The following is a 525,094-nucleotide window of genomic DNA, read 5'->3' on the forward strand; positions in this document are numbered from 1 at the left end:
CTGCCCAGCATTAAACACACAGTAGCCATCAGGAATGTGCGTAAGTAGAGCCTAATTCCAAAAGCCACCCATGATATGACTTCATAGGCATAATTCCGTAATCCATCCATGTTATAACTTCATGGTCATGCTGGATACCTGTTGCTCAATCACAGCAACTTAACCCAAAACAGGCATCAGTGAGAACAGCCAGGCATGTGACTCAGTAAATCATATTTCTAGCCTTTCATTTGTTCACAAATATGTATTTAATAACTGTGATTATCAGGCACTGTGCTAGACATCAGGGATGCTCTACACCCCCATCACAACCCTGAAGGTTCTCACGTAGACAATGTGGAAATCACATATGTGCACCAGTGGAGCATAACTAGAAACCGAACTGGGTCAACAACCCTTTTTTCTCAATCTATGCCCCCCGCTTCCAGATGAAGGGGCTTCCCAGTTCATCCCTGGAGTTTTATTAGTATTTACTATGTCAACAGGTACAGTATTCCTAAGTTTAAAGAAAAACAAGCATGCATTTACAGGGCTTTGTACAGGTCTAAAACCTAGTGTTTATCAACAATATTTTGATCTTTCTTAAAGCGGAAATATAATACTGCAGACTGGCGACACTTATTCCTAGAAGCCTTCTGAACTTAGCATTTCCTGCTGCTGTGTTTCTGGTCTTAAGTACATCAGCAAAATACTCTGTGGTCTGTAGATTATCTGTAAACCAACTGACAGGTATCCAGTGCAGACCATGCAAGGACATTACTTCACCCCTATCGCTGCCCTCAGATGATGTTGTGAAAAGTAAAAGTTCATCAGATGCGACCGGGTTCACGATGGACCCGCACTGTGAATTCCTAAGGCTGAAAGGCCGATTGCAATTTATCACTCCTCCTGCTTATCAGCCATAGAGTGACTTTCCTCCATTTGAATAGCAGCCGGCTTCCCTCCTATGGCTCCATCCCTGTTGCCAAGGTTCTCTAAATGCTAATGAGGAGATAGAGAACACTCTGTGATCTTGTAAAGTGCTCACCCAGCAATTTGGCAAAAACAGAGTGTAAACATTATGCCTGGATACCTGCATTTGTTGGTCAAGGATCAATGCAGAAATGACCACCACAGAGGCTGTGTCTGCCACCACAAAAAGAAACAGAATATTCAAATGTTTTTCTAGAAGTTTCAGATGTGTTGAACATAATACTAGGAAAACCGATATACTTATATCGATTATTTGTGGCAATAAACAAGGACAGGGGATTGAAATTATAATTCTCACAAACTTAAGCATATTATATAAAGACATAACTTGGTTCTATGGAAAATATTTGAGATAGGAATATGTGAACGGATCCAAACGATGTGAATAATAGCATCTGGATGCTTAGTTAGCAAATAAGAGAATCAGCAATACTATGTTTGACAGCTGCTGTGGTTTCCTGGATAGGAAAATCAACTTGGAATTGAGAGGTCTCTGTTTGATCCAATAAATGTTCATTGAGAGCATTCCCAGCTTCATCACAAATAACAATGAGTGAACATTATAAAGTCATACCTAATCCCTAAAGTCTTCAGTGAAAGGATCCAGGCTGAATAGGTTTCTTAAGGCTCTGAGTCATCAGCAGTATTCATAAGAAGTATGCAAGATAATCAACCAACAGATTATTCACTTGAAAGCTAGAACAGAATCCTGTGTGATGACTTCTTTGAAAACTCACCTGCAAATTTCAGATATACCTCAAGTGTCGCAGAATCTCAGAGCTGGACGCATCCTCAAGAGGTCACAAAATGAAGTAATACTTGACACATAGCCATATATAAGTAAATCCACCTAGACAGAACAATTAGGAAATCATAAGGGACCTGAAACTGCGCAGAAATCAAGATGAGATGATTCCCAGAAGGAAGCAACAAAGATAAAATGCTGAGCCAGGATTACAAAATCAAAGTTAACCTCAAAACCATCAGAGAAATATGTCCTCTTGGGAATGCTTGTAATTTCAATTCAGCATAACTTCTTTTGAGTTTTTATTCATTAATGTCAAGCCTGGTTTTAAACTTAATGGCTAAGGGTCAAGTTCAGACACAAAAAGCATAGGCGTGCAAGTAGATACAACCTGACGTGTTTATCTTTTCAGCGCACACTTTCTGCTGCAGGCGTGTGCCAGATGTAGCAGCAGCTGTAGGAAGTTGTTTATCTACCCTCTTGACCTTTGTGAAGTGTTAGGAGATGGTAAAAATCATGTTTTTAAATTATAGGCGTCTCCTTTTAAACTAGCATCTTCTTAGCATCAGTCAAAACACATCAATAAAGGCATAAGAAGGTCAAGAAGATACGATTGCATCCCAATGATATCTGTAAAAACATACTTCTGCAATGATTTACAATGCAACAAGGGTTCTCTGCTTATTTCCAAATTCACTTCATTTATTCAACATTCAGTAAATATTTATTGCACTCCTACTGTCTGCCAGGCACAATTAAAAACTGCAAATCAAATGAATTCTAATACCTGTAATATTTGTGTCTTGCCTGAATTTCTACAAATGTCATTTGTGCTTTGCAAATTTATCCTTTAAATTTTTTAAAATCTATTAATATTCCAAGGATGAAAGATGCCTCAAAATCTTTAGGTGTACTTATTAAGAAAACATTATTGGGGGGGCGGTTCACAGCCAAATGTAAAGATTTCAGAGGCAAATGCCACATCCTTCTTACAGAGAAGAGCGCTTTGGCCAAGCTTCAGGGCCACACAGCTTCTGTACTGATGGGTCACCATTCAGGTCTGGAGGGATTACACTAAATGCAAGTGGGACTGATCTATCAACCTAATCACTCATGAGAAATAATAACAATGTCATTAGCTAAGTTTCCAAAACAACCTAGTTCCTGCTTGAAAGTCAATCCCTCAGAAGCACGCTAAGACTTACTTTTGTTATGACATTTGGATTAAGTCACAAAAGTTCCTTTGGTCTTTCTCTGTCAACGTCAACGTCCTCTGGGGAAACCAGTGTGGTGATATCAAAAAACAAAAGGAAACAAATCAGAGTCTCCAAAGAGAAAGACGCAAACAATAATTATTTTTAAGAAACCCAGTTAGTTTTTCATTTTGGCCAAGGAATAATTAGAAAATATACTTACTGCTTTCCCCAAAAGGTCAGCTTACAACCAAAATCAAAATGTATTCTCATACTTCTTTGAATCATGGCTATTGATTTGCCAGAATTCTCCTAACCCAATAAAATATTTGTAAACATGGACATTCACATTAAACTATATTTAGACATATTTAGTATGTGTATATAATTTAATTATATAGGTACAGATAAATTCTTTGGGACTCTAAGTTAGAGAACTGACACAAAGTTTTATTTGTCTTTGAGATGTGTACACATACGTGTGTCTATGCATGGCTGCGTGTGTGTGTTGGCAAGGATTGACAGATATGGCCCTTGCCTTCAAGGAGCTCTTAATCTAGTAGTTGCATGTTAAATCTGGTTCACTTGACATGATTTTCTCTGACAATCTTTGTTTATATAGTAAAAGGCTATTCATTCACTGAGCAGTGATAGGGTATAAGATTTTGAATTTTCATCTTTCACAACGGGCTGTCTTGTTTTCCATTCAGTTAGCCTTAAATCGAAATCAGCCTTAAAACTCTCTGAGTCTCAACGTTTTGCTATCACTTCAACTTGCCTTAGAGAGATGACATAAGTCTTTCAAAACAACAATTTTTAAGCATTCTGAGGCAATGACAACCTGTTAGACTGAATTTCCAGTTGCGCAAATTGTAGCTGCTCCATCTGAGGGAATGACTGTGGTAGAACTAAAAAAAAACATGAAATAAATTCTGAAAATATTTTCAGATGTCAAAGAATGAGACTATCATTCAATCACTCAATAAATATGGCCTAGATATCTACTTGGTGCTAGTTGTTGCACCAGAAAATTGCTTCCAAATGTCCTCTTCACTCACTTCAGAGCCACAGTAAATCATGATGACCAAGTCTTGGCCATGGTCATAGAAAAACAGCCCAAATTGCTGTCCTATGAAATTTTTCTTAGGATTCCTATGAGTGTGTTGATGGGGACAATGTTGAGTGTTACTGAAGGCAAAAAATATGTGTATGACTGGAGTGATATATAGACTATTCATAGGGTGTGATTTATATAAATATGGTGTGATTTTAGAAAAAAGTTAATGGTCCCTATGACACCAAAAGCACAGACAACAAAAGAAGAAAATAAATAAACAGGACTATATCAAAAGTCCAAACATCTGTGCCAAAAGACACAATCAACAGAGTGAAAAGTCAAACCATGGAACAGAAGAAAATACCTGCAAATCATAGATCTGGTAAGAGGTTATTATCTAGAATAAACAAATAAATCCTACAACTCAACAACAAAAAACAAACAACCCAATTAAAAAATGGGCGAAGAATTTGAATAGACATTTCTCCAAAGGAGATGTACAAATGGCCAATAAGCATACGAAAAGATGCTCAGCCTCACTAACCATTAGAGAAATAGAAATCAAAACCACAATGAGATACCACTTTATACCCATTAGGATGGCTATCAAATAAACAGAAAATAACAAGTGTTGAAAAGGATGTGGAGAAATTGGAATCTTTCTGCACCAGTGATGGGAATGTAAAGTAGTTCATCCCTTACAGAAAATAATATGGTAGTTTTTCTAAAAAATGAAAAATAGAACTACCATATGATCCAGCAATTCTACTTCTGGGTATATATTCAAAAGAACTGAGAGCAGGGTCTCAAATATTTATACACCCACAACCATAGCAGCATTATGCACAATAGCCAAAAGGTAGAAGCAACCCAAATGTCCATCAATGGATGAATAGATAAATAAAATGTGGTATATACATACAATAGAATAGTATTTAGCCTTAAAAAGGAAGAAAATTCTGACAGATGCTATAACATGGATGAACCTTGAGGACATTATGCCAAGTGAAATACACTAGTCACAAAAAACAAATACCATATGATTCTACTTATGTGAGGTATCTAGAGTCATAGAGACAGAAAGCAGAATGGTGGTCTTCAGGAGCTGCGGAGTAGAGAGAAATGGCAAGTTGTTTAATGGGTATAGAGTTTCAGATCAGCAAGAATAAAGGAGTTCTGGAGATCTGTTTCACAATAATGTGAATATACTGAACACTTCTGAACTGTACACTTAAAATGTTAAGACGGTAAATTTCATGCTACATGTATTTTAAAATTAAAAATAATGGTAATAAGTGAATGATCCCAATGCAATTTTACAAAGTTGATTTCTTTAAACAAATACTGTTCTCAATGTTTTTAAAATCTGCTATGTATCAATTGGAGTCAACAGAGGGCCAGCAACCCAAAGGGAATATGGAGTCCTAAATCTAAGACAAAGTCAGCAAGCATCTCTCCTCACAATTGATAATAGTAAAAATACCACACGACAAAAGGGATCTGGGAACAACTGATAATTGAATTATTCAGGGTTCACCAGAGAAACAAAACCAATAGGATACATAGAGGGAGATTTATTTTAAGGAGATGGCTCACAACTGGCTCATAATTGTGAGGCTGTCAGGTCCAGAATCTATAGGGCAGGCTGCAGGCAGGAAATTCTGGCAAGAGTTGATGTTGTAGTCTTGAGTCCAAAGGCCAGAAACTCGGGCAGGGTTTCTATGTTACAGTCTTGAGGCAGAATTCCTTCCTCTTTAGGGGACCTCCATCTTTGGCTTTAAGACCTTTGACTGATTAGATGAGGCCCACCCCATCACAGAGGATAATCTGCTTATTCAACATCTACTGATATAAAATGTTAATCTCACTTAATAAGAATAATCTCATTTAAATGTTAATCAGTTAAAACTTAATGTTAATCTCATCTAAAAAATACCTTCACAGCAACATCTACACTGGTACTGGACCAAACAACTGGTACTGTAACCTAGCTAAGCTCACAAATAAAATTAACCAACACAGTTATGACATATATTTTCTTTTAAACGAACCTATCTGTATTTGTATAAGTGAATTTCTAATTCCAAGTAGTAAACTTGGGAAATTATACACTATTTCATTGATGCTTTCTTTGTTCTCTTTTGCTAAGTCTCTGTCTGTACAAGGCAGAGCCCAACCCAAGCAAAAAAAGAAAATTAATCTTTTTGCTTATAGTAATTTTTTAAAATAGCCCAAATGTTATTATTCAGTTTATTTAATTATTTAGTTAAAATAACTTTGTTCCAAAGAAGTTGGGACCATTTTTAAAAATCAAATTCACTTTCAAAGTTGAAAATTTACCACCTTTGAGAATTTTTAAAAGCATGTGTCACTAGAAACCACAGCACAGGTGGCATTTAAAAAACGGATTCAAATATCAGCATCACTGGATTTAGTGTAACGCTCCCAAAGGTAAAATCTTCCAAAAGCTGCCCTCACTCTTCCAGATGTATAAGCTCTGGTCATTTATACTTAAACCTTTGAGCTAAATTGTAACTATGAAGTTGCAGTACTGGGAATTGTGATGTGAAAGAATATCATAATAACAAATATAAAAGATCTCAATCACCCTGTTCATGATAGGGAAAACTATCTATAGGAATATGATTAAACAAATGATAGTACTAACTTAAACTGGATAGAATACTGTATAGCTGTCTATAATGGGATAGGCAGGGACAAGAAATGTACAGTCTCTATTCAGGCAGTGAAACTTCTAAGATTTGTATGCAACTTTTGCATGCATGTTCACTTTTCTAGGGCAAGAGACCCTAACTCTGAATCAATGTGTTATAACCCTCCAAAAAAGTTAGGAAACAGTGTAGCAGAAAAATATTTAATGCAATGGTAAAATGTTCAAGTTATACTGCTAAGTGAAAAGGCAAAATATTAAAGAGCTCATACAGTGAGCTCATACAGTACTTAAAACATTTTGATGTACGCTTTGTAAGTAATAATGGAAAAATATACACCAAAATGTTAGTAGGAATAATCTCTGAGTAGTGGGATTACGTATAATTTTTGTTGTTATTGTCTTATTTTGTTTTGCTGTTGGCTTGTCTGTATTTTCTCAATTTTCTACAATGATATGTATTGCTTTTATAAAGAAGAAAAAGTAAAAATTTAAGTTGGAAATGGAAAGTTGGAGAATGATTTGTCAGTATGTCATCAACACAGTTCAGACTACATGAGTTCTAATTCTAGTCAACTGATCCTTCTTGATATTAATAGTAGCTGTAATAATAATAAAGTAGCAATTATAATGATAATAATAACAAACCATTTTATAACAACCTGTGCAAATGATCCCCCTGTTACTTGATTGGGCCTGGTATGTGTCTAAATATAAATCAATTAGCTGGAATTTGGGTTTATAAATTAGTTTAGTGTGAATGTAGTTGACACAAATCAATCTCCCTTGGTCAGTTCATCCATGTGTGGGAAGAAAATCAAATTTCTGAACTTGCAAAATTAAAATACCCATATAGTTGTACCTGTGATTCTCTTATGATCCCTCAAGTTTGAAAAAGGTATAAGATACTTACAGAAAATAATGGCAGTCTCTCTTAAAAGAATCAGATTCATGAATAGATTAACTCCATTTTTAAACTGTGTATCTCTTTCTAACTTTTTCTTAAAATGTTGGTATTATCACCTATCTGCTAGCAAATATTAGCAGCTAACAAAACAAATGATAAAATAGCAAATAAATATTAATAAACAATACCTAGTTCAATAGCTCATTGTTATTTTTTCACAGACAATAATGTTTTAGGTTCTGCATCAGTTTGGGACCTCCAGGAAATGGGACTTCCAGGAAACAGAAACATAACAGATTTACTGGGGGAAATGTTTATGAAGGACAAAGGGGAGTGGGGGCAGGAGTAGCCCAAGAGCAACTCAGACCGTGTTTCTAGAGAGGGAGGGAAGGAGGACATGGTACAAGAGCCTCAGACTGCAGTGACCTCTGTGAAGGTCTCAGCCAGACTTGTGGGCGCCTCAGAGAGACGACTGCCCATTGAGAAGTTTCACATTGAACAAAAATGACCCAGCTCTAGTACCTCCATTATGCCCAGTCATTAGCTGGGGAGAACGTGGCTTCAGGGTGAAGGCCAGAGCAGACCCCAAAGGTGCAAGAGCTGACAGCTCACTGTTTTCCTGCAGCAGGCTCTCTCTTGAAGGGACAGCTGAGTGGCATATTTAGGTCTTTGCCACAGGTTGATTTGTTTTATAATCATACATGTAGATTTATTTTTTGCTACTAAAATTGTTCTTTGTTCTTGTGTTGGAATTAAATATACCATTCTGCCCCCATGTCCCAAATAAGAGCATGATATTCCTAATTGAAGTCTACAACAACTATGATTTCCAGGTGTGTTACCACTTTAACAATTTTGAGACTCTATTCTGATTTCAAGTCAGAAGATTTGGACTCAAATCCTAGCTTCATCACTTTCTACCTATAATGTCTTGAGCAAGACACCTGACCTTGCTGAACCTAAGTTTCCTGATCTCTAAAGTGGGAATATCCATGCCTTACTCCAGAGAATTGTTTTAAAGACTAAATATAATAACATATGTGAAACACCCTGGCATATAGAAAGTGCTCAATAAATGTTTGTTTTTAGAATGGAAACAACAACCCTAACAGGTACTATTGCATGTAGCTTGTCAACATTCCCTTACTTTACCTGGACAAGTTACCTAACTCTTACAAGCCTCAGTTTCCTCACCTATAAAATAGAATAATAGTTCTCCCTATGGCACTGAGTTACTGAAATGATTAGATTAAATAATGTAAAGAGAGGATTTATCACATTACCTGACACACAAGAAGTCCTCAGCAAATGGGATTAGTAAATAATTAGGATTACTTACTATCAGTAAGTAATTCATTTTAATTTTGAAGTTCAGAAAAATTCGATTTATTATATTATAGATTACATGACAATCTTAGTCTCATAGGAACTAATAATATCTCAATTGTTTTTCTCAGACTTGACCTTTCCTTTGAAGTAAGTGCACACAAATACCCCTACTGTCGGCCCTTGATATCTGTGGGTTTCACTGATTGGCTGAATCCACAGATCAGAGGGCTGACTGTATTAATTGTATGACACCATTTTATATGTAAGGGACCTGAACATCTGAGGATTCTGGTATCCACAGGGACCCCTGGAACCAATCCCCCACAGATACTGAGGGACACTGTACTTGCCAAAGATGACCCAGTGCTGTACGGTAATAACTAGACAGAGATAACAAGCAGCCTTACTTTCTTGATCATCTGTTTTCAAATTCACTCCTCTGACAGAAACACATGCTTAGTTTTTTCCACATAGATTTTGACATCTGTTAGTCATGGATTATTATTATTACCATTAAAAATAATAACAACAATGATATATTTTTTTACCTGAAAGCCTCAATTTCTTTTAGGTATTTTTCTCTAGTTTGGGAGCTTCAGCTGGACATTTAAAACATAAATTGGCACTTCAGTTTTAATCAGAAACTGGCCGAGGTAGAATCCGGGACCTAAGCATTTTAAAGCCTAGTTATTCAGAAGCCAGGTAGGGGCTAAATCCACTTCAGTTTTAGTCAGAAACTGGGTGAGGTAGGATCCAGGGCCTAAGCATTTTAAAGCCTAGTTATTCAGAAGATGGGAGCTTCCGGCAAGATGGCGGAAGAGTAAGACGCGAAGATCACCTTCCTCCCCACAGATACAACAGAAATACATCTACACGTGGAACAACTCCTACAGAACACCTACTGAAGGCTGGCAGAAGACCTCAGACCTCCCAAAAGGCAAGAAACTCCCCACGTACAGGGGTAGGGCAAAAGAAAAAAGAATAAACAAAGACAAAAGGATAGGGACGGCACCTGCACCAGTGGGAGGGAGCTGTGAAGGAGGAAAGGTTCCCACACACTAGGAAGCCCCTTCACGGGCAGAGACTGCGGGAGGCGGAGGGGGGAGCTTCGGAGCCGCGGAGGAGAGCGCAGCAACAGGGGCGCGGGGGGCAAAGCGGAGAGATTCCCGCACAGAGGATCAGGGCCGACCGGCACTCACCAGCCCGAGAGGCTTGTCTGCTCACCCGCCGGGGCGGGCGGGGCTGCGAGCTGAGGCTCGGGCTTCGGTCGGAGCGCCGGGAGAGGACTGGGGTTGGCGGCGTGAACACAGCCTGAAGGGGGTTAGTGCGCCACAGCTAGCCGGGAGGGAGTCCGGGGAAAAGTCTGGAGCTGCCGAAGAGGCAAGAGACTTTTTCTTGCCTCTTTCTTTCCTGCTGCGCGAGGAGAGGGGATTAAGAGCGCTGCTTAAAGGAGCTCCAGAGACGGGCGTGAGCCGCGGCTAAAAGCGCGGACCCCAGAGACGGGCATGAGACGCTAAGGCTGCTGCTGCCGCCACCAAGAAGCCTGTGTGTGAGCACAGGTCACTCTCCACACCCCCCCTTCCGGGGAGCCTGTGCAGCCCGCCACTGACAGGGTCCCGGGATCCAGGGACAACTTCCCCGGGAGAACGCACGGCGCGCCTCAGGCTGGGGCAACGTCACGCCGGCTTCTGCCGCCACAGGCCCGCCCCGCACTCCATGCCCCTCCCTCCCCCCCGGCCTGAGTGAGCCAGAGCCCCCGAATCAGCGGCTCCTTTAACCCCGTCCTGTCTGAGCGAAGAACAGACGCCCTCCAGCGACCTACATGCAGAGGCGGGGCCAAATCCAAAGCTGAACCCCTGGGGGCTGTGAGAACAAAGAAGAGAAAGGGAAATCGCTCCCAGCAGCCGCAGAAGCAGCGGATTAAAGCTCCACAATCAACTCGATGTACCCTGCATCTGTGGAATACATGAATAGACAACCAATCATCCCAAATTGAGGAAGTGGACTCTGAGAGCAACATTTATGATTTTTTCCCCTTTTCCTCTTTTTGTGAGTGTGTATGTATATGCTTCTGTGTGAGATTATGTCTGTATAGCTTTGCTTCCACCATTTGTCCTAGGGTTCTATCTGTCCGTTTTTTTTCTTAATAATTATTTTTTTATTTTAATAACTTTATTATATTTTATCTTACTTTATTTTACTTTATCTTCTTTCTTTCTTTTTTCTTCCTTCCCTCCTTCCTTCCTTCCTTCCTCTCTCCCTCCCTCCTTTCTTTCTTTCTTTCTTTCTACTTCTACTAATTCTTTCTTGCTACTTTTTCTCCCTTTTATTCTGAGCCATGTGGATGAAAAGCTCTTGGTGCTGCAGTCAGGAGTCAGTACTGTGCCTCTGAGGTGGGAGAGCCAACTTCAGGACACTGGTCCACAAGAGACCTCCCAGCTCCACATAATATCAAACGGCAAAAAGTTCCCAGAGATCTCCATCTCAACACCAGCACCCACCTTCACTCAAAGACCAGCCAGCTACAGTGCTGGACACCCTATGCCAAACAACTAGCAAGACAGGAACACAACCCCACCCATTAGCAGAGGCTGCCTAAAATCATAATAAGTCCACAGACACCCCAAAACACACCACCGGACTCAGTCCTGCCCACCAGAAAGACAAGATCCAGCCTCATCCACCAGAACACAGGCACTAGTCTCCTCCACCAGGAAGCCTACACAACCCACTGAACCAACCTTAGCCACTGGGGACAGACACCAAAAACAACGGGAATTACGAACCTGCAGCCTGCAAAAAGGAGACCCCAAACACAGTAAGATAAGTAAAATGAGAAGACAAAAAAACACACAGCAGAGGAAGGTGCAAGATAAAAACCCACCACACCTAACAAATGAAGAGGAAATAGGCAGTCTACCTGAAAAAGAAATCAGAATAATGATAGTAAAGATGATCCAAAATCTTGGAAATAGAATGGTCAAAATGCAAGAAACATTTAACAAGGACCTAGAAGAACTAAAGATGAAACAATGAACAACACAATAAATGAAATTAAAAATACTCTTGATGGGATCAATAGCAGAATAACTGAGGCAGAAGAATGGATAAGTGACCTGGAAGATAAAATAGTGGAAATAACTACTGCAGATCAGAATAAGGAAAAAAGATGAAAAGAACAGAGGACAGTCTCAGAGACTTCTGGGACAACATTAAACTCACCAACATTCGAATTATAGGGGTTCCAGAAGAAGAAGAGCAAAAGAAAGGGACTGAGAAAATATTTGAAGAGATTATAGTTGAAAACTTCCCTAATATGGGAAAGGAAATAGTTAATCAAGTCCAGGAAGCACAGAGAGTCCCATACAGGATAAATCCAAGGAGAAATATGCCAAGACACATATTAATCAAACTGTCAAAAATTAAATACAAAGAAAACATATTAAAAGCAGCAAGGGAAAAACAACAAATAACACACAAGGGAATCCCCATAAGGTTAACAGCTGATCTTTCAGCAGAAACTCCGCTGCCAGAAGGGACTGGCGGGACATATTTAAAGTGATGAAGGAGAAAAACCTGCAACCAAGATTACTCTACCCAGCAAGGATCTCATTCAGATTTTATGAAGAAATTAAAACCTTTACAGACAAGCAAAAGCTGAGAGAGTTCAGCACCACCAAACCAGCTTTACAACAACTGCTAAAGGAACTTCTCTGGGCAAGAAACACAAGAGAAGGAAAAGACCTACAATAACGAACCCAAAACAATTAAGAAAATGGGAATAGGAACATACATATCAATAATTACCTTAAAAGTAAATGGACTAAATGCTCCCTCCAAAAGACACAGATTGGCTGAATGGATACAAAAACAAGACCCATATATTTGCTGTCTACAAGAGACCCACTTCAGACCTAGAGACACATACAGACTGAAAGTAAGGGGATGGCAAAAGATATTTCATGCAAATGGAAACCAAAAGAAAGCTGGAGTAGCAATTCTCATATCAGACAAAATGGACTTTAAAATAAAGACTATTAGAAGAGACAAAGAAGGACACTACATAATGGGCAAGGGATCGATCCCAGGAGAAGATATAACAATTGTAAATATTTATGCACCCAAAGTAGGAGCACCTCAATACATAAGGCAAATACTAACAGCCATAAAAGGGGAAATTGACAGTAACACATTCATAGTAGGGGACTTTAACACCCCACTTTCACCAATGCACAGATCATCCAAAATGAAAATAAATAAGGAAACACAAGCTTTAAATGATACATTAAACAAGATGGACTTAATTGATATTTATAGGACATTCCATCCAAAAACAACAGAATACACATTTTTCTCAAGTGCTCATGGAACATTCTGCAGGATAGATCATATCTTGGGTCACAAGCCTTGGTAAATTTAAGAAAATTGAAATTGTTTCAAGTATCTTTTCTGACCACAATGCTATGAAACTAGATATCAATTACAGGAAAAGATCTGTAAAAAAATACAAACACATGGAGGCTAAACAATACACTACTTAATAACGAACTGATCACTGACGAAATCAAAGAGGAAATAAAAAAATACGTAGAAACAAATGACAATGGAGACCCGACGACCCAAAACCTATGGGATTCAGCAAAAACAGTTCTAAGAGGGAAGTTTATAGCAATACACTCCTACCTTAAGAAACAGGAAACATCTCGAATAAACAACCTAACCTTGCACCTAAAGCAAATAGAGATAGAAAAACACAAAAACCCCAAAGCTAGCAGAAGGAAAGAAATCATAAAAATCAGATCAGAAATAAATGAAAAAGAAATGAGGGAAATGATAGCAAAGATCAATAAAACTAAAAGCTGGTTCTTTGAGAAGATAAACAAAATTGATAAACCATTAGCCAGACTCATCAAGAAAAAAAGGGAGAAGACTCTAATCAATAGAATTAGAAATGAAAAAGGAGAAGTAACAACTGACACTGCAGAAATACAAAAGATCATGAGAGATTACTACAAGCAACTCTATGCCAATAAAATGGACAACCTGGAAGAAATGGACAAATTCTTAGAAATGCACAACCTGCCAAGACTGAATCAGGAAGGAACAGAAAATATGAACAGACCAATCACAAGCACTGAAGTTGAAACTGTGATTAAAAATCTTCCAACAAACAAAAGCCCAGGACCAGATGGCTTCACAGGAGAATTCTATCAAACATTTAGAGAAGAGCTAACACCTATCCTTCTCAAACTCTTCCAAAATATAGCAGAGGGAGGAACACTCCCAAACTCATTCTATGAGGCCACCATCACCCTGATACCAAACAAGACAAAGATGTCACAAAGAAAGAAATCTACAGGCCAATATCACTGATGAACATAGATGCAAAAATCCTCAACAAAATACTAGCAAACAGAATCCAACAGCACATTAAAAGGATCATACACCATGATCAACTGGGGTTTATTCCAGGAATGCAAGAATTCTTCAATATATGCAAAACAATCAATGTGATAAACCATATTATCAAATTGAAGGAGAAAAACCATATGATCATTTCAATAGATGCAGAGAAAGCTTTCGACAAAATTCAACACCCATTTATGATTTAAAAAACCCTGTGGAAAGTAAGCATAGTGGGAACTTTCCTCAACATAATAAAGGCCATATATGACAAACCCACAGCCAACATCGTCCTCAGTGGTGAAAAACTGAAAGCATTTCCACTAAGATCAGGAACAAGACAAGGTTGCTCACTGTCACCACTCTTATTCAACATAGTTTTGGAAGTTTTAGCCACAGCAATCAGAGAAGGAAATAAAAGGAATCCAAATCAGAAAAGAAGAAGTAAAGCTGTCACTGTTTGCAGATGACATGATACTATACATAGAGACTCCTAAAGATGCTACCAGAAAACTACTAGAGCTAATTAATGAATTTGGTAGAGTAGCAGGATACAAAATTAATGCGCGGAATACTCTGGCATTCCTATATACTAATGATGAGAAATCTGAAATAGAAATTAAGGAAACACTCCCATTTACCACTGCAACAAAAATAATATAATACCTAGGAATAAACCTACCGAAGGAGACAAAAGACCCGTATGCTGAAAACTGTAGGACACTAATGAAAGAAATTAAAGATGATACAAATAGAGATATACCATGTTCTTGGATTGGAAGAATCAACATTGTGAAAATGACTTTACTACCCAAAGCAATCTACAGATTCAATGCAACCCCTATCAAACTACCACTGGTATTTTTCACAGAACTAGAACAAAAAATTTCACAATTTGTATGGAAACACAAAAGACCCCGAATAGCCAAAGCCATCTTGAGAACGAAAAACGGAGCTGGAGGAATCAGGCTCCCTGACTTCAGACTATACTACAAAGCTGCAGTAATCAAGACAGTATGGTACTGGCACAAAAACAGAAAGATAGATCAATGGAACAGGATAGAAAGCCCAGAGATAAACCCACGCACATATGGTCACATCTTTGATAAAGGAGGCAGGAATGTACAGTGGAGAAAGGACAGCCTCTTCAATAAGTGGTGCTGGGACAACTGGACAGGTACATGTAAAAGTATGAGATTAGATCCCTCCCTAACACCATACACAAAAATAAAGCTCAAAATGGATTAAAGACCTAAATGTAAGGCCAGAAACTATCAAACTCTTAGAGGAAAACATAGGCAGAGCACTCTATGACATAAATCACAGCAAGTTCCTTTCTGCCCCACCTCCCAGAAAAATGAAAATAAAAACAAAAATAAACAATTGGGACCTGATAAAACTTCAAAGCTTTTGCACAGCAAAGGAAACCATAAACAAGACCAAAAGACAACGCTCAGAATGGGAGAAAATATTTGCAAATGAATCAACTGACAAAGGATTAATCTCCAAAATTTATAAGCAGCTCATGCAGCTCAATAACAAAAAAACAAACAACCCGATCCAAAAATGGGCAGAAGACCTAAATAGACATTTCTCCAAAGAAGATATACAGACTGCCAACAAACACATGAAAGAATGCTCAATATCATTAATCATTAGAGAAATGCAAATCAAAACTACAATGAGATATCATCTCACACCAGTCAGAATGGCCATCATCAAAAAATCTACAAACAACAAATGCTGGAGAGGGTGTGGAGAAAAGGGAACCCTCTTGCACTGTTGGTGGGAATGTAAATTGATACAGCCACTGTGGAGAACAGTATGGAGGTTCCTTAAAAACTACAAATGGAACTACCATATGACCCAGCAATCCCACTACTGGGCATATACCCTGAGAAAACCATAATTCAAAAAGAGTCATGTACCAAAATGTTCATTGCAGCTATATTTACAATAGCCCGGAGATGGAAACAACCTAAGTGTCCATCATCGGATGAATGGATAAAGAAGATGTGGCACATATATACAATGGAATATTACGTAGCCATAAAAAGAAACGAAATTGAGCTATTTATAATGAGGTGGATAGGCCTAGAGTCTCTCATACAGAGTGAAGTAAGTCAGAAAGAGAAAGACAAATACCGTATGCTAACACATATATATGGAATTTAAGGGAAAAAAATGTCATGAAGAACCTAGGGGTAAGACAGGAATAAAGACACAGACCTACTAGAGAATGGACTTGAGGATATGGAGAGGGGGAAGGGTAAGCTGTGACAAAGCAAGAGAGAGGCATGGACATATATACACTACCAAACGTAAGGTAGATAGCTAGTGGGAAGCAGCCGCATAGCACAGGGAGATCAGCTCGGTGCCTTGTGACCGCCTGGAGGGGTGGGATAGGGAGGGTGGGACGGAGGGAGACTTAAGAGGGAAGAGATATGGGAACATATGTATATGTATAACTGATTCACTTTTTTATAAAGAAGAAACTAACACACCATTGTAAAGCAATTATACCCCAATAAAGATGTAAAAAAAACAAACAAACATAAATTGGATCTATTTTTCCTTCTGTTCATCTATCAATTTTCCCCTGCCAGTTTATCACTTGAAACTTCAGAGAGTTAAGGACAGGGGAATATTGGGGAGTAGGGAGCAGAATGGTTTAAAATAAAGAAAGACTATAGAAACATATATTCTATAATCACTTGAAAGTAGGATGAGGATAGAACAGGACATAGCAATGGAAGCTTCCAAAGCCAAAACTACAAACTTTCACCTTGACCACTGAGTACTGGAAAATGAAAGATGATTACAGATAAGTCATGTCTTTTTCCATGTATTTCACAGATTGACAGTTCCAGACTTCACATGGCTAGTAGACCAGACGAGGCTAATCTCTAGACTCCAGTAGGGAAGCCTTTCTTTCAAAATTGGAAAAAACAAAAACAAAGGAAATCTCATTATGTTCAGTCTTTAAGCTCTTGGGTAAAACTGTCAATAAAACATGCTTGTTCCTGATAAGGAAATCAATTTGATTAAAAGTGCACTAAGACCATAAGTTTTTCCCTCCTAGAGCCAGTAAGCCATCACCCCTTAGTGAGTAATGATTTTCCATACTAATCAACAGAGCTTAAATACAGCAACTAACTCAAACATAAGCCTTTTATTAAATTAGTTATTGATTCAAAAATCTATTACTCAAAATCTAGATTTTCGAATTTTTATTTCAAATGTATAATTTTCCACCATCACAGACACCAAGAATTCAGAAATATGGATCACCGTTGACAAACATGCAACAGAATTATACCATTACAAAGCACAGATAATTTTTCATGAAGTAAGAGTCAGGACTCATCTTTCATTCCACACCACAGTATATGAAATTCAATTACCTGGCCCGCTGTCTCAGATAGATAATAAGAATGTGGGCTTTGTCTCCAGACATAAAAAGGAAAAAGCAGCAGCTAGAACTACAGAGGTTGATGCAAGTTTAAAAACACAGGCAAAACTCGTGATCGAAGTCGACTTGATGACAAGAAGAAGCCACAGTTGGTTTGAGAGACTGGCAGATGCGTATCATTCTTTCATTCTATTATCAGACATTTATGGTGTGCCAACTGTATGCCAAGCTCATGTGGAGCCAAACAGTGTTAACCACAGTGCAGAGTTTCAGGCAACCCCAAAAAACTATCATTCAAGTAACCAGTGTGCTGCTGATAACTAGTTTGATTCATGGTAACTGGTCCCTGGGATTTTTCTGCTGTAAAGTGTCAAAAAATAAGTCACTGCCCCCCCCACCTCCACTCCCCCATATCTCAGATGATAAAATTTTCTTCAAGATTTCTGTGGTTTAGATTTCTTTCAGGTACAAATTGAAGACCTAAACCAGATGTTTTTCTATCAAAGACAAAGAAACAAAGCTAAATGAAATATAGCAATCTTTCTCCTTATCTATCGCACCCCTACATGTAGATTCCTAGTGTGCATAAAATTCCCAACATAAGTCACTTGACCCTCTCTTCTAAGTCATGTCCTGACTGTAAAAAAAAAAAAAAAAAAAAAAAAAGAGCAAATCTATGGGGAGGAAGGAGGTAGGTTAGGTACAGAGCACACTGCTCAGAGAGCTAAGGTTTCAATGCGATTTTGTTGTTGAAGCTTGGCATCTACAGTACGGGCATGGGAGGAGGTAGGATTCCTGGTGGTCATGGTGCACCCCCAGGTCCCAGCATGAACATAATTACAGGAGCTATAAAGTCACAGGAAAATGTTTGCTATTCTGGAAAGCCTCGCTCATCTTGGCATTTCAACAAACCCTAGTATATGTTTGCTTCCCTTTTATGGAAACAGCATAATGCTCTTAGCCACAAGTCATTAAGAGACCACAGAGGACAATTTTAGTGTCAGTTTTCATTTTCATCCCAATGACCCTCATTCTTGTCATCTTTATACATCAATTACCCACTCAATTCCCTCCGCCCGTCAGATCAGGAAAAGCAATTCCCTGGAGGAAACTGAAGGAAAAGCAAAACTGATAGGGCATTTGAAGAAGAGATGAGATCAAAATGGGTGAAGAGAAGGTTCATATTCCCTCAACCCAAGAAATAATCAGGTCAACTCAGAAAATCCACCCTTCAGTTAAAATCTGTGGCAAAAATAGTACAAGGCAGCTTTGCCACAAAGTTTGCATGTCTGGCTTCCAGGGGATCTGGTAGGTTAGGACTGGTAGAAAAAAGACTAAGACAAAAATAAAGAAAAATGTAATTAATGGCTGTGTTTAGAAGACACTTTCCATAAAACCACTAATTTCAATAATTATTTAGTCCGTGCTTAGTAAATGCCAGGTACCACATTAAGTCCTTTACACAGATCATCACATTTAATTCTCACAGAAATCCCATGAGGACTGTACAATTATTGTCTCCATTTTACAGATGAGCACACTGATATAAAAAGAAGGGAAGGAACTTGCACGAGGTCAAGATGCTAATAAGGTCCAGATTCTAACTCCCAAGCTCCAATGGTCAACTCGAGCCTAGGAGTCTGGCCTCTCCCCAGAGGAATTGTTCCAGTTATCTTCTGCTATGTAATAAACCACCTTAAACATAACGGCTTAAAACTCTATAATTTATTCTTCTTTCTCATGGTTCTGTGGGTTAAGTGAGCTCAGTGAGGCAGTCTTTGCTTAAGGTCTCTCATATAGTTACAGTCATATGTGATGGCTGGGCCAGAAGTTATCTGACTGCATTAGCCATTTAAATGATGGGGCTGGGCTGCATATCCAAGATGGTGCACTCACATGGCTGCCAGGTGATGCTGGCTGTCAGCCGGGAGGCCAGGGAGGGCTACTGGCAGAGCACCAATACATGACCATACATGTAACTTAGGTCTTTCATGGCAGGTGGGTTCCAACAGGGAGAGTTCAGAAAAGGGAGCATCCTAAGAACAAGGATTCCACGAAAACCAAGCAGAGGTTGCAAAGTTTCTTATGATCTAGTCTCAGAAGTTCTATTGGTCAACAGTGAGTACGAGGCAGGGCCAGATTCAAGGGGAGAATACCATGAAGGATATGAATTCTAAGAGCTGTTGGGTTGATCTTTGGAGACTAACTACTACTGTCATATCTGTGAAGCACAAATCTTTATGTTGCCCTCCTGGGAAGAAGCAAAAGAAGGGAGTCTGGCCCCCATGAGGCTCTGGGAATGGGGAAGTTCTTACAAAGATGTTAAGCCAACTACATTACTAAGAAGCAGACATGAAAACAATAACAAGAAAAGCAAACACCACTTATAGACACAAATTTTAAATCACACAAATAATGAACTCCTCAGTATCCTCCCCAAAGCACTGCCATAAGGATAGTCTTCTGAAGGCCTCATATGTTTTGTGGAATACATGTGATTTCTTCTTTTTTAACTTATCCTCCCTTTATGTATCCTACTGACTTAGAGGCATTATGGTGTGAAATTCAAATACAGACTCTTACCAGTACTCTGAGTCCTTAGGTAAGACTTAACCCCTCTGACATTCTGTTTCCTCATCTAAATAACAGGAATAATAATATCTGCATCTATAGCTGAGTATACATATATCTCTCTACGTCACTGATACAGTCATTGTATAATTCAGATCCTTTTTTCTAAAGCTCACAATTACCAAATAGAAAAAAAATCTGAATTACATTTATATCTCATTTTATAAATTAAAAAAACAAAGAGGAATTAAATTACTTATTAAGAACTTCAGGAGATCAGCAGCCCCAAAACTCTAGCCCCTAGGGATCTTCCCTGGTCCACTTTGCTCAGTAATGGGGCCTCTGCCCGGCAAGGTATCTAGGAACATATGGTCCTAATAGTTCTATACCTAGACAGGAAGATCATATGAGGCAGGTATAGAAGGAGAGAAAAGTCATAGCACAAAGATTATTTTCATTAATAATGAAAATAATTAAGTACCTGTCTCAGAGTAGACATATAATAACACCTGTTGGGTGGATGGGTGGGTGGATGGATGGACAGACAGTTGGAAGGGTTTTAGTTGTAAATGTTTTTCCTCCTGTGGTATCAGAAGATGGAATCTCACTTCCACCTCGGGAAGTTCCCAGCCATTCCATACTCCTTAAGCAGAGAGAGCAGCAGACCATCTCTTTCTTCCCCGCTAATGGTCTTTCTACCTCGATTTGTTCTCTCGACACGTATTTTCTTCTTTCATTCTCCACCTGCCATAAAATATTTAAAAGGAGAGACCAACAGCCAACGGAGATAATTGTGGGCTCTTAGGCTATGGAGGGGGAGCTTTCCTTTCCTCTTTGTTTAATTCTGAGAATGTGGTCCTATCCTCCAGTTTCTACATCCGGCATCAGGCCTAGTGTCAAAACTCTGGAAGTTTTCCCCTAGCAGGCTGTTCTTATGTCAGAAGAGGTTGAGTAGGACTTTTCCTGTTGCCCTGGAATAGGGACAGGGTTCATGGCCGAGGACAAAAAAGGACCTAAATACACCACCCGTTAAAGTGAGCTGACAAAGGGCTTTCTGAAAATCGCCAGAACTACTAATTTCCTCCTACCATTACCAACATCACCCCAACCTCCCCACCCCCTACATGCACAGAACCTTTTCCAAGGTAATCTAAAAGAAAGAGAGGGGATACAGAGTTGGAATTGAGGTCTACCAACCTCATGGGTTCTTGGGGATAAATGTTTTTAGACTGTACCGGAGCGGTGTGCTTCCCCATTCCTCATAAAGCCAAGAGATGGGCAGGTTGCAAGATAATCACCTTTAGAGGCTGAGGGTATATGAAAAAGGGGAAGCTGGCACCTCACCCTTACAATCTTCAGTCCCATCCTGGGATTGCCATCCAAGGAGAGCATTGTAAGGTGTCTCCTGGGAGAGCTTGATGTACTTGACATGCTTCCCCTAGAGTCTGGAGACATCCGTGAATGTAGAGCTCGGTGTCTCATGCTCTTCCGGAGATTTATGAAGGCAAAATCCTTGCTGGGAAGCAGATGGAGGCAACCTATGAGAGGTTTCTCAAGAGTGCTCTAGCGGTTCCCACGGCTACTGCACAGGACATAGCGTTACAGGAGCACGGGGTTAGATGGAGGAGCAGAATTGGGGGGCTGCTCAAGGGGCTTTCAGGTGAAGGGAAGTGAACCCATTTACCCTAGGGCTACCCCTTCCCCTGAGAAAGTGCTGCAAGCATGAATCACTGTTGGGAGCAAAGGAAGACACAGCTACCCTCTCTAAGTTCGTCCTCAACAATAGAAAGGTCCAAAAGAAGATGAACAACAGCCTTAGATTTTCAATCACAGCGTCTTTTACAGAGACTGACACACAGCAGCAAAAAGATCCAAATGAAGCCAGACCCAACCAGAAGACAAGCAGGATTCCTTCCCACCCCTGACTCAGGCCCAGGAATCTAAGATCTTGGTCCTCCGTCCCTTCTCCTTGGCCCCAACCCAAGAAGGTTCCAGTGGTTCTCAACCAGGGCAGAATGGCTCCTGTAGGAGGTGTTTGGGAAAGTGTTGTACGTCATAAAGACTGAAAGGTGCTAGGGGAATCTGTGTGGAGGTCAAGGGGGAAAGTGTTAAGTATTCTGAAATGTACAGAACAGTTCTATGCTAAGAATTGTCCAACCCCCAAATGACAAGATGACTCCCTATAGAAAAACATACTGGTTGACCCAGGAAAGGGTCAGACGACTGTAGACTGTAGACTGTTTCTCCTCCATTGCCACCCTACTCCTGCCTATCAGCCCCCTCTCTATTCCAAAGTGCTGGATTTGTGGGAAAGTGAAAAGACAGTTTATACACTCCTGCCCCAGATCTCCCAAGCCTCAGCTCAAACCCGTGGTTGGGACGAGGGAGGAGATTAGAGTTAAACTGACTCCGAGATTCTGAGATTGACACTTTAAACCACAATGGACTGAAATTTTTATTACCGAAAGAGAGCAGAGAGTTATGGAATCTGCCAAAGATGCTAAAGGGTGGGGAATGGGAATTCAGCTGAACACTTCAGAAATCAGTCACTGGAAGAAACACAAACACTTCATGTTTATACCCCACTTCGTTACAACTCCTCAGTTGCCTCCTCCATAAAGGGGGGTAGGGTCCTGGTTTTCAAACACGCAAAGGAAGGAAGGTCACGGAGAATGTTTCTGTCTGCCTCACTGACCACTGCAGATAAGCCATTGCTGCTCACCCCGCTTGGAAGCATTACATCCTGTTTCCGCCACGAGCTCTGGGTGGAGCCCAGGGGTTGCCATCTAGGGCTGTGGCAGTTGGATGGAAAGCACATCGGAAGCCTGGTAGGGGTGCCGGCCCACGGCACAGATGCTGCACTCCTGCTAAGGTAACAATGGGTAAGGAATAATCATGAGATGGGTTTTCCTCTCCCCCTGCCATGGCAGGTGCTTGATGTCAGAGCCCACTGCCAAATGACCCAAGAGGGAAATGCCCAGGTCAGGAGAGGCTGGGCTGGGATGAGGAGGCCTGGGGAGCATGTGCCTCTCGTACACATCAGACATTGCTCTGTCAGGGCTGTCTCAGCTCACACACAATGTACGGCTCAAATCCCATCTTTCCTTAGGATTCTTCCTAACTCCCTTCCTCTCACTCCCTTTCATCCACATTTAGAGAAACAAATAATTGGAAAGTGCCCCTATTAATACCACATCAAAAATACCTCACCTAATAAAAAATACCAGTTGGTATAGACATTTTCAGGACAATTTAGCAATATCTACTAAATTTTAGTTGTGCTTACCCTCTGACCCAATGCTTCTTCTAGGTATTTATCCTGTGGGCGTGTCATTCATAGCTGTATTCCCTGTGCTTCGAGCCCTAGAACTGTACCAGGTATATATATGTTGAGCAGTGGATGCTCCATAAAAATGTGTTAAATATTAAACAAGTGAACATACAATTGAAAAATAAATTGGCAAGCAGAACAACACATAAGTTATGATTTCACCTAGGCTTATAAAAAGCACAAATTATATTTTCCTTGCTGTTTAAGAAAAAAGGTTGTAAACTTTTTCAGTTCACAGCACATCATCAGAGGTACAGAAGTTGGCATGCTCTCTGAGCACCACTGTCTCTTACCTTATTCTATTGTGCCTCTTTTTCCCCATCACATCCTCACTCCCATTCCCTGCCCACTCTAATGTGTATAGTTAATCTCTGCATCTGTATGTATCCCTGAAAGATAATGTTTTTACATACGTATTCTTATTTTTCATATTGCAAATGATACTGCATAAATCTTATTCACTTTCTTCCCTTTTTCACTATGTTTTAAAGCTCAATCCATGTTAAACCATAGGTACATCTAGTTCATTGAATTGTGACTGCATTATAGTATATATTCCATACTAGATGTCCACCTTGGTTTACTTACTCATTCTCATTGCAATAGACAAAGTCCCTTCCAACTGCCTACCACCACAAACGACTGCAAAAAAAAATAATTCTCCTATGCCATCTCAATAGACCTGTGCAAGAGTCTCTCTGGGGCATATGACTAGAGAGGGAATCGTGTAGTAGAGAATATGTATTCTTCTCAGTTTCACCACGGAGCCACAGGCTGGTTTCCAGAATGGCTGTGACAGCTCACCTTCCCGTCAGAAGCACATAAAAGTGTATCTTTCCCTGTGTGAAACTGTCTGACCGACACTTGGAATTACCAAGCCTTGCAATTTTTTGTTCATTTTATCACTGTAAAGTGGTATCTCATTGCTCAATTTGCAGTTCTCATTTCAAGATTCATGTTCCTTTGTATGTGATCTGCTTTCTTTCTGGAAGATCTTAGAATTTTTAATCCTTGTCTCAGAGGAGCTTTACTTTCACTTTTTTTTTCCTTTGGCCACGCCCTGCATGCTTGCGGGATCTTAGTTTCCTGACCAGGGATCGAACCCACGCCCTCGGCAGTGAAAGCACGGAGTCCTAACCTCTGGACCACCAGGGAATTCCCTTTTTTTCTTTTTTTAATTTTCACTTTAATATATCTGATTGATGGGTGTCCTATTCTCAATGATCTTGAAGAGTGATAAGTGGCCGAGATTATCCACACATTTATTAACGGTGAACAGATAGATCTGAGAAGGCATTCATCTTCCATGCAAACTGCTTGCCTCATGCTGAAATTCCTTCTATAAGATCTTAGTCCAGGACTAACTGGGTCTTTGTTTGGTATGTCCAGTTGCCCACTTTGAGAGAATTCCTACCGTAATGATGGACATGTCAGCTTTTTTTCCCATCTTCCTTAGGTTGAGTTCAAATACTTGTCCCAGAGCAGTGGCTGGTACACAGTAGGTCTCAGTAAATAAGTGCTTTCTTCCCTTCGTATTTTTCGATCCACTGTCTTGGGTTACAAATCCTTTACATATCTGAAAACAGCCACCATGTATCTCTTAGTGTTCTCTTCCTCCAGCTTAATATCTGCTGCCCACAATACACCTTGCACATCAGATTTTTTTTAAACCACCAGCTTCCTATTGGTTCTTTTAGCAAACACACTGATTTGAAAGTCTCCTAGTATCACTTGAAATGTGGTGACCTGGACCTCCAGGTAAATTCTAAACAGAACAAAGCACAGTAGGTCTATGACCTCCTACAATTCCCCTGTAATTCTATTTTGCCAGGTAAGAACACTTTCCCTTCTTAGTAGTAGCAGCAGCCACCTGATGACTTGCTGAACTTGAGGTCAGCTCAATCCCCCAGGCCTTTTTCACATGAACGGTTGCTTATACCCATGGAATTTATTTTGGGGACCACTTAGATGGTTCAGAGTGCAAACTGGAATCAAAATCTGTGGCAAGGGCTTCCCTGGTGGCGCAGTGGTTGAGAGTCCGCCTGCCAATACAGGGGACACAGGTTCGTGCCCCGGTCCGGGAAGATCCCACATGCCGCGGAGCGGCTGGGCCCGTGAGCCATGGCCACTGAGCCTGCGCGTACGGAGCCTGTGCTCTGCAATGGGAGAGGCCACAACAGTGAGAGGCCCGTGTACAGCAAAAAAAAAAAAAAAAAAAAAAAAAAAATCTGTGGCAAGTGTTCTCCTCCAATTTAATTAATTTAACATTTGATTTTTCTCCCTTCTTTCCTCCTTTCAGCTGCTCTACGGTTGATCAAATTATAGAACTAAATAGACCAGGGTTCAAATCCTGCCTCTGCTTCTTCCTAAACCTGTAGCCTTCGAAAAACGCTTTATTCTCTCTGAATTTTTGTTGCTTCGATTGCCTTGGAAATAATAACCTTTACTTCACAGTAGTGTGAAATGCTATAAAAGTTAAATGAGATCTAATATTAGAAAACATCAGACACATAGAAGCCCCTCAGCATGCTAGTTCCCTTCTTCACACTCCTTGCCTTTCCTGCCTGGATCTCAAAAGGGAAGAGAAAGCACTCATTTCCTCCCAGATATGTCTAGACTCCTGATTCCCACAACAAAACATACCCATCTGCTTTCATACTCCCTCAACTCTGTGCTCTCTGGTACAAAACATATTAACTGACCCCAGATGATGCAGGAAGAAGTCCCAGTGGATCGAGGTGTTCCTCTTCCAGGTGACATTTGCAGCCTCACAGAAGTTTCCTAGATTGTCAATGCCTTAATGCTTTTAGGATCAAAGTCAGAGTGTTAGGGTACAAAGTCAGGCAGACGGGATTCTTCCCACCCTCGGTGGTTTGATGTTGACACAGTGTGGCCGTGATATGGCTCAGTGGGAGACGGCAGAGATGGGGGCAGCAGACTGAAGAGTCACACTGGGCCAGTGGCCACCACAGATGTGAGGAGCTCTGTGGGGCTCTCACATCAGCTACTACTGCACAGGCCTCTGGCCACATGTTTGCAATCACACATGAGGTTGCCCTGCACAGTATCAGAAACTCTTGAGGGGGAGATGGAGGTCTGCAGCAAATTGTTTCTGCGGTCCTTGACACTCCCTTCAGCCCACCAGATTCTGTACAGTTCCGTGCAACGCCAGATTCCATCTCAAGCTCCTACCAAAGCATCCCCAGCTTTTCTGCTCAGGGATTTTCTCCAAAACCAAGGAAGATGACTGAGCCTGCATGTAGCCATAGCCCAGAAGAGAAAGAGAAATAACACCTCCCAAAGCAACCCTCAACAGTTGAGGTCCCGGGGTCAGTGGATAAATGCCCCAGCTTCCTGCCCATTAAAAAATTATTTTAGGTGCTTTCTACAAATTTCTTCAGAGCCCCAGTTGCCCACAGCAGCAACCAGCTCAATAAAGTACCTGTACTGGATTTTCTTCCTTTCCTGTCTCATCCTCCCTACTTCCTCATTGTGCTTCCTGGGATTATCTCTCCCATACTACCTGTACCATGGTTTGTGTCTCACTCTACCATTGGAGCTACTCAACCTAAGTCTTACATCAGCTAGAGCAGGGGTCCCCAACCCCCTGGCCGCGGACCGGTAGCAGTCCACGGTCTGTTAGGAACCGAACTGCCCATTAGGAGGTGAGCGGCGGGCAAGCGGGCAAAGCTTCATCTTCCGTTCCCCATCTCTCCCCATCGCTCACATTACCTCCTGACCCATCCCTCTCCGCACCGCCCGCCCCCCGCCCCCATCAGTGGAAAAATTGTCTTCCACGAAACCGGTCCCTGGTGCCAAAAAGGTTGGGGACCGCTGAGCTATAGAAATGGTGACTTTTTTGTTCCTGATAATATGACGCCACTTTGTCTTCAGACTGCTGTGGCCTGAAAGATATAGAAACTTCTTAACTGGTATACTTGGTTATTCTGTAACCTCCCTTCTACTGCCAACAGAATTAACTGTTCTTCCTTCTGCGATCTTCATCATCTTGTATGTGCTTTTATTACTCACTTTCAACACTGCAACACACAGTTACTTGTTAAACATGTCTCCTTCTAGATCTAGAAACACTAGATCTATACCTGAAAAACTATATCTGATTCCAATTTGCATCTCTAGTGCCTAAGCCAGCACCTGGTATATAGTATGTGTTCAACAAGTATTGGTGAATTAATAAACTCCAAAAGATAGTGAGAGGGCTTCCAGTTCAAGACAATAGGCTAAGAAAAGTTATTTCCTCTCCTTTCTGGACTCCATTAAAATGAAAAGAAAAAAGTATTAAAATGATATAAACTCGCAATAACCCAAGAACACTGCAAAGATCACGAGCACTCAAGAGAGTTCAGCAAAAGTCTAGAAGATGGAAAATACACGGAAGTCTGGTGATTGAAGAAGGAGAGAAAAGAAGCCACAGTTTGGGATTTATGCTACAGCTGGGGTGGGAGCAATCTACCCAGCAGAGCTCCAAGGAGACTCTGGATTTAAAGAAGGCAGGTACCAGGATGATGGAAGTGAGACGTGCCACTAAAAACAGTGTATGACTGAAGATCTATATAGAGGACAATTCACACATCCCCACTCTTTTCCTGCCCCTTCACAAAGAACTGCCCATAGCTAAACCCAGGCAAAAATCAGAACGTTCTTCTTCAAGGAAATCTGACAAACTGTCCTGGGAGAATTAAGTTGACTAGTGCAAGCGTTAGTGCTTCAAAATAAAGGCCTCCCAGAGCTGGCATTTACTCTCCACCCCTGTACTGGCTAGCTCTCTAGGGACTTGCTTGAGCAAAGCATGACAGTCAAAAAGACATACTGATATAAAAGGAGGCTTTCTGTCCCCAAATTTGAGAAAAGCTTGTACCATGACAGAAAAATATTACGACAGACAGAGGGAAAAAAGAGAGGGGGAGGGAGAGAAAGAAAGAGAAGGAGGGAGGGAGGGAAGGAGGTAGGGGAAGAGGAGGAGAGAAAACTCAGAGCTAATAGAAGAGACCTTTTTTTTGTTTTTGTTTTTGTTTTTGTTTTGCGGTACGCGGGCCTCTCACTGTCGTGGCCTCTCCCGCTGTGGAGCACAGGCTCCGGACACACAGGCTCAGCGGCCATGGCTCACGGGCCCAGCCACTCCTCACGGCATGTGGGATCTTCCCGGACCAGGGCATGAACCTGTGTCCCCTGCATCGGCAGGTGGACTCTCAACCACTGCGCCACCAGGGAAGCCCCAAAGAGACCTTTTTTTAAACGTTGACACCTTTTCAGATTTTAGAAGAGACTATATCTTTATAAAAAAGAACAAGATGCTATTTTTCAAAGTATAACTAAAGAATTAGTAGAAGCCAGCGTTTAAAATATAATTGCCAATACAGAAAGTTCAATAGAAGAGTTGGTAGGTAAAGTTGAAGAAAATTCTCAGAAGGTAGAGAAATACATGTACAATACACATAAAGTATGAATATATATGGAAGAAAATATGAGATGGAGACCAAACCAGAATGCCCATTACCCAACTAATACAAGTTCCAGAAAAAGAGAACAAAGACTACAAAAAGGATATAATTATTAAAGAAAACCTTCTGTAAGTCAAAAAGTACACGTCTTCAGACTGAAAGGAGTACCACATTCTCAGAAGGATGACTAAAAATAGACTGATTAACTAGACACATCCACATAAAATTTTCAAACACTAAAAATAAATATATATTAATATAAGATAAATAGATTTATATATTTATATAAAGATATTTATATATAAATATATAAAGATAAATATATTTTTATATACATAAATTTCAGAGAGAAAAGGCAGGTCACCTACAAAGAAATGAGAATAAACATAGTATCAGATTTCTCATCAGCAATACTAGATGCCAGAAAACACTAGGGGTAAAGCCTTCCAAATTCTGAGGGAAGATGATTTTCAACCGAGAATTTTACACCCCACCAAATAATCAATAGAAAAGAAAAATAAAAGCCATATTCAGTCATGCAATGATACATCAAAGAAAGGAGCACCTTTACTTAAGAAGATACTTGAGAATATACTCCCATAAAAGAAGGGAATAAAAAAGAAATGAAGGCTTTGCTTTTGAAGTTGAATATAGATATACAACTATATTGAGAGGAGACGAGGCATGCATGAGGTAGGTGGTGTAAATGAGTTAAATTATCAACAATAGAAAATACTAAATTGGAATTAAGAACTATTTCTAGGAGTACATTTTCTAGGTTTATGAACACACTGCCCAAAAGAATCCAAAGCATAAACTGTTGAAAGTGATTGCTTCTGGAGAGTGAGAATGGAGTAGAGAGAAGTAGACAAGAGAAGTACAAGTAGACTTTTTATTATAAGCTCCTAGTTCTATATCAATTATTTAGCAAGTGCATTGAACACTTTGATGAAGTTATTTTTACTTTTTAATACTTTCAAGATTTAACAGTACCTCAACTATGAACACCATTCATCAATATGCTGATAAATGGTTGAAGTACAAGGTAATGAGTCATTCCAATAATTATATTGCCTCAGTTTCTACGTCTCTAAAATGAGGATAATAATGCCTACTTCATGGAGATGCTGCAATAATGCTTGAACTGCACGTAGCATGATGCCCGGCACATTATCAGCTCTTCATTGAATGGTAGTTACTAGAAGACACATGATACAGTTGTTGATACTAATCCCATCTCTGCCACTAACTACAAGCTGTGCAGGTTTCTGTAAGTCTTATTTTCCTTATCTGTAACTTGAGAATAATGGTAGCTCTGCCTCGAGTCAAAGCATGTAAAATGCTTATCACAGTACCTGTACTAAACAGATACTCAATAAATGGTGGAGTATTATTATTAAATAAATCTTTATTGTGATTATTTCATTCTGATAGTTTTCCTCATTAGGTGCGTCCTAAGTGACAGGGCATCTCCAGGTTCCCTCAGATCCACCAGAAAGTGCCTCCTCTCTTAATTCCCTTACACTCAACATACTCTACTCTGCTTCTTGGACTAATCACCAAACTTAATATTCTGTTTATCAGTCTTTCCCATCCCAAATTTTACAACGAACCAGGAAGAAAACCAAGTAAGTTATCTTCTGTGTATTCCCATGGGCCCCCAGTGTGAGGAGGAAGAGGAGGAGAGAGGAGAAAAAGAATCTACGCCCCAACTTCCGTTATCAAGGATGGGAATGGGGATAAGTAAAAAGTGATTAAAAACATGCATTACTGTTTAGTGGGAAACCTTGCTCTAGTACATGTGATACAGGTATTTCATAAATAATGTCATAGAATATATTATTTAAAAAGCCCACGAGAGGGCTTCCCTGGTGGCGCAGTGGTTGAGTGTCCGCCTGCCGATGCAGGGGACACGGGTTCGTGCCCCGGTCCGGGAAGATCCCACATGCCGCTGAGCCTGCGTGTCCGGAGCCTGTGCTCCGCAACGGGAGAGGCCACAACAGTGAGAGGCCCGCGTGCCGCAAAAAAAAAAAAAAAAAAAAAAAAAAAGCCCACAAGAGCATGCAACAACAATTAGTTGGACATTTTCCCTTAGCTCCTGAGCAGGATTTTTTCTGAGTGCTCAGAATGAGAAAGATTCATCCTCTGTCAGAGAGGCATACATGTGATAACTAACCAGAAACGGGAGGAAGAGGGCACCGACACTTCATGTGTGCTCCATGCTGGACACTTACAATTACCTCATTTAATGCTCACAAATAACCCCCTGATGGGCGTATGTTGGACCAATGAGGTAAGCAAGGCTTAGAGATATCAAATAACTCATCCAAGTTCACACAGCTAGTAAGGGGTAGAACAGAGACTTGAACCCATGACTCCAGAGTCCATCCTCTTTTCACCAGGCCTCCCAGGATGTCAACCAGACCTCCGCCACCTCTCAGGGTGCCCTGGTGAGGGAATCTGGAGACAAGGGTTTAATTCCTGGCTTGACCAACCAAGTAATTTAGGCCAACTTATCCTTTTAAGGGTTTTTCTGACTCCACTCAAAATATAATTGTACTCTGCATAGCATCATAAGAACTCAGAAAGAATGAACTCATGTTTATAAAGTACTATATAAGGCCTAAATATACGCTTATTTTTAAAATATTCTTATATACAGATAAAAATTATACTCTCAAAAAGACATTCTAGCACCCCAAACTAAGATTAGATTTCAGTGTCTCCATTTCTTGACTAACCAGACACCAAATAATGTCATTCCAAACAGCATAGATAATGGTTTCTTGGAGCCTAGAAAATAAATGTCAATACTTGCGGTAGTTTCTGAGAATTTAAAAGTGCTAACCCCAAAATAAATATATATGAGGGGGAGAGGTAATACAACCCAGGCCAATAAATATTCATCAAAAATGCTCACATAGAAAACATGTAGGAATCTAAGTGTGTTGATTCAAAAGAAAGAAAATAACTCGATGCTAAGATTGAGCTGTGATAGGACTTTAACTTAGGGCCTTCCTGACTGCCTGTGATGACACTGTTCATCTTTGCTCGAAAAGTCAGGGCCAGGCAGGAAACTCACACGTTCGTAGGGAGATGGAAATGCACTCCCCATGCCTGACTGAAACAGCCTTCTTTTTACGATCATGATAAATTGGAGGTGGGTTGCACTAATATAGGTGCGACAACCACAGTCGTGTCATTCTATATTCCCAGAAATATTAAATATACTACAGCTAATCCATAATCTTCCTTATCAAAATGAGGCAGAGTCAAACCACCACTAGAGGTCTGGTTCTAAAGGTCCTAAGTGTTGGTAATCCAAGCCTAGAACGTTCCAAATTCACCAAGCGCTGAGTCACACTTCCTCCTGTGTCAGCAAGGCTACCTGCAGTGTATGCTAAGGATCTGCCATAGCCCTTATTTTCTGAGCCTTCGTGTGATGGTTAGTTTTAGGTGTCAACTTGGTGAGGCCACGGTAGCAAGATATTTGATCAAACAGCATGCTAGATGTCTCTGTGAAGACATTTTTAAAGCAGAGATTAACAGTTAAACCAGGAGACTTTGAGGAAAGCAGGTTGGCCTCCACAATGTGGGTGGGCCTCATCCAATCAGTTGAAGGCCTCAATAGAAAAAGACTGCTCTCCCCAGAAGAACAGGGAATTTACCAGCAGACTCAAATATACCAGTCCCAGACTTGAGTTTGGACTCAAACTGCAACTCTTGCCTGAGTCTCCAGCCTGCCGGGCTACCATGCAGATTGTGGACTCGCCATACTCATGTGAGCCAATTCTTTAAAATGAATCTTGATAAGATGATAGACGGATGGATGGATGGATAGATAGATAGATAGATAGATAGACACACATCCTATTGGTTCTGTTTCTCTGAAGAGCCCTGACTAATACATTGGTTAGAATCACAGAACAGACAGTGACACGAAAAGGGCCTGAAAAGCATTTGCAAAGTGGCTTGTCTTCCAACACCTGCAAGATTTGGCCACACGTAACTCACAGATATCTCAAACGTAATAAGTCCCAAACCAAGAGGCAAGGTTCAAATTCTGGCTGTGCCATTTCTTAGCTGTGTTACTTGAGGAGATTACCTGACATCCCTGTTGTCTCAGTGTCTTCTTCTGCCAAAGAATAATCGTACTTACTGTGTAAGGCCATCATAGGGATAAAATAAGTTATACATGAAGCATTTAGAAGCACACCTGGCATAGTATAAGGACTCATTAGATGTTGTCATAATCCCCTTCCAAACACCACTGGGCAATGCTCACTATTGCCCAAAAAGTCAGGGCCAGGCAGAAAACTCACTTACTCCTAGTAGGATGGGAACGCACTCCGCAGATCTGAAAGAGCCTTCCTGTTACTTTCCCTTGTACTCCTGCCCTAGTAGGAGCACCCCAACCATAGAAACACAACACCTAACTCATCTTATCTTCACCTTCTCCCTTTCTCTCACCAAAGTCTGCTCAGCCTCAGAACTTACTGAGTCTATGTCCCCAAGATCTTTTCTGTCTGGGCTGTATTTATTCATTCTACAATCATTTACCGACCACTATTTCTGAGCCTGACACTGGTTGTGAATACAAAGATAAGTAAACAAAGGCTGAGTACTGTACAGTGCAGGGGACTTTGCATCCCCATTGCCCCTGCCTTCGGTCATTCTCAACCCTCCTCTCCCTTGGATTATCAATAGAGCTTCTTCCTAAGCAGGTTTCCAGTCTCTCTCCCGACAAGCCATCCTTCACTGTGACACTTCCCAAAACTCAAGTCAGTTGCTTCTCTTGGCCTCGAGAATAAAGTCCATGACTGTCCCCAGACAATCTCTCTTTCATCATCTCCCAAGATTATTCTCCACAGTGGGCTCTGACCACTGCCCCAGAACACTGTGCTCCTAGGTGCCCTGTGACCTGCTCCTGCAGCTGGCCCCTCACTCTGATCACCTGCCCAATGCCTTCCTTGACTTTCCCAGTCAGAAGCCCCTGCATTTAACATTCCAGCAGTCATTTATGTAGCTGAGGCCTGGCTTGAACCCAGGCCATCTTCACTCCAGGATAAAGACAGGGCCTGGGCAAGTCTGGAGGGCCCCTGGGATAGGTCTGCCAAGGTTCTAGTACATGAGGGTCTGGGGAGCCTCCTGGGAAATGAACTCATCCTCATGGGAGAGAGGCCAAGTCACACAAATACGTTCCAAGGACAGTCAGCCAGTGTCCGAGGAGGGGCTCAATTTGAGTACAGCAGGGTGTCTGCCACTCAGCTTGCCCTTGGCCAAGATCACAGGGACACATGCCTGAGTCATGCAGTAATCCATTTGCACTTAACAAACATTTAGTGAGTTCCTACTCTGAGTCAGGCGCTGGACTGGGCACTGGGAATACACAAGTGAGCAAGACAGACCCATTCTCGACCTCAGGGAACTTAAAGCCTAGTGGGAGTTCTAAATAAAGGGGAGCTTCAATGTCAAAAGTGGGTGGTTTTGGGGTTTTTTTGTTTTTTTTTTTTTTACAGTTTTTTATAATTTTAATTTTTATTTGTAATTTGAATTCCTGTAGGACTGGGAGAATAGAAGGCACCTCTGATTTGTGGTCTATCCGTGAGAGTGTAACAGAATTACGGATAAAGGATGATTTTCCCTCTTGATGTGAAAGTTGGGGAAGGCTGAGGCAAGAAATGGCTCAATGGTGTGAGACTGGAGCTGGACCAGCCAGAGAAGAAACAGGAAATGGCATTATCGTCCACAGCATCCAAGCATCTGGGGTGACCGGCAGCCCACCTCCACAGCAGGAGCAGAGGAAGCAGCATTGGGAAGGGGTGTGTCTGGAAGCTCTGTGATTCTGTGCGGGTCAGGACCCTATTTCCCCCTCAAGAGCATGTCTTAGGGAAATCAGCATTTTTTTCACTTCTCATCCACCAATTTGTCATTTCTATAAGGGCAGGTACTGTATTTTATTGTTTGAAGAATCAAATCAGTAACTATCCAAAAGTAGGTATGGAAAAAAGTTTTGTTGAATTAAAATGAATGTGAAGGATGTTCGTAGCAGCACAATTTACAGTAGCCAAGATATGGAAGCAACCCAAGTGCCCATCAACAGATGATTAGATTAAGATGTACTGTATACAGAGAATGGAATATTACTCAGCCATGAAAAAGAATGAAATAATGCCATCTGCGGTAACATGAATGGACCTAGGGATCATTAGGCTTAGCAAAATAAGTCAGACAGAGAAAGACATATACTTCAAATACTCTACAATATCACTTATATGTAGAATCTAAAAAATAATACAAATGGATCTATATGCAAAACGGAAACAGACTCACAGATACAGAAAAAAAAACCTAGTGGTTACCAAAGGGGAGAGGGAAGCGGGGAGGGCCAAATTAGGGGTATGGGATTAACAGATACAAGCTACTATATATAAAATAGATAAGCAACAAGGATATACTGTATAGCACAGGGAACTATGCCCAGTATCTTAAAATAACCTATAATGGAATATAATCTGTAAAAACACTGAATCACTGTGCTGTACACCTGCAACTAACACAATATTGTAAATCAACTGTACTTCAATTTTAAAAAAAGAATATAAAGTGAATACAAAGAACTTTCATTAAATAAAATAGCCAAGACTATACAAACACGTAGAGGAAGAAATGTAGAGAATAATTAGAATTACGTGGGGTTTTCCATCCATTATATCATAAAGCAAATTTTGCACTCACTCTTCATTCCACTTTGGAGGCTCAAGTCAGAATTAAAATAGAGTCAGTTTGTTGCTGGTCATTTTACATTAGCTCTTTGTTGTTACTATAAGAATAATACATTCTCATGAGGAAAAAATTAAAAGTCTGGTGAAGGATGGAGAGGGGACAGTAAAAGTGGATACCACACAAATCCAGGGTAGAATATTCAGTGGTGGGATTGAATAGAATTATATCCTTTGGAAACCCCAGAACATTTCTCCTCCTACTTTTCTATACTTCAGGTACAGTAATCCACCCCCATCACCTGGGACAGAGACGGAAATAGGAACAAAGTGATAAGGTGACTTTCTCACAGTCTCACACATCAGTTGGCTTCAAAAATCCAGACTAGTGTAGGAGTCAGCTTGATTTCCAGACAAAAGGATTTGAACATCCTCGGTTCAGCACCAAAAGCCTTGGCCCTTCTGAAGCCACTCATCACAAACTCCAGACATAACCTGCTGGAATTTGTCAGTGAGAATGAAGGTTGCAACAAGAGCTAAGCTAGTCAACGGGGATGCCAAGTTCATTTTCGTTCATTGTTTCCTGAGGAAGTAACAAAACAAAAACAAATTATTAAGATGGAACATGGTCATTTTTAATCATTCTCTGCTTATACAATGATAGAGAAAAAGGGTGCTATAGTGAAAATAGGATAAGGAGACAGAAATACTAGACCTGCTTCACTGCTTAGTAGCTGGGTGACCTACAGCAAATGGTTTAACTTTCTAAGCTGCTGTCTTCTCTTTGGCAAAAAAAGAAGCACTAAGTCCTACCCTGCCTAGCTCATGAAGCTGCTTATGTAAAGACAGATGACTTTCTGTTTTTGAAAACTCTAAAGAGTTGTGGAAATGGAAGGTATGAAGCCTACATCACTCTGCAATATTATACCAAAGGGTCTTAGACCTTTTTTCCCTGTATTTTCCCTTAGAGGCTCCCCAACATGCTCCACCCTCAACTTAACCCCCACTGCTTCCTACTATCACAGCATCCTCCCTCTGGCAGGATACTCTTATTGCTGGAAAAAGTGCCCAATACCCAAGGATTACTCAACACAAGAGCTGACTATCAGCAAGAAAGAAAGGCAGACCAAAGAAACGAAGACCACATGAAAGGAAAACATTTTGCTTTCAAGACTCTGCCTATAAAGTCCACAGGAAGGTGACTATAACATTAAAAACTCTGGCTGCTAGAGTTAGGATGGTGGAGGGTGCAGGATATTTGCTAGTGTGACACAGAGTCCAGAGGGGAAGTTGTCCCAAGAAAAATCCAGGCAGGTGTAATGCACTGGCCCTAGAGCCAGACTACAAGGGTCATTTAACACCATGTGACCTTTAGCAAATCTGTGTCCTTCCATGCCTTAAAAGGAAGATTATAATAACGGCACCTACTCCTTAAGGCTTCTGTGAGGATTCAGTGAATGAACATGGATGGGATACTTAGCACTGCAGCTGAGCAAGTTAAGTGACATGTGTTGATGGTGCTGATGGTGGTGGTGGTGGCAATGGCATCGGTGGTGGTTTTGACCACACCGGCCCTGCTCCCATGTAAAGCTAAGAGACAGAGCGGAGCAGAGAAAGGAGTGCCCCAGGCAGAGGAAACCAGCCTCTGCTTTCTGCAGAGGGCACACTGAAGGAAACCAGATGTCTTAGTCCATTCAGGCTGCTATAATAAAGATACCGTAAACTGGGTGCTTAAACAACAAATATTTGTTTCTCACAGCTCCAGAGGCTGAAAGTCCAAGATTAAGGTGCCATAAGATTCAGTGTCTGGTGAGAACTTGTTCCCTCGTTCATAGATGGCTATCTTCTCATGTGGTGCAAGGAGCCCATGTGTTTTCATACGGTACAAGGGTGAGAGAACTCTCGAGTCTCTTTTATAGGGCATTGATCTCATTCATGAGGACTCTGCCCTCATCACCTAATCACCTACCAAAGGCCCCTCCTAACACCATCGCCTTAGGAGTTAGGGTTTCAGCATATGAATTGGGGGGAGGGGAGGACAGAAACATTGAGTATAGCACCAGGCTTCCTCAAGATTAGGGCAGGCAGAGGTCTTTTTTTTTTTTTTTTGGCTGCACTGGGTCTTCGTTGCTGCCTGCTGACTTTCTCTAGTTGCAGCGAGTGGGGGCTACTCTTCATTGTGATGCGTGGGCTTCTCATTGCCGTGGCTTCTCTTGTTGCAGAGCATGGGCTCTAGGCACACAGGCTTCAGTAGTTGCAGGACACAGGCTCAGTAGTTGTGGCACACAGGCCCCAGAGCGTGCAGGCTTCAGTAGTTGTGGCACATGGGCTCAGTAGTTGCAGCACACGGGCTCTAGAGTGTGTGGGCTTCAGCAGTTGTGGCTCGTGGGCTCTACAGCACGGGCTCAGTAGCTGTGGCACACGGGCTTAGTTGCTCCGCGGCATGTGGGATCTCCCTGGACCAGGGATCAAACCCGTGTCCCCTGCATTGGCAGGCAGATCCTTAACCACTGCACCACCAGGGAAGTCCCAGGCAGAGGTCTTACAATAACAAATTAGAAACAACAAGAACCCAGGTTATAGAAATAGGGTCTTTTTAGACTGTGAACTTTGCACAACTTCATTCGGACAGACTGAGAAGTCCTGGTGATTTCCACTGAAACCCCTATAAAGGGAAGAGCCCATTCCGGTGCACACGAGCACAGGGTACAGAGGAGTCGGGCTCAGAGAAGAGTCTCTGGGACAAGGAAAAGCCAAAGCCAAGAAAGAAAATAAACCAAGGCACATGGGACCAGGCAGGGAGAATGATTAGCCTGACTTCTCTCCACTGAAGGGGTTCCTGCATTCACAGTGAGGAGAGACAAGTTAATACCAAGTTAATACTCTTCACATACTTAATATTGTTCTTTTGTTTTATTAGGATATTTGTTTAAGCTAACTGTTTAGTAAAGTGTTTACAGCTTATCCCATAGTTTGGGTTCTTTCATGAATTGCTTTCATTCGTTCATTCAGCTGGTATTTATGGATTGCTACAAAATTCCATACCCTGTGCTCAGTAATGGGAGTACCGAGCCTGCAGCTTAGCAGGGGAGATAGAATGGTAAACAACATTTACAATGCAGACTCAAGTTCTACATGGGTACTAAGTACCCGGCTAGGGAAGCACTGGAATGCTTAGAAGGGTACATCATGAAGGGCCCTGAGTCTGATTAAGGAGCTTACACTTTATTCTGGTTAAGGGAGCCGCTGAAAGATATATTAATTAAATGTTCCACCAATGTAACATTCTCACATTGGGTGAACCCCAAATACCTCAACTAGATTCCGGCACTCAGAATGAACTAAATTAAAACCTCCCCCTTGAAAAATCACTACCACCCAAAGATTATGCCTTTTGGGGATAAGTTACATTATCCTCACCCAACAACAGCACAGAGCCAGGCAACGGCTACCTTGAGATCCCTGAAACAGGTAAAACTTCACTCAGGTAGACTGAAACCCAGAAAAATTATCTTTTTTAAAAAGACAAGAATCATATTCAGGCAAGCAAAGCCTTCATTTACTGTAAGATTCCCAAGATTATCCAAATCATAAGATCAGAGATGCCCAAGGCCAGGGCTTTGAATTTAAAAAAAAAAAAAAAAAAATTGACTACTAAAATTTTGAAGGCAAAAGGAAGGAATTTGAGTCATTTTAGTAGTAAAAATAGAGTATGCTGGATGGAGGCCAGCCACCCATTGTAATAATCAAGAAATTACTCTTTCAGTGTTTGAGGGATCATGTCAAAATTCATGCTAGAAATGTTTGTTTTATTTTCTAAAATCCTATGAAGGAGTCTTTCTCAACTACAGAGTTTCTACAAAGAAGGGGCTTAAGGCCAATAACCTGCTTGGAAGAGATCTGTCCTGAAGCTACATCTGTGTAGCTAGGACACTGTTTTTATTCAGATTGTATGTTTATTTGTAATGGCTTGGAGATTAAATAAGGGCAGCTAGAATACTCCTAAACTACCCTCTTGTGATGTCACCACCCCTCAATAAATGTGGTATGTCCCACTGACGGTAATTAACCTGTGAGGCTAATAAACATGACTGATGGGGAAATTAAGGCTGTTCCTCGAAGAACATGTGACCTTACTGAAGTCATTTTGTCCATTGATACCTTCTTCCCATTCTATGGGGATAACCTCTGCATCTAGGAATGAAATGGAAGAACAAATGCCATTAGCTGTGGGTGAGACATTCAGTGTGAAGTAAATGTGGACAGCACTGGGAGAATTCACTTCATCTCATTCCACCCCCTAAGGTCTGCCTGGTGCTGAAAATTCCCACATTTTTTTAAACTTTTTTGAGTGAAGGTATTAAAAGCTACTGTGAAAATGCACATTTTATCTGGGAGGGGTGGCACATTGAGTCATTAGTAATAACAATTACTCAAATGACTTCATCAAGTTAAACTCCCGTCCAATTACTGGGCAGTTTCCAGGGTAACAGTAAAGATGCCTTTTGATCCTGGGGAGAAGGCCAGAGGATGTCTGTCTGAAAGACAGACTCTGGGTGTGGGCCCAGGAAGGCATGAAAAAGAACCTTACTGCTTCCCCATTTTGCTGGGACTGGCCCAGTCTCATTGTTTGAGTGGTTTGGGCTGAGATCATGAGAATAATTCTGGCTAGAGCTAATTGCTTTATTGTAAACTTCAGGCCGTGTGAAGAGACTGGATTAAGAAGTGCCTGGGTTACACATTCACCAACTATGTGAATTTATATGTTTTACTTAAAGTCTTAGAGCCTCAGTTTTGCATAAAAAGTGGGAATAATAATACAGGCCTCACAAGTTCAGAGAGCTCCTGTGAAAATCAAGTCAATTAATGAATGTGAGAGTACTGTGCAAATAAAAGAGGGTTAGTCAAAAGGCCATGTTTGATCCAGCAATCACCTTCCTTGGTATTTAACCCAAGTGAGTGGAAAACTTATGTCCACCCAAAAACCTGTGCACAAATTGGCAATCATGAAATTGCCAATATTTGGAAGCAACAAAGATGTCCTTCAATAGATGAATGGATAAACAAAATTTGGTACATCCATACAGTAGGATATTGTTCAGCAATAAAAAGGAATGAGCTATCAAGCCATGTAAAGGCAGGGAGGAACCTTAAATGATATTGCTAAGTGCAGGAAGTCCATCTAAAAAGGGTACATACTATACGATTCCAACTATCTGACATTCTGGAAAAGGTAAAACTCGGGAGACAGTAAAAAGACCAGTGGTTGCCAGGGGTTTAGAGGGAGGAAAGAATGAATATGTGTAGCACAGAGGATTTTCAGGGCAGTGAAACTATTTTGTATGACACTGTAATGCTGGATACATGTCATTATGTATTTGTCAGAACCCACAGAATGTACAACACAAAGAATGAACCTTAATGCAAACTACGAACTTCAGTTACTAATAATGTATCAAAGGACCATGTTACTCCTGACGAAAACCCTTCAGTGGTACCCCACTGCCCACCTAAGAAAGCCCATGCACAAGAGCAACCAAAGCCCTCCATCATCTGGTCCCTTGCTCTACCCATCCAGGATTACTAGTTCCCTAAATAAACTCTCATGTTCATCCGATGTTTTTGCCTGCCTGCCCAACATCCCCTTTTTCTTCTTCTGCTAACATCATCCATTTTCCTTCAGGAAACAGCACTCAACCCATCCTCAGTTTATGTGGTTTGCTAGGAGCTGCTCCACCACACTCATATTCTGCGTTAGACATATGTCCAATCAGAGGTCATCTAGACATTTTAACTGGAGCCATTAGGGAAAACAAGCTATCTTCTCATGGGGCATCTCAGAAACTAGATTGAAACCCGAATTTTTGTTGCCATCTCTGCCAGGATCTGGGAAGATCCTGCCTAAATGAAGCCAACAGAAAGAATGAATCCTGGAGAAAGCAAGAACCTCAGGCATAATGGCATCCAACGAGTGCCTGGATCCAGCTGCTTCTGAAGCCGGCCTTGCATTTCCCACCCCTTTAGACATTTTCAATTGTGCAAGCCAACAAATACGCTCTTTATGTTTAAACCCATTTGAATTGGTCTTCTATTATCTTACAACCGTGAGTCACACAAGGAGGATGCTTTTCTGTGTTTCATTCTGTCTCTTCTCCTCATCACACCCTTGTGTTCTGATAAACACCTTTTCACTCTTCAAGATTAAGTTCTAGGGAATTCCCTGGCAGTCCAGTGGTTAGGACTTGGTGCTTTCACAGCCGTGGCCCAGGTTCAATCCCTGGTCAGGGAACTTAGATCCCACAAGCCACACGGTGTGGCCAAAAAAAAAAGAAAAAAAAAGATTCAGTTCCAGCACCACCTCTCTGTGAATCTTTCTAGACCAGTCCTGACGTCCACTCTAGTTAGAAAAAGCTCCTCAATCCCTGGAGCTTCCACAGTACCCTGTGCTGACTTCCAGCAGAGTATGCTATCTCTTATTTACACTAATCACGCTTCATTGTCTATGTGACTGTAAGCCCCACAGTCCTTCAAAGGGAGGTGTCATAGTTTGGCATCCTCAGCGCTTTCTGAATGCTTATTGAACGGAAAAGACATTATCAAAACAGGAGTTTGTGGGAAGAAGGGCAACAAAAAGGAGTGAAAAAGAACAAGCAGGAGAAATTGTGTCCAATCATCTAGTTTAGAAGAGAAACTGAATCTAAATAAGATGGAAGAGGGATGACATACAGGCAAATGTGATTTACACCCCTAATACTTTCATTGCTCTAGTAGCAGTACTTACACTCTTTTTGCCCCATTATCACCCACACCTGGGATCTTTTCAAGTTTACTTTTTGTATTAAAAGGAGACAGCTTTTTAATGTGGCAGAGATAGCTAGTTCTCCTTCAATATCAGTTCTCCTCTTCTTCTATAGAAATAGAACCCCTGATATTTTGCTGGATACAAGGATGCCCAGAATTAGAACTACATACCCCAGACTCCCTAGCAGCTATGTGTGGCCCTATGATTATTTTCTGGCCAATGGAATATGAGCTGAAGTGGGGCATGCAACTTCCTAAAGAGTAAACAGTTGCTTTCTTCCCCATTTTTCCACTCCCACAAGCTGGATGCATGAGCCGTTCTGGACTCTGAGGATGAGAATAAGATGAAAAGAGGATGGGTCCCTAAAGCCACCATATCAGTCCTGGACCATGATACCAGATACCAGAACCATTATGTGAGAGAGAAAACAAACTTCTAACTTATTTAAGCCTATGATTAGAGGGTCTCTATTTCAACTGGCAAGCTCATATCGTTATACAACTTCTTGGTCTCTCCTGTGTTTTTTTCCTTTTGCTTTGTTTGTTTTTTAATAAATTTATTTATATATTTATTTTTGGCTGCGTTGGGTCTTCATTGCTGCACGCAGGCTTTCTCTAGTTGTGGCGAGCGGGGGCTACTCTTCGTTGCCTTGCGCGGGCTTCTCATTTCTCATTGCAGTGGCTTCTCTTGTCGCGGATCACGGGCTCCAGGCACGAGGGCTTCAGTAGTTGTGGCTCTTGGGCTCTAGAGAGCAGGCTCAGTAGTTGTGGCGCACAGGCTTAGTTGTTCCACGGCATGTGGGCCCTTCCCGGACCAGGGACCGAACCCATGTCCCCTACATTGTCAGGCGGATTATTAACCACTGTGCCACCAGAGAAGTCCCCCTCCTTTTGCTTTGAATTGAAACTATTAGAATTCAAAGTTCCCAGTGGCCAGAAGGAGCCATCACAAGCGAAATCCATGATGGTTCTCCATCTGCCAGTCTTTCAACTGTCTTCCAGCAATCACATATATCCTCTGAAAAAAGCCCCAGTGCTCTGCATGATCAGACTGGTTTCAAAAGGGCATTTGCCTAAAATACACTTATAGGACCATCAGACTTGGATACGAGGAAACCTACAAATACCAACAAGTTGTTCGTGACAATATACTTTTATAGTAGTTAAAAATCAAAAACACCCCCAATATCCAAGAACGGGGAAATTGTCAAGTAAATGTGAGTACAGGCAGTTCCTGTCTTACGATGTTTCAACTTTACAACGGTGCAAAAATAGGCAGTCAGTAGAAACTGCTCTTCGAATTTCGAATTTTGATATTTTCCCAGGCAAGTGATTATGCTGTACCATCCTCTCTACAAATCACTACGCTGGGCAGGGCAGAGCTCCCGTCAGCACACGATCACGAGGGTGAACAACTGATTCACTTACAACCACTCTGTACCATTACGACCATTCTGTTTTTCACTTTCAGTACAGTATTCAGTAAATTACATGAGATATTCAACACTTTATTATAGAATAGGCTTTGTGTGAGATGATTTTGCCCAACTGTAGGCTAACGTTAAGTGACCTGAGCACATTTAAGGCAGACTAGGTTCAGTGATGATGTCTGGTCGGTTAGGCGTATTAAATGTGTTTTCAACTTACAATATTTTTAACTTAAGATGGGTTTATGGGGACATAACCCCATTGTAAGTCAAAGAATGTCTGTATATTTCCTGTATTTAATACAATGTAGCCATTAAAACTAACATTAACAAAGAGTGTGTAATGGTACAATGAAAAGAGATAAAAGGCAGGATATGAAACTGTAAACACAGTATGATCTCAAATATGTAAAAAAGACTGAAAAGAAAATAATAGTCACAACAGAACACTATCATGTGTTAAGCACTTACTGCCTTCCAGGCACTCTGCTAAGCACTTTACATGCATTTTCTCATGTAATCCCCAAGGACCTATGAGGTAAGTACAATTATTATTTCAACTTTATTAATGAGAAGACAGACTTGATGAGATTAAGCAACTTTCCCCAAATTTCACAGAACACCAACTCCAGTGTATCTGACACCAAAGGCCATGCTCATTATCTCTCTTGCCAGCAAACTTCTTCATGAGGTTTTAAAATAATTTTTAAAGCATCTTTCTGCTTTTCTTTCGTTTCTGAATTCTCTAAAAGTAGCATTATCTTTCTAACTGCAAACATACATACGAAATACTTAATTTTTTCAAAAAAGGAACAAGCACCCAAACACAAACAAAACGTTTTGCTTCTTCCTAAAATGCAGTGTTTGAGTGGCACTGCAGAGCCTCAGAGAAGAGCCAGGATAAGTGAGCTGAAAACTGAGTGGGGTCAGAATTCTCAAGTTTCTTCATTCACCTTTCACCAAAGTCCCATTACCGTAAACAAGGAGAGTCAATAGTACACCACCTCTGAGGGGTCATGACTCCTCTGAGAATCTGCTGAAAGCTGTGGAGCCTCTTCCCAGGACAATGAGAGAAGCACGTGCATGCATCTGCACACACCAGGGCTTCCCTGGTGGTGCAGTGGTTAAGAATCTGCCTGCCAATGCAGGGGACATGGGTTCGAGCCCTGGTCCGGGAAGGTCCCACATGCCACGGAGCAACTAAGCCCGTGTGCCACAACTACTGAGCTTGCGCTCTAGAGCCCAGGAGCCACAACTACTGAGCCCACGTGCCACAACTACTGAAGCCTGTGCGCCTAGAGCCTGTGCTCCGCAACAAAAGAAGCCACCGCAATGAGAAGCCCTCGCACTGCAACGAAGAGTAGCCCCCGCTCGCCTCAGCTAGAGAAAGCCGCGTGCAGCAACAAAGACCCAATGGAGCCAAATAAATAAATAAAATATGGAAACATTGAAAAAAGTCCTAGCATTTCAAAACAGCCACTGGTTACATTTAAAAAAAATTGTGTGCACACATTCTGCACACAATTTTAGTAGATCGACAGATGCAACATGCCTATGGGTGTGTCCCAGGTAAAGGGTCCCTGACGTAAGGTAACATAAGAAGTCCACTTTGTTGAAACTCTGCTCCAACCCTTGCATCGTTGTCCACACAATAAACTGTGGATGGCGATGTTGATTACCAAGATGCCTTACCATCAGTAGAGATGTGCTCTGAGGTCTTTTGTTGGTGGGAAGAGGAATTTCAGCAGATATATCTACATTCTTGACTGATTCCCTGATACGGCCTGGGCGTGATGCAGAGGAAAACTAACAGGCCTACACGGATATGAATTCATGAGGAAAGTCATGAGAACACCACAAGGGTACCTCCCAGGAGTATATCCCTCTACAGTTAGAAAGTCTTTTCATACCCTAGATCTCCACTGATGCCCAACAGTCCTATGAAGATAAGGTCATTAACCCTGTTTTATATATAATGGTGGTCTCTACTCTCAACTTCATCTACAAGAGCTGACTATACTTTGGCCAAACCCCAAGCTTGATACAAACACAATCTCTTCACCATTCCAAACAGAAATCCAGTTGATTTAACCAAACATATCATATTTCTAGAACTATCAGATTCATGAAGCCCCTCAAGGGTCCTCTTACACAGTACACAGCTCTGCAAAATCTCAATTAGACCTCTCCTGAGTCTCACCTCGTGCTCCACTCACCAGATCTTCCCCCTGGAAGCTTTCCTTTCCCTCCTGTATTACATAGAATAGCTTCCTTCTTTTACATGAATAACAGGCTTATTAAAGCAACTTATCAACAGAGCTAAAGTAGTAGATATTTGTGGAGTTTTAAAATTTGTTTTGTTTTGTTTCCTTATCTTGCCACCCAGCATCCACTTCCCTTTCTTGTGGGACTAGCCTTTATTTTAATTTGGGGAGCCATTTCTCCCCAATTCCCAGTGCCTGTGGTCCCAGAAGAGCTGACACCATAATCATATGACTCAGGCCAAACCAATTAGAGCCTCACATTCCCCTGGTCACAGTGACGGGTTTGGGAACAGATGAGTGACTCCTCAGATACAAGGATGCCCCATGAGACTTTCACTGACACTTCTGGGAGAAAGGATTTGATTTCAACAGATATGAAGCAGAGAGGATATAAAATCTAGAGCTGCTGCCATCATCTTGCAATAAATGGAGCCTGAGACTGAAGCCACACACCAAAGATAGCTGAACGATGGTACGAAACCAAGTCTTGATGACATAATTTGGGCCTGATGTCAGCAATGTCTGAAGCCAACTCCGATGGGCTGAATGGTGGCCACAAAGATATATCCACCTTCTATTCCCTGGAACCTGTAAATGATACCTTATATGGCAAAAAATTAATATTACTTTATGAGGCAAAAAAAACCTGTCATTAAGTTAAGAATCTTACAAGGAGTTTATCCTGGATTATCCAGGCCCTAAATGTAAGCCCATGCATTCCTATAAGAGAGAGAGAGAGAAAATGCAGACAGAAGAAGAGAAAGCAGACACAAAGAGGCGAAGCTGGTATGAAGATGAAGGTAGAGATTGGAGTGACACAGCCATAATCACTCCAATTGTGGTTCTAGTTGTGGTTCCAAGGAACACCAAGGAATGCCAGGTAGCCATCAGAGGCTAGAAGAGGCAAGGTCTCCCAGTGTGTCTGGAAGGAGTGCAGCCCTGCCAACACCTTAATTTGGGCTTCTGCCCTCCAGAACTATGAGACAATAAACTTCTGTTATTTTAAACCATCAAGGTTGCAGCAATTAGGAAACTAATTCATGAGCCCTATCACTGGACTTTTCATTTACTGAGTCAAAAAAACCCTCCCTTTTTTCCTTAGGCCATTTTACGTTGAGCTTTGTTTGTCACTTGCAGGAGAAAGACTTAAATGACACAGCTGGTCATTAAAATGAATTCCCATAACAGCCATGAACATGATAATTTTTCTCTATCTCATTACATACATACGAGGAAACTTTTCAAAGAGATGAAATATGACAAGCATCACAAGCACAAAATTTAAGATATCATAATGTGACTCAAACCTAGTTCTTCTGACTCCATAAGTCATGTTTTGTAAGATGTATTTAGCTCATACTTAGCAAGTATAGTAATGACTGCACATATGGCTTCACCCTCAAACAATAAGGCAGACAACAGTATCATCACCAGTGTTATTCCCTTACACTCTTTGCTCCCCAACTCATATCGAAATAGCCAAAAACTGAAGTACAGGAGACCATTTGAAGAGCTCTAGTTCTTCCATTCTGTTAGAATCTCTAAAATTCTAGGCTTAAATAAAGCCAAATCCACAGAGCATTTCTTAGTTGGACCATATCACCTTAGGCCCTTTCACGATTTACCTTCACTGTATTGCGTTTCAAGGTCATGTCCTTAACTTTTCTTTTTTTTTCACGTCCTTAACTTTTATGAAGAAATATCTATTACTGCTTTTACCACAAAAACATTGTTAGGATCATTAGGTACTACCCATTTGAGTATTCCCTACATAAATCTCATTTGAAGAATTTATTATATAAGTACTAGAAAAACCTTTTTTATTTCCCCTTAAAGGACTGGTATGCTCCAGTCCATTATATTCTGATAATGAGGTTTATGTCACTGATGGTGTTTCCCTTTTTGCTTTGGCTGCCAGAAAGCTCACACAGCTCAAGTCCTAGTCCAGCATCTATATTAATCCTTATAGTAAGTATGCATATTCACATGCTTCTTCCTGGATATGGTCTTTTCCCTACATTCTTTTCCCCATCTTCTACATAGAGTGGAGTCCTAAAGAGAGTATGTAATGGCTAATCTTTTGTGTCAACTTAATTGGGCCCTGGGGTGCCCAGATATATGGTTAAACATTAAATTTGGGGGTATGTCTAGGAATGTGTTTCTGGATGAGATTAACATTTGAATTGGTAGGCTGAATAAATATTGCCCTCTCCAATGTGACTGGGCCTCATCCAATTCATTCAAGGCCTGAATAGAATAAAAGGCTGAGTGAGAAAGAATTCTCTCTCTCTGCCTCACTGGCTTCAAGCTGGGATATCTGCTTGGATCTCCTGGGTCTAGACTGCCCAGCCTCCTTAATCACATACCTACTAAATGTGATTTGATACAATATATGAAATGATATATGTATACGAAATCAAGAGATTTGTTATAAGAAATTGGTATATATATATATATATATCTCCTATTGGTTCTGCAGTGGAAGCGAGGAGTCTTAACCACTAGACCACCAGGAAAGTCCCCCAATTTCCTATTGGTTCTGCTTCTCTGGAGAATGCTGACTTATACAGGGTATAATGGATAAATCATATAGGGTAAAAGTGACCTGAAAAAATACCTTATATTGCCCTAACCTGCAGTATATAATAAAGTACATATGCAAAGTTTTACAATATGGTTACTATTTTATTCATATCCTTGAATTCGTGTGTGTGTGTATATATACTTTTATATGCCATATATTTGTGTGTGCATGTATTACCACACAGTTTAGTGTTTTTTTTGAATTTTTGAATTTTATTGTATTTATTTATTTATTTATTTATTTTTGTGGTACGTGGGCCTCTCACTGTTGTGGCCTCTCCCGTTGCGGAGCACAGTCTCCGGACGTGCAGGCTCAGCGGCCATGGCTTACAGGCCTAGCCGCTCCGCAGCATGTGGGATCTTCCCGGACCGGGGCACGAACCCATGTCCCCTGCATCGGCAGGCGGGCTCTCAACCACTGTGCCACCAGGGAAGCCCTATTGTATTTATTTTTTTATACAGCAGGTTCTTATTAGTCATCAATTTTATACACATCAGGGTATACATGTCAATCCCAATCTCCCAATTCATCCCACCACCCCGCAGCTTTCCCCCCTTGGTGTCCATACATTTGTTTTCTACATCTGTGTCTCTATTTCTGCCCTGCAAACCGGTTCATCTGTACCATTTTTCTAGGTTCCACATATATGCGTTAATATACAATATTTGTTTTTCTCTTTCTGACTTACTTCACTCTGTATGACAGTCTCTAGATCCATCCACATCTCAACAACTGACCCAGTTTCGTTCCTTTTTATGGCTGAGTAATATTCCATTGTATATATGTACCACATCTTCTTTATATATTCATCTGTCGATGGGCATTTAGGCTGCTTCCATGACCTGGCTATTGTAAATAGTGCTGCAATGAACACTGGGGTGCATACCACATAGTTTTGATGTCTGCTGCTAGCCACATCTCTTTAAAGATGATTCCTTCCAGAAGATAAGAATTAATATTTACATAGCACTTTACATTTGACAAAGCTTCCATACCCTCAAACTTTATTTTAATCCTCACATTTTCCATTCTCAAGCAAGGAAAACGAGGCTCAGAAAGTTCAAGGAATTCTCCCAGCCCCCTCGACTAAAAAACATCAGCTCTGGAGTCTGAACCAAAATCTTCTGAAGCCAAAAGATCCTTGGACTGGCTGGAGGAAGTACTGATCCAAGAGAACAGAATGTGATCCTTACCTTTTAAGGGAGCCCCTTGATACCACCTCAAGTATAACAACCCTCAATTCCAGTGTTACGTGTACTTGCATAACTGCCCATAACAGAAAATAATAAGATCTTTGAACCTCTGGTCACCTTCTGGTTCCACAAAGAGCTCAGCAATGAAGCCAAGGGGCCTTCATTGCTCATCCCTCCAGGGCCACACTAGCCTAAATGGAACTTTCCTGAGAATTAGGAAGGCTCTCAGGGACTTGAGGTGCCCTGTGTCCTGGTCTACTTAGCTGGTGAGTAAAAGCAGGGTGACCTCAGGCCCCACGTGCCCCAGCCAGAAGTCTTTGCTAGTGCTAGGCAGCCTTGACATTGAACTTCATCACCCTGAGCCCCTTTCATGCTCTTCCTCCTTCCTTTCATATTCTTTCCCCTTTCTCCTCTCTCATTGTTTCCCTTCCTACTCCCCCATCTACTTTAGGGTGGCCCTTCCAAGGCCACAGCTAGGCGTGACATCCAGTTGGCTCTCTGACCCTTATCCTACCATGCTCACCCTGGAATTCAGAGCTTTCTTCTGAGGGTGGTAATCCCAGCACAAGCATCTTAGTCTCAAACATTGAGTCCTCCCTTGAGAATGCTGCCAAAATTACAAGCAAAATAAGAATCTTCACCGGCACTCCTAGAAGCTAGCCCCTGGCCTGTACAACCCACCTCCATTCTTGATGCACTGACTGGGAACCACTGCTTTCAGCCAACTGATCCAAAGATATAATGGCACTTTTAAGTGCCAACAAATATTGGGAAATAAGTCTTAATTGTTAAAATAATTGCTGCCAGGAATCACAGCGCCAGTTCATAAAGCTGGAGCTTTCAGAGCACTTTCTATATAATAGCATGAAACCATCTGTTCTGAAGCAAACCATTTCAATCATCGCTGTGTGTTCAGAGTCAATTAAATAAACCAAGGATCAAGGAGAGGAAATAAGTAGCAGCCAACAAATAATTTTCACAATAGAACTGAAATGAATCAGAGCATTTAATTCAACATTCCTCCTATCCAACTGTGAAAAATTATGCAGCCTCGTGCATTTACCTTAGCCATAATATGAAGAATAAGCTTCTGTGTTTATGGAAGAAGAACTCTCTCCAAGAATTCGGTGTGCATAATTAACAGCCAGTTGACTCTCCCTTTGGCTGCACTGGGGAGTTGGGGGGCAAGAAGGAGTCTTTGTCTCCCCAGCTGGCACAGTCTGGGAGCTCAGCAGAAGAGCTGGGACACTGGGCAGGCTCAGGCTCCTGTGAAACTTGGAGACACTGCTCCCCTACACCCCATCTGGCCACACGCTAGACTTCTTCCCAGGGCCTCCGGCTTCCGCTTAGGTCATGCTCTCCAACACCAGTTGTGGAAAGGGTTTGCGTTCTTGCCAGTTGGGGTTCTCGGCCCTTGTGCAAATTAGGTGTTGTCCCTGAGCAAACTGTGAGATAGTAATGAAGTTACCTTATCACTCAGGGTAGTTTAAGAGGCCTGTCTACCCTGAGGACACACACAGACCCTCAGGGTCTGAAGTCCCACTCAACCAAGAGCGCCTCATAGATTGATGAGCTTTCAGTAGACATGTGAGAGGAGTAATCACCTCATGCCAGCTTTAAACGGTAAGTATAAAGATATATTCCAGGGGGCTTCCCTGGTGGCGCAGTGGTTCAGAATACGTCTGCCAATGCAGGGGACACGGGTTCAAGCCCTGGTCCAGGAAGATCCCACATGCCACGGAGCAACTAAGCCCGTGCACCACAACTATTGAGCCTGCACTCTAGGGCCTGCGAGCCACAACTACGGAGCCCACGTGCCACAACTACTGAAGCCCGTGCACTCTAGAGCCCGTGCTCCACAGCAAAGGGAAGCCACCACTGTGCGAAGCCCGCGCACCACAACAAAGAGTAGCCCCCGCTCGCCGCAACTAGAGAGAGCCTGCGTGGAGCAATGAAGACCCAACACAGCCAAAAATAAGTGAATAAAATAAATTTAAAAAAAAAAGATATATTCCAAATGAACGACACAGGAATACACTCATAAACAAAATAACAGAGGAAATAAAGAGAAAACGACCTCTCTGAGTGGTGAAAAAAATGAGTATAGGAGACACTTGTAAAATCTGGATAGAAGACTGATATGCTTCTATCTGAAAACTTATTTTCTTCAAAACATGTATTTTCACCTTAACCATCATTGTCTTTGAGTAAAAGATAGTTTTCTACTTCTTTATACTTCTGTAAAACTTTTTCAGGTGTTAAATAACGCACATGCAGTATTTTCATAATCAGAAAATATATGCGCACTGTTAAAATGCCACAGTGCAGGTCCCCATGTTTAGAAACAATTGACATATTAGGCATAAAATATAACACCTACAATAGGTAAACAAACAACACGGAGAAACTGAGCATGTGATCATCTTAAAGCATCTCTGAAGAACTTCTAAACACAGCCTAATAGTCCAGAGGTGGACTGGGATGCTATGAGAATTTCCAATATAGAATCCAGAGCCCTGGGGGAGAGGAGGTTGTGTGTGGAACTCTGGACCTCACCACTGCTCCAGGCACTTTCTCTAGCCCATACCTAGGGGTGCTGGGATGGAACAGATCTGGGGAAGGGACTCCCCACTGCTTAATGAGGATGTAAGAATTCCCTAGGGAGGACATTTCTGCCATACGAAGAAAATTAGGTCAAAAATGCAAATTAAAACAATAATAAAATGTCATTTTCACCCATCCCATTAGATTGGCAAAATGTTTAATGTTTGAAAATATCAGGTGTTGGTGAAGGTTTAGGAAATGGGTTTTCTTGGACAGTGCTAGCAGGAGCATAAGTTAATTATAGCCATTTGAGAGAGCAATTTGGATGACACTATTAATTCCTTAACTGCACACACATAAACACACACACAACTCAACCATGTCAAGTGCAGAGTTGATTATTGTAAGAATGATGCAAACAACAGTTTCCAGTCAGTCTGTTATATCACAAAAGCACAAAAATAAAGATCATGAAAATTGTATCATACGAAGCTGACAATCTGCTGAAATGAGAGGATGCCAAGTGATCATCGTTAAGAGGTTTTTAGCAGACTGCCTTTTGAGAACAGGAGTTAGATGAAGGATGGAAGCCAATCAACCAATTTCATTATATTCAGATTCACAACATTATAGTATCTACCCTAGAGCAACACTCACATAGGAGTACAAGATTGCTCATTGGAACACTGTTTGCAATAGAATGGAAACCACCTAAAAGTCCATCAGTAGGGGATTATTTAAATTACCAAGGCTTCATACTATGAAGCAGTAAAGAAACAAGGCAATGCCTGAAACTAACACAATATTGAAGTATAAATTAATTATACTTCAATAAAAGAAAGAGGTAAATACATATGCCAGACATAGGTTATCTCCAAGATATGTTATTGAATAAAAAATTTTAAAACAAGCCACAAGATGATAAGTACAACTGATGCCACACATGTAAAAATAAAATACATAAATATTCGTGGCTAAATATGCATAAGTTAATTTTTAATTTAATTTTAGAAAAATATAATTTAAAATTATATATATAAGATTTAAAATATAAAATTAATTTTTATAATTAAAAAAATTCAATTTAAATATAATTTTTATATACAATTAATTTTTATCAGTTTTAGAAAAATATATATTAAAATGATAGTAATAGTTACATCTGGGATAGGAAATAGGATAAAAGGCATCAAAAGAGAGTTTAACTTGATCCGTAATGTTCAACTTTTTAAATTTACAATAAAAATGTATTCATGTATTTCTTGTGTAATTAATAGGAACAAATTTTAAAATGTAGTTATGTTTTATTTGGTCTGTATTTTTTTATATCTTTATTGGAGTATAATTGCTTTACAATGTTGTGTTAGTTTCTGCAGTACAACAAAGTGAATCAGATATATATATATATATATATATATATATGTATGTATGTATCCCCATATCCCCTCCCTCTTGAGCCTCCCTATCCCACCCTCCCTATCCCACCCCTCTAGGTCGTCACAAATCACCAAGCTGATTTCCCTGTGCTATGCAGCTGCTTCCCACTAGACATCCAGTTTACATTTGGTAGTGTATATATGTCAATGATACTCTCTCACTCCACCCAGCTTTCCCTTCCCACCCTGTGTCCTCAAGTCCATTCTCTACGTCTGCATCTTTATTCCTGCCCTGCCACTAGGTTCATCAGTACCGTTTTTTTAGATTCCATATATGTGCATTAGCATACGGTATTTGTTTTTCTCTTTCTGACTCACTTTGCTCTGTATGACAGACTCTAGGTCCATCCACCTCACTACAAATAACTCAATTTTGTTTCTTTTCATGGCTGATTAATATTCCATTGTATATATGTGCCACATATTCTTTATCCATTCATCCATTGATGGACACTTAGGTTGTTTCCATCTCCAGGCTATTGTAAATAGAGCTGCAGTGAACATTGTGGTACATGACTCTTTTTGAATTATGGTTTTCTCAGGGTATATGCCCAGTAGTGGGATTGCTGGGTCGTATGGTAGTTCTATTTGTAGTTTTTTAAGGAATCTCCATACTGTTCTCCATAGTGGCTGTATCAATTTACATTCCCACCAACAGTGCAGGAGGGATCCCTAGGAACAATACTTTTAAAGCAAGAAGCTCTTACAGAGACAGGCATACACCCATGTACACACTGTACACACCACAGAAACTCCATGTATTCAAGAGTTTACTTCTTTGGCGCTTTCCCTGAGGACTCTGGAAAAAGCCACATTTAGCAGAGTTTCTACTCCTGCTCAGCTGTATTTTCATTCCTTTTTAAATTTCCTGTGTTTATTTAGTAAAGAAAGCTTCATACCTCAAGAAGGAGAAGACATGGGGAAGAGGAAGAGAGGGAGGAGAGAGGAAGATGATGAGGAGGAGAGGGAAGGTAAGATGGGAAAACTAGGGAAAACCACACTTGCCCCTGTGCCCTGTGGGGAGGAAAGAGCTCCTGCCTTAGAATCCTGGCCCTCCCACTTAACAGCTGTGTCAACTTGAGCAAGTGTCTTCATTACTGGGTCCTCCATTTTCTCTTCCGCAAAGCAGAGCGTTAGTAAGAAAGCCTAGGTAAGTTGTCTGGCTTGGGGTCTGGTACATAGTAGGCAGTACTGAAACATGCTTCTGATCAGGGCTCTAGGGCAAGAGAGCCTGAGGGCAAGGTGTTGGCTGGTTCTTCCACGTTGGAATATGATTAATTCCATCTGATGGAGGCTGACCAAGTCCTCCCACCTGTTATCTGACAAAGATAAGGGAAGGAGATTTCATCAGTGAACCTGAACCTCAGATCTGCAGAAACCCACAGACATGAGATTCATCAGTTCTGTGTTTGTTGTTATCACTAGACTACATTTGCAGCACTCGATAATTTGCACAGCACTTTCCTCTCCATTACCTAATGTGGTTCTCACAACAACTTGGTTAGGTTATTGGGACAGATATTATTTGCATTTCCAGAGGAGGAAATTGAGGCTCCGAGACCTGAGGGACTTGCCAGACTCAGGAGTAGAGCTGGGATTCACACTCACTTTCTTGTGCTTACAAAGCCTGTACTGTTGATACTGCCGCTGCACCTCTGCACCTTACCCTCGGCCGTTCAATAATGCAAGGCTTGGGGTGGGGTAGAGGCTAAGGGAAACCATTTCTGGATTGTCTCCCACCACCAGTTCATCACATGTCACTATCTACTTCAGAGCTGCTCCGCAGAAAGGACAGCAGATTCCAGCTTCTTTGTGGGAAAATTCTCTCTCAGTTCAACCTTGTATACAATTCTAATCACCATGCTTGAATCTCCCTTATCCATTTTAAGATATCATTCACGTCTGGCCATTGTCTGCCTTTCTCCTTGATAAAGTTTTCCTTCTTTCTCCAACTCTCCACTCCTTTCCCAAACACAGGACACAGGGAAACTTTTATACTCCATATTTGTTTGGGCACCTTCTGAGTCCTTGGAGGATATTCTGAGATCATCCGTTCTATCCGTGAATCGTTTTTTCCAAGATCCCCTTCTAGTGTCAGAAGCAGATTGTCTCCGAATCTTCAGGGGATTAAAACAGATTTTTCTTCTCCCTATGTGTGAAGTGAACTGTGACCATTTAGCTTAGGTGACTTTGTTCCTGACCAGCAACAAAAGAGGGTATTTAAGGAGGAAAATCATTTGAGCCTGTTTTCAAGAATCCAGTGTAATGTTTCAAGATTTGTATGTTCTTAGATGCAGTCATACACATGAAGGAGGAGAAGGAAGAAGAGAAGAAAGAAAAGAAAAAAAACAAAAAGAAAATAATTCCTTTTATAACAGGAAATGCTGACATTTTTAAAACAATGTATTTTTTCCATCTGTGAACTTTAAGCACTGCATCCAAATCAGAACCTATAAAAGTCCGCACAAAGTAACGTTTCTGTAGTATCTCTTTGCTTCAATAATATGCTAAAGTAGTTATAAATCCTTTGTCTGAAAGATGGGAAGGAAAGACCAATTTTTCATCCAGGCAACTTGGATAAGATAGGGAGCCAAATACCATAATGTCTTCATAAGCCCTTCAACAAGATGACTTAAGAGAGTGATTTTCATTGCCAAGGCAAAGTAAAGAACTAAAGCAGTTTGCTGCATAAATTAGATGAACTTGGCCCAATTTCATAAAAAGTTGAGAATTTGGGGAACTGGGGGGAGTAGCCTCACTTTTCTGCTCCATTTGTTAGCAGATATCAAGTTCCTCTAAAAAGTAAAGTAAGCAGGTATGGATGTAGCTTGCCAATATTTCGATCTCATCATTCTATAAAATTAACATTGTTGAGTGCTAACTAGACTATATGCTATACATGCTATATGCTATATATGCTAGAGACTTTGCATATACCATCTCACTTAATTCTCATGACACATTCTCAGAAAAAAAAAATACATCAACCCAGATTTGCAGTTGGGGAAACTGATGTTCCAAGAGAGCTTCACTAAGCTGCCCAAGACAACAGAGCCAGAGGGTGGCAAAGAAAGGATCTGAACTCAATTCTGATCTCTCTCTCTCTCTCTCTCACACACACACACACGAGGGTGCGCACACATGCCATTTTGTATTATATGCATCAAAAAGAAAGCACAGGACCTCCCTGGTGGCGCAGTGGTTGAGAGTCCTCCTGCCGATGCAAGGGACACGGGTTCGTGCCCCGGTCTGGGAAGATCCCACATGCCGCGGAGAGGCTGGGCCCGTGAGCCATGGCCGCTGAGCCTGCGCGTCCGGAGCCTGTGCTCCGCAACAGGAGAGGCCACAACAGTGAGAGGCCCGCGTACCGCAAAGAAAAAAGAAAAGAAAGAAAGCACATAACTGTTGGGAACTCTATGTATGAAACAATATAATGAGTATATTTTTACAATGGTTAACTGGGAGGAGTTTATCTTTGTGACACGAGTTGTCATGAAATCATGTAATGAATTCAACCTATATATCCGTGAAAGAGACTCCCCATTTTATTCTGTCTTATAGAAAACAGAGTTTAGGTGACTTGGTATAGAGAGTCACAAGTCAAATGAGAACTAAGACCAAAGATACCTGAGCTTTTGGCTCTCTGACCTTGTTTTAAACATGTATGGCTTATCATTATAAAACACAAGCTCATTATAAAAGACAACCTCACAGATATTATAGATTTGCATATTGTAGACTGTACTTTTTATTGACTGATCAGCAAACTCAGCTTAAGACAGAGGAAGAGAGCCTCCCCAATAAGTATGGTAGGCAAGGGAATGAATTTGAGGATCCAACAGACCAGATATGAGTTCACACTCTGTCTCTTCTTAATGGTCATGTGCTCAGGACAGATTATTTAATCTCTAGAGCATCCATTTCCTCACTTGAAATGTGGGGGTGATAAAAGTATCTACCTCATTGGTTTACTGTGAGGATGGGACACATTTACACTACTCGTTCATGATATACCTGACATTTTAGTTATCATTAGAGCCACAAGCAGACAAAAGAAATAATACCAAGCTTTTAAAAAACTTGGGCATTGGACATACCTTCTTAAAACTAAGTCTGAGTGTTAAAATTATTCTTCTAGAAAATGTAATCTCTAAGTATATAGTATGCCTGGAGTATAGGCAAAATTATAGAGTTGAAATAGAGATTTTTATATTCATCATTTCCCTTCCAGAAAATTAAACACCTAAATCACCGTACAGAGTACCAGTCATCCTGTATTAGGTAAAACTGAAGGAAGAGAAATATTTTCCACCTCTTCATAAAACAACCATGTCACAAAGTTATTATTTAAATCTTTTGTATACTAGTCAGCAATTTTCCTGTTTCTACGTTTGCTCTGTTAAATAGCTGGTCACCACCCTGTGTCTAAAAATATTATATAATCAGGGATCAACCTTATATAGCACCTCCCCCCAAGAATGGATCACATTCCTAAAAATGACTTTAAGCATTCCTTCTATAATTTACTTCGGCATAATTAATGATAATTTATTGCACTTTATTGGACAAAGATATTGGACAAAGTTACAGAGAATATAATATACTAACCATTAGTACAGCCTGTAAATATATATTATAGGATGAATGAATGAAGAGAAGGGACTAGATGAGTAAATAAGTAAATATATTAAGTGACCGTTTGTAGAGCTCTCAACCAAGTGGAAAAAAATAATTTTTCCCCCAGGGATGAAACAAAGAACGTTAGCGCCACCTGGAGGCAAGAGTCAATTTGAAATGTAAGGAACATAACTTTATCAGCACTTAAACTGGCAGCAGAGATGGTCTAGCCTTGCATGGTCCTAAACGGTAGCACATGTGTGGCTATTGAGCAGCTGAACTGTGGCTAGTCCAAACTGAGATGTGCCATAAGTGTAAAATACATACCTGATATCAAAGACAATATGGAAAAAATAATGCAAAATATCTCGTTCATAATTTTTATATTGATGACATGTTAAAATATTTTTTATTATATGAGATTAAATCAAATGTTATTAAAACTAATTTCACCTATTTATTTTTACCTTTCTAATGTGGCTTCTAGACGTTTAAAATTACATACATAGCTCACTTTATCTTTGTATTGGACGATGCTGCTCTCACCCTTCTCACTCAGTATGTGGGCCATGGGGCCAGCAAGCAGGGTGTTCATTACCTGAGAGATTGTTAGAAATGCAGAATCTCAGGCCCCATTCCAATGTACTGAATAGGAATCTGCATTTTAGCAAAATCCCCAGGTGACATTTATATTAACTTTGAGACTTGCTGCTGTAATCCAACTGGGCAAACTGAGACCCAGAGTGGCTTGTTCATGGTTACCTAGCTGGTTACCTAAAGCCTGATTCTCCAGCGGTATTAAAACTGCCAAATACCGCACCCCACACTGCATCATCCTGAAGACCCTTCCATCTTGTAAAAATAAAACAGACTGCTGCTTCACTAGCAAAAGACAAAACATTATTATTGCAAATATATAAAAAACAGATGGTGATCTCAGGAATATTCTAGGGTATTCTTCAGTCCTTGAGCAAGTCAGTCACTGTAAGTCACTACATAAGATTGTAGAAAACCTGTGCTTTCTTAACTATTCCTACAAATAACATCCATGACCATGAAAAAGGGTCAGAGTTTAAAATCAATAATGTGCATTCCAGTCACTGAGTCAGTTTTGTAACCCACCTCCTTGCAGGAGGGTCTTATTCATTCTTTGAATGTCCAGCTCCTCACAATATGTTTAGCTCATAGCTTTGAATACATGTGTTGAATGAACACATTCATTTCTGTTGCTTAGGTTCTATACCTCAGGAAATGTACCTTTCTTTACATTGTCTAACAACAATGTAAAGAAATTTAGGAAAACACTTAAGTAGGAACCGTAGCTAAATCAGTCGTGCTTTTATGCCAAAATCCCTTTGTAATTAAGCACATTGTTAAGAAAAAATTCAAATAGATACTAACTTTGGTCATGAAAATGTAATTCATCGTATAGAAAGAGGAGGCTCCAGGTAAAACAAGATAATATTGGTAAGGAATTCCAAGGAGCAGAAGTTGTTAAAATATTTTCACTCATTTTTGTAAAGATTTTTGTAAGACAGAGTAATCAAACCTAATCAATTTCCAGTGTACCGTGTGTATGACCAAAACGTTTTCTCTCATAAGAAATTACTTTTTTTGTATGCCAACTGGAAACTGTAGATTTAACTTAGGAAATGAACTTCGGTGCTATACAAATTGACTATACTAACTAGAATAGGAAGCACATTAATGAAATGATTTTTTTAATGATGTAAGTCATATAGGAAGGAAAGTTTAACTCCCACTCTCTTCCTTTCAATTGTCCCATTTCCTCATGTTTTATCCATTACTCATGTCAGGTTTTGTTATTAACCTAAATAAAATAATAGGACATCAATCTTGCCTGTTATATATAATAATGAACAGATGACTGTTGCATATAATTATTGGAATTGTAATAACAATAAAAATAATAAGCAATTTGCAGCAACATGGATGGACCTAGAGATTATCATACTAAATGAAGTCAGACAGAGAAAGACAAATACCATATGATATCACTTATATGTGGAATCTAAAGGAATGATACAAATGAACTTATTTACAAAACATAAACAGACTCACAGACATAGAAAACAAACTTATGGTTACCAGAGGGGAAGTGGGGGAGGGATAAATTAGGAGCTTGGGAATAACAGATACACACTTCTTTATATAAAATAAACAACAAGGTCCTACTGTATATAGGACAGTATATACACACAGAGAGCTATATTCAATATCTTGTAATAACCTACAATGGAAAAGAATCTGAAAAATAATATATATATAATAATAGGCAAAAATAGTATATAAACCATTCGATTACATATCATTAATATCCAAAAAATGTATATATCATTTATTTGGCACTGAGATGTGTACTGCCTTACAACATTTCTTTTATTGAAGTCTTGAACAGATATAGAATGATTCATTCATTCAACAATATACACAGGGAATAAAATAATCACTGCCCTCCTGGAGCATTTGTTCTCAAACACACAAGTAATGAAATACATGGTACATCATACTGTAATGAGTGATGCGGGGAACATTAAGGGTGGTCTCTCTTAATTTTGGGTGGGAACCTGTAAGAAGCGAGGGAGGAGGTCATGCAGATATCTGGGGGAGAGCTGCCTGATCAAATGGAACAAAGTACAAAGGCCATAAGGCAGGAGCATGCTTAGTGGATTGAGGAGCAACGTGGAGGCCAAGGTGAGGGGAGAGGAGTGGACATGAGCAGGAGTAGGAGGAGATGAAGTCAGAGAGGGAGCAAGGGCCAGATCAGGTAGGACACTGTACACCATCGTAAGCACTCTGGACATTCCTCTAAGTATGAGGAAAAACAACTAAAGGGTTTATCATGACATGACATGATCTGACTTAACCTTTAGAAGGACACACTCTAGCTGCTGTGTTGGAAATAGACCTTAGGGGTCAAGGCAGAAGTGGGAATTAGAAGACTATAATAATAATCCAGGCAAGAAATGATGATGACGTGGTCCAGGATGATAGTGAAATGGTATAAAATTCTAGACATATTTTGAAGGTAAAACTAGCAGGATTTTCAGGTGGATTAGACGTGGTGCATGAAAAGACAAGATAAGACCTCAAGTTTTCTGACCAATGGAGATACCAGTTCCTGGGAAAACTAAGAAGTGAGCAAATTTGGTTGGGGAGAGGCAGAGGGAGGGAAATCAGAGAATGATTTTAGAGATGAATTTAAGGTAACTTTTAAATATTCATTTTTAAAAATTTGACAGACTAGAACAGAATTCAAGGGAAAGGCTGAGGCTGGAGTCCTTGGCATTAGTTCAGTCCCGAGATATGGGATCAACAAAGAAGAGAGTGGAACTGGAGCCAACAAGAATTTCAGAACGGAGCTTTGGAATATCCAATACTGAAAGGGGCTGACTGCTGCTTAACTGTTAAGATGTTTAGTGTTGTCATTCCCCCAAACAAAATGCTAGCTCCCTGAGGCTGCAGCCCAGTCTTTACATTTTTCATTATGCACTTTGCCTATGATGGGTGATCAATAAATACCTGGTGAATGAATGAATAAATGAATGTACCATGCAATGTTTAGAGGGGTTGCCAAGACAAAGGAAGAAAAAGTACAGGAGGACCATATCTGGCATATTTCTCCAGTCCCCATCACTCACTCCTCCCCATGGGGGAAAGAATGACTTACCTACTTGATGAATCTGGGAAAGGAAATTGAGACTGGGAGGCTCAGCAGTTTCTGGGCTCTTACTTTTCCAGGGAGAGTTCTCAAGTCGTAAGATTACCATTTGGGGGCTAGGAGAGGGAGAGGAGAATGATAAATTATCCCCTCTTCAAATCTCAGTGTAGTGCTATACGGTCTTTTGAGATTGGTTTCTTTCACTTAGCATACATACTTCTTTCAAGGCCCATCCATACTGCAGCATGTATCAGTCTTTCCTTCCTTCTTATGGCCAAACATTACCCCATTGTAAGGATGTACTGAATTTTGTTTATCCATTCATCAGTTGATAGACATGTGGATTGTTTCCACCTTTGGCACTTATGAATAATGCTGCTATGAACACTCGTGTACAAGTTTTTGTGTAGATATATATTTTCGATTCTTTTGGGCATATTCCTAGGAGTAAAATTTCTAGATCAAAGAGTGCCTCTATGTTTAACTTTTTGAGGAGCTTCCAGAGTGTTCTTCAAGCTAGATGCTCACTTGTACATTCCCACCAGTAGTGTATGAGGGTTCTGCTCTCTCCCCAACACTTGTTACTTGATCACAGTGGCCCCACTGGGTATGAAGTGGTATCTCATTGAGGTTTGGATTTGCATTTCCCTGATGGATCACAAGGTTGAGCATCTCTTGATGTACCTATTGGCCATTTGTATATTCTTTATTCTTTCCTCACCACACAGACTAGTTTGGACCCTATTTCTATTGTACTGGTTAACCTTACTTTTTGTTTTCTTTTTGAGCCTTTAAGTCAAATATAACAGCTCTTCTCCTTCTCCCAAACACAAAGACCTTAAAAAAACTTACCACTTCATCCCATTTTCACTGTTATATAGTATCTTACTCCAACTTTATTACTTATACCTTACAAATTTGTCATCATTTTATGAAGTCGGTGCTTACTTGGTAATCTAACTAAACACTCAAATTTGCTAATTACATTGTTTACCATTGTTTACTGCATCTCACTCTTTCCTTCTGGGTTCAATTTCCTTCTTCCTAAAGGACATGCTCAAGTACTTTTTTCAAAAAGACCCTATGAGTATTAAATTATATTTCTTCAGTTTTTTTATATGCTTATTTTTGGATAATAGTTTATTTTGTATAGTTTCTAATTGACAGCTACTTTCCTTTAATATTTTAAAATACGATTCCATTGATTTCTAGATTCTATAATTGCTGTTGTTATCTAGTTATTACTCCTCTAGATAAATGTCTTCCTTCTGTCTATGGAAATAATCAATAAACCAATCTATAATAGGAGTAGAAAAGAATTTTATTTGAGCCAAACTGAGAACTATAGCCCAGGAGACACAGATTCAAGAAGCACGTGAATTATGTTCCACTGGACTACCAAATGGAGGAGGCTTATACAGGCAAAAACCACAAAATTACGTAATGCATTGGTCAAGAATTATAACTGTAGCTGGCAAAAAATAAGGGTGCTTGTTAAGTAAGGATTGATTGGGTACAAAATGGTTGCATAGTTACAAGTGGAGACCTTGAGACCATAAGGGTGCAGCTGGCAGCTGCTAGCAGATATTGTTTTGAGAATAGTTGGTGGTGTCCTTGAGTCTGATACAGTTCAGAAAATTCAGGTTCTTGGTGACACAGAACATGTCTGAAACCACATCCACAATGGCCACCCAGCTCCATCCTGAATGCCTGAACCACAGTTACTCCATTTTGATTTTTTTAATGCATTCTTTTCTTTAATGGTTAAAGCAGATGAGCAATGCATACCTGACAAGCCACAAAACAGCCTGTTGAGGTTACCATAAAGTTTAAGTTATATCACGTATAGACCAGAGTGACTTCCCCATACCTCAATATGTGAACATTTCTTCCATCGCTTCTCTAAGTGCATTTAAGATTTTGTGTGTGTGTGGTTTGCCTCTGATATTCATTTCTACTTGTGTCTAAACGTCTATTTTTATTTATTCTGCTCAAGTTGCATTATGTTTCTTAAATATAAAGATGCAAAATTTTAATCAAATTGGAAATTATTTCAAACACTACCTTTTCAAACTTTATCTGTTGTGCATTTCCTCTTTTCTTTCCTTCTGGCATCCTTGGTTATATGCTGGCTCTCTTTCTTCTGCCTTGTTCTTTTCTTTCATTTCCCATCTCTATCAATTTTTGCTGCTTTCTGAGTATCTACCCTAGATTTACCTTCCAGGTTTCTTGTCAGCTATCTCTAACTAGCTGTTTAATCACTTTTCTTTCCTTTTCTAGAAGTTCTATTTGGTTCTATAAAACTTCCCTGGTCTTTCCCTAACAGTGCATTCTTTTCTAGGATTTTAAGCCCTTCTATTGTGTCTTTGACCACTGCAAACATATTTATTTTGTATCTTTCAGACTGCAGTTCAATTATCTCAATTTCTTATTGTTCTGTATTCCTGACTTTTGCCACTCATCGTAGATTGCTTCCAAATGAGTTCTGTTTCCTTTTAGGACATCTTTAGTGCGAGTTCTTTTTCTCTGACAATTTGTTCCAAGTGTTTTGGCATTTGCTGTGCCAGGCAGAAGTATCAAAAGCTTAGACCAATTTTTATATTACTTTCTCACCTAAGAAAGACAGCTAAAGGTAAGATAGAACACCTAGAAAGCAGACAGGTTGATATTTTTCCTCCCATCCAAAGCCCAAACTATTACATACAAGCTTTTTTTCATCTATTTCTGCCAGTGGGTAGATTTTTTTTTCTAATTCATCTTTATACATTTTCACCATAGAAAGCTACAGAGAAACTTTATAAGCTACTTATTGTTGGTTAGGTTGTAAACGATAGCAGCGGGCTACTACTCCTGCCACAACAGATAGAAAAAATGGAAACAAAACAAATATCTCATTTTAAGACACTGAAAGGATGTAGAAACAAAGTCTAGATGAGTTTAATTCCAGAGAAGGAAAAGTCCTTCCAGGCAGTCATTTCTCTCCTGTTATGACCAAATAAAGGGCAAGGTTTCTCTGAGGGAAAACACTGACTTCAATATCTATGGCCCTTTTATAGGCACACCCAGGTCACCCCCTCTGCCAAGGACGAGCCAGGCATCCTAAGGAGTTGCTCTCTCATCCACAGGATGGGTGCTAACACCACTTCATAGAGCCATGGTGCTGATTAAAACAGAATGCTCTTTAAAAAAAGTCTGATAGATAATTAAAAATTGTGAAGTGCAAAGCACATAAAATGTGAAGTACAATCAAAAGAAAAATAGACAATAGAAGCAGATACACAGATGATTCAGTTAAATAGAAAGACACAATAACCCTTAATGGGTACATACCTAATAACATAGCTTTAAAATACAGAAAGAAAATTGACTAAACATAAAGAAATAAAGGGAAATACAGGCAAATCCATAATTGCCCCTATATATTAACACATCTCCTTCAGGAAATGATACAGCAAGTAGACAAGGACATATAAAATATTCAAATACTGTCAACCAATTTGATCTAATTGATATTCATAAAATACTATGCTCAACTACTATAGATCACACTTTCTTCTCAAGTACACTTAAACATTTACAAAATACCATGTACTGGAACATAAAGTAAGCCTCAACACATTCCAAAAATTGAAACCACACAGCAATGTTCACTAGCCACAGCAGAATTAAACCAGAAATAAATAACAGAGAGATAACTAAAGAATTGAGGGAAGAAGTCATAATGGAAATTGGAAAATATTTTCAACTAAACAATAATAAATAATAATGTATCAAAATTTGTGGGATGCAGCTAAAGCAGTGTGTAGAGGGAAAGTGACAGTTTAAATGCTCATTAGGAAAAAAAGATTTTAAATTAAGATCTAAGTTTCCATTTCAAAAAGCCAAAAAAAATTAGCAGTTACATCCAAGAAATTAGAAAGAATCGAATAAAGATAACAAAAAATCAATGAAATAGGCCTGCCGAAGATGGCGGAAGAGTAAGGCACAGAGATCACCTTCCTCCCCACAGATACATCAGAAATACATCTACATGTGGAACAACTCCTACAGAACACCCACTGAACGCTGGCAGAAGACCTCAGACCTCCCAAAAGGCAAGAAACTCCCCACGTAGCTGGGTAGGGCAAAAGAAAAAAGAATAAACAGAGAAAAAAGAATAGGGACGGGACCTGCAGCAGTGGGAGGGAGCTGTCAAGGAGGAAAGGTTTCCACACACTAGGAAGCCCCTTCACGGGCCGAGACTGCGGGTGGCACAGGGGGGAAGCTTCGGAGCCGCAGAGGAGAGCACAGCAACAGGGGTGCGGAGGGCAAGGCGGAGAGATTCCCGCACAGAGGATCGGTGCCGACCCGTACTCAACCAGTCCGAGAGGCTTGTCTGCTCACCCGCCGGGATGGGCAGGGGCTGGGAGCTGAGGCTCGGGCTTCGGTCGGATCGCAGGGAGAGGACTGGAGGCGTGACACAGCCTGAAGGGGTTAGTGCGCCACGCCTAGACGGGAGGGAGTACGGGGAAAAGTCTGGAGCTGCCGAAGAGGCAAGAGACTGTTTCTTCCCTCTTTGTCTCCTGGTGCTCGAGGAGAGGGGATTAAGAGTGCTGCTTAAAGGAGCTCTAGAGATGGGAGTGAGCCGCGGCTAACAGCGCAGACCCCAGAGACGGGCATGAGACGCAAAGGCTGCTGCTACCACCACCAAGAAGCCTGTGTGCGAGCACAGGTCACTATCCACACCTCCCCTCCGGGGAGCATGTGCAGCCCGCCACTGCCAGGGTCCCGGGATCCAGGGACAACTTCCCTGGAAGAACGCACAGCGCGCCACAGGCTAGTGCAACGTCCCGCCGGCCTCTGCCGCCGCAGGCCCGCCCTGCACTCCGCGTCCCTCCCTCCCTCCGGCCTGAGTGAGCCAGAGCCCCCGAATCAGCAGCTCCTTTAACCCCGTCCTGTCTGAGCAAAGAACAGACGCCCTCCAGCGACCTACACGCAGAGGCGGGGCCAAGTCCAAAGCTGAGCCCCAGGAGCTGTGAGAACAAAGAAGAGAAAGGGAAATCTCTCCCAGCAGCCTCAGGAGCAGCAGATTAAATCTCCACAATCAACTTGATGTAGCCTGCATCCGTGGAATACCTGAATAGTCAATGAATCATCCCAAATTGAGGAGGTGGACTTTGAAAGCAAGATTTATTATTTTTTCCACTTTTCCTCTTTTTTTGAGTGTGTATGTGTATGATTCTGTGTGAGATTTTGTCTATATACTTTTGCTTTCACCATTTGTCCTAGGGTTCTGTCTGTCCGTTCTTTTTTTCTACTTAAAAAAATTTTTTTTCTTAATGATTATTTTTTATTTTAATAAGTTTATTTTATTTTATCCTCTTTCTTTCCTTCTTTCTACATTTTCTCCCTTTTATTCTGAGCCGTGTGCATGAAAGGCTCTTGGTGCTGCAGCCAGGAGTCAGTGCTCTGCCTCTGACGTGGGAGAGCCAACTTCAGGACACTGGTCCACAAGACACCTCCCAGCTCCACATAATATCAAATGGTGAAAATCTCCCAGAGATCTCCATCTCAACACCAACACCCAGCTTCACTCAATGACCAGCAAGCTACAGTGCTGGACATCCTATGCCAAACAACTAGCAAGACAGGAACACAACCCCACCCATTAGCAGAGAGGCTGCCTAAAATCATAATAAGGCCACAGACACCCCAAAACACACCACCAGACGTGGACTTGCCCACCAGAAAGACAAGATCCAGCCTCATCCACCAGAACACAAGCACTAGTCCCGTCCACCATGAAGCCTACACAACCCACTGAACCAACTTTCGCCACTGGGGACAGACACCAAAAACAACGGGAACTACGAACCTGCAGCCTGCAAAAAGGAGACCCCAAACACAGTAAGATAAGCAAAATGAGAAGACAGAAAAACACACAGCAGATGAAGGAGCAAGATAAAAACCCACCAGACCTAACAAATGAAGAGGAAATAGGCAGTCTACCTGAAAAAGAATTCAGAATAATGATAGTAAAGATGATCCAAAATCTTGGCAATAGAATAGACAAAATGCAAGAAACATTTAACAAGGACCTAGAAGAACTAAAGATGAAACAAGCAATGATGAACAACACAATAAATGAAATTAAAAATACTCTAGATAGGATCAGTAGCAGAGTCACTGAGGCAGAAGAACGGATAAGTGACCTGGAAGATAAACTAGTGGAAATAACTACTGCAGAGCAGAATAAAGAAAAAAGATGAAAAGAACTGAGGACAGTCTCAGAGACCTCTGGGACAATATTAAACGCACCAACATTCGAATTACAGGGGTTCCAGAAGAAGAAGAGAAAAAGAAAGGGATGGAGAAAATATTTGAAGAGATTATAGTTGAAAACTTCCCTAATATGGGAAAGGAAATAGTTAAGTCCAGGAAGCACAGAGAGTCCCATACAGGATAAATCCAAGGAGAAATACGCCAAGACACATATTAATCAAACTGTCAAAAATTAACTACAAAGAAAACATATTAAAAGCATCAAGGGAAAAACAACAAATAACACACAAGGGAATACCCATAAGGTTAACGGCTGATCTTTCAGCAGAAACTCTGCAAGCCAGAAGGGACTGGCAGGACATATTTAAAGTGATGAAGGAGAAAAAACCTACAACCAAGATTACTGGAATGAGATCCAGCAAGGATCTCATGCAGATTTGATGGAGAAATTAAAACCTTTACAGACAAGCAAAGCTGAGAGAGTTCAGCACCACCAAACCAGCTTTACAATAAATGCTAAAGGAACTTCTCTAGGCAGAAACACAAGAGAAGGAAAAGACCTACAATAACGAACCCAAAACAATTAAGAAAATGGGAATAGGAACATACATATCGATAATTACCTTAAATGTAAATGGATTAAATGCTCCCACCAAAAGACACAGACTGGCTGAATGGATACAAAAACAAGACCCATATATATGCTGTCTACAAGAGACCCGCTTCAGACCTAGAGACACATACAGACTGAAAGTAAGGGGATGGAAAAAGATATTCCATGCAAATGAAAACCAAAAGAAAGCTGTAGTAGCATTTCTCATATCAGACAAAATAGACTTTAAAATAAAGACTATTACAAGAGACAAAGAAGGACACTACATAATGATCAGAGATCGATCCCAGAAGAAGATATAACAATTGTAAATATTTATGCACCCAACATAGGAGCACCTCAATACATAAGGCAAATACTAACAGCCATAAAAGGGGAAATTGACAGTAACACATTCATAGTAGGGGACTTTAACACCCCACTTTCACCAATGGACAGATCATCCAAAGTGAAAATAAATAAGGAAACACAAGCTTTAAATGATACATTAAACAAGATGGACTTAATTGATATTTATAGGACATTCCATCCAAAAACAACAGAATACACATTTTTCTCAAGTGCTCATGGAACATTCTTCAGGATAGATCATTCTTGGGTCACAAATCAAGCCTTGGTAAATTTAAGAAAACTGAAATTTTATCAAGTATCTTTTCTGACCACAATGCTATGAGACTAGATATCAATTACAGGAAAAGATCTGTAAAAAATACAAACACATGGAGGCTAAACAATACACTACTTAATAACGAAGTGATCACTGAAGAAATCAAAGAGGAAACCAAAAAATACCTAGGAACAAATGACAATGGAGACACAATGACCCAAAACCTATGGGATGCAGCAAAAGCAGTTCTAAGAGGGAAGTTTATAGCAATGCAATCCTACCTTAAGAAACAGGAAACATCTCGAATAAACAACCTAATCTTGAACCTAAAGCAATTAGAGAAAGAAGAACAAAAGAACCCCAAAGTTAGCAGAAGGAAAGAAATCATAAAGATCAGATCAGAAATAAATGAAAAAGAAATGAAGCAAACGACAGCATAGATCAATAAAAGTAAAAGCTGGTTCTTTGGGAAGATAAACAAAATTGATAAACCATTAGCCAGACTCATCAAGAAAAAAAGGGAGAAGACCCAAATCAATAGAATTAGAAATGAAAAAGGAGCAGTAACAACTGACACTGCAGAAATACAAAAGATCATGAGAGATTACTACAAGCAACTCTATGACAATAAAATGGACAACCTGGAAGAAATGGACAAATTCTTAGAAATGCACAACCTGCCAAGACTGAACCAGGAAGAAATAGAAAATATGAACAGATCAATCACAAGCACTGAAATTGAAACTGTGATTAAAAATCTTCCAACAGACAAAAGCCCAGGACCAGATGGCTTCACAGGAGATTTCTATCAAACATTTAGAGAAGAGCTAACACCTATCCTTCTCAAACTCTTCCAAAATATAGGAGAGGGAGGAACACTCCCAAACTCAATCTACGAGGCCACCATCACCCTGATACCAAAACCAGACAAGGATGTCACAAAGAAAGAAAACTACAGGCCAATATCACTGATAAACATAGATGCAAAAGTCCTCAATAAAATACTAGCAAACAGAATCCAACAGCACATTAAAAGGATCATACATCATGATCAAGTGAGGTTTATCCCAGGAATGCAAGGATTCTTCAATATACGCAAATCAATCAATGTGATACACCATATTAACAAATTGAAGGAGAAAAACCATATGATCATCTCAATAGATGCAGAGAAAGCTTTCGACAAAATTCAACACCCATTTATGATAAAATCCCTGCAGAAAGTACGTATAGAGGGAACTTTCCTCAACATAATAAAGGCCATATATGACAAACCCACAGCCGACATTGTTCTCAGTGGTGAAAAACTGAAACCATTTCCACTAAGATCAGGTACAAGACAAGGTTGCCCACTCTCACCACTCTTATTCAACATAGTTTTGGAAGTTTTAGCCACAGCAATCAGAGAAGAAAAGGAAATAAAAGGAATCCAAATCAGAAAAGAAGAAGTAAAGCTGTCACTGTTTGCAGATGACATGATACTATATATAGAGACTCCTAAAGACGCTACCAGAAATCTACTAGAGCTAATCAATGAATTTGGTAAAGTAGCAGGATACAAAATTAATGCACAGAAATCTCTGGCATTCCTATACACTAATGATGAAAAATCTGAAAGTGAAATTAAGAAAACTCTCCCATTTACCACTGCAACAAAAAGAATAAAATATCTAGGAGTAAACCTACCTAAGGAGACAAATGACCTGTATGCAGAAAATTATAAGACACTAATGAAAGAAATTAAAGATGATACAAATAGATGGAGAGATATACCATGTTCTTGGATTGGAAGAATCAACATTGTGAAAATGACTCTACTACCCAAAGCGATCTACAGATTCAATGCAATCCTTATCAAACTACCACTGGCATTTTTCACAGAACTAGAACAAAAAATTTCACAATTTGTATGGAAACATAAAAGACCCTGAATAGCCAGAGCAATCTTGAGAACGAAAAATGGAGCTGAAGGATTCAGGCTCCCTGACTTCAGACTATACTACAAAGCTACAGTAATCAAGACAGTATGGTACTTGCACAAAAACAGAAATATAGATCAATGGAACAGGATAGAAAGCCCAGAGATAAACCCACGCACATATGGTCACCTTATCTTTGATAAAGGAGGCAGGAATGTACAGTGGAGAAAGCACACCCTCTTCAATAAGTGGTGCTGGGGAAACTGGACAGGTACATGCAAAAGTATGAGATTAGAACACTCCCTAACACCATACACAAAAATAAGCTCAAAATGGATTAAAGACGTAAATGTAATGCCAGACACTATCAAACTTTTAGAGGAAAACATAGGCAGAACACTCTATGACATAAATCACAGCAAGATCCTTTTTGACCCACCTCCTAGAGAAATGGAAATAAAACCAAACATAAACAAATGGGACCTAATGAAACTTCAAAGCTTTTGCACAGCAAAGGAAACCATAAATAAGACCAAAAGACAACCCTCAGAATGGGAGAAAATATTTGCAAATGAAGCAACTGACAAAGGATTAATCTCCAAAATTTACAAGCAGCTCATGCAGCTCAATAAGAGAAAAAACAAACAACCCAATCCAACAATGGGCAGAAGACCTAAATAGACATTTCTCCAAAGAAGATATACAGATTGCCAACAAACACATGACAGAATGCTCAACATCATTAATCATTAGAGAAATGCAAAGCAAAACTACAATGAGATATCATCTCACACCAGTCAGAACGGCCATCATCAAAAAATCTAGAAACAATAAATGCTGGAGAAGGTGTGGAGAAAAGGAACACTCTTGCACTGCTGGTGGGAATGTGAGTTGGTACAACCACTATGGAGAACAAAATGGAGGGTCCTTAAAAAACTACAAATAGAACTACCATATGACCCAGCAACCCCACTACTGGGCATATACCCTGACAAAACCGTAATTCAAAAAGAGTCATGTACCAAAATGTTCATTGCAGCTCTATTTACAATAGCCCGGAGATGGAAGCCACCTAAGTGCCCATCATCGGATGAATGGATAAAGATGTGGCACATATATACAATGGAATATTACTCAGCCATAAAAAGAAACGAAATTGAGTTATTTGTAGTGAGGTGGATGGACCTAGAATCTGTCATACAGAGTGAAGTAAGTCAGAAAGAGAAAGACAAATACCGTATGCTAACACATATATATGGAATCTAAGAAAAAAAAATGTCATGAAGAACCTAGGAGTAAGATGGGAATAAAGACACAGACCTACTAGAGAATGGACTTGAGGATTTGGGGAGGGGGAAGGGTAAGCTGTGACAAAGTGATAGAGTGGCATGGACATATATACACTACCAAACGTAAAATAGATAGCTAGTGGGAAGCAGCCGCATAGCACAGGGAGATCAGCTCGGTGCTTTGTGGCCTCCTAGAGGGGTGGGATAGGGAGGGTGGGAGGGAGGGAGATGCAAGAGGGAAGAGATATGGGAACATATGTATATGTATAACTGATTCACTTTGTTATAAAGCAGAAACTAACACACCATTGTAAAGTAATTATACTCCAGTAAAGATGTAGAAAAAACAACCAATGAAATAGAAGACAAACATAAAATAGGGAAAATCAACAAACCCAACAGTTCATTCTTTGAAAACATTACTAAAATTGATAAAACTCTAACAAGACTGGTAAAGAAAGAAAATACAAATTATCAGTATTAGAAAAGAAAAAGAGGACATCACTATAGATCCCTATTGATGTTAAAAAGGATACAAGATTATTATAAATAATTATAATTAGTAAATATAATTATTCTGAATAACTATACAACTTAGAAGATATGGACAAATTTATTTCCTAAACTGGTACAAAAATAAACATAACTCTCAATCCCAAGGAAAACTCCAGGCCCAGATGGTGTCACTGGTAAATTCTGTTAACATTTAATGAAAAAATAAACCATTCCTATACAAATTCTTTTAGAGAAAATAGGAAGAGGGAACAATTCCCAACTTGTTTTATGAACTAACAGGACACTGGTACTAAAACTTGACAAGGACATTACAAGAAAAGAAATTTGTGGACTAGTATCCCTCATGAGAAAAGACGTCAAAGAAATCCTTTTCAAAATATTAACAAATCAAACCCAATTAAATATAAAGGTATGCCAAATTGTAACCAAGCAAGATTTATCCCAAGTATGTGAAGTTGCTATATTTTTCATAAATCAGTGACATTAATTACATTAAGAGAATACAGTTGACCTTCGAACATGGGTTTGAACTGCAAGTGTCCACTTATACTCAGATATTTTTCAACAGCAAACACTACAGTACTACACAATCTGCGATTGGTTGAATCCTGTGATATGGAGGAACAGCAGATACAGAGGAACACTGGATACAGATGGGTTGACTATAAATTATACGTGGATTTTCAACCTCACAGAGGGTTGGCATCCCTAGTCCCCCGTGTTGTTCAAGGGTCAACTTTAAATGGAAAAAACATACGATTATCTCAATCAGTGCTTAAAAATTATAAATATTCAGCACCTTTCATGACTTAAAAAATTATAATAAAACTTGAAATAAAAGGAACTTTTTCAACCTAACAAAAGGTGTTTATGTAAAACCTACTATTAACATCATGTTTAATGATGAAAGACTGAATCCTTTGCCCTTAAAATCAGGAATGAGGCAAGAATGTCTGGCAACAAGACAAAGATGTTTCCTCTCACCACTTCTATTCAACATACTGGAGGCTTCACCCAGTGCATAAGGCAATAAAAATAAATAAGAGTATCCAGATGAGAAAGAAAGAAGTAAAACTCTCCTCGTTCACAGATAACAGAAACAGAAAATTCTAAGGTAGCTACAAACTCTTGGAATAACTAAGTTTTGCAAGATCAAAAGTTTTTATTTTACCTTCGCTTACTCCTTTTTAGATGCTCTTCACTTCTTTATGTAGATCCAGGTTTTTGACTTACATTGTTTTCCTTCTTTTTAAAGAATTTCTTTAACATTTCTTGCCAGGTAGGTCTACTGGTGGCAAATTCTCTCCATTTTTGTTTGTCCCAGAAAGTCTTTATTTCCCCTTACTCTTGAACAATAAGTCTATGAATCATTTGAATGAAATTTTGTGTATGGTATTAGGTAAAGGTCAAGAGTATATTTTTTCCTATGTGGATGGCCAATTGCTCCAGCACCAGTTACTGAAAAGACCTTTTTCTTCACTGTATTGCAAGCAGGCTTCATCATAAATCAAGTAACCGATATATGTTGGTCTATTTATGGAATAATTTTTATTACATAACTCTATGTATCCTTACACCAATACTACACTATCTTAATTACTATAGCTTTATATTAAGTCTTGAAATATGATCACTTAAATCCTCTACCTTTTTTCTTCTTTGATCTTATCTTGGACTATTTTAGATCCTTTGTTTTCCATATACATTTTAGATTCATCTTTTCAGTTTCCACAAAATTCTTGCTGGGATTTCAATTGTAGTTATGTTGAATAATTGGATCAATAAAGGAGGAATTAACATGTTAACAACACTGAATCTTCAAAAACAGGAACATGGTCTATCTCTCCACTTATCATGTCATATTTATTTATCTCAAGCTCACACGGAACATTCACTAAAATAAACTGCATTCTGGGCCATAAAACACCCCTTAACAAATTTTTAAAAATAAGAATTATATAATGTCTGCTCTCAGATCACAATGGAATTAAGCTAGCAGTCAATAACAGAAAGAAAACTGGAAAATTTCAAAATACATGGATATTAAACAACACACTTCTAAATAATACATGGGTCAAACATGAAATCTCAAGGGAAGTTTAAAAATATTTTGAACGAAATGAAAATGAAAACACAACTTATCAAAATTTGTGGGAAGCAGCAAAAGCAGTATTTAGAAGGAAATTTATAGCATTGAATGCATATATTAGAAAAAAAGAAAGATCTAAAATCAATAATCAGGACTTCCCTGGTGATGCAGTGGTTAAGAATCTGCCTGCCAATGCAGGGGACATGGGTTCGAGCCCTGGTCTGGGAAGATCCCACATGCCGTGGAGCAACTAAACCCATGCGCCACAACTAATGAGCTTGCACTCTAGAGCCAGCGACCCACAGCTACTGAAGCCTGTGCGCTTACAGCCCATGTTCTGCAACAAGAGAAGCCACCACAATGAGAAGCCCGCACACCGCAACGAAGAGTAGCCCCTGCTCTCGGCAACTAGAGAAAGCCCCCATGCAGCAATGAAGACCCAGTGCAGCCAAAAATAAATAAATAAATTTATTAAAAAATTAAATCAATAATCTAAGTTCCAATCTTAGAAAACTAGAAAAAGAAGAGCAAATTAAGCCCAAAGTAAGCAGAAGAAAAGAAATAATAAGAATTAAAGCAGAAATCAATGAAATTGAAAACAGGAAATCAATAGAGAAAATTAACAAAATCGAAAGCTGGTTCTTTGAAAAAATTAATAAAACTGATAAGCCTCTATCCAGGCTAACTAGAAAAAGAAGAAAGAGAACACAAATTACTAATATCAGAAATTAAAGAGGGGACATCACTACAGATCCCATGGACATTAAAAGGATAATAAAGGAGTATATGGGAGTTGTCTATACTTTGCTCATTACTCTATAAATCTAAAACTGCTCTAAAGTCAAGTCTATTAATTAAGAAAACAAAAAACCCTGAGGCATGTCCCATCAGCAGGGTTGAGTACGTAAGGGTGGGGAGAAGATTATTCTTAATGGATGGGGAAGAGGGCATATGGTAACAAAAAGTGCTTGTGCTTGAAAAATATATTGAATGAATAAATATGATCTGCAAATAATGTTACATTCTGAGGTACTGAAGGCTAGGACTTCAACATACAAATTTTTTGTGGGACACAATTCAACCCATAACATGGGATGGAAGAGAAGGCATAAGGCAAAACTGGACCTTAGGGCAGGAAAGGCATTGACCTAGAACAGGTGAGAGCAAACAGGCTGAGGGAATGGGAAGCCATGGGCCCCAGGCTCAGTTATAGGGAAATAAAGCCAGAGACCTTCAAGACTCTGGCAGAATGCTGATAAGAGCTAGAGGAGCAAGCCCAGCAGCTGTGCCAAGATTCAGGCAGTCAGATTATAGTCACCTGCTCAGGCCTGATTGGTAGAACGGAGGTAAAGACAGGTGTGGCCATCAATATAACCACAGGTGCATAAAGTGCAACCCAAAGACCTTTTTTGTGAAGTAGGTATTCAGATAACCTTCTGAGAGCAAAGGGTGATACGGCAAAGTGCCAGGTGATTTGGATGGAGAAGGTTGTGAAGACTCAGTACAGGATGATGGGCTTGGAATTTGACAAAAGCAAATGAAAGGACTGTCAGGTGGCTCAGGCTGTCCTGTGAGTTCAGGTCACAATCCTATAATGAGCCCATCCTGCTCAGTAGCTCTGATAGAAAGTGGGTGATTGGGTCCACACAGGGTTGGGGATTTGCCACTGCAAGAGACGAACAGGAATGAGAACTGATGTGTGTGTGTGTGTGTGTGTGTGTGTGTGTGTGTGTGTGTGTGTGTGTGTGTGTGTGTGTGTGATAGGAAGTAGAAAAAAAGCACCAATAGGGGCTTCCCTGGTGGTGCAGTGGTTAAGAATCCGCCTGCCAATGCAGGGTACATGGGTTCAAGCCCTGGTCCGGGAGGATCCCACATGCCGCGGAGAAGCCAAGCCCGTTAGCCATGGCCGCTGAGCCTGCGCTCTAGAGCTCACGTGCCACGACTGCTGAGGCCCGCGTGCCTGGAGCCCGGGCTCCGCAACGGGAGAGGCCACCATGGTGAGAGGCCCGCGCACCACGGCGAGGAGCAGTCCCCGCTCTGCGCAACTGGAGAGGGCCGCGTGCAGCAGTGAAGACCCAACGCGGCCAAAAATAAACAAATAAAATAAATTTATTAAAAAAAAGAAAAAAAAGCACCAATAGAGCATGAATTCAGGCTGGGAAGGAAAAGCAGCAAACCACACATGTCTCAGAAGCATTCACTCCTCACACCCCACGGGCACAGTTTTCCTTTAGGCCACAACAAAACTTTTACAAAGGTTTCTACCTGCTCTCCTGCCTTTCATCTCACCCACCCTTGCCCCCAGCCTAATCCCATCCATTCTCCACCCTGCTGCCAGAATGAACTGAAAGGTCTAATCATGTAACTCCTTTGTTTAAAATTCAGTCGCTGTCTGCTGACTAAATACTGCAGACATAGTGTGCTGTACACCTAGGTCTTCTGTTCAGCAGGGGAAGCCAAATCATGTAGCCAGAGAAGCGGTGGCACCAAATCAGAGACACTTGCAGCTGATGTCAACGCTGCATCTGCTTGCAAATGCTGAACAAAGGTAACTTTTTTCACTGAGATTTGATGCACCACCACCACCAAAACAGGACCTTGTGGATGCCATTTCCTTAGTCTAAAAGGTTCTCGTTCCCTTTTGGCTCTTCGTTTATTAGGAACTCTCACCATCCTTCAAGATCTAGCTTCCTTCAGGAAGACTTCACTGACCACGCCAGTTAGAAATGACCCCTCCACCCATTTAGCCCTTTTTCTCTTCTTCATTGTGGTTATTTTTTCAAATGTATGTGAAATTAGCATTTTTGAACATCTGTGTGACAGGTGGTGCGTGGGGTGTTTTCATCTGGAAGAATCTTATTGGATCTCCTTAAGGAAGATTGTATCGTGCCCAATGTACAGATGAGGATAATGCAGAGGTGTTAACGCCTGTTGAGGACCTATTCTGTGTACAAAGCTTTCCATACATAATTTCACTCAACCTGCACAACACCCTGTGCTTCTATTTTAGAGGTGACTGTAAGTTACATAGCTGATTGTAAGTAATGGAGCAGTCAGTCTAATGCAAGTGTGTCTGCTCCAAAGCCCCCAGGTTTTCACTCTGATATGCTGTTCAAGGAGCCTATGATCATGGCCCTGTGGACCCCACCCCATAGTTTACTGTATAAAATCTTATGCACGGTGGAGGCTCAGTAAGTTTGTTCATTCATTCAGTCATTCCACAGATAATTACTGAGCATACACTATGTACCAGGAGGTACAAACGTGCTTCCTAAATTAAGAAATGAATGCATATGGCATGGCATGGCATGGCAAAGCTATGGAGAAATATAAAGGGAGTGTGGGAAGCGGGAGGAGGTTCTGTTTCTGGACTCTCCATTATGCGCCACTGTTTCTTCGTCTATCCCTGCTTCCACACCATACTGACATAATTACTACATCTCTGTATTGGTCTTGTTATCTCATGAAGCAAGTCCTCTTTTTTATTTTTGAGAGTACCTTAGCTATCTTTAGCCCTTCCTACTTTCATATAAATTTTAGAATCGGCTTCTTAAGTTCCATAAAAAGCTGGGGTCTGATTGGTACTACATTTATTCCATAATCAGCTTGGGGAGAATTTTCATTTTAACTATATTGAGTCTTTTGATCTGTGAGTTTAGTATATCTCTCCCTTTAAATATGTCTTCTTTAATACCAGTTAACATTTTATTTTCTTTGAAGATTTACATTCCTTTTATTAGATTTATTCCTAGACACATAAGTTTATGCCACTGAAAATGTTATCTTTAAAGCATTTATTTTCTGTTTGTTGCTCAGAAATAGAAATGACCAATATTTAGAAACTTATTTTTGTATCCAACCTTACCAAACTCTATTAGTTCTAATATGTTATCTGCAGACTCTCTTGGAGTTTCATATTACCTTCAAATAATAACAGCTCGTTTCTTACTTTGTAGTCTGTAGACCTGTTATTTCTTTCTCCTATTTATTGAGCTAGCTAGGGCCTTCAGGAAAGCACTGACTCCAAAGGTGATTGAATTTTCGTTTCATATTTTGAAGGTAGAGCCAACAGGATTTGCTGACAGATTGTATTTAGCAAGAGAGTAATCAAGGCTGAGTTCAAGGGTTTTGGCCTGAACAACTGGAAAAACGGCATTGTCATTTACTGCAGGCCAAGCCAGAGGTTTGCTGATTATACAGTGCAGGTAATTAAATGAAGAAAGACAAAAACTGATTGATACTTCTTGGCGATGATCTGTCTAACAGGCTTTAGCCTGGTTTTCCACTTTTGAAATAACTCACTCCAGTAAGCATTTACAAATGCTTACAGTAGGGTTTGACTTGTGGCTTCCTATTCAGCCACTGCCCTCTACAGGGGGCTTGTCTGAATATGAGCTGTGAACTCTAACTAAAATTCAAGCCAGAAAACATGGGATAATTTTTCCCTCCAGCTTCAGTCTTTCCTGTTTACACACACACACACACACACACACACACACACACACATATTGTTTTGTGATCCTTCCCCAGATCAGGTAACTACAAGAGAACCTCCCACTCAGGAAACTTGATCCCTGCAATGAACTTCCAGGTAGCTTGTCTGGAAAGATGTTCTAGAAAGTCCAGCAGCATTTCTATGGGGTTAACCTAAGAACAGTGAAGAGACAATGAAGAGGTGACCCCTGCAGATGAAACCCTAGGTCATACAGAGAGACCTCATTGTCCCAGCTGGAAGGCCAATTTGACTAACCTTTATCACGTGTTTCTCAAGTCACTGGTAAAGGCTGAAGTGTCCTTGAACAAAGAACCAAAACTCTTAAGAAGCTGGCACATTTAACATTCCAAAGGACTGTTCAAGCCACAATAACCTTCCTACCCAGTTCCCTGTGGCTCATTCAACACAAATGTAGGGTATCACACTGGGGTAAGGGCGGCCACTCCCCTCTCCTACCCCTCACCTGCCACCCAACCTCAAGAACCTAAGCTCCAGAAGGGCAGGGACATTGTCCTGTAAGCCTCTCTGTCCTTGGTGTGCAAAACGATGCCTGTCATATAAGAGGCATACAATATTTTAAGCACTGACATTTTCAAGGCTTTAAAAAAATTACCTAAAAGAGTTAAATTTACATTTGTCCTAACTGAAAATCAATGTTGTTTAAAATTGATGAGTCAATAAAAATAGCAGTCACTACACGGAGTAAATATCAGAAACGGCAGATGGTGTTAAAAACTTTGCCTCTAAGAAGTGGAACTCTAGTAGGGAGAGGACTGCAGTTTTTAAAATAGAATTTTTACCACTTTCATTTTTGTACGTGCAATTGTCTTGACTTTCTACTTTACGCGTTTAAATTATACACATTCCTAACATCCTAATACAACTATTCATTTTCTTGTATGACCCGCCTTCTTCATCCATATATTCACACATTCATATTAATATAGTTGTTCGCAATCATGGCTATATATTTTAGTCTTTTTTTTCGCTTAACCTACAGTTTCAGTTATCATAAACAGTTTTCCGTGTTTCGACCGTCTTCATAATTATGTTAATGGATTCATGATACTCCAATGTTATTGTACCATTAATTTAGCTAGATACCTTAACGTGGAACATTCTGGATTGTTTCCACTTTTCCAATGAAAACAGTGCTGCAGTGAAGACTTGCAGACGTGGTCTTGTTCGTTCCGCTGCTTTAAATCATACTGTTGAGTCGTATTTCTGGGGTTCCATATAGGAACCCCGCCTGAGACTAGTGATAGAGCGACCAACAAGCTCCAGCAAGACCCAGACCAAGAATTCCGCGCGGCGGCGTGGTGCCTCCTCCCGGGAGGCGTGTCCTGGGCGGGGCCGAGCGCGACCCAGCCCTGCGCTGCGTCACCCACGTCCCGCCCGGCTGAGCCCGGCGCGCCGCGCGCGAGTGGCCGTTCCTCCGCCAACGGGTGGCGACGGCCCGGGGAGCGCGGACGCCGGGTGCGCCGGCCATGGCTCCCTGGGCGGGGGCCGAACTCTCGGCGCTGAATCCGCTGCGTGCCGTGTGGCTCACGCTGGCCGCGGCCTTCCTGCTGACCCTACTGCTGCAGCTCGTGCCGTCCGGCCTGCTTCCGGGCTGCGCGCTCTTCCAGGACCTGATCCGCTATGGAAAAACCAAGGAAGGGGGGCCGTCGCGACCGGCCGCCTGTCGGGCCTTTGATGTCCCCAAGAGGTAACCGCGCCCGGGCGCGAGTCCTGGCTGCCTAGGCGCGGAGAGCCGGGGGCGCCCCGCTCGAGCAGCCGGCAGGGGGCAGCAGAGGTGGGCGCGGGGCCGGCGGGGCCGGCGCGGACCGGCCCGGGAGGCCCAGGCGGGTTCCTCGACGCGGCGCAACGCCGGCCCGCCCTCCGGCTCTGCCCGCGTCCGCTGCGTGGCGCTGGGGGCTGAATGCCGCGAGTGTCCGCCGACACCGAGGGTGCTGAGCCGCGCGCACCTTCCGGGGTGCAGGAACGTGAACTTCTGACCGCACCTAGCCTTTCCTTCGGGGTAAACGGCAGCGCTTCCCAATTTAGGCCCGGTCACCAGGCGGTAAATTAAAGTTTCCCAAAATTCTCCTGTTTCCCCTCTCCTGCACTCTAGGGGCTCATAAGCTAACTTGAGGTCGCCGGAACTCACTAAAAATGAAGGCAGGCCCTCCTTTCGCGCCTCTGTGTCCCGTATTTGTTTCCCAACTCTAAACAGTTAGGATGAAGGGTGAGACGCGGGTCACCAGCTGGCGCCCACCTCCTTCGATCGCAGTGACGCTCCTTACCCGCATCTCGGCAGGTGCCCCTGGAGAAATGTTGCCCAAGGTGGCACATTTTAGGCAAGCCTGGTCCCTAAGCCCCATTTGACTTTCAGCAGATTTCATAACTAAGTTCAACGAGAGATTAAATCGTTAGGACTTCAATAGAATTCTTTCAGAAATTGTAAGGCTTGTTATAGTTTCGTTTTTTGTTTGCTTTTCTTTAAATTCAGAACATTACCGGGAAGTCAGCCAAACACTGCTAGACGGTAGGAATATAGAAGTGGCTTTTCTTGGAGATACAGCCTAAGTTGGCGTTTAGGAAGGAATCTGGAGAAATGTGATAGGGTTTCTGATGTATTAAAACACCTTGGTTCTCACTTAAACCTCGCATAGGCGGTGCCCCAGGTCTGCAGACAAGAAAGAGTCTAAATAAACTTGGCTTCCCACTTTTGACTGTTGCAGAAATATTCATCAGGTATTAACACTGAGAAGCGAGCACTAGGTCATTCTGAGGAAATGTAACGGGAATGAGGCTCTGGGAAGTAGACGATTCACACACAGTGATTAAACCTCCTATTTCTTAGAAGCTCTTTGTAAGCTAAAATTTCCGGTCATCCTATTTTTCATCAGGTTTTGAGTGTAGTACTTTTCTATTTCATAGCAGGAACATTCCTAGATTGTCATTTTTTTAGTGTTACAAGGTGAAGAAAAAAATTCTTTTGAGAGTGTGAGTTCTAACAATTTATTTTCTGAATTTTAAAAAAGGTACTACTGTTTCTGGAGTAGAGGGCACATTTCAAATCATTCCCTGCACTTACCTCTTTGGCTCCCATACCCTACCTGTTACTACTCCGGTCTGTCGTTATATTTGACGGCCAAGAAACAAATTTTGTACCTTTCCCTTACTCTTTAATACAAAATTGGTACTCTTTGGGCTCCTTGTAACTTCTGCTGTATTATGAAATAATTTATGTGTTTTTCTTCTTCCAGAATTCTAGAACAGACCCTTCCATGGTGTTTTGTTTGGTCTTTTTTCTAAATTTAAACTAAAATTTCTTTTCATACTAGAGAAGGTGCAGCAAATCCAAGCCAGTCATGAAAGGCAAAAATGTCTAGATGCTATATTTAAATATTTTTCCTTGTTCAGAATTCAGTAGTACTCTTAAAGGTGAAAATAAGCCTGTAATTTTTACACTTAGAAATAGGCAGCTGTATATCACGTTTCTGCACCCAAGAGCTTAGGTGAATTTGTTTGGGATTATTTTTTCCTAAAGAGGAAAGAATTAAACCTTAATTGAATTCATGGAATGTTGATTCCATTACCCCTGCCCGGTAGTTTTTTTTTTTTTTTTAAATTAAGGTGATAGTTGCTTTTCTTGTTTTCTTTTGGTTCCTGGAGTTTTGTTTTTTGTGTTTTTTTAATTTTTAAAAATTATTTATTTATTTTATTTATTTATTTTTGGCTGCATTGGGTCTTCGTTGCTGCGGGCAGGCTTTCTCTAGTTGTGGCTACTCTTCGTTGAGGTGCGCAGGCTTCTCACTGCGATGGCTTCTCTTGTTGCGGAGCACGGTCTCTAGGCCTGCGGGCTTCCGTAGTTGTGGCATGCGGGTTCAGTAGTTGTCGCTTGCGGGCTCTAGAGCACAGGCTCAGTAGTTGTGGCACATGGGCTTAGTTGCTCCACGGCATGTGGAATCTTCCCGAACCAGGGCTCGAACCCATGTCCCCTGCATTGGCAGGTGGATTCTTAACCACTGTGCCACCAGGGAAGCCCTTCCTGGAGTTTTGATTTCCCAGAAAGTCTGAATAAATACATGACCTCGAACGTGAATCACAGTGCTCTTGACTTGCATAGTGTATATGGAAGTACTTCTGTTTCTAATATTTCAAAATGTTATAGAAACATTGCAATTGAATTGAGCTGTAGAGACAAAGAGAACCATCCAGACTTTCCCTCCTAGGGTTCAGGGGTCCTAACCCGCAGTCCAGGGGATCTGTGGATAGAATTTGGGGCAAATTGGATTGGAAAAAATTACATCTTTATTTCACTAACCTCTAGCTGAAATTTGGCACTTTAATGATGAGTGTAATCAACAAACCACAGTAGAATTAGCAATTCCTGCAATTTTGTGACAAGTTTTTTAATGTTATATTAAAAATATTGAGGAGACCTCAAAACATTATTTTCACTATAAGAATACTGTATTATCCTCCACTATATCTTGTTAGTTAATACATTAATTAAGAAGCACATATATTACAAATGTTTCTTAGTGGTTGTGTTACCTATATTTCAGCATAATTGGTTTCGTTTATCCCTGTGTCTTTTAGGCATGTAGCCTTCACCAGACTGCCAAAGGAGTGCATGATGGAAGAAAAATGTCAGGAATCCCTGCTCTAGACTGTAAACTCCATATGTTTACATTTGTCTTGTTTGTTACCATATCCCAGGCTCAATGCCTGATAATAATAAGGTCCTCGATCAATGTTTTGAATGAATCAAAAAAAAAAAAGGTTTTAGCTTTAATTGGTTTGTTGATTAACTTGACTGCTTTCTCTGAGAGTAACTTTGGATGCGGTACCTTCTCTTTCATTCATTTATTTAACCATTGTTTATAGAGTACTTACTATTGCCAGGAGCTATTCTAGGTTCCTTGGAGCCTTTGTTTTTGTAAAACGGTAAATATGTAAACAAATCTTGTAAAACAAGCAAAATAATTTCAGATGGTAATAAGTGCTTCAGAGGAAATCCAGCCTGGTTACTTGATCATGAGCAAGATGGGGTTGCCGATGACAACACTAGAAAGGATGATCAGAAAGGGTCAGGGCAGGAGATGAGTTCATTTTGGGAGGCCAGGACAGACAGCAGGCCTTACAGACCATGGTGGAGATTAGATTTTATTCTGAGTGTGTGGAAAGCAGCTTTAGGATGGGGAAGGGGGCATGGCATTATGTGATTTATGTTTGAGAGGATGACTAGCCATTGTGTGGAGAAGACTGGGTAAGAGGCCGTTAAGGGTGCTCCAGGCAAGAGGTGGTGGTATGGACTAGAGTGTTAGCATAATAGCACCTGTTCCTCATACAGGTGGTTATGACGTTAAAGCACGTGGCACAGGGCCAGGCACCTCGTCAGAACTCAGGAACCATTGGTTTCCTTCCTTAATTAAACCTATGACTCCCCTAACTGGTCCTGGGATCAGTTCTTGCAATCAGCAAGTAGTGTTAGATCAGATATCTCCTGTCCCAGAACCATCTAGTGGCTTCCAGCTCACTCCCAGGAAGAGCCCAAGACCCTGTACAGTGTTGTCCCCACCACCTCACTGAGATCCTATCGTTTGCCCCCCGTGTGGCTCCAATCCAGTTTTCTGGGTCTCTCTGCTTGTTTTCTGTCCCCTCAGGGCCTTCGCCCTGTAGAGGCCTTTCCTCTACCTGGAAAGCTCTTCCCCCAAATAGCCAGATGGTTTACGCCCTCACTTCCTATAATTCTGCTCAGGTATAACCTTCTCAACGAGGCCTGCCCTACCCACCCTGTTTAAAAGTATAATACTACCATCCCCAGCACTTCTTCGTCTCTTCCCAGCTTTAGTTTTCTTGTTAGCAATTATCACCTACTGACATGGTGTAAATTTTACTTCTGTGTGTAACTGTGAGTATAAGCTCCATGAGGGCAGGAACTGTTGTCTTTTGTGTTCATTGCTGTACCCCCAGAGCCTAGAGCAGTCCCTGGCTTATACTAAGCACCAAAATGTTTGTTAAGTCAGAGGAGTGCTTGCTTGGTGCCCAGCCCTGAGCTACCATAGGGTCCCCATATCCCTGCTCCCAGGGGTTCACTTCAGTTAAGCAAAGTGCCAAGGGGGGAAAAAGAGGGAGAGCGTCTAGAAGAGAAGGAAGGAGAGTTTTCAGATCTGCTTTTGAGGCTAGAGCTGGGTCTTTTCAAAAAACAGATGTAACCACGAATTAAGAGTAGGACACGTTTCCTGTAGCAGGAAATAAGGCAAGCAAAACAAGAGATAGAATGTGCAAAATGTAGGAATAAGAAAAACAGTCTGCCTGTGAATCAAAACCCCATGGCACAAGTAGGGCACAGCAAAATGTGGCTTAGCATCTTATATCAAACATTCTTGAGTAATTTGGTTGACTTATGGTTTGGTATAAATTGGTACATGTAACATAGGGCTGGAAAAGCAGGTTCCGGCAAGTCTAGATCACATGAATAGGAGCACAGCCATGTGATTTTAACTTCAGAGTCATCAGGGCTGAGTGTGGAGTCAAACACTGCCACTTACTGCATGACCTTGGATAAGTAACTTAACCTTCTGAGCCTTAGTTTTCTCAGCTGCCACATGTAAATATAATGCAAACTTGACAGGATTGTTGGGAAGATGAAATGAAATACTCTTTAACTGGTCTCCCCACAACTGGACGATTCTCTTTCCTTACCAGGGGGATTTTTTTTAACTTAAAAAAGACCAAAATGAATGAACAATGCTCTCTCTCTTTTTTTCTTTTGATTGTGATATAATATACATGACATACCATTTTCCACTTTAACCCTTTTTGCGTGTACAGCTCATTGGCTTTAAGTACATTCACATTGTTGTGCAGCCATCACCACTGTCATCATCTCCAGAACTTTTCCATCAGCCAGAAGGATTTTTAAAACATAAAGTATTACTTCAGGTTGCTGTGTTCAGATGCCTTCCCATCCCACTTAAAAGCCAGTGTCCTGGGCTTCCCTGGTGGCACAGTGGTTGAGAGTCCGCCTGCTGATGCAGGGGACACGGTCCGGGAAGATCCCACATGCCTCAGAGCAGCTGGGCCCATGGACCACGGCCGCTGAGCCTGCGCGTCCGGAGCCTGTGCTCCGCAACGGGAGAGGCCACAACAGTGAGAGGCCTGCGTACCGCAAAAAAAAAAGCCAGTGTCCTTACAGGGCCCTGTAGGGTCTGCCCTTGCTTTTCATGCCCTAGCACCCTCCACACATGTGTCCTTTGTTGTGCCTCAGGGCCTTCGTGGTGGTTGTTTCCTCTGCCTAGAACATTCTTTGCTCAGAAATTCACAAAGATTATTCATTCTAGCCAAGTGTCACTTCCAGAGAGGCCATCCTTGACCACTCACCCAGAATGGCCTCCCCTTTGCACCGTCTCTGTTTCCTCACCCAGCACTGGGCTAGATGTCTACAGGTTCATTTGCTGACTGTCTGCCGAAAGATAAACTTCATCACGTCAGCCACCTGCTCGGTTTGCTCCCTGCTGCGTCTCCAGCTCCAAGAACATCACCTAGCATGTTCTAAGTGCTCAGTAAATTGTTTTGAAAACATGAAGTAGGTAAAGCGGCTGAAAGTTGCTCCTCAGAAGCTGGCCCCTCCCCTTTCCATGGGAGCCTGCAGAGCACCTTGCAGCTGCCATTCTGCTCTGCTGGCTCATACCAGACCTGGGCTCAGTTCTAGGAAGTGTGTCTTACGGAAGACCCTGGGAGGCAACCAAAGGCCAGGGGCCCAGGGGTGGGGACGAGGGGGTAGACTTGACACTCATGCATGAACTTTGCAGGAAACTAAGCTCTTGAGCCTAGAGAAGATCTGAATCCAGAATAACAGGACATCTCAGAGAGGACAGATCTGGTGATAGAATTTGTAACAGTAGTGGGGAGAATAAGTGGGTTGCTATGGAATGGTCAGCTTAGATCAGTGTTTGTCAGACGGGCTGTGGGCATAGTCTGGGGGACTGTGAGGTCTGGTACATACAAGCATACTCTGAATCAACTGGAAGAGGAGTCCCTGAATCTATGTGTAATCCTATTGACTCCAGGCTGTCTTACTGCATCACAGATTAATGAGACAAGAAGGAGGGCTTAATATAGATGTGATGCATTGAAGACCAGGGAAGGCCAGGTGACCTCCAGGCACCCTGCAGTGTCAGAAAGATTTTGCATTGATTTGATTAGAGAAAAATAGTAGAGGTATAGGTAAAGAGACCTCAAAAAAGCATGTTAGGCCCTGCTGCCATATTAGGTGATTCCTTTGCAGCAAACCAGCATCATCTTTCATGTTAAATTGACATTGCTAATTGCTAATTTCAACTTTTATTGGTTTTGTGGTTTTATTTATTTCATTCGTTACTGTGTTGATTGCAAAATATGTATTGTATTTGTATGAGAGCGGTACGCATCAGGAGTTGATAGCTAGTTTTATGAGTTAATATTTGTCATGTTATTATAAAAGTAATTTAGATCAACACAATTTAAGAAAACACCGAATCAGAAGACCTTTAAGGTTTCTTGCAACCCTGAGAACCTGTGATTGTGCAAATCTTGTGTAACAGTTGTACGGCTATTGCAGCAATATCACTCGAGATTTAGAAATCTTCCACAGATTTGGCTAGTGTTAGCACAATCTAGGCTGTCTCTGCCAGGCCCTGGGGCCCCTATTTTTGAGTTTGAGCCCAATCCTGTTACCTGAAGATAAGAGAGAGCTAATTAACCCTACATCTAAGTTTAACAAGGTCATTCATGTTCTTGTTGACTTTAGGAAGCCTCTTTTTCTTATTAGTTAACCAGTCCCATCATTTGAAAGGAAATTTCAAAAATCTGAACATCTGTAGGATTCAGGTTCTGTTAAAAAAGCAAAGCTATACTTGCGGAATGGAGGAAAGAGGATAGGGAAACTAAAAATAGTCTTCCTGTATAAAGGCTTAAAGTGGATCCACTCTGATTATTATCTAACTTGTTTTCCCTCCGCAGGTATTTTTCTCACTTCTATATCATCTCGGTGCTGTGGAATGGCTTCCTGCTTTGGAGCCTTACTCAGTCTCTGTTTGTGGGAGCACCTTTTCCAAACTGGCTTCATCATTTACTCAGAATTCTTGGGGCTGCGCAATTCCGAGGTAACAACTCCTCTGGCTAATACCAACCATTGTATCCTGTTCCTGTCTCTCCTGCCTGCAGGGAGGTGTTCTCGGTATTTCATAGCCACTCTCAGCTTCTTGGCGGGGCTGGGAAGTGAAGGGTGGGGCAGAAAGGGTTCCGCGTGGATCACAGCCAGATGGCCAAGGGGAAGGCCCCAAGTCCTTCACTGAGATCATGGCAGAGCTGAGAGTCAGCTCTTCATCCCTGATTTCCCAGCAAGTGCTGTGCTGAACAGGACTGGCTGTTCTCCCTCTGATATTTTTAGTACTTTAGGATCCCTCAGGTTTGCCTTGAAACATTTATCATATATATAGTTCCAACCACAATCATGCCTCTGGACTCCAGAAATTTGATAGAAAATTACTTTTTGATCACAGGTTAAAAATGTTTGTTATGCTGTGAGGCTTTGGTTATATAAAAAAAATTGACTGTAAATAGTTGTTGATCAGATGATTACAAAATAGCATTTAAATTTGCCTCACTGTGCCTTGAATAAAGGATACACAGAACAATTTAAAAGGTAAGGAATTGAAGATGAAAACCATAAAGTGGCCTCAATTAATATCAGGCATCAGGAGAGGGGCAGAATTAGAAACAAATTGTTCTGGTGCTATCTCTGTCCTTTGTTCCAGCAGCCAAACCGCTGGCTTCCTAGGAACAGTCCTTTTCTGTATAACCAGAGGAACTTGTTGCAAAAGAGGACAGAAAGAAAAAGCTATGCAGATCCTACTTGGGAGGGGAAGATACCTCGGTGAATCCCACTTCACCCATTAAAACTTTACCTCTTCATTTGCTTACTGGGGGGCTGGCTGGGTTCTGATATTTGAAGGGTGGTTGTGAGGAGTTGTATTTGGTTGTTTGTTTTATCCTATTCCTGAAGAGTTAGAACTAGGTTTCACTATATTTAAATGAGAAAAGCAGGCAAAGCCAATCTGTGTGATAGAAGTCTCCATAGAGCGTACCCGTGGGAGGGTGCGGGGAGGGGCAGTGCCTGGAGGGGAGCACGAGGTGCTGGTTGTGTTCTGTTTCTTGATGTAGGGGCTGGTCGTATGGGTGGGATGGGCTGGTGTACTTCGCAAAAATTCATTAGGCTGTGTCCTTATTGTATTTTTATGATGTGTGTGATAACATTTTTAAAAAACATCTAGATTTTATGTCATTTTAAAAACCAGCATTTCTTCTGACTTCTCTTGAGGCAGAGGGCTGAGAGGCAGATAGGAAGATAGATCTCAAGTCTCACAGTCCCCCAAAAGTATAATTTCTTTTTTTTTTTAATACGGAAAGAAATGCATAACTCTTCCTGTCTCTGTTCCCATCCCCCTTTCTGCTTCTGTATATGCCTGTGTCTCTTCTCCCCCCGGACCTCAGGGATCCCACCAGGAGTCCTTGCTCAGAGGTTATCCAGGAACTCTTCCTGACTATCTTCAAATGGGGATTGGTGCCAGGGACCAGAGACCATGGAGTTTGGGTTCTGAGAGCATGGATCCCTTCACAGCCATGTAACCCAGAAGGCTTTCACATCACAGCGTAGAGTCAGGAGACCCGAGTCTGTCTCAGCTCTGTCACCAGCTTACTGTGTAACCTTGAGCCAAATGCCTTGACTTCACTTGGCTCACTCCCTCATTGCCAAACAAAGGAGGTGTTAGGCTGGATGATATCTAGGGCCCCTTCCAAGCTCTGATCTTGTTTAATACCCTGTTTAACAGTAGGGGAAATCATAACTTTGGATTAGTCCTGGAGAGAGAGATGCTGAGTGTGTTCCATTCTGAATTGTAGGGGGTGAGCTCGCGCTGTCTGCGTTCTTAGTGCTAGTGTTTCTGTGGCTACACAGCCTACGAAGACTCTTCGAGTGCTTCTATGTCAGTGTCTTCTCCAATGCCATGATTCACGTCGTGCAGTACTGTTTTGGACTTGTCTACTATGTCCTTGTTGGCCTAACTGTGTTGAGCCAAGTGCCAATGGACGGCAGGAATGGTGAGTGGTTGCTGGGGTCTGTCAGCTGAGTCACTGGGTATATGAGGGACTCTGGGTGAAGCATTCCACCAAGCATTATGGAAGTTAGAAAGTAGGAGTTCACTTCGCATTTGAGGAGTTTGGGCTCTAATTGTAGCTTTAAAAAGTCAGCATGCCCAAGGGTGCCTAGCAGATGCACATCACAACCATAACTGCTAAAACCTGAGAGATACCAATGTAAGCAGCAATGCCTTCAGTAAAGAGAATAAAGTGCAAAGTCTTCAGGAGGCCTGGTTTAGGGATGAAGAAGTGGGATGTGGGGTTTCCATCAGTGGGATTGAAGTCAGTGAACTTCTGTGGAGTTAGTCCGGAAAGGAAGAGGCAGTGTGGTCAAGAGTAGAACAGGAAGCAGGGGAACACACTGGAACAGGAGAAAGGGTCAGCAAGCCAAGCTGCCTCACCAAAGCCTCATCATCCAGGGGTGGAGGGGTGAGGGATGAGGGTGGGGAAGGGAAAGTTGTTGTGCAGGGTGAACTCATGGAATACCGGAGGAGGAAAGGGTGGCCTGAGCTCATGGTGAATAGTTGGGATTTGAAGAGGAGGTAGGGAGCCATTTTGTTGCCATCTCGTTCTTGTGATTGTTCCCGTTGTAACAAAGCTTATTTCAAGTGAGGCAGCCTGAGCGGAGAGGACAAAAGAGCACTGTGGTAAATCAAAATTGTGCCTTAACACTTCTGAGCTCTCACTAGCCAGGAAGAGGGAAGCAAAATCATGACTTTGTTTATGAGGAGGAAATGAAATGTGATTTGGGGGATGGGGAGAGGGAGGATTGGATATCTGACATATCTGACCATGGTTTTTGTAAAAACAGTGCATGCTTATCATAAAGAATTCAAGTCATTTTGGGTGGTGGAAATGAGTTTTCTAGTGCTGAGCTTAACTTCATCTCGCATCCTTGGTATCCGTCAACCCACACGCTCTAGGGTAGGTCCTTCACAGCTGTTTTCTCTAAGCCCAAGTCTCCCTGTTTCCTAAAGCCGCCCTATCCCTCCTTGTAAATTGAGCCCATGGTCTGGATATTTCCAGTACTCAGTGAGTGAGCTCTCTCCTCAGGTTTGATTTCAGTGTCAAGTGCCCCTTGATTGGCCTCTCTCTCTGTTGCTGTAGGACAGCCCGTGGCCTCCATGGCGCAAGGAATGATTTTAAAGTATGACTTATTGACGCTCTTTCTCAATTCCTGAGTTGTTTACTGGCTCCAGCCACTCAGTTAGCATCTCTCCATCTAATTTCTCTGAACGTAAGTTAGTTTTTCCTCCCTGAGCTTTCGGCTGTGGCATCCTTGTGCCTCCCATGTCATGGTTTGAGCCGTCATTCCTGGAGAACAGTCCGAGGTTTTTACCCAAAGGAGCTTTCCAAAGCACTTTGGTAACCCACTAGCTTGCAGTCTGTTAGCATTACATATCTCTCCTGGAGTTTCCTCTGCTGGCTGGACCCCAACTTCCACCTTCCTTCCTGTATAAGAAGTCAAGGAAAGGCTGCTGAGACACCCACAAAATAGCTTGTAGACACTCCTTTCTGAAGTTTTCTGAAACTTGTGTTTCACTTACCTGTCCTTCAAGAGATCATCTGGGACAGTATGGGGAGGACTGGTTTCAGGAATTCATTGGAAGAGAACACTGGGGCATTTGCCAGCTGCAGAGTCTGATAGAAATGACAGGGGCTTGGGCGTCAGATGGGCCTGAGTCTGAATTCTGGCTTATTAACATCTCAGAGCCTCAGAACCTTCATCTGGAATTAGGGACATACACTGATTTCAGAGGGTTCTTGTGAAAGTGGAAAGAAAGTGTATCTGTAAACTACCCATATCTTCACATCTCCTTGCCTTCAGAATCTAGAGGGTCCACCCCCAGTCGCTCTCCATTACATTGTTCTGTTGTTTTTTCTTCAGAGTACCATCTGTACCTTAAATTATCTTGGTCATTGATTTTTTTACTTGTTTCATCTCTTGCTACTAGAGTGTGAGTTCATGAGGACTGGGACCTCACCTGACTTACCCACTGCTTTATCCCTTGTGAGAGATGCCACACTCAGTGGACACTCAATAAGGAACGAATGAATAAATGAATAACTAAATACTACACAGATTAGACTCTCAGTAAATAGCCTTCCTCCTACCTCCCCTTTCCTGTATCAAAACTTCCTCTTCAAATTTTTTTTTCTCTCATAGGTAATTTCTCTGCCTTTAGAGTAGGTGACTTGGCTGTAACATGAACTCTCAGACACTTGCTTCAACTTTTAATCATGTGGTGAATTGCTCTTATAGCCCTCTGATTTAAAACTATTTTTCATATTCTGTTTATTTTTAACTTATAAAAATATAACTATTTAGTTAAATGGCTAAACTTAGTCAACATTAAGAGACTATGGTAGATTGTTTAGAGAAAGCAAGTTTTTAAAAGAAATTAACACAATTAGATTTTGGTGGACTGTCATTAGTCATTAGCTGTCAGCTGAGTCCTGCCTCCAGGTACCCATATGGAATAGCTTGACCCTTGGATCTCCTACCTGAATCAACTTTGTAGGGGCTCCCTCTTGGCTGCAGAGCCTCCGGCTCTTCCCCGTTGTCAATGGACAGCTTTGTTTTTTCAGTCAAATCCCTGACTAGCCTCACTGCTTCCTGCTGAACATAGGGAAGTCCTTAATTTGTTTTTCTAATGCCAGTCCTTAGAAAACCTGCATTCTTCACGTCTTCTTGGTAGCTGGAGAAGAAAGAAGATGAAACTTTTGAGTGTTTCTACTCCTGAAACAAAATCTCTCTGACTAGATTCTCTCTAATCAGAAAGGGATACTGTTTTGGTCTTTATCTTGCAGTTTCCATTTCTCCTCTTTTTGAGAAGTTCCACTGTTAGCCTTTACTTCCAGTGATTTTCTTCACTGGCCAGAGCCAGTCAAGTCAGCATTAAAGGTTTCCTTAGAAATGGCTCGGGATGAGATCCTTTAGGAAGTGTTTTTCTGACGGACTGTAAGAAAGAGGACATAAAACCAGGCTTAGAAATAAAAATGCTAAGTAGTCTCACCACACAAGAGTGCATCACAAGAGTGGGAGACAGAGCTGACCCCTGTGCTTGAAGCACTTGAAGAAGGAGCAAGAGAATGTGTTGATATGGAATTCTCTGCCAGGGGCCCCTGAAGCTGCCCCTGGCTGAGGAGCACACCTCCCTCATCCACAGGGATGCTGTTCTCCCCTCTGTACTTGGGAAATTATAGCAGGATGATTTTCCAGTCGTGAAGAACAGAATAAGTAGGTAATGGTGTTCTACTGATTATATGATTTTTTTAATGCTCTGAGCCTCTGAAATTTTGCAGAGTTGGCTAATAAGGTAATTCTTATTTCTGTAGTCTACGTGATAGGGAAAAATCTCTTGATGCAAGCTCGGTGGTTCCATATCCTCGGAATGATGATGTTCATCTGGTCATCTGTCCATCAGTATAAGTGTCATGTCATTCTCGGCAATCTCAGGAAAAATAAAGCAGGTGAGATATCTTTTAGAACCACTGCATGTGGATTTTAGCCCTCCGAAGTTAGGTGTACATATTACTTCTCTCTTTTCTTTCCTGCCCTAATTAGTTGACTAATCTATCAAATGCTCTTTTTTTTTTTTTTTCTTGCGGTACGTGGGCCTCTCCCGTTGCGGAGCACAGGCTCCGCGCAGGCTCAGCGGCCATGGCTCACGGGCCCAGCTGCTCCGCGGCATGTGGGATCTTCCCGGACCGGGGCATGAACCCGCGTCCCCTGCATCGGCAGGCGGACTCTCAACCATTGCACTACCAGGGAAGCCCTCCAATGCTCATTTTTGACAAGAGTCTCTGGGTCTTGATCTTCCCATCTGTAAAATGAGAGCATTTTACTGAAAGACCTCCCTGACACCATCTAGCCCTGACATTCTGCAACTCTATTCTGTGCCCACATTTTGGGGCCTACACTGCATATATGTGTCTAACCAGCATGTGAGCCCTAGTATTACTATGCCAAGTTAGTATCATTCCAGCTAAAGCAAAAAAACCTTGACTCTTTAGTTAACTTGTGTTGATTTATCACAGTTACAGTTTTTATTAGACTTTTTGAAATATTAAAAATGGAATAGTACTATTCAGCGTTTATCAAGTGCTTATTTTGTGCCAGCCCTGTTCTGAGTGCTTTATATGTAACTTCACAGTACTCGCTTTAGGCGGGTACAGTCTTATCCTCATTTTATAGATGAGGAAAAAGAGGCACAGAGAGGTTAAGCAACTTATCTAAAGTTACACAGCTTGTAAGTGGCAGAGCTAGGATTTGAACTCATGTAGTCTGACTCTGGTGTCTGAGTTCTTAATAGCTTGGAGGATTGTTGGAGAAACTTATTTACAGTTGTTAGTATAACCTCAGCATGTGACTTTTTAATATGTAGGAGAATGACAATGGAGGTGCGACAGGATGGTGGTTTGTACAGGTCTGTGACACCTTTTTCTAAATGAGTTTTATAAATTATTTGGAGGGTGAAGTGGTAAAACTTCGTTTTGGCAACTTCAAATGTTCAGGGTATCTTCTTTTTCCATTTCAGGAGTGGTCATTCACTGTAACCACCGAATCCCTTTTGGAGACTGGTTTGAATACGTTTCTTCCCCTAACTACTTGGCAGAGCTGATGATCTACATTTCCATGGCTGTCACCTTTGGTTTCCACAACTTAACTTGGTGGCTCGTGGTAACATATGTCTTCTTCAGCCAGGCCCTGTCTGCTTTCCTCAGCCACAAATTCTACAAAAGCAAATTCGTCTCCTACCCGAAGCACAGGAAAGCTTTCCTACCATTTCTGTTTTAAGATAATCTCAGTTATGAGGAATGCACACCAGGTGACAGTTCCAATTCCCAAGGACAACGAAGTCTAGAGACCAAAGTACAATTTCTGTAGAACTGTTTAAAACTCTCTGGTGCATTTCTGTTACCAGAAGTCTTCAGTGCATGAGCAAAGCAATACCACTCAAGAAAATGAGTCTTGGGACTTCCTTGGCAGTCCAATGGTTAAGGCTCCGCACTTCCACTGCAGGGGGCATGGGTTCGATCCCTGGTTGGGGAACTAAGATCTCACTTGCTGCTCAGCGTGGCAAAATAAATAAAATTTTTTTAAACAATGGAAGAAATTGAGTCTTCAGAGAAGAAATACTTCTGGCAGACCTGGGAGTGCTATGTCTGCTTTCTAAGGTGCTTTATAAAAGCAACCAAATGCTAAAAAAGTAGATGAGACTTTTCCAAGCTGCTTCAAAAACAGACTAATCAAGAGTATACAAACAGCTTCAAACAAACACACACACAGTGGAAGAGATAAGGTCATCTGTGGCTTTGTTTTTGCTACAGACAAATTAACTAGACTACACAATAAGCAATATAGCAGATGCTCAGTAACTGCTTGTTGCATATCAGTCAAAGCTGAATAGCCTTTGAAAATAACAACAATGTATAATTTCACACCAATGGATTCTGGGAAAAGTGAGTTGATTGAAGTTAGCTTATACTTATTACCACAAAGATTTCCAGCTATGTAACCATCAATAGTCATTTCCCCCTCAAATCATAGCCTAACAAAGTTTGAAACCTCTTTTATTTAATATTTTTTTGACATCCCTTTCTAGGGAGTACCTTAAAAGTGTAAGCATCTGAAATAAAATATTTTTATATTTATGCATAAAAAGCCCTCATGAATGGAACTGACTTGCACTCGGTATTGGATAGTGCTGTAGCCTCATTCATATGTAGTTATTCAAATTGGATTAATGTCTGCCTGAGTGTATTTTAACTAATAGAATGAATCTGAAGATATTTAAAAATAAAGTTTACACTTAAGATAGCTTATGTTAAAGAAAATATCCATGATTAAATCAAGTGGATATAACTGCATGGTGTGAAAGTAGAAAATAATACTATAGCCTGAGCAACGCAGTAAAAAACTGCACATTCGTGCAGCATAAGATTTACTGGCTTACTGGCTGAGGTATTAACTTTATTTCTTTTATACAGATATCTTCTTATAGTCTACTAGGTACTAAAGTTTTGCACTAAGATGTACCATGCTATGGGGGAAAGCACCTCATTATTAACCAGACACACATGGAAGGCACAGTCTAAGAATATCCTCCCAACCTGCATCTCTGGAGTAGTAAACCAAAGCTGGTAAACAGATTCTTTTTAACCCAACTTTCAATATATGTACATCAGCACATTTTCTAAAGTGCTTAGATTTCTGAAGTAGCATTTTCTCCCCAATAATCAAATACCACTTCCATCAGCTATTCCATCTAATAAATGACATAGTCATTTCATTTATCATTTAGATTTGCCATCCTCAGGACCGGGACTCAGGAACAAAACTTTCTACACCAGAAATGTAAAGCATATTGCATTTTGGTCTTAATTGCCACACAAATGGCATAAATAATTTTAGCATATTATTTGGGGAGAAAAATGTATTTTGCTTTAGCATACGGTTTTATACTAGGTTAGACTAGGAATTTGTCTGCTATTCTGGAATTTCATTGTACTTTTAAGTAAAATAATGAGCATTCCCTGTGAAGAAGCCTGTCGGGCCCTGAGAGAGGGTTCCCAGTCAGCTCTGTGCTCCCCATGTTCTTGCCATCCTTCTCATGCTTCTCCTGTCTTCTACTCTCCCTCCCCCTTCCTTGCCCAAACATTGCATTTCTAGGTGAAGACAGAAAAGGAAGTAGTGATGTCCTCAAAGAGGCTCCGAACACAGCCGTGGAGAATAATTGAGAATTGTGCTTGCAAGATCACAGTCAACATTGCTCTTTGTGCTGGTAAAAATAGTCCATGTGCCTAAAGGGAGAACACCAGAGAGAGTCTGCAGATTCTTCACATGGATAATCCAGAAATAGCTTGGGGCTGGAGATTCTTGATTTTCCTATTGGCTTAGTTGAATAGCTTTACTCTTTAATTCTCTGTTACTATTAAGTTCGGGAAAATGTTACTGAACTACCTCATGACGGCATTCCCTGGATTAGCTACTGACTAAAAAAGTGTACTGAAAATAGCCTTTGTTTTTAAGTCTCCAAGTTGTAGCTCATCCTCTATACTAACATTTGCTTTCAGTAGCATGGATTATTTTGTCTCCACAAAGCTTTGTTCTGTATTGTGTTTTTAATTCAATGAGTGGTTATTGCTAGAATTCCTATCCCAAAAAAAAGCCTTTGCCGGTACTTTTATATGAAGCTTAATGGATAGTTTAAGGAGACTGTAAACATTTGCATAACTGAAGTTACCTGAAAATTCAAAGACCATTGATAAGTAACATATCTCAAAATGAACTGTCGTATTAAAGGTCTTAAAATAGTAAATGAGCAAGTAGAAATTTTTTACACCTATCTAAGCAATTTCTGCCCACTCGCTTGCATTGCTTATCAGAAAAAAATATTCAGCTGATTTTTATCAGTGTCTTACATTAGTCTAAGATTTTTCTGATAAATGGACAAGAAACAGTGGAGGTGGCAGTGATCCCTAAGTAATTCACGTGATGCATACTTCATCATTTTTCTCAAATACCAATGATCTAGAAAGCCATGTATTGGTTTGGGGGAAACAGAGAGCTACTCTATGCACATAATATCAGGTCTCTTCCTTCAAAAAGACTCTGAACACTTGAAATGTGCATCCCCACAAGAGCAGGGCATGAACCTTTGTGGACACAAAAGGCAGCTGGTGATAGGACTGCAGCTCAGTGAGCGGAGCTTGAGCTGGATCTCAGCCCACTCACCCTTCAGCCTGCGGTCCTTTGTGCAGTGCGCAGACTGCACAACCTTCCAGAGAGACCCTGCTCATCGTGCTGCCTGTCTGTCTGCAGATTCTGTTCACTCTTGAAGAAAGCAAAACTTGATTTCATGGAATCATCTCATTGAGAAAGGCCATAAGAATTAAACTAGGAGAAGGGGAAGTAAGCACTCTATGCAAAACATCTCTGCTTCCACACACTAAAAGAGGAGTCTGGTGGTTAACAGGTAAGTGACCCTCAAACAGTAGAATGTCTGTCCAGATGCTAGGATGCTGGCCCCAAGTAGAGAGAATATTTTGCTTCTCTGATTACCAGCTCCTGTCTTCCCAGCTTATTGTTCTAGTACAGCAACTCCAAGTCTTTCCACCCCATTGGGACCTCCAGTCTGTCGATAGAACGTAGTCCTTCACCTTTTCTAAGTCATATCTCCTTACCCTGCTTAAGTGAATCACTCTAATCATTCTTTGTATATATCCCCAATTCTCTTGCCGCCCCACATTGCTTCTTCCTTGTGGTTTAACCAAGGCACACCTCTGGTTAAATTCAACCCTCCCTCCTTGGTGTGTGCACCTATGCAACTGAACTGTGGCTGGAGAAATACAGTCCACCAACATCCCCCTTCGAATTCATGGCCGTTAACCTCAAGTGGGGTTCACTGCTGCAGTCGTACTAAACTTCCCCAGTCCATTCACTCTCCCATTCTGCTGACTGTGTCACATCCCTGTCCTCAGGAAAATGAAGCCGCTGGAAGACTGCTTCCACCGTTACCACCACTGCCTCCACCCACCTAAGCATTTGCCCATTTATGTTGTCCGCCCTCGTTACTGTTGAAGGATACTTTCTTTTTAAAAGAGGATGTATAATCATGATTCTCACACAAATATAAAATGAGCGCATGCCAAAGATTTTATTGAACTCATAATGAAGGAACTAGTAAGATGTTAGAACCAGTACCAAGAGTCTGCTGCTTACAAAGTTGCAAAATAGCTCAAAGACGAGGTGCAGATAACCTGAGGAGTGTGCTGGACAGGGCACCAGTAATATTTTTTGCTCATTTCCAAGTCATTTGCAGTTTTTTCCTGAGACTAAACAATCTCTCTGGGTTTCTACTCAAAGCTAGGCCCTCTACTTGGGCACTAGAGTCTACCTAAGGACATTGGTTAGCCATTCTTCCTCCTACTAAATCAGCAAAGTTTTGCCGTTTCTCAATTTTCCCATCAGCAGAAAAATACCTTTTTAACACCTAACCCCATTGCCCTCACCACCTGATTTTTCTGGTGGCTTTGCAGCAAAACTAGAAAGAGTTATTTTGTTCTTACTAGCTCCAGTTCTTTTTCTCTCACTGCCAAACCCATTCCAGTCACTCTCCAGACCTCACGACTCAACTGACACTGCTCTTGAAAGTCCATGCTAAATCCAGCGGTCACTTCTCAGTATTCATACCAGCACAGCAGCGGTGGTCTGCCACTTCACCTTGATACACTTCCTTTAATTGACTCCAAGACTCCACACACTCCGAGTTTTCCCCCTACCTCCCTGACTGTTCCTTCCCAGGTTTCTCTACAATTCCTTCTCTCTATCCTGGCTTCTGAATGTAGGAATATGCCAATTCCCAGTTTTTGGTCCCTTGATCCCTCAATCTTTAGATGGTGATCTCATACAGTCTCATGACTTTAAATACTATTTGTATACTGACAACTTCTAAATATATATATCCAGCCTAAACATCATTCCCCAACTCTAGACTCGTATGTCCAATTTCCTGCTTAATGTCTCTACTTGGTGTGTAATAGATATCTCGATAGATGTGATTAAATGTGAATTTCTGATTTTCCTCATCCCCACACCTGATCCTCCTACAGTCTTCCCATTTCTTTATTACTCAAACTGAAAATGATGAGGTCTTCCTTGACTCTTCTCTTTCTCTCTTGCCCCGCAGACCAATCTGTGGTTCTACATCCAGAAGTCATCCCTGTTACATTGACTATGAGCCACCATCTTGATTTTAGCCACCATCATTTCTTGCCTAATTTACTGCCCCAGACTCATAATTGGTGTCCTAGCTTTCTCCCTTATTCTCTACAGCTGCTTCTCAACACAAGCCAGAGTGATCTTTCAGAAACGTAGATCATGCCACTACTCTCTCAAAACCCTGCAACAGCTCCCAGTTTCTCTCAGATCAAGGCCAAAGTTAACTCCAGTAACCTGCTAGCTTCCCATATGATCTGACCCGCAGTCATCTCCCTTATCTCATCTCCTATTCTTACCCTCATTCCCTCTTCCTACACACTGGCCCCCTTGCTGTTCCATATCCACCGTGCTCCTATTTTAGGGCCTTTGCACTGGCTGTTTCTTCTGCCTAGAGTGCTCCTCCTCCAGTGGGCCACATGGCTGACCGCCGTGCCCCCTTTAAGTCGGATCATCTGCTGCTGTGTAATGATGTACTCCAAATCTTAGCAGCATAAAACAGCAAACGTCTCTCGTAGTTTCTGTGGGTCAGGACTTCAGGTACAACTTAGCCGGGTGCCTCTGCCTCAAGAATTCACTGCAGTCAAGGTGTCACCAGGGCTGAGGTCCCATCAGTAAGTTTTATTGTTGTTGTTTTATATAAGAGGGACATAGGCTCTTACTAACCCAGATGAATGTTATTTGTACTCCCTGGATCGCATCCTCTGGAATGTGTGGTAATTTAGAATTGGAAGCGCCTGATAGTATCAGGGTGTGTCAGTATGAATAAGTAACATCTGAGTGTGCCATTTTGGCATGCATACTAATAAATTTTACTCATTCATAGAGTGTAGACTTATCAAGATCGACAGGAATTTTGGGCTGTGGATAGACCTTAACACTGGTTAGTAGAGGTTGGCCAAGGGCCTGGCTGTCTGTAGACTGAGCACTTATTGCAACTCCCCTGCAGAATCCAGGCCTATCTTCCATTTTCATGACTCAACAAAGTCTCTTTTTATTACCCTAAATTCAAACTTATACAGTAAGTGAAACAAGGGAGCCCCCAAGGCAAGTACTTGTGCTACTTGATGGAGCAGCACCCTGACTTGCCTACTACAGAAGACAGTTTTTAATAAAAAGTTACAGGCAGAATTATAGACTTTGCTCCTTGCCTTCATCTCCCACTTGCTGATTAGATTTCCCTAGTCAGCAGTCTTTCATCGTTAGGTCTAAGACAATATTTACAAAATCACCTTTGGAAACTCTGGGTAAAGAATAATGCCATCTTAATCTTGGGTCTGGAAAAGAATTAAGTCCCCTCAGGAAACAAAGGAGAAAAAAAATGGAAATCAATTATGAGATTCTCTTTAAGTCCAGGGAAAGGCAGAAGGATTCCCGCCAAACTTAGGAAGTTTACATACAGGCACATTTAGAGAATCGCTACAGGAAACACAGTGCTTACTAACAATATTCCTCCTCCTGGATCAGACAATCAGATCAGAGTTTTTTACACCGACTTTGATCAGGTTAGTGACTTACATAAAAAGATCATCTATCTGTGGCCGGGTCTTTAGATGTTACCCCTCTGAAAACAGAAGAATAGCAATTTATCTATTCAACCAAATTTATTTAACATCTGCTATATCCAAAGCATGGAGGTAGGCTCTGTGGTGCGTACCGGGTTATATAAGACACGATTCTTGCTCTCAATAAGTACACATTTCAGTGTGAGGATGACACAGATTTATCAACAACCTATTTCCTTAAGTTAAAGACATGGAGGGAATCCGTCAGTTTCATCATTTCCCTACCACCTCATGTTCTTCCAGTTCAAATCCTGACACTTGACAGACTATGCAACCATATGCAGCTTCGCGAGCGTATGAGCCGTGCAGTCTCACAGGGCCCTTCTCTCAGAAGGACCCCACGCTTGGTTTAATCCTCTGCTGTTCCTGTCTTGAAATTCTTAATAATTTTATTTTTGAACTTGTGTTTGGTAAGTGAAGTCTGATAGGACAATGGAACATGCACGTGAACAGTGGAAACATGACCAGAGGTTATGCTTGCACGTGCGCAGAGGGCTCGGGCAGTGCAGGCAACCCAGCCTGCACACACACGCCTCCGAGGAGCTTGCCGCAGCCGGGCAGGTTCCTGAGCCTGCACGGCAGTGGGGATGGTGGCGGCAACAGCAGAAGCGGAGGCAACAGCTGTGGCAGCCCTGGCTCGACAGGTGGGAAGGGGCTCAGCACGGGGGCAGCGCCAGGACCTGCAGTGGGAAGCCAGCTTGCAAGTCCCTGTCATCCGCACAAATGAACTCATCAGCCTGACCCTGGGACAGGAACTGCTGGCACTCAGGCAGCAGACTTTATCAGTAAATTAGTACAAAATACATGAACAGGGCTTCCCTGGTGGCGCAGTGATTGAGAGTCCACCTGCCGATGCAGGGGACACGGGTTCGTGCCCCAGTCCAGGAAGATCCCACATGCCGCGGAGTGGCTGGGCCCGTGAGCCATGGCCGCTGAGCCTGCACGTCCGGAGCCTGTGCTCCGCAACGGGAGAGGCCACAACAGTGAGAGACCCGCGTACCACAAAAAACAAAAACAAAAAATACATGAACATTGCAATAAAGCCTATCAGGGAATTATTAGAATTCTTAAAGGATTTAGAATCTCTAGTTTTGAAAACTGCTGCAACATGGTGAAGCAAATAACCACACATGTAGAAATAGAAATTAAATATAAAGATCATCATATTCTACAGAAAAGAACACTAGAAAGATGTGGTACATATATAGTGGAATATTACTCAGCCATTAAAAAGAATGAAATTTTGCCATTTCAACAACATGGATGGACTTGGAGGGTATTATATTTAGTGGAATAAGTCAGAGAGAGACAAATACTGTGTGTTATCACTTATATGTGGAATCTAAAACAATAAATGAATATAACAAAACAGAAACAGACTTGCAGATACAGAGAACAAACTAGTGGTTACTGCTGGGGAGAGAGGTAGGAGGAAAGGCAATATAGGGGTAGGGGATTAAGAGGTACAAACTACTAGGTATAACATAGGATACAAGGATGTAATATACAGCACAGGGAATATAGCCAGTATTTTACAATAACTTTATACAAATTATAACTATAAAGACATCGAATGACTATGTTGTACACCCAAAACTAATGTTATTGAAATCAACTATACGTCAGTTTTTAAAAAACACTATTTTCATTTGAAGGTCTGAATGAACCAATTGTTAAAGAGGAAGGCAATTAAATCTTTTTCCTTGTAATTGAAGCTACGACAACAGAAAGCATAAACAGGCCTTTTGATTTATACTCAAACCATAAAGTCACCTTCAGTTGCTTGTACGACCTCCACAAGTTTCAGGAAACATTTCCCCATGTCTGAGGAAACATTAAAATGCCATTATATAAATTTATACTTAAAATTAAATTCAGACTTACATAAAATGTATTCATGTGAAAAATCTGTTTAGAAAAATAATTCCACAAGAATCAACACTAGAATAGACTAGAACTACTAAAATTTATATCTCAAAATGTTATTAGAAATTTATCTGTGTTGTCACAGCCTATAAAATTTTCTTTGTCAGCAGAAAGATCCTTTTCAGAATGCAAATGGTCATAACTTGTGATCTTGCATTTGCCGAGAGTGACTGATACTTCTTTCAGTCATATCTCGTGGGAAAAAAAACTATGTGAAATGAATTTCTTACCTGTTGAAAATGAAAATAAAATGACAAGTATAAATCTTAATTTGCAGACAGGTGAGCCAGAAAAATTTTCATGATCAAGATATCACATTAATATACTGTTGTTGTTTATGGCATTATATAGAATATTGACCCCCCCAAATATATTTTTGCAATTTTTAAGTTCACCGAGTTACCCGTTTATCACCATTACCCCATTACACTAGTACCTTTAACTGCACTTTTTTCCCTGCTTTTGAACAGGGGTCCCACATTTTCATTCTGCACTGGGCCCAGCAAATTATGTAGCCAGCCCTGGTGAGGTCAGAGAATGACAAATTTTCATCGTAAGCCATTATTGAAGACAGTTTGTGCTATGAATGCTTAAGAAGTATAGAAAAGAGCAAGATATGTAAGAAAATGCATGTTCTTTTTTCTTCTTCTTTTTTTTTTTTGCGGTATGTGGGCCTCTCACTGTTGTGGTCTCTCCCGTTGCGGAGCGCAGGTTCCGGACGCGCGGCCATGGCTCACGGGCCCAGCCGCTCCGCAGCATGTGGCATCTTCCCAGACCGGGGCACAAACCCGTGTCCTCTGCATCGGCAGGCGGACTCTCAACCACTGCGCCACCAGGGAAGCCCAAGAAAATGCATGTTCTTAATGTGTTCCATACAAAAATCTATCAGCTGGTAGGCATTTTACCTATGTTAAGAGTAAAATAATGTAATACTATGGGCCAGAGTGCAGAATTTGGCATAAGGAAAAATCTGTATTTGATCCAAAACGGACGTCACAAAAGAACAGTTGGGGACAATGCCTCCAATGGGTTGGCATCCTGATTAAAATTATAGTGTTTGCCATCCAAAGCATGAGATTAACAGGGATAAACATCCATTCAAATGAGGGTCAAACTCATACTTTATAAGCAGTAAGTCGGTCAGATCGTCCTGTCAGCATTCTGTGACTTTCAAGGACGAAGAGCTGTTTTTCCCAAAACCAGAGAAATGGCACCACAGTATGGGCCCTGCCCTTCTAGGATTCTTCAGAACTGACGACTTCTAGTGAACTTTACCGTAGATACAAAATCACCGTAGAGATGACTTACATTTGAAAATGAAACATCAGGGAAAAGCATTTAAACCAGATAAACCAAATTTGCTTCCCGTAAGGCTAACAAAAAAGATCCACTTCATTAAAATTATTTTTGTGTGATGATTGTTACATAAAACAACTTTAAAAGAAGATGCACATTTACCCAAAACAAATTTAGTTCTGTCTTTCTGACTTAATGAAGTTATGGATTTCTAAGTGATATAATTTGTGTATCAGTGCTTTTAATGGGTTACATTTCTAGTACCTATAATGTTAAAATAGACTGAGAAAAGCTGCAAGCATGTACAGAATTACAGAGAAAGGCATCATAAACAATGTTTACAAAATTAGGAAAAACAAGCGCAATACATATAAAAATGAGAAAATAAATATATAAAGCCCTCTTACAAATTAGTGACAAAATAACTGCAGCAGGCCTCAGTTTTCTAGGCCGACTGTATTATCAAAATTAGATTTGAAAGACAAAAGCAAGTTTAAAAGAACTGTTTGAGGAGAGTGTGGAAAAGAGTGGCATTCCTCTGTCTGGGTGGTCCTCAGGGAATACAGTGACTGGTGGTTTGGCTTTATTAGCCAAAATGCCCTGCCTGCCCCCTCAGCCCGCCCTACTCTCCATAAACCACTAGCACCAGAAAGCTTGGAATTTACAGTGAAAATAATTTAATGAGCTAGAACAAGGTCAAAGAGAAAAGGATGTTGTTTATCAGATACCATCAACACAGCGGCAAAAACAAAAATAAAAACAGAAACACACATACACAAAAACCTGAGATTAGCTATTTATCTAGGTATAGTCTCCCGGAAAGGGTGGGACTGCAGGCCTCTTGTTATCATACATGTGTGATTCCAGCTGTGTGGAGGATATATGGGGTTGTTATATTCTAGGGCCATAAAGAACAGAGCTCCTTGCTCTAGTGTAGGGGAAGGATTGCAAACGGGCAGGCTGAAGCCCAAATCAGTCTCATGGGTGTTATTTTGCCAGCACAGTTGTGAACATTTTTTAATGAGCGCCTGTGATGGTTAGTTTTACGTGTCAATTTAGCTAGGCTATGGTGCTCAATGGCTTGTTCAAACACTAATCTAGATGTTGCTTGTGAAGATGTTTCATAGGTGTGATTAACATCTGTAATTAGTTTACCTTAAGTAAAGGAAATTGCCCTCAGTAATGAGCGTGGCTTTCATCTGATAAATCGAAGTCCTTGAAAGCAAAATCTGAGGTTTCCTGGAGAAGGAATTATGCTTGAGGACTGCAATATAAAAATTTTGCCTGAGCTTCCAACCTGCTGGCCTGCCCTAAGCATTTCAGACTTGCCAGCCCCCACAATCACCTGAGCCAATTCCTTAAAATAAGCGTCTTTCTCTGTACACACACACACACACACACACACACACACACACACACACACACACACACACACACGTAACTGCAAGGGAAGTTGGGAAAAGTGACATTGCAGTTAACAGTGGCCATGCAGCTAGGTTCTAGCCAATAAGATGTAAGCACATGTGCTTTGTGCCAGCTTCCTTAAAAGACACGTATCCTGTGGCCCTTCTTTTTCCAGCCAGTCCTCTATCCTGCTGTCTGGACCAGGCCGTTAGAGCTCTAGCAGCTATACTGGGTCATAAAGGTAAAGGCCACACCCTAGGAATGATAGAGCAGAAGGCTGGAAGGAACCTGGATCCCTGATCCCTTAGGACCTACTACATTAGTTCTGAACTGCCTCTCACAAAGGAAAATCTTCTTATCTAATTCATACTAGATGGTGTTTTGGATTTGCTGTTACATTTAGTGGAAGGTAATCCTAGTTTAAAAATTAGAAAATATCACATAAAAATTCTAATCCATGGCTTCTCCCTTGACCGTTTGGAATATCTGATAAACCTGGGGTCATGCTCCTCATTTTAGCAACAGCCTAGGGCAGGATAATGGATGCTCACCTGCTTTAGACAGAGCTGGAGACCCCATCAGTTTCTTTTCCTCTGTTTAAGTTCCTGAAGGCATTTGAGCTTGCTGTTCCCTGACATAGATGATGGGGTTTTACTTCTGTGTGATAGGCCCTTGCACAAACTTATTCTGTCCTCTTAGGCTGTTTCTCCAGCTACTTTTTTTGGACAATAGGAAGGATGGAAAATCATGGATGCCAACCTTATAGCTTAGTCTTTCCTCTCTGCATCATTTGCAGCAGGAGCATTCCCAAGTTGGTGTGGTCCACAAAGGAAGATGTGTCTGATGCAGGTGGAAACGGGCCTTCCTCTGCCATTTGAGATACTGCCTCATAGTCCTATAGGCCTGCCCACGGGAGGAGCGGGACAGGTCTCAGTGTGTGCAGACTTCTCATGGTGGGGAAGCTCTACTCAAGGCTTGGGAGGAGGGATACAGAGGGTCTTCCACTCCATGGCTGCAACAGTCTTCTCATTTTAAAGACCTTCATTTAGTCTAATGAATTTGTATTCCTGTAATCCACATAATTTTGACCCAGTTTCTCACTAATATACTCAAGTTTTATTTTAGTGAAAGTGTATCACCCACTCCCACCCAGTTTCCAGCCATCTTTGCCCTTTATAGCATCACCAAACTTCCTGTATTGACTTGACATGGCCTAAGAGGATTCCCCCTAATTTGGGGGAGGGGATAGAGGTTGGAGGCCCGGTTGCTGTCAGACCTAAATGGACCTGGGAGGAGAGATGTTCTGACTGGAAGGGTTCTTGGTGAAGTAAAGACTGATTTTTTTTTTTCTTTTTTTTTGCCGTACGCGGGCCTCTCACTGTTGTGGCTTCTCCTGCTGCGGAGCACAGGCTCAGCGACCATGGCTCACGGGTCCAGCTGCTCCACGGCATGTGGGATCTTCCCGGACCGGGGCACGAACCCATGTCCCCTGCATCGGCAGGCGGACTCTCAACCACTGCGCCACCAGGGAAGCCCTAAAGACTGATTCTTATCTTTGGCTATGAATGAACTTAACGACACTAGGATGCAAGGAGAAAGTAAGATGAACTCTGTCTCTCAGAATCAGGCTAAGGACAAAGAAGGCATAAAAGACCCTTCAAAACTGCTCAGGCCTTTTGGGTGTGGAATGAGGCTAACCTTCAAAGGGGAAGCTATGACAAGATTAGGAATCTGTGTTTTCCAGCCAAACTATGTCTATGTCTATATCTAGATTTGTCTTTGCCTTTTCTTTTCATTCTCAGAATTTCGTTAAACCAATGATTCATTTATATCTGAGTGTCTTCAATGGCCAGGCACTGTTTTAGACCTTGGAAATACAGTGAGCAAAACAGGTAGGATTTCTGCCCTGATGGAGCTTACCTTTTAGTTGAGGGATACAGATAATAAATATAACAAGTAAAAAATTAGATAATCAAGGTAATTTCAGATAGTGATAAGTGCTATGAAAAAACTAAAACAAAAGAAAGAAAACCCAACTTAAAAAAAAAAAGGTAAGACGGAGAGCGACAAGGGGGAAGGGAGCAATCTACTTTAGATGGATGGGCAGGAAGTTCTCTTTTGAGGAGGTGATATTTACTGTGAATGACCCAAAGAAGATCTGAAAAAAGAGTACTCTAAGAAGAGAAACAGCAACTACAAAGGTCCTGAGGTAGAAGAAAGCTTGGTTGGGCATCATGAGGTAGAGAAAGCCAAGAGATGAAGTCACACAGCAGGCAGGGGCTAGATCCCATCGAACTTTAATTCAGACTTGGACTTTATTCTAAGGGCATTAATTGGACTTAATTATAAGGGCATTTAGAAGCCATTAAGATAATATTAAGCAGGGGGATGAAATGACTTATACTAATTTTGAAAGCTCTCCCTGGATGCTGGTTAGATTATAGATTGGCAAGAGTGCAAGCAGGGAGGCCAAGTGGGCATCGTTTTAACAGTCCAAGTAAGAAATGACACCTGGTTTGGACAAGGTGGTAATAGTGGAGATAGAGGGGAACAGATTCAGGATCTGCTTTAGAGGTAGAGACAACAGAACTTGGCAAGTGGATTGGATATGGAGTAGGAGAAAATGAGAGGAATCTAAAGGGGTTTGCTGCTTCCATCTACTGAGATGGAAGCCTGAAGAAGGAACAGCTTTTTGGAAGAAAATCAAGAGAACTCTTTGTCCCATGCTTTATTTGAAATGCCTGTGAAACAGCTAGATAGAGATGGTGAACATGTTGTTGGATAAATAAGAATTCGTGGAGACATATTTAGCATCCTTTTTGAAATTTTCAGCCTGCTTGTGGAAACCTAGGAAAGTCCAAGAATGACCCTAAAAGGGCAGTTCCCCTTTCCTCTGGACCAGTGGAGGTGCCCAACAACGTCCAGACCCCATCATCTAAAGGGTTTTAGCATACCTACGGGTAACGATAGGCTTCATTTCACATAGTAGAAGTGCTTTAAAGAGTTGTGCAGGTCCAGCAACTTGTAAATTGCTCTCTGTCATTCACTTACATTTCAGTTTGCCAAGCACCTTCTTAATTTTGAATGATCTTCAGTTGACTGTTAGCAGGAAGTTTCTGGTTTCTGCTTCTCCCTCTCCTTTCTCATCACTTCGTGCCCTGGCTTTTCTAACCAGCCTTTCCTCTGTAGACTGTTTCAAGTTAAAACACTTATAGTCACCCTTTGATGATACTGGAGTGCAGGGAGAGGTGTCTAAGAGAGCTCAGGAAATAGCTCATCACCTCTTCCTTAATTCTGAAAAGCTGAGGAAGAAAACAAAGAGTGAGACAGGCCCCCACTAGTGACTTTAGGTCTGGGAGGCAGGTGTGCTGAGCTACTACTGAATTTCAGAATTAAGAGCTGTCCCCATCCAGTTCCAAGCAGCTCTGGACTGGGAGCGAGCAGACTGCAGGGAGAGCAGCAGACACTTGTTTTTCCCTGTGGGCTGCACCTTCCAAGAGGACAAAGGTGGCAGAACTGGGCCCAGTATGCTCAGTTACTCTGCCCAAATTTACTTTCCATCATCAGAGGTGAAATGGTTAAGCCTCAGAAGCCAGGAAACAATCCTCCTCATGGAAACTTGGAGTGGAGAGAGGACATTCTCCCCTAATGATAATGGAAATGTTCACCATTAATTGGCTGCTTTTATATGTTTGGCTTTTTAGTAAGTAGGACACAGTTAAGTTCAACAAGCAGATATCAAGCACAATTCTGCCACTTATGAACTGTGCGATTTGGGGAAAGTTACTTGAGCTGTCTCAAATTTCTCATTTGTAAAAACGAGTTTAAGAGTACCTGCCTTGGGGACTTCCCTGGTGGCGCAGTGGTTGAGGGTCCGCCTGCCGATGCGGGGGGCACGGGTTCGTGTCCCGGTCCGGGAGGATCCCACATGCCGCGGAGCGGCTGGGCCCGTGAGCCATGGCCGCTGAGCCTGCGCGTCTGGAGCCTGTGCTCCGCAACGGGAGAGGCCGCGGCGGTGAGAGGCCTGCGTACCGCAAAAAAAAAAAAAAAAAAAAAAAAAAGTAGAAGAGTACCTGCCTTGAAATAGAGACACAGATGTAGAGAACAAATGTATGGACACCAAGGGGGGAAAGCAGGGTGGGTGGTGGTGGTGGGATGAATTGGGAGATTGGGAATGACATATATACACTAATATGTATAAAATAAATAACTAATAAGAACCTGCTGTGTAAAAAATAAATTAAAAAAAAATGAGTACCTGCCTTGTGAGATCATTCATGTAACACATTCAGTGCACTGCATGGATCAGAATAAGCACTCAATAAAGATTTCCTGCTACTATTACTACTGTAATGATGGCTATCACTATTAGTAAGTTAGGAAATCAGCTAGGTGCCAGGGATATAAAAGATATAAAAGACATAATCTTACCATCTGAAGCGCAGTAAGGAAAAACAACATTAAAATACAGTGTAGGGCTTCTCTGGTGGTGCAGTGGTTAAGAATCCGCCTGTCAATTCAAGGGACACGTGTTCAAGCCCTGGTCCAGGAAGATCTCACCTGCCGTGGAACAACTAAGCCCGTGCACCAAAACTACTGAGCCTGTACTCTAGAGCCCGCAAGCCACAACTCTGGAGCCCGAGTGCCACAACTACTGAAGCCTGCGTGCCTAGAGCCCGTGCTCCACAACAAAGAGAAGCCACCACAATGAGAAGCCCGTGCACTGCAATGAAGAGTAGCCCCCGCGCACCACAACTAGAGAAAGCCCGTGCGCAGCAACGAAGACCCAATGCAGGCAAAATAAATAAAATTTATATTAAAAAAAATACAGTGTAATGCACATGTAGTAGGGTTTCTTACCAGAAGGGTGCCTACCAGTGATAGCATTTTAGTGAGACTCTATCTATGCAGGCCAGGACAAAAATAAATAAATAAATAAAAAGTAATCTTGGAATTGCTGAGCCTCCTACATCCTTATTGGTTGGGGTCAAGTAAGTACCTCTGTTTGCAAGAAAGGTATCAGGAAACTGCCTGTGTTTTTAGTTTTTTTGTTTTTTGTTTTGTTTTCCAAAGGAGTTAGTTACCAGTGAGGAATAGAACAATGATAACTCTAAATCCTCAAGGTGGTGAAAGCTAGAACCAGCCCTGATGTAGCACTCCTGGGCATGGAAAGAGCTGATCACTTTGGAATCTGACACCTGGAGCCTAAACTGGCTGAGAAGCCTGAGGGCCCTTGGATCAGGGTGCACTGGAACAGCCTGGAAGAGCCCCACTCTGGCCAAGATTCTGACATTGTCACTGACCCCACTGTGCAGGTTCCCCCTGAGGGCAAGGCTTTATGTCTGTTTACATCTGCTAAGAGCTTTGCTGCCTTGCCCTTGAGCCACCCCTCACTCAGTGGCTGGTGCATGGACATCCTCCAGCTTAACCCCTAAGTCCTCATTGCCACATCTGCCAAGGTGGCTGGGAATTCAGCCATGAGTACTTCCTGCTAGAGAGCTCTGGAGTGTAGGGGCCCATTCCAGAAAATAAGCCAAGCGCCTTCCAGGAATCCAAGACACATGGCCAGTGTTGCTGCATTCACCCTTCTGTCTCACTCATTAGACTGAGCCACCAGACTTCCTTTCAGTTACCTCTTAAGCTCAGCAAATGCTGTAGGCATAAAGGAGAGGGTGTTGGAGGGAGGATAGTTCACACCTCTGGGTTCTCTACTAGTTTGTGAGACTCAAACGTTTGCATCCTAGGGATGAACTGGGAGGCACAATAGTTGTATGCCAAGCTGTACGGCATCCTAGTTACTAACACAGTGATAGAAGCATGCATAATCTACAGTAGCATGAAGCAAGGACTGATGAATTCTGTAAGAGGAGGTGTTGGGGGAAGACTTCTGAGTGGTCAGGCCTGAACAGGTTTTGGAAGTATGAGTAGGAGTTTACAATGACAGAAAGGAGGAAATTAGTTACAGACAGGAACAGCATGGACAAAAGCTTTAGTAACCCATGACATAACATGGTATCTTCAGTGAATTCAAAGTAGGTTTGTCCACTCTTCCACAGATTGTTTTGTTGGATTAATTTCTTGTTCCAGTATTTACTGATAACCTTCCTCAGTTCTTCACAAAGTACAGGCTTAATATATATAAAGTATTTATAATACTGCCTTGGCCTCAAGGTTAGCACAACCTTAGTCTCACTTCTGATAACTAAATAGCTCAACTTTTAAAAAATAAGATGTAAAAATATTCTCAACCAATCATCCTTTCCTATTTCCTATGCTTGCCCACCCCAATCCCCATCCTTCAAAAATCCTAAACACTCAATTTCAAAAGCCAAACATATTAAGAGGCCAGTCTAAGATAGGTGTGGCACAAAACACGTAAAACGAAAAGGCGTTACAGGAAAAGGGTAATGTTAGATGTTTTTGGTCTGGGGGCGATTATAGGCAAACAAACAACATCTAAAACAAGGCTTGAAATTTTTCTTGTTATTTCCTAAGTCTCATCTCAGAGGTTTGTTTTAAATAATCGCATCCTGACGCTCTAAGCGCATTGTCCTCAGTAGATCGCCGGGTCGGAGGCGGCACCGAGAATCGGTGAAGGAGTGCGGAACCCGGCTAAGCTGTGGCAGCTCCCGCAATTGCCACGTAGCCAGGGCGTTCGAACTACTTTGACATCTAGGAAAGGCTAAGAGACAGGCTGGACTGGATATTAGGGCAAAAGACTCAGGAGGGAACAAGAAGTAAAGAGCCGTGCGGTTCTGGGACGGTGGACAGACAGATGGGAAACGGGTCCCAGGTGGAGCGCGAGAAGGATGCGAGGCGAGGAAGGTCACGCAGCGACCTGTACCTCGGGAGCGTCGGGTCCAATAGGAAGAGGGCGCGAGTCGCACCTCAACCTGCCCGAGGACGTCACGACGCCGAGGCGGACGCCGGGCCAATGGGAGGCCATCACAGTCAGGGGCGGAGCCCGGAGGAATTGGGCCGGGCTGCGCTGGGACAGTTCGCGGAGTCGTGGGGCCACCGTGGGCGAGGAGAGTGCGAGTCCCCGGCCACGGTCGCCGGCCTGACCTAAGCCTCACGTCCGCCCTGGCTACTTCCCGCATGCTGCAGGCTCCTCCCTGAAAGGTGGCGGCTAGGCGTGGGGGACGCGCCCGGGGACGGCTCGGGGTCGAGGCTTCCAGTCGCCCGCACTTCCTCTTGAGGCGCCCGTGCGCGGCTGTCTCGGCGGGCGGGATGGCGGCGGCGGCCCGGGGTAGCGGCCGCGCATCTGCGCCCCGGCTGCTTCTGCTCCTGCTGTTTCCGCTGCTGTGGGCCCCGGCCGGGGTCCGGGCCGTACCCGACGAAGACCTCAGCCACCGGAACAAGGAACCTCCGGCGCCTGCCCAGCAGCTGCAGCAGCAGCCCGCGGCCGTGCAGGGCCCCGAGCCGGCCCGGGCCGAGGTGAGCAGGACGGGCCGGGTACCAGGCTCGCCGCCGCCGGAGCGCCGCCCTTGACGCAGGCTGCCAGCGGGGGGAGGGGAGCCCGGCCCCGGCTCCCTGGGGTGGAAGACCGAGGAGTGCGCTTTTCCCGGGTCGGGCCTGGCCTCGCCCGGCTCCTTATGGGGGGAGGGGAGGGGAGAGCAGAGCTGGGAGTCCAACTGTAAACCTTTAGCTCGGGAGGATAAAGATGCTGCTGAGGAATGGGCGTCTTGTTGATCAGATGTATTCTAGAGAGATGGAAATACTCATCCCAAGTAGAAAGTTTTTAACGGAGGGCAGCTGGGAGGCTTTTCGTATTCTCTGAGAATAATAACATGGGCCATTTCATTGTTGAAACAGACTATCCCAAGTTGTTTACCAAATTCAGCTTTGCACGACTTGTGATTTTTGCCAAATGTATATGGATAACGAAGCGTGACTCTCACTTTTTTAAAAACGTGCTCTGGCTTGCAGGAAGTAGCCTTAGGAATGCAGAGGAACAGTCAGTCTTTGACAGTAAGGAGTGCTGCAGCGGTGTGGGATGCCAAGACTAAATTTATAAGTGTACCAGAATCCTGCATTTTGGCCTTCACTAAGTAGATATTAATTAACATCTTAATTTATGTTAACAGAATCAGTCACTAGTGTTCAAAATCTCAGCAGCGTTTTTAAATTTAGTCCCAGTATGGGTCCTGTGCTTTCTCCTCGTTTCCAATTTGAATTCCTGAATCCAGGCCCTCTGTAGTGTCTTCAAGTAGGGGACCATTTGGCACTCAACCCTCCCGTTTCCACCGCAGGCTACCTTCAGCATGTTCCCAGGTAACTAAACTTCCTAAACATTGAATTCCATTTTCCTTCTCAGAAATCTTTAGTGAGTTTCCCGGCATAATGATTTCAGTCCAGCCTCTTCATCAAGATGTTCAGGTATTTTGGTGATCCGGCTCCAGTCAACCTCTCTAGACTTTTTAGTCCTCACTCCCTTGCGCAATCATATGCTGTACTCAAATCCAAGACATGCCATGTGCTCTGTTGCTAGTCTCTCCAACAAAAGGCCTCTAAATAAAAGGGCTTTAGTGAGCTTGAAGCCTACTGATCAGAACCTTTCCCACCCTTCAAGAACCAGCAGATATCTCCTCTTCATGAAGACTTCCCTAAAATTTCCGGGCAAAAAGTTATTTCTCTCTCCTGCCTGTCACTCGTGGGCTCAGCTGACCCGGCTCACCATTTCCACTTCTGAAATTGAACTGAAATGGTGATTCATGAAATTCATTCTTAGTGTTCATCATTTAGCTTTCTGCCACTTAACTCACTATCAGAAGTTTATTTTAAAGTGGTAAATATTTTGGGTTGTGTAACTTTCCAGGCCTTGCATTAAAGTTTTAGTCATATAGTGGTTTTTGAGATACAGATAATGGTAGGTATGCTTATCGATACCTTTTTAGACAGCTAGGAGAAATATAGTCGTGTAAAAAAAAAAGGCAGCAGTATCCAGTGACCATATTTAAGTGTCTTAAGGATGCTTGTCTTTAAAACTGGGGGTGTGAAGGGAAGGGACAGGCACAAGATAGTATGATTTTTGTCTTTACTATTTTGATATATTCTCTGTGGTTCTTCTTAGATAGGAATTTACTCTCTTTGTTCTGTATTGTAGTAGAATCTAATTATTTTGTTTTAATTATATTTTCACGTAACTTTTTGTTATGGCTCAAGTGTCTTTTTCCCTCTATGGTATTATAGTATATTGGAAGAGATTTTCCTTTCACATATTTTCTAAGCTATGTAATGTAAGTATCATTTGCTTTTTTTTTTGTCCACTTGGCAGAAGTAAAATATGGCCAGAGTTCAGTTTAATAGCCACGTAAGCAAGGATTCAGCATCACTGCATATCTGAAAGTTTCAACTGTTTTGCTTTGCAACTGCATGGAGCAGATCTTTTAAAAGGGTAGGATGTTTAAATATATGCTTTCATGCCACTGTGTGAGTGTGGACTTATGAAAATGGAGAGGAAAAAATGTATTGGTAAGCTTTCAAATACAAGATGTATTATAAAAATGTAGTTGTATTTTTTTTTTTTTTTTTGCGGTACGCGGGCCTCTCACTATTGTGGCCTCTCCCATTGTGGAGCACAGGCTCCGGACGCGCAGGCTCAGCGACCATGGCTCACGGGCCCAGCCGCTCCGCGGCATGTGGGATCTTCCCGGACTGGGGCACGAACCTGCGTCCCCTGCATCGGCAGGTGGACTTTTAACCACTGCGCCACCAGGGAAGCCCTGTAGTTGTATCTTATAGGGTGCTTTAAAGCAAGATTACTGAGATCCTTTCGTTTATGCAGTTTACTTCTAGTGACATACTCAGTTTTTTTTCTTATCCTTCCTTGGGCAGAGTATGTAGTACAAGAAGCATTAAGTCCCTTTAGTTGGGGGAAATCAGCTAGATTTAACAGAGGTAATTTATAATTTGCTGCGTATTCTGGAAGGGCCAGTGAAGGACTGCTCTCTTTGTGAAGCACTGTTGATAAAGCCACAGAAGCCTGTCACTCAACCCCGTACACATTCTCCTTACTGTATTTCTGCTTTACTGTTTCTTGGCATTTCTTTTGTCTATTATCTTCTAACACCAAGGCCTTCCACACAATATTTTAAACTTTCTTCCATTTTCATTAAGTTGCAGTCCTGCTCCATCCAGTCCAAACTCCCAATTCTAGCCTCCTTACAGCTAAGACTGATGCCAAGGGTATGAAGACCCTTGTCTTACTCATGATTGCTGTGTCAGAATGAAACGATCATGATGTTACTGCATTTATTTGTTGGTGTTCTGCTGTCAAAGCAATTCATTAAAAAAAAAAATCAGTGAAATTAAATACACTTAATACATTTCAAATGTCAAAATTTATAAATACATTATGAAACAGTAACATTCATAAAAACAAACCTGTTTAAAGATTCATTAAAATAAAAATGTATTTAGAAAAATGTAATTGTTAAATATATTATTCTAATATGAATTAACAGTAACATTCATAAAAATATTATTTAAAAAACAACAAGCTAGGGCTTCCCTGGTGGCTCAGTGGTTAAGAATCCGCCTGTCAATGCAGGGGACACGGGTTCGAGCCCTGGTCTGGGAAGATCCCACATGCCGCGGAGCAGCTAAGCCCGGGCGCCACAACTACTGAGCCTGCGCTCTAGAGCCCGTGAGCCACAACTGCTGAAGCCACGCGCCTAGAGCCTGTGAGCCACATCTACTGAGCCCGTGTGCCACAACTACTGAAGCCTTTGTGCCTAGAGTCCGTGCTCCACAATGAGAAGCCCGCACACTGCAAGGAAGGGTAGCCCCTGCTCACCGCAACTAGAGGAAGCCGGCACACAGCAATGAAGACCCAACCCAGCCAAAAATAAATAAATAAAATAAATGTATGGGAAAAAAAGTCAAACATCCACAAATAAAAGGTGATAGTGAAAATTTATAATAAAATATAATTTTATTTCCTTTTTTTTTTGTGTGTGTGTGTGTGTGTATGCGGGCCTCTCACTGTTGTGGCCTCTCCCGTTGCGGAGCACAGGCTCCAGTCGCGCAGGCTCAGCGGCCATGGCACACGGGCCCAGCCAGTCCGCGGCATGTGGGATCTTCCCGGACCGGGGCACGAACCTGTGTTCCCTGCATCGGCAGGTGGACTCTCAACCACTGCGCCACCAGGGAAGCCCTATTTCTTTATATTAATGCAGTCTTTTAAAACCAAGATTATCCATGGTGTCATTGTTTAAGTTACACGTGTATTTTTGTGCACATTTTTCCAATTTCTGAAAGGTTTTTCTGACTTCATATAATAAAGTAATGGCAAGGAGACAGTTCTGAGACAGTTCTAAGCGTTTTCCTATGACTTCTTTATCTTCAAATAATCTTACCTCTTGGGTGGTAACTTTTGTTGAGGGACTTTGTTTTTGCAGGGACATCAGTCTTTTTCTTGGTAGCAGGCTCTAGCTTTTGTTCCAAAGAAAGCATCTTCATCTTCTCTAGTTCATCACGTGTAGATGATTCTGATGCAGGTATCTGTATCAATTTCATTACAGTCACGTATGTGTTCATTTGAGCCCTGGAACTAAAATAGGAATTATTTTTTCATTGTTAATTGTTATTTTCATCTCCTGAAGAAAATGAAAGAATGAAAGGATACTCTCTAAATGAGGGAGCTTTTTAACAATTTTTCAATTTGGAACTAATTTTAACTTAAAGAGTTTTATTCAGTAAGTTTTTTGGTTTTGTTTTCTAATTATAAGTTGTTGACCCTGCTATCAGGATGTAAATAATTTGGGTTTCAGATCAAATTAAATGATCTGAGTTTCAGACCCAAATTAAAATACTGAAAGGGTGGTATTTGTACTAAGGAAAACACTGTGTTTCATTACTTTAACACTGTGTAACTGACTAGTTGAATGCCAAAATTGGAAATATAGTCACTGCTGCATGTGACTGCCCTTTACTAATCTAACTATTTGCTTCATTCCAGTACTTTCTGCCTTTCTTCTGAATTGGACAAAACGATCACCCTTTCCATATTTCTTTCTGTCCATGTGCCCATTCTCCTCTGACCTCCAGTACTTTCCCTACAGGATCTTTATTCTCTCCTTTTCTTTGGTTCCTTTCTATCTGCTTACACATGCCCACAGGTTTCTCCTGTTTGGAGGGAAAAAAAAAAAGGCCAATGACTTAACTCTACTTGGCTGCATTAGTTTCTGTTCTTCAGTTTTGTAAATGAAATTTTTAACTAGGGAATTAGCTGCTTTTTCACATTGCTTTAGTCTTCTGTTATCTGGCATCAGCCCATGTCTTTACATTGAAATTTCATTTTTGAAGGATACCTGTAACCTACTTAATTGCTGAATCCAGGGCTCTTTTTCAGTTCCTGTTTGACGCTATTATCTATCCACTTTTTTAAGACTCCTGATGTATCTTGGTTTGTATGAACTTGAGGAAATGGTTTAACTCTATTGGTTCTCAGCTTCTCCTTTTGTGTTAAGTTGGGATAACAGCTTTAAGGTTTTGAGTATCAAAACAATGCATATGGAAATGCCTGGCCTTTAGTTAGCAGCTCAGTGAAATGGTGATTGCCCCTAACTTGAACCATCTGTGGTGTTCTCCTTCCTTCGCCTCTAAATATCTAAGACAATTTTGTTTTCTCTTTTTTTCCCCCCTCCACACCTTCCTTAAATATAGACATTGTCTAAGGTTCATTTTTTCAATGTAATCTCTGCCTTTGCAAGACTAGCTGATAAATTCAGGTTGCCAGCAACCAAATACATACCTTGAGGCTGTGCTGGCCTAAACTCAGGTTTTCATTTCTGATGACTTCTTGGAAAACTTTATTTGAAATGCTTTTTATCCTCAGATTGAACATGTGTGGAACCAAACCCCTTAGTTTTATTCCTCTTTCCCGTATGCCTTATGGGAATATGAATAGCATCTTTGATTCTTTGCCTTTAAAAAATTCTGTTAATTTTTCTTTTTCATCATGTGCAGAATGTTTTCCTTTATTTTGTCTTCAACATTGGTCTTGTGCAGCAGACCTCCTACTTCTAATTAATTGGTCCAGTGGCCTGTATTCTCTATATTCTCTACTTTCTGTACCGATCTGTTAGTCACAGTGCCTTAATTACATTTGTGTCTTCTACTCAGAAACTTGAAAGGGCTTCTTGCTTGCCTCTAAGCTGGTCCATAAACATACAGGCTTTTCGGTCCGAGCCCAGTTTATCTTTCTTATCTTACCCCAACCATTCATCTGGTGGTTTACTCCCTGTTATCAGAATAAAGCCTGTATTTTCTCAAATTGTCAGTCCAGGGCAGAAGGAGAATGCATGTACCTGATGCATTTTGAAGTTAGCCACTCCACGAGTGACTAGTATGAATCCTGCAGCGCTTTCTGGGAGCCTAATGTAATGAACCTCAGAATCGATTCCTCCGCATTGGTCAAAGGTTGCCCCACAGGGGTTAACTCCTGTATACTTCTGGGTAGTGTAGTGAGTAAGTATGTGCACCGCGCTTACTTTCTGGTTGGATCTGCCTAAAGCTAGTTACAGCCTGCAAGGAATTGGTCCTCCCTAGCTGGAGTAAGAGATTGGGTCAAGAGATTTTTGAAGTGGTGCACGATAGGTGTCTTTAATCATGTGCATGGTGAAAAATCCAAAAGGTGCAGAAAAATGTAGAATGAGAAGTGTGTCACCTCCTCTTGTATTCTAGCTCAGGGGTCAGCAAACTGTAGTTTACCACTGACTGGGGTCAGCAAACTGTAGTTTACCACTGACTGCCTGTTTTTGTAAATAAAGTTTTGTTGGAATAGAGCCAGGCCATTCGTTTAAGTGTTACCTATGGCTGATCTCAGGGTGTAGCCTCAGAGTTGGGTAATTACCAAAGAAACTTTACGGTCCATGAGGTTAAATATTTGGCCCTTTAAGTAAAAGTTTGCCAACACCTGTTCTAGTCATCCTGGTTCCTTCCCTGGCCACTGTTACTGTGTCCTGAGATTTCCGGTTCATTAGCAACTGTGTATATACTTTATATACCTCCCTAACTCACCACCCCATAACATACATACAGTAACTATGTACATAAGATGTACTTTTTTCAACTTAAAAATGTCTTAGTGATTTTTTTATTAGTGTATATAAAACGTTCTTATTTTTAGCCCCGTAATATTCCAGTATATGGAGCTACCATTTATTTAACCAGTTCCTTATGGATGGACATTTAGTTATTTATGTCTCTTAATTATTACAAATGATAACGTTACATTTATATGCATTTCTAGGACAAAACGGTTAACTCCCTGAGTGTTCCTACCTCAAACTTTGTTCCAGTCATGTACTTGCTATGACTCATTGCCCACAGTATGCCTGCAGTTTGAGGGAAGTGGGATCCTTAAGGGGCTGGAGTTGTTGAGGTACGGCTTGCTCAAGAGGCTCTGCATAAGTTGGGGCTTGAGGAATGTGGATGAATAGGGGCATAATGATAGGAAGGTAGGAAGGGAAGCAGGACTGCGTGACTGAAGGCTTGTGTTACCCCAAAACTTGAAGTGTTCTTGAGCCACACTGCCCAGTACTACAGCCATGAGCCGTGTGGCAGTTTTTAAGCACTTGAAAAGATGTGGCAGGTCCAGACTGAGATGTGCAAGAGATGTGTGCAGTGAGTCGATACACACCGGTGTTTGAAGATTTGGTAAGAACAAAAAAAGAGGGTTAAATACTGATATCTCATTAGTCATTTGAAAAATATTCCTAGAGTAGTATTTTGGATATATTGGGTTAAATTAAATAATATTAAAAGTAATTTTATCTGTTTTTACTTTTTAATATCTGGCTACTAGAAATTTTATTTTATTTTACTGTTTCGGGCTGCACTGCGCAGCTTGCAGGATCCCAGTTCCCCAACCAGGATCGAACCCGTGCCCCTTGGAGTGGAAGCATGGAGTCCTAACTCCACTGGACCGCTAGGGAATTCCCTAGAAATTTTATTTTATTTTTAATTTTTTTTTAAATTAATTAATTTATTTTGGGCTTTGTTGGGTCTTCGTTGCTGCGCGCGGGCTTTCTCTAGTTGCGGTGAGCGGGGCTACTCTTCGTTGTGAGGGCTTCTCATTGTGGTGGCTTCTCTTGTTCCAGAGCACGGGCTCTAGGCACGTGGGCTTCAATAGTTGTGGCTCGTGGGCTCAGCAGTTGTGGCTCGCGGGCTCTAGAGCACAGGCTCAGTAGTTGTGGTGCCAGGGCTTAGCTGTTCTGCAGCATGTGGGATCTTCCCGGACCAGGGATCGAACCCATGTCCCCTGCATTGGCAGGTGGATTCTTAACCACTGTGCCACCAGGGAAGCCCCCCTTAGAAATTTTAAAAATTCATTATGTGGCTTGCATTATTTTCTGTTGGACAGTGCTGCTCTGGCTCATCCTTCATTAGGGAGGTTCACCAAGGTTCACTTTGGGAATCGGTATGTGATTAGATGGGACATGTTGGATAGTTACCAGAATTAAGTATTTGCATTTTATGTTCTAGGCATAAGAAGGTCATGATGAAATTAGTTTTAGGAAGATTCAACTGGTCACATTGTGGTGTGCTATAATAACTGACTGTAACTGAGTGCTTACTGTATATTAGGCACCATCCTAGGGGCTTTATGTGTAGTAATTCATTTAATCCTCACAACAACCTTGTAAGGTATAGGTACCCTCATCTTAGAGGTGTAACTTGAGTCACAGGGAGGTAAACTTACTGGCGCAGGGTCATACAATAACCAGTAATACCTTGGCTATGAACCCTGGAAGTCTGATTCCAGAGCCCACCTATTAAACCAGTACATTCTGTCACTCTGAAGGTGAATTAGAGAAAGGAGATGATCCTTGTACACAGTAATCACTTGGGCAGTTGATCGACAACAAGTGAATGAATGGTAATTTATCATTTTCTGCCCCTATTTATTAACACTTCAAGTTTTTTAAATCTTCTATCTTCATAATACCCTGGTACTTTTGTTTTAAATTCTTATCACACCATGGCTGGTGGCTGTTTAACACTGATTTTGGCTATCCAGGACGAGCTCAATATATAACAAAAACTGTAAGTTAATTTTTCTTGTGTTTTGTATATAGAAAGGTTTTAAGAATATGTAGTTTTGTTTTGCTTTGTGCTTGCAAGGCAAGTTTTATTCTCATCATTTCACAGAGGAACAGAGAGGCTAAGTAATGTGGCCACGGTTTTATGGCTGCGAATTATAAAACGATGAGAATTTGTGGTTTTGATCATTATTGTTTGTTTTTAAAAGTAAACATTTTCTGTTTGAGCTTGCAGCTAATTGGTTGTAAATAAATGTTTTAGGAATATTTATTCCTAAAAAATTTTCTTGGATTTCAGGTCCTAAATATTTTGCAATGAAACTTTTTCATTCAAAAGGTATTTCCAAGAGGAAAATGTTGCATTAGTGAAAGCTGAATGAAAATGCTTATATTTTTTATGATGCTTAATGCTCATAGGGTATTGGAAGAGACAAGAAGATCAGGATAGTTGGAATTAAAATGATAATGGAGAGAAAGCTAAAATCCCTTAAAATGGTACTTGCTTAATCAAGAGCTAGCTTCTGAGGCTGCCCTTTTGATTTAGCCCTCACACCAAGTATTTTCTAAATTGTTAAATTTCCCCAATTTTTAGCTCAGAGGTCTAGTCTGAGTAATGCTTAAAGTTTTCTGATCTTTACCGTGGAATTTGGGAGTCAAGTTTATGGCATGTGTTAAGGAATGACATGCACACTTAAAAATTTAGGATTTTATTCTTATCTCTGACTGGAGCCTTTGTGAATAAAAGTACTTCTTTTTATACTCTGTCCAAAATCACATACATTCTTGGGTTTCTTTTTCTTTTTTATCCCTCAGGTTTCTAGAGACTCATAGGCTTTAAAAATTAATTAAAGATAGGCAATTAAGATTGGAAGAGACCTTTAGAAGTGATTCCTTTAGTCCAGGGTCTTTCCCCCTAGGAACTAGTGATATTTTGGATTAGATAATGTTTTGTTGTGAGGAGCTGTCCTACGCATTATGTCCTGTCCGTAGCAGCAGTTCTCGCTTCCACCCACTAGATGCCATTAGTTTCCCTTCAGCTGTGACAAAAAAAAGTCTCCGGACTTTGCCAAAAGTCCCCTGGGAGACAAAATCGCCCTGGTTGAGAACCTCTGATGAGCACACTTTCTGTAGGTGGTGGTTCTTTTCTCTGGAACTCTCACATTGAGGGGGGAATTTGCTACACTCTCTAGAAGTCCATTTCAGCCTCTGGGGGCTCCTGTGGAGTAGAAATCTTTTGTGTGTGTTAAGCTACAACCTGCCATGCCACCTATAACTTTTTAGTTCTATCTCTAGGGACCATATAGACTTTCATCAGACTTTCTCAATTATTGGAACATAGGCACCCAGTCCTTCCTGGTCCCCTATGTGATTGTTTTAGAGACTGAGTTGGCAAACTTTCTTTTGTCTTGGGCCAGATTATAAATACTTTAGGTTTGGGCCACGTGTTTGCAGGCTACTTAAGGTCTCTGTTGCATAATTTTCTTTTCCTACTTCCCTCCATCCCTTTCCCTCCCTCCCTCCCTCTTTCTCTTTTTTTTTTTGCAAACCCTTAAAAAACGTAAAAATCATTCTCAGCTGGATTTACTCTTAGCTGTTGCTTGCCAGTCCTTGGCTTTAGAGTCTCTTTTGTCTGCAGTAATCTTCAGAGGGCAGTGCCTTCTTAAAATGTGGTGCCTCAGAGCCAGTACAGAACTTTGGGTAAGGGCTCTGCAGCACAGAAGATGGGCTTGTCACTAACTCTTTAAAGTGCTTAAAGTGCTTGCTGCCTTTTTGGAGCTTTGTCACATTTTCAACTCAGAATGACCTTAACACCAGCTGAGACTCTGGCTTATCTTTTTTATTAGGCCACATTTCAGCCTAGAATATTTTTAGTGTAGGACCAACCATATATCCAGCTATATTAGAGCTCATCTTAGCTAGAGGCAACTCTTCTTCTAGCCTGTTGAGAGCTTTCCGGATCCTACTTTGTTCTCGTAAGTGTTCATGAAATTTCTCTCAGCTTCCTGTTAAATGTTTGATAAGCATACCTTGGGTCTTACACACAAGTTATGAATAAAAATTTGAATGAGACATAGCTAAGAACTAAATCTCAACTCACACTTAGAAAACAAGGTAATTTTGATGTGTGGATATAGCTGGTCTCTACTTTTTTTTTTTTAATTGTTTCGTAGACTTGTACTTGGATTTCCATTGTAGCAGGCATCAATCAGAGGCTTCTGTCATTGCTAATGGCTTTCAAAGTGATTAGACAGTAAATAAGTCTAATGACCATGACAGAAAAACAATCTTAATTCACATACAAAATAAAATAATTTAAAATAATGACTTTTTTCAAAAAAGTAGCTGATAAATATGTATTTTTTTTTAATTTCAGAAAGGATTTACACCAGCTGCTCCAGTTCATACCAGTAAAGAAGATCCAGCTACCCAAACTAATTTGGGATTTATCCATGCATTTGTGGCTGCCATATCAGTTATCATTGTATCTGAACTGGGTGATAAGACATTTTTTATAGCAGCCATCATGGCAATGCGCTATAATCGTTTGACAGTGTTGGCTGGTGCTATGCTTGCCTTGGGCCTAATGACGTGCTTATCAGGTGAGTGCTTTTTCTTCCTAATGAGTTTATTGAATTAAAGAGAAAGCATGGTGGTATTAAGTCACTGAATCATTCAACTAGTTATATTGGAATTTGGTTCATGTTTCAGAACTTAGTAAGCAGAAAATGTTTACAGTACATAAATTCCTAAAAACGATATTGCACTTTTGAAATTAAATTTTTTTTTTTTTTCCCGCGATAGGCGGGCCTCTCACTGCTGTGGCCTCTCCCGTCGCAGAGCACAGGCTCTGGATGCGCAGGCTCAGCGGCCATGGCTCATGGGCCCAGCTGCTCTGCAGCATGTGCGATCTTCCTGGACCAGGGCACGAACCTGTGTCCCCTGCATCGGCAGGCGGACTCTCAACCACTGTGCCACCAGGGAAGCCCTGAAATTAAATTTTTAGCTATTCACAGTCAAGATGCATGCTCCTCATTTATTCACTAGTTTTTTGATCCTTGCTTTTGCTATGGCTATCCTTGCTTTTTTTTCTTTTTCCTTTTTAAGTCCAGAGAAATTTATATCTGATATCTTAGAAACAGGACGCAAGCAACCACAGAGAATTGTGTATTTTCTGTTGAAGGGCATTTGGTAATCAGTAGTGAGGGGTAATGTTCACAGTATTGTGTTCTGTTAAGCTATTCTTAACCTCTTACCCCAACAGTAGGGAATGAAACATTCTTAGATTCCCGGTTTATATTACTATTTGAGTTACTATTATATAGGCTTCAATTTTTCAAAGAATTAAGACCAGGAGAAAGTAAACTTAACACTACATAATTAAACATAGTTTAGTCTCTGATTCAAAAGCTACCTTGAGCCATGTAGTTGGATGGAAAATAGCGAGTTTTCCCCTTAGAGCCAGACTTGGATTGGAGTCTCATTCTGCTGTATATTAACTTAATGGTAAGTTACTTAACCTCTTTGAGTTTCAGTTCCCCATCTGTAAACTGGAGATAGTATCTAGCTGCCTCACAGGGTTGCGGTTTGTATTAAAATGAGATCTTATATTTCAGGTGCTCAGTCATTCACTCCTCTCTTTCAGCATGCCTTAGATTTCTCCTGAAACGCAGTTCTTAAAGTACAGGACAGGTTCTATTTCTGGATGCTTGTTAAAGTTTGTCTTTTTAAACCTACTATAATGAGTATTTTATTGAATAAAAAAATTGACTACTTTTCACATTTGGATATTAGCATTATTCATATTTCACACACAGAAATTTTCTCTTCAAAAGCAAATTTTGATTCTAGGAAATAGTGGAGCAGGTTGTAAATGATGAAGTCACTTGTTTGGAATGAGTTTGAATAATATCAGAGAATTTTAGTTTTGAAACTTCCAGCTTTGAGGATAAAGTAGAAGGCTGTCCTCTCTCCACCCATTCCCTCCTCAGAACCTGGCTCCATGCGTTCCCCCCCCTCTTCTATGGGTTTAGCTCCCTTCCCTCAGCGGTGAGTGGGGCTGGTCTCTTTCATGCTGACCCTTGGCCCACCTCCCTCTGGCTGCTGGTACTGACAGCTCCTCTCACCTGGACTATTTGAAGGAATGGGCTGTATCAGTGGTCTTCAAACCTCTTCCTTGTATATCTCTAAAATAATTTTGAAAAACTATACCCCCTCTCACTTTTCATCGTTAAGTTCAAGGAGTTTCAAAGATCTAATTTTTGGTATATTGTGTAGAATTGTTATAGTTGGTATTCTTTTTTTTTTATGTTTGTCTTATAAGTGTTTTAACATTTGTTACACAATATTTAAATTTATATTGCATTTGCAAACTGATTAAAAAAGAAATTTCAGACATCATACATTTTAAACACAGTCTTTCGAGATAGGTTAAACACTGCTTCCCCGGTCAAATCTGTTGACCTCATTTTTTTTCCCATCAGCCTGGTCACACGGTACCCATTCCCCCTAGATGGTTGAGTTCAGTTCCGGGGGAATTGCAGCAGTCTGTAAGCGTGGAGCCAGTGCTTTCCTCTGCAAAATTTCCGTTTGCCAGTGTTATTTCTTTCTTGTTAGCATTCCAGATTCGTTCCTAAACTGGCTTGCCTTTGGGTCCTGAGCCCTTTTTCTATGTTCTGTTTAGGAGCGTGGAGCTGCTGGGGGGTGGGGGGCAGGAAAGGCACGAGACCTGACGTCTTGAGCCTGGGGCTGAATCTAGCCTCTACTGCTTGCTCATCATGCAGACAGGAGCAGGTCACACGGCTGCCATTTGCTGAGTACCATCAGTGTGCATGATGCTTCAGGCCCGCTTCGGGACAACCCTTTGTCCTGCTACAGATGGACAAGCAGAAAGCAGAGACGTATTATGCACTCATGGCTCACAGGCAGTGGAGCTGGGATTCAAAGGCTGTGTCTGTCTCTGAATCCAGGGGTTTCTGATGGTTTTCTTCAGGGTAAGAGGTTCTGCAGGGGGAGGTGGATGAAGGCTGGAGGCTGCACAGTCAGGGTGGCTATGGGCCCCCAATCCTTCCTCTGGGAACAATTTACTGTCATCTGTTTGCTAATTAAAATTTTATTGGGAAAAGGTTTGAAGCTTAAAAGTCACTGGGAAATAACTATTTTTACTCCATTATGACTTTCTAAGTTATTTAAGCTCCTGGAGAATCTTTGTCTGCTGTAAACTCAGGATACTGATAGTAACAATCCTTACAGAATTGTAAGAAAGATTAAATGAAGTAAAACAAGCAAACCATGTTGTATAGGATGGTTAGTTCTGTAAGTTAGTTCTCTTCCCCCTTATCATAAAGAGGCTTTGCATCTAGGTATGGTTCACCTGTGCCCAGGGCACAACTGAACCATTTATTTGGATGTTTTCACATGATTTACAAAAATGGCCAATTAATTCAACAAGTACTTGTTTAGAACCACCTGTGTGCCTAGAAAAGTGTTGGGTCTGTGGCCAGGCATGCGTGGTGGAAGGGGCACGGGCAGCCAGTAGTGCGGAGGCTGTGAGAGGCGTCTCCTCCTGCCCCGTCCCACCCTGAAGAGAGCTTCGATGTCTGAACAGCCTCCATCAGGCATTCTTGTCTTTGGCTGTTTTCAAAATTTCTCACTAAAATTCAAAGCCGTCAAGAGAGGCAACTTCTCAGTTTTTGTGAGTTCGTTCCTTAGGAGGAGTGACTATAGAGAAACCCAGGGCAGATTTGGAAGAAGGCCTGAGAGGAAGGAGAGCGATCAGCGGGGAGGTAGGAGCAGCTGTAAGTCAACATTGATTTCCTTCCCGACTCAGCCAGGGTGGGCCTGCACCAGCTGTCCCAGGGCTCGGGCCTACTTGGCCTGTTCTTGTAAAATACACCTAATGGAATCTAAATACCATTAGCAATTTGATACTTACCATCACTGCCACCATCATTCCTTTAAAAAAACATGAGTAAACTCTGCTTTAACATCTGGAAATTTACATTGTTCTTTTTCCTCTGTTAATTCTTACTTTCATTTACTTTCCTCATACAATTTTACTCTAACGATAAGTTTTTTGCTTGAAAATCTTTTATGGATCACACTGTCATTTATCTGCAGCAAAAATACGCATTTAAATTGAACTTTAGAAGATGGTGAAAATTTCCTTTGTTAAGTCTAAATGTTAACATTTATCGATTGAGTTATAGTTACTAGCATACAGTTTGATTACTAGCATACAGTTGATCAAAGCAAAATATATCACAAATTTAAGTAAACATTTTTTAAAAGTTGGAAATGCATCTCTTAATGAGATGATAGAACTGTTCTTTTAAAATTAGTTTATATGTCCATGGATGATAATTATTGCTAGAATGAATCTAGGTTTAGAATCAATTCTGGTCTTTCTAAAAAAAAATAGATATAAGAGCTGAGAAATTTTATTCACATAAGTAGACAGGAAGGAATTTTGTTATAGCCACGTCACTCAGTTCATTGAACTCCTGGGTTATATATACGCTTAAAATCACATACTGGTCTATCATCAGGAGATTTTAAATGATTTACCAACTGACAACTTAATAAGGTCTTCTGTCAATTTTGTTAGAAGCAGAGAGTTGGAAACCATCGAGTATACCAAAAAGTGTTTTTCTGAAATTCATCAAATGACTGTTCTTATATATGTTTAGTCTTTTACTTAGAAGTATTGGGTTGGCCAAAAAGTTCATTCGGATTTTTCTGTAACATCTTGGGGAAAAGCCCAAACTTTCTGGCCAACCCAATTCCCTGTTTAATTGGATATATTTAGAAATGGTTGAGAAAATTGAAATATTTTTATTTTCAGCGTACTTTCACCAATAAATGATTTCATCTTAAAAATTGTATCAGATCACATGTTTAAAATCTATTTTCCTGGAGCCTTGGAGCCACAGATTTAGCTCATTCAATTTATGGAAGATGTCTGCCACACTGCCTAATTGCCATGGCAGTTGCTCCACAGTGAACCATCTAAGTCAGGCTTATTTTCTGTCAGAAGACATTTACTTGGTTTTCGAATTTAATAAACATGATATATGTCCCCATGGCAACTAGCTGTTTAGAATTCTAATTCTAAAATGGTTGGCTGGCCAGATTGGGCCTGGAACCCAGCTCGGTGTGAGCTGCCTGGGGAAATAAGCCACTGGGATTTAGTATCTTTTCTGATGCTCTCTTTGCCTTAGGGAAAAGCATCTCCCTGGTTGGAGGATGAAGGAAGCACAATTTCTAAGTAAAAAGTATTCCTACTGAGGTCCAAATACCCTATTTCTCGTCCATGACCATTATTTCCGGTGCCTAAAATGCCATTATTTCTAATGCCGTGGCCTTATAGGAAACTTGTATAAGACAGGGAAGACCCAAAGCCCCGTCTCTGGTTTATGATGCCTTGACTGGGGATACCAGTATTTCAGACCCTCTCTTTGGTGCCCTAGGACATCTTTCCATACTGTGGGAAACGCACCATAGGTGCTGGGTGAAAGGCATCTTTGTAGAGTGAGCAGAGGGCAGCTGTGAAGAAGGGACGTGAGAAAGGAGAACCCGCACAACTCCTCAGCTACAAGCATGTTTTCAGGCAGATGAGTTTTAGGGAAAAGTACCCATGGAAGTTGAACTTCTGCAAATAGATTCTTTCACAAACTGTTCATCCGTGTCCCCCGGAAAGTCTGTGTTTTAAAGGCTTCAGTAATCAGCTTTCGTTATTACAGAGTTCAATTTTCATTTTAATGAGCCCCTCAGGCCACATTCATGGGCATTCTCATCCTTTTATTCTCTTGGCTTCTAAGATGCCCCCTGCTTTGAGTTATAGTCTAATCCCTCTGAGAAAAAAAAAACAAACTGTACCATAAATATTGATATTCCCCACAGTTTTATCCTTGGGCCATTTTTTCCCCTCACACTAATGTTCTTGTGCCAAGTGTTTTCAGTTTAATTACTTGTAAATCAGTGATTTCTGACTTGATGCAAATCACTTGCTTAAAGAGAAATAACCTCTCCTTGTTCACAGAACCAAAGTACTCGAGTGTCTGAGGAAAGACTTCCAAGAAATGAGGAAATTGAGGGACAGCAACCAGGGGAAGAAGAACAAGGTTATAGTGCCAGATCGTTTTTTTCTCTCTATGGAGATGTCAAGGCAGAAAACATGGGATTGTGTCAGTAAATAGTTCTTTTAGATTATCTGAAGGTAAAAGGAAAGCCAAATTTAGGAGATTTTAAAAGGTTTGCTACGTCGCTTTTTAAAATTTTAAAAACCTTTTATGGAAAATATTTTAAATTTACAAAGTTGCAAAAATAAAATAGTATAAGAACACCTATATACCTTTTATCCAGATTCACCTGTTGTTAACATTTTACCACATTTGCTTTAGCATTTGTGTCCTATCCCTTTATATCTGAATAAAATTATGTGTATACACACATAATTTATATATCTCTAGGTATATAATATATGTACATATACACACAGTTTATATATCTATAGAGAAATAAAGTACATAGACACATATCTTTATAGACATTGATACATTACTCTATCATCCATATTTTAATTTTGTCAGTTGATCTAAAATATTCTCTCTAGCACTTTTTTCCTTCTTGTAGAGAATCTAGTCTAGGTCAGGTGGTACATTAAGTTCTTTTCAGTCTTTTAATCTGAAATATTTCTGTAGTTTTTTCTTATGTATTCTATAATATTTTTCTAAGGTACATCCCCCTCCCCTTTAACGGGCTGTTCCTCATTTTGTGTTTGTGTGATGTTTCCTCATGACTAGTTTGAGGTTATGCATTCTTGACTAGAACACTGTATAGGTGATGCATGTCCCTCTTAAAAGAGTATCACATCTGGTAGCACATGATGCCCATTTGTCCCTCACTGACGATGTTAATTTTGATCACCCTGTAAGGATTTCTCTTTGTATACTGTTTTTCTTCTTCCCTTGCAATTAATATGTAATCTTTAGGGAGACACTTTAACACAATACAAATACGCTGTTCCCCATAGTTTAGCGTCAGTAGATGATTCTTACATGATCTGAACTTCACCTTGACGCTTGCAAAATGATGGCTAATTCCAGTACCCCATCCACGTTTACCAGTGGGCCCTGGCATGCTACTCTAAGATAAAGAGCTCACCCCACCTCCCATTGGTTTGTATGTTTATTATCAATATAAATTCATGAACTCCTTTTTTTCAGTGGTTTATAATTAATTACTTAACTATATTGTTCCTTAAATGGTCCCAGATGTGACGGCTAGGAGCCCCTCCAGCCTGACTCCTGTGTCCTTGTGACATGCTATTATGTGTTTTTGTTCTTCCTTACTTTCTAGTATAACAGGATAGTGCAGGCTCATCTTGTACCTGCTTTGCCCAGTCCTAGAATTAGCCATTTCTCTGAGGAGCCTTTTAGTGGGGAATGTATTAGAAATCAAGATCTGGGTGCAAAGTTGACTCATTGTCATTGAGATGTCTTGGCTTCTTGGCCTTCTCAGTGGACGGAACTAGAAAATATATGTCTGTATTATGTGTGTGTGTGCGGGTACATATACACACGTACCTATGTAACTTGGATACAGATACGCACATAAGCATAGGTTTACGTTTCTAAACATGATTTTAAAGTCTTTTTCATTTTGTAATATAATGAAGCAAGGAATGCTTTATCTATGCAGTTATATTTTTGATGTTCAGGCAGTTTTGTAAGTGTTGTGCCCATTTTATAAAAAGAGCTGGTGAAGTAAAGAGTAATTGCATTTGTTATATATATGCAAATACCCTCTGGCCTTTCCATAGTTTTTAATTACTAACTTCATATTACCAATGTGAATGTGTTTCACAGGTAGGATTTAGGTTCTTGATATATCGATAGTTCCAAATATAGTTTTTTTGTATAATTTATACAATTGTTCCTCTGTACTTGATGATAGGAAAGCATAGTACTGAATAAGTTTGTCTGTTATGTTACATATGTGAGTTTGTATGGCTATATATGTATGTGTATCTGTATAGATATGGAATTATTAGTTTTCTTTCATAAGATATACTTATTTTTAAATAGTTGCAGAGTTTGAATAATGCCACATGAGTATCTTGTCGTGATTCTTCACTACAGAAGTTTGTAATTTAAAGATTTGTGATGAAGAAATATCACATAGGGCAGTGGCATAGCTTCCAGGTTATTAGATCATGGGATCCGTAGAGGGCATCAAAGTTAACCTCCTAACTAAAGTTCTGTGCCCTGCACGACCTGTGGCGAGCCAGCCCCTGGCGGGTGTCTGAAGAGGAGATGATCATCTCATGAGAGATACGTGTGCAAGCCCTGCCACCTCAAACTGCACCACTGATTGCTTGCTAAGCTGTGATGAGTCATTGGCTAGAGCTAAGGGTTCGATAGTGGTGGAGGAAAAGAAGTGGAGTTTAGGGTTATTATGTAATAGCTGAGCTTCTAATGTGAACCATTTTCCCTTTAAAACAGTGGTAAATGATGACTTCTGAAGTTAACTGTTTCTTTGGTTGGTGTATAATGTGCTAATTAACCAATACACTGTTGCACTTCCTTGCAGTTCTGTTTGGCTATGCCACCACAGTCATCCCCAGGGTGTATACATACTATGTTTCAACTGCATTATTTGCCATTTTTGGCATTAGAATGCTTCGGGAAGGCTTAAAGATGAGTCCAGATGAAGGTCAAGAGGAACTAGAAGAAGTTCAAGCAGAATTAAAGAAAAAAGATGAAGAAGTAAGTCAGAGCACTGTTAAACATCTGGACCAAAAAGGCACTCAACTATTAAGAGTAAACACTATCCAGAGGTTTTCCAATAGTCATCCATATCTGTGATGTGTGTGGGCTACACAGAAATAGCTTATTTTGTTTAGTTTCCGTTCTTACATCTGGCTGTGATAGGACTGGGTTAGTGTGATTGTGGTAGAGAAAGGACTCGGGGATGAATACTGAACACCTGTAATCAAGTTCCTTAATTAGACTGACTCTAAGCTCCTGAAAAACAGGAACTGCAGTTTATAATTTTACCTGTTTCCTTCCACAGCATCTAGGATAATGAGTGATCAGTTAATATTGTTTATTTCATTGGGAAGAAATGGAAAAATTGAGAATATAGCATTTGTTGCTATGTGAGACCAGTGGTTCAAAAGAGAAGTTTGGGGTCACATAACTTTAGTTTCTCAGAGCATATTCCCATGGAATTTAAACACTGTTTAAAAGAAAGATTAAGTAATTTTGTGCTCTATTGACTTGGTTCCTAGAATTAATGTCTTTTTTTTTTTTGAAATTTAGTTTCAACGAACCAAACTCTTAAATGGACCAGGAGATGTTGAAACGGGTACAAGCACAACAATACCTCAGAAAAAGTGGCTGCATTTTATTTCACCCATCTTTGTTCAAGCTCTTACATTAACATTCTTAGCAGAATGGGGTGATCGCTCTCAACTAACTACAATTGTTTTGGCAGCTAGAGAGGTGAGTGGTACTTGGAGACTGCTTCTGTATTAAAACTAAGCATAACTAATGTTACTTTGCTCCAGAGGTCACGGGACAGAGTCAGGGTGGGTCAAGGGATGACTTCATATGCTAGACTGTTTTAGATCTAATTACGCCACCGCTCTTTAAAACTGACCTTCTCCCAGTTTCTACAGCCGGTCAGATTACTCTCTTTTGACTCCTCTTCCCTTCAATTTTGCCAAAATGATGGTGTGGCAGTTGTTTTGGCTTAGTTTTTTCTTTTCTCAGAAACTTCCTTTGTATACTTTATGTTGAGAACATAAATGGTATATTATTATTGAAGGCCAATTTGGCAATAAATACCTAATGCCTTGAAAGTAGATATCTTTGGCTTCTTCTGTTCCTTGCGCTAAAAAACTAATTTGAGTGTTGCAGAGGTTACTTAGAAAAGTTGTTAAGTCTTAGCCCCAGGTTACTCAGTCCTAGGATGTTAAGCCAGACGAGACTTCAGATTATCTCGTTCTAGCCTTTGCTCTACAGATAAGATCCTGAGGCCCAGAGAGGCTGGGTGACTTGTCCGGGGACAGAAGCTAGTTGGTAGCAGGGACGAGGACTAGAGCCGAGGCTGTCTGCCTTCTAGGCTTTTCTGCTGTATCTTCTTCATAGTTGTCAGATGCCACTCTGTAAAAGATAACTGTTTGTTGAGAAAATGTTTAACCCTCATTTCTTTTGAGGGGAGTAAAGTTTTACGTGAGGTGTCTGTTATTGTTCACACTGATTGAGGTCTCCTGAAGAGACGGTTGTGGGATGGAAGGCTGCTGCTGCTTTTCAGCTCTTCTTGATCTTAACTAATGCTGTTTCTTATATTTTTGTATCTATGAGATTACATTGTTTTTAATCAGATGGTAAGATGTTTAGATAGCAAGCTTGATTTGAATTTATTTTTAACTCCTAGGAAATATCTACCATAAAAGAACAAGTTCCTCAACATAGGCTGCAGTTCAAAATATAAAAAACAAGAGTTGAAAGCCAGGGCTAAGATAGTTGAGGATAGGCTGTTTTGTCAGAGAAGCCTCAAAAATGCGGAAAAAAAGGAACTCGATTTTTCATTTGAGTCCCGTATTTAAACATAAGCTTCCTTTTAAAATGTCATTTTAATGGCTTTGACCTATATTTTTCTTGGTCTCCAGCCTTTTTTATTGGCATTCAGATTGTCAGAATCGGGACTTGAAAGCAAGTGATCATTCTGTGGCGGTTGGTTCTGCCATGTGAGCTGTCGTGACGGCAGAATCATTGCATTTTTCTTAATACTGTCGTCTAAGCGGCACGAGCGACTTGGGACAGGCTTGAGACTCCCTGAGCCCCCAGGGTCTGCTCCCTGCCAGCAGTGCGGCACCTGCGGCCTGGGGTTGAGTCTCTGGCCATGCGAGCACATCACTGCAGCGTCTACATCCGGGGTGGCTCTGAGCTGAAACAAAGTGATGCACATAGGGTCCCCACTGTGGGGAGCATTCAGTGTCAGCCACCTTCCACACTGCAGCACCACGGGCGCATGCAATGGGCTCTTCATGAGCACAGATGCAGTTGTCTTTGTTACTTTAATCTTCCTAATTTTTTTTGGTAACTTTTTTGTATAACCCATGCAGTAGTCTAGTCCAGTCCATTTTAGTCTGAACTTCATTTCTGCTCCCAGTAGAACTCAGTGTTCTCAGTTTGGATGTCACAGAATCCTAGTATCCTTTGAGATGTTAATGGGTACTAAGCAAAAAAAAAAAAAAAAAGAGGAAAAAGTTTCCAGGGTCAAATAGATTTGGCAAATAATATATCCTGGTTTTTTTGTTTTGAAGATGGAGTATACAAAATACCAAAGACTCTGAAAAATCCTGTATTAAAGGAACCATTTAATTTTATTTAAATCCAGTGATTTTTTCAAGTGTCACTTTCAAATAGAATGAAACCATCTTCTGGGATATTAGTTTTAGAGGTTCTAACAGAATTTAGGAAATGTGGTCCCACTCTTCCATTCCTCACAGACAGTTTCCAGCTCTCTCCATTTCCCCAGTCCACACACACACTGCCCACCCCAGCAAACAGGCATCCTGCCACTTCACAGAAGAAAGCAGAGGTCATTGTTTCTTCACTGCCACCCATCACAGTGGGTCCTTTCCCACCTGTATTCTGGATTCCAGCCCCCGGTGCTCCCACTTAAAGCTTAACTCTTGGCCTTTCTTCCAGCCCAATTTTGCGAGCATATGCACAAGTTTTTCTCATCTAAAAAAGTTTTACCTCTTCCTCAATTCTGCTTCTCTTCCAAATATAAGCCTCTTCCTCCCCCACTTCCCTCAGTTTCAGAGGGCTTGGCTGTGATGGGAACAGGAGTTGGCTCTACTCCCTTGCTTACTAAACCCACTGGGCTCTAGTTTCTGACTCACCGGTTGATTTGGTGCTTTAAGTTCACTGCAGCCACCAGTGGGGCTTGCCGTGGTCATCTTGGGAGGCTAATTGCTTGGCCACCTGTTCAGTCTCCCTTGGGCTCCTCTTCCCCTGTCAGCTCTTCAGTGTTGCTTTCCTCATGATCGTATCGTCAGCGCTTTCCTACATTCTCTCCTGGGGTTATGATGTTCAGTCCCATCACTTCTTTTCCATTGAACTCAACTGATTCTTGAACTTCTCTACTTTTAACTCCTTTGTTGGCAGCCACAAACCCTTTCTCCCTTGCTTCCTCTACCTTTTAAATCACATTGGTATTGCCATAATTCATCTAGAGAATTATGGGTGAGGAACTCAAGTGTCAGGCCTGATTTTTTCCATTCCTGTCATTCACTTACCACTAAGGTATATCAGTAGTGCCTCAGTTTCTCTCGAATCCATCTGCTTTTCTCTGCCTAGTCTCCCATGCCAATCCATGCCAGCACTGTCTCTTCCCAGGGCTATTGCTGTAGCCTCTCGATTGATCACTTTGCCTTCAGTCCTCTTCCCCTCCAGTGCACTCTCTAGACTCGACTTTTAAAGCATAACCTGTCTGTCACTCCCCAGATAAAAACCAGTGTCTTAAAAAGTCTAAACTCTAAGCTTGTACGGGTCCTTCATGACCCAGCCCCCTCCTACCTTGATGGGACTTCTCCTCTTGTGACTCACTGGTTCTCTCTAGAAACACTCAAGTGCTCCGCAGCTGCCTCTTGCTGCTGGCCTGCTGCCAGGTCAGGTGCTCCCGCTTGTGCTTCAGGGCTGTCTTTTCTGGAAAACTTTCACTGGTCTTCCCAATCTGAGTGCCTCCAGTTTGCTTTGGTGGCAGGTGTTTACTGAATGAATACTGTGTCCTGACACTGAGGTAAAGCACTGGGACACAGTGGAGACTGAGAGGCAGGGTCTCTGTTCTTAGGAAGTACAGTGAGGCTACGCTCTTATGTAGTTTCTAGACAGTATCAAATACTGCCTGAGGGAAGAGGTGTCTAGGGTACGTCTCCTTAGCACTTGTCACTTAAGAGCTAAATATTGCCTGTGAAGTAAGTTCAACAACTGCTGAAAGGTTGAATTAGGTTACTTTGATCTACATTGATTTGAGTTTATTCTTCTTTTATCTCTAGTCCTAGGTATAAATGGAACATATTCTTTCAAGCAGCCATGACACTTTTCATAAATTATACAGCTAATTCATAGAATTGTTTTATGCTTTTTTTGTTGTTGTTACTGACCTCTATTTTCATTGCTTGATGGTTATCTTTCTCAGGTAGCAGTTTCAACCTTGGTTTTAAATTAATGGTATGTTTCCAGGACCCCTACGGCGTAGCGGTGGGTGGAACAGTGGGACACTGCCTCTGCACTGGACTGGCAGTAATTGGAGGAAGAATGATAGCACAAAAAATCTCTGTCAGAACTGGTAAGTCTTTTTTTCTTTTTTTAATTAGAAAGAAAATTCCATTTATTTTAACTTTTAGAATCACTGAGGTTAGAAAAGAGAACGTGTTTCTTCTGAAGCAGACTTGGTCTTTGCTACGATAATCTCTTAGAGGTCCAACGTACTGGCTCTGCTGTGGCAAACATGGACTGTTTTTCACTTGGAGGTGTTAGTAAAATACAGAACCATCTCAAAGCATTACTGGATTCATAGTAGCTTTCTGTCAACATATTTAAGTCAGTGAAACAACCCTGTGGAAATACGAGAACTTTTTAGCTTTGAAAATGTGTCTTCGGGATTGGCAATTATAGATGGAGACCATATTTACTGATTCAGCTGAAAATTTCCTACGTAGCTGATAGATCTTAAAGATGGAATAAAAATAGTCTCTTTGGTGGTCAGAAGTTGTTGAAAATTCTCTTTTATATAATTGGCTTTTAAGATGAGTTATAGTTCTATTGTTGCTTGTCAGCACTGTTTCAATTTAATAATTCTGTTAGTAAAAGAGTGCTGGAAGATAAACTGATTCTTAACTGTTCACAGTCGGGCATGTTAAGTATTTTGCTGTGGAAATGAGGTTGAAGTGTTTCTAATTTGTTCAAGTATTCCTAATTTGTTTTTAATATTAGTTTACTAGATTAGAAGACTAATAGGCAACATCAGGGCTTATTTAGAGGAATTTTGCCTTAAATTTTTTTCTGTTCTCTTACAGTGACAATCATAGGAGGCATCGTATTTTTGGCATTTGCATTTTCTGCACTATTTATAAGTCCTGATTCTGGTTTTTAACATGATACTGTTCATTTATATTTAGTCTAAGATAGGTGAACTATGTACATAGTGTATATTATAACTAAAAGTGATGGAAAATACTGTATTTTGTAGCATTGATTTGTGAGTTTGACCCACTTAATGAAGTATTATGTCCAAGAGAAATAATCACTGATTCTATTTGCGAAATGGATTTTTAAAAAAAAAAAAACAACTGATATCTAAGTGTGGATTTTTTTCTTTTCTCCAGCTTAATTATGTGAATATGGTCTCCTTTTCTTGGCTGGGGCGAGGTGAGGGTAGTATATAGAGAGCCATTGTTCGGCAGGGGGCCTGCCACTTGATTCTCTTTCAGCACTGACCCCTTTGCAAGGACTATGAGTTTTGTCCTGAATAACTGAGGTGTTTTACGACGTTTGTTTACCTTAAAATTTTTCCTGGGGGAAAGAATGAATTAATTTCTATCATCTATCTATCTTTTAAAACATTTTCCTGAGCCAGTAAGCAGTGGTTTATCAGAATAATCAGAAGTCTTTTCAAAATTAGGTTTTTGGGGCTTCCCTGGTGGCACAGTGATTGAGAGTCCGCCTGCCGATGCAGGGGACACGGGTTCGTGCCCCGGTCCGGGAAGATCCCACATGCCGCGGAGCGGCTGGGCCCGTGAGCCATGGCCGCTGAGCCTGCGCTCCGCAACGGGAGAGGCCACAACAGTGAGAGGCCTGTGTATCACAAAAAAAAAAAAAAAATTAGGGTTTTTGTTTGTGTGTTTTTTTTAAGAGCAAGGGAAATGTATTACTGTTAATAACATGACAAGAATTGTCTGCCAGGTCCATTCTTTTTTTCAATTGGGTAGGAAGCCCAATATAATAACAGTCAGTCAATATTTGACCATGTGGAATTACCAAATTAAAAGAGAATACCGTGAGTGTATTCATATTTTTTCTATATTGAATAAACAATGTAACAAAGATACAACATAAATAAAAAAGTGATATGACCAGTGCTTGTTTTTCCTTGTGTGTTATGCAAGTTCATAACTCTAATTTATCAAATCATTAACATTTATAGACCAGTTTCTAAAGCTGATATAAAAAACAGTAGCAAAGCATTGTTCTAAAGCACTGTCTTAACCTTCACACAGTTCTGTGAGGGAGTAGCTACTAATAAAAAGTTAAAAAAAAAAAAAAAGGGTTAACTCATCCAGGGTTACATGGTAGAGCAGGGAGTCAAGCCAGACAGTTTACTTCTAGAGACCATAATCACCGATTATGGTGAAGGGCACCTCATGTTATCATAGCAACTTCAGTAATCACTGTCATTTAAGTAAGTCTCTTCTAACTTGAGTACTAACTGTTCCGTCCAAGCAGCATAACTGTTTTCTCCCAGCCTCATAGGCTCTGTTACCATATGCAATAACACTGCCATCAGAAGCCTCTAGAGACCTGAAGGGACAGTTGTTCTATAGAAACTCCCACATGTTCCTTGTGTGAAGTAATAGCAGACCCAGAGCAAGTCAGGTTTACTGAGCTACTACAAAGTTCACAATGTACAGTCATTTGTAACTTGAACAGATTGTGAAATAATCTCGTTAATCACCCCGCATTCTCAATACAGCAATCATTCTGCAGTAGTAACCATTACTGTGAGGAGATCTAAAAGTGTCAGTTAAAAAGCAGCAGTTCACATATTTCTGAAAAAGGCATTTTTAGAAACTTTTAAGGAGTTCTCTACCATGAAAAGTGTGTGTTACAGCGTAAAGAAACCACAATGTCCATGAGTTAAGATAAAGCACTTCAAAGAAATCTCAGGTTAAATCCTGAAACTACACCAGAATTCTCTGGAGTTAAATACCCCTAATACTGCCTTAGATTATTACAAAGAGAATAAGTGAGGAATTGCATTATTTCTTTTCCAAGAATAGAAAGGATACTTCCTTGTTAGAAAGTAGCTGGTACCATCATAGCCCACACCTGGAAGGGCAGGCCGCCTGGTCCCAGCACCAGCTTAACGGGCGAATAACAGCGAAGCTTTCTGAGGCACCACAATCTTGTAACAGGACACAACTACTCGGAGAATTTGGCAGCTCAGACCTTAGCTACAAGGTAAAAATTGCTAATGCAGTTACACTCCATTGCTGAATAAAAGAGAGGAAAAAATGTCATTGGTAGTGCTTTTAAAATATTTAATAGTCTTTAAAATCCAAAATAATGTGATTCTTACAAGTTATGTGCCACATAAAGCAGGTGTTATTTCTTTGAGAAATGCAGGTGATACTGGAAAACAGCACTGAGGTATTTTTTATTTTTAAAACTGAATAAGGAAACAAAGTCTGAATCTAATTAATTTTACATTTATAAAAAAAAACTCAATGCTACTGCTTGGCTCTTTTGCTATAATTTTAGGTTCTGAATACAAGAGTATGGGAAAGAGCATTATAATAGTACATATAGTTTTTAAAAACTGTGCACATCATAACCTGGAAAAATGATTATACAGCAAGAGGCCTGAGTGGAGGTAGGCTAATAACACTTTACCTGTTCTCAAAGGACAGCTCTGAGAAACAAGTGTGACCAATTGTAACACCAAATTAAAATGGCAATATTTAAATAAGTAACAAAATGATCCGCATTTTATATAATATTGAATTTCCAAACATAGCTCATGAAAATCAGCAGAGAACCTATTATAGCACCGTTGAAACCATTCATTATCCCATTGTGCTTCTGTGTAATTTAGGATTTGGGCTGAAGTTATTACTTGGAAAATGTCAGTCTTGTTTTTGTAAATCAATCTGGATTTCAATGAAATGTTTGCTTTAGGAAAAAAAAGGTATTCTTAGCCATTTATAGCTCCACCCTTTCAGAAGGAAGAATGACAGGGTATATCTAATTTTAATTTAAAACCAAGAACCAAGCAGTAAGGACACATCAATGTCAAGAGTAGTACACTAAGAACCACACAGAACATTAGAAAGAATTTGGTGTGTGTTTTTACAATTACCAACTGATGTTAAATTAACAATTAAAAATTTACAGAGATAAAACTTTTTTTTTTTTTTTGCACTGACTGGTTTCAATACAGCACTGAATTTAACTCGTCTTTGGGCTTCAGTCTTTACATAGAATGAATGTGCAAGTGCCATACTGAGCACCCTCCCCGACTTACACCATATGATAAAACAGACTTCAGAGTAATTCTAGGATGATCTAAATTACAGCTGCTCTGGCTGACATCTATAAAGGAAAAGGATTCCTCTTCTTTTTGCTTGATGGTGATTGTCCGGTTACATAATACATCAATCTGAAGATAGATAACAGAGCTTTCCTAACATTTGAACTCTTTAGTATTGGTACAACCATTGCCAGCAGTGAATCTGTACCAGTATAGGCCAACTCAAAATACACATCATAAAACATCTGAATGTAGTTTTTAAAGCAATGTCACCGTCTGTTTCCTCAGAAACTAAAAAGCATACATTTAAAGACATCGTGTCTCCAATTTAACCCTTAGAGTCAAGAAACATTTTTTATATCATTAAATCCAACTGGTGGTTGACCTCCTTTAATTACCATTCTCTAAGGGATCCCAAAAGCTAGAGCGTGCTCTGGACCTGGGCTGTGGGACTCAAGAACTACTCTGGGAGCCCTAAGGTGGGGAATTCTGTTCCAATACAGACCAGCAAGAAGTATCCTCAAATTTCTAGGCCTCAAATGTTCAAACACTGCTTTATTGGACAATGCTGTGTATGGAGGTTTGGTGTGGCTTTGTTTTTAAAGGACCAAGCAACATTACACTATATAAACACAGCAAATGTTTTTTGTAGAAGAGTTTGCAGTATTCCACCTATATTTAAGGACTTTAGATGGATTTTTAATATGGATATGATAGTGACGGCCATTAGAAGATGCTGACCGTTTTAATAACATTTTCCCAAACAGGCAGCGCGTGTTTTGGGTTCTGTCATACTGGCGTTTGGCTGTGTTGGGGAAGTTATCATATTAAAAGTGCCCATAAAATAGAAAAGGCAGCAAGTGAAACTAGAAAAAACTTGGAGCTATATGAAGCAGATTTGAAAGGAGTTACCTTTACTGTTTCCTATCTAAGTTGAGAACAGCAGGGAAGCACAGGGGCATCTGGACTGGGGCTCCACTGCTGTCCTGAAGTGGAACAGGTTCCAATCGCCATGAAGAGGCGTCGCGAGGGCTAAGGACTGCACCCCAGATAGGAAGAGCCAGTCCTCCACATAGAAGATTACAAGGCAAAACAAAACAAACCACAATTAAATACGCTGTGAAATCACTCTGATGAGAAAACAGAACACAAAGATATTTAAAAATATAAATAAATACATTTAGCCATTTTTATTCAAGAAACCCAGAGAACGGCTTTCAAAGCAATTGCTTCTTTAAAAACCACTTTCTAAATTCTCCCATAAATACTATTTTGATTGTCACTTAATGCAGCACCTCAGTATTTGCTGGTGGTGGTGATGGACTTTCACTTAATACCTCTTCATAAACTATTTCACTAAAGAACGTTTCCCTAGGAAAACTCAGGCAGCTTACAAAATATTGTTAAATACTCAAAAACAGAACCTGCAAAGTATTATTTTATTTAACAAAAACAAGGAATGTAGTGTTAAATTATGACATGGGGAAAAAGTATGCAAAACAGTCACATGGAAAGAAAGTTTTAATTTTTAATATCCACGTTTGCTTAGTTTCTTGTGAGCTGTTCAATACTGTTTCAAACATCCTGAATTAATAACTGTACCAACAAAATTCATCCCCAGTGTTTCCACAGGAGACATTAAAATATGACCAAATTATTATTATTTTTCCTTTTCTTCAACCAAAGTAGTCTTTCTCAGTCCTTTCTGTGCAAAAATATTACAAGAGCAATTCAAATGGAAACACTGAAATGACATGCCAACATTTCAGAGCACATTTAAAACACCCAGAATAATTCTTGAAATTACTGTATTCTAAAATATGACTACCAATCACTTTTAGGTTAGTTCTATACATCTATTCACACTGATGCAATTCTCCTAGACCTCTGAAAATAAACAGGCTCATTGGTCTCTTTTGGTGTCCACACATTAGGCAAGATAGGTTTACAATAGTGTCTAAATGGAGCTAGGCATCCACAGTCTCTTGACTCCACCACATTCAAAACAAAAGTCAAAGTTCATTTGGCTACCATGAAATCACTCCCATAAACCTACTATGGTTCACTGGATCTAAACATTTCTCAGAAATGTGTCATTTAAAAATTTCACCTAAGTGATGATTCGGGGATCCTTTAGAAATGGTAATATCTAAGATAATAAACTTTATCAAAATGAGTAATTGCAATAAAGTGCTTGTTACCTTTCAAAATGATGCTTTTAGACTGTGGTGTGTTGTCTGCGAAGTGTGTGCTATTCCTATATAAAGGATCCCCAGGCATGAGAGTTGGGTCTTCTCACCTGTCTCAGAAAGCAGCAGCACTATCTCTTGGTAGGCTGACAATAGGCACGTTACCCATGCGGATGAGGCTAAGCTAGAGCTATGGCAAAAGGGGAAGTAAATTAGAAAAGGGGGGAGGCATGTGAAGGGTTCCTATTATATTCATAGTTATATACAAATATATTAAATATGCTATAAAAATAGTCAACTCTTTTCCTTTGCAATTACTTCAGAAGCTCCTTTTGGAAGAACGCTCACCCACCCCAAACAAAAGACTCTTTTCCTCCAATCACTATAAAATGGCAAGTGCCTTTGTGCTGTTTCTTTTCCTCTGTTTAAAAATTCCAATCAGCTTATTCCTGGCTAGACTCACTCAGCAATAATAATATCCAGTGTTTATACCTTCCAACACTGACTCCCGAGGGACTAAGAACAGGGTCACAGACATTGGAAAGGTTATAGACTTGAATGAGTTTTACACAATGCTCGTCAACAAACTTTCAATTACCAGACAAATGTAGGAAAAGAATAAAAGTAGAAATGAGCAATACCAGAGCAAAATGCTATTTGCAGTCCACTTTAAAAAAAAAAAAAAGGCTACCTCAATGTCGTGGAGACATCTTAAAACACGTTGAGTAACTTCCAGTTTAAAATAATTTTCACCTGTGTGTAGAGCCGGCAAATAGACTACTATTTTAAGGGGCCCCTTCCTAAGGCTTCTTGAACAAGGGCTCATCTCCCTTCAACAAGCAGTGCCCTTAACTAACTGCAAGCAGACCGCTTTAAGGCAATGACCAACAACCCAAGCACTTCTGAAGAATTACAACACTTTCACGAGTCTACACTGAGAATTCTACAACAAACTGTTCAAAGTCACTGGCATCCTTTTATTACTAGTACATTCCTAAACCAGATTTACGTGACAAAGCAGAGCACAGGACTCAAATTACCCCCTCAACCTGGGACGGAGTTGGGAGACTGAACTGTAGTATTTACTCACACGCTACCCCCATCTTCCCCCATATTTGCTTTTCTCCCAATATTTTCACTCAAAAACTGAAGTGCTTTTGAGTGTCTTGGTTCTGGTCTGACGCCACTCGTGGCAGCAACTTCATGAACCCTTACAGTCCTCACTGGTAGCTGTGAGAACAACAGTGACTCACCCAGTGCCACAGCAGTCCAAAGAAGGTAACACCTAATGACTGCCACCCAGAATCAAGTGTTTTTTAAGAAAAACCGAGGATCTATGAGAGTAAAGCAGAGGGAAGATAAGATTTTTAAGTAGTTGAAAGGTGTTCCTATTTGGTATTTTTTCATGACTTAGATTTGGATTTTAATGAACAACTTTGGCTACAGAAATGAATGAAGAACAGGCCACTGCTGAATCTTCATCAGAATGCTCAAGTCTCAATTCACGGAGGAGAGGACAGGGACTGCTCTGCAGCCCAAGTTCCAGGGAAGCAGGAGGAAACCAAGTTAAAGGAGGAGCTGAGAGGCAGTTACTAGCTCTTCTGATCCAACACTTCATTCTGACAGCAAAAGAAAAGCTGCTCCTTTAAGTGTAGCAACCAATTCTAAGCAGGAGAAAAATGAGCTGTGAGGAACAGCAGGAATTATAAAGCAAAATCTTGTCTAATTTTCTTTCCCAAATATTTGTGAGGATGAAAAAATGCTTGAAGGGACTGGTGGAGGAGAATGTGCACTAACAGTCTACAGATTTACCTTGTGGCTTGTCTTATACTTTGCTTGTGTTAACCTAAGTACACAGTACTCATGGTTCACCATCTTTCTTTTTACATATGGGACTTAGAAAATAAACCTTAATATGATAGTTCATCATATCTTTTGTTTGCTAAATCTGTATCACTACACATTGCCAATAAATAAATGAGGCACAACTCAGATATATATGGAATGGCATGATAAGGTTAAGAAAGGCAATTTGAAAGGGGAAAAAAATACTGTTGCCATACTCTACAACATCAATGTTGTCCACGTGTACATATGCTCAAGTACACAGATATTCTGACATTTATTCTTGACATTCATGAGAAAGTCATGATCATTTAGCTAGAAGAGGAGCTCCTTGATATGTTAATTACTGATTGGCATCTAGTAACACTTCTTTTGTAGAAGGGTAGGTACCAAGTCTCTTTGGTTGTTTTCAACATTAATTTTCTAGTTTATGTGTGGCCAGGCATGGTTTTCTACAGAAAGACAAAGTATACCCCTTAAGGATGATAGCAAAGCTGAGAACAGAAAAGTCTTAAGAACTGAGAGTTCCCCTGACTCCTTTATCTAGCAGTTCTGTACTAGATTATTTTCATTGCTGAAATCTTTTCTATTTAACAACCTCAATTCTGTTACACATTTTCTTTTAAGGTCAATTTTGATTTATTATAGCTTGCTGTCTTCCCTTTCCTCAGTAATAATTTTTGATATTCTAATAAGATATTTTCCCATTAATTTTCCTTTGTTCTGTAGTTATAAATTTAATTACTAGTACCATAAAATCTATAAAATGCTTTTTTTTAATGTACGTAATTCTGGTTGGAACTTACTACCTTTAGAATGTATTAACAAATGAAATCTTAGTTCATGTTTATGAAGCATGTGAGCTACAATATTCTACTGCTGTAGTGAAGGCAAAGCCAATTCCTACCCCTTCTTTTTTCTTCACAGGATTTTAAGATCACACTGAGCAAATATTTACTGGTAATTACTAAATGACTACATAGCTTTAAGGAAAATGATGATTTAGCAAAACAACTTTGTGATCACATTAGTAACTCTGATGTATCATTAGGATGTCATCTTTTATTTTGAAATTATTTGTACCTCTAAACCAAGAGACTCAAAGCAGTCTTCATTAGAAACTTAATGGCACTGACACCCACATGCTATTAAAAATGTACCAAGATTTCAAAACTGCTACTGAAACCAGACGATGAGTTCAAGATGGTGAGTTATCACCTGAATCAAAATCAAGGCACAATGGGTTGTTTTTTTTTGTTTTTTTTTTTTCCTCAAATAACCCTGAATCATTTCTGACTAAAAGAAGCATTGAAATTGTGGGGATAATAAAAAGGTTCCAACAAATCCTAAAAGTTAAAATTCCCACCAGTGAGAACGTTAAAAAGTGCCTAAAATATTTTGTGTGCAAATTCACTCCTATAAGTGAAACATTCTTGAAATTACTTTCAGGCTTGTTAGAAACCATTTACACAACTATTTCCAACTATGAACTAGATCAAAATATGTGATCAAAACTCCCAACCATCTTAAAATAAAGCAGTGCAAATCCTATTTTCAAACATAATTGAAAAATAATGAAATGAGGGATATTTCTGAGTAACTTGAAAATCCTGTTTCAAATAATTTAACCTGAAAAAAAAAATCCATTCCCAGCAGCACATCATACCTCACTGAACAAACTGTGACATCACAGCCAAAGTATGAACATAAAAAGACTTGTGCCCCGGAAACTGAAGAGAACATTACTGTATGGTAAACAAAAGAGAGAAGAGGATGTATTAGTTTGCACATGGTGTCAGAATCTAAGGAAACTACTCATACCTAAATGAGATAATGCTTTCATGCAGCATACAAAATGTTTTGCTTTCTCTCCTTTTATCCAGACATATACATAATATTATTTTTACAGCGTCTGTACATAGAGAATTTAAACTCATACAACATTCTGAAATTAATTACTATTCCATCATTATCCGAAAAGGGAGAGGGGTTGGGGAAGGGGGCCTACTGAGTCTACTGGACTGTCTTCATGGCATCATTGTAAGCAAACCCCTGACATGGCAGTGGTGTATCCTCTGTAACACTTGAAAACAGGCACAGAACCACTCAAAGTTACTAACATTGTTAGTGCCTTTCTTATTCACTGGAGGTCATGTTTCATAGCTGAGTTTCTTAACATTTGGCAATATACTCTTTTTCCATCAAAAAATATCTGGGCAAGTAAAACACTGTCAGGATTGGCTATGGCCCTATGATCATCTCCTGCTGGCTGGTATTTAATGCACATCCGCAGCACGAGGCAGCATTTTCTCTGCTAACTAATTCCAGGAACTAGAACACTCAATACTGCATCTCATGAAACCACTGGAACTTTTCATGCTATCCTCAGATCATCCGAGCAACTCTTTTATGGGCCACCCCCTTCCTCCCTTGAGGGCAGAAAGGAAGCGTGTGTGCTACTGTGGTTGAACCTTGGAAGGATCAGTCAAACTGTCAGTCCTGCGCCGATTCAGTTGCTGCTGTTGCTGAGACTGGTGTTGCTGGTGATGTGACTGAGGGAAAGTGCTCTGCTGTAGTGGAAATGCAGCAGAGAGGATAAGCTGAGTTGAAGGGTTCCCGTGGAGCAATCTAGAAGTCTAAAAAAACAAATGGATTATGCAACACTGCTTTACCCGCACTATACTGTCTACATTAAGATTTACTCAACTTTTCCACTCTCCGCAGGAACAAAATCTGTACATAAGTTTTGCTTTCTCATTTAAAAATAATATTTTGGAAAACGCTAATGAGGATTTCCCTCTTCCTGAAAGTATAACAGAATTTCATTTTTTAAAAGGAAACTGAGCTAGAGGTTTTATGGTACAGAAAGCAATCTATGCCCTGAGGCAAACCACACATATTCTTTCACTTTATATGTCCTAAAGACCACATTTTAAACAGATGATACAATTTAAGCATCGCTAAGAGCATATGAAACATGAACATTCTGAGGTCAAACAGACAACACCTTCTGCACAGGCTTTTTGATTGGTGAGAGCAGCAGTTCAGTGGCCAAGAGCATGGGCCCTGAGGTGCACTGCCTGGGTTCAAACTCTGGCTGCCCCATTTTACCCGATGTGTAACTTGGTCAAGCTATTTACATCTCTGGGCCTCAGTTTCTTCATTTACAAAACAAGGAGAATCACAGTACCTCCCACAATGGGTTTCTGTGAAGATTAAATATTAACATTATTATTATTTAAAAGTACCATAAAAGTGAGGGCAGGCGAAGTCAGAGACTTATGTCCTATAGGTAGCAGTATGATGTAACAAAGAAAACGCAAAACAAAAAGCGAGCGGGCAATCTGAAGTCTGAAGCCCTGGCTGTGAGTTTTGCTCTGCTATTTATTAGCTGTGTGGCCTTGGGCAAATGTCAAGTCCATGAACTTCAGTTTCTTTTGCCTAATTGCTCCTTCTAGAGATATAAAGGAAACTAGCCAAAAGAAAGTGAAAGTCCTTCCTCACTACTGACAATACATCTTGATGCAGCGTTCATAATTTTAAACTGGAACTGTGATGGGTGATTTCTGCAAATGTATGTGAAGGACACCTGCACACGCACACAAAAGGACAGATCTTTGAAACTTTAAGGCCATTAAGCTTTGCTAAGGACCTGGAGACATTTTCTTTTTCCCTCTGTTATTAGGAACAGCTTCTGTAAGATGAAGAACTCAGGATATTTATGAGCCTTACAGGGTTACAACAGAGGTACACTTTGGAACTAGGTGTTATATAACCAGAAAAGACAAATTGTGTATTTCTATCTGCATATGAGTGTATTTCTAAAGGGTACTGCCTATCTTATTTCTTTAGTGGTTCCATGTCTTTGGAATGTTTTTTTAGAAGTGGAAGAGAATGTTCATTCTTTTAAGAGCCCTCGTTCCCTGAGAGAAAACTGAGCTCTTAAGCAAGTCTTCTCCCTTTCTAAGCTTTTGCTTAATTTTCATTGAATACATTTCCCCTAGAGAATAGTTTATAACTTATTATAAATTCTTGTCATTAATTAATTTGTAACAATAGCTAACCCAGTCATTAATGGCTGCACTGTAAGCTTAAGGTCTAAGGGGTTGTATGATTCTCAGAGATATTTAGGCAACTAACCTCTTTTAGTTTAGCACATCACCAAGTTCAGAATTATATTTGTACCAGAACACCAATGGCGATAAATTAACACTGTATTTATGTCTGAGTATACAGTATAACACTGAATCTTCTAATCATACCATATGCTGTATAACTTTAAAACTGATGATATGTGCCTGGCATACATGGAATGGTATCCAGCACAAATCTAGGCTTAGCCTACATTCAAAATCGCTGGCCTTTTAGACCAGTAAGGAAAAAGCTGGATTTCCAGATGTCATAGTCTGCTACTGTGTACCCCCAATGAGGGTACTGAGGTCCAGAAATTTGTCCTGCTGATTTCTTTGCTGAGGATCCCGATCTAGGTGACTTTGTTCTGCATCCTTTAGATAAGTAGATTCTGTCTGATATACCCACATGAGATCTGTGTCTGCATTTTGGTTAATCTGAGTGTCTATTAATACATTTATCAAGACAGTGGTCATAAAATCAAGCTAGTTATGTGCCTTATACCATACTCAGTGATTTGCATGCTTCTTTTACCCATGAGATATTAACTACTAGCACCTCCATATTACAGATGAGGAAACTGAATTTTAGCAAGTTGAGTAACCTCCAAAGTTCACACAGTATGTGTGGTACAGCAGTGACTCAATCTCAGCGCAGGCTATGCCTCCACAGTATATCTCCTCTGATGTTAATATATTACCAAAAAGTCACTATAAAATTTAATCCAATAAAATAAGATAATGCCTAAACTAATTTTTAAAAAAAATCCCTTTCAACACCTCTGCCCTGTAGAGAGTACAGCTTGATGGGCCACTAGGAAAACAAGAGAACAGAGAAAGGTGCCTTTGCTTGAATTCCAGAAACTCTAGCCAGAGAGAGCTCTATGTAAAGTACCTTGATATGGGCAAGAAGCAGCCACTTACTCTATCCAGCAGTTCAGACAGTGGGGTATCTCCACGGCAAGGTTAAAGGTTTTCCAAAGACAGAACAAGAGAAGAAAAAATAGCCAACTGGGATAAGCTTTCTCTGTCTTTATATAAATTTAAGTCGTACAATGAGCCTTTATGGACTTCTCAGATCATTTTAAAAATGTTCCTTTAATCCCTAATTTCACTCCATAAAAGTAAACAGGTCTGGGACAGCTTCCGCATGGGGAGAATTACCTGTAAAAACTGCTGCGGCGGTTGAGCCAGCTGCGCCTGCGGCGGCTGCTGCACTGCAGGGAGTTGCTGTTCCTGGGAACTCTGCTGCTGCTGCTGCTGTGGGACCGGCAGTGTCTGTGACTGCGGTGGTTGTGGAGCAAAGGTAGGGTAGGCAGTCACCACCTGACCCATGAGCATAGCGCTGGGCACCACGACCGCCCCGCAGGCTACAGGAGCAGTTACTAACTTGGTCACAAGCTGCTGACCTTGAGAAAATCTGTTAGGAGGAAAGAACGGGAAAGGGAGTCAGAAGTACAAGGTATACATTATGAAAGGTGGTGGGCTGAACATTTCTCTAAGATAATACCCATGATATTGCCAATGAACTGATAGGGTATAACTCTAAGATAATCTCCTTTTAATACTGCCATACTAAAAGCTGTACGTTCCAATTTTTTTTCATGTTTTTAAAGATTCCCTTTGGGATATCAGTGAAACAAAAGTGTGTAGAGCAAAATGAAGTGAACCCAAACAAAAATACAAAACTTTTTTCCGATATCCACATGCAAAAGAATGAAATTTGACCTTTACACGTCATATATAAAAATTAACTCAAAATTGATTAAAGACCTAAAGATAAATGTTGAAACCATGAAACTCTTGGAACAAAACATAGGGGGAAAGTTTCATGACACTGGATCGGGCAATAATTTCTTGGATATGACACTAAAAGCACAGACAACAAAAGAAAAAATAGATAAACTGTACAACAAAATTAAAAATGTTTATGTTTCAAAGGACACTATCAACACAGTGAAAGGGCACTCCACAGAGTGGGAGAAAATATTTGCAAATCATACATCTAATGAGGGGTTAATAACTAGAAAATATAAAGCAATCCTACAACGTAGCAACAAACACACACTCTGATTAAAAAATGGCCAAGAGTCTTGAATAGATATTTCTTCAAAGACGATATACAAATGGTCAATAAGCACTGAAAAGAGGTTCAACATCACTAATCATTAGGGAAATGCACATCAAAACCACTAGGAGATACCACTTCATATCCATTAGGATGGCTACTATCAAACAAAGTGTTGACAAGGGTGTGGAGAAATTGGAACCTTTGTGCACTGTTGGTGGGAATGTAAAGTGGTTCATCCACTGTGGAAAACAGTATGGTGTTTTTTCAAATATATTAAAAATGTAACTACCATATTATCCAGCAATTCCAATTCTGGACATATACTCAAAAGAACTGAAAACAGGGACTCAAATAAATACTTGTACACCCACGTTCATAGCAGCTATTCAAAACAGTCAAAAGATGGATACAACCCAAGTGTCCATCAGTAGATGAATGGATCAAGAAAATGTGATATATACATTACAATGGAATATTATTTAGCCTTAAAAAGGAAGGAAATGCTGACACATATTATAACATGGATGAACCTGGAGGACATCATGCCAAGTGAAATGAGCCAGTTAGAAAAGACATATATTCCATTTATATGCGGTATCTAGAGTAGTCAAAGTCACAGACTTATGTGCTTAGAAAGTAGAATGGTGGTTCCCAGGAGCTAGGGGGACGAGAAGTGAGGAGTTATCGTCTGATGGATACAGATTTTCAGTTTGGGAAGAAGAAAAAATTCTGGCAATTGAAGGTAGTGATTGTCACAATGGCGCAAATGCACTCATGTCAATGAACTGTACGTGTGAAAATGGTTAACACAGTAAGTATTATGTTATGTATATTCTACCACAATAAGAAAAAATTTAACCTGTTAAAAATATCAAATTTTTTCTTTTTATAAAATTACTAGGTACTTGGGAGGTAGGTATATGTGACACATGATTTTGCTAATGAAAATAAACTTAAACTAATCAAAATAAAGCAGTCATAAGGGAATTTTTAAAAAACTCTCTAGGTTTACAGATGTTTACATTGCAAGCTGTATCTTATAAACATAATTCAAAACTAAATGACATCCTAACAGTACATAAAAATACACTCAATTTATAAATTTATCAAGGAGCAGAGTACCCACCGTGTTACAATTCACTAATATTCCCTCCCACCCACCTTCCTTCCACAGTCTTTAATAAAAGGACAACAACAAAAAACGATGCCTCTTCAGGGAACAATATTATTTCTATCTGCCTTTTCTGTGAGATGAAGTTAGTTTCCAACACTGGTCATCACGGTGAGGAAATTGAGACATGACTCTACCTTCGATTTAGCATGACACAGCTGCAATTACAAACCGTTCAAAGCACATAACTACGATTAAACTTAGCACATATACATACTTTATATGCTCCACAAGACAAAATAAATCTATTCTGAATCCATTCCAAATCTTAAAAATAAAATACTGTATATTATATACTTCAGGACCAAACGCATTATTTAATGCAAAAACATATATAGTAAAAAATTTACCTATAAAGAAAGCACAAAGAAACATAACATTACAAAGTGGCTTAATCATAGAAATGCTAAGCACTGATTTCTCTGTAATCTAAAAAGTAATTTGTATCTGAATTGTCCAACTGCCCACTGGTAAACTATGAGACTACCTCATCCCTCTCTGGCACTAAAAGAGTCTGCAATCTACTTTGGCTTAACTTCTGTGGCTTTGTATACACTCCTACCTTTGCCTAGAACACCCTCCTGGACTCCCTGCCACATGCTTATCCAAAGCCAAGCTCTTTAAGACTCAGGTCAAGTATCTCCTCCCTGAAGCTTTCCCTGACCACACTCCTCTCTTCATCTGCTTGCTTCAACCCATAACACTGCTCACTTCCTCCTTTCTAAAGACCTAGTAAGGATTTATCACATCAAACAATACTGATTATTTACCTTTCTAGGGCTTTGACTAGTCTGATCTTTGTCCTGGGATAAAGAATGCGCCATACTCATCTAAGTAGGCACTCAAATGTCTGCTGAAGTATGTTTTTCCCCCTTCAAAAAACAGTTGTCTACAAACAATTGCTAAATTGTGTCCTCCCAAATGCATGTCAACATTCTACGTTAATGGATTTTCCCTCAGGCTTTAAATCTAGTCCTCTGTATTTCTGTGGAGCATATTCATAATACTTCCTTTCAGAAGTCAAAGCTGAAAGCTGGACTTTTTAACTTGAAGGAACTGAATTCCAAAGAGAAGAAATGAGTTTCTCTCTGCTCTTACTGCTTCTGCAATCCTGAAGCTTCTTTACTCTCTGGAAATTATTAATAGGACTTTAATAAAATCTATTACACAGTCTAATACAACAGCAAGGTTTTATTATAAAAGCAGCAGCCTACTTGTACTAAAATTAGTAAAAAATAAAATGTATTTAAAGTATCATTAAGACTAGAAATCCTATAGTTGTTGAAAGACTCCTTCCTAATATTCGAAAAGGGTATTTCTTCATAATATTTGTTTCTAAGTCAGCTATTTGGATGACTAAAATAAGTCACAGATGGCGGTTTTTCTAGAAGTACCCACAGAACTTTAGCATAGTATATGTTAAAGCACGTGAGCTTTGAAATCAGACACCCAGGCTTGAATTCAGATACCCTTCTTCACTCCCTAACAGCTATAGACCCTTGACCAAATTATTAAAAACTCACTGTATTCTTACCTGGGAAATAAAAGACCCTAACACCTATTTTTTTAAAAAATAAAAATTAAATGAGATAATATATTTTGAGCATGTAGTACAGTACTTAACACAAATCAAGAAAGGTGAGCTACTCTTACTCCGTAACACATATAAACTATGGTAGCAAACACCCTAACCACTGTTACTACACTGACAACTCACCAGCATCTGTACTGAAATGATAAAAGTTTTATAGTGATATAGACAAACCCCATTATAAAACTTGTGTAACAGTGTGCTGTAGAATTTGGATTCTACAATATTTGTTAGCACGTTTCTGAACAAAACAAAACTTGTTGTTACTCTTTTATTATGAAGTCCATAAACAATGGATACATTCTGTGTTTTTATTTCAAATTCAAGAGTTAGCAACAAATTAAAATCACGTTTTTAAAGATCAAAGTGTTGTTGTTGTTGTTGTTGTTTTTTGTGGTACGCGGGCCTCTCACTGTTGTGGCCTCTCCCGTTGTGGAGCACAGGCTCCGGACGCACAGGCTCAGCGGCCATGGCTCACGGGCCCAGCCGCTCCACAGCATGTGGGATCTTCCCGGACCGGGGCACGAACCCGTGTCCCCTGCATCGGCAGGCGGACTCTCAACCACTGCGCCACCAGGGAAGCCGCAAAGTATTGCTTTTTAATCAAACAATTTACGTCTTTGAAATGACTAACAAAATATGACCACTACCTTATCTGTCTGTCCTGAGTGAATGTAGTTACTGCAGCACTCTGGGAACTGTTCTGTGGCATACTAGATGGAATCTGGACCATGCTTCCGGCCGTCGGCTGAGAAATCACCATAGTGTTATACAGTGGGGCTGTAAGAGTGCTCTGTGTCTGACTGGGAGGAGATGTTTGCTGACTGTGCCCGCTCAGTACATTCTGTTGATTCTGCTAGGAAAGAGAAGATTTTACAGATAGATTATCTGAAAAAAATTTATTCAGGAAGTATGATTCTACTACTCATCATTCTAACAATAGCTGACATGACAGAAAAAGAAGTGGCAGAACATATTACTCTGGGAGAAATCAAGGAATAACTTGTAGTCATTGAGAATGAATTAGCCTTCAGTATCTTGCTGGAAGGTAAGCTATGACTTTTGAAAAGGAGCATGATCTTAACAGGGATGATATGAAATATACATGAAGAATTTCTTCAAACACCCAAAGTAGGTGACTGACATTACACATTTTTATATATTTCATTTGAAGTCTTGAGATTTATAATCACAGATGCACACCAATTACCAAAATTTCCTAGGATGTTGATTAAGCCATCACTGCCCTAACAATACAGTCTTCACCTATGGTAACATATGTCCTAGTCAGACACTTGCAAGTCAAAGTCTTTTTTTTGTTAACACACAGAACTAGTCCGTATGTTCATTTTAAGCAAACTGCAAAATTTTTAAATGTCAAAATACTGAAAGCATTCAATGTTCAACAATTAAGAACAATTTTGCTCAAAATATTTTAATTATCACTCTCAATACTATAGTTTCTATTACTAGTAAAGTTTTAAATATGGTAATGTTCAAGATGAAGCTTTATTTCTGTTTTAGCAACACCATACATTTCAATCACTGAACACTCCACAGCCCACTGTACTCGATAACGTTACCTGACTTGATGTACTTTGTAAAGTCTGCTGTTGTATCATGTGCTGAGTTGTGCCAATGTGTCCAGTATTCATTCCACTTTGAATTTGGTTAGTCTGAACAACCTGGCTTTGCATATTTATAGGTGCAAGCTGCTGGATATTAGATGAATTTCCAGAAGAAAGTTGAACAGAACCAAAATTCAATCCAGGGGTTGACTGTTGTAAAAACATCTTTAAAAATAAAGATTACGTTGAAATGATCTTTTTAAGTTAAAAACAATGAGAGCATTAAAAAAGAAAACAGCTAAAAATTAAGTTTAAAATGCAAGTAACAAGAAGACTAAGTCATTCTGAATGAACACTGAGCAAAAAATGATTGCTGAATAAAACATGATACTCATTTTCATTCTTCCAGTCCCCCTAACCCTATCTTGTTTCTAATTGTCAGAAAAAGCGTTATAAATTTCAAAACCTCCACTTGTTGGACATTTTTACATGTTGGGGATTATTATATCAGCTAGCGTTACCCTAACTCAGAGCTACTCAAAGGTCTGTGGACTGGCAGCTCTGCATCACTCATCATTTATAATTCACGGCATTAGACAGAAGTAGCCTTCACTTAAAGTTTCCTTTGACCAAAGTCCTAGTCTCCTTGGATAGACATAACTTTAGAGTGGCCTTGTTGGTTGACCAAATGAGACTAATTTGAATCACGCCTACTAGTATGTTTTTTAAAAAATGACTGATGATTGAGTCATAAATTCTGTACCTACATGTAAAGTATTTTGAGGTTACGGGTTTAAAGCTTACTAAACATTAGCCTGCTAAAAGATGACTCTAATCTGGAGAAACAAAGATGCTGATGGAAACACTCTTAGGAATGAATCATCTTTAGAGACTGTTAATACAATCTTATTGAGTAAATAACCAATGAGTATTTATTGAACTAAACTGAGGAAATGTATCTTTTGCATCTCACTTTTAATTAAGAAAAGTCAATTTCCTAAGAAGCCAAAATGCAAATAGCATGCTTTGCTTGAATTCAAATGTAATAACTTACCTGAAGCCCTTGACCATGGACCATTTGAAGCTGCTCTTGAATTTTTCTTAGTTCTTCTTGTTGCCGATGAATGTTTGCCTCTATCATCCGAGTCCGTTGCTCCAACTGGTCTTTCAGATGCTGCATGGCTCCTAACTGAGCTGAGAACTGAAACTTAAGTATTGTGGACGGAAAAAGTGTAACATAGTTTACAATCACTTCTCATAACTGTAAAATGTGAAACACAAGCAGTACATCATGAGCTAAGAATGTTACGCCAGTTATTAATGTATCGCCTCTCAACTCCTAATTCACCTGTCTTTGCTCGGCTTTGTGATACTGGAGCTGGACCCTACAAATGTATCTCCATAGTCAGCAGGCACAAGCAGTCCTGTCAGTGACGAAGCTGGAGGGATACTGCAAAGTGAGGTGCCTATCCTTCTGGTTCTGGTGCTTTTCCTTCTTGTTTTTATGCCAATGGGTAGCATCCTAGTGAGTGTCATCAGCGCTCCAGCAGGTGGCTTTCCTGCAAGTCTCAGGCATCCTAGTGGGCAGCTCCCCAGCAAATGTTACTGGCACCCCAGCAAGTGGCTGCTTGCTCTCCAGCCCTAGTCTGTGGCACCTCCGTGAATGTGTGGACCATCCAGTGGCTACAACCACACCTGCCTAATGGGATCTGAGTCTCGGCCTGGCCTGGAAGAGCAGGAGTTCAGGAGGGTCGAGGGGGTCTTCCAAGTTGCTCCCCCTTGGCTACTCTCCCTTTCACTTACATTTAGTGGCTGCTCTCTACACCTGTTTTCCCTGTATTCTTCTGAATTCTCTTAACTGCTTTCAGTAGTTAATCCCTGTTACCAGTAATTTGTTATTACTACCCCTGTTCAAATTTCTGGTCTAGCTTCTGACTAGATCTTGACTGATCACAAGATGAATTAATAACACTGGCTTTAGAAGACCTAGGTTCCTATTGCGGCACTACCACTTGCTAGAACAAGTCACTGAACTTCATTTCTACTCTTTAACAACTGAAAAAGTAGCCTGCACCTAGAGTTGTTCACATCAAACTGTCATCCCTAGACTGTCCTCTTTGTGCATTAGAAAGTTATAAAAGTTTTATAAAAATCTGACATTAGTAAGTTGTAAAAGTCTGACAGATAACCAACCATGAAATTGTTCTCAGACAAGTACAAAACTTAGGCTTTTAAAGACTAAGCGATTATAAATGAATGCATGCATACATGAATGAAAGCATAGATATTCTACCTACAGAGTAAATAGGGTTTTCAGTCTTACTTATTTCTCTGTTTCACCTGAGTTACAGGCAGCTTCTATTTACTACTGCTTGAAACTTAGTCACATTTGTTGATTCACCACTTAAGCTCGTTTACTTTAATTCCAGGAATATTCTGCACAGGATACAGTGTAAGAGCAGAAAGAATTTCACTGTATTGGAAATCTGTCTTAATCTTAAAATAGTCTCCTACAATTCATGTAAAAGTGAGAAATGCCCCCCAAAAGCTTTTTTACTCTATCTTCAAAAGTTTGTATTGAGAACACTGAATATTACTTTTCAAAGTATACAACTCTGACTTCTGAAGTTGACAATACCAGATCAAATCATACATTAGATTACACTAGGTGTGAGAAAACATTACAAGTTTAATACCCTCATGCCTTAATTTTTCATTATTTGAAATTTTATATTTATGTCATACAAGTATATTTTATCCTAACTAAAGTTATTTATACCTTTAGGTAAACATTACATTGTCACCACTTAAAGGATTTCTATTAAATACAAATACAAAAATAAAAATAAACACAGAAAGCAGAATAATGGGAAATAAAATCACAGAACTAAGAGGCAGAGTGCTTGGCTTTATCACTGAATGAAATATGAGATTCGAATACTTATTAACATTTTTGACATAGTCGATACTATTTATTTCATGAAAATATTCCTTTACAATGCTAAGAAATGCTTATTCAGTATCTTGAGATTAATGAACTAATAATATTGAAAATATGTCAAATATTTACATAAAAATTGTTACCCTTCAGAATAAAAAGCTTTTGAGGACTCAGTGCTGATAAAAACTACTTCAACTCCAGATACTATTTAATAATACAGTGCTGTTATAAATACCTTACACAATTATATGTTGCTAAAAGTCAAGATTATGACATTTAGGTGATTTATAGCACTGCCAATATATTTGTACAAGTGTCACAATATATAATAGCTATAGTTATATATATATATATATATATATATATATATATATATATATATATAATTTAAATAACCACATATGATAAGGGTATTTTTAGAAAAACATTGTTTTTACCTATTGCTAACTATCATTATTTGAAATTAAGATACAGTTAAGATATCTTTAACACCAAACAGAACAGAAACTTTTGGATTATTTTTAGCACAACTTAGTAGTATTTTTAACGTGTCTGAGGCACTGAATGAGTGCAGTCATAAATTACAAGTTGCGGAGTTATAATCGAAAGTGTCACTTTTGCAATACCTCTCCTTTGTCTTGCTAGTTTTTATATTTAAGCCTCCTCTGGGACTCAGTCCAAGTAACAATTCTTCCAGGAAGTTCTGTTTCACTTCCTCAGGCTGCATTAAGGGTCCATCTAATGTGCTCACATATCAAGACTTCAGACCCTGAGCACAGACTATAGTACATTGTATTGTAGTTAACTGTCCTTCCCTCTAGATGTAATAAAGTCTCTTAGTACAGATATATTTACTGCCAGCACCTGCAATATCTGATAATACAAGGAACTCAATAAATATCCTGTATATAAACAAATGGATGAATATATGAATAAAATTACTCAATTCTTCCACTATCCATAAGAAGAACAAAATGAACAGCTACATTTCATCTTTAACATCTTTCTGCCTATACTGTTTCTCAATAAGGATTAAACAGGATAGTTTTTTGTTGTGCAAAACTGTCACACACCCTAAAAGACAATTAGCACCCCTGGTCCTTGCTGACTAAAGGGCCAGTGGTACCCCAATATCATTGACAATCAAAAAATCCCCAGATATTCTAAATGCCCACAGCTGAGATTTACTGCCCTGTAAGTATGTACTTTTAAAAATCTCTAGTAGCTTAAAAACAATTTATAATTTTAAAATACTTAACTGAAACAAACAGAAATACCTGGGACATGCCTTGTGGAACTGGTAAATTTGCAGCTTGAGACATCACTGGCTGTGTTAATGACTGACCAACAGACTGGGAATTTATGGACTAGAAGCAAAATAGAAAATAACACTGGGGTGACAATCATTCCCATAAATGAGTACTTCCACCAGAAATATCACCATGGCATCTTTATAACTGAATTACAATTAGCCTCATACTTTTTTAGCTGAGTATAGGCATGTCTTCCCCCTCTAAACTGGAAATGCCTATTCCCTATTTATCTTTTTGTCTTTCAAGGCACCTGCCACATTACCTTGCATGGGCTCCCAATAAAAGCTGGCTGGACTTTACTGAAAGTGATTGGTATTTGAAATTAGATATAAAACGGCTCTAAATTATCAGTCTTCCATAATTGAAAAAAAAAAATCTAACAGTTTACCTGAAAAATAATCAAAAGGACTGGTATGTTTGACAACTACTCCACAGAAAAATAAAGATCTTGAGTAAGTGTTATGTATAAACAACTATTTTGAATTTCATAGAAAGGGATAATAAATAAATGAATGTCTGAAGATTTAGATGATGTTTTTTTCCCCTTTAATAAATCTTTATTCAGAAGAATACTACCTGTAGAGTTTACCTGACTACTAAATGATGACCTCCTTTGTGCCATCTTTTCATGAGCTGGTAAATGCTGTCTGGGAGGAGTGCTAGTATCCGTTGGGATCTTTGTAGGTGTAGCTAAGGTTGGTCAACAAAAACAGAATAGCATTAGTACTTTATAAAATATAATTTTCAAAGATCAATCTCAAAACGCATTTCAGTGAATAAAAGTGGTTTTTGAGTTATTTTTCTAAATTATTCAATAAAAGTGAAGTCTATGACAACAAGATGATTCATTTTAATCACTTCTTTTTTAAGGACAAAGAAAATATCTGAAATAGGAAGACTTCAAATATAAAAATGGTTACTACTCCTATAACTCAATAGTAAAAAAAACCAATAACTCAATTAAAAAATGGCCTAAGGACTTGCACAGATATTTATCCAAAAAAGACATAGAGATGGCCAGCCGATATATGAAATAATATTCAACGTCACTAATCAGGGAAATGCAAATCAAAACCACAATGAGATATCACCTCTACCTGTCAGGATGGCTATTATCAAAAATATCACACTGTAAATCAACTATACTTCAATTAAAAAAAACAGCTTATAAACTGTTCAAAAAACAAAACCTGAAGACAAGTGTTGGTAAGAACGTGGAGAAACTGGAACCCTTGCACACCGTTGGTGGGGATGGGAAATGTTGCAGACACCATAGAAACAGTATGGATGCTTCTCAAAAAAATTAAAATTAGAACTACCATATATGATCTAAAAATCCCACTTCTGGGTATTTATGCAAAAGAATTGAGATCAGCATCTCAAAGAGATACTAGCATTCCAACGTTCACTGCAGCACTATTCATAATAGCCAAGGTATGGAAACAATCTAAATGTCTATTGACAGATGAATGGATTAACAAAATGTGGTGTATACATACAGTGAAATACTACTATTCAACCTGGAAAAGGAAAGACATTCTGCAACTTGTGACTTGGATGAAGCTTGAGGCCATTATGCTAAGTGAAATAAGCCAGTGACAGAAAAAGACAAGTACTGCATGACTCCATTTATATGAGGTATCTGAAATAGGCAAATTCATTGAATCAAAGAGCACAATGGTGACTGCCAATGGCCAGGAGGCAGGGAATGGGGAATTATTAATTAATGGGCATAAAGTTTCAGATAAGCACAATGAATAAGCTCTAGATCTGCAGTACAACGTCATACCTACAGTCAACAATAATGTACTGTACACTTAAAAATTTAAGAGGGTAGATCTCATTTTAGGTGTTCTTACCACAGTAAAATAATTTGTTTTTTAAAAGGAAGAAATAGCTATAATAGGGAAAAAATTTTTTTCTATGATCTCAGAAATTTCTATATTTAACCTCTTTTGATGTTCTACCCACAATGTTGAGTAGTTCAGACAACCCCCTTTTTCATTATATATAGTTTTAATACTCTGAGAAACAAAGGTGCTAGACTCTTTTTAAAAAATTAAAAAGGACATTAATTTAATGACAATTATGTAAGTCTTCATAAAGACAAGATACACACAAAGCACTTTCAAAAAGCAAACTCAAAGAACACTACTTACTGGCTCTACCAATAAAAAAGGAATTACTGTAATAGTTTTGCTTTCTTTTTGAGGGATGATTAAAAAATAACAAGACCAATATTACTACCTACATATTTTATAGGCTACTTTATACACTTAACTCTGTGCTAGATGTGAGCAATGTGCCTCTTGCTCACTGAAAAGGCTAGTGTATTTCAGAAATTTAAACACTTATCATTTGAAAGTGGCAGTCGATGAAAAATGCTGATACCGGCAACATAAACAATTTAGAAGGACTCTCTTTAAAGGAAGTCTGCTTTCAAGCTAGGGTACTCACAGGAAGGGTCTGAGACTGCAGTGTGAGATGATTTTCTTGAACTCCGGGAGGAAGCAGAAGGAGTTGGGCTGTGATCAAACCTTTCCAATGCTTCCTTGAGACTGACTGTATTTATACGATTATCAGACCCAGAATCTTGGCTCTAAGGAGACAAGAGTAAAATAAATGTTTTCTTGTGGTTCAGTTCAGAGTTCCCAAATTAGCAATACTTCTTGCTAATTCCTCCTCCCCAAAATCAGTTTTTACCCCATAACAAGGGAAGTGTACCTGTGTAATATTAGGTAAAGAAATGGAAAAAAAAATTTTAATAGCCAGAAAGTTTTGGTTTCATTCTCTATTTAAAGAAACAACAGATGCAAAGGAATGAAGCTGGACTCTTACCTTATACCATATATAAAAGTTAACTCAAAGCGGATCAAAGATCTAAACGTTGAGAACTAAAACTATAAAACTTTTAGGAAAAAAAAAGGGAAAAGCTTCATAACATTCGATTGGGCAATGATTTCTTGGATATGACACTAAAAGCACAGGCAACAGAAGTGTATCAAAGGACACTATAAACAAAGTGGAAAAGCACCATGGAATGGGAGAAAACATTTGTAAGTCATTTATTTGATAAGGAATTAATACCCAGAATATATAAAGAGCTCCTACCACTCAACAGCAAAAAAACCCCCAAAACAAACAAACAAAAAAACCAAAAAACAAAACCCAAAAATACCTGCCACAAAAAATCCAGTTAAAAAATGGGCAAGTCTTGCAGAGACATTTCTCCAAAGAAGATATATAAGCAGCAAACACATGAAAAGATGCTTAATATCACTAATCATTAGGGAAATGCAAATCAAAACCAAGAAATACCACTTCAATCAAGATGGTTATTATAAAAAAAAAACAGAAAATAACCAGTGTTGGTGAGGATATGAAGAAACTGGAACCCTTGTGCAGTGCTGACAAGAATGTATAAAATAAAACAGTGCAGCTACTATGGAAAACCGTAATAACAGCTACTGAAAAAATTAAATATAGAATTACCATATGATCCAGAAATTTCATTTCTGGGTATATCCTCAAAAGAATTGAAAGCAGGTACTCAAACACATATTTGTACAGCCATGTTCATAGCAGCATTAGTCACAATAGCCAAAAGATGGATGCAACTCAAGTGTCCACTGATGGATGAATGAATAAACATAATGTGGTATATACATACAATGGAATATTACTCAGCCTTTAAGAGGAAATGCTGACACATGCTACAATATGGATGAACCTTGAGGACATTATGCCAAGTGAAATAAGCCAGTCACATATAGACAAATACTGTATGATTCCACTTACATGAGGTACCTATAGGAATCAAATTCACAGAGTCAGAAGTAGATTGGTGGCTGCCAGGGGCTGGAGGGAGGAGGGAATGGGGAGTTACTGTTTAATGGGTATGGAGTTTCAGTTTGGAAAGATGAAAAAGTTTTGGTGATGGATGGTGGCGATGCCTGCACAACAGTGTGAATGTACTTAATACCACTCAACTATATACTTAAAATAGGTTAAGATGGTAAATTCTGTTACATATATTTCACATCAGAAAAAAGAAAAAGTGAAAAAAAAAAAAACCCAACAGAATTAAGATGACACTTAAGTTTACAGACAAGGCACTAAAAGCATCTTTGGAACTCCGCATTTGACTGCTCAAAATCTTCTTCACACCAACTCTGACCTTTCTCCAGAATTCAATATCCATATTGGTGATTCATCTAATATCCTGTCCTGGCCTCTCAGCTTTCTAGGAACTCCTCGTCTCCAAGAAACTTTTTCCTCTACTCTACCGCGTTCAATCTCTACTCCTCGTCATTACCAGATACTCTAGCACCTCTAAGAGCACAAATTAAAATCTAACTTTAAACCATCCCTGTCCTACCTAGCCTTCCAGCTCACTTGTTCCTTTGGAGACAATTATAGTCAACCTAAAATGACCGCCACTAAGCAGAAACATTAAGTTTTCTAGTGGGCTCATCTTCCTACTCTTCACAATTACTCCATATCTTTCCCATTGTTCCTAAGCTTCTTTCTCCCTCTCTCAACTGATAGCTTTGTCTTATATCGATGAGAATACTTGCCACCACCAAACATGTAACTCTACCTATTAACATACCAGGTATATGAACATAACCACCTTCTCTTTCCTCCTCATTATAATGGAGGGAAGTAGGTCCTTGTTGAATATCTATTTTATACATAGTAGTCTGCATATGTTAACCTCAGCATCCTAATTTACCCCTCCCATCCACCTTTCCCCTTTGGTAACCACAAGTCCGTTCTCTGAGAGTCTGCTTCTGTTTTGTAAATAAGTTCATTTGTATCAGTTTTTAGATTCCACATATGAGAGATATCATATTTGTCTTTCTCTGTCTGACTTACTTCATTCAGTATGATAATCTCTAGGTCCATCCATGTTGCTGTAAATGGCATTATTTAGTTATTTTTTATGGCTAATATTCCATTATGTATACATACCACATCTTCTTTATCCATTCTTCTGTTGATGGACATTTAGGTTGGTTCCATGTCCTGGCTATTGTAAATAGCACTGCAATGAACGTTGTGGTGCATGTATCTTTTCGAATTATGGTTTTCTCCATATATATGCCCAGGAGTGGGATTGGTGGATTATATGGTAATTCTATTTTTAGTTTTTTAAGGAACCTCCATACTGTTCTCCATAGTGGCTGTACCAGCTTACATTCCCACCAAAAGTGTAGGAGGGCTCCCTTTTCTCCATACTCACTCCAGCATTTATCGTTTGTAGACTTTTTGATGATGGCCATTCTGACCCATGTGAGGTGATACCTCACTGTAGTTTTGATTTGCATTTCTCTAATAAGTAGCAACATTGAGCATCTTTTCATGTGCCTATTGGCCATCCGCATGTCTTCTTTGGAGAAATGTCTATTTAGATCTTCTGCCCATTTTTTTGGTTGAGCTGTTTGTTTGTTTTTTGGTATTGAGCTGCATGAGCTATTTGTATATTTTGGAGATTAATCCCTTGTTGGTTGCATCATTTGCAAATATTTTCTCCCATTCTGTGGGTTGCCTTTTCATTTTGTTTATGGTTTTGTTTGCTGTGCAAAAGCTTTTATGTTTAATTAGGTCCCATTTGTTTATTTTTATTTTCATTACTCTAGAAGGTGGATCCAAAGATATTGCTGTGATTGATGTCAAAGAGTGTTCTGCCTATGTTTTCCTCTAAGAGCCTTATGGTATCCAGTCTTACATTTAGGTTTTTAATCCATTTTGAGTTTATTTTTGTGTATGTTGTTAGAGAATGTTCTAATTTCATTCTTTTACATGTGGCTGTCCAGTTTTCCCAGCACCACTTATTAAAGAAACTGTCTTTTCTCCATTGTATATTCTTGCCTTCTTTGTCATAGATTAATTGACCATAGGTGTGTGGGTTTATTTCTGGGCTTTCTATCCTGTTCCACTGATCTGTAAGTCTGTTTTTGTGCCAGTACCTTACTGTTTTGATGACTGTAGCTTTATAGTATAGTCTGAAGCCAGGGAGACTGATTCTTCCAGCTCCATTTTTCATCTCAAGATTGCTTTGGGGGCTTCTCTGGTGGCTCAGTGGTTAAGAATCTGCCTGCCAATGCAGGACACATGGGTTCGAGCCCTGGTCCGGGAACAGCCCACATGCCATGGAGCTACTAAGCCCGTGTGCCACAACTACTGAGCCTGTGCTCTAGAGCCTCCGAGCTGCAACTACTGAGCCCGCACGCCACAACTACTGAAGCCTGAGCACCTAGAGACCGTGCTCCGCAACAAAAGAAGCCACCACAATGAGAAGCCTGCACACAGCAACGAAGAGTAGCCCCGGCTCACCGCAACTAGAGAAAGCCCACGCACAGCAACGAAGACCTGATGCAGCCATAAATAAATAAATAAATAAATTAATTAATTAATTAATTTAAAAAAAGATTGCTTTGGCTATTTGGGGTTTTTTGTGTTTCCATACAAATTTTAAGATATTTTGTTCTAGATCTGCAAAAAATGCCATTGGTAATTTGATAGGGATTGCATTGCAATCTGTAGATTGCCTTGGGTAGTACAGTCATTTTGACAATATCAATTCTTCCAATCCAAGAACATGGTATATCTTCCCATCCACTGGTGTCATCTTCAATTTCTTTCTTCAGCATCTTATAGTTTTCAGAGCACAGGTCTTTTGCCTCCTTAGGTAGGTCTATTTCTAGGTATTTTATTCTTTTTGATGCGATGGCAAATGGAATTGTTTCCTTAATTTATCTTTCTGGTCTTTCGTTGTTAGTGTATAGAAATGCAATAGATTTCCGTGTATTAATTTTGTATCCTGCAAGTTTACCGAATTCATTGATGAGCTCTAGTAGTTTTCTGGGAGCATCTTTAGGATTTGCTACGTATAGAATCATGTCATTTGCAAACGGTGACAGTTTTACTTCTTCTTTTACAATTTGGATTCCTTTTATTTCTTTTTCTTCTCTGACTGCCGTGGCTAGGACTTCCAAAACTATGTTGAATAAAAGTGGTGAGAGTGGACATCCTTGTCTTGTTCCTGATCTTAGAGGAAATGCTTTCAGCTTTTCTCCTGCTGAGTATGATGTTAGATGTTGCTCTCACTGATTCTTAATTCCTAGGTTACCAACATTCACATATTTGACACCATGACTTCTCTATTCCTTGATGAAGACCTTGACATCCACTTGTCCTCAGTCACTTATTCTTACAGTTAAACCCTAGACCTTGTCATAATCAATAAAAATAAGCATTCCATAACCTCAGTTTCAAACATCCTACTCTTTAACCACCTTTCCCCCTGTTTCTTCCTCATTCCCTTTAGTATCCCAACTCCAATAATCCTTCAGTGGAACCTAAAATACATCAACTCTACCACATTTTCATAATCACTCATTTTCTCTTCCCTCTTTAACCAGCTTAAAATCATGGTTAATCATCACAAACACACCCTTGAATGTATCAACTCCCTTGCCCGTATCTCCCTTCACCATACTCCCTTAGGAAAATACCAGTGCTGGTGAAATCCAATTATTAACCTATTCCACATCTGTTCCTGCACAGCTGAAAATGGCTGAAGAAACACACATGCTAACCGTTGTTCCCTCTTTAAATAAATGACCAAGACCCTCAATGAGCCCTTAATCCTGCCTGCCAAACAGACTAAAATTCCCTTGTCCATTCACTTTCTCACTCTCCTAGAAAACTATTCAACACTTTTCCCTGTTTTCAAACCCCAAACTCCACTTCCTATTTCACTGTAGAGAAATGCCACAGCTCCACTACTATATCAACCTTCCTACCAGCATACATACTCACATATTCTACCCTTCTTCATGTTACTGTAATTCAGGGATCAGCACACTTTTCTGTAAGGGTCAGAGAGTCAATATTTTAGGCTTTGTGGGCCACACAGTCTCTATCACAACAATTCAACTGTTGTAGTACAAAAGCAGCCATATGCAATGTACGATTGAGTGTGGCTGTGAAATCTGATGATATAATCTTTGTGTGTCACAAAACATTATTTTTTTTTCAATCACTTAAAAACATGTAAAAAACATATTTGTAGCTTGTGGGTGTTACAAACCAAGGCAGAGGGCCAGATCAAGCCGAACGGCCATAGTTTCCCAACCCCTTCTGTAGCTGAAATCATCTGCTCCTCTATCTAGCTAAGCCTAATCCATTCACTTGTCCACTAGATCCCATCTTCTTTCACCTACTCAAGAACACTGCTCTAGCATTTCTGCCGCTCTCTCTCCTATCACCAATTTTTCTCTCTCCTTCAGACCATTCTTGTCTGTATACAAATATGCTATTATTTCTCCCACCTTAAAAAGCAAAAGCTTCTTCTTAGCCCAGTGCTTCCTATTATTGCCAGATCTCTCTCCTCTTTGTAGTAAAACCCTTCCCTACTTACCATCTCTAATTCCCCTTGTCTCAGAAAATTCTCTTCTAAACCCACTCTAATCAAGCTTTCCCTCATATTACTATTCTACCTGGTCTGTTCTTACTGATCAATGAATATATGTTATTGAACTGAATGCTCAATTCTCAGTACTCATCTAATTTAACTTATTTCAGCAGAACCTGACAAAGCTGACTGTTCACTCCTCACTGACACACGCTCGCTTTCTTTTCTTGGCTTTTAGGACAACTTAGCTTCCTGGTATTATTCCTACTTCAGTGGATATTTCTCCTTGGTCTCCTGTGATTGGTTCTTCCTTGACCCCTTCACGTCTTAACGTTGAGTGCCGCAGTGCTTAGTGCCTGGTCATCTTCTCTCTACACTCATTCCCTTGGTGATCATGTTTAGATTCCTGACTAAAACCATCCACACATGGACATTTCTGAAAAATATATCTCAAGTGGACCTCTTCCCCAAACTCAGGAGGATCATGGTGGTAACATTAATGTGGGGAGAAAGTAGACATCGTTGGAGTATATTTTGTAAGTGGGGCTAGCTGAATTTCCTAGGATTGGACATGGGCATGAAGGGAAAAAAAGAAGTAAAGAGAACAATCTCTGTATGTATTACTTTGGTTTCTATGATAGTCCTTATTTCAAGGAACTCTAGATTTAAGCACTTTCCTCAGAAAATTTCTTTCACTAAAAACATGCTGGATTTTCCTCCCCTAAGCAGACAGAGCCTCTTTGGAAAAATTCTTTCATATGGGACCCATGAGAGCAGCAGCCATATTCTCAGCAGCTAGAGCGATGTCCAGTACTTCCTGGCACAGGGAAAGCACTCTTCTTTCTTTTTGTTTGTTTTTGTTTTTGCGGTACGCAGGCCTCTCACTGTTGTGGCCTCTCCCGTTGCGGAGCACGGGCTCCGGACGCGCAGGCTCAGCTTCCATGGCTCACGGGCCCAGCCGCTCCGCGGCATGAGGGATTTTCCCGGACCGGGGCACAAACTCGTGTCCCCTGCATCGGCAGGCGGACTCTCAACCACTGCGCCACCAGGGAAGCCCGGCACTCTTCTTTTTTAACTGAAGTATGGCTGACGCACAATATTGTTAGTTTCAGGTGTACAACATAGCGATTCAACATTTAAATATGAATATCATGGTAAGTCTGGTACCCATCTGTCCCCATACAAAGCTATTACAGTTTTATTAACCATATTCCTACGTGACTTACTTATTTTACAAATGGAAGTCTGTACCTCTTAATCCCATTCACCTATTTTGCCCCAGCCCACACCCCCCCACCCCCACCCCGCCCCACTCTGGAAACCACCAGTTTGTTCTCTGTATCTATGGGTCTGTTTTGTTTGTTCATTTGTTTTGTTTTTTAAATTCTATGTATAAGTGAGACCAGTTGTCTTTCTCTGACTTATTTCACTTAGCATAATGCCCTCAAGATCCATCCATATTGCTGCAAATAGCAAGATCTCGTTTTTTGACAGCTGCAAAGTATTCCACTGTATATATGTACCACATTGTTACTTAGGTTGCTTCTGTATCTTGGTTATTGTAATTAATCCTGCCATGAACATGGGTGCATAAATCTTTTCAACTGTTTTTGTTTTCTCCAGGTAAATACTCAGAAGTGAAACTGATAGGTCGTCCTATTTTTAATTTTTTGAAGAACCTCCATACTGTTTTCCACAGTGGCTACACCAACTTACAATCTCACCAACAGTGCATGAGGGCTCTCTTTTCTGCACATCCTCGCCAACACTTGTTGTTTGTTGTCTTTTTGATAACAGCCATTTTGACAGGTAGGAGGTGATACCTTATTGTGGTTTTGATTTGCATTTCCCTGATGATTAGAAAGGTGTTGAGCATCTTTTCACGTGTCTGGTGGGAAAATGTCTATTCAGGTTGTCTGCCCATTTTTTAATCGGACTTCTTTTTTGTTACTTAGTTCTGTGAGTTCTCTATATATTTCGGATATTAACCCCTTACTGGATATATCATCTGCAAATATCTTCTCCCATTCAGTAGATTTCCTTTTCATTTCGTTGATGGTTTTCTTCACTGTGCATGGAAGGTACTTAATAAAGTTTGTTGAATGACTGAATGACATCCTCCCATTCTGTCCCCTGGCATGCTGCCTATTTTAACTCATTTTTTAATATACATTCTTGACCTTTTCATTCCACTTATTTTTCTACAGGTCAAAAATACTTGTTGTAGGCAACTTCTGATATGGCTCATAATGATTCCTACCTTCAGGTATTCATAACCTTGTATAATCCCTCCCCTTTACTGTAGGCTGGATCTAGTGGCTTACTTCTAATGAACAGAACAGACAAAAGTGATGGGATATCACTTCTGTGATTAGGTTACAAAAGACTGACTTTAATCTGGCTGGATTTTTCTCTCCCTAGATCTTCTTGCATACTTGTTCTGATAGAAAGGGCCACCTGGAAAGGAGCTGAGGATTGCCTCTGGCCATCAGCCAGCAAGGCACCAAGGCCCTCAGTCTAACTGCCCATTAGGAACCCAATCCTTCCAACAACCACTAAGTGAGCTTGGAAACAGATTCTGCCAGGGTTGAACCTTGAGATGACTGTGGCCCCCAGTGACGCCATGATTACAGACTTGTGAGAGACCCTGGGCTGAAACGTTGTGCCTCATGACCAATTCTGAAGCAGAGGGCCCAACTAAACTGTGTCTGGATTCCTGACTCACAGAAACTATCAGATAATATATGTGTGTTAGTTTACATCATTAAGTTCTGTTACACAGCAATAGGTAGCTAATATACTACACTCCTACCTGATACAATGAAAAGAGAAACCAGAGTTCAAAATCTGACTGTAACTTGCCAGGCATGAGTCTTTAAGCTCAGTTTTAATATTTTCAAAGTGGGGATATCACCTACTCAGATAAGGATGTCTGAGAAATAAATGACATTTTGTAATTTATATAAAAACCTAGCCAGAGCCTAGCACACTGTAACAAATGTTAGTTTAAATCTGAGATCATACATGTCTCTCATACAGTTATCACTAAATAGCAGCCCTTCAAATCTTTTTTAGAAGCACACAAGGTTGTAAGATATTAAATTTAATATAAAAATAAATAGTAAAGCATAGTTATAACCCTGTCACAAGTAAGGAAATGAAATATTTGTTGAGTCTTGTCTTTCACTGGGAAGAAATAAAAATAATTAAAAAAAACTGTAGGATAACATACTTTGTCAGCAGCTGTCTCTGGAAGAGACTCTTCAATGCCAAGTTCTCGTCGTCTTTCAGCCCTAACTTCTGCATAACTATAAATGGTAAAAAACAGAATTTCAGTGTTTGATCATTCATTTAAAATACTGCAGAGGTGCAACCATTCAGTGTTTGTTATGTGTCTTACTTGTTCATCACAAATTCCAGACTATTTTCTATGCACCACAGAAACCTAAAACATATACATACAGTGTATATCTTAGTTCAAATTCCATTTTTCTACATATCTCAAAAGTTTTATGTGCTACTGTAAAGGATCCATAACCACACAGAACTTAAATTAAGAGGAATTAAATAAGGGAAGCGTATGCTTTATCTACTCCAGTTCTCCTTTTACATGACTAACTGTGGTATATAAAAGACAGTTACAACATCTGCTCTAAACCATAACATCTATGTCAAGGATTATATATTTCTACATATCTGTACTGTATTTCTTTCTATATAATGCCTATAAGTAAATGTAATAATAAATTGAAATATATATCAAAAATGGTGAAAAAATCACTTTGTACTTCATTAATAAGTTATCCATAAAATTACATTCCAGAATCATTATGGATGTTTCTATATTCAGAAATTCTGTAAAAGGAATTATTACCTTACTACGGTGTGAGTACAAACAATGAACTCTGGTCTTGAATTCCACTGATGATAAGTGATATAATAATGAGTTTGAAGCCAAATCCACTGCTGTCCTTTGGTCAGGAACCTATAGTAACATGATTTGCCTTTCCCGTATTGCATTACTAAGAAGAAAAGAAATATGTTTTGATTCATGTTATTAGATTTTTAGCCAAAGGTATCACCCACATTTATATCTATATATATAATTCTTCTGGCTTTTCAATAACATATAGTACATCAATTATAAGAAAATGCTATTCTGTAGAGATAGCAATTAGCATACCTTCCACAGTGCCCAATTTACAGCCAGTTATTGCTGATCTTATACTTTTCACATACAATAGATTTCCAAATACTCAAGAATAAATTATTCACATACTGACTTTCTCCTGCTAAGACATACTGAGGGCAACAGCAATAAGTAATCACACCTGGACTCCACCCACCCTCCCGGCCCCCACAAGTACAGCATCTTTGAGGCATTTAATTCTAAACCTTAACTAACCAAAATCAGAAAAATTTAATTATTTAAAGTAACTGACAATACAGTATTTCCCAAAACATTCTCTGTAGATTGTAAGTTTGGAAGCCTTTTAATGATATTAAGCAACAAATGGGTTTTGTGGTTAAATTAACTTGGGAAAATTTGTTAAACAGGTCTTCTCAAAGCCTTGAGTATGCTAACATATGTCAAGATTCTGGTGGTGCGGAGATGGGGACTGATTATAAGCTGTTACCTAGTTTTCCTTGACCATAAAATTCATTTTTAATAGACTGACATTCATGCAACAAACCTTAGGAAATGCTGGACAGGAATCGCTTGCTCTCTCTATTAATGAGGAAACCAAGTTCTACATACTTCAAACTGCTTGTCCAAAATTACCCAGCTAGCTAATAGAGGTGTCAGATGTTTTTAATACATCATGGAGCTTAGTGCCCATTATCACTTGAAGTGAGGAATGTTTTTGTGAAGTGACTTTACTCTGAAAATCTTCCATATAGCTGATGATATTATATAACATGCTTTATTTTCATAGAGAGAGGTTTATGAGACCGGCCTAAGACATTATGAAAGTATCTTAAATATCTAATTTAGAGGACACTCAAGAGGGAAGGATTTGGGGAGGAGGATCAGAGAAGCAAATAAAACCTATTAAAAACAAACTTCTGAAACAAGGAATGAATAGCACGTGGTAAAGGGGTAGGGCTAGACTCTAATCCTGTCTCTGCCACCAATGAGTTATGGGCTTGTAAGTTAATTAGTTAGCCTTTCTGTGTCTCAGTTTACTCATGGAGATAATAGCAGTATCTACTTTCTACAACTGTGATGATGAAAAATAGAGAATAATGTACGTAAATTGTTTAGAACAGGGCAAAAAATGCGATGATAATGTTCCTTCTGCTAATATAACAACGGCAGGTAACATTAATGAAGCACTCACTGTGAGTTTTCTAAAAGAGATTCTTTAAATGTGTCCCTACCTCCTGGGCCTGTATATCAAAATTTATGAAATAGTGTTCTAATATTTTGACATACTATTACAATTTTCAAACAAACCTACTTCTCTTACTCTAGATGTAGAGCTTATATACTTCAAAACAAGGTTTATTAGATGCCATATTATAAAACTGTACTTACTACTATAGATTGAAATATGTAGAATGGGAAGAAGTTTAATTTAGACTTGATCTAGGATTCCTACTGGAATTAGTTATATATACAAAGAAAAAATTTCCAATATATTTCAAAAATACAAAAATGGTTCTAAGTTGAAGTTTAGAAGTTCTAATAGAAGTTTCACCACCTTCTATTAATATGACAGTTATTTACAGATTAAAAAGTTATTATCACCAGAAATATTAAAATCTACTTACAGTGCTCATGACATTTTGCCAAATTTTCTAGGTCATCCACATGATAGTAATCATAGCCTGATGTTCCCAGAACTTCAAATGGCAAATATCCTATTATGGGTGGTGCCCTAAATTACATATAAAACAACCAATATTATGAATTTTTCCATAATAAAAAATACTCAACTAGAAATCAATTTTGGGAGGAACCTTTATTTTTTAAATAATGGATAATGTGTTTGAGCGCCCTGATGAGAAAAAGTTTGTCCTTGAAATCCATTAATTTCAAGAATTATAATATGATTATTATCTTTTTATAGAATTGAAAAATGGGAGTTACCTGTGATCTAGAAATAGAAACTTCCATTCTAAACTATGTCTAGATGTAAACTCTTCATTAGGTTCTTCAACAGTGCACATTTCCTACAAATAAATTAATAATTAAAATTTAGAAATACTTTTCAGTGTCCTTAGCCCAGTCCCAAACATTGTTAGCTGTAAAAGTCATTCTTAGCTAACTTTTCCCTAAACATTTTTTTAATACATTTTTATTTTCTAGTACCAAGGAATACGGCAATAAATAGATGCAGGCTTCTGGGGGAGTACTTCTCACTCGACACGTTTCTCTATTCACTCACATGCCTAAAAACCCTAATTCTGAATTCAGATCTCTCTCCTGAATTAGAGTTCTGTATTTCTGTCTGAATGTTCCTGCACATCACAAACTCAACATGTCCTAAAATAAACTAACTGCTTTACTCCTCATACCCAGTTACACAATGTTCCATCTCATTAACAGAGGCATACCTGTGTTATGCCATTAAGTCTAGAAATCTGGTAGTCACAATACACTCATTTTCACCATTCATCATCTAAATGGCCACTACTAAATCCTTTCAATTTCACCTTCTAAGTTTTTAAGAAATCTGTTCGATCCCATCCAGCTTCAGGGTCTTAGTTTAGACTCCAGACCCTTGCCATCACTGGCTCACACTATTGCCAAAGTGTCTCCCCAAGCAAGTCTCCCTGTCCTTCAACTCCTCTTCTATTCTGGCCACAACTACCTTATAAATACTCAAATATGATTGTATAACTTCCCTGCTTAAAAACCTTAATGGCTGCTCATGCCATCAGGATAAAATCTACACTCTTCAGCAAGGAGAAACAAACAACAAAGAAAGAAGCACATTTCATTGCCGGCATCTGCTTACTTTTCTAACATCATCTCTCACCATCCCTATCCGCTCCTCCACACACAGTAACCCTAGACTCTAGTCATACTCAGCAATGTATTCCAACCTGCCTCTGTGTCCTTGAATAACCTTCTGTAGCACAGCGTAGTGATTAAGAGTTTGGGCTTTGAGAGAAAAAGAATTAGAATCAATCTCAGTTCTACTGCTTAACAGCTGTGACTTTGAGCAAGTAACTTAACTTCCCTAAGGCCACAGTTTCCTTATATATAAAATGGTGATCATACCAGCATTTTTAAGAATTAAATAACTCAATGTCAAGTATACAGCATGTGGTAAGCACTCAATAAACATTTTAGCCACTGCTATTAAGATCAAAACAAGCAGAGCGAGACTGGTTCAAGATCCTCTAACTGCTAATTCGGTACTTTGTCCTATAATATGGTGTTTCCCTAAATTTAAAATCTTAGCCTGGCTTATTTCCAGCCACTTTCCAGTGATTGAAGTCATTGATTTTCCCACTTCCCTACTAATCATCTGCTTCCTGGGCCCAGGATATAAAAATAAATTATTTAACTGAATTTCAAAACTGAAGAGGTACATGAAAGGCAGGAAAAAGCAACTTGTGCATTTCAAAATAAAATTTCAAAACCAATCTTTTAAATTTACCTAGATTTTTGGCTTTTCCCCTTTATTGTAGTTGTGAACCATACCAAAAAAGCATCTTAAAATTTTGCACAAAAGCAGGACAACGGTGATACATAACCACTGGTTAACTACAAAGGGTGTACATTTAAAAATTAGTTATGTAATTTAATGAGTGCCTTGATAACTCATTATCTGCTTCAAAAATATCATGATCATGTATATTTAATGTCTCATGGCCATTACCACTTCAATGTTTACAGGAAGTATCTGGAAACAACAAAAAATTACACAGATAATTCTCATAATATAAAGTGAAACCCCTTTGTGAAATAAAATTAGAAAACATACCTTGATGAACTGAGGTGTAGCTAATCTGACAGTAGCTACAAAACAAACTCTATCTTCATAAGAAGGCTTGTGTGTGCGTTGTATTGTTCCTTCAAAACCATTGTGTGCTGAAGTGGATACTAAAACAATAAGGAAATAAGTATCAACAGTTACTCCAGGAAAATCTAGTTTTTACTGATATTCAAACATCTGTCCTTAAGAGCTTAAAAGAATACCAAGTGAAATTACATTGCAAAAGAAGCATTTTAACTTACCACTGTTTAAAGATTTGAAATTTCCTATAAATTTCACATATTCGTAAGTAGATGGCTCCTTTGGGTCTATTGTTCCTCGAAGCATATGACAACAAAATTCTAACTGATTTTTTGCTGAAATAAGAGAAAAAATATGACATATTTGTGATTTATCATAATGAATGATACATCACACAAAGTAAGATTATAACAGTTGTATAAGTCTACAATCATTATTTCCTTCAACAGAGGTCCTCAATGACATTTTGTTTAGTCCATAAAAGCAGTTTCTTTAGATGATCTCACCTTGTCCTTAATAAAGAAAACAGATCTTCTGATACAAGCCACTCCACATTCCTCCATTTTTATTTGTCCTTCCTTCTCATTCTTCACTCTAATTTCAAAGAAAGGTTTTGCTTCCTATTCCAAAGTTAATATTTCTATGTCTACCTTGAAGTCTTTCCTCTCTTCCTTCTCCAGGACCAGGGCCACACCACGGTATTCATTCCTTTAACATCCACACATGTTCTTTTGTGGTTCCTTACTTTCTACTTTTAAATTTGTTCAGGTCTTTCCATCGCAAACATATAAAGAGTTTTCCATGCTACTCTTTTTAGTAACACAGGTCTCCTTCCTTTTCATTATGTGCTCTAGTTTCCATATGTTTACCTCCCTTAACTTTATGCATTGTGGCTTTTGCCCTCACACCTCTATAGAAACTCCTCTTCTAAAAATCACCCATGTCTGTATTAAGCTCAATGGTCTTTCCTCACTGTTTCTACCTCTTCTTAAAATTCACATGTTTTCATTCCCATGGTATGAAACTTACCTTCCTACCTTACTATTTCTATCTCTTCAGCTAATCAGTCTTCAAATTATGGGCATCACAAAAGTTCTTTTAACCACTGTGCCACCAGGGAAGCCCAAAAAGTTCTTTTGATTGTAATCTATTATCCTTTACAAACTTACCAGCATTGACAAACTTATTTACTCCTCAATCTCTCTCCCCAACTCTAACATTTTATATAAGACCAAATCTCATATCACTATTTGATTTCAGAACATCTCTACCTGATTGTCCCATCAGTAACTGAAACTCAAAATATTTGAAAGTGAATTTATCCCCCTTTCTTCCTAAGCCGGCTGTCCTTCCCCTTCGTCCTATGTATGTATGCTTAACTCCTTAGTTAGAAATCATATCAATTTGGTCTCTTCTCGTCCTATCACCAGTTCCCAAACTAATCTTTCATAGGATGTGCTGTTCATTTCACCAAGGAAGCTCTCATGAGTCGTTTTTTCCAGATGAGCATCCAGTACCACCAACTTAGTACAGATGGAAATTACCCTGTATCCAGGTAACTGCAAAAATGGACTCTCCATGCCTCCACACTCTTCCCACTCAGATTCACCCTCGCCTATTACTCTAAGACTAACATCACTTTCATTGTTATTATTTCAGCACTCAAGGACTAATAACACCTCTCTTCACTCACAGCATCAAACACATACTCTTTTGTTATTATCATGAATGGGTTTATCATCAAACTCAACAGGTTCAAACTCTAACTACTCTCTTCCTAAAATCTTCCCCACGGATGATCCCTAGCTGTTTGGACACCTGTGCCTAACACCAAGTCCTACTGAGTTTATCCACTCAACAATTGAATGCGTGCTTTCCTCTCCATCCTTACTTCTACTGCTATCCTTTTAATCTCCATTCTGGTTTATTTTTCAAAATTTTCCACCTGAGAGATTTCCTTTTCAGACCACAAAACCACCCAAATCCCCTTGCACTGGCTTCTCACTACGTTAAAAAATAAAAACCAAACTGTTTAGGATGAAACATTAGGCCCTATTTCCTTCTCTAGACACAAATCACATCACCTGTACTACCTCACCTTCATTATGGCCCAAATGGCATATTTACAGAATCCTGAGTTTTCCAAGCAATTTACCCTCTGTTTTACATCTCGTTTACTCCTTTGACATGAAACATCCTTTTTTCATGTACAAAAAAAGAAATAACTTTTTTTGTATATCAGTTCTTTAAGCAGGAGGTCTGAAAGTCATTTAATTAAGGCTTTTCTCTATTAAAAAGTATTCTTGGGGGGGCTTCCCTGGTGGCGCAGTGGTTGAGAGTCCGCCTGCTGATGCAGGGGACACGGGTTCATGCCCCGGTCCGGGAAGATCCCCCATACCACGGAGCGGCTGGGCCCGTGAGCCATGGCCGCTGAGCCTGCGCGTCCAGAGCCTGTGCTCTGCAACGGGAGAGGCCACAACAGTGAGAGGCCCGCGTACTGCAAAAAAAAAAAAAAAAAGTATTCTTGGGGACTTCCCTGGTGGTACAGTGGTTAAGAATCCACCTGCCAATGCAGGGGACACGGGTTTAAGCCCTGGTCTGGGAAGATCCCACATGCCTCGGAGGAACTAAGCCCATGCGCCACAACTACTGAGCCTCTGCTCTAGTGCCCACGAGCCACAACTACTGAGCCCACATGCCACAACTACTGAGCCCGTGCGCCTAGAGCCTATGTTCCGCAACAAGAGAAGCCACCACAATGAGAAGCCTGCACACTGCAACGAAGGGTAGCCCCCCGCTCACCACAACTAGAGGAAGCCCGTGAGCAGCAACAAAGACCCAACGCAGCCAAAAATAAATAAATAAATAATTTTTTTTTTTTTAAAGTATTCTTGCCTGATCTTGGAAACGGAAGCCTAAGGTCTGTATTTCTGCCAAAGGCTTTCGTTCAGTTCTCCAGACAATGTTGCCCTTGTGAAGGTCTCTAAAGCAGACTCCTCTTTTGTCCACCTCTTGCCATGGCCCAGGGTTCCATCTTTCCAGTTTTTCTCTCCTTACTCTATATATTTACCTCAAGCAACATCATTCAATCCATGACTTCAAATACCGTTTACAGGCCTATAACTGGCCTCTATGTCATTATATCCAACCCAAATCTTTCCCCTAGGTGAAAGACTAGTCTCTTGGCCAGTCATAGGAACTTGATTTTTAAACAATTATAAATAGGCTTCAAATCGATTCTCCTGGTCTCCAGTTTTTCTTCTTCTCAACTCCTTCTGACAGGCTATCTTATCAAAGATGTATGTTCACACATACTTACACGTGTGTGTGTGTGTGTGTATCTCAATTCTTGAACGGTTAGTGTTCTACAGAATTTGAAGATTTAAAATATAAAGAACCTTTAAAATGATTCACATCAGTATTACTGGAAAAGTCAAAACTTAAAAATCATGGAAAAAGTAGCTAAAGAAGACATCTAATCACTGATGGCCAAATGTAGTGCTGTAAGGATTTCAGATTTTACACAGGATAATTTATGCAAGAAAATGAGGCATCCTGGTCAAATTAATTTGTCCAGTGAATCTAGGAGAAAAGTCAGATTATACCATGGTATTTTACGCTTATTAAAGGCAGGGACTACTTTTCCCTATTCTTGGCACTTTTATGGTATAGCACACAAATGTCTGGCACACTAGACATATCCAATAAATTACTGTTTAATTCTGTTTAATAAAGCAAACAATTTCCTTTATTAAATCATTTTTTTAAATATAGAAGTCTTGCCCCATAGTTTCAGTGTTCAATTGGTTAGTGATGGTGAAAATGAGCTGTTTCATTTTCTCTCATTAAACACAGTAAGATTTTATATAAAAATTAAAAAGAATATACTGCAAGTTCCATTTTTGTGTAAAATACAGTTTTATGGCATACTATAACAAAAAGATGAGAGTTCAATGTATTCTGGAAGAGTTCAGACTTCTAATATGGTCATAATTCCATCATATGTTAGTATTTAAAAAGGATCTAACAGGGTATTTGTAATGATGCCATGTGTTAATTTGGTTAAACATACCTGGGTTTGTCACAAAATTACAAAAGTAAAGGATAACACAACCAAATCTGCTTAACTTTTTGCTTAAGAGCTACTACTTACATTTTAAATATTCAGGGGTTAATGAATCACTTTCCAGCAGATGCGTAGAGAGTATTTTATAAACTTCTGAATGTTCCCCCTCTGGGATAAAATTAAATATACTTTGATCCACAAGATCTGACTGAAAAAGAAATTTTGAAAAGTTAAATAATTATAGTGATTCAAGAGACATTTATTTTTAAAGTACATAATCACTCTTAATACATCAGATGAGACATGGTTAATGTTTAATTATCTGTGAAAACTGACAAATGTCATGTTACAGAGCACAACTCAAAAAACAAGACTGAGAAGGTGAAAGAGGTTAACATGACCTCATTGCCTCTGAGACTAGTGTCATCAGATTCATGATCAATATGACCTTTGAAAGTCTGATAAGTTATTTGCAAAGGTGAGTTTCAAATTTGAACATGTAAAACATAACAGGACTAAGAAAGTTGATTAGAAGAATCTTAGGCTACCAGATGTAGCCTTACCATACATCCCAAACTCTGGTAAGTTATGGTGGTGTACACTACAATAAAGGACCACAGGAGTGGCCACAGGCTACATGAAGAGGAGACTTGACTTTAAGTGTCATTTCAGTTGTCCAACGTGTCCTTCCTTTTTTATTTCATCTTTTCCAGCCATCTATCCTGTATCCCATTGTCAAAAAGCCATGCTTTAAGATAACCACCCTCTTCCCCCAAAAAAGGCAAGTTATGTGCTGAGCATTATAATTCTTGCTAAAATACGGCTTTAATCAACAAGCAACAGGTGGCCTACAATGTGCCATGGCTGTGGAATCAAAAGTGAATAGGACAGTGCCCGTCCGTAAGAACCATCGACAACAAAACTTTAGTGACTTCACATTTCCTGCCAAATCCCATGCAGTCTACCTGGCTTCTCTACATTTTCAAACTGCCCTGTGGAATCCTGGGGTTACTGAAGTGGTATCTCCAAGACTATGGAGGTAGGCATGGAGGGCAAGGGAAGTGAAAAGGAGTTGTGAAAGCGGGCTAAGGGTTCCACTAAGAAATTTCACTTTTATTTTGTATTTCAAACACTGTAAAGATTGTTAAAAACAAACTTCAAACAGTAACAAAAAACAGCCACTGGGGATGGTAAGAGGTGGGAAAAGGGGTGTTTACCACTCTTGTACAAGCCATACATTTACACTCTTCCTTCTGTATCTTCTCTAGCCTTCAAGGTCCACCTCATGAAGTGGAGTACCTTTCCCCTCTCTCACCACATGTTTGTACCCTTCCATCTTGCAAAGACCAGTTCAAATTATTTCCTTCAATAATATGTCCCTTAACTGCATAATCCACAGTAAAAATAATAAAGTTCCTTTAGTAATTACTACTCATATCCTTCATTTCCCATCAAAAATATTTAATTATATTTTAATCTCTATGTCCTACCGCTCTGTGGGTGAATTAAAGGGCCCTATCTCTTACACCTTTATCTCCTATCCTTCAAATCAAGATACAATAACACTGAGCTTTGCACATATCGGTTATTAGTGCAGTAAATTATTTTGAATTAAGGAGTTACTTGATAAGCCTTAAGGGGTAACCACACCAAAAATATATCTGCATTTTAACAAGGAATTTTTCTGAATGTCTGAAAAGTCTCTAGAACAGAAGGAATAAACAAAAAATTAAGGCATGAACAACAAAAAGGCTAGAAAATTGCCCTTTATTCATAAAATAAAGTATTAAAATATAGGCATTGACATTAATATAAAAAACAGTCTTGACAGAAAAATAAGATACCTATTTGTAGAACCAAAACTCATTTTGGAGATGATTAGTTTCCTACAATTATTTACTTTTACTGACAGTTCTTCCCCTATTTCAGTAAATTATGATCTAACCTTTGTCACCCTTGCTTTTTTATCTATAAATCTACAGGCTGTCTCATATGCATAGAGAAAATATATGATTATCTAGTATACAGAGTGGTGTGATCACAAGCACTACTTCTCCACCATTCTGCTTCCCCAGACACTCGATAAACTGAAGTATCAGACTTAGTTGGCAACTAACTGATGTGTGATTTTCCATTAACCATTACACTTCCAATCTCTAAATGAAGTTGATCATACTTGATGTTGCCATACCATCCACTCAGTTCCCAAGCACAATTCAAAGGAAAGAGAAGGAAGTGACAGCTATCTGGATCCTTCTGTGTCCCTCAATTATTTTCATGAAGAAGAAATGTAAATCCTGCTGATTGCCATATGATATAAATCAACAGGCTGTTTTCTTTACATCAGGTCAATGCAACCGTTCGGTGGAAATTATTAACTCTCATCAATTATCTTTTCCTCAGCGAGAAAACTGACAAATACCTGCTATAGAGAGTAGCTGCTCAAAAGGGACTGAAAGCTCCTCCAAAAAAATGTCAGGTATATGTTGGATATAACATATTTTTAAACAACTATGCTCCTTACGTACAGGCGTAAGGAACAGAGATTCTGGCGCTATCAAGTAAGCTTTATTTGCTTATTTCAAATATTTGTTTTCTTATTAAAAGTATTTACTCACCAATAATCATATAACTATTGAAAAAAATTCCAAATTGTTATTTCTGCATACTGCATTTACACCAAAGATGGTACTGACTTTCTTAGCACATTCTTGTGTTTATAATTCAAAATTACCAAGTTAAGAAGAGTAGAAAATGAAATGCTCATACAGTATCTTAATAGTGGCACTTTTAGTCCTGGACTCTGTTAGGCTGTAACATGGTGAATCTTCCTTCCTATATTACATGGTAACAAATTTAATATACTCTCTTCTCAGGAACACATTTAAGCAAGTATGAGGAAAACAATCTTAAACTGTAAAATTTTACAAATTTTAAGCTCCTGGTAAAGAGACCCAACTTTATGTCTTGGCACTTCCACTAAATTGTACAAGTAAGTCCAATTTCTCTGGGTTTCATGTATGCTTCTAACAAACATAAAGGGGCTGGGCTAAGGATGTCTAAAATCCCTTCTGGCATGGAGGTGGTATGACCCCATAATTTTGTTGTAGAAAGCCACACCAGGAAAAAAAAAAATTCATAAATTTCCTTTCCTGATTATTAGCCACAAATAGGTTAAAATGTACCTAAATTAATTTCATAAGTATGACATGACAAAGTTAAAAAATTTTTTGCAGGACCTATAGAATCAGTCTTGCAATTTTACAGTCAAACTTAAATTTAAAAATGTTGTTACACTGACCATTGATTAAGATGGCAAATTTTAATTTCTCAACAGAACTGAATTATAAACACTAAAGTCTATATTTAGAGATTTGCTAATGTTTCTCCCCCTCTCGGCAAGAGCCAAAATTCTGTTTTAGACAAAAAGGTATGCATGTTCAAATACAAAGAAAGGCACACCATTGTTTTAAACCTTTTGTTTAGCATCTGTTACAGTTTAATTATTAATGGCAAGCCAAAACAGAAAATCACATACTTTTTTCCTTACTGTGTTTGATCCTAAACAAGTATTACTTCATTTCCTCAAAACACACTTGTGTTTTTGTTTTCAAACCTTCAAATAACATACAACATTGTCAGTGATGTGAAGGAAAGTATCTACCGTAACTGGAGAGCGGTAAAAAAAACAAACACAAAAACTGTTTTAATAAAGGCTACTATTAACTCCGCATGGAATGAAATGGGTCTGCTGGATCAGCAGAGACCTCCTCTGCCCAAACGTTCACCTGCTACATGCTTTGGCTGACAAGACAATCAAAAAGATCCAGAAGATGTTACTCACAGAGGAAACTGGGTAGGGGACATATGGGAACTCTCTGTACTATCTTCTCGATTTTTCTATAAATCTACAAATAGTTCTAAAATTAAAAGTTTAAAAACAAAATCCAGGAGGGAATGGTGACAAGGTTTCTCACTGAGGGGAGAATGTTAATGATCAAACACTTGGATCCCAACTAGATCTGTGGTAGACATGTTGTTATTTCAAAATGCAATTAAATATTCCCTCACTAAAGATCCAACACCAGTGTGCCATTAGGAAGGAGTTTTTAAAACATCTACATCAAATAATCTACTCACTTTCTTATACTCAATCAATAATTCGTAAGTGCCTCTCTGAGAAATTAGCCAGCACACGTGGATACAGAGATGAAGTCCCTGCACTTAGGAAGCTTACATCTACCATTATTATCAAAATAAACAGAAAATTACAATTCACTGTGTCACGGTGGCAGTACGTATAAGGTAACGTGAGAACACAGAGAAAAGGAATCTAATTCTCAATGAAGTCCAGGGAAAGTGCCCAAGAAGCAGGCTTTTAAAAAGTCTGACCACATTGCAAATTATACCCTGACTATGACTAAATTAAAGATTATATAGTTTCTATAAATACATAACCGAAAGAAAATCCAATAAAAATGTCTGTGGTTTAAAAGCATATAATTATACCTTTATTCAAGTTACTTAACTTTATTTTTTTAAATTATAGTTGATTTTATAGTATTATTAGTTTCAGATGCACAATATAGTGATTCAATTTTTTTTATAGATTACACTCCAAAGTTACTACAAAAGTTTTTACAAGGTTATTACAAAAGTTATTTATACTTTGAAGGTATTACAAAATAATGGCTATATTTCCCTGTGCTGTACAATATATTCTTGTTGCTTATCTATTTTATACGTAGTAGGGGTAATCCCATACCCTTATCTCGTCCCTCCCCCCATCTTTCTCACCACGGGTAACCACCAGTTTGTTTTCTTTATCTGTGAGCCTGCTTCTGTTTTGTTATATACATTCTTTCGTTTTATTTATTAGAGCCCACTATTCAATCTTATCTTAGTCATATATTAATCCTATCGAGGATTTCTTTCCCTGGCTTTTTTCACTACGTAAATATATTTTTTTAAAATTAATTAATTAATTAATTTATGGCTGTGTTGGGTCTTCGTTTCCGTGCGAGGGCTTTCTCTGGTTGTGGCAAGCGGGGGCCACTCTTCATCGCGGTGTGCGGGCCTCTCACTATCGTGGCCTCTCTTGTTGCGGAGCACAGGCTCCAGACGCGCAGGCTCAGTAATTGTGGCTCACGGGCCCAGTTGCTCCGCGGCATGTGGGATCTTTCCAGACAAGGGCTCGAACCCGTGTCCCCTGCATCGGCAGGCAGATTCTCAACCACTGCGCCACCAGGGAAGCCCCGTAAATATTTTTTTAAAAGTGTCCTCCAGAAAATTCTGTCCTTTTCTCTGCCCATAGTAGTTTACTTACACGTTGCTATAATCTCACTGTTTATTCCCAAACAATTTTTAGATGTTGGGCTAATCACCTATTGTTTGAGCTTACTTGTAAAGAAAGCCCCTAGAGAAGCAGTAAAGCCAAGTCATTTTCTGTGTGACCCAAAGAAATTAGCAAATTACTTACTGCCTGGCTTTCAGAAACAAAGTACCCATTTAGAATCTGGCCTTTTAAGTATAGAGTCCATTCTCTTTACAAAGTACAAAGTAGCAGAGTAATCAGAGGGAAGGAGATACTGCTTTTCAACATCTCTTGAAAGAGATCCTTATAGAACAGTTGACTCTGCACTGTTATACATTTTCAAGAGATGGGCATTTTAAGAGTAATTTATAAGTAACTTCAAAATATTTACACCACAAGCCCCACTGTAAGCAGATAAGTTAGGGGGCCCCTGGAGAAAGAGAACCAGGAATAGCTTTCTTGACATAAGAGAAGCCATTTTGTAATCTAAGCCTGGCCACAATGCTTGCCCTGATCTCAGTATTTAATGATCTGAAGGGAACAAAGGAATGCAGGGAGAGAGAAAAGGCAGGCAAACAATAGTGCAGGGATAAAGCAGAGTCCTAGTTCCTTCTCAAAGGATATACATAATAATACATCTGAGCTCTGTAGGGACCAAGGCCCCCCACCCCAAGTGGAGGATATAATGATGATGCTGACCTTTTCTGACTTCAGCCAAGTAAAGCTGGGACTCTGTCAACCTTTGCCTCACTTCTATGCTGAGTTCTCCTCTGCTAAAGCCCCTTCCTGAATATGCATGTGCCCTTAGCTTAAAACTTCCCCAATTTTGCTGTCTGGGGAGACACTACTTTGTGAAGGATCCCCCCCCCCCCCACCACCACGTGTTCTCCTTACTTGCTGCGAGTTATGATAAATCCTTCCTTCTCCCAGTCTTTGGCTTGGTTGGGTCTATTGGCTTGGCACCCACCAAGAGGCGAACCCAGTTTCTGGGTAACACCATCTTAGATAAGAACATTACATATTCAATAAAAACTTCAAATTCATAAGAACTGTCACTTGTAGCAGAGCACCTAGCATAGTACCTGGCAGAGCAGATGTTCAATAAATATATGTTAAGTAAAACAGCAAATACATAATTCAGGTATTCACCATTCTAATCAAAATTATAATTCTTTTCGAATTATCTACTCTTTTGATTATTAATAACAAATTGAATATGGCCATTAAAATATTATCAACTCAAGCCACAGAGCACAAAAGTCCTTATCTATTATTTTCAGTATGTTCTTATAAGTCATTCTTTTGAGAAAATTATTATTTAGCTGCAACAAATATCTCAGTAGAAATTTAGTTATTCTCAAGATAATTTCAGTGATTAAGCAACATCTTCACCACGCTGATTAAAAAGTTAATACTGAAAACTCAGCATGATAATAAAGAGGGCAAGAAGAATAGAGGTTAGGTAAAGTGGTAGTTGAATATTTAGTCACTATAGATTAATGACTGACCTGAGAAAACACAGACATACTAAAACAAGAGACTATTTAGAGGTCGCATCCCCGCTCCAACCGCTGTGCAGCACTGCTCTGAGGGGTCCACTGCTTAGTGCTTTAGAACGTTTAGAACAGGCATTAAATACGAAGATCACAGGATTTTTATACTTACTGGTAAATGTTCAAGTAATGAAGTTACACTCTCAGACACATATATTATGCTTCCATCTGTCATGATTGCTAAAAAAAAACCATCAAGAGCCTGAAATTAAACATAATGGTCAGTTAAATGAAAAGAAAAAAGTATTTCACAGGACAGAAATAAAAATCTAAGATAAATGACAAAGGACTTAACTGTGGAAATTTCCAGAGCACTGTCAAAATGCTAGCTTTTCCCCTTTACAATACCTTAGTATCTATCTTTGTGCATTTTAAAATGCTTCTGGAAAAAAAAAAATCACTCTATGGCCATTATTGGATGATTGGTTTCTAAAAGGTAGAAACAAAGTTCTACCTTTATCATGTTATTATACAACAATGGCCTTATTTGAAGATGTTAATATCTCCGAAGCACACAGGCCACCAATAATATGTCTTCGGCACACAAAAGAACACATTACCACCTTCGGATATATTAACAGACAGATATTACGTACAGACTGAAGCACAGGGAGATACATGGGGAATAAAGTGAAAGGGAGTAAGCTGAAAAAGTAGGCTGAGGTCAGATCATGACAGGCCTTGAATACCAGGGCAAGACATATGGACTTTTTTCAAGAGTGGCCTGGAAGCAGTGTGTAAAATGGATTTAGAGGAAAAAGTGAATTAAGAGGAAAATCTCAGTGGCCTTCAGAATAGTTGGGGAAGTTAAGGAGAATCCAAATGAAATTAGCAGCAGTAAGAATAGAGAAGGACGGACTTAGGCAAGCATTAAGAAATGTGATGTTAAGAGTTCAGGAGAGAAGTCAGCATAGGGGAACAATACTTAATAATAAAGCAATCCTGGGACTTCCCTGGTGGCGCAGTGGTTAAGAATCTGCCTGCCAATGCAGGGGACATGGGTTCGAGCCCTGGTCCGGGAAGATCCCACATGCTGCGGAGCAACTAAGCCCGTGCGCTACAACTACTGAGCCTGCGCTCTAGAGCCCGCAAGCCACAACTACTGAGCCCACATGCCACAACTACTGAAGCCTGTGTGCCTAGAGCTCATGCTCTGCAACAAGAGAAGCCACCGCAATGAGAAGCACGCGTACCTCAATGAAGAGTAGTCCCCACTAGCCACAACTAGAGTAAGCCCATGCACAGCAACGAAGACCCAACCCGACTCAGCCAAAAAATTTTAAAAATAAATTTATAAAATAGTAATAATAATAATAAAGCAATCCTGTATTCACATATCACAAAGTTTTTCATTTGAGAATCCTAGGCACCAAAGTTGCAGCTGAAGAAATGAGATCTGCAAAAGAGAGGAGAATGCCAAAGACAAATCCTTGGGGAATAATCTATTTATGGGAATGAGAAGGAGCAAAAGCACCAGAGAAAATGACAAAGACAGAATACACTGTTGTCAATGAAGTCAATGGAAGAAAGAATGACAAAAGTGAATGAGGAGGAAGAGGGATGGTCCAGTATAACATAGAATCAAATAAAACAAGGAATGAGAAAATGAGGACTGAATTTTGGTGACTTTTAAGAGTAATTTCCATAGGAAGGTGAGTCACACTACAATGAGTTTAGAGATGGGTGGATGATCAGAAGTCTATTATAAACCACTCTTTCTTCCCTTCTAAAGTTCATGAAAGGACACATTTTGAGGGGACAAAGTATCAAGGGAAGTCATTTTTTAAAAAAGTAACTGAAATATATTTGCAGGCTGAAGGAAAAGAAGATGCAATAGAAAAGATGTTGAAGATATACAGCAGAAAAGATACACCGTGAGAGGAGTTCCTCTTCTCCTATCAAAATAGTTATCACAGGGCTTCCCTGGTGGCACAGTGGTTGGGAGTCCACCTGCCAATGCAGGGGACACGGGTTTGTGCCCTGGTCCGGGGGCATCCCACATGCCATGGAGCGGCTGGGCTTGTGAGCCAGGGCCACTGGGCCTGTGAGCCATGGCCACTGGGCCTGTGCGTCTGGAGCCTGTGCTCCGCAGCGGGAGAGGCCACAGCAGTGAGAGACCCGCCTACCGCAAAATAAATAAATAGTTATCACACTAAATTTGAATTTCTTGTTTTAGGGTTCTCTCAAAAGATACAATCTCTAGTGAGAATCATGTATAACTCCTCCAATACTGTATCTGCAGCACCTAGCATATGTGTGGCCCGTGGCAACTAAAAAATAACCTGTATGTAATTTATGGATCTGAGAGTTAGAGTAACCTCCCTCCAAGTAACTGCTGAGGTACGTGTTGGAAGTAGGGAAAAAGGCATCCCCCACCTCCTCTTCTATTGAGGGAGACGTTTGGATATCAGAAAGTACTTATTTTGAGTAGATGCCTGTTTTCTAGAATGGCTCAAACTCATTCTTGGCTAATGTAAGGGGAGGGGGTGAAAATCTTATACTTTAAGCAAATTCATGAAATTTTTACAAAAACTCCTTGGTACAATAATGCTGGTATTATTTCCTAAGGAAAAGGGTCAAAATGATGTTAAGAAGGACATGCTTTTCTCATGTGAAGCTAGATTGTATCATCTTTGAAAGCAAATTACTATTTTCTATGATGATCTCTATTTGCTAGGAATTAGGATGCAACTCTCTTCTGTGAAGAGAATCAACTAAAATCAGAACTCTTAATGACTTGATCCCACTCCCAGAACCAGAGCCTGCCCCTTCCTCTTTCAAAGCAGGCAAAGATTCAGCAGAGAAAAGCCTCCACCAGCATCTCACCAAGTCTTAATTAACACAAGAAGGGATCCAGGGCTCAAACTTCTTTTGAGTGGAGGAATCTAATTTCCCAAGAAGGTAAGCAGGTACACCAAAAACTGAAGGGGCCTTGGGGAGGAAGACTCAAGAGATGTGGAAGGAAGATCAAGACACAGAAGGACATCCTCATACCAAGACTGAAGACCTTGAAGGTTATCCCTTGCCCACGTTGTATGATAGGAGGGAAAGGGCTCATTAGTTAAAACTCATCTTCCTATTTGACATCTACTTTACCCACAACAAAAGGCCTGTGTAAACCTTCGCTGTTTCCTTTGTGGGTGTTTAATATGGGAAGACTGGATGGAAGTTCTAGGGAAGGGGACAGAACCACCTTGTGATGAGGCAGGCAGGGCACTGGCCCTTCCCTTGTAGATTACTGGAGAGAGCTGTCAGCTGCCAAGGAGAAAGAGCTCCTTACAAGGAGATGACTTCACACAGAGATGACTCCGCATAGAGGTCTGGTCAGGGTAAACTGCCCTGATTTCCTTGGCTACTCTCAACACCCCCAGCAAGGGTAGCAAGGAATATTCCTTAAGCAACAGAGACAAGAGGAAGAGGGACGGGTGGCAACGGAAGAATGGAGAAAGACAGCCAACACATAAGGTATAAGTGAATTTTAAGATCTTAGTCTGAGTTCTTGAATTAATTAGCAATCTGACCAGACAAGCTGCAGCCTCTCCAGGCCTCATCCGTAAAATGAAGAGGTTGAGCTGAATGACCCCAACTCCTCTACTAGCAGCTCTAACATTCTACGATATAGCCTACATCCGAAATTCTGCTGAAACGGGTATCCAGACTGCCTAACTGTAATCTTATCAACATGACCAGCAAACAGTAACACAACTAGGTTAGTTGGACTCAGGTTACAGTACACACATTTATACATATCCTCCAATCTTGGCAATATGAACTTAAAATGCATATTTACTTAGTAGTTGTGAATATTCACTAAAAATCAAAAATATGCTTGACATATTGAAAATAAATAAATGTAGTATTTTTCAGGAATGTAATTTTAAAAGCAGTGAGGATAATCATGAGACAACTAATTTATATTTTCAAAATTAACATGTTTAAATTTTCTCTGTTGCATATTATATATAATGTTACAATCTCTGGACTCTATTTTTAACACTTATCTACATATGCACTACATGTGTCTTGGCAATTAATTTAAAAAATCTGTTCATTGTAAAGACAAATTTGAGGACAATGCTTTCCGTTTAGCTTATTAGTGAATAGGTAATTTACCTTGCTAAGATTCTTAAGTGTGGATATTACATCAATTTATGAATTTATAAAAAATTTTTCATACCAATAAAGCAGGGTACATAAATAGCTTATGATTAACACAGAAGATCTTATTAAATGATTACACTGAGAAACAATCAAAGAAAAAATTAAAGAGGAATTAAATGAGTTGATTTCTTCTTGTGGTTACAGACATTAGCTTGTGTGTACCCTTTCATAAATGTATTACTTCTATCTAAAGAGATAATTTCAGACAATGGCAAACTACCTTTAAGAGGAGAAAAAATTTAACAAAATTGGAACTATTATTTGGTTTGTAACTTAAGTGTCCACTAACTTAAAGAGTTGACTGCTGGTCACTAAGCTAAAAGTCCTGTGCCACGGCTAGCCTTCACTGAAAAGAAGTCTCATGAGTGGCAGTGGGCACAAGGGCTGGGGCCACCGGGACCAGAGGCTAGTCTTCCTGCAGTGAGTCCTAGCTAAGCTAATTACTGTTTTATTTTGAGCAAATTTCATAATCCCTTTGTTCCTCAATTTCCTCATCTGAAAGTTAGAAAGGGATACTAATAGTTTATCTTCAGAAGAGTATTGTGAGGATTCACTGAGGTAATATGTGAAAAGTGCTCAGTTATTTTTCAGATTTTAAGCACAACTTTAAATATATATACAATGTATTTATACTCCAACAAATTTTCATACGGTAACATTTCTGCTGAATAGGTAAAGACTTAATTAATCCAGCAATTAACTGTTCCACCTAAAGTATAAATAGAAAAATAGTTCATTAATTTGCAAAATAATGTTGCTTTAGGCTTTGGTCAATATACAAAGACACTTGAGACATGGCTATTACATATACATACACCACATTACATACACCACACAGAAAAATGCTTAAGTTCTAAAATAACAGACCCAAACAAACAGAATGAGAAATGTAAATTATTTAACAACCTCTATATATTCCTACCTCAACTGCTTTCCTCTACTTCTTCCATGTCTACCTTCTGCATATGTATTTTTCTTGTCCTTAACTGTTACCACCAAAGTATACCACCTTTGTTTATTGTAAGTTTTCATGGAAATCTGATACTGAACTCCGTACTTTGTGTGCATAGATGATACCTTATTAATGTAAATAGGAAGTGATTAAAAAGTAAAAAAGTAAAATAGATAGGTATGAGTGACTCAAAATTTTTGTGGATTTTATAATTGATTGTATGAGTTATTAAGTTTTGCAATTCTAAGCAAATATGACCTGAATTGTTTTCAAAAATAATTTTGTCGCAAAAGAACATCTACTTATTTCGTTTTAGAAGTTTCTATTTGAATTGAGAAAAGTTGCCTTTCAATGTATATTTCATTATTTCAATATTTTCAAACTACTTCATTTATTACCATTTTATGTTGTGTTTAGGTGGATTTTAATTTGTTAAAAAAATCTTACTGTCTAGTAGAATACATTTCATAATAATATTTAGTATATGATGAATAATATATTTTATTTTTCATTTGAATGTTACTGTGGTCCAGGTAGAGAACTTGGTAGTTATAGGTTTCTGACTTTTATTAAGCCTCTCAAAAATTCAGATGTTATTGAAACCACAGAGATTTGGCATTATTTTACCACACAGTACTATTTCCTTACAATACTTACATCAGTTAATTTTAACTGAAGAGAGAGTTGACTGACTTACACTGAATTAAGATTTTTCAATATTAAATTACTATTGTTAAAACTATACTAAAATTGGTAACCCCCATGATTTCTCTTTTAAGGAAAATAAAACTTTTCAAAAATTAAATCTGGACATACCTCCAGCATTAATTGTGTAAACTCTTCATTACTAAGGAATGTAGGTTTCCAGTCCTGTCGAATTTCACTAGCATCTGACTGTGCAGTGATTTCTGTAAACAGATTGACACATTAGCCGTATAGTCCAACCACAGGGAGAGGGTGGTGGTACAAAAGTCCTACAAGTTGCCTTCCCTTCTCCCACTCTAAATCATAGTCAATAACATTCATTGGTCTAGGTAGGTTATCAGGAGGTCCAAGTTTGGGGATGAGGAAATATTTGAGCTAATGTAGCAAGTTATCTCCTTGGATTTGCTCTCCTGAAAACACCAGTCTCTTTGGATTTTCTTTGGGGAGCTCTGAGAACCTGTATTGCTGACAGGCCTGAGATTGCTTCCTGCTTTACACAATGACCAAACAAGAATCAGAACAAGCAGATTAGACCAAGCATTAGGAATATGTTCTTTTTCTCCTTCCTTTCTTTGCCATTCAAACGGTAGCACCTAGAGCAGACATAAGGACGTGAACCTGGAGGAAAGGAGCCAAGGAGATCAGTCAGTCTGCTTTTAAAAAAGAATGACTTTATTTCACTCCAAAAAAAAAAAAAAAAAAATTGAAATAAAGAATGACTTTAGGCCTGCCTATTGCCAGGCAGAAAGATTCTTTCCAGTCTAAGGTATTCTATTCTTAATTAATCAAGGAGATTAAAATAAAATTTTAGGCAAAAACTTTATAGTAATAAACCCAGAGTAATCCTGCTTAGTGACCTCTGGTATGTGTTCTTAGTGGTAGGAAGCTGGTCAAAAATTTGCAGATCCCTGGCTTAAGGCACACATTTTAACACAATAATTATAGTTTATCTTGCAACATACTTCTAATGGATTTAGTTATGAGAAAACTATTCATAAATGATGAAATGTGAACTATTTAGGTAATATTTTTTCATTTTTAAATGTAGACATATTAAAACAAACAAGTAAAATTAAAATCTATGTCATAGAGCTTACTCTACAAAATATACTCTACCTTGCAGTGAAAAAAATGGACTAAGTTGCTTTGATTTTTCTATTACCAGATATATAAATATAGCATATTAAATTGGCACCCAAAATTTGGCATATTGGAAATGCCTGTACTAGATATGAGGAGTAACTGAGAAGTATAGCTACTAATTCTGTGGAACATAGTCATGCTTTTCAAATTCACATTATATACACTCAGAAAAAAGGACTTAAATCCATAAGCAAATCCCATCAAGTTTAGTTAAACCCAGGTTTATTTTTAGAGTAAGAAGTATGTAAGAATCACCTTTCAATTTAAGGTAAATTTTTTTGGTGTGAGAATCATATACCCAATTTTGAAAAAAATATCTAAATGCCAAAATGAATCCTCCATTGTCAGGGGTAAATAATTATGCATGCATATTATTTCATTTCATTCAACAATCATTTACTGAACTCCTACAATGTCTGAGGAAGGAGTGTGCTATCTAACAAGGGGCCCTGAAGTTAGTGAGAATACTATTTGTAGAGATAAAATGTAATGATAATGGTGGCAATAAAAATGAAGACCAGCAATTTTGAGAATAATCAACAAAACTGGCAACTGTGATACTGTACTACAGAAGATGAAAAAAATGCAAAACTCTTCTCAGGCTTGAGTCCCAGGGGATTGAAAGGATAGTGGTGTGAAAATGGAAAAAGGAAAGCTGAGAGAAAGAGATGACTTGACAAATGAAAATGAATTCAACTTCAGATGCGTTGAGTCTGAGGACACGTAAAACAAAGACCCAGAAGTTACCTGGAAAAAAAAAAACTGAAAAGTTTGCATCTAGAAATATAGATTTAGTAGTTTAAGAGAGAGGCAAAACCAAGGGAAGGAGCATAGAGAAAGCAAGGGCACAAAAGACAAGACCTTGAGAAATGTCATGTTCAGAGGGCAGAAAAAGAAAGAGGAAAGAAGTTAGCTCAGTTGGGAGGGGGAGGTGAATGAAGAAGTACAGTGTATCTCAGGCCAAGGGAAAAGGAAGCCAGTGGAGGATGGATGAAAATTTCCAGTGCTTCGGAGATGCAGAAGAGGATGAAATATAAGAAAAAGCTACCGATTTATTGGTAGCAGAGGGGGTAGGGGGTCATGGCATTAATTAACAAAAAATAATTTTAAACAGTGGTGGAGCATAAACCAGGCTAGTAATGTATCACAGAGTGAGCTAGCAATAAATAGAGGCACTAGTTACAAATTCTCTTTCTGAGAAGTTCTGCAGTTTCATTTCCATCTGAAAAAGAAATGTCCTTTTACAAGTTTTTCACCTATTTTCTATTAAGTAGCATTTATTAAGTACCAAAATACTTAACATTCTTTAAAATTTTCTTTTCATGACTTATTTACTCAAAGTGATTTTCTTTAACAAATAATCACTTTAAAACACAGTGTTTTTATTTCCTAGATATACACTGAAGCAATCTTTTAAAATGACATATAAAGTTCTCATGATCTGACTCTTGCTTCTCTTTCAAATAGACCCATAACTTTCCAACTCAAACTATGCTCCGGTTAAACTGAACTCTCCCTGCTTCTCTGGTTTTACACATGCTATTTCCTCCATGTGAAATGCTGTTTTTCTTAAGCTAACAGGAAGTCTCAGTTGAAAAATTAACTGTTTAAGACTTCCCTGACACATTCTTTCCTCTGTGTTCTCACACAAAGTTTACAGTTTACGAGCACTACTCACATTATAATTACTTGCATTGCAATTAGCTGTTTATATGTTTGTCTCCCTTGGCCTGAGTTACTTGAGGGCCAGGACTGTTACCCTGCACCACAAGAATCTAGGATATACTAGTAGGCACTAAATACATGTTTGTTGAATGAAAGAAAGAACATACCAGGAAATCTTTAAAAAAGCAATTATTTCCTTTTCTTAAAAATGGTTAGGAAGCATACAGTCTCAAGCCATCACTGCCAAGATTTCATCACATTATGCTTTAAGAGACAGTCTGTTATTATTAAAAAAAAAAAAATCCATTTTACAAAGTTAAAAATGTACCTTTATGTTTTCGTAAAAAATCAATGCTCTTCTGTAGAACAGTAGATTTGTCCATCTTTCTAGCATTCCCAGGAAGCATGGATCCCAGTTCTTTAATGAGAACATTAAACTGATCTCTACGTTTCTTTTCAGATTTGTTTCTAGATACTCTGATGAAATAAAAAATTAAATAACCAGTTTTCAAACAGTCCATTTAATTACACAAATAGTTTAATACAGTGCTCAATACAGACACAACCACAGAGCATGTACTTCTGTCAATACAGATGGTAATAAATATTTATATCCTAGGTTACCAACAATATACAGTTAATCAGGGCAATAATTTTTCTTCTTAGTTTAACCACTAAAGAAGCTTCTACATTTTAAGCATTCGGCATACATGTTTTTATGAAAATGTCAGTAAGACAAACTACATTCAAATCTCAGGTTTTATTTACTCTAATATTTACCAAGAATCTGTATTTTCCTTATAAGGTTATTATGAATATTACTGAGATACAGTTTCTGAAAGCACATATAATGTATAAGTCCAAATCATTAAAAATTATTGAATAGGAGAAAGTTATCCATCTCCTGTAAGTTTTAAATTATAAACAGAAATCTAAAAATGAAAATTTCCCTACCCTCAGGCTTACCCACACATTCTTCCTCTTTATTCCTCCATCCCAGCCTCCAACACAGAGCTGTAACCACTCTTTTGCATAGCTGTCTCTCCACTGGGTTGTAGGCTTCTTGATAACAGAGCCCCAGTTTTTTCATCTAAGCACTTAAGCATAACACCTAACAAACAGTAAGCACTCAAAATATATGTGCTAAAGGAATAATTCCCACCGTTCTATGTGAAGCAGTAACTAGAAGCAAATTCTTAGTTGTACTGAGAACTCTTGAGATAAATAAACACAATTATTTACAGAGCAATTAATCATTCCATAATACTTCTAATTACCTGCTTTGTGAAGTCAGATTTTAGAATTCAACTTTAGAAAGTACACTACTTTCCCAAAAGATCCCCAAAGGTCAGAGGATAGTTCTATTAATTTAATTTAATTTTTTTCAGTAAAGGAGCATTTATTCTGTATTAGTACTGGGAAAAAATACAACTGTTCAAACCTCTTAAGAAACGTAACAGAAATTAACTGACTCCCTCACCAAACATTGAGTGCTTTGTTATAATGACAGAGACTGTGCTAATAAGGACTAGGGATACTACAGAAAGATAAGCCCTTTCAAGAAATTCACCTAATACCTATGGAACCTCCTTAAGTGTGCCGAATTGAGTCATGAAGGCTAAGTGAGAAAGGGATGGTGGCAGGGTGTGAGCAGGGCATTCCAGACACAGGAAACTTGCACAAAGATGAAAACCTAACAGGAATTCCCTGGCAGTCCAGCGGTTAGGACTCCACACTTCCACTGTAGGGGGCACGGGTCTGATCCCCGGGCACGGAACTAATGTCCCTGCATGCTGTGTGGTGCGGCCAAAAAAATAAAATAAGGGCCACACATCTATCACAAGTAGTTCAGCATGGCTCATGTAGCTAGTGTACAAGCTTTCTGTGTCCAGCTATGCTGGAGTTGGGGGAGGAGGGTGGGTGGCAATTAGGAATAATAAGTACTGGAAGAAAAAATCATGAAGTTTTTATGCTACACAAAAGGATTTAGTTTAATAGTGAAAGCCATGGGAAGGCACTAAAGAAATGACTGACATGAACAGAACTCCTTGTTAAGACCATTCTAGCACTAGAGTAATGAAAAGATCAGTGCTTGGCAAAACAAATTCATATAACAAATACTACTGGAAATTTACTGTATGCAAAACAAGACTGGAGGCCAGATGACCATGTGTAATATAACTTGAGATATTAGTTTCGGTAGACCAATGGTTTGGGGAGAATTTAAATATGGTGAAATTGCCTGTTTGACATTTTAAAGGACACATACTAGAGGAAGTTAGACATACAGATCTAGTTATATTCCTCTAGAAAGGAGTAAGTAGGAAATAAGCAACTGAGAATTATTATATATGAAATATCTGAAGACATGGGTAAAATTTAGAGCCATTATTTGTTGTATATAAGTTACTACTGGAAATTGTATATAATTGTATAAATGTTGTATATAAGGCACTACTAGAAACATACATGAAATTTCATTTAATTCCTACAAAGTAGACTTTATTATTTTTCATGTTACAAGTGTGACAACTCAGGCATAAAAGAGAATATGCCCAGGATCATACAGTTACCAAGAAGTAATAATTTAAAACAGGCATCTTAACTCCAGCATAAGAAATATACAGAAATCAAGTATCACTGCCAATTCTACCAGCGGATCACACCCATCAAAGCAACTTTATTTCATGTTATGTTCAGGTTGGACGTACTCAGCCCTTGTGATGACCTCAATAATAACAGGGCACAGATGTCAGCGTTCAACATGGTCCATTTAATTCTGACAGCATTATTATGAGGCCTTCTCTTTCTCCAAGGTTTCCCACAGCCATAGCATTTTTGGTCCCCTAAAAACACGATCAAACCTTCAAAGTCTCTGTGAACAGAATACCCTTAGCTCACCTTATCCATCTCTAAACTTGGCCTTTAAATCTGTCCAAGTTAATTCCTCAAAGTTCTGCCTCTGAAGACCTAAACAGACATTTCTCCAAAGAAGATATACAGACTGCCAACAAACACATGAAAGAATGCTCAACATCATTAATCATTAAAGAAATGCAAATCAAAACTACATCTCACACCAGTCAGAATGGCCATTATCAAAAAATCTAGAAACAATAAATGCTGGAGAGGGTGTGGAGAAAAGGGAACACTCTTGCACTGCTGGTGGGAATGTGAATTGGTTCAGCCACTTTGGAGAACAGTATGGAGGTTCCTTGAAAAACTACAAATAGAACTACCATATGACCCAGCAATCCCACTACTGAGAAAACCATAATTCAAAAAGAGTCATGTACCAAAATGTTCATTGCAGCTCTATTTACAATAGCCCGGAGATAGAAACAACCTAAGTGCCCATCATCAGATGAATGGATAAAGAAGATGTGGCACATATATACAATGGAATATTACTCAGCCATAAAAAGAAATGAAATTGAGCTATTTGTAATGAGGTGGTTAGACCTAGAGTCTGTCATACAGAGTGAAGTAAGTCAGAAAGAGAAAGACAAATACCGTATGCTAACACATATATATGGAATTTAAGGGAAAAAAAATGTCATGAAGAACCTAGGGGTAAGACAGGAATAAAGACACAGACCTACTGGAGAACGGACCTGAGGATATGGGGAGGGGGAAGGGTGAGCTGTGACAGGGCGAGAGAGAGGCATGGACACAGATACACTAACAAACGTAAGGTAGATAGCTAGTGGGAAGCAGCCGCATGGCACAGGGATATCGGCTCGGTGCTTTGTGACCGCCTGGAGGGGTGGGATAGGGAGGGTGGGAGAGAGGGAGATGCAAGAGGGAAGAGATATGAGAACATATGTATATGTATAACTGATTCACTTTGTTATAAAGCAGAAACTAACACACCATTGTAAAGCAATTATACCCTAATAAAGATGTTAAAAAAAAGTTCTGCCTCTTCATTCAGGCAAGACTGATTATTCCCACCTTATCAGTGACTTTCTCTCTACCCTGAAATATTTTATAAGAACCTTCCCCCACTAGATTGAAGTTAAGGGAAAGGAGTTATCCAATATATTTTTAGCTTCAAATTCAGGTCTTTTTATTTCCTTGAATAAAGTTGTATATAGCTTTCCTCAAAATCTTCTTACCAGATATATTTTAATCATTCATTTAAGAATTTAGCAGTTTATCTGGTTATGTGAATATTCTTCTTATCCCAGTACCTTTTATTTTGCTAAATACAGACATTTAGGAACTCCTACTTATTACATGTTTATCTTTTCTATCTGTATGTAATGTTACTACACTCTCTACCCTCATGTCTGAGCACCCAAGTAGTTCAATGTGGCTGGAAAAAAACCATAAAGTATTTACTGCTTACCCTCAATGACTACAAACTTGGCTGCAATGCTCTCTGGACCCTCCCTCCTGATACTGTAATCACCATCAAGGCCCGTATCTAAGGTCAAGCCCCCACCATCACCACCATGGCTCTAGATCCCATCCTGTCACCTACTTGATGATACCTCTCCATCAATTCTTCCCCCCCACGCCTACTCTCCACCACCCACTTTCCCTTCTGTTGGAGAATGGAGGCATGTCAAAAGACACAGAAGCCCACCCAGAAAGACCTCCCAAAGGCCAAAGCTGGAACAAACCGAGCAACAGAATAACATAGCACTGAAGTATAACCTAAAGTACAAAATAAATCATGAGTCCATACAAAATATACATGAGTCCACAGAGATATAAATAAATGGGAAAGAGACTTTTTTTTTTTCACAGAAGAATTTCAAATATGTGTAGAAATCCCTTCCTATGAGAGGTGAAGCTTAATTCCCCCATCCCTACTCTGAAGGTGTGCTATCCTAAATAAATTATTTCCAAAGAATAGAGTGGGTTAACAGAAAAGAGTAACTACAATGGTAAATCTAGGCAAACCCTGCCTTAGTCGAGTGACGAAGGCTAACATCCCCAGTGATGTCATGTAAATATTATGTGCCATAATGTGATGTGGTGAGAAGGGCACTTATAGAGGATAATTTAATTTATAAACTACATACTGATACTCTAACCTCTTCCACCTTGCTAACATGTCTAAGTTCTTAAGGCAGATAGATTTTGGAAATCACTGATTTACTATTACATTTATTTATTATTCATTTATTTACTATTTTATATCTCAAGTTGAACTACCTTTTTGCTTTGTCCTTGTCATCTTCTTCCACCAACCCATCAAAAATACTACCATCGTCTCTAAAAGAAAAAGAAAGTGGATAGAGAAAATAAGAGAGCAGACTCACTAAGCAACAGCAATACTAAAACAATGTATGAATCAAATCAGTTATATCCTAGGATTTTTGTAGAGTTATGGATTGCATAAGTTCAAATTCAGTAACTACTAACCTGTTTTCTACCACATATAGACAAAGTTCAACTATGTTTTACATTTTAAAAAGTTTATTACAATAAACAAGAATTTAACTTTACCAGAGGTTAAATATCTTATTCCAAACTTTTAGTAACCAGTGAAAATCTATAGAAAGTCAGTATATTTGCCATTATATAAAATGATTCATTTGAAATTATTTTTAATTATAGTAGCACATTTAAAAAACATTTTCTGAGACATTTACTTTATAAAACACAAATCACTCAGAAACGTCACAGTATCTAGCATATTAACTTATACTGATATATTTTCACTCAGTACTGATTCATTTGACAAATATTTGTTAGCACTCATGTAACAGGCTCTGTTCTGGACATGGTTACAGAGCAGTTAATTAGACATACAGATCCCCACTCTCATATAGCTTATTTTCTAGTAGAAACAAATCAACATGAAAATGTATGAATTTTATTATTTTTTTTAAGGGGTGATGTTTTAATTACTGGGTGGTTACTTTAGTGTGAGTGGTTAGGGAAGGAGTTGCTGAAGTGGGGACGTTTGAGCCTGAGATCTAAGCGACAAGAAGGGGTTGGTTATGGGAAGACCAAGGGGAAGAGCATTCTAACAAATGAAACCAAGAGCACTGGTGGCTAACTCCTTAATCTAAGGGGCAACAGTAAACAGTTGCAAGTGATACGAGCTTTTACATGAACTCACTATTCAGTTCTTTAACCACATCTTTCTGTGGCCTATGAAGTGCCTACAAGCCCCACAACTGAGACCATCTACAAATCTCGTATCATAGAGGTTCATGAGTAGACTTCTGGGGTTCCATGTATACAATGAAATTTATAAAAAATTCTGTATGTAAACGTACATTATTGAGAAGAGAGTCCATAACTTTCACGATATTCAGAGAGATAATGAACTCATATTAAAAACCACTGCTTTATGTCTGAACACCCAGATGTTGTCCCTACAGGTCACACTGTCTAGAATAGGAAGTGACAATCATTCAGAAGCATAATACCAAAATCATATTTAATCTTTAGGAGTAGTGAAGAAACATCCTTTCTGAGGAAAAGACGACACATAGATTTCACCTGAAACTACGGCACAGCCCACATCCATGGCAGTGGCAGGCAGGCCTCCCTGAGGAAACTCCTTGCCCCTTAAGTCTTAAGCTCTGATAGAGTACATACGTTCACTATTTACCTCATAGAAAAGGGAGGAAAGCTGTCCCTAGATGTCAAAGTCACTTCTGTGCACAACTCTAGCTACAAAACTCTTAAAGAATCCCCTATGGAAGAATCACACATTACACTATAATAAGAGCACAGGAACTATAGGAACTTTAGTGTCAGACCAATACAGGTCATAACTCCACCTTATTACTTACTATGTGACTTTAAACAAGTTATTTAACCTCTCCGGCCTATAGACTCCTCATCTGTAAATTCTCATGGAATTATTGTGAAGCTAAATGAAGTAAGACATAAAAAGTGCTCTGTACATCAGCTGTCAAAGAGCAGGTATTTTTTAAAAACTGGTACTGTATTTCATCAAATTTAAGACACCACTGACTATAAGACTTACTATTTTATGTGCCACTACGAAAGAAAACAATGCCACCAATTAAACTATGATAAGCCAATTGTAAGATGAATCCCAATGTCAGACATGTTAAAATGTAAAAAAATAAAGTCTTTAAATCAAAGAAACAAGGAGGCCCATCCTCTTCCCAATAGTAAGATTTAAAGATTATAATTTCAACTAATGAAATCCTAATTATAGTCAACTCTCATGAGTCACAAATGCTAAGATGCTTAAAGGGCTGAAGTTAGAACCAACAGATAAGGAGACAGATGATCCCACAAAGCGCCAAGCAAACATCTGCAATTGTCATAATTTATTTCAGAGCAGTTCTGACCAGATCACTCAGAATGACAGTTCAAGATCCATTCAGAACACAAGCCACATGCTGTTGACTTTGGCTCTAGATAATATACCTTACTTACTATTACATGAAATTTGCTCGGTACAGAAGGTACCGAGAAGGTACCGAGAAGGTACAGAAGGTAAATGGAACAGGAATTATGGTTAAGCATAATACTCCTTTTATCAGTTTGATATAGGCCATTACTCTAACAGTGAATTTTTTAAATAGCTTTATATAATTCAAAATAAACAAGTCTCTAAAAACATACCTGTCAACAAGTGAGCTCATTTTACTACAGCTTACGGTAAACAACATAACATATTACGTTTTCGTCTTGTAGTAGACATTTGTACTTCTCCTTGGGTGGAAAGAAAAATAAATGGTCATTAGTTTTCTAAAAAACTTATGTCTACAAACACAGTAATTTGAGAAATACTATGTTTTCATAGAGACTCCAAAATGTTTTTGTTTCTACTGAAGGCTGTAACATTATTTTCAAGCAAATATACTTAGCTGAGGCACATTTGAGGCTTTTTTTCCTTTTAAAAAAAGGACTACAGGGGAACAAAAATTGAAGACCATAATTCATTTTCTTTCTATAACAAAATAGTGGAAATTAAAAAGCCACTCTTAATATTCAGTATATATATTAGACTACGTAGGCTACATATGTAAGCCTATGTAAGTAGGTTATAATAACACCAGCTAATGGGCAATAAACATTTGTTGAAAGCCTGCTTTCTGTTAAACAGTATAGTTAGCTTTGGAAATAGAAGGATGAGAGACACCATCACTATAGGCAAAAATCTGCAATTAAAGAGGGAGATGGATAACTAAATAATTATAATAAAAGGGATGATGAAGGTATATTGGTGGGGGGGGGGGCAGTCAGAGGAAATATTCTTGATGACAGTGAGTTTGTTAGGCAGTCTAGATTCTTGTTACTGAAAATGTGCTCCAGAGACCATCATCTGAGAGCTTGTTAAAATACAGAATCTTGATCCCAACTCTAGTCCCACTGAAGCAAAATCTACATTTTAACAAGGTCTTCATGTGATTTGTATGACTATTTAAGTTTGAGAAATAACAGATTAAAGGACAGGAAGAGGTAATAGTTGAAAGGATTCTAAGCCACAAGAACAGTGATTTGCAAAGGCACAGGCATTTATGAGAGAGCGTCATATTTGAGAGAGTTTTCTCATTAGAGAAAAATGTAGGCATATTACAACTGAAAGTTTTAATTACTAGAGCATAAAGTGAGAGACAACAGGAGTGGTAAAGGGGTGAAGGCAAGTCAAGCAGAGAAGAACCTTATTATGAAGTTTCATACTCACACTGAAGGGATTAAAATTTACTGCTTTAAAACTCAGTCATAAGCCTAAAATTTATCTCTCTATATTCTATACAGTTTTGCTAAAGTATAAAGCAGGTTTTACCCATATAAGATACTTACATCTGATAGTCATGAGTTAAATATTGAATAACCACCTTAACTCTAATAAATATCCTAACAGTTTTGAGGCACAAGAATATTTTTTAATTAAAGTTTAGAAAATAGTGTAAATTATTGTGTAACTCTAACTAAATGAGAGAATATTAAAGGACATGAGACTCTATAATACTCTATCATTGTTTTTAAATGTACATTCACGAAAGGAAGAGAGAATAACTCTGGATAAATGATGCTGGGTTGCCCATGTGGTTATGGCTGCAGAAGCAGAACTGTGAAGGGCTAAGAGTTCTTAAAAGATAATGAGTGGGGGGAGTCAGGAAAAATAAAAAGAACTAACTCCAGGATAAAATAGTGATTTTAAGTGTCTGGGTCAACATCAGCAGATGGAACAGAAAATTATAGAATTTTAGAGTTAGAAGAGACTTTAAAGATCGCCTAAGTACAGCCCTCTGATCTAACAGACATACTTAGTTAGCATCATGGTAATAACAGAGGTTGGTTCTATCACTAGAACAGAAAGAACAGTGCAAAGGTAACACAGCCAATTTGCGTGAATTAAAAAAAGAACAGTTTCAGTTTAAAGTTAAAAGACCAGATCTGAGCCTTATATGGCAGCAAGTATATGCTTGTTTAATTATCAGAAGGTAGAAATAGGGCAAACTAGAGGGAAAAAAGGACCCTAAGAATAAGAACTTATACTATATAGGAGAGGCCATGCTGACTATAAGGGAAGTGAATCCAAAACGCTTCAGAAGATAGACTGATGCTTTATTAAGCTATTTTACTATTGTTGGTTAACAATATTTTTCCAAACACTATCTGTTGTCCAGCTAACCGAACAACATAAAACTACATCTCTGATAGTTCAGTCCAAGATCTTTCCTCTACTTTTCCAGCCAATTGATAGGCATGCTATATTTAAGGGAAAGATAAAGGAAGAAGTGAAATAGGCCCAATTAAGTACTCTAAAGCAACTGTTAGGAGATTCCTCTTGACTTCTTTACATGGTGTTGAATTAACTTTAACAAAACAAAGTGGTAATGTGGGAGCAGCCAAAGGTCTTGTGTGGGGTCTATCCTAGGACTCACACTTTCAGCACAAAAAAGACTAGGCAGAATCACACTTGCTCATGCTACGGATTCTAAGGAGTCATTTTTAGAAGGCATGCGATGTCCCTACTCACAGCAAGGAATTTCAAGTAGATGGTCTAATACAGACTAAATATTATTAAAAGTCGTTTTTCTTAAATATTGATATTAATAGACCACTATGGTATGAAATAATCTGTCTTTAAAAGGATCAGTTACAAATTAAATGATAAAGGATCAAGTTACTGCTAGGAATCAAATGCTCCTTTACTTAAGCAACTTGAGCTCAAAGTCATTCAATGATATGAATTCCCAGCTGAGTAAGCACCCCATTACTATTTTATCACAGTGGAGGGCAGGATGGCACTTTTTTTTATAAACATCATTTTAAAAACAAGTTTTAAAACATTTATCACATGGGCAGGTATTAACTAACAAACCTTCTAAGCAATTCAAACTTTGCAAAATATGGAAGCAGGTATGTTTTAAATTCAGCACGCAACATTACACATAATTAACAGAAAATCTCAGTGCTTGGCAATCCATCTTTGGAAAAGAACTCTTACATACAATATAACACATTCTGCATTAAAAATAAATTATGCAGTATCAGTATCTTGTCCTCTGAGTCCCACCTGCTGTCACTTCTCAAAGCTTTCCATTTCTACATCACTAATTTCTCCCTCTATAACTGGAATATTCTGATCAACATCTTAGTATTTTACCTTAAAAAACAAACAAAACAGACAAAAACTTCCTCGACCCAGCAACCCCCTTCAGGAATGGCCCTCCTTTTCTGCTCCCTTTCACAGAAAAACCACTTGTCAGAGTTGTGTACAGTTGGTGTTTCAACATCTTTAATTCATTCCGCTCTCTCATTTTAAAACTTAAGTGTTTATTTTCACAAATGTATACTTGTTCAGAGTTTAAAGTATCCAGTTTTACAAGACTTTTTAAAAAATCAGAAGTCTTCTGATCCGCATTTCCTACTTTCAACCACTTTCATCTCTTTAACTGTTTCCCTTGGTAGTTAACTCCCTATCTCTAATAACTTTTACTTTATTACTTCTTGATTCTTTCTATTTTAGGTAGGATGCCTATACACTCCCAATTTATTTGAGCTGTCCCCAATGTAATTATTAAAAGTGCTTGCTTTTGTTCTCTAAAGTGTCTTTTTTTTTAAGCCATCATCTACCGAATTCCACTATAAAAAATAATAATTTAGCTTTGACTCCCCCATCCTTACCTCATATACACGCACGCTTGCCCAAATTTCCAATACCGTGATTTTGGCTAGGTGGTTATATCCAGAGTTAACATTATTATGACTCTGTAAATACAATTCACAGTTAAGCCGTATGGTATACTACAATTTGTTTTTTGGAATAGTTTTCCCTAGAGTTAATCATTGTTTTGTTTTGTTATTTACCTGGTTTTCTGAATACTTATCTACAATTCAGCCCTAAACTCTTGTCTAAATCTATTCTTAATATCTTCAAATACATTACAGATTCTACCAATTTAATCTTTTGCAGCTATTTCTCCTGGCACCTTCTGACCTACTCCTACTGGGAATGGATAACTATAATTGGTGACCAGCTGCAATCTTGGGATCACTCTTCACTATCATCTTGGTGATTTCCTGGGTCTCTACGTAAGTTGCATTCCCTGTTTCTTCCTACGGCTTCATTTTTTTTAGTTTACTTCTTTATTTTTGTTGAGTACCTCCTACATTAACTGCCCAAGAAAGGAAACATGGCAGATAAATTTTTTTGAGACATCACAAGTCTAAAACTAACATTGGTCTATCCTTAATTAACAGTCTAGCTAGATTCTGAATACTGAGTTGGAAATCATTTTTCCCTCAGAATTATGAAGGAAAATCATTTTTCCCTTCTATCTTCAGTGGAGACACCCTTCTCCACTGTCTTCTAGTTTCCAGTGTGGGATCAGGAAGTCCAAAGCTGGGCTTCCCTGGTGGCGCAGTGGTTGAGAGTCCACCTGCCAACGCGGGGGACACGGGTTCCTGCCCCGGTCCGGGAGGATCCCACATGCCACGGAGCGGCTGGGCCCGTGAGCCATGGCCACTGAGCCTGTGCGTCCAGAGCCTGTGCTCCGCAACGGGAGAGGCTGCAACAGTGAGAGGCCCGCATACCACAAAAAAAAAAAAAAAAAAAAGAAGAAGAAGAAAGAAGTTCAAAGCTATTCTGATTACTGATCCCTTATATGTGACCTATTATTTTTCTTATTCTGGAAGCTCTTCCTTTATCTCTCTTTTAAATACAGCATGTTTATCAACTGGCTGGAAAAGCAGAGAAAAGATCTTGGACTAAACTATCAGAGATGTAGTTTTATGTTTAACAAAATTTAAGAGGTATATGCCCTATTTTGGACTAATTTTCATATCTGCATTGGTCACTCTATGGGCTCTTTCGACCTGTAAACGTGTGTCCTCTAATTTCTGGAGAGTTTTGCTGAATCATTCACTATTCTGTATTTCTCCCCTCTAGTCCCTCTATTCTCTTTCTAGAGCTCCTATTTTTTTTAACATTGGAGATCCTGGACAGTTTCCCCAATTTTCTTATCTTTTCTCTCCCATTTTCTCTTTGCTTTACTTTCAACATCAGTATCATTTTTTAGCCCTTCCATTGAGTTTTCCATTTCTGATTTCATTTCTTATTTTTTTCTCTCTCATGTTCATGGATTTAGCATCTCTGCTTATTTCTCAAGCTATTAAATGACAGTTTTGTGTTTCTTTCCATTTTTACCTGCCTATCTGGTCTCCATTTCCCCTAACTTGGTATTTTCTATTTTGGTTTGGTCTTTGACTCTCACAAAAGAGGCTTTCCTAAAATGTCCAGTGATCTTTGGCTACAGCTCATATTTAAGGATGGGATCTGTGAACTTTATTTTAAGGATATCATGTTGGGACATTTCACTGAGGAAATTCTTTTTTTTTTTTTTTTTAATAAATTTATTTATTTGTTTTTGGTGTGTTGAGTCTTCGTTGCTGTGCGCGGGTTTTCTCTAGTTGCGGTAAGCGGGGGCTACTCTTCGTTGCAGTGTGGCTTCTCTTGTTGTGGAGCACGGGCTCTAGGCGCACAGGCTTCAGTAGTTGTGGCTCTCGGGGTCTAGAGCGCAGGCTCAGTAGTTGTGGCACACGGGCTTAGTTGCTCCGCAGCATGTGGGATCTTCCCGGAGCAGGGCTCGAACCCGTGTCCCCTGCCTTGGCAGGAGGATTCTTAACCACTGTGCCACCGGGGAAGTCCTCATTGAGGAAATTCTTAATGTCAGTATCTTCAAATCTTTTCTCTTAGGTTGGTTGTAATTCCCATTTTCCTGGGCAAGTGTCATTTCAAAGTACATTCCAAGATACAACCCTTTCATTACCTTTTGTATTTTGGGGATCTTTTGAACTGATTCTTCAGAAAACTGTAAGTTCAATGTATTCTTCTGTATGGCTGACCATCAGTCTCAGAATTCTGTTTAAACCAGAAAAAAATGTGTTAGATTTACTCAACTTATATGGACATTTATCATGAAGAAGGTTTCAAAATAATTTTGAAACATAACAAAATTTATAACTTTGTCACAAAAATATATTGGGTTTGCCAAAATGTTTGTTTGGGTTTTCCTGTAATATCTTATGGAAAAACCCAAATGAACTTTTTGGCCAAACCAATATATAACAAATGCTAAACTCTATAAATTGTCTCTAAAAGAAAATAACTTAAAAATTAAAAAACTACAACAATTACTTTTAATTCTACTATAGAAGTTAAAAGACAAAAGTATAAAAATAAGTATAGCTATGAAAATATGTTAATGAATACACACATATGTGTTAATGAATACTCATATATAATGAATATAAAAAGATGCAATTTGTGACGGAGATAAAGTATGGTGGGGGAGAGAAGTAAAAGAGTAGCGTTTTTGAAGTTAAATTGTTATCAGCTTAAAATAGATTGTTAAATCTATAAGATGTTTTATGTAGACCCATGGTAAGCACAAAGAAAACATCTATACAGGATACACAAAAGGAAATGAGAAAAGAATCAAAGCATGTCACTAAAAGAAAACAATGAAACACAAAGGAAGACAAGACAGGAAAAAAGTGACAAAAAGCTACAAGACAGACAAAAACAATGAACAAAATAACAATAAGTCCTTCCCTGTCAGTAATTACTTTAAATGCAAATGAATTAAAGTTGCCAGTCAAAAGACAAAGTAGGTAAACGGATAAAAAAACAAGATCCAACTACATGCTATCTACAAGACTCACTTTAGATTTAAGGACACACAGAGACTAAAAGACTGGAAAAAGATATTCCATGCAAATGGTAACCAAGAAAGCACAAATGGCCATACTTACATCAGACAAAATAGACTTTAAGTAAAAAACTGTCACAAGAGACAAAAAGAACATTATACAATAAAACGGTCAAATTTATCAGGAAAATATAACAATTATAGATATATATACACCCAACATCAAAGCACCCAAATATTTGTAGCAAAGATTGACAGAACTGAACTGAGGAACAGACAACAACACAGTAATAGTAGGAAATTTCAATACCCCAGTTTCAATAATGGACAGAACCCTAGACAGAGAAGGTCAATAAGAAAACGGATGGCTTGAACAACACTAAAGACCAATGGACTTAACAGAACATTCCACCCAACAGGAGCAGAATACACATTTTCCTTAAATGCACAGGGGACATTCACCAGGATGGATCACATCAGGTAGCAAAACAAGTCTTAACAAATTTAAGAAGATTGAAATGCTTTATCAAATATCTTTTCTGACCACAATGGAATAAAACTAGAAATCAGTAGTATAAGGTAAACTGGAAAATTCAAAACATGTAGAAATTAAACACATTCTTGAACAATCAATGGGTCAAAGAAGAAATCAAAATGGAAATTAGAAAATATTTTGAGACAAAAGCACAAAACATCAAAACTTATGGGATGCAGCAAAAGCATCATTAAGAGGGAAGTTTATAGTGGTAAATACTACATTGAAAAAGAAGAAAGATGTCAAATATAAAGAACCTAACTTTATACCTCAAGGAACCAGAAAAAGCCCACAGTTAGCAGAAGGAAGGAAATAATAAAGATTAAAGCAGAAACAAAATAGAGCATAAATAAAACAACAGAAAAAAAGTGTTTTTAGCAAAGAACAACAAAAAGAGGCAACATTACAACTGATACCAAGTAATACAAAGGATCATAATAAACTATCATGAACAATTAAATGCCAATAAACTGGATAATCTAGAGGAAACAGATAAATTCCTAGAAATATAGAACCTATCGAGACTGAATCATGAAGAAATAGAAAATCTTAGCATACCTATAACTAATAAGAAAATTGAATCAGTAATCAAAAACCTCCCAACAAAGAAAAGCCAGGACCAAACATTCACTGAAGAATTATACCAAACATGTAAAGAAGAATTAATTAGCACCAATCCTGCTCAAACCCCTCCAAAAAACTGAAGGGAAGACGCAAGCGGGAAGAGATATGGGAATATATGTATATATATAACTGATTCATTTTGTTGTGAAGCTGAAACTAACATACCATTGTAAAGCAATTATATTCCAATAAAGATGTTAAAAAAAAAAAAAAAAAAAAAACCTGAAGGGAAAGGAACACCTCCAAGCTTATTTTATGAAGCCAACATTACCTTGACACCAAAGCCAGACAGACTGCACAAGGAAAAACTACAATATCCCTGATAAATATATATGCAAAAATTCTCAACAAAATATTAACAAACCAAATTTAATAGCATATTAAAAGGATCATACACCATGACCAAGTGGGATTTATCCTTGGGGTACAAGGACGGTTCTACATACAAAAATCAGTTAATGTGACACACCACATTAAGGAACAAAGTATTAAAATCACACGATCGTATCAGTTAATGCAGAAAAAGCATTTGACATAATTCAGTACCTTTTCATGGTAAAAACACTAAATAAACAAGAGATAGATAGCAATTTTCTCAAGATAATAAAAGCCATATATGAAAAGCTCCACAGCTAACATCATGCTCAACAGTGAAAAATTGAAAGCTTTTCCTCTAAGATTAGAGGAACAAGGCAGGAATGGCCACTCTCGCTACTTGTATTCAACACAGTACTATCTAGAACAATTAAGCAAGAAGTGAAAGAAATCAAAATTGGAAAGTTTGAAGTAAAATTATCTCTCTTCGCAGATGACATGATCTTATATGTAGAAAGCCCTAAAGAGTCTAGCAAAAAAAAACTGTTAGAGCTAATAAACATCAAATAGCAGGACACAGGGGGCTTCCCTGGTGGCGCAGTGGTTGAAAGTCCGCCTGCCGATGCAGGGCACACGGGTTCGTGCCCCGGTCCGGGAAGATCCCACATGCCGCGGAGCGGCTGGGCCCGTGAGCCATGGCCGCTGAGCCTGCGCGTCCAGAGCCTGTGCTCCGCAACGGGAGAGGCCACAACAGTGAGAGGCCCGCGTACCGCAAAAAAAAAAAAAAAAAAAAAAAATAGCAGGACACAAAATAAATATACAAAAATCAGTTGCATTTCTGTATACACTAACAACAAACAATCTGAAAAGGAAATTAAGAAAACAATGTCATCTATAAGAGCATCAAAAGGATAAAACACTTAGGAATAAATTTAATCAAAAAGTAAAGTTTCTGGTGTGGAAAGAACTTCAGGAACTTGTCAGTTTCGGATAGAAATGTTTTCACTAACAAGGAAAATCAGGAATTGCTGTATTCTTACTATTTCTCATTGTAGAACTGAGATATCACTATAACATTCTCATTCTTAACATTCTTCTAAATCATGAGCTCCTTCGAAGCAGGAGTGAAGCTTCACTTATTCATCTATTATTAGGACCTGTCAGAATATTTGACAAATACTAAAAACTCAATAATCATTGTGAATAACTGAATTAACCGAGACCAACCCAACCTTGCCACACCAAAGTTAATGCAAAACTTTACCCTCATACTTTGCTTGACCCATCCAATGTCCATTCTAGAATTTTTTTAAAACACCAAGAATCTGCTGTATATATAATATGACAGCAAGAAGGAGGGATATTTTTGATAGCAAAAAAAAAGAGGGGGTATTTTTGAGTACAAAAAAGGGATTTTTTTGATGGCAACAAGAAAAAAATCCCTGGAGATTACGGACTCAAATAAAAGTAAGAGGTCTGAGTCAAAAACACCGGAGCAATAGAACTTAATTCCTAAAATGTGCATGAAGCAAAATTCAGAAGCATATCCTACTGCCCTACTTGGTTTTAAGTACTTTGGGATCAAGTTACTCGTCAGAATTAAAGCACCTAACAAATCCAGCATGCTGGAGGAGTAAGTATAGAAGTTAAGACCATGAGTTTACAGCCAGAAAAGCATGGATGAAAATCTTTGGACAATTTACTTAGTTATCCTAAGCCTCAGATTTCTTACCTAAGGCAACTGTTGTGAAGACTTAAGGATAATAATATATAGGGATACCAATTATTAACCAAATAAACACAAATGGAAACTCCCCCTTTAAAGCCAAAATAAAAGGCTTAAATATTTGCAGCACTTCAAAAGGTTAATATTTTTACCATATAAGGGTCTCTAAAAGTTATCTGAAAAAAGGTTAAAACCCAGCTAAAAACAAACAAACAAACAACAAAGAGTATAGCTAAACGAGGAGCCACGAAGAAAACAAATGGCTAATAAATGTAAAAATTATTCCTGGCTAGAAATCAAAGAAACTTAAGTAAAAACATATTATAGTTAAATATTAGTGATTCCTTAAAAATTCTACTTCATATATTTATCATTCAGCAAATATTTACTGAGTACCAATACAAGTAAGTGTCCGATACGACGCTGACTGTAGTTTGGAAACGGTGAAATAGACACAGCCACTACATTTGAGGCACTTCCCAGAGAACCCACAAAGTGCTCTCTGAACACACTGGGAGTGACAAAGAAGTTAAAGAAGCCTCCTGGAGAACTGATACGTAAGCTGAGATCTGAAGAATAAAATAACAGTTCACCAGGCAAAGAGAGAGAGAAATTTGATCTATGCCAAAAGAACAGCATATGCAAAGGTCTGGAGACATGAGAAGGAACTGTGATTTTAGAATACTACAAGTAGTTTCGTATGATTAGGGCAAAAACCTAAGGACAGGGGGTAACAGAGGTTGTCGTAAGAGATGATAATGGTGAGGTGAGTAGATCGTGAAAGGTCACATGAAGGTAACTCCCAACACCTCCGCCCCCTCAACAAAGACATTGAAAGGTTTTAAGCAGGAAAGTGACATTAATAGACATTTGTTCTTTTGAACCATCATACTGGCTACAACACAGAGAATGGAATGGAAGTAGGCTCGACTAGAATTAGAGAGACTAGTAGAAGCAGAGCATTATAATAGTTCAGGTAAAATAATACAGAAGCAGAGATTATAAAAAGAAATATAGGAATTTTAATAGATCCTGAGATGACTAGACAATCTGGTGACTGATTAACAGAAGCTGGGGGCAGGAAGCAGTCAAGAATATCACTCAAATTTTGGCTTGGACACATCTGTGGGTTGACAGGTAACACAGGAGGAGTAAGTTGGAGGGTAGTGTGAGGGAAAGATGTTGAAAGCAGTGGCTAACATTTATTGAACATTTACTACGTATTGGGCATTCTTTAAAGTTTTCTCTCATTTAAGACTCAACAATCATATGAGGCAGGCTCTATTATTATCTCCATTTTACAGATGAGGAAACTGAAACACAAAGAGAACAGGTAAGCTGGCCAAGATCAGCAGTAAAGCTAAGATAGGAACCCTGACAGTTTAGCCTGAGCTATGCTCTTAATCACTATGTAACAAATACCTCACAAACACTTTTAATAATGGATTCAGTTTTAGACATGTTATGTTTAAGATATCTATGGGACATACAAGAGGAAAAATGTCCAGTAGGCAGTTGGAAATGTGGGTTTGGCATTCAGGAAAGAACTGGGTAAAGATGTAAAGTGGGAGCCATCGACGTAAATAGGTAAATTAAAGATAATGATTAGATGGGCTTCTCTAGGAAAAACATATAAAATTAGGGGAAAATGGCTAAGACTGAAACCTGATGAAAAATTAGTATTTTACAGACAGGCAGAAGAGTAGCTAGTAAAATGGGGAGGCGGCAGAGCAACAATGTAAAGAAATGGCTCTAGAAACATTTCCTGGGTGTGAATTATAGATCAGCCCCTTTATTAGCTGTGAGTCTGAGACTAGTCACTAAATCTCTGTGCATCATTTTTTTCATTTCTAAAATGGAGATAATAGTAGTACCTACCACATACAGTTCTTTTGAGGATTAACTATGTTACACGTTTGGACAGTATATAGAAAACAGCAAATGCTCAATAAATTTTAAGTATGATTAGTGTTAATAATAGTATCAACTAGATGGAAAAGGACCAAAGATATAGAAGAAAGCCAGGAAGGATTATTTGTCAGTAAAATTAAAGGAAAAGAGTGCTTTAAGAAGTTGACAATGCCAACATTGCACTGTGGAGAAGAAAGTGACTCTAAAGTGTCTATTACATTTAGTAACAGTTTGATTAGTTTGGTGATGGAGATATGAAATAGACACTGAACAATGCTTTAAGAGAGTAAATTAGGACTCCCTTTCTTAAAAAAAGTTTGATGAGAAGTGTCAATAATTCAAGCACTTACGTCCTTTGATCTAGTAATTTCATTTTGAAAAAAAAGGAAATAATCAGAGATGTAGCCAAAGTTTTATATTCATTGCACTATTATTTAAAATAGTAAAGCTTGGAAGATTTAAACATCCAACAGCAGTTAACAGTGGCATTAAAATGTATCAAACATAAATCCAAATATGTTTAAGTACCAACTGTTGTTATTCCTGAGTAATTTGCTTATGGATTTTTTCCATTTTTCGTTTTTCTTTAGCACTTGCTAAAATTTTTCCAAGAACATGTATTATTTTATAATCAGAAAAACTTAACTTCTGCCTTTTGAATGTTTTCTTTTAATTGTCCAATACTAGAGTCCTGGCTACCATAAGAACATAAGATACATGTTATCCATTCCAGAGAACAAAACATGAGTAACAAAGTAACACATTACTATTAAAAAACATGAGTAACAGAGACTATTTTCCTATGTACTGTTCATGTAACTTAAAGAAAAAACTTTAAATTTCATCTAATTATTGATAATTTTTAAATTATTCATTAAAAAGGTTTAACTCAAGAACCTGGGCTTAAAAAATGGAAACCACAATAAACCCTTTTCTAACCTAATAACCTATTGACCCACTGACCTACTTTGGAATTTAGGTTAGTTCAATCTGATATCACAGATCTTTCTGGGACGGATGGATCTATTAACATTAATTAAAAGTAGTGCTGAAATTTAATTGACTGGCATAATAGAAAACCCAACAATCCTTAACTATATTTATCACCATTTATGAAAAATTCAAACTTGCTTCTGCAGATTACTGTTTGTGTTATAGCTAAAAAGGTCAGTATTTCTAAGAGAACAATTTTAACTTGTAAAAAAAAGACTGAAATACTTCTAAAATTAATTATTTAATGTATGAGTAAAGATGAAATGTAACAGTTCTCAATTTATTCAATACTGAATGGGAACATCAGTCCACCTCTATATAAAACATTAGCAAGATGAAAAACATTCTTGACTCTACAGCAGTTTCTAAGACCAACTTAAATTTAAAATTGACAGTAAGAACAAGAAACACACCTCACATCAAAGTCTCATGAACCAGACCTCTTAGAACCAAAGAAGATGCTTGCTCAATACAAACATCAAACGCTACCAAAATTCTAGACTGTCAGATGTCTAGACGTGAGGTATTTTTGAAGCCTCATTAAGTAAACAAAAACTGAAAAATTAATACAGCTCTCTTAGTGGCACACAAGACTACTGCAATTATTCAAATTCAAATAATGTCTGAGCTCCCTCTTCATGTGATGGACTGATCTGGTCCACAGAATACATGAGCACCTTAACCCTTTTTTGAGATGAGACTGAGGCCTGAGACTGTCCCCAGCCTCAAATGAGCCCCATAAAAGATCTGAAGCTGCAGGAAGAGCCCAAGCTTGAGTCTCAATGTGAACTACACACTGAACCATGTACCGTAACCCTGAACCTATACCACCCTGCACCAGGCCTCACACTAGTATCCACAGGAAGACGGGACCCTGTGGTAGGCAGAATAAAGGCCCCACTAAATGGGCCACGCCCTAATCCCTGAAACCTGTGAATATGTTTCAAAAAAGGACTATGCAGATGCGATCAAGGTTAAAGATTTTGAGATGAGTAGTTTATGCTGGATTATCTGGGTGGTCCAATGTAATCACATGAGTCTTTAAAAGCAGAAGACCTTTCCTGGCTGTGGTCAGAGAGCTGTGAGACAGAAAAGTCAGAAGGATGCAGTGTTGCTGGTTTTGATGGTGAAAGAAGAGCCACAAGCCAAGGAATAGGGGCAGCTTCTAGAAGCTTGAAAACACAAGGAAACATTCTCCTCTGGAGCTTCCAGAAAGGAATGCAGCCCTACTGATGCCTTGCTTTTAGCCCAATGAGACCCTTGTGGAACTTCTAAGCTGCAGAACAGTAAGATAATAAATTTGTACTGTTTTAAGCCATTAAGTTTGTGGTAGTTTCTAAGTTTCTTGTTCTATGACAACAGAAATTTAATACAGGTCTAAAATCTCTGGCTGCTCTTGATAAATCTGCCTTTCCCAAACCCTCTCTCCCTCCATATTTACAATAATCTACCTAGGAAACCACCAGGACTAATCCCATTATGCCCTACTTTCCTTTTATTTCAGTCACCAAGAGAGGCCCAAGACTCTCAGGTCACCCCCCATCACCTAGACTCTTGTCCCTATATACTCTGCATATCCCCACATTGACCCCTTTCCCCTTTCTTTCCCAATTTCCAAAATCCTTTCATTGTGTCCTCTGGAACTCACAGTATACCATTAGCAAAATATCCTACTTCCTCGATATTGCTGTTGTACACTCGCTTCATGTTTCCTGCACCAACAGATCTCTTGTTCTCCTCCAGAAGTTCTGCTCTACCTCCAGGCTTTTCAAGTGATAGCTGTTCTTCTCTCCCATGTCTCATATGTCAAGGCCCTGGTGTGAGGGCCTCATTGTCATTTCTGAATTATTCTTTTTCTCCCTCCCTAAATTCCCCAGCTTTGAATCTCATGCCCCCAGACTATATCAGTTATTTCCATTTGCTTGTTGTAAGCATTCATAACTCCCCAGAATAAGCCCTCTTTCTCTGAGGGCTGTCTCTCTCCAATACCTCTTTTGTAGTTGTTTTTGATTTTGATATCTACATAAATGATCCTCCCAACATCTTGGCCAGTCAATTCCCTGATCTCCTCTCCTCCAACAATCCTGCACTTACCTCCCACTCATTCCCCTGGAGTTACTCTAGAATTCACCATTAGCAATAATCACACGCCCCCCCTCCATATTTTCAATTTCAAGCACTTTATCCCTCTGAATCTCACACAAGGGCTAGGATAGCATGTGATCTGCTTGATTCAAACCCATCAAAAAAAAAACAAAAAACAAAAAACCACAAGCATTTTTTTCTAACTGGCCATATAGCTCTAATTTATTTATTTATGTCTTTTTTTTTTTTTTTAACCTGTCCTAGCCTCCTAATCGTTGCTGAGCACTTACAGTTTCTCATCCCATAAAAGGTTCGAAGGAGCAAGGCAAGTTTATCTGAGATGGTCAGGGGACATCAGAGATAGTAACAGTCTCTGTTGGTCAGGTTGAGATAGTAACAGTCTCTGTTGGTCAGGTTGTTCATTATTCCTTATCAGAAACAATTCTTTTTCATGTTTGTCTAAACTCTAGGCTTCCTTTTTGCCATTGATTCCTTTGTATATTTAACATATAGATAAGCCATTCCATGAGCCATTCTGTGGCAAAATGCAACCTGCTTACAACTCTAATACGGCTCAAGTCAAGCTGATAATAAAAACATCTTATAATTCCAACTTATTTACAGCATTTACTAATAGAGGCACAAATAATACAAATATTAAAGAACAGGTGGAAGGAAACCACGGCTTCTGAAGATCACTTGCTCTGCCACATTATAAGACACCAATTTTCCTTTCTAGCTTCATTCTCTCTCTCCAGCCTCATCTCCCACCCCACCTTCACTGTATACATACTCCTTATTCTCTGGCCACACTAAACATGTCACCAATTCCTGTGAAGGAGAAACTAAAGATCCCTGGGTACACAAAGGTCTGCCCATCAGTGTCCAGCATATTATCAACACAAATGATTTCTTAGTATACTAAACTAAAATTGATCTTTGCAGGAAATCACATTGTCATTCACATTAGGATTCAATTAATCAACATGTAAAACGCATGTTAGTGGAAAACTAAACAGAGGTACCATGTATTAGTTTCCTGTGGCTGCTGTAACAAATTACTACAACCTTAATGGAAGAAAACAACACAAATTTATTATCTCCCAGTTCTGTAGGTCAGAGTCCAACACAGGTCTTACTGGGCTAAACTCAAGGTGCCAGCAGGGCTGCATTTCTTTCTGGAAACTTGAACAGAAAAATATGTTTCCCTGCCTTTACAAGCTTCTAGAGGCTGCCTGCATTCCTTGGCTCATGGATCTCCTCAATCTTCAAATCCATCAGCAGACCAAGTCCTCCTCAGGCTGCCATCTCTTTTGCTTCCCTCTTCCCTTATTAAGACCCTTCTGATTACACTGGGCCCACCCAGATAATCCAAGACAATCTTCCCATTATAAGGTCATTTAACCTAACATAGTCACAGTTTCTAGCAACTTAGGATATGGACATCTTTGAAAGGCCATTATTCTGCCTACCACATCCCATGACCCAAGAAATCTCTTTGGGGAACACAAAGTATCTTTGGGGGATAAACGTTAAATAATTTGATCTATCAACACATAAAAGACTATATCACCATTCAGAAGTTCATAACTATCTGAACTATCTTTTCCTTTCACGTTTCTTCAAGGGAATTGAAAAATAATGTAGATGAGAATTCCAGTTGCATGAGTTCAACTGCAACTGAAGGTCAAACTTGATTGCTATAAGCAACAGGCTCTATGGATACTTTTCCGAATGGCAAAAGTTTTAACGTCCAAATGAATATGTGAGCATACTTTCCTTTTTGGACAATTATTTAATGGGCTACACCATATACAAAAATGGCATAATTTATAAGTATCAAACAAATGTCGAAACAAGATTGATCAATCCCAGCCTTTGTGGAATGCTTTATTTTTTTAATTTTCTTTTTCAGGATTGAGAAGACAGAAGCTCCCCTTCTGGTTTTCAGAGAAGAGCTTGTTTTCTGCTCTGGTATTATTACTTTCTTGTTATTTCTTGTTTTTTTAAAAATTTTATTTATTTTTTTATACAGCAGGTTCTTATTGGTTATCCATTTTATACATATTAGAGTATATATGTCAATCCCAATCTCGCAATTCATCACACCACCACTCCACCCCCCCCCCAATGCTTTCGCCCCCCTGGCGTCCATACATTTGTTCTCTACATCTGTGTTTCAATTTCTGCCCTGCAAACTGGTTCATCTGTACCATTTTTCTAGGATCCACATATATGCGTTAATATACGATATTTGTTTTTCTCTTTCTAACTTATTCTACTCTGTATGACAGTTTTTAGATTCATCCACATCTCTAAAATGACCCAATTTCGTTCCTTTTTATGGCTGAGTAATATCCCATTGTACATATGTACCACATCTTCTTTATCCATTCGTCTATCGATGGACACTTAGGTTGCTTCCATGACCTGGCTATTGTAAATACTGCTGCAAAGAACACTGGGGTGCATGTGTCTTTTTGAATTATGGTTTTCTCTGGGATATGCCCAGTAGTGGGATTGCTGGATCATATGGTAATTCTATTTTTAGTTTTTCTAAGTAACCTCCATAGTCGCTGTAACAATTTACATTCCCACCAACAGTGCAAGAGGGTTCCCTTTTCTCCACACCCTCTCCAGCATTTGTTGTTTGTAGATTTTCTGATGATGCCCATTTTAACTGGTGTGCGGTGATACCTCATTGTACATTTGATTTGCAATTCTCTAATAATTAGTGATGTTGAGCAGCTTTTCATGTGTTTGTTGGCCATCTGTATGTCTTCCTTGGAGAAATGCCTACTTAGGTCTTCTGCCCATTTTTGGATTGGGTTGTTTGTTTCTTTAATATTGAGCTGCATGAGCTGTTTATATATTTTGGAGATTAATTCGTTGTCTGTTCATTCATTTGCAAATATCTTCTCCCATTCTGAGGGTCGTCTTTTCGTCTTGTTTGTAGTTTCCTTTACTTTGCAAAAGCTTTTAACTTTCATTAGGTCCCATTTGTTTATTTTTGTTTTTATTTCCATTACTCTAGGAGGTGGATGAAAAAAGATCTTGCTGTGATTTATGTCAAAGAGTGTTCTTCCTATGTTTTCCATTAGGAGTTTTATAGTGTCCGGTCTTACATTTAGGTCTCTAATCCATTTTGAGTTTATTTTTGTATATGGTGTTAGGGAGTGTTCTAATTTCATTCTTTTACATGTAGCTGTCCAGTTTTCCCAGCACCACTTATTGAAGAGACTGTCTTTTCTCAATTGTATATTCTTGCTTCCTTTGTGATAGATTAGTTGACCACAGGTGAGTGGGTTTATCTCTGGGCTTTCTATCCTGTTCCACTGATCTATGTTTCTGTTTTTGTGCCAGTAAGATATTGTCTTGATTACTGTAGCTTTGTAGTATAGTCTGAAGTCAGGGACTCTGATTCCTCCAGCTCCATTTTTTTCCCTCAAGACTGCTTTGGCTATTCGGGGTCTTTTGTGTCTCCATACAAATTTTAAGATTTTTTGTTCTAGTTCTGTAAAAAATGTCATTGGTAATTTGATAGGGATTGCAATGAATCTGTAGATTGCTTTGGGTAGTATAGTCATTTTCACAATGCTGATTCTTCCAATCCAAAAACATGATATATCTCTCCATCTGTTTGTATCATCTTTAATTTCTTTCATCAGTGTCTTACAGTTTTCTGCATACAGGTCTTTGGCTCCCTAGGTAGGTTTACTCCTAGGTATTTTATTCTTTTTGTTGCAATGGTAAATGGAAGTGTTTCCTTAATTTCTCTTTCAGATTTTTCATCATTAGTGTATAGGAATGCAAGAGATTTCTGTGCATTAATTTTGTATCCTGCTACTTTACCAAATTTATTGATTAGCTCTAGTAGTTTTCTGGTGGCATCTTTAGGATTCTCTATGTATAGTATCATGTCATCTGCAAACAGTGACAGCGTTACTTCTTTTCCAATTTGTATTCCTTTTATTTCTTTTTCTTCTCTGATTGGCGTGGCTAGGACTTCCAAAACTATGTTGAATAAGAGTGGTGAGAGTGGACATCCTGGTCTTGTTCCTGATCTTAGAGGAAATGCTTTCAGTTTTTCACCATTGAGAATGACATTTGCTGTGGGTTAGTCGTATATGGCCTTCATTATGTTGAGGTAGGTTCCCTCTATGCCCACTTTCTAGAGAGCTTTTATCATAAATGGGTTTTTGAGTTTTGTCAAAAGCTTTTCCTGCATCTATTGAGATGATTATATGGTTTTTATTCTTCAATTTGTTAATATGGTGTATCACATTGATTGATTTGCATATATTGAAGAATCCTTGCATCCCTGGGATAAATCCCACTTGATCATGGTGTATGATCCTTTTAATGTGTTGTTGGATTCTGTCTGCTAGTATTTTTTTTTTGTAAATTTTTTTTTGGTTTTTTAAAAGATTTTTAAAGATTTTTTGGATTTTTTTAATAATAAATGTGTATTCCGAGGCCGGAGCACACATTTGTCTGCTAGTATTTTTTGAGGATTTTTGCATCTGTATTCATCAGTGATATTGGTCTGTAATTTTCTTTTTTTTTTTTTCGTATCTTTGTCTGGTTTTGGTATCAGGGTGATGGTGGCTGCAGTGAATGAGTTCGGGAGTGTTCCTTCCTCTGCAATTTTTTGGAAGAGTTTGAGAAGGATGGGTGTTAGCTCTTCTCTAAATGTCTGATAGAATTCACCTGTGAAGCCATCTGGTCCTGGACTTTTGTTTGCTGGAAGATTTTTAATCACAGTTTCAATTTCATTACTTGTGATTGGTCTGTTCATATTTTCTATTTCTTCCTGGTTCAGTCTTGGAAGGTTATACCTTTCTAAAATTTGTCCATTTCTTCCAGGTTGTCCATTTTATTGGCATAGAATTGCTTGCAATAGTCTCTTAGGATGCTTTGTATTTCTGCGGTGTCTGTTGTAACTTCTCCTTTTTCATGTCTAATTTTATTAATTTCAGTCCTCTCCCTCTTTTTCTTGATGAGTCTGGCTAATGGTTTATCACTTGTGTTTATCTTCTCAAAGAACCAGCTTTTAGTTTTATTGATCTTTGCTACTGCTTTCTTTGTTTCTATTTCATTTATTTCTGATCTTTATGATTTCTTTCCTTCTGCTAACTTTGGGTTTTTTTTTTCCTTCTTTCTCTAATTCCTTTAGGTGTAAAGTCAGATTGTTTATTTGAGATTTTTCTTGTTTCTTGAGGTAGGTTTGTATTGCTATAGACTTTCCTCTTAGAACTGCTTTTGCTGCATCCCATAGGTTTTGGATCATCGTGTTTTCATTGTAATTTGTCTCTAGGTATTTTTTGACTTCCTCTGATTTCTTCAGTGATCTCTTGGTTATTTAGTAACGTACTGTTTAGCCTCCATGTGTCTGTGTTTTTTACGTTTTCTTCCCTGTAATTGATTTCTAATCTCATAGTGTTGTGGTTAGAAAAGATGCTTGATACAATTTCAATTTTCTTAAATGTACTGAGGCTTGATTTGTGACCCAAGATGTGATCTATCCTGAAGAATGTTCTGTGCACATTTGAGAAAAAAGTGTAATATGCTGTTTTTGGATGGCATGTCCTATAAATACCAATTAAGTCTATCTGGTCTATTGTGTCATTTAAAGCTTGTGTTTCCTTATTAATTTTCTGTTTGGAAGACCTGTCCATTGGTGTAAGTGAGGTTTTAAAGTCCCCCACTATTATTGTGTTACTGTCGATTTCCTCTTTTATAGCTGTTAGCAGTTGCCTTATGTATCGAGGTGCTCCTATGTTGGGTGCATATATATTTATCATTGTTATATCTTCTTCTTGGATTGATCCCTTGATCATTATGTAGTGTCCTTCCTTGTCTCTTGTAACATTCTTTACTTTAAAGTCTATTTTATCTGATATGAGTATTGCTACTCCAGCTTTCTTTTGATTTCCATTTGAATGGAATATCTTTCTCCATCCCCTCACTTTCAGTCTGTATGTGTCCCTAGTTCTGTAGTGGGTCTCTTGCAGACAGCATATATATGGGTCTTGTTTTTGTATCCATTCAGCAAGCCTGTGTCTTTTGGTTGGAGCATTTAATCCATTCACGTTTAAGGTAATTATCGATATGTATGTTCCTATGACTATTTTCTTAATTGTTTTGGGTTTGCTTTTCTAGGTCCTTTTCTTCTCTTGTGTTTCCTACTTAGAGAAGTTCCTTAGCATTTGTTGTAGAGCTGGTTTGGTGGTGCTGAATTCTCTTAGCTTTTGCTTGTCTGTAAAGCGTTTGATTTCTCCATCAAATCTGAATGAAATCCTTGCCGGGTAATCTTGGTTGTAAGTTCTTCCCTTTCATCACTTTAAATATGTCATGCCACTTCCTTCTGGCTTGTAGAGTTTCTGCTGAGAGATCAGCTGTTAATCTATGGGAGTTCCCTTGTATGTTATTTGTTGTTTTTCCCTTGCTGCTTTCAATAATTTTTCTTTGTCTTTAATTTGTGCCAATTTGTGCGTGTTTCTCCTTGGGTTTATCCTGTATGGGACTCTCTGCACTTCCTGGACTAGGGTGGCTATTTCCTTTCCCATGTTAGGGAAGTTTCGACTATAATCTCTTCAAATATTTTCTCGGGTCCTTTCTCTCTCTCTTCTCCTTCTGGGACCCCTATAATGTGAATGTCGTTGCTTTTAATGTTGTCCCAGAGGTCTCTTAGGCTGTCTTCATTTCTTTTCATTCTTCTTTTCTTTATTCTGTTCCACAGCAGTGAATTCCACCATTCTGTCTTCCAGGTCACTTATCCGTTCTTCTGCCTCAGTTATTCTGCTATTGATTCCTTCTAGTGTAGTTTTCATTTCAGTTACTGTATTGTTCATCTCAGTTTGTTTGTTCTTTCATTCTTCTAGGTCTTCGTTAAACATTTCTTGCATCTTCTCAATTTCTGCCTCCATTCTTTTTCCGAGGTCCTGGATCATCTTCACTATCATTATTCTGAGTTCTTTTTCTGGAAGGTTGCCTACCTCCACTTCATTTGGTTTGTTTTTCTGGGGTTTTATCTTGTTCCTTCATCTAGTACATAGCCCTCTGCCTTTTCATCTTGTCCATCTTTCTGTGAATGTGCTTTTTGTTCCACAGGCTGCAGGATTGTAGTTCTTCTTGCTCCTGCTGTCTGTCCTCTGGTGGATGAGGCTATCTAAGAGGCTTGAGCAAGTTTCCTGATCTGGAATGTTTTGTTTTTAAAAGGCAAGTGTATGTAAATTTCTGAGATGGATCTCCAGAAAAAGCGAGTGAATTATATCAGCCCAAAAGAAGTACAGAATTTTATTAGTGCTATAAATCTACAGGAACCTGTTAAGAAATTTGATTAAGTAGTATTACAAAATAGGTTTAGGGTCAGCTCATGAACTATTTAATAACTTACAATTAATAAGTATAAATATAATGACAATGTTTTGACATACACCTCATCGATGAGGCCACCAGATCCATATAAAATACAACCAAAAAATGTCAATCTTCAAGGCCACGAATATTCCTCTTCTTGCAGTGTAATCACTTTATAAAAAAGACAGTTGTTTTGACCTATTAAAACTTGAGTAAACTGCCAGGTTGCTTTTGTGCAGACAAGTAGGTCAAGCAAGTTCACAACCATCTGAAAACTAGTTCAAATACGTTTAGATGCATTCTGAACCACAGATTATTCAGAGAACTACCACCAAGAACTATTTTTTCTTCACTAAAATTATTATAACTACATTTCTATTTAAGATAAAATTCACTCTGTTTAAATTGTAAGATTTTGCAATATATGATTTATATATATACTGTCCATTCCCACTTTTCTATACCTATGTACTTTCAGTTTTCAAATGAACAAAAATACATGAGCATATTAAGTTCCTTAGTTCACTATTATTATTTTTTAACACACTGACTCACTGCTTGATCCTTACCTGAAATGACAAGGTCTGGGAAAATCACAGGCCAAGATCCTATCTGAATCTGTGGAGTATCAAGGGAGATGGAACTCCCTTGATACAGACACATTTTATTTGCAGCATGCAAGTAAGAGTAATTAAGAATAAAAAAGGATATGTATATGGCATGCTCATTCACAGCCAGAAGGCCTATGACCAGGCTTCACAGGGTACAACCTGGACTTAACAAGTATTACATAACAGAGACATACCCTTGATAAAGAAGATACGATTTGAGATTTCTATTGATATATCTTTTTCAAGTCTGCTATTGAACCCATGCAGTAAATTTGTATTGCATATATCGTACCTTTCAGTTCTGATGTTATCACTTGATTCTTTTATATGGTTTTTATTTCAGAGGAGAACTATCTTTCTATTCACTTCAAAACTGTTCACTTTTGTCTCATGGGCCATGGATATAATATAACAGCGGCTTTAAAGTCTTTTTCTGATAATTCCACCATCTGAATTATCTCAGGGTTGGCATCTATTTACTGTCTTTTCTCTTAAAAAAGTCAGATTTTCCTGTTTCTTTGTATGTCAAGTAATTTTGGATTATATCCTAGGCATTCTGAATATTAGGTTATGAAACTAGATTTTATAAACATCTTCTGGAGAATTTGGTATTTTTTTTGCTTAAGTTTATACTACAAGTTATATATTGCATTCTAGCGTGGCAGTACCACTGTCAGCTCAGTTTTCAAAGTCTTTGCTATGTTTTTTGGCTTTATCCTCTGCATGCACTGCTCAGAGGCAAGTCTGGGATTTGAACAGTGGTTTATATTGTAGGTCAGTTCTTTGTCTTTGCTGTGTTCCTTTGGGTCTGTACATGCATGTGTAGCTCATAAGTAAGGTGGGACCTTTGTGGGTCTCCTCTCACATCAGCTCTCTTCTCTGTGAGATTTCCCCAGCATACTCCAGTTTCCAGGGGCCTTTTTCCCAAATCCTCTGACCAGAGAAATCGTTTCCACTCAGAGTTTTAAAGTGCTTATGCTACCTGGCAATGTAACTTTATAGGTAGAGATGGTCTCAGGGCAGGCTTGGGAGGGAAAAAAGGGGTACTCCTTTTCCTTGTCATGTGTCTAGAAATAGGGGTTTCTCTAAATTGCTGCATCCACTGTGCAGTTCCCTAATTCAGCCCTCCATTTGGTCAAAGCTGGGTCATGAAAAGAAAGAAAAGGTATATTCACCACTATACAGGCTAGTCTTCAAGTTATGACTTCCTTTCTCAATTTGCCTATTTTTTTTTTTTTTGCGGTAGGCGGGCCTCTCACTCTTGCGGCCTCTCCCATTGCGGAGCACAGGCTCCAGACGCACAGGCTCAGCGGCCATGGCTCACAGGCTCAGCCGCTCCGCGGCATGTGGGATCTTCCAGGACCGGGGCACGAACCCGTGTCCCCTGCATTGGCAGGCGGACTCTCAACCACTGCGCCACCAGGGAAGCCCTTGATTTGACTATTATTAACTTTCAAAGTATTTAGATAGTTGCTTTTAGTATTCTATTGAGAGTATTTAGTTCTAATCAGTCAGAGAGAGGCATACTCCATTTTGGCCTATGCATTGTATTATATCCATTTCTCAACAGACTTTCACCTAAAGTCTTTAGTAGTCATTGACTGATCATTATCTAGATCATAATTCTATTAGAAATTGCACTGTGGTGAATTTCTAATCCTATCATTCTCCCAGCATTTGTTATTGTCTATGATTTTTCTATAACAGTAAACTTTCCCTCTTAACTATTTGGTTATCCTGGAATGAAATCTGTACAGAAAATGAAGAATAAATGGTTGATTCTTTCATTTACCAGTGATTTTCAGAGTAATAAAATGAGGAGTTTTTTAAAGTATTATTATAAACTTCTGAATTCTTATATATTTGTGTTTCAATCTTCAGTTGTTATACATATTTTTGAACCTATTTTTATGGAAAATTTCAAACATACACAAAAGTAAAAAAGAATAATTATTAACCCATATATTCATCACCCATTTTCAACAATTATCAAATCATGGTCAATCTTGTTTCATCTATTCTTCCCCTTCCCCATTCCTTCCCATCCTCCTTTGTATTATTTGAAGCAAATCCCCAAAACTATATCATGTCATCTGTAAATACTCTAGTACGAATGTACAAATTATAAGGACTTAAAAAAAAACACCACAATATCATTACCTTTAAAAGTTAATAAAAGATGTCTAAGGCCTCTACACACAAAATATTTCTGAGAGAAATTTTAAAAGACCTAAATATATGGAGATATACTGTGGTTAACATATTGAAAGTCTCAATATGGAAAGATATTTAATATATCCAAATTGATCTACAGATTCAACATTAAACTAGACAATAATAATATGAAATAATAAATAATATTTAACTTGCTTAATGTTAAGCAGGGATTTGTTATTTATTTACTCATTTAGGAAACTGACAGGCTGAGTGTAAAATCTTTATTGAAATTCATAAGGACCAAGAAGAACCAAGGCAATTTTGAAGGACAAAAGTTGGAGAACTTAAAGCTATAATAACTAAAAGTGTATGGCACTGGTACAACAGACCAATGGAACAGAAACAGAGTTCAAAAACAGACCCACAAATAAAGTCACCTGAATTACAACAAAGGCACTACTACTGCATTACAGTAGGAAAGGACAGTCTTTTCAATAAATAATGCTGGATCAAATGGATTTTCAAATGGAAAATAAAATAAACCATGAATCCTACCACATATCATGCAGAAACCTAAATGGGAAAGTTAAAACACTCAAGTTTATAGAGGAAAACATAGCACAGTAACTTCTTGGCTTTGAAATAGACAAAGAATCCTTAAAACACAAAAAACTAACCATAACAGAACACTCTGATAAAATAGACTTTATTAAAATTAAGAAATTATCTTAATTAAGACACACTACTGAAAGAGTGAAGAAGAAGAGATAACTTCAATACTTAATCCAACAAAAACTTATCCTAGAAATAAAGAACTTCTGCAAATCCGTAAGACAGACAACACAATAGAAAAATGGACAAATAACATGAACAGGCATTTCTCAAAAAAGGATATCCAAAGGGTAAGCATGTAAACATGTGCTAACCTTTTAAGTTATCAGGGAATAACAAATTAAAACTACAATAAAATTTCACTACATACACTGCAGAAGAGTTATTAATTTGAAACACTAATAATTTCAAGTGTTATTGAGGATGAAGAGCAACAAGAATTCATGTACACTGTTGGTGGAAGTGTAAACTGATTCAACCATTAGGAGCATCTACAAAAGCTAAACAGCCAAATACCCTGACCCAGCATTTTCACCACTGGATATTTATCCAACAGAAATGCATACATATGTGCCAAAAGAAATGTTCAAGAATGTTCACAGCAGAATTGTTCATAACAGCCAAAAACTGATAGTAAACCAAATGCTCATCAACAGTACAATGGATGAATAATTTTGGTATATACATATAATGAAGTATTACAAAGCAATGAAAGAGGATGGGCTACTGCTATATGAATCAATATGAATGACTCACATCAACAAGATGTTGACCATAAAAAGCCAAAAGAAGTTCAAAAACAGACAATACTAATGAATAGTGAATCAAGCAAGAATAATAGTTACCTTTGGGAGTGCGTGATGACTGTCAGGGGGCATGAAGGAGGCTCCTGGATTGATGAAAATGTTCTATATCTTGATCTTGGTATTGGTTAAACGAGTGTTGACTTCATAAAATTTCATCAAAATGACACTCAGTATTTATGCACTGTATAATATGCATGTTTTAATTCAATATAAAACATTTTAAAAGTTAGCAATACTATATCAGTCTCTTGATATTTTATTTTTAACTTTTTGGTTATTTTACTTGGTGAAATTGAAGTCTAGTAGAACTAGGTTTCTACATCAATCTGCCTCTTACTTGGGTACTAAAGTCATTATTTACTTTTTCCTGGATAATTACTGACAGTTTTGATACGTGGATCCTTCCCACATTATGATGGCAAAAGTTTACCTTGAAGTTAGACCTATCTCATGTTCACAAACTAGATAATTCTAAGATGATATTTTTTTCTTAATGTAAATATAATCAATTTTCTATATTAAGTTCCAGGTCACCAGTTCCCACAGTTTGTATTTGGAAAAAAAGAAGAAAATTCAAAGCTTCTGAGGCTTAGCATCTAAGCTCAGTTTTAGCTGAACTTGAAAAAAGCAAATCAGGGCTTCCCTGGTGGCGCAGTGGTTGAGAGTCTGCCTGCCGATGCAGGGGACACGGGTTTGTGCCCCGGTCCAGGAAGATCCCACATGCCGTGGAGTGGCTGGGCTCGTGAGCCATGGCCGCTGAGCCTGCATATCCGGAGCCTGTGCTCCGCAATGGGAGAGGCCACAACAGTGAGAGGCCCGGGTACCGCAAAAAAAAAAAAGCAAATCAAGGCATGGTGTAAGCATAAGGTTGTTGTGAAATACAATGAATTATTAAATGTAAAGCACTTAGAAAATAATGTGTACCACAAAGTAAATGCTCAAAAAAAGTCTGCAATTCTTTATACCAGTTTGAAAAACCTTACAATAGATCCTTACTCTTGAATTTCCTTCAAAATATTTAAGACAATAAAAACAGATCTCTTTTAAAAACAAACAAAGTATATTTATGGAGCTAAGGGAAAACTTAATAGATTTTTAATGAAACAAGCCAAAGTGAACATTAAAGAAAAGTATAGGATAGATGAAAATTTAATTAACTATACCTAAGGTTTTTTTTAAGTTCTAAGTTGTACTAATAGATATTTAACTATGATATTAGGATTAGAACTTCTACATATAATTTATCCAGTTTGCCAACTGTTAACATGTGCATCATTTTCTTTATATACTGATAAACATATTTTCTGAACCATTTGAGAGTAAGTTGCATATATCATGTCCTTTTACCCCCAATTACTTAAATGTGTACAGCCTGGGAACAAAGACATTCTCTAATATACTATTAGATACTTTTAGAATGGATGTGATAATAAATGTGGAAACAGAAGATGTGGCTGGTCGCAGTGGTTCTTTAATAAGTAATTTAACTTCGTCGGCGATAGGCTGTAATAGGCCATATGGTCCAACGAAGTTTGGTCCTTTTTGAAGTTGTATATAACCTAATACTTTTTGTTCATTAGTGTGAGGAATGCCACAGCTAGAAGAATTGGGACAATAAGTGTTAGAATGTTAATTATAAACATTTTGTTAGGGAGAAGAGTTGAACAGCTAATAAATGTTTAAGTTTTACATAATTACTGGGCTCTGCCACCCTAACAAACCCTGTTCTCAGGCAGGGTGTTTTAATGAATTAAGATTGTATCATTAATTAGTTTTAAGGCACTTTTGTAAAGTAGACCTTATTTCTCTTGTCTTTTCGTACTGGGATAAATATGTAATAGATAGAAACTGACCTGGGTTACTCTGGTGTGAACTCATATCACATAGGACTTTAATTATTGAACAAACTTAACTTTAATAGGGGTTACACCATTGGGATGTCCTGATCCAACATCGAGGTCCTAAACCCTACTGTCGACATGAACTCCAGAATAGGATTGTGCTATTATCCCTAGCATAACTTGCTCCATTGATCAATTTTTTTGGATCAATAAGTGAAGATATTTTGACTAGTTGGTCTAAGTTTTAATCATTCAGAGGCTTTTTTGTTCTCCGAGGTCACCCCAACCAAAACTGCTAACCCATATAAAAGTTTTGTTATCCCTTGATGGTTTAGTTCCTTTTTTGGGGGGGGGGGGCGGTTATTAAAGCTCCATAGGGTCTTCTTATCTTATTTTGTCAATTTCACTGATTAAAAGTAAAAGACAGTAAAACCCTCATGTGGCCATACATACAAGTCCTTATTCAGAGAACAAATGATTATACTACCTTTGCATGGTCAGGATACTGTGGCCATGTGACAGATGTCACTGGGCAAGCAGTGCCTTTAATACTAGTTACACTAGAGGTGACGTTTTTTTGTAAACAGGCAAGATTTGTATTTGCCGATTTCCTTTTACTCTTTTTAATCTTTCCTTAGGTGCATACCTGTGTCAGGTTAACAGTAATTTTAATAAATAATCTAACATTGACTTAGGTTTATTTGTTGCTAACTACCAGTGATATCTATTACTTATATAAGCTTATGCAAGGACAAATATTTCTTGTTACTCATATTAACATTACTGCTTCTATTAATTGATTAGTCCAGTATTAAACTAGGAGTTGATTTACTTATTGGTGGTATTAAGGTAAATGTGTTGTTGAACTTGAACGCTTCCTTAACTGATGGCTGCTTTTAAGCCAACTATGGTGTTATTTTTACTCTCTAGATAAGGTTGTATCCTGTTTCTAAAAAGCTGCAACTTTTTAGATTAGTATTTAAAAATACATTAAAATTTATGATTTTTTGAATAGTTTTTAAAGTTGAACTAAGATCCTTTTCCTGGACAACCAGCTATCAACAGGCTCGTTAGACCTCTACTTATAAATCTTCTCACAAGTTTGCCACATAGATGAGTTTGTTCTAATAAACTGTACATAAGTAGCTCGTCTGGCTTTGGGGTATTTAACTTAAGTTCTCTTTGTTAAAAATTTCAGTTAAATCATTATACAAAAGGTAAAAGGGGGAAGCTTTACTTTTTATTACTTGTAATGCTTCTTGCCTCATACCCTTACGATACTTTCTCTATAGTGCCAAAAAGCTTTTAATTTCTATCTCCTATACTTTAAATATTGGGTGAATGATTTATTCAATCTGCTTATAATAGTTGAATTTGTGGGAGGCTTGGGCTAGATTTAGTTCAAAGTATCCATACACTTTGAAATCTCCTGAGTGTAAACTAGGTGCTTTTGTTTAAGCTATACTTTGATTTATCCAAGCACACTTTCCAGTATGCTTCCCTTGTTACTACTTTATCTCCTCTCATATGTTTGGTACTTGCTAAGAAGTTATAAGAGTTATTAATACTTGAGAAGGGTGATGGGCAGAGTGTGCATGCTTCACGGCCTGACTCAACTAAGCACTCTATTCTTAATTTACTACTAAATTCTCCTTTGGTTTTTAGCTTCATCAAAACTTTTGTATAATAAGAAATATGTTCTTGAAATAGAAAATGTAGCCCATTTTTTCCCATCCCGTAAGTTACACCTTGACCTAATGTTTTTATGTGTAATAATTATGCTTACTGTTATTCCTTTTCAGGGTTTGCTGAAGATGGCGGTATACAGACTGAATTAGCAAATGTTGATGAGGTTTATCGATTATAGAGAGAACACACTCCTCTAGAGGGGAATGAAGCACCATCAAGTCCCTTGAGTTTTAAGCTATTGCTAGTAGTACTCCGGCGAATAATTTTGTTATGATAATTATTTGCATGTAGGGCTAAGCATAGTGGGCTATCTAGTCCCATTTGGGGTCTTAGCTGTCATGTGATCAGTAACTGTTAAAGTCATTTTGTAGTTCATTTTTAAATAGCTATAGCTTTCTAAGGCTTAACTAGAACTTAACTTTATTTTTTATTATTCTTTAACACATTTTACACCGATTTTCTATTAATTTGGGTTAATTGTATGACCACAGTGGCTGGCACGAAATTTACCAACCCTAAATAACATAACTTAGTTGAACTTTCATTTATGGCTTAATTTTTATCACTGCTCTTTCCTGTGAGGGCATCGCTAAGCAAAGCATTATGAGCTACTATTTTAGTGTGCTTGAACCTGCTCCTTTTAATCCTTCATGATTTAGAGGATAGTCTGCTTAAGTTATTATGGTAACACTAAAACCTGGTAGAAAACAGAGTACTATACTAATTTTCTTTCTACAAATGTCCATTCATTTTAGAAGAAAAGTAATAGGAGAATCAACTTATTTTCTATTTTAAAACAGTAACACAGGTCAGTCTAATGAGAATATGGATTATGCTTTCCAGGACACGAAAAAAGTGTAAGTCAGTCACTGAGAGCTGGTATCAACTCTTACCTCCTTCTAATTTTCCCCTACTCATCTCTTACTTTGCACTCAATCTATAGACACTTCTCTACCCAGGTAGAGAAGGGGTCAGCTAACTTATTCTTTAAAGGGTCACAAAGTAAATATTTTTGGCTTTCTGGGCCCTAACATCTCTGATGCAACTACCTAACTCTGCCACTATAGCTTGAAAACAGCCATACACAGTATGTAAAAAATAAGAGTGGCTGTATTCCAATAAAGCTTTATTCACAGACACTAAAACCTGAATTTCATATAATTTTCACATATCATAAAATAGTATTCTGCTTCCAGGATTTTTTTTCCCCCAACCATTTAAAAATGTAAACACTATTCTTAGTTCACGGGTCATACAAAAACAGGCAGCAAGCTGGATTTGGTGGTGTGCAGACCCCTCATGGAGAGACTTGCTTGTAAGGCAGACATGCAGTAGGTGACTGGCCCTTCTGTACCTCAGTCAACTGCTTCTTTATCTCTAAACCTAAAACCTGACAGGAAATAATTCTTATTCTACTTTTCAGTCATTTGCAAATCACCTTTCTCTCAAAAAAAGACAAGTTATAATTCTTACTTTCAGATAGTAACTTTGAAAAATTTCAAGAATTGCTGAAAGAAAATACATCTGGATATCAATTACCTTACCAATAAATAATCTTTCATTCCTCTGAAGAATAAAAAATCTAAAGATAAATAAAAACTATCAAAGAAGGTAGCCGATCATGTCCTAAATATTTTTATAATACTCTGTCCTATGTGCCTTGCCAGGAGACTGTAAACCTCACTGTACCCAATAATTATGACAGAAAAGGAAGGAAGGAAGGAAGGAAGGAAGGAAGGAAGGAAAGAAGGGAGGGAGGGAGGGAGGGAAGAAGGAAAGGAAAGGGGAGGGGAGGGGAAGGGAGGGGAGGGGAGGAAAAGGAAAAGGAAAGGGAAAACAGAAAAAAGAAAAGAAAAAAAGAGAAGGCATACTACTGAGCTCAAAATGAAGATTGAATATATCTAGTGAAACTCACCAAGTTGTAAAGATTCATCTAAGAGGAATGCAGAATCTTCCAAAGGCATCTTACACTGTGACAAAATCAGCTTCTAAGTTTCAGCAGCTTTACAGGAAAAACAAAAAACAAAAAACAAAATCTGTAAAACAAGGGCAGCTGTGGAAATAATGTTAACCAAATTCTAAGTAACAATACCGCCAGTATTTTTTCCCATCCACATATACAGCATTAATTGGGGCTTCCTATGTGCCAGGAATAGGGGATGCAGCAATGAACATGTCAGATTCCATCAATTCCTCCGGGAGCTCAGTCTGTAGGCCAACTCCAAATGGGATGAAAGGCTTTAAGAATCATGATGATGTGAAGGGAAAGCATGGCAGAAATACAAACCAGGCTAGTGGGAACTAGTTAGGAAAGGTTTCCTAAAAAAGAGGCAATTAATGCAAGCATGAGTAGGGTCTGACCAAATAAAGCAAGAGGAGAGGGGAGAGAAAGAACAAGTTTCATTAGAAGGGAATGGCATGTTCAAAGGGCCAGATGTAGGAGAGGATATGGCGTTTGTGTGCAAGTAAAAGAAATCTAGTATGGCTGCTCAGAGTAAGAAAAGGGATGAGAAGGTCATTCTCTGAGATGAGATGGGCAAGGGAGGAAAGTAAGAAGTGAAGCAATTTGCCCTGAATCACTCAGTCACACAGGGCTAACAGGCAGAGACCATTTTAAACTCTCACCACTTGACTGCAATATATTAGCCATTCTGAAGCTCTTCCCAGTCCCCTAGCCTCAAGGGTCTTAGAGGTTGACCCCTGGGAAGGAAGGTGAGTCAAAGTCCTGTGGAGGATGATCCTTTCAGGGGGCTTTTGCAAAGGCCTGAGGGAAAACTGCCAGCCTCCCTATGAATGGATGAATTGATCAACTGACCATCAGGGGCCCTCCTGCAAAATGATGGGGAAGAAGTCAGTTTCAGCACCATTCTCAGTTACAAATTAATAGTTGCCAAGCATTTTACTATGCGTGAAGTCCAGTTCTAAGTGCTTTACACGTAGTAACTAATTCAATCCTCACAACATCCCTAGGAGGTAGGTGCTTTTATAAGCCTTTATTTCCAGTATGGTTTTATGAAATAGCCCAATCATGGTCATTAATTTTTATTAACAATTAAAATGATCAGAAATGTTAACGATACTTACCACAATATTAAAAGCATTTTAATTACCATTAAATCAGAAAAGTACTATTTTAAAGATTAATTAACAAAAACAAGACTTCACAACATTAATTTGGTTATTTCTCTGTTAGAGAAAGAGTTGGAAATTTTGTTTCGTGCTCATTCATTCACTTACTATGATAGGTTCTACATATCCAATGATAAGGGGAAAAACACACCAAATTCCTGCCGTCATGCAGTTTCAGTCATTGAACTACAATTGGCAATTAAGTTTTTGTAACGTATCCTAAGTTTTTGAATGAATGAAAAATCAACAACCATACAGACAAAATCTGACGCATAGAGGAAAATTAAAACCTGAGGGGAGTGGATTGTGAATAAAAAATATATATACATGTTAAAGAAGGAGGAAGAGAAAGAATAAAAAACTGCTCCACTAAAAAAGGGAATCCTCATGCACTGTTGGTGGGAATGTAAATTGGTGCAGCCATTATGGAAAACAGTATAGAGGTTCCTCCAAAAACTGAAAATAGAACTACAATATGATCCGGCAATTCCACTTCTGGGTATTTATCCAAAGAAAACAAAAACACTAATTTGAAAAGATGTATGTATCCCTATGTTCACTGCAGCATTATTTACAATACCCAAGATACAGAAGCAACCTAAGTGTCCTTCAATAGATAAACAGATAACAAAGATGTGGTGTATACACAACACACACACACACACACACACACACACATCGTACTCTACCATAAAAAAGAATTAAATCCTGCCATTTACAACAATGTGGATGGACCTTGAGGATATCATGGTAAGTGAAATAAGTCAGACAAAAAGAAAAAAAAATGATTATGAAGAACCTAGGGGCAGGACAAGAATAAAGACGCAGATGTAGAGAATGGACTTGAGGACACAGGGAGTGGGAAGGGTAAGCTGGGACGAAGTGAGAGAGTAGCATGGACATATATACACTACCAAATGTAAAATAGATAGCTAGTGGGAAGCAGCTGCATGGCACAGGGAGATCAGCTCGGTGCTTTGTGACCACCTAGAGGGGTGGGATGGGGAGGGTGGGAGGGAGACGCAGGAGGGAGGAGATGTGGGGATATATGTACACGTATAGCTGATTCACTTTGTTATGGGGCAGAAACTAACGCACCATTGTGGAGCAATTATACTCCAATTAAGATGTTAAAAAAAAAATAATACCAATACTGAATTATTTCACTCATATGTGGAATCCAAAAAACAAGAAAAATAAACAAATGAAACAAAACAGAAACAGACTCAGAGAGCACAAACTGCTGGGAGAAGAGGATGATGGATGAAACAGGTGAAGGGGATTAAGTGGTATAAAACTTCCAGCTATAAACTAAGTCAAGGGGAAGTAATGGGAATACAGTCAGTAATACAGTAACAACTTTGTATAGTGACCGAAGGTAAGTGCACTTGTTCTGATTATTTCATAACATATAAAAATATCTCATCACCATGTTGTATACCTGAAACTAATGTTGTATGTCAAGTATAACTTAATTAAAAAAAAAAATCTGTTCCACTGAGGAACACACTCATGAAGAATGAAAAAGAGAAAAGAGAGCACAGCAAAGTACCGGTAATCAGCCCACAATGATGAAGGTCCTTAAGGGACTCAAAACAGTTATAACGATAAAAAGCAGATGAATATTACACAGTAGAGGATTCAAGACTATAACCTAGTGAAGAAAGATTACACCTTAATCCAGCAGTCTTCACACTAGGGACCAGATGGTTTTAGGGAATCAATTTCCAAATCCTTCATGTCTATAATTACCAACCAGCTACTAGAACTAATATCAAGGTCAGAGCATCATACTGCTTTCTCCTTTCCTACAGTGTATTTTGTATCTTCCTTCTCCCAGTTCACAAGAGAAAGATGTATCTCTTACACATCTAAAATTCACTACAATGCATTTCCCTGTAGAAACATCCAGAACACCAAAGGAATAATTTTAAATATTGATATCAAGGGAGTATCCTCTAATGGAAGTACCATATATCCAAGGTGGTCTTGTTTTACCCTGTCCCATACACCTCTGTTAAGAACAATACATGACATTAAAAAGCAGATATTCTGTCCTGGCCCCAATGCACTGTTAAAACTTCAGGATGTGAGAATAAAAACAACCTTCTGATTAAGAAGCTCATCTGAGAGAATCCAACGAAAACAGTGATGATAAATATTGAAGACAGCTAGAACTTAGTTCATTCGGGTTACAAGCTTGTGGCCAGACTCCTTACATAATTTATATAGAATTATTTAGAACTCAAGATCTGGTAAGCATCTTAAATTAGAATTCAACATCTGTACTTTCACCATTCTCAGAGAAATGAGAAAGAAATTAGTACATTCTATCAATCACCTGTGTCTTGTGTCTGTGACGTGAAGATATTTTACATGATTTCAAAGAGTTGAAAAGATCCCTTACTTCAGTTAACATCATATCTTCAAGTAAACGTAACACATACCAAAGTTAAGTTAGTGTTTTATATTTTCTTGAACACTTATGGAGAAACATTTTTATTAACTTTTATGAAATACTGCACACAGTAAATCCATATTTTTTAAAAAACTGGGACAAGTCTTTACACTGTCACATTCCATGCATTTCTCTACTTGTTTTTCATTCCTATATGGACATATTACATATAGATTAGTTTAGCAGGAATATACTGTAAATCCTACTACAAATGATATACTTAACAAAAGCATAAGTGTTTTGTAAACTTCACACTTATTAGTGACCCAACATCTTTTCTTTTTACTATTAATTTCCACTGAAACCAGTCTCATTCTAACATATACATAATATTCAACTATGCATACATAAATTCCATGAAAAGAAAAGTCCCCTCCGAAAAGATACATTTACATCTAGTAATTGTTTAATAATAAAATCAATAATACATTTATGGTATACTCGTAGTAATTATAATTCCAAAAAAAGTTTTTCTGTTAACACTTAGACCATTATGGTCATAATAAACATTCTGAATTTCAATATCTATTCATATTTTTGATGCCCAGAAGCATTCTTCAAGTATTGAAAGAAAGGAACTGCCAACCCAGAATTCTATATCCAGACAAAATACCCTTCAGGAAAGAGAGGGAGATTAAAACATCCACAAATGACAGAAAACTAAGAGAGTGTGTCATCAATAGACCTGCCCTAAAAAAAGGAATGACTATAGGAAGTTCTTCTAACAGAAAGGAAATGATAAAAGAAGGAATATTGGAAAATCAGGAGGGAAAAACCGGAAAGAGGAAGAATATGGGTAAATACAATACCTTTTCCTTCTCCTAAGTCTTCTATATTATTTTTGACGATTTAAGCAGAAATTATTAACACTGTGTGATACGGTTCTCAATATATAGAGAGAAAATTAGAAATGGAGGGGGTGGGTAAAGGGAGTTAACCAGTAGACTATAATAAGTTACCTATACATAAAGTACCTAGAACCACCACAAAAAAGCTATCCAAAGAGATACAATCAAAACATTATAAATAAATCAGGATGGAATCCTAAAGTGTTCAACTAACCCACAGTCTTCTTTTTCGCTCTCCCACTACTACTGAAAAAGGAGCTGAGTTAATGCACAAGACACTCTATCCCCAGGCAAGACAGGAGTGGAACAAGTTTGAGGACATTGATGAGTCACATACTCTAAAGGCAGAATTTTCAAAGCATTTATAATATCAGTTTTGGCATTACTCTCATGCACTGCTGGTGGGAGTAGAAATAGGTGCTGACTTATGGAGGACAATATATCAATATATTAACAAAATTATAAACGTTCCTACACTTTGGTCCAGCAATACAGGGGGTATAACAAGCATTTTTTTAAATGAAACGAAATAGAAAAAAAAGTCAAAGTACAGGACACCTAGTAATGGTTAGGTTATTTCCTGAAACTGTTGTTTCAGGTATGTGTTTATTGAGTGTGTGGATACTGGGTCACAACATAAAACATATTTCTTACTATAGGCTGTGGTCAAAGAAGTTTGGAAGCCACTATTTCACCTCAAAAAAGTAGCCTGAGGCATAGGGACAAACTGACACTTTGGAAAGGGAGGGTTCAATGCCTGGATGTGAATAAGTGAAAGGGAAGAAAGACATATAAGGAGACAAAGCAAACCCAAAGTAGTACGTTACTGAGCTACTAACGAGCTAGGCAGAGCCATGAGAAACATGGCCTCTTTGGGGTGAATGCAGAGGAGATGAGGAAGGGAGAGAATTTATCTGACTGGGGCCAAAGAAGAGACAGAAGCAATCCATCAAAGTTTCTCCCCCAGAGTGTGAATTCCTAAAAGGAATTTCTTGCTTTCCTCAATGACACCATTTTCTTTTTTTTTTTAACTTTTTATTTTATATTGGAGTATAGTTGATTAACAATGTTGTATTAGTTTCAGGTATACAACAAAGTGACTCAGTTATACATATATATGCATCTATTTTTTTTCAAATTTTTTTCCCTATTAGGTTGTTACAGAATATTGAGCAGAGTTCCTTGTGCTACACAGTAGGTCCTTGTTGGTTATCCATTTTAAATATAGCAGTGTGTACATGTCAATTCCAAATTCCCCAACTATCCCTCCCCTGCCACTTCCCCCCTGGTAACCATAAGTTCATTCTCTAAGTCTGTGAGTCTGTTCCTATTTTGCAAATAAGTTCATTTGTATAATTTTTTTTAGATTCCACATATAAACAATATTACACAATATTTCTCTTTCTCTGACTTACTTCACTCAGTACAACCATCTCTAGGTCCATCCATGTTGCTGCAAATGTCATTATTTCATTCTTTTTAATGGCTGAGTAATATTCCATTATATATATGTACCACTTCTTCTTTATCCATTTGTCTGTTGATGGACACTTAGGTTGCTTCCATGTCTTGACTATTGTAAACAGCGTTGCAATGAACACTGGGGTACATGTATCCTTTCGGACCATGTTTCCTCCAGGTATTATGCCAAGGAGTGGGATTGCATGATCATATGGTAGCTCTATTTTTAGTTTCTTAAGGAACCGCCATACTGTCCTCCATAGCGGCTGCACCAATGTACATTCCCACCAACAGTGTAGGTAGGGCTCCCTTCTCTCCACACAGTTTCCAGCATTTTCTGTTTGTGAATTTTTTGATGATAGCCATTTTGACTGGTGTGAGATGATATCTCATTGTAGTTTGGATGTGCATTTCTCTAATAATTAACAATGCTGAACATCTTTTCATGTGCCTCCTGGCCATCTGTATGTCTTCTATGGAGAAATGTCTATTTAGGTCTTCTGCCCATTTTTTGATTGCATTTTTTTTTTTTTTTTGATATTGAGCTGCAAAACCTGTTTGTAAACTTTGGAAACTAATCCCTTGTCAGTCACACCATTTGCAAATATTTTCTCCCATTCTGTGGGTTATCTTTTCGTTTTGTTTATGGTTTTCTTCATGGTGCAAAAGCTTTTGAGTTTAATTAGGTCCCATTTGTTTGTTTTTATTTCCATTACTCTGGGAGATGGACCGAAAAAGATATTGCTGTGATTTATGTCAGAGAGTGTTCTGCCTATGTTTTCCTCTAAGAGCTTTATAGTGTCCAGTCTCACATTTAGGTCTTTAATCCATTTTGAGTTTATTTTTGTGTACGGTATTAGAGAATGTTCTAATTTCATTTTTTTTACATGCAGCTGTCCAGTTTTCCCACCACCATTTATTGAAGAGACTGTCTTGCCTCTATTGTATAGTCTTGCCTTCTCTGTCAGAGATTAATTGACCAGAGGTGCATGGGTTTATTTCTGGGCTTTCTATCCTATTCCATTGATCTATATTTCTATTTTTGTGCCAGTACCATACTGTTTTGATGACTATGGCTTTGTAGTATAAACTGTAAAAAATACAAACACATGGAGGCTAAACAATATGCTACTAAACAACCAATGGATTACTGAAGAAATCAAAAAGGAAATCAAAAAATAGCTAGAGACAAATGAAAATGAAAGCACAATGATCCAAAACCTATGTGATGCAGCAAAAGCAGTTCTAAGAGGGAAGTTTATAGCAATACAATCTTACCCCAGGAAACAAGAAAAATCTAAAATAAACAACCTAATTTTACATCTAGAGCAAATAAAGAAAGAACAAGCAAAGCCTAAAGTTAGTAGAAGGAAAGAAATCATACAGGCCGGAGCAGAAATAAATGAAACAGAGACAAAGAAAACAATAGCAAAGTTCAATGAAACTAAAAGCTGATTCTTTGAAAAAATAAACAAAATTGATAAACCTTTGGCTAGACTCATTAAGGAAAAAAAGGGAGAGGACTGAAATCAATAAAATTAGAAATGAAAAAGGAGAAGTTACACCTAACACCACAGAAATAAGAAGAATCATAAGAGACTACTACAAGCAACTGTATGCCAATAAAATAAACAACCTGGAAGAAATGACAAATTCTTAGAAGGTACAATCTCCCAAGACTGAACCAGGAAGAAATAGAAAAAATGGACAGACCAATTACAAGTACTGAAACTGAAACTGTGAGTAAAAACTCCCAAAAACAAAAGTCCAGGACCAGATGGCTTCATGGGTGAATTCTATCAAACATTTACAGAAGAGCTAACACCTATCCTTCTGAAACTGTTCCAAAAAAATTGCAGAGGAAGGAAAATTCTCAAACTTACTCTATGAGGCCACCATCACCCTGATACCAAAACCAGACAAAGACACCACAGAAAAAGGAAATTACAGGCCAATATCACTGATGGACATAGACGCAAGAATCCTCAAAGTACTAGCAATCTGAATCCAGCAATACATTAGAAGGATCATACACCATGATCAAGTGGGATTTATACCAGGGAAGCAAGGATTTTTCAATATCCACAAATCAATCAATGTGATACACCACATCAACAAACTGAAGAATAAAAACCATATGATCTCACTAGATGCAGGAAAAACTTTTGACAAAATTCAACACCCATTTATGACAAAAACTCTCCAGAAAGTGGGCATAGGGGGAACATACCTCAACATAATAAAGGCCATATACAACAAACCTACAGCTAACCTCATACCCAATGGTGAAAAGTTAAAAGCATTCCCTCTAAGATCAGAAACAAGACAAGGATGTCCTCTCTTGCCACTTTTATTCAACACAGTTTTGGAAGTCCTAGCTATGGCAATCAAAGAAGAAATAGAAGGAATCCAAACTGGAAAAGAAGTTAAACTGTTACTGTTCGCAGATGACATGATACTGTACATAGAAAATCCTGAAGATGCTACAAAAAAGACTACTAGAGCTCATCAATGAATTTGGTAAAGCTGCAGGTTACAAAATTAATACATAGAAATCTGTTGTATTTCTATACACTAACAACGAAAGATCAGAAAGAGAAATGCAAGAAACAATCCCATTTACCGTCACACCAAAAAGAATAAAATACCTACAAATAAACCTACCTAAGGAGACAAAAGACCTGTACTCTGGAAAGTATAAGATGCTGATGAAAGAAATCAAAGGACTCAAACAGATGGAAAGATATACCATGTTCTTGGATTGGAAGAATCAACATTGTCAAAATGATTATACTACCCAAGGCAATCTACAGATTCAATGCAATCCCTACCAAATCAGCAATTTTTCACAGAACTAGAACAAAAAAAATTTTTAATTTTTATGGAGACACAAAAGACCCCAAATAGCCAAAGCAATCTTGAAAAAGAAAAACGCAGCTGGAGGAATCTGGCTCCCTGACTTCAGACTCAATGACACCATTTTCTTTGCTTACTTTTTTAAGGTAAATTTTAAACAATGCATGTGGCTTCATTTGTGGTTCACATTATATTTATATTGGATAATGCAAGTGTAGAGCCTGGAGTGCTACAATTTCTCTTTGCACTCAGCAGCTGATTTGTCAAAGAGATGTGAAACATCTTCTGCTGTGATTTTTCTTCTCTTTGCCATTATGGGCAGAAATGAAAGTTTCTGAATTCTCAACTCTGTTCAATGAAAACTAAAAGCAGCTTACAAAAATAGTGTCTCCAGGCTTCTTTAATAACTTCTTGAAAGATGATGCAATAACTTGGGCAATACAAAAATCAGACTGAAAAAAATGATGCAATAGCGACAAACTTTTCCATATTCTATCACCCTTCTACACGATTCCATTATTCTTCTACTTTCATGTTATCTTTTAAGGAAAGACAGCAATAACTGGTGAGCCATGATAAAACAAATCTTAAAATGTTGAAACATACAATGTTTACAGGTAAGAGAATATAATTAATGAAAGATAGAGATTTATTCAATTTTTTAAGTACCTTTTGTTTTGTTCTTTAGGAGACCTCAAAGAATAATAATCATGAAATACTAGTTCTTATAAATAGTTGGAATGCTTAAAAAATCAAAAAGTCTATAATTAAATCCAATGGATATTGATGGTATACTAAGGGTTAATCAAAAATTGGTAAGTAGGGCTTCCCGGGTGGTGGCGCAGTGGTTGGGAGTCCGCCTGCCGATGCAGGGGATGCGGGTTCGTGCCCCGGTCCAGGAGGATCCCACATGCCGCGGAGCGGCTGGGCCCATGAGCCATGGCCGCTGGGCCTGCAGGTCCGGAGCCTGTGCTCCGCGACGGGAGAGGCCACGGCAGTGAGAGGCCTGCGTACCGCAAAAAAAAAAAAAAAAAAAAAAAAAAAAAAAAAATTGGTAAGTAAAAGGTAATTGATAAAGCATTTTTCTTGTCTGTCCTATCAAACTATATTTCAAGGTAACCAAAGAGACCTAATTGGTGAGGGGTAGTCCTTCAAAGAATTTTAGCTAATAAGAACAAAAAGAAATTACATAAATAGATGGGCAACAATCAACAATGGATTTTAAAGCCATGAGGAGAAAAAATGATAGTGAATTGCACAACAGATCATGCTGTCACCAAATGAGTGCAACTGATCAATCTTACCATCTCCAAAAGTAAGACAGACATTATGTACCTCCCAATGTAATGAAATATGTAGTATATGGTACTATTTATAAAATGTTCTTGTGTACAAGAGTCACGCTGGAATCTATCAAACCTTTATATCGTATATTCTTAACAGCAGCAATGTCACACCCAGGGGTGAAAAATATCTTCCATAGTAGTATATTAAAATGGTTTCTTGCTCTCCAAAGCACAGTGCTATATCTATTCTTGGGTTTCAGAGAGCAGACAATGAAGGAAAAAAAATGTCTAAAAAGGGCCTTTAAAGGAGTAAGAAAAAAAAAAGAAAAAAAAGGTTGAGAAACACTGCTTTAGATCAAACTTTCAGTTTAAATTAATACAAAAAAGGAACAAGTAAAATGACATCAGGAAGAAGCAATCAGATAAATCTAGAATGTGAAATATTATACAGAACAACTGACCTAGTTTCTTCAACATGGAGGGAAAAGGGGGTAGGGGGTTGTCAACTGTCCTAAATTTTTAAAAGCCTCAGAGCCTTTAGTTTCAGAAATATTTACATTTACATTTAGAAATATTTACAATGAATTATATGTGGAATATGCTTCAAATAGCTTTAGAAGAGGGTACATGGGTGAGGGTATGGACGAAACAAGACAGGTTCTGAGTTGATAGTTATTAAAGCTGGGTGATCGGTAGATTATTCTAATCTGTATACTGTTGTATATGTTTTCCATTACAACAAAGTATGTGTTATTTGAGGAAGATTTTTCACTGTTAAGAAATTGGAGCATTACTGTGTAATACATACTTGTGGCAAACATTTTCTATCAAAGGTGATCTACAAACTGATAACACTCTTCTTCCAAATAAATTGTACTCTTAAAAAAAAAAAGAACTCAAGGGCTTCTCTGGTGGCGCAGTGGTTGGGAGTCCGCCTGCCGATGCAGGGGACGCGGGTTCGTGCCCCAGTCTGGGAGGATCCCACATGCCGCGGAGCGGCTGGGTCTGTGTGCCATGGCCGCTGGGCCTGCGTGTCCGGAGCCTGTGCTCCGCAACGGGAGAGGCCACAACAGTGAGAGGCCCACGTACCGCAAAAGAAAAAAAAAAAGGACTCAAGAAACATTACAACCAATTGTTAGTACCTCATTTGAATCCTGATTCAGACAATATCAAAAAGTATTTTTGAAACAATTGAAAAAAATCTGAATAAGGACTAGGCATTATATGATATTAAGAAATTATGGTTAATTTGGTTAGATGTAGTAATGATACTGAGTTTATGTAAGAAAATATCCTTATTTTTTAAAGAAACACAGAATTACTTAGGGGTGAAGTGACAATTTCTTTCATTCTTTTCTTTCTTTCTTCCTTCCTTTCTTTCTTTCTTTCTTTCTTTCAGGAAAACCTGAAGAATGAAAGAGATAATGATGACAAACACTCAGTTTTGCCTCTCTTCCCTTTGGAAAGCCTACTGGTAAGACAGCACAGAAGGACAAAAAGTAAGATCTATAAAACAATGAAAACATTGGAGAAGGAAGTTATGAAGAGATGAAATGATACAGTAGATTTCTGGAGAGCAGAAAGCAGATCCAAGTGTATTAACAGGTTAAGCACATGCAAAATTCACACATAAAGGGACTACAGTGGAGTTCTGAGTCAACTGTCCTGAGACTCTAGGCTCTAGAGTTAGCAGATACAGAGGCTGAATACAAGTGACCTAGGAAATAGCTTTACCTGTCTCCTTTCTCTGCACCCCGTCTGCAAGGCCAGCATCACACCTAGGCCCAAAACTGCACCACTTTTTTCTAAAGAAATCTAGCAGAAATTTAGCAAACTGCTCAGAAAGAAACTAGATGGATGTTAGTGTCCACAGAGCTCGTGTCAATATGACAACCGGAAAGCTCCTGAAAATAGCAATAGGTTCCCTGCTCTTAGGCTCTAAACCTAAACTTGCCAGCAGACAAGACACTCCATCTATGTACAAAGAATCACCAACCAGTCTTTTCAAACAGAGATGGCAATTGGAAAAAAAATCCACCTATACGAGAAAAAAACCCCACCATAGCTACCTAAAATAATCAAGATAATCCGGTAGCAATATACATGAACCAACAATAATAATTTCTAGTCATATGAGGAACAACCGCAGCTAGAAAAAGACCAAGATAAATAAGTAGATCAACTAACCCCAGAAGACTCATACATTATTCAGGATACAGAAGAAAAGAATAAAAAACAAAATATCTTTAAGATACTCCTAAAGACACTGCATTCAATACAACAAAAACAGAATGCTACATATTAAACAAACAATGACACAGATTTTACTACACCAAGAACTGTTATAAACGCTTTACAAATATGAACTCCTTTGCCCACAAAGTAGTTATAATCCTCATTTTGTAGTTCAGAAACTGAGCACAGAGAGGTTAAATAACTTACCCAAGGTCACATGGTTATTAAGTGATGGAGCTGAGAACTTAACTCACACAGTCTGGCAGTCTAGGTCCATTGTATATGCTTTTAACTACTATACCATGTTGTCTCTTGAAATGATATGAACAAAAAATAAGCAAAGCTACTGGAATACTTACAATTTGGTTACAGACATTCACAGAAAAGTAGGAACATATAGTTGAAGAAATCTGTCAGAATACAGAATAAAAAGGCAATGATAGAAAACATGAGAAGAGATAAAAGACGTAAGGACCAAACCAGAAAGCCAAAATTCTGCTGGTGAGCATTCCAAAGTGGGAGAACATAGAAAACCAAGAAATATTACCAAAAAAATAATGGAGAACATTTCCCATACCTGGAGGGAGACATCTGCATTTCAACTGAAAGGGCCTACCTACCCCAGAGAGTTCAGATAGAATAATAAGAACAACTCATACCTAGACACGTAACTATAAAATTCCAGAACTACAAAGACAAAGATAAGATACTAAAGCTTCCAAAGACAAGGGGAAAGGGTCATTAAAAAGTAACAAGACTCAAGAGTAGCACCAGACTTCCTACCATCTTGATCTAAAACACAACAGAGCAAAAACCCATAAGTTCTAAAGGAATTTAATCTGAATCTAAATTTCTACACCCAGACAAACTATCAAGCAATTATGAATGAGGCGAAAAAGCCATGTTCAGGCATGCAAGAATGTTTACATCTTAGGTACCCTGTAAACTGAAGTTAATTTAGAATATACTCCAGCAAAAAGGAGAATGCCATAAAAGACAAAGATGTGATATCTAAGAGACAGACAGTAAGTCTAACCCAGAAATGCAGTGAAGGAGTATCTCAGAATGACAGAAATACAGCAGGCTTCCAACCCATGAAGACTGAAGGAGAAAGTAGGACAACTCTAAAAGGCATGTCTCCAGGAAAACCAGGGATTCCATCCAACAAATAACAGATATTGTGATTCAAGCAGGAAACATTTTGACCAAGAAAAAAAAGGCAATTACAGACTGCAGGGGGGAAAGATGAACAATATTAAGCAAACTAATCAGAATATAAAGTCAGAATATAAGGCAAACTAGTGGCATGACTGTGAAAAAAAAACTTATGAACTGTAAGTAAAGATAACCAACCTTACCTTGATATCACATATTTTATTTTTTGAGTTCCATTATCATAACTTTGTACCCATGGAAAATGAATAGCTCAATGATTAACTGTAATTTATTTTGTTCAGCTTTTAGAATCAACCTACCGAAAAGACTGAATGTCTTAAATCTCATTACATAACAGAACGTAAATGTTATATGATCAACCTGGTCAAACACAAAAGAAAAGGTAAAATGGAAGTGAAGGAGTAGAAAAGACAAGATGGAGAAATGGATAAAGGCCCTACTATCCTTATCTTACACAGTAGGGATTTAAAATATAATGTCTAAGAAACATTTTATTTACAGTTGCAAAGATACTAATAAAAGAACTAATTACAATGTTTCAAACTTTGGGATGAAGAGATATGAGAGATTCAGGACAGCATAAGTGAATTAAATCCTCATCTTAGAAGAATCGAGAATAATTTAAAGTCAATTAATCAAGAAATAAAAGCAGATCCCAACAAAGAAAAGTCTGGGACCAGATGGCTTCATGGGAAAAGTCTCCAAAACATTTAAAGAAGAATTAACACCAATCCTCCTCAAACTCTTCCAAATAATTAAATAGGAGGGAACATTTCCAACTCATTTCATGATGCCAGCATTACCCTGATAGCAAAACCAGAAAAAGACACAACAAGAAAACTACAGACTAATATTCCTGATGAATAATGATGCAAAAATCCTCAACAAAATACTAACAAGCCAAATTCAATAGCACATTAAATGTATTATATACCATGATCAGGTGGAATGCAAGGATGATTCAAAACATTAAAATTAATCAGTGTCATATACCACATTAACAGAATGAAGGGGAAGGAAATACCTCAATTGATGAAGAAAAAGCATCTGACAAAATTAAACACTCTTTCATAATAAAAACACTAAACTAGAAACAGAAATAAACCACCTCAACATAATAAAAGCCATATATGAAAAGATCACAGCTAACATCATACTCAACAATGAAAACTGAAAGCTTTTCCTCCAAGATTATGGACAAATCAAGGATGCCTACTCACATCACTTATATTCAACATTGTGCTCAAAGTCTTAGCTAAAGCAATTAGGCAAGAAAAAAAGTCATCCAAATATGGAAGGAAGAAGCAAAAAATTACCTCTGTTCACAGATCACATATGTAGAAAATATCTATTCAGTAATAATTGATATGTTTTTATCTTTCATTCTAGTAATGTGGTGTACACATTTATTGATTTGTGTATACTGAACCATCCCTGCATCCTGGGAATAAATCTAACTTGATCATGGTGTCTGATTCTTTTAATGTGCTGCTGAATTCAGTTTACTAGTAGAATTTGTTGATAATTTTTGCACCTATATTCCTCAAGGATTTTGGCCTGTAGTTTTCTTTTCTTGTAGTATGCTAATCTGGCTTTGGTATCGAGTGTTCCTTCTTCTTCAATTTTTTTGGAAGGGTTTAAGAAGGATTGGTGTTAAGTATTCTTTAAATGTTTGGTAGAACGTTTCACCAGTGAAACCATCTGGTCCTGGCTCTTCTTTGCTGCAAGGCTTTTGGTTACTGTTCCAATCTCCTTATCCATTATTGGTCTGTTCAAATTTTCTACTTCTTCATGATTAAGTCTTGGTAGGTTGTATGTTTCTAGGAATTTATCCATTTCTTCTAGATTAACCAATTTGTTGGCATGATTGTTCATAGTAGTCTCCTATTTTCCTTTGTATTTCTGTCAGGTCAGTTGCAATGTCTCCTCTTTCAGTTCTGATTTTTTTTTGAATTTTTTTTTTTATACAGCAGGTTTTTATTAGTTATCTGTTTTATACATATTGGTGTATAAATGTCAGTCCCAATCTCCCAATTCATCCCACCACCACCACCCCCCCGTCACTTTCCCCCCTTGGTGCCCATACGTTTGTTCTCTACATCTGTTTCTGATTTTGAGTCTTTTTTCTTTAGTCCAGCTAAAGATTTGTCCATGTTATCTTCTCAAAAAAAAAAAAAAAAAAAAAAAGACAAAAGACAGCCACTAGTTTCATTTATCTTTTATATTGTTTTCCTGGTCTCTTTATTTCTGTGCTAATCTTTGTTGTTTCCTTCCTTCTGCTAACTGCTTTAAATGTTTTGGAGCATTTTCCTTTGAAGCCATCTGGTCCCAGGCTTTTCCCTTCTAGTTCCTTGAGGTGTAGTTAGGTTGTTTGTTTGTGATCTTTCCCCCCATCCCTGAATCTAGACATTTATTGCTATGAAATTCCCTGTTAAACTGCTTTTGCCGCATACCATCTGTTTTGGTATGTTGTATTTCCATTTTTGTTTCTTTCAAGGTATTTTTTAATTTCCCTTTTGATTTCTTCTTTAACTGATTGGCTGTTTAGGAGTGTGTGATTTAATTTCCACACAATTGTTAATTTTTCAATTTTCCTCTTATTGATTTCAAGTTTAACACCATTGTATGGAAAAGATAGGTGGTACAATACCAATCTTCTTATGTTTGCTAAGGCTTGTTTTGTGACCTAACATATGATCTATCCTGGAGAGTTTCCATGTACACTTGAGAATACGTACTCTGCTGCTGTTGGGTGGAATGTTCTGTATATGTGTTAGGTCTATTTGGTCTAAGGTATATTTCACATCCAGTGTTTTCCTTCATTCTTCTAGATGACCTATCCATTGCTGAAAGTGGAGGTACTGAGGTCCCCTACTATTACTTAATTGTTGTCAATTTCTCCCTTAAGATCTGTTCGTATTTGCTTAATATTTTTAGGTGCTCCAATGTTGGGTGCATATATATCTGCAATTGTTATATCCTCTTGATGAATCAATCACTTTTTCATTGTTTAATGACAGTCTTTGCCCCTTGTTATCGTTTTTGATTTAAAGTCTATTTTGTCTGATAGAAGGTTAGCTACCCCTGCTCTCTTTGGTTTCCAATTGCATGGAATATCTTTTCCCATTCCTTCCCTTTGAGCCTACATGTATCCTTAAGGTGAAATGAGTTTCTTATAGGCAGCATATAGTTGATCTTGTTTTTTAATCCAGGCAGCTACTCCATGAGTTTTGACTGGAAAATTTTATCCATTTACATTTAAAGTAATTATTGATAGGTAAGAACTTTCTCATGCCATTTTATTAAATGTTTTCTGCCTGCTTTGTAGTTCCCTTGTTCCTTTCTCCATCTTGTGATGTCTTTGTGAACTGATGATTTTCCATAGTGGTATGCTTTGACTCCCTTCTCTTTATCTTTTGTCTATCTACTGCAGGTTTTGTTTTATGGTTATCATGAGGCTTATATAAAACGTCTTCTAGCTATAACAGTCTACTTTAAGCTAACAACCTAGATCATATACAAGAACTCTAATCTTTTACTTTATGCTTTTGATGTCACAGTTTACCTCTTTTAACATTGTGCATCCATTAACAAATTACTGTAGCTATAGTTACCTTTTTTAATATTTATTTATTTGGCTGTGTTGGGTCTTAGTTGCAGCATGTGGGATCTTCATCACAGCATGCAGGATCTTTAGTTGCAACATGTGGGATCTTTAGTTGCGGCAATGTGGGATCTTTAGTTGCAGCATGTGAACTCTTAGTTGCAGCATGTGGGATCTAGTTCCCTGACCAGGGATTGAACCTGGGTCCCCTGTATTGGGAGCATGGAGTCTTAGCCACTGGACCACCAGGGAAGTCCCATAGCTATAGTTTTAACACAGTTGTCCTTTAAACCTTTATATTAGAGTTAAGTGATTAACTTAACCACCATGTTACTCTCAATACTGTCATATTATCTAATACTCTAAATTTGAATATATACCTACCTTTACCAGTATGTTTTATATTTCCATATGTTTTCATGTTACTAATTAGCATCCTTTGCTTTCAGCCTGAAGAACTCCTTTCACCATTTCTCATAAGGCAGATCTAGTAGTGATGAATACTCCCAGCTTTTGTTTGGGAAAGTATCTCTCCTTCATGTATATAAAACAATTTTGCTGGGTAAAGTATTCTTGACTGGCAGTTTTCTTCTTTGGGCACTTTGAATATATCATCCCCCGTACTCCTGGTCTGCAAAGTTTCTGCTGATAGCCTTATTCTGTTGATAGCCTTATGGGGGGTTCCCTTATATGGGAAAAATTTTTTTTATCTTGCTGCTTTTAAAATGTGCTGGATTTTACAGAGTTGTATTATAACATGTCTTGGAGAAGATCATTTTGGGGTGACCTATTAGCTTCAACCCTCATGAACTTGGATATCCAAATCTCTCCCCAGATTTGGGAACTTCTCAGCCATTATTTCTTTAAATTAGCTTCATGCTTCTTTCTCCCTCTTTTCTCCTCTGGGATTCCAATAACTAGTAGATTGTTTCTTTTAATGGCATTCCATTATTTACACAGGCTTTCTTCACACTTTCTCATTCTCTTTTCTTTTCGTTTCTCTGATTGGATGGTTTCAAATGACCTGTCTCCTCATCCATTATTTCTTTCTTCTGCTTGGTCAAATCTGCAGTTGAAGATTTCTAAGAAATCTTCAGTTCAGTAATTGTATTCTTCAACTCTAGGATTTCTGTGTTTTTTTAATAATGGTTTCCATTTCTTTGTTAAACTTCTCATTTTGTTCACTCTTTGTTTTCCTACTTTCATTTACTTGTATGTATTCCTTTAATAGTTCAGTTAATTTCTTCAAGAGGATTATTCTCAATTCTTTGCCAAATAGTTCACAGATCTCTTCCTTCCGGGGCAGTCATTGGAATTTTGTTAGTTTCCTTTGATGGTGTCATGTTTCCCTGATGATTCATGATCATTGTGGCTTACACTAGAGTCTGCACATTTGAGAAAATGGGCACCTCTTCTAGTCTTTACAACATGCTTCAGCAGGAAGTCCTTCACCAGTCAGCCCATCCAGAGATTCTGGGTGACACATAAGGTGGTTTCCACAGGCAAGTTTACTGCTAGAGCCATGGGGTGGGCAGGTGTGATGCCTGGGTCAACAGGTGGGCAGGCCAGATGCTTGCCTATTCAGGGACCATCCTGGTGCCTGGGTACAAGAGGGAGGACCTGATTCAGGGCCCACAGAAGCCAGTCTGGAGTCTAGTTCCACATGGGCCAGACTTGAGCTGGGGTGTGTCAGGGACCTGTGGTCATGGTAGTTGTCCAGGTGCTGAGCCCAGGGGCCACAGAGGCAGTTGGTGCTGGGATGTGCCATGACCTGGGTTCATGGGAAACTGCCAGTAGCCTGGTGCTATGGAAGATGCCCAGGGTCACGGAAGGCAGCTGGTACTGAGGTGAATCAGGAGCCTGCTGAGGGCCTGGTGCCACAGTAGTTGACCAGCACCAAAGTAACCCTGTAGCCTGGGTTCACAGGAGCTGGCTAGTGCTACAATGGATCAGGGGACTGGGTTTGTTGGAATTCTCATGACCTGGAGCTGAGGAGTCACAGGAGCTGCCTGGGGCCACTGGAGCTGACAGACACTAGGCAGAGATGGGACCTGGGTTTGCAGGAGCGAAGTTGACTTTTTGGCAAGGGATGAGTGTTAGGAATCCCTATGCTGCCAATTTGGTCTGATGATGAAATCTCACATACTACTGCTAATCTTTAATAATTAAAGATTTTAGAAACTTAAAAATAAAGTTCTGAACATATGGTTTAAATCTTACTACTTAAATAAAATGTGTTTGACCAACTAAAGTTGTCAGAGCATTAATTTTCTTAACTGGATGATTAGCAGACTATTATGAGTGAGAACTCTCAACGGACACAAACCAGAGAATTTACATTTGGGCAGCTAAGTTATAATGTGGAATATTACTCCCACTTACAGTTTAGTAGTTCCGTGGTGTGAAAGTTAATCTCAAACTCCTTAAGGAGCTTAGAGTCTAACTGGATTATATACAACTAAATATTCTTTTAGATAGGAAGATAAATTGCAAGACTATCGTTATATACAATAATGTTAAAGTATTTGCTAAATATGAATAAATATACATAAAATATGGATACATCAGTTGTTTCTGCATTTACCTATGCTCAAAAACTACTGAGTATATACTATGGCCAGGTATTTTAGGTACCAGGGCTGTATGACTGAACAAAACAAAGTCCCTACAATTAGAAAATATGACTTATGTTAGTAATATAATATTTTCATTTTTATTCTTATAATATCTACGGAAAGCACTCACTAGTAACACCTTTAGAGAATTTTAAAATGTCAGGGCCTTCAAAAAATAAAGGTAGTGAGGGCTTCCCTGGTGGCGCAGTGGTTGAGAGTCCGCCTGCCGATGCAGGGGACACGGGTTCGTGCCCCGGTCCGGGAAGATCCCACATGCTGTGGAGTGGCTGGGCCCGTGAGCCATGGCCGCTGAGCCTGCACGTCCGGAGCCTGTGCTCCACAACGGGAGAGGCCACAACAGTGAGAGGCCTGCGTAACGCAAAAAAAAAAAAAAAAAAAAAATAAAGGTAGTGAGAGGCAGAGTGAGCCTAGCCTAAGGAAGAAGAGATACTCTCCTCAAAACATATACAGGCATATGGCTTGATGAGAGTTGAAAGAATAGAATAAACACTTGTTTCAGGTTGGGTATGGTTCCTGTGGTGCCATTAGACTCTTGCTGTATACTGTAAACCATATGATCATAATAATTATTTTAGGGCTGGTAATCACAATGTAGTACAACCTAGGGTAAGTGACACACACATTTATAGAACGTTTCATTACTATTGGATCTTTTAAAACATGCATTAATGTTTTAGAACAAAGACAAACAAGAAAATGTCAAAGATTTATTGAAAAGCAAAGTTTTAGATTGTGTCTAGGAGTCAGTAGATAAGTTCCCAATCTCCTACACCTTCAGCAAGTACTTTGTAATTGATTTAAGTATAACCATAAAGATCTTTAATTATTAAAATGATGTAAATTACATTCCAAGGAAGAAAAAATCTTAATATTATTTCTAAAATACTGAATTTTTAAATGTTGAAAAAGTATTTGGAGACCAAGACTTTATTGCTATAAAGATAAATTACTAACACCATATTCCGTAAATCTTCCACTACACTGGGGATTTGCTGTCGGTCTTTTTGATGATTTGCTGTGTAATTCTGTTCCTCTAAGCTAAGTGTTTAGATTTAATCCCTATATGTTTAATTTTCTTATGTGTAAAGTTACTTGAATTATCAAACTACAATATACTGACAGTTTCAGAGTGTCAAGCTGTAAAAACTGGCTTGGCCAGTCAATTTGGGAAACCGGAAAACAAATATTATACACATTCAACAAATGACACTGTGAACTAGTCTGCCTATATACGTTTTCAAGTAATATTAAATCACAGGGCAAAACTTCTTTCTCTTTTGCCCTAAACCTTATCTATAGTCCCTCTCTCATAGTGAATATGCAAAAAGATGTAATAATATTCTGAAAATTGATAATAACTACAGCAACAGGTTATGAATAAATAAAGCAATATAAAGTGGCATCTTAAATAATAACCAATACATTCACTATATAAGCAGTAAAATTTTCATATAGTTATTTGCCAAATGTCCTTGTTAAAGATATCACTCTTTACTTATATTTAAAATATTCCCTAGAAATTAAAGAGAAATTACCTTTGAAATATATCATAAGTCCTCAGGGGCTGTGAGTATAAGCTTTGATTTTTATTTCCTGACCCAAGTAAGTGCCCTTTTGTTGTCTGAAAGATGTTTATTTAGATTAAAATCTTAAAGTACTCCAAATATTTTATATGAATCTTTTACTCACTACTGAAATCAAATTAACTATTTCATCAATTAAAGATAAGTAGTATATGACCCAAGTCACACAAAACTGCCTGCTATCTTCATTTGTAAATGGAAGAGAAGACTGGCAACTGGTGCCTGAAAATTTTTTTTAATACTTTCAGTATAAATTAATTTTAATCAAATATCAAAAAAAAACTAGAGCATTTTTTACTTTATGCAAAGGAATAAAGTTACACCTAACAGTTACTGGATAAGAAGCTATTGTGCAAAGACAGTTTATAAGCTTTTATTTTGTTTGTATATCCTGTTATTCTCGTAAAACCTGCATATTATTGATGTAATACATGCACATGGTTTTAAAAAAACAAATAGTAAAAAACTGCAGTCCTGTTCGCTAGAAGCATTCACTTTTATCTATGTCTGTAGTTTTTATATTTATCTCTGTAATTATATATAACATGTCTGTATTTCTTGACTAACTTCAAATTATGTCTATTGACTCCTTGCTATGAAACAGGAAGATTTAGTTCACATATACTGTCTTCAATCTGCTTTCTTCTCTCCTCATTCTAATGGCAATCAATCCTATTTGAGCACTTGATATGTAGTTAGTAAGACTGAGAAACTGCATTTTAAATTTTACTCAACTTTAATGAATTTAAATTGCTAGATGTAGCTAGTGGCTATCATATTAGATGGGCAGTTCTAAATTATTCCTACCTTTAGGAATGTACAAAAGTTTTCTTTATGATCTAGTACTATAATCAAATTTTGTATATGTTCTATAAATGCTTGGAAAGAAGGTATAGTCTCTATTTTCAAGGTAGGATTCAGTTTATCCATCAAATTTTGCTTATTAATTGGGATATTTAATTGTTCTATAGCCTTAAGTTTTTGTTCACTTGATACACTTTGGTCTAAGAGAGATTCATTAAAGTCCACCAGTAAAGTTTTTCTGAATAACTTTCCAGGATCACTTTTACTTTTGAATATTAATGCTCTACTATTTTTGCAGGTATATTTGGTATTTCTTCATTGTAAATTATAAACTTTACAATCAAAATACCCATTAATGATGTCTCATTTAATTCCATCTTTTCTCCATATTTACATTTTACAGATAGTTCTGTTATTTTAATAAGGTTTTTATTAAAATAATACTTTTATAATCATATCATATGTATTGAAGTCCATCTTCCATTTCTTCATGTACCTATTAGTTCTCTACTATAAGCTATGTTAAGATGTTATACTTTCTCATCACCAGATTTCAACCAAAAACATATTTCTTATGGTCTACCTTTCTGCTGTTAGATATACTTCTATCACTACACTTGTTGATTTTAAATGCTATGGACTTCTAGTTACTACACAGGAGGCAACTAGCATACTTAGCACACTTATTCAAGCTCCCACCTTCTTTCCCCTTTTCCTTCTGAATTGTTAGTTGTTTCATTATTAGGGTATAGAGCAGACTAAGGTCTGCTTAAATATCAATTTCTCAGTGAAGACCTTTCTGTCCACACAATTAAAAATTATAAATCCCTCTGTCCCCACCCCAACACTCCAGCCCCCTCCCCTGATTTGTTTTCCTCCATAGTATTAATCACCATCTAACATACATTTAAGTTAAGAGTTTCTCATCTGGTTTCCCCCGGTTGGAATGTAAGCTCCCCAAGGGCAGGCCTTTTTGCATTCTTTGTTCACTGCTGTAACACCAGCAACTAGAACAGTGCCTGGCACACAGTAGATGTTCACTAGGTACTTGCTGAACAAATAGGATAAAGTCCACTACTAAAAGTATATTCAAAAACTGTTAAAAAGCTTTACTGAGAGAAATTAAAGGCCTAAATGAATACAGAAGTATATTATGTTTATGGTATTGGAGGACTTCCATTACCAGATTTAAAGCTACAGTAATCAAGACTTTGAGGTACTGATGTAAAGATAAGTATAAAGTTCACTATATAAAATAGAGTTCAAAAAAAGACCCACACACATATGATTAACTGATTTTTGACAAAAGTGACAAGGTAATTCAGTGGAGAAAAGGAATAGTCTCTCAACAAATGGTGCTACAACAACTGTATATCTATGTGGAAAAAAAATTTTTTAAGAATCTCAACCTTTTTTCATATCATATATAAAAATCAACTGAAATGAATCATATACTTCAAAGTAGACAAACATTTCTTAGGACACAAAAATATGAAGAATAAAAGAATTAATCAATTGGATTTCATCAAAATTTAAAACTTTGCTCTTCAGATACCATTAAGAAAATATAAAGGGCAGCCACAGATTGGGAGATCAAATTTTCACAATCCTAGTATCTGATAAAAGCCTCATATCAGAATATATTTACAAAAACAAAAACAAACCTCTTACATCTCAGTAAATGAGTAAACAACCCAATTTTTTAAATGGGTAAAAGATCTGAGCAGACACTTCACAAGAGAAAATATACGAATGACCAATAAGCACACAAAAACATGCTCAACATCATGTCATTAGGGAAATGCAAATTAAAACCACAATGATTTAACATTACATACCCACTAGAATGGCAGAAATTCAAAAACGCTGACAATACCAAGTGTTAGCAAGAATGCAGACCAACTGAAAATCTCATTGCTGAAGGGAATGTAAAACGGTAAAACCACTTTAGAAAACGGTTCATCAGTGTCTTATGAAGTTAAACATATAATTACCATACAGCCCAGCAATTCTATTCCTACATATCTGCCCAAGCGAAATGAAAACACATGTCCACAAATATTTAGCAGTTTTGTTTATAATAGCCAAAAACTGGAAGCAATCCAAAAGTCCAACAACTAATAATTATAAACAAACTGTGCCATATCTCATACAATGGAAAAGTATTCAGAAATAAAAAGAGAAAACCACTAACACAGATGAGTATCAAAAGCATTATGCTAAGTGCAAGCTAGACCCCGAAGACCATATACTGTAGTATCCCATTTATATCATATTGTATAAAAGGCGAAATTTATTACCAGAAAACAGATTGGTGGTTGCCAGGGAGAGAGAACTTTTCAGGTTGACAGGAATTTTCTGTATCTTGATTGTGGTAGCGGTTATAAAAATGTATATGTCCGTCAAAATTCAACATGTATACTTACAATGGATGAGTTTTAACATAGATAAATTATACCTCAATAAATCTGATTTTTAGAAAGTATACTAGGTCAAAAACTAAAACCCACCTACCTAAAACCCAAAAGAATACTTAATACAAATTGCTCAGGAGAATTGAGTATTATGTGAAGCTTCTAAAAACCAGTAAGGAGTTGTCCACATCCAAGTAGGATGAAACAGTTTGCAGTGGGTCAATATTCTTCTTGAGAACAACTAGAAAAGCTAAATAAATTACAAAAAAACATATTTTTAAAGGCAGCGTATAGCTGTCTTTAAAACATGGGGGACAAGAAGGTCTACCACTCCAGAGAAGGGGGAATCTTTTAAAGTTGTTTAGATGATCTGCAGTTGCTTTCCCTGGGGTTATTTCCAGATTATGGGCTGAGTGTGAAGGCTGAAAACTTGAGATTTGGCCTGTACAAAACGTTGCTGCTGAGGAACCAAGAAACCAGGAGTGCTTTTGGTGTTCACACAAGGCTGGAGTAACAAAAATGGGAAACTGCAGGGACCTCAAGCTCAAGGCCAATATCTCTCACAGGACATTTGCTTAATTTTAAAACAGTACAGGGTAAGAGGCTAAATAATAATAGAAAAATTTTGAAAAGCAAAGTGAAATTTTCCACTTTTGCTCTGCTAAGGGGATAAAGACCCTTTGAAACGAAATGAAAGGCTTTGAAATGAAAGTCCTGGAAAACCACACCCTACAAATAAAGGAAAGAAGAAGAAGAATACCACCAAACTACTCAAATAGCAACCTAGCCTCTGTATAAATTAAGGTGACTGGCTCCCTAGTCTATCTGCCTAGAAGAAACGGTAAACACCCTCTGGCAGAACATACTTGATGATGCTTGCTTTATTTTGTTTTTTAATTCACAATGTCTGGCATTCAATCAAAAATTACAAGACATAAACAAAAACAATCAACCAACTTGACCTAATTGATATTTACAGAACACTCCACCCAACAACAACAGAATCCACATTCTTTTCAAGTGCACATGGAGCATTTACTAAGACAGATCATATTCTGGGCCATAAAACAAATCAATAAATTTAAAAGGATCCAAGTCATAAAAGTATATTCTCTCATCACAAGAGAATTAACTTAAAAATAATAGATCTCTGGAAAACCCTCAAATTCTTGGAAACTAAATAATATACTTCTAAATAATCTCGAGGCCAAAGAAGACATCAAAAAGTAAATTAAAAAGTACTCTGAGCTGGATGAAAATGAAAAACATATATATATTAAAATCTGTAAGCAATATTTAGAGGGAAATTTGTAGCACACATATAGCGGGGGAAAAGGTCACAGATTAATGACCTCAGCTTCTACCTTAAGAAACTAGAAAAAGAAAACAAACCTAAAGTAAGTTAAAGAAAGGAATTAATAAAGATCAGAGCAGAAATAAGGCAACAAAAAGCAGGAGAACTAGAGGAAATCAGTTAAACCAAAAGCTAATCCTTTGACAATCTTAATAATTCTCAAGCCAGTTAATAAATCTCAAGCCAGACTGATCAGGTAAAAAAGAGAGAACACACAATTTCCCAATATCAGGAATGACACCAAATCTCTGCAGATTATACAGATATTAGACTCATGATATATTCTATAGCTATTTAAAGGATAATAAGAGAATATTATAAACAACTTTACTAATTCAACAACTTAGATGAAATGGACAAGTTCTTTGAAAAACCTAGCAACATATGAAGTGACAGAACCACACAAACACATGAAAAACAACAGAAAAACAATATACGTAGACCAACGGTTGATGCAGTTACTGAAATTAATAGACAAGCATTTAATCAGTATGTTCAAGAGACTTGAAGTCTATTAAAAATGTATAAAATAGGATCAAATGGATGTTTTAGAACTCAAAGTTTCAATGTAAAATTACAAACACAATAGATTGGCTTGGAGAAAAAGTAAGATAGTTGTTGGTATACTATAAGATAGGTCATTATAAGATACCCAAACTGAAATATAGAGAGAAAAAAATTTTTAAGAGACATGTGAAACATGATGACAGGGTGTAATAAATGTTTAAATTAAAATCCATAAAAGAGGAGGGGGCAGAAGCAATAATTGAAGACGTAATGACAGAGAATTTTCCAAACTAAAGGCACCAAGCTACAGATTCAAAAAAGCTCTATGAACATAAAGCAAATACAAAGAAAAACACACCTCAACACATCATAGTCAAACTGCTGAAAAACTATGACAGCAAAGAAGGCATTTTGAGAAGTCTTTTGAAAAACATAAAAGAATTATTAGCAAGATTATAAGCTGACACATTACCTTCAATAAGACTTTAACAGAAAGCCATAAGACAATGAAATAACTACTGACATAGAATTCTATACCCAGTGAAAATATAACTCAAAAAAAGGTGAAATTAAGATGTTTTCAGATAAACAAAAATGGAAAAATTCACTGTCAGTAGGTAGGCTGGTATTAAAATACATACTACTAAAGGAAGCTATTCAGACAGAAGGAAAATGATCCCAGACAGAAACAGAAATGAGGGAAGGAAGAACCCTGGAAAGGGTAAACATGAACAAAAATTGACTGTCCAAAACCATACTATCTTGTGGAGTTTAAAATATGTATAAATAAAATACAGAACAGTAACAATGCAAAAAGGTTGGAGTATGAGTTAATGTGTAAGAAGCTGTCATTATTGTGGAATGGTAAAAGTAATAATTTGTATTATCTGTATTATATGTAATTTGTATTGTAAATATGCTTGTTTTAACCTCTAGAATAACCACTAAAGGTATAATGAAAGAATATATAACTAACAAATTAATAGGAGGAAAAACAGGAAAAAAAATTAGATTAACACCAAAAAAAGCAAAATAGGAGGGATAAAAAGGAATGCAAAACAGATGACTCAAAGAAAAGTCAAAGTTAATGGTGGTTACAAACTTGGCTATTATCAGCAAAAATGTAAATGAATTTCAGTTGACCCTTGAACAACACAGGTTTGAATTCCACAGGTCCACCTGTACACAGATTTTTTTCCAATAGTAAATATTGGGTTCCCCAAAAAGTTCGTTCGGTTAATGATTACGTTGTTCAATAAATTTCTTGGTGAAAATGAAATACATCTTCTATTTTTACTTAAAATCAAGCGAACTTTTTGGCCAACCCAATACTTCAGTAATAAACGATCTGTGGTTGGTTGAATTAAAGGATGTGGAACCCTGAATACTGAGGTACTGCATATATGGATGAACCATGGAGGGACCCACTATAAGTTATACGTGGATTTTCGACCTTTTCAATCACAAAGAAGGTTACTGCCCCTAACTGCCACAATGCTCAAGGGTCAACTGAAAACAAAGTAAAAGACTAAGACTAGATAAAAATAATGAAAACATTACTTTACAAGTAAAGATATACAGAAAGCATGATGAGAGGAAAAAAGCAGTTTTAAAACTGCATATATTCCACTCGCTATAAAATTGTAACATGTACATGTACATACGTACACATGCACACCCACACCCATCCCAACTGCCTTAGAAAATGCTGAAAAAAATATTAACAGAGCTTTATCCCTGAGATTTTGGGTGATTTTTTTCATCATAGATTTTCTTTGTAGTTTTTGGTACTTTAACTCTTTCCCAAGGAACAAGACTCATTTTTATAAAAACCACAAAACTATTTTCAAAAGAAAAAAGTCTTAAGTTTTAATAATGATCAGCCCCAACAAAAGTAAGAGACTTAAAGAAAAATATAAGAATGTGATCAAGTCTAAAAAGAAGCTAAACAATGTAAGCCTGTTTCATACAATAAACTACTGGTGAAACAGACACCTTTATAAGTACAGATATTATATCATCATCATTTCTGATGGAGACAAAAATTACCATGTAAGAGTTGGAAATAGCATTTTCCATTAACTAATGTTTCTCTCATTTCTCTTCTTGCTTCTAATAAAATTTTGTGAAATTTCTATAGAACTACGTAAGTTAAAGTTGTAAAATAAAATTTAAGTTCTAACATATTTCATTTGAATTTGTGGGTTTTTTCCTAAATAACTTCTAATATTGTTTAAACGAAAATTTAAGTTTCGACATAGAAAAAAAGTCACCGCTTTTCCATAACTTGATTTGGCAAAAGTATCTCAAAGAAATACGCAATACCACGCACCCTGGCAACATCTTCTAATAACTTTTTCATTGTTCTGAGTCACATAAAAAGGTCAAGTACTCCCAAACTCTATATGTAGATACAAAACTCTAAGCAACTTATTGAAATTGGAACTCCCCTCCAAAAAATGATAAGAGCCACCTTTGGTACACACTATGAAAGTAACAAAACGACAGAAATAGTAATAGCTAACATTTACTGAACAATTAACTCTGTGATAAATACTCATTACCCTAATTACTTTGCACATGTTGTTTAATTCTCACATAATATTATGAACTAGTATTATCTTCATTTTACAGATGAGAAATTGAGGTAACATTTGTCCAATCACTAGCAATAAAACCAGGATGTAAATGCCAAGCAGGCTAGCTATAGAGCTGTGCACTCTTCATCCCTATACCATGCTATAAATGTAACTAATTAAGAACTTTAAAGTAGTTTGCTGTCTTCGTTACTAAATTTCAGGTAATAAATAACAATAAGCTTTATTTAGAATAAAACCAGATATTTTAGTAATCTGATCATGTCACTGAGAATAAATAAATGGAAAAAATAAACACCCCCAAATTTCCTATTTTCATGACAAAAAAGAAAAAAGCAGTCGCTATCAAAAGTAATAGTCATACCCTAACACCATACACAAAAATAAACTCAAAATGGATTAAAGATCTAAATGGAAGACCGGATACCATAAGACTCTTAGAGAAAACATAGGCAGAACATTTTTTTTTTAACATCTTAATTGGAGTATAATTGCTTTACAATGGTGTGTTAGTTTCTGCTGTATCACAAAGTGAATCAGCTATATGTATACATATATCCCCATATCTCCTCCCTCTTGCATCTCCCTCCCACCCTCCCTATCCCACCCCTCTAGGTGGTCACAAAGCACCGAGCTGATCTCCCTGTGCTATGTGGCTGCTTCCCACTAGCTATCTATTTAAAATTTGGTAGTGTATATATGTCCATGCCACTCTCTCACTTTGTCTCAGCTTACCCTTCTCCCTCCCCATGTCCTCAAGTCCGTTCTCTACGTCTGCGTCTTTATTCTTGTCCTGCCCCTAGGTTCTTCAGAACCTTTTTTATTTTTTTTAGATTCCATATATATGTGTTAGCATACGGTATTTGCTTTTCTCTTTATGACTTGATTCACTTTGTATAACAGACTCTAGGTCCATCCACCTCACTACAAATAACTCAATTTCATTTCTTTTTATGGCTGAGTAATACTGCATTGTATATATGTGCCACATCTTCTTTATCCATTCATCTGTCGATGGACCCTTAGGTTGCTTCCATGTCCTGGCTATTGTAAATAGTGCTGCAGTGAACATTGTGGTACATGACGCTTTTTGAATTATGATTTTCTCAGGGTATGTGCCCAGTAGTGGGATTGCTGTGTCATATGGTAGTTCTATTTTAGTTTTTTAAGGAACCTCCATACTGTTGTCCACAGTGGCTATACCAATTTACATTCCCACCAACAGTGCAAGAGGGTTCCCTTTTCTCCACACCCTCTCCAGCATTATTGTTTGTAGATTTTCTTTTTTTCTTTTTTTGCGGTACGCGGGCCTCTCACTGTTGTGGCCTCTCCGGTTGCAGAGCACAGACTCCAGATGCGCAAGCTCAGCAGCCATGGCTTACGGGCCCAGCCGCTCCGCGGCATGTGGGATCTTCCCGGACCGGGGCATGAATCCGTGTCCCCTGCACCGGCAGGCGGATTCGCAACCACTGCTCCACCAGGGAAGCCCTAGATTTTTTGATGATGGCCATTCTGACTGGTGTGAGGTGATACCACATTGTAGTTTTGGTTTGCATTTCTCTAATGATTAGTGATGTTGAACATCCTTTCATGTGTTTGTTGGCAATCTGTATATCTTCTTTGGAGAAATGTCTATTTAGGTCTTCTGCTCATTTTTGGATTGGGTTGTTTTTTTGACGTTGAGCTGCATGAGCTGCTTGCATAGTTTGGAGATTAATCCTTTGTCAGTTGTTTCGTTTGCAAATATTTTCTCCCATTCTGAAGGTTGTCTTACCGTCTCGTTTATGATTTCCTTTGCTACGCAAAAGCTTTTAAGTTTCATTAGGTCCCATTTGTTTATTTTTGTTTTTATTTCCCTTTCTCTAGGAGGTTTATTTTTGTTTTTATTTCCCCTTCTCTAGGAGGTGAAAAGATCCTTTTCAAAAAAGGATCTTGCTGTGATTTATGTCACAGAGATAGGCAGAACACTCTCTGACATAAATTGCAGCAAGATCTTTTTCAATCCACCTCCTAGAGTAATGAAAGAAAAAAAAACAAAAATAAACAAATGGGACCTAATTAAACTTAAAAGCTTTTGCACAGCAAAGGAAACCATAAACAAAATGAAAAGACAACCCTCCTGCAGCAACAAGACATTAATCTCCAAAATATACAAACAACTCATGCAGCTCAAAAAAACAAACAACCCAATCAAAAAATGGGCAGGAGACCTAAATAGACGTTTTTCCAAAGAAGACACACAGATGGCCAAGAGGCACATGAAAGGATGCTCAACATCACTAATTATTAGAGAAGTGCAAATCAAAACTACAATGAGGTATCACCTCACACCAGTCAGAATGGCCATCATCAAAAAATCTACAAACAGGGCTTCCCTGGTGGCACAGTGGTTGGGAGTCCGCCTGCCGGTGCAGGGGACGCAGGTTCGTGCCCTGGTCCGGGAAGATCCCACATGCCACCCAGCGGCTGGGCCCGTGAGCCATGGCCGCTGAGCCTGCACGTCCGGAGCCTGTGCTCCGCAACAGGAGAGGCCACAACAGTGAGAGGCCCGCGTACCGCAAAGGGAAAAAAATAAAAAATAAAATAAAAATAAATCTACAAACAGTAAATGCTGGAGAGGGTGTGGAGAAAAGGGAACCCTCCTACACTGTTGGTGAGCATGTAAATTGGTCCAGCCACTATAGAGAACAGTATGCAGGTTCCTTAAAAAAACTAAAAATAAAGCTACCATATGATACTGCAATCCCACTCCTGGGCATATATCCAGAGAAAATCATAATTTTAAAAGATACATGCACCCCAATGTTCACTGCAGCACTATTTACAATAGCCAGGACATGTAAGCAACCTAAATGTCCATCAACAGATGAGTGGATAAAGAAGATGTGGTATATATACATAATGGAATATCAGCCATAAAAAAGAACGAAATGATGCCATTTACAGCAACATGGATGGACCTAGAGACTGTCATACTGAGTGAAGTAAGTCAAAGAAAGACAAATATCATATGATATCCCTTATATGTGGAATCTAAAAAATGGTACAAATGAACTGATCTACAAAACAGAAGTAAGAGTTATAGATGTTGGGCTTCCCTGGTGGCGCAGTGGTTGAGAGTCTGCCTGCCGATGCAGGGGACATGGGTTCATGCCCCGGTCCGGAAGGATCCCACATGCCATGGAGTGGCTGGGCCCGTGAGCCATGGCCGCTGAGCCTGCGCGTCCGGAGCCTGTGCTCCGCAACCGGAGAGGCCACAACAGTGAGAGGCCCGCGTACCGCAAAAACAAACAAACAAACAAAAAAAAGAGTTATAGATGTAGAAAACAAACTTTTGGTTACCGGGGGGGGGGGGGGGGGGGGGGTAGGAAGAGGGATAAACTGGGAGAGTGGGATTGACATATACACACTATTATATATAAAATAGATGACTAATAAGGACCTACTGTAACTCTACTCAATACTCTGCAATGACTTATAAGGGAAAAGAATTTAAAAAAGAGTGTATATATGTGTGTGTATAACTGACTCACTTTGCTGCATAGCAGAAACTAGCACATTATAAATCAACTATACTCAAATAAAAATTTTTAAAAAGTAATAGTCATAGGAACCTGATAAAATATGTAACTTCCAAAAACAGGCAACAGAAGACACCTTAAAACTACTGCATTAAACTTTAAGATCATATCTATTTTCCCCTGAAAACAGTTTAACCTAACAGTTTTTCTCCCCAATTTAAACTACAGGATATAGATACCTAAGGGTTGAATAAAATTTCACAGAAATCCTATACACAGGTAATGTCAATTCTTTGGGTGAAAGTATTCTTTCTTGGTATTCAGACTTTCCTTTTAAGGAAGGTTTTTTGAGCAATCAAACTCACTCTCTGTTCTGTTGTAAAAAATGTTACAGCTTAAATTTTAATTGAGTGTGTAAAGACTGCTTCATAGATTCGTACCTTACTTGAAGGCTTATTCAAGAGCACTGCTATCCAAATCATGTTTGCTCATGAAATGCCAAGTTACTTTAATACAATTCAAAGTTAAACCAACCTTAGAAAGAAAATATACCATTATAAAAATCTTGAAGTCATTATTATAAATCAATATTAGATAATTTATCATATACTTCTGGCATATTTTTTCAACAAAAAGCACAAAATTTCTGTTTAATCTCGACATTAATACAAATTCAGTAAAATTCTACTTGAATTCTAATTCTTCTGAAGACTATCCTATTGAAATTTTTTTAAGTATCAACTCTACCAGATGACTAATGCTGTCAGTTCTAAAAGTGACCATTTTTAAAATAATTTTTTGAAGTATTTATTATTTATTTATTTATTAATTATTTCACTGCTCCATGGAGCATGCGGGATCTTAGTTCCCCAATGAGGGATCAAACCCACGTCCCCTGCAGTGGAAGCACAGAGTCTTACCCGCTGGACTGCTAGGGGAGTCCCATTGTTTATAATTTTAAAAACTGAAAACTTGCATCCAACAGAAATAGACCAGTAAGTAAATTATTACACGAACATAAATGAGGATATCACATAGCTATTAAAAATAATAATGTTGTAGAAAAATACTGATATAAAAATGTTCAAGATTCACTGTTAAGTGAATAGAATGGTTTGCACAATAGTGGACGCATTATGAGACCATTTTGTAAACATCACGTCTATAAGTGTACATGTGATGTCTATAAGTATATGTACACTTATAGACATGTGATGTGGCTAAGCAAAACACCGGGAGAAGATATTTCAGAAGGTTAACAATGGCGTCTCATAGTTGTGAGAATTCCAGTGGTATTTTCAAAATTTAATTCATGGTCTGCATGTTTCCCAAGTTTTCTACATTAGGGATACACTATTTTTATAACTGGGGGGAAAGATTAAGAAAGAAATAAGCTATTTATGTTACAACCATATTTTAATGCAAATGATAAATCCTTAGCAAGTTGTTGGTTTAACCCTCATTGTGGCAACACCCATTTGTGTTTTATTTTTTAAACACAAAATTTTGAACATGAATCAATCTGTATTTTCATTTTCTACTATTTTGGATGGGAATTAAAAATATACATATCTGATTAAATGTGCCCTCTTTGAAAAAGATGGGAATTTTTGTCTTATTCTTGGATCTTATTAATATAAAAATGAGAAAATATTTCTGAAAAATAAAAGGTAAATCACATTCTAAACAGTATCCTATGAAAGTCAAAAATAATACATAAAAATTTATTTTTTACAAGTGATTTTTCTGTAGACTTCTAAGACTTAAAATAATAAGTAGACTTACATCTTTATGAAATACACACCTAAAATAACTAATAACTCAAAGCTGACACTATACTTATGAGGAGTTTAGGTAATTTAACAGTTGCATAATCAAATACATGGAGAAAAACAGCAATCTCTTACCCACCTAATTCACAGGAGTTATACCTAACAGAGCTATAAAAATAAGTAACAAATGGTTGTAAAGCAACCTATAAATATAAATGCCATTACAAAAATCACAGTCCATTAGCAAGAATTAAATTGCTCTGACACTTAAAATGTATTCTGTAACTCATACAATCCATCTAGAATTTTAGACTCAGAAAAGGAGAAAATACAATGTCCACTGGTACAGTGCTTACAAGAAACTACACTTTAAAATTATTTTTTTACTTTATGCATCTGAGAAGAACTGGAAAGAGACACAAACAATAAAAGGTAGTTTTGCTGTGGAACTCTGAGTTTTCACCATATTGTTGTTTGCTTTCAGAGTTTAAAATACATACAGCAAATAAATATTTTATTTGACACAGCACCAGAAGTAAAAATGTGGGGGAGGGCGGACATTAAATATGTGCTTTGAGGGAAAAAACAACTTACTTTTTTTTTTTTTTTTTTTTTTTTGCGGTACGCGGGCCTCTCACTGTTGTGGCCTCTCCCGTCGAGGAGCACAGGCTCTGGACGCGCAGGCTCAGCGGCCATGGCTCACGGGCCCAGCCACTCCGCTGCATGTGGGATCTTCCCAGACCGGGGCACGAACCCGCGTCCCCTGCATCGGCAGGCGGACTCTCAACCACTGCGCCACCAGGGAAGCCCCAACAATTTACTTTTAATATTAACACTGCCTGACATATTAGATGGTAGACAATAGTTAACTGGCAGAATTAAATCTCCTATTATAAAATTCTGAAATCTAAGAGAGGCTGTATTATAATGATCAAATAAAACATCAAATGGTTCTTTCTAGTGGGAGAGAGTAAAAAGCAAGCAAACAAAAACTATCAATTAGTGTTCATAAGTGCCTGCTATGAGGATGCAATTTAACTCCTTACTTCCTTACCCCTTAAGAGCTAAGATTTGAGCTTTATAAGTTTGTTCTATCCTTTCTTAACTATTTAAAACGTTGAGATATCTACTCTCCCTCCAAACTCCATGCCCACAAAAATAAAAAGCTAGAAATAGTCTTACCCTTACAAACCTCATGTATGTTTTTCTTCTGGAATCTATCATTTCCCATCTTGTGTTATAATCATTACATACATGCTCTTTTAACCATACTAGATTTCAAACCCTCTGAGGGCAGGGTCAATTATACTTTATCTTTCTATGTATGTCACATAGCTTAGTAAAGTGTCTTGACTAATACTCAACTTTCTATCACCTAAAAAGAATTAAGTCTTGGTAACTATTCGCAGCTTGGTTTAAAAAAACAAAAACAATACAAAAAAAACCACCACCTCTGGAACTATTAGAAGGGCAATGTTCTCTCTGAGTGAAAGTATGCATGCAACTTGTCTGCTGTCAGTAAAGCACAAACCGGACCAAAATGCCTCTTCTCCCCTTTCTGCTTCAAAGGCTGGATTCCATCCAAGGCTGGATTCCATCCAAGTCAATCAATGTCTCTTAGTTAAGGACAAAGCCTGCCTAGGTTCACTTCAGAGGACCAGGAGAGGCTGATGTAATCTAAGGGGCTTTCTAGTGGTCTGCAAGTACAGGAGAATAAAATCAAAGTTTAACCTGTGAGCTACTGACCAGGTCAAAACCCAAAGAAAACGTTAGAATGTGGACCCTAAAGAGTCCTATAAAAGCCATGGAATCCATGTCTTACAGGTGAATTCAATCTACATCACATAAAGCTCACACCAGTTAAGACCTCACTACAAACTCTGTAAATGTACCCCAAACCAACCAGCCCCTCACAAGTGAAAAGATGAGAATGTCCTACGGTGTATACTATATGCTAAACTTTCTCACATACTCCAGGTCATTTCCCTGTCCTGTGGGTTAGTAACAGCCCACAGTAGAGGCAAACTGGCAAAGTAGACGATCAATCAATATAATTCTATTTTCAAGATTGAAAAGTCTATGTTTGTAAATGCACAGAAAAAAAAAACTGGAAAGTTATATAACAGTGTTAGCAGCAGTTATCTCTAGGGAGAGATGTGACAAAGTGGAAGTGTGCAAAGGGCGTTTTCTCTTATTATATATACATTGTATTGTTTTAATTCTTCATGAACATTGATTTACTTCTATAATGTTAAAAACAAAATTTTAAGTAAAATTTTGAAATATGATTCTGTTTTTTCAAAAAGACTGAATAGACCCACATGGAATTCAAACGAAAAATAAATGCCATTTGCAGAAGTTTGGCTACTGGAGACCTACAGATCAAACAGAAATAACACAATTATCCTATCCTACAAAATAAAAAGGAATGCTGGTAACACAACAAAAATGCCCATAGCAACTGTCACTCAACATTCACTACTTTTGATTATACAACATTAGCCACCAGAGGAATTTTGAGTACCCACCCCCCAAAATTACATACTGCTTATAACAATCCATAAGTTGTAAGAAGTTTTTAGTGTTTTGCACCAACAGATCATTGACTTATCAGTTTAATTTTCCATAAGTAGTACTATATACATGTATACAAATATAAATTTACATGTCACTGAGGTTCACGGCTGATTGCCTTGAGAAAACCATTTCCCAATCTGAAAAGCAAACTACCTGGACAACCAATTCTTTTATCATTTTAATGGAGTATTCATATTCTCCAACTATCTGTCATGACAACTTTGGAGTTAAAATAAGTAAAAGTAAAATTTTATACAACTAAGATTCCTGGAGAAGAAAGGAAGGGAGGACAAACTATGCTCTGCAAACAGCATAATCCAGCCATAATGCCAAATGTAAATAACGTCATATATTTTAGCAAAGCAAAATAAGACTAAACATCTTTAAGAGTTAAACTGGTGACCCCAGCCTCTTTCAATTTTAGTTCATTTTCCTAAAAAAAATTAAAAGAAATCATATTGAAAATAGCCAAAATTACCATAAATTAGGAAGGAAAGACAAGCAACAGAAAAAAAACACACAGCAAATTATTTTGGAGAGGAGAACTTTGTTTAACCTTAAACCTATAATATAGTCACAAGTATTTTAAAATATAAGGACATACAGTGTGCATGTCACTTCCCACTATCCCCTCATCATGCTACTTCTCCCTCTGCCCCATCACTGTCAGTTTTCCACTATCCCTCTAGATTTCTTTGTACGTAGAAAAACAAACACAAATCTGTATTCTTATTCCAGGGGTGCCCCCTTAACACACAAAGTAGCACATTATTCACACTGTCCTACATCTTGCTTTTTTTCGCTTTATAACATATTTTGGAGATCTTTCCATGTCATTACACAGAAAGCTTCCTCATTCTTCACAGCTGAGCATGACTAGTTCTACCACAACTTCCATCTATCTTCTTCAGGCTAACCTTTAATGACATTCTGTTCAGTCAACTACTTAACACCTGAGTTAGTTTCTTCCCCTCCACCACCAAAGATTATAAAACAGAGAAAGCACCTCATTACCTAAATTTTATCCTTTTTAGAACGTTTATTTTTCAACCGGGTAGAAGGAAAACGCCGCATGATTTTCTCCTCTTATCACTTAAAATGAAGCTACAAATTAGAATGCAGACTTAAGTGAAATTACCTTTTTTTGATTCGGGGGATCAGCATAATAGCCAAATCAACAATTACTGTAAAAGTTTCTTTACTTCTTGGGCTTTTCCTTCACTGTAAAAGAAGACATTGGTTTTTTTCTTTTTTTTTAAGGTTAGAAAGGCTTAAGGTCGTAGAGCGTGGCATTCTGATAGCAAGAAACCGCCACCTGATTCGATCTTTCATTTGCCAGGTCAGAGGACGAGGCTTTTACCTTTCAGGATTCTGCTATTACTAACAGGACGACTTCTACACCGGCGAAAACGCACTCAGGAATATAAGCTCTGCGGCGCTACGCGTTGGAAACTACACTCCTGGGGCCAGAGCTCCAGGACTAGCTATAAAGACTCCGGCTTCGCCGGCGGAAAGGCAGCTAGAAGAGCCAGCTGCCGCGGTGACACGGAGCAGGCGAGAGCGGGTGGACGGAAGGAAGGAGGAGCGGCGCCGCGCGGGGCACCCTCGAACCCGCGCAGTCGCTCGAGTCGGACGCGCGGAGCCGCGCGCTCCCCGGGGACCGAGGCCCGGAACCGCGACCACTAACGGAACCAGCCCACGGGCGGCGGTGGCCGCCACACGGACTGCGGACCGCGGCGCGAGGGCCGAGGGCCGGGAGGGCGGGGGTTCCCCGGAGGAGCTGGTCGTCCTGGCGCCCCATTGGGCTCCGCTCCAAACGTGCCCGAGTTGTGACAGGAATAAAGTGGGTCACAAGGCCTAACGGGTCCCCAGCGAAAGCCCTCTCCGCACCCGGTCTCCGGCTTTCCCGGCCGCTCTGCCGCTCGAATCGGCCTCAGCCCAAGAGCGCGCTCCAGCCACCCGGCCCCGCCGTGCACCCCAATCCCGCCCCTGCCCCGCAGGTAACCCCAGCTTTTCCGGAGGGCCCCTCAACCGGGGCGGGCCTCCGCCCCAACTCCCGAGAAAAGACACACTAGGGCGACGGGCAAAACTTGGGCTTCAGCACCCGCCCGCCCCTCCCCTGGCCGCCGCCCCCCGGCCCCGTACACACCGCCCCCCGCTCCCTCCCCTTCCCCGCGCCCTCACCGTGTGGCTTGCGGCGGCTCCGGCTTCTTCCCTCCCCCACCCTGGAGCCTAGCTGCGGTGACTCGGAACAGCTAACCCGGCTGCGCCCGGAAGACGCCGTGGCTCCCAGCTCAGGCAGTACCTGGGGCTGAGCGGCGCCCCCCACCCACCCCCAAACAATTCCCCGCGACTGCCTCCCGCTCCTCCTCCCCCTCCCTTTCCTTCCCCTCCTCCACCAGCACCGGTAGCACGCATGCGCCGCCCAGGCAAGCCTACCGGCGGACGTCACGCCCCAGGCCCACCCGGTGGGGCGCCACTCACCGGGAGCGCGCACGCGTCGGCAGCCAGATTTCCTTCGCCCTCTGGGTCTCGGGTGTTTCCTTTTTTAAGCCGGTCGCCGCAAGCTGAGGCTGTGATTGCACTCCTTCTCGGCGCATGCGTCATCAGTGACCCCCGCGGGCTCCGACGGCTGGTGCTCTGCGTTCGCCCCTCCCCTCACTCTCCCTTTCCCCGGCGCGTCTCGGTGCGCATGCGACTTGCCTCGTTAGTCAGCCCTGAGCTGCGGAGGGGTTCCCGGGTGCCGGAGGAGACTCCCGCTCCCTTGGGCCGCGCGTTTGCGCGATCCGCGGCAGCCGCCGGCCGTGCAGGAAAACCGAGATCTCCCTGGCGCTCCTTCCCTGCACCGGTTACTGGAAAGCAGGGGAGGCGGGGCCTGGTCGGCTGAGGGTGCGGCCGAACCCGGGAGTGTTAACTTTGGGTCAGGGCGGCTTTGGTGTTCACCCTGGATTCGAGGAGCGAGGAGAGAAAGGAGAGTTTCTTGTATGAGGGATCCAGAGGCTAAAAAGCAGACCCTCTCTTTCTTGAAAAGCAACTCATTTTGCGAATGCCAGGAAAAAATTTTCGGGTGTTGGCGGGCGAAAGACTTTTTTCCCCTTCCAGTGGTTATCACTTGCGTTTTGTCTCCTTGGACTGGAAGAGGGGATTTGTGAAGGTGACTGGATCTCCAGACTCTTCCCTTCCCCTCTCCTGCAGGTGCACTGCTTTAGTCGCTTCTTATTGGAGGGTGGGCCTGGGGAGACCGGACGTGAATCCTTGGCTGGAGGAGGGAAGCCAAAGAAGGTATGGATGTGCTCCTTTGGAGTTTTTTACCTGATCCTAAAGGCCAGGTGACAGTATAAAGGAAGATGGGAGATGAAGCAGTGGGGATAAACCAGGACCCTAATTTGCACTGCTTCCCATGTTAGAAAAACGTGTGAATATCTCCCCCTTATCTTAGGGGGAAATTACTTCCCTCGATGGTTAAGACACACTTGGTCCACAAGGGAAAGCACATTTCAGTAGTTGAAAATTATTGGAAGAGATCTTTTACTTTCCTAATTCCTAATAGTTTTCATATTTTAATGAATGTCCTTGGGGTTTGAAATAGAAGCCATTTTCTTGTTTCAAAAAATAAACAACTGTTGTGACTATAAAATCCTCCCTTCAAAGTAACATTCATCTCAGTAAACATTTCAAATTCTTGCAGTGTACTCAAGAGAAAAGGAACATCAGAATCGAGGAACTTATTCAGATCCCTGATCATTCACCTGAGGATTTTTCTGTCAACAGTGGGAAAGCATGATGGAGTCATCATATGACAGGATTTTAGGAGACAGTTTTTTTCCTGCTTAGCAGTCTTTCCCTATTCTGATCATTTCCTTTGGAGAACTATCCTTTCTTCACTCTCAGACCATATGGCTGAGGCAGGACTCCAGAGGAAAACATATTTGAGTTAATCTTCTGCCTTAGGTTAGACTTACTAAGAAGGGTGATCTCTCTTTTCCAATGGATTTAAGTCTGGAAAAATGGAAGCCTGAAGCCATCTTCCCACTCACAGATTCTGAGAAAAAAGGCAACATGGAAGAAAGCAGATTCAGAAATGGAGATTTGGCCTGGAGACATGTGTGATGCCCTGAATCCATTGTGGACTAGATAATTCTGGAAATTTCAGCTAAGTTACTCAATAAATTCTTTCATGTATCTATTGCTTAAACCAATGAGAAGTTTTCTGTCACTTGCGATCATGAGTCCTAACATACTGGTAGCAAGAGATGAGGCAAAATTAATAATACTGATAAGGAAGGTTTCAACTAGACAAGAGGGTTTGAATGCTTTTCCTAGGATGTGGATGTTTATTCTAGAGAAAGTGATATCATACTCTGCATCATCTAGAACCACATATCTTCAAAAATACCTTTGCGGGCTTCCCTGGTGGCGCAGTGGTTGAGAGTCTGCCTGCCGATGCAGGGGACACGGGTTCGTGCCCGGGTCCAGGAGGATCCCACATGCCGCAGAGTGGCTGGGCCCGTGAGCCATGGCCACTGGGCCTGCACGTCCGGAGCCTGTGCTCCACAGTGGAAGAGGCCACAACAGTGAGAGGCCCATGTACCGCAAAAAAAAAAAAAAAAAATACCTTTGCCCTTTTTAATGGTTCCATTGTCCTCTTATTCACTAGGAATGTATCATGTTCATCTTTGACTCCTTCCTCTCTTTATGTATTTAATCATTTACCAAGAACTGTTGATAATCCCGTTTTTCTGCTCAGTCCTCTGCCACCACTCAGACATTTCCCGTGGCTCAGTTCACAACTTATCTTTCTGCCCATATTCTCTCCAAGACGAAAACTGTATCAGATATTTTTAATCACATTTCCAACTGCCAGACTCCACTTTTCCCTAAAAGAAAAATCCTGCCTCATAGTTTCATAGACCCTAAATTGTCCCCCAGCCTAAATCCTCTCCTTAAACACAATTTATGTAATTCAAATATTGTTCATTTCTTCTTGTCCACCTTGCTATAATTTAAACTGAGCATTTCCAACTCCCTTCCCAACTGATCTCCACAGTTGATGTCTTGATGGAGGCAATATAGCTTAGTGGCTAAGAGTACAAAATTGGGAATTAAAGGCCAGGATTTATTCCAGCCCCACTACATAATATCTGCATGACTCTGAGTAAGTTATTTCTCTGTTCTTCACTTTCCTCATCTGTAAATAAAGGATAATAATCCTGTCTCATAGGATAATTGAGAGAAGATATAGAATATAGATAGAGTGTGTGTGTGTGTATTGTACTACTTGGTACATAAGAAATCCCATAGTGGCTATTATTAATGATGTTCCTTTTTGTGTAGGTCTTACATCTCTTGCTCAATTTCTTCCCCTAGTTCCCTGTGTCCTTATGTCCTTTCTGTTCTTTCATAATACCTCTCTCATCCATCCTCTCCTTGACATTCCTAGTTTTGCCACTATAGTTTAAGGTGGATTGGAACATGGGAAGTTTGATATGCATAATAGGGAATATACTGTTAGGGTTTTTTTTGTTTTTTTTTTTAAAGAATCCTTCATGGTTTAATCAATTACTCTTATTCTTTCTAGATCCTTTAAAATAGTGGGAAGTCAATAATATGAGGTGGTATTACAGACTGTAATCAAAAGTCTAGGCTTAAATCCTGACTAATACTTACTAAGGGACACTGAGCAAGTTAAGTAATTTCTCTGAGCATCAGGGTATTTATCTGTAAAGTGAGAAGAAAAGCATCTCAGAATTGTGATGATCAAGTGTAAATTACAAACTACTGCAGAAAGGTTAGGTGATAAGGATGGGTGGTTTTAGATTTTTATGATTTGTTGTTGAAACCCTAGGAATGATTGAAACAACTCATAGATTTGCAACTCCAGCCTACACCTCTCCTTTGGGTTCCAAACACATATCCAATTGTCTATCTGATGTCTCCTCTTGACTATCTCAAATATCTTAGATGCTCCCTTCAATCTGTTCTCCACAGAGCAGCAAGAATATTCTTTTAAAAATATAAATAAAATCACATGTTCCTACTTAAAACCCTTATTGTTTCCCATTATATCCAAATTCCTAATTGCGGCCATAATAACCTCTTTGATCTAGCCCCTGCTACCTCTCCAACCTCATGTCCTACCATTTTCTTCTTTTCCTGTAACACTTCCAGTTCCTTGCTAATCTCTCTGTATTCTCAGACTTTGGTACACGCTGTGCCCTTGCCTGGACCACCCTCCTACCTTTTCTCCTGGCTGGTTCCTCCTCAATCTTCATGTCTCAAAGATCTAACTACCCTATTTAAGAGGTCTCACTCCTACCTCTCACCTGCCCCCCACACACAGTACCCACAGTTATTCTCTATTACTGCGCTTTTTTTGATATTTGTTTTCTTATCTATTAACTAGCTTCCCCTTGACACCACTACATGGTAAATTCCAGGAGGCAAGAACCATGTGTTTTTTCACCACTGTACATGCAGCATCCATTTCAATGCTTGAGTTAATGAACGATTGAATGAATGAATGAATGAATGAGATGAAAGTTAAAACATGCTAGAAGATTTTTAGGATCATTCTTATGTTCCAAATTATGATTGTAGGCAGATTATAGTCTTGTCAGGAGGTAAACTTAGCAATGTGTATTAAAGTACAAAGGAAAGGTAAACTGAAAACGGTTAGTGAAACACTAGTACTGTGTTAGTAATTGAGTATTGGAAGACCCACAAGAATATATAACACTATAATAGACACAGCTAACACCTGTATGAGAGGCTGCTGAATGAGGTCCAAAATAGGCAACAAAGAACATGAAGTACTCACCCTCTAAATAGCTGCTTACATTTGGACCCAGATACTTTCTCCTTCAGCCAAGACTACAAGCTGGACAAAACTGGACCTAACACTCCCACTTTCAGGCCTATAAGCAGAACACATGAGAAGAAGAGGATGAGAGAATCATTGGAGCCATGTCTTACGAGGTTCCTGGAGAGCACTGTGGCTTTTCATTTCTCATTTATTCCCCACCCCACTCTAAGTTACGTGAACGAGGCTCCAACAGAATCAGCTAGAGAAACTGCAGTGACTGTAAGAAGAGACTGGAATCTCATCTCTTGCAGATTGTTGATATGCTCTGCATCCAACTACATGAACAGGAGGATAGAGACTTGGAGAGAAACAGCTAGCCAGGAAGTGGGCTTAAATAATGTAACTCCTACAATTTGGCATGGTAAGGATATGTAAATTTCTACAGGGTCCATCAATGCTGCTGAGAAAGTGCCCTCCGGGTTTGAAACACCTTGACACCTAAGGGGAAAAGAAATTCTAGCAGCAAGAGGCTGGTATACTTCTGGGAGTGGGAACTGAGAGAGATCAAAAGAGAAAGAGCTGCAGAAAGAACTGATCGCCCATATCAAGGAACCATGCAGTGGAGAGGCTGCCTCTGAGTTTCTAGAACTCAATGTGCCCATTAAAGAGTGAACATTTTGATGCAATATGGATTGTATTTACCCAGTTAAGAGAAACGTATCCCTTTCTTCCTTAATCTCCCTCCCAGTCCCCAAACCACAGAGAATGGACCTTGAAAAGAGAGGGAAGTAATTGGCTAAAAACAAACTCCACCTTCCATCTTCAGAGTTCCTGAGTCACAAGTTCAGCCAGAGAGCACTTGCCTGGGACCTGAGATTGGAGTTTTAAACCAGACAGACTTTTCATAACCCAAAGTGTGAGAGAAGAGTTAAAGAATATGTTCAAGATGTCTTTAGGGGACTTGCTAACTAGTGCAGCTTAATCAACTGAGGATCTCATTAACACAAAAATTCCAATTCAGCTAGTCTGGGATGGGGCCAGAGACTGCATTTCTAACAAGTTCCCTGGGGCTGCTGCTGATTCTAGGACCACACTTTGACCAATAAGAGACACTATAAAGTAGGGAAGGGAGTTTCAGTAGAGCATGGTTGGCAGCAAGGAATAGAGAAAAATATTAGGTTGGCTATATGAAATATCCATTTTTGTGGGTCAAAATGTTTGAATATTGGCAATTTCAAAAAACCTTTTAAGTTTGTATCCAAGCAAATAAAAATTCATTCAATAAAATGGGAAACACAATATTAAATATTAAATAATATTCCCCCACATTCTAACAATTATTTATACCCTACTTAAGTGAGAATGTATAAATGAAGTAGGGTATGAAATAGTACTGACCTGTATTGGTAAGCACGAGTACTTGCTAGAAGAATGTATTTGTGTGTGTGTGTGTGCATTACTTGAAAAAGGCTGAGGCTGGAATCAAAACCAGCCACCTCTAACATGCTATAATTTTATGAATTTTACAAATGTTAAAGTTTTCATGAACTATGCTTTATGTAAAAACTACTGCCACCTGGTGGATTTAAGAGTTAAAAGAAATATGGATCTTTTTATTCAGACATCTTAAATACTTTTAGTACTTCCTCTGTTAATTTTTACTTAAAAAAGGAAATAGGCAAATATGGATTTACTAAAACAAGATTACATTTAGGGGAACCTTTTGCATTTAGTTTCAATTGGAAGGGAAATAATGTTTATACTTATATATATTAGATGGCACTAAAGTTACATTTTAACTTTATGATAATATGGCTTTTCCCTTAATTTCCACAACTGTTTTATCCTCAATAGGAATTTTTCCATCCATTTGTTAGAGAATTTCAGGAGTTGGATCTTATAGGTAATTATGTCTCTGATATGTGTGCATAAAGCTATAATAAAGACCACTGTGTGCAACTCCCAACTTTCCTTCCCTTCATCCCAATATGTATATTTTCAAAACCTTTCTTTGCTATCTCAGAAGGGGTCTTCCTGATTCTTTCCAAAGTTAGATCATTTGATTTTACCTTATCTGGTGAAATAAATTATCATTACCTTACTCAATCTGTATTTAACATTCCTTCTACTTCATCATTCTCTGCAGCCTCTGTGATCCCAACTCACCCCCAAGAAGAGCAAAGAGCCTTTTCTGATTCCGTGTTAAACTGCCTCAATTCTCACCAATTTATTTTTGTAATCTAATCATTGAAAGTCTAGATTCTCTCACAGACATCGGTGAATATCCATAATCAGAATGATGGGTCATCAATACAAAAATAGTAGAAGAATAAAATCTGTTATTGAACTATTATTACATGCTGGGTTTAACACCATTTTCTCTAAAAGTGGTGTTAATTATTAAGCCAAGATAAGACATCCTGCAGGTCTTCTTCAGTGTCCTCGTATTACATATTTTCTCATGATGAATTCTTCTGTGATTACTATTAAAACATACATAAGCCTCATAATATATTTTTCTCACTTGTCTTCATGATTTAGAAACTTACATTGTATGACTTACAATGTCATACAGTTCTAATGATTCTGTTGCCTAACTGTGAGTATACTTAGTAAATCAATATTTTCTAACTTAATAATAGAACAACTATTAAAAACTACAACAATGAGTGGAGAAGTTTCTTGTGTACTTTTCAGAATCTTTAAATTGCATTTTTTCTATTGATTGGTTAATTTTTTTTAATAGGTAAGAGATTTCGAACAAAAGTCATATGGTCATAAATTTAAGTATTTTCATTCAAAGCCCCTAAATAATAGACTTTAATATTGATTGAAGTAAATTAAATGAAATTTCATGGTTCTCTTTCATCATTTTTATCCACAGGCCTCTTTGGAAGTGAGCAGGCAACACAGAGGACTTGTAATATTTTTGTTTTTGTCCAATAAGGATCCGAAAAAAGATAAATCACAAACAAATATTAAGGGTTCAGTACAAATTCTAGTTTTGTTGGAGGCAATGAATATTCTAAAATACCTGAAAGTTTTTATAATGACATATAAGCTATAATTCTAATATAGAAAAGAAATTTATTTATGAATTTTCTGATCTTTGATTATAAAGGCAGTGGCAAATAAAATATTCCATATATAAACACTTTAAAGCTATTTATTAAATATTTCTATTTGGCATCATCATTATCACTGTTTGAGCTATTAGTGTCATCATAAATAGAAGTGTTTCTAATTGAAGATACCATCACATCTACAATGACTCTTTTGGGGTTTTCTTCCAAATCAGTCTGTATTGCTCCAACTTCTGCTAGCTTCCATTCAAGTTCTGCAATAAATAATCCATCAATAAATCAGATAAAAATCTTGGAACATCTATATGAAACAGAAGTTGACTCTAATAAAATTAATGTGGAAATGATGACATATTTAGAACTAGATTACAATGAAAGTACTACAATATCAAGATACACATTGGATACAGCAAAGTTATACTTAAAGGGAGAAATTATGGTTAAAATGTTTATTTTAAAATGACTGAAAATAGTGCTTTGAAAGTACAGATCAAGAAGTTAGGAAAAAAATAAAGTTAACCCAAAGAAAGCAGAATGAGGCATATAATGAAGAAAAAACTTTAGCAAAAGTAGAAAAACAAAATCAGTAGAGGTGACCAACAAAATCAAAAGTTGATTCTTTGAAGAGACTAACAGACACAATTTGGGCAAAAATGATCACAAGTAAAGGAAAGAAACCAAATAATATAAAGATTTTACATGGGGAATAACCAAGATAAAGATTTTAAAGCCATGAGACTACTATGAGAAAAAAAGTATGCCAATATATTTGAAAATTTTAGTGGGAAAATTTCAACAAAAATGTGAATTATGAAAACATATTCAACAGGGAAACTGAAAAGAATTGAACTGATAACCAAAATCCCCCAACCCTGCAAATTCCTTATTTGTTAAATTTATTCCTAAGCACTGTATAAATGAACAGACCATTTATGAGGAAAATTACAAAATACACTTATGAGGAAAATTACAAAATATATTACATTATGAAAAGTAATACAATTGACCCTTGAACAACACAGGTTTGAACTGCAGGGGTTCACTTATACGTGGATTTTTTTCAGTAAATGTATATTATAGTACTACATGATCCATGGTTGGTTGAATTCACAGATGCAGAACCGCAAATATGGAGGGCCAACTGTAAAGTTATGTGTGGATTTTCGACTGCATGGGGTCAGTGCTCCTAACCCCTGTGTTGTTCAAGGGCCAACTGTAAATATATTATATTTATGAGGAAAACTACCAAAAAATGAAAGAAGACCAAAATAAGTGACATGCTATATCTTATTCATGGATAGGAACATTCACTATTATTAGGATATCAAGTCTCCAACAATTAATCTATAAATATAATTCTAATAACTAACCAACAGTATTTCTCACAGAACTTGACTAATTCCAACATTTATATAAAATTTTGAAAAAGACTTGCCCTACTAGAGACAACTAGATTGTTACAAAGGTACAGTAATTAACACAGTGCTATATTGATTCAAGAATAGACAAACAGACGAGTGGAACATAGTAGAAATTTCAGAAACAGATTGAAGCATTTTTTTTAATCCTGAAAAATGACACTGGAAATATTAAAAGCCAGTGGGGGAAAAACACATCACATACATTAGGATGGTTACTATTTTAAAAAACAAAACAGAACATAACAGGTGTTGGTGTGGATGCAGAGAAATTAGAACTCCTATGTACTGTTAGTGGGAGTGTAATATGGTGAAGCCCCTATGGAAAACAGTATGCTGTCGCTCAGAAAATTAAAGTAGAATTATCATATGATCTAGCATCTCTACTTCTGAGTATACATTCAAAAGAACTGAAAACAGGGACTAGAACAGGTTATTTGCACGTCCATGTTCATAGCAGCATTATTCACAACGGCCAAAGACAGAAGCAACAAATCTTTCCATCAACACATTAATGGGTAAACAAAATGTGCTATAAAAACATACAATGGAATATTATTCAGCCTTAAAGCCTTAAAAAGGAAGGAAATCCTGACCCATGCTACAACATGGATTAACCTTGAGGACATTATGCCAAGTGAAACAAGCCAGTCACAAAAGGACAAACACTGTATGATTCACTGAGAGGAGTCAAATTCAGAGGTAGAAAGCAGAATGGTGGTTGCCAGGGGCTGGAGGGAACAGAGAATAGGGAGTTATTGTTTAAGGATATAGAGTTGCAGTTATGCAAGATGCAAAGAGTTCTAGAGATGGATAATGGTGACGATAGCAGCACAACAGTGAAAATATATCAATACTTAATGTCACTTAAAGATATACTTAAAAATGATTAAATAAAATAACATTATTTATAAATTAAGTCCCAGGTATGTAATGTATACCACAATAACTACAGTTAATAATACTGTATTGTATATTTTTAAATGGTTAAAATGGTAAATTTCATGTTATGTGTATTTTACAATTAAAAAATTTTTTTCAAATGTAACAATTTAAAAAAGCATGGACCAGATAACACACTATTCATGATAGTGATTGCTTAGTGAGGCAGAGAGGGGAACAGGATTAGGAATGGTAATACAGGCAACCTCAACAATATCTGTACTGTTTTTTTCAATAATAAACAAATAGCTGAAGCAAACATGAACAAATGTTCACATTTGTTATTTTTGGTAATGATTACATGAATATTTACTATATTATTGTCTGTATTTCTATGCAGTTTTTAAATTTAGAGGATAAGGTACAAGCTGAAAAAACAAGGTAGTAAAACAAAGAGGGGCCTTAGAGACAGGGAGAAGGAAAATTCTGGAACAATCAAAATACTGGAGGCCTTAGTAAGGCCAAAAGCAGTTTTAGGGGAATGAGAGAGTGAAAGGAAAGCTGTTAAAAATAGCTATTCACAATGGCTTTAATACGATTGTCTGAGAGAAAGATTTTAATAATACAGGATTAAAGCAGTTCCAAGAAATGACTAACTGAAGAATATGGTCTTAGAACTAGGTTAGAAAGTAAACATTATTAAAAAAGGTAAAAATATAAAGTCCTGTGCTGTGTACTGTCAAAAAGAAAATAGTAGTAGGCATAGTCCTTGTACCTGTTAGGGAGACAAAACTCAAAGGGAATTGGTTAACCAACAAAATCTGACAGTATGTAGGTAAGTGGAAAATAAGTTGTATAGAGAATATATGCTATAGAAATTCAGTAGAGAAGATGAAAACAGATTATAAATTGGTCCAGAATCACATAATGGAATAAATGGTAACCTAGGAGACCCATGAAGGAATAGGGTTTGGATGGAAGAAAAAAGTAGGGTAAGGTATTTGGGGATAGGGAAAGAGTATGAAACAAAGTATAAAGCCATAAATGAGTTAAGTGCATCTGGGGTAGTGGCTGAAGACCAGCCTGGCTGGAGCAGCAACTAGGAAGCACTGAGAAGTATAACTGTATAGATGGGCTGAAAGTTTCAAGCATATGATTCTGAATTTTTAACTTATTTGAAACAAGGAACCATTAAGGATTTAAGCAAATGCGTGTTATGATAGTATTACTGTAGGAAAATTAATCTGGAGGCATCTAAGAAGAAAAAGAAGTAAGAGAAAATAAGAGGAAAAACCTTATGTTTTATGAAAATAAACTTTCATGATATATGTTAATTTATAGAATTTTTACAAATGAATTTAAAAGTAACATCATTACCTTCTAGCTTGAGATTTATCCCTCCACATTCTATAATTCCAATGAATTTGCCTTCTATCTGACCATTTTTATAAACAAAAATTGTTGGTAAACAATTGTCATGGTAGTGTTGAATACAGCTATTCACAATGGCTTTAACAAATTTAGTTTCAGGAAACTTTCTTGCTAGGAGACTAAGATGCTGGTTAACCAACGAACACATTGGGATGCTAAACAGAGAAACAGTACACACAACGTTGTTAAAAAACAAGACTACTCATCTCAATCTAATAAAATAAGTGAAACATCTCCATGACAAAAATATATCTTTAGATATTCTTTTAATATAAGAGCATATCAATTGCTATCCTCTATTTTTACCTTTAGTAAGGATGAACTATAGAGTTCTCTGATTTTTAAAAAAATATATTTATTTATTTATTTGCCTGCACTGGGTCTTAGTTGTGGCACGCAGGATCTTCGTTGCAGCATTAAGGATCTTTTAGTTGCGGCATGCAGTTTCTTTAGTCGCGTCTTGTGGGATATTTAGTTGCGTCTTGTGGGATATTTAGTTGCATCTTGTGGGAGCTTTAGTTGCACCTTGTGGAATTTTTAGTTGCATCCTGTGGACTCTTTAGTTGCATCTTGTGGGATCTAGTTCCCTGACCAGGGATTGAACCCGCGCCCCCTGCATTGGGAGCACGGAGCCTTAGCTACTGGACCACCAGGGAAGTCACAAGTTCTCTCATTTTTATTACAAACACCGTCATAGCCTGGGAATGAAGCTTGCTACCACGGGAATTTGCTGCCTAACTGAAGCTAACCACATCTGACTTAGCATCAATTTAATCGAGCCAGTTCCTAGTTTATAGCACATGGAGGGGGTTGGGGGGCAGTGGGGGGGGGGAGGAGAAAGAAAGAAAAAAGAAAAGAAAAAACCAGGACATATCTAGGGACTCCTTAGCAGCTCTGAATTGAAACAAGGGGATCCCAACTCTTCATCAAGGGTTTATTTCCACATGAGATCATCACATCTGAAGTTATTTCAAGCTTCCTTGAATTCCTTTACTCTAACAAACTTCATCCATCCTTCTCTTTGACATGCCACATCCTGTTCCCCATCATCCAGAACTATTCTTCATCAGAAATTTAAAATTGATTGGAAATGTAACCAAAACCTACAATTCTTCCTGCTCTATCACTTAACTCTCATTACACTCACACGTTAATTAGTCCCTTTTCTCTCAGTCTGTCACTCACTCACAGATTTATCAAATACTTTCAAAGCTAATCCTCTGCTTTATCCCACACTCTTTCCATTTCCTATGGGGCCTTTATTTGTTATTCTGCTTCCCTCTCTTCCTGTTTTCTTAACCTTTCCTTCTCCACTTTACAGAAAATTACTAAATTTTTTAAAAAGTCCCTTTTAACTCTCCCTCTAATAAACTATTCTCTCTCCTTCTGGTCACAGCCTAGATGAAAAAGGTAAAAAAAAATCTCTATGTTCTGTTCACTTCCCTTGTTAAAGAGTTCTCCTTTTTTGACTTCTGTGATAACACTTTCTATTAATTTCCTTTTTACTCCTTTGACTTCCTTCTTCTGTCTATACCTCAAATGTAGATATTGCTTGTAATTATGTCCTAGACCCTTTTCTAATTCTAGAAACATTCACTGGGCAGTCTCACCCATTCTGATATCAACAGCTGATGAACTTCATCTCCCCTCCTCCCTCAAACAAACAAACAAAAAAATCTGATCTTTATCAGTATTTTCTTTAAAAAGAATAAAACACTGAATTTGATACATGTATTTCTCCTTTGTATGCATTTTCTCATCATTCATATAGAGCATATTTGAAACAACAGTGTAAAGAAATATTTGTGTGAACTGATGTTAATTAGGGAAAAGTTCTTTAAACAGACAAAATTAGTACTTTTTTCTCTTGTACTACACTTTATATGTCCTTTCAAAATATATATATAATGTTTAATTGGCCTCTTGTACTATACCATAAAAGCATCTTATTCCCCTTTGTATTCTCAACTCCTAAAACCTGTCACACCTATAGTTGACGTCGAAGCTCTCTTAACTGAGTGGCTCATGCCAGGGCATACTGCATGCTCCAGGCAGGTGGTAACCCTTCTGGACTTTTGTCTGTTTTTTCCCTCTACACCTATTTATGCCCATTGCACATTTTATTATAATTAACAAATAAATAAAAATAGGACAACAAAAATCATTGTAGTTCTTAAGAAAATCAAATGCATGCTTTGGAAAAACTTGATAAAGCTGAACCACTAAGAAAAAAATTGCAGTTTAATTCATTGTAGGCCAGACAAACATAAATGATAGAGGAAGAATAAGGATTTCTGCACTCAAATTGCTTCACATGTACTTTTGAGTTCTTGCTCCATTTTTAAACAAACCCTGAAAACTGAAATCAATGGTAATGCGCTAGGTCTTATCAATATTTGGGGGAAGACTTGTATATTTTTTAATTTGGCTTTTCTTTATCAGTTTCTGGCTTTTATCCTCAATATATTTTGCTAAACTTGTTTCACAAATTAAAAAAAAAAAAAATCTCAACAAAGTGGGTATAGAGGGAACGTATCTCAACATAATAAAGGCCATATATGACCAGCCCACAGCTTATGTCATACTCAACAGTGAAAAGCTGAAAGCCTTTCCTCAAGATGAGGAACAAGACAAGATTGCCCACTCTTACCGCTTTTATTCAACATAATATTGTAAGTCCTAGCCAGAGCAATTAGGCAAGATACATAAATAAATAAATAAATGGCATCCAAATAGGAAAGGAAGAAGTAAAATTGTCACTATTTGCAGATGACATGATATTATATGTAGAAAACCCTAAAGATGCCATCAAAAAAAAAAAACTGAATAAAGAATTCAGTAAAGTTGCAAGATAAAAAAAAATCAATCCACAAAAACCAGCTGTGTTTCTATACACTAATCATGAACTATCAGAAGGAGAAATAAAGAAAACAATCCCATTTATAATTGCATCAGAAAGAATAAAATACCCAGGAATAAACGTACCCAAGGATGTGAAAGACCTGCATATTGAAAATTACAAGACATTAATGAAAGAAATTGAAAAAGAAACAAACATGAAAGATACTTTGTGCTCATGGATTGGAAATTATTTTTGTTAAAATGTTCATAGCACCCAAAGCAATCTACAGATTCGATGCAATCCTTATCAAAATGCCAATGGAATTTTTCACAGAAAGAGAACAAATAATCCTAAAATTTGAATAGAATCACAAAAAATCCAAATAGCCAAAGCAATCTTGAGAAAGAACAAAGCTGGAGGCATCTTGCTTCCTGATTTCAAACTGTATTATAAAGGTATAGTAATTAAAATATTATGGCATTTGCATAAAAATAGACACAAAGATCAATGGAACAGCATAGGGAGCCCAGAAATAAACCCACACCTTATATGGTTAATTTATGACAAAGAAGGCAAGAATATACAATGGGGAAAGGACAGTCTCTTTAATAAATGGTGTTGGGAAAACTGGACAGCCACATGCAGAAAAATGAAACTTGATCCCTATCTTACACCATACACAAAAATTAACTCAAATTGGATTAAAGACTTGAATGTAAGACCTGAAACCACAGAACTCTTAGAAGAGAACATAAGCAATGATGTAGGTTTTGGTAATGATTTTTTGAATCTGACACCAAAAGCAAAAGCAATGAAAGCAAAAGTAAATGAGACTACATAATACTAAAAAGCTTCTGCACACCAAAAGAAACTATCAATAAAATGAAAGGCAACCTACTGAATGGGAGAAAATATTTGCAAATCATATGTCTGATAAGGAGCTAATATCAAAATATATAAAGAACTCATATAACTCAATATCAAAAAAACAATCTGATTTAAAAATTGGCAGAAGATCTGAATACACATTTTTCCAAAGAAGACATACAGACGGCCAACAGGTGCATGAAAATATACTCAACATTATTAATCATCAGGGAAATGCAAGTCAAAACCACAGTGAGATATCACCTCACACCTATTAAAATGGCTATTATCAGAAAGACAGGAAATAACATGTTGGCAAGGACATGGAGAAAAGAGAATTCTTGTGCACGGTTGGTGGGAAGGTAAATTGGTGCAGCCACTATGGAAAACATTATAGAGGTTCCTCAAAAAATTAAAAATAGAACTACCATATGATCTAGCAATTCTACCTTTGGTTATTTATCTGGAGAAAAAAAAACACTAACTCGAGAAGATACATGCACCCCCATATTCATTGCAGCATTATTTACAATAGCCAAGATATGGAAACAACCTAAATGTCCATCAATGGATGAATGGACAAAGAAATTGTGGTGTATATATACCATGGAATATTATTCAGCCATAAAAAAGAACAAAAATTTGCCTTTTGGGACAACACAAATGTACCTAAAGGGTATTATGACAAGTGAAATAAGTTAGACAGAGAAAAGCAAATGCCATATGATACCTCTTATATGTGGAAGCTAGAAAGAAAGAAAAAAAAAGCTCATAGATACAGGGCACAGACTGGTGGCTGCCAGAGGTGGGAGAAATGGATAAAGCGGGACCAAAGGTAAAAAAGTCAAAGCAGGGAATCACACAAAAATAATTTTAACTTAAATATTTTATTTTCATCTGACATATATAAACATACATTAATTTAGTAATCTTTGATATTGGCTCATGAGCTGCTCATCTATAGCTTTTCTCATCTAAACTATACCATAATACATTGTACCATAATACATCTGTATTTTCTCAGTGCACTCAGGCCAAAAAATCTCCCTTTCCTCTACAATATCTAATAAGTAATCAAGTTATATTGATTCTACCTCCTTATCTTATACCTATCCTCTCCTCTCTTTCTCTACTGCTTTCCTCCTTTCCTGTCTCATCTGAGCAACTTCAGATTGTCCTAAGTGGTCTCTGTGTTTCCAGTCATGGTTCCCCAAACCCATCCTAGACCCTACTGAAAAAGTTGGCTCAGCAGGAAAATCTCATCATGCAATAAATGCCCTTCCCTTGATTGTAAAATCCTCCAATGGCTCCTCACTGCCTTCAGGATAAAGTCTGGGCTCCTCAGGGTAGCTTTCAAGGTTCTCTGTAGTCTGGCTCCTGCCTATCTCTCCAGCATTATTGTCTGCCTGCCACCATATTACTCAAGGTCCTCTAAAGCAAGATGATCCCTCTTATTTCTGTACCTTTGTTCAAGCTGCATACCCCGTCGGAAATACCCCATTCAGTCTGTCTACTTCCTCCAGCTCTGTAAACTCGGGGAATCTTTTCTTAATTTTTGAGGCCAAGACCAAGAATTATTTCACAGAAAGTCCTGTACTTCCACCCTCCAAGAGTTGAACTTACTACTCCCTCTTCAGTGCCTTTACTCTACTCTGTATAGAATTCAATCATAGCACCTAAAAGACATTATTATTACATCTAATTGTCTCCCTCTACTGAAATTTCTTTAATGGGAGAGATAGATGCCTTATATGCCTTTGCACCTCCAGCATCTACAAAATCCTCAGAAATCAGCTTAACACTAAGAGATGTTATATACCAATTTATGTAACAAAAAGCTAAGAGAAAAACAAATTAAATGCATTATATGTTTAATTTACATTTCAGAATATATGTATACATATATATCCTGATAAGTATAACCTGCTACAAATCTAGATACTGCTTTATTTTAGTGGATAGCATACTAAAGGTAATATTAGAAAAACATGTACTGCCTAACTTAAATCAGTTTTCCACACAAAGCAATGACATAAATACTTTATAAGCTTCAGTTTCCCTCAAATAGGTGAAATGCACCCACAAATATCTAATTTAGAAGAATTTTATGATTACTATCACAATGAGAGCTGAGTCGGTGGTATGACCCACTTATGGGGTGGGTGGTGTTAATGGCAGAAGGCAGGTGGGCATTGGTGGTAGCAGTGAAAAGTACAGAATTAGGAGAGTATGGCACAATAGACTGCAGTGCAGGGAGAAAGTGGCTACCTGAAGGCAGTTCTGACAGCAAGTGGTACAGAAAAGACTTGGTGTTGGGGTTCAAGGGCCAAAATTGAACCTCAGAAGATCTGTAAAAACTAAGGGAGACCTCTGACATCCAAAAACAAGTTAAGGGCCTAGTTATGATATTTGAGGTTCAAAATATACAGTTGGGTACAGGAATAATGTAGAAGCCCCAAATTAGAACTTGGACACAGGCGTAAGATTGAATAAAATCGAAAACAAGGCTGACTTGAAGTTAAGCCACTAGGTTCACTGGCCCAGAGTGAACTAGATCCCTTTAAGGTCACCTAAGCAGGCTGAGCCTATAAACTTAATGGCAAAGAGACATTAAAATTACAGAACTTAGGAATCTTGTTAAAAAACAAACTCTTACCCTCCTGTAAAATTTTTAGAAGGCAGCTAGAAACACAAATTTATCAGTTATACTTTACATTATTAAAAAGTTATTAAAAACTAGACTTTTCTAAAGAACATGTGTAACACAAATAATTGTTTTCTGTTTTATAACTTTGATTATAGATTAGTTTTCTTAATTTTGTACCAACACATTAATACATTTTCTTAATGTCAAGAAAACTAATTTTATTTTTTCTTGGCTGCGCTGGGTCTTAGTTGCGGCACGCGGGATCTTCGTTGTGGCATGTGGAATCTTTTAGTTGCAGCATGAGAACTTTTAGTTGCAGCATGTGGGATCTAGTTCCCTGACCAGGGATCGAACCCGGGCCCACTGCATTGGGAGTGTGTGCTCTTAGCCACTGGACCACCAGGGAAGTCCCAAAACACGTATTTTATGTAACTATCTTAGATTGCCCCCCCAGGAACTTTCTGAGAAGGTCATAAATACTTAAACTATTATGAAAACAGATTCTTACTCTTTGAGTCCATCAAAGCATAACAGTTTGAAACAGACTAGATGAGACTAAAACACATTCAACCTCTTTTACGAATTTTTGAAAAGTATTGGTCAAAACTAGTTATTTATCTCGATATAACCATTAAAGTAAATTTTATACTATGGTATGAGCATTCAAAACTAACATCTATTCTGCTAATCAGAATGGGTCTCAGAAAAGACATTCAGTGAATCACTTCAGTATATAACATTTATCACACACAGATCCCAGTATTATAAATGTCAGTGTTCCTCATACCTATTAGTGAAGGATGAAAATCAGCAGCATTTACACACTTGATTTTACCATATAAGTGGTATAGGTAAAATGGGAATTGATTCTTTTTAAGGCTTTAAACTACTCAAAAATTAATTATCAATCTTTTTAGTTACAATAAAAGTAATGTCTTCTTTTATGGGGCATGGTGTCCTATTAAAATTTGTTTGAGAAACTGGTGAGTTGGTAAACAGCAGGGTTCTAATTTGCCTAAGTTGCTCTGTTCAGAATTTCTCTGAGGATCTGAAGAGAGAAGAACTTTTTATACAGAGAATGAGATGAGGACATGAGGGCTACTGTCATGACCTCTGTTCTGATTTGGCTTGGAGCCCAGGCAGAGGGGCTGGGACCAAAAGCTAGAGGGGCTGTTTCCATGAGAGATGTGTGAAACTATGGGAGCTAGCAGCTCCTCTGGCCGGGAGTTAGGGAAAAGTCCACTCTTCCTGGTAACTGTTACAGCAGGCTGGTGAGGCCTGGGGACTTTTGGGTTATACTTAATACAACTAGGCACTCTAAAATTATCTGTTTTGGGGGAATAAGGGAATGCAAGGGAATTATTCAGTTAAAGGAGACTTAAGAGCTGAATTCCCTAGCAGTCCAGGGGTTAGGACTCAGTGTTTTCTCTGCCGTGGCCCCAATATCTGGTCATGGAGCTAAGATCCTGCAAGCCATGTGGCTCGGCCAAAAAAAAAAAAAAAAAAAAAAAGAGAGAGAGACTTAAGAGACTTGATATATCAAAATGCACTGCATGATCCTTGATTGGACGCTTGTTCAAAAATATATGTATTTATGAAAGACTTTGAAGTCAGTTGGAGAAATTTGAGTAAGGACTGCCTGGGTATTAGGTAAGGAAATGGTTATATAGAAAAATGCCCTTATATTTTGAAGATGCATGCTGAGGTACTTCAGAGTAAAGCATCGTGTAATTTATTTTGAAATGGTTCTACAAATACACACATATACACATATAAACAAAATGATACAAATATGGCAAAATGTTCATTGTTGAATCTACCTGGCTGGTATTTAGGGTGCTCATTTTATCATTCTTTTTACTTTTCTGTATGTTTGAAATTTTCTATAAGTTTTTTTAATTAACTGTCAAAGAGTACTTACTTTTCTAAGAAGTATAACAAGTTCTTTAAATTAGACATGAAAATATATTAAAATACCTAATTTAATCCCTGAAGCCAATGACTCTACACATATATTTTTCTTTATTTATTTTTGGCTGTGTTGGGTCCTTGTTGCTGCGTGCGGGCTTTCTCTAGTTGTGGTGAGCGGGGGCTACTCTTCGTTGTGGTGCCTGGGCTTCTCATTGCGGTGGCTTCTCTTGTTGCAGAGCGTGGGCTCTAGGCACGTGGGCTTCAGTAGTTGTGGCACGCAGGCTCAGTAGTTGTGGCGCACGGGCTTAGTTGCTTCGCAGCATGTGGGATCTTCCCGGACCAGGGCTTGAACCCGTGTCCCCCACACTGGCAGGCGGATTCTTAACCACTGCGCCACCAGGGAAGCCCATATTTTTCTTTTTTTAATTGAAGTATGGTTGATTTACTTTATTTTTCTTGATTAATCTTTGTTATATGCTTTATACAACATTAAAACCAGAAATACGTATATTAAAAATTAGTATATTAGCCTTTTGCAAAAAGCTATGGTAATTACCTTGATCTGTATAGGTGAATTATAACCCACACATCCTTTTCTGCATTTGTGACTTCATTCACATACTGATTTCCAGAAATTTCTCTTAATTCCCCAAATTTTTGTTTTTTCTTAAGAGTTTTCCATTCCTGTAACCGCTTTTCTCTAGTTAAGAAAAAGAAATTAAATTACATAAGAATATTGTTATATTCTTAAGGCCATCCCCATATACAGTAATAATTTAGAGCAATGAATGTAATGCTAGTACATATCAAACACTTTAAAGAGTAACTATTAACGGCTTTACAATGCCAGTTTCTCTTTTTATACGGGTATTTGCTTTATCATGGGTATTGTAAAGTATAAGAAATTAGCTACTGACTTAATTTTTGTTTAAGACTAAGTCAATCATAGCTATAGAGAGTTTATTTAGACATTGGGTCAACAAATTCTCATATACGGCTTAAATAAAGGGAGAGTATACATAATAACTAACATTTATTGAGGGCTTACTATGTTGCTAGGTGCTGTTTTAAGTGCGTTAACTAATTTAATCCTTGCAAAAACTTGACGAAGTTAGCACTATTACTATCCCCATTGACATGCTCTTAACTATCATGCTAAGCTGACTTTCAGTTCAAAGCCTTTGTGAATATATGCAATTAATTGTTATAAATGTATTGCAGGTAGAGAGGTGGTAGAGAAAGAGTGATTGAGTATGGACTCTAAGGTCAGACTGAACTGGCTTTAAGTGCCAGCTCCCACTTACTAGTGGCGTGGACTTGGGCAAGTTATTTAATCTTTCCAAGCTTCAGTTTCCCCCAATGTGAACAAAACTAAAATCTGCTTGCATGGGATTGTTCGCGATTAAATGTAAACATGTAAATTTCTTAGGGCAGTGTCTAGCACACCATGAGCCTTTCATAAATGTTACCTAGTTATTCATCTATAGAGAACCTTAAAACTTTGTTAAACAAATCTCAAAATTTACATACTTTGATTTAGCTGTTGAATACTTGAGTTTATGAAGCAAATCCAAATGGTTCTGACATATCTGCAAGTATGTTAAAAGTTACTGACTGTGTATCTCTAAGTACCTGGAAGTACTTACTCCCCTTCTTTCTCTGTGTATTAACTATATTTTCTTGTTTTCTGTACAGTAAGTCCTCTACATATGAACAAGTTCCATTCTGAGAACACATTCATTAAATCCAATTTGTTTGTAAGCCCAACAAAGTTAGCCTAGGTATCCAACTAACACAATCGGTTATATAGTACTGTACAGTAATAAGTTTATAATACTTTTCACACAAATAATACATAAAAAACAAACACAAAAAAAAAACATTTTTGATCTTACAGTACAGTACCTTGAAAAGTACAGTAGTGCAGTACAACAGCTGGCATACAGGGGCACTTTGGCATCTTTGAAAGTTCTCAACTTGAAGGTTTGTATGTAGGGGACTTACTAGATTCAGCTCTGGCATCTGGGGTCTTCCTGATCCTAGAGAGACTGCCCCTCTCTGAGCTAGCTAGTTCCCAAAGATAGCAAACACTCACCAGAAAGCACAGTCCTCAAATGCAAACCAACCAATCCAGAGCCCAGTCCCTCAACTACCTCTTTTACTGGGCTGAGCCACTATCCCCCTGCCCAAATCATCCCCTGGGCTTGGTACCAGACAATTAGAGATAGACACTACGGTCCAGAGCCTGCCAAATTTTTTCCAACTAGCCAATCCTAAGTCTGCTTACCCTGCCTAGCTCGTCTTTCCCACAGAAACTACATAAAGGCTCATATCCATCTTAGCCTCTCCCTCCTCCTGCCTCTTGACCAACTGGTGCTTCCCTGTGTGGCCCTGCATTGTGGGGCATGCCCCCTACTCTTGAGACCTGTGAATAATAATGGCAATTATCTCCTGATCTGTTGGCTTCACAAAATCCTGGGTCTATTTTAACTCCACCATACCTGAATATATATAAAATCCTGGGTCTATTTTAAAACACTGTGTCCTTATTTCACATATTAGAAACATGTCCAGTAAGACCACTCACTTTATATAACAAGTAATCCAAGCAAAATTAAGCCTAGAGGAGAATGTCAAGAACAGTAATCCAAGTCTAGGGCCCTCTCAGTTTTCAAACTGAAGGTCTTCAATTTTCCTTCTACTGGCCCAGATATTCAGAACTGACAGTCACTCCAGAGAGCTTTTGGGAGCCCTATTTTGTTTGCATTGAGTATTTGGCATCACTATCATTAATGTCCCTCAGTTTGATCTCATTGGCTTAATATGTTTCAGAATTTTCAAAAAGTTTTTGTTCTAATGATGGCACTATGCCCTACTTAATGGTGCAGCTATCAACTACTTTTCTTCTTCCTCCACTCTTCCACCTTCTCCTCCTCATTTTTCTTTACTTTCAACAGAATTGGGCAGGGAAAGACATAAAAACCTGGGTTAGGTTTGCCATCAGGAAGTGACAGAGTGTTCAATGGCCTGCATTTTTCACCTAACAGTCATACCAGCTGTGATTCAGTCTCATAAACAGAAAGCCCTCTAGCTATTTTAAGCAGCAAGAAGCTTAATCTGAGGAATTAAGTGCTTTACAAACTTAATGGAAAGATGAAGGAGGAGGCTCCAGACTGGGCTACCAGGAAGACTCCCCGAACAACTTTGCAAAACTGGTCTGCCAAGGGAACAGCTTTCTCCGCTGCAATCCAGAAACTGGGGAATCTGGAACTAACGTTCCAATTGTGCCCTAGTATCCCCTACTCTGGTGATCAGAAAACCCCTGTAACAGTTGCCTCTAGGAACCTATCTCCTTAGCGGAGACTGGGAGAAAATATTTGCAGAAGTCGTATCTGAACTGGACTGTTATTTGAAATATACAAAACTCTAAAAACTCCACAATAAGAAAACAACCTGATTTAAAAATGGGCGAAAGGTCTTAACAGACACCTCACCAAAGAAGATATACAGATGATAAATAAGCATATGAAAGGATGCTCCACATCTATGTCAATAGGAAAACAAAATTAAAACAATGAGAGGCCACTACACACCTATTAGAATGGCCAATATCTGGAACACTGATAACACCAAATGCTGGAGAGGACTGGAGAAACAGGAACTCTCGTTCGTTGCTGATGGGAATGCAAAATGGTACAGGCACTTTGGAAGACAGTTTGGCCGTTTTTTTTTTTTTTTTTTTACAAAACTAAACATACTCTTATCATTTGATCCAGCTATCAAGCTCCTTGATATTTACCCAGAGGTGTTGAAAACATGTCCACACAAAAACCTGCACACAGATGTTTACAGCAACTTTACTCATAATTGCCAAAAGTTGGGGACTTCCCTGGTGGCGCAGTGGTTAAGAATCCACCTGCCAATGCAGGGGGAACACGGGTTTGATCCCTGTTCTGGGAAGATCCCACATGCCACGGAGCAACTAAGCCCGTGTGCCACAGCTGCTGAGCCTGCGCTCTAGAGCCCGCAGGCCACAACTACTGAGCCCGCAAGCCACAACTACTGAGCCTGCGTGCCATGACTACTGAAGCCCATGCGCCTAGAGCCCGTGCTCCACAACAAGAGAAGCCACCACAATGAGAAGCCTGCGCACCACAACGAAGAGTAGCCCCCACTCACCGCAACTAGAGAAAGCCCGTGCACAGCAACGAAGACCCAATGCAGCCAAAAATAAACAAATAAACAAATAAATAATTGCCAGAAGTTGAAAGCAACTAAGATGTCCTTCAGTAGATGAATGGATAAATAAACTGTGGTACATCCAGATAATGAAATATTATTCAGTGCTAAAAAGAAATGAGCTATCAAGCCATGGAAAGACATGGAGAAACCTTAAATGCATATTACTAAGTGAAAGAAGCCAATCTAAGAAGGCTACATACTATATGATCCCAACTATATGACAGACTGGAAAAGGCAGAACAGTGGAGACAGTACAAAGATCAGGGGTTGGCAGGGGAGAGGAATGAATAGGCAGACCACAGAGGAGTTTTAGGGCAGTGAAAATACTGTGAATGGTACCATAATGATGGATATATGTCATCATACATTTGTCCAAACCCAAGAATGAACTGTAATGTACATTATGAACTTCGGGTGATTCTGATGTATCAATGCAGGTTCATCAATTATAACAAATATATCACTCTGGTGGGGAATATTGACAATGGGGGACGTTATGTTATGTGTGGGGCAGGAGGTATATTAGAAATCTATACCTTCCATCAATTTTGCTGTGAACCTAAAACTGCTTTATAAAAAAGTCTTAAAGGTTTTCTTTTGTCATTGCTCTTTTGTTTTGGCTTTAAATGAGGGATTTGCTTTAAATCAGCACTATCAAGACTACTACAGAATTTTCTCTTCTTAACAATAAGTAAAATTTTAAAAGGCTACAGGTTCCTTTTTCCTTAGATCCAAAGTGAGAGCAGAGATACTGAAATAATACTAGAATTTGGTGACCAGAATTAGAGTTGTACTTCTGATGTGGAATATGCAAGGGAAAGAAATTCTGTGTGTAATATCTCTTTAATCTCTGTGGCAGAGACTGTTTGGGTGTTCATCAGTATAGCTTCCTCTTCCAGGACTCACAGGAAGACTATATTTGCCAGCATCCTTGGCAGTTAGATTAGGGCCATGAGACTGGATTACGTCCAGTGGAACATGTGTGAAAATGATATGTACATTTCTAGGACTTATCTCTGAAATGTCCCATCCCATCTTTCATACTGTCTTCCTGGTCCACAAGCCTGGATGTTAAGGATTCTGAGATGATGAAGCCCCTAATGAAATGTTCATTGCAGCACTATTTACATTAGCCAGGACATGGAAACAATCTAAATGTCCATCGACAGATGAATGGATAAGGAAGATGTGGTACATATATACAATGGAATATTACTCAGCCATAAAAAGGAACGAAATTGGGTCACTTGTAGAGATGTGGATGGGCCTAGAGTCTGTCATATAGAGTGAAGTCAGAAAGAGAAAAACAAATATCATATATTAACACATATGTGGAATCTAGAAAAATGGTACAGATGAACTTATTGGCAGAGCAGGAATAGAGACGCAGATGTAGAGAATGGACTTGTGGACACAGTGGGGGAAGGGGATGGTGGGATGAATTGGGAGATTAGATTTGACATAAATACACTACCACGTGTAAAACAGATAGCTAGTGGGAACCTGCAGTAGAGCCCAGAGAGCTCAGCTCTGTGCTCTATGATGACCTAGATGGGTGGGATGGGGTGGGGGGTAGGAGGGAGGTCCAAGAGGGAGGGGATATATGTATACATACAGCTGATTCTTTTCATTGTACAGCAGAAAGTAACACAACATTGTACAGCAATTATACTCCAATTAAAAAAAAAGAACCCAGGTCCCTAGTCATCACCTGGAGAAGAGCTGCTCAGAAGAAGCTTGTAAAACATGCATCATCTGTGAGTGAGGAACTTTCTTGTGTGAAACCACTAAGATTTTGCACTTGTTTGTTACAGCAGCTAGCATTATCTTAATAAATTCTGTTGACGTGACTGTATCAATAGATTTGTGATTGTTGAACGATCCTTGCATTCCTTGAATAAACCCTAATTATTCACTATATATGATTATTTTAATACACTGTTTTATTTGCTAATATTTCATTTAAGATTTTTGCATCTATGTTTCAAAAGTGAGATTAATCTAAAGCAGTATTTATCAAGTTGAGGCATGTGGACATCCCACATGAGAATTACTTGGGAATGGCAGGTTCCACAGATGGGCATATTCCTGAGACTCAACCCCAAGTTACTGATTATTACCTCTTGGTACTGGTCTCAGGAATGTGTATTTTTAACTTCATATTATGGATGGTTATTAACACTTACAGTAGTAAAGCGACCCCAGATGTGTGCATCTTCCATCAATCATTTCTATGGCCAATTCTCTTTCATCTCAACCCCCACTAACTCCCCATTTCAAGGGCTATTTTGAAGCAAATGTAAGACATCATGTCATTTCATCTGTAAATATTTCATTATATATCTCTAAAAGACGAGGATACTTTAAAATTTTTAATTCACATGGCATAATCATATCTAAAACAATGGTAATTCCTTAATATATTCAGATATTGTTCAAATAATCCTATTTTCTCCACTTAAAATTTTTATTTAATTGTTATAAAATATCCATAACATAAAATTTACCATGTTAACCATTTTTAAGTGTACAGTTCAGTAGCATTAAGTTCTGGCCCCATTTTTAAAGTTTGTTTATTCAAATGGGAATCCAAATTAGATTTATAGAGTGGTTATTATATCCCTTAAATCTCATTTAATACATAGATTCTTTTCCGTCTATTTTTCCCCTAGAAATTTCTTTGTTGACGGAAACTAGATTGCTTGTCCAAACTTTCCCACGGTCTGAATTTAGCTTATTATATTATCATGAAATCAATTCACACAAGAAATCAAAATTTTTAGTAGTAAAGCTAGGTGATTATTTTGACTAACCAACTTAAGATCCATGAGTCTATTATTTCCCGTCTGTACTAGCCTTGTCTGATTGTGACAGTAAGATTATATTATCAATAAATGTAACAATGTCATAGGCAATTTATTAGTAAGCTTTTCATCTTAATAAAAACATAGGGATTATCTGTGCCTTGAAAAGTAGAGAAAAATCAGCTATACAATAAATTTTAGGAAGCAGGCTATCTTCTTAATTATGCTTTTCTCCCTCTTATTGTATCAATTTTGGAAACTATTTTTTCATTTTAAAAATGATGTATATGATCATGTATCAGATACTCTCCTGTGTCTGGCTTCTTTAATTCCATATAATGTTTTCAAATTTCACCAAAGTTTGTGTGTATCAGTAGTTTGCTTACTTTCTTACAGAGTAGTATTCCCTTTCATGAACACACTACAGTTTGTTTATTCATTCACCTTGCATTCATTTACCATGTTGATGGACTTTTGGGTTGTTTCCAGTTTCTGGCTATTATGAATATTCATGTACAAGTCTTTGTATTGACATATACCTTCAATTCTCTCAAGTAAATATCCAGGAATTTAACTGATAGGTTATATGTTAAATGCATATATAACTTCAGAAGAAATTGCCAAACTATTTCCCAAAGTTATCATATTATGAGAATTCCAGTTCCTCCAAAATCTTTAGTTTTAAATTGTAACATAATTCATATACAATAAAATTCAACGATTTATAGTGTATAACTCAGTGATTTTTAAAATAGTCACAAAGCTGTGCATCCATTACCACTATCTAGTTCCAGAATAGTTTTACTGTACTAAAAGAAACCCCATATCCATTTGTAGTTATTCCCTATCCCCCCATCCCAGGCCCTGGAAATTAATAATCTGCTTTCTGTCTCTACAAATTTTCCTATTCTGAATATTTCATATAAGTAGAATCATATAAAATGTGACCTTTTGTCACTGGCTTCTTTCCTTAGCATAACATTTACAAGGTTCAGTCCTGTTGTAGCATGTACCAGTTCATCATTTCTTTACATGGCTGAATAATTTTCCATCGTATGAATACACCATATTTTGTTTATCCACTCACCAGATGATGGACAGTAAGTTTCTTTGTACTTTTTGGCTATTGTGAATGCTGCTGCTATGAACATTCATGTACACGTTTTGTGTTGTTGATTCTCTTGGGTGTACATATCTAGGAGTGGAATTGCTGGATCATGGTAATTCTATGTTTAATATTTGAAGAAATTCCAGACTGCACCATTTTACATTCCCACCAGCAATGTATGGTGGTTCAAAATTCTCCAACTGTTCACCAACACTTTTGTTATTTTTCTGTCTTCTTTATTATAACCACCCTGGTGGGAGTGAAATGGAAACTCACTGTGGTTTTGATTTGCATTTGCTTAATAACTAATGATATTAAGCATCTTTTCATGTGCTTATTTTCCATTTGTATACCTTCTTTGGAGAAATGTCTATTCAAGTCCTTTGCATGTTTTTTAATTATTTGTTTTTTTGTTGTTGAGTTTTATGAGTTCTTTATATATTCTTGTTAGTAATTCCTTATCATATATCTAATTTGCAAATATTTTCTCCCATTCTGTGGGTTGTCTTTTCACTTTCTTGATAGTGTCCTTTGATGCACAAATATTTTAAATTTTGATGAAGTCAAATTTATCTATTTTTTCCTTTTTGTTGCCTTTTGTTATTTTTGGTGTCATCTGAGAAATCATTTCCAAATCCAATGCCATGGACATTTTCCCCTGTGTTTTGTTTGAACAGTTTTATAGTTTTAGTTCTTACATTTGGGTTTTTGATCCATTTTGAGTTAATCTTTATATATGATATGAGGTAGGAGTCCTACTTTATTCTTATGCATGTGGATATCCAGTTTTCCTAGCACCCTTGGTTGAAAAGATTTTCCTTTCCCCATTGAATGTTCTTGACACCGTGTTGAAAAATCATTTGACTATTTATGAGAGAGTTTCCTTCTGGTCTCTCTATTCTATTCCTCTGGTCTGTATGTCTATCCTTCTGTCACTATAACACTGTTTTGATTACTGTTGCTTTGTAGTAAGTTTTGAAATCAGGAAGTATTGGTCTTCCAACATTGTTCTTTCTCAAGATTGCTTAGTTTCCAGGATCTGGATGTGTTTCTTTTTATTCATTATGCCTTTAATTTTAGACTACTTGGATTAATTTAAAATCCATATTCATTTAAAGTATGTAATGTAAGTGCCTGACATTAAGCTTTTGATTACTGAGGCACCTATTTCAAAAGACATCCATCTTGAAAACCATACTGCCAACTGTATGACACAGCTACTAGCAAAACAACCAGATAAGGAATTAGGCTGCTCCCACCCATGAAAGTCTTTCTTTCAGAGAGCCCTGGGTAACCTAGATAACTGACCACTTGAGTGACCCCTCTTCTCCCTTCCTGTGCTCTAATTCCAGCTCTTATGCTCTACATTAGCCAATAAAGAGTCAACCCGTGAAACCTAGATACCCCATCAATGGACTCTAATAAAGGCACAGACCCAGGTCCCACTCCCACCCCTCCACCAGACCTGGCTGAGTGGCCCTCAGGCATGCTGTGTGTTCTTCAGGATTTCTGAGGAATAAATCTTGTTCCTCGAAGTTCTCTCAAAGTTTCTTGCTGAAGTGCATCCTACAGTCATAATACAAACCACAGGAACCGGTCCAATCACAGCTATGAGTAATACAGGAGGTGAGTGCCTCAGGCATTCCTAGCCAATAGCATCACTACTGATAGGCTGGGACTGACACAACAAAGTAATTACTGAAAAGGAAGGACTTACTTCTGCCATTTAGCTATTTTCTGTATTTCTATATCTTACATGCTTTTTGTTCTTCAATTCTTCCATCATTGCTTCTTTTTGTATTTTTGTATTGTGGTATACCATTTTGATTTCCTCTTTCCTTTTCTGTATGCTTTTAGTTATTTCTTTGTGATTACCTTAAGGATTAAAATTAATATCTTACAATAACCTACTGTGAATAATGCCAACTTAGCTTCAATAGCATACAAACACTCTGCTCTTATACATCTTCATCCCTCCCTCTTTATCTCATTATTGTTACAGACTACATTGTTATATACTGTGTCCATTAACACTGATTTATAATTATTGTTTTATAAACTTGCCTTTTAAATCATATAGAAAAAAGGGAGTTAAAACCCAAAAATACAGTAATATTGGCTTTTATATTTACCTATACAGTTACCTTTACCTATGATATTTATTCTTCGTATGGTTTTGAGTTACTGTCTAGTGCCCTTTAATTTCAGGCTGACAGACTCCTTTAGCTAATTTTTAGGGGAATTCTAGTACAGTAAGTCCCTGACATACGAACCTTCAAGTTGCAAACTTTAAAAGATGCGAACGTGCATTTGCATGTCCAATCACGTAAGTTAGTTCATGTGTTTTGTGTACATTGTCACAGGCATGCATCCTCTACAAGTGGTTGTACTTTTGGTACTTTACTGTACAGTACTGTATACAGTACAGTAGTACAGTATCTTTATTTCAAGCCCAGGATGTCCAGAAACAAGCGAAAAAGCAGCAGTGATGTAGCTGGTACTGCTAAGAAGTGCCAGCTGTTGTACTATACTACTGTACTTTCCAAGGTTAAGATTAAAAATGTTTTCTTTATTTTTTGTGTTTGTTTTTTATGTTTTGTGTGAAAGGTTTATAAACCTATTACAGTACAGTACTATATAGCCAATTGTATTATTTGGGTACCTAGGCTGCCTTTGTTGGACTTATGAACAAATTAGACTTATGAATGTGCTCTCAGAATGGAACTCGTTCATAAGTAGGGGACTTGCTGTAGTAACAAACTCACTTAGATTTTATCTAGGAATGTCTCAATTTCTCCTTCATCCTTGTAGCATAGTTTTGCCAAATATGGAATTCTTGACTGACAGGTGTTTTTTTTTTTTTTTCTGTTGCAGCCTCTAAGATTTCTGAGGAGAAATTGGCTGATAGTCTTTTTAAGGGATGTGTCTTTGTGTGGGTCTCTGAGTTTATCCTTCTTGGAGTCCATTGAGCACCCTGGATTTGTAGATTTATGCCTTTTGTCAAATTTGGGGAGTTTTCAGCCATTATTTCTACAAATATGATTTGTGCCCCTTTCTTTCTCTTTTCCTCTGCTGTGACTCCCATACTAAATATGCTAGTTCACCTAGTAGTGTACCACAAGGCCAGTTAGGCTCTGTTTTCTCTTCTTTATTCTCAGACTCAATACTTTCAATTGTCCTATCTTCAAATTTTCTCTATCTTCTGCTGGTTCATATCTGCTTTTGAAGCCCATTAGTGTATATTTCAATTCAATTACTGTACTTTTTAGTTTCAGAATGTCTTTTTGGTTCCTTTTTATAATTCCAATCTCTTTATTGTTATTCTCATTTTGTTCATATTATGTTTTCCTGTCTTTGTCCATGTCTTCCTTTAGCTCTTTGAGCATCTTTAACTAAGTTGTCTTAAAGTCTTTGTCTAGTAAGTCTGACACTTTGGCTACCTCAGGTATATTTTGTATTGATTTAGTTTGTTCCTTTGTCTGGGCCATACTTTCCTGTTTCTTTTTACACCTGATTTTTTTGTTGTTATTGAAAACTGAATATTTCATTCAATTGGTAACTCTAGAAATCAGATTCTTCTTACAACCCATGTTTTTGTTTCTGTTTTTTTACATTGGGTGTGTCTGTGCCAGGATCAGCCTCAGGTGAAAGCATAAGGTCTTCTCAGGTCTTTTCTGAGCCTTCAACTTTCCCAAGGCTTTCTACATTCCCCCATATATATGGTTGTTTTTGAATGTTAAAAAAAAAGAAACCAGAAGTGGCTCCTTAAAATCTCCTGGAAGCCACTTGAGCCAGTGAGGGTTGACACAATGAATGCCAGTCTCTGAGTCTGTACCTCTGCATTCAGAGCAGCAATCTGCAATCAGATCACAGAATCCTGATATTTGAGGACAAAGTCCTTATTGCCTAACCTGGATCCAGCAAGAAACACAGGATGCTGTTGAAACAGCTGCCTGCCATGGGGCTGGGGGGTGAGGGATGGATAGCTGTTACTACACCGAGAACTGAAATCAACCAATACTAACTGAAATTTACCAGCCAAGCTTTATGCTGTAAGCTACAAGTGTTCATATAGACTCCAGAGTTCCAAAGCCATAATTTCAGACTGTTTCTGCCAGTACAACTGCTACCTAGGTGGACATATGGATTCTTGGAGCTTTCTACTTCATCTTTCCTGCTGTCCACTTGGCCAGTCATTTTTGGAAAATCCCTCAAATTTGGGTTTCTATTTAAACATTCACCCACTCATTTTAGCATCTATCAGCAGATCTTGCCCATGGAGGATTATTACTGTGGTGTTTTAATGATGATCTTTCTATTTTCCTCAGTCTCTCTACACTTATTAATTGGAATTCTTCAGTGAGGAAGAACTGTTACTTCCTCTGAATTTGTTCATGTATTCATTTACTTATCTATGTCACTATAGGATAAGGACTCAAGGAAAATTATTTTATTACTTATTTTATAATTCAATATTATAGTAATTAATTTTGTTGTTCAAGTTGTTCCAACTCTGGCCAATCTGAGATCTTTTAGTGTGGCTCCTGTGCCTTGAAAAAAGTTTTTAGCACTGCCTTAACTTTCTGATACTACAAAGTGCCCCAGACTCATACTGTTCTTTCTCAACTCACACTGTTGAATAAAGCAATACTTTAAGAATCACTGGTTCCGGAGGAGACCTTCAAGATGGTGGAGGAGTAAGACGTGGAGATCACCTTCCTCCTCAAAAATACATCAGAAATACATCTACATGTGGAACAACTTCTACAGAACACCTACGGAAAGCTGGCAGAAGATCTCAGACTTCCCAAAAGGCAAGAAACTCCCCACATACCTGGCCACGTGGCTGACAGGGTCTTGGTGCTCTGGCAGAGTGTCAGGCCTGTGCCTCTGAGGTGAGACAGCCAAGTTCAGGACATTGGTCCACCAGAGACCTCCTGGCTCCACATAATATCAAATGGCAAAAGCTCTCCCAGAGATCTCCATCTCAACGTTAAGACCCAGCTTCACTCAACGACCAGCAAGTTACAGTGCTGGACATGTTATGCCAAACAACTAGCAAGACAGAAAGACAACCCCATCCATTAGCAGAGAGGCTGCCTAAAATCATGATAAGGTCACAGACACCCCAAACACAACACCGGACATGGTCCTGCCCACCAGAAACACAAAAGCCAGCCTCATCCACCAGAACACAAGCACTAGTCCCCTCCACCAGGAAGTCTACACAACCCACTGAACCAACCTTAGCCACTGGGGGTAGATACCAAAAACAACGGGAACTATGAACCTGCAGCCTGCGAAAAGGAGACCCCAAACACAGTAAGTTAAGCTAAATGGGAAGACAGGAAAACACACAGCAGATGAAGGAGCAAGGTTAAAAACCCACCAGACCAAACAAATGAAGAGGAAATAGGCAGTCTACCTGAAAAAGAATTCAGAGTAATGACAGTAAAGATGATCCAAAATCTTGGAAACAGAATGGAGAAATTACATGAAATGTTTAACAGGATGTAGAAGAACTAAAAAGCAAACAAACAATGATGAATAACACAATAAATGAAATTAAAAATTCTCTAGAAGGAATCAATAGCAGAATAAGTGAGGCAGAAGAATGGATAAGTAACCTGGAAGATAAAATAGTGGAAAAAACTACCACAGAGCATAATAAAGAAAAAAGAATGAAAAGACCTGAGGACAGTCTCAGAGACCTCTGGGACAACATTAAATGCATCAACATTTGAATTATAGGGGTCCCAAAGAAAAAGAGAAAAAGAAAGGGACTGAGAAAATATTTGAAGAGATTATAGTTGAAAACTTCCCTAATATGGGAACGGAAATAGTTAATCAACTCCAGGAAGCACAGAGAGTCCCATACAGGATAAATCCAAGGAGAAACACGCCAAGACACATATTAATCAAGCTATCAAAATTTAAATACAAAGAAAAATATTAAAAGCAGCAAGGGAAAAACAACAAATAACATACAAGGGAATCCCCAAAAGGTTAACAGCTGATCTTTCAGCAGAAACTCTGCAAGCCAGAAGGGAGTCGCAGGACATATTTAAATTGATGAAAGGGAAAAACCTACAACCAAGATTATGCTACCCAGAAAGGTTCTCATGCAGATTTGATGGAGAAATTAAAACCTTTACAGATAAGCAAAAGCTACGAGAATTCAGCATCACCAAACCAGCTTTACAACAAATTCTAAAGGAACTTCTATAGGCATGAAACACAAGAGAAGGAAAAGACCTACAATGACGAACCCAAAACAATTAAGAAAATGGGAATAGGAACATACATATCGATAATTACCTTAAACGTGAATGGATTAAATGCTCCAACCAAAAGACACAGGCTCACTGAATGGAAACAAAAATAAGACCTGTATATATGCTGTCTACAACAGACCCACTTCAGTGCTAGGGACACATACAGACTGAAAGTGAGGGGATGGAAAAAGATATTCCACACAAATGGAAATCAAAAGAAAGCTGCAGTAGCAATTCTTGTATCAGACAAAATAGACTTTAACATAAAGACTATTACAAGAGACAAAGAAGGACACTACATGATGGTTCAAGGGATCAATCCAAGAAGAAGATATAACAATTGTAAATGTTTATGCACCCAACATAGGAGAACCTCAACACATAAGGCAAATGCTAACAGCCATAAAAAGGGGAAAGCAACAGTAACTCAATCATAGTAGGGGACTTTAACACCCCACTTTCACCAGTGGACAGATCACCCAAAATGAAAATAAATAAGGAAACACAAGCTTTAAATGATACATTAAACAAGATGGACTTAATTGATATTTATAGGACATTCCATCCAAAAAAACAAAATACACATTCTTCTCAAGTGCTCGTGGAACATTCTCCAGGACAGATCATATCTTGGGTCACAAATCAAGCCTTGGTAAATTTAAGAAAATTGAAATCATATCAAGTATCTTTTCTGACCACAACTCTATGAGACTAGATATCAATTACAGGAAAAAATCTGTAAAAAATACAAACACATGGAAGCTAAACAATACACTACTTAATAACCAAGAGATCACTGAAGAAATCAAAAAATACCTACAAACAAATGACAATGAAAACATGATGAACCAAAAGCTATGGGATGCTGCAAAAGCAGTTCTAAGAGGGAAGTTTATAGCAATACAATCCTACCTCAAGAAACAAGAAACATCTCAAATAAACAACTTAACCTTACACCTAGAGCAATTAGAGAAAGAAAAACAAAAAAACCCCAAAGTTAGCAGAAGGAAAGAAATCATAAATATCAGATCAGAAATAAATGAAAAAGAAATGAAGGAAACAATAGCAAAGATCAATAAAACTAAAAGCTGGTTCTTTGAGAAGATAAACAAAATTGATAAACCATTAGCTAGACTCATCAAGAAAAAAGGGAGAAGACTCAAATCAATAGAATTAGAAATGAAAAAGGAGAAGTAACAACTTACACTGCAGAAATACAAAGGACCATGAGAGATTACTACAAGCAACAATATGCAAATAAAATGGAAACCTGGAAGAAATGCACAAATACTTAGAAAAGCATAACCTTCCAAGACTGAACCAGGAAGAAATAGAAAATATGAACAGACCAATCACAAGAACTGAAATTGAGACTGTGATTAAAAATCTTCCAATAAACAAAAGCCCAGGACCAGATGGCTTCACAGGTGAATTCTATCAAACATTTAGAGACGAGCTAACACCAAACATTCTCAAACTCTTCCAAAATACAGCAGGGGGAGGAACACTCCCAAACTCATTCTACGAGGCCACCATCACCCTGATACCAAAACCAGACAAAGATGTCACAAAGAAAGAAAACTACAGACCAATATCACTGATGAACATAGATGCAAAAATCTTCAACAAAATACTAGCAAACAGAATCCAACAGCACATTAAAAGGATCATACACCATGATAAAGTGGGGTTTACCCAGGAATGCAAGGATTTTTGAATACATGCAAATCAATCAATGTGACAAACATAATAACAAACTGAAGGAGAAAAACCATATGATCATCTCAAGAGATGCAGAAAAGCTTTTGTCAAAATTCAATACCCATTTATGATAAAAACCCTCCAGAAAGTAGGCATAGAGGAAAAACTTACCTCAACATAATAAAGGCCATATATGACAAACCCACAGCCAACATCATTCTCAATGGTGAAAACTGAAACCTTTTCCACTAAGATCAGGAACAGGATACGGCTGTCCACTCTCACCACTATTATTCAACATAGTTTTGGAAGTTTTAGCCACAGCAATCAGAGAAGAAAAAGAAATAAAAGGAATCCATATCAGAGAAGAAGTAAAGCTGTCACTGTTTGCAGATGACATGATACTATACATAGAGAATTCTAAAGATGCTACCAGAAAACTACTAGAGCTAATCAATGAATTTGGTAAAGTAGTAGCATACAAAACGATTGCACAGAAATCTCTTGTATTCCTCTATACTAATGATGAAAAATCTGAAAGAGAAGTTAAGGAAACACTCCCATTTACCATTGCAACAAAAAGAATAAAATAGCTAGGCTAAGGAGACAAAAGACCTGTATGCAGAAAACTATAAGACACTGATGAAAGAAATTAAAGATGATACAAACAGATGGAGAGATATACCATGTTCTTGGATTGGAAGAATCAACATTGTGAAAATGACTCTACTACCCAAAGCAATCTACAGATTCAATGCAATCCCTATCAAACTACCAATGGCATTTTTCACAAAACTAGAACAAAAAATTTTACAGTTTGTATGGAAACACAAAAGACCCCGAATAGCCAAGCAATCTTGAGAAAGAAAGACGGAGCTGGAGGAATCAGGCTCCCAGACTTCAGACTATACTACAAAGCTACAGTAATCGAGACAGTATGGTACTGGCACAAAAACAAATATAGATCAATGGAACAGGATAGAAAGCCCAGAAATAAACGCACGCACATATGGTCACCTTATCTGTGATAAAGGAGGCAAGAATATACAATGGAGAAAAGACAGTCTCTTCAATAAGTGGTGCTGGGAAAGCTGGAGAGCTACATGTAAAAGAATGAAATTAGAACATTCCCTAACACCATACACAAAAATAAACTCAAAATGGATTAAAGACCTAAATGTAAGGCCAGACACTATCAAACTCTTAAAGGAAAACATAGACAGAACACTCTATGACATAAATCACAGCAAGATCCTTTTTGACCCACCTCCTAGAGAAATGGAAATAAAAACAAAACTAAACAAATGGGACCTAATGAAACTTCAAAGCTTTTGCACAGCAAAGGAAACCATAAACAAGATAAAAAGACAACCCTCAGAATGGGAGAAAATATTTGCAAATGAAGCAACTGTCAAAGGATTAATCTCCAAAATTTACAAGCAGCTCATGCAGCTGAATATCAAAAAAACAATCTAATCCAAAAATGGCAGAAGACCTATATAGACATTTCTCCAAAGAAGATATACAGATTGCCAACAAACACATGAAAGGATGCTCAACATCACTAATCATTAGAGAAATGCAAATAAAAACTACAATGAGGTATCACCTCACACCAGTCAGAATGGCCATCATCAGAAAATCTACAAACAATAAATGCTGGAGAGGGTGTGGAGAAAAGGGAACCCTCTTGCACTGCTGGTGGGAATGTAAATGGATACAGCCACTATGGAGAACAGTATGGAGGTTCCTTAGAAAACTAAAAACAGAACTAAAGGAACTAAGGTTCCTTTTCAAGAAATTAAGGTTCCTTAGAAAACTAAAAACTACCATACGACCCAGCAATCCCACTATTGGGCATATACCCTGAGAAAACCATAATTCAAAAAGAGTCATGTATCACAATGTTCATTGCAGCACTATTTACAATAGCCAGGATATGGAAGCAACCTAAGTGTCCACTGACAGATGAATGGATAAAGAAGATATGGCACATATATACAATGGAATATTACTCGGCCATAAAAAGAAATGAAATTGAGTTATTTGTAGTTAAGGTGGATGGACATAGAGTCTGTTATAGAAAGTGAAGTAAGTCATAAAGAGAAAAACAAATACCATATGCTAACACATATATATGAAATCTAAAAAATAAAAATGGTTCTGAAGAACCTAGGGGCAGGACAGGAATAAAGACACAGACGTAGAGAATGAACTTGAGGACACAGGGAGGGGGAAGGGTAAGCTGGGACAAAGTGAGAGAGTGGCATGGACTTATATATACTACCAAATGTAAAATAGATAGCTAGTGGGAAGCAGCAGCATAGCACAGGGAGATCAGCTCGGTGCTTTGTGACCACCTAGAGGGGTGGGATAGGGAGGGTGGGAGGGAGATGCAAGAGGGAGGGGATACAGGGATATATGTATATGTATAGCTGATTCACTTTGTTATAAAGCAGAAAGGAACACACCATTATAAAGCAATTATACTGCAAAAAAGATCTTAAAAAAAAAGAATCCCTCGTTCCTTTTATTGGAGAATAGTATTGTGAATCAAGAGCTGAATTCTAGGTGTGTTCATTGCTACCAGAGTATTGCTGCTTCTAACACAATTCACTGATTTTTTTTCGTGTGAAAACAACCTTGTATTCCTGGGACCAATCCCACTTGATTGGAATGTATTCTTCTTCTTTTAAATTGCTGGACTTAATTTGCTAATATTTTGTCAAAATTTTTCATACCTATATTTATAGGAGATATTTTTCTATAGCATTCTGTTTTTGCAATTTCTTTGTCAAGTTTTTGTATCAGGATAAGTTGGGAAACCTAGGCACCTGTTCTAATTTCTGAAAGAATTTGTTTATGACTGGTAATTAATTATTCATTAAATGACAGAAACCCTTGACAAACGTCAGGCTAGAAGGAAAACCACGACCCTCTTTTTATTGGCCTTCTATTGATATTTTCCACTTTATTCACATGTAACTTGATGAAGTTCTACTGTATATTACTGAATAGTTTTTTATTTAAGCAAAGGCAAAAAAGGTCAAGAAAAAAAATCCATCTTATATAAGGTGAGTTAATTTTAAAATGTTAAAAGTTAGTTTTGTTCTTTGTAAAATATAGTCTGTAGACAAAAAAGGACTTTTTCCTTAGTTTCATTCTTACAGTACTTCATTCAAAAACTCATAAATTATCCAAATGAACCACCGTACCTATATATTTCAATAGCTCTCATATCTTCATCATCAAATTCATCTTCAGCTTCCTTCAACTGTGCAAGAGTCATCTTTTCGTATGGTTTAACTAAAACAAAATAAGTTGTAGATAACTGAGTTATTTAAGAGCCAATTTTACTTTAGAGTCACATGTCTAGAAAAAACAATATATTAGATAAATGGAGATCAAGAATATCTTTAATGTTGCAGTTTCTCCAGCATATAAACTATATTGTGGCTGACTGCTTCAGGTTTGTTTACAGTGCTAGTATTCCTTCAGAGTTCACAGAACTACCAGGCTGCATTTAAAAGCAGATGTGAAAATCAGTTAGACCTCATAAATTTAGACTTCCTCAAGTACCTGGAAATTTTAACAAATAATACATTTTATATAGAATGATCAAAACAGAAAGTAATCACAAGGTAGAGAAATATGATAGAGGAAAAAAAAGCTCACTAGATTAGATACCAGGGCATTTCAGCTCTGATATTAACTAGCATGTAACTTTCAACACATGAATTAGAAATTTTAGGTGTCAACATCCTAATTTCAAAAGTATGGGTGGAATTTAAATTATTTCTAATGTCCTCTCTCCCTCTAAATTCATGAAATACATGATCACTGTCATAACTGTATTTTTCCCTTCACCCAGCCCACCAAATGCACAACTATACCCATTGCTTCTTTCTGTAAACGTAAAACCATTTCTTCAATTTCATCTTTTGGCTCTTCTTTTGGAGGAAGAATGCCAAAATCTCTTAAAATGTCATTCCATTCTGTATCTTCATTTGGATCCTATATAAAAACAATAAAAAATCTATTAGCACAGTTGTGCATTTTAAGATTTGTAAAATCGATTTCCAACCATGTAATTGTTCATGAACTCTACAGGTAAACTAGAAAATTAGTTTCAAAGAATAGAACAAAATGGCCTACTTTTTTCCCATTTCCCATTTCCGTAATGCAACTACATACTTTGATAAAAAGAATACATCCTCTACCCTCAAAGTTACACTGAGATGTTTAATAAAAAATAAATCTGAAAAACATATATCAAATGTTAATGAAGAAACTTGTAAGTCACGTTAAATTCTCTGAAGACTATAATAGGCAAAACCAATTCACATCATGCAAAATACTGTTTTCTTTTTCTACATAAGCATTGAAGACCTCAAGGTGGACTTGCTTCTCTTCAGCTATATAGCCTCATGGAATCCTTACTCCCAAGTTAAATCTTAGAAGAGGTTAGGAATCGTTTCATAGTTCAATTTTTGTCTAACCATAATTTCTTTCTTTGAAACTTAATCTTGTTTTCCATGTTACTTAGGCTTTGATGTTTTATTTACTGCTCTTCCTGAAATTGTCTGTCATATATCAACTATATTGTCTTTCTAGTCTGCTGTCCCTTTTCTCTGAGGTTTTCAGAGAAAAGGAGAACTTAATTATATACATGAGTAAGTACTGCTGCAAACAAAGTAAAGGATAGCCTTGAATGAGCTCCACCTCCGGGTATTCACATCCTGCATAATCCCCTCTCCTTGATTATGGGTGGGAACCATGGCATGCTTCTAATCAGTAGAATATGGCAAAGGTAAAGGAATATAATTTCTTTGATTTCATTCCATAAGATCGTAATTTCCATCTTGCCAGCATTCTCTCACACTTGCTGGCTTTGATAAAGCAAGCTGCCATACTGTGAGGTCCCCCATGGAGAGAACTATGTGACAAGGAAAATGTAGTCAACAATCAGCTAGACGCTGAGATCCTCAGTCAAATAGCTCCAAAAGAACTGAATTCTGCCAACTACCATGTAAATAAACTTAGAAGGGGATCCTTCAGATGTACTCTGTTGTACCTTCAGATTCAACCCCAGCTCTAGCTGACACTTTAATTGCAACCTTGTTGGAGACTCTGAAGCAGATGACCCAGCTAAGCAATGCCTGGATCCCTGACCCATAAAAACTCTGAGATAATAAATATGTTATTTTAAGTCACCAAGTTTGTGGTGATTTATTATGCAACAATGGATAACTAATACAAGCATCATCTTATTTCTCCTCTTCACCCTATTCTTTGGGCAAAGTTTTGGTTTTTTATTCACACTGGTCTTTTACTGGTCTCTCTATCCACAAAATCTTCTGATCTCCATTCTTTCTATATGTCTTAAAACAATTAAGTCACCATCAGCAGGAGTTCTGCACTTGGTAATGGCAGACTAGATAATTTGGATCAAGCCTCTTACTGAGAACAGCTAGTAAAACTGGACAAAATAGATGAGAATTAATTTGAAGGCACTGAAGAATCAACAAAGCAGTGAAGAGAATTATGGTAAGAAAATCCTGGATGAGAAGCAGACCCAGAGAAAGAAGCTCTATGTTTGGGTCCGTTCCCCTTCAATCAACTACCAATTCTGAAAGAGGCCAAGAGGCTGAGAAATTGAATAAAGGTGCACAGATTCGAGCATAGTGACCAAAGACAGAAATCAATAAGAAAATGATAACTAGGAGATCATCATATATTTGGAATTCAAAAAAAATTCTAAATGACCAAAGGGTCAAAGAAGAAATCACAATGGAAATTTAAAAGCATTAGGAATTGAATGATCATAAAGCCACGTATCAAAAATATGTGGGTTGCAATGAGAGCAGTTCATGAAAGGAATTTTACACCCTGAATTTAACATATTAGAAAATGGAAAAGGCTTACAAATCAATATATAAGCATCCAACCTAAAAAGCTGGGGAAGAACATCAAAATAAACCAAAGGTAGAAGGAAGGAAATAATAAAGATGAAAACAGAAATTAATGAAATAAGAATTGAATATATAATAGAGTGGGTTAACAAGGCCAAAAATTGGGTCTTAGAAGAAGACTAATAAAATAAACACTTGCCAAGACTGATAAAGAAAAGAAGTGAGAAGACATCACCAGTATTAAAAATGAAAAAGGGGAACTCCTGACAGATAATACAAATATTTAAAAAGAGAAGCCTCTCTATTGTGTTTTGCTCATATTTTTTTCTACTTTAAGGTGGAAGCTTAGATCAAACTATAAACCTTTTTTTTTCTTTTCAAGCACACACAGAATTTTTAGAGTCTTTTTTTTAATTAAAAAAATTTTTAACATCTTTATTGGAGTTCTTTTCTAATTATAACCACTTAAAGCTACAAATATTCCTTTAACAAATTATTTAGCTGCATCCTACAAGTTTTGGTATGCTGTATTTTTATTATTATTCAGTTAAAAATATTTCTAATCTTATGCTTTTCTGCTGACATTTTTATTTGGAAGGATACTGCTTAATTTTCAAATATTTTGGACTTTTCTAGGTATCTTATTAATAATTTCTAAGTTACTTCTGCATGGTCAGAAAACATACTTTAAGGTTTTGATTTTTTGAAATACATTTACTTGTTTTATGACCCAGCATATGGCATATCTTAGTGAATGTTCTACATAGTGTGAAAAGCATGTGTATTTTGCCACTGATGGGCTTTTTTCTCCACAAATCAATAGATTGTTGACAGATTTGTTCAGATCTTCTACTCTGTGATTTCTGTATCTAGTTGTTCTATCAATTACTAGGAGGAGGAGTGTTAAAATCTCTAGTTATGATTGTGGATTTGTCTACTTCTCCATCAGTTTTTGCTTTATGTGTTTGAAGCTTGATTATGCAAATCCTCAGCTATATTTATGATATTTTCCTGATGAATTTCTCCTATCATTATAAAATGTTCCTTTTTATTTCTAGTAGTAATCCTCATCTTGATGTCTATTTTGTTTGTTACTAATATAGTTTATACCCCTTATTCTTAAGTACTGTTTAAATAACGTCTTTTTCAATCCTTTTACTTTAACCCATCTGTTTCTTTGCATTTAAAGTGTGTCTCTTTTAGCAATATGTAGCTATGTATTGCTTTTTAAACTATTCTGATAATCTCTACTTTTTAATTTAAGTGTTTACTCCATTTACACTTACTATAATTGTCTTTTTAATTTTTATTGGAGTATAGTTGCTTTACAGTTTTGCGTTAGTTTCTGCTGTTCAGCAAATTAATATAATTGTTAATATTAGATGTAGAGCTACTATTTTCCTGTTTTTAATTAGTATTGTTTGCTTTATTGTTCCTCTGTTCCTTTTTTGCTTTCTTCCGGTTAATTAAATATTTTCTAGAATTATGTTCTTTGCAACTGGCCTTTTAGGTATACATCTTTGCATTATTGCTTTAATAATTGTTCTAGAAATTATAATGGTATCTTTAACATATTACAGTTAATATTGTAGTATTTTACATAAAATATGGGAACCTCACTTAGTTCCATTTACCACTATCCCATCCTTTGCCTTACTGCTGTTATATATATTAACATTTACAATATTTGAACCCCTAAAATATAATGTTACAATTTCTACCCTAAACAATTATAATGTCTTTTAAGAAAACTGAGAATAAATATATTTAGTTTTTAGAATTTACCCACATATTTATCATTTAAGGTGCTCTTCACACTTACTTTTAGATCAAGTTTTCGACCTGCTGTAATTTCCTTTCAGTCTGAAGAAACTTCTTTGCATTTCTTACCCTTCAGGTCTGTGGAACCTAATTCTCTCAGTTTTCATATTTCTGAAAATGTCTATTTTTTCCCAGTTTTTTTGATGGATAGTTTAGCTGGATATAGAATTTTGGTTTGAAAGTTTTCCCTCCAGGATTTAAAGCATTTTAAAAAGCCTTCTGGCCTCCAATGTTTCTGATGAGAAGTCAGCTGTTAATCATATTGCTGGTCTCCTGTATATACAAAACATACACACCTTTACATTATGTCTTTTCTCTGGATGTTTTCAAGATTTTATCTTTTGATTTCAGAAGTGTGTCTATGTGCTTGGTGTGGTTTTATTTGTATTTACCCTCTTTGGAGTTCCCAGAACTTCTTAGATTGTTAAGTTTATGTCTTCCCTCAAACTCTGGACAATTTTATCCATCATCTTTTTAATTTTTTCCTGCCCCCCCACCCCATCCTTCCTCTCCTTCTAGGATTTTTCTTTTTTTCCTGGTATGCCGGCTTCTCACTGTTGTGGCCTCTCCCGTTGTGGAGCACAGGCTCAGCAGCCATGGCTTATGGGCCTCGCTGCTCCGCGGCATGTGGGATCTTCCCAGACCAGGGCACGAACCCGTGTCCCCTGCATCGGCAGGCAGACTCTCAACCACTGCGCCACCAGGGAAGCCCCCCTTCTAGGATTTTTGACAGGATGTTACATGTATGTTAAGCATGTATTACAGTTAGATGTATGTTAACCAATTTAACAATGTCCCTTCAGTTCACTGAATCTCTATTCACTTTTAATATTTTTCTCTCTGTTCTTAACGTTGGACACTTTCTATTGATGAATCCAAGTTCCCTGACTCTTCTGCCATCAGCAATCTGCCGTAAAGCCCATTCAGTGAAATTTTTATTTCAGTTGTTGATCTTTTCAGTTCAAGAATTTCCATTTGGAGAGACGAGGGGAAGATGATGGAAGAGTAAGACACGGAGATCATCTTCCTCCCCACAGATAAACCAGAAATACATCTACACGTGGAACAACTCCTACAGAACACCCACTGAACGCTGGCAGAAGACCTCAGACCTCCCAAAAGGCAAGAAAGTCCCCACGTACCTGGGTAGGGCAAAAGTAAAAAGAGTAAACAGAGACAAAAGTATAGGGACGGGACCTGCACCAGTGGGAGGGAGCCGTGAAGGAGGAAAGGTTTCCACACACTAGGAAGCCCTTTCACAGTTGGAGACTGCTGGTGGTGGAGGGGGAAAGCTTCAGCGCTGCGGAGGAGAGCACAGCAACAGGGGTGCGGAGGGAAAAGCGGAGAGATTCCCGCACAGAGGGTCAGGGCCAACAGGCACTCACCAGCCCGAGAGGCTTGTGTGCTCATCCACCGGGGCGGGCGGGGCTGGGAGCTGAGGCTTGGGCTTTGGTCAGAGCGCAGGGAGAGGACTGGGGTTGAACACAGCCTGCAGGGGGTTAGTGCACCACAGCTAGCCGAGAGGGAGTCCGGGAAAAAGTCTGGACCTGCTGAAAAGGCAAGAGACTTTTTCTTCCCTCTTTGTTTCCTGGTGCGCAAGGAGAGGGGATTAAGAGTGCTGCTTAAAGGAGCTCCAGAGATGGGCGCTAGCCGTGGCTGAAAGCGCGGACCCCAGAGACGGGCATGAGACGCTAAGGCTGCTGCTGCTGCCGCCACCAAGAAGCCTGTGTGCGAGCACAGGTCACTATCCACACCCCCCTTCCAGGGAACCTGTGCACCCGGCCACTGTCAGGGTCCCGGGATCCAGAGACAAGTTCCCCGGGAAAACGCACGGCGCACTGCAGGCTGGTGCAATGTCATGCTGGCCTCTGCCACCGCAGGCTCGCCCAGCACTCCGTACCCCTCCCTCTCCCTGGCCTGAGTGCGCCAGAGCCCCCGAATCAACGGCTCCTTTAACGCCGTCCTGTCACAGCGAAGAACAGACGCCCTCCGGCGACCTACACACAGAGGCGGGGCCCTCAAAGCTGAGCCCCTGGGAGCTGTGAGAACAAAGAAGAGAAAGGGAAATCTCTCCCAGCAGCCTCAGAAGCAGCAGATTAAAGCTCCACAATCAACTTGATGTACCCTGTATCTGTGGAATACATGAATAGACAACAAATCATCCCAAATTGAGGGGGTGGACTTTGAGAGCAAGATTTATTATTTTTTCCCATTTTCCTCTTTTTGTGAGTGTATATGTGTATGCTTCTGTGTGAGATTTTGTCTGTATAGCTTTGCTTCCACCATTTGTCCTACGGTTCTATCCGTCCATTTTTTTTCTTCTTTAAAAAAAATTTTTTTTTCTTAATAATTATTTTTTATTTTAATGACTATTTTATTTTATCTTACTTTATTTTATCTTCTTTCTTTTTTTCTTTTCTTCTTTCTTTCTTTTCTTTCCTTCCCTCCTTCCTTCCTTCCTCCCTCCCTCCCTTCTTCCTTCCTTCCTTCCTTCCTTCCTTTCTTTCTTTCTTTCTACTTTTTCTCCCTTTTATTCTGAGCCATGTGGATGAAACGCTCTTGGTGCTGCAGCCAGGAGTCAGTGCTGTGCCTCTGAGGTGGGAGAGCCAACTTCAGGACACTGGCCACAAGAGACCTCCCAGCTCCATGTAATATCAAACAGCGAAAATCTCCCAGAGATCTCCATCTCAACACCAACACCCAGCTTCACTCAACGCCCAGCAAGCTAGAGTGCTGGACACCCTATGCCAAACAACTGGCAAGACAGGAACACAACCCCACCCATTAGCAGAGAGGCTGCCTAAAATCATAATAAGTCCACAGACAACTCAAAACACACCACCAGACGTGGACCTTCCCACCAGAAAGACAAGATCCAGCCTCATCCACCAGAACACAGGCACCAGTCCCCTCCACCAGGAAGCCTACACAACCCACTGAACCAACCTTAGCCACTGGGGACAGACACCAAAAACAACGGGAACTATGAACCTGCAGCCTGCAAAAAGGAGACCCCAAATACAGTAAGTTAAGCAAAATGAGAAGACAGAAAAACACACAGCATATGAAGGAGCAAGATAAAAACCCACCAGACCTAACAAATGAAGAGGAAATAGGCAGTCTACCTGAAAAAGAATTCAGAATAATGATAGTAAAGATGATCCAACATCTTGGAAATAGAATAGAGAAAATGCAAGAAACATTTAACAAGGACTTAGAAGAACTAAAGAAGAAACAAGCAACAATGAACAACAAAATAAATGAAATTAAAAATACTCTAGATGGGATCAATAGCAGAATAACTGAGGAGGATGAACGGATAAGTGACCTGGAAGATAAAATAGTGGAAATAACTATTGCAGAGCAGAATAAAGAGAAAAGAATGAAAAGAACTGAGGACAGTCTCAGAGACCTCTGGGACAACATTAATTACACGAACATTTGAATTATAGGGGTTCCAGAAGAAGAACAGCAAAAGAAAGGGACTGAGAAAATATTTGAAGAGATTATACTTCAAAACTTCCCTAATAATGGGAACAGAAATAGTTAATCAACTCCAGGAAGCACAGAGAGTCCCATACAGGATAAATACAAGGAGAAACACGCCAAGACACATATTAATCAAACTGTCAAAAATTAAATACAAAGAAAACACATTAAAAGCAGCAAGGGAAAAACAACAAATAACACAAAAGGGAATCCCCATAAGGTTAACAGCTGATCTTTCAGCAGAAACTCTGCAAGCCAGAAGGGACTGGCAGGACATATTTAAAGTGATGAAGGAGAAAAACCTGAAACCAAGATTACTCTACCCAGCAAGGATCTCATTCAGATTTGATGGAGAAATTAAAACCTTTACAGACAAGCAAAAGCTGAGAGAGTTCAGCACCACCAAACCAGCTTTACAACAAATGGTAAAGGAACTTCCCTAGGCAAGAAACACAAGAGAAGGAAAAGACCTACAATGACGAACCCAAAACAATTAAGAAAATGGGAATAGAAACATACATATCGATAATTACCTTAAATGTAAATGGATTAAATGCTCCCACCAAAAGACACAGATTGGCTGAATGGATACAAAAACAAGACCCATATATATGCTGTCTCCAAGAGACCCACTTCAGACCTAGAGACACATACAGACTGAAAGTAAGGGGATGGAAAAAGATATTCCATGCAAATGGAAACCAAAAGAAAGCTGGAGTAGCAATTCTCATATCAGACAAAATAGATTTAAAACAAAGACTATTACAAGAGACAAAGAAGGACACTACAAAATGATGAAGGGATCGATCCAAGAAGAAGATATAACAATTGTAAATATTTATGCACCCAACATAGGAGCACCTCAATACATAAGGCAAATACTAACAGCCATAAAAGGGGGAATCGACAATAACACATTCATACAAACATATGGAGGCTAAACAATACACTACTTAATAACGAAGTGATCACTGAAGAAATCAAAGAGGAAATCAAAAAATACCTAGAAACAAGTAACAATGGAGACATGACGACCCAAAACCTATGGGATGCAGCAAAAGCAGTTCTAAGAGGGAAGTTTATAGCAATACAATCCTACCTTAAGAAACAGGAAACATCTGGAATAAACAACCTAACCTTGCACCTAAAGCAATTAGAGAAAAAAGAACAAAAAAACGCAAAGTTAGCAGAAGGAAAGAAATCATAAAGATCAGATCAGAAATAAATGAAAAAGAAATGAAGGAAACGATAGCAAAGATCAATAAAACTAAAATCTGGTTCTTTGAGAAGATAAACAAAATTGATAAACCATTAGCCAGACTCATCAAGGAAAAAAGGGAGAAGACTCAAATCAATGGAATTAGAAATGAAAAAGGAGAAGTAACAACTGACACTGCAGAAATACAAAAGATCATGAGAGATTACTACAAGCAACTCTCTGCCAATAAAATGGACAACCCGGAAGAAATGGACAAATTCTTAGAAATGCACAACCTGCCAAGACTGAATCAGGAAGAAATAGAAAATATGAACAGACCAATCACAAGCACTGAAATTGAAACTGTGATTAAAACTCTTCCAACAAACAATGGCCCAGGCCCAGATGGCTTCACAGGCGAATTCTATCAAACATTTAGAGAAGAGCTAATACCTAACCTTCTCAAACTCTTCCAAAATATAGCAGAGAGAAGAACACTCCCCAATTCATTCTACGAGGCCACCATCACCCTGATACCAAAACCAGACAAGGATGTCACAAAGAAAGGAAACTACAGGCCAATATCACTGATGAACACAGATGCAAAAATCCTCAACAAAATCCTAGCAAAGAGAATCCAACAGTACATTAAAAGGATCATACACCATGATAAAGTGGGATTTATTCCAGGAATGCAAGGATTCTTCAATATACGCAAATCAATCAACGTGATACACCATATTAACAAATTGAAGGAGAAAAACCATATGATCATCTCAATAGATGCTGAGAAATCTTTCGTCAAAATTCAACACCCATTTGTAATAAAAACCCTGCAGAAAGTAGGCACAGAGGGAACTTTCCTCAACATAATAAAGGCCATATATGACAAACCTACAGCCAACATCATCCTCAATGGTGAAAAACTGAAAGCATTTCCACTAAGATCAGGAAAAAGACAAAGTTGCCCACTCTCACCACTCTTATTCAACATAGTTTTGCAAGTTTTAGCCACAGCAATCAGAGAAAAAAAGGAAATAAAAGGAATCCAAATCGGAAAAGAAGAAGTAAAGCTGTCACTGTTTGCAGATGACATGATACTATACATAGAGAATCCTAAAGATGCTACCAAAAAACTAGAGCTAATCAATGAATTTGGTAAAGTGGCAGGATACAAAATTAACGCACAGTAATCTCTGGCAATCCTATACACTAATGATGAAAAATCTGAAAGTGAAATCAAGAAAACACTCCCATTTACCACTGCAAGAAAAAGAATAAAATATCTAGGAATAAACCTACCTAAGGAGACAAACGACCTGTATGCAGAAAATTATAAGACACTGATGAAAGAAATTAAAGATGATACAAATAGATGGAGAGATATACCATGTTCTTGGATTGGAAGAATCAAGATTGTGAAAATGACTCTACTACCCAAAGCAATCTACAGATTCAATGCAATCCCTATCAAACTACCACTGGCATTTTTCACAGAACTAGAACAAAAAATTTTGCAATTTGTATGGAAACACAAAAGACCCCGAATAGCCAAAGCAATCTTGAGAACGAAAAACGGAGCTGGAGGAATCAGGCTCCCTGACTTCAGGCTATACTACAAAGCTACAGTAATCAAGACAGTATGGTACTGGCAAAGAAACAGAAATATAGATCAATGGAAAAGGATAGAAAGCCCAGAGATAAATCCACACACATATGGTCACCTTATCTTTGATAAAGGAGGCAGGAATGTACAGTGGAGAAAGGACAGCCTCTTCAATAAGTGGTGCTGGGAAAACTGGACACGTACATGTAAAAGTATGAGATTAGATCAATCCCTGACACCATACACAAAAATAAGCCCAAAATGGATTTAAGACTTAAATGTAAGGCCAGAAACTATCAAACTCTTAGAGGAAAACATAGGCAGAACACTCTATGACATAAATCACCGCAAGATCCTTTTTGACCCACCTCCTAGAGAAATGGAAATAAAAACAAAAAATAAACAAATGGGACCTAATGAAACTTCAAAGCTTTTGCACAGCAAAGGAAACCATAAACAAGACCAAAAGACAACCCTCAGAATGGGAGAAAATATTTGCAAATGAAGCAACTGACAAATCTCCAAACTTTATAAGCAGGTCATGCAGCTCAATAACACAAAAACAAACAACCCAATCCAAAAATGGGCAGAAGACCTAAAAAGACATTTCTCCAAAGAAGATATACAGACTGCCAACAAACACATGATAGAATGCTCAACATCATTAATTAGAGAAATGCAAATCAAAACTACAATGAGATATCATCTCACACCAGTCAGAATGGCCATCATCAAAAAATCTAGAAACAATAAATGCTGGAGAGGGTGTGGAGAAAAGGGAACCCTCCTGCACTGCTGGTGGGAATGTGAATTGGTACAGCCACTATGGAAAACAGTATGGAGGTTCCTTAAAAAACCGCAAATAAAACTACCGTATGACCCAGCAATCCCACTACTTGGAATATACCCTGAGAAAACCATAGTTCAAAAAGAGTCATGTACCAAAATGTTCATTGCAGCTCTATTTACAATAGCCCAGAGATGGAAACAACCTAAGTGCCCATCATCGGATGAATGGATAAAGAAGATGTGGCACATATATACAATGGAATATTACTCAGCCATAAAAAGAAACGAAATTGAGTTATTTGTAGTGCGGTGGATGGACCTAGAGTCTGTCATACAGAGTGAAGTGAGTCATAAAGAGAAAGACAAATACCGTATGCTAGCATATATATATGGAATATAGGGGAAAAAGTGTCATGAAGAACCTAGGGGTAATACAGGAATAAAGACACAGACCTACTAGAGACATAGGGACATAGGGACTAGAGACATACATAGGGACATATATACACTACCAAACGTAAAATAGATAGCTAGGGGGAAGCAGCCACATAGCACAGGGAGATCAGCTTGGTGGTTTGTGACCACCTAGAGGGGTGGGATAGGAAGGGTGGGAGGGAGGGAGACGCAAGAGGGAAGCGATATGGGAACATATGTATAACTGATCCACTTTGTTATAAAGCAGAAACTAACACACCATTGTAAAGCAATTATACTCCAATAAAGATGTAAAAAAAAAAAGAATTTCCATTTGTTTTATTACTGTTTCTATTTCTCTGTTATGATTCTCCAACTGTTAATTCATTTTCCTTTAAGTCCTTGAATATATTTATAATAGCTGCTTTAAATTCTTCATTTGCTAATATCAACATCTGGATAGTCTCAGGATTTGTTTCCATTGGTTGCTTTGCTTTTGAATACGAGTCACATTTTGAATATGGCTTTTCATTCTTTTTCTTTTTGCTTATATAATTTTTATTGCATACTAGACATTCAGGACGATACATCATAGAAATTTATGATTTTTTTATGTTCCTCTAAAGTATGTTGATTTTCATACTTGAAGGCAGTTAACTTCGTTGGACTCAAACATCAAACTACCTCAGTTGAAATGGGCAGCAGCCAAAACCTCAGATCAGTTCAGTTCTTTGACCTTCTAATGGCTGCTTTTTGCCAGGCACCTTGGGACCTCCTATATATATATATGGAGTTTGGCTGACAAATAAGGATTTGTGTGGATTTTATATGCAGAATTTAAGGATCATCCCTTCTGTGTTAATATCCTTTCTGAGACTTCCTCACGATTCTCCCACCACTCTACCAGCCCAGGACTTTGCCCTCCAACATCTCTATTAAAATGCCAGTTTTCTGCCACCCCATGCCATATGATTGTAAAACGCCCTCAACTATATCTAATCTTCTTTTAAACTATTGTGATAATTTTAAAATATATTCACAAATTCTTTCATGCACCTTTTTGAGAGTTGAAGCTTAACCCACTTCCATTGAGTATACGCTGAACCTGCTGTCTCACTTCTAATAAACTGAAAATATGATAGAAGTGACACTACGTGATTTCTAAGACCAAGCCACAAAAGGCACCGCTGCTGCTTTTTCCTCTCAGTCTCTCTCATCACTTGCTCTGGGGGGAAACCAGTTGCCGTGTTTTGAGGACACTCAATCAGCCTGTGTTAGTCTGCTTGGGATGCCATAACAGAATATCACAGACCAGGTGACTTAAATAGAAATTTATTTTCTCACAATTCTGGAGGCTGGAAGTCTAAGATCAAGGTGCCAGCAGGGTTGCTACTGGTGAGAACTCTTCTCCTAGTTTGCAGGAGGCCACCTTCTTGTTGTGTGCTCACATAGCCTCTCCTCTGTGTGTGTGCAAAGAGAGAGAGCATGCTCTAGTGTCTCTTCCTCTTCTTATAAGGACACTGATCCTATCAGCAACATTTTGTAGTTTTCAGTGTACAAGTCTCTTGCCTCCCTGTTTATGTTTATTCCTGAGTATTTTATTCTTTTTGATGCAATTATACATGGAATTGTTTTCTTAATTTCCTTTCTTATTATTCATTGTAGTGTATAGAAATGTCTTCATCAAATTTTATGGTCACTTTTTACAGTCTCCTACTCTTTGAAGATAATTTCAATTTGGTCTTTCGTTTTTTTAAACATAATAAGCATAGTTATTTTATACCTGTTTCTGATCATTCAGATAACTGAAGTCTCTGCAAGTCTGTTTTTGTTGGTTCATACTCATAGTGCCCTGTTCCCTTGTGCCCTGTTCCCTTGTACCCTGTTCCCTTGTGCCCTGTTCCCTTGGTTACTTTTGACTGATTTCTGCTTGATGTCCTTGAACACTTATCTCCATGAATTCTAACATAAGGATGTCTTCCTGCACGAGGATTTGCTATTTCTTCCAGGTATTTACGAGCACTACAGTATATAACTAATTTATATCAAATTCACAGTTTGAAGTTTGTTGGATCACCCAGACAATATGCCTTAGGTTGCAATCTATGTGAGAGCTCTCTTGAGCCACACCTTCTTGGGGATAGGTTGTACTGCTTTTCTTTTTCTCCCCTGCTCCACTAGGCATCAAGATGACCTTCCCTGAATTCCTCTAGACATGGGTTTATATCTGGTTCACACTCCTATTAGTTTCCCATGCTCTCATGGACCATACCCTTTGATTCCTCGTCACCCTGTGATTACACCCAGGAACGAACTGCAGATTGCTAAGATGGCCTTGTGGTCAAACTGGCTTTAAAGCTCTGGAAATCCATTCACCTGCTTTTCCACTTTCCCTTTGATTTTGGTCTCATAGTTTACTATCATGTTCTCTCTGATGCTTTTAAGGAGATAGGTTTTACATTCTAGCCAGTATTTTTACTTGTATTCAGCAGGAGAGTTGGTCCAAATAACTGAGCCCTCTATTATCAGAAAATCCAGCAGCCACCTTTTTAAAAAACCCTCCCTGCACTTTGCACCCCCTACCACCCTATCTCTCTTTTCTCCTTCCGACTCAGACTTCATAAAATAATTGTCTATATGTGCTGTAACCACTTCCACCTCCCATTCACTCTTCAACCTACTCCAAATTTGGCTTCTACCTCCAACACCCCTTTCAAAACTGTTCTAAGGTCACCTATGAGCTCCATATTGTTATTTTCAATGGATTTTCATTGTATTTGATCCCTTAGGCAGAACTGGGGAGAGTGTGTCATTCTCTTCTTGTTGAAACACTCTTTCTTGATATTCATGATATCACATACTTATGGTTTTATTCATACCTCTCCGTGACTGCTCTTCCTTAACTGATCTGGGAGTTAGTTGCAATGGGAGTTAATAGTAAATGCTCTATACTCTGATCTTCCCTTCACTTTTAGAAATTATGTATGAAATTGTAATAAGAGAAGTAGAAATAGGCACCGCAATCTATTTGATAAAGGTATTATGGCATTTATCATGACACAGTTATATCTGACTCTCTCTTATTCCCCCACAGTAAGCTCTTTTAGAACAAGTCCACAACTACACATAAGCACTGAATAAACTGGCTATTGAATAAATCAATGAATAAATAAATGAACAAAGATTAATATGCTGTCGTCTCTACTCTCAATTACATTTCAGCCTATTTCTTGAAGAGCAGACAAAAATCAGGACAAATTTGCAATGTTTTTACATAGGGAATAAAATGCACTTGCTAGGAATCTATTAACACAAAAGGAATATCCTTTAAAATTATATGTAATTTGTGTTCAAAATATCCTGATAAATTATACAGCATAAACGATTTCCAAAATTAAATTATATGTAAAACTAGAAAAATCACAGTGGTTTTAATCTGGGATAGCAGGTGGGAAGAAGCTTTTCTGAAGTTGGAAATGAGAATTTTACTCTGATTTAAAAAAAGGAAATAAAAGCACAGCCTTCTGCTTAATAATGCAGCTTTAGATAGAGGAGCAACCTTCTTACAAATTAATGGAAGTTTAACAGAGTTTTTGTGATCAGGTAGGAGAAACTCCAGGGACAGCTGGTCTTTCTCAAGACAGATGCGACTTATTAGGGTTTCCTCTCTGACCTTTTTAAAATGTAGTGGGGCAGGATACTTAAATTTAATTACACTTGGGCTAAAGCTGATGGTCTATTTCTTAAATCAGAAATAGCGCAGCAGTAAGATTTCCAGGATATAGGTGTGAAACGCAATCCAAAGGCTTTCTCCAGCGACAAACGGAAGTCTTTCTTAAGTGTTGAAAAAACGGCGTTATCCTAGAGGTAATTTGAATTTCTCTCCAATCGTGACAGAGACGCAAGCTGAAAACAAATGTTAGAACCTAACCCCTGTAGGCCGCCCTCCCCATCGTGCTCAGCCTCAGGCCCAGCCAGGGACCCCGCCGGGGTGTCCAGGCTCGCCGTAGGCTGCGACTCCCACCTGCATGGTGTTCCGCCTCGCCCCTCACACGCCGGTGTCGTCTAACTCCTGGCAGGGACTCCTGACTCCGACGTCCCCTCGAAGCCACAGGGGAGCCCACCGAGGTCCTAGCTCTTCCCACTGCCCACGGGGAGGGAGACGGGAGAACAAGGGCCTCTGACGCACGTGCGCCTGGCGCAGCTCTGTTGCCAGGCAACGCGGAGGCGTGGCCTAGGAGGTGGCTGTGGGTACTGACGCACCCGGTCTTGGGCATTTATCCCAAGCAGCGCCTCTTCCGTTCATGATACTGGTGCCGGCATTCCTCCCACCCTTCCCTCCACCACCTCCAAAATCACGCGTTGTTTCTGTGCCTCCGGCACCGTTCAATCCCTGAGTCCTGTCTTCATGGAGAAGTAACAAAATCCTGGGGAGAGAACTCTTCAGAGTAGAAGTTCTTAACGTGGAACCCATAGCCTATATTTGGATGGACTTCAGGGGGTGCCTAGCCCCAGCCCTCGATGCACACATAATTGTGTTGTATGTGTAAATTCTGGGGGGTATTTAAGGACCAGAGCTTTCATCAGATTCTCAAATGGCTCTCTGCCGCCACCTTAAAAACCCATTGCTTTAGGAGACAGAAGCTCAGACTTTAGGTAGGAAACCTAGGCAGTTTGGTTCCTTGGTGTTTAGATGAAGGGAAGGGTGTTTACTGGGAGCTGCCAGGAACATGAGGAAAACATATGATGTTATTGCCAAATAAGGTTATACCCATGGTCACAAAGATGCGAAAAGATTTGGAAAAGAAGAAAAAGTGTTTTTAGTGACACAGTTTTAAACTTGGGCTCAGCATTGGACTACTCGGTCTGTAGTGCCCAGTTAATACAAATCGTACACTCCTAATAGCCTATATGTTTTGTTTTGTGTGTAAAATATTAATATTAAATATAAAATATTTTAAAACATCACACTATTTTTGTAACCATGTTTTCTTCTTTTTCTCATTCCCCTCCTCCTCCTCTCCCCTCCCCCCTTCCTCCCTCATTCCCCTTCTACTCCTCTTTCTTCTTCTTCTCCTTCTTTTTAATAGCAGGGGAGCCCCCCAAAATGTAAGCGGCCCAAGTCTCCCTAGATTCCTGACAGGCCCTGGGAGCTGCTGCTTGAATTAGCAGTCAACTCCCTTTCTTATTTTGACAATCTAAAATCCAGGCTAGTTGAATTACTGTGCATAGCACTAGCTAACACTGCCTATGCATTTAGAGCTTTAGAGCCCTTTTGTTACAGAATTAAGTCCTATAGACCCTGCTCAGCCCCTAGCTGGGCAATGGCTCTCTGCCTTGGCGGGGGGAGGGTTCTTTTTCCATTCACATTCGAGCAGCCAAATAATGAAGCCAAAGCTGAGATCAACGCAGCACAAGCTTTATTCAGTGGCCAAAGAATGGAGAAGCAGGAGCTAAGTTCACAGATCTACTTCTTGCCCATGTGTCCAGAGGGCTTTAATTTTAAAGAGTAAAGACAAAGGGAGGAGGAGTGAGGTTAATGATGGGAAGCATATGCATTAGTCTCCTGGGGAAGAGGCAGAGTTTTTTCCAAGGGAATGGAGTGCCACCCTTTTTTATCCTTTTTTGGTCCTTAATATCCAGTCTTGGCCACCAGTAGGTGTGTCATTTAATATGCAAATGTAGTAAAATCAGCATATAATGAGATTCAGGGTCTGTTGGAGGTCAGATCTGTCACCATCTTGGTCCTAGCTGGATCCATCTGGTTTTTGTTTGTTTGTTTGTAGCTTCCTTTTTTATTTCTGGACCCTTTAAAGATTTATGTTAACTCTTGCTAAAAGTGGGGGTTGGCAGGTTTTGAGCAAAGACCTGGAGCAGCTCTGGCAACATTCTCTGTCTCAAGTCTGCATCTCATCTAGGCAATTCATTTTTTAAAGAAGATACTTTTTGTTCTCTTCTGCTCCTTCTTTCTCATGTTCTTCACGTGGGTTGACAAGAAGTGAAATTCAGGGACTCTGTTAGAAAAAGGCATAATTTAAGCTATAATCAGGGGTCATCATTAGTAAGACAAAGGCTTGTTAGGTACTCTGAACAATGTAAGAACTAATCCTATCCACACAGAGAGCCAGCCTTCTCTAATCAGCCAGCAACCGGCTGGTAGAGTAGGCAGTTATCCAAGAGGCCAGGTCAGAAGGGAAAATCCAGGGGAATCTGAAGGGAAAACCCAGGGGAACCTGAAGGGAGAGAATCTCAACATCCATATGAGGTTAATTGTGCCCACTAGACACTGATTTGATGTAAAAAGTTCACCCACTGTGTTCAAGATTCTCTACCAGTAAGATTGCATTCTTTTTGGACAAGGCTGGTTGCCTTTCAGATGCTGCAAGGTGAAACAACTAGATAACTAAGAACCTGCTGTATAGCATAGGGAACTCTACTCAATACTCTGTAATGACCTATATGGGGTAAGAATCTAAAAGAGAGTGGATATATGTATATGTATATGTATAACTGACTCACTTTGCTGTAGAGCAGAAACTAACACAACATTGTAAATCAACTATATTCCAATAAAAAAAAAGATAAACTTAATACTACTACTTGGTAGAAAAAGCTGGCCTCCTGTTATGTTAGTAGCAATAAGACATCTATTTTACAGTGTATATATCAGAACTTGTTTATTGGAATATTGGATGGATCATGGCCAAATCCTCCAACTAGTATAGTTTTAGTTGGTATTCATGTTCTAAGATTGTTAGCTATTTGGCATTCTGGTATTTTGTAAGAGCTGGTGATTTTGTCACTGAAGAAATCCAAATAGAATAAACTAAATTCGCTCATTAAAACTCAGTTCTACTAACTGCCTTTAATAAAAATATCAAAAGAGCATTGTATATGAGTACCATCAACAGCCTCAAGGAGCTAAGGAACATAATTATTCACAGCTTTATTACACACTATCTATCATTACAACACTAAGAAAAAATATTTTAAGATGCTTTTAAAATTTCAACAAATTAAACATTTCAATCTCAATCAACTTTTACTGAGAATGCTTACAACATAGGGATTCTCAAACATGTTAAACTTAGCAAGGATTGTTTTTCAGAAGAAAAAAATGTCAGTACATCTTGTATTCCATAGCGTTGTTTCTGCAGAAAATAGCTGGCATTCTGTTAAAAAAAAATTGAATTTAGATTCAAGTATAAATGGGTATATGAATGTATGTATATAATGAGCATATATACAAGTCTATATACACTTCCTTTATATATAGACATTTCTATAAATATTTTGTCATGTATGATAAAATTGACATCTGAGGTATTTCTCAGCTATACTTCAATCTGCATATTTTTAATTATCATTTAATCTCTCTCTGATGAAATGCTTATTCTGTATGCCAGTATTTTCCAAAGTTTTACAAAAATTATTTAACTGTATAGAAGTAGTTTCCTAAAGCTCATTGATGCCAATAAGATTTATGAATATGTTGCATTTATTCCTCATGTATTTGTGACTAAATCATCCTATTTTATATCTAACCATAGTCTAAATAAATATAAGTCACCAGGACAGAGTAAGATCTCAGATAATCAGATGAGAAAAACAAAGAAAAATTATTATTGAAGTGTTTGTCTATTGACAAGATAAAATGAAATCCTAAGTGAATTAGTATATGTGGGCCCCAATCTTGGAAACAATCCAAATAAAGCTATTTTTCTCAGTTTCAGAGAGAACTTTTTGCTAACTTGATCAAATCATGGATTAAATTCCACTTCACATTTATGAGCACTCTAACACTTAGTTTAGTGTTAAAATCAGACATTTTTTCCATTTAGTATTAAACTATTTTTTGTTCACATTTTATAAAATGCCTCAACGTTTGTAATATTATAAAATACAGTTCTTTTCCATTAACTTTTTGCTCTTAGTTCCTTGAAACAAGAAAAATAAGGAATATGATTGTTCATATTCTTTTTTTAAAATAAATTTATTTATTTATTTTTGGCTACGTTGGGTCTCTGTTGCTGCACACGGGCTTTCTCTAGTTGTGGCGAGCAGGGGCTACTCTTCGTTGTGGTGCACGGGCTTTTCATTGCAGTGGCTTCTCTTATTGCAGAGCACGGGCTCTAGGCACGCGGGCTTCAGTAGTTGTGGCACGCAGGCTTCAGTAGTTGTGGCTCACGGGCTGTAGAGCACAGGCTCAGTAATTGTGGCTCACGGGCTTAGCTGCTCTGCAGCATGTGGGATCTTATTGGACCAGGGCTCGAACCCGTGTCCCCTGCAATGGCAGGCGGATTCTTAACCACTGAGCCACCAGTGAAGCCCTGCTCATATTCTTGATGTGAACATAACAAGCCTTTGTTGAAACATGAGTTAATACCAAATATAGTTTAAAAATTCAAGTTCATAATTATGCCCCATGAGAACATAAAATTTTTTCTTCACTTTTCCAATATTTGTATCTTTTATTACTTTCTTGTCTGAGTTGGCTAATGCATAAGAACTATATGAAATAGGGCTTCCCTGGTGGCGCAGTGGTTGAGAGTCCACCTGTCGATGCAGGGGACATGGGTTCGTGCCCCAGTCTAGGAAGATCCCACATGCCGCGGAGCGGCTGGCCCGTGAGCCATGGCTGCTGAGCCTGTGCTCCGCGACGGGAGAGGCCACAACAGTGAGAGGCCTGTGTACCGCAAAAAAAAAAAAAAAGAACTATATGAAATAAAAGAGAACAGAGCATCCTTGTTTTGTTTCTGATGTTAATAGAAATACTCTAAAATGTTTTACTATCAAGCCTCCTACTGACTTTGTTTCAGACCATTATATAAATATTGTTAATAAAGATTCATCTCTTTCTACAGGATCTTCTTTGAAAACATTCGAAATTGACATGGAACTTCACTGAAAGCATCTACAGGCATACCTCAGAGATACTGCAGGTTCAGTTCCAGTGAATATCTCAATAAAGCAAGTCATACAAATTTTTTAGTCTCCTGGTGCATATAAAAGTTATGTTTACACTATACAATAGTTTATTAAGTGCACAGTAGCTTTATGTCTAAAAAGACCAATGCACATACGTCAATTTAAAAATACTTTATTGCTAAAAATTGCTAACCATCAACTGAGCCTTCAGAAATTCATAATCTCTTTGCTGGTGGAGGGTCTTGCCCAGATGTTAATGGCTGCTGAGGGATCAGGGTATTAGTCGCTGACGGCTGGGGTGACTGTGACAATTTCTTAAAATAGGACAACAATGAAGTCTGCCACATTGATTGACTCTTCCTTTCAGGGACAATTTCTCTGATAGCATGCAATGCTGTTTGATGGCATTTTACTCATAGTAAAACTTCTTTCAAAATTGGAGTCAATCCTCTCAAACCCTGCTGCTGCTGCTGCTGCTTTTTTTTTCTTTTTGGCTGCAGGATCTTAGTCCCCCACCAGGGATCGGACCTGCACTCCCTGCAGTGAAAGTGTGGAGTCTTAACCACTGGACCGTCAGGGAAGTCCCCCTGCTGCTGCTTTATCAACTAAGTTTATGTAATATTCTAAATCCCTGTCATTGAAATTGTTGTCATTTCAACAATTTTTACAGCATCTTCACTGGTGTAGATTCCGTCTCAAGAAACCACTTTCTTTGCTCAGCCATAAGAAGCAACTGCTCATCTGTTAAAGTTTTATCATGAGATTCTAGCAATTCAGTCACATCTTCAGGCTCCGCTTCTAATTCGAGTTCTCTTGCTATTTCTACCACATCTGTAGTTACTTCCTCCACTGAAGTCTTGAACCCTCAAAGTCATCCATGAGGTTTAGAATCAGCTCTTCCAAACTCCTGTTATTTTAACCTCTTCCTATGAATCAAAAATATTCTTAACGGTATCTAGAATGATGAACCCTTTCCGAAAGGTTTTCAATTTATTATACTTTGCCCAGATCCACTGGAGGAATCACTATCTATGGTAGCTATCACCTTACACAATGCATTTCTTAAATAATAAGACTTGAAGGAATTATTCCTTGATCCATGGGATGTTGTGTTAGGAGTCTTGAAAACAATCTCGCTGTACATCTCCATCAGAGTGCCTGGATGACCAGATGCATTGTCAATGAGCAGTAATATTTTGAAAGGAATCTTTTTTTCTGAGCCGTAAGTCTCGATACTGGGCTTAAAATAGTCAATAAACTTTGTGGCATAAGATATGCTGTCATCTAGCTTTTGTTTTTCCATTTTTAGAGCACAGGCAGAGTAGATTCAACATAATTCTTAAGGGCCCTAGGGTTTTCTGAATGGTAAGTGAGCACTGGCTTCAACTTACAGTCACCAGCTGCGCTAGCTCCTAACAAGAGTCAGCTTGTCCTTCAAAGCTTTGAAACCAGGCAGTGACTCCTCTCTAGCTTTGGTAGTCCTAGATGGCATCTTCTTTCAATAGAAGGTGGTTTAGTCTACATTGAAAATCTGTTGTTCAGTGTAGCCACCTTCATTAATCATCTTAGCTAGATCTTCTGGATTCTGCTACAGCTTCTACATTAGCATTTACTGCTTCAACTTGAACTTTTACGCTACGAAGACAGCTTCTTTCCGTGAATCTCATGAAACAACCTCTACTAGCTTCAAACTTTTCTTCTGCAGCTTCCTCAGCTCTCTCAGCCTTCACAGAATTGAAGAGAGTTAGGACCTTGCTCTGGATTAGGCTTTGGCTCAAGGGAACATTGTGGCTGGTTTGATCTTTTATCCAGACCACTGAAATGTTCTCCATATCGGCAATAAGGCTACTTCAATTTCTTATTCACGTGTTCACTGGAGTAGCGCTTTTAATTTCCTTCAAGAACTTTTTCTTTGCATTCACAACTTGGCTGTCTGGCACAAGGGGCCTAGCTTTTGGCCTGTCTCGGCTTTTGACATACCTTCCTCACTAAGCGTAACCATTTCTAGCTTTCAATTTAAAATGAGAGACGTGTAACTCTTCCTTTTACTTGAGACCTTAGAGGCCACTGTAGGATTATTAATTGGCCTAATTTAAATATTTTTGTGTCTCAGGGAATAGGGAGGCCTGACGAGAGGGAGAGTGACCGTGCAATGGCTGGTCAGTGGAGCAGTCAGAACACACATATTTATCAATTAAGTTTGCCATCTCACATGGGCGTGGATCATGGCACCCCAAAACAATTTCAATCGTAATGTCAAAGATCACTGATCACAGATCACCATAACGAATATAATGATAATGAAAAAGTTTGAAATATTTTAAGAATTACCAAAATGAGACATAAGACACGAAATGAGCAAATGCTTTTGAAAAAAACAACACTGATAGAACTGCTCAGCACAGGGTTGTCACAAACCTTCAAATTGTAAAAAACATAATATCTGTGAGGCACAATAAAGCAAAGCGCAATAAAATGGAGGTATGCCTGTACTGAGTTGATTGTATAATTTTTCTTTTAATGGTGAAAATATTTTCATAGACTTCCTGATATTGAACCATCTTAGTTGCTGGAATGAACTTCACTTCATGGGGTCATATAATTCTTTCAGTGTATTGCTGAATACTATTTACTAATATTTCTTTTAAATGTTTGCATTGATATTTATAAACAGGATTGACCTACAGCTTCCTTTCTTATGCTAACTTTGTAAGGTTTTGGTATTAGTATTTGCTGACTTCATAAAAATATTTTGAAATTTTTCTTCCTTCTCTGAGCTAGAAAAATCCGAAATTCCTGGTCCTAGTACTCTTGAGGGGAGAGTTTCTAGATAACATTCTCGGGTTTTTTTCCAAGGCCATCAGTATGCTTAGAATATTTTTTTCTTTTTTCTGAGGTCAATTTTGGTAGTGTCTACTGTATTGTATATTCTCCATTTTATCTAGGTTTTCAAACTGATAGGCACAGAGATTTGAAAAGAACTCTTATGATTCCCATTTCTTCTGTATCTGTTTTAATTTCCCTCTTTTCATTTGTATTTTTGTATATTTATGGTTTCTTCTTTTCATTGATTAGGCTAGGAAAATTAGGATAGTTTATTTCATTTTTTATAAAGAATAAGATTTTGATAAGAATAAGATTTTTGGTTTATTTACCAATTGTTGTATTTTACTATTTTATAATTAATTAATTTCATCTTTCATTTTATAATTTTCTTCCTCTGCTTTCCTGAGGTTCACCTTGTTGTTCTTTTTAGCTTAATGACAAATTCCTAATTCACTCACTTTTTCTTGCTTGATAGTGTTTAAAGCCTTAAAATTTCCACTAAATATGGTTTTGTCAGAGTCCCATAAGTTTTAACGTGTAGTGTTTTCATTATCTTCATTTTCTAGATATTGTATAATTTTGGTGTTATCTTCTTTAGTTGGAAATAACGTGTTTTGATTTTCGTTTCTATGAGAAAATATTAAGAATTTTACATTCTTAAGCTAAATATGTATGTATTAAAGGGTTGAGATAAATTATATGAATGAAATATTTGCAAAAATATGTTCAGCATAGAATCTGCATTGAGGATTACATACAGTTAGTAGAATATAGTTTTATTTCTGTGGTGTAAACTTATCAATGTGCATTTGCATTTAATTTTAAAATTCATAGCCTAATAAGATATTAAGATTAACATATTTATTAAATGTGTAGGGCCATTCAATAGCTACTAAGTGTCTACTGTATCTCCAGCACTGAGGTGGAAACTCTGGGAGTCCCAAAGTAGAAGTCATGCTTTCATGTCTTTCCACATTTTCTTAGTTCTCCGGAAATGGTAAATCACAGCTCTTATAAAGAATCTTTGAATATAGGTCATTTGGAAGTCAGAAATGCATCCAGTCTGTAAGGTATGGCCCACTATTGTGGACACTGATTACCAAAATAAGAACATGATCCCTGACACATTCTACTTGCACAGTAAATGATGATTAGGTCAGTGTCAGCAACACTGATGACAACTATTGTGACACAGTGTGAGGAATGCATGACATGGGCAAAGCAAATCTGGCCCTAAAATACTAGCATTTTACATCATATGAAGTCCTCACAGCCTCTATATTTGCAGTATTTATATAGAATATTAATGTACACATGCAATCAAATAATAGAAATAAACTGAGCATAGGTTAACTTGTGAAGATCTGAAAATGACAGAAATTTTCAAACTGGGTTGAATTGTGATGCACATACCATTTTAAATGTAACCTTCTGACCTTCTTCCATTGCGTGGCTGGAAAATAATAAGTGAGAAACAAATCAATGTAACTAAGGAGAGAAGTTGATTTTCATAGAAAGCAGCCTAATGATCTCGTTGAGTGGTATTATTTCTTCCTTATCTATATCTGTTATTTTCCTCCTTCTTTCAGTCCATTCTCCTCCAATTTATTGTTAGAATTAGTTTCCAAAATGTAAATCTTACCATGTAGCTCTCCTTAGACTTTATAATAAAGTTGTACTTGCTTAGCTAAGAAATATCATTGGCTAATATTTCTTTAGCTAAATATTTCATTAGAACTTAAGGAGTAATACATCTTTCAGACACTCATTTCCTACATGAAATGTTATGGAACTAAACTGTGAAATAGGTGAATGTCATTTGGGGTATTTACAAACATGAGTAGTGGATTAGAGAAGAGATCAGAGATGCCATGATATTAAGGCAATAAGGTGGCAACAGAAGTGAATCTCAGACTGTAACACTTGCTGTCAAATATCTTTAGATAAACTATAAAACTTAATTAAAACTTATGAGTTAATGTAAAGAAATGCACAGTGAAAGCATTTTTCAATGTTGATTGATTTTTTAAAAAATATAGTATGTGCATACCCTGAATAAAAAGAATCCTCTACTTTGGTCTATAATAGGACCTTGGAATTCTTCCTGGAAGAGAAAATGAGGGCATTACAAATCAAACAACAGTAAAAATAAGTGCAAATGCTTCGTGAGAGTATAGTTATTTTCAGCTATCATAATTAAACAATGAGGGAATCAAGGACTTGAGTATATAATTCATATCAATAAGTAATTTTTGTATCTCTACTGGAAGAATTTTCAGTGATACTAGCAATATCATCAGCGTGTTGTATTTTAAGGTAATTTCCTTATTAGTCTAACAGATACTATTTTCATGAAATTTGTCAGTTGTACATATATTCATCAATAAGTAGGCAGAGGACATTTCATAGATAATTAACTATATTTAAAATCTCCCCTCAGTAGTTTGTTAGAATGAAATGATTTCTTTACAATACATATTGTATGTGCTAACACATGAACAGGCAAAAATATAAAACAGAATTGTGTCATAGCTAAAATACATAATATATCTATAGAAATTTAAATTGAAATTGAGGGACAAATTTGGTAAACTATATTTATTCAATGAGACTTCAGAAGAGATTTTTCCCAATAAAATTATATTAACAGAAATGGTAATGAAAAAAAAAAACCAAATAGGAAGAAACTGATTATTCATAATGGATGTATTTTGAAGTGTTTCTTTTCTCAAAATATTTCATTTCAAAGTTAATGGAAAAAAATATTTAACATTTTATGATTTCCATAAAGTCGATATTCAATAGCAAGTTATAAAAGTATCAGGACAGCAATTATATGAAATTCGTCATCAAGACCTTTTTCAAGTATTCCATAATATAAGTACAATCACATTTTTAGATTCTAAGAAATGGCCCTGACATCTATTAAAATTCTAAAATCCCTTCTTTACAACAAATGTATCTTAAATTCTCAACATTCTATATCTAATTCTCATCCTGATTATTAAATGCCCCCAAATTACTCTAAAGATTGAAATTTTTAATATTTAAAAATGTACACATAGAAACTTTATATGGTTATATAAGAACAGCTGTGTTTTTTATATTACACAGAAAAAAAGAAAAGTGGGACAGATGTAACTTAAAATGTGCCCAAATTTAAAAATTTCAAACTCAAACATACAGGTCTTTTTAGTCTTATTGGAGATAGAACAGTATATAAAAGAATTTGGGTGGTAGAGCTGAAAAACATGTGGGGATGGAAGTGAGGATGTCTAGCAAAGAACATGTAAGAAAAGGGTTTGAATGCACTAAAATCTGAAAACTCATTTTATTTAAGAACCCAAAATATTTCACTATCAAAAATATGGTTTAAAATTAGGTGACTTAGGCCCAGCAAAATTAATACTTTACTGTAATTTTCTAAAATTCATGTTTTACATTTTTTTCTCTTAGAGATTCCTAGAAAACCTGGCTTGCTGCAAATTACTTTGAAGAGCTATCATTTGTCCAACAAGATATTACTACTAAGTCAGAGTTCACACTTCTATATAGTTATCTGTAAATATAGATAGTCTCACTCAAGGTGGAACATTTAGATAAAGTACCAAACAGCCCACAATACTGAGTAGCTTTGATTTTGCAAATACTAACACTGAAGTGTCGTAGTAAACTAATAACTTGCTGGTGTATTTTAAGAAACTGGATCTTTAAATTGAAATCTTACACTATTCATAAGTCAGGAAGACGCTTCAGAACGTAAAAGTTAATTCAAAAAAGCATATATTACTTCTAGAAAGTTTGATGAAAACTGATTTGATTTTTTTCATATTGGAAATTCTAAAATTTTAAGGGGCTACTACAGTTCCTCTTACATTTCTCATTAACGTTGGCAGCAGTATTGTCTTCCATGATGGAAGCTTAGTTCAATGATGTGAAGAATTTAGGGAGGAAATAGTGATCATAAAAATAAATTTTGATGAATTTATTTGCCTAAACTGTATGTGTTTTTAAAAGTATTTGCAAACTTTTGGTAGTAGAATAAAATTAATATGGTATTTAAATTAAGAAAAAGTTTAACAGTAAAATAATAGAAATATTCAAGATTAGACTACAAAGGAAAGAGCATAGTGAAAAAAAAAAATTTGCCTAGACTGGAAGTCAAGAGATTGTTATAATCTCTAATCCCACTTACTACTATGATCTTGGGAAACTCCTTTAACTATTCTGAGTTGTGTTCCTTTTTGTAAACTGGGGATAACAATACTTGTTAAGTGCCAACAGAGTTGTCAAAAGAATAAAATGAGATCCTATAAGACTAAAAACTATAAGGCATTCCAACAATGTAAGGCATTACTTAAAAATAATGCCTAGAAACTTTCATCATTGAAAGAGTTAGGATTCTTTTCAAAGGACAATAAAAATGCCACAGTTTCTAGTTTAAAATGTGTTAACTCATTTATGTTCCTCTTAGTTATGTTCATCTTAAACACAGACACTGAGTTTGGGCCATATTTTTGTTAACTGTGGAAAAAACTAAATACCTACGTTTAATGTCTGATATATTTATAATACTTCATGAGCCTTACTCTTGTTAATGCTTTAATACCTGGATAGAAAGCTTGTCATTCCAGCCATCTGCCGACCTGTACACAGAGGGGCAGTAAATGGTCCTTGATCTTTTCTCCTATTCCTATGTAATGACTAGGCACACTGCCATGTCCTTTCTTAAACCAAAAATGAATAGGTTTCCTCACTGGGAGGGGCACAGCCCTTGGAAGGAAGTCTAATCCCAGTTTTCCTCACTGCCCACAACCTGGCTTAGAAGGGACATATAATGGGGAGGAGGACAGTTCTCTTCTTCCTGAGTGTGCAAACACTTCTGCGAACAGATGCTCTTCTGTAGGCTACCTGGGTGTTACATGAGGCTTACCCAGAAGAAGATCTTATAAACCACCACCACAGGGAATGAACAGAAAGGGCTGCCACACACAGAGTGGCGAAGCAAGCATGCAGTTTGTGTTACATACGTCCACTTTGAACCTCTTCATTCTTCTCTCATGCAGTTGTGGAACGAGCTGCAGCAGCGGATGCAGGACAGATGACTGAGAGACACGAACACACATACGTGATGAGCACAGAGGTTTCTCAGCATTGGGCATAAAGACGGCTTCCTATTTGTTTTTGTTTTTACCCACCATCCTTGCTCCAGACAAAAAAGAACAAGAAAGATGTGACCTAAGACAGTCCTTTGTGAGCATTTCAAAGAGCTGTGGAGAATAACCAAGAGATGGAATAAAAGTTCCAGTTTTATGCTGGGACCTTGGTCATTCTATTGACAATGCTCTTTCCTGAGGGCCTGAGTGCCATCTGCAGCAGCCAACAAGAACACCCACCTGCATCTTTGAGAAGCATAAAAGCTGTTTGTCTGTTTCTAGACTTACTCAGAATGATTTGGGACACATGAAACCAACTCTGTGAGAATCAGTTTTCCATCATGAACATTTTTATCTGGAAGATTATACTGTACACACATCTAGTAACCTTCTTTATAAAATATATATTTGATTTAAATTGAACATGTGGAACAGGACAACAGGAGACACAAAAAAATGGCAATGTGTCATTGCTAGTGAAAAATGTGACTAAGATGCATTTTCTCAAGATGTAAAGATGCCGAGCAGAAGAAAATGAAAGCACATTTGAGACATGTGGCTACCTGATAACAGTTTCATTTGAAAGGCATGACTTCAATTGAACCTTCTCACAAATATTAAATTCATTCATCAAATGGACTACTATAAGCCCCATATAGTGGTTATTTGTTAATCAATTCAACTCCTATTTCATTTGAAGCCAGTATAACCTAACTTTCAACTCCTCACATGTAAGAATATTCAACGGGATAAACATTTAAAACTGAGTTTATGGTTACAGTTACTTTCCCACAGGTAAACACATGTTTAAAATATACTATGCTCCTCGTTTCATAAATTGGTCCATGGTAGTGAGTCACAAGCTTAGAAAGAATATTATAGTCAAGTAATTATTAAGTATTCTAGATTGAAACACCAAAGTAGATTGGTTAGCATTTTAAAAATCCATGCATACAAAAAGAAAAACTACCACTAAAACTACACAATTTAGAAGTAAAATGAAATCAAGTTATTGGTATCTGGCTAATCTTAGAGAGTAAATTCTCAAAATAAGGCGCTCTTAGGAATACAAGTGGTATTTCTAGTTATATTTAAATACATTTTTGACAATCATCTTTTAAAATAATTCTTAAAATGACTTTGCATAAGTCTGTTTTTCCCTTGCACTAATCACCATCTAAAACAATATGTTTTATTTGATCATTTGCTTTTCTTTCCTCTAAAATGTAAGTTGCATGACATTTACTGCTATATTTCTAGTACCTAGACTTGCGCTTGGCACATAGTAGATACCCAGTAAATAACTGTTGAATGAATAATTGAATGAATTTAATATACTTGTAGTTATTGAGATATAAAATAAATGTATAATAAATATTGAATTCCATTTGTTTACCCACATGTAAACTTTTAAAGAAAAAAACATGAATTTTGATCTACTCTATTAAGATAAACTGCAAAAACAGGTTTAAAAAAAATACTAGTGATTACTAATAAGAAGTAATTCTACAACTTACCACAGCATTTGAATTGGCCAACTTTTGTGTCTTCGAATAATGAAATAAGAACTGTTAAAAAAATAGTGAGCTTTACTATAGATAATTAGTGGTTTCCTTGATTAGTTTCTAATGTATATATTTATGGAAATCACCTTACCCTTTTGGTATTATCTTTTTCATCTGTTTCCTATTGAAAAGAGAGATATAGAAATGTCATTATATTATATTAGAAAATCGTAATATGTATAATATAAATGTATAGTTTAAAATTTATAATTTATTATAAGATTATATTATATAATTTTTAAAATATATGACACATATGTTATACATAAAACATAAGACTGCAATTGGTTAAGCATATATTACCCTAAAAATAAATGGGCAATTAATCAAAAGCTTTATAAATAAAAGTATGTTTATAAATAAAAGTATGAACAAAGATCTTCACTACAGCATTATTCATAAGAGTGAAAAACTAGAAACATCCTAAATGTTCAGTAGTGGTAGAATAGGAAATACTGATATGATCACAGGATAGAAAATTCAGGGAAAAAGACCAGAAGGAATCACATCAAAATATTTGTAGTTGTTATCATGAAAGAACAAGATTATCAGTTATTTTTGCTTTCTTCCATAAACTTTTTTATAGTCCTCTCTCCCTACAAAAATCTGTCTTTAAGGACAAGACATATCATTCCTTTTTTGTTGTTCTTTTTTTTCTCATTTGCTTTTAAAATAAATAGAAACTCATGGATAAACACCGTTGCCATTTATTTTCTCTTAATTAGGAAAAAACTCAATTAAGTGTTTTGGAAAATGTCACTATTAAAAACATTGGGAAAAAATACAGTTGTAAACACTTATTTAGTTTAAGAAAACATTTATGCTTTCAAAATATCAAGTTTTCTTTGAATTACCATATGTGAAAGTCATGGAAGTCAGACCAAACCTGTGATCAGAGGTTAAACTGCTAATGAAAAATACATTCTAAACCTAAGGCTCTTATCCTTAATAAGGTAATTTTAAAATTACTTTACCTATAAGATACAGAACATAACTGAGGTATGGTACCTCATGCCACTTTTCAAGTTCCCATTGCCTCACTTTGGGACAAAAAGTTTTCACACAAGAATCAAATAATAATTTTAATAAAAACCAAGACATCACAGTAAGAATATAATTTTCAAACCGACATTGACAATATAGTTTGCTTTTTTTGCATTCTTAATGTCCTCTCTGACAAAGTACACTGTCCTAACCTCTGGGCTTAGAAAAATTCATCTGTTCTCCAATTGTAGTATGATTCAAGAAGAGAGAAAGAGCCAAAATGACCTCAAATTTCCCTCATCAGAACTAGGACACATCTTATACTTGAACGGGACATACCATTTTCCAATTAGATGATTGCAAACTCCATTAATATAACCCTAAATTCTCAGGCATCAAAGAAACTGAAGTATTTGTTTCTTATCCAAAGTCAATTTATGCTCTTCTAGTTCCTCTTGGCATGCTTCCTAAATTGGGTATATTTTCTTCCAGGAGGAAATCCAAGATACCACTGAGCAATTTTTTTTGCCTACAAATTAAACACTATTTGAACCTTACCTGGGGCTTTGGTAGAGTCCCCATAATTATGAAGCAAAGCTCCTCCAATGCATTGGATGCCTAATGGAAATGGGAAGATATATAGGCCATGCTTCTGCGTTATCATCATTTGCATAGAAGAGATAACCATAAAATATTAGGATCACAAGGACATTCCAACCGTTAGGAGAACCACTGACCGAAACTGCCCGCCCTGGCCAGGCACCACAGTAACCACTTGCATGAGTTATCTTACAACAGGAGGTCCTGGTAAGAATGTGGAACTAACAAGCTAGTACCAACCGGAAGAATTCAGGAAAGGTCAAAAGGAGAGAAGAGACTCCAGTCCATATGTTACTGAGTCCAAGCTCGCTCCGCTTGCCGCACAACAGGCCAATAAATCGGAGACGAGGTGTTGAGGCAAGGAATACGACTTTATTTGGAAAGCTGGCAGACCAAGAAGATGGCAGACTAATGTCTCAAAATAACCATCTTATCGGGGTTTGGATGCCAGTTTCTTTTATAGCACAGAGACGGGGAGGAGATTAGGAAGTAAAAAGGCCATACGTTTTGCAATAACCCCTGGAATGGCCAGCCTCACGGAGGGGATGTGTTAATTTCTTCTTTCTTGCAGCCATCCACAGGTGGACAGGGTCTGGATGTTTCCCTGAACAAAGGCACTTTGGTTTAACATTCAGGCAGAGGGGCAGGGTTCCCCGAGGCAGGCCATTATGTAGAGACAATATCCTTTTATTGAACAAAAGCAATGGGAAGCAAAGGTTAAAGTAAAACAAACAGATCCAACATGTAGTCAGATTTGGCTTTTCCCTGTTACACATATGTCCTACCAACCTCCCAGTATCCTTCTCGCTGGAATCCATCTTGGCTGAGTGATGCGCGCGCCACCAGGAAGGACCCTGAGTCGGAGTGATTGGCCAGAGATAACCCGGAAACTAGCTCCATTACCATAAAACCCGAGACTGCAAGCCATGTGGCAGAACAGGTCTCCTGGTTCCCTTACCCAGCTGCTCTCCGCCCCGGCTCCCCTTCCCAATAAAGTCTCTTGCTTTGTCAGCACATGTGTTTCCTCGGACAATTCATTTACGAGTGTTAGACAAGAGCCCACTCTCGGGCCCTGGAAGGGGTCCCCCTTCCTGAAACACAACTACACCAAATAGAATCCTTGTGGCCCACTGACATTCTGTTGGAATCCCTTGATTTCTCTCATGACAAAAACTTGGCTCCTAAAAGTAAAACCTTCCTTCCAAAGAGGAAAAAAAAAAGTTACATATTGTCTATATGCACTGATTAAGGCTTCCACTGTGGGTCCAGATACAAAATTCTCAGTATTGGGGGCTTCCTTGGTGGCGCAGTGGTTGAGAGTCCGCCTGCCGATGCAGGGGACACGGGTTCGTGCCCCGGTCCGGGAGGATCCCACATGCCGCGGAGAGGCTGGGCCCGTGAGCCATGGCCGCTGAGCCTGCGCGTCCGGAGCCTGTGCTCCGCAACGGGAGAGGCCACAACAGTGAGAGGCCCACACACGCACCCCTCCAAAAAAAAAAAATTCTCAGTATTTGCTAAAATTCTATGAAACTCTGTGACTGAGAGTAACTAAGGCAGTGCCAAAAAATGGATTATTCTTCCCACCTTGCAGCAAAGTCTGAATCTACATGCCAAAGTGGTGAGCCTTGCTGAATAGTACTCATTACTGGCTAATTTGAAAATCCTTCAATTGCTCTCAAACAACGGGAGTTTGGAGGAGAAGAAGCCTGTATGGTGCACCTAATATGAGTTCCCACCCTTCCAGGCTGCTGACTGCATACCCCAGGGTCAGGTTTTTCAAAGCACCTGAGCACAGAAGCAGGGCAGGGCTCTTGTGGTTTGCAGCCAGCTGGGTGTGGTGAGGTGGAGCCCAACTGGACAAGCAGGGGCGAAACCCACCTTGCACGGAATTCAGCATGGTCGCACCAGGAGTAATTGATTACTTAATAAATACATACGGGAAATAATGAGGAGCTGAAACCGTGTGGGAGTGGGGTAGGGCTGTGGAGTTGAGCGGCCTGCAACTCCAGAGCAGTGCAAATTCCATTTCTCCTCTTTATTAGCTGTGTGACCTTGGGCGGGTTACCTAACCTCTCTAAACTTCAGTTCCTGCAGCCGTAAATCGGGGATGACAACATCAATGCAGAATTCTTGGAAGGATTACGCGTAGGTAAAGCTCTTAGCACAGTGCCACATACAGAGCAATTAGTTAACAATAGTAGCGCTGAAAAATGTGTGACCTGTAAAGCTTGGTTTAACAACTGCAGTTACTGCTAATTCAGAAGACGTGTCATAAAGGATTGCTCAGGGCCAGCAAGATCCTCACCCTTTGAACAACAGCACATGTTTAACAGGATTGGCTATAGTTTAGGGATACAGTTGGAGCCATGAAACAGCGTCTCTGAGCATCCCACCTAGCACGTCAAAGGCCTGCTTTGTTCTCTTCTATTTGTTTGCCTGCCCAATGCAAATTGTTGGGATATTTATTAATAGTATTACATGGCTCATAGTTAAGTAGTATTTCAATAAATTATCAAACATTTTCATATACATAATCCACACTTTGTCTTTAAAACACAGCTTGACATATACAGGATGGGAACTGTTATTCACATATAAAGCAAGTGAGATTCTAAGAGACTGTCACTTGCCCAATACTACACACGGCTAGGTCGTCTGATCTATAGGTATCCCTGTGTTGCACTGGTATTGACTGTTAAGCCTACGGTTGGGAGCTGGATGAGAGAAAAAGTAGAGCGTGAACACTGATACATCTTTTCTCACTTTTTCCCTTCAGGATTGGGTATGCAGCTCACCCCCAGAAAAATCTAGAAATAAATCCCTGAAAATTCCTCTTATGGCCCATCTAGAAATGCTGAAAAAATACAAAATATTTTTTTAAAAAATCTAGTGATACCACGTGTCTCTTAACTCAAAGAAGAATAAATTTAGTTATATGAGTGTCTCCTTAGAAAACAGCTTCTAAGCCAGCTGAGGCTTGGCAACAAGACTGAAGTTTGACAGAAAAAGTTTCAAAACAAATTGCATTTTCTCCAGCAACTTTTTACATGAAGCCATTATTCACTGAGCTACAACTATTCTTTAAGGATTTTTCTCATATGAGATTTTTAATATTTTATTTTTTATTTGTGGAACTTTTAAAGAGCCTTTATTTTCTATTTGGTAAAAATGTTTTGAAGAACTATTCAGATAATCACATACATACTATAATAATAGTTAACAGGAAATTAATGATTTTTAAAAAATGGTATCAGTTAGTGCAAAAGGTTTCATAGTAAATTTACAAAGCTCTCCTCAAAAGGTACAGCCTCCAAATCCAATAAAAGCTTAGTTTACCTTGATGGGGTTTAGATGAGTGCTTCAACATTCATCCTTTTAATTCTGAAGACATACAAGTGATTCTGAGGGTGTTCCTGAATTTCCAATGGAATGCAAAAGCTTGTGTGCTGATTAATATCCACCACATGTTATATATCCGTCAACGCTCCTCAAGCAATTTGAAATATCATTCATAAGTGTTGTCTATTATGATTCTGGTCTTGCTTTATCACTTAATGCCTCTAACTTGCTGCAAGTGATCCTCTGCAGGCTGAGGAACCGGTCGAGGCAGGAGAAAGGCTGCTTCTGCACACTGGCCAGGATGACATTCTGGAAGGACTACGTGAAGTACAGGCATCGCGCCCTGGCCAGACCATGTAGGGGTTCGCCCCAGCCACACAGCTGACTGTGTTGAGAGGGTTGAGCCAAGAGCCTCTGCTGAGCCCTCTCCTCTGTTCAGGAGACTTAGGGATGCTGATTAAGAAAGTTAAGACACCAAGCCTAACACTGCTACACCTGCACGCAGAGACAGAGCTGCAGACAGAGGGAGCAGCGTCCAGTAGAGACGTGTAAGAAGGACACACTTGTTTCCCACTGCTCGTGTTTCTGAGACTGCTGGGACCTGGGACCCTTTGCTGCAGTGCAAGGCGGGAACCTGGACAGACCTCTCCTTGACCAACAAAATAGAAAGAAACCATGTGGGACTAAAAATAACTGAGTGTATGCACAGTTGGGGCAAATTATGAACAAAAAGATACAAACAGACCAAAAAACCTTACTGCCACTTCTGAAGAGCTGGGGGCCAAAAACAGGGTGTGGGGAGCAAAAGCAGGGTACAGAGCATGCTCCCTGCGCTCAACACCACCAGAGGAGTGGGCCAAACACTTACGCCAGTCCTCCAGCCTGACCGCTGGACACACCCCTACCCTCACCCCATATAAGGAACTAGCTCGCCCCCTTCGGAGAGTGAGCAAGGGCACCTGTTACTCATTCTAGCTCCCCCTGCTGCAGCAGGGGCCCCAGTAAAGCTTTGCCTGAATTTCTTGTCTGGCCTCTAGTCAATTTCTATTGATTAGGGAAGGCCAAGCACACTGGTCTGTATCATTTCCAGGTACAGAAGCTAGACCACCACTCCTCTCTCCCCAGTCCTCTTAACTCTTTCCCGTGGGAAAAGGAGTGAGTTACCTGACAGATGATTCAGAGGAGGAAATCGGGCACGCTCTGTTGAGCCCTTTCCTCTTAGAGAGCCAGCTCCCTGGCCAGTTGTTCTTGCCTGACTGCTGCCCCGTGGCAGAAAACCTGATTCTGGCAGGAGGCTTGAGTCACAGTCTAACCTCAGTTTAATTCTGGGGGTAGTTTTAGCAGACACACTTAGCAGCAGATCTAAGGCCACATTCACAAGTTGACTTTTCAGTTACAATGATATTTTGATCTCCTAAGTCTGACTCTGTAAGTTCATCTCTCCATGGGTTGCAAACTCTATTGAGGGCCAGGATATTAGTCCCCCAAGAGAGCAATGGATTCATTATTTTTAATCTAACACAGAATTTGATTTTGAAATTAGCATTTTAATTTCAAATATAGGGGTATATTATCTGCAAATCTATTTTTCTTAGAGATAAAAGCCCTAGCACTTTACACCATAAACTCAGAGCACTCATTATTACCTGCAGATGCTGTAATAATTTCTAATACGTTGACACTTTAGTAAGTCCACTAAATAATGATGGGTCCAAAGGGAGAGATGGAGTATTTCAGCATGACACAAATGCTTACATCACTGTGAAACACCTCCATTTGGAATTACCTGAGGCAGAGGATCCATGGACAGGAAAGACGAACAAGCATCATCTATCTGTAGAAAACAAAAATGCCAGTTACATATTGGAAACAGAGAGAAGATAGCGAAAAATGGAAAGCAGATTTTACGAAGTCAAGTTACCTGTGCAACATTAATTAAAGTTCCATGACTGTTCAGGACTCTGGATTTGGGAGGCAGGAGCCTTTTACACTATCTAAGGAAGTCCTGGAATTGGGATTTCCCCAAGATTCACCCCCAGGCACAGGGATATACATCCTCATTAACAGTCAGTAGGGATCATCAGAGCATAAAGATGCTTCAAACATTGAAGGGAAAAACTTACAGTATTATTCGGCCTGAGAAACCTGAGTAGTGACTAAAGAATGGCCTCAAAATTAAGGAGCACCCTGCTATGTGGTTCTTTAAATCTAATCATATCTACATATAAATCTAATCACATCATCTAAATTAACATGATAATAGCATGTGTGCTAAATGACAAAGAGTGTAAGTAAAAAGTCTTACACAACATGGGCCATCTTCCCATTCTCTACCAAGAAGCCAGCATGAGAAAATACTTCTATTTTACAGTGAAGGTTTACTGAACTATGCTTGCCAACTAGCTGTCCTTGGCTTTTTGGGGTTTTTTTTTTTGCCAACTCATTTAATTTTTATTTTATATTGGGATATAGTGGATTTACAACATTATGTTAGTTTCAGGTGTACAGCAAAGTGGTTCAGTTATATATATACATATATCCATTCTTTTTCAGGTTCTTTTACCATATAGGTGATTACAGAAGACTGAGTAGAGTTCCCTGTGCTGTATAATAGGTTCTTGTTGATTATCTATTTTATATACAGAAGTGTGTATATGTTAATCCCACACTCCTAATTTATCTTGAGGGCTTCTTTCTGTGGAGTTATTTTTTTTAATTAATTTTATTTATTTATTTTTGGCTGCGTTGGGTCTTTGTTGCTGTGTGCTGGCTTTCTCTAGTTGCGGCGAATGGGGTCTACTCTTCCTTGTGGTGTGTGGGCTTCTCATTGCGGTGGCTTCTCTTGTGGAGCATGGGTTCTATGCATATGGGTTTCAGTAGTTGTGGCTTGTGGGCTCCAGAACGCAGGCTCCATAGTTATGGCGCACGGGCTTAGTTGCTCCGCGGCATGTGGGATCTTCCCGGACCAGGGATTGAACCCGTGGCCCCTATATCGGCAGGTGGATTCTTAACCACTGAGCCACCAGGGAAGTCCCTCTGTGGAGTTTTGATGAGATGTTTAGGAGGCCTTGCCAAAGACCTTGTTTCCACTGTTCTGCACACACATTTGTGAAGCACTTTCTGCTGAATGTTATTACAAAGCTCTGCTGGGGGTACACCAGATCTTGGTAATGGTCTCGTGAAGGTTGAAAAAAGGATCCATTTCTTCAATTTTTGTTGCACATTTAGGGAAAAAGCCTTCAGAGAGAAAACTTGGACCCTCTAATGCTTTGATGTCCTCATAAGTAAACCTCACGGTGGGAACTCCAAGATGGTTGACGAAGTAATCGGCATCATCTTGCATCTGTACAGAACTGATATTTGTTTCTGGGCACTCATCTCTTCTGGAACAGTTGAAATTATTTTTCTCAGCTACCAGTTGCTGAAGAGATGGTGAAGCTACAGGGTAGAGACTTGAGTTACCGCTTACAGGACTGTGGAGACTAACATAAGCCACAACATTTTTCTGCAGAACCTTCTTGAAATCCTCTCCCCATTCATATGAGCCAATATTTCCAAAAGCTGTTCCACCCCATGAACAGAAAACAATAGTGCGGTCTGGTCTCCACCCTTTCTTGACTCTTAACATCAAGGCCCGAATAAAAGCTGTGATGATGGCAGTGCTGCTGGCCCATTCTTGTCCATTATAACTGTATGCGGTATGATGATGGCTGCCAACTATGATATAACGGTCTGGAGATGTCGAGCCTTTTTTTGTTTGTTTGTTTTTGTTTTTTCGCTACGCGGCCCTCTCACTGTTGTGGCCTCTCCCGTTGCGGAGCACAGGCCTCCAGACGCGCAGGCTCAGCGGCCATGGCTCACGAGACCAGCTGCTCCGCGGCATGTGGGATCTTCCAGGACTGGGGCACGAACCCGTGTCCCCTGCATCGGCAGGCGGACTCTCAGCCACTGCGCCACCAGGGAAGCCCCGAGCCTTTTAAATATCCAACAACATTAGTAACTGTTTCAAATTTTGTGACTGTCTAAATCTGCATGCTGACAATTCTTTCCTCATTATTTGGAAGTTCTAGAGGGCTACAGGCAGTGTGTGTGATTCTATCTTTCAGCGAAGAGATGAGTTTTGCAACGAGCGATGCTGAGATGGGGTGCTCTAGTAGAGAGGTGAGGTTTGATTGGTTTTGTCTAAAGCTTCCATCTGCTAGTGTTGGAGGGTCTCCTGCAGAGGCGGGGGGTGGCTGTGGCTCACCGTGGGGACAAGGACACTGGCAGCAGAAGTTTTGGGAAGTACTCCTTGGCGTGAGCCCTCCCAGAGTCCACAATTAGCCCCACCAAAGAGCCAGGTAGGCTCCCGTGCTCTGTCCTCAGCTTTTATCCTTAAAAGAAACCTTGAAGAAGTTTCTTAAACTTCTTAAACTGTAGTATGAGATTTATACTAATCATTAAAAAACTGTGCTGAGAAGTTAAGCACTAAGCTAGGTGTCTAGAGTCATCATTTATACTAATCAACTTCCCACTTCTTAAACTGTAGTATGAGATTTATACTAATCATTAAAAAACTGTGCTGAGAAGTTAAGCACTAAGCTAGGTGTCTAGAGTTATCTATGGCATTTATTTCTTTGGCGGCCTTTTAAAACGGGACTGGAAAAAATGGTACTGATTCTTGTCTGTCTGGGATGATTTAGGTTGAGTCCTATTTATGGCATAACATCTCAGGGGCCCCCTTCTAGTTTCAGAATTGTTTGTTGAATTTAATTTAATTGCCATTCTCACACTAAACTGAAGGGGGATAATCATACCCTTTAGTCGTAATTTCTCAAGCTCCTCTGGTTTCCAAGTTGAACATGAACTAATATATATAATTCTGTAATTTAGAGAATAACAAAGGTATACGGTATGATAGAAAAGCATACGTTTATGTCTCCTTTTTATGTTCACAGAACTTATCCTCTCTATATATCACAAATACTGGGAGAATTTTTTATTTTATTTGTCCCTTGTGTCCATCCACCTGCTCCCTCTTCCATGCCATATAAACCCAGAATCATGGATACAAACACACACAGACAGTGGTAAACTTCTTGAGGGAAGGGGCTACCTAATGTGCCCAAATAAGTGTTCAATAAATATTCTTTAATTAAATTGCATTGTGTTTGTGGGGAAAAAAATAAAAAGAGAAGTCAATTGAGAAGGGAAAGCGAAAAAGATACCCTTTTAAGCTTCAAATTGTGACTAATGCTTTATGTATCACCCCCAAATGCGATTTAATTTGCTCTAGTGGGGTAGGAGGAAGTGGTCCCTCTCGAAATTGTGGTGATGTTTAGGTATCTGAAGACTTTACATGCTCAAGGGGAAAGCTGTCCACCCCCAGCCCAGGCTGCTCATTTGTATGAGGTGGCCGTGTCCAAGGACAGCGGACCCTTGAACTTCAGGGTTCACTAATCAGTGCATCAATATGGCTTGGATAAAAACATCAGAATAAGAAAAAACACCAATTAATCAAATTAGGAGATAACTGCAAAGCTTTTCAGTCTTTGTTCTCCTTTCTTTAAAAGGCATGGCTGCACTGCCCACCCACTCTCCCTTTGGGTAAGCATTTGTTCACTTCACTCAGCTTATGGCCCTAATGGTTTTAAGTGCCACTAATGCTTTTGAGAACTCTGTGGAGTCCATCGACGAACCCGTTTGAAAATGGTTAGGTCTCTGTATACGGTTTGAAAAGTATGTGTTTCTAGCATCTGAATAGCCATGTAATATTTAAAACCTCCAGCAGAAAGCTTAACTATATGTTCTTAGCATCTTCTTTAAGTATCTTTTTCTATAAAAGAGCGTACAGTGCTTTTACAGCTCCATTTGAGTTTTTTCCCCAGCATTATCATCTATAAGTTTTTTTCAAAGATTTTCCTCAGAAATATAATTTCAAGCCAAACTAAATGTTTCTGTACTCTACATTAATATCTGTTTTTAAATTATTCTTCATCTTGCTTATATTTTTCTAGCATGTATTATGATATACCAAGGCAGAGGCCCTTAAAATAGTCTTACAAATTTCTGTGCTATTTAAGACTCTTTAGTACTTGGCCCTTATCATCTGTCTTATCTTTGCCCTTATGTATTTTGTTAGGGGGTGGCTTAGGTATAAAGGGTATTCTCCTCAGTTCATAGCTTTCTATCATCACTGGACTCACTTTCTTTATCCTTTTATATTTCCATTTCATACTCCTATACCATCCTCCCATAAGCAGCTCTTCTAATGTATTTGATGTGTATTCTCTGTTTATGTTCTTATAAAATCTGTACTGCTGTTTGCTGTGCACATATGGTATTTTCTTACTTTTTTTTTTTTTTTTTGCGGTACGCGGGCCTCTCACTGTTGTGGCCTCTCCCGTTGGGGAGCATAGGCTCCGGACGCGCAGGCTCAGTGGCCATGGCTGACGGGCCCAGCCGCTCCGCGGCATGTGGGATCTTCCCGGACCGGGGCACGAACCCGTGTACCCTGCATCAGCAGGCAGACTCTCAACCACTGCGCCACCAGGGAAGCCCTTACTTTTCTTAACTTAACACTATACTTTACGACCTCTCCCTGCTCCTGGATACCTCTAGTGTGTTGCTCCTAACTGCCATAGAGTATTTATAATGTGCATGCACCACATGTTGCCTACCTACTCCCCAGTGATGCGAGGCCGGTTCCCTCCACTCCTCCCATTACCTCCTTGTATCTGTCCTCCGCATATGGTTCTGTAGGAGAATATGTTTGGGCTACATACTCAGGAGAGGGCATGCTAGACCATGGGGATATCTAGGCGGCTTTCCAGATGGCTATACCAGTTGACACTCTCATCAGCAATGCATGGGGATTCCTACACCCTACATCCTTGCTAACGTTTGCCATTCTCTAGATTTCAATTTTTTTGCCAGTGTAATGGATAGAAAGTGACAATATTTTTGTCTTAATTTTTATGTCATTGTTATTAATGGATTTGAGCATCTCTTTAGATGCTTGTTGGTCTTTAGGTTTCCTCTTTGTAAATTGTTCTATAATTTGACTATTTTTACTTTGGATTCCTGTCTTTATCCAATTAGCTAGAATTTCTTAGATATTCTAGAAACTAATTCCTTATCAGTTTTAGGCACTGTCAATATCTTCTTTCAAAGGCTCCTACATTTTTTCAATGGAGTCCTTTGTTGAAAGAAATCTTTACTTTTTTTTTTTTTTTTGCTGTACACGGGCCTCTCACCGCTGCGGCCTCTCCCGTTGCGGAGCACAGGATCTGGATGCGCAGGCCCAGCGGCCATGGCCCACGGGCCCAGTCGCTCCGCAGCATGTGGGATCCTCCCAGACCGGGGCACGAACCCGCGTCCCCTGCATCGGCAGGCGGACTCTCAACCACTGCGCCACCAGGGAAGCCCAGAAATCTTTACTTTTAATGTAATTCAAGTCATGAAGTTTTGGGCCTTATAATTTATGGTGGAAGTTTTTTATGGAAAAACTTATGGAAATTTTTTATGGAAAAACTTATTAAAATTTGTGGAAAGAAGCCTTTCCCTGTTCCTAGCTCACAAAGATGTTTTTCTAATAGAAAAGATATTTCCTATTAACTCTATAATTTTACCCTGTATGTTTAGACCTTTAAGCCACCTGGAGCCCACCTTTGTATGGGGTGTTAATTTTATGTTTCTCTATACAGTGAGCTAGTTTCTCAACCCTAATTTGCCGAACAATCTGTCCTTTTGCCTCTGAATTTTAGTGTTACTTCTACTATAAGTTAAGTTTATGTGCACATGCATTTATCTCAGGTTGTCTTAGGTTGGGTTCCCCCAGAAACAGACCTTGAGATAAGGATGTGGATATGAGTAGATCATTTGGAAGATAACCCAAAAAGCACCGGCAGAAGAGTGGAGAAGTAAAACAGGGAAGGGAAGGAATCCAATCAAGGGTATGTTATCAAGCAGGTTACCACCATTGTAACTGGGATCAATCTGCCTGGGGTACTCTGAGACACAATGCAGAATACATCTCAGAGTTATCCCACCTGAGGGGAGAGGCAGCTAAGGTATTCATCCACCAACTCTCTTGGGTCACCAACTGATGGCTATTCCTGTGGTGGGGGCATTTGGTCCCAGGCACTTCTGGTCTGTCCTGAGCATAGGCCAAACAAGCAGAGTCACAGGTGCTTGCAATTAGAAACAGTAAGTTTGGAGTGTGCTAGAATGGTGAATGACAAAGGGATATGACAGGGCACTGACCGTGTCTGCTAAACTCTCCAAGCTCTAGTCTCAGTTCCACTGGTTCATTCATCTATTCTTACGCCCTCACCATACCTTTTTTATGAGTACAGTTTCTTAGTATATCTTGAAATCTGGTAGGGCAAGTTCTGGCTCTTAGCTCTTTATATTTAAAATTTCCTTAGCCATTTGTAGACCTTTATTTTTCCACATCAATTTTAGGTTAAATTTATAAACTTTCCAAAAAGAAGTTAAGTGGAATTCTGATTGGGTTGCATTGATTTTATGGGGTTTACATTGACTCATTTAGGTAGAATTGATATTTTTATTACATTAAATTAATTGTTCCCTCCAAAAGCAAAGAACGTCTCTTCATATATTCACATTATCTTCTAATTCTTTTATTAAAATTTAATTTTTTCTCCATAGGCTATTGTGTATTTTTGGTTAATTCCTAGATACTTATAGTTTTTGTTGCCATTGTGAATGATGTAATATTTTCACGTTACTTTTTCCTAGTGAAAAGAAGTGTTATTGATTCTTGTATATTGGTATTATATCCAAAACTCTTCTGAATTCTCATCTTAGCTCTAATAGTTTAAGAGCGAGCAATTTATTAATGTAATTCATCATGATTATAGATTAAAGGAGAAAAGGCATATTGCTTATCTCAATATTGGTGCAGATAAAATATTTGATTAAGTTCACATTTTATTTAGGATTAACGAAACTCTTAGGAAGATAGGAGAAGAATAGAAGTTCCTTAACTAGGTAAAGGTTATATAACAAAATTCTAGAGCAAATTTATACCCTATGGAGAAGCTTTAGTTACATTTATTTGTATAACATAGTACTGGAGGCCTTTGGCCAATGATTAGAAGGAAAGAAGAAATTGTTTCTTCAGTGCTTATTGTATTACTATAGCACCTTTTTGGCATCAGATATTTTTCTAGGAATTTATTCATTTCATCTAAGTTTTCAAAATTATTACCATATAACTGTCCATAATACTTTGGCAGGGGTAATAGCTTATTGAAATATAATTCAGATTCTGTACAATTCGCCCATTTAGAGTGTACGATTCACTAGTTTTTTTTTTTAAGCTATTATCCCATTTATCTAGAAAGAAAATAACAGCTTGATATAATAGCCTTCTAGAGAATATATATGTACACACAGAAATTAGGCTTGTGGGTCAGGATAAATGTCAGAATTTAACCCTGACGGTAGCAAGAATTAGCTTACCTCAGATGAAGGCTATAACTCAACTAGTTAGAGCAGAGAATGCCTTAAGGTAGTAGAACAGCTGTCGCTTCCCAGTGCCCTTCTTTTCTCTCCCTCAGATATGCCCTAAATCTGTGGGTTTATGGGACTAACGCAGGATGGGAGTCCCACCAGATTAGAGGGGCACTGAGTCTCCTCAATCTGTTTTTTTCTTTATCAGTTTAGAGGGTGATGTCGTTGATATGTAAAGCAGTAAATCTATACTCTAACTACCTTGTTACTGGACCTAAAGTTCATGTTTTGAATACAGACCTTCAAACTGAACCACAGAATATAGGAACTCTCTGGTTCAGAGCTACAAATAACAAGGGGTCTTTCCATAGGGCCTTTGCAGCCACGGACTTTTTAAATTACAAGTCATGACCCACCACTGTCCATCCCTTAGTTGATAACTTTTGTCTAGACCAGTATGATGACTCCAGACCAACATGACACAATTCACTAGTTTTTAGTGTTATTTACTGAGTTGTGCAAACTTTGCCAGTCAATTGTCCATAATACTTATTTAAAACATTTAAAAATTTTTTTGTTTTTATTTTTTATTAATTTTTATTGGAGTATGGTTGCTTTACAACCATATGATATGTAAACCATATGGTTGCTTGTGTTAGCCTCCACTGCACAACAAAATGAATCAGCAATACACATACAGATATCCCCTCTCTTTTGGACTTCCCTCCCATTTAGGTTACCACAGTGCATTAGGTAGAGTTCCCTGTGCTATTACAGTATGTTCCCATCAGATGTTTATTTTATACATAGTATCAATAATGTATATGTGTCAATCCCAGTCTCCCGATTCCTCCCACACCACCACTTTCCCCCTTGGTATGGACGGATAAAGAAGATGTGGTACATGTATACAATGGAATACTACTCAGCCATAAAAAGGAATGAAATTGGGTCATTTGTAGAGACACGGATGGACCTATAAAGTGTCATACAGAGTGAAGGAAGTCAGAAGAAGAAAAGCAAATATCGTATAAAACATTTTTTAAATCTCTCTTTTTCTTGGTGATCTACCCTTTTTCAGTGTATGTCTTTTTTTATCTTTATCTTCTCCTCTGCCTTTTTAAATCAGTACTGCCAGTGCTTATTAACATTTTGAAAGAACAAACATGATTGTTAATATTGTTGAGTTTTTCTCTCCTCTCTCTTTTTAATATTTATTTCTGCCCGTATTTTTATTATTTACTTCATTCCTGTTTCTTTGAATTTTCTCTGTTGTTCTTTTCTCCTACATTTTTCAGTTGAATGCTACGCATATTTGTTTTTAAATTTTCTTTTTTCCTGATAAATATATATGAAGTTAAAATTTCTTTCTAGCTACTGTTTTAGTTGTAGCATACAAATTTTGACTCATAATATTTTTATGTCATTCTTTTTCAGTCTAGGGCTATTTACCGAAATTCCACTTATTTTCGTAACAGATGGGATATTTAAGTTATACTTTTGTTAATAGTTTCTAACTTTATTGCATTATGATTGCAAAACATTTAAAATGGATCCTAAGTGATTGAAAACTTTCTTTGTCTTCTAAGACATGGTCTGTTTTTTTTAAAATGCCCCAATTATTCTCAAAAAGAATGTTCATACTGTTTAGTACAGGCTTTTAAAAATATTTCTAATAGTTCAAATTCAAATTTATTAATTGTACTGTTGGGTCTTTGACATATCTACTTGTGTGCTATTTGCTTTAACTATCAGTTTTTAGAGAGGAATATTAAAATAGTCAACTACAAATGTTCATTTATCTATTTTCCCCTGAATTTCTATCAGCTGTTAAATAAATTTTGAGATTGTTCTGTTAATATATATTAATGATGGCTGTACCTTTTTGCTCTGTTGTTCTTTTACCAGCATATAAGATCCTGTTTGTCTGTTAAAATGGTTTGTGTATTTGAATTCTATTTTATCAGATAGTAAGACTGCTACTCCAATTTTCTTGCAGTTTATATTTGCTTGGTATGTCATTTTCTATTCTTAGCCATTTTTTGTTTTCTGCTTTCAGTGTGACTCTTACAGAGATCATATTGCTAAATCTGTTTTAAAAATCCAGCCTGAGAATCTCTTTTAAGGGGTGTATTTTAGCACATTCATATTTATTATAATTACTGTATTATTAGGACATATTTCTGCCACCTTAATTTACCACTTACTGTATTTTTGGTTTCTTCTTCATCTTTCCTTCTTTCACTTGATAAAGAGAATAATTCTGCATTCAGAATGTCAGTAAAATCACAGTTGTCCCAAAGCTCAATTACATTATTTCAGTTCACCATGATAATTTTAAAAAGGGTAAAGTTTCCACTAGTTTGCGTAAGGATAATTCTTTACCTCATTCCACACCTGTAATTCTTGTTCCAGCTGTAATCCTTGAGGCAATATTGGAGCACCTAAAAATAAAGTTTTGGATGATAAAGTTTTGATTTACTTTTGGATGATATTTCTCATTTTTCACTGTACATCACTACCCTCTTACTTCAACTAGATATTTCAACATCTGACTTAGTATAAAGAGACATAATTATTAAATAAACCTTAAAACATTACAAAGACATTACTCTCAAGAGTGAATTTCTTCTATGTCTACACAAAAACTTGTACATGAATGCACATAGCAGCATAATTCATAATAAGCTCAAAGCAGAAACAATGCAGATGTCCATCACCTGGTAAATAGATAAACCAAATGTAGTACATCCACACAATAGAAAATGGTTGGCAATAAAAAGGAATGAACTACTGATATATGCTTCAACAGAGACGAATCTCAAACACATCATGCTAAATCAAATAAGCCAGATGCAAAGGATCAAATACTGTATGAATCCATTCATATGGAATGTCCAGAGAAGGCAAACCTATAGTGATAGAAAGACGAGTGGTTGCTTGGGGCTGATGGTAGGAATGCGGATTGACTGCAAATGGACATAACAGCTCTTTGGGGGGTGATGGAAAATTGTATTGTTGTGATAGCTGCACAAATTTTTTTTTTTTTGGTGGAGATGAAACAATACTTTATTTGTTAAGGAGGAGTAAAAGTACAAAAAGGCTTATATGACAGAACATAAAAAAGTGAGAAATCCATTGTACTTAATTCAGAACGCTTGAAGAATCATCTATGCCACTATGTATGAATAATGCAGGGGTAGAAATTTATTACAGACACATATATTTTGGTTTGGATTTAGTGCTGGACCTTGTATGACTTAAATCTTGTAAAGAATGATATTCAACTAACTGAAATAACATTTTTCAAGTAAGACAATGCCTCCAGGGTATTACCAGTGTGTTCCTGAAACAGAATTTGGATGATGAAGTATCAGATAAAATTTATGTAAATGGCATGATGTTGTAGCACGTTAACTATGATGAGTGAGGATCTTTTTTTTCTTCTGCTTTTTTTCTTCCCAGTTTTACGAAGATGTAATTGACATACAGCACTGAATAAGTTTAAGGTATACAGCATAATGATTTGACTTACAGATATTGTGAAAAGATTATCACAATAAATTTAGTTAATATCCATCACCTCATATAGATACGAAAAAAAATGTTTTTTTCCTTGTGATAAGAACTCTCAGAATATACCGTCTTAACTTTCAAATATACCACAGAGCAGTGTTCACTACAGTCATCATGTTGTATGTTACATCCCTAGTACTTACTCATCTAATAACTGGAAGTTTGTACCTTTTGATCACCTTCATCCAAACTTACCTACCATAAATCACAAATTAATTTAAATTAAAAGACAAATGAAAACTTCTGAAATGTATGAAACATATTTAATAAAATGTGATGGTAAATATCCTTATAATATACAACTCTTTCAAATCAATACAGAAAAGAAAACATTAATAGGCAAATGACTGCCCAACTCCTTAAGTCTACTTAAAAATCACTGAGTTGCAACATAATAAAGGCCATATATGACAAACACACAGCCAACATCATTCTCAATGGTGAAAAACTAAAACCATTTCCACTAGGATCAGGAATAAGACAAGGTTGCCCACTCTCACCACTGTTATTCAACATAGGTTTGGAAGTTTTAGCCACAGCAATCAGAGAAGAAAAAGAAATAAAAGGAATCCAAATCAGAAAAGAAGTAAAGCTGTCACTGTTTGCAGATGACATGATACTATACATAGAGAATCTGAAAGATGCTACCAGAAAACTACTAGAGCTAATCAATGAATTTGGTAAAGTAGCAGGATACAAAATTAATGCACAGAAATCTCTGGCATTCCTATACACTAATGATGAAAAATCTGAAAGTGAAATCAAGAAAACACTCCCACTTACCTTTGCAACAAAAAGAATAAAATACCTAGGCTAAGGAGACAAAAGACCTGTATGCAGAAAACTATAAGACACTGATAAAAGAAATTAAAGATGATACCAACAGATGGAGAGATATACCATGTTCTTGGATTGGAAGAATCAACATTGTGAAAATGACTCTACTACCCAAAGCAATCTACAGATTCAATGCAATCTCTATGAAACTACCACTGGCATTTTTCACAGAACTAGAACAAAAAATTTCACAATTTGTATGGAAAGACCCCGAATAGCTAAGCAAAAGACCCCGAATAGCTAAGCAAAAGACCCCGAATAGCTAAAGCAATCTTGAGAAACAAAAACAGAGCTGGAGGAATCAGGCTCCCTGACTTCAGACTATACTACAAAGCTACAGTAATCAAGACAGTATGATACTGGCACAAAAATAGAAATATAGATTAATGGAATAGTCTAGAAAGCCCAGAGATAAACCCATGCACCTATGGTCACCTTATCTTTGATAAAGGAGGCAAGAATATACAATGGAGAAAAGACAGTCTCTTCAATAAGTGGTGCTGGGAAAACTGGACAGCTACATGTAAAAGAATGAAATTAGAATACTCCCTAACACTATACACAGAAATAAAGTCAAAATGGATTAAAGACCTAAATGTAAGGCCAGACACTATCAAACCCTTAGAGGAAAACATAGGCAGAACACTCTTTGACATAAATCACAGCAAGATCTTTTTTGACCCACCTCCTAGAGTAATGGAAATAAAAACAAAAATAAACATATGGGACCTAATGAAACTTAAAAGCTTTTGCACAGCAAAGGAAACCATAAACAAGACAAAACGACAACCCTCAGCATGGGAGAAAATATTTGCAAAGGAATCAATGGGCAGAAGATTAATCTCCAAAATATATAAACAGCTCATGCAGCTCAATATTAAAAAAACAAACAACCCAATCCAAAAATGGGCAGAAGACCTAAATAGACATTTCTCCAAAGAAGACATACAGGTGGCCAAGAAGCACATGAAAAGCTGCTCAACATCACTAATTATTAGAGAAATGCAAATCAAAACTACAATGAGGTATCACCTCACACCAGTTAGAATGGGCTTCATCAGAAAATCTACAAACAACAAATGCTGGAGAGGGTGTGGAGAAAAGGGAACTCTCTTGCACTGCTGGTGGGAATGTAAACTGATACAGCCACTATGGAGAACAGTATGGAGGTTCCTTAGAAAACTAAAAATAGAATTACCATATGACCTAGAAATCCCAGTACTGGGCATATACCCAGAGAAAACTGTAATTCAAAAAGACACATGCACCCCAATGTTCATTGCAGCACTATTTACAATAGCCAGGTCATGGAAGCAACCTAAATGCCCATCAACAGATGAATGGATAAAGAAGAGGTGGTACATATATACAATGGAATATTACTCAGCCATAGAAAGGAACGAAATTGGGTCATTTGTTGAGATGTGGATGGATCTAGAGACTGTCATACAGAGTGAAGTAAGTCAGAAAGAGAAAAACAAATATCGTATATTAACACATATATGTGGAACGTAGAAAATGGTACAGATGAACTGGTTTTCAAGGCAGAAACAGAGACACAGATGTAGAGAACAAATGTATGGACACCAAGGGGGGAAAGCAGCGGGGGGTGTGATGGTGGTGGGATGAATTGGGCGATTGGGATTGACATGTATACACTGATGTGTATAAAATTGATAACTAATAAGAACCTGCTGTATAAAAAAAAGAGAAAACCTATTTATTAGGTTTATAGACATGTGTGCAATTAAAAAAAAACAAACACTACTGTTACCTTGAAAAAAAAAATTGACCAACTCAATGAAACCTTGTGAATACAATGTTAAAAAGTATAACTATGGGGCTCCCTGGTGGCGCAGTGGTTGAGAGTCCGCCTGCCGATGCAGGGGACACGGGTTCGTGCCCGGGTCCGGGAAGATCCCACATGCCGCGGAGCGGCTGGACCCGTGAGCCATGGCCGCTGAGCCTGCGTGTCCGGAGCTTGTGCTCCGCAACGGGAGAGGCTACAACAGTGAGAGGCCCGCATACTGCAAAAAAAAAAAAAAAAAAAAAGTATAACTGTGAATCATAAAATTTAAATTTAGTATGGAAAGATAAGAATGGAAAATTATATTGAAGCTATGTGGAACTATGTTTATAGACAACAGGAAGAGAAAATAAAAATGTAAATATTGCTTGATAGGATAATGAGATTAGAGGTGGTCTTTTAAATTTTTCATTGTTATGCTAATATAATACCTTTATAAAAACTAAAAATCGTCAAACAACACATTTTTAAAAAATTGTGGTAAAATACACAAAACAGAAAATTTATCATTTTAACCATTTTAAAGTGGACAGTTCAGTGATATTAAGTCAACAAATTTTTAAAACTTTCAGATGGCACCTGAATAAAAGATGTGTTGTCCATTGGTGATTTTAACGTATCTGGAATAGAACTAAAGTCACCACAAAACTTTTTCTGGGAAATTGGCAGATCATAAACATAAAAAATTTATTTTGCTTTATATTAAACCTATTGTTTTACTGCTTCAAAATTCAAATTTACTCACAAGAAAGAGTCAGTTTCATATTAGATTTGGTTTCACAAATGCTGCTCCTGCTATTCATTCTTATCACCAGGAAAAAAAGACTATTTGTGACTAATGATAATATGCTCCAGAAAATAAAGAGTTAAGGTCTCTTAGAAACAATACAAACGTTATCAGTAGAAGTAAATTATAGCAAATTTATATATTCAGGAGAATGTGAAACTTATACCACTGATTGTTAAAGGGGTTTAAAAGCTTTTTATTACATTTGGTAACAAAATTATAGGCTTAGTTGTAAAATCCAGGGTTAACTAACATTGGGAAAATTAACTATACATTACAGTAAACATTTAGAAAATGTTTTTCTAAAATGTTCAATCTAGGTCAATAAAATTGTCTGTAGAAGTAAAAATAATAATAAAATAAAATGTATCATGTCCTTTAACCTTCATACCAACCTTTTAAGTTAGCTATTCTACTTATTCCCATTTTAAGATGAGGAAATTGAAGGAAGGAAAGATTAAGTAATTTGTCTCAGGTCACCAAAATATATACATGGCAGAAGCAGATTTCAAACCAGACTCCAAATCCTGACAGATTTTTTTTTCTAATTCTACCACTTTTCAGATGTCTTGCCTTGAGTGCACAAAAATTTGTGCTAGTATTTAATCTATGTTCTAATAATAGTAATAGTATTTCGCTACATTTTCTGTACCCAGCATTAGAAGTAACTTACAGGGGTCATGTAGTCCATAGTAGAGAGTTGATTTGTTTGGATCCCCTTTCATGGGACAGCTATTCAAGGTGGACAAATGAACTTACACACTTCTCAATTAAATATTTCCCACCCTAGCACAAATGTATATCCCAAAGTCACTGTTGTCTGGTGGATATTACTTTGAGCTGATTCTGTTTTCAGGAGGGGATAAAGCTTCTCAAATTTTCATGCAAAACACCTGGTGATCTTACTTAAATGAGCTTCTGATTCAGTCATTCGGGGACAGGCCCAAGAGTCTGCATTTCTAGCAAGCTTCCTGGTGATACCTGATACCGATGCCGCTGGTCTATGAATAACTGTGAATAGCCAGGGGGAGTGAGCACCGTATTGTAGAAAGAAACAGAGGATGCCTCTTATTTGACAGAACTAGGGAGCTCAAATAAACATTTTAGGTGTAACCTTTTTAACAAGTCTGAATATTTCCAAAAGGGGTATATGAATGTTGTCATGAAAAAAATCTAAAATCCATAGGCCCATTCCTTACAGCTTGGATGCATTACTCATCTGTTTTTACTAAGAGTGCACAGCTTTGAAAAATAGGAAGGTAAAAGAAAGAGGAATGGAGGGAGAGAGCAGTATTTGATTGAAGAGAACCAGAGTCAAGTATGATGCAGGGAAATGCACAAGGAATTCCACGTGTTGGATTCGGTCTTCACCTGCCTGTACTTCTGATTTCTCCACTCAAGGTACCATGGTTAATCTCTGTTTGACAGGTCATTCCTGTTTAAAGAATACAGTTTCCTATTATTTCTTCTCCTGACCAACCCCCATCCTCCAGTAAAAGTGGAAGCTCCCCCTCCCTACTGCCTTACCAAGAGCATGGAGAGTTTGCCTCCTTCCATGTCCCCAAGCTTGCATGGGCCACACCAAAATTGCCATTATGTCTAACCTAGTCCCAAGCACTTATATAATCGAAAGGGGTTACTTTGGGGCTCTTACACGAAACACAGTCTCAGGGTAAAAAGGTTAGAGAAGCCAAAATTTCAAAATGTTTATCTATAATTTATAGAAAACCATTAACATTCTATGACTGAATCCAAACATAAGGGAAAAATTTTCCCCCTTTGTCTATTTGTTAACTGAAGTTGATGTGATTTTCCTCTCAAGATACCCCAGATGTGGGCTTTATACTAATCAAATAGCCATACTAGATACTTTCGCAAGTATTGTCAGGGACGGTGCCGCTGTCATCTACAGCCTAAAAACTGCACTGTTTTTGATCAATCAGTTTCAAGTTAAGTGAAATCTTTAGTCTTACACTGTACAATCTAACTAATGCAAATAATATGGATAGACAGCTTGTGATCCGTAAATATATCATGTGTAAGAGAAAGAAAAACAGACTTGATTATTCTAAAAGTGGTATCAATTTTCTTTTCTCATTGCTAGTACTTAACTAGTGTAGTGTTTGGAAGTCAGAAACTGTTACTGCTGACTGAATTTTAGGAATTATTCCATGAATAAGGGCCTGAGTAGGAAAAGACACTTCTCAATTTAGTCTTGGGCACTTGATCACTTATTGTCAGGGGCCACATCACGCGACAGTTTGTTGCAGATATACAAATGTGCCCCTCTTTCAGGAAATGTCCTTCTTTATTTTAATGTTCTCTGAATAGTAAACCATTTCCAGCCACCGAATCTGTGGCTGGTCCTTTACCTTCCCATTGCTATTTTATGCTCTGCTAACTCATTTTTGCCAAGGACGTTGTACTTATTGACATGGTTTTTTTTTCCTCTGGCATTGTGGCATTTGCTTTGTTGTTTTTCAATACATCCACTTGCGTGTTGCGTAACGATTAATCTTGGTAGATTATCTCCCAGTTTTGCTTATGTATGTCATGCTTCCCCTCCAGTGCTATCTTTAGGGTCTCAGGACTAGGGCAGATCAGACTAGGAAAAATTCACCCTCTTCCCTCCCCATCACATTTTTAGAGAGATAAAATTAAGTTTTTGGTATCAAGAGCAGATCTGAAGGGGAAAGAAGACAGAAAAGGGTAGTCTATGGGGTCTCTGTGTAGGGAAAGAGGTATCTCATCCCTTTGCTTGAGAAATATTGGGGATATTTATGAGATGATTGGTCAACCACCAGATATGCTCTTTTGAAAATAAAACCCAAGACTTGCCTTTTTTAGAAATCAGCTGCTGCTTTCTATAGTTTCTGCTCAATCACCAGAAGACTGAAAATTCCCCTGCCTCCCCACCAAAAAGAAGTTACCTCCCACTGATGCAAAAATCACTGCAAGCATATAGTACGTAACATGCATGGAAAGTACATTTGCTTTACAGAGGAAAAAAAATAAACTATGATTATCTGCTTCCTTAATAAGGTAAATAAAAATTACCAAACTAATTTTACCAATAAACGATTAATATTACTTTGCATAAGTCATGCTGTAGCACTGCTGAATATGTGATGGAGAAGGTTTAGGTCTCCTAGCTTCTGACTGCTTAGATTTCATAGCCAAATTACCTTGCTTTTCAAGCACGGGTGTTCCCACCTCCCTACGTCTCCAGTTCCTTAAGGAAAGGGGGAAAACAATGAAAGGACAGAAAAAAAAAAATTAGGAAAAGAATAATAGTTTCAGTTCCCCCACCTCTACCTGAAGGCTGGGCTACGTGCTAAGAAAGGTCCCTACAGTTATGGTTTCAAGTCCCTAACATTCCGAGCAATGATGAAACAGTCAGCCCTCCTTTATCCTACTGACAGGAAGGAGAGCAGACGGAAACTAAGAGGACCTGCTGAGAAGCTAGAAAATTCATGATCTTAGTAGGTCAGTGGCTGTCACTGGAGGGGCCCTGGCTCAGAGCTGGGAGATGAGGGATGGTCCCCTCAAGGTACCTGGAAAGGTAACCTTAAGGGAACAGGGAAGTGATCGCTCCACTGGAACAAGTTGCATCTGCTCTACACTGTCTCCCAAGCTTCAGACACCCCTTCCTGACCTTGCTTTTGCTTTTCCCACACCTTTCCTCTAAGCAAAGCTCAGGAAGTCCCTACTGTTATCAAACCACATCTGCCTTCACTGACTTTAGCTGTAGCACTGACTGAAAGCCCGGCTTGCATATTTGCTTCTCCAACTCCGCATTGTAAGAAGGTCTCTATTCCTTTTCCTGATCTGGTCCCTGAAAACCTATGAGGCACAGAGCTGACTCTTTCCCCATCTATACGGCCAGAACGGGGCATGTTATTGCTCGGGATTATCTGCACAGACAGGAACTCATTCACCAAGGAAGTTGAGCACTTTGCAAGTTGACCTCGCATCAGCAGGGGAAGTATCAAACCTACTCTAGTTTTGCTTCACTGTCAATCCCTCCAGTGATTGCAGTCAAAGGAAAAGCATTTTCATTTTCACTGTTTTAACTCCCATTACCCGAGGGAGCCCTACAAGTTTCCACCGACCTCAGGCTGCCCGGCCTGGGGATTTAGGCCAGGCCCAGTTCCGCGCTCGAGCCCGGACACTGGCACCTGCGCCGCTGGCTGCCCTGGGGCGCCGACCCGCTCCTGTGATTAAGAGCGAGAACCTGGGGAGCCCTGCGGCACGAGGGGGTGGCAAATCTCAGAAGCCAAGAGAAGAGGCAAAAAAGGGAGGGAAGAGAGCGCGGCGATCACAGCGGGGAGGAGTGGCGCGGGACCAGGCGGTGGCGCGGGTGCCCTGGGAGGCACGGGGTCGGCTTACCTCCGCAGGTGTCCGCGCAACAAGACAGCAGTAGTAGCAGGAGGAGCGGGGACGCAGCGGCCACCTGACCGGGGGGCGGCCCGGGGCGACGGCTCGCGGCTCGCAGCATCCCGGGACCCTGCACGGCACCGGCCCGCGCTCCAAGCGATGCTCTGCGTCCCTGGCGCGCTGTTCGCCCAGTTCGGCCGCCAGACTGACCCACCCGCACTCTGCCAACTTTTAAATCTCGCGGACACGTGGGCTGAGGCGGCGAGGTCCCCGCGCGCGTCACCTACCCGCCCCCGGCCTCCCTCGCGTCACTCCCAGCCCGCTGCCGGCTCCCGCGCCCCCTTCACAAGTTTCTGACTCAGAGTACCACTCATTTTCGTCGCCCCCACCCTAGGGTCTCTGGGACAGATGAGAATGGAATTAAAACGAGGCGAGTCTCTTCCCTTCTTTGGAAGCAATGAATGGGAGCTGGAGGGAAATGGCAAGCCAGGCGGCCCGAAGAGGCTGGGATGCCGGTTTTTACGCTGGACGGTGGCGATGCTCTGCCCGGGACACCCCTTATGCACCTTCCTCGGGAAGCCTTCTCTGCCCCTCCCTCCTGTCCTAGCGCTCCAGTCACCACCTCGGTGCAAGCACCTCTGTTCTGTTCCCTTGCTCATCCTCAGCTCCTGGCCCAACGCCCGGGGCACGTTAGAGCAACACAGGTTCATGGAGGTGGTGTTCCCCAAATTCCTACCTGGTCTGAGACCTTTTAGGGAAAAGCAGTTGTCTGTTAAAGACGGTTAAGAAGAAAGGGCTGCTGAGGTTTGACCACACCACATTTATAACAGTTCTAGAAGGTCTCTGGCTGTCCTGTGGAATTCCAGTCCTAAGGTAACTCCCTTTCGTATGCATTTCTCCTGCTGTCACTCCCTAGCTGTTGCATTCTGATTTCCAGAGTGACCTGACTTCTGCTATCCCTCTCCATACTTTCCTTCTTACGCGGAAACATCCACGAAGCAGCCTCCTCCAGGGCACCAGCTGATACAGTTTTAATTTCCTTCTCCAGAAAGATGGAAGACTGATCTTGTTTGAACTCCTTTTGAAAGGAACGCTGAGGAAAGGGTAGAAAAGGAAGTACATTAACATTTCTTAAGGGACATCTTTATGTCAGGCACTTTCCCCGTGCTATTTCATTTAAAATGCACAGCACCTCTGGGATATGAAAGTATTATGATTCTCATTTGATGATGCTTAGAGATATTAAACAATCTAAGGGTATCAGCATGTGAGGGACCCGCTGGCCTTTCTACTCTCTGAAGGTGCTTCTCCTCTAAATCAGGGATTTTAATGTATTAGAACATGCACTGTGCAACCCACCATATGCAAGACATGTCCTTAAGAATACAACATTTAGCAATCTTCCTAAAGGAAATCACAATTTAATAAAGGACCCCAAACCCACACTCAAATAGCTGTATTACAAGGCCCATTGGGATGGTGCTCTGGCAGAAATACAGAGAGGCAAGAGAATAACCCTGATAGATAAAGTGAAAAAAGAATGCCTACCACTTTAAAGTTCCTTGTACCCATGAAGCATGTGAACAAGGCCAGATTACAGAGTCTGGTCCAGGTTCAAAGATGGATGAGAAGAGATTTGAGTCAAGACTGTGTGTACCTTGATTTATCCCCAAAGTAGTAAAAAAGTAGTGCAAAGACTGTAAATGAAATAAGGATGTTGGCCGGGGGAAGAAGGCTCTGGTTTCCCATTGCCTTCTTTTGTCCCCTGGAGGCGCAGTGAAAGATCACTAGTCTCAGCCACTTGTGTGGGGTGAGCTGTCAGTGAGAGCAGAAAAACCTGAAAATAGTGGGCTTGATGCTTTTTATACCCCCAGCAGGTCAGGAGAAGAAATGACTTGTGTATTACGAGGTTTCTTCCTGAATGAATCAGGCTGCTCCGGATGTTCCTGTACAGGGCCCTTGGTACACATATGTAAGAGTTTTCTGAGTTATATACCTAGGAATAGAGTTATTAGGTCATAGGGATATCTAGTTAAACACTGGATTGTTTTCCAATATGTTGTACCAATTTACACTTCACTAGCAGCGCATGAAGTTTCCATTGCCGCACATCCTTGCAAAAACCCTTGCCACCCTGGTGGGTGTGGTATCTCACTGTGGATTTAATTTGCAACTCCCACTACTAATGAGGATGAGTATCTTTTCACAGATGTATTGGCCATTATTGTTTTCTCTTCAGTGAAATGTCCATTTATCTCTGTTGCCCATTCTTCCCCTTTGGGTTGTTAGTTTTTTTCTTACCCATTATAGAAATGCTTTATGCATCTGGAGCTTTTGTTGGTTAACCGTGTGGCAACTATTTCCTCCCTCTATGTGGCTTTTCCTTTTACTCACTGTATATGAGTTGTTATTTTGAAGAAATGCTTAAGAACTGCTTAAAATGACTTGCAGACAAATGGTCGTGCTATTGTGTGACTTGGATGATAAGAGAAGATGGATGAGGGAATGAGGGAAAATAGATACTTTATTTACCTAGGAGCTAAGTGGGGCGGGGGTGGGGTGTGGAATTCCACAAATATCTAAATGGGAGGAAGCTGATTCCCAAGGTTCCCTTTTGTCCAAATATTCCAAAGAAGCAAGATCCCAGATCTCTACAGTGGAGGCTTAACAATTTAGTTAGGAACATTCCAATCTGTATTTAGTTCACATTCATCTAACATGAGCTTATACATCAGTATCTACCACCAGGTATAGTGCAGCATCTAATGCATTCCTACTTACTCTGTTCAAGACTGAAAGTTTGATTCTTGGTACAATGCTGATTCCTCTCACCTATTTATCTCTTGCAAATTGGCAACTGGACTGTGCTTTCTGTTTACAACCTGTAAGAATGAAGGCTAAATTAGATCATGGACCTACAGATTAGTGAGACCTGCTAGCTTGTGACAGGGGTATCTAGAAAAGTCATCACGGAGAGCATTAGGAAGCAGGGGATGGTTGAATGTCAGGAGAATGGGAGAGTCAGCAACAGATGGAAACTCAGGCAGGCAGTAGTTGGCAATAGCTAAGTCTAGTGAAGTCTAATAAAGAGACCCAGCTTTAGGAGCTGAGAGTAGGGGCAAGATCTGGAAGATTTAGGAGTTCTAGGCAAGATAGCCATGCATTCCTTCAAATATTAATTGAGCACCTTCTAGGCTCCATTCTAGAAGCTTGGGATATAGCAGAGACCAAGTCAGTTAAAGTCTCTGCCTTCATGGAGTTGACAGATTTTCAAGGAGGGGTAGATAATAAGCAAGGAAAGAGAACAATTTCAGATAGTAGTAAATACTATAAAGAAAACAGGGTAATGAAATGATAGAAGGTGACTGGGAGTTGGGGGAAAGATACTTGACACAGGATTATCTAGGGTTGCCTCTCTGAGGGGATGATATGACAGGCCTGAAAGATAAGAAGAAACCAGAAAGATCTGTGAAAAAAGAGCCTCAGGCAATGGGACCATCAAGTGCAAAGGCCCTGGGGCAGGAACTGAAAGAAATGCCAAGCCTGAAGTTTCCAGGAGCAGAAGGAAGCCAGTGTAACTGGCACAGAACTGGTACAGAGTGAGTAAGTGGAATATGCGGAGCTGATGCTGGGAAGTAGGCAGGGTGGGGTCCTGATCACTGAAAGGTCTTAGAGACCATGGGAAGGAGTTCAATTTTTTTCTCTAAGTAAAATGGGAAGTCTTTGAAGGATTTTAAGTAGAAGAGTGAGATGATTCGATTTACATTTGCAAAACATCACCCTGGCTTCAGTGGAGAACAGACTGTGGAGGACCCCAGTAGAAGCAGGGAGAACATGGTAGAAGTCCACACCAGAGCCATAAAACTGGAGGAAGTACTGATGCATGCTACAAAATGGATGAACCTTGAAAACATTATGCTAAGTGAAAGAAGTCAGACACAAAAGGTTTCAAATGGCATGATCCCATTTATACGTAATATGCAGAAGAGGCAACTCCATACAGACAGAAAATAGATCAGTAGTTTCCAGGGGCTGGGAAGAAAGAAGAGTGACTGCTAATAAGAATAGAGGATTCTTTTTAGGGGCATTCCTTTTAGGGTGATAAAAAGTGTGCTGGAATTAGACAGTGATGATGTGAATATACTAAAAATCATTGAAGTGTACACTTTAAAAGGATAAATTTTATGGTATGTTAATCACATCTCAATTTAAAGAAAAAAAGAAAGAAGTTCAGGCCAGATACGATGATGATGACCTGTGGCAGAGGATGGTGGCAGCCTCTGCAATTTAGTACAAGTAAAATTTGTCTATTTTTGGCATTAAATATCCAAATTTTGTTATTTAACAAATAACAGTACAAAATAACAAATTTTGTTATTTAACAAATAACAGTCCTGGATGTTCTTGGTAACTATGAAATCCTCCTCTAGAACTTTGTGAAGGCATTCGTCTAAGACATGTCTGTATCAATGACATGTCTGTATCATGCTATAGTCATTAACTAATTTTTTCAGGGCAGAAAATATATACTTCATAAAACCCAGATGGAGAATGTTGGTCTTAATAGTCACTTTGATAGAACTGTTATTTATGAATAGCATCATTATATAAATAATGGCAAGTGGATTTTGTGATGACCTGTTCTAAACGGTTTATAGGACACTCACTCATTCAGGAAACATTTATTAAGCCAGTGTCACCTGTAAGATTTATAGACTAACAAGATGCTGAAAACTCTGCATCTTGTTTTATCTTTTCTAAGACCACCTGTACCTTGTCATGCATCTTCCCAATTTTCTGTTACTTGCTGCTTAAGTTCATGCAGGATGATCCACTTAGAAATACCACCCTAATATCAAATTTGAAATTTAGAGAAAAGTTTTTGCTTAAGGGTATCTAATACTGAAGAGTAAAGTTCTGTTGAGATTATGGAAGTTAAAAGCAAACTGCTCCAAAGACTCAATTTAGCCTTTGGTCTCTAAATAGAATTCAGGGGAGAAGCCAACTGTGGGGTTACAGAGCACAGGTTCAAGGCGAGAGGGTCATTTGTGGCAATTACAAGAAAATGACCAAATGATTGGGGGTCTATTTGCTTCTGAAGATGGGTATCTATTATTTAGTGACAAGGATACTTTTCAGCTCTTTCCACAAACAACTTTGGCAGCTGGATGAAATTACCAGTTTATAACTTGAGTTTGCCTTCTCTTTGAACAATAGTATTTCATACATTTTATAATAACTCCAATAATCCTAACTTTTCCTTTTCCCATCTGTGCCTTCAAACTAGGTGGATATCGACCTCTCTGCTTCCAGGAAAATCTCTCGACTCAGAAAGACTTTTGGATGAACTACAGTGTACTGAGAAATCAACGCAGGAAAGACACTCTTCTAAGAGACAAGAAAAGAATAATGAATACAAGAAATGGAGGACCACAGACCACATACATCTACATTTCTTAAGGCTTTCTGTTGTAGGATAATTAACTTTGCCCTGATAATGATGTAGCAGCTCACAAAATTTAAGAAATGCAACATCATCCTTTACAGGAGAGGGAAACTCTTCTTATTTTCTCTAATTATTTGATAAAATTTATTTTAAACAGTTTACAGGAATAAAAGTCCTTCCGCTTGAGGTTGTTTTTCAGGTTCATCCGATGCACATAGTAAGTGAGATGTGGACTAATGGTGAATAAAAGATTTGTATGTTCAAGAGACATTCTTGCTAATGTCTTTGCACAAGGATCTAGCTTTCATCTCTTCAATCTCTTGCATTTAGGAGGAGCTGTGGGTGGAGATACTGTTGGTGAATTCTCTAAGTACAGGCCAGAGAAGGTTGCCATGCAGCCTGAAAGCAGCATAGATTTATTGCAGAGAGACTTTAGAGATAAATTCCTTTTGAGAAAAGTAATAAGAGAATTTCTTAAAAAGCAAAAAGTCAATAACTTTTTGCAGTTACACTGGTGCCCACAGGGCTAGATTTTCACATGATAGATGTTCCGAGGGTAAAGCCATTATAGAAATGCAGCACTGTTATTACTAATTTGAAACATGACGTTAAAAAAAATTCCAATCCGTTGAAGGCAGAACCTTTCGCTGTTCCTTAAATTGCAATTAAAATATTTATACACACTAATGAAAGATTTATTAGATTTTCTTGACATGCTTATGAATCACATCTTGGCAAAGCTGGCAGCAAAACAGATACTTCCAGACACAGGAAGTTTTATAAAAATGGAACCTAAAATTAAATGACAGTTAAAAAATACAAGGATAAAGTAAAATTTATTATTTCTACACAATAAGTTGTACAACAATTTTTTATCACTAGACTGGTTTTTCAATCTATTTAAAAATCAGTCAAAACAATTATATTTTCTAAAGACATCTGTATTTATGAAAAAATATGTAATTTCTTTACATAGGTGTGTTCAAATAAAATTTTTTACTGCATTTGGTCAAAGGTAATTGAAAGAAAGGAAAAGAAAATTGATATTATTTGATCTTTTAAAAAATGCTAAAATAAAATAATCAAAAGAGACCTGGAATGAGTTTCTGAATATAAAAAGAAGCACCATTTCAGTTAGTATCATAAAAGGAGTAATGACTACTCATTTTATCTCTAGTGTCTCAAATACTTTTAGCTCTGATTTTTTAAGTGGACCATAACAGATAACTTGAGTTTGCTCAATGTATATGGATGTATGTCATGTTGTACATGGATGTATGTCATGTTGCTCTAAATTAAATACTAGAAATTTAAGACATTTCTGAGAAGAATAAAATTAGTCAATGTTGAGTAGTTCATTCTCTTTATTCATCTATGAAGTGATCAAATCCCTTTTTCTCAAAAATTAATCACAGGTCCTTTTTTTATGTTTTCACCCATTAGTACATATGTAAGCTACTTTCAATCTTGAGTTTCAACCCTGATTTCAGAGTTTTTAAACAGCTTAAAGGGAAAAAGCAGAAGTAGGCAAAATAATAGATTTACTTCTTAGAGAAAACTGAAAAATAAAATTAAGGCAATCATTGCCTTAATTCAGTGTGTTTCCAAGCAGATCAACCCTGATATTCTCATCATGACATCCATATGTTTAATGGTTTAACTACCACTTGATTTGTGGCAATTGTAGTTGATCAATAAAAATAATTTGATCTTCTTTTTCTCATCCTTCTATCCTCCTGTACTTTTATTCTCTTTAAAAATATACCAAAGAATTGCCTTCAACTCCTTTCCTATCCTACCACATTATACTCTATCATATAATAGAGACCTTCAGGAATGTTGAGTAAATTCTACATTGGGCAAAGCACTCAAGGCAAATGTGTTACATAATTGATGATGTCTCCCTTCCCAGATCCCTGGATAGTAAATAGCACCCTCTTCCTCTCAGCACTTCCCGTCTCCTTTACACACCTTTTTCTCCTTAACACTTATTACCACCTGACATCATAGTTTGTTTTTTTATTTGTCTCCCTTTGCTAGGAGAATACCAACTCAGGTTTTTAATCCTTTTATCCTTTTAAAAACACTTATGGTCACTTTCATATTGTTCTATAACTCAAGTTCTCGGTGTTAAGAGTACTTGGCATGCAATAAGCACAAAAATATGTATACATGAATAAGGAAAATAAAAAACTGATCTATAAAACTTTCATTTATAATAGTGTACAACCTTTAAGCATATATCTACTGTATAAATGGTGATACACCCTATAACTATGTTGGAATGATAAAGCGATCTTTCATTGTCCTGGGTTCTGTTTCCTATTCTGACCTAGTGAGTGTGGGAGACTTGAGAAGATGGAATTTATAAAGAAAAGAGTCAATCAGCATATGGTAGAAAATAAACATAAATATAGAAATGCTGTTAGACACTGGGATTATGTAACCAGGAGAGCAAGAATTCTTGGAGGCAGTATGACCTCATGATTGAGAACTTGAGCAGAGGACCTAGACAATCTAGCTCTTGATTCAGAGCAGCACCACCTACTGGTAGCAAGACGTTGCAATACTAATTGACCTTTGAAAGATCCAGTTTTGATTATCTGTAAACTAAGAGTGCATAAATTTTTTTTGCCTGCATAACATCCCTTCCTTTTTCTGTAAGAATCTCACATGATTCAAGGATTGATCCCTGAATTTGCCTCAGAGCTATAGCAAAGGCTTTCTCTTTCTCTGTGAGTCTGACATACATGGACCATGTGGGTTACCACATGCAGAGAGGCTGTCTTGGAATGATACCAAGTAGCCATGAGAAATGGAGAGACAGAGAAAGAGAGAGAGAGATGGAAATTGTTATATATGCTGACATCTGGCCAGGCCTGAAGCCAGGTCATCCTTTGATGTTCAGAGTTAAGTAAATCAAAAATTTCCATTTCTCTTTTAAGTTGGGATTCTTACATTTGCAACAGTGACCGGCACGAAATAAGTGCACAGTAAGTTTTACTATGCTGGTGATGACTAACAAGTAGATGAGGAAGAGAAATCATTAAATAGAAGAGAGGGTTTTGAAAACTTCTTCTAAAGTTTTACTCCATTTTTGTGTATTTCATAATGAAGACTGTCAATGCCAAGAATAGGAAGAACAGACACAAGAAGGAGAATTCATTTACTTCCATGAAACTTTCAAGATTTAGACCCACCAATTTTTCAGGAAGGCAGAAGGAGGAGATGGGACAAATGACTACAACGGTCTTTTACCATCCAGACCTCTTCCTAAACACACAGCCCAGGCTCTCATAAAGTTTATAAACTTTTTATTTTGAAATAATTATAGATTCACAAGAAGTTGCCAAACAATTTACAGAGAAGTCCTATGTGTTCTTTGCTTATTTTCTCCCAAAGGTAATTTCTTGTATAATTATAGAACAATATCAAAATCAGGAAAGTGACATTGGTACAATCCATAGAGCTTATTCAGATTTCACCAGTTTTACGTGTACTTGTGTGTGTGTGTGTGTGTGTGTAGTTCTATGTAATTTGTGGTTCTATGCAAATCTGTGCAATTTATGAATTGCACAGATTCTTATAACCACCATCACAATCAAGACACAGAGCAATTCCATCACCACAAAGCTCCCTTGTACTACCCTCTTTTAGCCATACTCACCCCCTCTCCTCACCCCTAACTCCAGCAGCCACCTGCTTTTCCTTTGTTATTTTAAGAATGTTACATAAATGGAATCGTATACTATGTTACCTTTGGAGAATGTCTTCTCCCCCACACTCAGCATAATTCCCTTGGGATCCATTTAAATTGTTATATATTACCAGGAGGTTGTTCCTTTTTATTATATTACATTTAACCATTCACCTACAGAAGGGCATCCAGTTTGGGGCTATTGTGAATAAAGCTGCTGTGAACATTTGCATACAGTTTTTGTGTTGATATAAGTTTTCACTTCTGTGAGATAAATGCCCTAGAGTGCGATTGCTGGGTCATATGGTAAGTGCTTATTTAATTTTATAAGAGATTGACCAACTATTTTCCAGAGTAGCAGTACCATATTACTTTCCCATCAGCAAAGAGTGATCCAGTTTCTCTGTATCCTTTCCAGCATTTGATGTTATTGTTATTTTTGATTTTATCTCAGCCATTCTGATGGGTGTATAGTGATATCTTGTTGTGGGCTTAATTTGCACTTTCCTAATAGCCATTGATGTTGTGCATCTTTTCACTTGCTTGTTTGCCATCTGTATGTTCTCTTCAGTGAAATGTGTGCTAATGTCTTCTGCCCATTTTCTAATTAGACTGAGTTTTGAGAGCTCTCTCTGTATTCTAGATACAAGGTCTTATGTTGAATATGTGATTCACAAACATTTTCTTCCAGTTTGCAGCTTGGCCCTCCTCCTCCTCATAAAGAGCAAAATTTTTAATTTTTTGAAACTAGAATATTTTAATTTTTATTAAAAATTTTCATTGAGGTATAACTGATGTACAATATTATATGTTTCAGGTATACAACATAGTGATTCACAATTTTTAAAGGTTATACCCCATTTATAGTTATTATAAGATATTGGCTATATTACCTGTGTTGTACAATATATCCTTGTAGCTTACTTATTTTATACATAGTTGTTTGTAACTCTTAATCCCCTACCCCAACTTGTCCCTCCCCTCTTCTCTCCCCACTGTTAACCACTAGTTTGTCCTCTATATCTGTGAGTCTGTTTCTTTTTTGTTATATTCACTAGTTTGTTTTATCTTTTAGATTCCACATAGAAGTGATATCACACAGTGTAAAAATTTTAATTTTGGTTAGATGCAATTTATCACATTTCTCCTTTTATGAGTCATGCCTGTGGTGTCAAGTCTGAAAGCTTTTTGCCCAGTGCTAGGTTCTGAAGCTTTTCTCTTAAATATAAAAGTTTTATATATATATATATATATATATATATATTTTTTTTTTTTTTTTTTTTTTTTTTTTTTGCGGTACGCGGGCCTCTCACTGTTGTGGCCTCTCCCGTTGCGGAGCACAGGCTCCAGACGTGCAGGCTCAGTGGCCATGGCTCACGGGTCCAGCTGCTCCGCAGCATGTGGGATCTTCCCAGACCGGGGCACAAACCCGCGTCCCCTGCATTGGCAGGCGGACTCTCAGCCACTGCGCCACCAGGGAAGCCCCTGAAAGTTTTATATTTTTGTATTTTATTTTTAATTAAGTCTGTGATTATTTTTAAGTTAATTTTTACATAAAGTATAAAGTTTAACTCAAGTTCTTTGTTTTTTCTTTCTTTCTTTTTTGCCTATGGATGTCTAACTGCTCCAGTACTGTTTTTTGAAAAAGCTCTCATAAATTTTTTTTAACAGTTTTTTAAATATTTATTTTATTTATTTGTTTTTGGCTGCATTGGGTCTTCGTTGCTGCATGCAGGTTTTCTCTAGTTGCTGTGAGCAGGGTCTACTCTTCATTGCAGTGTGTGGGCTTCTCATTGCAGTGGCTTCTCTTGTTGCAGAGCCCCGGCTCTAGGCGCGCAGGCTCAGTAGTTGGGCTTAGTTGCTCCGCGGCATGTGGGATCTTCCCGGACCAGGGCTCGAACCCATGTCTCCCGCATTGGCAGACGGATTCTTAACCACTGTGCCACTAGGGAAGCCCTATCATAAACTTTTAAGAATATTAAGTTGCCTTTGATTGTGTTTTCATCCTTTTGGTATTATTTTAAAAGCTGTTCAGAAAGTGGGATAACCACTTTTTATTCAAAGTCAATTTAGGATAATATTGTTTGCTTTGATTAGATTTTACTGTATCTGCAGCCTCTGAAAGCCATTTTTTCTAACAGATCAATTGCATCTCATTACATCTCAGGAAAGGGAACAGCAGCGGCGCCCCCCCGACTGCCCCGCAAAAAAAAAAAAAAAAAAAAAAACAGAAATGCTGTGAACTTTTCCAGACCAGAGAAAAATGCTGCTTGTAAAAGTAATAATATCCATGTCCCAAGGGTCCCATCATTTAGCCTAGTTTCTTCCTCTTCAACAAAACCTGGCATTTTTATGGGAATTAATGCGATCACAAGAAAAATCAACACCTCAAGCATTACATGGAAACTGTTTTCAAAAAGCCCATGTAAGGAATAAGTCAGTAAACTGTTTCCAAAAAGCCCATGTAAGGAATAAGTCAGTAAACTGTTTCCAAAAAGCCCATGTAAGGAATAAGTCAGTTTACAGTAAGCGTAGATCAAAACATATGCTGGGACAAGACCTCATTTTCAAGAAAACATACTCCGGTTGGAACTTGAAAATGTCAAAGGAAAGAACTGCGTGATCCTTCTGTCAACTGGAAAATTACACTGGAAAGTGAGTATGGGTCTGGAGATGGATGGAATAATAGTCTCTTTCCCCCTGCATCCAACACAAAGACCGTTACAATCCTCGGGAAAATTTGTGCAGGTTTGTGAATACCCTAGAGAAAGAAATCAATCCGTCAGAAGACAGGCGAATTACACACTGCTGCTGCACACATGTATGTCCTTTGCCTAACTGTGGCTTAGATATGAACACGATAGAATAGCATCAGATAGTATGCTTGGGGCTTCAAAATCCAATATGGTTGATTTACTAAGATTTATAGCTGCAAATTTGACCATTTCCTCAGCAATATATGCCTGTGAAATGATGATGATGATATAGCACTTTATATATATTATTTCACTAAGAGGCGGTTGCAAAAAAAGATAAAAAGAAATACACCAAAATGGTGATTGTGATTGTTTTTATCTTCTCTCAATTTCACGCGTTTTACAATGTGGCCAATTTACCTTTTAAATTAGAAATACATGTTCATATTCAAAAGATCATCAAGCTATACACTGAACACTTTGCATTTTATCATATGTAAGTTATTTCTTTAAAAAGTACTGAAAAAATGGAGTGAAGGAAATGCATGTGCAAAACACGCACTACCTATAAATCAACTTTGTTATTTTTCTTGAGGAAAAAAAAGACTTGAGAGACATACCAGTTAAGGGCAATGTATGGAATTTGTTTAGATACTAATTCAAACAAATCAATTATATACAAATAAACAATTAGGGGATTCAGAACTGAATATTCTATAGTATTAAGGGAAGTATTGGTATGATTCTAATGAATGTATAATTTGCATACAATAAAATGCACAGATATTAGGTGTTCAGTATGACCAGTTTTAATAATTGTATCTGCTTTAACAATTTGGGTAGCCACCGCCCAAAATAAGATAAAGATGTAGACGTAGAAAATTTCCATCACCCCAGAAAGTTTTCTCCTGTTCCTTTCCAGTCAATAACCCCCAACTCTTACCTCAGAGTAACCAATTTCTAGCTTCTAGCACAACAGATTAATTTCACCTATTCTTGTACTTCATATAAAAAGATCATACACTAACATACTCTTTTGTATCTGGCTTCTTTACATATCATTACATATCATTAAATTCACCCACTCTAAGTATACAATTGAATGACTTTTAGTAAGTTTACCAAGATGTGCAACGATCATATAATCCAGTTTTAGAATATTTTATCACCCCAGTAAGATCCAGTAGGCTCAGGCTCCAGATGGCACAGTGGTTAAGAATCTGCCTGCCAATACAGGAGACACTGGTTTGAGCCCTGGTCCGAGAAGATCCCACATGCTGCGGAGCAACTAAGCCCGTGTGCCGCAACTACTGAGTCTGCACTCTAGAGCCCGTGAGCCACAACTACTGAGCCCACAAGCCTTAGCCCTTGTGCCACAACTACCAAAGCCCACGTGCCTAGAGCCCATGCTCCTCAACAAGAGAAGCCACTGCAATGAGAAGCCTATGCACTGCAATGAAGAGTAGCTCCCGCTCACCACAACTAGAGAAAAGCTCATGTGCAGCCAAAGACCCCAATGCAGCCCAAAACAAACAAACAAATAAATAAAAAGAATCAGAGCAGAAACCAAAATTAAAAAAAAAAAAAAAAAGATCCAGTAGGGTCATTTTCAAGTAGTCCCCATTTCTGTATCCAACCCAGGCAGCTACTAATCTATTTTCTGTCTCCACACATTTGCCTTTTCTGGACAACTCATATAAACTGAATCATACAATTTGTGGTCTTTGTGTCTGGCTTCTTTCACTTGGCATAATATTTTTAGGTTCATCCATGTTGTAGCATTCCTTTTTATTGGCTGAATAATATTCCATTGTACAGATAGACCATATTTTATTTATCCATTCATCTCTTATTGAGCATTTGAGTTGTTTCAAATTTGGGGCTAGTGTGAAAATGCTGCTGTTAACACTCACATGTGAGTTTTTGTCCTCATATATGTTTTCATTTATCTTGTGTAGATAAGTAGATGCATTACCAGGTCATATGGTACATTTATGTTTAACTTGTAAAGAAGCAGTCAAACTATCTTCCAAAGTGGCTATGTCATTTTACTCTCCCACCAGCAAAGTATAAGAGTTTTAGTTTTTCCATATCCTTGTCAACATCTGTTACTGTCTTTTTGAGTGCATCCATTCTAATGAATATATATCAAATAATGTTTTTGAGATCTATCCATGCTGTTGCATATACTAGTAGTTAATTTCTATTTATTGCTCAGTAGCATTCCATTGTATAAATATTCCACTTTAAAAACAATCCATTCTCCTGTTTATGGACACTTGGGTGGTTTCCAGTTTGGGGTATTATGAGTAAAACATTATCAACATTCTTGCACAGGTCTTTCTGTGCACTCAGATATCCCTTAACTTAGGATGGGGTTACTTCCCAATAAACCCATGGTATGAATATATCATAATTTGAAAGTGAATTTAATACATCCAACTTACCAAACATCATAGCTTAGCCTAGCCTACCTTACACATGCTCAGAACACTTACATTAGCCTACAGTTGGACAAAATCGCCTAACACAAAGCCTATTTTATAATAAATTGCTTAATACCTCATGTAATGTATTGAACACTGTTTTGAAAGTGAAAAACATAATGATTGTCTGGGTACAGAATGCTTTTAGTGTTGTTTACTCTTGTGATCACACGGCTGACTGGGAAATGTGGCTCACTGCTTGGCCCAGCAGCATGAGAGAGGATTGTACCACATATTGCTAGCCTGGAAAACATCAAAATTCAAAATTCCAAGTATGGCTTCTACTGAATGCATATCACCTTCACACCATTGTAAAGCTGAAAAGTCCTAAGCCAGGACCTTCTGTATATGTTTTTGTTTCTTTGGGGGTAAATTCCTAGGAGTGAAATTGTTAGGTGACAGTGTAGATGTATATTTAACTTTATAAGAAGCTGTAAAGTAATTGTGCTATTTTACACTCCCAGAACCAATGTATGAGAGTTCCAGTTGCTCCACATGCTCACCAACTTTTGATATCAATCATTTTTAATTTTAGCTTTCCTAATATTATTATTTTTTAAGGTGATGATAGGATTGGAGTTAATTTTTTGTGTGGCCTTATACTTTAGTGATAATGCTGAAATTTTTACAAATGAAATTAAATGTTATCTTGATTCATAATAATCCAGTGGGGGGAGGGGCAGGGAGTGAGGCTGAGTTAGATGGAACATGTTTTGATGGTTCTGTAGCTGGGGAATGAATGCCTAGGTGTTCATTGAACCTTTCTAATCATGTGGTTTGAAATAGTCCTAATAAAATGTTAAAAAAGTAAAAAAATTTTAAATATATGTATACATTTTAGAAAATGAACCAAGTATTTAAACTGCTGAACCAGCCACAATATTTCACTTGGGAACATCTAAAATTTGTTCCTTAGGTATTACTTAGCAAATAACTGCCTCAGAGTACTAAAAGTTAATAGAGTATAAGTGCCTTACACACAACTTCTCCTTAAAAACTACCCTTCTTGTATAAAAGAATATCATTGTTACATTTAGTAATATAACAGCTCTATTGTCCCATGATTTGATTATTTCAGAGAGAAACAAGTCTTTTTTTTTGCGGTAAGCGGGCCTCTCACTGTTGTGGCACCCCCCTGCCCTGGTGCAGAGCACAAGCTCCGGACGCGCAGGCCCAGCGGCCACGGCCCACGGGCCCAGCCGCTCCACAGCATGTGGGATCCTCCCGGACCGGGGCACGAACCCGTGTCCCCTGCATCGACAGGCGGACTCTCAACCACTGCGCCACCAGGGAAGCCCAAGAAACAAGTCTTAATAACGAGGAAATGTTATCATTTAGAGCTTTACTGACTAACATGGGTGATTCTCACACAGGCTAATTCTTGTGAAATCCTGATGGTATCAGTTGTACCATCTAAGAAAAATCTATTGGCAAGAAAATAGAAGCATTCATAATAACTTTTTTTCTCTGAGTACTTTGATTATCCTAGGAACATGGAAAACTATTTAAAGTCACTGTAATCAATGTAGTAAGTGCTCAATAAATATTTGTTGAATGATGTGCCACCCATGATTGATTGGTGGACAATAAGATAGGTATAGCAAAAACCTGCTGACCAAAGTTCAATTTCCTTAGGCCTTAAATTGAATGACCTGGTGTCGGGATCCTGCTTTTCAAGTAAAGTTTCTTTTAGAGCTTTGTGTATGTCAGCTTGGAGTCTGCCATTTGGGGGGATGGTTACCCTGTGTGCCATAGTTTACTGTGAATCTGGGATGTGAATATAATCTCAGAGGGCTGTGAGGGATCATGGATTTAATTTTATTTTGTGTCTCTGTATATAGGGGAAATTACAATACAATACATACATTTTTGGTAACAGTTTTACACCAAATTTATAAAGATATTAACTTGAAATCATGGTTCCCTAGGTTTCCTGGCAAAGTTTGGAAATCTTTTAATTAAGCTTTTTAGTGACGGAGTGTTTTCAGTCTGTAAAGTGTGATATTCAAGGTTAAAAGGAGTAAAACAGGTTGTGAAGCTTTAGGTAGGTATAACTCTTCCTTCCAGTAAGACTTTCCAAAAAACAAATTGGCTGTAAATGTTGGACTATGTTTCCTAAAAATAAACAAAAATTTATCAATTATAAGAAATATTGTTTACATGTAATTTATATTGTATAGAAACTACTTTAAAAGATTTTCTCCTCAATATTTCAGAGAAAAAAGAAGAAATCTTGGAAATGCTTCCTAGAAAAATTGTAAAAAGTACTACCACTTGCCCTTTATTTCAACTACATAAATCTATAACCTCCTATTGGATATGTTTTCTTACCTGTTTTGAAATCTCTTTGTAAGATTATTCACATTTCTACTAAACAGAATTTTATAATCATAATCCTGACATTACACACCTGAAACTCCTGTATATTAGACTAAAAAATGTCAGGAACGCAATATTGTGATATAAAAAGATAGGCATTAACCAGTAAAATAAACGTCAGAAATTTTTCTCTTTAAACATTATCTGTCACTTTAAGGAAAATGTTTAGAAGTGTAATTGTAAACATTAGAAAACTGTCAGAATAAAAGAAAATTGAAATCTAGAAAAACAATAAAGTCACTGTAATCAAATTATTATTAAATCATTAGCATTATTTTCAATAACTTAAGGAGACTAAATAACTTGTCCAGATGACAGATGAATAAATGAGAAAGAAAATTATCTTTGGATATAGATTTCTAATGTATTATTTTTGTTCTTATTTGTTAGAAGTTAGTTATAATATTTATTGGTGATATCAAAACTGCCAAACATTAGCATTCTCATTTATAATGGTTGCTATCAGTAAGGACACACTCAAAAAAGGACACCATCTAGACCCAGTCACACAAGATAACTGATCACTCTTATGTCAAAGGACAGCTCAGAGAACACAGCTCATTCTAAACATCATCCCTAAGCATTATTAACATTCTCTTGGGACAGAAGCAAAGAAGGCTCTCATTGCCTGTCAGTAGCTCTGACGGCCAGACTTTCAGTTCCAAGCACACACTGTGCTTATTTAAAACATAAAGATATCAAGTGGATAATGTCTCCTTTCTTCTCCAAGGTTTGACTGATGATTTCATTCTGTGACTTTCTACTCTGTGAGGATATGATTTCATGAGAGTCATTTTAATTTTCCAAGAGAGAACTGAAGTGTTACTTTTTTTGTTATTAATAGTGAAATCTTAAAATTCATTTGACTCATTTTTGAATCTTACACACCAAAAAATGACACACTCCAGGCATCCTGAATTATTTTACTTTATCCTGTACAACTCTAGATTCATGAACCGTACTTAACTAAGCTCAGCTGGACTGTGATTATGGTAAATGTAAATGGCTCTAGAGATGCCCTAAATCCTGTATCTCCTCAAGTGAAGGATCCTTAAACAGCACAAAAGTACCTGAAAATTATATGCCTGTCATGAATTATATCAAAAATAACATCAGCAGAATGTCTATTTCCAAATGCCTTTTTTTGTACAGAAATACAAGTAACAGAACAGTGAAAATTTTAAGTTTATAAAAGTTTGTTTTATGAACAAACCTTCTGCCAACTTAGGTATTTAAAGTGCCCTTGCTTTGGCAGACATTATTGAAAATATATTTACTATTTTTTCTCAATCTCTTGGAGAAATTTTCATTTCAAATGATTGAGTTATTTGATGTAAATGACTACTCTTTTCAACACTTTCCATGCACATTTTTTCTTCTAGTAGTGACCTTCAAACAGCATTTTCTTTCATGATATAAAAAGTCCAAGCTAAGCCTCATATTTTTCTTTCGTATTTGGATGTTTCTCGTGGATGTGTCATGCCCAAGGCAAGATAGAGCTGCACATAAGGAACAAAGTGTGTCTCCCCATAAGTGACTAAGAGATGCTGCATTAGAGGCAGCCAAACATACCAACAACAGTCATTTTTGTTCCAACTGCCTTTTGAATAATCATTTCTTATGAGCTCCACCATCCAGACCTCCCCACTACTTGTAACTATCAACAGATTAGCTAGAGGATAAGCAATGGGGTTCAGTAACAATATACTAAATTTTGTGAGAGAATTTATATTAGCTAGAGATATTCACGAGTTTGTAGTTTCATAAGTTCTTAAGATATATCATGGGTGAAGGCCAAGGGTCCACAGAGTTACTATACGTATTTTATATATGAGAAAAAGAAAGTTCATGGACAGTAAGTGACTTTCTCAAGTCTGATTCATACCCACATCTGTCTAACAAGAAAGCCTATTTCCTTCCGCCATGAGTAGGACCTTCTAAGCAGTGACACTTGAGCAAACATTCTGGGTACAGGTGATATTTGCCCTTTGAAATCCAAGTTTGAGCTATGTAATGATAATAATAATACAGTCCACAAACCCATAACTGCAATTTTTAAGTCACAAAAGCCCAAACTAGGTTTTATAACTCATTTGGCAGAGGAATCTGACATGACCTGAATTAATTTGGTGGCAAAACTTGGCCTGAAATGTAAAGACTACTCATAGCCCTTATTTATACCATTTACTTTGAGTATTCAACATTTTGCAGCAGAGATATTTATCTGTTCATTACAGGATTCTTCCCCAGACCAAATGGGAGTTTTTTTGTAATTCATGGTAAACATGTGATGTTATTTTTCAAAAGCCAAAACATTCTGAATTCTGACACACATCTGCTCCAAGGGTTTTAGGCAAGGAATTAGAGATCTGAATGACAACAGCAACAATAATAATAACACTGATAGTAAAAGTTGAATTTTACAGTTTTATATCAGCTTTTTTATAAAATAATTTCATATATATATATTTAAATTTTATTTATTTATTTATTTTTGGCTGTGTTGGGTCTTCGTTTCTGTGTGAGGGATTTCTCTATTTGCAGCGAGCGGGGTGCGCTCGCCTTTCACTGTCGCAGCCTCTCTTGTTGCAGAGCACAGGCTCCAGATGTGCAGGCTCAGTAGTTGTGGCTCACGGGCCCAGTTGCTCCGCCGCGGCATGTGGGATCTTCCCAGACCAGGGCTTGAACCCGTGTCCCCTGCATTGGCAGGCAGATTCTCAACCACTGAGCCACCAGGGAAGCCCTCACATATATTTTTATTGCATTTGTCATCATAATGTGAAAACTTCCTAACTTCTTTGAATAGGTTTGCCCTGATTATCTATTTAGAGGGAAGAAAAAACATGACTCAGCTCTTGACTCCATGAAGTCTCTTGGTCATATGTAACCTGACATCAAAAGACCTGGCTTTTGTAAAAAGTGCTGCAAAGAACATCAGGGTGCATGCATCCTTTCGAATTATGGTTTTCTCCGGATATAGGCCTAGGAGTGGGATTGCTGGGTCATATGGTAGCTCTATTTTTAGTTTTTTAAGGAACCTCCATACTGTTCTCCATAGTGGCTATACAAATTTTTTTTATTAATTTTTATTGGAGTATGGCTGCTTTACAATATTGTGTTAGCCTCCACTGCACAACAAAATGAATCAGTCATACACATAGAGATATCCCTCCCTTTCGGACTTCCTTCCCACTTAGGTTACTACAGTGCACTGGGTAAAGTTCCCTGTGCTATACAGTATGTTCTCACCAGTTGTCTATTTATACATGATATCAATAATTTATGTGTGTCAATCTCAGCCTCCCAATTCCTCTCACCCCACCCCTTTCCATCTTGGTATCCATACATTTATTCTCTAAGTCTGTGTCTCTAATTCTCCTTTGCAAATAAGATCATCTATACCATTTTTCTAGATTCCATATATATGCATTATTATATGATATTTGCTTTTCTCTTTCTGACTTACTTCACTATGTATGACACTCTCTAGGTCCATCCACGTCTCTATAAATGACCCAATTACATTCCTTTTTATGGCTGAGTAATACTCCATTGTATTGGCTTCCCTGGTGGTGCAGTGGTTAAGAATCCACCTGCCAATGCAGGGGACACAGGTTCAAGCCCTGGTCCAGGAAGATCCCACATGCTGCGGAGCAATTAAGCCCGTGCACCACAACTACTGAGCCTGTGCTCTAGAGCCCATGAGCCACAGTAACTGAGCCCGTGTGCCAAAACTACTGAAGTCCATGTGCCTAGAGCCCGTGCTCCACAACAAGAGAAGCCACTGCAATAAGAAGCCCACGCACTGCAACAAAGAGTAGCCTCCACTCGTCTCAACTAGAGAAAACCCACACACAGCAACAAAGATCAATGCAGCCAAAAATAAATAAAGTAAATAAATTTATAGAAAAAATATTCCATTGTATATATGTATCATATCTTCTTTATCCATTCATCTGTTGATGGACATTTAGGTTGTTTCCATGTCCTGGCTATTGTAAATAGTGTTGCTGTGAACATTGGGGTACATGTGTTTTTTTGAATTATGGTTTTCTCTGGGTATATGCCCAGTAGTGGGATTGCTGGGTCATATGGTAATTCTATTTTTAGTTCTTTAAGGAACCTCCATACTGTTCTCCATAGTGGCTGTATCAATTTACATTCCCACCAACAGTATATGAGGGTTTCCTTTTCTCCACACCCTCTCCAGCATTTATTGTTTGTAAATTCTTTGATGATGGCCATTCTGGCCGGTGTGAGGTGATACCTCATTGCAGTTTTGATTTGCATTTCTCTAATAATTAGTTGAGCATCTTTTCATGTGCCTCTTGGCCATCTGTATGTCTTCTTTGGAGAAATGTCTATTTAGATCCCCCCCCTCATTTTTTGATTGGGTTATTTGTGTTTTTGATATTGAGCTGCATGAGCTGTTTGTATATTTTGGAGATTAATCCCTTGTTGGTTGCTTCATTTGCAAATATTTTCTCCCATTCTGTGGATTATCTTTTTGTTTTGTTTATGGTGTCCTCTGCTGTGCAAAAGCTTTTAAGTTTAATTAGATCCCATTTGTTTATTTTTGTTTTTATTTTCATTACTCCAGGAGGTGGATCAAAAAAGATCTTCCTGTGATTTATGTGAAAGAGTGTTCTGCTTATGTTTTCCTCTGAGAGTTTTATAGTGCACTATTTACAATAGCCAGGACATGGAAATAACCTAAATGTCCATCGACAGAGGAATGGATAAAGAAGATGTGGTACATACACACAATGGAATATTATTCAGCCATAAAAAGGAATGAAATAGTGCCATTTGCAGAGACATGGATGGACCTAGAGACTGTCATACAGAGTGAAGTAAGTCAGAAAGAGAAAAACAAACATCATGTAATATCGCTTATATGTGGAATCTAGAAAAATGGTACAGTTGAACTTATTGGCAGAGCAGAAATAAGAGTCACAGATGTAGAGAACAAATTTACAGTTACCAAGGGGGGAAGGGAGGGTAGGACAAAATGGGAGATTGGGATTGACATATTTACACTATTGATACTATGTATAAAATAGATTACTAATGAGAACCTACTGTTTAGCACAGGGAACTCTGCTCCATGATCTGTGGTGACCTAAATGGGAAGGAAATCTAAAAAAGAGTGAATATATGTATATGTATAACTGAGTCACTTTACTGTACAGCAGAAACTAACACAACATTGTAAAGCAACTATACTCCAAAAAAGACCTGGTTTTTATCTTCTTAAAATAGAAATGAATTCAAATCAGAAACAGAGAATGCTGGTGTGTGTGTGTGTGTGTGCGTGTGTGTGTTTCTTTTTTCTAAGTTTTTCTTAAATAGAAGCCTCTCTGGTGATTTGATTTAAAGAGGAATGGCACTAAATTTTTATTTAGTTGTCTTAATACAATTTGACCACAGTAACAAATTAAGGGCTTTAGTGACCAGTGTTGTGAAATAGGGTTCTGGCAGATATTAAGAAAATGACAGGATATAATTCTCATATAAGCATAAAAAATGTTTCTTTGCCTCATAAATTATGGATGATCAGTTGTACATATTTAATCAAGCTATTTCTTTACTCTCTAGAAAATTTTAAATTTAAATCAAGTTTTCAAAGATTAGTGGTTTTCTAGATCAGTAGTTTTCAAGCTTCTTTTTTCTGCCTCAAAACACAGAGGGATACAACATATTCCCTTCAGTAACAGCAATTCACAAAATATTTACACAGCCAGCAACAATTCCTATGCCTGGAGTCCAAGAGAACAAGACAGTGTACCAGTTTGGGTTTTAAGAAACATCCAATACATTTCATTTATTTCCTTTTACATGTTCTAGATGCTCACTTCTTATAGCTTGAACTTTGCTAGCCTAGGTTGCAGGCTTAGGGTGAGGGGAATCTAGAATGGATGATAGAGGAGGTAGATAACAAATATCAACTATAGCCTTGAGATCATTTGCAGCAGTAGGGAGTGTAGCTTGTTCCATTAACTGTCCTGACTTGAGTCTTTTGTAGAGATTGTGGCCAGCCACCATCTTGAGGGCTCTGGATTGCACTCAATGTAGGGTCGGGCCTCAAGCGTATAAAAATACTCTTTTCAGTGAGTATATTCTAAGGGATCAGAGGTTATCTCCTAGGAGTTAGTCAGGGGTCAGTTCTATAGAGATAGGCTTTCTTTGGAATGCACAGGTTTAGGGAAACCCAGACCTGCTAAGTTAACCTTTTACTGCACACATGTATTGGTTTTAGCTTCCTAACTAGAGCACATGGTCCTCAAAGAAAAGGATCATATATTTACACAGTTTTACCTGAAGTGAATACATACTTGATTGTCTCTTTGCCAGAATCAGAGCAAATCAGCATTTCAAAATCCCTGAACTTAGTTTTCTCCCAAGAACATGTTTCAGTATTACATTTTGAAAAATACTCTGGAACTGCTCTATAAAACTGGTTTGACACCCATGTTGGTTGCATGCAGTTATTATTTACCTCCGTGAAAAGCTCAAGGATCCCCACTCTTGTTGACTTTCTACTCCAAATGTGGATCAGGGTCAAGGGCAAGGTTATTTTATTGGATCACAGTGCCAAGAAGGAATTTCATTGTTAATGCAGAGGAGTGAAAAGTCCAAGCTTTCCCAGAATCATGTATTTCTGACGCTTCCTTTTTGGCTCTCTTCCATAAACCCCAAACCAATTAAATCAGAATATCTGGAATTTGGGACCAGGACCCCAGGCGATTGTAATGTGAAGCTAGGGCTGAGAACCAGCTATGTAGAGGGCCAAGATTCAGGTGAGGGGGCTTCCCTGGTGGCGCAGTGGCTGAGAGTGCGCCTGCCGATGCAGGGGACACAGGTTCGTGCCCCGGTCCGGGAAGATCCCACATGCTGCGGAGTGGCTAGGCCCGTGAGCCATGGCCGCTGAGCCTGCGCGTCCGGAGCCTGTGCTCCGCAACGGGATAGGCTACAACAGTGAGGGGCCCGCGTACAGCAAAAAAAAAAAAAAAAAAAAGATTCAGGTGAGGGCTCAGACAGGCAGGTGTGGAAGAATCCTTCTAACCTACTTAGACTGGTTCCAGCCTAGACCTCACTGAAATGTGGTCCATGGATCAGCAGCATTGACTCTACCTGGAAGCTTGTTAGAAATGCAGAATCTTAGGCCCTACCCAGCTAGATTAAGTCAGAATCTGAATTTTAACAAAATATTTAGGTGATTTATTGTATATTAAAATTTCAGAAGCGGTGACCTAGGCAAGAGGACTCCTCCTTATACCCCAGGGCTCCATATTGAAATTAGACACCAAATCTCTAGCTGATAAGTGTTCCTTGGTCTGGCACATTTCTTCTTGTAGATGGTTGGTGAAGGATGGAATCAGGTTCCTATCATTTCCATCTCATTCAGTCTATCATCTTAACTCTATTTAAAGTTATTTGCAGGGGGTAAAGAGAAGAATGGGAAGATGCCAGAAGCTAGTCCATTAATTACATCAGCTTATGTAATTAGGAGATATGTTCACAGTGGGTTTCCACTATACTCAAGAGGCTTATTTTACAAAGTAAAGATAATAAGGTTTCAGGGAATTGGCTAAAAATCTTCTGTGACTTTTAATGAGTAAAATTTGGGAAAAGAGAAGTCAGTAATTACCATCCCATGGTCATTACACTTGGCACTAAGCTACTAAATGGCAGTCTATGCCAGGTCTAGACCTGCCTTAAAGGACTTTCAGCCAAATCCTTCCACCCCAGGTGCTCTGAGCTGACCAGCCTTGTCTCTGGACCATTCTGCCAGCAACAGCCTTAGAGGAAGACTTGAAATTTTAAGATAATGGCTTACAAAACTCAGACCCTGAAAATGATGGTAATGAATCATTTTTGAGCACTTACTATATGCTAAGCATTGTTCTAAGAGCCTTAAAAGTATTAGTTCATTTAATCTTCACAACTGTTTGAGATACTATTATTATTCCTCTTATACAGGTGGGGAAACCGAGACACAGAGAAGTTATATAAATGGTAAAGCAGGATTCAAACCGAGGTGGCCTGATACCTCCAACACAAGGCAGTAGACCTTACTATACAGAGAATCAATATAGTAAAAGGGAAGGAGGCCATTGGACTCTCTCTTTTGCTCATCTGGGGAGTATTGCTAAGTTCTACAAACAATTAGATAGATGTAGACTTCAAAATCTTACTTCAGTAATATTTTATCTCTCCAATGCAACACCTTTCAAACTTTAATGGGCATATGAATGAGTCAGGAATCTTTTTTAAAATGCAGATTCTGACTCAGAATATCTAGAGTAGGGCCCAAGATTTTGCATTTCTAATAAGCTCCAACTTAACGTTAATGTTGCTGGTCCAGGGTCCACACTTTGAGTAGCGAGGCCACAGGATGCATAAATATGTATTTTTTAATGCATAAAATCACAGTCTCACCTCTTGCTAAATAGATTATGTAGCAAGCATTTCATCCTACAAGTCTGTGAGGTTGCTCCAATCTAATTGTTAGTAGGACTTAGAAATGCTCCGCAGAGGGGCAAAGGGAGAGCCAAATGGTTTCTGATACTCCGTGGTGAGAATCTGAATTTTTGTACTCTTGTAATTTGGTATCACTGATATGTTTAGCATGAAGGTATTCTAAAGTATGTTTCTTACCTCACTGATGATAATAGTTGCTAATGTTATTTCCTTAGTTGATACTTAACCTACTTAATGTTTCAAATTTTACCTAAAATAATAAACACATGAACCAAATAGATAGTAAAAAATAGTAATTTAATTTCCAGATTGTAGACACAAGTGAATTCTCTTTTATTGCACTCTGTCATAGTGAAACAAACAATAAAAATAGTTTATATATATTATTTTGAAAAGATGCTAAAGTTTGGATTTAAAAAGTGGGCTACAGAATGTAGATCAAAAATATTTATTGCCTACATGGCACAAGGGAGCACAAGTTGCAAAATGATAACTCACACCTATCCTTTTAAATTTTAAAGTGAGGCAAATGTCAAAAGTATTTGCATAATATGATGTATTATTCAAAAAAGAAAGTACACAGTTTTCAGACCAGCATATATAATTTGATGTCAATAGTACAGACAGGGCTTCCCTGGTGGCGCAGTGGTTGAGAGTCCGCCTGCCGATGCAGGGGACACGGGTTCGTGCCCCGGTCCGGGAAGATCCCACATACCGCGGAGCGGCTGGGCCCGTGAGCCATGGCCGCTGAACCTGCGCGTCCGGAGCCTGTGCTCCGCAAAGGGAGAGGCCACGGCAGTGAGAGGCCCGCGTACCACAAAAAAAAAAAAAAAAAAAAAAATAGTACAGACAGACTCACACACATAAACACGCATACACACACTCAAGCAAGAGCCAAGAGTATGTACTGAGATTATCAATACCAGAAAATGGCCCAGCAGCTCCTTGTGAACATGAAACTTCTTAAGACTCAAGTTCATCATGTTTTATTAAGAAAGTTGAATTCCACCTCTTCTGCTTGCCTCGGGGTGGAAGACTCAGTGAAAAGGACAAAAATCAGGAAGGATATATTGAAGCAAGCAGTATAGTCATGCAATGGTTTTCTGAAAAAGTTATAATTAGTTCAAATTATGAATATAAAAATTAAATCATAATATCAGTGCACTTCTCTCTTTTCAGACCTCATTTGTTTCCAGAAATTTGAAAGTTGATTTCTAATACAAAATGGTCATGGATGCCTAGAGCTCACATTCCTAATTCTGAATCTGCAATTCCATCAGATGTCTGGATAAGAAACTTAATAACTTTTTACTCCACAGTCCCCATTGTCCCTCAAGATGTCATAGCTTCAGTTGGGACATTCAGAACTAGAACTTGAAGCTTCAGGAGTAAGGGCCTTCCAGAAGGAAACTCAGCAGCTCCTTCCCCAGATAATCAAAGCTGTGTGAATCTTCTCCTTGGGCTGAGCCATGGTTTTTTTTTTTTTTTTTTTTTTTTTTTTTTTTTTTTTGCGGTACGCGGGGCTCTCACTGTTGTGGCCTCTCCCGTTGCGGAGCACAGGCTCCGGACGCGCAGGCTCAGCGGCGCGGCCATGGCTCACGGGCCCAGCCGCTCCACGGCATGTGGGATCTTCCCGGACCGGGGCACGAACCCGTGTCCCCTGCATCGGCAGGCGGACTCTCAACCACTGCGCCACCAGGGAAGCCCCATGTAAGAAGGGCCACTTCTTACTTGCTCACTGCAGTCTCCACAGACAGCCCCATAGACAGCAGCGCAGAACTTCCTTGGAGTCAGGTACATCAGACAGATGCTGCTCCAAATCCTGATCCTGAAACTCACGGCTGGTTTTATGCTTTCTTTTTTTTTTTTTTCCTTCTAGGTTCTAAGACCTAGAACACTGCTCAGGTGCCTTGACAGCTGAACAACTTATCCTAACTCCTTCAGCACCTCCATCCAAGGGACAGCTCTCCACAGGCTCTGGTCTAGGTTGGACAGCTTCTTCAGTGAACAAAAATTCTTAGAACTGTATAAGGGAAGTAAGGCTATGGAGTACTGCACCATATCAGCCTCCTACCTATCCTTCAACTAGGGCAAGTGCCTGCCAGAGATGTTGTGCGGTAATGTCTGAACTCAGATGTAGGGGAACTTAGGCAAAGCCATAGATTCCCTTTCATATGAGCTCCTCTGAGAGCAGAGGGGCATTTAATAATAACAATAGCACTTACCCAGCACCTGTTACCTGCTATGTACCAGGCAGGCACTGTTATAAGAAGTTTACACAAACTATTTTGCAAGGAAGCTACATAAAATATTGTCACAAAAGTAGTATTTTATTAATGTAAAGTAACATTATCTCCATTGTATAGATGAGGAATCTGAAGGGCAAGTGACTTAATAATTGAGTACATGTAAAGGACTTAAAACTGTGCCAGGCACACAGTAGACTCAATAAATGCTACTTATTTCTCACTAAAGAAAGTCATTAAACCACAAGGGAATAGAGAAAGAAAGAAGAAAGGAACAGAGAAGAACTACAAAAAACATTCAGAAAACAATTAATAAAATGGTAATAAGTTCATATCTATCAATAATTACTTTAAATGTAAATAGACAAAATTCTCCAGTCAAAAATCATAGAGTGGCTGAATGGATAAAAACAAACAAACAAACAAACAAAACATCTATATGCTGCCTACAAGAGACTCACTTCCAAAATAAAGACACACACACAAACTGAAAGTGAAGGGATGGAGAAAGATATTCCATGCAAATAGAAATAAAAAGAAGCTGGTGTAAGTATACACTTATCAGACAAAACAGACTTTAAAACAAAGACTGTAATGAAAGACAATGGGCATTATATAATGATAAAGGGGTCAATACAGCAAGAAGATATAAAACTTATAAATATACATGCACCCAACATGGGAGCACCAAAATATGTAAAGCAAATATTAACAGACTTAAAGGGAGAAATTGATAGCATTAATAGTAGGGGACTTTAACACCCCACTTACATCAATGGATAGATCATCCAGACAGAAAATCAATAAGGAAACATTGGCCTTAAACAACAGATTAGATCAAATGAACTTAATAGATATATGTAGAATATTCCATCCAAAAGTAGCAGAATATACATTCTTCTCAAATGCATATGCAACGTTCTCCAGGATAGATATTATCAGAAAGACAAGAAATAACAAGTGTTGGTAGTAAAGGGAACCTTCATGCACTGTTGGTGGGAAAGTAAATTGGTGCAACTACTATGGAAAACAGTGTGGAGTTTCCTCAAAAAATTAAAAATATAACTACCATATAATCCAGCAATTCCACTTCTTGGTATCTATTTGAAGAAAACAAAAACACTAATTTGAAAAGATATCTGCAACCCTATGTTTATTACAGCATTATTTACAATAGTCAAGATATGACCACAACCTAAGTATCCATTGATAGATGAATGAATAAAGAAAATATGATAGAGAAAGAGAGAGAGAAATACTACTCAGTCATAAAAAAGAATGAAATCTTGCCATTTACAGCAACATGAATGAACCTTGTGGGTATTATGCTAAATGAATGGTCAGACAGAGAAAGAAAAATACAACATTATTTCACTTACATGTGGAATCTAAAAAACAAAACAAACAAAACAAAACATAATCCAGACTCATAGATACAAAACACAGATTGGTGGTTGCTAGTGCAGAGGGGAGTTGAGAGGGAACAAATGGGTGAAGGGGATCATGAAGTACAAACTTCAAGTTATAAATAAGTCATGGGGATGTAATGTACAATATGGGTAATACAGTCAATAATATTGTATTAACTTTGTATGGTGACAGATGGTAACTAGACTTATTGTGATGATCATTTTGCAATGCACACAAATGCTGAATCCTTATGTTGCACACCTGAAACTAATATGATATTGTATGCCAAATATACTTCAATAAAAATCTTTTAAATGTTAGTTATTTTAATCACACAATTAGTAAGCGGCAGGGTTGGGATTCAAATAAAGGCATCCCACACGTTAACAATTCACCTTCTACTGTACCTTCTATGTAAACTGAGCTCTGAGAATAGCCTTAAGTATCCCATAGTTACTCCATATACACCTAGAAACAAGATATTCTAATACAAAAATATGATCATGTCACTTGTCACTTGTAGGATAAGGCCAACTCTCCTTAGCATGGCATTTGAGGCTTCTCACCATCTCATCCCAGCCACTGTTGTTCCAGCACCCAACACCCCTTGTTCCAGCCCATTGTTCCACTCACCATGGCAGTATTCCTGGCTTGTTCAAATCTCTCTCTCTCCCTCTCTCTCTGTATGTGTGTTCACGATCCTCCTTTTGAAGTGTTCTCTCCCAACTTCCGTACCTAATACCACTCCATCAATAAAGCTTTCCCTAAACCCCTCTTTCACTCCTAATCTCATCCTGTGGAACTGCTGCCTCACATCTTCTCCTGCAGGAAGTTTCTCACACCGCCCTATAGCACTAACTACACAATACTAAAGTCTCATGGTTTATATATCAACCTCTCCCACTGGATTGGGCACTCCTTGAGAGGTGGACCGCAAACAATGATTATTTGGAAAGCATTCGTGAAACAATTATTATTCAGTACCAGGCTCTATGTTCATTATAGTTCATCAGCTGTAACTTCTGGATATTGATTTCTTTGGCCCTTTGGCTAGGAAGTTTCCTCTTCTCCATTATATCACGCCTCAGTTTGGGCTCAGAAGCAAATCCTGAGATAAGGATTGCAGTGAAAGCAGTTTGGGAGGTGCAGGAAGCACCAGCAGGGGATGAGGAACTAGGACAGGGAAAGGAAGGAAGCAGTAAAGTAAAAAAACCCTAGAGGAAGGGTTGTTGGGTATTTGTACACCATGTCCCATCAGTCCTTGGTTGAGGGTGTTTGGGGTATTAATTCCCCTAGCCCTCCCTTTATAACTGAGAAAAGCACGTGGCTCTGGAAAAGCACTTAGTCAAAGAGGTGCAGATCCTGGCATCTGGAAGCGGCCTAGAGCATGCCGCAGTGGCAGGGGAGGAATCTAGGTGTGCCGCTGACAGTGTCTGCTAGGAAGCCACTCTAAAACACTCTAGGATTGGGAGAAAAGCAAACCCTGTACACTGCTGATGGGAATGGAAATTGGCACAGCCACTATGGAAAACAGTATGGAGGTGCAGAAAACTAAAAACAGAATTACCATATGACCCAGCAATTCCACTTCTGGGTATATATCTGAAACAAGAACACTAATTCAAAAAGATACATGCACCCCAATGTTCATAGCAGCATTATTTACAATTGCCAAGATATGGAAGCAGCCTAAGTGTCCATCAACAGATGAATGGATAAAGAAGACGCGTTATGTGTAGAATACTATTCAGTCATAAAAAAGCATAAAATTTTGCCGTTTGCAGCAACATGGATGGACTTGGAGGGCATGATGCTATTATGCTAAGTGAAATAAGTCAGACAGAGAAAGACAAATACTATATGATATCACTTATATGTGGAATCTAAAAACTACAACAAACTAGTGAATATAACAAAAAAGAAGTAGGGCTTCCCTGGTGGCACAGTGGTTGAGAGTCTGCCTGCCAATGCAGAGGACACGGGTTCGAGCCCTGGTCTGGGAAGATCCTACATGCCGCAGAGCAACTGGGCCCGTGAGCCACAACTACTGAGCCTGCGCGTCTGGAGCCTGTGCTCCACAACAAGAGAGGCCGCAATAGTGAGAGGCCCGTGGACCGCCATGAAGAGTGGCCCCCGCTTGCCACAACTAGAGAAAGCCCTCGCACAGAAAGGAACAGCCATAAATAAATAAATAAATAATTTTTTTTAAAAAAGAAGTAGACTCAAACAAACTAGAGAACAAACTAGTGGTTACCAGTGGTGGAGGGAAGGAAGGGGTTGGGGAGTGGGAGGTACAAACTATTGGGTGTAAGATAGGTTACAAGGATATATTGTACAACATGGGGAATATAGCCAATATTTTGTAATAACTATAAATGGGGTATAATCTTTAAAAATTGTATTAAAAAATTAAAAAAAAGAAATCCCCCAAGGTTGTGGAGGAGAAATGCGAGTTAGAATTCTGGAAGGTTTCCAGTCATTCTCACTTGTTAGTAGTTTCTTTCTTTCTTTTTTTTTTTAAAAATTAATTAATTAATTTATTTATTTATTTTTGGCTGCACTGGGTCTTCGTTGCTGCACGCGGGTTTTCTTTTTAGTTGCGGCGAGCGGGGGCTACTCTTTCTTGTGGTGCACAGGCCTCTCATTAAGATGGCTTCTCTTGTTGTGGAGCTCGGGCTCTTGGCACGTGGGCTTCATTAGTTGTGGCACGTGGGCTCAGTAGTTGTGGCTCGTAGGCTCTAGAGCGCAGGCTCAGAAGTTGTGGCGCATGGGCTTAGTTGCTCCGCGGCATGTGGGATCTTCCCAGACCAAGGCTCGAACCCACGTCCTCTGCACTGGCAGGTGGATGCTTAATCCCTGCTCCACCAGGGAAGTCCCGATAGTAGTTTCTTAACTCCTAGAACACAACACAAATTCCCTATCTTTGGAACTGAAGAACATAGGTGGTTGGAAGCCTGAAAGTAATATGAGATTGAACCCATGGATAAAGTCTAATATAAATTGGTACCAGGATTATGTTTGCATTATAGATGAGGTTATAACTTCAAGGAATAGCTGAATATCCACTATACGTCAAGAAATTTTTAAAGATGTTTTAGTCAAAACAAGATGAGCACAAACTGCAAATGAAGAACATGGCCTTCAGTCATGGAGAAGTCAAATAAATATAAAGACATCTAAAGATCAAGTTAATAAAGAAGTCAGCAAATGGGACCTGGGAGAGTACACCTCAAAGGAAAAAAGGTATTTAAGAGCCTGAATAGCCATACAATGCAACTGTGCTTGTGGTCCAAAGATCTCTGGGTTTTCTTAAGGGAGTTTTACGGAGAACAAACAAATATAGGAGAAAAATATAAATGGCTAGAATCTCTGACAATAGCTTATGGGGAGTAGTGCTATGTTATTTCTTTAATTTCCCCAAGCAGTGTTTTTACAGCTATCTTAGTAAGCAAAATGCAATTTTAAAAAAGTAACTTCTTGCAAGGAGTTCTGTGAGTTTCCCCCTTCAGATCAAGCCATGTCTGTGCGGGCAGTCCAGTGTAGGTAGGGAAAGGGGGTAAAGAATGGACTTGACTGAAAAAAATCAACACATACGCCAAAGGTAGCCAAAATTTTTAAGAAACGGATTCTGACTCAAAACCAGAAAAAGTGAATTTATCTGGGTGATATTAATATCTCTTAATAAGGAATGTTTCAATATGAGAGGGTAGTCTACATGAAAATATAGAAATGGGGATCAGAACAGCTAAAGTTGGCAGAGTTCATCCATGTAACATTGCTCAGGGGAAAAAACACTGACCCTAAGGAAAATAAATATGCTTACTAAAGGGCAGTGCCCTGCTCTGAGTTAGAAACAACTCACTTAGCTTCCTGAGAGTTCCGTCTATACTATCAACCTCCTTTGCTCTGTCTTTGTGCTCATAGAGCAACCACCTGATTTATGTCCACACAGGTTTTAAGATATTGTGAAACCAGGAAGAGCTTCCTGGAGGGCAGATGCGTATGTGTCATGGTGAACGAACAGCCCCCATCATAAACTGATAGCTTGGTAAGTGTTGTTAAGTTTAAGTCTGACCACTTGCGTCAGATGACTTTTTTGGTAGGCTGAGAAAGGGAAGTTCCTGGGTCACAAAGCTAAGAACCAGACTTGGGAGTCCGGTGACTTCACCAAGGTTAAGGTTAATCTATGACGTCTTTCTAGACAACCAGTGAAGCAACCCTAACCCAGATGATCTCTGTACTTTCAAACTGGATAGTATTACCCACATGAGTAGTAAATGTGGAAAAACATCTCCAAAAGAGAACTTTCTCAATACACACGGGCAAAGAGGGCCAGTACAGCATGAAGAGGCCAGACTTTGCGGGGGAGGATAACCAGGACACTCTGTACCTCTACCTTCATCTGTAAAATGGAAATAATTATAATATCTGCTCCTGCCAGAGCACCAGAACTTAAACATACAAAAAACTACTGTCTTCCGAATTCATCCTAAGCACCTCTATGTTCTTTGCAAAAAAGCTACTCTTCAAAATGCTTTTTTGAAACTTTACCTTGGAATTTTCCCTCAGAGACATGCTACAGGCCACAAAACAAACTCTGTCTCATTTACCAGGGTCAGACCTCAGTTCCCAACAAAAAACAACTTTTCCCAGTCTAATCACCCACTTAAGCCATCATACAATGCTGAGAATGACACCCTGGTCAGTTTACAACTGTGAACTTCAGACTCCCCGGCCCCTGGCTCCTTTCCCACAGTCCAGAAGCACAACCAGTCTCTGCACTTTGTTTCACTAGCTCTAGCTCTATTTCTCTACCCTGCCACAAACCCTAAAAAGAGCAGTTTGCATTTCTCCGTCTTCATTCCTGCATAATTACTCACCACAGATGACCTGGCCTCCAGTTCCTCTACTTTACTAAATACCCTCATCAAAGATCACCAACGGCTTTCTACAAGCCAAACTCAAAAGCTCCTCTTGGGCTTCCCTGGTGGTGCAGTGGTTGATAGTCTGCCTGCCGATGCAGGGGACACGGGTTCGTGCCCCGGTCCGGGAAGATCCCACATGCCACGGAGCGGCTGGGCCCGTGAGCCATGGCCGCTGAGCCTGCGCGTCCAGAGCCTGTGCTCCACAACGGGAGAGGCCGCAGCAGTGAGAGGCCCGCGTACCGCAAAAGAAAACCCAAAGAAAACACAAAACTCCTCTCACCACATCCTGTTTCTCGAGAGCATCTGACCCAATGACCAGCTCCTCCTGACTCACCTCTCTTGGCATCTATGCCAACCTTTTCTTTCACTTCCCCTCCTGGCTCTCTGGTTACACCTCAACCTATTCTGATCCTCTTTCCTTGAATATAGGCTTTCCCAGAATGCTGGCTTTGGAACTCTTCTCACTTTATACTCTCTCACTGGGTAAATTTAATCATCCCATGGCCTAACATTAGCTAGACATAGTTGTCTTTAAAACAAATTTTTTAAAATTTTTTATACAATTTTTAAAGGTTACTTTCCATTTACAGTTATTACAAAATATTGGCTATATTCCTTGTGCTGTACACTACATCCTTGAGCTTATCTTACACCCAATAGCTTGTACCTCTGACTCCCCCACCCTATATTGCCTGTTCTGCTTCATGTACATTGACTCAACTCCTTCCATCATTTTTCAATATTTGATCTTGACATTTGTGCATCTTTTATGTTCCAGAAATACTGAAGTCCCTGTCTTGACAGAGCTCACTTCTTAGGTTGGAGTACAGAAAAGCAAACAAAAATAACTACCACAATAGGTGTTATAATAAATGGCAACATTTTATATTATATATAAAGTACAAGGACATGGAGGGAATGATTATTTCTGGCTTTGAGAAGGCAGCTCAGGTGAGCAAAGTCAAAGAGGAAGTCCAGGCAGAGGGAAAAGCAGGAGAGAAGCCTCATCGGTAGGAATGTACACAGGATGCCCAGGTAAAGGACAGTGAGAAATCTCACTGTTGGGGAGGGTGGATGGAAGCAAGCCTGGAGAGTCGGGCTTAGCGAGGCTGGAAAGGGGCTTTGTTTACTGTGCTAAGATGTACAGGCGTTATTCAGAGGGCGATGAGAAGCCATCAGGAGTTTCAAGTGGGTAGATGCCATGGTAAGATCTGTGTTTTAGATAGACCACTCTAAGGCAATGTGGGAGGCTGGATGGGAGAAGAGTGAGCCAGGAGATAAGGACTATTGTGCCCATTCAGGACTGACTCAGGCAGTGGGCATGGAGAGGAGGAGATAGATGTGACAGTTCAACAGAACTTAGTTACCTTGCTATTCAGAGTGATTACGGCACACGGGAGTGTGTGCATATTTGCCCACCCATATACTCAAACTCAGTTTTTTCATTTATTCCTTAAGCACAGCACCTAAGAAACTACAGATTATGAATTTTATTCTACTTGCCCATGTTTTGTGATTGCTCACTATTTTAGACTAGTTCAGAATTTGTGACAAAGGTACAATTTAACTTGGCCCTATCTACTAAAAAGAAACAAAGCGAGGGAGGGAAGGGGGAAGAAGGAAGGAAGGAAGGAGGGAAGATTTACTAAGCAAATTAATATTATAAACGAGATTGCAAAATAATTTTTCTTCTGAAGACGCAGTTTTGAGCCTTTAAAAAGCACGGAAGTCCACAGAAATATGGCACTGCTGAGTCCTCGTCCACGTAAGAAGTCACATCATTATGTCCACCCTCTGCTCCTGACCCGAACGGAACGTCTGTGGTTGCCAAATAGTCGGGGGTGGGGGGGAAAGTCTCAGTGAGATTTGACAAACTGTGGAGTTGAAGGGGAAGAAAAGAAGGAGGAATGATCAACTGTGACGGGGTGAGGCACTGCCAACAAAGCAGCCTGCAAAACCTCAAACTCTTTCTCCCTCACTACCTGGATCTTTTCATGTTGCTTTGATCATCTAGCCAGAAATTCTACCAATTAGCAGTTCCCTTGGGTTCACAAATATTATGTTAAAAAATGCAAGTACTGGGCTTCCCTCGTGGCGCAGTGGTTGAGAGGCTGCCTGCTAATGCAGGGGACACGGGTTCGAGCCCTGGTCTGGGAGGATCCCACATGCCGCGGAGCAACTGGGCCCGTGAGCCACAACTACTGAGCCTGCGCGTCTGGAGTCTGTGCTCCGCAACAAGAGAGACCGCAACAGTGAGAGGCCCGTGCACCGCGATGAAGAGTGGCCCCAGCTCGCCGCAACTAGAGAAAGCCCTTGCGCAGAAACGAAGATCCAACACAGCCAAAAGTAAATAAATAAACAAATGTGGGGTTTAAAAAAAAAAAAAAATTTCAAGTACTACAGAGACTGTTAATGTCAGGTTAGTCATCCTCAGATTACTGTGAAGGGTGGGCATTTAGGCTCAGAGCCTTTAATGGGGCAGAAGTAGAACATAATAGGAAGGGGAGGAGACACCTTAGGAAATAGGAGAGGCCAGAGCTTTGTACTTCATAACGCAGATAAGAGAGAGGAAACACCTCTTCTCTCCTTCTTCACTTCAGTACCTCATTATTGTTCCCAGTGTAACCCTGAGCAGGACCCTACGGGGACTTCCCGGGACAGACCTCTCCCCCATGTCCTCTGTTGTAGCTCCTCTCTGAAGTACCTACATAACAGTACCTGATACACATTTCCTGAGTTGTTTTCTAGAGGCTAAAACCCCACCCAATGGAAGACAATGTTAACTACTTGCTGAGTATGAGCATGCAACCCCCAGACCTATCGGAGCCTGAGGAATGACAGCGTTAACCCCCATGACGCTACCCTGTTACCTCGCCATCAACCAATCAGAGAATTGTGCATGAGATGATCACATACCCTGTGACTCCCCTCCCTCACCATGCCTTTAAAAATGCTTTCCTGAAACCCATCAGGCAGTGCTGGCTTTTTGAGCATTAGCTGTCCTGGCCTCCTTGTCTGGCACCTTACAGTAAATGCTACACTTTCTTTCACCATAACCCAGTGTCAGTAGATTGGCTTTACTGTGCACGGGTGAGCGGACCCAGGTTTGGTTCCATAACACCAGGACCCAAATTCAGATGCGTCCTATTAGTACCAATGCAGGGCACAGTATGATTTACATATGCTGTCATAGTGTGGAATTATGGGTTTCATCTTAAATTCCACTTCTTATACCATTTATTTGGGAAAAGGTGACAAAGTTCCAAAGACTTGACTTATGAATACACTCACAACCCACTATTTGGAAATTTTCACTAATTCCTATCCATTCACGAAAGGTCTCCAGAACCTTTTACCTAACTCCAATAACTGTATGCACTTGAAAGTATTTTTTGATAAATTAAGATGAACTCTTCTCCACTGGATTGATTTAGGTGACACATTACTATCACTATTGATAGCAATTACAATAATAAAGGATGCTAGCATCAAAGCACTTCTACATTGCTTTTGAGTAAAATAAATATTTAGTATATCCATTAGTAACTCCAGAGTTAAATTTTATGTTTGAAACAATTGAAAAATTAACTGCAATTGTATTATTTTAACCAGAATAAGTATTTGAACAGTTATTTAATTGGATATTTCCAGCTCTTTTAGGTAGGTAGTTCAGATATAATTATCCCTAAAAAATTATCCTAAGTTTTAGTTGTATTAATTTATTAAACTTTTGGGAACTGAAATTAGGGCAAAATTCTCCTGGTTTTAAGTTGTTCTCCATACCTGAAACTCTAGTTATAGTTTCTAAGAAAGTTGTGAACTTCCACAGAATCTGGGAGTGATTTATGACTTGAAGACAAAGGGTGATTATTTTAGCCCCAAATTCTAAGTGTAGGTCCTATGTTTGAATAAGGCAGTTGTTTATTGTTTTTTTAGTGGCTACTGGTCACCTTGAAGAAAGTTATATTTGTCCCAAATATGTCCTCTTTTAGGGAAGGTTGGAAATGTGGGGAATGTCTCCAAAGGACAGAAACACTCTGGGATAGATTCCTTTAACCGCCTCTGCTATTCATGGTTCTTCATTGAGGAATGACCCAAAATCATAAATCCTGGACTCAGCTTTCATCCGGTAACTTTTAAATCACTTGCTAAGGAAAATCTTAAGATGCCAAAATTTCACTATAAATGTCATTATTTTAAATGGAAGTCATCCTATAGTGGAAGTCATAGCTACACTGGCCATCCCTGTTTATAACTGAGTTTGAAGTGCATTTCGAACTTCAGCCTAATATGAGTACTTTCCAGTTGCCTTTGCTACACTAAGCAAATGTATGTGGAAGGAACCACAGCCACAAAATCACCTGCCAATTTTACTTTTGCTCTTACGGACACTCTGTACAATGGAAAAGGAGAGGGATTCCCTACTAAGAAAGTGAAAGATAAGAGTACTAACATTTTTGAGTTTTTATTGTGTTAGAATGAGGGAAATGAAGCCAAGTAACAGATCCAAGGGTCACAGAGCTGGTAAACAATAGTAGAACTGAAGCTTGAACTGATCTTGGGGCTTCCTAAAGAACTGAAGATCTTTTAAGGAAGAAGAAGGTACTTATACGGTACTTATGAGAACAAAGATAACAGTATCAGATTTTATCTTAAGAAAATGCCAAACTGAAAACTAACAAAACTGGGGATCCAAAATATAAAACATATGAAATATGAAGATCACATGGGTTAAATCTTTCATGAATTATTAAAATTAGGCACATACATGTATGTGCACGCACATGGGCATACACCCTAGTCCTTGGGGTTCTGTACTCTTATAAATTTATTGCTTTTAATTATATGGTGACATACACACAGGATTATCAATTGCTATTTTTAATTTGTTAGTGATTATTAAACTTAAGAGACAATCTTTAATGCAGCAATGTAGCATATAGCCAGTTCTAGATAAATAGTTCCAGATTAGTTAGAATCTGACCAATAATACGAACACAAAGAAATGGCAAAAATATGACCTGCTTGCTGACCTTAATTTCAGTTAGAATTACTATGGATTTAATATAAGATAAATAACATCACCATCATCATTATCACTAATATTTATCCAGTCTATCAAATATGCCAGGAACTGTATACTTTCTCATTTAATCATCATTATTACTCTGTGAAGAGGTATATGGCAACTCCTTATCACAGATGCAATAACCAAAGCTTGAGGACTGTAGCAGATGTTTGTGGAGGATCATGCAACATGCCCTAGTACACTTGGTTTCAGCGTGTCTTGCATATACATTTCCATGCATGAGGCCAGTGTCCCACATCAATTCTGGGCCTCAGCATCTCCCTGCTTTGCTGCCAGAAGTTTCTTTGAAGCCTTGGGAAGCTGCTCAGCTATGCAGAAATCTGGAAAGGGAGTGGGGAAATATTAATGACTCTCAGAGTCACTCTCAACCAATGTGGGCAAGAATCAGCAGGTAAATGCACCAGGATTTCCATCTTGTGATGAGACAGTTCTATACAAGTCCTTAGAATGTCCCCAGCACAACTGAGTTCAGTTCCCCCAACAGCAACCAAATCATTAATTTACCCTTTACTGGCTTTTCTTCCTTCCAAGTCCTATTTTCCCTACTTCTGCTTCCTGGGATCACCTCGGAAGTAAATTATCTTCACCCAAGTTCTTGTCTCAGGAGAACCCAAAATACGGCAAGTAGATTAGGTAACTTGCCCTAAGCCAAACAGCAATTGGCAGAGCCAGGACTGGAACCTGAACCATCTGTTTCCAACACCCGTTGTCTTAGAGACATTCCCCACTGTGAGTCAACATTAACGTATCTGTAAAGACATTCCCCACTGTGAGTTAACATTAACGTATTTGTAAAACCAAGCCAAAAGAGAAAAAAGAAAAGGCAGATAACACATTTTCTCCCAGTGCTTTAAAAAGTCAAGTATGCTTCTGCCATTTATATGTTAAGCTGGCTGCTGAAAGAACAGCATGCACGTGCCCCCCCCCCACCCCGCCCCGTCTTGAGGACCCTGGGGTCTAATGAAGACAGGCACTGTGCCATGGACACCAGTGAACCACATGAAGATGCAACTTACAAGGATCGCTGAGTCTAGGGATGAATGTGTGATATTCACGCCTAAATCAGGGTCATAAAGAAGAACCCATTCAAGGTGGAAGATAAATACTGTTGAAGTGGATATCAGGTTTAGTGGCAAATTTTAGACAATATTTGCAGGCTTGTGTTCTGGGTTTGACTCTCTGCTAAGTATACCATGTGATGTGGGACACATTATTGAACCCCTCTGTTTCCTCATTTGTAAAATGAAGACAATACTTCTTGCCCTGTCTGCTGCACAGGGCAGCTGGGAAGCTGAAGTGAGATACGGTACCTGAAAGTTCTTTGAATCACACAAAGCACTTGGCAAATATAAACTACTATTACTAACACTTTGAATCATCACCATCATCAATGTGTATGATTACTTCTGCATTTGTTACATGACAGGCACCACGGACAAACTTTTCAAAGATACGTCAAATGTGAAGCATATGATCTTGCTGTGACATTAGCTACAATAGAGTGGAATTGAATACAGAGTAGATCTGATTTTGAAATGACATTTTACTAATGGGGGCTCCCATAAAATTGTAATATGGCTTTGAGAATAAAGCTATGGCAACATCCCAGCATACTGCAACCTAGAATGGATCCCAGGGCCAACATTACTTCCTCGGAGTTAACTAATTGGTGAAGGACATGAGTAAATTCCTCCAGACCACTGGGTACCAATTAGTGCTAACTTTGGCTATAATGAAGAATGGGCTGAAACCAACCTGAAGACATTTAGTGGGATAAATGTAAAGTCATATTCCTAGGGACAAGGAATTTGGGAAAACCATCACTGGTTATCCTCTCATTGTTTGGAAGAGCCCAATAAATAGCACTGATGCTGAACCAATAGAGAAACAAGATAATGACATAAGGCCATTCGGGCAAGACTATTACTTTATTACTGATAAAGTTGATAATGAAGAAACTGACTTAAATCTGTAGACAAGGAGGCTTCACAGAGCCCCACTGGACTATTGCTGGCTCCCTGGGACGAAAATTCTTTGCAAAACTTACAGCACAGGGAGAGCAGGCCAGAGCACGTGCTTTCTGTGGGCCAGCTTGCTCCCAAAGAGGAGAGAGAAAGGCACTGAGTTAAGGATGTCCATTTTCCCCATCAGATGAAGTCACTCCTCCTCCCATCAGATGATGCCACTTCTCCTTTGGGAAGATTGAGTGAGAGGGGTGGAGAGAGCCCAGGCCTGGTTCAGGAATGGGGTTCCCACCACACAGAAGGAAACATGAGGAGTGGGGAGAGAAGTTTGCCCCTCTGTAAAGCATGGGGGCCCAGAGAGAATATGTGAACTTTCCAGGATTGGTGGCAGTGTCAGGGCTGAAAGCCAGAGCTGTTTTATTTATCTGTGTTTTAAAAAACAAGAGCAAAAACAGAAAAAGAGAGACCTCCTGATTTATTAGCATTGCACCTGAAAAAGTTGGGCTTTGGGGTTGTTTCATAGACTACAAAACTAGCATGAAACTATTGGTCATGTGTGTGGCTTAAGCATAGGGTCCAGATCACAGAAAACAACTAATCTGTTCTCTGAAACTTTCTGGAGGATCGTATTCAACTCTATGAACCGCATTTTTGATGACTGATGATGCAGGAAGTACAGAAAGATATGATCAGGATACTAAGAAGCTGAAACAGAACTGGAATTTGGAAAGTCCTCACTGAGAATAGGGAGAGGGCTTGCTTCTGCAGAGCTCCAGAAAAAAGACAGAACCAAGAGCAGTGAGAGAAAGTCATATGGAGGCAGTTTTAAGTCAATGGAAGGAAGAACTTTCTAACATATGCGCGCGCGCGCACACACACACACACACACACACACACACACACACACGTCTAGCAGTGCATAGGATGCAAATCTGATCATGTTGCTCCCTTGTAAAAACCACTGGATGGTTTCCTAGTCCTCTTGGGATAATGTCCAAAGTCCTTAGTAGAGTTTATGAGTTCCTTGTGGACGGGCCGTTCAGCTGGTGTCCAGCCCCAGCTCGTATCCACTCCCTGTCACTCCGCTGGCTGCAGCCACACTGACCTTCTTTAGTCCCTGGAGCACAGCAGGCTCCTTACCACCTCCCATCTTGAATGTGCAGGTCCCTCTGCCTGTGTGGCCCTCCTTCTTTTCTATACCAAACCAACTCCGGTTCATCCTTCAGATCTCAGTTTTCCCATCTTCATGGAGTCCTTTCTACCTCCTGGAGGAGCTCATTCCGCCCTCTGTGCTCCCCTTCTTAGTACTTGTCAGAGTTGTGGCTTTACTTGTCTTCTTTGGCCCTTTAATAATGTCTGTCTCCCCTACTAACCCATGAATTCCACGAGGGCAGGGAATGTATCGTTACTCACAGTATCCCAGAGCCCAGCACGGTGCCTGCATAGATCTACTCAGCACAGACCTCCTGAACAAGGAGGGGAGGGGAGGGGCAGAGGAGGAGGAAGAAGGGTCTCCCCAGAACTAGAAAGATTCAAGCAGAGGATATGAAGGACCATCTTTCAAGCAAAGGGTTGAAAATATTCCTGTGCTGGTGGAACGATTGAACCAGCTCAAGCCAGTCAGCAAATATCTGCTAAGCACATACTGTGTTCCAGGAGCTAGGTTCTGAATCAATGCCTGCACTGATGTATAAGAGAATTTTCCATTCTAAGAGCTGGTGATTACCTGGAGCAAATCTGTTTAACACCTTAAGACAGAAAAAGAAAAAACGAAAATGTATGACATTCGGGACCAGGTTTCCATCCCAAACTGCAGTCATATCTAACTTCATTGAAGACATATTATGGACTTTGAATATTGGAATTACTCCTTTTTGATGAGCCATAGCTATAATTAACAAAGGATGGGAGAGGGAGAATTAAGTTAATATCTTGTGGGAAGCAACTGTGAGAACTAAAATAAGGAACCACCCCAGTGATTCCGACTAGCCTTTCTTAAGAGTACACTAAACAAAGCCCAGCTGAGTCTGTTTCCAGCGAGTCCTTCCAAAGAGTCCAAATGTGTAAGGACACAGATGAAAAAATTCAAATTCCCTTTTACCAGGATGTCACCAGCAGTGAAAGCCTCCATTTAGAATTCCTTGTTTTTTTAAATGTAACTTTCACATTCTAAAACCATGTACCTCTGATGGAAGACTGAAGCCAGACTTTGGGCTCCTGCTGTCAGGAGAGGTGTGCAGAGGGGATCATGAACGAATAGAAGGAACAGAGGCTCATGAAGGAATAGCCCAGAGCTGATTCTGGCTTTAAAGAGAACAAAATGAACTCTTTACCCATTTAAATTTCTCTGTGCAACTTATTTTATTCTTTACTCTCTGGCTTAGTCTTCGGAGATGCATCCATTGTTATTAAATATATATCTGCTCTCATTTTTCCTGGAACATGCTGCCCAGAGATGGCCATGTGAGAAGCAGCTTGAAGACAAATTAGTGCCACACTCCATGGCCTCTGCCCTTGGGACATTCAGCAGTCACTGCTTTCTCTGTCCAGGTGTCTCAACACCTAGAGTATGTACTCTTGTTTCCGTCTTGTGCATCTACAAGAGTTTTGTGCCTGGGAAGAGTTTTGTTGTATTTTAAGATAAAAAATATAATATCAGACTTGTTGACAAAACTGAAAAAAGTAAGAACATGGAAAAAGACTGAAGATACAGTTGGCAAGGAGATAATTAATGGAGCAAGATTTTGGAAGAAGTGCAAGGGGTCTAACAAATGCTCATTCATCTGAAAAGTCATTTTAAGACTCAGTTCCAGAGGTCTGCTACAAAAGCTCAGAGTTCTCTAAATCAGAAACTATTCAGCTTTACAACTCCTCTACTGCTTATATTTGTTTCTTCTTATCAAAGTAATATAGTAAAATAATAATAATTCAAAAAATTTTGCCATTCATAATACAAATTTAAACTATATTGGCTTCATGGCACTGAAGCTGTTTGAGTTCCCATTAATTAAGGCCTGAATTGATTAGTAGATTTAAGAATCACATTTATAAATGTAGTTTTCTGAATGCCTACATAACAGAATAAGCAAGATATAAACAAACAATGTACTATTCAGCCATAGCCAATGGGTAATTTTCTGGACACAACAGTGTCAAGGTTCAATGCTTAAAAACCGCAGAAAAGTGGCTGTCAAATTAATGGTGAAAGTACAGGAAGCCGACCTCTGTGACCACTGGAATTTTAAGATTCATTGACTCATTTTAATATTTTTCAAACCAATTAAATGACCCAACTCTGGGAAAATGTAACATTTACTAGGCATTTGAGAATGGTTAATTTGGTATGTGTATCTTTGTGCTTTTTTTAAACTTTGTATTATGGAAAATTTTAAACATATGCAAAGAAGAGGACAGTATAATGAAACTTCATGTACCCATCACCCGTTCCCCCTACAAATTATTTTGAAGCAAAGCTCACATGTCATTTTATTTCCGGGAATTCTAACTATTATTTTATATACGTATATTTTTATACATCTTTATTGGAGTACAATTGCTTCACAATGCTGTGTTAGTTTCTGTTGTACATCAAAGTGAACCAGCCACATGCATACATATACCCCCATAACCTCTCCCTCTTGAGCCTCCTTCCCACCTTCCCTATCCCACCCCTCTAGGTGTCGAAAAGCACCAAGCTGATCTCCCTGTGCTATGCGGCTGCTTCCCACTAGCTATCTGTTTTACATGTGGTAGTGTATATATATCCATGCTTCTCTCACTTCAGCCCTGCCTCCCCTTCTCCCCGCTGCATGTGCTCAAGTGCATTTTCTATGTCTGCGTATTTATTCCTGCCCTGCCACTAGGTTCATCACTATCATTTTTTTATATATTCCATATATATGCATTAGCATAAGATATTTGTTTTTCTCTTTCTGACTCACTTTGCTCTGTATGACAGACTTTAGGTCCATCCACCTCACTACAAATAACTCAATTTTGTTTCTTTTTATGGCTGAGTAATATTCCATTGTATATATGTGCCACATCTTCTTTATCCATTCATCTGTCGATGGACACTTAGGTTCCTTCCATGTCCTGGCTATTGTAGATAGTGCTGCAATTAACATTGTGGTACATGACTCCTTTTGAACTATGGTTTTCTCAGGGTATATGCCCAGTAGTGGGATTGCTGGGTCATATGGTAGCTCTATTTTTAGTTTTTTAAGGAACCTCCATACTGTTCTCCATAATGGTTGTATCAATTTACATTCCCACCAACAGTGCAGGAGGGCTCTGTTTTCACCACACCCTCTCCAGCATTTGTTGTTTGGAGATTTTCTGATAATGCCCATTCTAACTGGTGTGAGGTGATGCCTCATTGTAGTTTTGATTTGCATTTCTCTAATAATTAGTGATGTTGAGCAGCTTTTCATGTGCCTCTTGGCCATGTGTATGTCTTCCTTGGTGAAATGTTTATTTAGGTCTTCTGCCCATTTTTTAATTGGGTTGTTTGTTTTTTTAATACTGAGCTCCATGAGCTGTTTGTATATTTTGGAGATTAATCCTTTGTGCATTGTTTCATTTGCAAATATTTTCTCCCATTCTGAGGGTTGTCTTTTCATCTTGTTTATGGTTTCCTTTGCTGTGCAAAAGCTTTTAAGTTTCATTAGGTCCCATTTGTTTATTTTTGTTTTTATTTCCATTACTCTAGGAGGTGGGTCAAAAAAGATCTTGCTGTGATTTATGTCATAGAGTGTTTTTCCTATGTTTTCCTCTAAGAGTTTTATAGTGTGCGGTCTTACATTTAGGTCTTTAATCCATTTTGAGTTTAGTTTTGTGTATGGTGTTAGGGAGTGGTTTTCTTGTGTGTTTTTTTTTTAGTGGTACGTGGGCCTCTCACTGTTGTGGCCTCTCCCATTGCGGAGCACAGGCTCCGGACGTGCAGGCTCAGCAGCCATGGCTCACGGGCCCAGCCGCTCCGTGGCATGTGGGATCTTCCCGGACCAGGGCACGAACCCATGTCCCCTGCATTGGCAGGCGGACTCTCAACCACTGCGCCACCAGGGAAGCCCAAGGAAGTGTTCTAATTTCATTCTTTTACATGTAGCTGTCCAGTTTTCCCAGCACCATTTATTGAAGAGGCTGTCTTCTCTCCATTGTATGTTCTTGCCTCCTTTGTCGTAAATTAGGTGACCATATGTGCGTGGGTTTAGCTCTGGGCTTTCTATCCTGTACCATTGATAATATATTTCTGTTTTTGTGCCAGTACCATACTGTCTTCATTACTGTAGCTTTGTAGTATAGTTTGAAGTTGGGGAGCCTGATTCCTCCAGCTCTGTTTTTCTTTCTCAAGATTTCTTTGGTTATTCGGGGTCTTTTGTGTTTCCATACGAATTGCAAAATTTTTTGTTCTAATTCTGTGAAGAATGCCATTGGTAGTTTGAAAGGGATTGCACTGAATCTGTAGACTGCTTGGGTAGTATAGTCACTTTCACAATACTGATTCTTCCAATACAAGAACATGGTATATATCTCCATCTGTTTATGTCATCTTTGATTTCTTCCATCAGTGTTTTATAGGTTTCTGAGTACAAGTCTTTCACCTCCTTAGGTAGGTTTATTCCTAGGTATTTTATTCTTTTTGTTGTGATGGTAAATGGGATTGTTTCCTTAATTTCTCTTTCTCATTTTTCATTGTCACTGTATAGGAATGCAAGAGATGTCTGTGCATTAATTTTGTATCCTGTAACCTTACCAAATTCATTGATTTATTTCTAGTAGTTTCCTGGTGGCATCTTTAGGATTTTCTATGTATAGTGTCATGTCATCTGCACACAGTGACAATTTTACTTCTTTTCCAATTTGTGTTCCTTTTATGTCTTTTTCTTCTCTTATTGCCATGGCTAGGACTTCCAAAACTATGTTGAATAAGAGTGGTGAGGGTGGACATCCTTGTCTTGTTCCTGATCTTAGTGGAAATGCTTTCAGTTTTTCACCATTGCTTATGATGTCTGCTGTGGGTTTGTCATATATGGCCTTTATTATGTTGAGGTAGGTTCCCTCTATGCCCATTTTCTGGAGAGTTTTTACCATAAATGGGTGTTGAATTTTGTCAAAAGCTTTTTTTGCATCTATTGAGATGATCATATGGTTTTTATTCCTTAATTTATTAATATGGTGTATCACATTGATTTGCATATATTGAAGGATCCTTGCATTTCTGGGATAAATCCCACTTGATCATAGTGTGTGATCCTTTTAATATGTTGTTGGATTCTGTTTGCTAGTATTTTGTTCAGGATTTTTGCATCTATGTTCATCAGTGATATTGGCTATAATTTTCTTTTTTTTGGTGATATCTTTTTCTGGTTTTGGTATCAAAGCTACTCCAGCTTTCTTTGGATTTCCATTTGCATGGAATATCTTTTTCCATCCCCTCACTTTCAGTCTGTATGTGTTCCTAGGTCTGAAGTGGGTCTCTTGTAGACAGCATATATATGGGTCTTGTGTTTGTATCCATTCAGCCAGCCTGTGTGTTTTGGTTGGGGCATTTAATCCATTTACATTCAAGGTTATTATCGATACGTATGTTCCTATGACCATTTTCTTAATTGTTTTGGGTTTGATTTGTGGGTATTTTTCTTCTCTTCTGTCTCCTGCCTAGAGGAGTTTCTTTAGCATTTGTTGTAAAGCTGGTTTGGTGGTGCTGAATTCTCTTAACTTATGCTTGTCTGAAAAGCTTTTGATTTCTCTGTTGAATCTGAATGAGATCCTTGCTGGGTAGAGTAATCTTGGTTGCAGGTTTTTCTCTTTCATCACTTTAAGTATATCCTGCCACTCCGTTCTGGCCTAAAGAGTTTCTGCTGAAAAATCAGCTGATAACCTTATGGGGATTCCTTTGTATGTTATATTTTGCTTTTCCCTTGCTGCTTTTAATATTTTTTCTTTGAATTTAATTTTTGTTAGTTTGATTAATATGTGTCTTGGTGTGTTTCTCCTAGGGTTTTTCCGGTCTGGGACTCTCTGTGCTTCCTGCACTTGGGCGACTATTTCCTTTCCCATGTTAGGGAAATTTTCCACTATAATCTCTTCAAATATTTTCTCAGACCCTTTCTTTTTGTCTTCTTCTTCTGGGACCCGTATAATTCGAATGTTAGTGTGTTTAGTGTTGTCCCAGAGGTCTCTGAGATTGTCTTCAATTCTTTCCATTCTGTTTTCTTTATTCTACTCCTCAGCAGATACTTCCACCGTTTTGTCTTCCAGCTCACTTATTCGTTCTTCTGCCTCCGTTATTCTGTTATTGATTCCTTCTAGTGTATTTTTCATATCAGTTATTGTGTTGTTCATCTCTGTTTGTTTGTTCTTTAGTTCTTCTAGATCTTTGTTAAACATTTCTTGTATTTTCTCAATCCGTGTCTCCATTCTATTTCTGAGATTCTGGATCTTCTTTACTATCATTAATCTGAATTCTCTTCCAGGTAGATTGCCTATTTCCTCTTCATTTATTTGGCCTTATATGTTTTTATCTTACTCCTTCATCTGTGACATATTTTTTTGGCCGTTTAATTTTTTTTTTTTTTTTTTTTATGAGTGGGATTGTGTTCTTGTCTTACTGGTTGTTTGGCCTGAAGCTTCCAACACTGGAGTTTGTAGACTGTTGGGTAGACCTGGGTCTTGGTGCTGAGACAAGAACCTGAGGAGACCTCACTCTGATGAATATTCCCTGGGGTCTGAGGTTCTCTGTTAGTCCAGTGGTTCAGACTCAGAGCTCCCACCGCAGGAGGTTCCGCCCAACCTGTGGCTCATGAACCAAGATCCAGCAAGCCACGTGGGGTGGCAAAAAAAAAAGGAAAAAAGAGGACAACAATAAAGCGTAAAAAATAAAATTAGACTAGGAAACTAACAGATATGTTAGAATATAAAAATAAAAATATAGATGAAACAACAACTGGAAGGTAAAACAGAACCACAATAGTAAAAAAGAGAAGGAAAAAAATAAAAAGACAGAAAAGGCCTTGGCTGTGGGGGTGGGGCTTAGGAAGGGGCGGGGCTTAGGCAGGGGTGGGGTTTAGGCAGCAGGCGGTGGGGGCTATGCTCAGGACCCACAGGGCTGGACAAGGCCTTCAGGGTGGTGTGGGGTGGGGCTTAGGCCCAACAGAACAGAAGGGGCCCAGACGTGCCTCTGGTCTCAGAGGGTGAGGGACCTGGCCTGGGAGCCCAGCAGGCTTCCCCGCCCAAGTGGGTGGGGCAAACGCCCTCTGCTCCTCTCCCGCTCCTCTGGTCCTGGAGGGCCCCTCCTGGCCTGCCTCTCCTGTTCTCCCCCACCTCCCTCCTATGTCCCCAAGACCAACATGGTCTGGAGGGGGCCTCTGAGGGCATAGGACACGGCCTGAGAGCCGGGCAGACTTCCCGATTGTTCAGGGGAAACACTGGGCTCAATCTCCCCCTGATCCAAGCCTCCAAGAGTCCCCCCAGGCATAGGAACCCCTCCCCACTCCCAGCCACCCCTCTGGGGCACTGGTCTTGTTGGCCTCCACTTCTCTTCCCCTTCAGTTCCCCCACATCCTACTGGTTTGCTTAGGGGTCCCTCCCATCTCCTTGGGTGTAGAGGTCCCCCACCAGCATCTGGAAGGCACCCTAGTGGTGGGGAGACGCGAACTCTGCATCTTCCCAGGTCACCATCTTGGCTCTGCCCCTTCCAATTCTAACTATTATTATCAGTGCTTACCTCCTGGGATTTAATTATCTATCAGTCATCAAAGACACTTAATAACGACAACAACATCCACAAGTTTCTCAATAAATATTTGTTGCTGCAGTGCACAAAAGGGTAATATTTATTATGCAGTTACTGTGTGCCAAGCCCTGTGCTAAATGCTTTGCATGTGCTGCCTCATTTAATGTTTGTAACAACCCTAAACCATAAATATCTTCACATTTCAGATGAGAAAGCAAGTGTAAAAAGACTGAGGGGCTTCCCAAAGATAAATGCAAATTCAATGAAAATGAAATCAAACTAAATTATATTGTGAATATAGAATAACAGCAAAGCATGAATGACACTTGATATTTTAATTAGGTTTAGAATCCAGGCCTTTGAGAATGAAGGTAAATGTGGCAAAACATTAAAAATTGGTGAATCTGGGTAGAGGTATATGGGAGCTCTTTACAGTATTATTGTAACTTTATGTTTTAAGCTATTTCAAAATAAAAAGTTAAAAATTTGAAGTGGGCCCATTTTTTTCTCAACTAGCGAAGTTCAAGGTAGACCCTGACATTTTGCACAATGGGCAGGATTTCTCTTCTTTAGGGTCCCTCTGAAATGAGAACCTAAGTCAGACTTAGGTTTAGGTCAGTTTTTTCTGGGGTTGGGAGGAGGGTCATCTCAAGGAGCAGAAGTGAGGGGATGGGGAGAGTGACACAGGGAAGAAGAAAAAGACAACACAAGAACTCATTATTAGTTTAACTTTCCCTGTAGTCACCTGAGACTCAATCCTGATGGGGACCGGTGGTAGCCAGCCTCCAAGTGGGTCCCCAGTGGTCCCTGCCTCCTTGTAATCACATCTCTGTGCAGTGTCCTTCCGGACTTCACCAGGGTTGGTCTATGTGACCAATAGCATACAGCGGAAGTGATGTTATGTCATTTCTGAGATTAGGTCATAAAAAAGACTATGGCTTCCATTTTGGGCACTGGCCCTCTCTCTTTCAGACCACTCGCTCTGGGGGAAGCCATATGGTGAGGAGCCCTAGGAAGGGGTCCACACAGTGAGGGGAATCCTCCTGCCAACAGCCACATGAGTGAGTTAGAAGTGAATCCTTCAGACCTAGTCACACCTTGGATGACTACGGTCTTGGCTGACACATGGTTAACCTTGTAAGGAACTCTGAGCCCAAACCACCTAGCTAAGTAAGCCGCTCCCTGATTCCTGACCTATAGAAACTCTGAAACAAGAAATTTTTGTTATTCTAGACCTCCAAGTTTGAGGTAATTTGTTACACAGGTAACTAATATAGGACCCTTTGAAGAACTGTATTAATACACCTCAGAAACCTTCCATCACAGTCTGGGAGGCTGAGGCAATTATCCACATAACCCGAATTCCAGAGTGGGCACTGGATGTGCAACGTTGTCAACATTCCAAAGCAATCACAGAAGAAATCATAGGGGGGCTGAGAGTATGTGAGGTGGGGACACCAATAAGCATCTGCTGAAGTACTTCATGATAATACTGCCTTTAACTTTTCTAGGATAACATACATGTTTCATGTAACATGAAGCTCTCCTTAGGTGTGTTCCCCTCTTTATTTACTGTGTTAGTCTTTCAAAATCTGCAAAGTTCGGGGCTTCCCTGGTGGCGCAGTGGTTGAGAGTCAGCCTGCCAATGCAGGGGATGCGGGTTCGTGCCCCGGTCTGGGAGGATCCCACGTGCCGCGGAGCGGCTGGGTCTGTGAGCCATGGCCACTGAGCCTGCGCGTCTGGAGCCTGTGTTCCGCAGCGGGAGAGGCCACAACAGTGAGAGGCCCGCGTACCGCAAAAAAAAAAAAAAAAAAAAAAAAGAAAATATGAACTCCTAATGGGACAAGCCATACACAGTTTGTATATAACATAGGTAGTTATATCACAATTTGCAGGTAGCATGGAGTATGGGTCTGATATTAATTATTAATCTTCCCTCTGTAGGACATAGTGCCTCTGTTCTGCTCCCAGTCCAGATCTTTCTTTTCTTCTATTGGATCAGATTCTATGCTTCTGACCTCTACTATACACTTCTATGTTCTAAATGGGTCTCTATGTGCCAGGGATAGAGTTGTGAATAAGACACTGATCACTTTCTCATATTAGGCTTCATTCTCTCTTCAATTATTCAAAAAATCTTCACGCTCAAGTTTCAGCAGGGTTATTTCTTTTGGCTTTGCAATTTTCATTCTTTTTAAAATTGCTATTGCCCAATGCCAATGTATCAGAAATTAGGGCCTCTTCAATACTTTCTGTAGCAGGATGGGAATGAATTGGAACCCTCTAAAAATTTACAAGAGGAAAAGAGAATCTTCTAGGTTGGATATGCCTGAAATGCAGTCTTATTACTTAAGTGGCTCTTCTTCTAGAGTTGTGCCTCTGTTCCAACACAGATGTTCCCATTGCAACTGCCTGTTCTAGAGGACAGAGATGGCCTCATAGTGAACAGCTCTGCAGGCTAACTCTGCACTGGTTATGAATTTCAAAACTTCCTCGAATATTCTTACTTCATATTGTTTGAAAACTTTTGTGAATCTCAAAATGTTAGAAAAAAGCCTAAGAGTCTATCTACTCTTAGGAAAATCTATAAGGTTTTAGTTAATATAGGATAAATCCTGAATACATATGACATGGAAAATGGCAGATCAAAGAAAGGTATTTACTCTTGTGGGAAAAAAAAAAACAGTAAGACCAAGTAAAATTCCAAGGCAAATAAAAAAAAATTAATTCTATTTAAATTGTTTCAATAATTCTGAACCTAAAGTTTTTGATTCCCATGAGACCATCCTCCTCTTTGGATTTCTACATTGTAAAATGCTGCTAGAAACCCTGTGTCTTGTCTGTGAGCTCCTGCGAGCTGACCAGATAGACAAAGCACATGACTTTGCTAAGAATGATTCAGAGACCACTTTGGAAAAAAGACTGCTCTTACCAGGCACAAATGAAGATCACATGAATTGTCCACTGTTTCTACCAAGCCCTAAAATTGTAAGAGAACCCAAGTCACTAAAAATCAAAGGTAACTCTTCATCAGTTAAATTAAGCAAGAGACGAGAAGAGTCGAAGCAGAAACATGGATTTTGATTACTTCTACTATAGCAATAGACCTACACATGGTTCTCCAGGAGTCAAATAAAATGGGAATCTAACCTATGTTTCCAGTACTCTAAAATCCATATAAAGCCAAGAACCATATATTTACAAGGACTGAGCCACACCACCAATTAAAACTTAACATATCCAAGGCAGATAATCTATATATTAAGCTTTAAGAGATTCTTCCTAACAGCAGAAATGAATGATTATTACTTTTTGAGTTAGTGGGACTTAAGCTGGAACTTGTAGAACAGAACAGTTTTCTCTCTGGAGGACACATGATCTAAATTACTTCCCATTTACTTAGTAACCAATATGATGTGTCTTATTTACCACCCCACCCATACATGATCCTCATTCCTTAACTCATGAGATTTTTACACAGTTCTCTTAAGTTATGGAACCCAGAACTGGACCGTTTATTGGTGAACATCTGATCAACATTGAGTTTGCACTTCCATACAAGAAAGTAAAAACTGGAAATAAGAAGGAACCTGCAAGCCAATCTGAGGATTCAGCACCCCAAAGCTAGGTGTTTCTAATGTCTCTGAAACAAATGTTTGTGGAGGGAAAAACAGAACTTTTCAAAGTGTGCACGTATATGATTATGTAACAAACAGTTTGGCTAGTCTAATACAGCTGTTATTAATTAAAATATTTTGGCCTTCAACAACTTAAAATTATTTAGAAATATTTTTCTGATCAAATATAGGTTTTGCCAAAAAGAAAATTTTTAATAATTCTTTCCACATAAAATATTAGAATTTTCTGGAACATACGTCTGAATTTGTTTGGTGATGTTTTTCGACTACCTGTGAACCTTGTTCTTACTTAAGTTTATGAACATCATTCCAGCTTATGTTTCCATATCTTTTGTCTCATCATTGGAAAATACTGGTTATGATTATAAGAGTAGGAGTTGGGGAATCAGACAGATAGACCCCATTATCAATCCTGGTCCTGCAACTTACTAAGGGACCCTGGAGCCTTAACTTCATGGAACCCAGTTTTGTTTTGTTTTTTAATTTGTAAAACAGAGATAATAATTAACTTACAAGGTTTTTGTAAGGATCAAATGAGAGAACATACATGAAACCCCTAGTGCAGTGTTCCTGTATTAGGTACTCAGCAAATGAGAGACTTTTCCTTTTGTATGAGGGAGCACACACGTCCTCAATCTAAAAATTATAGTTGTCTAGACTCTGAGGGAATATGTAACTATTAGTTTGAAAATGACTCTTTTAATGACATCTATGCAATCTAAAAATTAAATACTGTATATATTAGATTTCTAATAGCAGACTCTGAGAAGACTATAATTTAATCTCAAGCCTCCTTCCTCCAGAGATCATCAGGAATGGAGTCAGTATAAAAAGCCAGATAACATAAAGGCCAAATGAACTTTGTTTCTGATTCTCTGCCTGGGCCCCATCCATAAACATGTAGCATGGTGACAACATGCAAAGGCCATCATCAGTCACCTTACTTCATTGGTGACCATCTGAAATTCCAGGAAAAGTCATTTCTTTGTTTGAGGTACATAGTGAATGATAATCCATAAAAGTTACTGAGAAGTACTTTGTAAATACACATGCCTAATAAAAACGATCAGCGGGACTTCCCTGGTGGCGCGATGGTTAAGAATCCGCCTGCCGACGCAGGGGACACGGGTTCGAGCCCTGGTCTGGGAAGATCCCACATGCCGCAGAGCAACTGAGCCCGTGCGCCACAACTACTGAGCCTGCGCTCTAGAGCCCACGAGCCACAACTACTGAAGCCCGCATGCCTAGAGCCGGTGAGAAGAAGCCACCGCAAGAGAAGCCCGCGCACCGCAACGAAGAGTAGCCCCTGCTCACCGCAACTAGAGAAAGCCCACGTGCAGCAATGAAGACCCAACACAGCCAAAAATATAAATAAATAAAATTTTTAAAAAAAGAATCAGATTAGCTTTATCCACCTATTTAAAAAGACTCAAAAATTTAAATAAATGTATTACTGTCCTGTTATGCAATGCTTTTAATGTTGGCATTTTAAATTTAGAAGACAACACTGTGAAGAGGAAAAATCATTAGATTAGAAAATCTGGATTTGATTTTTAGCCCCCAAATTACTGTGGTATGATCCTGGGCAGCTCATTTAATCGCTTTTAATCTTGTAGGAATATTAATACCTATCTGACTCCATCCAGACATCTACTCACCTACCCACCTACCTACTCATCCACCCACCCATTCATTTATTCAATGATTCATTCAACATACATTTATTGAGCATTTACTAAGTGCCAGTCACTGGAGACATTTTAGAGTTAAATTAGATTCATACTTTCCCCTCAAGGAGTCCACAGTCTAGGAAGAGAAACAGACGAATATAAAGGAAGGCACAAAGGAGTGGAGTAAAATGTGGTGGGTGCTGTAAAGAAAACCTGTCTTGGCCACAGCAGGCAGAAAGGAGATGTCACTTCTACTTGGTGAGAGGTGGCTGGAAGGACATCTCACTGACACCATGCGAGGGTTAAGACAGGCGTCATGAAGTGACGCACGAGCTGGCAAAGTATAAGTAATTTTTCCCAGTGAATCTGGGGTGTGATACTGGAAAGGGTGTTCCAGCTGGAGGGAACCACATAAGTAAATACTCAAAGGTATGCTATAGTGTGATAGCCAGCAAACTACATGCAGCCTGATTTGGCTGAAACGCAGGGTGGAAGGAAGATGCAGCTAGAGATGAGGCTAGGGAGGATGATCTGCCATGCTGAGGAGGTTTCATTTTATTCTACAGGCATTGGGAAATCTTTAAAAACCCCTAAGTTAGAGTGAAATGATCAAATCTGCATTTGAGAAAGACTATAGCTATAGAGTGGAGAATCAGAATGAGAATGTTATAAGAAAACAAGAAGACCCATTGTAAACTGCAGATCACTATATAAATCACTATATAAATGTTTGCTTTTATACTTAGTTCAATATAAGTCATGATTTGCTATATTATAGACCATGCATGATTGATAAAATATGAATTCTATCTATGTACTTATTTAAATAAATAAACCTATGAAATAAAATTTTCAATTAGAAATGAATTGTAATAATAAATTAAAGAGACTTGAAAAAATTTCACCTTGTTCCAGAACTCTTATCTCAACAAAACATATGGCTGGTGAAGTTCCAGAAAAAGAAAAAATTCAAATATTGATGATCTTTGAAAATAATAAGTGTTGGAGAGGATGTGGAGAAACGAAACCCTTGTGCAATGTTGATGGGAATGTATGGAAAAGAGTATGCGAGTTCTTCAAAATATTAAAAACAGAATTACCATATGATCCAGCAAGTCCACTTCTGGGTATGTATTCAAAAATTTGAAAGCAGGGTCTCAGAGAGATATTTGTACACCCATGTTTATAGCAGCATTATTCATAATAGACAAAAGATGGAAGCTACCCAAGTATCCATCAAGGGATGACTGGATCAACAAAGTGTGGTACATACATACAAGGGAATATTATTCATTTCCTTTAAAAAAAAAAAGGAAGTTTTGACACATGCTACAACATGGATAAATCTTGAGGACATTGCACTAAGTGAAATAAGCCAGTCATAGAAGGACAAATACTGTTATGATTCCATTTGTATGAGATCCCTAGAACAGTCAAATCCATAGAAACAGATAGTAGAATGGTGGTTGCCAGGGGCTGGGAGAGGGAGAAAATGGGGAGTTGTTATTTAATGGTTATAAAATTTCAGTTTTACAAGATAAAAAATTTCTGGAGATTGGTTGTACAACAATGTGAATATATTTAACACAAGTGAACAGGCTTACCCTCGAACTGGCTAAGATGGTTAGCTTTATGTTAAGTGTATTTTGCTATGACTTTAAAATATACTGATGATATATTGATGATTTTTAATAAATTAAAAACTGCATTAAAGGGCTCTATGAACAATGAACATGATATAAAAGAGTTAGTTTCAAAACATTTAAAGTGTGAGGGGGGACTTCTCTGGTGGTCCAGTGGTAAAGAATCCGCCTTCCAATGCAGGGGATGTGGGTTTGATACCTGGTCAGGGAACTAAGACCCTACATGCCACAGGGCAACTAAGCCTGCATGCACAACTACTAAGCTCCCGCACCTCAATCAGAGAGCCTGCGTGCTGCAAACTACAGAGCCCATACGCCCTGGAGCCTGCATGCCACAACTAGAGAAGAGAAAACATGCATGCCACAACTAGAGAAGAGAAAACCTGCATGCCACAACTAGAGAGAAGCCTGCGCACTGCAGCGAAAGATCCTGCGTGCCTCAATGAATATCCCACGTGCCGCAACTAAGACCCGACACAGCCAAAAATAAATAAATAATAAATCTTAAAAAAAAAAGTGTGAGGTGTTTCTTTTCTTATTTTGTTTTTTGTTGGAGGGAGGTAGTGGCTCATAGTCAAAGAAATTATTATACACTGTATCTCCCACTTGATGCTAAATTAAATCAAACTAGTATATACTTTTGGAACATCAAGAAGGGAATCAAATGATGTTTTCTATTACTTTTAATTAAATAGTAGCTTAAAACAGCAGAAATACCACAAATTGTTTGTGTTTACAATCACTCAAAAATAAATTCAAGAACAGAAATTAAAGAGGACAATATTCAAATGAAGTTGTTGTACAAATTACATATTACAAGGCAAATCAACCTGTTATATATAGGTCAAGCTCATTTTCTTTCAGTATAATGATGTAGGATTCACCTACTAAGTTTGTGTAGGTCTGCCTTACTTCTACGCTTTCAGCAGGATAGTCAAGAGAGGAATTATTTCCAGTTCATTAACATGATGGTTTTCAAACCTGAGTGTGAGTAAGAATCACCTGGAGAATTTGTGAAACTTTGCAGATCCCTGGGCACCATCTGCTTCCACCAGATTCTGATTCAGCAGGTCTGGGGTGAGGCCAAGGAATGTGTATTTTAGCCACACATAGGGAGGGGTGGGGTGGGGGAGATCTCAGATGCTTGAGGTCCACAGACCATATACTTTGAGATAAACTACACTGCAAACGATTAAATAAAAACAACATAATCCACATGTAGCTTGAATGTCCAGATACCGCTGATAAATGGTGAACTCTAATCGGGAGATTCTTTTTAACAACAAAAGGAAAATTTGTATCTTGTAATGTTTGTAATGTTTGTCCTTTGAACACGATGTCCCACAAGTTGACCACGAGCCACAGGCCAGACTGGAGGTCCAAGATGGCTGTGACTATGATATGAACTTGAAGAGATGCCCAGCAGGTAGGAGTATTGCCCATCACCTCTTCAGTTGGAAACTTTTTCTCTGCTCTCCCCAAATTCACAAGAGATCATTTTAGAAAATTTATATTAGTTTGGGGATGCCTACTGGTGTCCTCTGAAATGTAACCAAAAATGAAATGTAACCAGGAGACTGAGGAAAGAAGACAGATCTATCAATGAATTCCAGAGCTAGAAGTGGATGCTTAGGGGGGTCTAACCTTCTAGACTTACAGATGAGGAGACAGGCAGGAATAATAGACAAAGACATAATAAGCAACTTACTGAAAACCACTTTCGTGGGGTTTCCCTGGACTCTACTTCAAATGATAGTCTCACTCCTTTAATTCCTACTATAATGATGGATTGCTATCCTTCCATACTCCAATTATATACAAGAAACAAACCAATTAGATGCATTTTTTCTATTGCCTGAATGGCAAAATTAATTCTTGCAAGGAGACAGCAAGCAATTTGGGGTCTGGCTTTCTGCCTTATAATTATGTCATTTAAAATTTTTAATCTGACCTCTCTTTTTACATGTCTTCACTGGTCATGAATAATGATAGAGATGCAAATTTACTAAAATTTCATGTCTTATGGGAATAAACCTGGTAGGTCAACAAAATACTGACAAGTACTCTCACATTTGAAGAAAACTCATTGATCTTTTTGCCAATAAAATATATAACTTGTTTTAGTTGCTCCTAGATTTTTATACTGTAACTATCAGAGCAAAAAAAAAAAAAAAACCTGAAACAGCTAGTGGTGACTTGATAAATAACTAGCAACTGTAGCAATAGGTTAATAACAGTGTGTCACAGACAGGAAGAAGAGAGGCAGCCATTTTATATAGTCAGTGAGAACCAGAAAGTAAAGTCTATGCCCTTTACTGCAGTTGAATAGCAGATCACAATGAAAATGGCACAAGTACCAATAAAGGGAGACATCAATTGCTCCCTAGACTCCAGGTCGAGTATTTCTCATAAGCCACCTCACACCCTTTTGTGAAATAAATCAAGGCATAAATAAATGCATGCTCACACACACACACACACACACACACACACCCATACACATACATATAACTTCTTCTAGAAATCACTTCACCATCATTTATTCAATTCATTCAACAAATATTTATTGAGTGCCTACCAAGTGCCTTGTGAAGCTGCTCATTCAGAGGGAGGAAGATAGACAATAAGCATGAGATCAAACAGAAATACAAGATGATTTCAGAAACTTGTAAGAGCTCTGAAAAGTTTGATAAAGACATGTGAGAGAGACTGGGTGGGAAGAGGTCATGTTATGGGAGGGCCTCCCTGAAGAGGTGGTTTGTAAACCTGAGATGGGAACAATGAGAGGAAAGTGCATGGGAAGAGCATCTGGGCAGAGCAAACAGTAAGTGTAGTGGTCAGTCAGGAAGCAGCGGGCCTGGAGTCAAGCTGGCCACTGAGCACAGTGACTGGGCTGAGAGCGTGGGAGATGATACGAGCTAAGGTCAGCATGGGAGGCAGCTGTCAGATCATGCTGGGCTTTAGGGATTATTCTGACGCTGCATAAGCAATAAGGACTAGAGCTTGAATCTTCTAATTTATAGCTCGAGGTCCCTTTGCTCTCCCCCTGACACTCTGCTTCAGTGGGGAACATGAGAGGTAATGGCCACTTACCCAAAGAAAACACAGGCTGGCCCAGCTCTGAAAGGCATGGAAAAAGTGACTATGCCCCATCTCTCACTCTGATTTCCTGAATGTGGCTCCCTCTTGGGGTTCTCGTGCTTTGATTTCTATCAATTTCATCTTGTCCAAGTCCCTGAAGTATGGTGGTTCATGCAAGGACAAAGAAATATCCTGTCCTTGTCTGAGATGAGCAAACATTTCTAAAGGAGAAATTTACTAAATGTGAAGGGGAAGGTAGCTTTCCAAAGTGTAGGTTTCTGAACACAAGATCCGTTCATCTGCATACTATCCAGCTTCAGTGGACTGGCACAGATGCTCAAATATCTTGCCCTGCTTTTTTCTGACCTTAGTCCCACCTGTCATCTCTCATTAAATCTTGGGGATCCTTCCTATTTCCTGATCCTGGGAGAGGGTCTACCTGTCCAGTCTGTGTTATTCTGAGACAAGTTCTCAAAAGAATCTAATTACACTTAATTTAATTAGGGAGACTATTTCCTTCTGGTATATAAAAGAAGAAATGCACCTGCCCTTCAGAGTTTACTGTGGCAATAATAAATTAGATTGACTCCATAGGCCTCTCAGGAAGATTTTTCTCATTGCCTTATACTCAACTGTGATATTTAAATAAGTAAAAGGCAATTCAAGATCTTCTGAGTCAGGTGCAGAGTATGAGATTTAAGATCAAAATTATAAAAGTTCAGAGGTGAAAAAAGCTATTGTAGAGTAGACCAACACAAAGGTCTCACAGAGAAAGTGGATTTTGAGTTGGACACTTGTACTTCACTGGCATATATCTTAATGACTAAAAGAATTGCAAAGAAATCTTAAACTGCATTCAAGAATCTTACCGTTAATAGTTGTATCATTGTTTTGAAAGTATTCCATATATATTGTAGGATAAAGCAAATAAGTATCTTATAGTCATTAGGAACCAAGATTTTAACTGTAACATAAAACAATACAAGTATAAAATTAAACACATTATATAATCTTAGACATGAACTAAAAATATCAGTATAAACCATAAGATTTTTCCCTCTTAAAGAAAAGCACATATTTTCTAGCTCTATGTACTATAAAGGCAAAGTGTAGAAACAAAGACAACTCAATGTCAAAAACAGCCACAGTCCCCAGAGTGTGATTTCTAAATATTACTTCCCACTAAAAGGAACTAGATCTTCTTGAAGAAACGTCTAATTCCAGGTGTAGAGCAGGAAACATACAAGATGAGACTGGGCTATCTTATTATGTCAGAAAGGAAGGAAACACTCAAAGATTATTGGGTCATCCCCAAAGGTACAGGAATCAAAATGAAGGAGGAAAAACGTTTAAAAAAGGCTAAACATTTAGCCTTTAGGCAAAGTATAATGATTGTAATGGACTGACACACCACTATCAGAGAGCTGAGGTCATAAAGCAACCAGGCAAAAAGAATTCCAAAGGATAACAAGCCCCTGCAAAGAGAGATGAGCTGACAGAGAAGAGGTGGCTGCCCAAAAAGCAGACAAACGGAAAATAACTGAAATTCCAAAGAATTCTTAAAAGATGAGTGTGGGATAGCATAACGCTTTAGAATCTCTAGGAACCCCAGACACAAAAGGAGTCTGAACTTTCTCACCAGCTATTTCCATGGACAGTCACTGGGTACTCACAAAAAGAACTGGGGTCAGGGTAGGAAAACTGAGAGAACCCCCGCCCCCACCAGGTAACTGACATGGAAACCCAGTTGCTTCAAAGACCCTTGTCTCATAAAAAGCAAAAAATATTAGATTCCAGGAGAAGAAAAGGAAACACTCCCACCCCATGGTCCCAGACAAAGACCTGCTACCATTGGAGGAGGGGTAGGAAATCCTCCAATTTCCCCCATTCTAGGAGGATGCCCTTTTTCTTTTTCTTTAAATAAATTTATTTATTTTATTTATTTATTTTTGGCTGTGTTGGGTCTTCGCTGCTGCATGCAGGCTGTCTCTAGTTGTGGCGAGCAGGAGCTACTCTTGGTTGCAGTGCGCGGGCTTCTCATTGTGATGGCTTCTCTTGTTGCGGAGCACGGGCTCTAGGCGTGCGGGCTTCAGCAGTTGTGGCATGCGGGCTCTAGAGCATAGGCTCAGTAGTTGTGGCCCACAGGCTTAGTTGCTCCGCAGCATGTGGGATCTTCCTGGACCAGGGCTCGAACCCATGTCCCCTGCATTGGCAGGTGGATTCTTAACCACTGCACCACCAGGGAAGCCCCAGGATGCCCTTTTTCACTGAGAAAGAGATAGAAACAAAAGTTCTCTGCCACTGGAAGAGGGGAAGTAAACCTACTCAGGCCCAGAATCCCACACTAATACAAACGAAAGGCCCACATCTATTGAAGGGGAGGTGTGAAACTAGCTCCTGCCAAAGATCCCCCACCAAAACAAAGCAAAGCTCATTGACATGAAAGGACAGAAAGGCTGAGAAAGACATTAGCTCTAAGGCCCAGGCACACAGGGCTTATCCATCACTGAAAACAGAGCAGGGGAACTGAGAAACCCCATGTCCCCACCCTAATTATTGTACCAAGTAACAAGCAATAACAGTATACCACTGTTGGTGGGGCAGGGGTTGGGGGAGGACAAGAGAACCTCTTTGTGATACAAGTATGCAGAGCCCACTGAAGACTGAAGGTAGAGCAGGAAAACTAAGAAAAACTCTTTTTCACTCCAGGTTCCACACTAAGTACAGGTATCAGTAATCCACTGATGGAGGAATTTGAAGTCTATGTTATACTGAAGGCAAGTACGGCAACGAATAACCTAGCTAAACTACTGACTAACCTAACTGAAGAAAGAGCACGTCCATTTCCAGGTGTAATTTTAGCCTCTGCTGTTCTTTTACACATTTCTAGCATTCAATTTTAAAAGTTATAAGACACAAAAAGCAAATAAAGCCAAATCATTGTCACAAGTTAAAGCAGCCCATAGAAGTAGAACCAGAGATGCCTCAGATGTTAAGATAGAGACTAAAATAATTATGATTAATATGTTAAAGTCTCTAGTAGAAACATCAGACAGATGGAGAATTTTAACAAAGAGATGGAACATATAAAAAACAGTCAAATTGAAATTCTAGAAATTGAAGAAATTGTAGTAACACAGTTGAAAAATTCTTTCAATGGGCTTATTAGGCAACTGGTCATAACAGAGGAAAGAATCAACGAACTTGAAGATAAGCCAACAGAAATTATCCAGACTGAAACACAAAGTAAAAACAGAGTGAGAAAAAAACCCAAACAATAACACCAAAACCAGAACATCTTAAGAGCTCTGGGGACAATATCAAATGGTCTAGTATAGATATAGTTGAAGTACCAGAAGGAGAGAACAGATCAACAGAAATATTTGAAGAGATAAGGGCTGATAATTTTTCCAAAATTAGCAGTAGACAACAAACACAAATCCAAGAAGCTCAGAGAACACCAAGCAGGAAAAATAGAAAAAAATTTACACCTGACCACATTATAGTCAAACTGCTGAAAGCCAAATAAAGAAAAATTCTTGCAGAGAACAAAGATATGAATGACATCAGACTGTTAGAAACTATGCAAGTCAAAATACAATACAGCAACATCTTCAAAATACTTAAAGAAAGAAAGAAAGTCAACCAAGATTTCAAGAATTCTATATCTAGTGAAAACATATTTCAAAATGAAGGTGAGAAGTGGGACTTATGGAATGATAAAGTAAGGAGCTCAATTGAATTTCCAGCAAAATAATTTAACGGGTGAAAAAATAATTTTTTATTTTTTTAAAGTCTGGAAATTGTCCTGGGGCAAACAGCAAATAGAGAAATATTCATTCAAGAAAATCTACTAAATATCAGTAAAAATAGTAGTATTTGAACCACAACCCACTCCACTATCTCACCAGCTCCTCATTATAGAAGCTCTATTCATGTGCAGACAAAAAAATGGGAGCTCCTTCTCCCCCTCAGCTACAGTCTGGGGCTACAGTTTCATCCCAGGAAGGACAGGTTGTTGACAGTTCTCATCTATTCTAGGAAGCTCTATTATAGGCAGGCATGGCTAAGGACCAGGTCTCTCATCCTCTACCCAACCCTCCACTCATAGGGCAGAAGCTATACCCCAGGTACAGAAGGTCAAATATCCTGGGGCTCCAGTTACCCCCAACCCAGCTCATTCATGGGGTAAAAGTTTCCCACTTGGAGGCGCAAGCTGAGAAGACCAGGGGCTGCCAACTCCTCCCCACGCCCACCTCAGTGCGAACTAATAGAGCAGGAGTGTCATTCCAGGGAAAGCGAGTCCTCACAGCCAAATGTGGTAGAGTGGAAAGGGGGTTCTTCCCAAGAGGAAAGGCAGTCCACATGATGAAGGTCTGTAGCTCTGCCTGAGAAGAATGACTTTATTTGGAACTGAGAATGAAGAACTCCATGCCTACAGGCATTGCTGAAAAATAATACCCATCTCAGCGGAGAACCATTAAGAGGTGGCTAGTAGTTCCTTGAATTAGCCAAACAGTAAAGCAGCTAGAAGTTTAAGAGAGAGAAACAGGAAAGGAATAGCCAAGAAGAGGCATCCTGGGATCAGAGTCAACTCTAGGGGTCAGGAAGCCTGGGCAGCCCCTACTCAGAAGCAATCACTGGGCAAAGTGGAAAGCATTCTCCAAGCTGCACACAGACCCATCAACCCAGGGCAGAAGGCTCACTGGCACAAGGGGCTTAAACACAACCTCTGAGCAAATGCTGACTGGACAATAAGCTGCTCTGACTGCGGGGCAACTCCTAGGAAGCCAGGCTTAAAAATAACACCACAGTCACCCCTGGTGGGCTAGAAAACTGTGTGCCTACCTTCCTTTTTCTCAGGTCATTTGCTGTAGAAAACTTATAATGATAAGTACTTTCTCTTCTCTTTGAAATGTATATAAATCCTTTCGAAGACTAGATTAGCCTTTTTCAGCTTTAAGACCCAGAACTGTCTTTTTCAAGGACCTGGGAGCCATCTCTCTGAAATGTAACTATCAGCGATCAGCAGAGACAGCACCTCTATCTCCCAGTGTCTGGGGGAAGGTAATAGCCTGGGACCTTGTTCCAAGCTGCAAAACTACCAGCTGTCATAAAAACATGAGAAATTCGTTTGTTTTTTTTTTTCTGGATAAAGCCAATTAGCCAACACAGATGGTCACCCCAATTACCAGGTAAAGTTAGTACAAACTTATGTGTGACAAAACGTGCCATCAAGACATCTTACTTGACTAGTCGCTGTTTATCTGGAAAACATGCATGTGATGGGTTGTATCTGCTTGGCTGCCTAAGAGTGAGGATTTCTTTCTGTCTTTACAATCTTTTAGTGATTGTCAGGGATGCACATCACATTCTGGTTTAATTCTTAATCGATAATAAAACTGTTTTCTTTCTCTGTGATCTCTATGGAGAAGTTCTCTGGGTTGAGAGATTTTGTTTTTAATTATATTTTCCCAACATACCTCAGGAGCAATCAGAGAAGAAAGCTCCAAGCTCCTGCTTCTGGCTATAAAGGTCCAACAACAAACACAACCAAAGTAAACTCTCTGAACTATGTAGCAGCCTCTGAGCTGCACACACATTCAATGGTAAAAGGTAAAAATAACTGGCTAAGGAGGTTTAAGCACAACCTTGACCAACTCTGCTCTTCTTTTTCAAGATTGTTTTGGTTATTCTGAGTCCTTTGAATTTCTAAAGGAGATTCTGAACATGACCTAAGCAAAGCACCTGTTAAAGGAGGGTTCTATAACCTTAAATCTAACAGGGCATCACCAAATGTCACAATCTGTAGAGTAAATTTCAAAACAGTTTTAAAAAACTACCTGCTCTACTTATGAATGAGAAAACATTTACTCTCCCAGGAAGCTCTTTCTTCATCGCCTAGCCAAACCTTTCCCATTCGTTAAGATTCGGTTCACATTCTATCTGACCAGTCCAGGCCATGCAACTGCCCTTCCCTAAAGGGTTACCTACCTGCCATTTATATAAGACAATTGAGCACTTATTTGCATATGATTTTTTTAACATCTTTATTGGAGTATAATTGCTTTACAATGTTGTGTTAGTCGCTGCTGTATAACAAAGTGAATCAGCTGTACCTATACATATATCCCCATATCCCCTCCCTCTTGCGTCTCCCCCCTACCCTCCCATCCCACCCCTCTAGGTGGCCACAAAGCACCGAGCTGATCTCCCTGTGCTATGCAGCTGCTTCCCACTAGCTATCTATTTTACATTTGGTAGTGTATATATACCAGTGCCACTCTCTCACTTTGTCCCAGCTTACCCTTCCCCCATCCCATGTCCTCAAGTCCATTCTCTACATCTGTGTCTTTATTCCTGTTCTGCCCCTAGGTTCATCAGAACCTTTTCTTTTCTTTTTTTTTTAGATTCCATATATGTGTTAGCATACAGTATTTGTTTTTCTCTTTCTGACTTACTTCACTCTGTATGTCAGACTCTAGGTCCATCTACCTCACTACAAATAACTCAATTTCGTTTCTTTTTATGGCTGAGTAATATTCCATTGTATATATGTACCACATCTTCTTTATCCATTCATCTGTTGATGGATATTTAGGTTGCTTCCATGATCTGGCTATTGTAAATAGAGCTGCAATGAACATTGTGGTACATGACTCTTTGAATTACGGTTTTCTCAGGGTATGTACCCAGTAGTGGGATGGCCAGGCTGTATGGTAGTTCTATTTTTAGTTTTTTAAGGAACCTCCATACTGTTCTCCATAGTGGCTGTATCAATTTACATTCCCACCAACAGTGCAAGAGGGTTCCCTTTTCTCCACACTCTCTCCAGCATGTATTGTTTGTAGATTTTTTGACGATGGCCATTCTGACTGGTGTGGGGTGATACCTCATTGTAGCTTTGATTTGCATTTCTCTAATGGTTAGTGATGTTGAGCATCCTTTCATGTGTTTGTTGGCAATCTGTATATCTTCTTTGGAGAAATGTCTATTTGCTTATGGTTTTATTCTCAAATTGTGGCAGCAAAGCTATAAACTCCTCAAGGGTAGAGACAATGTCAGAATCCTTTAAAAAAATTCTTACTTGTTATAGCTTGAAACTTAAATCAATATTATTTGTTTTTTGTTTTTCCTTTTTGGCAGTGTGCCATGTGGGATCTTAGTTCCCCCACCAGGGATGGAACCCGTGCCCCTTACAGTGCAAGTGTGGAGTCCTAACCCCTGGGCAACCAGGGAATTCCCTAAATCGATATTTTTTGGATTGAATGCTACTCTTCACAGTTTTTTTTCAAAGTCTGAGTTACATTTAAATCTTAAATAAATTAAACAAAAGATATATTTTCTTAATTAGATAATCTGCCATAACTGGTCACAACAGTATGCAACTGACATCTCTGTTAAATATAATTAAGAGATAAGGGGTTGCAATAACGTACTTAAGAATTTTCTCTGTTCCAGGCAAGGATCTTGGTACTTTGCATGAATAATTTTATTTAATTAAATGGAATAAAATGTGAGTCACACATAAACATTATGCATTTAGGATGGACAAACAAGATGTATTATTTTTATCAACTTAAAAATGCTGGTTAAACTAATTTAGCTACCCAAGAGATCATTCTTCAGACTCCTAAATTTCTGCCTTGACCCACCTCGTCATTGTGAAAATGTCAAACTTAAAATATTCAGTATGCTTTATAACATTTTTAAGCATATTCTCAAATAATTTATAGCAGTAATCATGCTTTAAAAATATGCTTACAAAATTTATTATAATTGTTCTAAAATTTTTTTCATTTTATGCATTTGAATTATGCCATGGAGTAAATAATAATTTCCTCCATAATGATTATTTTATCTCTCTTTCCATGGTATCTTCTCTCAGTACCTCAGAGTTTGCTTTGTTCTTATTAGATTCACATGACTGTCAAAATATGTAACTGTGGATGCCAGAAATATTTTTCAGATCAGGGCAAACAGTTAATGGAAAAATGTACTATTTTTCTACTAAAATAGATACTGGAAAATATTTTCTAAAAATACTCATTGTGAAATGTGGTAGATTTATTTAATGTTGGAACCACATTTTAACTCAAATACTCAAATATTGTTGACATCAGTGAGTGCATGAGTCATTTAGTGGAATAAAAAGGCATAGCCCTTATAATTATTGAAATATTAAAAAGATTTCAGAAAGATACTAATGTAAATAAAGTAACATAATATATTTATCTGTCTCATGATATTTGGCACAGAGTAATAATAAATGGAACCTTTTTTTATTACATTATCACATGACATTTTCAATAGTAAGATCTAATGAAAATGGGGATATGTTACTTTTACATTAGTCTCTGGTAATGGTCCTCACTATCACATATTTTAAGTATTTTTTTCATGCATATACTTATTCCTAAAACATTCTTGACCACATGATATGGACCAGGTACTGAGGGGTTGTTTTCTACAACACATGGTGGATGTTTGCATATGCATCAGCACCTAATATACTCTAAGCTAAAATTTAAATATTATCTAATATTTACAGCAGGGAGTAATTATTAAATAATGTGTATATCATGCTTCTTTTAAATTTCTAATTTTAAGTAATAAGCAGAGGCAAATTTACCATGAAATAATGAATCTTAAGCTTTAGAGCCACTCCCCTTCCAAAGTCTAGGAGAGGCTCCAGCAACATATTCACATGAACTTATATTTTTGTAAATTTTGTAGAAGTGAAATATTTTAATTATAACTGTTTAAGGTAGCTTTCTCTTTCCAATACAATCACATTTTCCATCTTGTTGAGTGATATTGCAGTGACCAGAGGTATTCTAAAGATCCAGCTAAATGGAAGTTGAGCTGGAGACACAGTTAACTTGGATTTAGTGGGATAAACTGATGCAGTTATCAGTCACTCTTCTATATAATTAGGTACTGCTAGCCTCCCAGGACATAATTTCTTCCAAGAACAATTCCAGTGCCCACTCTGACTCATCTTGCATCATGATATGAAGATGAAGGGCACTGACTATATTGTGTTATGAAAACTGGAGAGTAACAGCCAAAAGCTAGTCTGTGAGGAATTCTTCCAATTATCAGATGTATAAAATTGTAAGTTGAAGGTTTGACCTCATTGTCTCCTAGTCAAAATGGAATTTCTATTTTTTTCATATATATGCTCTATACTGCAATGTATACAAATATAAACACATCATATGTATTTTTTATGGAAATCTTACAAAAGTTTTTACAATTCCTATGAATGTAGGGTACAAATTTACAGCAACACCACAAACAATGAGTGTTTCTGTGAGCAAACTCACATATCTATGCATCTCAATACATCAGATCACATCTTGGCATGACTGACACATCTTGAAATGTGGCAACCCCAGGAGAAATGGCCTGTAAAATTCTGTTTCTTAAAAAGCAATCTCGGGGCTTCCCTGGTGGCGTAGCAGTTGAGAATCTGCCTGCTAATGCAGGGGACGTGGGTTCGAGCCCTGGTCTGGCAGGATCCCACATGCTGCGGAGCAACTAGGCCCGTGAGCCACAACTACTGAGCCTGCGCGTCTGGAGCCTGTGCTCCTCAACAAGAGAGGCCGCGATAGTGAGAGGCCCGCGCACTGCAATGAAGAGTGCCCCCGCTTGCCACAACTAGAGAAAGCCATCGCACAAAAACGAAGACCCAACACAGCAAAAATAAATTAATTAATAAACTCCTACCCCCAACATCTTCTTAAAAAAAAAAAAAAGCGATCTCTAACTCATATAAGCTCCAAGTCCCATAAAACCTGGATTTGTCCCTTGTATGCAATTCTTCCTAGATTATCCTCACACAGTGAATCATAATATCTAAAAGATGATATTGACTTTAAATACCATTTAGTCTGGTAGGGGGTTTCATATATCTTTCTCTTAAGTTTCAACACCATTTTTTTCAAATAAAAGATTATGTTATAAATGCAGTAGAAAGTCTTAGTGATCAATACTATGAGGAAAGTAGAGAATAATAAGCTAAATAAGAAATAAACATGAAACAAATAAATAATAGGCAAAATTAAAAAATAGATGTGAACTCATAACCTTAAAAAAATACATCCTCTGGGCTTCCCTGGTGGCACAGTGGGTGGGAATCTGCCTGCCAATGCAGGGGACACAGCTTCAATCCATGGCCTGGGAAGATTCCCACATGCCATGGAGCAACTAAGCCCGTGTGCCACAACTACTGAGACTGCACTCTAGAGCCCGTGCTCTGCAACAAGAGAAGCCACGACAATGAGAAGCCCGGGCACCACTCACTGCAGCTAGAGAAAGCCCACGCACAGAACAAAGACCCAACACAGCCAAAAATAAAAACAAATAAATAAATAAATTTATTTAAAAAAAATCCTCTCCTCTGTTTCTGTTCAGAATAGCTCACTATTCAAGATACTGGGGTAGACAATGATTTCTTAACACAAAAAAGATATTAATCCTAAAAGAAAAAAATTAGATGAATGGGATCTCATCAAATTTAAAAACATCTGTTCACCAAAAGAATTCATTATTATGGTGAAAAAGCAAGCCACAGATTAACAGAAAAGATTTTAAAAAATAGTAATTTTAAAAAAATGAGCAAAAGAGCTAAGCAGGCACTTCACAAAAGAAGATATCCAAATAACCAATAAGCATGATGAATCGGTGCTCAATATCTTTAGTCATCAGGAAAATGCAAATTAAAACTTCAATGAGATGCCACCACATGCCTATCAGAATAGCTAAAATTAAAAGATTAACAATATGAAACGCTGGCAATGATATGGAGCGATAAGAATTCTTATACATTGCTGGTGGAAGTATAAACCTGTACAACCACATTGGAAAACTGCTTGGCAATTTCTCTGAAAGTTAAACAGACATCTGCCTGCCCAATGACCTATAATTCTACCCCTCATATATTTATATAGTATATCCAAGAGAAAGATATGCTTATGTCCACAAAAAGACTTACACAAGAATGTTTGTAGCAGTTTTATTAATAATAGTCTCAAAACAGAAATAACACAAATATACATCAAGAGGAAAATGGACTAATGAATTGTGGATATTGATTCAATGAAATTCTGTATGATAAAAAAGAACAAACTACTGATACACTACGACTGATGAATCTCACAGGAGTCAATGTAAAAGATCTCTCACTAGTCAAGTTGTCATAATTTGGCGATCCATGAAAACAATAATTATTATTAATTATAATAATATGAATAATAGTAATTAGTAACCTGAGTAATAAGAATTACACATCATTTTGGTTAATTGAAATAAATCAAGTCTATAAAAGACACAAGTTCATAACAATACTCTAAAGAAAAGAATTAATAGAAAGCAGTGACTTTCAGACATTTTTTTAAACCAAGGCCCATAGCTAGAATTATACTACACACACATACACATCACACACCTTAAATGCTACACAAAATTCTACTCACTCTTCTTATGTCTCATGAACTGTTTATTTCTATTTTATTCAACTTTTTAATCAATTTAAGAAACTAACTGCATAAAAAAACAGTTAGTTGCAATCTATAGTTTATAAAACACTGATTAAAATTACAAAAAGTTAGTTGAAATGAAAAAGGATAAGGTTCCCTTTTACTGATTTTAAGGTTTTGATAAGTAGGAATAGTCTTACATGTAGGCATTTTGTTTCATTAATTACATGTCTGCTTATGTGTATACAAGATGAGTACTTATTTCCTTTTATGTATGCTGAGAAGAACAAATGCAGAGAAATAAAAGGTAAACTGAATAGTCCTACAAGAAATAAGAATTGTACCAAGAAGAGAATCATGGTCCCTGAATTCAGACAATACTACAAAGCTACAGTCATCAAAACAGTATGGTACTAGCACAAAAACAGACATATGGATAAATGGAACAGAATAGAAAGCCCAGAAATAAACCCACATACCTATGGTCAATTAATCTACAACAAAGGAGGCAAGAATATACAATGGAAAAAAGACAGTCTCCTCAATAAGCAGTGCTGGGGAAACTGAACAGCTACATGTAAAAAATGAAATTAGCACATTTTCTCACACCATATACAAAAGTAAACTCAAAGTGGATTAAAAAGGTAAATTTCAGCTCTGAAACCATAAAACTCCTAAAAGAAAACATAGACAGAACACTCTTTAACATAAATCATAGCAATATTTTTTTGGATCTGTCTCCTAAGGCAAACAAAACAAAAGCAAAAGTAAACAAATGGGACCTACTTAAACGCTTTTGCACAGCAAAGGAAACCGTCAACAAAATTAAAAGACAACCTACTTAATGAGAGAAAATATTTGCAAATGATATGACCAATAAGGGGTTATTATCGAAAACATATAAACAGGTCATACAACTCAATATCAAAAAAAACCCTTAACAATCCAATTAAAAATGGGAAGAAGACCTGAAAAGACATTTTTCCAAAGAAGGTATACAGATGGCCAACAGGCACATAAAAAGATGCTCAACATCACTAATCATCAGAGAATGCAAATCAAAACCACAATGAGATATCACCTCACACCTGTCAGAATGGTTATCAACAAAAAGACCACAAATAACAAATGTTGGCAAGGATGTGGAGAAAAGGAAACCCTTGTATACTGTTGGTGGGAATGTTAACTCGTGCAGCTACTGTGAAAAACTGTATGGAGGGTCCTAAAAAAACTAGAACTAGAACTACCATATGATCCAGCAATTCCACTCCTGAGTATATATCCAAAGAAAACAAAAACACTAATTTGAAAAGATATATGCACCCCAATGTTTATAGCAGCATTGTTTACAATAGCCAAGATACAGAAGTAACCTAAGTGTCCATCAACAGATGAATGGATAAAGATGTGACTGATACACACACACACACACACACACACACACACACACACACACACACAGGAATACTACTCAGCCATAAAAAAGATTGAAATTTTGCCATTTGCAACAACATGAATGGACCTAGACGGTATTATGCTTAGGCAAATAAGTCAGACAGAGAAAGACAAATACTGTATGTTATCACCTATATGTAGAATCTAAAAAATAAAACGAATGATACAACAAAACAGAAACAGACTCACAGATATACAGAACAAACTAGTGGTTACCAGTGGGGAGAGGGAAGGGGAGAGGGTCAAGACAAGGATAGAGGATTAAGAGTACACACCACAATGTATAAAATAAATAAGCTACAAGAATATATTGTACAACACAGGGAATACAGCCAATATTGTATAATAACTTTAAAAGAGTACAGTCTATTAAGAATTTTTGAATCACTATGTTGTACATCTGAAAATAACATAATATTGTAAACCAACTATGTTTCAGTAAAAAAATAATAATTAAAAAAAGAAATTGCATCAAAAAGAGAAAGGAGGGCTTCCCTGGTGGCGCAGTGGTTGAGAATCTGCCTGCCAATGCAGGGGATACGGGTTCGAGCCCTGGTCTGGGAAGATCCCACATGCCGCAGAGCAACTGGGCCCATGAGCCACGACTACTGAGCCTGCGCGTCTGGAGCCTGTGCTCCGCAACAAGATAGGCCGCGACAGTGAGAGGCCCGCACACCGCGATGAAGAGTGGCCCCCGCTTGCCACAACTAGAGAAAGCCCTCGCACAGAAACAAAGACCCAATACAGCCAAAAATAAATAAATTAATTAATTAGTTAAAAAGAAAAAAATAAAGAGAAAGGATTGTCCAGCATGGGTAATCAAACAACATAATCATGTAGAAAAGGGATCCAACAAACCCGTTTCCTAATGATAAATTAACCAAATGTTGTAAAAACAAAAGTTAAATATGTGTACTCAATATTTCATATCTAGGAATTGAAACCTATAGGATACCAAACTAACCATAATAAAACTCTAATACAACATATATAGTTTTAATTAATTTTATGCTTACCTAAATTTCAAAAGACAATCTACTCACATGGTTCAAATTTTAATATAAAATTATAAAATATTAAAAGGTGTATTGGGACTTACCTGGTGGTTCAGTGGTTAAGAATCCACCTGCCAATGCAGGGGACACGGGTTCGAGCCCTGGTCTGGGAAAATCCCACATGCCGCGGAGCAACTAAGCCCGGGCACCACAACCACTGGGCCTGAGCTCTAGAGCCCATGAGCCACAACTACTGAGCCCATGTGCCACAACTACTGAAGCCCGCGCGCCTAGAGCCCGTGCTCTGCAATAAGAGAAGCCACCACAATGAGAAGCCCGTGCACCGCAACAAAGAGTAGCTCCCGTTCGCCACAACTAGGAAAGCCCACGCGCAGCAACGGAGACCCAACAAAGCCAAAAATAAATAAATACATTTTAAAAAGGTGTATATAATTCTGTGGTTTTTAAAAAATCTCTCTGTCTCATCTGTCTCGCATCTGCTCAGTTCCCACTCTCTCCGAAGCCTATCCCAATCTTGGTAACCACTGATAAGTGTCTTATGTCTCCTTACAGAATTTCTTTGTGCATAGTCAAGAAAATATGAACTATTTGCCTCCTTTAAAAAATTTTTATTCCCTTCCAGAGGGTTTTTAAATTAAAATACAATACACATAACATAAAATTCAAAAATGTACAAATTAAAGTGTACAATTAAGTGGGTTTTGGTTTATTCACAAGGCTGTACAACCATCACCACTATTTAACTAAAGGACTTTGTCATTACTCCAAAAAGAATGCCCACATCCCTCAGCTATCACCTCCCCCCCCCCCCCACCAACTCCCCTATGCCTAGGAAACTATTAATCTACTTTCTAAGTTCATAGATTTGCCTATTCTGGACATTCCATATATACGGAATCATATGATCGCCTTTGATGGTGGCCTTTGATGACTGGCTTCTCTCACTTAGCATAATGTTTTCAAGGTTCATCTATGTTGTAACATGTATCAGTACTTCCTTCCTCTCTATGGTTGAATATTCCATTTTAAGAATATAAAATGGAAGTTTATATTAATTAATTAATTACATTAGTGGAATTTTATTTATTTATTTTCATTTATTTATTTTTTTGTGGTACACGGGCCTCTCACTGCTGCGGCCTCTCCCGCTGCGGAGCACAGGCTCCGGACACGCAGGCTCAGCGGCCATGGCTCATGGGCTCAGCCGCTCCGCGGCATGTGGGATCCTCCCGGACCAGGGCACGAACCCGTGTCCCCCGCATCGGCAGGTGAACCCTCAACCACTGCGCCACCAGGGAAGCCCATTAGTGGAATTTTAAATCCACTTTGTTTAGCTATTCATTGGCTGATAGACATTTGTGTTGTTTCCACTTTTTTTGGCTACTATGATTAATGCTGCTAAGAGCAGTGGCATATAAGTTTTTGTGTAAGCATATTTTCAATTCTCTTGGGATATACCTAGGAGTAGAACTGCTAGTCACATAGCAACTCTATGTTTAATTTTTGAGAAACTTTCAGACTATTTTCCAAAGGGGCTGCATCATTTTACATTCCCACCAACAATGTATGCATGTTTCCAATTTCTCCACATCCTCACCAACAGTTGCTACTGTTCGTCTTTTTGATTACCTCCTTTTTTTTTTTTTTTTTTTTCCCCGATACGCGGGCCTCTCACTGTTGTGGCCTCTCCCATTGCGGAGCACAGGCTCTGGACGTTCAGGCTCAGCGGCCATGGCTCACGGGCCCAGCCGCTCTGCGGCATGTGGGATCTTCCCGGACCGGGTCACGAACCCGTGTCCCCTGCATCGGCAGGCGGACTCTCAACCACTGCACCACCAGGGAAGCCCCGATTACCTTCATTTTTTAAACACAAAATAAGAGAGCATACCATACACACTGCGGCATGATTGCTTTTTCCACACAGTATCTTAGAGATCTTTCCCTAACAGGAAAACAGAGAGGACTTGTTTCTGGGGAAGCAGCTGGTACAGAGGAGGAAGGGGTGAGGGGAATCCTGAACGAACAGACATACTTACTTATATACATACATATATTTTTTTCTTCACAGTTTTCTTGTATCACAAACACACAGGCCCCTGAAGGGCTCCCAGAACACCATCTGAGAACTACTTACCTATCTGGGTTACCCCTCACTTGACAGATGAGGAAACCAAAGCCCAGAGGGCCATTTGACCTCCTAGGCCTGTTGTAACAAAGTACCACAAACTGGGTGGCTTAAACAACATTTCTGGAGGCTGGAAGTCCAAAATCAAGGTTGTTTCTTCTGAGAGCTGTGAGAGAGAATGTGTTCCAAGACTCTCCTAGCTTCTGGAGATTTGTGAACAACATTTGGTGTTCCCTGGTTTATAGAAGCATCACCTGATCTTTGCCTTTATCTACACATGACATTCTCCCTGTGTGAGCACCCATCTCAAAATGTCTCCTTTTTATTAGGACAACAGACATATTGGATTAGGGCCCACTCTAATGATCTAATTTTAATTTGATTACCTTGGTAAAGAATAAGATCATATTCTGAGGTCCTGGGGGGTGGAACTTCAATGTATGAATTTTGATATCCATTTTGAAAGATGTTATTAAGCTAGTGTAACCACTTGTAGGCATTAGTGGGAGATAAATCTTCATACACACTGCGGCACTGTGGTCAGCTGACTGGAGGTCAGGAAATGCAGAGCCAAGTCCCGACTCTGACACTCACTCACTGTGGGACCATTTACCAACTGGATTGCCACTGTCTCTTCTCATTGATGAGTTGATGTGATATCTAAACTCCAGAGGATTCTCTGATTCCTATTCTGTTTTGTTATGCTCTGTTTTGTGCTATTCTTTCCTACCTCCACACACAAATATGAGCAACAGAGAGACAGATGATGTAAACAGACAAGCATATTTATAACACCCATTCGTAGGTTTACAGATTTTTAAAAATGGAAGGCTTTCATCTACCGCTCTCATTTAATAGGCAAAAATATGGAAGCCTAGGGAGGTGAAGTGCCTGGTCCTAAGACACACACATCATTCCTTGCTTGAATAACTTCAAATAGGGGAGGGTCCTTAAATTAAGTCCACAGACCTGAGGGTCTCCATGAATGAACTTTAGGGGTCTATATACCTCCTGAGAGTTTGCATGTAAAAGCTGGTGTGAGTTTGCATGTTTATATTTTATTTATTCTGTTGGAAGAAATCTTTAGCTTTCATCAAATTCTCAAAAGGATCTATTTTTGTTCAAATAAATCCTTAGTTCTTATGCCCTAAATGCCTGGCATATAAGAGATACTCAATGAACATTAGTTGACTTATGTATATTGAACTCTTAACCAAGACAAAGTTCATAACCACTGGAGTAGAGTAAAACAGAATGTGATCATTCTCTAGAGAATAATCCTCACTGCTTCCTGCTCACAAAATGCTCTATCTGTGTGACATCTTTTGTCAGCCTGTAGTTCCCAGTCCTGGATGAATTATATTGTACAATGCCGTGCTTGTCAATTAAACCAATTAAGAAAAGATGTTTAAATCACAATTTCATCTCCTTTAGGAAATCATCCATCTTTTAATTTAACTTTACCATTTTACTTAATTAACAAGGATTTAATGGCAGTTAATAAATGATATATTAATTAATTTATGAAATTACTTTGTCCTTATTAAAGTAATTCATAATTTTAAATGCTTGTAATTTTCATTAGTTTCATCAAATAAGACAGAGCACATTCAATTAAAGCTGAGTTACCTTACTTTTAGTCCAAGTCCCAGGGAAAACCTCTAGTGTATCTAGGACGTGTGCTGGAACGATGATCAAAACTGTGACTTTGACAGAGGCAGGGAAATGCCTTGGGCCCAAGACGTGGTATCATAAGCAGAGAGCAGTACCATAGAGTAGGCGCTCAGTAAATATCTGGTGAATCAATGAAAGAAAAAAGACGTAGCTAGTGCTGCGAGGAGGACAGAAATCCCTCTTTGAATAGGGAGCCATTAACCTTAAGAAGAACTGATAGGACATCCACCAAATGGAGGAAGATGCAATGGTTAGATCCTCCTCTGAAAGAACATGTGTTTTTGTGGGACATTAAGGAATGGCATCAAGCTGATGATTATCAATGTAGATATCAAATACAACTTCTGTCTTTAGTTATTAAACATTTCTTTATTGGTAATTTATTACTAAGGACTAGTAAATATGGAAGCAACCCAAAGTCCCAGGTATGGGGCCTCAAGACAGAAGAAGTATGAGACTCTGAAAGAAGCAGGTCAGGCCATTTATGGCATAAATATATGTATGACAATAAATTTTACATTTTAAAAAACCCTACAAATGTTATTTACAAATAATTTACATTCTTCAGAAGCATTTACAATAATGACTCACTTTGCCAATAGAGATGGAAAGCTCTCTTCTTTAAAAGATTCAGTCTTACTCATGCTTGTGCCCCAATTTCAGCAAAGAGTTGCTGCTTTATAAATGACTGTGGATTTATACTTTAAGTATGAGCAAGAATGTGATTTAAGTGTAATCAAGGAAGATCCTACAAAATCTTGCTAGTTATTTTACCTAGCTTGCTAGACCACCCTATATCACAGAGAAGGAGTGGATTTCTCATCCAGAAAACTTCCTGAAAAAGAAATTATCTGTTTGACATCTAGGTGCTACCCAAGACTTAAAGAAACAAACACAGGAATTTGGGGTGCTCCCTTGGTGAGTACCAAGACAAAAGGGATCTTTCTATGTCTACTCTGCACCCCCTGGAACAAAGATCCTTGATACAGTCAGGCCTCCTTATCCACGGTTCCAAATCTGCAGATTCAACCAACCACAGATTGAAAATACCCACAAAGTTCCAAAAAGCCAAACATGAATTTGCCATGTAAGGCAACTATTTACATAGCATTTACATTGTGTTTACAACTATTTACATAGTATTTACATCATATTAGGTATCATAAGTTATCTAGAGATGATTTAAAGCATACGAGAGGATTGCATAGGTTATATGCAAATACTATGCCATAAGGGACTTGAGCTCCCTGGATTTTGGTATCTACTGGGCGTCCTGGGACCAACCTCCTGTATTTTAGAGCGAAAAGAATCTAATATCCAGATCTTCAATGAGTCATCAAATTTAAACCATTTAGGATAAAGAAGATGTGGTACATATATACAATGGAATACTACTCAGCCATAAAAAACAATGAAATGCCATTTGCAGCAACATGGATGGAACTAGAGATTATCATACTAAGTGAAGTTAAGTCAGAAAGAGAAATACCATATGATATCACTTATTATGTGGAATCTAAAATATGACACAAATAACTTTTATGAAACAGAGACAGAGTCACAGTTATAGAGAACAGACTTGTGGTTGCCAAGGGTGAGGGGAGGAAAGGGATGGAGTGGGAGTTTGGGGTTAGTACATGCAAACTATTATATATAGAATGGATAAACAACAAGGTCCTACTGCATAGCAAAGGGAACTATATTCAATATTCTGTGAAAAGGCATAATGGAAAAGAATATTAAAAAAGAGAATGTGTATATATATATATGCATATATATATACATATATATATAACTGAATCACTTCTCTGTACAGCAGAAATTAACACAACATTGTAAATCAACTCTACTTCAATTTTTTTTTAAAGTGAGATTTAAACCATTTATCTTACCTGGAGCTGAGGTTCTTTTGTGTTGAGAGTTTTCTCCCTAGCAGCTGAGAATGAAGTCTTGGAAGAAACTGTGGATGGCTGACTAAGAGAAGATATTTTGTTTTAGCAAATTTTATTTTAAACTTATTCATATTATGATCCATTCATTAGGTGGAATACTAGGCACTTCTTAAAATGGCAGTATAGAACAATTTAATGAAAAAGTTAATGTTCATTTAAAATTTTCCTTCTTTCTATGGTATATCAGAAAATATTTCATATAATAAATATATATATATATAAATATAATAAAATATACAAATTACATATATAATTCATATCATAAATTAATAAATAAATAAAAATAAATAAGCATATGGACCCAGAATTGATGAACTGCAACTCAGAAATAAACTCCAGTGTTTGTGCAACATTATTACACAGATATATTCTTACTTTCTAAAATTCTTCCAGTTACATCAAGAGTTCCTCTTGATGGAGGAATGGTGTGGACTTCTTTCAGGGTGCAAGAACTGGTCTTCATTACACAGGAACATACAGGTATTTCCTTAGAGTTCATCTGAGCAATTATCTGACAATGACCCTGAAAAAGACTCTGAATAACTGAATATGAAAGAAACTTGGGGTTCTTAAATGCGTCATCTTCTATATTGACATATGAACGTTATTTAACTTACAACTTCAAAATCGAGTTGATACTATTAAATCATCTAATGTCATCTGTGGTCAGGTTCAACTAGCCCCTTAGCTCTAGAGCTGATCACAGATATGAAAGTCATTGAAGGGAAATAATTGTTGGTCATAGCTCCCTGCTGGAATTTTAACTGAAGAGTGTAATGCTCCTATTGTGTACTTACAGATGTGATCAATACAAGGGAATGAGAGTTTAAGTTGTCAGAGTTAATGGTTGTTCCAGCCCTGAAAGAAAAAGGTGGGGGGCTGGATTCAAAGACCACCAAGAAAATTTATTTATTCATACAAAAATACTCATTGAAACTACTGCGTGCTAGGCTAAAGATAAAAGGAACAAGAAAGAGACAGTGCCTCACTGTATGAAGTTTTATGTATTTTCCACTCACAAGCAATTCTTGAGCATCGTCTTTGTGCCAATATAATAGATTTGGGGCGGGGGGTTGGGGGGAGAGACAGTCCACAGTGCCTAGTCTTGAAAAGCAATACTATGCTCTATTTGTACTCTCTTTGGAGATATTGAGGAAATACACCATTAAAAAAGGGCAGGGGGAGATATCATTCAAGTGAATGTACAATGGTATAGGCAGAATAATTTGAGGTAACATTATTAAGTAAATGAAGTTTGACTTTGGTTCTCTGCTTCTGTTTTTATATATTTCCTTTCTTTCGGTGTCTCTGAGGCTCCCTGGCACTTTCCTAAGGCCTTGATGTTCACTATCCACGGCCTCAAAGCTAATCCAAGGCCAAATAACTAATTTGACAAACTAATTTCTACTAAAGCATCTACTAAACTATTTTATCCTAACTAATCTGATGAACTGATTTCTACTAATTAATTTAGGGTTATTTTCCTAAATAAACCTAGAATAACAACAATGCCGTATATTCTCATTGTGCTGTTAACGTATTTACAAGCACCAATGCAAGGTACTGTGTGTTCAACGGTAAGGGGCTACAAAGATGAATAAGGCATTAACCTTGTTTATAAGGGACCTTATAAGGAGGAGAGATCAATACACGAGCAACTTTATTCAAAGCAGTGAACAGCAGGGACGGCATGAGCATGAGGGTCAAGAGAGGGCTGAGCTTTCATCCCACACTGGCTGCCACTTAAGAACTTTTGAGGTTCTGGGGTACAGCACTGCTTGAGGTCAATAGGTTCTTGCACCTAAACCTGTCATCAAGCTCCTTTAATGAACCCCAGCCTGGGTCTTCCTACGTAGGAGAGGTAGAGAAGAGCAATCCCAGCACTAACGGGAGGAATCAGTGAGATCTCCAAGGGAAAGATGAACCTCTAGAAAGAGAAGCCTGGGCTGTGAGGTCCAGCCACTTTCATTGCCTTGGAGGGTCTAGGGCCGATTTTTCAAAAGAGCTGGCAGATTTCCTTAAATACTAACAATACTTTTCAGAGATGGGAGGCAGGCTGATAAAAGGTTACTGTCCCACCCTACCAGATACAAAGACTTTCAAATGAGTTTTGTCTTTGTGGTTTAACCCAGAGATGAACACTGGCAATTCCAGGTCAAGTTGGAGGAAAGACAGTGCCTTGCCAGATCAACAAAGATATAACTGTGAACAACTAGTCCCTTTAATCACCTCTCAAGTCACACCCAGCACTGGAGTCTTATACTAAGAAGACAAGTCACAAAGCTGATCTACAACAGCCAAATGTGTTCCCACCTCCTGGACCCTCCCTTCTTATATTTTCATTTCTGTGACATTAGATCAAGTTTTTCACACTCCCTAGGTTACAACAACAGTCTTCCTTGTCTCCAGTAAAATCTGATGGCAGAGGCTTCCGGGAAGATGGCGGAAGAGTAAGACGCGAAGATCACCTTCCTCCCCACAGATACACCAGAAATACATCTACACGTGGAACAACTCCTACAGAACACCTACTGAACGCTGGCAGAAGTCCTCAGACCTCTCAAAAGGCAAGAAACTCCACACGTACCTGGGTAGGGCAAAAGAAAAAAGAAACAACAGAGACAAAAGGATAGGGACGGGACCTGCACCAGAGGGAGGGAGCCGTGAAGGAGGAAAGGTTTCCACACACTAGGAAACCCCTTCGCGGGCGGAGACTGCGGGTGGCGGAGGGGGGAAGCTTCGGAGCCGCGGAGGAGAGCACAGCAACAGGGGCGCGGGGGGCAAAGCGGAGAGATTCCCGCACAGAGGATCGGTGCGGACCAGCACTCACCAGCCCGAGAGGCTTGTCTGCTCACCCGCCGGGGCGGGCGGGCTGGGAGTTGAGGCTCAGGCTTCAGTCGGAGCGCCAGGAGAGGACTGGAGTTGGCGGTGTGAACACAGCCTGCAGGGGGTTAATGCGCCACGGCTAGCCGGGAGGGAGTCCGGGGAAAAGTCTGGACCTGCCGAAGAGGCAAGAGACTTTCTCTTCCCTCTTTCTTTCCTGGTGTGCGAGGAGAGGGGATTAAGAGCGCTGCCTAAAGGAGCTCCAGAGACGGGCGCGAGCCGCGGCTATGAGCACGGACCCCAGAGACGGGCATGAGACGCTAAGGCAGCTGCTGCTTAGCACACAGAAGCCTGTGTGCGAGCACAGGTCACTATCCATACCCCCTTCCGGGTAGCCTGTGCAGCCCGCCACTGACAGGGTCCCAGGATCCAGGGACAACTCCCCTGGGAAAACGCACGGCACGCCTCAGGCTGGTGCAACGTCACGCCGGCCTCTGCTGCGCAGACTCCGCCCGCACTCCGTGCCCCTCCCCCACCCCGCCCCCCGCCTGAGTGAGCCAGAGCTCCAGAATCAGCAGCTCCTTTAACTCCGTCCTGTCTGAGCGAAGAACAGACGCCCTCCGGTGACCTACATGCAGAGGCGGGGCCAAATCCAAAGCTGAGCCCCTGTGAGCTGTGAGAACAAAGAAGAGAAAGGGAAATCTCTCCCAGCAGCCTCAGAAGCAGCGGATTAAAGCTCCACAATCAACTTGATGTACCCTGCATCTGTGGAATACATGAATAGACAACGAATCATCCCAAATTAAGGAGGTGGACTTTGAGAGCAAGATTTAGGATTTTTTCCCCTTTTCCTCTTTTTGTCAGTGTGTATGTGTATGCTTCTGTGTGAGAGTTTGTCTGTATAGCTTTGCTTCCACCATTTGTCCTAGGGGTCTATCTGTCCAGTTTAAAAAAATTTTTTTTCTTAATAATTATATTTTTATTTTAATAACCTTATTATATTTTATCTTATTTTATTTTACTTTATCTTCTTTCTTTCTTTTTTTCTTCCTTCCCTCCTTCCTTCCTTCCTCCCTCCCTCCCTCCTATCTTCCTTTCTTTCTACTTCTACTAATTCTTTCTTTCTACATTTTCTCCCTTTTATTCTGAGCCGTGTGCATGAAGGCTCTTGCTGCTGCAGCCAGGAGTCAGTGCTGCGCCTCTGAGGTGGGAGAGCCAACTTCAGGACACTGGTCCACAAGAGACCTCCCAGCTCCACATAATATCAAACAGCGAAAATCTCCCAGAGATCTCCATCTCAATACCAGCACCCAGCTTCACTCAACGACCAGCAAGCTACAGTGCTGGACATCCTATGCCAAACAACTAGCAAGACAGGAACATAACCCCACCCATTAGCAGAGAGGCTGCCTAAAATCATAATAAGTCCACAGACACCCCAAAACACACCACCAGACGTGGACCTGCCCACCAGAAAGACAAGATCCAGCCTCATCCAGCAGAACACAGGCACCAGTCCCCTCTACCAGGAAGCCTACACAAGCCACTGAACCAACCTTAGCCACTGAGGACAGACACCAAAAACAACGGGAACTACAAACCTGCAGCCTGCAAAAAGGAGACCCCAAAAACAGTAAGATAAGCAAAATGAGAAGACAGAAAAACACACAGCATATGAAGGAGCAAGATAAAAACCCACCAGACCTAACAAATGAAGAGGAAATAGGCAGTCTACCTGAAAAAGAATTCAGAATAATGATAGTAAAGATGATCCAAAATCTTGGCAATAGAATAGACAAAATGCAAGAAACATTTAACAAGGACCTAGAAGAACTAAAGATGAAACAAAAAACGATGAACAACACAATAAATGAAATTAAAAATACTCTAGATGGGATCAATAGCAGAATAACTGAGGCAGAAGAACGGATAAGTGACCTGGAAGATAAAATAGTGAAAATAACTACTGCAGAGCAGAATAAAGAATAAAGAATGAAAAGAACTGAGGACAGTCTCAGAGACCTCTGGGACAACATTAAACACACCAACATTCGAATTACAGGGGTTCCAGAAGAAGAAGAGAAAAAGAAAGGGACTGAGAAAATATTTGAAGAGATTATAGTTGAAAACTTCCCTAATATGGGAAAGGAAATAGTTAATCAAGTCCAGGAAGCACAGAGAGTCCCATACAGGATAAATCCAAGGAGAAACATGCCAAGACACATATTAATCAAACTGTCAAAAATTAAATACAAAGAAAACATATTAAAAGCAGCAAGGGAAAAACAATAAATAACACACAAGGGAATCTCCATAAGGTTAACGGCTGATCTTTCAGCAGAAACTCTGCAAGCCAGAAGGGACTGGCAGGACATATTTAAAGTGATGAAGAAGAAAAACCTGCAACCAAGATTACTCTACCCAGCAAGGATCTCATGCAGATTTGATGGGGAAATTAAAACCTTTACAGACAAGCAAAAGCTGAGAGAGTTCAGCACCACCAAACCAGCTTTACAACAACTGCTAAAGGAACTTTTCTAGGCAAGAAACACAGGAGAAGGAAAAGACCTACAATAACGAACCCAAAACAATTAAGAAAATGGGAATAGGAACATACATATCGATAATTACCTTAAAAGTAAATGGACTAAATGCTCCCTCCAAAAGACACAGATTGGCTGAATGGATACAAAAACGAGACCCATATATTTGCTGTCTACAAGAGACCCATTTCAGACCTAGAGACACATACAGACTGAAAGTAAGGGGATGGAAAAAGATATTTCATGCAAATGGAAACCAAAAGAAAGCTGGAGTAGCAATTCTCATATCAGACAAAATAGACTTTAAAATAAAGACTATTACAAGAGACAAAGAAGGACACTACATAATGATCAAGGGATCTATCCAAGAAGAAGATATAACAATTGTAAATATTTATGCACCCAACATAGGAGCACCTCAATACATAAGGCAAATACTAACAGCCATTAAAGGGGAAATCCACAGTAACAGAGTAATACTAGGGGACTTTAACACCCCACTTTCAGCAATGGACAGATCATCCAAAATGAAAATAAATAAGGAAACACAAGCTTTAAATGATACATTAAACAAGATGGACTTAATTGATATTTATAGGACATTCCATCCAAAAACAACAGAATACACATTTTTCTCAAGTGCTCATGGAACATTCTCCAGGATAGATCATATCTTGGGTCACAAATCAAGCCTTGGTAAATTTAAGAAAATTGAAATTTTATCAAGTATCTTTTCCGACCACAACGCCTTGAGACTAGATATCAATTACAGGAAAAGATCTGTAAAAAATACAAACACATGGAGGCTAAACAATACACTACTTAATGACGAAGTGATCACTGAAGAAATCCAAGAGGAAATCAAAAATTACCTAGAAACAAATGACAATGGAGATATGACGACACAAAACCTATGGGATGCAGCAAAAGCAGTTCTAAGAGGGAAGTTTATAGCAACACAATCCTACCTTAAGAAACAGGAAATATCTCGAATAAACAACCTATCCTTGCACCTAAAGCAATTAGAGAAAGAAGAACAAAAAAACCCCAAAGAAAGCAGAAGGAAAGAAATCATAAAGATCAGATCAGAAATAAATGAAAAAGAAATGAAGGAAACGATAGCAAAGATCAATAAAACTAAAAGCTGGTTCTTTGAGAAGGTAAACAAAATTGATAAACCATTAGCCACTCTCACCAAGAAAAAAAGGGAGAAGACTCAAATCAATAGAATTAGAAATGAAAAAGGAGAAGTAACAACTGACACTGCAGAAATACAAAAGATCATGAGAGATTACTGCAAGCAAATCTATGCCAATAAAATGGACAACCTGTAAGAAATGGACAAATTCTTAGAAATGCACAACCTGCCAAGACTGGATCAGGAAGAAATAGAAAATATGAACAGACCAATCACAAGCACTGAAATTGAAACTGTGATTAAAACTCTTCCAACAAACAAAAGCCCAGGACCAGATGGCTTCACAGGCGAACACTATCAAACATTTAGAGAAGAGCTAACATGCAACCTTCTCAAACTCTTCCAAAATATAGCAGAGGGAGGAACACTCCCAAACTCATTCTATGAGGCCACCATCACCCTGATACCAAAACCAGACAAGAATGTCACAAAGAAAGAAAACTCAGCCCAATATCACTGATGAACATAGATGCAAAAATCCTCAACAAAATACTAGGAAACAGAACCCAGCAGCACATTAAACGGATCATACACCATGACCAAGTGGGGTTTATTCCAGGAATGCAAGGATTCTTCAATATACGCAAATCAATCAACGTGATACACCATATTAACAAATTGAAGGAGAAAAACCATATGATCATCTCAATAGATGCAGAGAAAGCTTTCGACAAAATTCAACACCCATTTACGATAAAAACCCTGCAGAAAGTACGCATAGAGGGAACTTTCCTCAACATAATAAAGGCCATATATGACAAACCCACAGCCAACATCATCCTCAATGGTGAAAAACTGAAAGCATTTCCACTAAGATCAGGAAAAAGACAAGGTTACCCACTCTCACCACTCTTATTCAACATAGTTCTGGAAGTTTTAGCCACAGCAATCAGAGAAGAAAAAGAAATAAAAGGAATCCAAATCGGAAAAGAAGAAGTAAAGCTGTCACTGTTTGCAGATGACATGATACAATACATAGAGAATCCTAAAGCTGTTACCAGAAAACTACTACAGCTAATCAATGAATTTGGTAAAGTAGTAGGATACAAAATGAATGCACAGAAATCTCTGGCATTCCTATACACTAATGATGAAAAATCTGAAAGTGAAATCAAGAAAACACTCCCATTTACCATTGCAACAAAAAGAATAAAATATCTAGGGATAAACCTACCTAAGGAGACAAAAGACCTGTATGCAGAAAATTATAAGACACTGATGAAAGAAATTACAGATGATACAAATAGATGGAGAGATATACCATGTTCTTGGATTGGAAGAATCAACATTGTGAAAATGACTCTACTACCCAAAGCAATCTACAGATTCAATGCAATCCCTATCAAACTACCACTGGCATTTTTCACAGAACTAGAACAAAAACTTTCACAATTTGTATGGAAACACAAAAGACCCCGAATAGCCAAAGCAATCTTGAGAACGAAAAACGGAGCTGGAGGAATCAGGCTCCCTGACTTCAGACTATACTACAAAGCTACAGTAATCAAGACAGTATGGTACTGGCACAAAACAGAAAGATAGGTCAATGGAACAGGATAGAAAGCCCAGAGGTAAACCCATGCATATATGGTCACCTTATCTTTGATAAAGGAGGCAGGAATGTACAGTGGAGAAAGGACAGCCTCTTCAATAAGTGGTGCTGGGAAAACTGGACAGCTACATGTAAAAGTATGAGATTAGATCACTCCCTAACACCATACACAAAAGTAAGCTCAAAATGGATGAAAGACCTAAATGCAAGGCCAGAAACTATCAAACTCTTAGAGGAAAACATAGGCAGAACACTCTATGACATAAATCACAGCAAGATCCTTTTTGACCCACCTCCTAGAGAAATGGAAATAAAAACAAAAATAAACAAATGGGACCTAATGAAACTTAAAAGCTTTTCCACAGCAAAGGAAAACATAAACAAGACCAAAAGACAACCCTCAGAATGGGAGAAAATATTTGCAAATGAAGCAACTGACAAAGGATTAATCTCCAAAATTTATAAGCAGCTCATGCAGCTCAATAACAAAAAAAAAACCAACCCAATCCAAAAATGGGCAGAAGACCTAAATAGACATTTCTCCAAAGAAGATATACAGACTGCCAACAAACACATGATAGAATGCTCAACATCATTAATTAGAGAAATGTAAATCAAAACTACAATGAGATATCATCTCACACCAGTCAGAATGGCCATCATCAAAAAATCTAGAAACAATAAATGCTGGAGAGGGTGTGGAGAAAAGAGAACCCTCTTGCACCTTTGGTGGGAATGTAAACTGATACAGCCACTTTGGAGAACAGTATGGAGGTTCCTTAAAAAACTACAAATAGAACTACCATATGACCCAGTAATTCCACTACTGGGCATATACCCTGAGAAAACCGTAATTCCAAAAGAGTCATGTACCAAAATGTTCACTGCAGCTCTATTTACAATAGCCCAGAGATGGAAACAACCTAAGTGTCCACCATTGGATGAATGGATAAAGAAGATGTGGCACATATATACAGTGGAATATTTCTCAGCCATATAAAGAAACGAAATTGAGCTATTTGTAATGAGGTAGATAGACCTAGAGTCTGTCATACAGAGTGAAGTAAGTCAGAAAGAGAAAGACAAATACCGTATGCTAACACATATATATGGAATTTAAGAAAAAAAAATGTCATGAAGAACCTAGGGGTAAGACAGGAATAAAGACACAGACCTACTAGGGAATGAACTTGAAGATATGGGGCGGGGGAAGGGTAAGCTGTGACGGGGCAAGAGAGAGGCATGGACATATATACACTACAAATGTAAGGTAGATAGCTAGTGGGAAGCAGCCACATAGCACAGGGAGATCAGCTCGGTGCTTTGTGACCGCCTGGAGGGTTGTGATAGGGAGGGTGGGAAGGAGGGAGGAGGGAGATGCAAGAGGGAAGGAGGGAGATGCAAGAGGGAAGAGATATGGGAACATATGTGTATGTATAACTGATTCACTTTGTTATAAAGCAGAAACTAACACACCATTGTAAAGCAATTATACTCCAAAAAAAAAAAATCTGATGGCAATGCATCCTCTCTCAGCAAGGTGACTAGAATAATGCTTAAACACAGGTCCATCATGTCATTTCTATAAGCAAAGGTAGTTTTCCTCTACTGCCTTTGAGGTTGGCTAAAGTGCTGAAAGCTTCCACCTACCTCCTCTCTCCTGAGTTATTTTCATCCTCCTTCTGTGCTACATGCACTCTCCACTCCAACCAAGAACCACACTTCAGGGTCCTCTGTAGGAACCTGCTGTTACGCTTTCTGGGCTGTTTACTCCCCTGGACCCTCCTTCAATCCGTATCATTCAAAAGCAGGCTTTACACTTACTTTTCCAGGAAACCTCTAATCACTGACCTTAACTATTCACATCTCAAGCAGACACTTCTAGAACTAACTTGTATTAATAGTGACTTGCCTATTAATTTGCTTATTTTGATTTATTCTACTCCAAATATGTTATTTTGTTGTTTCACGTGTTACATGCTAACTTCCCAAGGAACTTTCAATCTCCTTAAAATCAGATACCATGTCCTCCAGTCTTTGTTTCTTGGTTTTCTTGTTTGTTTGTTTATTTTAGTTTTGGGGTTTTTTTTGGTACTCTGTTCAACCCATCTCCCCAGTCTCCAAAACAATACATTTTAAGCTATGGATTTCTATCAATTAGCAGATCATGAAATCAGATTTGTAAGCCTCCTACCAACAACTTTTACAGGAAATAGAATAGCACCTCAGAGTGCCTCTTCCATGGTGAGGGCAAGGATATTTTAAAAAATCTGACACAGGGCTGTGTGTGAATGTGCATTAGACCATGATATAAAATGTATTTCTTACTAAGTTGTGATCTGAAAACCTTGAGAAATATGGCCAGAGATTGACTACATATTTATCCTAAATGAGAAAGTTACCTTTTGCACATTTATTTGGATCCCCCTAGCCGTTGCTCCTGGGCTCCTGGTTTATTTCCCTTTGGCTTTTGATGTCACCCCTGTTGGCTCCGAGCATCACTTAATGACCTCCCAGATTAGACCCTGCCTGCCCCATGGATCGCAGGCTGACCCCTGCATGCAGCCATCCACTTTAACCCTGTGTGCCTTGGTCTCTACACTCTTCTCTCTTACGTTGTACCAGATCCAAACTTGTCTCAAGAAAAAGCCCAGAGATGATGATGGCAAAGCTCCTGATATATATAAATGCACACAGCTGGCTCTTTTAGGGAGGAGGGTCTAATATCCTCTTTCCATGTTAAAGTAACTGACTTTATTATATAATGAAAAATAAGACTGAGGAACATTTCTTGGCGCTCCCTAGGAGTAAAACTCCAATTCATGGAGGAGTAATTAAACCCATGATCTTAAAATAACAACTTAGTTAAATTTTGAAAATAGAGCAGCAAAAATTCAGCATTAAAAAATTCTAATTACTAGTTATTGTCTGAGGTGATAGTTATTATAATAAAAATACTATTTTAAAGGTCAATTAGAATGACAATTATACTGCAGTCATACTTTTTCTTATTCTTGCTTCATACATAGAGATATAAATAGAAAATTAAAGTAAATATTCTTATAATTTTTTCAAATGTTCCCAGTGCAAATGCTTTGCTTTTAAAAATGACCTAGTAGGTACTTTCCTCCAGAATTATTTTGGTCAAAATATAGAAATTAGGTAGTGATTTGGAGGAAATTTATAGCTTTTTACATTACCATGGTAATAATCGATATTTCCACATATTTGAATAGTCATAACTTTCCATTCACAGTTTGCTCTGGAGCCAAAAATGACTACATTGGTGCCATCAGTTGCTCTCATAACATGTAAAAAATGATAATCGTTTCCTTATCTTATTTGCTGCCATTTAGCCAATGTAGAGAAAACAACATACAAATGAGGTTTCTTTTACAAAGGCAGCTATAACTTGATGAAAAACTGACAAGGAATCATTTTCCTACATATTATATGTTAAAGCACTTACAAGCTGGAATGGAAATTCCCTGGAAAAATTGAGGGATACCCTGTCTCCCCAGCATAATTATAGGAATGGTCTTACAGTCTGGTATGCAAGCCCTTCAACCTTGAAGAAGGTTCAGGAAAGAGCTACCAAGATATCCGTGGAGTTAGAAAATAAGTCCTTTAATGAAAAGTACTAGCACAATTGAGAATACAATGTTGACCGATTTCTGGGATGAACAATAGTAAGAAGTGGGTGCTTCAGGGAGAAATTGGGTAGGTATGGGGGCTAAATTATTAACAGCAAACCTCTGGTGATGGTTTGAAGCTGGTGTCTGAGAGCTTCCTAGGGTTGAACTGGTCTATTAGTCACAGTTCTGCCCTGACTCAATTCTGCATTCCAGGAAAGCAGGGACTGTCTAGCATGTAGGACATGGCAAGTACCCAATAAATGTTTGTAACAGTTGGCTTTATCTCATATTCCTATTTTATTTTCCCTTCTTACCATTTTATTTATATTTTCTTTCACAGGTTTCCTTCATGGAACAAGAAGTGTTATAAGTAAATACTATATAAAGGTAAATGAAATGTTCTTGAAGAGCAAAAGGAAGAATGTAAAGAGTGCCATGTGAATGGGTGTCATAAAGACTTACAAACCAAGGTGTTATGGGCTTTCAAAGGATGGAGAAGTCACATATGGATACAGAAGCCCAGTGAGGTTTCAAAGAGGTTATTTTGACACTCCTATAAGCATAGATAGGAATGTGAATGGCAGAGAGGATTCTGATAGATGAAGAGAGCCTACTCTTCTAATTCGTTTAATAAATTTTGCTCAAATATTTATTTACTGATTCTAAGAGAGAAGCTTAGGATACAAAATATAACAATATAACTGGTAGTATCGGCGTAACGAACAGTGAACCAGGAAGTCTATCTTTTTTTTCGGCCATGAAAAGAATAATGGGAGATTCCAGTTGAGAGAGGAAAACAAATTTATCAGAATTTAGGATTAAGGATACTCCAAGCTACTATTTGAATTTTTTTAAGCAGTTGTAATGTCTATTATTCATTCTATGATTGTCTCAGTTCATTCGGGTTACTATAACAGAATATCATAGACTGGGTGGTTTATAAACACCAGAAATTTAATATTCACAGTTATAAAGGCTGGAAAGTCCAAGATCAATCAGGAGGCCAGCAGATTCAGTCTGGTGAGGGTCCACTTTCCAGTTCACAGAGGCCATGTTTTTCCTATGTCCTCAGAGAGTGGAATGAGATAACTCTGGTCTCTTCATCCCCTTATATAAAGGGCACTAACCCCATCCTTGATAACTCCACCCTGATGACCTAATCACCTGCCAAATGCCTCTAAACATCATCACACTGGGCATTAGGTTTCAACATGTGAATTTGGGGGGGTGGGGAACACAAACATTCAGTTTCTAGGAGAGATCAAAGTCAAAATGCACTACTTCCCAGGCTAACAAGTCCTACTCTTTGTCCGACAGAACCCACTAATCATTTCCTTACATCTCATGCTCACCTCTACCTGCCTGCTCTAGCCTCACCTGAGAGTAATGTCCACCTCCAGAGCATCTTCCAAGGCTGCAGGAGACTAGGTTCTCTTGTGGGAAGGGTCTCCTCAGCTTCACAGCACTATTCAAATCCTCTTATATCCCTCTTTCTCTTTAGGGAGATCTATCACATGACCCTGATGAACTCAAGACGGTGAAGCTTCAAGGACACCCAGACCCTTTAACATCTGGACCCAAAGAATGAAGGCTTGAAATAAATTGGTCAGGGACTATCCATTTTCCCCAATGGCTGCCATCCAGGAACAAGATCCTTTTCGAGAGAGACACCACCTGCTGCTTGCCCACAAGTGTGTGGCTTTACCCCATAGCCTCCACAGGCCATCAGACAGGAATACCACACAAGCCTAAATCTTTCATTTGCATCAAGAGGGCTGGAGGAGTTTTACCACCACACTCATCTGTGGCTGGCATGCTGGACTGCTATTTTGTCTCTCAGGATCTCCTCTAGTTTCCAATGAGCACTAGAGCCCTGCCGTATGTAAGGAGATCAGTTCACCGGAGCCCTAATTCTAACATCCAGAAAGTAACAGTCCTATTTCTCAGGACTGCATCCTGTTTCCAGGATCCCTTCCTGACATACTCTTTGCAATATCCCTCTGAATCCAAAAAGCCCTGCTTCCCAGCCTTGTCCTGCCTCTTGGGTAACAGAACTTGAATTCTGATGCCAGACTGCATTGGACTAAAGCAGCATTTTCCAAACTTACTGCCATAAAATGTCAGGTGCACTCATGAAAAATACAGAATCCCGAGCCCTTCTCCTAGAGGTGCTGGTTCAGGACATCCGAGGAGGGCCTGACAACGTATTTTTAACAAGTACCCTAGATGATCCATCCCTAGGACTTTTTGCCACTTAGGGAAAAAGTGAATTAGAGTTTGCTATACCTTCTTAGACCTAGTGATTTGGACTTTTAGTCCCTTTCTAAAGGGGAGGTCAACACTTCTGTCCCAGTTAATTCCCCCTGGTTCCAACCCCGGCCAGCTCTTAATCCAGCCCTTCTTTCTTCCACATTCCCAGCATGTCTTACAGACAGGGTCACCCAGACCATGACAGTTCTTTTACCCAGAAGGACCTCCCTGACCCATGATTTTGTCACTTGCCTATAGAGAACCATCTCTACCTAAGAGTTCCTACCGCCATCTGCTGAGCCTCTTGGATTCATTCCCTTGAACAGAATTGCAGGCCCATACCAGAACGGAATTTTCTACATTCCATGGACATGGTGATTTTAATCTCTGGGCCTTCCTGAAAGGGCACCAGCTCTTTATACCCATTAGTTTCTTTTGGCCCTTATTGGCAGCTTCCTCTTTGCTGGACAGCCTATGATGTAAGCAGCCTATTTATGATCATTCTTGCTCTTCAAAACAACATATAACTATGGCATAAACCACACTGTCATGCATATGCCTATATTCCCAAATAATTTTTCCTTGTTGTCTAATGCATACAAAATTAGTCTATAGAGTTTAACCATAAATCCAGCAATTATACTAACCACTTATTTAACACTTTTATTTATGCAAGCTATTTTATAAATACAATAATATATTAAAAGTTTTCTTTATATTTATTATCTCCCTGAGAATGAGTCCATACTCTCAACTTCTCTCTCTTTTTTTTTTTGCGGAACGCGGGCCTCTCCCTGTTGTGGCCTCTCCCATTGCGGAGCACAGGCTCCGGACGCGCAGGCTCAGTGGCCATGGCTCACGGGCCCAGCCGCTCCGCGGCATGTGGGATCTTCCCGGACCGGGGCACGAACCCATATCCCCTGCATTGGCAGGCGGACTCCCAACCACTGCGCCACCAGGGAAGCCCCCCTCAACTTCTTTCTTACTCCTACTTATCCTTCACAGCACTAGAATGCACAGATACACAGTAAGCAATCAAAAACTGACTACAGCATTAACTAATCAAATAAATGAGAGGCTTAAGTTATATCACTGCTGAGTGATAGTGGGAACGTTTATCAACTGCAAAGACTAGAATGCCTGAAAATCATTTGTTAAAGGAATTTCATGTATCAACCATGAATGTCAAGGAATTTCATGTATCAACCATGAATGTCAAGGAAGAAGAAAGGTCTGCGTTTTTAGCTCTTTGGGCCATCCTAGACATCCAAGAGGGCCAAATATGAATGTACTGGATAAGTGGAAAATAAAATAGAACAAACAAAAACACAACAAAACCCAGACTTCCCCTCCTACCTGAAAATAATGAATGTGAACATTGGTGGAAATCTAGAAAGTGGTGCTTTCCATGTATATGTTGGCGTAGATCCAATGTGGAAGTTCATTTAGGGTTGGTAAAGCTGAGGAACAAGAAGGAGTTAGTTCTACTGCCCAGGAATTCTTAGATATCATGATAGCCTTCTCTGAAATGCTTCCTTTTAAATCAGTGACATTCTGAAAAACAGAAAACTTTAACAGGAAAAGAATGGGATTGATGGGAGTTAATGAGGGAATGGTCAGTCACTCACTAAGCCCTTCAGTACCTCCCAAGCTCTGTGCCTTGCACTTTGCTCATGCTATTTCAGTCTGGAGAGCAGCTTATACATGAGAAAACTGAAGCTCCTGGAAAGTGAAGTAACTTGTCCCAGGTCATCCAGTGGCAGAGTTAGGATACTGACCGAGGTTGGTCTGACTCCAGAGATAGTTCTTTTCCCAACACCAAGTGACCAATTCAAGTCAACAAAAAAGCTATTGAGCACTTCTGTCGGGACCTGTTCTGACATCAGGGGTATTGCATGGAACACAGATAAAAGCCCTGTCTTCAAGGGATCTATATTCTAGGGATTCTCAAATCATCATTCGGGATATTTAAGATATCTTTAAAATGTCTGGAGAGACACTGCGAAAGGAATGACGATGCTATCTGGGTCCTAAATCAACAAGAACCCCATCCAGAGATATTCTGCCATCATTTCTATAAGGCTCACTAGAACCAGGGCAACTTTTTTATTTCAAAATCAATGAAAGGCAGAGAAGACATATAGGCACTGAATGATATTAGAAAGGGACTAATGAATGTCTCATAAATGTTAATTTCATGATTCATCTGCAACTACTACTACTCTACAGCACCAAACTGTATTATATAGCCGTAGGTACCAGGGTCCACTTTGGTAATTATTTGTGTCATATTTAATAAAAGAAGTCATATTCTCCATTCCACACAGACACTCCATGTAGCTGCAATTGTAATTCCTATTGTGGCCTCCCTTGACCTCAAAATGTCCAAAGGCTTTGGAGAAGAGTTTAGAGTGGCCAAAACTACAAAGGAAATTAAACTTAGCAAGCCATTTCCAAGAATCTCGAAAGTTTGTTTATATTACTGAGCAATGTAGAATCATTCTTGAATATCAAACAGAAATCTTCTTTTGCATCAATATTTTTTTTTCCTTTTAAGGATAGACTAAAAATCAACTCAGGATTATTGCCTTGATATTTGGTGCCATATTGACCTAAAGATTCAGGGTAAGCATCAACCTTAAAACAATTTTGGGAAAATTTACTTTGACCTCTGTAGTATGAAGAGGTCTTGCATTGGAATGAGAAAATTAGCAATTTTGAGCATGTTCTTATATTGCCAACACTTTGACCAAGGCCAATACTGCAGAAAATATTACCACCTTATTCTTGTTTATTCCAGCCCCTTCCCAAATGTCTCCTGAAGAACACTCGTAAAAGTGAGCCATCTAGGGATTGAGGGCAACTGGAGGTACCTTTATTCATTTGTAGTTTTTTTTTTTTTTCCAATCTAAATGCATCCTTGCCATGCAAAGGAATAATTCATAAGTTTAAATGCTTAGGTTCTTACCCTTGGTAAGTATAAAAAAATAAGAATTTCTCTTCTCTGCCTCACCTATACCTGCTGGTCAAGATTCTTCCAATACCCCATCCTCTCTCCAGAAATACGCAGAAATGCACACAGACTAGGGACCAAATTCATAACTATAAATGGAAATTACTGAGGGAAAAAGAAACTATGACTAAAAGGAAACATTATTTAGGAAATCATTACTGGAAAATTGCTACGCATTATTGCTAACCTTCCTTTTTTCCTAAAACATTTAATATCATTTCCATAGGTACTCAAAGAACTTACACTCTGGCATTAAAAAGAAAAAAGAAACCTTTCATATATCTAATTATTTCCTTCCACTCATTTTTTAAAAGTATTTCTTAAAAAATAAACTTTATCTTTGAAGTAATTTAAGGCAGACAAGAAATTATAAAAATAGTAGAGTTCCCATGTACCCTTCACCCAGCTTCCCCAATAATAACATGTTACACAGCCTTAGCACATAGCCAAAGACAGGACATTGATGTTTTTCAATATTATTAACTCACCTTATTATTAACGTGTAGTCCTTATTCGGATCTCACAAATTTTACATACATTTTTTTCTTTTCTTTTTCTGGTCTACTGTTATATGAAGTTTTACCACAGGTGTTCAAGTAACCAACACCTCAATCAGGATATAGAACTGTTCTATAACCACAAAGAAACTCCCCAGTGTTATTCCTTAATTGTCACACCCCTCCCCCAGCACTGGCCCGGGCAAACACCCATCCATTCTCCATTACTGTAACTTTGTCATTTGGAGGCTGTTATAATATATAATCATATAGTACATAAGCTTTTGAGATTGGCTTTTTGTGTTTGCCCTTAAGATCCAACCTTTACATTGATTTTTAAAGTTCACTTAAGCAAAACTTAAAATAAAACCAAAAACACCTTGTGATCAGAACTTATCTAAGTTTTTTCCACTTGCACTATTCAGGGAAAAAAAATTCAGAATAATTAGTGTTTTGTTTTTTAAAAGAGAGAGAATGATTGCATGTGCAATTTGGAATGAAATGCAGAGCTGCTAATGGCATTACTCTTTGGAGGAGGTTAAGAAGAAACGGCTTTGGCAAGTTGAAGCATCTTATTTTGGCCTCCCTAAAACTATGACATTGGGATCACTGGAACCACAAGCATTTTGGTTTATTGCTCAAATAGTTGTTACTGTTTGTGGAGAGCAGACTAAAGTTTTGAAGATAAAATCTGCATTAAGAACAAGTGTAGGGACTTCCCTAGTGGCACAGTGGTTAAGAATCCACCTGCCAATGCAGGGGACACGGGTTTGATCCCTGGTCTGGGAAGATCCCACATGCCGCAGAGCAACTAAGCCCTTACACCACAACTACCGAGCCTGAGCTCTAGAGCCCATGAGCCACAACTACGGAGCCTGCATGCCACAACTATGGAGCCCACGTGCCACAACTACTGAAGGTCATGCACTCTAGGGCCCGCATGCCACAACCACTGAACCCGTGTGCTGCAACTACTGAAGCCCAAGCACCTAGAGCCTGTGCTCCACAACAAGAGAAGCCACTGCAACAAGAAGCCTGCACACCTCAACGAAGAGAAGCCACCACTCGCTGCAACCAGAGAAAGCCCCACGTGCAGCAACGAAGACCCAACACAGCCACAAAAAAAAAAAGAACGAGTTTAACAGAACCCTGAACTTGATCAAATGCCAATTACTGCACTATTTCTGTATCTGCAATCAGGAATACTATCTAGGAAAAGGAGCAGATTTTCACAACCATTTCTATCGTAAACAAAGTGGCACATTTGCAGAGTCTATTAAAATATGTTTGTTACTTCTCTCAGAATTTTAAATGCTTTGATTTTAAGACTTTAATGTAAAATCTGTGTGAGGCTAAATTTTAATAAGTTGAGTCAATCCTTCATGGCAGAAAGAGCATTTGTGGAGAATGCAAAATAATTCAGAAAAGTGGACTTCCTAAGGGGCTCTTTGTAGCATAAAAACTGTTTCAGAAATATGGTAGCAAGTTGTATCCAGGAACTATTAAATTAGTTTTTAAATACATGTAAATGGGAATGCCCAGCTAAACCACTACTGTAACAGTCACACGTCTCTAATGGGTATTCCAGGCTGGCAGCTTTCCATTCCCACAGGCTCCTATAACTACTTCTGTCAGCGAATTTGGACTTGAGCCTGAACCACTTGCTCTGAGGACACAGAGCTTCTGAGCTCTTCATTCAGTCTTCTGTTGATAGCCTCCCCTCACTTTTCAGACTTCCTATTACAACCTTGGCAATGCTGCCTTGGGCTCCCCTAGGTGGACTCCTGCCTTGAAAGGATTCAGGTTTTATGAGGGAGGAGACAGGTTTTATGAGGGACCCAGGGGGTCCCTTTGCAGATCCTCAAGCTGTACTACCAGAGGCCAGCAGTCTCTGTCAGGACATACAGACCACCCGATTCCAAGTCCAACTTAAAAATCATAACTTTTCTGCACACGTCCAGGTGTGCAAGAGATACTATGCACAGTGCAGCTGGACAGCTCTCTTCCTAAAGTATCAGGCCCAGTGATTAAGAAGAGGTCTTCAAAGTGGGTTAACTAGTTAGGGGTTAACCCAGCAGCGGGAGTAAGGATCTCATTGGGGGAAGGGGAGTGGAAGATGTACCCAGAGGGCATGGTGTTAGGGATAGTAGCCATTCCAGAAGGCAGGTAGACAACAGGCCACAAAGAGGTACAACAAAACACACGAGGTGGTCATCCCAGCAGGACAGAGCACAGGGCAATGAGCAGCTAGAAGAAGCAAGATGGTGGAGATGCAGCTAGTGGGCAGGGTCGGGAAAGTTTGGAAGCAGATTACCGCGGCAGGAGTAAGGCTTCGGGGAGCACAGAATTGTCCTTGTTACTGGCACTGGAGTACAAATTTAGAGTTGGAGCACAGGTATAAGGTAAGGAAGGGAAAGGAAAGGGCACTGAAATTGCTAGGCAGCTGACTAACCTAGGTGCTTTAAGCACCATGATCTCATTTAATCCCCGCAACCACCATGCAAAATAGGAATTATTATCCTCATTACACAGGAGAGAAAACTGAGGTTCAAAGAGGCTATCTAGTTTTGCCATAATCACAGAGGTAACATGTGGGGTAGCAGAATTTGAACTCAGGACAGTCTAACTCAAAAGATATTGTTGCTAAATTCACATTATCATTTATCATATTTATGATTATTTAACGCCAAATCTTTGAGAACACAGCCCCCAATGCATATTTGCCCAAAGCATATTTCTCCTCATGTCATTTGTTTTTTCCTCCTTGAATTATATTGTACCATAAATTAGAGACTTTTAAAATAGTCTGAATTCACTTCCAGTGGCTCTGGGGTGGGGAGTAGAGTCAGACCTATCCTGGAATGGTGCTTGGAAACAGCCGGCTAAGAGGAAAGCGGATGCTGGATGAACAAGCCAGACCTAGGCTTCTGAGGGTCCCCAGAGGATACAGCTATACCAAAAGCAGAGACCAAAACATGAAGAATGGAGCTGGGGTGTGACTGGTGAGCCCAGGCTGAATACAGAAAATTAGACTCCTCCAGTGAACTTTTCTCAGCACTCCACAGGCACATAGTGGGGACAGATGGCTCTAACAGGGCGCTGGCTTCAGCCCTAAGAAACTGGGAAGAGGATATGTAAACATATTGATTTGGGGGGCACAAATATTCATTGTAATTTATAATGACATTTTTAATAGTGCTGATAACAACATAATTTAAATGGATTTCAAATTTTCCTCCTAAATTTCATCCTTCTATAAAAATACTTCATGTATTTTTATAATATAAATATTTTCAAATAAAGAATAATCAGACATGTATCCTTTCCAGTTTTGATAACAATCCGCACTGGAAAGTCCAGGCAAATGTAATTTTTTAAAATTAAGGACCAAAATTTATTTGGTATTTCAGAGCACCACCTGGTGGATTAGTTAACAATAACAGCCCAGAACAAAAGTGAATCAAAATGGCTCTGAAACAACGGGTGATGGAACCCTGCGAGGCTCATCCCTTCTCTTTTTCCTCTCTTTGGCTCTCATTCTTTTTCTCTCTCCTCCTCTCCCTCTTTTCATTTCATATCCAATCTCTCCTGCCTCTGTTTACACTTTAAGCTTGTCCTGCCTCTATGAGTACTGCTGAGTCTTCAGAGTGGCTAAGGGGCTCGCTTATGCTTAATTTCATAAAATCTAAGGGGTTTCTAAATTTCAAGTATAAAGGCAAATATATTTGAAGTTGCAAAATTCAGTCTTCTTCCAGAGACTGAATCTTTCTTCTCAAGGATAGGTTTGTGTTTTCCAAGGAGGAGTTTTTGTTCATCTGTTTTACATAGAAACTGTCATCCTGTTAGAACCCCTCTTTCATATTTTATTTGTAAATAATGACTAAAGTTGACTAACTTATAGTGTTTTAGCCAGTTGTCCTGATCTAGCTGCCCACTGACTTTTGAGAAAGAGAAGGTTGGTTTGGAGCAAATGTCTTATACGTCTCTGATCCCAAATGACCCACTAGTAATATGAACGAGTAGAAGGGGACAAGCAAAGACATTAGGGAGTGGTGGAGACTGGGGACCTAGAGACCTCATGACTTGTCCACAGAGGTATACAATATTCTGATCCTGCCAGTTCTTTCTGTTTTTAAAGGGAAGCCAAGGGACTTCCCTGGTGGACCAGTGGTAAAGAATCCACCTTCCAGTGCAGGGGATGCAGGTTCAATCCCTGGTCAGGGAACTAGGATCCCACATGCCATGGGGCAACTAAGCCAGCGTGCCACAACTGCTGAGCTTGCACGCCTCAACTAGAGAGACTGTGTGCTGCCAACTACAGAGCCCACGTGCTCTGGAGCTCACACGCCACAACTCCAGAGTCCATGTGCCCTGGAGCCTGCGTGCCTCAACGAGAGAAAACCCTGCACGTCACAACTAGAGAGAAGCCTGTGCACCTCAATGAAAGATCCTGCATGCCTCAACAAAGATCCTGCATTCTACAACTAAGACCCGATACAGCCAAAAATAAATAAATAATAAAAATTAACAGAAAAATAAAGGGAAGCCGAAAAGCTTGATTTTTATGAGAGAATTTATCAAAAAATGCCTGCAGGCCAGAAGTGGCCCATAGGCCAACCTCTGATTTGAAGTTGTGGGAATTTGGACTTCATTCACTGGATGATAGACTATGAATGAGCAAGCAGTCTGCAGCTAAAACCCAATTCAATCCCTAAGCAGATCACTTTTACCATGCCCAAGAACCTCTACCACTTCACAATCAGCAAGTCTGTGTCATTATCCCCTGTTCCTTAACAAAGTCTTAATACAGGATCATGGAGAGTTAAGATGTCCTGGCAGTGGCCTTTTATCCCTGTGACTATCCATGTGCCTTGAAATAATCCAAGGTTCAGATTTCAGCTCCAGCTAGAAACAGTTTAGCAGAGCTGGGAAAAGCAGCTGTGGAGCTCGTGGGCTTGAAGTTTGCACTGCATTTCCAAACAAAGTAATATGCAAGTTTTAAAATATATTTAAGCAAAAAATACCTTAACTCAAATTTGGGCCATCTTACCTTACAACTAAGCTTCCCCATCCATACACTCTACTGGGGCAATAAGAGGCAACCAATCGCTAACTGACGTAGGAAAGATGTTGACACCATTTATACATTTTAAAGAGAAAAATATTACCTTCCTTCCTCAGAGTTCTCCAGGAAACAGTGCAGAATTTTTTGTTCTTTGTTTGGCATGGAAATAACTCATAGAGGACACAACTGTGATATTTTAAAAACCGTGATATTTTTAAAAGTATCATGGCAAAAAAGACAAAGGATGTCTGTCTGCTTGGGCTGCCATGACAAATACCATAGACTGGGTGACGTAAACAACAGAAGCTTATTTCTTCATAGTTCTGGAGGCTAGAAGTCCAAGATCAAGGTGCTGGCTGATTCAGTTCCTGATGAGGACCCTCTTCCTGGCTTGCAGACAGCCACCTTCCTGCTGTGTCCTCACTTGGCCTTTCCTCATTGCATGCACGTGGAGAGAGCGCCCTCTGGTGTCTTTTCTTATAAGACACTATACCTATCAGATCAGGGCACCACCCTTATGACCTCATTTAACTTTACTTCCTAAGGAACCCCATCTCAAAACACAGCTGTTCTGGGTGTTAGGGCTTCAACATACAAATTTGGGGGTGGGGGAAGGGACACAAACATTCAGCCCATAACAAAGGAGCTGCACTGTACTTCTTTATCATTTGCAGAACTCCTCTTGAAACCAAAATATTGATAATTAAATCATCTCCTTTTTTAAAATTATAAGTTCTAATGTTGGATTCTTTATTTTAGCCAAATTACTTGCAAATCTCTTTACCCTGACCTACCATCTTTTCAAACTCTAATAGGTGTATTTGCTGTTACCTTATTTGCTAGCCTTTCATAATGTTTCAACTTGGTCTCTGAAACAATCCTTCCTTTATTGCTAAATAATTTCCAAGTTTTAGCTTTCCTGGGACTTCAAAAAATAAAATTTATTGTTACTTATAATGTAAACAATAGGTACGACGTTTTTTCAGATTTGCTTTAGAACTCTGGGAAGCCTTCAATTTATAATTCCTATCAGGAGACTGGACTTAATAACATTCTAGACCTCTCAATTTTATCTTTGTTCTTTGGGAAGTGAGCTACCTGACCAAGCAAATCTGGTTTTGAAGAATAATAACTTGTCATATTTTCAGTTATTTATGATTTTTTAAAATAGAATCCCTTTAAATACTTTTTTGAAAAAATACTGCAAAATGCCCTCAGGTACTAGACGTTAGTCAAAGGTCTTGCTCCTCCCATTTCCCCTCTGTAAGCCATGTCCGGCCTACCCCCTGGCAGCAGCGGATTAATGGACAACTGACCCAAGGCTGGACTGGCCTGATGGGATTTTTTTTTCTCACAGGAATTTGGAAGAAGGACAGAGAAAGCCTAAGGCAGTAAGGTATTAACTCTGGGTTTGAACAGACTTGTCAGCCAAGGGCACCATTTGAGGGCAGTACAGATGAGTCACGCCCAGGACAGCAAAGGAAGCCAGCTCTCAGAAAGCAAGAGGAATGAAGCAAAGCACAGAGAAGCAGCCCTGGCAACCTAGAAAAACCTTCTCTACAGTTCCCAGTTCTCATACTTCTGAGCCTCCACTATAGTTAAGTGGACTTAGAGTGGAGTCAGTTCCTTACGGTCTTAAAATAGAGTATATTAATAGAAAAGTTGAGGTCTAGTTAGGCCAAGAGATCAGGAGATGACTGCCATGGAAAGACAGTTCCCAAGAGCAGTGGGCCACAGGAGGAAGCACTGGGGTTGCTCATTAAGAAGAAGGAGAGGGGAACAGTGATCAAGAGCCTTTATTGTGGTTCCCACTGAAAGGGACAGGGGAGACAGAGTCAGTAGATTTAGGATTGACAAGTTTGAAGAATGTCAGCAAGCTCTGGGGCACAGGAGCTGTCCCTAGTTGTTTGGTGCCTGGCCCTGGGGTCACTAGAACAAGTGTGCAATGGCCCAGAGAGTAAGAGCCTGAGAAAGGAGATGGTCGGCGGTGTGAACTCTGGATTGGGTGGTCTGCATTGCAGAAGTGTGCCCCTGGTGAGAGGGCTCCTCCTGAGGGGGCCGGGAGGGAATGAGAGAGGTGGGAGGCCAAGAAAAGTGACTGAGGCATATTATTGGGCTGCCCAGAACAAGGGATGTCCAGCATATGCGTGTTAAGGCAGATGTGAAAGCATCAAATTTATAGAAGCTAGAAGCATGGTTAACACACTTATATCCAAACATACTCTAAAATAGGTTCAGGAACTTGTCCAAAGTTGTAGAGCTAATCAGAGGCAACACCAGGACTAAAAAGCCCAGTTCCTTGCTAACATGCCACACTACTTCTACTGTACCTCCACAAACCTCCCGCTGGTCCAGGGACTCCAGTCTCTTTGTAGGATAATATGGGGCATAGGACTCAGACTCCACAATAGCAAAAGCAAAACCCCATGAAAAAGATTTTTTTGATCCTTCTTGGAAGGGAAAATATCACTTTTGGAAGCAAACTCCCAAGCTACAATAGTGCTGTTCCCTTCAAGCAATAACACAGAGAATTCACACCTACCCAGAATATCAATGGCTAATTTTTCACTTACCTGTCATTTAGAATTGATATTACATATCATGGTATGGTTAATCTTTTGCAAAGATACGTAGCGGTTTTCCTATTTCTAAGATGCTATTAAGACTCTGATCTGAATATGCGACTGTGGGATCAGTAGCCCTTACCTCAAGACTGATAGGTGAAGCCTCTCTTGAAAATGCCCATTCACCTTGATTCTCCCTACCTTGACTTCTGAATTTGGTGTAGTTAGACAAATTTTGTTCCTTATTATCTACTCTCATTTTCCCATTGTCTGTGCTACACATTTTGAGACTTTACATAGTACCTTATTGGTGCACTTACAAAGTACCTTAAGGTACCTTACTGGTACCTTATTGGATTGAATGACATTTTTGCGGCTTGTCTCTTTTTAGATTACAAACTTCCTATTGACAAAAGTATCCTGTGTCTCTTGTTCTTTCCTTTCTCTGAGCCATTATTCCCATGTAAAAGTCCAGGCTGTAAGAAGGAGGCATGAGCATAAATGAGCTATAAGAATACTGTTGTAACAAAACCAAAAATAAATGAAATAAGAAACCAATTGAGCTGCTTTTAAGCTTCGTGGCTCTCAGTTGCTTGGTGATTATTATTGTTGATTTTAAAAATGTTTCCACTACTCGTCTTGTCTTAATTCATGCACTTATTCATAAGTAATGTAACATACAGCTGGTCTGATATCAGTTGTGGGAAATGCATAAATCATATGTAAATTAAAAGCATGAAAATGTATTTACCTCATTGGGTGCGTTGGTGTCATGAAATCTTAAAATGAACAGTATTCTAAAGAACACACACACACAAATACACTACTGGTTTCTGACAGATGACTGCACTGCCTGATTTGGTGGTGTTCCAGGAATAGACAAAGCAGAGGAAGAGAATAAGGGATCCAGAAATAGATACAAACTCATAAGGTTTATAGAACTGTTTTAGTATTTTTACCTATGCTATTCACTCATTTAATCATTCATTCATTCAACAAATATTTATTGAACATGTTTCAAGCACTATTCTAGGTATCCTGATTAAAACAAAGATCCAAAAAAAGAATTCTGTCTTATTTTTTTAATCTATAGCATAGAGAACTGCACCATTATGTCCATTTTATATATGAAAAAAACTGAGGGTAAGAGGTATATTTACTTGTCCAAAGGCACATAACTAAGAAGTGATAACACTGGGATTCAGATCCAGGTCTGTGTGTCTTCAAGGCCCACGTATTGTTTAATACCCTTTGCTGCCTTCCACCACAGTAAACATTTATAGATTGCCCTGAATTTCAAGTCAAAAATATCAGATGAATCTATTAATGACTTTCCTTTAAAATTGTAAGAATTGTCTACAGGAAATGCATGCCTTAAAAAGCTGCAAGTCTCTTGATGTTGTTCTTGTACTCTCTGTGCAAGAATACAATAAAAATCCTAAAAACCAAAATAAAAAAGAATAAGTCTTTCTCCCTCTCTCCACACACACATACTACACACACACACATATACAAAAACACACAAAACTATACACACACACACACACATATGAAGCAACCTTGTAAAGTCATCTGCTCTATCTTCCTCCAGTCAAGCCACAAGACTTGAATTTTTTTTAAATCTCATATACCTCCCCTGGGGCGCAGATTTGTTAAAAAAAAATTCATCATTTATTTCATGAAATAAATTTCAACGGCAGTAATATTTTTAAAGTATTTCCACTTTCACTTAAAACTAAATGCATGATACTTTCACGTAGCCTTAATTTTTCTAAATTTGTTAAAATAAACTTCTCCTTAATTTTTAGATATAAATTGTAGTGACATTAATTGCTTCAAACAAGCTAATCTATGTCATAGATGATATTTTTCCACAAAGTGCATAATACTACATAAAAAGATAATGGAGTACAAATGTATAAAATAATTTTTAAGACAATAATCAGATTTGTCATATCCCCTAGCACTAATATAAAAAATATATAAAATTTGTGCAGTGAAGGTAAAGAAATACACTGTATTGCATTTTCTGCACACTGGGATGTGTACATGCCAGTTAAAAACCAAACTCCCACTAAAGACCAAAGCACAAGATATGGAGAAAAATAAAAAATACAACAATGAATAAAAGGCATCTTTCTATTCTGTTCAAACTGAAACCAAGGATAGGATTGTTCCTCTGCTTTTTTCCTAAGTGTTTCAAACTTGGTTATTGATAGCAGCATTTGCATTTCACAACTGAGCACTAATTTCCAGAAATATCTGAAGATGTTCAGGGTTTATCTGTGTATCATTCAGGCTAGGCTAGGCTATTCTGCAGGATCAAACAACCTGAAAACTCTCAGCAATTTAAAACAACCTTTATTTCTCACTCATGTGCATATCCATCCTGGGTCAGCAATGGGCTTTGTTTGCTCAGTGAATCACAAGGGAACCCAAGCTGACATTGGCTCCATCCTAATGAAGACAGAGGCAGGGAAGAGAGAACATGGAGAACCATGGGCTGGGTCTTTAAGCTTCTGCCCAGAAATGACATATATATCACTTCCAGTCACAGGTTATTGGCCAAAGCAAGTCACATGACCAAGCCTGATAGCAACAGGGTGGGGATGAACAGTCCTTCCACAGAGAGCCATTAAATGTTTATAAATAATACAGTCTTCTGCAAGCCCAAAAAGTACCCTATACCTAGGATTATAGTTCATGAAATAGGCTATCTACATCATCTCATTTGATCCTGATAACAGCCCCTGGTGATACAAGGCACAGGAAAGTGGGAATACGCTGCAGAGCATTTCAGCTGAACGAACTCATCAGTGTGCACTGCTTCTGCTATTTCTGGTCTTCCACATCAGCCAATCAGACTGACACAAGGGGAGGGACCAAGCCAGACCAAGGCCCCTTCCAAGCTGCTCTCATGCCCACCAGCTTCATCCATTCTAGTTCCCGCCTTCTGAGTGCTCCCAATTCCTTGTCCGCACGAATAATCCCAGGAGTGGAGTGGGTGGGGCCAGAGGGGAGGTGAGTGACAGGACAGGGCTGTAGTGGGACCCAAGGAACCCCCCCGCCCCTGCCCCAGGGTAATGAAGCCTGGTCATCAGATCTGAGGACACGGAGCTGTGCCAGCGTGCAGCTGCGTCCCTGAAGAGCGACAGAAATATTCATAATGAGAAGGCAGGGTGTCTGCTCCAGGTGTACCTTGTTGGATTCATGTTAATAAATAACATGATGGGATAGGTAATAAGGTAGGTGAATTCCCAGTTGATACAACTCAGCCAGGGCTCTTAGGGGTGTTAGGCCCTTTGGTGTCCAGAAGGGGCCCACGGTGCCCCACAGATTGTTCCTGACCCAGATGTCAACAAGCTCACTGCTTCTGCCGCAATCCTCACCTCTGGTCACCACAGTCACAGCACCTTTCCCTCCCAGAGTGGCTGAAACGCAGGCAGTAGCAGCTTGCAGACTGAGTCCCTTTGTTCCCTGCTGGGCTGCTGCCACTCCTGGAGCCCCAGGTGCTGTATGTACTGCATTCCCTGGAGGGGGTGTAGTAAGAGGGGTTTGCAGGCTATAGTGGGTCCCGGTGATTCTCACCTGGACTCTGCAGCCCCCTGCGTGGGGCAGAGTCACACAGCGGTTAAGTACACGGTGCTACCATCAGACAGACCTGAGCTCAAATCTGATTCTATCACTTGAATGTCCTCTGAAAACTCTTTGCTCTTCTATTAACTCATCTTTAAAATGGAAATGACACTAATAGAGCTGCTGAGAGTTATTACAGGGGTTAAATGAGTTCAGCTGTAAAACATTTGTCATAATAGCTGACCTGCAGAAAGCCCTCACTTATGTTAGCTACTGCTGTTATGTTAATCACAATCGTGATAAACATGTGCCTTTCAGCTGTGCAGAAGGACACACACACACACACACACACACACACACACACACACACACACACACACACACACACACACACACACACACACACACACCTCCCCCACTTTGGGCCTGCGGCTATCAACCAATGCTGTAAAGCTGCCCTTTTTCTCCACCAGGAAAGTGGTTCCTGCCTGCTCTCCCTACGCCTGCTGAATAAGAAAACAGCATGCCTTGCTCCCAGGTCCCAAACTCCTCTCTTGGAAGCAAAAAGTACCACGCTTTGAATTCCCCCTCCACTGGTCCCTTTCATCCATGAACCTGCTGCTGAAGGGCCTCCTGGGTCAACCCCCAAGCCCAACCTGCACTTTATATTAGGTCCTTCCATCTTTGCAAACCCTGCTCCCCCAGAGTCACAGGATACCCCACAAGCTGCCTGGGATGCACTTGGCAAATTAACACCCAACTGACCACTGAATATGTTGTAATGTGAATAAAGAAAATAAACGAGCTCACAAATGCTTAGAAAATGACATCTATTAAATGCAGAAGTTCACAAAATCCAAATCATCTCAACTCCCAAATACTAAAGTTCCACTAAATTTGGTTTTTCCTCATAGTGTTCTGCCTGTTATCCATTATTCCTATTGAGCAAATGTAGAGAAAATTAATTTGTTTTTCATCTTCTGGCAGGTTTCACAGTATTAGAGGAAAATAAAAGTGTTTTGTTGATTTGATGGTAAATCTGAAAGGCTTTCAGATTTATCCTCAAGTCAATGAAGACTCTAAGGGAATAGATCATCAAAACTAAAATAAAATTTAAGGGCCAAAAACAGTGAAGAGAGAAAAGGAATAGCTGTCATGTCACTGGAATCCTCTGGAAAACAAACCAGTGCTAAATCTACGTGTAAATTTATAGCATAGTGTAATGTAGTACAAACAGCCCTAGGACGGGAAGGAATCGGTTGTGTTCAAGGAACAGGGAAAAGGCCCCGTATGGCTGGAGCATTGTGGGCAAGGAGGTAACTGGTGTGAGATATCAGAGGACGGTGTGGTAAATTGAAATATTAGACCCAATCTATCTCTCTCTCCCTCTCTCTCTCACATGCATGCACACACAAACACACACACACGTGTCCATGCCTTTCGCCATGTCACTTTGCAACTCCTCTCACAAAAGAGGAAGTATTTCCCTACCCCTGGACTCCAGGTTTGCCATGACATTTTCTTTGGTCGATGGGATGTCAGCAGATAGGACACAAGAATTGTGCTCGGGTGCATAGGCAGCCCTCTTGCGCTCTGCTACTGCCCGCTGGTGACTGATGCCAAGAGGAGAATGAGAGACAACTGGAGCAGACTGGCCCCGAGCAAACCTGCAGCGTGAAGCAGGGCTGCCCAGTCTGCAGAGCCCAGGTCAGCCAGCAACCCCAGCCCTCCCCACCAACCTGCAGGCACATGGGCAAACTAGCTGACATCAGCAGATCCAGGAGAACGAGAGTTGTTTTAAGCCAGAGTTTTTAGGGTGGTTTGCTTCTCAGTATCACTGAAGCAATATCTAACCAGTCCTGATCTTGTGGGGCTCTGTATGCCAGAATAAGAGTGTTGGTTTTATTCCTGGGAGAGGTTTTTAAAGTCAGTCACATTATCTGATTAACAATGAAGGAATCATAAAACCACTGCAGCAATCCAGGCAAGAGAAGCTTGGACTAAAGCGAGATGATTGAAGGTGAAGAGAAGCAGATGAAAACAAGAAGCTTTGTGGTTTGGAGGAGCAGAGAAACAAAGTGGGAGTTGGGGGTCAGAGGAAATGTAAAGAGAAGGGAAGGGTCTATTGGTTCAAGATGAAATTACTAGAGCAAGTCCGCCTGCTGAAGGGAAGGGCTGACATGTGAAGAACAGCTAAGGCAGACACAGCCTGTCCTATGCATGTCACTAAATTCACCTTTCATCTGCATAAAAGCTCTGCAAAGTATATAACATTAACACCGCATCTCACAGATGGGGCAACTGAGGCACAGGAAAGTTACATAATTTTCCTAAATGCACCTAGGAGGTGGCAGAGACGAGATTAGCCACCAAGGCAAGTGATTACCACTGGAGTCCAGACCCCAAGACATGAATGAGAGGGAATATGGGACGGTCAACAAAGAATATTGCCCGCCTTTCCAGTCCTACAAGGGTCAAGTCATTGGCCACTGCAAGTCGCTGACCTACAAGGACACCCTGAGAGGAATTCAGGATGAAGCATTCTGTGTTTTGGATATATGGGCCCCTCGATAGTTAAAATGCATATCTAAGGGAGAATTTCAATGAGCCCAAACTCTTGCATTTCCCATACATAGAAAAGCACTAAATTCATTAACTAAGATATCTGATCCTCGTGGCTAGCAGTAACCTTTTGCCAAGATGTATGCTTGACTACATGTATTTCCCAGCCTGGAAAATTCATATATACATCCTGGTTCCTCCCCTACCTCTTCAGAGCAGTTCCTCAGAGCTACTGAGAGGCTGTCTCCCGGGCTATAGTCCTCAGCAAGTTCCCAAATAAAACTGAAACTCATAGCTCTCACTATGACAGGACCAGGGCACGACAGGAGGTTGATGTTCAATACGCTCAGGAATGTCCAACATGGGGAATATAATCAATAATATTATAATAATCTTGTATGGTGACAGATGGTAACTAGACTTATCATGGTGATCATTTTGTAATGTATAAAAATATTGAATCACTATGTTGCACACCTGAAACTAATATAATATTATAAGCAGTTAGACTTCAATTAAAATTTTTTTAAATAAAAATACGCTCAGGAGAGCTTCATCCACAGTAACAGGAGTGAATTGAAGACTGTGGTTACAGGTAGAGAGAAGCTGTTTGATGGAACCATGACAGAATGATAAGGGGGTTCCTGCTTTATTATTTATCTGATTAAGCAGTATAAAAGGCAAGATCATTAGATCAATGCAAGTGGGGAGAAGAATTCAGGAGCGGAAACTAATTGAAACAGTCACTTTAGGGAAAGCGAAAGCTAATATATCAAGGAAATAAAGTAGAATTACGGTGCAGTGGCCAAGAATTTAAATAGAGGCTGGCTAACATTATTTATTTAGTTTCAGGTTTAAGAGAGGGAGGGAGACAAGAAAGGGTATGGATATTTGCTGGGGTGTGATCACGGTGACAGAACAAAGAATCTAAGCTGGACATGGAGGGAACCAACAATAGGAGCAGAAGAATGATAGTAAAAGAAAAACAAAGAGAAAGAAAGGTCAGTGGAGTAAAGGTCCAAATGACCTGAAATGCGAGGACTGGAAGAGGCAAGCTGGAATCACAGAAGATAGTGGTCAAGAGATGAATGTCCGCAGTAAAGATCTGGGAGGTAGTCCAGTTACTGGTGACAGAAAGGTCAAAGTTAGGACTGTAGGAGTGACAGGGGGGAGAGGATCAAAGAAGCGAGGTGCTGGATGCAAATCTCCAAGAACGATGCCTGGCACTAGTGACAGGAAGACAGTGAAGCAGTCTGGTCAGCAATGAATGGGAAGGACCTAGGGGCTGTAGATAACAGCAACAGAGATGGGAAGTCAAGTCTGAAGGCACAAAATTCAAAGGAGCTGGGTGTTCTAAGGAAAACAGAAGAGATATGGTCTGGAAGCTGCAATGGGGTGCTAGGAGGACACTCACCTCAAGCTCAAGGGCCTGTGGTACTTGCACTGTGACTACTACTACTAATAATAACATAATCATAATAGAACAGTGAAAATAAGCCGCTTCCACTGAAGAGGGCTGCAGGGGAAGTGATGTCCACAGGAAGCACCCGGGCTTCGATTAGGTCAGGCAGGTGGTAAGGGCCTTCAGAGCACCAGTTTGCCCTGGCAGTCCATCAATTCAAATGGCACAGGGAGGAGTTTTGGGAGGTTGGAGAACAGCGGGAAATTGGGTCAGATGAGTGGAGGTGGTGAGCGATAGCAGAGGGCACAGACAATGTGGAAGCGTTGGAGGGGTGTGGGCTTCAGGTGGGATGAGAGGCTGAGGGGATCAGTTCTGATGAGCCCTTGGGGAGGCTGGGTGTCCAGGCCAAGCTGAACAACACGGGGCCACTGGGCAACAGTCCTCTCCTGCTGACCTTGACAGTGTGGTGGCCTGTGCAAGAAGCCAGGGGGTGAGGGCCTCCTTCACCTGTCTGTACACAGGGAGGGGCTGGCAGTGCAGGCACAATAGAACAGAAAGAAAGAAGCAGAAAATTAATTAATCACAGTTCTGGTTCTATTGTTCAACAAAGAATAATCATTTACCTGCTTAAGTAGGACAGTTATTAAAGATATTATTTATTAGAAAGAACTGAATCAGTTTGGTTCTTGCTGTGAATTGTGAAACTACAAAATTCCAAGCATGCTTTTGAACTAAACTTATGGTCTCAACCACACTTGTAACACTAATGATTTGGCAAACCTGTAATTTAAACACACAACTGATTTACCTAGATGGAATAAGCACAAACAAGATCCTTCTTCAGAGTTCTTTGCTGCTGTGAACATTGATTAGAATAATCAGAACAGAAAGTATTCAGACTTGATTCTGCTGAAAAATGCATTGTGACACTGGCAGGCATTCAACTGTTATTTATGATAGATAATCTTGCTATATTGCTTTGTTTCTAAATACAATATTTCATAATTCAAATGTCCATGAATGAATGGCTAGTTAATAAAATTCTAATTTTCTACATAATATACCATACAATATACCTATTAAAAATGGAGTACATCTTGGGCTTCCCTGGTGGCGCAGGGGTTAAGAATCTGCTTGCCAACACAGGGGACAAGGGTTCGAGCCCTGGTCTGGGAAGATCCCACATGTCGCGGAGCAACTAAGCCCATGTGCCACAGCTACTGAGCCAGTGCTCTAGAACCCGAGAGCCACAACTACTGAGCCCGTGCACCTAGAGCCCACGCTCTGCAACAAGAGAAGCCACCGCAATGAGAAGTCCGTGCACCACAACAAAGAGTAGCCCCCGCTCGCCGCAACTAGAGAAAGCCCATGTGCAACAACAAAGACCCAATGCAGCCAAAAATAAATAAAATAAATTTATAAAAATGAAGTACATCTATATATGCCAATAAAGGAGAAAAAAGGAAGATATATCATACAACATACAGAATGTATGTGTGTGTGTGGAGAAAGAGAGCATGCACACATGAAAAAGAGAGTTACATATGATGGATCATTTTTAGGGGTTACTTCTTGAGCATAGAAACACTGGATTGAAGTTTCTACAGTTTTTACATCTTTTTTAGTGTCCAGTTGTAGCACAGAGGAATGAGGGATAAATAAATAAGGTTCTATTTATCATGGACAGCAGAGAATCTCAAAGATCAATCAAAAGGTATTAACATTCCTTGGATGAATCCTGTTTGTCCTTTAAGCTTGTCTGAAAACTCACTGTTGCACTGACTAGTGTATCTCTACAGCTCCTTCATTTCCTGCTGTTCACGTAAACTGCATTTGCCGCAGGGTGTCCTGTGTCCAAACTGATTGTGGTCTACAGAACTGACAACCTAGTGATCCTTGCAGAAATCTATCAGCCTGAGTTGGTAATCAAAGGGGATCATTCTTTGACTGAAGAATCAGTTCTTTTCCAGGTTAGCAGGGGTGCCTGGAGGAAGAAAGACAGGGAGATGGATGGGTGGAATAGGATGGAGTCTTCCCCTTCACCTTCCGAGGCCTTGGTCTGAACCGTGATGGAGAGAAGGTTTAACCATGAAACTGAAGGCCCTGGAGAAGAAGCCCACCTCATCCAGCAACAGACCGAAAGATCATAGTATAGAATTGGCTCTGTGACCAGAAACATTCCCAGGGCAGCAAAAGAACTTGAGTGCATAAGTTCCAGAACACAAGCAGATACCACCTTGGGGATGCCTGAAATACGGAGGGACATTTAAGGAAACGATAAAATGGTGGCCAAGACTTACTATGATCTGGACAACGATAGGACTACATGTGCACTCAAGGCCTATATGGGGCTCACGTGTGCACTATCAAACACGGTATCAGAAGATAGTCAGCCTGTCCAAGAGTCAAGGTCCATAGCTTCTGCTCTGATGAGGGGTGGACAGGGGAGTAGATTATATATTCCTTACTTCCATGGTTCTGGTGCCTTAAAAAAACTGTGGCCTATAGGATTACATTTGATTTTAGGTCATAACTTCTTTAGCCTGTTGCTGAAGACTGCCAAAATACTTGGTTTCTCTTTTTAATCTCAAATTCCTCTGTGCTAATATCATAAAAATTCATGGAATCTTCAATTTACCTTCGAGTTCTGATCTGATTTTTTAGGACACATCTCCACTTGACATTGTGATGAAAACTGTCCCCTTTGAACACTTAATCAAACACTAATCACATAAGATTCGTTCTCCAAAGAAGAGCCTCAAGAACTCAGAATCTTTGAAAACGTACTTGATTTTAAGTTAAATCGCTGAGTGTACCTAAATAAGAATAGCAGGGTTAAGAAGAAAACCACGGAGGTCCAACGGCATTTACACAGGCGTCCATTCAGGTACTGGGCTGTACTTTTAGCAAAGCTAAGTCTTTAATTTAAGTATGTGCCATAGACTTGATTGGAAAGGACATAAATAATGGAACTGGAGCCTGGAAAATGGCAAGCTGGCTCAACCTCTTGGAGCATCATTCGTTAGATCCAGCTGCAAAAGCTAGAAGTTTTAAAAAATGCATGCAGGATTTCTCTCTCAGCATGAACACACCACTACTTTAAATGTCGGTTCTGACTGAGAAATTCCTCTCTGCAGGTGCTTTTTACCCCTGTAAACTCAGCAAGCTGCCAGGGTCTCAGAAGACTGAACAAAATGCTAACTTAAAAATTCATTATAGTATCTGCTCCCTTTCCAAGACATAAAATGTGCTCTATAATTTGCTCTTCTGAATCCCCAGGGACCTTAATCGCCAAGGCCCCGTGTGCTTGTATGACTCCATCGCTCGTCCATTATTAATATACTGGACAGTTCATAAAAATGCATCACACCCAGAAGTCCTAAAATGGGAAGTGAAAATGTCACTAGCCAGCACATTAATTTTCCAGAGGTAAGCAATATCATAAGTGATGACAAAGATGATATCAATGCACTAGATTCCCACGCAGGAAGTGTGAAGGGTTAAACTCTATAGTTTGCATTTACCAACAGATGGTTGCAAATGGATAATGAAGTCCAGGGGCGTGAAGTCACTGTTAGAAGTCCATGAACAAAAGAAATTCAGTTCTCTCCAGCTATGAAAGATAATGTAAAATTGTCAGGAATATAATATAAAAGTATAAAATTTAAGTAGGTATTATTTTGAAAATATAAAGACATCTGGACAAAGGCCCAGACTTAGTACATATAAAACAAATGGCTGCTTACCTTATCACATTTCAAAGACTCTCATAAAAATGGCACATAAATCCAAGATGGTTATAACTCAAGTAGGTCCAGTCAAGACATGCCGTCTAGAAAGGGCCCACAGGAAAAAGGAGGAGACTGGCTTCCAGAAGCAGGGAAACTGACCCAGTCTCAGGGCAAAATGGGATCCCTGAGAAAGTGATGAAAGAGTGAAAAATGGGTATTTCTGATATTTTCAAACTAAACCCTTGCAGTCTAGGTCATGATGAAGAACCAAATCTTCTTTCCCTGAAAGCCTGGGTCTGAATTCAGTTCAAAGCACTTCCTTAAAATTTAGTCAATAGGCAAATACAGTAGAAATGGATTCAATGGATGAAGGAATAGAAAGGCCTAACCAGGGCTTCCCTGGTGGTGCAGTGGTTAGGAGTCCGCCTGCCAATGCAGAGGACATGGGTTCGAGCCCTGGTCCGGGAGGATCCCACATGCTGTGGAGTGGCTAGACCCGTGCGCCACAACTACTGAGTACACGCGCCCAGGGCCCATCCTCTGCAGCATGGGGGTCCACAGCAATTGGAAGCCCGTGCACCGCAACGGGGAGTGGCCCCTCGCTCACTACAACTGGAGAAAGCCCGTGCGCAGCAACGGGGACCGAACGCAGCCAAAAATAAAATTAATTAATTAATTTTAAAAAACCCTCATGGATTATGCAAGAGTAATGTTTCTGTCCTAAAGAAATCTAGCACTTTTTTGAATGCAGTGATAGTGGAGGGAGAGAACAATATGATTAGACAGAGATACAAGAAGAGTCCTAGAACTCTTAGAGTTTGGCTGGCAATCATAACCCATTATGGATGAGATCAGAGTTAAGCAAAGATAAGAGATGGAATAGCTCAATTAAGAGTCTGATCTGACTATGGCTCAATCTTGATGATGTTAGCATATGTGATGAGGGAATGTGTCACTCAGAACAGTAATCAGCCTAGAACCAGAATGAAAGAGGGCATAGAAAGGAAAGCGCAGTAAGGACCCATCACTGGCCAGACACGACTTGGGGGGGATACATCGGTTCACCCTCCATGTGCTCTCAGCTATGGGGTTTGGATTACACCAGGCATCTCCTTGGTCTGGATAAAACATCCCTTGAGACCACCTACATAACTTCACCTCAATTTTGTCTTCACTTAAGTATCCCTTTGACTATGAATTCAGCCCCTCAGTTACCCTGATGCAGAAAGGATTCATAGAATGATAAAAATGAATATGTTTTTGGCTGGAAACAGATATTCGCCATCAAAATTAATAAGCCAACATTTGGATTTACACCATTCTCTTATATATTAACATGAGTCTGTCTTCTCCTCTTATATCAGAAGGTATTTCACGAGGCACTGGCATATGAACTTCTGGAACTACAAATCTAACATCAGACCCACATGACAGGAATTTCACCACCCTGTGGGGCATCTTGGCAGCCAGTCAGCTAGACCCCCTTAAGTGGCTCTACCCTCTCATGTTACAAAAAAAGAAACATGTAAGAATACATGATCCACTTAATATCCTGTGAACTTAGCACTAGATGATGGTGAATCAGAAATCAACTCTACAAATCAATAACCGATATCAACCCCATTAGATTGTACAAGAATAGACACCATATCTATTGTTTGCTTTGGGCCCTAATGCAGTGCTTGACATATATTAGGGACCCAAGAAATATTTTTGAATAAATAAAATTTTAAGAAAGAAAAAAGTAAGATAGGGAAAAAAAGAGAAAGAATTCAGGTTCTTTCCAGAAGATTAAGCTGACTGTTAGGCCAAGTGCTTTCCATCCTTTTGAGTAGTTTTCATAAACATTTTCGGAGGACAGAGAAAACTGTGAAAACAGATCAGTCATGTAACTGGACTACTCATTACAACACAAGGCTGTGAAGATGCAAGTTGTTCCTGCTTTAATATAAACACAAACTGAGATTATTTAAAAACTATTTCCTACGTATTATCAAGCTTGAAGAAAAGAGACATCTGAAAGTCCACTGTATTTGTCTAGTACTTGACTCAGGTATAAATAGCCTACAGTGATGAGTTACAACCAAAAAATATGATTGACAGAAAAATAAAGAGAGAATAACAACCCGTACATTGTCCTTATGTCATCTGAGGAAACAGAGAGAGATAAGCCATAGCAGGTAGTTCAGGACGCTCATACCTTTGTCATGGAGACTCAGCAGGACTTTGCACACACTCTAGACACTGCTTTGTCATGTTATGCTGGGTTGAAACATTATGAACTCCCTAACACTGAAGCTACTCCTACACTGTTAAAAGGTTGGAGTTTAAAGTCCAAGCAGGGACTTCCCTGGTGGCGCAGTGGTTAAGAATACGCCTGCCAATGCAGGGAACACGGGTTTGAGCCCTGGTCCGGGAAGATCCCACATGTCGTGGGGCAACTAAGCCCATGTGTCACAACTACCGAGCCAGTGCTCTAGAGCCTGCAAGCCACAACTACTGAGCCCACGTGCCCTTCAGCCCGTGCTCCGCAACAACAGAAGCCACTGCAATGAGAAGCCCACGCACCGCAACGAAGAGTAGCCCCCGCTCGCTGCAGCTAGAGAAAGCCCGCACGCAGAAACGAAGACCCAACGCAGACAAAAGTAAATAAATAAATTAATTTAAAAAAAAAAAAAAGGTCCAAGCAAAAGACCTATTAAAATCTAGTGAGGAGGGGCTTCCCTGGTGGCGCAGTGGTTGAGAATCTGCCTGCCAATGCAGGGAACACAGGTTCGGGCCCTGGTCTGGGAAGATCCCACATGCCGCGCAGCAACTAGGCCCGTGAGCCTGGAGCCTGTGCTCCGCAACAAGAGAGGCCGCGACAGTGAGAGGCCCGCGCACCGCGATGAAGAATGGCCCCCGCTCGCCGCAACTAGAGAAAGCCCACGCACAAAAACGAAGACCCAACACAGCCATAAATAAATAAATAAAATTTTTAAAAAATCTAGTGAGGACATTGTGTTAAGTGAAAAGCACCAGGCACAAAAGAACTAATATTGTATGATTCCACTTATATAAGGTACCTAGAATAGTCAAATCATAGAGACAGAAAGCAGAAGAGAGGTTACGAGGGCCCAGGGGAAGGAGGAATGAGAGTTCTTGTTCAATGGCTACAGACCTTCATTGGGGAATGATGAAAAAGTTCTGGAGATAGATGGTGGTGATGGTTGCGCAACAATGTGAACGTACTTAATGCCACTGAGCTGTACACTCAAAAATGGTTAAAATGGGCTCCTCTGGTGGCGCAGTGGTTGAGAGGCTGACTGCCGATGCAGGGAACGTGGGTTCGTGCCCCGGTCTGGGAGGATCCCACATGCCGCGGAGCGGCTGGGCCCGTGAGCCGTGGCCGCTGAGCCTGCGCGTCCGGAGCCTGTGCTGCTGCACAACTGGAGAGGCCACAACAGTGAGAGGCCCGCGTACCGAAAAAAAAAAAAAAGGTTAAAATGGTAAGTTTTATATTAAGTATATCCTACCACAATAAAAACAAATAAGAATCTAGTGAGGAATTAGTCACTCACTAGACTCAGAAGGCACAATTTGAATGGAGTGAAACCAGCAACCCAGACAGTGTAACCTCTTCTTCCTGCTCACAAGGCTGGGATATTGAAATGTTTTGAGAATTAATTTTCCATTAAGACCCCTGAGCAGGCATAATTAGAATGTCCCTCCCACCCCAGATGTAAATGAGTCTAAGAACTTAATAGCCATCGTTATCATTTACTGATGACCTGCCACGAGCCGGCGCTAAGCCCTCTCTACACAGGCATTTCATTAGAATGTAATTCAAGAACCTTGGGTTCCAACCCCAGCTTAACTCTCCCACCCCACTCTTCTCTGACTCCATGCTCAACCCAGACAGAATCGTTTGCCTTTCCCCTGCAGCTCTATAAACACACACACACACACACCACACACACACACACACACACACACACACACACACACACACACACACACGGCTTTTCTTGTTTTACATATGGTTCACAACCCTCTACATTTGGCCATCTCTGGATCGTCCTGCAGGCTTCAGCCTCAAGAGTTCAGCTTCCTCTGATTACCCCCTGGATCACAGCCTAAACCAGTGGTTCTCAAACCTGGCTCCACATCAGAATCACTGGGGGGACTTGAAAATTATTGGTCCCCAAGCTACAGCCTAGAAATCTGATTTAACTGGTCAGTGGTGTGTCCAGGGTATTGGTTTTTTTTTTAACTCTCCAGGGAATTCTAATCAATAGTCAAGGCAGAGAACCACTGAGCTAAACTGAGTGACTTATTTTCCCTGAGCACCTGAGGCCCTTCATGCTTCAAACTATCTTAGCCTGCATATTGCTTTATTGTAATCACTCATTAGCTTGGCCCTCTCCTTTGAACACAAGCTCCTTGAAGGCATGTTCAAGTTCACCATTGTATTCATAAGCCTGGAACAGCCCCTGACACATAGTAAGGGCTCAGTAGCTACTTTGAGTTGCTTTCTTGAATTCATTTTGCACCCACTCTGCATGACAGGCCTTATCATCCCCAATTTAAAAATGAGTTCTCTGAGGCTCAGAGAGGGTAAGTCATTTACCCAAAGTCACACAGCAAGGGAGTGACAGAGCCAGGATTAGAACTTTGCCCTCTCTGACTGCAAAACTCTGTTCACTAAACTATAGTGCTTTCAGACTTCTTGAGTAAGTTGCTCATATTAAATGAGTTGTTCCAACTGAATTAGAAATAAAGTCAAGACTGGAAACTATAAGTGTGCTGTGAATAACTGGATAAAATACATGCAAAAATCACTCAATTTCCTAAAGTTGTTGGGGACAAGCTTTTACATAATCTGGACCTTGGCTGAACAATCAGCCGCATGCTGCTGAAGAGGCTTCATTGCCATTCCCAAAGGAATATCCAGTTCTCAATAATTAGAACTCTCTTTTCTAGGACTCCAGATCCTATAAAACCTGAAATAGTTTTGATGCATTGAGTTTCTGAGCAAACAACAAACAAAACTAGTAAAAGAAAACTGTGAGATTGTAATGTCCACTACAACTTTCTTAGGCAACCACACCAGGTACCGCTGATAACCACCCACTCAATTTTAGGTACAACCTGTAATGCACGTGTTCAAAATATAAAATGAGGGCTTCCATGTTTCCTGTGGCTACTCAGTCTCCGGCACAGTATTTGTTTTCCCCAAAAGGCAAACACTGCTGAGACCACCCCACTGCCTGACAAGAAAAGAATACCTGCATGGTACTAGATGTACCTGCGTGAAACTCTTATCCCAAATACAGGGCAGTCATTGACTTCTCGGACATGCTTACATCCTGAGATGAACTTCCATTGCTCAGGTTTCCCTGACTGCTCGGCTGCCAAGTGCAAAGTGGCCTAGGAGTGCCAGCTGCTTACTGCTCAGTACCCAGCACCACCTTTAATTAGGGAAAACTGGAAGTATACACAATAGTAAGTAAACATTTCTATGCGTGATTCAACCAGACAGTAAGCATAGAGTGTACAAGTCTGTGACTAAGACAGTGAGTCAGGCCACTAAGCTAGGTTCATACATATGTTCTGGCATGTTATGGGATGGACTGCTATACAATAAATCTTAACACAAATGAATAAAAAGGCCTTTTATTTTTTTAATATCTTTATTGGAATATAATTACTTTACATTGTTGTGTTAGTTTCTGCTGTATAACAAAGTGAATAAGTTATATTATACATATATCCCCATATCCCTTCCCTCCCACCCTCCCTATCCCACCCCTCTAGGTGGTCACAAAGTACTGAGCTGATCTCCCTGTGCTATGCGGCTGCTTCCCACTAGCTATCTATTTTACATTTGGTAGTATATATAAGTCCATGCCACTCTCTCACTTCGTCCCAGTTTACCCTTCCCCCTCCCCATGTCCTCAAGTCCATTCTCTACGTCTGCATCTTTATTCCTCTCCTGCCCCTAGGTTCTTCAGAACCATTTTTTTTTTTTTAGATTCCATATGTATGTGTTAGTATATGGCATTTGTTTCTCTCTTTCTGACTTACTTCACTCTGTATGACAGACTCTAGGTCCATCCATCTCACTACAAATAACTCAATTTCGTGTATGTACCACATCTTCTTTATCCATTCATCTGTCAGTGGACACTTAGGTTGCTTCCATGTCCTGGCTATTGTAAATAGAACTGCAATGAACATTGCGGTACATGAGTCTTTTTGAATTATGGTTTTCTCAGGGTATATGCCCAGTAGTGGGATTGCTGGGGCATATGGTAGTTCTATTTTTAGCCTTTTAAGGAAACTCCATACTGTTCTCCATAGTGGATGCATCAATTTACATTCCCACCAACAGTGCAAGAGGGTTCGCTTTTCTCCACACCCTTTCCAGCATTTATTGTTTGTAGATTTTTTGATGATGGCCATTCTGAACTGTGTGAGGTGATACCTCATTGTAGTTTTGTTTTACCTTTCTCTAATGATTAGTGATACTGAGCAGCTTTTCATGTGTTTGTTGGCCATCTGTATGTCTTCTTTGGAGAAATGTCTATTTAGGTCTTCTGCCCATTTTTGGATTGGGTTGTTTGTTTTCTTGATATTGAGCTGCATGAGCTGCTTGTATAGTTTGGAGATTAATCCTTCGTCAGTTGCTTCGTTTGCAAAAGTCTTCTCCCATTCTGAGGGCTGTCTTTTCGTCTTGTTTATGGTTTCCTTTGCTGAGCAAAAGCTTTGAAGTTTCATTAGGTCTCATTTGTTTTTGTTTTTATTTCCATTTCTCTAGGAAGTGAGTCAAAAAGGATCTTGCTGTGATTTATGTCATAGAGTGTTCTGCCTAAGTTTTCCTCTAAGAGTTTGATAGTGTTTGGCTTTACATTTACGTCTTTAATCCATTTTGAGTTTATTTTTGTGTATGGTGTTAGGGAGTGTTCTAATTTCATTCTTTTACATGTAGCTGTCCAGTTTTCCCAGCACCACTTATTGAAGAGGCTGTCTTTTCTCCATTGCGTACTCTTGCCTCCTTTATCAAAGATAAGGTGACCATATGTGCATGGGTTTATCTCTGGGCTTTCTATCCTGTCCCATTGATCTATATTTCTGTAAAAGGCCTTTTTAATTATCCTGGAAATCAGGAAGTTTCACAACTATCTCTCCAAGCTTGCCAGGGCAATCTTTTGGAACTTTATGGGAGACCTATATCTTTCACTGCTTCACTCCCTAGAAATAACTCAATGGACAAACTACAGGGGTTAGGAGCAGAGTTTTAGAGTCAGAGACTCTGAGTGTGAGGCTAATAAGTCCAACAGCTTATTAGTCTTGGACCCTGGAACAACTTTTAAAAGATCTTTTAGCTTTTTTCCTTAATCTGTGAAAGGGAATAAGAATAACAGCTAATAGGGCTTCCCTGGTGGCACAGTGGTTGAGAGTCCGCCTGCCGATGCAGGGGACACGGGTTTGTGCCCTGGCCCGGGAAGATCCCACATACCACGGAGCGGCTAGGCCCGTGAGCCATGGCCGCTGAGCCTGCGCGTCCGGAGCCTGTGCTCCGCAATGGGAGAGGCCACATCAGTGAGAGGCCCGCATACCACAAAAAAAAAAAAAGAGAAAAAAAAAGAATAAAAGCTAATAGAGTTATGAGACTTAAATGAATTAAATATTACTGCAAGTAATATACTTATCACAAATCCAATTTTTTTAAAAGGTGTCCAGTAAATGGTAGTGTTTGATACTGTGAGTTACAGCTGTGTCAGTTCCTCTGCTCCTCTCCTACTTGGGCTTGGCTCTATCAATGGCCTCTTCCTGGCAGCTGGCTCTCTGGGGTCCCACAGAGCCTCAGGGCCATAGCCAACTCACTTACATTTCCTGCTCTAACATTCTAAGAGTCCATGGATGGCCAAGTGAGTTGCATAATCAAAGCAGCTCTAAAGTCAGAGGATGGTGAAATCACTCCAGCCTGAAGAGGCATGTGAAGGCTTGGTGCCGGAAATGGGACTTTTAAGTTAATTACTTTTTTTAAAGATTTATTATTTATTTAGTTATTTATTTTATTTATTTATTTTTGGCTGTGTCAGGTCTTAGTTGCGGCACACTGGATCTTCGTTGAGGCATGCGGGATCTTTTGTCGTGGCACGCAGACTTCTAGTTGCGGTGTGCGGGTTTTCTCTCTCTAGTTGTGGCGCGCAGGCTCCAGGGCACACAGGCTCTGTAGTTTGAGGCACGTGGGCTCTCTAGTTGAGGCGCACAAGCTCAGTAGTTGTGGCGCACACAGGCTTAGTTGCCCCGCGGCATGTGGGATCTTAGTTCCCTGACCAGGGATGGAACCCGTGTCCCCTGCATTGCAAGGCAGATTCTTTACCACTGCACCACCAGGAAGTCCCTTAAGTTAATTATTTAATGTATTTATATCTTACCCCAATCCCAATATTGGTGGGGTGTTTTTAAAATGTACATAATCAATGGTGGAAATAAACAGTTGAGGGAATCAGAGGGTGGAGAGAATACAGCTAGGAAAAAACCAAGGCCAGCCATGTGATTTCACTTGATCGTGTCCCAGACAATCTTGGGCTAAAGAGGGACAAGTCTGGCTATAAATGTTCTGTTACCAAAACAAAGAAGGAAAATACAATCAGTTGCAAAATTCATATATGTTAATATATGCCAGCCACTATTCTAAACGTTTTACATGTATTAACTCACTCAGTGGTCACAACCCTCTATGAATTAGCAGTCTGTTGTCACTGTTTACACAGACGAGAACCTGAGGCTCTGAAAGATTAAATAGGTGGCCCAGTGCTCACAAAGGCAGCACTGAAATTGGAACCATAATTGCCTGGGCTCACAGCCCAGGCTCTTCAAGACTAAGTAATGCTGTTTTGATAGATAACATAAAACTAGTAATAGCAAACCAGCAGTTTAGAGGATGCATTTCCCAACACTGAGCTCTGAGCCCTCATAAAGACAAAACAGTTTAACAAAGTACACTAGCATCCAGATTTGGGGATTTCCCAGTTCAGTTCTTTTTTTTTTTTTTTTTTTTTAATTTGGGCAGTGGAAGAATACGATGTGCAGCTGGCAACCTCTGTTTTGCTTGTGTGTGTCAAGTAAGAACATTAAAACAACAGCTACCAAGGACTGTCAACATTATTTCATGAAATAAATGATACTTAAGCACGAAAGAGAAAGAGAGAGAAAGGAAAGAAAGAAAGAAAGAAAGAAAGAAAGAAAGAAAGAAAGAAAGAAAGGAAGGAAGGAAGGAAGGAAGGAAGGAAGGAAGGAAGGAAGGAAGGAAGGAAGGAAGGAAGGAAGGGAAAGAAAAGGAAAGAAAGAAAGAGAAAAAGAAAGAAGAAGGAAAGAAAGAAAGAAAAGCTAAAACAGGACCTTGTTTTTAAATTTTGAATAAATTCAGCTTTCTGAAAAGCATACCTTGCCCATATCTTTCTCATTTGCTCTCTGGCAGGTGAAGAAATATCAGAGAATATCAATGATGCATGAACTAGCATTTAAGAACCACTGACAGGCTCCCCTGGGCATCTCTCTGTGACCCCAGAACACCAAGGACCCAAAAGCAGAACTGAGACTCCATCCTTCTCCTGGCTGGATTCCAGGAAGTTCTCAAAATTAAGTCTCTTAAGATTCAGAAGATGTGATCAGATCAAAAAATACAGAAAGTCTGTGAGGAGTGGTCAGAATAGGAGCCCTAAATTTGTGGTTTTCACACAAGATGTACATAGCACTCCCAAATAAGAGCACATGACTGCAATCTTTGAGATACGCCACAGTGACATTGAAGGCTGTAATTTCAGTCTTGAATGAAACTGATGACCATTACTTTAAAGAGAACATAATACACTTAAATAAAATATAAGATTAACTCCAGGAACATTATTAGATTTTCCTGATGCTAACACACTGACATCATTTTTCTATTTTGTGTAGTAAAGAATTTGAGTTGCTTATAAATTTATGTTGAAACCCACTGGATGCTTTCAGAGGCTAAAGTGAGCAGTCCCACTTGTACAGGGAGTTGTATTTGCAATACCTACTGTTCCTATATTTCCATTATAATGCTATTATCCTGTATGGGAAAAAATAAAGGTCACTGGGTTAATGGAGCTCACCTTCCTTTTTTAGTCCATAAATAATAAATCAAATATAATATTTAAAAAGAAAACCACATCCTGCACATCATTGTATTTCTGATGCTTTTTTTCATAGGACATTTGAGTACCGGCACTTACTATGGCCATAATTGTTACAGTCCATCAAGTTCCCACAGCACGGGTTCAGTAAAGAAGTACACAGCATGTGTCTATTAAATTGATATTTATCAATAGTAAAATGTTCACGAAATTTCCTATGACATTTTCAAATCAGATGATAGTACATTCCACTCTGAGTTTGAGGAGTGTATCACAGAATGATTTATCCTAGCAAATATACAGAAAATCTCATGAGCTTTATCTGCTAAGTATTAACAAAGATCTCCATTTAAAACATTCTAAACAAACACAGATTCAAGAGCATTCCTTTGCTTCCAGGCTTACCAACAGAACTTGTGAGTAGATAGTAGCCAGTGCTTGTGACCATGCTAAAAGTAATAAATGGCTCTAGGCAAGATTCTCCTGCCACTAGCTTCTCTAATGAAGAAATGAAGACTTTCCCGCCAGCTAAAGAGCTGAAAAGGGCTCTCAGCCCAAAAAAGCCTAATCAATGCTTTCACTTCAGGCTTCCCAAGGGATCAACTAAGCAATCACTCCAGTACCTGGCACATCAAGATTTATAGGCAGATTAGGAACACATGGCCTAAATAGTTTCGGAAAGCCATTTGTCTCGAGTAATGAATAAAAAGAAAAAAAAAAAAACACAACTTACAGCAGCTGCTGTTGGATTACCAACACCCTGAAACTAATGCAATGTCTCATGAGATTTATCTGAGAAATATTTTTTAAATAATACGGAAATGATAGTACACCCCTGAGCCTGCTCTAAGAACTGTTAAACACTTGTAAATCACTTTCCAAAAATCATGAAAATGAAAAACTCTGCTTTGCGCTTGACACAGGCTTGTATAACAAAACGCACTTCAACTGCCAACCAAGAGAATCACACACAACTCCTGCCTCAGCAAGAATTTCAGCAGCATCACAGCACATCCCTGTGAATAAGCACTTTAAGTTCAAATTATAAACCTCGCAATGAACCAGCCAACCATCTTCATTAACAATGCAGCAGTTATAAGCACACTGTTTTAAAGTTAATTTGAAGGGCATGTATCTATCAATAGCACATGATTGTTGTTATAATTAGTAACAACAAAAGTAACAACTACCACTTACTGAGTGTTGTTCTGCCAGGCACCGATCTATTATTTTATGTGCATTATCTATTTTAATCCCTGAAAAACCTTTATGGTCTGTGATAGGTGACAGAATATACCATCCCAAAATACACCAGTTTGGCATAAGAATTATTTAGAGCTAAAGACACTTAAAAAACAACATGTTAAGAAGGGCATTCTAATCTCCCTTTTCTTCCTGAAAATAGAATATTAAAAATTCCCATGTGAAAGATGCCCTCCTTGTACCAAGAGAAAAGAAACATTCTTCCATAGGCAGTCAAAGCCAAGAGAATTCTTCACAAACAGAACTTGTTAAAATAGTTCTTATCTTCCTTCAGCCTCCCCATGTATTTTAGTTACTTTCCCACAATTGCCTCTCTTTGTTCAGCCTGGTATAAAGTATTTAGATTTTGTCACTTCTTTGGGTTTTCATGTCATTATGAGGGCTCCTGTGTCATGTAAACCTTATGGAAATTTGTATGCTTTTCCGTTAGTCTGTTTTATGCTAGTTTAATTTTCAGGCCTAGCTGAAAAACCCTAAGAGGATAGAGAGAAAATTTTGCCTCCCCTACATCTGTGATGGTTTGTTATCTAATTAAATCCACTGACCCAGCAGCACAAAGCATTAAGATCTAACATTTTTAAAAAATATAGACACTTAATTTGCCTTAGTATTCATTCTCAATGTAAATATTTTTGGCTTTGAAATTTATCTAGGCTTCCCAAGAAAGTTTCCTTAAAATATTAATCATTTTGCCATCATCAAAATATCTACAAACAGTAAATGCTGGAGAGGGTGTGGAGAAAAGGGAACCCTCTTGCACTGTTGGTGCGAATGTAGATTGATACAGCCACTATGGAGAACAGTATGGAGGTTCCTTGAAAAACTACAAATAGAACTACGATATGACCCAGCAATCCCACTACTGGGCATATACCCTGAGAAAACCATAATTCAAAAAGAGTCATGTACCACAATGTTCATTGCAGCTCTATTTACAATAGCCAGGACATGGAAGCAACCTAAGTGTCCACTGACAGATGAATGGATAAAGAAGATGTGGCACATATATACAATGGAATATTACTCAACCATAAAAAGAAACGAAATTGAGTTATTTGTAGTGAGGTAGTGAGGTGGATGGACCTAGAGTCTATCATACAGAGTGAAGTAAGTCAGAAAGAGAAAAATACCATATGCTAACACACATATATGGAACCAAAAAAAAAAAAAAAAGGTTATGAAGAACCTAGGGGCAGGAGAGGAATAAAGACGCAGATGTAGAGAATGGACTTGAGGACGCGGGGAGGGGGAAGGGTAAACTGGGACGAAGTGAGAGAGTGGCATGGACTTATATATACTACCAAACGTAAGGTAGATAGATAGTGGGAAGCAGCCACATAGCACAAGGTGATCAGCTCAGTGCTCTGTGACCACCTAGAGGGGTGGGCTAGGAAGGGTGGGAGGGAGACGCAAGAGGGAGGGGATATATGTATATGTATAGCTGATTCACTTTCTTATAAAGCAGAAACTAACACACATTGTAAAGCAATTATACTCCAATAAAGATGTTAAACAAAAAAACAAAAAAAAATTAATCATTTTTATGAATATCATCAAATACTTTACTTATTACTAGAAGTTTTACACCTGTTCTACATAAAATTGAAGTAGGTCAATTTGCATTCGTTAACAGGCAAATTTCCTGAAAAATAAAAACAAATGTATATCTTGTAGAATAATTTCTGACATTCTTACAATGAAACTCTGGGAACGTGTGAAATTATAAGTATGCATCATTGTAAGCAAATGATTTTTTAAATAAAACTTGAGCTTATAGGATTAATAAATAACGACTGGCCTGGACTTTCACATGGTCTATCAGCCCCAGCAGGATTAATTTGTAGCCCCCAAACTACATTATAAAAACAGAAGCCCGGCTGAATGAGTTCTTAGTTTGGAATATTTATGTGCTAAAACAGCAGCATGATCTACAAACATGCACAAGGCTATATCCTAGCTCCACTCAACACTTTATTACTAAGAAAAGAGGGTGCTTTGTTCTGAAGACAGCAAACTTGGGGTGGAGACGCTGACTTGCATCCATGATGCTCAGTTAGGGGGGATGATGTTAGTGTAACTGTATACAAAAACTGTAACACTTTAATGATTATAATATTGAAAAGATTTAGCAGTAAAGAATTAAGGTGGGATTATCCTACAGAAAGGAGAGTGGCAAGAATTTTAAATCGGCAAGAATTTTAAATCTCTTTGCTTGAGCTGGAATATCCATCTTCTCCTGCCTTGGACATTGGCATTCCTAGTTCCCAGGCCTTCAGACTTGGACTGGGTCTCATACCACTGGCCCTTTGATTCTCAGGCCTTTGGAATCCAGCTGGGACTTACACCATTGGTCCCCCTGGTTCTCAGGCCTCTGGACTCGGACCATATTCCACCACTGGCTTTCCTAGTCCTCCAGTTTGCGGACAGCAGATTATAGGACTTCTCGGCCTCCATGAAAGTATAAGCCAATTCCTATAATAAATCTCCTCTTATACATATCTATATAATATATCCTATTGGTTCTGTTTCTCTGGAAAACGCTGACTAGTACAGATTTTGGCTGAGAAACACCAGTACAGATGATCTCCAGGTTTCCTCTCTTCAGGTGAAAAACCAATGGCTCTATTTAATCTGCACACAGTTGGGGCAGCACGGCAGAGTGAACAGAGCACTGAATTCAGGGTTCTGCTCCCATTTCTGCCACTACCTGTGTCAACGTGAGCAATTCAGTGAACCACGCTGGTTCTCCATTCGCTAAGGTGTAAAGTGAAAGGCTCTGTGTGGCTGACTTGTGAGGCTCTATCTAACACTACCAGTGTAGTAGTGTTACTACTTCCCCAGTGATCCTGGGGAAGATCCTGGAGTCCACGGAGGATCATCAGGTTCTAAGAGTGCCTCCAAAGAGCCTCCAGCACTAGAAGGTCCATTCAGGCCCAGGCTGGCCAACCCTTAACCACTGCTCAACCTATCAAGAAATTTTTTACTCACTGATGATGATTCATAATTAATTTAACAGTGGGAATGCCATGGAAAAATCAGGTTTGATTTATTTCTTCTCTGCCCTTCTCATTGAATTTGTTACCAATAAAATATCTTGAATTCATCTCCTAATTAGTATTCCCACGATCAGTGCCCTGGTCCAGGGTCTGCTCACTGATCTCCCAACTGTTCTCCAATTCCATGCTGTTCCTTCTCTGATAATACAGCCCCACATCATCTCACCAGTCATCTATCTAAATGTTAATGTGATCCATCTCCCTCCCTAATTAAAAACCCTCAGTAAGCTCCACTGCCTGTAGAATTAAGTCCAGACTCTTTAGCATTGTTTCCAATGTGGTATCTGATCTCAATCCCAGCAACTGCTCTCACCTCCCAAGATCTCTACACTTAGAGACTTTTGGATTCAAGGATTTCTAAATCCAATCTGCCCTTGACCAAATATAGAAATGAAGCAAGTTTTACCATTACATACAAGCGTCTTTTCTTAGCCTAAATCTTATCCCTTTTGCATAAAATCTTTTGGAAGCATAAATTTCTTTAAAGAATCAAAAAGAGCTCCTTGAATCAATAAATGTTTTGGTATAATTTCTCTATTTTTTAATACCACCCTGCCTCCCAAGCTACATGGTTTGTAACTCATTCATTTAACTTGTCAGTCATTCATACAGCAATCATTCGTGAATCTTCCTGTGTGTCCTGTACGTTGATAAACTATATAACAGGCTATATATTGGCTCTACAATGTTAAAGAAACATGTTTTTTCTAAGCACTTCAATTACTGAAATAATTTAATACTCAAGGACAATACTATAGCATACTATGTTAATTATTTTAATGCAATGACACATATAATTATTTTAATCTAAAAAATGATGATGAGAGACTGAGAAATTAAGATAGTAGTTACCCCTATGAAGTCACCTTCTTCAAACTCACTTAAAATTTCAGAGTTGGTATTTTTGTTTGTGCTTGTATTACTTGACATGACTTTTAAATGTCCAGCAAGAACCAAGTAGTGTTCTAAGGGTATGTGTCCTTGTCTTAGAATCATACTTTCAGCTTCAAATCTGAGTAGAAAGAATATTAGAAACATCTCTTCTGTAAAATGGTAAGTCTGAAGTCATTACTGGCTAACAAAATCCTGTCAACTTCATCTGTAAAGAATTTTACTTTGTATTAAGAAGCAATTTTCATCCTCTTCTGGTAAAGACCTTGAAGCAGGGACCCTAGCCAACTTGTCCACAGCTATAGCATCAGAGCCTAGAATGGTGCTTGGCTCAGAATGTAGACACTCAATGAATATATACTGAGTAGATTTATGAATAGGCAAAATAGGGGTGTCACACAACCACAGAACAGAAGGTCTCCCTACAAATTAATTGATTAGATGAGCCCTGCTACTTCACAAAATATAGGTATTTTTTAAAACTACTACTGCTGAATTCATGACGTAAGGCCAGATTTTTCACTTTCTGGGAGACATAAATTTGGTCTTGATTGGCGTTCCTTTTATCAAGACTTTTTTTAAGTACTATATTCAAGATCAGTTTTGCAAATCTGTTATTTCCCCTATTCATAGGTCTTTAGCCAGAAATAGCAGTTTGTCCACCCTTAATTTCTAGAAACAACTACCTCTGGTAATAATACATGGTAAACTTTAATAGACATAAAAACATGGAATATATAGCAATGATTTTAATTATTCAAAAGGAAGATATTTTATAAAGTATTGGGATTTTGCCCTACTTCAATAAGTTTGATGTTGTGAAGGAGAGTTAGAAGCAGGAAAACTCCCAACAAAACAACCATACAAGCTGATAAGTAAGCCTGTCACAGTTCCATAGATGCTGACAGAAGGCATGGGGCTCTTGAGTCAGAGACAAAGGACTTTACTAGTTGCAGCAAAAGGAGTAACAAGAGTATCAGTATTGTTGCACCAGTCCCCAAATCCCTCAAGGCAATGTGGGGGGCCCAGTGGAGCCCGCATATGCAGTGGGGTGAATCACAGGGGAGGATCCTGTGCATAGGGTATCCGCTGCTTTTATAACAGGCAGTAAGCAAGCTGGTTGGTCTGGAAGGCAACCAGGTGCCACGAAGAACAGCAATGCATTACCTTTCTCAGGACTGCCAGCTGCATAAACAATCCGAGAAATGGCCCAGGTAAAAGAACAGTCAAAGCCTTGGGATTTTAGCACATTCGGTAAGAAGTTTAGGCACACAAGAAGCTCCAAGCAGACTGTATCTCAACATACAGGGCATAATAATACAAATGAATGGAATTTTAAAATAAAGCTAGACGGTTACCTAAAGAATTATGATTCTAGTTCCAAAAGGAAAAAAATACAAGGAGAAGTTTTACAATGCTATTTTCACTGCCTTTGAGAAAAGGATTCACGAGATTACAATGTGAAGACTCCTGACTTTCGATTATGTTAATAGCAATTTTTAAAAACCACTACTCAAACTCTGTAGACTTGAACAAAATATCAAAAATTCCTGAAGTAACTGCCACATCCCAGAAATATCCTCAAGATAATGATTAGTTTCTATGAACCAAGAATGGGAGAACAGTCAATAGGAGCACCGAGGAATCATGAGAATGAGGCCAGTAATAAGTATGTGATGGAAAAGGAAGGAGAAGGTGTGGGGAATTGAAAACTAATAAATTTAGGACAAGCACTTTAATGAATAAAGTCTGGAATTCAACACTCAATTGGATTTAAAGCATCACAGAAAGAGCAGGAGGATTCCACATTCTGTTTTCTCTCTGTTATACTGTGCAAGTGCAGATGAGAGCCAGTCATTCCCAGCCAGGTTTTGAAGTGCATCATTTGGCTGCCAGATGCCCATTATACTAATTGGATCACCAGTTTCCTCTATATCTCGTTGACACAAGGATTCCAGGGCTACCCATTTCTCCTGCAGCATTAAAATTTAAGAACGCCACACATACAGTAAACCATAAAATATTCACATGGGCCTGTACTCTACTTTTGTATTATATTGTAACTCTGAAATGATTCTTCAATAGCCTACATGAGTGATGTGAAGGAATGACACTACTAAATAGGTTTCTCATGTTTAACATTTAATTTTATACTTCCGGAGCATTTGACACACTTGTGAATATTTACAATTTGATTCGAATCATCATCTTCCTCAAGCATTGTTTTCTTGTTTAGTATATAGCTACAACTGTTCCAACCTGACAAATATAGAAATCAAAGTACTTCTGTTAGGAACAAAAAAGGAAGACTTAATACCCTCACAATCAAAAACTAAAATGTCCTCATTAATATACATATGGCTATACATGTACATTGTATATCGAACTCTAAGAAAAACCTATGAATATTATTATTTATAGATACACTGATTCATTTTGGTTTTATTCTCCATTTAAAAGGGTAAATTTGAATAAATATTAATATCACTCTTCACTGAATGACCTGGTGCTTAATAAAAGTAACTCCCCATTAAAATTTCTAGATATCCATGATTTTAAAAATGAGACTTCATGTTAATATTACATTATTTAACTTTTTCCAAGAAAGACTCACATACACAATGGATCTTGTATTAAGCAGGGTTCTGGTTCCAGACAAAAGAATCCACTCTGATCGGTTTAAAGAAAGAAAGGATTTACTACAGGTACTAGATAGCTTATAGAATCTTTGGAAAGGTTAGTGAAATAGTTTCTAAGCCAAACTTACAGGAATAACTTTGATGAAAATGCTGGGCAGATCCCAGAACCACTTTGTCTCCACCACAGTCAGGAAACTGGAGCTACCACACCTAAACAAGGAATCCTGTGGGTTTTGCCAGTTCCTGCACCAGCAAAACAGATGTCCCATGTCCTACCCTTCCCCGCCCCATGTATTAATTGCAAACCAAATGTCATGAAGATACATCTGTCAGAATCTAAACCTTGTACTGATACACTAAAAGAAAGTGAGGAGGGGCTGGAAAAGGCAGATTTTTGTTTTGTTTTGGTTAATATTCTATACTGAGATGGCAGGGTTTACATTATGGGGAAATATAAAAATGTAGCACTTTTTCAAAACATTTTGGGTAACCCCAGATTGCAAATGTCAACTTCAACTTTATCATAAAATTCAGGGTACCTTATCTAATATATTTGGCATGTTTTTCCTCTTTCTAGACAAATAAGTAGACTGTTACAGTAGTCCAGTCATGTTTTTATTGTTTTGGAATTTTGCTTATAAGTTTTGATCTTCATCCTATTTTCAATTCTAGGTTGGTTGGAAAATTCATCATTACACTACAGAGTTCAAAGCACAAACCCCAAATTATTACACATTTCTTTTGATCAACATTCAAATTGTAACATGTCTTTTGTCTTCAAAGTTTTGTTAAACTCTATTCACCATCTGCCACTGCTTATCTTAGGGGATTGCCAAGACCCAAATGGAATATTTTCGTGTCACTTATTCTTGATAGATTGTGGTCTGGCAAAGTTGAAGCTGTACTTCATTTGGCAAACTGTGTAATGACCTATTCTTCTTTAGACATAGTTGAAGCTTTTACAAAAAGAAGAAGAAAGAAAATAAATAAATAATAGCATAGAAAAGAGCTAAAGGAAAAAGATTATGATGCTCTGCAATTAGCTCAGATCCCTTCAACGTTTCTGATAACCGAAACAAGAGTAGATTTTATGTGTTTCCCAAGGTCCAGCCATTTTTTATGTGATAGACATTGGTAATTAAAATCTTCCATATATGGATTCATGAGAATTTGGTATGATCCTAACAGAGCAAAACTTTTCCTATGGAAGGGAAGGAGACATTGAGACACTGAGGAGATGGTCTTCCCCAGTACTCATGAAGTTCCATGGTGTTAGGCCCTCAACCTCTGTGAAGAAGTTGGTAAGGAATCCTTCAGAACCTAGATTGCCCAGCAAAACAGTTAGGACAAACCAAGGACCAGAAAAGTAAAATCTGATGGTGTCCAGGAATTCTTTACTGGAAGACTTTGAGGTAAAAAGTTCAAGCATGCCTTTTTTTCCTTTTCCAAAGTATTAGGTTTTAATACGCATTAATATTGCATCTGCCTGCTATCACTGAGAAAGAACTGTGAGGTGGCTACTAAATCTTTAAAATGTTTGCATTTCTAAAAGGTCTGAAAACAAAGATATGTTCATAACCCCTACCTCACACCATATATAAAGATTAACTCAAAAAGTGGATCAGTGATGTAAATATAAGATCCAAAAATATTAAACTGGAAAATATAGGGGTATAGCAGCAACAGAAAAAATAAACTGGACTTTATCCAAACTTAAAACTTTTTGCATCAAAGGACATTATCAAAGAAAATGAAAAGAAAACTAACCTATAGAATGGGAGAAAATATTTGCAAGTCACATATTTGACAAGGGTTTAATACCCAGAATATATAAAGAACTCCCAACTCGGTAACTAAAAGACAAACAGGCCAATTTTAAAATGGGCAGTGGACTTGAATAGGTGTTTCTCCAAAGAAGATATACAAATGGCCATGAAATGGTACATGAAAAGATGCTTAACCACCTTAGTCACTTGGGAAATGCAAATCAAACACAGAATGAGATACCACTTCACACCTACTAGCACAGCAGTAATAATAATAGTAGTAGTAATAGTAGAAAATAACAAGTATTGACGAGGATGTGAAGAAATTGGAACCCTTGGGCATTGTTGGTGGGAATGCAATTGTTGCAGCTACTGTGGAAAACAGTATGGCAATTACTCAAAAAGCTACAGAATTATCATACGACCCAGCAATTCCACTCTTAGGTAACCCCTTCCTTGACACCTAATTCCTGGCAACTACTAATTGTTTTCTCTCCCTACAGTTTTACCATCCACAGTATCATATAAATAGAATCATACAATGCACTACTTTTTGTGTCTGGCTTAGCAAAATGCATTTAAGATCATCCGCGTCTTGTATGAATCAACAGTTTGTTCCTTTTTATTGTTCAGTTGTATTTCATTGTATGGCTATATCAGTTTGTTTATCCATTCACCTGTTGAAGGATATTTATAAGGATGATCCTTAAATTTCCCTTTTCATTACTAATTAAAATTCCATTTAATTCCTAAATGAGTATAGTTTTGTGTTAATATTTTATTTTAATTTTTTGAAATTTGGTGTTTATGATGTACAGACTTAATTTACTATTTATAAAAACACTTGACTAACTAAAAGGCCTCATTTTCTGACCTGCTAGGTAAGTTTTCTGCAAAGGCAATTTGATTAAAAATTTTGAAATTTTAGGGTGCTTAAAACCTTAAGTATCAACTTCTACATGTTATGACCATATCTTTTAAATTTTTAATGACATTTTAACCATTTTTAAGTGTGCATTTCAATGGCATTAACTACATTCACGCTGTTGTGCAACCATCACCACTGTTTCCAAATCTTTTCCATCACCCCATAGAGAAACTCTGTAACTATTAAGTAATGACTCTCCATAACCCCTCACCCCAGCCCCTGGCAAGCACTGTTGTACTCTCTGCTTCTGAGTTTGACTACTCTAGATACCTCATGTCAGTGGAATCATGTAGTATTTGTCATTCTGTGACTGGCTTATTTCACTTAACATAATGTCCTCAAGGTCATCCATACGATTATGTGTATCAGAACTGTCATTCCTTTTGAAGGCTAAATAACTTTCCACTAGACAGATATACTACAACTTATTTATCCACTCATTTGTCGATGGACATTTAGATTATTTCCACATCTTGGCTATTGTAAATAATGCTGCAATGAACCCAGGAGTGTTGATATCTCTTCGAGGTCTTGATTTTAATTCTTTTGGAAAAATATCAGAAGTGAGACTGTTTGATCATAGAGTAGTCCTATTTTTAATTTTTTGAGGAAACTCCATACTGTTTTCTACAGTGGTTGTACCATTTTACATTCCCACCAACAGTATACAAGGTTTCTAATTTTTCCACATCCTTGTCAACACTTGTCTTTTGAATTTTTGATAATAGCCATCCTAACAGCTGTGAGGTGATATCTTATTGTGGTTTAATTTGCATTTTCCTGACTTTAAGCATCTTTTCATTTGCCTGTAGGTTTTTTGTATGTCTTCTTTGGAGAAATGTCTATTTAGTTCCTTTGCCCATTTTTTAATCTGGTTATTTGCTTTTTTGCTATTGTGCTGTTGCAGTTTCTTACATATTTTGGATATTAAGCCCTTATCAGATAAATGGTTTGCAAATATTATCTCTCATTCCATTGGTTGCCTTTTTATTTTGTTGATTATTTCCTCTGATGTGCAGAAGCCTTTTAGTTTGATGTAGTCCCACTTGTCTATTTTTTTTTTTTTTTTTTTGCCGCACTGCACCACATGTGGCTCTTAGTTCCCCAATCAGGGATAACCCGTGCCCCCTGCAATGGAAGCGCGGAGTCCTAACCACTGGGCTGCTGGGGAAGTTCCAAGTCCCACTTGTCTATTTTTGCTTTTGTTGCCTGAGCTTCTGTCATATCAATGAAATAATTGCTGAGATCACTGTCACAATGGATGTCCCCTTCACAATAGCATCAAAAAGAAAATATTTAGGAATAAATTTAACTAGGGAGGTAAAAGATCTGTACACTAAAAACTATAAAACATTGATTTTTTTGCCGCACTGCACCACATGTGGCTCTTAGTTCCCCAATCAGGGATAACCCGTGCCCCCTGCAATGGAAGCGCGGAGTCCTAACCACTGGGCTGCTGGGGAAGTTCCAAGTCCCACTTGTCTATTTTTGCTTTTGTTGCCTGAGCTTCTGTCATATCAATGAAATAATTGCTGAGATCACTGTCACAATGGATGTCCCCTTCACAATAGCATCAAAAAGAAAATATTTAGGAATAAATTTAACTAGGGAGGTAAAAGATCTGTACACTAAAAACTATAAAACATTGATTTTTTTGCCGCACTGCACCACATGTGGCTCTTAGTTCCCCAATCAGGGATAACCCGTGCCCCCTGCAATGGAAGCGCGGAGTCCTAACCACTGGGCTGCTGGGGAAGTTCCAAGTCCCACTTGTCTATTTTTGCTTTTGTTGCCTGAGCTTCTGTCATATCAATGAAATAATTGCTGAGATCACTGTCACAATGGATGTCCCCTTCACAATAGCATCAAAAAGAAAATATTTAGGAATAAATTTAACTAGGGAGGTAAAAGATCTGTACACTAAAAACTATAAAACATTGATTTTTTTGCCGCACTGCACCACATGTGGCTCTTAGTTCCCCAATCAGGGATAACCCGTGCCCCCTGCAATGGAAGCGCGGAGTCCTAACCACTGGGCTGCTGGGGAAGTTCCAAGTCCCACTTGTCTATTTTTGCTTTTGTTGCCTGAGCTTCTGTCATATCAATGAAATAATTGCTGAGATCACTGTCACAATGGATGTCCCCTTCACAATAGCATCAAAAAGAAAATATTTAGGAATAAATTTAACTAGGGAGGTAAAAGATCTGTACACTAAAAACTATAAAACATTGATGAAAGGAATTAAAGAAGAATAAAATGGAAAGACATCTCATGTTCATGGATTGGAAGACTTAATATTGTTTAAATGTCCATACTACACAATCTACAGATTCAATCAATCCCTATCAACTTCCAACAGCTTTTTTTTCAGAAATAGAAAAAACATTCTAAAATTCATATGGAACCACAAAGGATAGCGAATTGCCAAAATGATCTTGAGAAAGAAGAACAAAACTGGAAATATCACACTTCTTGATTTCAAAATATATTACAAAGTTACAGTAATTAAAACAGTATGGTACTGACATAAAGACAGATATAGATCAATTGAACAAAATAGAGAGCCCAGAAATGAATCCATACATATATGGTCAACTGATCTTCAACAAGTGTGCCAAGAATGCACAATGGGGAGAGAACAGTCTCTCCAACAAATGGTACTGTACAACAGATAATGACAGTAGGTCTGTATCTGTAGGAGAAGGACGTTTCAAACAAGCGAAGGAGGAATGCTAGAATAAATCTGATGGTAACAGGCTGAAGTTGGAGACATCCATTTGAACTAATGTTTATTTTAATATGTATACAGATGGATATATACAGAAATGAATATAGATAAATGGGTTAATATACTACAAACACTTGCCAGCTCTATGCACAGAGAGGGCCTAGAAGTAATGACTCTCCAGTTGCAACAAGAACACCTAGTGGACAGGTTTTGGTTTCTAAATACCATTCTCCAATAAAAGGAACTATACTTCTTAAAGAATGGCTGGTTCTTGGGCCAGGGCATAGAAAATACAAGAAAAGCCTGGAGAATCTTACAGTGCCAGAAAGTAAGTTGGTGATAATAATTATTATTATAAATGAAATAAAAATAAAATAAATAAAAGACACGGGTCTGTCAAATGGACACATGAGCCACCCTTAAGAGGTCCTGATACCCAGAGCTGGAATAATTTAAGCAATATAATAAACAATGATAATAATTATAACCCAAAGAATAAAATAAATATCCATATGGCAATAAATATCTATGAGACCATCTGATATAAATATACAAGCAAATGAATGAATGAATAAATGAAAAGAGGCAATTCTTCCTTTCAGAAGAATTATAAATGCAAAAAGAATGAGGAAAACCGAGCATCACCACTAGAGTACCAAAGTAATAATTGCTGCAGGGAAGATCCACTGATGAATGCTAAAATTAGTGAGAGAAACAGGGTATCCACATTGCCTCCAAGTATCTCCCATAAAATATTTATTAATAACTGTGGAGGTTTAACATCTGCCTACAATTTCTTAAATATTCCTCCCTCCAGAAGATGGACCTTAATTCCCCTGGACTGGGCTGGACTTAGTAACTCACTTCCAAAGGACAGAATATGGAAAGGGGAAATGGTAACTTTCCATGGAGAATCCTGGCAGATACTACCTTAGCCAACTGATCAAGGATAACATCGCCAGTAATAAGACATTAATGTCATGCACCCAAAATCTGTAACTTCAGTCTGATCATGAGAAAAAAAAGTAAACCCAAACCGAAGGACATTCGACAAAACATCTAACCAGTACACCTCAAAACTATCAATGTAATGAAAGACAAGGAAAAAAAAAATGAGGAACTGTCACAGATTGAAGGAGAGTAAGGAGACATGAAAACTAAAAGCACTGTGGTCTCCTGACTTGAATCCTGGAACAGAAAAAAAGACAGTGGAAGCACTGGGGAAATCTAAATAGTCTGTAGTTTAATTTACAGTATTTGTTGAACCAATCTTAATTTCTTAGTTTTGGTCATTGTTCCATGGCTACGTGAGATGTTAACATCTGGGGAGACTGGGCAAAGAGTATACCAGAATTATCTGTACTATCTCTGCAATTCTTCTGTAAGCCTAAAATTATCAACATAAAAAGTTTAAAAATTTTTTAGCTTCAGCTAAACACAGTAATTTGAAATAAATGGGTCTCAATCCCAGGTAACTGAAGCCCAAAATAAAAGCAAATCAGCTGTATCCAGTTATTACTATTCACCCATGCAATCTGAATGTCCAAGTTTTCCAAACTAAAATCTCTCATACTATGCCTATGATTCATAAAGAGTAAATATCTATTTTTACACCTTCAGGAACACAATTCTGTATTTAAATCAGATTCTGTAAGAAAGATAAATTGAACTTAAATCATGTTTGTTTATACTCCTTTTTCCAAATTGTAAATTCACTGCTAAGTCGAGGACTGTCTGTAACCAGACAAGAATTTCAGCTCGTTATTACAAGAACTTACATGGCTATGATACCAGTGTTGGAATCTCCTGGACTAAAATGATATAGGTGGATTCAAGACAATGTCATAGGCACAGAAAACAGTGACTTTTAGAAACGTCTGATGCCAAAGATGATGAATACTTGTAATATAGCATTTTATTTTTTAGGATACTCTGAAATGCTTTATACCTTAAAATGTTTAAAATCAATATCTCTTTTTACTTTAGAGCTGGTTTACAAAACATCCTTTAGAGGCTAAAAAACAACAAATGTAAATCCAATTTACCTAAGTATATTAAAATTTTAATAGAAGTAGAGAAGGTCCACCTAATATCTTAGGAACAGAAATTCATAGCTACATAATGGATTGCTTTGAAGTTTGTTCAAAGATTAGTAAATTAAAGTTACAGAAAACATTTTAATAGGCTTAAATAAATTTATTTATATTCAAAATCAATGATTTATCTTAAACATACACCTCAAACATAACACACAGTAGGAACTCAATGATCAGTATTTCTTTAATTAATATACAAAATAAATGAAAGACTGCTTCACTAGACCAAAAGAAAATATAAATATTACAACCATCTTTATTTAATCCCATTTTGTTTTCTAACACCGTAAAATTGGGCTTCCCTGGTGGCGCAGTGGTTGAGAATCTGCCTGCTAATGCAGGGGACACGGGTTCGAGCCCTGGTCTGGGAAGATCCCACATGCCGTGGAGCAACTAGGCCCGTGAGTCACAACTACTGAGCCTGCGCGTCTGGAGCCTGTGCTCCACAACAGGAGAGGCGCGATAGTGAGAGGCCCGCGCACCGCGATGAAGAGTGGCCCCCGCTTGCCACAACTAGAGAAAGCCCTCACACAGAAATGAAGATCCAACACAGCAAAAATAAATAAATTAATTAATAAACTCCTACCCCTAACATCTTCTTTAAAAATAAATAAGTAAATAAAACCGTAAAATTAAGGCAAGGATTAGGAGAGTAGAAGTGTAAGAAAAATAATTTGGCACAATGTTTTCATAGTGTTAACCTGTATCGCTTAAAATTATAGAAGAAAAGCACTATTAATAACATTGGAATAATCATTATCAGAAAAAAAACTTTTTAAATTTCTTTACCTCTCTGAGATTTTCTTGGCTTCTTTGCTTAGGCTGAATGAACAACAATGTTTTCAGCTTTCCAAATTCTTTGCTCTGTAAAACAAAGTGTATTTACATTGAATGCATCCCACTTGTCCCCAAGGATACAACTTCTTCTAAAAATTTGGAAAGCATTTATAGCCTGGGTAACATAGAGTGTTATATTTATGTAATAGTGACTTCTAACTTTGCACGAAAACTTTGTTGAAATAACTTTAAGAAACAGATTTACTTAAAACAACTAAAGCACCAAGCATGGAATTAACTGGTCATGTTATAGATAGACAAGTTTGATTCTAACTAGCAGGACCATTATAGCAAGTTGAGAGTTGTTTGCTTGTTACAAGTCACCCCATGAATGTAACTTACTCTCATGTCAGCTCAGTTGAATAGAGATCACATTCACCAAACAGACTCCATGAACCTACACAAAAGTATCAAGAGTAACTTTCCTTTTTATCTAGGGAATTCAGTTTCAAAACAGTGTTACTGACTGAGGGCTACACTCTAAGGTGAAATACAATTCAGTTTAGTTAAGTTTATTTATCCTAATACAGCATCTTTCCTTAACTTTTTATTCCAGGTCTTAGGCATCAACATGAAAAAGCATGACCTCCAGCCAAATCTTGATATCAATTTACTCTTCATATCCCATAGGCAATGATGAGAAACTGAATATAGATCTAAGATACTCCTAGACATATTCTGATAGCTTGTTTGTTCTTATTAATAGTAATAATAACAATTTATTGAGCATTTATTATGTATCAGGCACTGTTTCAAGTACTTTACGTCCATTAACTCATAAAAGCAGTTTATATTTTTTGACTTCCTATATAAGGAAGAAACTCTCTCGCTGTTTAACATGACCTGTCAATGACACAGGGAATATGCTGACTTAATTCTTCTGGTTTGTAGTAGCTATTTTTAAAATGGAATGAATGACAACACTACCACAGTCTACCCAAGCAATATAGCAGAGATGATGCAACACATAATCCTTAAATCAAGGAACTGTGCTTCACTACATTTCCTGCCTACGCTGGAAACTACACTGCACAGTGTGACGCACTCCCATCTTGGCCGGCACTGTTCTAACGGGATCTAGTAATATTATTCATCTGTGCTCATGAAAAGTGAAGTTTTACCCATAATGTACTCATACAAATGCCAGCAACAAGAAGAAATTACTGATAGGATTAACATATAACAATTTAATTGTGCCAAATTAAAAAAAAAAACAGAGGCAAGTGAGTTGTTTCATTTGATGTCAATATATTCCCCAAATATATATAAGAATTTAACTCTATTAAGCATAATAAACTGTAATTTGGGGAATTAACTTTTACTCTGTGATAGATAGAATACATATAAGTTCAAATTACTTTTAATGCTGAATATATTAAAATTTAAAACTGGCCTACAAAACACATATCATTATGAAAAGAGCTAATACATTCACATGCATATAAAGAATGGAGGGAAATACACCAGAATGTCATAATTGATGATCTGTCTCCCTGGGTATAGAATTTTTAGTCATTTTTATTTTCTTCTTCATCTTTTTAAAACCCAAATTTCCTACACTTAACCTGTATTACCTTACTTTTATTTCAAATTTTAAAAAATAGCTCAATTTTTTTCTGATTATGAAAATAATATATTTACATTTAAAACTGAAAATCTATTGAAATCCTACCAACCATAGTTATATTTTGATGCATTCTAGAGCTCTGTGTCTCTGTTTCTGTGTGTGTATATGAATATATATTCACATATATACATATCTGCACACTAAAGAAACATACATAATTTTATAAAAATAAAATTATACGATTCTGTTTTTTGGCTTGTTTTTTTTTCTTCAGTGACATACTATTTACTTCTTTCCACATGTACACAGTTATTTTTAATAGCTGCATTGTACTCCATTATATAATTTATCAATTACCCCTCAGAACCCAGTTTAGACATCACTTAAGAAGCAAAGCGAGAGAGAGGCATGGACATATATACACTACCAAACATAAGGTAGATAGCTAGTGGGAAGCAGCTGCATAGCACAGGGAGATCAGCTCGGTGCTTTGTGACCACCTGGAGGGGTGGGATAGGGAGGGTGAGAGAGAGGGAGACGCAAGAGGGAAGAGATATGGGAACATATGTATATGTATAACTGATTCACTTTGTTATAAAGCAGAAACCAACACACCATTGTAAAGCAATTACACCCCAATAAAGATGTTAAAAATAATAATAAATTATAAGGTGCTTCCAAAAAAAAATTAGTAGGAATGACAAAATTAACGTTAGTTGGTCAAAACTATAAACTGGTAAAGTCTTTCCAGAAAACAAGCATAAGAGGACTTCCCTGGTGGCGCGGTGGTTAAGAATCTGCATGCCAATGCAGGGGACACGGGTTTGATCCCTGGTCTGGGAAGATCCCACATGCCGTGGAGCAGCTAAGTCTGAGTACCACAACTACTGAGCCTGTGCTCTAGAGCCCACGAGCCACAACTGCTGAGCCCACATGCCGCAACTACTGAAGCCCACGCGCCTAGAGCCCATGCTCCGCAACAAGAGAAGCCACTGCAATAAGAAGCCTGCTCACCGCAATGAAGAATAGCTCCCGCTTGCTGCAACTAGAGAAAGCCCACACGCAGCAACGAAGATAAAAATAAAACACAGCCAAAATACAGCCAAAAATAAAAATAAATAAATATTTTTAAAAAAGAAGCTTTCACTTCCTCCCAAGTCTGGGTTCAGCTCCCCTCAGATGCATTTCAACCACAATCTATCTGTCAACACTGCACTCAATGAATGTCTAGCTGACTGTCTTCTTTCCTAAACCATAAGGGACCGTCTATGTCTGATTAAATGTTGTAGCCCCATACCTACTATAGTGCCCAATAAATAGCTGTTGAAATATAAGTTGTTTCCTTTTTTAAATAAAAATACAATAATAGAATCAACATTCCTGCACACACAAATTTGTGCACTTATCCAATTATTCCCATGGCATAAATTTCTAAAACTGGAGTTGCAGAGACAGAGGTATGCACATTTTGAATTATAATAAATATTGCCAAATTGCCCTCCAAAATCCTTGTAGAAATTTACATTCCCACCATCAATGGATAAAAGTGTCCATTTCTTTGTATCTTTTAAATACTGAGTATTGTCACCCTTTTTTAAACCTTCAGAGTGATATCATTATCATTCGTCACTTTTACAATTAGAAAAAAAAATTAAGACATTACAGGTTTTGCTATTCTTAAAACTAGATAGCTATTAATTAGGATGCAGTTAAAAAATACTAACCAAGCTATATTTAGGATAATTGCTCATGCTGAATAAAAGTTCATTAGCTGAATGGTTCTTTATGTTCAAGTAAAACAGTGCCCATCCTTTTGCTCAACTCTTTTCAAGGTATCTGAAGGAGAGATGATATAAATATACAGAAAATGTATATGATAAGTACTTACTTGATAGAGAAAATGTGCAGGAAAACCAGCTAACGTGGAGATGAACTGACTGGAGTAGAACATACATAGAACATCCTTAATGTGCAAGTTAGGAGGCGGGGAAAAACTCTAAGGTATGGATTCAAAAAACAAGATGAAATTGGGAACTTACTGTGGAGGTGTATAAGCTGCTCTGACAAATGAAGCTGAAAGATGCTGTCTTCCTGTTCTAGAATTGCATTCCCAAAAGCTTATTGTCACTGTCCACAAGAATGCTTACCAGTACCCCAAACTCAGTGTGTCCAAAAGAAAACTCATATTCTTCCTCTCTTCCCCGCAGAACACTTAGTTAATTTTGGATCCAGGCCATGATGTTATATCTAGACTTGTAACGTGCAATACGTAAATATGGCTCATACAGAGATGAGCTGTAAGTATTCACTGGACTTCAAAGACTTAGTATAAAACAGGATGTAAAATACCTCATTATAATTTTTATATAGATTACTTGTTGAAATGATCGTATTTTGGAAATACTGAGTTGAAAATATATTCTTAAAAAATAATTTCACCTGTTTTTCCCCTCCCCTTTTTTTAAAAATGTGGCCACTGGAAATTTAAAGTTACATGTATGGCTCACATTATTATATTTCTATTGGACAGCAATGACCTACACCATTGAGATCTAGACCACTGAGATCAAGGGCTAGATTATGAAGCTAACCATCCGTTGTTGTGCTGTAAGAACTCCAGAAAGGAGCAAAGAAGTGAGAGGAGGAAGGAGCTAGCTGTGAACTGGGTTTGGCTGGAATTTTGTGGAGTCAAGGAAGGGGATTTCCAGGCATGGGAGCAAGGACCATAAAGCAAAGATGAGAAAACTAGGTTCTAAATGCCAGATTTTCTAGAACTATGGCTCTCACTGTGTTATCTCTCTGCTGCTTCTGCCAGAGCCTTCAGTAGTGCCTCAGAACACTAATCATGTCTGAGCTGGACTACGAGGTAGCAAGCTTGAGCCAAAGGGTTAAAATGGGAAAGTATGTCTCCTGTATCCAGGAGCTGCCAATAAGAGAACCAAGAGGACAATAAACTGGAAGGGCAGAAATCAGCTGGCCAACTCCCCCCGCCTCCCCTGCCCCACCACCCAGGAGATTCTTTTTCCAGTGTCAGCCTGGGAGTTCTGAGTCTGGGTGGAGAGTTTTGTTTGTATGTTTTTATTTTGGTTGTGCATTTCAAAGATGGCATCACTCCCTCACAGAGCCTCCTTTAACCTATAACAAAACCCCAGGCTGTCCCAATCCCAAAGTTTGCCTGAACCTCATAAGAATTTGCCACATGCTACGGAATCTGTGCCTTGGATGCCAAAGTTGCCATCAGCGTCTAGCTTTGTATCCATCTCCTTTCCAATAAGCAGAAGGCAGCCTGGCCCCAGTTACTTCAACTTCACTCATGTTCTTACCCCATGGAAATCCCTGCATGCCTTGCACTCAGGCATGCCCAACTACTGAACATCTGAAGCTCAGGACCTTTTTCAACCTTATGTTACTAAAACAAAAAGCAGCGGTTGCCTGGAGCCAGAAAGGGGCTGAAGAAACTTTGGGGAGTGATGCATATTTTCACTATTTTGATTGTGGTGATAGTTTATCGGTATACACATATATTATCAAAATATGCACCTTCATTATATCAATTATACCTCCATAAAGCTGTTAAAAACAGTACTAACATGTTTCCTTCTCATAATCAGTTTCACCAATCAAGAAATTAATGAATACTTATCTATCACCTACTCTGGCTATCTCCATCCCTGGTAGAAATAGTGTTTTCTTGGCCAAACGGCATCTAATAGAAGCCATTCTAGTATTTCCTTTACGCAAATAAAGTAGTATTTTAGCAGCATAGCTTCCTTAATGTATTTCATTGTGTTAACCAGAGGAAAAACTCATCTGAAATATGTTCGAAACTAGTGGGTTGTCTTTCCACAGAATTATCTCTAGGGAATTAAAAATAAAACTCTGAAAACTTCACAATCCAGTACAGGCATACCTCATTTTATTGTGCATCACAGACACTGCACTTTGTTTTGCTTTTATAAATTGAAGGCTTGTGGCAACCCTGCACTGAGCAAGTCTATCAGCAAAAAGATCACGACTTACTGAAGGCCCAGATGATGGTTAGCATTTTTTAGCAATAAAGCACTTTTAAATTAAGATATGTACATTTTTAGATATAATGTTATTGCACACTTAATAGACAACAGTATAGTGTAAACATAACTCTTACATGCACTGGGAAACAAGAAAAAAATTCATGTGAATCACTTCATTGTGACATTCGATTTATTGCGGTGGTCTGGAACCGAACCTGAGGTATGCATGTGGAGCACAGTAGCTGTCTTAGGTTGGGTTTCACAGAAGCCTGAGATGGGGATTCTTGTGCTAGTGATCTGAGGTTCTCAGGTGAAAACTATAAGGAAATGGGGAGTGCAAGACAGGGAAAGGGAAGAAGCAAAGCAAAGATGTGGGTGCCGCTGCAGTTCACCCCAGCCTGATCCCACAAGCAACTGTGGAGCAGGAATGACACTGCCAACCTGTTCCCCCTGGAGCAGGAAGGAGCCCTCCTAGCAATCATCCTTTAGCTACAGACCACACCTGAAAGCCTTGGGGTGTAACCACCTGGGCATGTCCTGGAAAGGCAGCTTCCATCAGCGAGGGCAATTCTTGAGAGAAGGTACAACTGTGAGCTGTTGGCAGCCTATACTCATAGCAGCTGGAGAATGAGGGCACCTACCCACCTGAAAAACCCAGTGTTTCCGTTTCCTCGTCTGTAAAATGGGACTAACGACATCAGCTACTTCATACGCTTAGAATCACACATAGCACATGCTCAATAAATATGTTATTGCTGCTGTTGTGTCTTCAGAGATGTCCGCACTGGGCGTCTCACTGCCCAGGTGTAATCCAAACGCCCTACACAGCTGCACACCCGGGAGAGATTTTTGCCCCAACATTACTTAATTAAGGGCAATCTAAAGATTTCACATTTAGGTGACTCCCTAGATAAACATATCCATTTTATCTGACATTTTCCCCAAGTTCAGAATCAAGCAAGGATAACCTTTTCTGTTTCTCTTTAAAGAGTGGGAATGGTGCTATCTCAATAGCAGCTGTTTTTAAAAAATAATTTATGTCTATATTCATTTATTTTTGGCTGCATTTGGGTCTTCATTGCTGGGCGCATGCGGGCTTTCTCTAGTTGCGGTGAGCGGGGGCTACTCTTCGTTGCGGTGCGCAGGTTTCTCATTGCAGTGGCTTCTCTTGTTGCGGAGCACGGGCTCTAGGCACATGGGCTTCAGTAGTTGTGGCACATGGGCTCAGTAGTTGTGGCTCGCGGTCTCTAGAGAGCAGGCTCAGTAGTTGTGGTGCACGGGCTTGGTTGCTCCGCGGCACGTGGGATCTTCCCAGACCTGGGCTCCAACCCGTGTCCCCTGCATTGGCAGGCGGATTCTTAACCACTGTGCCACCAGGGAAGCCCCACATCAGCTGCTTTTTACTTCTGTAGGAGATCCTCAGTAAATGGTCTTCATTTAGAGTGTAATAGGAAAAACAAAACCCCTCTCTCACCTATGCTGCGTGACCCCAATCATGAAACCAGTCTTCCTCAAGCAACAGAGTTCCCACAGGTACACCCCATACTTGGAGCAACACTTAAAGTCCCAGGGGCTAATTCTCTGGTTCTTGCATTCTCCAGAAGCAAATACACATAAAATTTAGACTCTTCCTCTGGTTCTCTCTCCTAGTTTTGGAAACCAAATTGGCATCTCTTACTCACAGCTGACTAAAGAAAGTGGGACGGGTCAGTGGCGACTAGACTCGCTTCCCAGGAGAGGAAAGGAATGCCAGCGAATTCGAGGGGGCGGGTCTCACTGAGGTGGCTGGCTCGCCTCGGCTCAGCGGCTTTTGGGAATGAGCACACCAAGGGAAGCCCTCGCGGGAGAGGCGGACCTGGCCGCTGCGGGAAGGCCCCGGGCGGCTGTTACCTTTTCTTGCACTGGGTCAATCCGCAGACGTGCGCCAGGATCCGGGCCGGCCGCAGGAGCCTTCCCCTAGCCCCCGCCGGGCGCGGTCGGGAGGAGTCGGCGGGGCTCGGAAGCCCGGCCGTGGCCACGGGAAAGCCTTCGGCCTCCCCTTCCCCTGGACGCCGTGGGCTCCGCTCCCTACAAGGAGGCGGCGAGGGGCGAGGGGCGGGGTCCGGGGAGGACACGCAAACCTTTCGCTGCGGCAGGAACGGAAATGGGTGCGTGGAGGTGGAGAAAAGTGAACTTTTATTTTTATACTGAAACTAATGAGGCTAAGCTGTGGAAGTAAGTGTAACATATGCATGCGTTCTTAGAATTATACATAACTTTAAAATAAATTCAGCGAAGGGGAGGGAGACCCTCGGGGTAGCGATCTGCAGGGAGGCGCCCTCGAGGGCAAGGTTGAGAAATGCTGTCACCTACCCGGATACTTCTTTCTGCAAATGAGTTCTTGCCTCTCGTTGCACGCCCTGAGCCCGGATCCAGGAGATGCCCGGTCCCGCGCTGGGCGTGGAGCTTCCCCGCGGCGAGCTCCTCTGCGAAGAGGACCGCAAATCCACCTCCTGACCCTGCGGTCAAACTCGTTTACTGAAACATCGTGAGACCTGCTGCATCTGGGCCTTCTTGGCAAAAACTGTAAGGACGGGCTTTAAACAACCACAAGCAGAACTTGAGGGAACTTGGGCAGTGAAAGCCAAGAGACTGGCTGTAGTGTAGATGGTACTGACGGCTGAAAGGGCCCTAGGAGGTCTTTTACTAGGCCGATTTATGTGATTGCCCGTTTGGGTGGGGCAACTTAACAGCAGAATAGCCCCGTTTGCTTTAAGTTTCCTGGGAAACGAAGTTAAATACACTTTGGTTGTTTTCAAGTACTTACAATTTCGTCAAACACCTGCAATTTCGTCAGACACCTGCCATGTAACAGGTTCCTTCCATTACAAAGGCCTCCAAACGGAATTATGCCAGTAATATATGGAATCTCTCTACAGCAATGTTCAGTTGGGAGAAAATACAAATGAAGAAGAAAATTGCCTTTTTATGTTTTCTTGGAGAGAAAAAATAACAAGTTTACATTGTCTTTTCAGAGACCCTCAAGAGTGGAGGGTCCTAGGAGAGAAACAGTGCATTGGAATTAACCTACAGTTCTCCTGCTGTGTCTTTCTTCTGTGTTTCTCCTTTGCTACTCACACAAAACACTTCACCTCTGGACACCAAGTATATGGAGGTTTTTCCCACACCAAGCAATTCCCTACCTCACCAGCTGAGTACCCTACAATTTAACTCAAATCTAACACTATCTACCTGGAGACAATGTCAGATCCCAGAGGTTAAGGGCTCAGTCCTACAAGACTGCTCCCACCCTACTTCAGATACCAATCCCAAGTAGCAGGTCCCCAGGTTACCCACAACTTCAGTCTGATTTCCCACCACCACTTCCCCTTTGATTCGATTATTTGCTAGAATAGCTTACAGAACTCAGGGAAAAACTTACTGATGTTTACCAGTTTGTTAAAGGATAAGTAAGGGATACAGATGAACAGCCAGATGAAAACATACATAGTCTGAGAGGGTGCCACCGCAGAAACCCCCATCCCCGTGGAGCTGGGGTACATCACCCCTCCAAAGGTGAATGTATTCATTGGGCTGGAAGCTCTCCAAAGGGTACCACTGGGATTACGGACGCTTCCTCACATAGGCACGATCAATTATTAACTCCATGTCCATCCCCTCTGCCCTCTCTGGAGAAATGGGGAGCAGGCCTGAAAATTTCAAGCTTCTAAGTATGGCGTGGTCTTTCTGGTGACCAGCCCCCATCTAGGGGCCCACTCAGAGTCGATGCAATAGAAAAAAAGATGCTTCTAGTGCCCTTGCCACTTGAGAATTTACAAAGGTTTGGGGAGCACTGTGTCAGGAACCAGGGATTTGGACCAATATAGACCATAGACCAATATATATATTTTCTATTATCTCACACACAGACTCTAGACTGTATCATATTTGATGCATCTGATACACTAAATATTACATTGCATTTACTGAGGAATTTCTACTATGCTTTATCATTTCCAATAGTGAAGAATTAAATATTTAATTTGTAGTTTTATGTTGCCTCAGATCAGTTGCTGAACATGTTAGAAAATGTTTTATCTGTCAGAAGTCTATTTCAATAAACTTTTTCACCTACTTCATTTTGTCCCTGATAGAAATATAATTTTTTATTCTCTTTTGCCATAACAGTAGTATGAACTGTTTAGAATGTTAAGTGTACATGTTATGTTAAGTGTACATGAAATACATAGCTCTTAAAAGTGCTTTATGTTTTTATTAACTTTCAAGAAGAGATTTCATTGTTAGAATGTGGGGGTTGACGGTCTGTAGAGAGCTTCCGGGAAGATGGCGGAAGAGTAAGACACGGAGATCACCTTCCTCCCCACAGATACACCAGAAATACATCTACACGTGGAACAACTCCTACAGAACACCTACTGAACGCTGGCAGAACACCTCAGACCTCCCAAAAGGCAAGAAACCCCCACGTACCTGGGTAGGGCAAAAGAAAAAAGAGTAAACAGAGACAAAAGTATAGGGACGGGACCTGCACCAGTGGGAGGGAGCCGTTTCCACACACTAGGAAGCCCCTTCGCGGGTGGAGACTGCGGGTGGCGGAGGGGGAAAGCTTCGGAACCGCGGAGGAGAGCACAGCAACAGGGGTGCGGGGGGCAAAGCGGTGAGATTCCCGCACAGAGGTTCGGTGCCGACCAGCACTCACCAGTCCGAGAGGCCTGTCTGCTCACCCGCCAGGGCGGGCGGGGCTGCGAGCTGAGGCTCGGGCTTCGGTCGGAGCGCCGGGAGAGGACTGGGGTTGGCGGCGTGAACACAGCCTGAAGGGGGCTAGTGCGCCGCGGCTGGCCGGGACGGAGTCCGGGAAAAGGTCTGGAGCTGCCGAAGAGGCAAGAGACTTTTTCTTCCCTCTTTGTTTCCTGGTGCGCGAGGAGAGGGGATTAAGAGCGCTGCTTAAAGCGAGCCGCGGCTAAAAGTGCAGACCCCAGAGACCGACATGAGACGCTAAGGCTGCTGCTGCTGCCACCAAGAAGCCTGTGTGCGAGCACAGGTCACTATCCACACCCCCCTTCCGGGGAGCCTGTGCAGCCCGCCACTGCCAGGGTCCCGGGATCCAGTGACAACTCCCCCAGGGGGAACGCATGGCGCGCCTCAGGCTGGTGCAACGTCATGCCGGCCTCTGCCACCGCAGGCCCGCCCCGCACTCCGTGCCCCTCCCTCCACCCCCCACCCCCCACCCCCGCCCCCGGCCTGAGTGAGCCAGAGCCCACGAGTCAGTGGCTCCTTTAACCCCTTCCTGTCTGAGCGAAGAACAGACGCCCTCCGGAGACCTACACACAGAGGTGGGGCCAAATCCAAAGCTGAGCCCCTGGGAGCTGTGAGAACAAAGACGACAAAGGGAAATCTCTCCCAGCAGCCTCAGAAGCAGCAGATTAAAGCTCCACAATCAACTTGATGTACCCTGCATCTGTGGAATACATGAATAGACAACGAATCATCCCAAATTAAGGAGGTGGACTTTGAGAGCAAGATTTAGGATTTTTTCCCCTTTTCCTCTTTTTGTGAGTGTGTATTGTGTGTGCTTCTGTGTGAGATTTTGTCTGTATAGCTTTGCTTCCACCATTTGTCCTAGGGTTCTATCCGTCCGTTGTTTTTTTAATTTTTTTTAATTTTCCTCTCAATAATTATTTTTTTATTTTAATAACTTTATTATATTTTATCTTACTTTATTTTACTTTATCTTCTTTCTTCCTTTTTTCCTTCCTTCCCTCCTTCCTCCCTCCCTCCCTCCCTCCTTTCTTTCTTTCTACTTCTACTAATTCTTTCTTTCTACTTTTTCTCCCTTTTATTCTGAGCCGTGTGCAAGAAAGGCTCTTGGTGCTGCAGCCAGTAGTCAGTGCTGTGCCTCTGAGGTGGGGGAGCCAACTTCAGGACACTGGTCCACAAGAGACCTCCCAGCTCCACATAATATCAAATGGCAAAAATCTCCCAGAGATCTCCATCTCAACACCAGCACCCAGCTTCACTCAACGACCAGCAAGCTACAGTGCTGGACATCCTATGTCAAACAACTAGCAAGACAGGAACACAAGCACACCCATTAGCAGAGAGGCTGCCTAAAATCATAATAAGTCCACAGACACCCCAAAACACACCACCACATGTGGACCTTCCCACCAGAAAGACAAGATCCAGCCTCATACAGCAGAACACAGGCACTAGTCCCCTCCACCAGGAAGCCTACAAAACCCACTGAACCAACCTTAGCCACTGGGGACAGACACCAAAAACAACGGGAATTACGAACCTGCAGCCTGTAAAAAGGAGACCCCAAACAGTAAGATAAGCAAAATGAGAAGACAGAAAAACACACAGCATATGAAGGAGCAAGATAAAAACCCACCAGACCTAACAAATGAAGAGGA

General features: G+C 38.9%; 5 protein-coding genes and 1 long non-coding RNA gene across 22 annotated transcripts; 2 read left to right on the forward strand and 4 right to left on the reverse strand.

Moving 5' to 3' along the window:
• Positions 1-11,008: 11,008 nt before the first annotated feature.
• LOC309961523 lies at positions 11,009-454,252 on the reverse strand. The gene is made up of 2 exons (XR_014326190.1): positions 454,174-454,252; positions 11,009-11,080 (listed from the first exon to the last, which is right to left on the reverse strand). It is a non-coding gene; the product is annotated as an uncharacterized lncRNA (long non-coding RNA).
• Positions 81,554-98,013, forward strand: SRD5A3 (steroid 5 alpha-reductase 3). Its single transcript, XM_082837552.1, has 5 exons — positions 81,554-81,820; positions 89,110-89,252; positions 91,051-91,248; positions 94,627-94,761; positions 95,829-98,013. Exons 1-5 carry the CDS (start codon positions 81,600-81,602, stop codon positions 96,086-96,088), a joined length of 957 nt encoding a protein of 318 aa, XP_082693678.1. The 5' UTR covers positions 81,554-81,599; the 3' UTR covers positions 96,089-98,013.
• Positions 114,212-140,396, forward strand: TMEM165 (transmembrane protein 165). Of its 2 annotated transcripts, XM_082837723.1 has the most exons (6): positions 114,212-114,639; positions 125,626-125,851; positions 133,842-134,017; positions 134,573-134,755; positions 138,512-138,617; positions 139,348-140,396. In XM_082837723.1, exons 1-6 carry the CDS (start codon positions 114,433-114,435, stop codon positions 139,422-139,424), a joined length of 975 nt encoding a protein of 324 aa, XP_082693849.1. In that variant the 5' UTR covers positions 114,212-114,432; the 3' UTR covers positions 139,425-140,396. The 2 variants fall into 2 exon arrangements, with proteins under 2 accessions (XP_082693849.1, XP_082693848.1); XM_082837722.1 differs by lacking the exon at positions 139,348-140,396 and having other exon boundaries at positions 138,512-139,045.
• CLOCK (clock circadian regulator) lies at positions 141,633-276,376 on the reverse strand. Of its 16 annotated transcripts, XR_014326189.1 has the most exons (27): positions 276,034-276,376; positions 274,688-274,770; positions 236,647-236,733; positions 231,241-231,382; positions 210,583-210,674; positions 208,439-208,522; positions 204,920-205,009; positions 202,517-202,576; positions 197,679-197,827; positions 194,654-194,745; positions 188,837-188,926; positions 181,945-182,065; positions 178,013-178,126; positions 177,759-177,877; positions 175,913-175,995; positions 175,594-175,700; positions 173,693-173,840; positions 173,051-173,126; positions 163,854-163,995; positions 161,986-162,086; positions 161,361-161,450; positions 158,197-158,349; positions 157,158-157,367; positions 156,225-156,430; positions 151,906-152,161; positions 143,490-149,247; positions 141,633-142,706 (listed from the first exon to the last, which is right to left on the reverse strand). XR_014326189.1 is itself a non-coding variant. In XM_082838906.1 (26 exons), the coding sequence occupies exons 7-26, from the start codon at positions 204,964-204,966 to the stop codon at positions 149,068-149,070; spliced, it is 2,544 nt and encodes an 847-aa protein (XP_082695032.1). In that variant the 5' UTR covers positions 204,967-205,009; positions 208,439-208,522; positions 210,583-210,674; positions 231,241-231,341; positions 236,647-236,733; positions 274,688-274,770; positions 276,034-276,376; the 3' UTR covers positions 141,633-149,067. The 16 variants fall into 16 exon arrangements, 15 of the variants coding, with proteins under 15 accessions (XP_082695032.1, XP_082695027.1, XP_082695026.1 ...); XM_082838906.1 differs by having other exon boundaries at positions 141,633-149,247; positions 231,241-231,341; XM_082838901.1 differs by having other exon boundaries at positions 141,633-149,247; positions 158,197-158,331.
• Positions 283,531-315,570, reverse strand: PDCL2 (phosducin like 2; the record flags this gene model as incomplete). The annotated part of the gene is made up of 5 exons (XM_082838977.1): positions 315,456-315,570; positions 314,778-314,868; positions 295,989-296,132; positions 287,112-287,320; positions 283,531-283,688 (listed from the first exon to the last, which is right to left on the reverse strand). Exons 1-5 carry the CDS (start codon positions 315,484-315,486, stop codon positions 283,531-283,533), a joined length of 633 nt encoding a protein of 210 aa, XP_082695103.1. The 5' UTR covers positions 315,487-315,570.
• On the reverse strand, positions 339,963-371,153 carry NMU (neuromedin U; the record flags this gene model as incomplete). The annotated part of the gene is made up of 9 exons (XM_082838068.1): positions 339,963-339,998; positions 340,596-340,649; positions 343,576-343,650; positions 345,219-345,269; positions 345,358-345,387; positions 346,809-346,868; positions 351,976-352,023; positions 362,034-362,092; positions 371,045-371,153. 9 exons carry the CDS (start codon positions 371,151-371,153, stop codon positions 339,963-339,965), a joined length of 522 nt encoding a protein of 173 aa, XP_082694194.1.
• Positions 454,253-525,094: the final 70,842 nt, after the last annotated feature.

This window comes from Leucopleurus acutus (genome assembly GCF_964270905.1).
Source record: "Leucopleurus acutus genome assembly, chromosome: 4".
In the NCBI taxonomy this organism is placed as follows: Eukaryota; Metazoa; Chordata; class Mammalia; order Artiodactyla; family Delphinidae; genus Leucopleurus; species Leucopleurus acutus.

Excerpts from the sequence above, each read along its gene's own strand:
- SRD5A3 (XM_082837552.1), top strand. The coding sequence starts at position 81,600 with ATGGCTCCCTGGGCGGGGGCCGAACTCTCGGCGCTGAATCCGCTGCGT. Across the intron at positions 89,253-91,050 it reads TGGGGCTGCGCAATTCCGAG|GGGGTGAGCTCGCGCTGTCT; the intron begins GTAACAACTCCT and ends TCTGAATTGTAG. Across the intron at positions 91,249-94,626 it reads GCCAATGGACGGCAGGAATG|TCTACGTGATAGGGAAAAAT; the intron begins GTGAGTGGTTGC and ends TTATTTCTGTAG.
- TMEM165 (XM_082837722.1), top strand. The coding sequence starts at position 114,433 with ATGGCGGCGGCGGCCCGGGGTAGCGGCCGCGCATCTGCGCCCCGGCTG. Across the intron at positions 114,640-125,625 it reads CCGAGCCGGCCCGGGCCGAG|AAAGGATTTACACCAGCTGC; the intron begins GTGAGCAGGACG and ends TTTTAATTTCAG. Across the intron at positions 125,852-133,841 it reads CCTAATGACGTGCTTATCAG|TTCTGTTTGGCTATGCCACC; the intron begins GTGAGTGCTTTT and ends ACTTCCTTGCAG.
- CLOCK (XM_082838899.1), bottom strand. The coding sequence starts at position 204,966 with ATGTTGTTTACCGTAAGCTGTAGTAAAATGAGCTCACTTGTTGACAG. Across the intron at positions 173,127-173,692 it reads TGTACTCACACCGTAGTAAG|TTATGCAGAAGTTAGGGCTG; the intron begins GTAATAATTCCT and ends TACCATTTATAG. Across the intron at positions 157,368-158,196 it reads TCCATGGTCAAGGGCTTCAG|ATGTTTTTACAACAGTCAAC; the intron begins GTAAGTTATTAC and ends TTATTTTTAAAG.